Source organism: Pleurodeles waltl, chromosome 6 (assembly GCF_031143425.1).
Source record: "Pleurodeles waltl isolate 20211129_DDA chromosome 6, aPleWal1.hap1.20221129, whole genome shotgun sequence".
NCBI classification, from domain to species: domain Eukaryota; kingdom Metazoa; phylum Chordata; class Amphibia; order Caudata; family Salamandridae; genus Pleurodeles; species Pleurodeles waltl.
Window position 1 is genome coordinate 1,590,204,383 of NC_090445.1, and position 456,503 is coordinate 1,590,660,885.

The 456,503-nt window shown below is 45.6% G+C and overlaps 1 protein-coding gene across 1 annotated transcript; it reads left to right on the forward strand.

The window, feature by feature from the left end:
- The first annotated feature begins 34,702 nt into the window (after window positions 1-34,702).
- Window positions 34,703-397,148, forward strand: LOC138301185 (ectonucleoside triphosphate diphosphohydrolase 8-like). Its single transcript, XM_069241410.1, has 10 exons — window positions 34,703-34,845; window positions 178,668-178,803; window positions 184,905-185,022; window positions 257,318-257,468; window positions 311,668-311,827; window positions 334,768-334,998; window positions 336,273-336,524; window positions 377,852-377,962; window positions 383,868-384,005; window positions 395,773-397,148. Exons 2-10 carry the CDS (start codon window positions 178,675-178,677, stop codon window positions 395,962-395,964), a joined length of 1,482 nt encoding a protein of 493 aa, XP_069097511.1. The 5' UTR covers window positions 34,703-34,845; window positions 178,668-178,674; the 3' UTR covers window positions 395,965-397,148.
- Window positions 397,149-456,503: the final 59,355 nt, after the last annotated feature.

The following is a 456,503-nucleotide window of genomic DNA, read 5'->3' on the forward strand; positions in this document are numbered from 1 at the left end:
GGCGGTCTGGCGATCCAACTGCCAAAGTTGTAATCGAGCCCTAAGAGCTGATTTCCAACTCTTAAGATGTCCTTGAACGAACGTACACAATCTCGTTCCCCCTACTGAGCTCTGACAAGAGACAGCTGAACTAACTGTCCAAAGATATGATGTGCGATCCATCGTAAGAAGCTTGAAAGGCAGACTTGCTGTTTATTGCTGTAGTTACAACTCAGCACACTGCTTAGAAATAGCATCAGGGTGTTACGATGTTAGGAACAACTTGCTAAAATGCTAAAAATGTTCCACTTCTTTTCATTGATCATAATTTGCCTAACTGCTCTCGTTTTTATATTCTGAGTAGTTACTGTTCACATTTATGCATTGGACTGAGGATTGTTAATTAAAAATTTCAATCTACATGTCCCTGTTTCTTGGTGTCATTTTTGAGTGTGCTGTTTACAAATTAAAGATTGTTTGAATTGCCACTGTGTCCCTGAAACTCAAACAAAATTTATTAGTAATCTGAAATCACTGCCTGCACAAGATTGCTCAGAGGGTCTCTGTCAGGACTTTGGCACAGGTGATTTATCCAATTAAATTTGGGTGCACTGAACTAATTTCTTGTATCAGAGGGTTAGAAAGCCAACCCCTACAGCTCTAGGTGGCACCCCCAGAATTCATATCAATGCTTAAGTACTACAGGTGCATTCGAAATATATGATTTCTGATGCAGCCAGGATTGCTGAAGCAGAACCCCAGCACAAAGTTCAAGACTTCTCCAGGATGCCTAAACTAAATGATAATCCTGTGGAAGAAAAGGGCCTCTCTCAAGCAGAGCGCTATACATTATAAAACAATAATATTAATATTTTCTTACCTTAGTATGTGTGAAAAGCACTTTGTTTTATCACTGACAAAATATATGATTTGACTAAACTAATTCCTTATTTGGGCTCAGAGCATGGGAGGAGAATATTCTTGGAGGACTTAGTTTAAGGACCATTATTTTTTGGTTTAGCATTAGTACTTGAATATGCAAGCTATTTCTGCATGACAAGGCAACACCCACTTCAGTAAGGACTGGAATGAGCGAGCTGGATGCAAAGGTAACAGAGGTTTGGTATATTTCAGAGCGGGCATAAGCCCCTTCAGGGAGGCATAAACTCCCTGAAGATTACATGTACAATTTAACATTTTGGGAAGTGTACGGGCATTACTTTTTGCTGGTTCATCTCCGTTTTGTGCCCCCACTTTGACTTGACCTGATGACTTTAGGCACCGGTGTAATGACTCTGATCAATGGGGTGCGGATGTTATGTGCCCAGCGTATGTTCTCTGACCCCTACAAATGTTCACCACTGAGTACAAATTGACTAATCCCTGCCAAGAGAACTCAGAACACTACTGAACCTGTGGGAAAAAAGGATTGTGCCTGCCAGACCCCTGGAAAGCACAGAATGGTTGCACCAAGAAGGACTGCACCTGCTGCACCAAAGATTCCACATTTCACCAAGGAGGATTGTGCCTGCTGTTTGACCTGTGATGAGAGACCCTAAGGGTTGGACCTACTTCCACTTGTATCTAGGACAGACTAGTGGTCTCCAAGGACTGATTAGCTAGTACCTTGTTAAGCCACATGGCCACAAAAAGCTAAATAAAAAGGACTGCTTCCAAAGTACCCTGCTGCTCCCGTAGCTGGATTTTTCTAGTCCTCAATGAAGCATGCTGGGAGATTAAGGCCTGGCACACCTCAAGGTGCCCACAAGACCATGGATCTGTGGTTGGGATCAGAGTGTACTATTTTCCTGCCCCATCTGAAGAAAGCAGAAGACCTATAAAACCAACACCTGTTGTTGAGACAGTTAACCTTTCTAACTGAACTTGCCTGGAACTCCCCTGGTGCGTGCTGGAAGATAGAGTCCTCGTCCTCAAGCCATGTCCTCAATGCCATGAACCTATGACTGGTGCTAAGGAGAACTGGCACCCAAATGACTTGCCAAGGAGAGCCCAAGATCTTGAAAGAACCAGAGGCTACCCTCAAGGGTTTCCCCAGGATCAAGCCGACCTCATTGAAGCCTTCCCTGGAAGATATGCACCTGTTACCCTTGGTCTTTTCAATTGCCAATTTGAAGGTAGCCTCAAACTTTGCCACAGAGCACCTATTATTCTAGGCTCATTGTTGACCACTACAATGAACTGCAGTGATTTATTATCTATTTTCTTAAAACTTATAAAATTCATAACTCCAGAATAGATATTGTCATTTTGGTGTCTTTTCAAAGATAAAAAAGCGAGAGTATTTTTAGAAATTGATAAAAATTGATTAATTTTTATAAATGTTTTATTGATTCATGTTTCGTACTTATTAACTGTTTTGGTGTTGTTGCTTTACAAATGACTGCTCTGTGTCAAGCTGCCAAGGGTTGACCTAAGGTACAATTTTTGAGACTGAACTGGACCTTATAGTAAATTGTGCCATTATTTCTTGATGGGGTCTCACAACTCCATCAACTAAAATCCCAGTATCCTACAGGAAACAATTAAGTTAGAAAACGTGGAGATGTCTATTAATCATGAAGGTATAGTTGCACATCTTTAAATTAAAACATCTTGAATGGCCGTGGGGTAGGGTATTTTAAAGCCTGAGAAAACAATGTAAGAAACAGAATAATTAGTCAAGACTGATGTGAATTGAATGTGAGTGATATGTTAAGGATTTTAAACTTTTCTATCTTGAATGCATTGTCATTTGTAAACTTTTTGAAGACTATGGGCTCTATTACAAGTCTGGCAGCTACAAGACCACCAGACTCAGCTGTGGTGGTCTGTGGCGGTCCGACCGCCACATTACGATCCTCACAGTTGGGAGTCGGGCCGCCAAAAGACCGCTGTCTCTGCCAGGATCTTTGATCCAGACAGAATGACAGTGGTCATTGTTGAAATCAGCCATGGAGGTGCTGAAGTCAGTGCTGCTGTGATGATTGCAACCATGTTCTCTGCCAGTCTTTTTTTATAGCGATTCAGCCACCATAAAAAGGCTGGTGGAGAACAATTGCAGGGACCACAGGGGGCCCCTGCACATTCCATGCCTATGGCAGTGAAGGGGTCCCCCTCCCCAGCATTGTTGGAATGTGCACTGTCTGCTGTGCAGACAGTGCTCATTCCGAGGGTGCTAGGAAGGACCCCTGTGTGGCCAATGCTGCCGCACGTTTTCTATTGGGCAGACTGGCAAAAACCTTGGTTTCTGCCAGTCATCCCAGTGGAAATCTCGTAATGGGGTCGGTGGGGAGACCTCCATTACTGTGGAGGTCTCCTCACCTGGAGTTTGGAGGTTGGGTTTTCCTGACCGTCAAACTCATAATCATCACCTATGTAAGTTCTATTTTTTCTTTTATTTGTTTAATGAAGGGTTTTATAAAGTGCTGACCTATCACAATGGTAATGGTTGAGTTTTATTCCTAACGGATCCTTCATATGATAATGATGATGGTCATAATGATGAAAGTTGGCTCTCTTTGAGTTTGTGTGCAACAGTTCACCTGGGGATATAGAGTGACCAACTGGTCACCTGAGTTTAAGATTATTTGCACTTTGTATTACCTTGTAGCACCTAAATTCGACATCATGCTTTATATAATCATTCTTTTCTCAGAGGTGATGGTTGTATACTTCAATACAATTCCGTTTTTTGTTCATGATTTATGAACTTAACAAACAATAACCATTTGCGAACTGAATGAAACAGTATGATGTTGCAGAGACAAACTTTGTGAGTTAAAGTGGTAATGCCCTATGAATACCTGAAACAATGCAAAACTTTATAGAGTTGTTTAATTCAAACTTGTTATGTTTTGTTAAACTCCTACCGAACTTTATAAAGTATGTGAAGTTTGCAAAGTAAAACAAGCATTAGCATTAACAAAGGCAATGGGTCTTGCCTATATAACGAGTAGCAAGATACTGTCTTTGCAAATTCTTAAATCATAGTTTTAAAAAAAAACATACAAGAAAAAAGCATTTAAAAAATACTAGAGGAATCCCAAGCTCATACCTTAGGACATCTCAACATTTACACTGAATTCAATATTTCAGTCCTTAAAAAGGGCATGGGTAAAAGTCAGAATTTAAAGAAAAATACTTTCTAAAGTCTAATTGACTTTTCACAGGATTAGGAAAGAAAATAAATGCTCTAGCTATATGCTTCTTTGCAGCAGCTCAGTGAGCAGGTTTATGGACTCTAGGAGAAAAGACATGTTATTTTCAGACATGCTCATTAAACCTTGTCCCTCAAAAATCAGCTCTGTGACAGCAGCAGTCTGTCCCTTTGTCCAATGCTATAAATGCTGCCCTTGTGTCCAGAGGCATGTGTTTTCATGCACCATGGGGAATGCAAGAAATAAAACAACACTAGCCCGATAACTTCTGCTCTTTAATCAAACAGATATTTAGTCAAACCCAGAAAAAAATGCTTTGATTTTCCAAACATATTGGAAGGGGGGCAGCAAAACACTAAAAATGTGCAGCTGGGGTGTGGGAGGGGAAGCAGCACATGGGGGAGAGAGCATAAAGGCACATGTTGTATTCCCATTTAGAGCTCAAAGAAAAAAATAGTTTGCTGATGTGAGCTGTGGAAGGAAAAAAGCATGCAGTCAAAAGGAACAGAAAGAATCTATGATCCAAGAGAGGGACAAACACAAGAAGAAGAATGAAAGCCATCAAAGGAACGAGAATGACAAGAAAGTTAACCAATGATAAGCAAAGGGCTGACCCAAAGCTAGGGGTGAGCGTAACTATAGTAAGTCAGTGAAGCATAATCGCATGGAATTATCTATGAATTCCGTGAGATTATGTCTAACTCTATGAGAAAAGTAATTCTGCCTTTAACTATTTTTCTTGGTGCAAAAATGCCTCCCCCCTCGCATCCAAAATGGGCAGAAGAATGCATTTTGCACTAAGAAATAACACTAAATGCAACAGAACACGAATAGCGAGCGTCAGCAGCTAGTTGTACTTGCTAACTGTGCGCTTAGGGTAGGTCTTTCCCTCAACTTACTCCTGGCATTTAGATCTATTTTCTTGGTGCAAAATGCCCCGTCATGTCCAAAATGGGTGTTCTCTTGTGATAGGAGTTCCCCCAATGACTCCCAGCATTTAGCTCTATTTTCTTGGGGCAAATTCACCCTCGAGTAGCGCTAAATGAGGCAGAGAGCAAATAGCAAAAGATGCCTCGTACTTGCTAAATTTGCTCTCGTGGTAGAATCACCCCCAATTACTTTTACTTACTCGAGGAGGAGTAATCCTGTTATTATCAGTACCTCGGTGACAAAGAGTAAAGTGGAATTACCAAAATTACTATGATTACTGTGGCGTAACTAACACTCTGCCCAAGTCTACCTAACGCCCACTATAAGTATTGTACACAATAGGTTTTCGACAACTGACAGCTGTCTGTATGCAAGTCCTATGAATAGGTGAAAAAATTAGGAACACATAGGTTTTTGCTGGTGAAAACCCCAGCAAACATGTATGTATATACTGGCCCTAACACAGGACAAACCTACCTGGGAAGCCACAGAATGCTGACATGCTTTTTGCCTTAGTAGAATTTTGAAGGGAATATTTCTCACATAAAAAGATTTTTCATTAGAAATGATCCTCCTGTCGAAGTCGGGTTTAGTGCAGATACTTATTAAGACTGAGAAAGGCAAATGTTGCGCACTTACACCAATCGTGTAGGCGTTAGTACCACTAGGCTGATATTAATGACCATATCCCCTAAAGAGTTAAAAGTTTGTTGGAGTTTCCTTGACAGCACAGTCCCTCTCTCGCGGCCAGGGCACTGCATTGTGCACAACGCAGTGTGGTTGACTGCCTCTGCAGGGACTAATGTTGACTGAGTACTTAAACACGCCCTGTATACACAACACGTGGCCAAGTGCATTAAGGAAGTGAGACCAATTCAGTGGAATCCATACAGGCCTGTTTATGTGGCCGAAGTCGTCAGCAGCCACCCCCTAATAGTGGCCACTCACAGGTAGGAGCCTCTCAGGGCATCTATTTCCTTGCAGTCTTGTCTCACTGTGCTACAGTCTGCCACACCTAAAACATGTCTGTCAATAGGTCACATATAGTAACTGTGATTTTCGGCCAGTCCTGGAGCCATATTTATCAAAAATTCATGTAAAGCAACACAGCAAGCAACCATACTGTGCTGTGTGCAATGGAAAGGGCAGGAATTCACCGTATTTGCCATAATACGGCATTTTCCTGGCCTTTCCTAGTACTTGACACTCTTGGCTGCCTAGCACCAATGCAGACACCCTTGCATTATGGTGTAAGAGTGCCTGCGTACCAGGCAGGATTGTTTTTGCGCAGGAAAGGGCACCATCCTGCACAAAAACAATCCTCAGAGGCATTTTCCAGCAAGGGGAAATAAAGATATTTCTTCTCGTTGCACCTCTGATGGGGAGGAGAACCATTCTGACACATTCCCAGGTCTGCCTATGTTGGTAAATCTGGGAATGTGTCAGACAGAATCCATAGGCGGATGAGTGGGAATAGCCACGTTCCACCCATGACACGCCTGCCTGCTGCAAAATAACGTGAGACAGTGATTTGCGCTGCCTTGCATTACTCTAGATTTATCAAGCCATGCAGGGCCACACAAGGTGGCCTTGCATGCCTTGATAAATCCCATTTAGGTTTTGTGTCACCTTGCGTCCCCTTGTGTGTCAAAAGGGCAACATAAAACCTTGATAAATATGCCTCCTAGTTTTTAAGACAAAGGTGCTCAACAAGCTGGGACTTGTAGGCCCATACTTACAACCAGGGCTACTGGGATAATACTAAAATGAGGGATCATATTATGTGGGAGGACTGACTAAACAGTGCAACAATAATTGCCAAAGTATGTGGCTTAATGGACGCATTCTGTGGCAGTATTTTGTTGGTTCAACACATATTAATACGGTATGGGCAAATGTTTCCCCTGATTAGTATGGTTTAAAATCTGAAAAAGCTATCAGCAACTTAAAGACCACCAGTAAACCTTTGCAAAGAGTCTGCCAAATGTGGCACGTTTTAAAAAGTATCTTTAGAGATAGAAGCAATTTTTTTCTTGCAATTTGCAAATTATGGAGTAGATGATGAGTTATTTGGTAGAAAAAGTAAATCCATAATTATCCGGAAAAAGCCGCAACAGCACAATAGCATAATTCAGTGGCCTGACTATAATGGGATACGCGTTAGACTACAAGTGACAGCATGTGAAGTGCCATTTGGCTAAAAATAACAGGACTGGCTTCAAGTCCCGTCATGACATGCGACAAGCTATGCACAAGTTAGGGATGAACCATGCCAGATTTCCAGAACCGCCAATTGAGATCCATTTGCATAAATGTAATTCTTCACATAATAGTTACCCTGCAAACGTGGGGTGAATCTGGTCTGTTAATAAATTAGTGAATTAATTAATGTGGGCAAACAATCTTGTACATTATATGGAATAGGTCAGTAGGTATTTATTCCTCGTGGTCTGTAGGGGAATTGTGTGGCGCGTTTCCCTCCCCTAAACTAATTTAAAGAGCATTTAAATGAAATAGGATCTTCGAGGGCAGAAATGTAAAACCCTTTAAACTCTGCGAAAAAAATGCTCACGGGCTCTGAGAAATCAGTTATATTGCATAGTCAAAATGTTTTAACTTCACTCCAAAAATGCAGACAGATCACAAGAGCGGTAACACCTATGGGAAGCCGTTCCTGTCAAAATTACAGCTCCCCATATTGGACACCTCCTGAAGTGCATAGCGGGCTGCAAAATGAATATGACACACATCAGAATGAATGTACTATGTGTCAAAATAATTATGATACCTAGCAGAGTGAATCTGAATTGAACCAAAACAAATATGAAACCTGGTAGAATGAATATGCTACTTAGTGATTAATATGAATAACACACACACCAAATTGAATAAGAAATATACTGAAATATATATAAATCATACTGAAATTAATATGGCCCTCACTGTAAACAATAAAGCAATCACTGAAACGAATACAATATTCACCAAAAAGAATGGGGCATTTCTTGAAATGATTGACTTATGCCGAGAGAAATATGACATGCATTGAAATTAATATGGCAGATTGAAAATAATATAAAGTATTGAAATGAATATATTATATCCTGAAAAGAAAACAATGTACATTGAAACTAATACAATGTGCATTGAAATGAACACTAAACATGTTGCAATTAATTTGAATTGTGTTGAAATGAATATTACCGAGATGGCAATGAATATGAGACACATAGAAATGAATAGGAGATGATTGAAAATGAAAATGGCTTGTGTTAAAATTAATGCAACCGCATTGAATTCAAGTTGACATGTCTTCAAATGAGTATGACCACAGCTGAAATTCACATGAGATTTGTTAAAATGAATATGGCACGCCTTGAAATTAATATGACACATATTCAAACTGATATGATACATATTCAAATTAATATGTAATATGTTAAAATTTATAAATTGCATCTTAAAATTAATATGACAAGTGTTAATATGAATATGACATCCATTGAAATAAACTTAACATTGATTGAAAAGAATATAACACATGTTAAAATGAATATGACCTACTTTAAACTGAATATGACCTTCATTGAAATGATTTTGACATGTTTTAAAATTAATACGAGTAAGGTTAAAATGATCATGTCATTTATCACAATGAATATGACTTGCATTGAAAGTGATATGATATGCATTGAAATGATTACGATATATGTTGCAATGGATATGATTCATGTTAAAATTAAGATGTGTTGATATGAATGAAGCATCCATTGAAAGAAATATGACACCTGCTAAGATGAATATGACGTGCATTGAAACAAATATGAGCTCCACTGAAATGAATTCTACATATCTTAAACTGAATATGACCAATGCTGAAATTAAAATGAAACTTGTCAAAATGAATATGTTGTGCTTTGAAATTGATATGATACACAGCAAAATAAATACTGCATATATTGAAATTATTATAAACTATGTTGAAATGGATATGACCCGTGTTAAAATTATTATGACAGATGTTAAGGTGACTATGACATCCATTGAAATGAATGGCATTCATAGAAAGGAATATGAAACATGTTAAGATGAATATGAGCAACTTTGAAATGAATATGACACCTGATGAAATTAATATGGCCCACATCAAAAGTTATATGACATTCTGTAACATGAACATCACACTTCTTGAAATAAAAATGAAACTGTGAGATAAATGTAACATGCTTTGAAATGAATTAGGCAAATATTGAAATGAACACAAGCCATGTTTAAATGAAGATGACTGCTGTTTAAATGAATATGGCTTGCTCTGAACTTATGTGGATTTGCTTCAAAATTAATATTACATATTGAAATTATTGTTACATATTCTCAAAGGTTCGCATTACGAGTTTGGCGGTTTGTGCACCACCATGGCGGCGGTGTGACCGCCATCTGCTTGGCAGTCAGACCACAGTATTACGATGCTGGCAGTCCCATAGTGAAAGACTGCCGCAGTCCCCTCAGCACCACCAGGCAGCGCAGACCTATGCGGTGTCGAGGCAGGCCAAAAAGGCCGACGGAGCCTGTGTTTCGGATGGAAACATTATGATGTTGCCTACCGCCAGCGTGACCGTGGCAGTCCAACCACCACATCCCAGCAGGTGGAAACGGAAAGCATAAAGGAAGCAACTCACCTGCAGGCAGTGTTACATGACCTGTGCCGCCATGGAGCCCATCACACACACATCCTGCCGCAGGTGCTGCTCATTGATGGACCTACATAGCACCCACATTGCAACACAATGGAAGGTCAATGGGATGCACAATAGGTTGTGAAACGAATATCCAAAGCTCACAATGCAAACAATACCTGCATTATAGTGATGACGACATCAGGAGCATTCATGGACACATTTCACATGCCCCTAAAACAGCATTTGCATAGGAACTGACCCTTCATGTATCTCAGGGACAAACAATATTTGAGCCAAGTGATATGCCACTTGTGTAAGTGGAAGTCAAGAAAGCACATACAACGGCAACAGCATGGTCCAGACATCTAGATGATGTAGCTGTAAGGTACACAAATCAAACTGGACACATGGTCAGTCAAATCCAAAGGAAGCTACCACAATTTAACACCCTCCATGTGTGGACAAACAAATCTCTAGCTCCCGCACATGAAACGAAAGTATAATCTATATCAGGGGACAAATCTACACCATACATGCTGACATTGGCCAACACAAGATTAAGGGCCAGATGTACGAAAATCTGATTTTGCGAGTTGCAAAATCGGATGCAGGATGGTGTCCCTGACACCATCTGCGAATCGCAAGGGGGTCGCAAAGACCCACTTCATTAATATTAATGAGGTGGGTCGCAATTTGCGACCCTCTTGCGATTCGCAGCACTCACAGGGATGGTGGCCTGCTGGAGACAGCAGACCACCATGTCTGTGACTGCTTTTTTAATAAAGCAGGTTTTTTTTTTGTATTGCAGCCCATTTTCCTTAAAGGAAAACGAGATGTAATAAACTCGAAAAAATGAAACGTGTTTGTTTCATTCTTTCAGAGCCATTCACAAAGGGGAAGGGGTCCTATGGAGACTCCTTCCCTTTTGCGAATGGGTTAGCACCCATTTGAAATGGATTCTACATCGCGATGCGAATCGCAAATAGGAAGGGGAACACCCCTTCCTATTTGCGATTCGCATTCCCATTTTGCGAGTCGGTAACCAGGTTACCGACTCGCAAAATGGGAATGAGCATCACGATGTGTGTTTTGCATGGCGCAAACAGCGAAATTCGCTGTTTGCACTATGCAAAACGCTTTCTACATCTGGCCCTAAATATTTACCCTAGCAAGCATAACACAATGCAGTGACACCCCAATTGGATCAACACCCACATATCCATACAATGAACATCTACCCTTGTCTTGTGTGACCAACACTTCCCCCAAAGTCAGATATTAAAAAACAACAGCAAATGTGGTGGATGTGTCTGTGGGTGTTGTGGTAGTGTCTGGGGGTATGGTGACTGAGGTTTGTGGGGCTGTGGGTTGTGAGCTGTTGTAGGAGGCTGGCCTGGCTTGTAGTGGGTACCTTGGGTACTTACACCTTATACCAGATCCAGTTATCCCTTATTAGTGAAATGTACTAGTGTTCTAGCAGTTTAGGCTGATAGAGGTAGCTGTAGCAAAGCAGCTTAGGCTGAACTAGGAGACATGCAAAGCTCCCGCAATACCACTTATAGTTACACAGTACTTATACACAATAAAAGACAATACTCAGTGTTACCAAAAATAAAGGTACTTTATTTTAGTGACACAAGACCAAAATTATTTTAGAGGCAATACTACTTCTGGAGGTAAGTATTATATACAATATATACACTAGGCACCAACATTAGGTAAGTAAATAGTCATAGGATAGTGCAAACAATATAAAATACCATAGAATGCAATAGGAAGAAACAGGCCTTGGGGCAAGACAAACCATATACTAAGAAAGTGGAATGCGAATCACGAATTCCCCCCTAGGCAAGTGTAGTGTGTAGAGGGGCACTGGGAGTGTAAGAAAACCACAAAGATTGGTAAAGTACCCCACCCCAGAGCCCAGGAAAGTAGGAGTAAAGTACTGCAGGTTTCCTTAGGACACACTAAAAGTCGTGAATAGAATTATTGCAAGACTGCAAGCAACAAATGGTGGATTCCTGGACCTGAAGACCTGTAAAGAGAGGAGACCAAGTCCAGAAGTCGCAGAAGATTCCAGGAAGGACAGAAGCCCCTGCCAACCTAGGAGATGGTGCAAAAGAGGATTCTCCGGTTGGAAGAAGTCTGCAGAAGAGCACCAAAGAAGATGGCTGTGGGTTCCTGCATGATGCAAAGTATGTCCCACATGGAGATGTTGGATGCAGGCGAGTTGTAGCGCTGGATTAGTCCAACAAGCCTTGGTTCAAGTAATGTAGCGGATTGTGTCAAAATAGCACTGCCTGGACCCAGGAGGGACCTGGGGGCCTCAACTCAGACTGAGGAGGCAGAGGGGGCTCCCAACACTGAAGGGAACCCACAGATGACCAGGCAGCACCCACAGAGGTCCCAGGACATGGGGACAAAGAAGGTGCAAATTCCAGTTGCTGCAACACTACAAAGAAGGTCCCATGACGCCGGAAAACAACTCAGCGAGTTGAGTGTCACAGGATAGAGTGCTGGGGACCTGGGGCAGGCTGTGCATGAAGGATTCTTGCAAATATTGCACAGAGGCCTCAGGAGGTGAAGATGACGTGGTGCACAGGGGTACTGTCGCAAACGGGGAAGGCAAGCTCTTACCTCCTCCAAATTTGGACAGCTGGACCTTAGGACAGTCTGTGTCAAAGGGGTCCACCACCGTGTTCCAAGGAGCACGCACGTCATCAGGAGAGGAGTCCCAGAGAACCTGTTGTTGTCTTAGAAGGGGCCTTCTGGAGCAGGGAAGTGACTCTGTCACTCCACAGGAGATTTCTTTGGTCCTTCTGGTGCAGGGTGAAGACAGGGAGTCCCCAGAGTGTGCACACCATGGAAACTGTTGCAGTTGCTGGCTGGAGCTTAAGTTGTAGAGTCGCGGTAGCCTTTCTGGATACTTTGTTGCAGTTACAGCGGTTCCTGGAGCAGTCTGCGCCTGATCCGAGGTCAGAGGATGAAGCAGGAGTTGCAGAGGATTCCTGGTGGAAACTTGCAAGCCAAATCTGAAGAGGAACCTACAGGAGAGACCCTAAGTAGCCCTGAGAGGGGGATAGGCTACCTACCCAGGTATTCACCTATCAGGAGGGGTCTCTGATGGCACCTGTTGGCACTGGCCACTCAGAGATTTCCAGAGTGTCCTCATACCTTGGAAAACAAGATGGCTAACATAATGGACACAATGCATTGAGCTCTGGGCACCACCCCTGGAGTGGTGATCGACAGGGGTGTGGTCACTCCCCTTCCCTTTGTCCAGTTTTGCGCCAGAGCAGGGACAGGGGGTCCCTGAACTGGTGTAGACTGGCTTATGCAAGGAGGGCACCGTCTGTGCACTGTAAAGCATTTCCAGAGGCTCTGCAAGGCTACCCCTCCCAAGCCTGTAATACCTATTTCCAAAGGAAGAGGGCGTAACACCCTCCTCCCAAAGGAAATGCTCTGTTCTGCCTTCCTGGGACAGGGCTTCTCAGACCCCAGGAGGGCAGAACCCTGTCTGTGAGGTGGCAGCAGGTGTAGCTGCAGTGCAAGCCTCATAGAGCTGGTTTAGCAGTACTGGGGGTCCATGGTGGAGCCCACATGATGCATGGGATTGGCCCCCCAATACCAGATTTGGAATAGGGGACAATTCCATGATCCTAGACACCTTTCATGGCCATATTCGGAGTTACCATTGTGAAGCTACATATAGGTATTGACCTATATGTAGTGCACATGTGTAATGGTGGCCCCACACTCACGAAGTCTGGGTATTTGGCCCTGGACTGTGTGGGGGCACCTTTGCTAGTGCAAGGGTGCCCTCACACTTAGTAACTTTGCACCTAGCCTTCAGTAAATGAAGGGTAGACGTATAGGTGACTTATAAGTTACTTAGGTGCAATGAAAATGGCTGTGAAATATTGTGAGCACTATTTCATTCAGGCTACAGTGGCAGTCCTGTGAAATGGTTTGTCTGAGCTCCTTATGGGTGGCAAAAGAAATGCTGCTGCCCATAAGGATCTCCTGGAACCCCAGTGCCCTTGGGACCCAGGTACCATATACTAGGGACTTATAAGGGGGGGGTCCAGTGTGCCAATTGGAATTGGCGTATGAAGTCACTAAACTATAGTGACTAATTTGGGAGCAGAGAGAGCATGAGCACAGAAGTTCTGGTTAGCAGAACCTCAGTGACACAGTTAAGCACTAGTGACAATACACACAGTAGGCCACAAGCTATGGGCACTGGGGTCCTGACTAGCAGGATCCCAGTGAGACAGTAAAAACACACTGACATACACTCACAAACAAGCCAAAAGTGGGGGTAACCATGCTACAAAGAGGCTACTTTCTCACAGGTGTTGTCTGGGTGTATGGTGGGTGTGATGGATGTGTCACTGGGTGTTGTGGTGGTGTCTGTGGAAATGGTGGATGTGTTGTGTGGGTCAGTGGGAGTGTCTGTTGAAATGGTGGCTGATGTGGTGAATGTTGAGTACCTGCATGCCGGCGTGCCTGGTAGAGTTTGTGTCGCTGTGTGCTGCTTGTGTGTGTTGAGGTTGGTGCATGCGGATGTGTCTGTGTGCTTAGGACAAGCAGGGGAATAGGGAATTTGGATAGGGAAGGGAGAGGGTGTGGGAGGGAGGATGGGGATAGATTGCTGTCATCATTGAGGAGGCCAGAGCCTGAAAAGATTTCTGTAGGCCAGACAACATCGAAATCATGAACACCATCTATTCCGGCTCTCCATATCACCATAGCACTCACCACATCCTCAACACAGCAAGCTCCGTCATCGCACCCCAACTACGGAAGATCATCAACAGCTCCTTCGAATCTGCCACCTTCCCGGAGAGCTGGAAACACACCGAGATCAACACCCTCCTCAAAAAATACAAGGCGGACCGAAAAAACCTCAAGAACTTCTGGCCTATCGCCCTGCTCCCCTTCCCGTCAAAATTCATAGAGAAGGCTGTCAACACAACTAACCCGCTTCCTCGAGGAAAACTGCACCCTGGACCCTTCCCAATCCGGAATCCGCAGCAACCACAGTACCGAAACCGCCCTCATCGCCGCCACCGATGACATTAGAACCATACTGTACAAAGGGAAACCGCGGCCCTTATCCTCCTGGACATCTCGGCCGCGTTCGACACCATCTGCCATGACACCCTACGCTCATGCCTCAGCAATGCAGGAATCCGCGACAGAGATCTGGACTGAGTCACCTCCTTTCTCACCGGCAGAACCCAGGCAGTCCACCTCCCCCATTTCGCTCGGAGGCCACCAAAGTCATCTGCACCGTACCCCAGGGTTCGTCCCTCAGCCCGAACCTCTTCAACGTCTACATGGCCCTGCTTGCTAACATCACCCGATCCCACAACCTCAACATCATCTCAAACGCTGATGACACCCAGCTGATCCTATCTCTCACCAAGGACTCCGCCAAGACCATCCTCCACGAAGGAATGAAGGCCATCGGCGAATGGATGCCTCAAACTCAATTCCGACAAGACGGAAGTCCTCATCTTCGGCTCTGCCCCCTCAGCATGGGATGACTCCTGGAGCCCTGCCACTCTCTGAGCCGCTCCGACTCCCACCGACAACGCACACAACTCAGGATTCATCTTGGACTCCCCATTATCCATGACCCAACAAGTCAACCCCATCTCCTCCTCCTGCTTCAACACCCTCTGCTTGCTCTGAAAGATCTACAAATGGATACCCACCGAAACCAGAAGAACAGCCACCCAAGCCCTCGTAAGCAGCAAACTGGACTACGGCAATGCCCTCTATGCAGGAACCACAGCCAAACTCCAGAAGAGGCTGCACTGCACCCAGAACGCCTCTGCACGCCTCATCTTGGACATCCCAGCCACTGCCACATCACAGACCACCTGAAAAACCTGAACTGGCTACCAGTCAACAAAAGAATCACCTTCAAACTCCTCACCCACGCTCACAAAGCACTGCACAACACCGGACCAGAATGCCTCAACAGACGGCTCTCCTGCTACACCCCGACCTGGCATCTCCGCTCCACTTACCTCGCCCTCGCTAGCGTCCCACGCATCCGCAGAACTAAAACCAGTGGTAGATAATTCTCGCACCTCGCCACCAAAACGTGGAACACCCACCTGTGCCAGACCAAAGACCTCCTTTCTTCAGGAAACTTCTAAAGACCTGGCTGTTTGAGCAGCAGGAACACTCCTTCCCCCCCCCCCCCCCCTCAGATCCTTGAGAACCTCATGGGTGAGTAGTGCGCTTTACAAATTCCTGATTGATAGATTGATTCACATGTCACTATGAATGTCTTCCAGGAAAGCATTTGTCTGAAGTTGGCTTACCAACCCCTGGATGGTATTCACAATGGCAGTCTGCCCCACAGAAGGCTATTGACCTCCTGATACTCCTCAGGAGGTCAATAGCCTTCTTACTCAGGACAACAGGATAACAGGGGCCGGCACTGAGGTACCTAGGGCAAAGGAGACGCCCACCCTCTTAGGTGAGTGGGCATGGCCAATTGGGTGGGGAGCAAAGAGGAAGGTTGGTGCTAGTACTGGGGGTGGCGGACAAAGATGGTACAGGAACAGGTCCTGATGGGTCCCCCACCACTAGGGAGTGGCCACAGGAGGTAGAATCTAAAGATGACGAGGTTGATCCTGTGTCCTCAGTGGCACTCCCCTCACCTTCTGGGCCACTGGGTTCCTCTGTGTCGGTGGTGTCATGACTGGATATACCGTGGCCAGATGCTTCCCCACTTGGTTTCGTCCTGTCTCCTTCACTTGCCTGGGATGATGCTCCAAATACAAAGGGGAAAAGGGTCTCCACATGTTCCTGATCACACCTGAACAAAAGCTGTGATTTACAAACAGTACCATGACGTCAACTAGGCCCCAGCAACAAACTACTTCAAGGTGACTTCTACATGAATCATACATATGCATTTATTTCATATGAACTGTCAGGTCTCAGATCTTCAATTGCATGGGTGAAGTTGTGCAATCATAATAACCATTGAACAAGTAGAAGACTATATCACCTTCAATGCTTTGCCTCATGGAGCATACATGTTACCTGTTGTCATACAATAGAAGGCCAACGCCAAGTTCATTCCAACAGATCCCACACAAGGTCATGCAGACATCTATTTGTCACATACTCAATAACACAACAATAAGAAATTATGCTCCAAATCCTGCCATGTTGCTGACATCAGTACAGTATCTTGAAGAAGGTGTCATGGAAATACTCACGTCACACTGGAAACATGTCAACAATGCACACTTCACCATCTGTAAATTGTCCTAATTGAGTCATGGAGGTAGTACTAATGTTGCTCAGATATACTACATATTTGGCAAGGAAATGTACACTGTAGTCAAAATGTGCAAATTGACAGGGAGATATGTTGCTGAAATACATAGCACAATGAAACAGCTAGCCCCCAGAAAATCACCACTACTATATGGCACCCCTTACAATGACAAATTCTGATTGCATCAGTAGAAGCTATTAGTTCTTTGCATATTGGAGAGGCCCAGAGATTTACAAGAACTTGTAGAAGGCCCTGGACATGTTGCCCAATGGGAAGCTACATCACTGTCTCCATTTTGGTCCTGCAAACCCAGATGTCCGTGGAAGAATGGTTCTACCCAACCACATGTGATTCCAACAAAACTGCAAGTCACTCCATGATGTGTGCCAACAGTCAGGCAACAAATCTTTCCCATTTAACATGTGCAGTGCACTTTGCCAGTTGATGCCACATCAATGGCATGGAAATGGACATTGTGTGTAAAAACTCTAGTCCTACATGTCATACCTCTCATTGCTACTGAAGGTGTACATGCCAAATGACAAGCAATGACGGGTGAAAGTATGCGTGAGCCAACAATCAATGGTGACACAATCCTGTCTGTGGCACCACATAAAATGTAGCCCCATTGCATATGTCCAATTCCAAAGATAGGTTGGCATGCAACTATATGTGAGGGAATCCAGAAATCTTCCTGTGAACACAGGTAGACGAAGCATGAAACAGCAGTGTACACATTTTGTTAAAAGAGAATGGGACAAATGCTAACACGTCATCACAAGGAATTTTGGCAACAGTGAAACAAGGACATAAATCATGTCAATGGACATTCACCACTTACCAAGGGAAAGTTTTGATCTGTAGCTGCACCCAAAGAACAATGTATGCTCTGTCACATGGGTGATGCCACCTTCAAATGTTAGACAGTAGTGAGGCACCAGCACTCATCACACACTGAAAACAAGTGGCCTCTTGGGAGCAGATGCTAATTTACTCACTTAACCAGACACATGGCTGAGGACAATGATCCATCACTTCTTTTTCTTTGGACTGTAACACTGAGAAGTAGTGGTCTGTTGCATAGAATTTACTCACTTAACCAGACACATGGCTGAGGACAATGGGCCAGATGCAGGAAACAAATAGCGAGTCGCAAACGGCAAAAATTGCCGTTTGCGACTCGCTATTCGCGTTTCCCTATGCAGAAATGCATATTGCGAGTCGGTACCGACTCGCAATATGCATTTCAGAATCGCAAATAGGAAGAGGTGTTCCCTTCCTATTTGCGATTCTGAGTGGTATGCAATACCATTTGCGACCGCATATGCGGTCGCAAATGGTGTCGCAGTTACCATCCACTTCAAGTGGATGGTAACCCACTCGCAAATTGGAAGGGGTCCCCATGGGACCCCTTCCACTTTGTGAACGGACCCACAAATATTTTTTCAGGGTAGGTAGTCACGAACATGGAGGTCTGCTGACTACAGCAGGCCTCCATGTTTGCAAGTGCCTAGACTCGCTATGGGGCCGCAATTTGCGACCCACCTCATGAATATTCATGAGGTGGGTCATTGCGACCCCATAGCGAGTCGCAGACGGTGTCTGAGACACCGTACTGCATACCAATTTGCGACTTGCAAATTGCGAGTTGCAGGGACTCGCAATTTGCAAGTCGCAAATTGGTTATTTGCTACATCTGGCCCAATGATCCATCACTTCTTTTTTTTTGGACTGTAACACTGAGAAGTAGTGGTCTGTTGCTTAGAATTTAGGCCTACTACAACAACAAACCTTCCTTGATTGATCACTGTACAAAGCAATGTGTTGTCCTCTGAGAGCAATTGTTTTGTGGATTGTACTAAGTTGTGATCTAGGTCCCTGGGCTACTAGGCAAGGCACATCAATATGCACCAAATTACATATCTACACAAACAGTTACTCATCTTGTGTGTCACACATGATCCATCCCCAGTCATCAGGAGGAGATGTCAGAACCTAACACATTACCTTTGCTGTGTGACAGGCATTAATATGTCCTGTACTCATTGTGGCTGCTGTGCTCCCTGCAAATGCCCATCAAGGTCCGGGTATGCTACTGTCAGAATGTGGGCTCTTAGGGGGGTCATGCTTCGAGGTGTGCCTGCCCACGTTGGGAGGAAAGCTCTATCTGAATCTCAGAGATCCTCTGGCCCAGCACCTCAGGTCCTTCCACCTCTTGCAACTGTGGGTACTTTGCCGGCTATGGAACCCCAGCGTCTGTACCTTCTGGGCGATGGCTCTCCAAATCTCCTTCTTTTGATGGGTGTTTACCTATATGGATGCAGGAGACAAATCAAGCGATTAAAAACACAAGTTTTTGTTCATATTGTTATGTCACACACGTCAGAAACACCAAGCAAAAAATGTGCAATTTGTCAACACACCACAAGTGTGAAGCACATGCCAAAAAGTACAGGGACATGACTACACACTTTTGGATTCATTTGCAGACTAACCCACTACCCTGCTCAAGGCCTACAATGACTAAGCAAGCCTAATAACATCAGGTATTCGATGCTCCAGCAACATGTACTGTGATGTGAGCCACAATGAAACACCACACAGCAATGTGGTTTCTGAAGGGTAAACTCGTTAGGCCTGACTGGACAAACACATTTACACTCTGCAACACTGACTCAATACATACAGTCCCTACAGGCAACTATCATAGTACAGACTTCACCCTTACACTTGAGAGACAATGAAAGGGCTGGCATGGTGGGCACGGAAAGTATCTTCCCTGTGCATGTGTGGACATGTGGCCTAGCAAATGCAGACTAATGTCACTTCTGGGTAGGTTTCGGTGGTATGTACCTGTACCACAAAACACTCCTTTAAACATATGCTTCTAACCTACAAAGAGAACAACTCAGCGAATTGCGCGTCACAGGATGGATTGCTGGGGACCTGGGCCAGTCTGTGCACGAAGGAATTCTGCAAATAGTGCACAGAGGCCTCAGGAGGTGAAGAAGAAGCAGTATACAGTGGTACTGTCCCTCTCAGGGAAGGCAAGGTCCTACCTCCTCCAAATTGCTTCAGCAGGACCTCAGGATAGTCATTTCCATTTATTTAATTGTTATTAGCCTATCCGGCCTTAACAATAATCACATAATAGATATCAATCCCTCGAACTCAATAAAAATCACATTAAATAAAACATCTCAATAAAAGGAACTATGCTTGAATTTTTGATTTAACATGTGCCAAAATGTATCCAATTTACCATGCATTATCGTAAAACCTGATTTGACCATAATTTACATAAAAACTTAACTTATTCTAGAAAAACATTATGAGTCTAATATTTAAAATGTCTTATTATGGGACAAGTCATTTGGGGCCTTGCATTGCCTTCCAGCCATTTAATAAAATAAAATAAAAGCCCGAGGCCTAACCCAGTTTACACTACCCTGCACCGATTTCCCAAGCTAATTAGCTACGGGATAACATAGGCTATTGTGCCTGTGCCAACTGTAGGTGCATTGATAGACGTAATTTCCATGCTTCCAAGATATAAGTTGAGACCATTGTCACAATGTATTTCTCATCTGAACGCATACATAGCGCTTCCGCCTCCTTGCACTTCCTAACTCCGGAAGTTCTGAAAAGTGGACGAAGGTACAATTTACGGAGTCTGAGCGTAAAGTGGCATAGTAAAAGGAAGTGGGAAAGTGTTTCCGGACCACCATGAAGGCATGGACAACATTCTAAACTACCCGGAGGAGCGGATTGCCATCTGTTGACCACCGCTGTCACTGGTAGTGTGCCCATACGGAATTTAAAGTAGAGAGCCCTTTTTTCCTCCGGATAAATACTGTCTATGAATATTGCTGGTTTAAGCTCTTGGTTAAACAAAATATACCGCTTGAATAAAGGGCTAAATGACTCGCACATAATCTCTGTCTTTCGCTCCCAATATGCCTTTTTTATGACAGCTAGACTAGGCCTTCCGATTTTTTCTGGATGGAGCCAAAAGTCATCCTGGCCGATAGCAGCCAGGATAGTTGAGATATGTTTGAACCAGGGCAGTTTCCGATGGTTTTGCAGCTTCATGATATCCTTAAGTACGTCTCTGAATGGTTTGAGAGCCTCTTTTGTCCAAATACGGATCCAGTATCTTACTGGAGCCAGAGCGATGTAGTCCTCAACCTTTCTCATCTGTAGATCAATTCTTATTGCGTTCATTGGTGTAGCATTACCTAGACAAAGTAATTGGCGTAAAAATTTGTTCTCGGTTACTTGTATTGATGGAATCTTTCTGAATCCCCAGATCTCTGCGCTGTAAAGTGCTGCGGCTCTTGCTTTTGTTTTGTATGCAAGCAGTGCGGAGCTCACGGAGTGATTGCCTGTAGCTTTTGCAAATCTGAGTACTGCTCCGGCTTGTTGGGCCAAGGAAATTCTGCTTTTGTAGATTTGTGGTTTCCATGTCTGTTTTTCATCTAATCTGCAGCCCAGGTAATCATAGGTGGCCACTCGGGCCAAAGGCTTATTATTTACCCTAAAAGTCGATTGCAACGTCTGTTTTTGGTTGAGGATCATAAACTTTGTTTTCCCCTCATTGATTACCATGCTCCTTGAGGTACAGAAAGATTTGAAGCCCCTAAGTAGACCATGCATTGCTATCTCTGTTCTTGCCAGTAATACGGCGTCATCAGCAAAGAGCAAGATAGGTGTACTTTCATTGGCTAGTTTTGGCACGTCCAGATTTAATTCCTTCAAAACTTGACTTACTTTATTTATATAACAATTGAATAAGGTTGGGGCCAAAACGCAGCCTTGTTTTACACCTCGCTCAATTGGAATTTTGGCCGTATAATCATTTCTCGTAGAATATCTGACCCTGGCAGTGTTTCCTGTATGCAATAGAATTAGCAGCCTTAAGATTTTTCCCTGTATGCCCATGTCCGACAATAACTGCCATAATGTTTGGCGATTTACGCTGTCGAAGGCTGTTTGGAGATCCACAAAGACCAGGTATAATGGACAGTTTTTAAGGGTGGCGTATTTAGCACAGATCATGTTTAGCTTAAAAAGTTGATCTGTTGTACTTTGGCCTCTCCTAAAACCAGCTTGGTGTGTTGATATTAAATCTCCGTCCTCTAGCCATTGGTCTAGACGCGACTGAATCAATTTGGCAAAAATCTTTCCAACACTATCAAGCAGTGAGATAGGTCTATAATTGCTCACCATGTCCCGAGGCCCTTTTTTGTGAATTGGAACGATTATTGATTCCTTCCAAGAAGGAGGGATTACCTCGTAATGCCAAACACTGTTGAATAGACGGGCTAGAGCAGGTAACCAAAACGTTAGCTGGTTACGGTAAGCATCTGAAGGGATGCCATCTGGGCCTGCAGCCTTATGCGGCTTTTGAAGGAGGATAACTTGTTTAATCTCTTTTTCACTGAATTCCGGTATTAACTTCATTGCACGTGGAATGACGTGGGCTACTTGCGTGGAATTTGTGCTGGAAAATTCGTTAGAGACTAGGACATTCTGGGTTCCGTTTACCGATCTAAAAAGACAATTTGAAGATGCAGCATGGGTCTTTTGAAGAGGAAATACTTTGCTTAATCTTTGATTTCTGCCTCCCAGCCCTTGAGTGAGGATGTTTGGGTTAATGGTCATCCCTGGTTCTGTCTTGGCCACTTCCTGATACGAGGCAGTAAAGTGCTTTACCCAAAGTTGAGGGTTAATATTCAGTTCTAGGTTTTTTGGGGGACCTTCGCATCCCCACCTGACTATCTCCCAAAACTTTTTGGAGTTCTCTGCCGTTATTGCTTGCAGTAAAGTTTTCCAAAGTTTATGTGGAAATATCTTCCTTTTGTATCTTAATAATTTTTTGTACTGTTGCCTACATCCATGAAAATGTTGCTCGTTGGAATCATTCAAGTGCCGGTTCTTCAGTGCTTGTGATAAGGTCTTTTTTAGCTTTAAACACTCTTCATCGAACCAGCCCTCCATCATTTTAGGATTGATTTGAGGATGCTTGATCTTTTCCTTTTTTGTTTGCAGTAGCAAATTATTAAAGTTATGCAGGAGGGGTATAGCGTCATTATCTGATGGGTTTAAGAACGTGCTAAGTAATGACAACCAGGTTTGGCTGGGAACACTCATATAAGGTTCATCCTCATTTGACCTTAATATGTTTTTCCTGTTTGGTCTCATAGTTATTGTTAGGCTATTCCCGTTGAATGGAGACTCCGCCTTCCCTGGGCTCGTGTCCGGATGGACTATCTCCATTAGCAGTGGGTCGTGATCACTCTCGATTCTGTCCCTTATTTCCATATCGATGACATAATGCCAGGCTTCGATGTTTATTGCCATATAGTCAATTATGCTTTGCCTTTTTCCAGTTCGAAAGGTAGATTTAAAGGTTTTATCTGACTTTGTTCTCCCATTTAATGTGCGAAGTCCTCCTTCTATTAATGCTTCAAAGATGAATTCTCCTTTCTTGGAGTCATTACAACGTTGGATAAGAGGCGTTGGGATATTCCAAGCATAATCTTCCTCTGCTACTTGTTCGTCCCAGAGGATAGAATGAGGTTTAGTGTTGAAGTCACCACATATCAATAAAAAGGTTTTACAAGGTTGGAGAGAGCGATTGTTCGTGTGACCTGGTACTGGGTTCCTCCGATCCATGGTTCTTTTGTTTAGGATATGTTCTTTAAGGAGCTGCACCCCTGGCATAACTTGAGCCCGGCTGATAGGTGGGAAGTACACATTTACTATTTCGAGTGACCATTCCTCGTATTTGACTGCGAGCGTCTGGATTCCCTTGCTTTGTACGGTGTGAGTTACTACGGAGTTCCTCAGTAATGAAGTTCTAATCCAAATACTCAGACCTCCCGAGGGTCTTCCTTTTTTTTGCTTAATAGCAGGTGAGTGGAAGGTGGAGAACCCATCTAGGTCAATAGCATGAGTAGACCAAGTTTCTTGGAAGCAGCTGATGTCTTGTTTTTTAATAAATTCAACCCAGTCTTTATCTTCCATTTTGTTTTTTAAACCTGCTATGTTCCAGCTTAGAATTTTTAATATGGGACTGATTTTATTTTTTATGTTCGAGTTATCCATTTTTTGCTACGAGCTTTTAAATGATTGCTCTTTGCAATTCTGTAGCTGTGGGGGATTAACCCTACTGTTTCTAGGGGAATTAGCTACCAGGCAGAACCTCATATTACTCAAGTTTATTCGTTCAGGGAGTTGTTGTTTGGAGCTGATTGCTCCCTGAAGTATCGAGCCAAAATTGCCTTTTGCCTCTTGCCTACGCATCATGTTTCGGTCTGTAGCTTTTTCAAGAAGTATTGTTGGATATAGTTCTTTTTGCGGAGTAGCAATGGATATTCCCCAGGTCTTCATCGTGTTTGAACATTTTAAGATCTGTTCTGCTATCCAAGGTGAGGCCCAGACTGTTTCTGTTAATTCCCCGTTCTCTAATTCTTTTTTTGGTATGAATCTTACTGAAAGGAGATCTTTAGTTGTTACATTCTATAAGGCTGGCAGGGAGTTGACAAGACATAAGATGTTAGACCTGTTCAGGATGTCGTGACTTCCTCTTGAGGAGTACTCAGGCATAAACAAGATCGTGGCTTCGGGCTTTTTAGTTGTTTCAGACCGGATCACAATGTGCCCGCCACCTTCCTGCGACAGTCTTCCTTGGAGTTGGGTGTTCTCATTTTGTCTGTCTTGAGTGGTAGCTGCCCGACTAGTAGATGTTCGATTTACCTGGCCTTTTTCCCTCCCCAGTTGCAATTCTTTGTTCCTTTGTTCTTCGTAGGGTTGCCTTTTTGGAGGCCAATTGTCCCTTTTTCCTTTGATTTCATTGGTTTCCAGGTCCAGTGCTGGGCGCGATGGTGCAGGCGAATCAGTGATCCACCCAGGCTGGTTACTGAGATTATAATTTCCAGGGCTGCCCTGAGAACAATATTTTGCCTTTGTCCGGGGTGCGGGAACTGGGGCTGTTATGTTATCCACGCACATGGTTGTTCTTATACTTTGTTCGTTTCGTATATACTCTGGGGTCTCTGCCCTTCTATTTTCGCCTTTGCTATTATCTTGTTCTGCCCCCTCACTAATGGAGTTCGGAGGCTGCTGGCATTTTCCGTAGTGGTCTTCTACTATGTTTGAGTAGTGTACCTGAACTAAATGTTCAGTTTTTGTAGCTGGGAGGTGCTTATCGATACAAATGCTAGGTTTGGATGTTCCTGGGCTCCATTTGGGTTGTTCTTTGGCTGGAGGATCATTTACCTCGTTTGCCTCGTTTATCCCGTGATTTGTTCCAGGGTCTTTTCCGGACCACCTTTCTTTGTCTAAGTCATGCCCAGATGCTTGGGGTCCCCTGGGGCCAGTGGGTATGCGGTTTATATGGGAATGGTGAGTGCAACTTTTGTCGCACAATAATCCGGGATTTTTATTTATAAAGTTAAAAACTTTATCAGTAGGTTTCTCAAAACTCTCCGACTTAATGCTTTTATCTTTATACTGATGTTGGGCGCTCTCATCACCTGTGTTCCTGATTTCTCCTATTAGGCCTATCTGTTGTAACATATTTAAGGCCTTTCCTGCTGGTGCTTTTTTTTTTCCTCTAGCTTTCTTCCATGTGTTTTTCCATCTGCCTGTTAGTTGAGGCCTTTTACCCGGTGGCCTTTTTTTTACTGTGTTTGGGACTTTGCTTCCAAATTCAGGACTTCCATTTGTTCTCTCCCTCTTAGGTGTCTGATTTTTTGCATCTGGATAGTTCTCTCGTCCTGGGCCGAAGTGCCTTTCTATATTTTCTCTGTCTGCTGGCCCTTCAATTAAACTAGATTCTGTTTTTCCTAGCTCGTGAATGCACCCCTGTGTGCTTTTAAGGTTATGTTTGCAGTCTTCGATTATGTCTTTGATTACTTTTGGGACTTCCAATAATTTTTCCAGCAGTGGTCCACAAACTTGTCCATCCAACTTGTCCATTTTATCGGCCACTGCTTGATGCAACAGGTTTTCCCTAATTACGCCCTCTACTAGGGCCATCCTGTAATCTATAGACTGTATTGAGGATGTAAGTTGTTTGGTCAGTTCAAGTTGATCGTCAAATTTTTGAGACTGGGCCATGATCGTTGTTGCGATTGAGCCCAGTGTTGCACATATAACTTTCATGATACTAAGAATTGGTTGGTCTAGTGAGAGGTCATCTCCATTTCCACTTTGTTCGTTGGTTATCTGACCTTCTGGATTCTTACCTTCCTTTCCTCTGTGGCCTATGATTATACTACCTTCCAGGAAGTTTAGATCTTCTGATGTTATGCTGTTTAGTTGAGGGTCTGTGTTGCCAATAACGGAGTTGTCGAGTGAGGACAGCTCCAGACTGAAGGAACTACTGTTGAGTCTGCCCAGCATTAAATTAGTTTTAGCAATTTGTCTTCCGCAGTGAAGCTGTGGCGCTGGGGTTTTATGGGTCTGATTAGATGGTGAGCAGTCTGTTTCTGGACCCATTACATTTTGGAGTGCTGTGAATTCTGCTTGGGCACATTGTGGAGAGGATGTTAGTGAAAAATTCCCGGAGTTCAATAGTCCCGTTTGGGGGTCAGGATAAGGTGAATCGTTGCTTTTTCTTTGCTCTCCCGAAAAGTTGCTCCACTTTGAGGGGTTATTTAACTCCACTTCACCATCCCCAAGAGGATTACTCATTGGGCAGAATAATTGCGATAAACCAACCGGTTGCTGTTGCTGCTGAAGTGGGCGAGTATCCTGGAGCCCGGTCACTGGTAGCTCCAGCTCACCCCCCCCCCATGTTGTAGCCACCCACTTCCCCCGGTGGCTGTGATCGGAGGCCACTGGCTTTAGGACTTTGCGTTTGCGGCTGTTCTGAGTTCAAGTTCACTTGGTTGTAATAGTTAGTGATAGTGTTTGTTTTTGGTCTAGTTTTCCTTACTCCCGTAGATCCACCCGGGCCCGGGTGCGTCGGTGTATACTTATGTCCCCTGCACAGAGGACTTAGAAGGCCCCCCACAGTTTTGCCTACAGTTTCTCCTGCATTCAGTAGGGCACCCCCTATATCGTCAGAGTCAGTAGGGGCTGGCAAGCAAGGCAGTGTCACCACTTCTAATGTCCCGCCTGACTCTTTTCCTGGCTCGGAATCGCTTTTGTTGGTGGGAGACCCGAATTGGACACCCTCTGCTGTGTCTGCTATGTCTGCTGTGTCCTCACCTAGGTTTGCGAATCCCCCCTGGGATTGCTGGATGGTTCTGGGGTCCTGGTCCTGGTCCTGATCCTGATCCTGGTTCTGGTCTAACCCTAGACTTTGTAGACTTTTGAGCTCCTGCTCTGAACTTTGGGAATCCGCTAGGTGAGTGAGCGCCTTATTGGCCTCCCTAGCCTTCTTTGTTTTTCCTCTTGTCCCAACCATCCTCCGGTTACCGTTCACTGCTCACCGTTCACCACTCACCGCACCCCTCCCCTTGGCTCCTTGGTTCCTTACTGGGTTCCTTCCTTGCTTGGTCTTTAGAAGAGACCACCAACAACAACGACAAGTCCCAGTCCAAATCCAAGGCCAAAGGCCAGCTAGGGCCAACTAGGGCTGGCTGTGGCTAGAGCTGTTGCTGTGGCTGTGGCTGGGTGAGGCTGGGTGAGACGACGTGGCGTGGTTGAGTACCGATGCCGGAGCTGGGACCGGGGCCGGCCGAGGGCAGGAACAGGAGCAGGAGAGGGGTTCAATGGCCAGGATGGTGGACAGGGACCCCCCCACCCCCACGAATTCTGCTTACCCGGTCTCTCCCGGTCAGTCCTGGTCTCACCCGGTCTGCTCTCCCGCTCAGCGTCTTTTCCAGGAGGGGCTGCAGGAGGTCACAGGAGGTCCACAGGGGGACGGCAGAACTCCTTCTCCTTCTCCTTCTGACTCCCTCTGACTCTGGCTTCTGGCTCCTCCAGCGCCCAGGTTACGCCAGGTTACGCCTGGTCCTGCCGTGCCGTGCCGCGCTGTACAGAAGCAACACAGCGGTGGGAAGGTGCAGGGAGGAGGACGCCCACACTCCCTGCCGAAATGCCAACCCACAGCCGGGGCGCACAGAATCCTCTGACCCCCAAAGCCGCGGCAGTGCCGTGCTCCGTGCTCCGTGCGCCGACCGGCAAGAGTTCTCCTCGGGCCCCCAAAAGCAGCAATAGCGGCGGTGGCAGTAGCGCCAGTAGCGGCCGCGTTCAGCAGCGTTTCGTGCTCCGCGCTGCACTCCGCGCGACGTGAACCACCCGGCGCCTCCGTGTATCGATGACGGAGATTCGTAACACAAGCTCTATTGGTTATAGGATAGTCTATGTCGATGGGGTCCACCCTCTGTGTCCTTAGGAGCACGCTCGTCGCGGTGAGAGGAGTCCAAGGGTACCGGTCATCGTCTTGGAAGGTGCCTGCGTGAGCAGGGGAGTGACTCTGTCATCCCACAGGAGATTTCTTCGGCACTTCTGGTGCAGGATGCAAACAGGAAGTCCCCAGAGCGTGCACACCATGGAAACTGTTGCAGTTGCTGGCTGGAGCTGAAGTTGCAGAAGAAAAGTATCCCTTGTGGATACTTTGTTGTTGTTACAGCAGTTCCGGGAGCAGGCTGCACTTGAACTGAGGTCGGAGGGTGAAGTAGTAGTTGCATAGGATTGCTGAAGAAAACTTGCAAGCAGAATCTGAAGAGAACCCACAGGAGAGACCATAAATAGCCCTGAGAGGGGGATTGGCTACCTCATCAGGTAAGGACCTATCAGGAGGGGTCTCTGATGTCCCCTGCTGGCACTGGATACTCAGAGCCCTCCAGAGTGCCCTCACACATTGCAAAGCAAGATGGCTGAAGTCTGGGACACACTGGAGGAGCTCTGGGCACCACCCCCGGGGTGGTGATGGACAGCGGAGTGGTCACTCCCCTTTCCTTTGTCCAGTTTCGCACCAGAGCAGGGGACAAGGGGTCCCTGATCCGGTGTAAACTGGTTTATGCAAGGAGGGCACCATCTGTGCCCTTCAAAGCATTTTCAGAGGCTGGGGGAGGCTACCCCTCCCCAGCCTGTAACACCTATTTCCAAAGGGAGAGGTTGTAACACCATGCTCTCAGAGGAAATGCTTTGTTGTGCCTTTTTGGGACTGAGCTGCTCAGATCCCAGGAGGGCAGAACAGCTGTAGCTGCAGTGCAAGCCTCAGAGAGCTGGTTTGGCAGTACTGGGGGTCCATGCTGGAACCCCCAGGATGCATGGAATTGGCTCCCCAATACCAGATTTCCTAACTGCGAGTCGCAGTGCAATGCAATTCCAGATTGCTTTGTGACCGCGAACCCATGGGACCCCTTCCCCTTTGTGAATGGAACTGCAAACATTTTTTGGTCCTATGGACCACTGCCTGCTCTGAAAAAATGATACGAAAACATTTCATTTTTTAGTGTTGTAATGCATCTTGTTTTCCTTTAAGGAAAAGGGGCTGCATTGCGACTCACAATTTGCAAGTCGCAAATTGGAATATACCTATATCTGGCCCTTGGTACTTTCCTACAGCAGTATCTCATTATGTAAACATGTAAAATACCCCAGTATATGTCCTACCTTTTAAATACACTGCACTCTGCCCATGGGACTCACTTGGGCCTACCTTAGGGGTACCTTACATGTAGTAAAAGGGAAGGTTTGGGCCTGGCAAGTGCGTGCACTTGCCAGGCTGAAATGGCAGTTTCAAACTGCACACACAGACACTGCAGTAGCAGGTCTGAAACATGTTTTCAGGGCTACTCATGTGGGTGGCACAATCAGTGCTGCAGGCCCAATAGTAGCATTTGATTTAGAGGTCCTGGGCACACATGTTGCACTATACTAGGGACTTACGGGTAAAACAACTATGCCAATCATGGATAAACCAATCATCAGGTCAATTTAGACAGAGAGCACTTGCACTTTATCACTGGTCAGAAGTGGTAAAGTGCTCAGAGTCCAAAAGCCGGCAAAAACTAAATGTAGCTGTAGAAAAGTACCATCTTGCCTGGCATGTTACCCCCATATTTCACTGTATATATGTTGTTTTAGTTGTATGTGTCACTGGGACCCTGCCAGCAAGGGCCCCAGTGCTAATAAGTGTGCCCTGTATGTGTTACCTGTGTTATGACTAACTGTCTCACTGAGGCTCTGCTATCCAGAACCTCAGTGGTTATGCTCTCTCATTTCTTTCCAAATTGTCACTACCAGGCTAGTGACCAATTTCACCAATTTACATTGGCATACTGGAACACCCTTATAATTCCCTAGAATATGGTACTAAGGTACCCAGGGTATTGGGGTTCCAGGAGATCCCTATGGGCTGCAGCATTTCTTGTGCCACCCATAGGGAGATCTGGCAATTCTTACACAGGCCTGACAGTGCAGCCTGAGTGAAATAACATCCACGTTATTTCACAGCCATTTACCACTGCACTTAAGTAACTTATAAGTCACCTATATGTCTAACCTTTACCTGGTAAAGGTTGGGTGCTAAGTTACTTAGTGTGTGGGCACCCTGGCACTAGCCAAGGTGCTCCCACATTGTTCAGGGCAAATTCCCTGGACTTTGTGAGTGCAGGGACACCATTACACGCGTGCACTATACATATGTCACAACATATGTATAGCGTCACAATGGTAACTCCGAACATGGCCATGTAACATGTCTAGGATCATGGAATTGTCACCCCAATGCCATTCTAGCATTGGGGAGACAATTCCATGATACCCCGAGTCTCTAGCTCAGACCCGGGTACTGCCAAACTACCTTTCCCGGGGTTTCACTGCAGCTGCTGCTGCTGCCAACCCCTCAGACAGGTTTCTGCCCTCTTGGGGTCCAGCCAGGCCTGGCCCAGGAAGGCAGAACAAAGGACTTCCTCAGAGAGAGGGTGTTACACCCTCTCCCTTTGGAAAAAGGTGTCAGGGCTGGGGAGGAGTAGCCTCCCCCAGCCTCTGGAAATGCTTTGATGGGCACAGATGGTGCCCATCTCTGCATAAGCCAGTCTGCACCGGTTCAGGGATCCCTCAGCCCTGCTCTGGCGCGAAACTGGACAAAGGAAAGGGGAGTGACCACTCCCCTGAACAGCACCTCCCCTGGGAGGTGCCAGAGCTCCTCCAGTGTGCTCCAGACCTTTGCCATCTTGGAAACAGAGGTGCTGCTGGCACACTGGACTGCTCTGAGTGGCCAGTGCCAGCAGGTGACGTCAGAGACTCCTTCTGATAGGCTCCTTCAGGTGTTGCTAGCCTATCCTCTCTCCTAAGTAGCCAAACCTCCTTTTTTGGCTATTTAGGGTCTCTGCTTTGGGGAATTCCTTAGATAACGAATGCAAGAGCTCATCAGAGTTCCTCAGCATCTCTCTCTTCACCTTCTGCCAAGGAATCGACTGCTGACCGCGCTGGAAGTCTGCAAAACTGCAACAAGGTAGCTAAGACGACTACTGCGACCTTGTAATGCTGATCCTGCCGCCTTCTCGACTGCTTTCCTGGTGGTGCATGCTGTAGGGATAGCCTGCCTCCTCTCTGCACTAGAAGCTCTGAAGAAATCTCCCGTGGGTCGACGGAATCTTCCCCCTGCAACCGCAGGCACCAAAGAACTGCATCACCGGTCCTCTGGGTCTCCTCTCAGCACGACGAGCGAGGTCCCTTGAACTCAGCAACTCTGTCCAAGTGACTCCCACAGTCCAGTGACTCTTCAGTCCAAGTTTGGTGGAGGTAAGTCCTTGCCTCCCCACGCTAGACTGCATTGCTGGGAACCGCGTGTTTTGCAGCTACTCCGGCTCCTGTGCACTCTTCGAGGATTTCCTTTGTGCACAGCCGAGCCTGTGTCCCCGGCACTCTAACCTGCATTGCACAACCTCCTGAGTTGTCCTCCAGCGTCGTGGGACCCTCTTGTGCAACTTCGGGTGAGCTCCGGTTCACTCCACTTTGTAGTGCCTGTTCTGGCACTTCTGCGGGTGCTGCTTGCTTCTGAGTGGGCTCTTTGTCTTGCTGGATGCCCCCTCTGTCTTCTCACGCAATTGGCGACAACCTGGTCCCTCCTGGGCCACAGCAGCATCCAAAAACCCTAACCGCGACCCTTGCAGCTAGCAAGGCTTGTTTGCGGTATTTCTGCGGAAAAACACTTCTGCACAACTCTTCACGACGTGGGACATCCATCCTCCAAAGGGAAAGTTTCTAGCCCTTGTCGTTCTTGCAGAATCCTCAGCTTCTACCATCCAGTGGCAGCTTCTTTGCACCCACAGCTGGCATTTCCTGGGCATCTTCCCACTCACGACTTGATCGTGACTTTTGGACTTGATCCCCTTGTTCCACAGGTACTCTCGTCTGGAAATCCATTGTTGTTGCATTGCTGGTGTTGGTCTTTCCTGCAGAATTCCCCTATCACGACTTCTGTGCTCTTTGGGGAACTTAGGTGCACTTTGCACCCACTTTTCAGGGTCTTGGGGTGGGCTATTTTTCTAACCCTCACTGTTTCCTTACAGTCCCAGCGACCCTCTACGAGGTTACATAGGTTTGGGGTCCATTCATGGTTCGCATTCCACTTCTAGAGTATATGGTTTGTGTTGCCCCTATCCCTATGTGCCCCCATTGCATTCTATCGTGACTATACATTGTTTGCACTGTTTTCTATTGCTATTACTGTATATTTTGGTATTGTGTACATATATCTTGTGTATATTTGCTATCCTCATACTGAGGGTACTCACTGAGATACTTTGGCATATTGTCATAAAAATAAAGTATCTTTATTTTTAGTATATCTGTGTATTGTGTTTTCTTATGATATTGTGCATATGACACTAGTGGTACTGTAGGAGCTTCACTCGTCTCCTAGTTCAGCCTAAGCTGCTCTGCTAAGCTACCTTTTCTATCAGCCTAAGCTGCTAGACACCCCTCTACACTAATAAGGGATACCTGGGCCTGGTGCAAGGTGTAAGTACCCCTTGGTACTCACTACAAGCCAGCCCAGCCTCCTACAGTAGCACATAGTCGAAAACATATATTTATTTTAGTTAATTAATTTGTGTTCATATCATATCCTTTCAGAATATGTTATATTAATTTCAATATGTTTTGTTAATTTTAAAGCAAATCAACATCGACTCAAGGCAAGCCATATTTAAACAGTGAGCATTTTAATTTACACATGGCTTGTGTTCATTTCATTATGTGCTTTATTCATTTCAAAGCATACTATATTTATCTCATATAGTTTCATATCCATTTCAATAAGTGTCATATTAATTTTAATGAATGTCATATTAATTTTGAAATGGCTCATATCAACTTCATCAGATATCATATTCATTTGAAAATGGTTCATATAAATCTTTACATGTGTCATGTTGCTTTAAATGAATGGCATATTTGTGTCAGTGGATGTCATATTCATCTTAACACCTGACATTATAATTTTAATATGGGGCATATCCATTTCAACATAGGTCAAATTAATTTCAATATATGCAATATTCATGTCGCTGTGTATCATATTGATTTCAAAGCATAACATTCCTTTTGACAAGTTTCATTTTAATGTCAGAATGGGTCATATTCAGTTTAAGGCATGTTGAATTAATTTCAAAAGGGCTCATATTCATTTCATGTCATATTCATCTTAGCATCTGTCATATTCCTTTCAATAGATTTCTCATTCATATTAACGCATGATATTGATTTGAACATGACTCATACCAATTACAACACATATTATAATCATGTCAATGTATATCATATTACTTTCAATGCAAACCATATTCATTTTTTTTTATAAATGTAATGTTCATTGCACATTATGGGCCTGATTCTAACTTTGGAGGACGGTGTTAACCCGTCCCAAAAGTGGCGGATATACCACCTACCGTATTACGAGTTCCATAGGATATAATGGACTCGTAATACGGTAGGTGGTATATCCGCCACTTTTGGGACGGTTTAACACCGTCCTCCAAAGTTAGAATCAGGCCCTATATTCCTTTCAGAATAATGCATTTTCATTTCAGTACATTATATTCATTTCAAGCTGTCATATTCACTCCAATGCGTGTCATATTCTTTTTGGCATGTGTCAGTCATTTCAAGAAATGTCTCATTCTTTTTTATGAATATTATATGTGTTTCATTGATTGCTTTATTATTTACAGTGAGGGCCATATTTATTTCAGTATGATTGATATATATTTCAGTATATCTCTTACTCAATTCTGAGTGTGAGTTATTCAGAATAATCACTAAGTAGCATATTCACTTTGCCTGGTTTCATATTTGTTTTGGTTCAAGTCAGATTCTCTCTGCCAGGTATCATATTTTTTTTTAAACATAGTACATTCATTCTTGTGTGTGTCATATTCATTTTGCAACACGCAATGCATTCCAGGAGGTGTCCTATATAGGGAGCTATAATTTTGACATGAGTGGCTTCCCATATCCCAAGCCTTTTGGCGGCAGGCTCGCTAGTGTCACGGGTGCCAAGCAGCAACAGCTTACCTGCTGCATGACACTAGCAAGTTGGCAGTGAGTGTGGCTGAGGCAAAGTCCTTCAGCACACTGGGCAGACCTGCCCTGCGGGGTGGCGGGTCCCAAGGCTCGCTAGGGTCAAGCTTCCAGGATGCCAACACGGAGAGCCATTGGCCCCTGGGAGGCGTGGGAGGAGTGTGCAGGCTTTAAGAGCCGTGCTGGGGAGAGGGAGAGACATTCCTTCTCTGCTGTGTCAGAGCGCGCACCTTGACCGGTTTAACGTTTAATAGCCGCAGAGCAGCAGCGGATCGATCGAGAGCACGGCACTGTAAGTACAAACTACTTATTTCGGGGCGATATCTCAATGACTGAATGCTCCTGCCGCAGAGATCCCGTGTGACCAGTACAGCTGGTCTCAAGTTCACAATGTATGCGAGCGTGCGTTTGCGCGTCATTTTGTCCACAGGCTCAAGTTCTGGTGGGGTATGCCGGCCTTTCATCCTTCTAAGATTGTTAATATGAGCCTCGTTGATGTACGTAATAGTAAAGTATGAAACTTCAGTGCTTAGATATCCTCCCATTTTGAAGTGGCCAGTAAGGCGCCAATAAAGCACCGAGTTATTAAAGTTTTTTTTAATGCGCAAGATTTCCTGATACCTCTATGAATTCCTGCCTTTTACTTTCCTTTTAGAAGTGAACTCCAGGGCTGTAATATGCTCCACACGTGGACGTACTTCGTACCTGTCAAATGAGCAATTTGCTCTTCCGATTTCTCATCAACTTTCCTGGGTGGCGCTTAAAGCCCGAGCAGGGCACTTAAACGCTCAAAGAGCTGAGACCACGATGGGTAGACACGGAAAAGAAACAAAAACTGTCATCTTCCTTTTCCGTTTCATAAATAACTCTGTAAAATGGTTGGCTGCATCCACAGTGCATGCCAGTTCTAATCCATGTTGTGTTGCAAAAATGCTTAGAGGTACTATTTCTAAAATGTAATTAGGTTTCACTATGTACACCGAGTACCTCCAATTTAAAAAAAAACACTACCCTTTCTCCCAGCACAAACCTCCATGGTGAACAACTAGACCAGTGCTTAATTTGTGCTTGTTGTTTCCGGTGCTGAGCACCGGCGCTTATTTTTGAGGGCCGGGGCTTATTCTTATGCCTCAAGCATTTGCTGCGAGCAAAAGACACATATGAGAAAGACGGAAGAAGGAAAAACTAAAAAGCATCATAAAGGGAGAAAGTAGAAAGTTGCAGGATGAGCTGAAGGGGCAAGGGTGGCCGTAAATGGATTGAAGAGGCCTAAAATGGCTTCAGGATTACGCTGCCTCAGTATTCAGTGCTGGCAGATTTAATTACAGCAGCCTTGTGTTTAAGAGAAGGGCTTTGAGCACCGGCACCTCTTTATTTTCAAAATAAGCACTGAACTAGACTATTCCGAACTCTGCAGAACATGGGAGAACATGTTGTTGTTGTTATTATTATTATTACTATTATTATGTCTCATTCAAGATGTTGAACTCGGAATGGATAGGTAATACCAGACCTGGTAAACGGTGCACAACATTTGTATTTACTGCCTGTACAGGAGCGGCTCGCGGGACGTGGAAGGGGCGGGGCGGCACGCAGGGGGAGGGGGTGGGAGGGAATAAACATTAAAGTACATTAAATTAAAAAAAAAAAAAAAACTTACCTTGCTCCTCGCTGCACCCGGGCCACTCCTCTCCGTTGTCTTGCTGCAGGCACAGGCTGCAGGATTGGCTGGGAGCACCCTGGCAGACTGGGAGCCTGTGCAGGCTCTCTCCAGCCAAGCAGCTGTGTTGTCAGGCTGAAGAGAGCCCTCTGCGCATGTGTGTTTGGCTGGTCCGAGAAGGCTGGCCAAACATAAATGCGCTCTGCTTGTCACCCCCGTGGCCCCGCACCTTTAAAGGAAAAGCATAATAAACAATGTTTATTATCCTTTTCTTTCAAAGGTTTTGCAGCTGCCGCTGCTGCCGGGAGAATCGATGCACCTCCGCCGTAATGGAGGAGCCACCCCTGCTGCTGTACTATGGATCTGATAATGATCCCCACTGTTTCAATGTTGCTGACATTTTTTGTAATATGTGAAAAGTTTGTAAAAACAGTAATTTTTTGTAATTTACATGTGTAAAATATTGACATATGGTAGCCTTCTTTCACACCCCCTTGCACTCCATCAAGATTGTCAGGAGGGTTCGGTTACAATATGCCTTCCCTTATGAGTTAGAAAAAAGAAAAGTGAACACTATTTGCCCATATTTATCAAGGTTTTGCATCACTCTTGCGCCAAGGGGATGCAAGGATGATGCAAAACCCAAATGAGATTTACCGAGCCACGCAACTCCATCTTGCATTGCCCTGCATGGCTTGATAAGTCTAGAGTAACGCAAGGCATTGTAAATTGCCACCTTGTGTTACTCTGCGGCAGGGAGGCGTGCCACACATCCACCCATGCATTCTGACACATTCCCAGATTTACCAACACCAATAGACATGGGAATCCATCAGAAATGTTCGCCTCCGCACCAGAGGTGCAACAAGGAGAACTATCTTAATTTCTCCTCACTGTTTCCTCTTTCTAATTGTGCTACACTGTACAGCACACACAGAAAGAGGAAAATGCTTCTGAGGATTGTTTTTGTGCAGGAAGGTGTACCTTCCTGCACAAAAACAAACCTGTCTACATGGTGCAAGTGGGCCTGCATTGGCATAGGCATCATCAGTTTGTGCACCAGCGCAGGCAGAGAGCAGGGATGCGATGTACAATGTTAACTACGACACGTTGGAAAACAAACGTGGAGGGCATCTGTTATTAATTTTCAGTGATCTCCTTTAAGGTTATCTAAAAATCTGGGGGTGCTTCTGCACCTCCCCACCCCTAGTTCCATCACCAGTGGGCCTGTGTTTCTGTGGCTTGCAGTATCTTGATTACGCGCCATTAGGGTTTTTTATGCTGTATGTGTATCCTCACTGCTTGCAGTGCTTATTTTGTAGTAAAAACGTGCTGGTGCCCAAAGCTTGCCTCTGAAACACGATGCTTTGGTTACGCCCAGAGGAGTATTTTTTCTCACCTCACCAATTGGCTGACCTCTTATGTAGTGCTTACAATGTGTTACAGCTCAAAAATGCACTTAATCACCACACATTCAATTTTGTATGTCATGGATGCATTGAATACAGAAAGATATTAGGGACACATTTACAAATGTTTTAGGTGTCGCAAATGGATAATTGGGCTGTTTGTGACCGCTAAATAGCCTTTTGACACGTACTAATCCTATTTTGTGATATGGGAACCTATTACCGGATCACAAAATATGGTTTGCGATTCCGTATTAGGAAGGGGCATGTTAAGGGTGTCCCTTCCTAATACCGACTCACAGAAGGATATATAAATGTTTTGCGGTGGGAATGCGATTGCAAAACATTCACAGTTTACCACCAACTTCAAGTTGGTGGTAGCCCATTCACAAATGGGATGGGGTCCTTGCGAATGGGGAGGCAAACATTTTTTAAGAGCAGGCACTGGTTAACGGACCATTGGCTACTCTTAAAAAAGGAAAAGAAAACTATTAATTTTTGTTCTAGAAAGGCATCCCGTTTTCCTTTCCTGTGATTTTGGTCATTCCCAAATGGTGACAAATTGCGACCTGCCTCATGAATATTGATGAGGCAGGCCTATTTGCGACCCACTGGGAATCTAGAACACATTGTTGTATATCTCAGTTTGTGATTTCCTGATTGAGATTCTCAAAAAGTCACAATTAGGAAGTCACAAAATTTAGCAATTGTAATTGTGGCTCATAGGGCCAGATTTAAGAAAAGTGGCCCTACAGTTTTCTTGCACCCATTAGTGCCCCGTAACGCCACCATGTGTGTGCCGTATTTAATATAAGGCACAACATGGCGGTTGTTAGGGAACTAGCGTCATCATTTTTTATGCTACTTTGGCACTTTGCATGATTAACATCAAAAAATGTGATGCTAACCCTGCAAAGCCCATTGAGGCCCACTGTAAACAATGCTGTGCCTCCTTTTAATGCCTGCTCTGAGCAGGCATTAAAAGTGGCAACAAAAACTGACGCAAAGAAATTTCTTAGATTTCTGTGTGCCATTTTTCGCCCCTCCCTAACGGGGGAATGCCGCCTTTGCATACATTATGCCTAGCGTAGGCATGATGTAGCGCAAAGGGTTACAAAGTGGCACAATGCATGCATTGTGCCACTTTGTAAATTTGGCATGACGATTTTGGCATTGTTGGGCCACATTAGTGTAAAAAAAATACACTAATGTGGCGCAAGGCTGCGCTACTGGTGCTTAAATCTGCCCCTTAGTCTTTTGTCTTTGTGTAGAAGTAGCCCTTTTTACCTAATATTTTTTAAAGGGCTCTAATTTCAACCTAGACCTATTGACTTTGCCAATGCTTTTTGGATTTGTAGTCCTATGTGAGTTGTTTACGCTGGTCCAGATTTTGTTCAAGGAGAGTATGGCTCCCCATTATGGAATTTAATTACACTATAACCGTCCAGTTGTTGGTGACTGAAAGTTTTACCTCTTGACCTGGAATATAAGCCTTTTCAGTTCATTTCTTAGCTGGTCATCCAGTTTTTAACTAGAAACTTTTTTTCTTGGCAGTCATATCGAAGTTCAAACAGAGGGCTTCTGCGTATCCGCTCTTAGAATTATTTTAGAGTGTTCTGGATTTCATTTTATTGTTTTCTTTGAGAACGCAGAATTTCCCATTAATCAAATTAAATCCATTGTCGAAAAACACATGATTCCAGCATTGCTTAATTTGAGCCGGTGGTTCCACAGGTGCGCTCTCCCATAACCCTGGCACTCATTTTTGGGGGAAAAGCACTTTTTTTCCTCAGTAGTCTTTAATCTGAGCAAGAGAAAAAATACAACTGTCTTTAAGAGCGAGAAAAAGAGCAGCCTTTAATCTAGAGCAAGAGAGATCGAAACAACAGTTTTTAATCTGGGCAAGAGATAGAAAAACAAAAAAAGCGAGGCGGAGAAGGAGAAACACAAAGACGGAAAAACAGTGACAAAGGGAGAAAGGATGAAATGACATCTGCAAGAGAGAAGTAGAGAGGCAGAAAGCTTCTGATGGTAGATAAGAGACACGAGGTGGAATTGAGACTACCCCGCCTTGTTATTCAACACATCGATCACCGGCAATTATGGATTTACAAATTAAACACTAGGGGCCAGATGTATCATTTTCCGAATTTGCGATTCGGAAATTGCGAGTCGGTGTGACTCGCAATTTCCAAATCACAAATTCGGATGCAGAACGGTGTCTCAGACACCATCTGCGATTCGCTATGGGGTTGCAAAGACCCATCTCATTAATATTAATGAGGTGGGTCGCATTTTGCGACCCCATAGCGAGTCCCTGCACTCACAGGGATGGTGGCCTGCTGAAGTCAGCAGACCTCCATGTCTGTGACTGCTTTTTAAATTAAGCAGTTTATTTTATTTTATTTTGCAGCCCGTTTTCCTTAAAGGAAAACGAGTTGCAAAATAAAAAAAATAACAAAACCATTTGGTTTCGTTTTTTCAGAGTAGGCAGTGGTCCATTGGACCACTGCCTGCTCTGAAAAACCCTTTTTGGCAACATTCACAAAGGGGAAGGGGTCCCATGTGGACCCCTTCCCTTTTGCGAATGGGTTACCACCAGTGTGACACTGGTGGTAACTGAGAATTGCTTTGCGAACGCATTCACGGTCACAAAACAATTTAGCATAGCGATGCGAGTTGCAAATAGGAAGGGAACACCCCTTCCTATTTGCGAGTCGCATTCACAATTTGCAAGTCGGTACCAACTCGCAAATTGTGAATGAGCATCGCAAACGGCATTTTGCGTGGTGCAAACTGTGATTTTCGCAGTTTGCACATGCAAAATGCTTGCTACATCTCGCCCTAGATTTCAATACCACTTAATAAATTGAAACAATCATTCGATTGGAACACGAGATATGGCAGGCACCCTTTATTTTAGCGCAGTCACCGGGACCTGCTCGTAGGGTCTTGTTGGTAAATTGGAGAACTGTTGTGCATAAATCATTTTTACTTGCTTGCAAGCTCCGTTTTGTTCTATTTTTTTTATTAAAATGTATTGACCTTCAACAATAAAAATAAACAGAAAGCAAGTTATAATGAACGGACATGCAACATACAATTGTGGTCATACCTGTCAGTAGGGGTAGTACCAACATTCCTGCATTTCCACATCCCCGATCCCAACCATCAGCCTATGACTACACAGTAAGTCATTCAACCTTTACCACCCTCCCAGCTGAATCCATAGGTTGACTAATATCTACTGAGTCTACCCCTGCCCACAGTGTGGGTAGCATTAGGACGGGGAATGCGACTCACCAATAGGGGCGTAGCTTCGGGGAGGGTGTTTGGGGTGTTACACCCCCAGAAAAATGTATTATATAGTAAATAGTAGGGTACACGTGTTTTCAGTCGGGTATAGTAAGGTGTCTGTCGGATTTCACCTGGGATTTTTAGATACCCACACTGACAAAAACATGCATAAGGACACACATGCTCTGGATCTCTCTCTTGGAGGCCTTAACAATTATTAATTTGAAAATGTATTGCTTGTCATATAATCTATTTTAATAAAATACCCCGCTTGATTGTTGGGAAATCTGAAGCTCACACCCCCTCCCCCAAGTCTTACTGACCAAGCTACGCCCCTGCTCACTGGTTGTTACCTACTTTGTGGGACCAATCACCGCAGGTACAGATCAAAACATAGAGGAACCCGCACATCCCACTGCCAGTCAGGGTGCTGCAGGCCCACAAGGGGAAGAGCTGGCCTCCCACTTCACGTCCACACGTTTAACCTCGTCCAGTGACCCCTTCCATGCCCTCACCAACTCTATGGAGCCCCTACCCCTTTTGGTGTCACTTTTGGGGTACTGCTTTCACATTCAGCCCACCTAATGAGATCTCCCTTCCATTGATCAGTCTGCGACCCCACTGAGGCTTTCCAATTTATAGTTATAAGGTGCTTTGCTATAATCAAGGCAAAGTCTATAAACCTGGAGGTGACTTTATACTTTGCTGGACTTGGGAATAACCCCAGTAAGCGTGTAATTGGTGAATGCAATCTATGTCAATCAGTGATGTCATTAATAAAGCCCCCTCTGTTCCACACCTGGGGCAGGAACCGAAGCATTGGGGTTTATTTTATTAATTCTACCTGGCACAAGATATGCCCTGTGAATAATATAGAAATTAATCAGTGTGAAGTGGGCATTTCTAGAAACCTTGGGAACCTGCTTCAATCATTTCAACCAATCAAGGTCACTGATTGGTATACCAAGGTCTGCCACCCAAAGGTCCTGCAGTGTTGACAAGGAGAGCCTGCGAAGCACCGGATTCAGATTCGAAAACGCTCTATGTGTGCCCGAGGCAGGGCACAGAACATGGCAACTTTGCTGCTGAGAGGGCTCAGACTGTCCACCCCCCACCATTCTTAAACAGCAGCTACTATCGCCCCATAGAGTAGAAATTTTCCCGCAGGTAGGTCAAAGTCAGTCCGTAACTCCTCAAACGATAACAAATTCCCACCTCGAAAGCGGTCACCCACCCGTTCAATGCCCACACCCAGTCCCATCCAATTACCAGCATAGGGTAACACTGGCAGTGCCCGTAAAGGAATATCAAGCGAGAACTGAGCTTGCGTTCTGGTCTTCTGCAACCAGCAGTGCTAAGGTACTGCTAGCAATACACAGTGCCCAGTCTTCATCTGCCTAGCATCCAGTAACAACTGCATCAGTTCCCAGTATGTCAGGACAGTGGCATCCTCAACCTGTTCATCACTTCTTCTAGCATGCATCTATCTAGAAACTGTAGCAAGGTGAATGTATCATATGGTATGACTAGGTAGCCTTACCATGAAATACCAACACAATACCCAGTAGAGGACCTCGGAATCACTCTCAGGAAATCCTAGCTCAGTCCTGGTAGTATGGCAAAGAGCACTCAGGCTACTTAGAGGAACGTGTGTAAAGCATTTCACATTACAAACATGAACGATAAGTAAATGACACGACTCAACAGAATCCAACACCAATTTAGAAAAATAGATTAGATTTTAATCTTAATTTAGACACCAAAACAAACTTTGTAGCTTTTGTACAGCTGGAGGTGTGAATTTTCAAGTCTTTAGGAAATACAGTACTTTGCAGATTTAAAGGGCTTCCATTGAAGTCAATGGGGAAAACATCAGAGTGCACTCGGGCACTTGTAGGGTGACTTCCGATGAACCCACGGGACGTTAAGGTTCTATTGGGCCAAAGACCAAGATTCAACAGTCAGAATTTTGTTACCTTGCCCAGGGAGTCTTGTTGCAGAGGTGGCCTGCTTGTCCTTTGTGCTGAAAGGTCCACAGTGGCTGGAGCGTTTTGCACTCAGTTGCAAAACAGGTCTTGGGAGTGGACTCACTCTCTTCCCTTTGGATGTAGAGATCTTTGGGGGACAAAGATCAGAGCCAGGAATCAACGCTTGGATCTTCACCACCTCGTCTGGTGGCTCTGGGTGCAGAGATGACTCCTAGCTCTCAATCACAGTGCTGGTCATGCCAAAGATTCTTTGCTGCTCAAGTTGAAGTCATTTCCTTCAGGTTGCAATCACACAGGGGAGGGGTCACTGGCAATGTTAGTCTCTATGCTTTGGAGGTGTCCTGGAGTCAGTGAATGTTGTGAGGCAGTCAGTTTGCGGGCAGGCAACAGACAAGCCTTGGTAGCTGCAAGGGTGGCCCACGGGCTTTCTGAAAGCTAGAGGTTATTTGGCGGGGAGTAGTGGCTTGAAACCTGGCACGGGCCTCACTCCTACTCTTAAGATGCTGGGCATTGAGTTTCATTAGGCTCAGAGGCACAGAGCCTGTCGGGTCACAGTTCTTCGATCTCCACCCACCTCTACTCCTGCAGTTTACCACTCAGGGAAGTCTTCCTTAGTGTTTCGGTGTCCACTGGGGGTCCTTCTTGCTGGGACCGATGAGTCTTCACCTTGGGCACCCGTCAGGTACACGGTTCCAGTCCTGGTCTCCTTAGGTCACTATGTGTCCTCTTCTTTGTGCTGGGAATGGAGTCCAGGTCCTGTTGTTGGTGCAGACGTCTATTTGTGCTTCTTTCTTCTTTTCCAGGTAAGATCTAAGTTCTGCTGCCAGGGGAGCCCTTTAAATCCTGGTTTAGGGGGTGTTCAAGGGTGTGAGGGACAGTGGCCAATGGGCTAATAGTCCTTGAGGCTAGTCCGCCCCTGCAGGGATGACTTCCTGTGGGAGTATGTCACTTTCTACCAAGAACCCACTATTATTAGGGACTGCCAAGATGGAAGAACCCTCCAGCTGTGCAGACCTCCTAGCCCACTCTCAAGGTGTGGCTAGTCCTTGATGGTGCATACCTCCTGCATCGCTAACTTCCCACCTGCCTCACCTGACAGGGTGGAAAGGGCCTTTTCCTCCACTGGGGGGGACAGCTACTTACACAATAAAGGCAGGTCAAGTCTTTGAGGCTCACAGCACTGATACTTTTCCCACTAGCCAGCCTGGGAGGAGGTGTGACCTCTTTACTGCTCAGGCCCTTTGTCTTACATCCTTCCAAAGTGCTAGCACCACTGGCAGGAGGTCAGATACTTGTCTGGGGTGATAGCGGCTCGGGAGAGCCCCCCAAAACAGTACAGGACTCAGTAACTTGGTGGGCACCCTCTAAGGATGCCACCTGGGATTCTGTTTTTTAATCCTAACCATGGGCAACATGTTCAGGTCTACAAAGCACAGTGTTTGATACCAAACATGATGGGATTCTGCTGGGCCATTGCAGAGCTGGGCATCTGAGCATTGGTCAGATGCCAGCCCATGTTATCCAATGGGCTACTAGGTACTCAGCCCGGCATCGCGTTTTAAATGCCAGCACAGGGGCATATGTGCTCCTACACACATGTCCTCACTCATGGGGCAGTGTACCCTGCCTCCTGGACTAGAGGGGGCCTGCCTTAGGAGTGACTGATCTGTCCATGGGCAGTAACCTGCCCTGGTGTGGGCAGAGTCTCACTCAAGCAACAAGCTGCTCGTGCAGGCTGACATGTCAGCTCTGCAGTCTCTCTTTTACTTGGGATATTCAGGGTGGCACAATCAGTGTGCAGTACCTGATGTCCCCCTTTACCACCCTTGCCCAGGGTACCCTGGGTACCATTTACTAGGGATTTACTGGGGTGGTAAGGTCCTTGCCAGTTGGTCTATGCAATTCGACATACAATTAAAGAGAAAGAGCATTGGCACTGGGGCCTGGTTTACAAGCCTCAGTACACTGACAGGTCAAAAACAACAGCATATGACAGCTAAAAGTGGGGGGTGACCATTCAAAAAGGGACTCTTTTCAGCAGAAACCCACTGCATCTGGGCAGCCAAACAATAAGATTCAAAGTCCGGGGCTGCCAGTCCCTTCTCTGCCTTCCTCTGCCATTGGACACTGAAGTTTAGCTAATGCCACTTGATGCCTGCCCTATTCCAGATCAAAGCAGTGAGCAGGGTGTCAATATCCCAGAAAATACTCCTAGGGACAATCAATAGTGCAGCAAAAATATACAACAGCCGTGGCACGGGCTCCATTTTGGCAACCTCTATGCGCCCGGCCACCAACTGGGGCAGGGTTTTCAAAAACTCTACCCACGCCCTCAACGCTGCAACTGCCATCCCTATGTTGCCCTCCAGAAGGTCCCTTTACTCATAGTATAGTCAGACCCCTAAATATTTCAGAGAATCAGGTTCCCACTCCAACCCTTCTGGAAGCAGGGGTGGTATCTCGCTTGCCAGGATGGGAAACAGGCTGTACTTTTGCCACTTAATACGGAATCTCAATATGTTCCCAAAGCTATCAAGCAATTGAATCGCCTTCACCGCGTTTGTCTCAGCATCTTTTAAGAAGACCAACATATCATCCTCATACAATGCAATGTGATGCAACACCCCACGGCATACAAAGCCATTGAAATCTAGCCCCATTTGTGTCATACAAGTTAGGGGTTGCACAGCCAGTGCAAATAGCAGCGGTGACAATGGACACCCCTGATGGGTCCCCCGACCTATTGTGTATGTATTGGAGATTATGGGCCTTATTACGACCTTGACGGAGGGCTTTCCTCCTTCACAAATGTGACCGATATCCCGTCCGCAGTATTAGGAGCTCCATTGAATATAATGGGATCGTAATCCTGTGGACGTGATATCCGTCACATTTGTGATGGAGGAAAGCCCTCCGTCAAGGTCGTAATAAGGCCCTATGTCCCCTGTTTTAACCCGTGCAGTGGGATTAGTTTCTAACAGTTTAGTTCAGGCCACAAAGTTCCTCCCTAGGTTCATTGCACCCAACACTGTGTAACGGTACGCCTAATGCAGGCTATCAAATGCCATATTAGTGTCCACTGCCATAACTACTCCATCATCCTCTGTACAGGCCCCATATTGCAGTATATTCAGCAGTCTCTGGGTATTGAGTGCTGTGTTCTGACCAGGCAGGACCGGTTTTAGGGCAGTGTGACTGGTGCAGCCGCATTGGGTGCGGACCTGGGGAGGGGGCTCTGTGTTTAGCAATAACTTATATTTTTAAAACACCTGCAACAAAGTTCCTTGTGTCCAACTTTCAGGCAGCAATAAAAAGATCCAAAAAACTATTGCAATTAATGTTCCTACTATAGAGAGAGATCAGAATTTTGTCTAGTAGCAGTTTTAACTCACCATAAAGTAGTGCAGAGGGTTAACAAACCAGATGCAAAGAACGCATACCGGGCAGATCACAGATCTGTATTTTAGGTGGTAAGCTGTGTGGATTACATTTTGTCACAGAGGTTCTTTTGTTACCTCAGTTCATAAGACACTACCCTAATACAGAAGAGTGACTGTTATGGAACTCTCATCAAAGACCTGCATGTAAAACTGCATGAAATAGGTTAGGACGTTATGTTTTTTCCCCCATCTTTCATTATCTATTCCTAATGTTTCTAAAAAAGAGTTTGTTTGGGTAGATCTACATTCTTATAATAAAAACAGCCTTTACCAGCACTTTAAAAAAAAAGAAATGTATGTGAGAGAAGAGCTATGGAGGGATGAGGTGCACCTTTGCCTAGTGGTACTGAGGGAATCCAAAGAGGGGTCATGGAGTGGGGGGCGCCAAAAATGATTGTCACACTGTGCTAAAGCTGGCCCTGCGACCAGGTAAAAAGCCTGCCTTGTCTCGGTGGATTAATTTGGTCATGTGTGTCAAGAAGTGGGTTTCTAGCACCCGACTCCGAATTTTTTAGTTGACATTCAGCATCGACAACGGGTGATATGCCTTCATGTCATAATGGGGGCATCCAGGTTTAAGCAACGAAATCGCCAACCCCTCTTTCATGGAGAGCTACACTTCTTAGCTGCACTATACATCTCCACCAATCTGGGTGCCAGTTGTTCCTCTTGTGTAGCTTCAACAAGAGATTGAGGGGGTCATTATGACCCTGGCGGTGAGTGGAAATGTGGCAGTACATACCGCCACATTATGAGAATGGCGGATTGGCTGTAGCCGACCTGCCACTTCTCCACTCATACCGCCAAGGCGGTATCAGCCACCGGGCAGGAAATGTCAATCTCCAGCCTATCGACCGGCACAGTACCGCTGGCGGCATTATTAGCCTGCCTACCACCATGGTTTTCGTGGCATTGGCAATGCCACAAAAACCATGGCGGTAGGCCCTACTGGTGACAGGGAATTCCTTCCCTGTCACTCGTACCCGGCTCCCCCAACACTCACCAGATGCCCCACACCTCCCCTCCATCCAAACTCCCCTCACCACCCACCCCCGATCAACACACACACATCCCCACCCCCTCCGATCCACAAACACACTCCCATACACGCACACACACACCACACAACTGACCCCACAACCACTCACACATCACCCCCTCCCCACCAGTCACAGTATCCCTCACCCCCCTCCCCACATACATGCACAGACTTTCACATGCATCACGCATACACCCATTCACTAACACTGCCATACACGCATTCATACACACACTGCATACACGCATTCATACATACACTGCATACATGCATTCATACATGCTTACTTACAGACATACTGACACACATTCTTACAAAGATCACACTGACATGCAGACACGCACTCACTTCACTATTCTTACACTCATTCGCTCACACGCATACAAAGATGCACACTACAAAACACACACAGACGCATTCACACACTCACTCACACATTCATGCACACACTCAGACACATACCCCCTGCATCCCCCACCCCCTCCCCTGTCAGAAGCCTGACTTACCTTGGTGGAGGAGGTCTTCTGGCAGGGAATGGGAAGGGGTAGTGCTACCGCCAGCAGCGCCTCACCAGCCGAACACCGCCAGGCCGTATTACTGGTCATAATACAGCTGACGGCATTCTACTGGTGGGGCGGTGCAGTTGGTAGCAGCGCTAACTTACTACCGTCCACCAGCATGAGCATTGCCAGATTTCTGCCCTTATTGTGGCGGAAGTCAGGCAGTGCTCATAATATGGCAGAAGGATGGTAGACGCGGTGGCGGTATTTTGGCGGCTGTCACCGCAGCGGTAGGCGGTTTTTACCGCCAAAGTCAAAATGACCACTTGAGTCCAGGCATTCTCTTCCATAAGAAATAACTTCCTTCTTGTTTGAAACTAGCACTCCTGTCACTTCCCAACTTGGGACATTCTCTCAGTTTCAATTCAACAGTGAATACTGCCTAGTGGTGGCCTGATCAGCATGGAGAATGTTCTATCCACTGCCCCCATATCGTTACATGCTTCTGCGAGCAATCTTGGGTGATGAGAGATATATTGTTATCGTACAGTGGGCGTGGAGCCTGTCCATTGCTTACTATTGGTTGGTTTCGTTCTAACTCACATTTGCTTGTGTTTGTCCCTCCTCCTGGGGCATCAAACTCTGCAAGAGTTGTGTGTTTTCCAGCTGTACTTCTCCTCCTCCATGTTCCTGTTCCTTACCCTCCGTCAGTAGCTATTGTTGCTTGCCCCACACCCACCTTACTTTGCTGTTCTTGCTTCCCCATCACCGCTTGTCTGTTTGCCCACTACTCGACCACCCTGCACTATGTATTTGATTTCCCATCCCATCCTGCTCACTCTTGTTGTCAGCTTGTTGCCCCAGTTCCTCCCGTTCGCCTTCTGTTGTCAGCTTGCTGCGACCCCCAAACAACACATCATGTAAAAGCACAAAGGGTGGGTTGCATTTCTGGAACGTGACCAAATATACGAACAAATAGAGGTCTAAGGAAAGTGTAGTAAATGTGCTTCTTGGTGGACGCAACTGCGATTCTGATTGAGGAAGTAAGCTCGCTGTGTGATCTTGTGCAAAGTACGTTTTACTCTTTCTTTGGAGTTCAGTGATGGCGTCCAGAAGCTGTCATCAAAGGCACGAAAGGCTTAGCCATGTAACCATTCATCCTTCTGTCACTGCTCTTTCAGTAGCAGACAATGAGTAAGTTTGTTTAAGGCGTTGCTGATATTTAGCACTGCAGCAAACACAGCGCAGTGGAAAGTTTGAGCACTTTCATTATATAAAGGAATCAGAAAACGTCTTCTTGTGTTCAATGATTTTTTTTTATAGGGACCTTTTTTATGTCTTTTAATTTGCCACAAAATAGCTATTGAATTTGAATTTGAAAGTATTCTTACAGGAACGGATTGTAGACTAGACTGATCACTAAAGTACCAGAAAAGCAATCCGTTCCTTTTCACTAGGTCTGCAGGATTTTACGAAGCATAAATGGGTATATAAAGTTGTATTGCCTCAGTGGGCTAGTTCATATGTGTCCCTTTTTAAATGTCCTTATCATTACACTCCCTTGTGATAGTGGCTCCGTTAGGGTCAGTCAATGTCACCTTAATAATTTACATACATCCAGTGTAACTTATGCATGTCCAACATGCATATCAACAATTTTCAGACTCCCTCCTTCACTATATTTACAAAACGATTTGTTAATTTGGGGACAAATACGGACTAGCCCACTGGCCCAATACACATTTACATACTAATGTATGGTTCCGACGGGGTTTCCCGTGAAACAGTATTTTATGATGATTTGGATGAAATTACACCATTGTCTGAATTGGGCTAAATATTTCAGCCTTCTACAATATTTCTAGAAATACGATGATGCCTTTCATGCATAGGAAAAAATATATCAGATTGGACCCTATGGGGCTATGGTGTAAAGTGCAGATGTCACAATGCTTACACAACTAAAGATGAATTTGCGGTTTAACACTACAGGGTCGTAACTACCAGTGGTGCAGCCGGTGCAATGCACCGGGGCCCAGGCCCCAGAGGGGTGAGAAGGCCCACCTACTGATCCCTGAGAGGGCACCTAAATATTCATGTTAGCATTCCCGAAGCTGAACAAGCATTAGAGAAGACTTTACATTTTGTTTTTATCTTGTCACATTTGCTGTGTGTTGGAAGACTGAGGTCAGAAGTCACACTAGTCTTCTGACAGATGGCATCTTATTCTTTTAACATGGAGACTGGTGTTTACTTTTCTTCCCTTATAGCAAAGTTTGAAGATTTTGTTAAGTGAACTATGTGACAATCTTGCTGGTGTGAAAGGAAAGACTGTAAGATGTCAGTTTCCTTCTAACACAACAATGTTTAATTACCTATAAATTAACAGTACAAACATTTCAAAATAAATAAGCATTTAAAAAAGCACAAATGAAGCACTTTTGTTTTAATTCTTAACTGTAATGGAAACAAAGATACTAAAAGGATCAAAACAAATCAAGGCACATTACTTCGTGATGCACAAATGACAAATGTTTGCTTTAACCAAGGAGGGTATTTACAAGGAGCTTGCGCCACCATTGCATAATTTTGTTTTGACCCACTAGCAGCGCCATGGTATCTGCATAACTGCAAGGCAACGCATTGGGGCTGAGATGTCAGATTTACGAGGCCTGCGTCAGAAAAAACCTGCACGAGATCTGGCTGCGTCATGCAGATTTTAATGTATGCAGAGTGGGCGTTCCATCGGAAAAAGCCACTTACAACTGACGCAGTGATATCTACAAGTTTTCCACTGTGTGATGCTTTTTCAAAATGTGTCACACAAAGCCTGAGATGCATTAGAATTCCTACGCCTCCATAATCCAGGCGTAGGAACTGATTCATTAGCTATGTAACAGGAATCGTACCATCTGAAGTCAATTTACACACTGGAATATGTTTTTAACATCCCCTCTACTAGTAGTGGGTCTACACATGTGACGACAATCATGTTGTAGAATGCCTTGACCAACCTGGGTCCATGGCACCTATGATATCACCATCCACTGTAGCAATGCAAGTTACGCTGTGTACTACTAGTAAGGGACAGGCCAGGATTGTCACTTCTCCTTGAAGGAATGGGTCCCCAAGTCCAGCCAAGCGTACTCCAAAGCACAACAGGTAAGTACACACATAAGGTAAGTAAAACATGTAGTGCCACATTACATTACACCATATACTTGTATTCATTCACTTAACACTGTCACTCACTATGTCAGACATACACAGGCTCCACATACACATAAGTAGACTATGCCTACTCTAATATGAGACATACCCATACTCCTTACAGTACATCTAGAACCAATGTGAGATTGTACAAGGTGCTGTTCCACCATTTTACAGTCTTTCACATTGGTCTCCACACATGAAGCTACTTGCATCAGTCAGAACTGATGCATCGCCTCTGATTTGTGATGCATCGCTGACGTTGCATCAATTGTGAGACCAACTTCAGCGATGCACCACTTCTGGGGCTAATGCCTTGAGGCAGAGTTCTTACTGATGCGCCAGAATTTTTGACGCATCCTTGGGTCCTTGTGCCATGGTGCCCTGTGTTGTTAATACAGCACATCCATGGTGTCATAACCTATTTGGACGCATCATAACTTTTTTTGAAGCATCGCTGCTGAATGCAGCAATGCATCAATGCTTATAAATGATGGCCCAAATTACCACACATTTGTTTCAGACTGTGTTGGGTTTCTGCTTCTGTGTTTATGTGGGTGCTGTGCATGTAGGGTGACCCTGTTGCTATTAACTGAGGTAGGTGCCATGTCTATGCTTATGTATGTGTGCAATAATTACAGTTATTTGAAAGCACACAAATGTACCACATGATAAATGTGGACATCAGACATTGTACAGCAGTGGTTCCCAACCTTTTGACATCTCTGGTCCCCCACTTTATCATTACTGGAACCTAGGGACCCCGACTGAATCATTATTGGAATCTGGGTACCCCCTACTGAGTCATTACTGCAAGATGAGGACCTAATTTGTTAATAATATTTAATTTTCTAAGCAGTCACGGACCCCCTGAGAAGGCTCTGCAGACCCCCAGGGGTCCACGGACCACAGGTTGGGAACCACTGGTGTAGAGAATGCCCCTTCAATGTACATATGAGTATTTATGTAGAGGGGTTTAATTAAGCAAATAAAAGTTTACCAAGCATCATGTGTATATGAATGTATGTATAAATTATTTACTTTTTGCTACTGTAAAAAAAAAAAAAAAAATCCGTCCTCCCCATCGCTACTCCTTCTGGCTCTTACCAAACCTTCCTACTACTATGAATTCCCAAACATCCGTCTCAATCTATCACCCCTCCTTTATAGCCATGCCACTCAAGTAACAACCACAAACTGCCATCACTTACAAAAACATCTTACTACTTCCCTTTTTCAAATCTACTCCTAACATACTCTCCTTAACCCCACGCTCTACTAAACACACAAGAAATAAAGACCACAGTTCTAATACAACTAAAGCACAAGAAAGAAAATTGTACTAACCTAATACCTACTTATCTTGGGTTGCAGAGTAGTGTGCTACTTGCCAAAAACTATATAAATGTAATTACAATTTACAGTTACAAATACACTATTGATTTGCGTTATGTAGTTTTATCAGTAAAACTGTCTGTTTGTGAAAATTTAGTGAGCATTTCAATGGAAAATGTGCTGTCTGTTAATGGCAGTGGCTACCACACCATGCTTTAGTAGTATATGTGTGACAGTGTGCTCCTAAATGCAATACCAGCTACATAACACACCATTACCACTCTCCTGCTAAAAGGGCATGGCTCATTTGTGACATTTGATCTTTGTGTGATGCTTGTATTTATCAGAATCCCTATGAGTTCACTGCCTACTAGGGCCACAGGAGCCCTTACAGCAAGGGGACCTTGCTGCTGGCTCTATCTGTTGCACTCAGCTGCAGGGGTCAGACTCTGAGCAGCAGAGTCTACTGAAGTACCTGTGAGGGCACTGCAGAGGCTTGATTGCATACATACTGAATGGACAAGCAATGTGCATGCTCACTTTTGTAAATGCAGAGTGTGTTATTCGGCCATGGATACCTGGCACCAGCCGAAGTATAAAAAGAAGATGCTGCTGGGTGGCTTCTGAAGTCAAGACAGTCAGAGTAATCATTGCATTCTGCCTGACGGGCAGAAGGCAAACCATGTCAGGTAGGAAAAGAACACAGACACACTTGGGACAGAATACTGGAACTGGGAAAATGAATGATTTGAGAGTTGTCTGTTTCATTTTATGCTAAAAATGCACAGATAACTTTTCAAAAAAAGTTAATGGTGTTGCTAATGCTCAATTCTTCCTTATAAAAACAGATTTAGCAATAGTTATCCTTCTGAGACCCCTAGAAACCTGCCAGAATCTCAGATATTGCTACCCAAAAGCGACCTACTGAGAGAGGGAGAATTAGAGTACATTTTATACACAGGACTGTAGCAGAAATAAGCATGCCAACAAATTAACATGGAGAGCTGATCCAAGGCATGAGCTGAACGATGGGAACATTTATCATGGAAATCATGAACAGATATTATATAAAAATATGTGATAAAGTTTCTTCAAAATTCAAAAAAGTATGTTTCTTTGACAATGGTTTCACCTTAGCACAGATTTTATCACTGCACTGAGAGGCATTTACTAAATGTGATAGATTTTAAACATGAACTTAGAAACATTCAAGTTCTCACATTCCTACTCCAAGGACAATACCATTAGTGAGCTAAGAGGCAAGTTAGTTGTCATATGCCCCTTTTATGTACGTTGTAATTTTATTTTACTCTGAGAAACATTATAGCCCATTAGTTCAAACAGAAGAACCTTTAGTACAACACACATATTTACGTATTTCAGGGTCTTCTCATTTGCAGTAATGAAAAAACAGGAATCACAAAAAAAAAAAAAAAAATGCCTAGAATCACACAATTTGAACAAGTGACCAAGCCAGGGTTTTTTGGTTTCACACTGTGTAATTCAGCCACTAAATTGGTTTCCCTTTCTCACTCCTGTTTGATATCAAAGTTTAATGGACTGTCTTTCATTCTTGCTGCATGAGGTTAGAACATTGGGTAGCAGCAGAAGTCACACGAAAGCTCAGCACATTTTGGGCTTGAAGGCTAAAGAAGAACTCGAGTTGAACTGGAGCCTAGCATCTGTGTCGAGCCTTCAGTGGTTTATCCACTTCTATACTTTAATCATGTGTATTTTGTGCCTGACATATGCTCTGGTGCTGCTGCTAGTGTGATACCGTTTTTGTATATGAGGATATATTAGCTTGCATGGTTGATGACCATCTTGTACCTGTGTGGCAACTGAGGGGAACTTACATTGCTCCTAAATGCTCCAAATTGTGTTTGGGTGTGTTTGCGCGCTCTTGGAGTGCTGCTGCAAAAGCTGTCCATGTTCTGTATATGCAAGGGAAGCTTGTATTGTTTCTAACCAGATATGTATGTATTTTATGCATGTCAGGGAAGCATGTAGTCCTCTCTGGCACTGTACCTGTTTTATGTGTGGAACTCATGCAATGCGTGTGAGTCAAAGTTTGCACTCATACACCCCAATGCTGTTCCTTATACTTTGCTCCAAATCTGAATTCCTGCTTGTGTGTTTTATCTAAGGGAGGGTTGACATGGTCATGCACACTGCCTATTTTGTTCCATGTATTCAAAGGAAACTTGGAGTGGCCCTACATTCCCACACCTGTTCCATGTCTTTGAAGGAAGAATTGAGTGACCCTGCTGTACCACACTTCTTCCATGACTATGAAGAAGCTTGCACTGACCCTGAGTTCCACACTTGTTCAATGTCTTTGAAAGAAGCTTGCACTGGCCCTGCAGTGACACATTTGTTCCATACCTTTGAAACTTGCACTGGGACTACAGTAACACATTTGTTCCATGTTTTTGAATAAAGCTTGCAATGGTGCTGCAGTACCAAGTATTTTCCACATATTTGAAGGGAGCTTGAACTGCCTGGCACTGCAGTAGCACAGGTTTTCCATGTCTTTAAAGAACACTTGCACTGGCCCTACAGTACCATACTTGTTCAGTTTCTTTCAGGGAAGATTGTGATGCTCTCGATCAATGCTGTATGTCATAGGCATATGAGAAAAGGACCGCCTGTTCTCTTGCTCCCAGTGCTCTATCTGTTTCTGTGTTTTTGGTCTGACCAAGAGACTGGTTTAGCTGCCTCACCAGTCTCATATTTTCCCAAAAATAATACATAATCTTGCTTCAAGAAAATGAGCTTTGCCTATGCCCACTTCAGTTACTCATCAGACAGCGTCATTCACATATTAGTTCATCTCTTCAGAACAGCATAGATACTATAGGGCCTCTTCAGCCAGTAGCTGTGTTGACAATGTTTGGCTCTGCCTAGTAAACAACCAATGGTCTTTAGGATATCAGACAGTTTGAGTAACAGTATTTTGCCCACTTACTCTGCATCCAGAGGAGTACAACCTTTCGAGCAATTTTCTTTACGTTCGCCCCCAGCAGCTCATGCAAATGCAGACTAGTGCTAATTGACTAATATGAGTACCAGCAGCTGCATTGCCATTGTACCTGGACCACAACGATATTATGCAGAGCACCAGACATCACTGCTGCAAGCTTCAAAACCATGCCACCATCTTGAACCAGTGTTCTGTACACTCTGCATAAATTTTTTACTGTTCTAAGATGGCAGACCAGTGTGAAGCTTAATTTTTTTACATTTTTTATTGAAGCACATGCCCTCCACATTTAGTTCCAATTTTTTACTGTTCTTAATTTATTTAATTTATTAATTTATCTTATTCATTCCTTTTCGACTCCAGTCACAAATAGCATGCACTTTTCAAAGAAAACAGCGATCTTGCTTTTTAGAAGCCAAGTGGGACTTTTTTGATGCCAAGACTTTTTCCCTCAAAAATCCACAAAGATCAGACTCACATAGTCTGCATTGCTGGTCCAAGTGTGGCTAATGGGGGATTACCACCATCACGCCAGCATGACACTACTGAGCCGTATTACGGCTCGCAATACAGCAGGCGGAGTCATGCTGGCGAGGCGGTGCCGGCAAGGGAACAGCCTCTGCACCGCCGACTGCCAGAACGAAAAATGGCTGCTTTCCGCCTAAAAAATGGAGGTGAGCAGCCACCACTCGTGATATGACGGTCGTCTGGCGGGTTCGGCTTTGGCAGTCAATGAAATTTTAATGAGGGCCTTAGTGTGTATGCACTTTACAAGGGCCAAATCTATTGGTTTTGCTAATGCTTTAAACTGATATAGCTCTGGCTTGCAGAAATACAGAGCAAAGAGTGCAAATACAATAGCATATGTATGAGATTGGTAGTGAGTTTTGATATGGCATATGCAGACTCTGTCGAAGGAGAATGAGGAGTGTTGTTGGCAGCTGAAAGACTGAGAGGCAATTTAAGGGGCCCTAGCGCCTCTTTGCACCCCATTAGCCTCATTTTCTTATGCTAATTTGGCCCAACAAGGCATGCATTGTGCCACTTTGTAACCCTTTGCACTACATTATGCCTGCGCCGGGCATATGCATAGTGGGTATTCCCCTGTTAGGGGGGCTGAAAAAATGACAAAAACAAATCTAAAAGATTTCTTTGTGTCATGTATTTCAGCACTTTTAAAGCCTGCTCAGAGCAGACGTTAAAAGGAGGCATGCCATTGTTTTCACTGGCCTCAATGGGCTTTGCAGGATTGGCGTCAACATTTTTGACACTAATCCTGCAAAGCTCAGAACTGGCATGCTCTGATTGGAAGGGGCATGCTCTCTCCCCTAGTAGATTTCAGGCCTGGGGACACCACTTCCAGGACCCACCATTTTTTAAGTTAGGGAAGGGGCATGGGGTCCGCCTCCCTGAGCTGATTACAGCCCTGGTGACCCCACCTGCCGGGACTGGCACGTCTTTAGATGGGAAGGGTGTTTGGGGCCCCCTCCCCAAACCAATTTAGACCCCAGGGATCTCAACGCCTGAGGCCTACCTCATAACCCCCGGGACACTGCAGTTCCCTGTCCACCAAATTGCAACAAGGAACAATAACATAGCTCTCACCTGCCAGGACCAGAAAGGCTACTGTTGGGAAGAAGCTGAAATGCTTCTACCAGCCTGCACTCCAGCAGGCAGGGAATAGATGATTGCTCTCACTGAGTGGGAGCACAAAGAGAAGCTGCTCCTGCCGGGAGAGCATAGAGAAACTGACTGCCATGGGCCCCAACGGATGGGTACTGGCAGGGGAGCACTGAAGGCCATGGAGCCATGGGTCTCCACCCACAGTGCCCAACAAAGTAATATGTTGTGGGTGCCCCAGGTGGAACTGGGGCACCCCGTACTCAAAACAAAGCTGTGGCAGTGCCGGAGTTGGCTCTTCGAGCTACTATTACAATTTATTTTTATTTTTGTTTTTTAATGTAATGCATGACCCCAGGAGAGCTTACTGTTATTTTCAAAGCACTCTGAGCTGGAACTGTATTTTGCGGCTTGAAGAATGCTAAAGAAAGACTCCAAACATGGGTATGGATGTTTTGAAGAAAAATGCTTTAGTATGTGACAACGATTATTAATGATTATTATTAATCATTGCCTTATACCTACATGAAAGTACATTGGATTATACTTACTAATTGTAAGAAACTGGGCTCTTTGCAGATCCCCCTCAGACACTTTTTGCCCTCATTTAGACTAAAGATGCTGTCATTTTTTATCTGAAAGTGCACTGAGGCCTGCTAATCAGACTTCAGTGCCAGTGCTCTTTCCCTTCGATGGTGCTGATATTTTGCAAAACCCAATTGGCAAGAATTTTACCACCCTTGTAACACCCTAGTAAATGGTACCAGTGGTACCCAGGACAGGGATGGTAAAGGGGTCATCAGGGCTGCAGCACTGATTTTGCCACCCTGTTTGACCAGAGTAAAGGTGAATTTGCAGAGCTGCCATGTCAGCCTACATGAGCAGCTTGTCTGATCGAGTTCAACTCTGCCCACACCAAAAGCAGGCAGAGTGCCTTCACTGCCCATAGGTTGGGCCAGTCACCCCTAAGACAGGTATCCTATAGCCCAGGATGCAGGGTACACTGAGTTATGAGTGTGGACATGGTTGCACAAGCATATATGGACCTGTGGCAGCATTCAAAATTCAATGCTACTGCAAGTGACCGGTAGTCCATAGGATGACATGGGCTGGCACCCAGGCAGACCACAGATGTCCAACTTCATGATGGCTGACCGTTTTCCCAGTGCTTGGTGTCAAACACTGTGCTTTTTAAACCTGAGCATGATTCTCGTGCCTAGGATTAGCTAGCATGTACTCTGGCGGTGTCCTTAGAGGATGCCCACCAAGATACCAGCTTTCCCTTGCCTTGGCAGGCTCTCCTGAGCCATTTGCCAAGACAAGATTCTGCCCCCTTGCTGGTCATGTTAACACTTCCTCCAGGATGGAGACAAGGGACCTGTGTAGGAAGGAGGTCACACCTCCTCCCTCCCAGGATGGCTAGTGTTTACAGTAATCAAGGAGGTGAGCCTCAGAGGCTTTCACTACCACTGATATGTAATCTCTTGTCCACCACTTGAGGACAAAGTCCTTCCCACCCTGTCCAGGCTGAGAGGTGGAAAAATTAGTTATGCAGGAGGCTTACACCTCCAAGAAGCTAGCCACACCTTTAGGGTGAGCTGGGAGGTCTTTACAGCCAAGGGAAGGTTCTGCCAAGGTGGCAATCCTTGAAAATAGAGGGATCTGGGCAGAAAAGTGACGTACTCCCACAGGAAGTCATCACTTCAGGTGCAGACTAGCCACAAGGACCAGTAACCCATTGGCCACTATCCATTAATGCCCCCTAAACTAGGATTTAAGGGGCTACCCTGTCACCAGAACCTCAGTACTGACTTTGAATCTGAGAAGAGGCACAGAGAAGACGCCATCACCGACAACAGGACTTTTGACTCCACCAGAGAAAGGACACTTAAGTGCCCTGAGGAAACCATAAACTGGAACTGTGTGATCGATGTGTGCCTGTGGTGAAAACTAATTGATTCTAGCAAGAGGGACTCCAGTGGAAGCCAGAAAGTAAAGCAGACTCTCCTGACTGGTGGGACCAGTCATCTGCAACATGCAGAAGATTCTCTGAAATGCAAGAAGTGCAACCTGCTGGGCCCCTCTTGAGTGAGCCCAAAGAAAATTGGTGACCTGCACCCCAGGAGTGGAGGTAGTGAGGCTATCACCAAGTTTTGAGCCGCTACTCCATTCTGGACAACCTTCAGCCAACAAAGTTAAAACGGACTACTTTTGCCAGTGCCTAGACTTCTTGGTCACCAGCCCGGTAATGGACCCTGTCTTGGACATCACCAACTCCACAGCAGTTTTCAGTATAGTGACTGACATCAGCAACGACCCCACTCCTGAGATCCTGCATCCTAAAGGAGGCGACTTCAGAGAAGTGGCAAAGTATCTTTGGTGTGACGCTCCCGTGATTGACAGCTGAAAGGCTACCACTGCACCTGGAGCTCCCGGACGTGGTAGTGAAGATCCTGCTGTGGAATCTAGGTTCTGGGACACCAAAGGCCTTTGCTCTCCGAGGGTAGAGAGTAGCTCAATCCCCAAGTGTGTGTTTGTCAAGTGCTGCAATTTTAATGGCGCCCGCGGATCACCTCAGCACCAAGGACAGCCAGAGTACCCCTGCACCCGGAATCCCTGGCAAGGTAATGAGATATTGTCTGTTGAGACTTGGTGTTGGGACCCGCAAGACCTTAACTTCAGGTGGCTTCCACTGAACTCACCCCACAGATGACCGATTGCACAATGTGCTTTTCCTCCCATTGACTTCAATGGTATCCATTGAGAACTAAAAGTGCATCTATCTTTAGATGCTTTAAAAATCCACAACTCTGGTTGTATGTAAGATACAAAGTTAGTTTTGGCGTCTAAACTAAGACAAAAATCTGCTTTATTTTTCTAAACTGGTGTTGGATTACTTTCAAGTTGTGTCCATGACTTATCACCCATGTTGGTGTTGTGAAATGTTTTACACATGTCCCTCCAAGTAGCCTGACTGCTTTTTGCCACTCTACTATGACTGAGCTAAGGTTTACTGGTGTGAACCTGAGGTCCACTTCTGGGTAATGTGTATTACATAGTGATACACCCCCCCCAGTCATACCACATAATACTACCACCTTGCTACAGTTATAAATTACTGAGTTGATTTATTGTCAGAGCTAATAAGTCAGCTTTATATATGTTAGAATAGCCGAAGGCAGAGAGTTAGGCACCCGTGGGACTGGGTGTAGGGCCTGGACCTCAACATGCACAGTCTGTACCGTTACATATTACGTCACTCATGACTTCACTGATAACTTCCTTAGTGACATCTGAAATTAAATTATTGATAACCACACTATGCATGGGGGACACAAATTATAGTTACTTTAGGACACTTGAAATACCTGTAACTGGTGAATTTCAGTGGCCTTGTTAGTTTAAAAGTGATGTCTTAACAGACATTCTTACCTTAGTATAATGCCCCTTAAATCTTTGTTTTTTCAGTGAATATATATGAAAAACAAGCATTTGCAATGCAACGGTCTCGCGTTTGCTCAAAGTAGAGCTATTCGAGTTTTAAACTCCTAACCTGACTTTTCTTGCCACATAAACTGAAAAGTAAAACAGTTTCACATAAGTGAGCCCAGGGCCACCATGAAGCGTGACGGAGACACACAAAAGGAAACAGAAATTTGCTTGCAGTGAAACATAACGGCAAAAGTGTAATTATCTATGTAACTGGCAAAAGTGTCATGTAACAGGGTTGATGTCATGCAAAGCGCACGACTACTGTCCAGCGAGATCATGCCATCTACAAAATAAAGAGAAAAAGAAGTCCAGAAACCATACGAAAAACATGGAGCCTTGTATGTTTGCAGTAGTTTGCTGGTGCGCCTGAGGAGGGCTAAACACCGGAAAAGGCAAGACATATGCATGCCTTTCACTAATGAAATGAAGCGAATTGTAAAAGGCAAGCCCACGAACCAACCAAACTGATGGGCGTGGTTAAAAGCCCATAAAGAGATTACACCAGGGACAGAGGTGGTCATTCTGACCCTGGCGGTCTTTGACCGCCAGGGCGGAGGACCGCGGGAGCACCGCCGACAGGCCGGCGGTGCTCCAATGGGGATTCCGACCGCGGCGGTAAAGCCGCGGTCGGACCGGCACCACTGGCGGGGTCCCGCCAGTGTACCGCGGCCCCATTGAATCCTCCGCGGCGGCGCAGCTTGCTGCACCGCCGCGGGGATTCCGACCCCCCCTACCGCCATCCAGATCCCGGCGGTCGGACCGCCGAGATCCGGATGGCGGTAGGGGGGGTCGCGGGGCCCCTGGGGGCCCCTGCAGTGCCCATGCCACTGGCATGGGCATTGCAGGGGCCCCCGTAAGAGGGCCCCTACATGTATTTCACTGTCTGCTGCGCAGACAGTGAAATACGCGACGGGTGCAACTGCACCCGTCGCACAGCTTCCACTCCGCCGGCTCGATTCCGAGCCGGCTTCATCGTGGAAGCCTCTTTCCCGCTGGGCTGGCTGGCGGTCTGAAGGCGACCGCCCGCCAGCCCAGCGGGAAAGTCAGAATTACCGCCGCGGTCTTTCGACCGCGGAACGGTAACCTGACGGCGGGACTTTGGCGGGCGGCCTCCGCCGCCCGCCAAGGTCAGAATGAGGGCCAGAGTGCTTTGTGCTCGACCCTAAAAATTGTACTGGCTTGCTAAAGACAGACCTATTGGCTATGCCAATCCTTGTTTTGTTTTTCGATCTGTTTACCTTTGTATAATGTTGTGGCAAACACGTTAAAACAGCTTCAAGGTTGTGTTTAGCGCTAAACATGTAGATAAATTGGAGTGAACCAACAAAACCTTCTGAATACATCAGACAATAGCATGATCGATGCTCTACAGAAAGGCAAAATGTAGTTCTTAAATTTATTATTGTCAAGAAAATGATCACGGTCTATGATCAATCACATAGAAACTTATTTTAATTTTCTCGGAAAGCATTTATATACATTTAACAAATTGTTGCCACACGCTGAATATTCATTCCCACAAAACTACCTGAAGCATAGCTGTTGTCGAAGCTAAAGCACAGGCACTTATTTTTTTGTATTAGACATTTACTGCGAGCAAAAGACACATATGAGAAAGACGGAAGAACAGAATGCCCGAAAAGGCTCACAAAGGGTGAAGGCAGAAAGCAGCAAGAATGAGCTGAAGGGACAGGGAGTGATTGTAAATGGATTAAAGAAGCCCGAGGTGGCTTTATGATTACCTACCTTAGTATTCTGAACTCGAACATTTAAATGCAGCAGCCGCGAGTTTCAAGGAAGAAATGCGGGCACTGACACATTTTTATTTACAAATTAAGCACTGCACATATATATTTTGCCTTATGCAACCCACATCCAGCTAGCCACAAGAGTGGCTGCCCTAGTGCTTAAATGTGGCAATAGTTGCCAAGTGTTCTTTAATACCTAATCCAAGTTAATATTTCCCTAGTTTTAAAACATTGTCTTCTGTTTTACTGCTTCTTGCTGCTATTAAGCCACTTCATTTGTTTTGTGACTTTTGTTGTTTCTCAAATCCTTAGGTGTTGTTTTGTGAAGAAAACTTTCTTACACAATATTCTACAAGATGAAGTGCCACTCCTTCACTAGGAGTAACCATTACGTGTTTATCCACTGCTTGGTGAAATACCTTTTACTGCGCTTGCCACATAATCCACAATCGGCTGGATGATTTGCTAATCTAAACAAACAACAATACAGAAACAGTTCTCGCTCAAAAGTTACTAAAAAGGCATATATAGTTCAACCTCATGTCAGTCCATTCACAAAGATTAAGGGGCATATTTATACTCCGTTTGCGCCGAATTTGCGTCGTTTTTTTCGACGCAAATTCGACGCAAAACTAACTCCATATTTATACTTTGGCGTTAGACGCGTCTAGCGCCAAAGTTCATGGAGTTAGCGTCATTTTTTTGCGTGAACACCTTCCTTGCGTTAATGAGATGCAAGGTAGGCGTTCCCGTCTTAAAAAATGACTCCCAGGCATGTGCGTGGTATTTATACTCCCGGGCAAAAATGACGCCCGGGAGTGGGCGGGGCAAAAAAACCTGCATTTGCGCCGGATTTTAACGCCTGGGTCAGGGCAGGCGTTAAGAGACCTGTGGGCTCAGAATGAGCCCAGAGGTGCCCTCCCCTGCCCCCAGGGACACCCCCTGCCACCCTTGCCCACCCCAGGAGGACACCCAAGGATGGAGGGACCCGCCCTAGGGACATTAAGGTAAGTTCAGGTAAGTATTTTTTTTTAATTATTTTTGTGGCATAGGGGGGCCTGAATTGTGCCCCCCTACATGCCACTATGCCCAATGACCATGCCCAGGGGACATAAGTCCCCTGGGCATGGCCATTGGGCAAGGGGGCATGACTCCTGTCTTTGCTAAGACAGGAGTCATGTTAATGGGGGTTGGGCGTCGTAAAAAAATGGCGCAAATCGGGTTAAGGCGATTTTTTGCCTCAGCCTGACTTGCCCCATTTTTGGACGCCCAAACGCCATTTTCCCCTACGCCGGCGCTGCCTGGTGTACGTCGTTTTTTTTCACGCACACCAGGCAGCGCCAGTCGGCTAACGCCGGGTAACGCCATTCAATAAATACGGCGCCCGCATGGCGCTTCAGAATGGAGTTAGACGGCGCTAAATCTTTTGACGCAAAACTGCGTTAGCGCAGTTTTGCGTCGAAAAGTATAAATAGGGCCCTAACTGTTCATCTTTTAGTTGATTATAGCCGTACTAAGGTGTTAAACTGGTACTAATGATGTGAAACCTTTTGCCCAAACATCACTTTTCTGTGGCGCTCACAGCACTCCCCAATTTTGTGTCCTCAGTAAATTTTGCCAGAAAGCTATGTACGCCCTTCTGTGTATAATTTCTAAACAAGTTAAGTAGCAGTCTTCCACTGCTACCTGTGGTCCAGCAGTCAGATTCCCTAAAACAGAAAGAAAGGGATGGACCGAGATATCAAAGTCATTTCTGGAGGGTAGGATGCAAGTATTTATGGTATGGTGTCCACCTCGCTTCAGGTTATTATCGATTTAGGCCCATGCGTGGTTTGGTGAATTTGAAGTAACGCAAGGCAGCGTAAGTCACTGCCTGCATTACTCTGCCACAGGGAGGCGTTCAGTGGGTGGAGCATGGGTTTTCCCAAGCCATCCACCCTGGATGCTGAAGCATTCCCAGATTTTCCAATACTGGTAGACCTCGGAATGCGTCAGAAAGCTATGCCTCCCCAGGAGAGGCATAACAAGGAGAAATGTCTTTATTTATATTCGTTTTTTCCTCTTTCTATGTGTGTTGCATTCTGACGATGGTTCATCTAGATCTGAATCCACTGCTACAAGTGATGCCCTGTTTGTGATTGGTGCAGCCATAACAAAATGTCAACCTGTTTGCTGTTACATCTCCTGTTTACCCCAAAGTTTCTTAGGCTCTACCCTCTGACCTGCGACATTGCTTAGCCGTGCCCTTCTAAATAAACTCAGCCCTCCTTCACATTATACACAGCACCTTAGGATTCCTATACCTCAAGTGCCTCATTTTAAATCAAAGCTACCACCCACAAATGTATTACCATTGTTAAGGCAGGGAAATATCAAATGAGCTCATTTGAGGCTTTGCCTCATGTGAGTTATGACCTCTTCCCACACTCAACAATAGTAATCAATGGCTTAATATACTCTGTTCATCTGCAGATTTATTTATTTCTCTCTCTTCTCTATATCTTTGGCACCGTTTGACGAATCTTCACGAAATTTCCCCAAAAATAGTGTGCCGGTGATTCTTGTTGCGCACAGAAAGTTTTGGGGTGTTCCATCAACAGGGGCCCGACAAAAAGAGGGGATAAAAAAACATGCATTTCCCATATTATTTCCCATAGGAGTTTTGAACATGACTACAGCCCAAACCGCTAAACAGAATTACACTAAAATTGGCAGAAAGGTAGCTTTTGTCCACAGATTACTCTTTTTGATATTTGGTGCAAATCCGCCCAGTAGTTTAGGAGAAATTAAAAGAAAAACAAATTTGCACATCTAGGGCTGCAGTACGTCCCTGAGACTTTGAGAATAATAAGAGCTCGTGCAGAGATCTGTAGAGCTCTGATTGGCTTCCAACCCTTCAGCCAGGAAGTGTTGGCAGCCATCTTGGGACTCAGCTTCAGCCAAGTCCCAGAAAAAGAGTGGAAAAAAAAGAAAAGGGTACAGGGTAGGGACCCTCTGACCCCTTAGCTCACGTGTTGGGGTCCCAGAGGGACCATGCCGGGGCATGAAAGCACTTTTAAAAAAAAAACATTGTAAACTCACTGCAAAAATTAAAAAGAATACAAGCAAGGTATCCTGCGCTTGTTCTAATAAAGACCCTGGTGGGACAGGTCCCAGGGACATTTAAAAAATAAAGGAGGGGGCACACGGGCCCCCCTCCTGTGCTTCTTTATGCCCCTTCCCATGGCTTTAATTCAATAGTATGCACTCCCGGGGCTAAATGCCTGGCCTATAGTAGGGGGGATACTGCAGACCTCCTTTGCCCCGGGGACCACCACCTCCCCGGGGCTGTTTGGATTATATGCGTGGGGATGGTGCACTGCCCCCCGTAGTCGCCGGGACTGCCACCTCCCCCGGGATTTAATTCAACAGTATGCATGGCCATGCGGCCTCCGAACCCGGGGACCACCATCTACCTGTGGAAAAATACCGTAATTATTTTAGGACGGTCCTGCAGACCACCCCGTGCCCTGGGGACTGCCACTTCCCCGGGGCTGTTTGGATCATATGCGGGGGCCCATGGGGGCATTCTGGCTCTCCCTACTGTCCCCAACGATGGTGACTGCGTGCCCTGGGGGGCACCCAGGTGACATACCTGGGCTGCAGGGGATGAGGTCCCGGGGCCGAGATCAGCTCGGTGATGGGGGCCACACTGTCCCCCTCCCAAAAAAAAAATTGAAACTAGGTACAGAGGGATGGGGTCTCCAGGGTCGAGATCAGCCCTGGAAGGGGAGACGCGCGGCCCCCTCCCAGATTAAAAAATATATATTCCCTCAGTATCACCCTTCAACATTGCCCCTCAAGACTCCATAAACACTCTTTCTCAGTTGCATTGAATTATTTTTATTGGGCCAATCATACCAGTGTAGGAAGTCAGAGCACTTTATATAGCACACACACATTACACAGAGACAATCAATGATAGGTGTGTAAATCAGTGTATAGGAAATGTTACATAGGACAGAGGACCACAAATTGTAGGAGTTACTTCATCCATACTGGTAGGCAGCGGGTTTGGGTGATTACGGGGGTTGGCCCTGTGGCCTGGCAACAACAGTCTAGGCCCTGCGGCCAACCCCTGCTGTGCATGGCCGAAGGTCATGCACGGAATGGGTTGGGTAGTTATAGGGGGCTGGCCACTGGGCCTGGCAACAGGCCAGGCCCTGCGACTAAGCCCTGCTGTGCACAGCCGAGGGTCATGCACAGCAGTAGTTGGATTAACATAAGTAATTACAATTACTTTGTTGAAAAAACATAGAAATTCACTGTAAACAACAAAGGTTAAAGGGATGTTATAGTTAGGAAATAGAATTTTAAAAAACATAGAAATTCACTTAAAAAAAACAAAAGTTACAGGGATGTTATAGTTAGGTTCTGGATTTACTCGCACAAAACCATAGAAATTCAACAGTTATAGTTAGAGTTATTTAAAGTAACTATGACTCGCGCCCTGAGATAACTATAACTTGCGTCCTTTCCATGCACTGCTAATTACCGCATATATTAAAGGACTCATGACAACTTCTATAGTGTCATTAGAAATTTAATTAAACATTAGCAGTCAAATTATTAAACAAGAAACTGTACACGGCGCCGGCGCAACGTAAATGCAAGAGAAGAAGAAGACAAGTTGCAAGGCTGAAGAGGACCAGCAAGGCCCAGTGGACTCAACCCAAGAAGGGGAGTCCGGGGTGACCCTCAGCATTCGGGAGAGTCACAAGAGGAGGAGGTAGCCTCCACAGGCAACCCACTGGCAGAAGGCACAGCAGTCGCAGTGTTGCCCGCTCAGCACATCTGAAGAGGAGTCCCACGTTGCTGGAGCAGCTGGAAGGAGACTGTGTGTTGGCAGGAAGAAGTGTTGGGGGTCAGGGCTGCACCAAGCCTAACGCTCCCTTGGAGGAGGAGCAAACAAGCCTTGGTAGCTGCAAGAGTTGTGGTGCACAGGGGTACTGTCCTGCAAGGAAAGGCAAGGGCTTACCGTCTCCCAAATTAAACAACTGGCAGAGAGGACCAAGGGGACCACTCCACACTACCACCTGTGATGCAAGATCCACGCAGCTCCGGAGGAGAGAAGATTCACGCAGCCGGTCGTCGGTGCAGTTGGTGCCTGCTGATGCACTGGAGTGACTCCTTCACTCCAAGGGAGATTCCTTCTTACTTCTTGGTGCAGGCTGGAGTCTCGTCAACCTCAGAGGATGCACAGAGGGGAAATGTCACAGAACAGTCACCTATGCCTTAGTCACAAGCAAACTCAACCACGGTAACACCGTCTATGCCGGCACCTCAACTAGGAAGATCAAAAAACTTCAACTCATCCAGAACGCTGTCGACAAACTCATTCTGGACCTCCCTCACCGAGAACACATCTCCCAACGCCTGAGGCCCCTCCACTGGCTACCAGTCGAGAAGGGAATCACCTTCAAGCTTTTCACCCACATGTACAAGGCCATGCACAACATAGAAGCAGCCTACCTGTACCACTGCGTCTCCTTCCACACCCCACCAGATCCCTCCGCTTGGCCCAGATGGCCCTGGCCACCATCCTCATTTCTGCAAAACCACCGCCGGAGAATGATCTTTGACCTACACTGCAGCGAAGAGCTGGAACGACCTCCCCCTGCACCTCAGACAAAGCCTGTCGCTCACTAGCTTCAGGAAGAACCTCAATACTTGGCTCTTTGGATGAGGCCCCTCTACTTATCCCTCCCCAGCACCTTGAGACCCTCACAGGTGAGTGGCTGTGCTCTCCAAATACTGATTTTTTGATTGACTGAATGTTGCAGTTGCTGGAAGGTGCCGGAGAAACAATGTTACAAAGCGGAGTCGTCGCTGAAGTTGTAGATTGTTGGTTCCTGAAGAGCAGTGCTTAATTTGTAAATAAAAATGTGCCGGGCCCAAAGTCCTCCTCTTAAACACGTGGCTGCCACAGTTAAATGTGAGAACATGGAATACTGCAGCAGCATAATCCCGAGGACCTCTTCAATCCATAAAAAGCCACTCCCTGCCCTTCGTCTCACTCTTGCAGCTTCCTACTTTCTCCCTTTGTAATGATTTTTCGTTTTTCTCTTCCCCTGTCTTGCCCATATGAGGCTTTTGCTTGCAGCAAATGCTTGAGGCAGAAGAATAAGCCCCGGCCCTCAAAAACAAGTGACTGTGCTCAGCACCGGAAACAACAAGCACAAATTAAGCACTACTGAAGAGTCCAGTTGCAGTTCCAGTGGCCAGAACATCATGTAAACGATGCAGAGGAATCCTGCTGGAATCTTGCACGCTGAATCTGTGGACCCACCCAAGAGGGAGACCCTAGATAGCCCAGGAAGGAGGAGTGGTAACCTAGCAGGGTGACCATCTATCAGGAGGGGGCTGTGACATCACCTACCTGACCTGGCCACTCAGATGCTCCCAGGGGCCTACACCCACCTTGGATTCAAGAGGGCAGAATCAAGTGGCCACCTAGAGGAGTTCTGAGGTGGTAATGGATAGGGAAGTGGTCACTCCTCTTTCCTTTGTCCTATTTCATGCCAGAGCAGGGACTGAGGGTCCCCGACTGGTGTAAACTGGTTTATGGAAGGAGGGAACCAAATGTGCCCTTCAAAGCATCTGGTGGCTTGGAGAGGCTACCACTCCCAAGCCTTCTCACACCTATTTCCCAGGGAGAGGGTGTTACCTCCCTCTCCCACAGGACATCCTTTGTTCTGCCCTTCCCTGCTTGAGCTTGTCAACCAGCAGAAGGGCAGAAACCTGTCTGAGGAGTGGCAACAGCGCAGGCTGCCTGGAAAACCCCAGAAGACTGGTAGGAGCAATGCTGGGGGTCCTCTATGGGTCCCCTAGAGCGCATGGAATCACGCAACCAATACTGGCAACAGTATTGGGGTATGAGTCTGACATATTTGATATCAAACATGCCCAGGTTCGGAATTACCATTATGTAATCCAGTACACGGGTAAAATTGCTTCCCCGCAGTTACTGCACCCTCACCCTGCCCCATGGGCTAGGAGGGCCTATCATAGGGGTGACTTACGGTGACTTGGTGCAGTGAACTGTAGTGAAAACATGCACCTTTTCATGCAGACTGCAATGGCAGGCCTACAGACACATTTTGCATGAGCTTCCATGGGTGGCATAATACATGCTGGAGCCCATGGGGAACCCCTGGTGACTCAATGTATTGGGTACCTAAGCACCATATACTAGGGACTTATATAGGGGCACCATTATGCCAATTGTGAGTTGAGCAAAGTCCTAGGCAACCAAATTTAGAGGGAGAGAGAACAATCACTGGGGTCCTGGTTAGCGGGGTCCCAGTGAAAACAGTCAAAGCAGACTGATAGCAGGCAAATAGTGGGGGCAACCATGCCAAAAAGAGGGTACTTTCCTAAAATCGCTAGTTGTCATCTGGTCCAAAGCCATGTAAATACAGTTTTTGAGTTATGTAAGCCCTTAAAGAAGTGACACTGACAGTTGTATAGTCACCAAACACATGTGGGCTGTGATTCGGTTGAGGAAAAATCAATTGCAACACAGTTCTGTATGAGGAAAAGCCATTCAATTTTCACAATATGGAAATATCTTCTGATTCAAATCACATGGTTTATGGCTGCTTTATCTCAAACAGAATCATCTGAATCTGTTCCCAATGCTTTACTAAAGGAAAGAGGGGAGGGTGTGGAGAAGCCAACACGGACGACGAACAGCAGTGAAGCTAAGACGACCTCGAAAATGAACGGCAGGAGGGAGAGCGGTGGGACAAAGCCAACACGCTGCTGTACAACATGGCAAAGAAGCATTTGCAATGCAATGGGTCTTGCGTGTGCTCGAGTTAGCGCTATTAGCGTTGTAAATGCCTAAGTGGACTTTTCTTGGAACAGAAATTGAAAATGAAAAGTAAAACAGTTGACAGAAGCAAGCCAATTCAAAGCGCCACCACCACCATGAGTGTGAGAGTTATTGGCTCCCTGCATAAATGTCTAGAAAGGATCGCGGCTGGGATGAAAGGCAAACGGGAAACCGGAGAAGGGGCCATCACACGCTGTAGGAGGAAGCGTGATGTATTGTGATGGCCCACAGAAATGTGCACTTAGTGAAAACGCCTGGGGAGGGAACTCAGCACACAAAGGAGGGACAATTCACAAAATGCATTAATAAAAATGAAGCATTTAAGACAAGCACAACAAAGTGGGCGTTGATAAAAGCACATAGAGAGATTACAACAGGATAGAGCGCTTGTGCACTTATCCCTAAATAACAGTACATTGACTAAGTCAATACCTTGTGTAGGTGAGCCCTATTGCCTTTGCCAATACTTGTTTTTTTCTACACCTGGTGCTCTCTTGAACAATGCCGTTCCTGCCCGAAGTATTGGGAAACTAGGGAGCTCAGAACATGCACAGCGCCCCATGGCCATACAGAGGGGAGAAATGCACTACACACATGCTGCTAACAAAAATAAACATTGTGCTTAGACTTTGAGCCGAGTCCAAAGGGCGCCCTCGTTCATGGCATGACTGCTGCCTTTCTCCACGTGCAATTGCTGTCATACAGCCGGTAACGCCTCAGTTCCCAGGCGGTGGAGTATTTCTGTTGCGCGTCCCCGGGAGCCAGAATTCCCTTTCAATCACTTAATATTTCAGGAACGGCCATTGCCAAGCTCACTCCCAGAGTCAGGCGCACAAAAAACCCACCACGTATCTCGATAAGGAAGTGGGAGGAGACACAGGGAATGCAGTTTACTACATTCTGTTTCACCTCGAAATGGGTTTGGCACCTGAAATCAGATGTGGCAACTGGACAGCAGCTCGTGAGGCAGGCTTCAGAATTCACATCGTTTAAGTTCTGCTTCGCAGCTGCTTTTTTCTGTTTTCGTTTGTTTATGGCTCCATATAAACGTCTGCGTCCTTAGTTAAAGTGCCAGTGTTCAGAGGTGTAGCCCAGATTAATTAGGGTGTGGAACAGGTATTAAGAACCCCTGTAAACGTCTGCGCCCGTAGTTAAAGTCCCAGTGTTCAAAGGTGTAGCCCATTGTAAGATACAGTTTGGAAAACTATCTTAATGCTTTGACCACTCAACGTGAGTTGCTCCGGTCATCAGTTCAGGCAACTGGTAAACGGCTGCCAAGTCTATATCTATGATAAGTCACCATCATTCGCATGCCTGGAGTTAGCCCGCAGTTGATACCATCCTTGGCAGCTTCCCGCCGAGGATACATCAGATGGCCTGTCTGCTCCTCCTGGATCAGTAGATGCTGGGCTGGGCCCCCTAATGCAGGGTGTGGGGATTGCCAACAGAGTCTCTCGGCTGGGTTGAGCCCTCCTTTTGGGTTCTGGGGCACTCTGTAGACTCTGTTGAACAGGATCTCCCCTCCTCCACCGGGGAAGCTGCAATTGGGTTTTTAGATGACCGTGGTGTCACTTGCTAGGTGTTCCTAGTTACAGACTCAGCCCCTCTCTCGGTGGTGACCATAGCACCCTCAATGGCAGTGACTATCCACGGGTCAGTTTCAAAGGACATTCGAAACATTCCTCCTGGGTGACGATCTTTGACCAACACTGTGTCACCGACTTGTAGAGTTCTCTGACTTGCAATCCGACAGTGGGAGGCATACTCATTGTTATGGGCCATTTTTCACTCTGAAAAGTTCCGGGGGTTAGGCTGAGCAGCCCAGAGGGGATCGTGTGGTGTAGAGCCAGTCATTGCTCTTCCAAAACACAACTGGCAGGGGGCAATAGCAGTGGTGGAATGAGGTGTGAGTTGGTACTCTCGCAGGAAATGGTAGATCGCTGTTTCAATGCTGCGAGTTTCTGCCACTGCAATCTGGATGACCTTTGTTAGGGTGCGCACAAACCTCTCAACCTCTCTGCTGGCTTGGGGCCCGTGAGGCATGATTCAACAGTGCTTGGTATTCTGTGATCAGAGATATTCGGCCCATTAGTGGCAATTGAAGGAGGGTCTTTTGTCTGTGCGGATTTCCTCAAACAGGTCGTGCGTAGCCATCATTTTCTCAATCTGGGTATGACATCTTCCGCGGATGTTGTCTGGAAAATATCCATCTTAGGGTAATGGGAGAAGTCATCAATCACGATGAGCATGTGGGTCGCATCGAGAAGGCTCCCAAAGCCTGCACTAACATGCTGCAATCAAGTTGTGGGGCCTTTTTCTGTGATGAATGTCGCAAGGATCGGGCTGTTCACTCACTTGACAGGCAGGGCAGCTCTTGACAACTTCTTCTACCTGCTGGTCGAGTGCAGAAAACCATACCTTACTCCTGAGCCTATTCTTGCATTTGAGTACTCCTTGATGAGCACCATATGCCAGAAGGACAACTCTCTGCCTTAGGCTGACTGTGAGTACTCAATGCAGGCTAAGCATGAGACATCTTCTTCTGTGACTGACATCTCATGGCAGACGTGGTGAAGGGATTCTAGCATTACCCTTGCTTCTTCAGTATAATGTGTTGCTGGGTGCTGAAAGGGCATCAGTCTCTTGACAGTACAGCTTGTATGGCAAGTTGTAAGCAAGTGTTATCTTTGGTTGCCTCCACCACATCCGAAAGGGACTTAGGGATGGATCTCACTCTGTCCAGTACCAGCCAGGTATAGTCCACTATGTCCTGAGCATCTTGGGCTTCTAAGTGAGTGATGGTGCGGGTGCACTGTGGCAAGAAGTCCTCAGGATTACGTACCCCTGGTTGGTATTCAACAGTGAAGTTAAATTTCTGTAGTTGCAGAATCCATTTTTTGATGCGTGGAAGGTGCTAGATCATGACCCCTTGAATAGTGGTATCAGCGGCTTGTGGTCTGTAAGGACAGTGAATGGTTGACCATACAGGTAGATGTAAAAGGTTTGGCATCCCCAGTGGATTGCAATGGCTTCCCGCATCTGGTAATTCCTTTGTACTGTAGGTGTAAGGGTCCTGCAGCTATAAGCAACTGGCGCCCACTCACCACAGTCTTGTTGTTGGGCCAGCACTGCTCCAAGGTGAGTGGGACTGGCATCCACTGGGAGCTGGGATTTTTGGGGTCAAAATAGACAAGTGATGTATTGGCAGGACTTCTTTGATTTTCATTAATGCTTGCACCTGTTTGTCACCCCACATCCTGTTATTGGTGGTTTTAGTTAGGTCCCAGAGAGTTCCAGTGAGGTCTAACAAGTTCTTCATGAAGTGCACGTAGTGTATCACCATACCTAGGAAACTGTGGATACCTGACACTGTTGAGGGGGAGGAGCATCCTTCATGTCTTTGGCTTTCACTGGGTCTGGGCCAATTCCTCTGTCTGAGAATTAATAGCCGAAGAAGCAAATGTAATTTCTTAGGAATTCACATTTCTGTTGGTGCAGAGTCAGGCCCATTCCTTCAGATGAGTGAATACAGCTGGGAGGAGAATAAGATGGCTTTCCAGGTTTGGGGCGTGTTAGAAATGGGGTGAATGGGCTTCTGCCCAGGCCCTCAGTGCCTTTTGGTACTCCTCCTTTCTGGAGGCACCCCGGGTAGGTATTCCCTTCCCCTGCAGAACCCTTTCAGCTGGTTAACAGTATATGTCTCCAGCTTGGCTAGGTCAAAATCTTCAGATCCTGTTTGAGACCCAGCCAGATAAAGGTTGAAATGAGGATTTAATTAAAACTCAGGCAGAAAAACGAAATTGCAGAAAAAGAGATAAAAATCAAGTTGACCTTCAACTCTGGGTAGGTAGTGAAATACTTAGCTACTGTATGTCACTGCACAAATACAAGTCCTATCCTCACTGCTGATCACCAATGTTAGAAATGGGGTCTTTGGTTGGCAGTCAGGTTACCCCCTGTCCAAGCAAGGACCCTCACTCTAGTCAGGATAAGTCATACACAATCCAAATTATCCTTTGCCCACCCTCTGGTAGCTTGGCACTGAGCAGTCAGGCTTAACTTAGAAGGCAATGTGTAAAATATTTGTGCAATAAATCACACAATAACACCATACAGCATCACAAAAATACACCACACAGTGTTTAGAAAAATATATAATATTTATCTGGAAATGTGCAGGTCAAAATGATCAAAGATGCAATAAGTAAGTGTAGAGATATCACTGAAAAGTGATATAAAGGGTCTTAAGTCTTTTTAAAGTAAACTCTGCAAAGGGCCACAGAGGAGGAGAAGCGTGGAGACAGAGGGGTGAGTCGGTTTCTCGGGCAGTACACGGCGATGCGTTGTTTAGTTTCCACACAGGGATGGCTGTGCGTCGATTTCTGGTGCTCGGTCGTGGATCCTCTTCAGGTTGCGGGGTTTTCAGACGCCCTGGGGTCTGTGCGTGGAATCCTGGGATGCGGAGCGAAGTCACAAGTGCTGCTTCGATTCGGTGGGCATTGCATGGAATCTTCTCCCACGCGGCAGGCGCTGCATCGATTCCCCCTCTGGAAGTCGGGCTGCATCGTCCCAGGTCGGCTGTGCGTCGATCCAGTGGGCGGTGCGTCGAAGTTCCGGTTGCAATGCAGGCGCCACGCAATCTTCTTCTTGAGAAGTTGCGCTGCGTCATTTCAGTTCGGCGTGCAGTCAATTTCTCATCACGGGGAAGGCTGTACATTAGTTTTAGCAAGCTGTGCATCGAATTTTCGCAGCACAAGGAGTCCAGTTGCAAGAGTGAAGTCTTTTTGGTCCTGAGACTTCAGGGAACAGGAGGCAAGCTCTATCCAAGCCCTTGGAGAGAACTTCTTCACCACACCCAGAGAGCAGCAAGGCAGCAGGCCAACAGCAAGGCAGCAGTCCTTCACAGAAAGCAGTCAGGTGAGTCTTTGGGAAACCAGGCAGTTCTTCTTGGCAGGATGCAGGTTCTGGTACCAGTTTTCTTCTCCAGGAAGTGTCTGAGTTAGAAGGGGAAGAGGCCCTGTTTACATACAGTCAGGACAAGTGGGGGAGACTTCAAAAGAGTGGCTTAGAAGTGCACCAGGTCCCCTTTCAGTTGAATCCTGTCTGCCCTCCACCCTCCCAGCCCAGGAAGACCCATTCAAAATGCAGATGTATGCAAGTGAGGCTGAGTATCCTGTGTTTGTGGTGTGTCTGAGTGAATGCATAAGGAGCTGTCAACTAAACCCAGCCAGACGTGGATTGTAAGGCACAGAAAGATTTAAGTGCAGGGAAATGCTCACTTTCTAAAAGTGGCATTTCTAAAATAGTAATATTAAATCCAACTTCACCAGTCAGCAGGATTTTATATAACACCATTCTGGCCATACTAAATACGACCTTCCTACTCCTTTCAGATCAGCAGCTACCACTCAAACAATGTATGGCAGTAGCCCCAATGTTAGCCTATGAAGGGAGAAGGTCTCACAGCAGTGTAAAAACAAATTTAGGAGTTTTACACTACCAGGACATGTAAACTACGTAGGTACATGTCCTGCCTTTTGCCTACATAGCACCCTGGGTTACTTAGGGCATACCTTAGGGGTGTCTTATATGTAGAAAAGGGGAGTTTTAGGCTTGGCAAGTACTTTTAAATGCCAAGTCAAATTGGCAGTGAAACTGCAAACACAGGCCTTGCAATGGCAGGCCTGAAACAAGGTTAAGGGGCTATTTAAGTGGGCGGCACAATCAGTGCTGCTGGCCCACTAGTAGGATTTAATCTACAGGCCCTGGGCACATATAGTGCACTCTACTAGGGACTTATAAGTAAATTAAATAGTCCAATTGGGTATGATCCAATGTTACCATATTTAAAGGGAGAGAGCATATGCACTTTAGCACTGATTAGCAGTGGTAAAGTGTGCAGAGTCCTGAAGCCAGCAAAAATGAGGTCAGAAAAAGAGAAGGAGGAAGGCAAAAAGTCAGGGGATAACCCTGCAGAAAGGCCATTTCCAACTGGGCATACACCAGAATATTGTCACTTACGTTGAGGACACCTGGGAGGACACTCAGGACTGATGATATGCTGTAATACTTCACTGGCACTGGAGATGCCGAAGTTCAGTCAGGTACACCTAAAGAGACCAGTGTGAGTGGAGAAGGTTGTGATAAGCCGGGAGTCGGGTGCAATGGAAGGTGGACAAAGGTCCATCTTGGAAACCCATTTGGAACTGGAAAGTTTGCTAATTATGTGAAGCGTCATTCTCTTTTAATGGCCATATTTGGTAGTTTCATGTTGATGCAGACACATACTGTGTCACGTTGCTTTGGCCTCTTGGTAACCTGAAATGGAGAGACCCGGTGTAGGAGGCTGGCCTGGTTTATAGTGGTACCAAGGGGTATTTACACTCTGCACCAGGTCCACTTATCCCTTATTAGTGTAGAAGAGGTGTCTAGCAGCTTAGGCTGATAGAAAAGGGTAGCTTAGTAGAGCAGCTTAGGCTGAACTAGGAGACGTGTAAAGCTCCTACTATACCACTGGTGTCATATGCACAATATCATAAGAAAACACAATACACAGATATACTAAAAATAAAGGTACTTTATTTTTATGACAATATGCCAAAAGTATCTCAGTGAGTATCCTCAGTATGAGGATAGCAAATATACACAAGATATATGTACACAATACCAAAAATATGCAGTAATAGCAATAGAGAGCAATGCAAGCAATGTACAGTCACAATAGATTGCAATGAGAACGCATAGGTATAGGGGCAACACAAACCATATACTCTAGAAGTGGAATGCGAACCACGAATGGACCCCAAACCTATGTGAGCTTGTAGAGGGTCGCTGGGACTGTAAGAAAACAGTGAGGGTTAGAAAAATAGCCCACCCCAAGACCCTGAAAAGTAGGTGTAAAGTGCACCTAGGTTCCCCAGAGAGCACAGAAGTCGTGATAGGGGAATTCTGCAAGGAAGACCAACACCAGCAATGCAACAACGATGGATTTCCAGACGAGAGTACCTGTGGAACAAGGGGACCAAGTCCAAGAGTCACACTCAAGTCGGGAGTGGGCAGATGCCCAGGAAATGCCAGCTGTGGGTGCAAAGAAGCTGCCACCGGATGGTAGAAGCTGTGGATTCTGCAAGAACGAAGAGGAGTAGGAACTTCCCCTTTGGAGGATAGATGTTCCACATCATGAAGAAGCTTGCAGAGGTGTTTCCATGCAGAAAGACCACAAACAAGCCTTGCTAGCTGCAAGGGTCACGGTTAGGGTTTTTGGATGCCGTTGTGGCCCAGGAGGGACCAGGATGTCGCCAATTGCGTGAGGAGACAGAGGGGGCGTCCAGCAAGACAAGGAGCCCACTCAGAAGCAAGCAGCACCTGCAGAAGTGCTGGAACAGGCACTACGAAGAAGAGTGAACCGGAGCTCACCCGAAATCACAAAGGAAGGTCCCACGACGCCGAGGACAACTCAGGAGGTCGTGCACTGCAGGTTAGAGTGTCGGGGACCCAGGCTTGGGTGTGCACAAAGGAAATCCTGGAAGAGTGCACAGGAGCCGGAGCAGCTGCAAATCACAGGGTACCAAGCAATGCAGTCTAGCGTGGGGAGGCAAGGACTTACCTCCACCAAACGTGGACTGAAGAGTCACTGGACTGTGGGAGTCACTTGGACAGAGTTTCTGAGTTCCAGGGACCACGCTTGTCGTGCTGAGAGGGGACCCAGAGGACCGGTGATGCAGTCTTTTGGTGCCTGCGGTTGCAGGGGGAAGATTCCGTCGACCCACAGGAGATTTCTTCGGAGCTTCTAGTGCAGAGAGGAGGCAGACTACTCCCACAGCATGCACCACCAGGAAAACAGTCGAGAAGGCGGCTGGATCAGCGATACAAGGTTGCAGTAGTCGTCTTTGCTACTTTGTTGCGGTTTTGCAGGCATCCAGAGCAGTCAGCTGTCGATTCTTTGGCAGAAGGTGAAGAGAGAGATGCAGAGGAACTCTGATGAGCTCTTGCATTCGTTATCTAGAGAATTCCCCAAAGCAGAGACCCTAAATAGCCAGAAAAGGAGGTTTGGCTACTTAGGAAGGAGGATAGGCTAGCAACACAGGTAAGAGCCTATCAGAAGGAGACTCTGACGTCACCTGCTGGCCCTGGCCACTCAGAGCAGTCCAGTGTGCCAGCAGCACCTCTGTTTCCAAGATGGTAGAGGTCTGGAGCACACTGGAGGAGCTCTGGGCACCTCCCAGGGGAGGTGCAGGTCAAGGGAGTGGTCACTCCCCTTTCCTTTGTCCAGTTTCACGCCAGAGCAGGGCTGGGGGATCCCTGAACTGGTGTAGACTGGCTTATGCAGAGATGGGCACCATCTGTGCCCATCAAAGCATTTCCAGAGGCTGGAGTAGGCTACTCCTCCCCAGCCCTGACACCTTTTTTTCCAAAGGGAGAGGGTGTAACACCCTCTCTCTGAGGAAGTCCTTTGTTCTGCCTTCCTGGGTCAAGCCTGGCTGGACCCCAGGAGGGCAGAAACCTGTCTGAGGGGTTGGCAGCAGCAGCAGCTGCAGTGAAACCCCGGAAAAGGTAGTTTGGCAGTACCCAGGTCTGTGCTAGAGACTCGGGGATCATGGAATTGTCTCCCCAATGCCAGAATGGGATTGGGGTGACAATTCCATGATCTTAGACATGTTACATGGCCATGTTCGGAGTTACCATTGTGACGCTATACATATGTAGTGACATATGTATAGTGCACGCGTGTAATGGTGTCCCCGCACTCACAAAGTCCGGGGAATTTGCCCTGAACAATATGGGGGCACCTTGGCTAGTGCCAGGGTGACCACACACTAAGTAACTTAGCACCCAACCTTTACCAAGTAAAGGTTAGACATATAGGTGACTTATAAGTTACTTAAGTGCAGTGGTATATGGCTGTGAACTAACTTGGATGTTATTTCACTCAGGCTGCAATGGCAGGCCTGTGTAAGAATTGTCAGAGCTCCCTATGGGTGGCAAAAGAAATGCTGCAGCCCATAGGGATCTCCTGGAACCCCAATACCCTGGGTACCTCAGTACCATATACGAGGGAATTATAAGGGTGTTCCAGTATGCCAATGTGAATTGGTGAAATTGGTCACTAGCCTGTTAGTGACAATTTGGAAAGAAATGAGAGAGCATAACCACTGAGGTTCTGGTTAGCAGAGCCTCAGTGATACAGTTAGTCATCACACAGGTAACACATACAGGGCACACTTATGAGCACTGGGGCCCTGGCTGGCAGGGTCCCAGTGACACATACAACTAAAATAACATATATACAGTGAAATATGGGGGTAACATGCCAGGCAAGATGGTACTTTCCTACACCCGGGGTGTGGGGCTTGTGACCCTTTAAATTATGCCATCTTGTTCTAAGAGTTGTAGCTCGTTCTCAACCTAGGGTCGCAGATGCAAAGCTATGCGCGAGAGCTACAGGCGTAACAGACTCGTCAATGTGCAGGAGGACGGGTGGGCTGACCAGACATTCAATACCATCGAAAAGGGGCGTGAATTTTTGCACTAGTTCATCGAGATCCGTGGCTTGCAAGCTGAAGGAAAACTGCACTAGGTTGCGATCTCTGACCGTTTGGCAGCCTGGTAGGAAACTGGACCCTTCTTGTGAAACATACACTGACTTTGGAGCTGAGCTGGGTGTTGTCATGGGTAATGTTTGCTATGAATACTCCTGCTATTTGGAGGGGTGACTGGCTTCCAATGTCGTAGACTCTAACTCAGGCAGGTCTTAGGGATGGTGGATTTGACAAGTTGTTGTACACTTTAGGGCCACAGGGTTTATGGATGCCCCTGTATCGATAAGGGCTGAGAGTGACTGTCATTGTGTATTAACTTTGACTGGTGGGGAAGCACCTATAGAGGTTGCGGTTTGATCCAGCGTTCGACTACATGGACTACTTCTGTGTCATCGTGCTCCATGTCGCTGTCCATCCACGCAGCTGGGTGAGGGGTGACAGCTTTGACTGCTTTCTTTGGTGTTGCTGCGGGTGGCTTTGGTGTTGAGCGACATACCTTGGAAATATGGTTGAGTTTTCTGCAAGCACTGCAAGTTTCAATGTGTTGGGCAGTCGCCTTCATGGGGGAGGGAGCCCCGCAACATCTGCATGGTCAGTTCACTGTTCTCTACTTGGGGCAGTCTGGTTTGGGTTCACTGCTGTCCTTGTGAATTGTGTTGATGGGCTCAGTCTTGACAGGGGACGTCTACCCCGGGTCCATGTGAGTGGCACATGCTTTGGATAACTCTTTTGAGCAACCAAGGGTTAAAATGTCTCTTATGGCCATGTTTGACTCCTGGAGTATGCATTCATGCAACTTGGATGAAGCACACCCTTGTATGCAGTGTGCCCTTATTTCATCCTCCTCATCTGAGAGCATACACATGCTCACCAGTACTTTCAGGTGGCTGTAGAAGACTCTGCTGCAGCAGGAAGTGTTCTAGTCTGGGTTGGCATAAGGTTCGAAGTGAGCGGTTATTGCATTTTTTTTAGCATGGTATAAGTGCATGGTGGACAGCTTCTACAACCGTCTTGGATATTTTATTTTTGGGAGCTGAGACTTACTGGTGATAGCCAATAGGTAGTTATAGTTAGGACCAACTTTTTCCCTAGACAGAGTGTTTTTTGTTTTGCCATTAACTGGAACGCTGTTTCATGAATCTTCACAAAATGTTCAAAACTCATACGACAATCAGGTCAGCTGCTGTGTGAAAAATTAATTTCAGGGTGATTCGTTAAGCCGGGGAGAGAAAAAGGGTGGTTCCCAAAACACTTTTTCCCCATTCTATGCCTGCTTTTTTTCATTTTGGAACATGGCTATAGCACGAACCGCTGAACATATTTACACCAAATTTCTCAGAAAGGTAGGTCTTGGTCCAGAAAGCTCTTTTTTTGTTATTTTGTGAAAATCCATTCAGAAGTTTCAGAGTTATTAAGGGAAGAAAAATGTATATATCTAGGAACAAGCATCCTCCTCTGATCCTCCTCAGTTCCAGGGGAAAAGCAATGCCCTCATTGGCAGGCCGCAACCTGACAGATATATTAATGTGTGCGCTAATAAAACCATAGAGATTCACTTAAAAAAACAAAGGTTACAAGGATGGTATAGTTAGGCTGTCGTTCTACCCATACAAAACCATAGAAATTCAGCAGTTATAGTTAGACTTATCTGAAGAAACTATAGCTCATGCCGGAAAGTAACTTTGGGCAACGATTTATAATTTCTTAACAAAATTATAACTATAAGTGTAACTATAACTGCTGCATTTCTATGGTTTTGTGTGGCTAAAAACGTCAACCTAACTATAATTTCCCTGTAACCTTTGTCTTTTTCAGTGAATATATATACATATATGTGTGTGCTATGCCCATATTAACTTGCCTTCATGCTAAGCATATAATCAAGGTAATTAGATGTTACTACATACTTACCTTCACAATATAATGGTAGATGGTGTATGAATATTTGGGGTGTATGTCAAAAATGTGCCTACAGAAATATCATCTGGCAAAAATATTATGTCCTAAGTACTGTTAACACCCATGGGCAATATTGTTGTAAAAGATATATAGGGTCCAAAACTGATGTCAGGTGCGAGTATGACAGTGATAGTCAGGTGCCATATTTCTGCATGTGGTAGCCAGGAGTGCTTTACAGAGTTGTCAATACTCTGTGCAGGTTGATATGTGCGCGGGGTGGTATATTTTTCTCCTTGATATTCTAATATAGAGCCTTCTAGTGGCACCGCAATTCTGATCTTTTTCCGTCACGTATTAAATTAATGAAGTCCAGTTTTAGCAACAAATTAAAATGACAAGACGACATCAAGTTAAAGGATTCTTTGAAGGCCGAGGTTCAATAGAAGTCAATATGCTTTATGCGGCAATATGAAAAAAGTGGTCTAGTATGATTACGTTTTTAAAAAGCCCCAAAACATGTAAAGACCATAAAGGGGAATGTGGAGTAAAACCTCATACTGTGGGATTATCCCTAAAATCTTTTAGCTTGTTCTCCTCTTAGCCAACCTTCAGCAAAGCATATTGTGCCTGTTTTGCCAAGTCAACACTCCCTGACATTCTGGGGGTTATTCTAACTTTGGAGGAGGTGTTAATCCGTCCCAAAAGTGACGGAAAAGTGACGGATTTACCACCAGCCGTATTACGAGTCCATTATATCCTATGGAACTCGTAATACGGCTGGTGGTATATCAGTCACTTTACCGTCACTTTTGGGACGGATTAACACTCCTCCAAAGTTAGAATAACCCCCTCTGTCTTGAAACAATTCGTTTCAATATTTTAAAAATAATTTTGTTTGTTTTGTAGAACTACAATGTACAGTGCGTAAAATGCAGGTGAAAGAGGTGTGCATCTACATCCACTTGTAAGATATGTGCCCTAGGGCCAGATGTAGGTACGTTGGGTTTTGCGATTCGCAAAATCATATGCACAACAGTGTCCCTGACACTGTTTGCGACTCGCAAGGGGGTCGCAAATGCCCACCTCATGAATATTCATGAGGTGGGTCGCAATTTGCGACCCCCTTGAGAATCGCGGCACTCACAGGGATTGTGGTCTGCTGGAGACCAGCATTTTTTTTTTTTTGTAATGCAGCCCGTTTTCCTTAAAGGAAAACGAGATGCATTACAAAACTAAATAATGAAAGGTTTTCGTTTCATTTTTTCAGAGCAGGCAGTGGTCCATAGGACCACTGCCTGCTCTGAAAAAATGTTTGCAGTGTCATTCACAACGGGTAAGGGGTCCCATGGGGACCACTTCCCTTTTTCCGAATGGGTTAGCACCCATTTGAAATGGGTGCTAACTGCGATTGGTTTGCGACCGCGTTCGAGGTCACAAAGCAATCCTGCATTGCACTGCGACTCGCAATTAGGAAGGGGACACCCCTTCCTAATTGCGACTCACACACCCGTTTCGCGATTCGGTAACCCGGTTACCGAAACGCAAAACAGGTTTTGTGCATTACAAAGTGCAGTTTGCATGTCGCAAACAGCGAAATTCGCTGTTTGCGACGTGCAAACTGCTTCCTACATCTGGCCCCTAATTCCTGCTAAGGCTTTTCACAACAACTTTCACTGCAACAATGAACACATCTAAGTGTGAAAACCTTGGGCTGTTCTGTTGCTGGCACTTGCCTATCGAGGATAAACAACCTGCTTGATTTGAACCCCTCATTTCCTTACCTTTGTTACTCAGTCTAACTTTATCTAAACTTTTGACCTAACTGCACCTGCATTTCACACTGCTTTGGGAAACTATTCACCCGCAAACAATGTTCACGACGATTGTGTTCTGCTGTGAGTTTCCCCACCAGTGTTTAATTTGAGCCGGTGGCTGCAGGTGGGGCCCAGTACTCATTGTTGGGAGCTGAGACTTATTTTCCCTCGTCATATTTAGACTCGGAGCAAGACAGAGAAATACACAAACAAGGGGAAGAAGAAAGAAGAAAACGCAGGGAAAAGAGTGATAAAGAAGCGGAGAAGGGGTAAAAAAGAACCCGAGGGAGTGAGATAAAGGAGCAGGGAGTGTCTGGTGTTGGAAGAAAGAGGCATGAGGCGGAATCAAGAATAAGCAGCGTCTATTCAGCAAACCTGATAAAATAGCGCTGGCCTAGAACTTCTGAGTAAAACTCGGCACGTATTCCTTTACAAATAATTAACACTGTCCACAGCTTCTAACTCACACATTCGTTCAGAGCCAGGTCTGTTTTCCAAATGTATTGATGCACCCACAGAAGGAACCTGCATTTAACCTCATGATACAATCACTGGCTGGTCTGCTCTGCCTTTCATCTCTCGTGGGTCGATAAAATGAGTACAACTGAATTGGATAACAATGAACAGCTGATACTCAGCACCAAGATGCCCACCAGGCGAACCTGTGATTTACAAATACAAGTTATATTAGACAGAAAGAATCTGGAGATCTCGGTCCACCATCTATGATTTACTGATCGGGATGAGGGCAAAACATGTGAAAACGAAACCATATGTCAGCCCTTAAACTGACCTGAGAAACTCAGTCACAGGAGATGAAAGGGCCAGTTGAAAAAAAGGCAAAGGCTGGTTTTGGTTTTTTTTTTTCCCCCGGGTAGTTTTATCTGTTGGTATATTCTCTTCAACTGACCAGGCAGCTGGCCTTCTAAGATAAACATTACCAAACTACATCCCCCTCCCCCTCCCCCGAAGAATCCATTGCCAAAGTCAGATTTGAGGACAGAGCCCTATGGGCACCATACCCTGGGCCATTACTAGCATTAGGCCAGCAGCAGGGCAAGTGGCAGAATGTCCACAGAAGCACCATATCTGGACCCTTACCAGGGGACGAATGTCGCTTTTTCATAAACGGACAAAGGCCGGTCCTGCCCGAAATATTGGGAAACTAGGGAGCTCAGAACATGCACAGCGCCCCAAGGCCATACAGAGGGGAGAAATGTACTACGCAAATGCTGCTAACAAAAATAAACATTGTGCTGAGACTTTGAGCCGAGTTGAGTCCAAAGGGCGCCCTCGTTCATGGCATGACTGCTGCCTTTCTCCACGTGTATTGCTGGCATGCAGCCGGTAACGCCTCGGTTCCCAGGCGGTGCAGTATTTCTGTTGTGTGTCCCCGGGAGCCAGAATTCCCTTTAAGTCACTTATTATTTCAGGAACGGCCATTGCCCGCCTCGCTCTGAGAGTCACGCGCACACAAAACAACCACGTATCTCGATAAGGAAGTGGGAGGAGACACAGGGAATGCAGTTTACTACTTTCTATTTTACCTCGGAATGGGTTTGGCACCTGCAGATCAGATGTGGCAACTGGACAGCAGCTCGTGAGGCAGGCTTCAGGATTCACATCGTTTAAGTTCTGCTTCACAGCTGTTTTTTCTGTGTTCGTTTGGTTATGGCTCCAGATAAACGTCTGCGTCCTTAGTTAAAGTGCCAGTGTTCAAAAGTGTAGCCCAGATTAATTTGAGCGTGGAACAGATATTAAGAACCCATGTAACACGTCTGCGCCCTTAGTTAAAGTCCCAGTGTTTAAAGGTGTAGCCTATTGCAGGATACAGCTTGGAAAATGATCTTAATGAATTGATTGACCCCTCAACGTGAGTGGCTCGGGAACATCAGCTCAGTCAACTGGGAAACGGCTGCCAAGGCTACATCGCTGATGGGTCACCATCATTTAAGTCAGAAAGTCAGCATAAGGTTTAGCATGTTTGCCATTAGCTTGCAGTTCATAAATCCCCTGGTTGCTTCTCGCTGAGGATACATCAGTCGGCTGGATTGAGCCTCCTTTTGGTTCTGGGGCGCTCCGTGGACTCTGGTGAGAAGGATCTTCCAATCCTTATGGTTCATCCCAACTCTACTTCTCCACCGGGGCAGATGTCGTCGGGTCTTCTGATGACCGTGGTGTCACTTGCTTGAACTGGGATATGTTCCTTGTTACAGACTCAGGGGGTTATTCTAACTTTGGAGGAGTGTTAATCCGTCCCAAAAGTGACGGTAAAGTGACGGATATACCACCAGCCGTATTACGAGTTCCATAGGAGATAATGGACTCGTAATACGGCTGGTGGTAAATCCGTCACTTTTCCGTCACTTTTGGGACGGATTAACACCTCCTCCAAAGTTAGAATAACCCCCTCAGTCTCTCTCTCGGCAGTCACCATAGTGCTCTCAGTGGAAGTTACTATCCACGCGTCAGTTTCGAAGGGCATTCAAAACATTCCTCCTGGGTGACGATCTATGACCAACACTGTCACAGACTCACAGAGTGCTCTGCCTTGCCCACTGACTGCAGGAGGAATACTCATTGTTATGGGCCCTTTTTGACTCTCAGCAGGTTGGGGAGGGGTTAGCTTGAGCAGCCCACAGGGGATCATGTGGTATAGAGTCAGTCATTGCGCTTCCAAAACACAACTGGCTGGGGGAAATACCAGTTGTGGAAGGAGGTGTGAGTCAGTACTCTTGCTGGAAATGGAAGACTGCTGTTTCAATGCTGCGAGTTTCTGCCCCTGCAATCTGTATGACCTTTGTTAGGGTGCGCACAAACCTCTCAACTTCTCTGCTGGATTTGGGCCAGCAAGGCATAATTCGACGGCGCTTGGTTTTCTGTGATCGGAGATCTCCGGCTTACTAGTAGTTATTGAAGGAGGGTCTGTTGTCTGTGCTGATTTCCTCAAACAGGCCGTGCCTAGCTATCATTTTCTCCACCTTGTGTATGACATCTTCCAAGGACGTTGTCTGGACAATCTCCATCTTAGGGTAACGGAAGAAGTCATCAATCACGATGAGCATGTGAGAGGTGTTTGGGAGGCGCCCAAAGCCAGCATTAACACGCTGCTATGGAGTTGTGGGGCCTTTTTCTGTGATGACTGACACAAGAGGATCGGGCTGTCCACTCGCTAGATAGGCAGGGCAGCTCTTGACAACTTCCTCTACCTGCTGGTTAAGTCTGGGAAACCAAACCATACTCCTCAGCCTATTCTTGAATTTTACTATTCCTTGATGAGCACCATGTGCCAGTAGGATAGCTCTCTGCCTCAGGCTGACTACAAGTACTAAATGCAGGCCACACATGGGGCATCCTCCTTCTGTAACTGACAGCTCATGGCAGACGTGGTGAAGGGATTGTAGCATTAGCCTTGTTTCTTCAGTAGGATGTGTTGCTGGGTGCTTAAGGGGCACCAGTCTCCTGACAGGACAGCTTGTATGGAAAGTCGTAAGCAAGCATCAGGTTTGGTTCCTTCCACCACGTCCGAAAGTGACAAGGGGATGGGTCTTGCTCTGACCAGCATCAGGCTGGCGTATTCCACTGTGTTCTGAGCATCTTGGGCTTCTAAGGGAGTGATGTGGCAGGTGTGCCGCGACAAGAAGTCCTCAAGATTACATACTGCTGGCTGGTATTCAACCGTGAAGTTAAATTTCTGTAGTTGTAGGATCCATTTTCGATGCACGGGGGGCTAGATGATGACCCCTTGAATTCTGGTATCAGTGACTTGTGGTATGTAAGGACAGTGAAAGGTTGGCAATGCAGGTAGGTGTAAAAGTGTTGGCATCCCCAGTGGACTGCAATTGCTTCACGCGCTATCTGGTAATAACTTTGTTTTGTAAGTGTAAGGGTCCAGCTGGCATAAGCAACTGGTGCCCACTCGCCACAGTCCTGTTGTTGGTCCAGCACTGCTCCAAAGCCAGTGGGACTGGCATCCACGAGGAGCTGGGATTTTTGGGTTCAAAATAGACAGTGTTGTTGTCAGAAAGGACTTCTTTGTTTTTCATGAATGCTTGCACCTGTTTGTCACCCCACTACCAGGGGCTGGTGGTCTTAGTTAGATCCTGGAGAGTTCCAGTGAGGTCTGACAACTTCTTCCTGAAGCGCCTGCAGTACATCACCATTCCTAGGAAACTGTGAATGCCTGACACTGTCGAGTGGGAGGAGCGTCCTTGATGTCTTCGACTTTTGCTGGGTCTGGGCCTATTCCCCTGAGCATTAATAGCCAAAGAAGCAAATGACATTTCTTAGGAATTCATATTTCTGTCAGTGCAGAGTCAGGCCACGTTCCTTCAGATGAGTGAATACAGCTCGGACGAGAGTAAGATGGCTTTCCAGGGTTGGGGGTTACACCAGAATATCGTCACTTACATTGAGGATGCCTGGGAAGCCTCTCAAGACTTCCTTGATGATATGCGGTATTACTTTGGCGGTACTGGAGATGCTGAAGTTCATTCGGTGTACCTCCAGAGGCCAGTTTGAGTGAAGAAGGTTGTGATAGGCTGAGAATCGGGGTGCAACGGAAGGTGGACAAAGGTCGATCTTGGAAAACCACTTGTAGTCTGAAAGTTTGCTAACTATGTTGTGTCATTTTCTTTTAATGGCCATATTTGGTAGTCTCATATCGATGCAGAAACATAGGGTGTCAGATTGCTTTGGCTTCTTGGTGACCTCAATTGGAGAGACCCAGGGTATGGGGCCTGTGACCCTTTCAATGGTGCTGTCTTGTTCTAAGAGTTGTAGCTCATTCTCAACCTTGGACCACAGATGGAAGGTTCTGGGCAAGTGCTACAGAAGGAACAGACTCGTAAATATGCAGGAGGACAGGTGGGCTGACCAGGCATCCAATGCCATCAAAAAGGGGTGTCAATTCTTGAACTAGTCCATCGAGATCCGTGACTTACACACTTAAGAAAAACTGCACTAGGTTGAGATCTCTGGCTGTTTGGCAGCCAGGTAGGAAACTGAACCCTTCTTGTGAAACATACACTCACTTTGGAGCTGAGCTGGATGTTGTCATGGGTAATGTGCGCCGTGAATACTTCTGCTAGTTGGAGGGGTGACTGGTCTCCAAAGGTGCAGACTCTAACTTAGGTGCGTCATAGCGCTGGTGGGTTTGGCAAGCTGTTGTACACTTCAGCAGCCATGAGGTTTATGGATGCCCCTGTATCGATAACTGCTGAGACTGACTGTCATTGTGTATTAACTTGACTGGTGGGGACGTGCCTACGGGTGTTGCCATTTGGGTCCAGAGTTCGGACTACATGGACTAATTCTGTGTCGTTGTTGCGCATGTCTCTGTCCATCAGTGCAGCCTGTTGGTGGCTTTGGCATTGAGGGACATACCTTGGAAATATGGTTAAGATTACTGCAAGCTTTCCATGTGCTGGGCAGTCACCTGCATGGGGGACGGAGCCCCTGCACCATCTGCATGTTCGGTTCACTGTTCTCTGCTTGGGGTGATCAGGTTTGGATTTGCTGCCGTCCTTGTGAATCGTGTTGACGAGCTCAGTCTTGACAGGGGACATCTGCCCTGAATCCATAACAGCAAGTGCTTTGGATAAGTCTTTCAAGCATCTAAGGGTTAAAATGTCTCTCATGGCCATGTTTGACTCCTGCAGTATGCGTTTGTGAACTTGGATGAAGCACACCCTTATATGAATTGTGCCCTTATTTCATCCTCCTCATCTGAGAGCATGCACATGCTCGCAAGTTCCTTCAGGTGACTGTAGAAGACATCCACCAATTTGTCTGGTCTCTGGCACCCTGCCTCAGCAGGAAGGGTTCATAGTCTGGGTTGGCATGAGGTTCGAAGTGAGCAGTTATTGTGTATTTTTAGCATGGTATAAGTGCGTAGTGGCCAGTTTCTACAACCGTCTTGGATTTTTTGTGGCTGTCTGCCCCTCCCAGGTGTAGCAACAGTGGGTGTTTTCTCTCTTCGTTGAAATCAATGGCATCAAAGTAGGTCTCTAAGTGTTCAACTCATGCTTTCCATTTGGCTGCTTGTGGGGATGGAGTCTCTTTGAAAGCAGGCAGTTAGAGGGCCGATATTGTTGCCATCTTGGGGGCCTTTGCGGGAGCTGGGGTTGTGGTTCCTTGTGGTGGTGCACTGACAGTGGGTCGGCGCCGGGCCAACCTCTTAGCGGGTGGGGAGGGCTCTTAGCACTGTGACTGGAGCCCTGTAGGTTACTCCAAGCTTGAGCAGGGTGTGTGTATGTGTCCAGGCAAGTGGATCGCTGTCCAGGACCACAGCCATTACAGCCAGGATGGTGCTCTGGACACAGGAAAACTTCAGGAGCAGTAGAGCATACAACTCTGAGCAGTTGCACAACTTGCCTCAGTGGTCTGGTTGGAGTGATGCTGGACAGTCAGCACATAGAGCCTGACTGTATCTGGGTCTTTAAGTTTGGGCAGTGTTGAGGCAAAGTGTTGAAAGATGTACAGACATACCAGCTGGTGGGGCCTGGCATTTTTTGGTTCTCTGACTGGAAATCTCCACAATGTGCTGGTAAACACGTGCGGGCTGCACAATTGACTTACAGCTGTGCTAATGTCATAAACACCAAGTGGTTAACTTTTTAAATAACATTAAACCCAGCACATTTTAGTCTGTACAACTCATTTAAAGTATAATTATTAAGTTCCACTTCTTTGTTTAATAATATAGTAATTTTCAGCTATTTCTATGCTCAATTATACATTTATAAATGGAAATCATATATTTGATTTAGGAAAGGAAAACTGGCTTAAAATGTTTTCCTCACGTTTGTATGCCACTGCGTTCATTTTTTTCTGTAAATTGAATATGAAGGAGACTTTAGATGACAAACCTCATGGGCCATTTGTAAATGTGACCCATATAAAATTCTTTAATGTCAAATATTACCAATTACCAAATTCATTAGTTTCTGAACTTATATCTGTATTTATCAGTTTAATTTGCACATCAGCTATGTACAATAGTTCATTACTTCATAATAAGCAAATACTTAGAAATATGTGGATTATGCTATACATTTATTTTCACGTATTGTCTAAAACAGGGATACTCAAAGTATGGCCCGGGGCTGCATGCAGCCCTCCTGACCTTTAATTGCAGCACACTCCTGAACAGCAGCACTGGGCTGAAAAAAGCAGAAAAATTCAGAAGGCTGTGAAATGGGCATACTTTATTTACACATTAACTAAGTGGCATAGACAATTTATCTTTAGGAACACATTTAGTTTTAAAGATATCTTGCACTAGACATGTAAGAACACGATAAACTGTCAGCAAACTTCAAAAAAGTGTTTAAATGCATGAGCGTTTTACCTTACATTGCGCACCCCCTTGTGCCCACCTTCCATCACCCCCCTACTCTCAGCCTACTGGCATGAGTGCGGCCCTCGGGCATGCCACAGACAGTGTTTTGTGGCCCCCTGGGGAAATGTTTGCGAGTACCCATGATCTAAAACATTCACAGCTCTGCTTTCAAAATACCATTTAATATATATCTATGTCTTTTCATATATGACTACAGGCACTGCATGCATACATTTACATTCTTATACATGCAGTATCTCAGCTTTGGCTGTAAAGTAGACCAATCTCTTGTACAGAATGGATGTTACAGATGTGTGGTGTCACGTCCTGTGACATCGCTTGCTGCTATGCCTTTGCATGTGACTATTACATGCAGCCTAGCCCAAGCAACACAGTGATTTTAATTATTAAAGGAAAATAGTTTGAGAAAATGCGATACAAATATTGAACAATCACTAAATGAAACCCTGCAAGCAATTAGAATTAAAGTAAACACACTCTTTTTTGTTTACAAACATAATACTCTCCATTTTCACTGAGCGCAAACAGCAAAGTGTGTTGTTAATAACACTGCATATGACATGTTCATAGCAGAAAAAATGTAGCTGGGTAGCTGTTAAAACTCAGGATAACTGGTTAAAAAAATAAATTTTTGACTGCTAATCATCTTTAATTACTTTAAAAAATATATTTTTGTTAGGTTTTTGAAACAAATGAAACAGCAGTGAGATTTTATAATAGTGCATCACAGACCACGTAGTTGCCTTTTTCAAGTATTTACATTAAGTAAGCAATTACACAACTTGAAGCATAAGGAAGGATGATGATAGCAGGGTTTTGCAGAAGGGAGAGTCCAAGACTATGTGTAAGTGGTCCAAAAGAACTGTGTTGTATCGGGACATTGTGCATTGAACTGGGGAGGGGAGGGCAAATAAGGGTGGGGGTGGGCTGAACACCGAGGGAGATACAGGTGGTGGCAACTCATTTCGAGATAATAACATACACGGGAAACTGCATCATGAGAGCGGGGGGAATAATCCGAGCAGGGTATCTGAGGGCAAAGGTTGTACAGGTGCAGGGCCTCATGGAGGTGAAGCAGAACCCAGGCCATGAGGGTGAGGACAGAGTATTGGGAGTCAATAGCTGCGTGGGTTTTGCGAGTGATGTGTCAGCTGGGGGAAGCTCAGGCAGGTAGGTCACGGTCTTGCACCTTCTGTTGTAAATCGACTAGGAGAGAAGCCCATTGGGCAGAAATGGGGCTCTTGCCAAGGCGTTGAGTCTCCTCATACCAGAGGGCTTTGAAATAACGAGTATGTTGCTCCAAAATGAAAGGAAGATGCCAAAGATGTAATCCAATATAAGTTTATTCCAATGACAGAGGTCCCATCCAAACAGCATCCAACTGCCAGCTTCACTGTCCCAGCCTCTTACATCACATCCCACAGTTCTATGACCTCACCCAGTTCTACACTACTCCTAAGGATTCTCTTACTATTCTCTCATGCATACTACACACCTCCCCCTTTTATCAACTAACAAACAAAACAAAAACAATGAGAACTAAAAGTTAAACAAAAATTGCTATATACATTTGTTCAAGAATAAGTATCAAGAAAAACAACATTGCTACATACATTTGTTCTAATTAACATATTGGTGAAACAGAATTAACCAAACTATCATTAAGAGTCTTTCTAAACTTATTACATTTGAGAACCACCACCCGATTAAGATTCCACATCCTAGAATCTTCTGTTCTTATCGCATTGTTGAACACTTTAACCACTCTTACAGGCTTAGATTTATTCATGCCTCTCCCTTTGTTCAAAGGTCCACGAATAAGTACCCAATCACCTACTTTAACTTTAGTTGTTTGTGTTGACTTCCTTGAATCAAAATATTTTTTCCGAGCTTCTATTTTCTTTTGCTCCCTCTCTCTCCAACATCCATCTGATAATATCACACCTGTCCTTGACTCCATATCATTCACCCACCTGGGAGACAAAAAGGTATTAGGGTGTCTGGCTCTGAGTAATTCAAATAGTGTTTTACCTGTAGTGGAGTGAGGTGAGACCCTGTAAGCCTCAACCCTTTTCGTCACTTCTTTCCTCCAATTCAATCCACTACCCTTGGCCAAAGCTATAGTCTCCTTCAATACCCTATTGAAACGCTCTATCATGCCGTTGGTTTCGGGATGATAAAGCGCACACTTCTTGTGCCGTATGGAACAGTCCGCTAAAAATTGTTCCATTTCTCTAGACACTAACTGCACACCATTGTCAGTGAGGATAACTTTGGGAATACCCTCTCTGCCAAACACTTCTTTCAGAAAACCAATGACGTGCTTTGTCTCAATGCCCCTAGTAAATTTGATCTCCGGCCACCTTGAGAACACATCCACCAGCACGAGGAGATATACATCACAACCCTCTCCACGAATAGGCCCTAAAATATCAAACGCAACTTCCTCCCACGGCTGAGTGGGACGATCTCTAATGTCCATGGGTTGAACCCTGGGTTTGATAGATTTCTCGCTCATTACACACTGCATACACTATCTAATGATTCTCTCTACCTGACTGTCCATTCCTGGCCACCAGTACGTCAAACGCAATCTTCCTTTGGTTTTTGAAACACCTTGATGACCCGAGTGGGCAAGGGAAATAAGCTCCTGTCTTAATGTGATGGGAGGAATTAGTCTTGTACCCCTAAACAGCAGACCATCTCTACTTGACAATTCCCCTCTCACATGCCAAAACTTCTGAGTCTCCAAACTCCCTTCATTCCTGTTCTCCCAACCTCTCTCTATCAAGGAAAGTATTTCAACCATTGTGCAATCTAACTCGCATTCTCTCCTCCATCTTTCTTTAGTCACAACACTGTCATCAAAACCACTTCCTTCAATTTCACATACCACTTCATCATCCAAATCCTCTTCACTCCCTTCTCCCAACTGGTTATCTTCTGTCAACCGTACCAGCCTTGATAATGTGTCAGCCACCCTGTTTTGCGCTCCAGGAATGTATCTAATCTCAAAATCAAAGTCCTGTAATGATACCACCCACTTCGTGATCCTACTTGATATCGCATCAACTCCTTTCCTTTTAAAGATCTCACAAAGAGGTTTATGATCTGTTCTAACCTCGAATTTGGTGCCCCACAGCAAGTTCTTGAGCTTCTTCACAGCCCAGTGTACCGCTAAAGCTTCCTTCTCGATTACCGAGTAGTTCAACTCAGCATTCCTTAGAGCTCGCGACAAAAACAAAACCACTTGCCCAGACTTATGATCACCTTGTTGCAGAACAGCTCCAAGACCTTTCGCACTGGCATCAGTGATCAAAACTGATGAAAGATTAGGATTAAAATTCTTCAATTTGGGAGCCCTAACCAACTTCTCCTTAATTTCTTTAAATTCACTTTCACACTCCTCACTCCATACAAACTCTACACCTTTCCGTAATAACCTCCTCATATTCACACACATTTCAGCAAAATTCTTGATAAACTTCCCATAATACTCAGCCATCCCAATGAATTTCATCAGTTCCTCTTTATTAAGTGGTGACTGTAACTTCCTAATGGTATCTACAAGCTCTTTCTTTGGTGATATACCTCCTCCAGTGATCGTATGTCCCAAATACTCAATGAAGTCCCTTTGAAATTTACACTTCTCCATTTTAACGGTCAAACCACACTCTCCCAGCCTCTCCGAGACTTCAAATACTCTTCTTTCATGCTCAGAACTATTTTTCCCAAATACCAAGACATCGTCTTGGTAAATCCTAGCACCCTCCAAATCCTTCAAAACTTTTTCCAACATCCTTTGAAAGACCGAGGCTGCAGATATCAACCCAAAGGCAGTGAGATCTTTAGACTGTTCAGTTAACCTAATCTGATGATATGCCGACGTCAGATCTATTGTGGAAAACACTTTTGCTCCTTGCAGCATAATCAACATATCTGAAATGTTTGGTAAGGGATATCTATCTACAATCACATGTTTGTTTAATTCTCTCAAGTCCACACATAAGCGAAGACTCCCATTCGCTTTCCTGGCTGCAACCACTGGTGCCAACCATTCAGTTCCCTCGACTTCTTCGATGATCCCTTCCTTCTGAAGCCTCCCCAGTTCCAATTTCATTTCTTCACGCAAAGCTACTGGTACACCACGAACTTTGCTGCATACAGGTTTCGCTCCTTCTTTGAGGCGAATATGATGTACGTAGTGTCGAAGACACCCCAGTTTATTTTGAAAGATCAAGGGAACTCTCAACTTAAGTTTTGCCACAAAATCATCATCACCTGTGGTTTGTTGAGCAGTAGCCCCTCCAGGTTCTACAATCTCATTCACCCCCACTTGATCTCTAATTTTCACAGGGGGGTCATTATTTGGATCAAGTATCACGTCCAAATCTTTCTGATGGAACCAACTCAGAACACTGTCACCCTTCTTGGACACGTAGATCTTCGCATTAGTATATTTGTGTTTGTATTGAAGTATACCCCAAAAATACCCATGCAGCTTAATAGGTTCTCCACCATATGCATGAGGCGTTATATCCGGTTTGAATAACTTTACTTTGTCTTTGAGTTTTCCCATATAGAATTCTTTCGAAATGATGGTTATCTTTGCTCCAGAATCGAAAAGAACCTTAGTTCTTTCATCATCCACCAAAACTTCATCAACAGGTCCTTTCCTTCTCTCTCCTCCAACCTGAAGGACGATTTGGCCACACTCGAATTCATCCCCATCATTGGTGTCTGAATCATTATTAACACCATATACACTATTTTTAGTCTTGCACACACTAGCAAAATGCCCTTTCTTTTTACACAAGTTGCAAACCACCTTAATTGCCGGGCAGTTCTTATCATATGCCATGTGACCCTGCTTGCCACAACGAAAACACTTCCCTTGAAAAGTAGCTCTCTTTTCCTTTCTATAACTCTGCTTTACTGGAATCTCTCGTTTGTCCTTGACCAGTTGTACAATTTCACTCTTGTTCTCTTCCTTCTTTATTGTTTCAACACACATGAGGGAGTGTTCAATTTTCTTGGCTAACACTAAGACTTCATCCAATGATGGATCATCCTTTTGCCAAATTTCCTCCCTAACTCTTTCTATGTTACAGCCCAACATAAACTGATCTCTGATCCTCTCCTCTGACAAAGGTCCAAACTCGCAAGATGAAGCCAATTTTCTAAGAGCTGTAACATAGCCTTCCACAGTTTCACACTCTCCTTGATTCCTCCTGCCAAAATTATATCTTTCGAGTATGGTGCTAATTTTCTGAATGTAATGTCTATCTAGTTTTTCTATGCATATCTCATATTCATTTAGGTTCTCATCAAAAATGTCTGGAAGATTGTCAAACACTTCCTGACCCTGTGAACCTAAACAATCTAAAAGTAGCGCAGTCTTTCTTTCAGTGCTTAAAGATGCGCCACACACCTTTGCATATCTCTCAAAAACCTTCTTCCACTTTTGCCATTTAATAGGTGGTTCTCCTGGCATGGCCAAAAAGAAAGAAGGTGCAGTGACATTCTGCATCATGAAGAACTTCAGTTTAAATGAAATCACAGCTTTCCAGAGTGCAAGTCTTTTAATGGCACGACACTGTTGAAAAATAAAACTCAGAATTTAGAAATGTGGTTTCCAATCTTTATTCCTGTGTGTTTACAAATTCACAGTTCAAATCGTGAATTATTATCCCTTACAGGCTGTCCATCTGCTTTGGTTGTGGCATTTACTGCCCAGTACTGCTATTTGATCCCTAGTTACTCCTTAGATCACTGTAGAACAATGTAGAGGTGCTTGAATTTCAAATTTGTTGCTCCGCTTATAGCTTACAGCTATAAGAACACAGACGATGCAGCTGGCGCACAGCTCAGCTGAAGTCTTTTAATATCTGTTGCACGCGGCAAATTCAGAATACAGATGATGCAGCTGGCACGCGTGTTAAATATCCATGGGAACGCACGCGGCACAGCTGACGCGCGGCACGTCCCAAACACACAATGTAGCTGGCGCGCGGCTGAAGCTATGCAGTCTCCATGGAAATGCACGCGAGACAGCTGGCACGCGTTCAACTGCCGGCCTCAGCTGAAAGCGGCGAAATTGTTTTTTTTTTTTTTTTTTTAAATGAACGCGCTTAGAGAAGAAAATGTCAAACTTCCTGAATACTGAAAAAGCGCTCACCTTTCTTGTGCTTCGTGTCCTTAAAGTTCCTTGTTGAGACCTCTGTTCCCCCATGTGCAATGAAATAATGGCACTGGGTTAAAAAAAAAACTCGCATCCCATCCTCGTCGCCAGTGTAATAACGAGTATGTTGCTCCAAAATGAAAGGAAGATGCCAAAGATGTAATCCAATATAAGTTTATTCCAATGACAGAGGTCCTATCCAAACAGCATCCAACTGCCATCTTCACTGTCCCAGCCTCTTACATCACATCCCACAGTTCTATGACCTCACCCAGTTCTACGCTACTCCTAAGGATTCTCTTACTATTCTCTCATGCATACTACAGGCTTCTTCAGTCCCTCATCCCCATCTCATTGCCCCATAACAGACCGCTATCAGTGGGGGTGTTGGGGAGCACCAGTGTACTGTGAGTGTTCGTTTGGCGAGCAGTAGCGCTAGGGCTATGAAACAAGCCCATACTCTGTGTCTCTTTCACCGCCTAAAGATGCCCTGGGCACATCCATTCATCTTTAATTACTTATGTATTTATTTATTTAGGAGGTGTGCACAGTGCCACACATCAGGTGACAGTCCATCCAGATGTTTAGTAAATATTAGGCTTTAATTGAATGCCATTTTAACATTTTGTTTTCCAGGAGTCTCATCTACGGTTTCACACAGTGCATCAAAAGAATAGTCAATTTCTTTGCGAAATGCAAAAGAACAGAATTGTAGGTTTTTTATGAATAAAAGCAGCAGGTGGGACATACAGCACTACATCACTATAACCGCTAAAACAAAAGACAACTTTAAAATATTTAGGCAAACTCGTCACCACACTAATAAATGCATAAATGCATGTTCTCTTCTAGTTCACAGGAGTGTAGAACTGTCCCACATTTGAAAGGCCATACTATAACACGGGTGTGAAAAATGTGCACATTAATGTTAAAAATATTGTCAAACTAAGCAGATTGGAGAAGTGTTTAACAAATTGCTGATATCCTACAAGAAGTAGGTTTTGAGTGAGAAAATACCTTCTCTACCGACTTTTTTTTAAGTGATATACTGCTGCTCAATAACTCATGAGGGGGCAATCTCCACAGGCTTGCATCTTCATACAGTTTGCAACTTCATTAATTCATATAATTTTTCACCTTCACAAAACTTTACCAGTGAAATAATAATTTGGCGCAGCCATAATTCTGGGGGGAGGAAACAGTCAGAAGTCCTTCAGGAGAGGTATACATCTCAGAGGATGGTCTTGCATGTATTTATAGTGAAATATAGAGCTCATATACCTACACATTGTATTTTATTGAGAATCTATAGTGCGTTTACATCACCTGAAGAGGTAATAAAGCAATTTGAGGATGGGTATCAAATATACTCTGTGGCGCTCAGATTATGTTTTGGGAAAATATGGATGTATATGGAATAATATAACACCAAGAGGCTCCATGTGACATTCTATATGAGCGCAAAGCTGTCTTCAATTTCACTCGGAGTTCTTGGGTGAAATACTACATTAGCATCCATCTATAATTAAATGTTGTGTAGAGTCCAATAGCAATAACATCTCCTCTGAAACAAATACTGGAGAAGAGAAGCCATGAATGAGCTGTTCTCAAAATGGCCTTCCTAACCCTGTCTTATTTTCCTCGGGCTACCCCTTCAATTATAGAACAACCACCGGTACTAACCCTTTTGAAAAAGGGCCGCTAGTGTGTACCAACACAAGGAAACGGCATGCGAAAAGATTCATGTGCATATATGTAGATGCTGACCAGCCATCTTGCAATGTTTTTTTCATTAAATAAAAATTATTCTAAGATGACCATTGATGCATACAAATGCTCTATGATGCATGCGTGTGAGTGTCTGTGATGCATGAAGACATTCCCACTTGGCAGATGATGCATAAGTATGCATGCAAATGTATCATGACATGTATGTGTGCATACATCATCATAGCACCTACTTAGGCATTTTAATTCATTGTTTTGCCATGGTCAAATGCTATTTTAGAACAGTAAACAAAAAGAAAACATAAAATGTATGCAGCAGCACAAAAAGGGAAGCAAGTGACCTAGTTTCACTTTGCAACTGCTACGCCCTCATAAATCATGACATTAATTAAGTACATTGATGACATAGGGAGCTTCAGGGAGGAGGGGGAGGAGAGAAAATACCCTGCAGTGTCAGAGTGTTGCAATATTAGCAGGAACAAGTGGGGGCTATACCATGCATTTTCACATAGAACTGAAAGGTAACGAAAAAAAGAATCCTTTCAAGTCAGCATTGGAAGGATACAACTCTTCTAGTCAGAAAGATCTACATGCTCCTGGGAAGGACAAACACATGAATAGGGAAGAAAGCAGAGACCTGAAACAGAAACGCCAACCAATCACGAGCAAGGAGCTGACCCAAAGTACACTCTAAGTCTGTGTAATGTATTGGAAATAATAGATCTGCAGTCTGTAGCCAACACTTTAAAAATAAATAATGTCCAGCTTCAGCCATCGCTGACTATCCCTCACTCCAGCCCATAAAAAACTCACAAAAAAGTAATATTTGGTATGCTGCCCTATATCCCTTGGTTACTAAACCTTGAAAAAACAGACCTGGCCTAAAGTCATTCTCACACACCACCTTCTGAGCCTTCCCAACTCCTCAGTCCTCAACCAATTTAGGTGATGGGCTTGGCACTGTCAGAGAATTTCCCACTCTACCACATCTGAAATGGGCTGAAACCTAAGAATGACAGGAGAAAGCAAAAGCCGACCAGACTCCAGACCATCACTTGCCTTCCACCACCAGGAGAATATTGTAGAAGGCCGAAACCCCACAGTGAAAGCAGAGAACACCAGATTTTGAACCCGATAATAATGGTATCATACACAATATAACACACATGAATATCTATGATGAAAATGTTGGTGGTTTTAGTTATCTGATTCAACCCATGACAAAGAAAACAAAAAAACAAAGTGTTTATCTAAACTCTAGCTCAATATTCTTTCAAAGTACATAGCACCCATAAGTTTCTTGAGACTCACCTCTATACATGATCCCCTAAACATGTGGCGCCTTCTCTTGTTAAGAAAGTCTCGTGGGTGTCTTTGGAGAGTGTGTCCACCCAAACGCCCAAATGTGACTTTGTAAAGGCAAAGGAACATAAACACCAACTCTTAATGTACAGAAAAAGTGTTTGCATCTCAGTTACCTCAGCTGTGCTCTCATTTATTATTATGGTCTGGCTTGACAGTGCAACTGTTGACAGAAAATGATGTGAGAAGCACCAGAAGATGGGCTTTGGCTCACACACTTTTTGGGAGCCAGGAGTACACGCTTCGATAGGGCAGACGTTGTGTGCTTCCACAAAAAAGTGCTTACCCTCCACACAATTGTGATCAATTTGTTAGTTATCCAACTTGCTGAGATTGAACTTTAAAGGATACACACATGCCATTGTAGGCCAAGGGTAGGTCGCTCCCCCTGCCGCTGCAGCTCCTCCAAGTTCCCGAGTTCCTGTGTTCCTGAGACCCACCTAACTGTAAGTACCCCCCTCCTCCCAGCCCCTCGCCCTGCCCCGCGCCACTCACCTTCTCTCCTGCTCCTGCTTCTTTTCCTCCTCTCTGTCTCTTCCTCCTCGCTCCCCCTCGGCAATCTTCTTCTGTGTTCTTCTGTTCTTCTCTTCTGTTCTTCTGTTCTTCCCTTCTGTTCTTCTGTGTTCTTCCGGTCTTCTGTGTTCTTCTTCTCTGTTCTTCTCGGTGCTTCTGTGTTATTCTTCTCGGTTCTTCTGTGCTCTTCTCTGTTCTTCTCTGTTCTTCTCTGTTCTTCTGCTCTTCCGATCTTCTGTGCTTCTGTCTTCTGTTCTTCTGTTCTTCTGTCTTCTGCTCTTCCGGTCTTCTGTTCTTCTGTCTTCTGTTCTTCTGTCTTCTGTTCTCCTGTCTTCGGCTCTTCTACCTCCTCCGTCTTCTTCCCCCGAGCCTGCCCTCCTGCTCCTTCCTCATCCCCCTCCCTCACTCGCCTCCCCCTCTCTCACCCCTAGCTAACCCGTTCGCTATCTACCTCCCTCACTCCTCCTATCTTCCTATCTCTCTAGCTCCCTATCTCACTATCTAACTCCCCCACTCTCCACCTCCTCCTACCTACCTATCTGTCTATCTATCTATTTCCCTATCTATCGACTTCTCTATCTATTTTCTCTATCTATTTCTCTATCTCTCCCCCCCTCCCGCCACCCCCTCTACTACCTATCTCCCTATCCTCTCACTCTACCTCTCTCCCTCACCCACCTCTACAACCCCCCTCCCCTATCTTCACAACCCTACTCCTATCTCTCTCCCTAATCTCCAAACCTCCTAACACTCACCCTCCTCCACCCTAAACCCCCTCCCCCAGCTCCTCTCACTCTACCTGTCCCCCCCCCTCCCTCGCGCTTTCCCGCCGCGACCTCCTGCACGCCCCCGCCCCCCAGCTCCCATTCGCCCCCAGCTGACCCCTCCCCCCCCCTCCTACCTCTTATGGCGGCCGCTGCGCGATTGCGCAGCGGGCGCGCGCAGCGGGCACGCCGCTGGCGCGCCGGAGGCGCGCCAGAGGCAAGCCCGTCTGCGCCCGTCCGCGCCTGGCCCGCGCCCAGCGCCACGACCCCTGGTCCCCAGCTCCCCCAAGCCCCGCTGATCCGCTACGACCCCACCACCCTCCACGCCCTCAACCCAGGGCGCTCCAAAACCTGCTTCCTAGCTCACCCCAAACGCACCCATGGACCCTTCGCCTGCAACTCCTGCAAACGCATCTTCCACCACGCAACTACCACGACCACAAGCCCACGCGCCATCAACCACCTCAAGTGCATCCTGATCAACGCTCGTTCCGTCCACAAGCACGCCGTTGAACTTTGGGACCTCCTGGACTCCACAGCCCCGGACGTCGCCTTCATCACGGAGACATGGATGAACGCCTCCTCTGCTCCAGACATCGCTACCGCCATCCCCGAAGGCTACAAGATCTCCAGAAAAGACCGCACCAACCAAGTAGGAGGAGGTGTCGCCATCATCTTCAAAGACTCCATCAGCGTCACCACCTCCACCGAAGACCCCCCCCCTCGCCGCTGAACACCTGCATTTTCAGATTCGCACCGACCCAAGGACCACCCTCAGAGGATCCCTCGTCTACCGTCCTCCCGGACCTCGCGCCTCTTTCAGCGACGCCGTCGCCGACTTCATCTCCCCGCACGCCCTCGCCTCACCGGACTACATCCTCCTAGGCGACCTCAACTTCCATCTGGAACAAAACAACGACCCCAACACCACCACCCTGCTCGACAACCTCGCCAACCTCGGCCTCAAACAACTGGTGAACACCGCCACCCACATCGCCGGACACACGCTCGACCCTATCTTCTCCGCCAGCAAACACGTCTTCTTCAGCCACACCTCTGCCCTACACTGGACCGACCACAGCTGCGTCCACTTCACATTCCGACGCGAGACCTCCCACCTCCGCACTCAACCCATCCCTCGTCGACAGTGGAACAAGATCCCTGAAGAGCAACTCTTCTCCGCTCTCGCCGCCAACCAACCCACCCTCACCACCGACCCCAACGACGCAGCTCTCAACCTCACAAACTGGATCTCCAACTGCGCTGACAACCTTGCTCCCCTCAAACGCACGCATCGACAGACCAACACCAAAAAACCTCTCTGGTTCTCTGACACCCTCAAAGAATCAAAGAAAACTTGTCGTGCCCTTGAGAAGGCCTGGCGCAAGGACCACACCGCTGACAACATGACCGCCCTCAAGAACGCTACACGCGAACACCACCACCTGATCCGCACTGCCAAAAGGAACTTTTTCACCGACAGACTAGACAAAAACAGCCACAACAGCAGAGAACTCTTCAGCATCGTCAAAGAGTTCTCCAACCCCAGCGCCAGCGGCAACGCCGTCACGCCCTCACAGGATTTGTGCGAATCCCTCGCCACTTTCTTCCATCGCAAGATCAGCGACCTCCACGACAGCTTCGGACACCAGACCCAACCATACACCACTGAACCCGCTTCCCCGGACATCACCCTCAACAACTGGACCCACATCAACACGGAAGAAACCAAATCCATCATGAACTCTATCCACTCCGGCGCCCCTTCGGACCCCTGCCCGCACTTCATCTTTAACAAAGCCGACGACATCATCGCCCCGCACCTCCAGACCGTCATCAACTCTTCTTTTTCTTCTGCTACCTTCCCCGAATGCTGGAAGCACGCTGAAGTCAACGCCCTACTAAAGAAACCTACGGCTGACCCAAGCGACCTGAAAAACTTCCGCCCCATCTCTCTTCTACCTTTCCCAGCCAAGGTAATAGAAAAGACCGTCAACAAACAGCTGACCACCTTCCTGGAAGACAACAACCTGCTCGACCCTTCACAAACCGGATTCCGAACCAACCACAGCACGGAAACCGCCCTCATCTCAGTCACAGACGACATCAGAACCCTGATGGACAACGGTGAAACAGTCGCCCTCATTCTCCTCGACCTCTCGGCTGCCTTTGACACCGTCTGTCACCGCACCCTAATCACCCGCCTACGCTCCACCGGGATCCAAGGCCAGGCCCTGGACTGGATCGCCTCCTTCCTCGCTAACCGCTCCCAAAGAGTTTACCTCCCTCCGTTTCGCTCAGAACCCACCAAGATCATCTGCGGCGTACCTCAAGGCTCATCGCTCAGCCCGACACTCTTCAATGTCTACATGAGCCCCCTCGCCGACATCGTACGCAAGCACGACATCATCATCACCTCCTACGCCGACGACACCCAACTTATACTCTCCCTCACCAAGGACCCCGCCAGCGCCAAGACCAACCTACAAGAGGGTATGAAGGACGTCGCAGATTGGATGAGGCTCAGCCGCCTAAAGCTGAACTCTGAAAAAACGGAAGTCCTCATCCTCGGCAACACCCCGTCCGCCTGGGACGACTCCTGGTGGCCCACGGCCCTCGGCACCGCACCGACCCCCGCAGACCACGCCCGCAACCTCGGCTTTATCTTGGACCCTCTTCTCACCATGACCAAGCAAGTCAACGCCGTGTCCTCCGCCTGCTTCCTCACTCTCCGCATGCTCCGCAAGATCTTCCGCTGGATCCCCGCCGACACCAGAAAAACCGTGACCCACGCCCTTGTCACGAGTCGCCTGGACTACGGCAACACCCTCTACGCCGGGACCACCGCCAAACTCCAAAACCGCCTGCAACGCATCCAAAACGCCTCGGCCCGCCTCATCCTCGACGTACCCCGCAACAGCCACATCTCCGCACACCTGAGACACCTGCATTGGCTCCCAGTCAGCAAAAGGATCACCTTCCGTCTTCTCACCCACGCACACAAAGCCCTCCACAACAAGGGACCGGAATACCTCAACAGACGCCTCAGCTTCTACGTCCCCACCCGCCCCCTCCGCTCCGCTGGCCTCGCACTTGCTGCCGTCCCTCGCACCCGCCGCTCCACGGCGGGTGGGAGATCTTTCTCCTTCCTGGCGGCCAAGACCTGGAACTCCCTCCCCACCAGCCTCAGGACCACCCAGGACCACTCCGCTTTCCGGAGACTCCTAAAGACTTGGCTGTTCGAGCAGCGATAACCCCCCCTTTCCCCCCTAGCGCCTTGAGACCCGCACGGGTGAGTAGCGCGCTTTATAAATGTTAATGATTTGATTTGATTGTTATGCTATGGAAGTGTCTTAGATAATTTAATATTTTATGGTGTTTTTCTTTGGCAGCAGCACAGATAGGAGGGATCTGTCATTAACATACAGAGAATTGTAGCTCTGGCTTGACAGTGTATTTATAAGCCAGAGAAATTGGCATTACCAATGTTCGTTTTCATAGAAGCTTGTTTTGTTGGTGTCTTGGTGTTACAAGGCGAAGATTCAATATTGATCCTGTATGGGAGTTAGGGTGTACCTGACAGGCGTCAACAACTCGAATCTGACTGCAGTAGTAGATATCGCTGGTGCTATCAGTTTGGACAGAAGGTGCAAATCTAGTGAAAGACTAAAGCACTGATCATGTGTGACTTAGGATTCACACAGCATCATTTCTGCACTCTTAGGTACTGCTGGCATCGGGGCTTCTTCAGTATAAGAATTTTGGGCCTCTGAATTTAGGGGAATATCGGGCAAGAGTTAGTGTTTCATCGCCAATTCCTGCATATTAATTATGTTCTCCCTTGAACATTTTACCTGCCAGATGAAATGCCGAGGGGTGAAAACATCTGTGATTTGGTGTTCCCTCAAAACTGATAATCAGGATTCAGTCATTAACTTTGTTAGTAGACGAATTACAATTACCAGGAAACTCCTAATGAAGTCCTAAGAGGGTAAGTATGCAGCTATCAGTTTGTCTGAAGGTAGTGAGCAGGCATTCGGGTACACCAACTGTAGCGGTGTCCTAACCCACTTCCCTATACTGCATTACAAAAAAATAACTTATTTTAATTGCTGCTTGTTTATGTACACTCACAGGAAAATGAGACACTACACACAAGAACAGTAAAAACATTTTTTTCAGCAACCAAAAAACTAGAAAGCAACAAAAATTAATGAATGAAAAACAATTAAAATAAAAAGGTTATAGAGGGAGTAAAAGCGAGAAATAGCCTCACATATCAGCAAGAAGAACATGATAGAAAAGATAGATTTTGACCCCTTCTGTAATGTAAGCGGTGTTAAGAGATGTTGAACATCAGAAAGCAACAAGTTCCGCCATCTCAGAGGAGGAGTAATGGTATTACCTGCTCTCTCCAGCTGCTTTGTAATGAAAGCCTTGGGGGTTGATTTAGAGATCTCCACGGATGGTGTGAGGCACTTACATGAAGAGAGATGTCCAAGGTTTCCTCCGGCAGAGCCAGTTGAGGCCCGTTCAGCAGAGACATGATGGTTCTCCTAATTCAAAATCGATCGAGTGGACAGTCAGTTTGGTGGACAGGGTACTCCACCACGGAATTGTGTGTAGTTTGCAAGTAAGAGAAGAGATGTTGTCTGAAAATTCTAAGAAGGGTTTGTAGATTTAAATCCATATATTTGAAAACTTTTTCAGTCTGCCTCCTATTCTCCCGAATCATACCAAGTGCTTATTTGATCACATTGAACACTGTTTCGTGTCCTTGCCCCCTGTTTGATTCCTCTTTCAATTCGAATTGACTCCATACGCTAAACTTGATACAATTCTGTTCTGCCTTTTTTTTGTAATAAAAGCAATCTTTCATCATCTTTTTCTAGTCTGAAACTAAGTGACTCCCTAGACATAGGGTCTGATTAAGCGTTTGGCGGACCGGGTACAAACGTGACGGATATCCTGTCTGCCATATTATGATGTCCATAGGATTTAATGGAATCATAGTACAGCAAACGAGATATCCGTCAAGTTAGTGATGGAGTAACCCCATCTGCCAAATTCTAAATCAGGCACAAATGTGGTCATTATGAGTTTGGCAGTCTCGCCCTGCCATGCCGGTGGTGGAGGTGCGAACCGCCGGCAGCGTGGCAGGGCAGACCGCTAAATTATGACAGTGGTGGTGAACTTGCTGCATCTCAGCCAGTTCACCGCCTGTACCGCCAGGGGTATGGTGCCGCCTGGCTGAAGGTTGATCACCTTTGGCCCAGCAGTCCACCTAACACTGCCCGCGGTACTACAAGTATCCTTTCCGCCAGGGATTCCGTGGTGGCAGCCCCGCCACGGAATCCCTGGCGGAAAGGATACTGGTGACAGGATTACTAATTCCTGTGGCCACACCAGGGCTCCTCACCCCCCACTCCATCACCAGCTCCCCACCCTCCATCCACGCACACACTGCACACATCATACTTACATATATACACACACACACATCCACGCTCACTGATTCACACACACATACACAAGCGGCCACGGCACATCCCGTCTCCCCGCATACACGCACTCACACAAGCACACAGACACTTGCACACACGCACACACCTTCCCTCCCTCCATTCACACATGCACCCCCCCATTCACTCACACAACACTCAACACACCCCCTCCACTGTCAGACGATCACCTTACCTGAAGGTCACGGCGGTCATCCGTGAGGGAACGGAGTCCATGGAGCTTGCGCCCCACCAACACAACACCACCACGCCGATTACTGTGTCGTAATACAGTAGGCGGTATTGTGGTGACGTGGCGGTGGAGCAAGCGCCACTAGACTGCCGACCGCCATTATGGCTTCTGACAGCTCTCGACCCAAATTGTGGCAGAGAGCAGCCAGCAGTCATAATATGGCAGTCTTCAGACCGCCAACACTGGCAGTCATTTGGCAGCGGTAAGTTCGGCAGTGTACCGATTAGACAGCCAAACTCATAATGAGGGCCTTAGTGTTTTCTTAATCTCCAATGTCTATTTGTGCCACTGCTGCATTTAGCCAACATGGATGCTCACTTCTCTGCAACTGTTATGAAATATTTATGACTTTTTCTGTTACACAAATTCTTGCTACTGCCTCAATCGTTCATTTGTTTTCCCAGAGTTATTAAATTGGTTAAATTTCACCTTTCCTAAAAAAAAAAACTGACAACTCATATGGACACAGTTTCCATGCCACTGCTGCCCTTATGAGGTGCCCCCAATTCCGGCATAATTTCAGTTTACACACCTAACATTTATAAATAGATTAGCTATCAATTGGACTTCTGTTCTGTCTGCAAACCACAAATGTCCGTGCTTCTCGTTATTACCTGCTAAATCTGATAGCACTGTTTGATTTGTTGAACCTTGTTCTGTTTTTTCCACTCATGTGGCTGTCTCAGGTGGGGTTATAAAACGGTTCTGTCACATCATGACCTGGTGCATCTGGATTGTTAAACTTGACCCTCACCACCCCTACACACCTCAGTACGTTGTGATGTGTTCTAATGTTTGATCCTTGCTCTTCCGCAGTTTACTTCTACATGGAGATGAGTTCGAAGGGATGACGCATACAGCGACACGCAGACAATAACCAGTTGATAGTTTTAGTCCTTTCCGAGCACTTTTAAAAAACATTCCTTTCTACTTATGAAAAGATAATCTTGTATTTCTATTTCTTTAGTGTTGATGTCTCTCTCTGCACCTACAAAGCACAGTGTGCTCTGATATATTTTATAAACAAACATGAATGTTATTTTCTTATTAATCCGCAGTGCCCTTTAACCCCTTCGCTGCCAGGCCTTTTCCCCGTCAGGTGTTTTTTTGGCTATTCAAGGCAGTTCGCGCTTAGACCCTCCTAACTTTTTGTCCACATAAGCTACCAACCCTAAATTTGCGTCCTTTTTTTCCAACATCCTAGGGATTCTAGAGCAATCCAGAGTTTGTAGGTTCTCCTGAAGGAGACCCAGAAATTAGCCAAAATACAGCAAAATTTATTTATTTAAAAAAAAAAAGGAAAAAGGGCTGCAGAAGAAGGCTTGTGTTTTTTACCCCGGAAAATGGCATCAACAAAGGGTTTGCAGTGCTAAAACCACCATCTTCCCAGCTCTTAGGAACAGCAGACTTGAATTAGAAAACCACATTTTTCAACACAATTTTGCCTTTTTACTGGGACATACCACATTTTTACTATTTTTTGTGCTTTCAGCCTCCTTCCAGTTAGTGACAGAAATGGGTGTGAAACCAATGCTGGATCCCGGAAAGCAAAACATTCTGACAAATAGACAAAATTCTGAATTCAGCAAGGGGTCATTTGTGTAGATCCTACAAGGTTTTCCTACAGAAAATAACAGCTGAAATAAAAAAATAGTGACATTGAGATGAAAAAACCTGCCATTTTTCTCCACATTTTACTCTGTAACTTTTTCCTGCGATATAAGAATTTTGAAAGCAATATACCATTACGTCTAATGGACTCTTCTGGTTGTGGGGATATATAGGGGTTGTAGGTTCATCAAGAACCCTAGGTGCCCAGAGCCAATAAAAGAACTGCACCTTGTAATGGGTTTTAATTTTATACCCGGTATACAGCAATTCATTTGGTGAAATATAAAGAGTGAAAAATAGCTATCAAGATAACCTTCATATTTCCAAAATGGGCACAAGATAGGGGGTTGAGAAGCAGTGGTTATTTGAACATCTCTGAATTCAGGGACCCCTATACTAACCTGTGAATTACAGGGCATTTCTCAAATAGATGTCTTTTTTACACAGTGTCTTACATTTGGAAGGAAAAAATGTAGAGAAACACAAGGGGCAATACCACTTATTCCGCTTTTCTGTGTCCCCCCAAGTTTCCTGATAAAAATGGTACCTCACTTGCGTGGGTAGGCCTAATGCCTGCAACAGGAAACGCAACATGGACACATCACATTTTCTGAAAGAAAACTGACGTGTTTTTTGGAAAGTGCCTAGCTGTGGATATGGCCTGTAACTCAGCTGGCACCTAGGAAAACCTACCAAACCTGTGCATTTTTTAAAACTAGGCACCTGGGGAAATTAAAGATGGGGTGACGTGTGCTGCTCTCACCAGGTTCTATTACCCAGAATCCTTTGCAAACCTAAAAATTTGGCCAAAAAACACTTTTTCCTCACATTTCGGTGACAGAAAGTTCTGGAATCTGAGAGGAGCCACAAATTTCCTTCCACCCAGTGTTCCCCCAAGTCTCCCGATAAAAATGGTACCTCACTTGTGTGGGTAGGCCTAGCTCCCGCGACAGGAAACGCCCCAAAACACAACGTGGACACATCACATTTTCCCAAAGAAAGCAGACATGTTTTTTGTAAAGTGCCTAGCTGTGGATTTTGGCCTCTAGCTTAGCCGGCACCTAGGGAAATCTACCAAACCTGCACATTTGTGAACAGTAGACACCTAGGGGAATCCAAGATGGGGTGACTTGTGGGGCTCTTACCAAGTTTTGTTTCCCAGAATCCTTTGCAAACCTCAAAATTTGACCAAAAAAACACATTTTCCTCACATTTTGGTGGCAGAAAGTTCTAGAATCTGAGAAGAGCCACAAATTTCCTTCCATTCAAGGTTCCCCCAAGTCTCCTGTAAAAATGGTACCTCAGTTGTGTGGGTAGGCCTAGTGCTTGCAACAGGTAATGTCCCAAAACACAACATGGACACATCACATTTTCCCAAATAAAACAGAGCTTTTTTTTGCAAAGTGATAAGCTTTGGAGTTTGGCCTCTAGCTCAGCCGGCACCTAGGGAAACCTATCAAACCTGTGCATTTTTTAAAACCAGACACCTAGGGGAATCCAGGATGGGGTGCTCTCACCAGGTTCTGTTACCCAGAACCTCAAAATTTTGCGAAAAAAACACTTTTTCTTCACATTTCGGTGACAGAAAGTTCTTGAATCTGAGAGGAGCCACAAATTTCCTTCCACCTATCATTCCCCCAAGTCTCCTGATTTTATTGGTACCTCACTTGTGTGGGTAGGCTTAGTGCCCGCTAAAGGAAATGCCCCAAAACACCATGTGGACACATCAACATTATCAAATACTAAATTACCTGTTCTGTTTTTGTGGGGGGTGGGACCTGCGTTTTTGGTCCTGGGCTCAGCAGCCATATGGGGAAACCTACCAAACCCAAATATTTCTGAAAACTGGACACCCGAGGTAATCCAGGGAGGTGTGACTTGTATGGATCCCTCAATGTTTTCTTACCCAGAATCCTCAGCAAACCTCAAATTTTGCTAAAAACAAAATCACATTTTGCCCACATTTCTGTGTGACCCAATTTCCTACCACCGAACGTTCCCCTCAGTCTTCCGGTAAAAATGATACCTCACTTGTGTAGGTGGGCCAAGTGCCTGTGACAGGGAAGAGCCAAAAACATGTTGAAATTGACGGGGAACCAAAGCGGGTCCAAAAGGGCAGTTTGAAAAAAAACATTTTTAGGCTGACATGTGGGGCAGAATTTTTATCAGTATAGATGAGGCAATGCTGGATGTCAGGAAGTTTGTGGATTCCTGAAGATTCCAGAAGGTTCCATCACAAAAATGTGGGGAAAATGTGTGATTTCCAGCAAAGTTGGAGGTTTGCAGGGCATTGTGGGCAAGAAAATGGTGCTGGATGCATTTGAAGCACACCACCCTGGAATCACCCAGATGTTTAGTTTGCAGATGTGTCTAGGTCTTGTGGATTTTTCTACATGGCAGCATCCAAAAGTCCAAAAATGTGCAGCCCTCACCATTCCAAGTGGGCCGATTTTGAGAGTTAGCCAAGCTCTCATGGCCCAAATGTAAAACCAAAACCCAAAATAATCAAATGTCGTCTTGCTTGCCGTGGGATAAGATATTTTAGAGTGGGGGGAGAGAGCTGAAAGACTTTTGCCCCCTTCAGTTGGAGTGGGGTCAAAACCAGGCCCATACTGGTTGGTAGCCACCACCACACTATTTTTTGTTTTTTATTAATTCCCTGGCATCTAGTAGACTTTCTGTAAACAGTAATGTGCCCTCATGGAGAGCGACCTTTGCCCAAGGGGCTGCCTCCCCAGACAAGACGCACACACACACACACCAATCCCTGGTGCCTAAGTGGTTTCTGCCCCCTGGGTCAGATTGTCCTAATAGAAATAGGCAGATCTGTCCCCAAGGGGATCAGATATGGCCTAAAATAAGTTTGCCTCCCTAGAAAAAAGACCCTTGCCTAAGGGGTCGCTTCCCTTGCGTGAAATTGGCACAAAAATAATCCCCGGGGCCTAGTGGTTTCTGCCCCTCTTGTGGGCAGATCGGCCTAGTAAAAATAGGCCAATCTGCCCCTAAGGGGGGCAGAGATGGCCTAAAATAAATTTGCCCTCCATGGGAACGACCCTTGCCTAAGGGGTCGCTCCCCTTGTGTGAAATTGATGCAAAAAAAATAAAATCCCTGGTGTCTAGTGGTTTCTGCCCCCCTTGGGGGCAGATTTGGTCTAATAAAAATAGGCTTATCTGCCCCCAAGGGGGGCACAAATGGCCTAAAGACAATTTGCCCCCCAGGGGAGTGACCCTTGCCTAAGGGGTCGTTGCTCACATATAAAAAAAGAAAATAAACCAAAAGAAATCCCTGGTGTCTAGGTTTTTCTGCCCCCCGGGGGCAGAGTGATCTAATTACAATAGGCCGATCTGCCCCAAAGAGGGTCAGAAATGGCCTACAACAAATTTGCCTCCCCCCAGGGGAGCGACCCTTGCCTAAGGGGTCACTCCCGTCACATGAAACTGACAAAAAAAATAAAATCCCTGGCGTCTAGTGGTTTCTGCCCCCCTTGGGGGCAGATTGGCCTAATAAAAATAGGCCAATCTGGAATGGCCTAAATACAATTTTCAGAAAAGGCCTGAAAATATTTTGCCCCCCCTGGGGAGCGGCCCTTGTTCAAGGGGCCGCTGTCCTTATGTATGAATATCAAAAAAATAATCCCTGTTGTCTAGTGGCATTTCAGCTGCCCGATCGTATCGCGGTCGAGCAGCAGAAATGCTGAGAAAGATGCCTCTCTCGCCCCCTCCACGTGATCCGATCCACGCAGGGGTAGGCCTCTGATGAGGTCAGCGCGCAATCGCGTGCTGATGTCATCAGACGCCACAGGGAGTTTCAGGGGGGGTAGGGGGTGGGAGGGGAGCGATTTCCCTTCCATCCCTGCCCAGGGGAGGAGGGTGCTTGGCCCTTGGGGGAGCACTAGCCCTCCCCCCGAGGGCCCATAGCAGGATGAGCTGGTCTCGTCCTCGGCACTGGGCAACCGTTGCCGAGGGCAAGACCAGCTTGTCCTGGGCACCCTAGGGGTTAACCTTAATATTGTTGTTAAGTATCACAACTTTTAGTAGGCCTCTAAGCCATTTTTTTTCTTCGAAATAGCACATTTGCACATTTCATGTATCTCATAGTAAGGTGCGGTCTCACTTTTTGGGTCGAACCTGCAAGTGCATGCGCTTGCGCATGCGTCTCGCTTGCGAGAGACTGTTGTGTACATTTAAGGGTTTGGAGCCCACCTGTCGCTCACCATTTGTTGGTTTACGTGGCACTCTTCTTTACAGCCTCGTAATTCGTCAAAGCACTTTTGGCATCACTTCCGTTTCTCTGTGTGGAGCAGGGATCAAGCACTAATTGATTTCAACTTTATTAGTGCACGTCTGTTGCTCCCGATGTGATCGAGGTACTATTTTGTTTTAACTTCCAGTGCTTCACAAACAGAAGGCTTGTGACTGGCAAAAACATGCCTAGCAAGACAAACAACATTGCAAAGTTTTTTTTTTGTTTACACTATTCAACATGCACCCATTTTGGTGAAAGCATGTTTCTCCTTCACCACCACTCGCCATTGTTTGGTTTTTCAACCCTCTTCCCCCGGTGAAAAGCTGTGAGTGCTGCTACACATTTATGGGTGTTACGTCTCCAGGGAGTACACAATGCTTGCAGGCTATGTACAAATTGAATGTTTGCTTATTGCGCACAGTGGTTCTTACTGCTCACAACAGAGGACTGACGTATATTTGGATAGTTAGGTGTACTAATAATGCTTGCTTCAATGATAGAGAAATATTACTGAAGATTAAACCTGTGTCATAAACAAATTGCATGATTACCGATACGTTTGACAGTGAGCAAACTTCTTTTTCCTTTTGTGTCTCTCCTTCGTGCTGATGGCAACCGTGGAGCTTTGAATTGGCTCGCTTATGTCAACTGTTTTATTTTTCATTTTCGATTTCAGTTGCAAGAAATGTCCAGTTGGGAATTTACCACGCTAATAGCCCTAACTGAGAAAACCAGAGACCCATGGCATTGCAAATTCTTGTTGAGATTTCAACCAATGTATTTTTGTAGTGAGTCATCTTGCATTTTCTCCATGAGAAGATCCTGCTCAAAAGACAGGCTTTGCTAAAAGTAACAAGTTTCTGTCACATGTTTGCGCTCTATAGAGAAACAATGTTTGTAAACTTCTCTAATTTGCTTGCATTTTATCAGTTTACGCTCCAGCTTGCCATTTTTTGGGACAGCTGTGGTCGGTGGAAATAACAATTAGCTCTTGATTATTTGCTGTGCTCCTTGCTATTTTGGCATCAAACACATAAGGCTTTTCACTTCCTGACATGCTGTGGTTTATTATAACATACTCTATCATTGTTTGAGCATTTTCGTTTCATCCATCAAGCATTTCCCTGCAGCGCTGGTGCTATTGGAGGCCTTTCTCTCCAACTCCCCATGGTTTATGGCAGCACCTACACCAGGCAAAAACACAGAGAGACCGAAATCAGTAAAGAAAGACAGGAAGGGATTGGGGCTGGTTTGAACATTTTGCCAGGGCTTGTTTTGGTTCCCAATCCAGCCCTGTCCTACATTGCTTGATTTGGCCTTCTTAAGCTAACATTCTCTTCAACTAGACCTACTTATAAAATAATAACATTACATTTAGAGAGTAGCAGGGAAATGGGGCTGTGAGGCTTGCAGCAGGAAGGAAGGGGAAAAAGAAGGAGGATATAGGGAGGTTTTGGAAGAGAAGAAGCAAAAGTGTTAGAAGTCGAGAGAAGAGACGTTTTATAAAAGAAGGCAAGAGTAAGATGAAATGAAAACAACATATGTAGAGATGGTGATAGTGCAGGAACAAACGGAAGGAGAAGGAAAGGAAGAAGATATGGAAGAACTGTTGACAAATGGGAAACTAGAAAATAGAACATATTCAGAGAGAGACAGATAATGGGCAAACGGGAGTAAACGAGAGAGGGAAATCAGGGGGGAGTAATGGAGTTTTAGAAAGGTGAGAACCTAAGAAAGGCGAGACACAGAGGGGGAAAGAGACTGAGGAAGAGGCAGAGTGGAATGAGAAGGCAAAGAAAGTTCGTAGCTACCCTGGTGGTTGGAGTACCGTCTGTCAAACTTCAAATCAGGCCCTAAAATGTTTATCCCTTTTCCTTGATCAGTATGGTTTTCAAATGCAAAATTATATTCATAATATCCAAGCGATTACTCAGTGGGATTGAATACATTCTCTTGGAGAGTTCCCTAAAAAACCTATCCGGTTTGGCCAATATTACAAGTTCAATGTGTTGTAAAGTGAATTATTCATCATTAATGGTCTCCAGCATTCAATGAGTGGGAACCTTTTTTGCATTTTGTAATAAGCAACCGCAAAGCCAACAGGATTGAATTCAAATTGAATGCTCTGTTTCATTTCTTCATTGTGTGTGTTTCTGAGGATGGTTGAGTAAATGAATGTGAGAATAATTCAAAGCCTGAATTGGTAGGTGGGTTCATGGATGGATGAATCAGCAAGTTCTTTATTGAAAAACTAGATGAATGGCGAAAGCTTGAATTGATAAAAATGGCAATGCCATTGTGCTGGGAGGGGGCACTTTTTGGTGGCAAGCACAGTATATGCTGCAAGGCCAGAGAGCACTAGCCACATGCTTCCATGCCTGACATACTCATGGAGAAATGCAGCACCTTAAGCATCGGCATGCCCTTCATAAACATGAGTGCTAACCGGATGATGAGCAATCATTCCTGCCGCCTGGCTGTGCTAAGCTGGCTAGAGGGGAGCAGAGCTTGGGCCTGGAGGTGTGTGGCAGGCACTGCTGTGAGGTCAAGCACAAATGATAACAATGCGTCTCCAATAAAGATGGTTCAGTGTCCACTACTTGCAATGAAACTATTGCCTAGGTGGACTCACACACCATGAATGTCAGTAATACAGGTAAACTTCTGTAAATGTGACTTCCAAATAAGCAATGCTGGAAGGGGCTAATCCTCAGCTCCCTATTTACATGTGTGCATTTCTTATCATGAGCTTTGGTAAAAAAGGCAAAGCTGTTTCTAGAAAGACCTAAAAAGTCCTTGTTACAGAAACTGAAAATTTCACTGTAAAGCAGTTTTCAGAGTCCTTTTTGTGATCTAGCCAGTGTTATTAAGCTAGGATTGCTTGTTGGGAACTCTGTTCCTGGTGAGGTTACGTCCTTGCTGAAAGGTATTGCTATTGTTTCTTTGAATACATCAGCCCTGCCTAGAAGTGTTGGTACCATCAACTAAAATCATGGCTAGCATTTTGTGAACGGCTGGCTCTTTTTAGTGTGTTCCACTGCTTACACTGAGGCACTTTTTTAGTTGCTTTCCCGTGTTACTTCTGTTTTCTGTTATAGTTGCAGCAGTCCACACTTTTTTCCCTCCTGCTCACACCAAATCTCTGCTCCACCGTTTTCATATTTTCTTTCACTCTGTTGTTATATTTATGTTTGCACTTTTATAGAGCACAAACTCCACTCCCGTGCTTTTAGGTGAGAGACAGTTACATTAAAACAAGGTCACAATCCCTTTTTTAGGCACAGGAGATTAAGGGGGTCATTATGAGTTTGGCGTACGGAAAAGACCGTCTGCCAAACTCCTGCGGTCAGGTTACTACCAGTGCAGTCACCTTCCCGTGGGCCCCATTACGAGTTTCCTGCTGGGTCAGCAGGCAGAAACAGAGTTTCTGCCTGCTGGCCCAGCGGGAAACAGCCCACAACATTGACACCGGCTTGTAATTGAGCCGGCAGCAATGCTGCGGTGCGTGGGGTGCACCAGCACCCGTCGCCCTTTTCACTGTCTGCTTTGCATGACGAGGCAGGCCATGGGGGCCCCAGCACTGCCCATGCCATGGGGTCCCTGCACCCTGTCTCTGCCAGCCTTCACATAGCAGGGCTACCGCCATGTAATCGCCGGGGGATTAGGACCGCCAGTACCGCCAGACCAACATTCAGTCATAATCTGGGAGTGCTGGTTGTCCGACTGGCGCGACCACCACGATCCTAATGTGGCTGCCAGACTGCGGCACTGGCGGAGGTCCGACTGCCACCGTGACCCTGCCAGTCTCAAGGTCTAAGTGATTTGCCAGAATCAGTTACTTGCCAACATTTTAGAATAGTAAAGTGGGAGATATCTAGAAAAATAATTGTGAAAATGTGTGTCCCTCATTGATTTCTATTGGGGCCTGAATCATGCTACTGTTATATATGGAATCTGCAGGATCAGTTATTAGATACGTAAATGTATTTTTTATTTTTTTCCTTACCTGTCAGGAGCATGGAGAAAGAGCCTTGGCAGGCAGAGAGAGCGTGATGCAAGTGATGTGCATTTTATTTCTTTAGTACTTTATTGCCAATGTTTTCTATGTTAATGAGTGCTGTTGTTCTGTGCCCCTCAGATGATGTACAACTGTAGTCATTCTTTTTTTGTGAAATGTCCCTTGTTTGTTTCCAAAATCAGCTAACCCTAATTTTTAAAAGAGCATTACCTCCACGTCCCTCAACCTTGTCCCAGTCATCATGTGATGAGGCTGGCTCCAAACTTAGGACAGGAAACAAAAACTGGAAATACTAGCCATAACCTCACCCCCCCCCCCAGCTGGAAGCTACAGAAAGCAACTTTCCCTCAGGGTGTTGCAGATGTCTGCATGCACATGGGCTTAATGTCCTACTTCTTCACAGGAGCGTAACTATGAGAAACTTTACTGCCCAGTAGGGTGTCTGGCAGCAAAGTAGTGGGAGACAAGATGCTAGGAAGTTAACAAAGTGAACACACTTGCCATACTTCTGTGTAAGCGTATTCTATTCTTAATATTCTTATTGTCTAAATACATTCGTGCGTAAACCCTGCTCCATTGCTCTCACTTTTTCTCCCACTCCCTGTTTTTATGCTATATTTTTGGCAGTTTTATATGGCGCACACCCAACCTAAAGGCTTTGGATCACTTTTACATGAGCACCGGTTACATTCATTTTTTTTAGGCATGGGGAGATTGAGTGATTTGCCCACAATCACAGGATGTTGAGTTGACGCCAACACCCGAACATGGCTCCCAGTTCCAAAGTCAGCAGCTCTGAAAGTAACTCCACATCTTCTCTCCTGTGGTTTACAACCTATCTCTGCGTCCACCCCCCCCCACGCCATGTGCAGCCCCACTCCCCACCCCCACACCACCACCAGAATGTGTGTAATTAGACTCAAGGCATCAGTGTATGAAATAAAGCATTTGAGCACCAAACAGTAACAAGATGTAAACGGTTTAAGGAGATTTTGTTTATTACCAGTGTAAGGCAAATGGAGAACTATTAAAAAATGAACAACACTCATAAATTAGCAGCATCTTCACGTTAATGGCAATAAACAGAAGCGCTGTGGATTTGCTGTTAGTATGTGAACAGCTCCGGGCAACATATATGGTGGAGACGTATGCTCCAATCACAATACCTCTCATCAATCAGGGGCGGAGCTTCATGGGGTGTTGTTCGGGGTGTTTTACTACCCTAAAAAATGTACTTTCTGATAAATAGCTGGGGACAGGTGCTTTCAGTTGGGTATGGTGAGATGTCTGTAGGCGGACTTCAGCTGGAATTTTAACATACACAGACAAAATCGCATACACACTCTCTCCCTCTCTGTTTTGAAAGTCCTAAAAAATGTTGGTATTCTAAATATAGTCTTTTCTCTCTTAGTAATCCTAACAATTAGCATTCCTTTCCCTTTCCACTGCTCCTTATGCGCCTCTCATGCACCCTGCTAGTCATATAATCCATTTTAACACTATATGGCAGCCTGCTTCTTGGAAAAATCCGAAGCTCATGCCCCCTCCCAATCTTGATAACCTAGCCTCAACCCTGTCTTCAATATGCACGAAAATAGCCTTTTTTAAATAAAAAAAGGATCCCAAAACATTCAGTAAAGGATTTAATATGGAAAGGGGTGGCACTGGTAACACCAGAACTGAAATATTCATGTTTTTCCAAATTGCAATTATAAGCATTTTGCAAACAGATCTTTAACAACGCAGTCGCTGTATTTCAATCCTTACAAATAAGTAATTGACAAAGAAAATCAATCTCGTCCATGAGACCTATTGGTTTTGTCACTGTTTTTAGCCATGTTGTACATAAGCACGGCTACTGTGCAGCATGATTAAAGGTACATTTAAAAAGTGCAATGACTCGGTCAAGCTGGCCGTGTCATATCGCCCTTTTTTGTTAACTTTCAACCATGCCGCACAGCAGCTCCACTGCTGTGCAACATGGCTAAAATATTAGCAAAGCCAATAGATCTTGCATAGGTGAGACATATTCGCTTTGCCAATGCTTGTTACGTCTGAAACAGAGCAAGCTACAGCAGTCTTACTGTTTTCCAATTGTTATTTATAAAAATACATCCATATGCTGTTATGTAGAGACATTTTTGGTCATCCCTCTCTACCCATTGGTCTGTTCAAGTGTCATTCATTTTTAAATTCCTCATTCTACCGAATAAAACGCAGGACAGTGGGTTTGCCACTTCATCCATTAGCTGTCTTGCACTGTGAGTCATAGCATGTTTTATGATCACATGCAGAAGTTGCCTGAAAAGGAATGCATTCAGTGCCACCGCTGATGTGCCTGGCCCGCTGGGCCACCCCTTTATTTTTTATATTTTGTTGCGCATTGCACAAGTGTGCAAAATGCATGCTTGCCAAAGTCAGACAGTGCACACTTTAGCTGGAATGTTATGTACCGGCACAGTGCAAGGATGCCCCAAGTCAAGCCTGTAAGTTTGTGTCTGTCCAAGCACAGTGAGTGACCTAAAGTGCAGGTGCCCCCATTAGCGGGCTAGCACGCGTCCTGCAAGTGAATAAAAGGAGGAATTTCACTATTGTTGGACACTTTACTTCTTATGTAGCCAATGAGCAAGCAGCACGCAGGCTGCATCCAGAGTGGGATACTGCAGGAACCAACATAAACAAACACCCACCACTCGCTGCCACAGCTGTGAGGTCATACACCTGCCTGCCAGCTACCGCTGCTGTGACTGGAGATGAAGCTTGAGCTACCATCAGCCAGCAGGCCACAGCCCGTAAGGAACCAAAACAACCACATAACTGCAGTTTCAACTGCTAACCAGAGCCGGCTACATCTTTGTGGGGTTTTGTGGCATTGGGTTTTAGCACCATGGAATGTTAGCGACATAGGTGTAGAATGTGGGATCAGAGCGAGGAGAAGAATGTTAGTGGAGTTGGCGGTTGGGTTCCTTGGTGCTAGCGGTACGCATCCTTAAATAAAGGATTTATTGAAGACTCACTGCATGTACGATCATCTTTATATTGGCGACGAGGATTATTGCTGATGGTCTGTCCCGATCACCTGTTGAAGATGGATGTGTTGGTACGGAATGTGATGTTGCGTTTACGTATGAGGATGTATTGTTAGGACTGGAGTTGCATGAAGAATTGGATCAGACAGTATTAGCCGAACAGAAATGGAATCAGGAAATGATGAAGGATAATGAAATGCAAATAGTGAAAGGATACATAATTGATGGCTGGACTAGTGAACGTGTGTTGAGGGGTGAAAGCGCAGCTTTATAGAAATTTAAGGATGAACTTAGTTTAGAGGGTGAGGTAATTCTAAGGGGTGACAGAATAGTTCCTCCCAAGGGGGTGTGTGATATCATTGTAAGAAGAAGTCACATTAGTCATAAAGGGATGTCTAGGAATAAGAGGCAGGTGAAATAATTTTTCTGGTGACCTGGTGTGGATGTTATGGTCGACAGGTTTGTAAGAAATTGTGCTATTTGTGCCCAGAGTGATAAGAGTGCGAAACCTTGTACTGCACCGTTAATACCTGTTGAATTACCGGATACACCTTGGAGGAAATAGGCTATCGATTTTATGGGTCCATTTTCTACATTACCAATGAGAGAAGCATATGCCATAGTGTTGATTAGTCATTAGACCTAATGAAGTGACAAAATAGGTAGTTCCCTTGAATTAAATTAGCAGTAAATGGTGTTCTAGTATGCAAAGGATGCAAGTATTCCTTCAAGCTCCAGAATACATAGAATATGTGCCTGATGAGCAATGTTCTGAAAATATGTCATTCCAACAGAAAGAGAAATTGTGCCTCTTAATAGCAGATGTTATAATAACGGCAAACACGCTTTCAATTATGTTCTGAAGCCCCCAGTTCATAAAGTGCCAAATCCACCAAACTTTCAGTCTTGTTTTTAAATCCTCCAGGGGCAATATGCATCATTAAATTCAACATTTGCTAAGAATTTCTCCAAAATTTACAAAATTAATTTGAGAAGAATGACTATATTTCCTATATTGGTTGTTCAAAAATTGGTGTACTCATTATAGCAATTAGCCTGACCTGGGTAGTGAAAGGGACTGCATTGAATGGTAAGCAAGAGAAACAAGCAGGCAACATTGTAAGTGGTTTGTCATGGGAATACTGGAACAAGTAGGAAACAAGGCAGCGATTTCATTCTACACCAGTTTTGCATTGGTAACCTATAATGCCCAATAACAGACCCAGGCTTAGGTTGACTGCAAAATAAGATTTCCTAAGCATTTTGCTGCCAAACTAAGCTAAAAGGGCAAGGCATGACAAAGTGATGCAATGCCTACACAAGGGGAGTGCTGGTGTACTTCCTCTGCATAGACACCATCCTGGAGAAAAAAACACACGTCTACATTAAAGCAAATTCTAAATCTGTCTTACAATGCATTCTCGGAAGCTAATTTAGAGGTGCTTGCTTTAGACAGAAGTGTGTTGCCCCTAGCTAGGTATAAATTAAATGTTGAAGCTAACCTAGCTGAGCTTTCTCTCAGTCTTCCCTTAGGTCACACACCGGACACCGGAGCTATCCCATAGGGCACAATGCTCTGACACCAAAGGACAAGAGTCACAACTCATCATTTCTGCTCAAATTCTTCTAAAATGGAAAACAACCCTGCATTTTATGCCTAAGGGCACCCACTATACTTACTGATAACCCATATAGGCTAGATATGAGTTGAACTGAGTTGAGATATTACTTATATCTTGCTATGAACACCCTAAGGCATCGTGAAGCTGAACTGACCAACAATACAAGAAAAGATATGAAGATGATAAAATAGATGGAATTTAAAAGCTTTCCTAAAAATATACTGGTCATCTATTTTGTACAGGCCAAGTCAGAATGTACCACAAAAAGAGGAAGAAACAAAAGAGAAGAAACATAACAATGGCATAGTAGATACAGGCATGGAAAATGAGGAATGGCCCCCATATGCAGCGGCAGGGTATCCAGCTTGGCAGGCCATATGTGTTATGTGTTAAAAAAAAACGCAAACTCACACACTGACAGTGTGTTTTCTCAATACAAAGAAGTTTGCAAAGTGAATGCTTTAAAAATCGTGCACACTCAGCAAGCCTGTAGCGCTTTTAAGGGGGCACTGGCATGGTGGCTGCCCCACAGCATAGAAATCCCAGCCAGGCAGGTGGGATCGCTAAACAGGGCAGATGGTCCTCTGCCTGAGCAGCGGAGGCCATGGGCTCACCCACCCTAGCAGATGGCTGTCCACCAGGTTCTAAATATCTCAGTAAGCGTGATGTACAAGGTTATAGTAGGCAGGGCATATCAGGCAAGTCTGGTATATTTTGTGTATCATCAATATCTGCGCATGATCTTGATTATCTATTTAGGTATCCTCTGTCATATTATCATAGTATAAGAGCAACGACTGAGCTGATGGCGGCAGGAAAATGGACAGAATAGATGTATCTCGTCACACATACTAACACGCGTGGTGCCCCCAGACTGAGACTGATATATTATAAGCTATATACTTATATGGATATCATCATAATAGAAGCATGGTAATTACAGCTACCCAGGTATGGGGTAATTGATGGGTAACATAATTAACTTTTCTTTTGTTCTCTAGCTCAGAATGAAGCCTAACATGTCGACTTGGTGTTTACCACATCAAATACACCATGTTTTGCTTTTACCCTGATGGCCTTCTGGTGAAATCTGTCAGAAGAAAGTTGCAGAGTGTGGTATTTGGTGCACAACTCAGAATTCATATCTGGGGGCAAACATCAATTTGCGCACGGATTGGAATTTAAAAAGCAACTTTGAATCCGGTTCTAATTAAAGTCTGTAAGTTTAATCAAGGCATGGACAGGTTATGTCAGCAGATATTTTACGAGCACTGTATTGCCATTATCATAGCCTCATAGTGCTCTAGGGTTCGAGTATGCTGAACTGTAGTTGTGGGTATATTCTGCTTCATACTCCTAATGAAGCAACATTTGCGGAGGGGCAGCATGCTACTCCATGGAGAGCCATTGATGTAACAGTGCATGTTTGCTGTTGGGCATACAAGGGAGTTTGTTTCCTTCATGCTCATAGTAGGTTTAGTTGCTAATTACATATTTGTAATATAGGTGGGAATATATTTTCTGATTTAAACTTCAGGAAAATAACTTTATTGAACTTAATATTTTTAAATTAAATAAAGATTTAATTAGGTTAATAGCATTGTAGCAATTATTTTTATTTTGTCTTATATTAAAAATAAATATGTACAATTAATTTTCATTAATATTTAACAAAAATATTGTTACTAATGTATTATAAACTTTAATAAAATGTTTTTTTAATTTTCCACATATCTTACCATAGAGAGATGTGAGTCCCACATAAAGTAAAAAAAATATATGATACATTAATAATTATTAAAAGTGATGTACAGAATAAAATACCAGTAGCTTAGTTACATTTTAATAAAGCTGGATGTTCCATTAATGTATACATTTAAAAATGTTTGCTAAACTGTTTTAGAAATGAATAGTAAACATGTTTTATATTTACATTGTTTTTTAACATTTACTTATTTTCATCTATCATTCATATTTCTAACAACTTTAAATAATTTAACTTAATTTATAATAATTTCCTATGGAGATTTATTTTAAATCCTTACCACCATTGTTTTCTATGCAAGAGTGTTGCAATACCAGTGATTGGCCATGTGTGGTGCTGGACTTACTAGTCTTTCTTTTTGACAGTAGTAATTTGGTGATGTGTAGGTCTACACTTTTTCTTTACACTAGGATTATGTGAGTAGCCCAAAACAGTAAAGTTACTCATAAAGTGTAAGAGTAAACTACAATTGTAAATTACTCACAAGTTTAAATTACCTTTGTGAATAGTCCCATAGTGGCTTAATTTAGAGGGCAGAATGGAATGAAACACTCAAAATAACTTCATAACTCAACTGTTCACACAATGTACATGCTTCACTTCCCCTACCTTACACATCAGATCTCCACTCTGCTGGCTGCTCTCGGGCACACCACAGACCATAAATTTTGCCTCTGGAGCCAATACCTGACAGCTATAGAGAGGTCTATGTATATACAGCCTGGGACATATAGAATACAGGACTAAGTGAGCTACTCTTCGGAGATGCATCAGCAGTATCAGTCAGTTATGAGCCCCGAGGGTACATTCAATCAACCCCAAAGGTGCCTCTGTGGAAGGTAAAAGCCATATGAACTTCACAGTACTACAGGGCCTACAACACCCACAATATCTCAATTCGGGAAAGTGGGCATGCTTTGGAGGGCTGGGGCATTAATTAGAAAGACTGATAAAATGTGATGACAGAATATATATTTTTCATACAGTTTATGTCTAAATAGTGTCTGATGCGATGTTATGAATGGGCTCAAAGCATCAAGAAAACAAACAAAGCAATGATTCTGCTATATTTAAGTTCTGGGTCCCTATAGGGCTAGTAAAGTGCTATAGAAATGACAATACAATACAAAATCACTGCCTTTCCCTCTTACTTTCCAACGAAATCTTACCTTCTCTGTCTTTTGTTGAAAGTCTCATTATCGATGTGGGGTCTGAGAACCAGGCATTTCATCCCCAGTGATCTATCATTAGGCAATTTAGTTAGCCCCATGACCCAATTTAACGTTACACATTAGTGATTTTTTTCTTTTAAATTGTTTATTGTCATTTTCAAAATCATTACATCTCATAGTCAGATATTACTGCAATTTGATATTAGTTTCATTTACATTGTTACTAGCTCCCAGCTGGTAGTACAGTGTGTCTATGCCAATTTCGTCACATCTTTCCTCCATTCCTCTACTGTCGGCCCCACAGAAGACTTCCAGGCCATGGCTACCCGGAGTCTGGCTAATACCAATGCCAGATCCAGGAATCTACTGCCGACCTTCTTAGAAGCCGGTCTAGGGAACAGCCCCAACGGGCAGACCAAGAGGTCAGTCGCCAGCTGACAGCCCAGGGTGTCCCCGAGCGCTCCCAAGACCCAGAGCCAGAACTGTTGTAGGCCAGGGCACGCCCACATCATGTGGTCAAAGTCTGGGTCCGGAGCAATGCACCTTGGGCACCCCCTGGGTTCACCTCCATAGAGCGTTCAGAGCCTAGTCAGTGTAAGGTATGTCCTGTGAATGTAATTGTATTGGAGATATTTAAATCGTGAGTTCTGGGAAACCCTGTGGGGATAAGCCAGTACTCTCTGCCTCTCGGACTCTGTCAGTTCCCTACTCAGGGTCACTTCCCATCTGGATCTCCAAGCCTGTATCGACTTTTAGGGTCAGTTCATTTAGAGCTCTATAAATCCAGGTGGCGAGGTGAGAATCGTCGCCCATTGACAATAGAATCTGCAGTACTCTGTGCGCTTCCGGACTCTGTATAGCCCGCTTCAGTGCGCTATAGGTAAGGAACTGCCCAGCCAGTACACCAGCCCAAAAACAGTCCCCCAGTGTCACCACCCCCACTTCCGTGCACAGTCTCATCTGGTGTATCGTGAAAATCCGTACCTGGGTACCATGAGGTAGTCCCACCAGCAGCAGCTTGGGTGCATATGGGACTTTCACTCCAGTGCACCTCGGGCTCCGTTTCCAACAGCTCAGGGCCACCATCAGCAGAGCACCTGGGTCCTGAATGGAGACCCTCGAGTCGAGCATTCTAGCTATTAATAGGTCATCGTTTCCCCTCCCTGTTGTCATGCTCAGGCTCAGGAGGTTCCTGCCCACTAGCCACCCTGCTATCCACTGTACTTGGGCCGCCAGATAGTATAGCTCAAAATCAGACACCCCCACCCTCCCTTGTGGGCCGACAAAGTGGGGACAGCGAGGTCCGCTGCCTGCCACCATCCCAAAGTAATTCCCTAAGGAGGGCATCCAGGTCCCTGAGCCAGCTTACTGGAATGGTCACTGGGAGATTATTAAAAAAATATAACAAATGGTGTAGCATGATCATTTTAGTCAGGGTTACCCGGGCCATCAAGTGGAGCCTGAGGGAGTGCCAAATTGTCACGTAGAATTTCAGTGATCTGAGTACCTTACCGAGATTACCGTCCCGCAAGTCCTGAGGGTCGTAGACTATTTGTATCCCCAGGTATTTGAATGTGTGGGAAGCCCAGGGAATATCTGAGGGGCAGGTGGTTGTACGGCTTGTATTTGCCAGCAGTGGGAACACACATGTTTTTTTCCTATTCACCTTTAAGCCCAATGACCACCAAAGTCCTCAGGTATTTGTAAGGCCCAGAGGATCCCGGTTGTCCCGTAGGTATACCAACAAGTCGTCTGCATATAACGAGATTACATGATTAATGCCTCCCCTCAGCACTCCTCGGTCATGGCCTTGCTGGCGGATCTGTGCTGCGAGGGGCTCAATGGCTAAAGCAAACAAAAGGGGGACAGGTGGCATCCCTGCCTGGTGCCACAATATATGCTGTAGGCCTCGGATTTTGTCCTACCATTCTTCACCCTTGCCACTGGGGAGCTATACAGTAACTCCACCCACCGCACCCAATGGTCGCCCATTCCCATCCTGATCATCACCACCCTGAGATAGTCCCACCTCAGTGAGTCAAATGCTTTCTCCAGGTCGACTGAGAGGAGTATAGCACTGGGGTGCTGCAGGTCCAGTGGAGCATGCAAGAGGGAGTGCAGTCGTCTAAGATTTAGGGAGGTGCTGCGTGCCGATCTAAAACCATTTTGGTCATTGTGTACTTACTGAGTGATGTGGGGGAGCAGTCGATTAGCCATGACCTTGCTAAATATCTTGAATTCACAATTTAGCATGGATAGAGGCCAGAAATCGGTCACCGAAGCCTCTTTGGATTGAGTTTCAGGTAAGGGGACCACCAATGCCTCCCTCAGGGTCTCCGGGAGAATGCCCCCCTCGTAAGCCTTCATATATAGCTCAACCAATTTGGGCACTAGGACATTGGTAAACAACTTATAGAAATCCATAGGGAGCCCATCCGAGACTGGCGTTTTACCTGCTGTCAGCTGTTTAATAGCAGCCTTGACCTTGTCCAATGTTATTGATTCACCCAGGGAGTCCCTTGCGGCAGGGTCGAGTTCATGCTTCGGCAGCACACTCAAGTGGTGCTCTAACATCGGAGGCAAGGCCTCGTCCGGCCACCTATATAGGAACGTATAGTAGGTTTTAAATGTGGCATTAATACATGAAGGGGAGTACTCACACCTCCCATCCGCAAGTCGGATGTTATTGGTCGGGGAGTTCCCACTACCCGGGCGCATCAGTCTGGCAAATAACCTGCCAGCCCTGCCCTTCTCCTCATACACTGAAGACAGGTACCTATAGGAGTCATGGCATTGCAGTCTTTCCAGGGCCTCGTTGTGCGCTTCCCGTATGCGACGCTGTTGTTGCCGCATCTTTTGGCTTGCAGTTTGCTCATTATCCCCGTCATGTATCTCTCGCTCTAATCGGGTAAGATCATGTTCAAGTGCTCTCTTGATCCCTACAGTCTGGCCCATTCGGTGTCCCCATGTCACTACCTTCAAGGGCTCCCATTCTATGTTCCGGGAAGCTCCAGGAAGCTGTGGACCCCTTATTTATGGTTATGTGCTCTGTTAAATGTGTTCTAAGAGAATCTCTAAAGGTCACATCTTCCAGTGCTGCTGGTTGGAGCCGCCAAGTGGGGATCAGGGTTTTTTCACTTGCGCAGCACCAGGTCAACAGTAGGGGACTGTGGTCTGATAGCGTGCGTCCTAGATATTCGGTGCATACTACATCGGGACTAAAAGATTTAGCGCACACAAAATGGTCTATTTTAGTGTGTAGGCAATGAAGGCCCGAGTCATAGGAGTAGTCCTTCTCCACAGGATGCTGTGTTTGCCGTATGTCTTCTGTACCCCAGTGTGTTACCCACTCTACCAGTCCCTTCATTATCCTGTGAGTCCCTGCTCCCGGCAACTGAGGCGTAGAGCGATCCATATCAGTATCTAGAACACAATTATAATCCCCGTCCAGCAGCAGGTGTCCCCCTGTCATGTGAGCCAACCTTCCCGAACGGCCATGCAAAAACGGGATCTGACCTTGATTTGATGCATAGATACATCCTAGGGTCACGTGCCTTCCATGCAGTCTCCCCTCCACCAGTACATATCGGCCCTCCTGGTCTACATCTGTGTTAATAACTTCGAAAGGGACCCCAGCCCTCACCCATATCAGCGTGCCCTGCGCTAATGCAGAGTATGCAGTGGCGTGTATTTGGCCCCTCCACCTACGCTAGAGCCGGTCAGCCTCGTTCGCAGTAATGTGTGTTTCTTGGAGTAAGGCTATGTGGTCCCCTCTTCGTTTAAGATATGCCAGGATCTCATGGCATCTAGCCATGGCCCCCATTCCTCTAATATTCCACGTCATTATTTTGTAATCAGCCATGTGGGTACAGCATGGACAATGTGGGGTATATGCCCCCCTGGCACAAGTAACACACTACTGAAGGAGTGCAAACTCCACACCAGTAATTACCAGTAAGGTAACAAACCATCAGTACAGTGTAATTAAGAGCTAACCCCATAGAATCCAGAATAGCTGTGTGGACCAGATGTGCCAGGCAGTATTCTGTATGGCATTGCCTTCTCCAAGGGGTTTAATGCACAAATCTACTACCTGCTCTGAGGAGGTGGTAAAAGAGTGCAGTGGGCTGCGGTAAAACTGTCCAAGGGGTGAAGAGGGTGAAGGAAAGAGTGGAGAATGATGCCTGTCATGGGAAACATGTAATGATCCATCAGGCCTTTTCTGAGGTTCAGGCAGGCGGTATGGACGGGGCTGGGCTACAATACATTCTTTTAACAATGTGATGTAATTTGCTTGGTTATACGTCTGGTAAAATCTGGTTTGTAGCTCCCACATCCAACTCTTACGATGGTGCAAAACAGAATTTCACGCTCAAATGCCACTCTGCACATTTCCCACTCAGGGCCCATGTCTTTTATGTGTATCTTGTAAGTGGGATGTTTAGGCAGAAAAAGCGCGACACCATCAGGCATGAGAAGCAATAAAAAAAAAAACATTACCTCCTCTACATGTAAGTGGGTTTTGGACAGCCTCATTGGTTGCAGTGGGTGGGATCTATTGGCAACAACTTTCATATTTTACAATAACAATTCCCATACTCTTTGTTAAAAACAACTGTTCCAGAACAGTTAATTCAGACCTTAAGATGCCTTTGGCCCCAAAGGAAAAATGGGAGTGTTCTGTATTGTGAATACCAAGTGAGACAGACAGCAAAAGAAGAAATAAGCCTTCTTGCCAAGTTGCCTGCTACCTTAAAGAAATGTAAAGGAGTGCTATTGGTTAATCAATCAAAAGGCTGCTTGGGACCAGCATATGGCTTTAATTGATGGAGTCATTTGAGTCTTCATTGTGACAAAGATGTATTATTTTTCAATTGTAATCTAAAAGTACTACCACCTGATTCTGGAGTGCATCCTTATACTGGAAACATATAGAAAAGGTTTCCACAGAGTACAGCCTCAAAAACGTATACTTTTAACTTGAACACTGATTTGGAGCTCCAATTGGCTCCATTGACAGAAGGGCATTACACAGCTTACCCTATTAAGGGTGTGTGGTGTAATATCCTTTTTTATTCTGTCTTGTCACCAAGAGACAGAAGAACTCAAATCATGGCCTCCATACCCTGCGTGAAAACTCCCAAGGTGTGAGGCTAATTAGCTTTTGTTTCTCAGTCTCAAACCTTGGTGTTTCTGAAAAACAAAAAAAACAAAAGGTTGGTGAAAGGCCATAAAAGCAACAGCGGCCATACACCAAACGTCCCGCATCTTGAAGGGAATTGCTGTGGGGGATATTTCCTTCAAGCTGCAGAGATGACTGTGGGCCAGCGGTCATCTCTAAATTTAGCAGACGGTAGTCCATCAGGCTGTAGGAGAAAATGTCCTAATTTTCTGTACTTCTATCCCTCTCCTTGCTAGTTACACAATTTGTCTCTTCTTCATCTTGCTTTTAACATCTCTTACTTGGAAAATCTCATCTCTCGTGTCCTTACCAATCACTAAATCCCAGCACTTTTCTGTAAAACACTTCTCCATCTATCCCCCTTTCTGACCACTTTTGTCACCTCTACCACACTCTACTGTTCATTCTCTGTCTCAGCAATGTATTTCTCTCATACCTCCCTCCTTTCTGCACCTCAGCTCGTTTACTTCACTCCTATCTCTTGCACTCTGCCTCTCTCTATAACTAGCTCGACGTCTCTGGGTGCCTACCCTGCCTCTACACTTTCCAACTCACCTTCTTAATACACCTCTCTCTACCCCTTTCCTCTTTCTAGCCCCTTCTGCCTTTTGTATGTTTTTCTGCTTTGCCTCTGTGTCTCTACCTGTTTCCCAAAATGGCCCTTTCTCTACCACTGTATGATCCACAACACTCTTTTTCTGTTTAATTTATTGTCTCTCCACCTCACCTGTTTTCTTCGAACCCTTAATTTATTTTCCTACTCTTCACCCTCCACACCTTTCTTCCTGCCTCTCTCTATCTGAGCTGTCTCTGATTTCCTATCTTCTAATTGTTCTCCTCTCTGTACCTCACCAGTCTCACCAACTTGCCTCCCTCTGCCTGTCTCCCTACCTCACATCGACCTGCCAACCTATACCTCCCTAGCTCTCCTCTTTTTCTACTGATGCAGTACTTTGCACAGTGAAGGTTTATGGTGTAAACTCAAGTGGAGGAACCTTTTGTTCTGACCGAGGATGAACCAACTACCAGTACATTTCAATAACATGAAGCACATGTGAACCCACAGAAATGGCCGAGAGTGTTAGATATGCAAACCATGAAGGTTTATGAAAAGAGGTAGAACCAAGTTACAAATACAAGCTATCAAATTAGATGTAAATCATTAGCCAGTACATGAATGCAGAAGTCAATATATGTCAAAGCAATTCAAAATTACAAATGCTAGGACAAACTTTTGTAAGTTGTGTCAATTAACAGAAAACAGACTCAAGCTCCCTCTAAGGTAACACCCTACCAGACTGAGCTAATGGAAAGTTGGGGCAATTTTTTTTTTTGGGGGGGGGAATCAGGTAGAAAGTGGCAGCATAAAAAGCTACTGAAAAGCCGTATTTATAAATTAAATAAATAAATATGTAGCAAGCAGGGAAAGGGTCTGCCCAAGAGTTTACATCCTCCAGGCAAGTGAAAAACGCATCTATTGTAAAGGAATCTGTAAAAGCATCTCCATTTAAACACTGCAAACACATTCTTAAAACAACAGAATTCTAACAGTATCAGTAACATTACTTTCTTCAAAAAAACAATCTTTCTCTACGCAGTTTGGAAAGGGCACTACACCCAGTGCCTAATTTTTGCCGATGCTTACCAGTCCTCCCTAAATCACTTATTTGTACACAACAGCACTTGTTTATGTGAGTAAAAACCATTGTGGCGCTCTCAGCCTATTTTTGAGCAGAGTATGTCAGTGGAGTGTTTAGCATTTCAATGTACAAAAAAGAAAACAAAAGCCCTTCCAAGTCTTTTTGGCGTCCTGCATTAATCCAAATAATACAAAACGTCACACTCTTTCAGAGTGATGGTTAGATGGTAATGTTGGCTCTGGAACTCCTCAGCAATGGCCGGAGCTGTGGGTGGTACCAGCTGCAGTGGAATAGCATGGGCCAGGACACTTATATCATCACAAATTCGGCACTGATTATACTCAATCTGTTTGTTCTTCACCAGTCACCACTGACCAGGAAATCTCAATCTAAGGATTGTTTGTGAAAATAAGATTATGATCGCCTTTGACCTTATTCTGCGCAGAGATAACCCAAGTGCTATGCAGATAAGTCAGGATTGTGCATGCACCTGCAGCCCGCAAAGAGGACATTTATGCAAATATTGCAGGTATTCACCTGTCATGAGTCACCTGTTATCAGATAGGAGTCTCAGAACCCAGAAGCTTCCACTAAACATGAGTATGGCTTCAGAGATCTTATCTACTAAGGTGGGTTTCTGCTTGTCAAAGGAAAAGCTTAAAGGTTCAAAGTACTAAAATTAACACTTTTTGGGGGCCATGACAACATATGTTCAACTTCCTGAACTTCAAGTGACTAAGGAGGTTGTGATGGTGTATCCTTTGCTTGACTAAAACCGTAGTCCAATAAAGACAACTGTGGTAATCTGTGGTGGACATGAATGTCAATTAGCGATTGGCAGATGGTACCACACACACCCAATGGCTTGTCACCCTGTACCCCATATCTTAGTCATGGAGCCAGTGACAGGAACAGAAAGGATAAGCAGTTCCGCCAACCATGTCTACTTTCTAGAGTTTCCACTCCTTGTACCTCGGCATCACCAAGAATCCCCCTTGAAGGACTCATGGTGGAATAAGAGTTCAACATCATCGGTCGGAGTAAAGACTGCATGGGTCACTCCTGCCACCTCTAGCATTTATTTGATTAAAAGTTTTATGTACTAGGCACTAAAAGGTATGAGACCGCTTTACAAACAAGAGCAGTGACAGAAAGGTCAGACAGAACATACAACAAAACAAATTACAGGATCAATGCAACATTCATAGAATGGATAATAGTCAGGACTATGGCATTGTGCGGCTGCTGTGATGTTCGCACAATTATACCTCTGCTGCATTTGCCACATAATCCCTCAGCTTCCACATAATGTGCAGATTTCAACAAAAAATGTATATTTCGTGCTCAAACGGTTCAAAAGTTACTAGAAATGCAGCAACACGTGTTTCAGCGCAACAGAAGGTCCTTTGAAAAGCTGGACTGGTCACCTTTCTTTTGCTTTTTGCTATATTTGAATATTAAACTGGTATGAACAAGGTGAAACCAATGCACAGTGTTACCATGTTTAACAAGCATTTGCAATGCAAAAGGTGTCGCATATTTCAAACAATTGTCATCTTTTGACAACAGCGCCCACAAGCAAAAACAAAAGAAAACATGAGGGGAAACTGAGAAAAGACGACTTAACAAAATAAAAAAAAGTTAGCCTTTAAAAATAGAACTTTTAAATTTTGTTTGTCCTGCTGGGCATATTGTTGCTAATCACAAGCCTTCTGTTTGCGGGGCACTGGAAGTTAAAATGAACAACATAGTACCTCGATCATGTCGAGAGCAGCGGATGGGCACTAATTCAGTTGAAATTAATTAGTGCTTGATCCCTGCTCCACACAGTGAAACGGAAATGATGCCAGGCATGCCTCAAGGAATTATGAGGCTGCAAAGAAGAGTGGCAAGCAAACCAGCAAATGGTCAGCGACAGGCGGGCTCCAAGCCCTTTACTGAACCCAAGAGTGTTTCGAATGCGAAACAAATGCGCTGGTGCATGCACTCGCAGGCTCGACCATAAAAATGTCAAAATAATGAATTGATACTATCATAAAATGTGTTGCATTATGCCACATAAATTGCCTTTTCTTGCAGCATAATTTACTCACCCTTGTCACATAATTTCTCCCTCTCCTGACGCAGAGTTCCAGTGGCTCTGATAACTATAACAGAGAGAAGTCATGGACGTCTATTCACCGAAATGCCAGGGGTAGCGGATGTGACATCATACGCCCTTTGACCTCTACTTTCACTCACTCACACACATACTTACACATACACACAAAGTCACACTTACATACCCTCTCTTTCACATAAACACATACTTACCCGCAAGCATGCATACAACATTCACTTAAAAGCATATTCCAGCTAACTGTCCTTCATTTTTATAACATCAATAGTAAATAATATTTATTATTATTTACTATTGGTGTAATAACAATTGACAGAAAACGAAGAGTGTGGAGCCCCAGTTGAAGACCATAAGAACGCGCTGCCACTGTGTTCCTGGCAGTGAATGTGCCACCTCTGAGACCAGGGGTCACAAAGGCAGTGCCAGAGCCACACAAGGCAAGCCAGTGGTCGCAGCTGCGACCCCTGGCCACCCCTAAATGACGCCTATGAGAGAATTAAGGTAGAAGTGGGGCGGGGAAGAGGGCAATGAGAGCTCTAAGGAAGTACAGAATGGGAGATGGGGGGAGGGCCAAGAAAGGAGGGTAAGTGGCATAGACGCTGAGATGGAGGGAATGGAAGTGAGAACAAGAGAGCAGGAAAAAGGCATTCAAAGATTGAATGGGTAGATTAGGGAGAGACAAAGGAGGTGAGTTAGAACAGAAAAAAAGTGCTGGGGAGGACGAAGGAGTGCGGGGAAGGACATTATTATGCACTGTGGTGAATGGGTGTCTATCCTGGCTGACGCTGTATAAACCACGGGAAAACATGACCCTTTGGCACGACAAGGATTGTAAGGGAAAATAGAAGTACGATAGTCTGTGACCTGATTTTGCAGGCAGAACGCCCAAGTGATATGCAGGTATGTCAGGAATGTGCTTACATCTGGAGTCCACGCAGCGAACATTTAAGCAAATATTGCACGTTTAAGTCACTCGTCAGCAATCATTATTAGATAGGAGTCTCAGAACCCAGAAGTTGTCTTTGTTCACTAAACATGAACATATTTAGACATCTTATCTAGAAAGGCTGGCATCTGCTTGTCAAAGGGAAAGGTTAGCAGAGCGAGCTAAGCACTGCGATACCATTGGTGGGGATAAAGAGTGCATGAGTCACTTCCACTACCTTTGGCATTCATTTATGTGTGTGCTTACCAATTTAATGTAGCGCCAAGCACTGAAAGGTATAAGAACGCTTTACAACGAAAAGCAGTGACACCGATCATACAGATAACGCAACCCCACCAATTAGATGATCAAGGCAACAATCATAACTGATAATAGTTGCAACATAGCGAGTTACAGGAGAAGGAGGACCAGGGAAGATGACAAGGAGCACTTAAAAGCCTCAGAGAGTTGGAGAAAATGGGTACGTGGGTGGGAGGGCCAAGAAGGAGCAGTGGAAGTGGACAGTCAATGAAAAGAAGATGGAAAGCAGGACTAGAGAGTAGGAGAAAAGAAATGTTTGCCAGTGTTTATAAAAAACACCGTTGTATGATGACTCCCCCTATGTGAGCATGCACAGCAGTCAACTTGTAGCATTTTTATCTTAAAACAAAAGGAAAAGCATTCCAGAATGGTCATATGCGCCTACAAGCATGGAGCGCTATACTGGAGTGGTTTGAAAACTATTCAAAGGTGGCGGCCTGCCAGTACAGCAGCAGAGCGAGTCAGCTGAGGAGGGAAACTTGCATTAGGAAGAGCTTCATTTTTAAATAAAGAGGGGAGGAGCGAAAAAAACACAGGAGACAAACAGAGGACGAGAAAATAGGCCTTCGTGAGATACAAGGCAAGGTCCTGATGTCAGCAGTGAAAGGATAAAACTCATCCAAACAAAAAGGGAGACTGAAATTTTCTTCGGATAGGACAAACATAAAATAGGAGAGAAACTCATGCAATCATGAGCAGGGAACTGAGATGGACAAGAAAGCCATTGAATCATGAGCATAGGGCTGTCCCAAAGCCACCACTGCGGCAGATTCAACAAGACATTGAGTTTGTGTAAAGTTGCACAAAGTCACACAAGCCTGTACTAAGTCTTGATAAAGTATTTTCTTTTCAGGACAAAACTTTTTTTGCATCTGTAATGTGTCCTAACATCAATGAAAAATAGTGTTTTGTGCTGCTTTGCTTTACTTTGCCTCAAGGGGGGCCGTCCCATAGGTGGTAATTGTACAGCCCCCCGCTACAACCCATGGTTTTTGATGTAGAGCCATATGTATTACAATTAATAGACAGGGGTTTGCACAAAAAAATGCCCCCTTGAGGCAGACGATAACAAGGAGAAATGTTTTCATTTCACCTAACTTTTCTCAAATGCATCTGTGCTGCACTGTATAGCACATATCCAATGTCTGAAAAGTTTTAAGTTAGTCCAAGCATAGTACTTTTTACTGGAAGCGAACTCTTCCAGCACAAACATTAGGCTAGACACGGTGCACACACCTTTGCAGTTTGGTGCAGCCTGTGTGTGCGACAGTGGTGAAGAAGCGAGCCTTATCACTGTATCTTAGTAGATATGGCTCTCTATTGCTCTCTGCCCCAAGAACAATGCAGCATAGCAGCTGTGGTTGCTGCCTGGCACTACTTATTAATAAATCTGCCCCCAGGGATATATAGGAAACAACAGGTCTATTTGCCAGCTAACTATTACTTAACTGACACCTCGCGCCAGCCGCGCAAGGTACGTGACTGCCCTGTAGCAGGAACTAATTACTCATTTTAATATACGGCTCTTTTTAACCTCTTTTAATATTTTATTGTACTACTTTTTGTGCAGCTATTCCTCTGATTTTAATCTCTCGCTTGCACCCTCCTCTCCTTCTCATTTTCACTCTGCCGGTGCCCGTGTCCAGAGGCATACGACAGTTCCTCTACTGCTAGCCTTTCTGATTTTCACCTCCATTTTTACTTGGCTGAGCCGATTTTGGCTGCCATTTTGGTTCACAGTCTAGTCGTTAATTCAGTAGGCATCCAATTGGATGCACTACTTAAATGACACCACACGCCGGCCGCGCCAAAGGCAAGCCAGTCTGCGCCCGTCCGCTCCCGGGAGAGCCTAAAGCCCAGCCATGCTGCCCGTTTGACCCTGGAAAGGTTAGTCTATTCTCGCCAACAACTGCTAGCATATAATAACATTTCCATAAGCTCAGCACACTCGATTCTTTCTCTTGACTCCGCAAATTGGTCCTGCCACAGCTGTTCCTGGATCCCGTCGCTTGACCTGCCATCTCCTCCTATTAGCAGTCCCAGTCACTTAGGTAGACTGTTCTTGCTTAATTGCCGCTCCTTGCCCGCTCACTGTCTCCACATCTTTTCTCTTCTAGAAGACCACCACCATGACGCTCTATTTCTGACAGAAACATGGCTCAATGAAGGCACCTCTTTTGAAATTTTTAGAGCACTTCCCCCAGACTATTTAATCACTCATTTGGATAGATCCCAAGTTAGAGGAAGTGGTATTGCCATCATTTACAAGAAAACTATTAAATGCTCTACGACCTCCCTTGATATCCCTGGATGCGAAAGCATGGCTTTTTCATTATACCTCAATGCAACGTCTATTTTTTCTGGAAATCTTGTCTACCGCCCTCCTGCCCCCTACGCAAGCTTTCTACAGGCTTTCCCTGATTCTGTAGCAAGTATTTTGTGTAAAACACCCAACTTGACCATACTTGAGGAGTTTAATATTCAGATCGACAACACGCACTGTCCTTCTGCGAAAACACTCCTATCCACCTTGGCAGCACTAGATTTTACTCAACACATTACAGGACGTACCCATTACAAAGGCCACACCATTGACCTTATTTTCAGTAATCTTTCGGATCTCTCTTTTCATACTCCTTTGCCTCTCATCTGAACAGATCATTACCTACTCTCATTCACACCTTTCCGTGAATCTTCCTCCTGCCACCCAACTTTTACAAAAACTACTTGTCGTCAATGGTCAAAACTTGACCTTAAAGAATGGCAGAATATTCTTTGTTCTTCACTCCCTAACTTCAATGAACCCAATTTTGAATCTATAGACTCTTTTAACAATTGGATCTCCACTTCACTAGACTCTATCCTGCCAATTAAGACAATAGTAAAAAGACCTAAACGCAAGCTCAACTCCTGGTTTACCCCTCAATTGTTAGACTTAAAAAAAGAATGCAAGAAGCTAGAAAGAATCTGGAGGAAAGACTATAGTATTTCCTCCAAGAAAATCTATAGAGTAGCCATCAGGAACTACCCTGACAATATTAAATTAGCTCAAACTTCATTCTATAGCACCAAAATAGAGCAATCGGAAAACTCTCAGAAAGAGATCTTTCACATTTTTAAAGAACTTACCCATATATATTCTCATGAGTCGCCTATAGAGCCTTCTCTTGAGCACAGTAATAAACTGGCGGTCTTCTTCCAGGAAAAGGTTATTGATATATACTCTTTTTTCCAACTATACCCAATTATGAAGCCATTAGTGATCAGGTTGCCAATCCCCACTCTTCATCGATCTCATTTGCAATCTTTCAGCCTCTAACAGAAACTTTGGTCACGAATCTCCTTTATAATATTAAGTCAGGATCCCCCCTCCATACTGCCCCTCTTACTACTCTGGGGTTGGCCTCTGACACTATCATCCCACCCCTGACAAGTATTCCTAATCACCTCCTAACCTCAGGATCTTTGCCACAATCTCTTAAACATGCTGTCATTAAACCTCTTTTGAAAAAACCCAAACTTGGCCCGACCTTGCTCAGCAATTACAGGCCTATTGCTCTCCTTCCAATCCTAGTTAAAATCGTGAAAAAGCACGTTAACAAGCAATTGACATGCTTTCTTGGGGACTATGAACTTTTAGACTCTACCCAAATGGGATTTAGACCCCAATACAGCACAGAATCGGCCCTTCTGGCAGTCACTTAAACCACCTGCAACTGTTGGACCATGGAGGGCACGCAGCCATTATTTTACTTGATCTCAGTGCTGCTTTTTACACTCTAGATCAAAATACCCTCCTCCATAGGCTCTCTAATATGAAGATAGAAGGCACAGCATTAGCTTGGTTTTCCAAATTCCTGAACGGTAGAACCTTCCAAGTCTCTGATCGTTCCTTTCTGTCTGACATATTCTCCCTTACTTGTGGGGTTCCACAGGGCTCCTCTTTGAGCCCCGCTCTTTTTAATATTTATCTTTCTTCCCTAGCTCAAGTTGTAAAACCATATAATCTTTCGGTGGTCACATATGCTGACGATACCCAACTAGTAGTATCTCTTTCTAATGCCAAGGATCCTTCTCTGATGAATCTTTCTCTTTGCCTTGCTGACATTGGCAAATGGATGAATATGTCTAAACTGAAACTTAATGACTGAAAGTCAGAGGTGATGATTGTAGGCAACGGTGCTCCTTCCAATCTTCCGGCATTATACCTAGAGGTCTTCAGCAACTTTCCGCTCCCCAAAGATCATATTAAGAGCCTTGGCTTCTGGCTGGACTGCCACCTCACAATGGAGCAGCAATCTAAAAAGATTTCCTCATCCTGCTTTGGTCTTCTTAGAACCCTAAGGAAAATCTTTAAGCTATTACCTTCTCTAGCCAGAAGAATTCTTATCCAGGCTATGACACTTTCGCAACTGGATTATGGTAACTCCCTTTTTCTTAGTTCCCCTGATTATGTATTGAAGAAACTTCAGGTTGTACAAAATGAGGCTGCAAGATTACTCATGAATTTACCTAGACATCAATGAGCCAAATCAGCCTTAGCTTCCCTTCATTGGCTACCAATAAAACAGCGGATTCATTTTAAGGCCCTCTGCATGATACATAAAGCCCTGCATAACAAAGGCCCCCACTTCTTCAGACAAAGCATCTCCCCTTATATCCCTATAAGAACTCTGAGATCCTCCACCACCCAGCTTGTTCACATATCATGGTTTAAGAGATTATCATGGGGAGGTAACTCCTTTTCAGTTAAGGCAGTGCGCCTTTGGAATTCCTTACCTCTAGAACTCCGGCAAGAACCCTTGGAACTACAGTTCCGGAAAAAATTAAAGACTCTACTTTATTTGACCTAAACTTTTATATCTGATATAATTTTTATTTCCTTGTCGGAGTTGTCACTTCCTTTTTAGCGCTGGGAAGCCTTCGGGTAGCTATGCGCTTTATAAATCTGTTAAACTAAGCTAAACTAAACTAAAGCTGTCTATAGACATGACCTAAAAGCAGTCAATCACTGTAGGAGCTGGTGGATGTGTAGGTTTTGAAAAATTGACAAATTTGCTTATGTAAGTAGCATTCTGTCTTTCTGAACTTCGAAATAAAAATAAACATGTAGACACCTTCCAGCACCTAGTGTATTCTTCCTGTTTAGATTAATTATCAAGCATGTCTAGTCATAATGCTGTCTTCCACTACCTGCAATGCCTTGCCCGTATGTTTTATATCTTGTGATGACTTCTTTAGTTCTTTTCCGCCTCTTCTGGATAATTTGTTGTACAGAGCTTAAATCATCTTGGCAAGAATCAGCGGGACAATAAAATGAATTGTTTGAATGATTAGCAAGATTAAGATATTACCTTTTTTAGTTTTCCATAGGAGTTGCACTTTCGAATCCCAATGGATTGTCTTCCCTAGATTCCCCTGCCATCTTTACCTACCTCTTCCACTAGGATAACATGGGTCTGGACTATACATCTGCATTGCCTCTGTGGTCCTACACTTTTTAAAAGTTACAACTAATCCACAAGGTTAAGGGTGATCACTCTTTCACTACTCCTGCTGAACTGTCATTAATGAATGAGTGTATGGCTGTCCAAAGGAAAGTCTATTTTCGACTGATCACCCCCTTCATTTGTGGACTGATGCTGCTGTTTTTAACTATGCTGCACTTTGTCCCTGCTATCCAGGCCCCTGCACACCTGCTCTAACCCCCACAGCACATGTAAAATTGGCTAATTCACAATTTTTAACTTACCTTTAAATCCCTAGCATATGGTTCCTTGTGTATCCAGGGCTTGTATGTTAAATGCACTAATGGATTGCAGCACTGATTGTGCCACCACTAAAGTGGCCATGTAAAGCATGGCTCTAGGCCTGCCACAGCAGCCTAGCAGGCATCTTGAAACCTTCCTTTTCAATGATTCTGTCACCCCCTAAGGCATGCCCTCCATTTTTATAAGGCAGGGTGTATAGTATTCAAAAAGCAGGGCATGTATTATTGGGATGGAAAAGTTATCTGCATGGTAAATGAAGTGTACCCCAGCCCTGAGTGCCGAACTATACTGTTGTCTGGATCCCTACTGCTGTTTTTGTTTGGGGGGGTAGGTTTTTTAAATTAGTTTTACAACTAACAGACAAACTTAAAACATGAGACAGAAGTCTCCAAAAAACCGCAAATCCCTCCCCAGGTCCACAGAATAGGAAAAAGCTCCAAACACCTAATATATAATGTAGCCTCACCAGCAGCAATGGGCTCACTCCCTTCCAAGCGTAGCTTTAGGCACCACCCCGCACATCGCCCCACTCAGCTTGAGCACTTATAGTCAGTACATTAATCATTCCCCCTACACCAGCCATAGTTCCACCAATCTGACCCCTACTCTTCCGCTTCATCTGTGAATTGCTTCCACGGGCTCCATACATTCTCAAATTGTTGAGGGGCGCCGCATGACTGACAGACCAAATTTTCCTGCTGCATGCACCAGTATGTTTGACCTCCAGTCATTTACCTTTGGAGGAGCTACAGTTCCCCAATTACAGATTATGTCCTGCTTAGGAACTGCCAATGTCACATTACAGAACAGTCGCACATATTTGTCTAGCGACTGCTCGCCTAATATTCACAGCAATGCTAGAGCTGAAGTAAGCTGCAGGGTAAGTCCAGGCCCTCTCAACATTGTTTTACAGATTGTATCCCAATATCCCTGTATACATGGGCAGTCTCAGAGTATGCAACGGTGTGCTTTATTGTCTGCATCCTCTGAGGCATCTATTGTTGTCTATCTTACCCACTGCCAGTAATTGTGTTCTAGTGTAATATACCCTATGCTTCTGACCAGGCATCATCCTCAAGTTTCCCTAGGTCCCATTCCCATTTATCACTGAGTGCTGTGAGTGGGGTAGACTGTTGTTGAGCTTGTTGTAAATGTCTTTCACACCACATTTCTGTGTATGGGGTTCCTTAGACCTTCATCCTGAACTGTGTTTCTTCCTCTATCCCGTCCATATTGCTGATAAGTGCCCTAATCATATGTTTCATGTGCATGAAATGTAATACCTGACTACCTGACTACCTGCCTTGTCATATTGTGCCTGGAGCTCCTGGAAAGGTATCACATCTCCATCCTTCCAAGCATCCCTTATTCTAGAGATGTCCAAGTGGTCCCACTTCCTGTACCCTTCTATTTTCCGTAGGTCCTTCAATACTTCCGTTTCACATAAGGGTGTTTTCAGTCTTAACTTCTTTCCTCAGCCTGTGGCCACTGTCGCTTTTTTACATAATTGCACCACCGTTGCCGTTGGGTACAGCAGCGTGCTTACCACAGCCGCCCCCCCCCCCCCCCCCCCAATACAGGTATCACAGATATCCATTTGGGTCCATGACACTCCTGTCCACCATCAGGTTGGGGTCCTGCTGGCTTGTGTACAGGGCTGAGAACACTATCCTAGGGGCTCCCTCATCCTATATGAGTTCCTTCATCATCAGTGTCCACTTCCTTAAGGAACCAGCCATGGACCTCAAATGGAGTATTCCACAGGATGTATAGGAATTTAGGTTAATGAATCGTCTTGTGCAGGGCAGCGCTCTCCATCATCGTTAGGGGGAGCCATCGCCAGTGCTTGACATAATTTTTGTAGGTTTCCAGGTCCCTTTCCCAGGTTGTTGGTATAAAAGCTTTTGTGGTTCGTTGTTACGAAAATACCTAGATTTTTAAATCCTATGCAATCCCACCATAGTGGAGAATTCCACTCACCTCCAGGTTTCCACATTGTCAGGGGGGGAAACCGATGATTTGGTCCAATTTAGGCATATTCCTGCATAAGTCCCAAACACTTCCATGATCTGCAGGACCTGCCTAATTGAATGTTCGGGTTCACCTGATAGAGGGATATGTCATCTGCATGGAATGAGATTACATCCTCCCAGTACAGATCCCATTTCAGCCCTCGTAGCAGGGCATCAGTCTGGATCCATCAAGCCAACTGCACGATCGCCACTGCAAAAAACAAGGGGGACATCAGGTGGCCCTGCCCTGATGGGAATCATGTGAAGTCACTCCATTGACCCAAACCTGTGCTAGTGGCTCTCCATACAGGAGCTTTATCCATGCCATGAAGGACGGACCAAAGCCCATTTTCCACAGGACCTCTGAGAGGTATGGCTATTCCATGGAATTCCATGGAATCAAATTCTCAGCATCTAGGGTTATTAGTACGTCCGACTCCCTCACACAATGTAGATGCGCCAGCCACCCAAAGAGAATCCTCAGATCATCTTCTCACTCTGTACGATGGAAGCTGGATTGGTCAGGTGCAATCAGCATGTCCACCACCCCCATCAAATGGTTAGCCAGTATTTTGGCCAAAATGTTGGTTTCAACATTTAGCAGGGAAATCGGCCTTTACGAGGCACACTCATCCCTTGGCTTTCCTTTCTTATGAATGAGCACTATTGTGGCTTGCTTCCAGTCTCTGAATACTATTTCACTTTACCTGGCCGCTTCCAATGTTACCTTTTGTGGCCCCATAATGTTGGATTTTGCGCATTTATAATATTTAACCAGGAAACCTTTAAGGCCAGGGGCTTTCTGGCTATGAAATTAGATTTTTGCCCATAGATCTCCATTTCTGTGATCTCTGTCTCCAAGGTATGTCTTTCCTCCGCTCCCAGTTGGGGCTCTAGGAGGCCTTTTACAAAGTCGGTCAGGGCATTACCATCCTGTTTTCTCTGTGATTGACACAGTCTGTTCAGGAGTATGGCAAATGCCTGGGCTATGCCATCACCCATGGTCACCAGAGTCTCATCTGGGCCATACACCCTAGGAACCCACCTCTGCTCTTCCTCTCCATGGGCTAGCCAGGCTAGGAGCTTCCCGGCTTTGTTGCCCGCTTCATATGGGCGAGACTGCTTACTCTGGAAAAGTGCCCTCACCTCCTGAGTGGCTCAGGCCCTATATCCCTTCCGGAGGACATGCAGATGTCTTGCCTGCTCTTTGATGATTGTAGGTATGGAGTCCACCTCCACACGTGCCAGTTGTTCTTCTGATTTTCCCAGGTCTTTCTCCTGCTCCTTCTGTTTCCCTACTATATGGGCTATCAAGTGGTCTCTCATGACCGATGACCGATTTACTTACTACTACAAACTCAGTATTTTCATGGAGGTAGTTCTCCATTTTCTGAAGTATAGGTTCCCATGTATTCCAGTCTGCCGGGCCCCAGGGGTCAAGTTTCTAGCCCCCCTCCAACCTCCCCGTCTGGACATTGAGGACCGTAAAACAGTTGTGATTGGAGAGTGATCGCAAATGCCACTTGGAAGGTAATGTGTGTCACCATATATTCCCTGCTGGTGGTTAGGGACTCGCATAGAGTACAGTCTAGACAAGAAGCACATTAAGTTGGAAGCATATGAGTATTGGCACTGAGTTGGGTGGGTATTCCCCCATATATCCACAATCTTGTCACCCCTAAGAAGGTTTGCAGGCGTATATCTGCTTTGGGTGGTTTGTCAGACCTAGTCACTCCATCCAAGTCCCCATTAAGAATGAGGTAGAGATCCCCACCCTCCACTACGATCCCATCAGGCACATCTATGACACATCTCCCCAGTTTCTCTAGTCCATTTGTTTGCAAGCCTGGGGGGAAGTACCAGGAGGCCATGTCTATCCTATTCCACTGACCGCTAACTGCCGCAGAGCACCCCAGTGGGTCCATCCAGCTCTTGGTGATCTGTAGCAGTAGACATCTATGGGCCAGTATCCCCACTCCCCTGGATCCCACTGACAACCCTGTGTGAGCCAGCAACATTATCTCTCCCTAACTAAACAAATCCACAATTGTTCTCTACTAGATGTGGTTCTTGTAACATAATATCAGGGTCATTTCTGTTCAGATATTTAGACACTATTTCCCTCTTGAGTGTGCTTCCCAGGGCATTCCTATTCCAGGACAACAGTTTAAAGTTCAGTCTATCTGTGGGGTGACGATCCCTGGAAGGCGGCATGAGTTCTTTCTCCATATAACTGTGTGTCCCGGTCTCCTGAGTGGTACTGTTGCACCTATGTGTGGAAACCTGCGGCCTCCCCCTCCCCACATCCTCATGCTGCTGGTTCAAAACTACCCACCACCCCAATGTCCCCGGGTCTGTCGCCCCTTACATCAAACCTTCATAATGGGAACAAAATATACTTTCTAATGTTAAGTGAGGTGGGTCATGGCCCACGGTAGTCCTTCTACTCCTTTGGTGTGCCCCTATCCTGCCAATTCACACCCCTAAACTCCTCTTTCTTGGGTGCGGATGGATGGTTGAGCGACCTGGCCCCTCCTTTTAAGTTATGTTATCTGCTGTCATCGGGGTAACCTTTATTGCCGGGGGGCTCCCAACTGCTCCTTTCTCAACCGGAGCTCCTTTTTTCTGAATCCCCAGTCTTCTGCTAGGCTTGACCACCTCTTCAGTTGCACGATTGTTTGTCGCTAGGAAATGTCTGCCGCCACCTTGCCCCTTTCCGATTCACCGTGTCCTCTAGTGTGGGCCGTCTACGGTTTACACTGCAGATGCCACCTTCAGCCACCCGATCCTCTCAAAGACCGGGTTTGTTCTCGATTTCCCAGTCTTGAGAGTCCTCGGGCCTCAGCCACTTGAAAAGAAATGTGTTTTCTCTTGAGCCACTATCCAGAGCTTCTCATGGAACAGTAAGGCATAACAAAGACTTAAAGTTTGTAAGTGCTGTTTAACCCCAAAAAAGGTCTCTCGTTGATGCTGCCCCACGGCTGTGTAATGTGGAAAAATATTCACTGTACCGCCATCAATGTTCCATGGCCTTCGCATCCTGGCTTCATGCAGAATTGTATCCCAGTCCTGCACGTTAAGCAGTCTGGCCACCAGCACCCCAGCAGCCACCCGGGCACTCTGTGAGCTTATTCTACCCTGAACCATATGGAGGCCTTGCCTTTCAGCACTGTAGAGGATAACCAATCCTCCAAGAACAGTTCCATGCTGGGGCCCTCCACCTTCTCCCGGATGCTCACTAAGAGGGCATTATTCCATTGTGACCGTCCTTCAGTGTTGTATAATTACTCTGCCAAAGTGTCCACTGTCCCCTCCAGTAACCTCACTATGTTAGCATGCTCAGTGGTCTTGTGATCCAGCTGGGCGAGCAGATGAGCGTCCTGGGCCACCGAATCTATCTTCAGTTCCAGGGCTGTTTTGGTTTCTCTCATGGCCACCAGTATAGTCACCATGTGAGCTACCAATACACTGTCCAGCGCCTCTGGCGTGGACTCTCTCTCTCTCTCCATCCCTGCCCCGACCGATGTTTCGGTGGAAGAGAATTTGGTGGGTTTTGGTTACAACATTGCTGTGGCACTGCTCCACCAGCTGATCACTCCCAAGTGCCACTAAAAAAAGAAGAGGGAGACCCCAAATTTAGCATCACCAATTGCTTGCTGCGGCATTGAGAGGCCACCTCCAGTCAACGTTGCATCCCTCGCGGGGGTCGAGCACACTCTAGTGTGTCCCACCAACCCACAGGCAGAGATCCTGGGTAGTCTAGGTGCTCCTTCCTATGGCCAAGTCCTCTAACAACACCCAGGGCATGAGTACCTCTTTGCGGGAAGCTATGACCTCATTAAGAAGTATGAAGCCCATCCACTTTTATGCCCACGTTTTTAGGATCTCATCCCAGAATCAGGTGGATTGAACAGGTTCTTTTTACTCTGGGTAACTGGAGTTAGACCTACAGACTCACTCACCTTTTTAAAAGTTTCTTAACTACTACAGTTGGGCCCAGTATCTCCTACATGCCCAGTGACCTGCTGAAAGGGGTTTTGACATATGTTCCTAAGTTGCACAAGTCCTGGCAGTGATAAAAAATCTTCAAAGTTGTACACTGTGGCAAGACTGACTCTTCCATAGAAATGCACCTGGTTACATTATCACACCTTATAACGCATATCTTTAATTTGGGAATAGCTAGAACCATGGTTGAAGCATTTAAATTAATAATAATTTAAAATCCAATCTGATGGTCAAGTCTCATTTTTAATCACTAATTGAAAATGTCACTGTTCAAAAGTTGGCATGTTCGTGCCTTCCTATAGAAGCCTTTTCAGAGTTAAGTCCTGTACCCGGCAGCCTGTTCGGAGGTGTGAACAGCTCCCAGGAAAGGAAACAAAAGGGCTTGGCTGGGAGGATGTGTGCTCAGCCTTCAAAGGGGCATCCTCTATTACAGGTGGATGTAAGTCATACCTAGGTTATGTCACTGCCATTGTCTAAGTATCCAGAGTGGCATCAATCCCAGTGGGGGGAATCTGTTCCTGAGCTCACCTGAGCTCAGGAACAGAGGATGAAAGATTCTGCCACGTTGGATTTTGTTAGAGCGAGGCACTGTGGGATTCTTTTGGGACAAACTCCCAGGAAATGATGTCTAAGTGGGTAGGGTTGCCCTTGGGAACCTTTTCCCTACTGGCCAGGAAGTTTCCCTCATCCAAAATCTAGTGCTTGGCATAAAATTGGCTCCCCTTGGTACATTCTTGAACTGCTGAACTTGAGGAAGACAGAAGATGGACTGCACCTGCTGTACCCTTTAGATCGCAGAAAGAGGACAACATGTACTGTAACCAGTGGACAGATACCTCAAGGGCTGGACCTACTCCCACTTGAACTCAAGACAGAGGAGTGGACTTCAAGGGCTAGTTATGTTGCCTCCTGTTAACCTCCAGGGGCACAAAAGCTGCAACAAGGCTGCAACCTCAGGAGCCCAACTGAGCAGCTCGGATTGGATTTGCCCTGCACCATGCAAATGGCTTCTGGGAGATTGAATCCTACCTCTCCAAGTACCGCCAACAAGGTCCTGGACCCTTAATTTGTGTTAGAGTGTACACTTCCCCTGCAAGAACCATAAAACTCAACACATAAACTTTTTCCAATCATTTTCCAAAAATAGCCAGAGGTTTATCACTGGAATGTGGGGCGCCTCCAGTTACATTACTTGTGCTGGTGCTAAGAGACTGTCAGTCAGGGCATCTGCTAGACTCCGAGCACATATCTGATGTTTTGGCTTAAGGCTATAATATGACATGTATTTGGCTACCCCATCACATGATTGAAAGGAAGTCTTTTTTACCAGGATTCTTGTAATGGACCTATACATAGTGGGTCTAGATTTCCAGTACTGGGGTCTACCTCACTCATAACTCCCAACACTGTGCTTGGCTTCTGTGACTCAAAAAAAGCAATAGGTAAGCTTGTGTGTTTATTTCTGTTTCTGTGCTACATAAAGTGATACATCAGGGATACCTTCGGCTCCCCAAATGCACAACTTCAGAAAGATGGAGAGCTCTGGGATTCAAGATCATATCTTGCAGAACACACCAAATGTACTGTCTTTAAAAGTGACTTTGAAGTGCACAAAGGGGCCAGATGAACAAACTATCAGTGTTCACAAAACACTTATTGAATTGTGATTTGACTTTAGTACATCAGGCCCTTTGTTTTTAAACCCGGCCTTCACGTGCAATAAAATTGTGTCCTCTTGTGCAATGATGTTTTGAAAATATTTCTTCACTCTCACATACTGCAAGTATTGAAGCACATAGAATCGGATTAAATTCCAGAAGTAAGTGTGTCATAGATGAACTGGACTATATCGTAGCACACAGTGAATATTACCCAGGGGGACAGTGGTCTAGTTGCTCAAATGTAGGGTAGTGAAAAAACTGCATGTGTTGAAATGTGTAGTTCTACATGGCAACATTACTACTCCTATTAGACCAAATTGTTTGGTCCAGTGCAAATAATGTTTCCCCAATGTCCTTTCCCATTATTTGCCATTTCGTGAGAACTTGAAAATGGATTCAAAACAGGAAATAAGAACCAAGGACATATTTCTGATACAGACCCCTTGCATGTTTTTAATTTGTAAGTGCTTATAACTGCAATAGATTTATTTGGCACTAAATGAGTTATAGGTAACGGGTAATGACCACATGAACCACCACTACACTTGAAGGACCATTGCATACCTCTCAACCTTTTGAATTTCCAAGAAAGGTGAGACTGAATAGTTTTGTAACGTGATCCCATTGAAATCAATGGAGATAAAATATTTTTGGGAATGCGAGGAAGTTTTTCTGGGCAGGTGACCCCATTGAAGTCTATGGGAGGCATTTTGCTTGTTTGAAGTGTGAAGTTAAGCTTAAGGAGGTTGACATCCTTCAGACGAGGGTGAATTAAGAGGTATTCAGAAATACACCATTTAGTGTAAAGTGCTGCCCTTACTCTTACATTATGTTTATAACACAGATGTGCAGAAATAACACACTTCAAGTACATCCCACATCATCGAAAACAGATTGAAAAGATTGTAAAAGTTCCTGAAGTCACTAAGCTGTATTTTCCTTTTCTTTATCCAGTACATTGGTGAAATTCCTTAGATTGCTGCATCTCTAACATGCATCATCCACGAGGAAAGAGAAAAGCATACAAGTTGGTACCCACACTAGTGCAGTACAGGAAGTTTAGAAACATCTGAAATGCAGGGCGATTCGAAAAAAACAGAGATGGTGGAGGGCCTGCTTTTGACCCATTAGATGGGTCTTGTAAAATTGATCTTAATCAATTTTTATAGAAAACATGTGACTTCAGCATGTTAACATACATGGAATTATAACAGGCATAAACACCTACGTAATGCAAAAAAGCAGAAGCAAAAGGTGCCTTTTCTTTGAGAGCAATAACGGATTGGTTAAATCACAGAAGTTGAGAAATTACCCTTTTGAACGTCTCAAAACTGCTTTTCAATCCCTATGATTTTATTTAACCAGTCAGACTCATACACGTTGGAATGAAGATTGACCATAGCTCCTGGCTGTGCTTTAGGGAGGCGTAGGGGTCATGTATGTATAAGTCTCATTATCTACCTCTATTAAATTATGTTTCTCAGTAACGTGTTGGTATTTCATTTTTGGTAACCACCAACACCCGTCACTGCTAGCTCCAACAAAATATGTATCCCAATAACATCTTAGTCTACTCATTTGAGGTAGCCAATAAAGTCCATCACTGCCAAGTAGATCCATGGGTGATACCTCCAGCAATTCATGGCTGTTTATATCAGACCATGTTGAATTCTGGGACATGTAGTTTTCTTTTATCAGAGTTAGTATTGGCACAAATGTCTAAACATGTAAACTGCTCTTGGCCGAAAAGCCAAGACTGGATGAAGCTGTTATACATTACAATAGCCCACTTAGCAGCTGTGAACATCACCTGCCGTACAAACAGTTATGCATATAACAATTCGGGGCCCTATTCAGAAAGGGACTTACAACTCGTAAAGTTATGAGTACAGAGTCTCTGCAATAGGGGTGGAGTCATTGCACTCATGGTGAAATGTCTGCAGTGCGCTGTGCCGAGATTCCGCCACTAGTGCGGAGACTCTGCCCTGAGTATGGAGACTCCGCACTCGCAACTTAAGAGTCGTAAGTCCCTTTGTGATTCGGGCCCACAGTTTTTCCAGATTTGCTGGTAAATAACAGCAGAAGGGATCCTAGTGCATTGAGAATGATTTAATAACATGCAACCATATGCCTGGAAATCTGTGAGGGATGGAACTCTTATGCTGACCACTGCTGCCAGATTTTGAGACCTGTTTTAAGTCTATCTGTGATAAGAAAAAAAGCCCCAAATAAGCACAACATTGTAAAATTTGGTTGACACCAGTCTGGAGTCCAGGTTTTAAGTATACTTTTAGTTGACAATATGAGAACACCACCGAGTACCTAGAACATGTATTATTTTACATGATAATAGCTGCAGAAATACACCATGATTTGTTGTGCCTAACACTACCAGAAGTACAAAAACTTTAAACAGTATGAACACTACACACTGATGACACGGTCAATAGAAAGTTGTGTATTGGGAGGAAATTTGTGAGGTGGCGAAGAGATTAATGTCAATGCAAAGGGATGTATGCACAGTGGTGAGCAGTAACATTTTAAAGTGGAGGGGCATCGGCAAGCGAAATGAATATTTTACCCAAGTGAAAGGCACTGTGAGAAACCAGCGATGCCTTTAGGCTCATTGCCATAGCTCTCAATCATGGCTTATCAACAGTGTTTTGTTTGTAACTGGCCATGATTGAGAGGTCTGGAGTTGAGGCTGAAGGCAATGCAAGTTTCTCACAGTGTTTGACGGTGGGTCAAAAAGGTAAACATAAAGGGCAAAACATGTTTATTACTTACCCACGCGTCATTGTTTTTCTTGTCTTCTGCAGTCCAAGAGCAAGTCTTTGAGTCTCAGCCAACTCCCCTCTACCAATCAAGACACTGTTCTCATGATTATTGATAATGTTAAGCAGCACAAGACAAGGACTGGTTGGAGCGGGCTGGTTCTACGCTCCTTTAGGCACTGGGGGACTGTGCCTGCTCTCCACCAACCTGTCTTAGGCAACTTGGGTTGGAGGGGTTTAAAGTGTGCATGTCAGGCTGGCAATCGCAAAACAGCTGGCCAAACGGACATGAGCACTTAAAATTGGAGAGGACACCACTGCTCTTCCCCTGCTGCCAATCAGCAGCAATGGCACCGCCCTGCCCTCAAACATGGCTCCGGCTGGGAGCAGTGAAAAATAAAATAGTGATAAATTAGTTTTGTTAACGTTTTATTTTTCATGTGTGCTTCTCTTGTAGCAGGGGGGGGTGTGAATGATAATTCCCTGCTCTAATTGAGAACCACCATGTTAGACCGGGCAGCCTTAGGGTGGTCTTCCCCCCAACCTTTTGCCTACCTCCTCCCCTTTTCTGACTTCATTTTGTTGGTATTATACCTTTGTGCACTTTACCACTGCTAACCATTTCTTAAGTGCTTTTGCTCTCTCCTTAAAACATGGTAACATAGACTTAGCCCCAATTGGCATATTTAATTTACTTTTGAGTCCCTAGTAAAGTGCACTACATGTGCCCAAGGCCTGTATTTTAAATGCTATTTGTGGGCCTGTAGCACTCATTGTGCCACTCTTTTAAGTAGCCATTTAAGCATGTCTCAGGCCTGCCATTGCAGAGATTGTGTGGAGATTTACACTGCCATGACGATCTGGCAAAATAACCATTTTTCCAGACCCAAACCTTCCCTTTTCATACATATAATTCACCTCTAGGGTAGGCCCTGAACAACCCAGAGGGCAGGGTGCAATGTAATTTAAAGGCAGGACATGTACTTTTAAGTTTTACATGCCCTGGTAGTGAAGATTTCCCAAAGTCATTTTTCACTACAGCAAGGCCTCCTATCTCTCCCATGGGACAACTTTGGGATTAACGTATTACATTTTATAAGTGTAATTCACAATTTGAATTAGATAGTGAGTTTGGTGTCTCTAGAATCACAATTTAAAATCACAACCCATTGTGAACTTGGATTTTAAATTGCAATTCTGAACATGCCACTTTTAGAAAAGTTGAAATGTTTTTACTTTACCCATTTGGTGCCTGCTGCCTATCTCTGATCACTTCTCTCGGGTGGCGTACAGCTGAGCTTTGTGTATTCCCACTAGACAGCCACACACAATGGGTGCTTAGGTGTGGTTTGATGGGCTATACTGAGAGGATGGGGGGAAGCTGTGCACAGCCTCACTTACATCTGAATAGTATGTGTTCTGTCCCCAAAGGGCTGCCTAACCACCTGTAGTGAGCCTGGAGCAAGGGCATGAAGGGCAGGAAGTCTGTGCACCTCAAAATGCTGTCTTTGAAGCCTCCACCACTTCAAAGGCCCAACTGGATATGTACTGACACCACCACTTCAGTACACTTCTGGACCTGTGAATACTCTGCCAGAAATAAGGACTGCTGTGCTGCTGATGGACTGTCACTCTGCTGGACTGCTGCTTTGCTGGACTCTTGCTTTGCTGTGCTGACCTGCTGCCTGCTATTCCCCTGCCTGGATGAGAAGGACTGGAACTACACCACTTGGACCCAGAGTGACACCAACTGCTAGCTGGCTTGCCTCCTGATAAGAAGTGTCAGAGACATAAAAGTCGTCCAAACACCCTGCTTCTGCACCTGGACTCTGCCATCTGTGCGTCTACCTTGCCAAGTGGTGCCACCCTAGCCTGGGACCTGATCCACTGATCCGACACATCCTCTGCTAAGCAATGTGTCCTCGAGCAGAACCAATGTATCTCCTTTGCTGAGCAGGGCATCTTTGAGAAGAACTGACGTATCAACGCTGTTGTATGAATTGGACCTGTCGCAACAGACTCACATTGCCGAGGCAATCCGCATCTGGGTTTGACACAATGCCCTCAGAACCGGCGCATGTTCCTCACATCTTTTGTCAACGCAGCCTTGACGACAACAGTGAAACTCTGCATCACAACTTCAGCACTCATTGTCTGAACTGCCTAATACATCCTAAACACATCATAAGCTCCGTCAACAGGATCCTTGACATTGATGTAACAGGACCTCAGACTGAAGCCTTACCTCATTTTGGAACCGATGCTTCGCCTTGGCTGTGTGACACACCTTCGACATGGATCTACGCAGCATTCCGCAAACAGGATTCAAGGTACTTTGGTTTAATGGACCTAACTGGATCCCTGTAGCTGGCCCACGCTCAATCGCCGTCAGCCGGAACTTTTAGCTCTTTTTGCTTCTTAGCGCTGTTTTTACTTCAAACTTGGAAATTCAATATCTTTTGTTCTACTTATTGTATTTTTGTTATTTTGGTCTTGTTTTATTTATTAATTTCAGATCTATTTTGTCTAATCTGGTGAGGAATCTGTTTGTGTGGTGTTTTCACTGTTTTACTGTTTGAAGTGTTGCACAAATACTTGACACACTGTTTCTAAGTTAAGCTTGACTGCTCTGTGCCAAGCTACCAGAGGGTGGGCAAGTCTTAATTTATGGTTTACCTGATACTTACTCTGACTAGGATTGTGGCTGCTGCTTGACAAGGGCTCAAACCCCAGTCACCCAAAAAACCCAATTTCTAAAATGCGGCTTTGTATACATCCAAGAGAAAATATACTCACCGAGACATAAGACCTATATCAACGAGACTATTATTTACTCTAAAGAAAAAAATATGGAAGAACAAATGTGTAGCAATATCCTCAAGCATGAAAACACAAATGTTGACAAATTCCCTAAGTATGTATAAAGCAAATGTTCAGCTGTGTCACCAGATGTGAGAAAACAAATATGCAGCAGAACGTACAATTGGTCAACAATATGTAGCTACATCCGCAAAACAACTATATAGAATAAAAGGTTTCTATCTAAAAACAAAAACCTCATTTGAAAATAAGCATATCCTTCCACTATTATGAACCACTATGAGTGGTAAAGCGTATGTGACATGATAAAAGAAAGATTAAAAGTCACAAAAATGCAATTCATTATTTTCTGAAAACAATTCAGTCAATGTGGGCTGACAGCTTTTTGCTTGAACATTTTCCTGTGTCACTGTCACATGCTTGCCGTATGACCGCTATATGTTTATATTTAGGGCATGTTCTTTCAAAGAGCACACTTGAATTTCCACAAAGCTCTCATAATAAAATATGGAAACAGAGGCACAAGAAGACCATGTCAACCTCCCAGGATTGCACAATTTGATGAATGAGGCAGCCGAGATTCAAAACATCGGCATCCCGATAAAAAAGGCCGCACCTTTGGCTATATATCATTGGCTACATTTACTAAGAATGCCTGTCACCTGTTCAGCCAAGTCCAGCCTACCGGTCACCCACCAAATTAGATGCTGCCACCAAATGTACCACACAAAAAATGTGCAAAATCGTTATAAAACAGTATTTGACACTTATGACAAGTTATTATTTTTCCCAAATGTGAAACATTGGCTCAGTATGCAAGAAAAAGCCACATCTGGCAGTACTAACTTCAGACTGCATGCCTCATTTGTCCACAGAACCTTCCCTTGGGTCAATAACACATCTGTTGATTTCCCTGGTGTGTGCGTATTGCTCCATCACCTCCTTAAGAATGAAGGCAAAGTAGTATTTAAGTCAGCGCCATGCACTCATCTCAAGACTCATATAAAAAAGTATTAGGAATGTGCTTTCATCTCTCACAGGCCTCTGGGAGGGGTCTGCAGGATTTGAGAGGCTGGTCGCTGTCTTCTTGAGCATCCAGCTTTGTACGTGTGAAATTCAGGACTCGCCTTTACTCCAGCAGGGCTGTGACCCCATCACATCGGTTCCGGGGGGTGTATTCAATCTGCGGGGAGTGATTCTGCGTTTTGATTTTTGAAGTTTCGTTTTTTTTGGCCAATCGGAGCTAGTGCAGGCCGGGTCACTGGAGCCTAAAATAGATGTGGCCACAGAATGTTGTGCGTAGGCTTTTGGATGATTTAGAAGCTACATTGAGCTGGGTAGAAACACCCCAGTTTGTGCTATTGGCATAGATAAGTCAAGTGATGACCATGGCTAGTAGTGCTTGGAATTTTTTTGGTAAGGGCATTTGGATGATGGTGCATGCAGTTTGGTGAAAGCATGATTTCACAACACAATCAACTTAATATCTCAGGACATCCGTGTGTAGTCTAGAATGGGACCGGTGTAAGGTGAAAGAGCAATACATTAAGAGGGATTTGGAGGTGGCAATGAAAAGGCACTTTCAGACCATGGTTAAGATTATGTATGAAATGAGCCGCCGATGGGTCTGAGCCATCCATTTCTCTGGTACTGATGGTAGTTGAAATATTTCATCAGGCTGGTTGTTAATCTTGACTATAACGTCTCCAATTAAGTGTAGAAGGTGGTTCCAGCATGAACAAACCAAACAGTGCTGGAAAATGATTTTGTGTGGTGAGGGTGTTGGGGGACCCTCCAGATCCTTGGGGCAGCAGGCAATTTGAAAGGGATAGAAACAGGCACCAGTTGTGTCTTTGCAAAGAAGAAGTGTATAATCTTTTTAACGGAATCGCTCTACATGCTTGCCAGGTGGAGTCAGTGTATTGTGGGTCATAGCTGAATACGTTTAAAGTGGGAAAAAGGCCTAGGAAGTCTAGGGAACTGTAGTGTTTGCCGTTTCCGGGCAAACCCAATAGTACGCTCCTGGACAGGGGTGGTCAAGGTCACACCCCTCACCATGTCAGGCTAATGGTGGGGGCAGTGTGACGTGGGGAGAAGGGATAAAGGGAGGAAGAACGGCGGGAGCGGGGGAAGAAAAGCACATATGCCGTGATTGAGGGTCATACGTAAATAAAGTTTCAAAAAGGTTTAAACTCGCCTTTGCGTCTTCATCAGAGTGCATCGCCGACTCAACACTGGCGACGAGGGGGGCTCCCCTTCCCGTTCAACGACCCAGAGTGAGCTTGTGCCTGAACCTGTTCCTGAAAAATGACATTTGTTTCTTCGGATACAAATTCTCGAAGCAAGGCATTGGCCCAGACCCCGTAAAAGTAAGAAACATCCAAGGTGCTCCCGTACCGACCTCTGTTTCTGGGGTTAGAAGCTTCCTAGGGATGGTCACATACTGCGGGCGCTACCTGAGAAACTTATCGGACATAACTGGCCCCCTGTGAAACCTGATGAAGACCGACCATCCCTGGGTGTAGGGCAGTGAGCAAGAATCCGCGTTCCAAGACACCAAGAACGCTGGTGTACTTTGACCCCCAGCGGGCATCCCAGTTGGCCATCGACGCCAGCCCCACTGGCCTGGGTGCAGTCCTTACCCAGAAGCAAGATTGCGGTGAGTGGGCTCCAATCACGTTGACGCCTACAGAGCAACGCAACTCCTAGATTTAGCGGGAGGCTATCGCTATCCACTGGGGGTGTCGGCACTTCCACCTGTACCTTTATGGTAGTAACGGACCACAAACCACTCCTCCCCCTCTTCAAAGGGTCGTCATCCAAGCCCCCACCACAGATCAAGAAATGGATACTGCAGCTTCAAGAATTCGACTTCAATGTGGAGTACCAGCAAGGCACCTGTAACCCTGCAGACTTTTTATCCCATCATGCACAGCCCGCCACCCCTGAGGAGGCCAAGGAAGCCATTGAGACAGAGGAGTACATCAGGCTGATCATGGACCGGGCTCGACCAATACCCAGACCACTCGCTGAAGTGCTGGAAGCCACTAATCAGGACGACTGTTAACAAAAGGCCGTGGAGGCGTCTCAATCCGGTGACTGGCACCCACTGTAATATCCGGCAACGTTTCGGGCAATCGAAGCCAAAACCGCTCTACAGGCCCTGTTCCATGCCTGACAGGACTCTCAGTGAGTGAGAAAGGATGACTGCTGCGAGGCCCCCGACTAATAATCCCCGCCTGCCTGAGATCTCGGGATGTCCTGCTGGCCCACAGCGCCCACCAAGGCATTGTGAAGTACAAAAAAAGACTCAGAAGTAAAGTCTGGTTCCTCGGACTGGAGCAACTAGTGGAGGATGTGGTGAAAGAGTGTATCGCCTGTCAGGCTAGCGGAGCACCGGACCCTCCAGCGCCAGTAATCACCAAAGACAGTACCACCGTCCCTTGGCAGAGGGTCAGTGCAGATTTCGAGAGCCTTCCTGATGGATCATACATGCTGATAGTGGTGGATGACTACTCCCGGTACCCTGAGGTGGATATCGTACCGACTACCTCGGCAGCTGTAGTCATCCCAAAGGTCGAGAAGATGATGGCCAACCACTGCCTCTTCAGTGAGGTCCGCACAGACAACAGGTCCCCATTCAACAGCCACGAATGGGCTGACATTTTGATATCACGGAACACCAAACACCGTGGGATCACTCTCCATGGGCCCCAAGCGAATGGGGAGGTGGAAAGATTTGTATAGACACTGACAAAGACAATCCGCATTGCCACCGCTGAGTCACAGAATATTGAGAGCGCCCTGTACATATTTCTTCATGAATACAGAGTTACGTCCCATGCATCCACCGGAGTTGTCCCAAGCCAGCTGTGTTTCGGAAGGGTAGTAACCGACGCCATTCCACACCACCCTCAATGGGCCACCCAGTCGAGTTCCCCGGATCCAATCTATGGAACGGAGGTCCAACAACAACATTGACGCATCGTGGAGGCAGAAAGCCCGGAGCAGCTCGATACAGGTGGGGAATACCGTGCTTGTTAGAGGCCGCCACCCGGAGGGAAGTTTAGGCTGCCGTTCGAAGCTGCACCATGGACAGTGACTGCTGTCAAGGGGACCATGATCACGGCAAGGAGAGGAGAAGAGTGAGTTACGAGGAACGTGTCCCATTTCAAGAGGTTTACCCCCATTTTCCCTGTCGGCTGCGGGGAAGATAGCCCTCTGAGCGAGGGCGTCCAAAGCGACCTAGAGGATGATGCTCTTTCATGGGAGTCCTCGATCCAGGGCCAACACTCGTAAAGACAGCTTTACGCCAGGACGATCGATGCCGTCAGAGCCCGGATCCTCAACAGCTGGGGAAAGCGCATGCCCCGCGAGGGATGGTTTCATTGAGAGTGGTGGCTCCCTGCCACTGCCCTGGAGAGCGGGAGCCGGATGCTATCACTTAAGGACCAACCCAGACCCATCTAGGAGGTATGCTGACTTAGGATAGACTGAGCCAGACCTTTTGCTCTTTCGCTGCAGCCCCACCCTGCAGCCCAGTTCCAATGGCATTCCGTTTTCAATGTATAAATGTGATTTTTGTTTTTTCTTTTGTTTGCCTTGTTTTAGGGAGGAATGAAGTATTCACCATTTCCGGGCGAACCCAATAGTACGCCCCTGGACAGGGGCGGTCAAGGTCACACCCCTCACCATATCAGGCTAATGGTGGGGGCAGTGTGATGTGGGGAGAAGGGATAAAGGGAGGAAGAACAGCGGGAGCGGGGGAAGAAAAGAGCGTACGCCGAGACAGAGGCTCATACGTAAATAAAGTCAAAAAAAGGTTTAAACTCACCTCAGTCTCCGCGTCTTCCTCAGTGTGTCGCCGTCTCTACAGGAACCTTTTCAACATTCCCTGCCTCTATTGTTAAGACAATATAAGGAAATGATAATTATGGCAAGTCCCCGTCTGTTCACAAATCTCTTTGTGATTGGTCAAAGAGCAAATTATGTTTGATGAACGCATGCAACTGAATGCAGGCTGTGTGTTCTGTTAAAAATATGCAGCACAGCAGACGCAGCAGCATGAAAATAGATCTGTAGTAGTAATTATTTGGCAGAAACAGATTTGAGCTGCCTCAGTAAAGAGACACGTTCTACTGATGCAAAAAAATAGGGGAATAAAGAGGCGTGCTATTGTGGATCATGTTACTGGATGTGTTAGTGAGTTTCTTGGCATGAGTCCTTGAAGTAAGGTCGAACTGACAGGGGTGCAAAACTATGGCGTCCTCTCCCCTCGAAGTTACAAACCAACATAGCCCAAGTCAGAAGATGCTGTCTTCTAGGCGTAATATCAGTGAGGTGAATTTACTCTTTCTACCTTTCTGGAGATTCTAGGCCTCTTGCGTTCACTCTTCCTAGGTGTGAGCAGCTGGCTACACCTAAAACACTGCTCAAGTTTTCTGATTAACTCCAAAGGGACTACTTCCTCTCTAAGTGAAGGAGACTCCCCACTGGAGCAACCAGTGTTTGCACAGATTGCATGTCACAGTGTCCTGGGCTACTCATCATCAGTGTGATCACTCCCTTCTAGGCCCCTGCCTAATATTAGGCAGGAATTTATTGTAGCAGTTGACACCGATCATGCCTCTGTGGGTCACTAGCTGGGCGGGACTAATGTGCTACCACTCTAGCTAAGGAATATTCTGCCTATATGTGGGTACCACTTTCACTTGATGTTTGTGATTTCTTAATTAAAAGAGGGTCAGTGGTTTACTACAATTAAAACATGTTTAGGACACACTACTATGCTTTTTTTGTCGTGTTGCTTAGCACATAATTAAACCTTAATACATGCATATACTCCTAGAATGGCGTCTGACACTATGCGGGTCATTCCGACCCTGGCGGTCGGTGGCCGCCAGGGCCACCGACCACGGGAGCACCGCCAACAGGCTGGCGGTGCTCCTACGAGCATTCTGACGCGGAAAGCCAGCGGTCTCCCGCTGACTTTCCGCCGCTCGTAGGAATCCTCCATGGCTGCGGAGCGCGCTCCGCAGCCATGGAGGATTCCGACTCCCCCTCCGGGAACCGGATGGCGGGAGGGGGAGTCGCGGGGCATGGGCACGGCAGGGGCCCCCGTAAGGGCCCCCCAGCAAAGCAGACACTGAAATACGCGACGGGTGCAACTGCACCCGTCGCACCTTCCCACTCCGCCCGCTCTATTACGAGCCGGCGTCATCGTGGGAAGGGAGTTTTCCCCTGGGCTGGCGGGCGGTCTTGCGAAGACCGCCCGCCAGCCCAGGGGAAAACTCGGAATACCCTCCGCGGTCTTTCGACTGCGGAGCGGTATTTCGGAGGGGGGAAGTCTGGCGGGCGGCCTCCGCCGCCCGTCAGACTCAGAATTAGGGCCTATATCTAGAAAGAGTAACTGTTTCCTACCATGGTCATGATGTAAGGTGGTGATGACCAAGAGCAGGTGAAGGTGGGAATGAGGTCATCCAGTTTGGGGTGTCCCATGGTGACCTGCCATAAACTCTTTTTCCTTTTTGCATGGTGACTAGCAGAATTCTTTGCTAATTATAGCTCCTCGTTCTAGAGATAGTTTCTTATAGCTCCCCACTCAACGCAGTGGGCCGACTTTACAAAGGTAAACTTACACTCCATTGTGAGTTTACGATTTTTTGCTATTCAAGAATTTTATGAGTAGTTTCTTTACAATGGCAGCATCTCTGCACTCGTGGCAGAGACCCAGCCCTTAAAAAGATAGGCTCGTCCTATCCTTGGGTGTACGGAGTCACTGCCACGAAGGCGGACATTCTGCAGTTGTAAAGATACTACTTCAAAATATTGTAAATGTACACTAAAGTGCAAGTTTACCTTTGCGACTTGACCAGGTGTCTCTAGGAGCAACACACATCTGGACTACACGATTGACTCCTCAGCCAAAACCAAGCGTTAGTACCTTACGGAAAACACTCATTAAATTGTAACATACTATGCAGGAACGTGCAACCTTTACAATGGCTCTAACTGATTGACTGCAGGCCTGCACATCATTAAGTGATCAACATGTGATAGCATTGTTTTAGGAATATATACATAACAGAGGCATATTGTTTTGTTGTAAGCTGAGCTGCTGCCCTCTACATTTGGAAGTGCCACAATGAAACATCTAGCATGGTCTGGTCATGTGTTTCTTTAGTTGTGCCATCATTGTAGTAATATGCATATTGTGAACCTGCAAGAGACTGAACGTAGCATAGCTACCAAGTTTCCCAGGTCCATGCATGACTAGTTAGGCCAGCTCCATTTCTTTCTTAGAATTGTGAAACTGGTAGTCGTATGTATCCCAGTACAGTAAGCCCCAGAATTCTATGAAAACACCAAGACTATACTAACTAGTTGTGCATGGACCTAAGAAACGTGGCAGCTATGCGTAGTGAAATAACAACGTTACCAGAATTTCCAAACTTGAGTTTCTGCAGAGGGACTCGTGAAAATGAGTAAATGCCACTCATGCATAAAATTGGCAATGCTTGATTGGTTTAAACACTTCTGACGCAGCCTCTGCGGCCCTGCACACTCCCATGAATGTCCTTAAAGGGATAGAGCGAGGTTAGTAGGGGCTTTAGCCAAAGCCTTTTTCCGTACTTCACCATATGCAACACGGGTGAGTTATGATCACGCCTTGGCGTAGCTTACAAGTCTGTTTGTGAACTGAGCCCAAGGAAAGGTATCCATTACATCAGGTTGGAAAAGGGAGAGTTAAAATAGCTGTCAAAGTGACAAAATTCCAGTGTTTGAAAAAAATAAAATGAGGATCACTGTAGGAAGCAACAGAACACATAAATAGTTACCTGGCTTTACTTGGAAAGTTCGGCAAAATGTGGCATTCAGCAAGGCCCATAAAACATGGGAGGTAAGTACCAACTAACAGTCAGGGTACTAGTTAGGAAGCACACAATTAATGCATGTGTTCCTGCATTAATGTCTCTTCACCTAATTATAAGTAGTTATGCTTTTCTGCATCTGGTTTTACCAGGTGGGCTGAACTGATCAGATCTTTCCAGCTGATAATTCCATTCAGAAGAAGCAGCCAAGCTTCTTTCCAGGGTTTGTTGGTGCCTATAAGGCTGGGAAAACGATTCCCCCTGCCTCTACTACTCCCTCGACTCCTCTCCATCACCCTAACCCTTCGCACAGGCCTCTACATTCATTTAGCTGCTCAGAGAGGTTGGTAAATTTATGCTGTAAAAGCCAATGGAATGGTGAGTTCCATGTGGTTTTATGACTGGGAAATGGGCCCCACATACTAATCCTCTATTCCTTGGGGTTCTACTTGTGATTGCACAGTACTGGAGCAATATTACGAGGTGGTAACGGTAAAGTTGCAAGTAATTTTACCGCTGCTCCACTACCATGAAACCCGGAATCAGGGCCAACTGTGGTGTGATCTTTTGACTAGCAACAAAGCAAATAATCACAACACCTTCAACAAGTTAACAGGCACCACACCCCGTTTCCTGAACCAGGAATTTCACAGGCTTTGTTAAGGTCAATGCTGCTGCATACAAAACACGGCGTGCTTTTGTTTGCTAACCATAATTCAAAGGAGAAAAGTCTTGTAATAGGTACAGTTAATACCACTTCCATAGTTACTACAACCCTGGCGGTTGGTGATAAAGTGGCGGTAATACCGCCAACAGGATGGCAGTAATTACTGCCAAATTATGACCATGGCGGTGAGAACTCAGATATACAGCGACTTTACCACACCGACCGCCAGGGCAGAAACAACAGCCACCACCACGGTAGCCACCTACAGCCAGGCGGAAGCTAATGTCCCGCCCACCGTATTAAGACCCTGCAATCCGCCACCTTTTCCGGGACGGAACCAACAACATCAAAAGCCTAGCAGAAACACTACACAGAGGTGAAATGACTCACCATTGGAGACACAGGGAAGACCCACGCCGCCATGGAGCCCGAGCTGCATGTCTTCCCAGTGATTTTCTACGTTCTGCTCCACGAACGATGGCGAAGATAACGACGGTGAGTACAGCCGCCTAGCACACAAGGAAGGGGTGAAGGAAAAAGAGTGACACACACGCACAAAACACACACACACACACCCAACACCATACACACAACCAGATGCACAAGAAAACAAGTTAACCCCCCTAAATCGGCTGAATAATGCAAGGACAAAATTAATTTACTAAAGTGAGAGTAATGATATCAACACAGTATAAAAATAACGTAGCCAATTTTACAGATATCTACAATTGTACAGTTCAAGGGACACTGCCCAGTCCTCAGTGTGTGTGGGCCACAGGGCCAAAGGCCAAAGTCCAAGGCCCCACTTGTCACCTGCACCAACACGGAGAGAACACTACAGGGGCATCAGTTGGAAAATAGGCAGGCATCTCAGGGGGGCAGAGAATGGGGGGACACCTCAGCAGGCAGATGGAACAAGACAACTGGTTCTGGAGGGGGCAACATGCCCTGTGCTTGGGACTGGGGAGTGCAAGGCCACAGTCTCTCAAGTGGGTGACGTGCCCACATGCTCTGGAGGGGGCAACATGTCCTGTGCTTGGTCCTGGGGAGTACAAGGCCACAGTCTCTCAAGTGGGTGACTTGCCCACATACTCTGGAGGGGGCAACATGCCCTGTGCTTGATCCTGGGGCGTGCAAGACCACAGTCTCTCAAGTGAGTGCCTTGCTTACATGCTCTGGATGGGGCAACATGCCCTGTGCTCTTGATCCTGGGGAGGCTGGGGTTGGTGGGTGTCTTACCCGCTGGTTCTGGAGGGGGGATTGTGCCCTGTGCTTTTAATAGTGGGGAGGCTGGGGTTGGTGGGTGTCTTAACCACTGGTTCTGGAGGGGGCATCGTGCCTAGTGCTCTTGATCCTGGGGAGTGTAAGGTCACAGTCTCTCAGGTAGGTGTCATACCCACTGGATTTTCAGGGGCCAGGCCGCACATCAGCCCATGGAGGCAGGACTGCATACCGTCCGCCGGCTGTGATGGCTGCACAGTGATGGTGGTGCTTCAGCCGCTGGTGGGGGGAAGCCCCAGCCCATCCCCTGCAGCCTCGGATGGCTGCCTACTGGTGGTGGTGGTGCTGATGGTGTGGGGAGGCTACAGCCCATCCCCTGCAGCCTCAGACGGCTGCCCACTGGTGGTGGTGGTGCTGCCGGTGGGGGGAGGCTACAGCCCATCCCCTGCAGCCTCGGACGGCTTCCCACTGGTGGTGGTGCTGCTGCTGCTGGGGGAAGAATCTAGCCAATCCCCTGCAGCCTCAAACGGCTGCCCACTGGTGGGGGTGCTGCTGCTGGTGGGGGGAGGCTCCAGCCCATCCCTTGCAGCCTCAGATGGCTGCATAACCATGGTTGGTGGTGGGGGCTCTGTCTGAGTCCCTGCCCCAGACCCCTGGTCCTTCCTGCCTGTGGGTGCTAGCTCCTTGCCCTACCTTGCTGCAGCTGGTGCTGGCTCCTTGCCCTTCCTGGCTGCAGCTGGTGCTGACTCCTTGCCCTTCCTGGCAGAGCTGGTGCTGGCTCCTGGCCCTTCCTGGCAGCAGTTGGGGCTAGCTCCTTGCCTTTCCTGGCAGCAGCTGGGGCTGGCTCCTTGCCCTTCCGGGCAGCAGCTGGGGCATGCACCCTTTCCTTGAGGCTGCCTGGTGCAGGCTCCTTCACCCTCTGCACAAGTGCCCTAGATCCTTTCCCACCACGAGTGGGTGTGGAGACTACTGGGCCCATGGACTGGGTGGCTGAGGTGCTTGCCTGGGTTTTTGCCACCCTGGCCAGACGTGAAGGACAGGGGGGGGGGGGGGTAGGGAAGAGGTCAATGGTGGAGAGGAAAAGCTTCTTAGGGACATTGCGGTGGGAAGAAGGAGAAGGTTTGGAAGTGGAGGAAGAGGTAGTGGTTCTAGGAGGTGTCTGCCTGCTGAGTTTGGGTACAGGTACATGGGCTGGATGCTGTTGTGAGGTGGATGGCTGTTGGGTGTCTGAGTGCTTGCGTTTGTGTACTTTAGGGAGGGACAGACACAGTGGGAGAGGGCACATGGGGACGTGTACATGGCTGTTGTGGAGGTGTCTGCCAGTGAGGTGTGTGTTCTGCTAGGTGTGGTGGTGATGCTGGTGGTGGATGAGGATGTAGTGCATGCAGGTGTGAGTGTTGACGCAACCAGGAGGGAGGTGGAGGAGGAGGAGACAGTGGAAATTGTGGATGTTGGTATGTCTGCATCTGGAGCGTGTTTGTGTGAATGCCTGTGGGATGATGTGTGGTGCTTGTGTTTGCCAGTGCCACTCTTGTGTGTTGTCTTGTGTGCATTCTCGTGTGCCTGTGTGCTTGGGATAGGTTGGGGTTGAAGAGAATGGGATTGGGAAGAGGAAGTTGGAGGGGGGAGTTTGGAAACATGGACAATGGCTGCCATCAGAGAGGAGGCCAGAGCCTGGATCGATCTCTGCTGGGCCGCCAAGCCAGTGTGAATGCCCTCCAGAAATGCATTAGTATATTGCATTTGGGCTGCCAGCCCCTGGATGGCATTCACAATGGTTGACTGCCCTACTGAAATGGATCTTAGGAGGTCAATAGCCTCCTCACTCAGGGCAGCAGGGCTCACTGGGGCAGGGCCTGAGGTGCCTGGGGGGAAGGAGATGCCCACCCTCCTGGGTGAACGGGCACGGGCTACTCGCTGAGTGGCTGCTGGGAGAGCGGTGCTAGTACAGGGGTGGCGGATGTACCTGTAGCTGGGGTGGTCACAGAGGTGTCCGCCACCAACAGGAAGCTCCCATCAGAGGAGGAATCCATGTCTGAACTGTCCCCTCCTGTCTCCGCCGTGGTGCTCCCCTTGCCCTCTGTCCCACTGGTGCCCTCACCGTCTGTGGATTCGGCCTCCTGGATACAGCTCCCTCCGTCGCCGTGGCCTCTGCTCCTCCGCCAGATGATGCTAATGCACATAAGGACAGGGTGACATAACAAAAAGGGGGGGGAGAGACAAAGGATACACCTGGTCAATGGCTGCACCAACACCACCATTGGTGTACACAACACTCTCACACACAGGGAACAGCCCTACGCACAATGCATTGCACTACCAGTTATTTTGCTAGCCACTAAGGCATTGGGAGGGTCACACACCGCCAAATGCAGCACACCTGGGACCCATGCAGCCCTGACCAGTTGTGGATGCCTACGAGCTAGGTAGCAGGATAATCCCTTCAGGACCCTTACCAACAGGGGACCTACTCTACGATGTCAGGCCGAGGATAGGGGCACCCACTGACACACATCCCCCATCCAGATACCACCCTACCATGTGTAAGTTGTAGTGATGGGCACTGTACTCACCCCCTTGTGGCTGCTGTGTTGCCCTCAAGCGCCCATCCAGCTCATGATAGGCCACTGCCAGTATGCAGGCCAGCAGGGGGGACAGGGTTCGACAGGCACCCCATCCTCATTGGGAGGCCATCCCCAGCTGGGCCTCTGCCGTCTTTCGTGCCCAGCGTCTCAGGTCCTCCCACCGTTTCTGACAGTGGGTGCTCCGCCTGCCGTAGACCCCCAGGGTCCGCACGTCCTTGGCAATGGCACGCCACATACCCTTCTTTTGATGGCCGCTGACCTGCAGAGGTAAAACACACAGGAAAATAGTACCAGTCAGATAGTCCTACCTGTTACACGTATGGCCCATCGTACCCCTTCACATCACCATTTGCACACCCATGGCCCAGCACACAACCAATACGCCGCCCTCAGGACATCCACCCACCCCCCTTACACGAGGCCTTCACACACACAACTCCATGCCTTCATGCCACATGCATCGTGCTCACAGTGTACTTACCTGTTGGTCTGGAGGCCCATACAGCAGTCCATACTGGGGTAGGACCCCATCCACCAGTTGCTCCAACTCTGCCGAGGTGAAGGCAGGGGCCCTTTCCCCAGTCACACAGGCCATGGTAGGTTCCAGACACAGGTCACACCAGCACATGCAGTGTAGGTCCTCTCCTTTTAAATGTCAGGTAGCAAGTGAGTGATCAGATAGAAAATGGCGGTCACGTCCGCGGCGGTGCATACCGTCACCGCCGGCGTAGATCACCATGGGCCACTGTACCCCATAGGGCCCAATGTTCACCAATGAGGAGTTGCACAGCGGTTCCAGACCGCCTCCCGTAACGGCACACAACTTCAGCTGAATTACCTCACTTCCACCTGACCCTCCACACAGGACAGGCGGTCGCTATTTCAGGGGGGGGCAGGCCCTAGATAATAACTGCGTCACAGTTAAAATTTGGACATACAGGACAAATCCCACTTACCCATTACAAATTGAGATCATGCATTTTACTGTTATGGCTCCAATGTTCAGTTTGTGACCGGCTCCTCACTCCTTTGTCCCTTAGATTGCTACTGCTGCGGATGAGTAGGAGATGGAGACATACCCCCGTATACAGACCCCTGGTGGACTTGGCAGCACTGGAGGACAGGCACATCATCCTCACCTATAGACTTGACAGGGCCACAATCACAGAGTTGTGTGCCCAAGTGGAGCCTGACCTGATATCTGCGATCCGTCACCCCACTGGTATCCCCACTCTTGTGCAAGTTCTATCAGTGCTCCATTTCCTGGCAACTGGTTCTTTCCAAGTGACAGTGGGCTTGGCAGCAGGAATGTCACAGCCAATGTTCTCAATAGTGCTGACAAGAGTATTGTCTGCCCTGATCAAACACGTGCAGCTGCATTGTTTTTACCCAGGTGGAGGATTTGGCCACAGTGAACACTGACTTCTATGCAATGGGAAATATCCCCAACATAATTGGGGCGATTGATGGAACCCATATTGCATTTGTCCCCCCCCGTCACAATGAACAGGTGTTCAGAAATCGTAAGAGTTTCCACTCCATGAATGTACAGTACGTCTCCCATGTCAATGCTAAGTATCCTGGGTAGGTGTTTGATGCCTTTATCCTGGGAAATAGCAGCATCCCAAATGTGATGGCCCAACTACAGAGGCACAGGGTGTGGCTAATAGGGGAGCCCTGGTTCCCACCCAATAGGTGTTGGTGTATGGGTAAGGTGTGGGCCATACGGGATAGTGTGTGGCTGAATGTTGTCCCTCGATATTTGCAGGTGACTCTGGTTACCCCAACCTATCATGGCTACTGACCCCTGTGAGAAATGGGCAAAGGCAGAAGAATGTTATAATGAGGCACATGGGCGAACAAGAAGGATAATCGAAAGAACCTTTGGCCTCCTGAAGGCAAGGTTCAGGTGCCTCAATCTAACAGGTGGATCCCTGTGCTACTCGCTCAAGAAGGTCTGCCAGATAATCGTGGCATGCTGCATGTTGCACAGCCTTACCTTGAGACGCCATGTGCCTTTTCTGCAGTAGGAGGAGGTGGCTGGAGATGGCCGTGTGGCAGCAGTGGACCCTGTGGACAGTGAGGATGAGGAGGCAGAGGATAAGGATGAGGACAAATGAACAGCAGTAAAATACGACAATACTTCCAATGACACACAGGTAAGACAGTGTTACTTCACATTTCATTATCAATATTTTGTATATCTTTGGCACTGGCATGCTGTTATTTCCCACTTCTATGCCCACTTACTGTACCCTTTGGCAATTCATTTTACAGATGTTGGTGCCCTACTATCACTCCTGGTGTGATCACTGCAGCCAAATACAGGTCTTTCCTTTGTGCACAATTACTGTACAGTTGAATTGCAATGTTTGAACCTGGTTAAACAAATACATACTTTAAAAATGTAACATACTCCATACTTGTTTTTTTCCAAGGGTGTTTATTGAAGTGCTAAGAAGAACAGGGGCAAGTGCAAGGGGATGGGGTAATGATGGAGGAAAGTCCAGGGTATTGGTGTAGTCTATTTGTAGCACAGGTGCATTGTACAAGGAGACATAGGAAGGGGAGCAAATGCAGTTCAAGGTGGACAGGGTGAATGAGTGGGACATAAGGGTGACAATCAGGAGAGTCTCATTTCCTGGCAGGGGTCTTGGCAATAGTCTCTGGCTTCCACCTGGATCGCAGGGAACGTTTGCGGGGTTGTTCTCCTTCTGCAAGGGGAGGGGTGCTAGTGGCCTGTGAGTCCTGTTGCGGGGCCTCCTGTCCACTAGCAGTAATGGAGGTGGAAGGCATTTCAGATGTCTGGCTAGTGGCAGGGGCCCGCTGTTGTGAGACTGCCTCCCTCATAATGTTGGCTATGTCTGCCAGTACCCCTGCAATTGAGACCAGGGTGGTGTTGATGGCCTGCAAGTCCTCCCTGATCCCCTGGTACTGTTCCTCCTGCAGCTGCCTGTTTTCCTGCACATTGTCCAGGATCTGGCCCATCGTGTCCTGGGAATGTTGATGTACTCCCAGGATCTCGGTGAGTGCCTCCTGGAGAGTCGGTTCCCTGGGCCTGTCCTCCCCGTGGCGCACAGCAGTCCTCCCAGTTTCCCTGTTGTCCCATACCTCTGTCCCTGAACCATGTGCCCACTGCCATAGACCCCAGGTCCGTGATTGTCTTGAGTATGAGGTGTGCCCTGGGGTCCCTGCAGAGGTGGATACACTGCTGACTGACGTGTCCTGGGGACAGAGGTGTGGGTACGCAGGGTGGGTGCTGTGGTGGTGTTTCCAGATGGGGGCGGCTCTGTGGTAGTGTGTGACTGTGCCTGGGTAACCGACTGTCCAAAGGTCCCTGATGGGCCAGGTTGGTCATCCAGATCCAGGTGACCAGAGTTGCTGTCATCACTGTGGGCCTCTTCAGTTGGGGGACTGGATAGTGCTGGCACCTCTTCTCCGGTGACATTGCCTGGGATACCTGTGGGGATGTAAATGAAGTGTTATTGTTTATGTGTGTGACATATTGTGCATCGGTGGGTTGCCCTATTTGGTTGTATTTGCCCTGGCAGCTTTCACTTGTGTAAGTTGGTATATGGTGGGCTAGCAGATTCTCTCTAGTGTGCATGCTTTGGTGATAGGTGTCCATGCAGGGCTGTGAGTGATGTCCATGCATTGGTAATGCATGCAGGGCATAGCATTGGAATGAGTGGGATGTGATGGTGGGGTGTGAGGGAGGCTCCTCCTACTCCAGCCAGGCCCTCAGGATGCATGATTGCATAGATTTGCTCCTCCCATGTTGTCAGTTGTGGGGGAGGAGGTGTGGGTCCACCGCCAGTCCTCTGGATCGCGAGCTGGTGTCCTGCTGCAATGGAACGTACCTTCCCTCGTAGGTCGTTCCACATCTTCCTGATGTCATCCCTAGTTCTTGAGTGCTGTCCCACGGCGTTGACCCTGTCCACGATTCTCTGCCATAGCTCCATCTATCTAGCTATAGATAACTGCTGCACCTGTGCTCCAAATAGCTGAGGCCCTACCCTGATGATTTCCCCCACCATGACCCTTAGCTCCTCCTCTGAGAATCTGGGTAATGTGTTGGGGTGTGTGATGTGCAGTGCGTGAGTGGTGTATAGGTGTGAGTGGTATGTGGCTCTGGTTGTGTGAGTGCTCTTGCTGTCTCTCTCTGGTGGCAATTATTTGTACTCATAAAGGGTTGTGGGTAATGTGGGTGTGTGTTTTATAGTGGTATGGGTGTGGTGTGTGTATGGGTGTCAGGTGTGTGTTATTTATATTGACCAATGTAATGTATGTGTGTGTGTGTATTTTGAGCCTGGCGGTATGTACCGCCAATGGTTTACCGCGGTTAAATGTTCGCCGTGGTGATTTGTGGGTCATAATGTGATGGGCGTTGTTCTATTGGCGTAACGGTTTGGGTTTGGATACCGCCAGTTTACCTCTGACCTTTGGTGTGGTGGACTTGTGTCTGTGGCTGAATAGAGATGGATTGGTGTGTTTGTGTCATAATATGGTGAACGGATATCCGCTGCGGCATGTTGGCAGCAGTCAGCATGGTGGTAAGCGGGATTTACCGCCAATGTCATAATGAGGGCCTAAGTGCCTCCTAGTCTAAGATGAGGATTTGGAAACTGGTAGCAATGTGCCTTTTATCATCTATCGGCACAGTAGTTGTGTGATCACACTGCCTGGTGCATGATCCCTGTTCCATGGGGTGTATTAAGCAGAGGTACATTATGATCAGACCGATGTGTAATCAGAATCAAGGTGATTCTAGAATTGTTTGCCTTTAGTAGGAATCACTGAGAACGTCTTGGGTTATACTTTACAAAACTGGCAACGAACCCTTGAGACACTAACCTGAAACTACGCATGGATTACAGTATTTATTTTGTATTTGCTGAATTTCTTCAACAATCTTGTGGATTAGAAATTTTTGGATGGATTACCACCTTATGTGCTATTCACGAGACATCATGCATGCAGCTCTTTCAGAGTGTATCATTCAAAAATCATCTTAGCTTGCTTAATCTGCAGTCTCTAGTTTAAATCACCTCTTGTGATGAGTTTTTTTAAATTGAGCTGACCAACATGTAACAAATTACCAAGGTACTTATTGTAAAAACTGACATTACTGCAGTGTTCCTTGTTGGTTTACAGTGATGGTTGGATCTTATTTACAATGGAGGGGTGGGAGTGGGGTACAATAATAATAAAATTAAAATAAAAAACTGCACTTACTTTAGGAAGAACGTCCTCTTCTCAACGTCTCTTCTTCTCTCCTTGGTCCATTGTGCAAGGGACCCAGGAAACTGCACTAGCCAATCCTGGCACTGCTTTCATGCTGGTAAGACAGCTGGGTTAGAGAAGTTTAAAGTGCGCATGTTAGGCTGGCCATATCAAGCCAGCGGGCCAAAGGGTCATGCATGCTTAAATAAGTGTGCAGCTCCCTGCTGCCACTCGGCAGCAATTGCCCTGCTCCGTCCTGACACTCGGTTCAGGACGGGGTGTTAAAAAAATAAAATGGCAATAAAGAAAGTTTATTACGATTTTATTTTTCCGTTCCGGTGGCATTTTTCTTAGCGGAGAGACGCTCCTTTGCTCTCGTGGAGAGGCCACCCACGCTGGTTTAGCATTTGGGTAACCGCCTGGGTGGATTCATCGCTTTAATTAATTTTGTTGACTTTCTTTGGCGGTGCAGTCATTTGTAAGAAGTGCACTATTTTGTCCAGTGGTGAACAATGGATAGTGAATAGTCCATTGTGGTGAAGTTGTCACACTGAACTAGACTGCTGCCTTTACTTACCTATACTCACTCTATTTGTTGTCATTTATTGTTTTCTTTTTTCTTTTTCTTCTTCTTTAATGTCTTCACAAAATTACTCTCTGGCTCCACCCCAACCATTCTGGGCTGATGGATGTCAACCTTGTATGAAATGGGCAGAATAGAAATCATGCATTCTCAATTACTTAAAGACAATTGATTAAAGTAGTAGTATGTCTCCTAACAAGAAAAACAGTTTTACACTCAGTGGAACCAGAAGGATTGACAATTTATGACCACATGTCTAAAGGTACGGCTGCTGTGGATGTTAATGTGGGAAAGCTGTTAGTGATTTTGATCCTAATGTTTGCATAGGTATTATAAAATACACATTTTTTCAAAGGAAACAAGAAAACAAAACAATTAAGGAATACTGTATGGAGCTTCTACTAAAACAATGTCTCTAGATTGTTATTTTGGCAACTTAAGAGAACTTTTAAGGGATAAAGGAGTTATGCACTTTAGAGATCAAAACATCCAAGAAAGCTTATGGGTGACTGGTGATTCCTCACCTAAAGAAATTCTTGCTGTAGTAAGAAAGGCTGAACTTTCTAGCAGAAGTGCAAGTGCTATAAAATGTTGTTTAAAGGAAATCTATGATGAGATAGGAGTGAAAGTTAAAGGAAGGGATAGTAAAGATTCCAAACACATGAAGGCTCGAAAGTTTAACGTCAAGGGTAAAGAGCAAGCTAGAGAAAGAGAAAATATCATGTGCTATTGCTATGATAGCAAATCACATGTGGTTTATAGTAAGACATGTCCAGTTATTAAGCAAAAATGTTTTTCTTCCAGGATGTTAAAACATTTTTCTAAATTGACTAGGAAAAAAATAACTAAGGTCAAATGTACTGACAATGGCAGTTCCAATGAGGAGGAACAGTTCAATCAGATAAATAATATTCCTGACAACAAAGAATTATTTGCTTTGAGTGTAATAGGCAATGATATGCCAAAAAAGAAACCTTTATGTACCATCAGTATCGGAGGTGTCAAGGTTACCATGTATGCAAAGTCAGGATCCACATATACTAATATTAGCGAAGAACTTTGGCACAATTTGTACACAAGCAAGTTGGATGAGAAAATGAATGAACCCAATATAAGTCCTGAAGGATTCACCGGGGAGAAAATAGAGTTGCTAGGATACAGGATGCTGGTTTTTAGATTAAGAATTGTAAAACTATAAGCAAATTGTACATTTTTAAAAAAGGTCCTTCAGTACTAGGTTGGAATGACCAAGGAAATGCTCATATGGTTTTGAACCCTAATAGTCCTAAACAAGTCATGATTGTGGATGAAAGTGATTCCATGAGTAACCTAATGCTTAAAAAATTCACTACGGTTTTTAATGGTAAAATTGGTAACCTGTCAGATTTCCAACACCAAATTTTTTGAAAGATGGTACAATTTCTAAAATGCACAACACTAAAAACATTCCTATTCCATTGAGAGAAGTTTAAAAGAAATTGGGCAAAATGGTCATGCAGGCATCATTGAGTCTGTGGAGTGGATTTTCCCTATGGTCATAGCGTGGCGTAAAAATGGGAATATAAGGTGATGCCTAGATTTGTGTTTTGAACAACAACATTGTGGTAGACACATTTTCCCGTTCTAAGATTTCAGATATGTTAGCCTTAGTGAATAGGGCTAAGTGATTTTCAACCCTAGATCTGTCGCCTGCTTACCACCAAATATCATTACACAATGACAGTAAACAGGATACTGCTTTTATCACACTGATTGCTTGCTACAAGTATAAAAGGATGCCCTTTGGCTTGGCATCAGCAGAAGCAGTGTTTCAAAGATTGATGTATCAATTGTTTGGCATTATGAAGAATGCCAATTCTTTTCAAAATTATATTTTGATTTATGGAAGGGATGTGACGGAACACAATGAAACTTTACAGAAGGTATTGCGTATTTTGGAGAGTAAACAATTAAAAGTTGAATATAATTAAAATGCAAAGTGGCTGTGCAATCTATCATGTATCTTGGACACATTGTGTGAAGAAGACATTAAGCTAAATCCTAGTTTAGTAGATCCAATACGTAAAGTACCTACACCTGCAAACAAGGATGACCTAAGATCTTTTCTGGGGTTATCTGAATATTATGCAAAGTATGTTAAAAAACATTGCCCAGAAAACATTTCGCATCAGGCACTTGTTAAAAAAACAAGTCAGATTTGTGAGGGCCAAAGAGTGCTAAAATGAATTTGATAACATAAAAACTGCTAATGCCAATGCTCCCACTTTGAATAGCTTCTACACAGAATTGTTGAGTATTGTGGCAACAGATGCCAGTAACAAAGAACTTGGAGGAATCTTGACACAGAAGGATAAGTGGGGGTCATGAGAGAACCTTAGCCTTTGCTTCACAGCCCTTAACCTTGACAGAAGAGAAATACTCAGAAACTGAGAAAGAGATTTTTGCTTGTGTCTGAGCCTTGAAACATTTAGGATCATTCATTTGGGGCAAGCAATGTGTGTTACGCACACACCACAAACATCTAATGAAGTTATTAATCACAGAATGTATGATTAAGACTTTGGCTAGGATTGCAAGAATGTTCATGAGTTTGCAAGATTTTATTTATAGGATGGACTATGTTTCAAGGAAGTATTATGTTACTGCAGACTTCTTATCTAGGATGCCATTAGATATCAAAGAACCAATGGAAAATGATTGGGAGGATTGTCATATAGCTTTGGTACATGAGCAAGGTATGCCTGCCATCAATGAAAAAGAATGGAAGGAGGAGAGTTAGAAAGCTAGAAATGTTGTCATAAGTGGTTGGCAGAATAAATGTAATCTTAACAACTCTCTGAAACATGTGGGAGGTTAGAAATGAATTAACAGTGGATGGTGAGTGGATGCGGAGAGAAGATAAAAGTATTCCACAGGTTACCTTGAAAAACAAGATTATTAATTTGGGCAAAGAGGGACATTATTGTTTTGTAGAGATCAACCAAGTGGTGAAGAAATGTTTTGGTCGCCAGAAATGGACATTAATAGTTAGAGGTTGGTGTGAAATTGTGTGGCTTATCCTAATACTGATAAGACTCGGTCTACTTTGAAACCAAATGTGTGCACCATGGTTTCCTGAGAAACCATGGGAAGTTTTGGTGATTGATATAATGGGTCCAGTAGGACTACCATCTAAGTGTATAGCACTTATCAATGTTTTTTAAATGGGTGGCCTGTAATTAAGGTAGTATATTTAATCAATATTGATTCTGTGTTGAATTTTTTTGGACAGAACATTTGTTGATGAGGGATTTCCTTCTCAAGTTATGAGTGTCAATTGTGTATAGTTCACTTCATGGAAAGTAAACTGTTATTTTACTAGGGTGAAGATTAAACACCACACTACTTCTCTATATAATCCTACTGAGAATGGCATGATTGAGAGGTTTGATAGAGTGCTTAAGGGTGGCATTCAGTTTGCTAAGGACAATAATGAGGATTGGGAATTACAAGTGCATAAAGCAGTCTGGACAAACAGGATTTTTGTTTCTCCCTTTGAGGTTATGTGAGGTAGAAGTGCCAGAACCAAAAGGTAATCCGGATTGTTTGGTGAAACCAACTGGTAATAGAGTAGTACCAGCAGAGGAATTACAAGCAACATGCAATGTTATGATGCTAGGAGGTGTTCTGTAATTCGTAATCCGGAGATTGATCTGTGGGTCAAAGTTAAAAAGACCTTGGAAGGTACAGAAGGGGGATGTTATGCTATATATTACAAATATAAAACAAGGGTAAAATACATTACTATCATGGGCAGTCAACCTTCATAGCCCATGCACTCACCAGTAATGTTGAGTGAGTACATGGTCAGAATGCTTACAGTCATTGCAGATCTTCTACTGGCATAAGATAGTATTGTTGGTGTGCACAGTCAAAGTACCTATAATAGTTTCAAAGCTTATACTGGCGAAGATAACACTGGGATAAAAATACACAATATCATAAGCTATCAAAATTAATCCGCCAGAGCGCTCGCAAGTAGTGTTAATAAAGTGCACGGCCAAAGTGCTTGCAATCATTTCAGAACATCTACTGGCTATTCTGAGACAGAAGTAAAGAACACTACTATCATAAGTAGGGTGCCCTACCCTTGTAAGAGTTACCTGCTATATTGGCTACATGCCTGATAATTTATAGCTCTGTAGATATCCCAGGGTTTCATATGCAAAGACTGGTCAGTTCTAGGTTTAAAGCAGAAACCATGATGTATAAGTATTGGGTATTTACAGGTTAAAGCCCTGTTTACAGGAGTTGGAGCCCCCAATCTCTGCCCCTTACACAAACCTCACCTCCAGTAGGATCCTGCCAGCTTCAGCAAATATTTCCCAAAGCAGGCGAGCTCCAATAGGACTACTACAGTAAACAGATATGTCAGATCCTTTTTCCATGTTCTCAACCCATGTTTCAGAAATAGAGGTTTTAGGAGTAAATGCCTCTGCAGTAAAAGACCTGGACAGCAACATACAAGGTGAACTTCCGATTCTGTGTGATATTTACACAATCTACAGTGTTTCTGAGTACCGCGAGGGCACTTCCAAAGGCCTCTATATTCCAATGCGGGAAGGGTTAAGAGCCCCATCAGCAGTATGTTTCTAAATGCACAGTCACCAATTGCTGGCCTTAATAAGGTTGGCTGCAGGTGTCTGCGTGGGGCCCCACAAGGCCATCCTACCACTAATGTCCCTAAGCAAGCAATGTCACCTTTCCTTGAGGCCTTCACTCCATGTCCTTTTTGGATATTCTTTAACAGAGACATTGTTATGAGGGGATTTTGCACATATGTTGGATAGAAGTCAACGGATACCTCTGCGCTCCTTAAGTACTTGGCCCAGTTGCTTGAATTGACTGTGAAAATGGTTTTCAAAGTCCCTCGCAGACACCCTGGACACTCAATGGTAGAATTTAATTATATCCATTTCACAATCTGTCTCCATACTCACTGAATCTAATTCCAGTCGAATCACTGTATGCCTTGTACATCTTGGGATCTAGATTATTTTCTTGTAGGCTCTTAGGTGACAAATCTCAGGTACAGCAGCAAGCCTGATGGGATGTGCAAGATGGCCATAGCTAATTGTTGGTAGTAATTTGGCCTTGACTCTCCGAATCACCTCTGCAGTGGGAGATTTAAGCCTGTGGTAGAGTTTAGACAGGGCATAGGTGATTCTCTCAGCTTTCTCTACCACCCAAGCTGACTGGTGGGTGGTTTGGTCTGTGCCCGATATCCATACCGAAGGTAGTTATATTTGCTTGCCGTCTCTACCTTTAATGGGCCTAGATTCTATTCAATGAAATGTTTTTTGGTTGACGACCAAAGATTGGGAACTTGGTTTTAGCAGCATTGGCCTGCAGGGCATTCTTTGAGTTATACCAGTGCAGTATTTCCAGGCCATGTTTCAGCCCTGTCGGAGTACGAACGAATAGGACCAAGTCATCTGCATACTGTAAAATGGGGAAGATTGCTTGGGCCAGTTTGGGAGGGGAATGTATTCCCTTTTAAGCAGCTCCGCAGTATATAGATTAAAAAGGGTGGGGGCAATTATGCGCCCTTGTTTTTGGCCTTTATTGGTGACAATCTTCTCTGTTGCTTGCGTTTGCGTTATCCTAATTCACACCCAGGTGTCGTATATAAGGCAATTATGGCTGGCAGCAGTTTTTTGAGGTATCCCCCATTCTTCAAAGTTTTTCCAGAGGGTTTTGAGGTCGACTCCATCAAAAGCTGCACTATAATCTATGAAGCAAGCATAAAGTGGAGGCAACGTGGTTTTCTGTGCATTACCGAGCAAGAACATTGTCTATAGTAGAAGAATAGGCTCTGAACCCGGTTTTAAAAGGTGAATTTATTATGTTCATTAAGAGAGAGGATGGTAGAGTGTGCAGCTTGGGATGATAAAGAAGCCAGGTATGGAAATCATCCTGAGGAAGTCTGTGAGCAGGAGAACCAAAGTAGTGATGGTTTAGTGGTCCATTCAGTGGGTAATTCTGAGAAGGTGGTAGTGGAAATGCCTCCGAAATCTGACAGAGAGACAAGGAAAATCGGATAACTATGGATAGAGTAAGTAAAGGCTTGGAGGTAGAGGAATCTCAGGCATAGGACGGACTGGAAGGTAACAACAAAGAGTTAAGAAAAATACAGATTTCGTGATGATTTTATGGCGAAGAAAAGAAAAATTCTTAGGTTTTTACTCTTTCTTTGTGCATTTTACGTTTTGCATTGCATTTTAGTCTATAACGTCGCTTTTCTGTAAAAGGGGGAAGAAGTACCATTTTATTTTAGTTTATTTTTATCGTTATTAGTAATGTAGCTTACATTATCTCAGTTTACATATTATTGTTTGTGCATGTTATCCTTGCATATTACTTAGTATGTAGCTTTGCTTGTAAATTTGTAGAGAGATGTGTTGTGCTATTGTTATTATTCAACTTGATTTGTGCATGAGCTCTCAGGATTCTAGAATGGCTTTCCCTCAGTTAGAATCCTTGAGAGCAGTTGTCTGAGGATGTTGAGCAGAGGCAGTGCTTTCAGCAACAGGTGTTTCAGGGACTGGGATAAACCTCAATAACACTGTCTAATCATCGTGGATTATACCATACAAGAGGTACATTATGATAGAACTGATGTGTAGTCAGAATTGAGCCGAGTGCCGTAAAGAAATAACAAACCATCAATAGTAAACCCTTCTCTCACACTCTCTCCTGTCTCACTTTCATGCAGGAGAAACATGAAAGACAATGGCAAAGGACGAGCTGCCTTAGGAATTATCCTTGCGCTTTTAATTGGATCTGCAATAATTGCCCTTGTCCTAAGCATCGTTAACTGGACAAGTATTGCTGGCCCTCCGGGTTTTAAGGTAAGTGATGCAGCCTGGTTTGTTACACAAGGGTTTATCCCATAATCTGTCTTTATGCTTCTTCGTGATGGGCTGTGTCAGAAATTACCTTCATGTAGTGATGGGAGGGAGTGTTAAGTCCCAGCAGCATCCTTGCCGGGGACACCTCTCGAAGGCAAAACTAGGACTCTTTACAGCATCCTTGCCTCTCCGTTGGTCAGCATCAGCACCATTACAGGGGGCGGTGCCAGGGGTGCTAATTTCCCAGGACTCCGGTCTAAGTAGGGCCCCGCATTCAGTTCATGACATAGGAGAGGATTGATGTCTCATGCTAAAATGAAGATGACGTGGTCCAACAGTGACCTTGTGATTTGATGCTGAGAATTGATGTGCTGTGCAGGAGCAGGTCGGACCCATTCATTTGGTTGGTGTAGAGGGCGGAGGTTCAGTGGGGCTGTTCTTTTAAAAACCACACCTCATGACGTGCACTCTCGTCCGAGTGAAACTGCGGACTGTTTCCACTTCAATAAGCATAAAAAAAAAACATTGCTTTGTGAGGAAGTTTTCAGTGTTCGAACAAACAAATATGGCACAAAACCTAGAGGGAGATAACTGGGGAAGAGACTAGACAAGAGAGGACGAGTTAGAGAGGGAGAATGGGGGCGATTTCACTGCAGCGCACGCTGTTAAGTTGTAAAGCTGGGGCAAGGTTAGAGGAACGTTGTAGTTAGGCGATAATTTTGGTGACAATGTAAAGTTTTAAACTAAAAAAGATGACATTCACCAGTTATAGTTATCGCCAATAACCCTAAAGTAACTATAACGTGTTCAGCGAGGATCGTCAAAGAAAACCCATTTATGTTTTTTAAAAATGATACCTCTGGGAGGACCCTGCACTAGAGCTGGGAGGGCAGGGTATGACAGAAGTATGAAAGATATAGAGGCACCTGTGTTCCACATATTTTTAAGCACATTCTGTATCTGTGTGTGCAGTTGGCAACATATAGTGTACCTGCTACAGGTAGCCATGTGCAGCCTCTAAATCACAGATGAGAATCACACTAAATCCCCTGCTTTTCATCCTTCCAAGGATGATGACACTCTTATTATCATATGAGGAATATCTCCAAAGTTAGAGAAACGACTAATGACCCAATCACCACAGACACCTCAGAATTCCTATTCAAATTACACACCAGTGGTTTGCGTTTATGCTGGGTTCACAAATTTTCAGTTACACAAGTTGCGTCTTCTTCCATGCCTAGCACCTTGGAATAAGGAATAACGTGCCAATAAACCTTGTTATTACATGTTCCTGTTTTTCCATAGCATCACTATGGAGCTGGTAAGGGCACCTTTCACTGCCCATGTCAGGCATATCCTCAAAGAACATTATATGCCAAATCAGTCCTTTCATTGGCTAATGCAGAACTAGATGCCCTGGAAGCAGAGCTTAATTTGAAACCCAGCACTTATTTTCGGGGACCAGCATTTATCTCTTGCATCAGATATTTACCTAATGCAAGAATGTGAAAACACAGCTCGGAAAGACAGAGTGAGAGAAAGACAGCAAACCTGTCAAAAAGGGAGAATGCAGGAACCTGTAGGAGTGAGAAAAAGGGCCCAAGGAGTGTCTGGTAGTGAACTAAAGCCTGTCTTACCAGCCTTGGTACTTGGTGCACCAATGTTTAATTGCACCGGCTGCTGGCTTCCAAGCAGAGCTTTGGTCACTGGCACTCTTTCACAAATTAAGCAACGCCTGGAAGGAAATGGCGAGGAAACCATTACCTTGCAACTGTGACATATAAAGAGCAGCAAAGAAATGGAAAATGTTAGTTCCATCCCAAACTGCAACTAATGGTAAGCAATGTGGAAAAGAAACGCTCGGGGCACTAGGCCCACAAAATGCAACAGACCATTTGCAAAACAAGCTTGTGTTAAGTGAACACACTTTACCTTATAAACACAAATATTCAAAACACAATTCCGAAGCAGACTCCTCACACATAGAAGAGGTTTAGCACCACAACAACAGTCAGTGTTTCCCTTACACCAAGAAATAGTACCAGGTACAATAACATTAGAGGTACAGTAAGTTTCCCTCGCACACAGACGAGTCCTATTACAAGACTAGAAGTGAAGTCGCCCTTTACACTATGAATAGACACAGCACGAGCAGAGGTCACCTACACTTCTCTCACACAGAAGAGATCAACTACAAGAGCAGCAGTGCAAGCGTCCCTTACACACTGAAGAATAAGAGACAAGAGCACTAGTGCAAGCTTCCCTGATACACAGAAGGAGCACACCACGAGCAGAGGTCACCTACACTTCTCTCACACAGACGAGATCAACTACAAGAGCAGCAGTGCAAGCGTCCCTTACACACTGAAGAATACAAGCACAAGAGCACTATTGCAAGCTTCCCTGATACACAGAAGGAGCACACCACGAGCAGAGGTCACCTACACTTCTCTCACACAGACGAGATCAACTACAAGAGCAGCAGTGCAAGCGTCCCTTACACACTGAAGAATAAGAGACAAGAGCACTAGTGCAAGCTTCCCTGATACACAGAAGGAGCACACCACGAGCAGAGGTCACCTACACTTCTCTCACACAGACGAGATCAACTACAAGAGCAGCAGTGCAAGCGTCCCTTACACACTGAAGAATACAAGCACAAGAGCACTATTGCAAGCTTCCCTGATACACAGAAGGAGCACACCACGAGCAGAGGTCACCTACACTTCTCTCACACAGACGAGATCAACTACAAGAGCAGCAGTGCAAGCGTCCCTTACACACTGAAGAATAAGAGACAAGAGCACTAGTGCAAGCTTCCCTGATACACAGAAGGAGCACACCACGAGCAGAGGTCACCTACACTTCTCTCACACAGACGAGATCAACTACAAGAGCAGCAGTGCAAGCGTCCCTTACACACTGAAGAATACAAGCACAAGAGCACTAGTGCAAGCTTCCCTGATACACAGAAGGAGCACACCACGAGCAGAGGTCACCTACACTTCTCTCACACAGACGAGATCAACTACAAGAGCAGCAGTGCAAGCGTCCCTTGCACACTGAAGAATACAAGCACAAGAGCACTAGTGCAAGCTTCCCTGATACACAGAAGGAGCACACCACGAGCAGAAGCGACCTAAGCTTCCCTGCACACAGAAGAATCCTAGTGCATGAGCAGCGGTGCATTCCTTCTTCACACAATAACTAGGCGCAGCATAAGCAGAGACTACCTGCGCTTCCCCCACATGGAAAAGAGATCCACCACAAGTGCAAGATTCCCCGACACACAGAAAAGGGCTATGAGAAGAGCAGCAGTAAAAGTTTAACTACATAGAATTGGCACAGCTAGGTTGTGAAAAGGTGGCTCTCCGTAGTCACATTTTCCTCAAGAGAAGATGCCAGCATGTTAACCTACTGTCCCCTCATTATGTCGTCATGGCGGCGTGATGTAACCCCAAGTTAGGATAACATTAAAACTATTTTGATCCAAAAGAGGTATGAGAGTTTTTCCTAAATTGGGCCATATAAGCAAGAATAATAATACTGACTAGGCAGGGTTCGAATTCAGCCATGATGAAGGCTGTTGGTTGATAAGAGACCCATATTTATACTTTTTTAGCGTCGCATTTGCGTCATTTTTTTGACGCAAAAGCGGCGCAAACTTTCAAAATACAATTGTATTTTGTAAGTTTGCGCCGCTTTTGCGTCAAAAGCGGCGCTAAAAAAGTATAAATATGGGTTAGTATGGCTGAAACAGGCTGGCACTCGATAGCAGATGCACAAGCCATTGAACTCACGGACATCCTGCATTATTTCTTTGGACCATATCCAGGGTACCTGTAAAATAAAAAGATATCTTTTGGGTTTATCCCAAAGGTAATTATATCAATCATGATTCCTGCATATACAGAGTCAATATTTATTAGGAATTCCCTCAATATGGAGATTTGGTCCATCATGTGATATTTAGCTTCACGGATGGGCTAAGGGTAGCAGTGACGAAGTATGCTACAAAAACGTGAGTAAGATTTCCTTATCCATAATCTTTTTTAACTTTTGGGTGGTTAATGGTCTAACAGGTATTCAGATTAGGTGGTCACCTTTTGAGTGATATGTCATGTTGATGAGAATGTTGTGCAATAGTTTTTTCCTTTGAATTGCCCATTGGTGATAAGATCACTCAGTTCGAAGTCTGGGATAGCCAATCCCTTTAATCCAAGCCTGGAAGAACCATTGCCGAGGTGCCTGTCTCTGAAGGAAAGTGTAACAGTGTTAAATGGGGAGTTTATCATAACTAAGTTGAGAGCAAGATGTTATTGATCTATGGCCATCACTGAGCACATAAACCGTGCTTTTTACTTTTTTTCAATAGATAATGGTTTTAGTGTAACACTAAACCATTACCCATTCAATAAAATATAAAATGTGCTCATGTGCTCAGTGTGCTGTAGCATGTTTCTCCTGTTAATACACCGAGGGACTAGATGAGGTGTAGTGCTAAAATATAATTGTCAGAATATTGTATGATATGAATATTTTGCCCTAAATATTGTTTAACAAAAATATCGCACACTGGCGTTATTTTTTGTAAATGATATGTACAGCACAATATTTACCTCTGGCAATATTTCTGTGCAGGACAGTCTGACAAACAACTCTAATTGACCCAGTAGGCTTTCTGAAGAGGGACCCCAAAATATGGCTGTACCAATGCCACATGCACCTTAAAATGGCTCAGACAGACAGGGGCGAAGCTCCAGTGGGGTTTGTGGGATATTACACCCCCCTAAAAAAGTGCATTCTGCGGCATACAGTGCGGCATACAGTTGAGTACAAGTGCTTTCAGTCTGGAAATGTAAAGTGTCTGTCGGATTTCACCTGGAATCTTTACACGCCACACTGCCAAAAACACAACCACTCTCTTATCTATGTTTTGAAGACCCTAAAGAATGTTGATTAGTTAAATATTATTGCATTTTAACTACCCCTAACAATTGCATTCCTCTCTTTCCTCTGCCCCTTAGCCCCCCTCTGTTTGTCATATAATGTGTTTTACCATAAGGGAGTGGTTGATGGGAAATCTGAAGCTCACTCCCCCCAATCATACTGACTAAGCTGCGCCCCTGCTGACAGGGAAAGTTGCAAACACACAAAAATATGGTACAGGATAGCATCAGTAGCACAGATCCCCCACATGGCAATACGTGGAGCAAAGACAGCAGCAGTGCAAACTACCCCCTCACAGGGGAGATTCTGAATATTCTGCAATAGTGGTATCTCCCATCAGACAGATCATTGCTGCGAAAGAGCTCCATGTAATGCATGCCAGATTCAACTCGTCCTCGCCTTTTAACGTAATAGCACTTTGCAAGCTGGGATTTTGTATCTATACTTACAAAAATAAAAGCAAAATTCAACCTGCCCCCTCACACGGTGCCACCGTGTGTCACACAATTACAACGCCCTTCACACGGTCCCCCGGTCAGGAGCCGAAATCACATGGTGGTAGGCAAGGTGAGCTGGAAACTATTGTATATAATCTATTTCCATGTCACCTTTTGCGGCTGTAAGTAACCAATGTCTATAAAGGGGTGCGAAAACAGCCTCAACAACGCTTTCTCTTTTTGGGGGGTGGGGAGGTGGTGGTGGACTTGGTGGAAAGGAGAGTGCCTCTCAGGTTAGCTCTCAGTACGAGGTCCGGTCTCCTGCAAGGCCCCATCCCTTCCTCACACTGTGAAGTTATACTACAGGTTGGCAGGTCTGAAAACTAGAGGTCCCAAATGTAAAATGATGTAGGGCTAAAAAGTGGGGACTAAGTAAATTTGTCATGCATGACATTGAGCCATTTGGCAACTACACAGAAAGGGTACAGCACAGCAAGCAACAATGCGCCCCTCCATCAAACACACGCAGAGTAGGTAGACTGCAGACATACATAACTGGCACAGTGCATGCAGTAATGATACTAGCTTTGATCACAAACAAAACAGGTACAGCACATACCTCTGTCTCAAGCAGAACAAATATATCTCAAGCACCAGTAATGCAAGATTTCATCTCTTGGTGACCGCTGTTTTCTCCTTCTTCTTCTTTAGTATGGCATGGTCTTTGATGCTGGCTCCTCCCACACCTCCCTCTTTGTTTATACGTGGCCAGCAGACAAGGAGAATGACACCGGCATTGTGAATCAAATTGACGTGTGTGAAGCACCAGGTCAGTAAAGGAGTCATTTTATTATCCGCTGTCTTTGTTACCTATGCAAAAGCTTGTTAATTACAGGGATGCATCAACTAGTTGAACCCAAGTCTTCCAGCCACCGACTAAAGACCGAAATTGAATTGTAGAAGAAGATCACCAATGGGTTGTCCACCAGAGGGCAACAATTCTCAAGTCCAACTGAACTAAGAGCCTGGACTATCATGAAACCTCCCGGCTATTGCAAGTAATTGACATTTCCTAGATTTGGGATTCCTCTTACCTGACTGAGCTCAATTCTACTAAACCAGCGCCTTCCCATCTGCTAAATCTTAATTTAACCTGATTGAAGTACATGATTTTTGCTTGTTCCATTTCAGGCTAAGTGGTATTAAGAAAGTTAATGAGGAATAAAGTGCCTTAGGCCTGATTTAGAGTTTGGAGAATGGGTTACTGTGTCACAAACATGGCAGATATCCTGTCTGCTTAATTACAAGTGCATTATATCCTAATTCTGCCAAACACTAAATCAGGCTCTTAGCCTGAAACACATATGGTGGCATTGATAATAAAAGACAGGACAAAGAGAGGAAGAACCTAGACTGCAAGAAGCTGTCATTAAAACAATCTGCACAGCAGTGTATTTTGAAATGTGAACATATGGTTTCAACATGGATTCACAATGTGATTGAAGTCTTTCATCTGTAGCTGCCCAGGTTGGAATCCTGACCTCGATCGGTGATTGTTCAGAGTATGTGAGCATGAGTTACTGTGACAGAGAGAAAAGGAACTGATTAAAAGAAAGCTTTATTTTTGAGTGAAGAAAATTAGCTTAAGAAGCTACTGGAAGATGCATATTCAATAGAAAGAAACTGAAAATAGAGCTAAAGCTATGAATAAGTACAAAGAAATTGTGGAACATCTGTGTGACATACGTTTTAAAACATCTGTGCAATATTTTGAAATTTTCCAAACTCTATTGTTCATATTGATTAACAAACATTGTCTGACAGAATATGGTGTCCTACATACCATTTATAAACATATCATTGCATTGGGAGTAGGTTTTCAATTATCACCAATGGGGCGATATTTTTGTAAACAATATTTATTTAGTACACAATAGTTCTGTCCAATGATATTTTGTTTACAGTATTCTGGGACCATACCACATGATGCCTTTATAAAAATGTGGCAGAGGTAGCCATTTTCCTTCACATGAATTTCTGGTGGTTCGACAGTACAACAAGGCTTTTAGTAATTGCTTGTTGCACCTTTGCACTATCCTGTCTCCTCTGCTTCCTGAAGACACAAACGAGATAACAGAGGTCAACAACTTGGTGAATGTGACTGTCAGTGCTGATAAAGAGAGACATATATTTCTCAGGACCATACAGAAAACAAGGGTCTAAGGAACATACCGACCAACACTGCACGAGTGAAGTATTATCAAGGTTGCCTCTATCAGACATTCAGGCCAAAGGTTAGTATCCTATAACACCAAATGTGTTTGGGTATTATTAGGGAACATGCAGGAATTTGGCAAGGACATTAAAGGTCTGACTGCTGAATTCTGTGTGGGGGAGGAGAAATGAGGATAGAGAGATAAATTGACTGGATTTTCCAACCAACAGTAAAGGGCGTGATTGATGTTAGGTGAAAATGTGTGTATGATTCTGGACTACAAATGTCACTGCTCAGGGGTCGTTCAATGTGTTTATCTTGATCATTAGACCATTAAAAGTTGATAAATAATGCTTGATGAGAGGTCAAATCAAAAAGAAGTATTGTAGACCAAGTAATTTTGTAAAGAAATGTAGGTCTGCAATTGTTGAATTGTGGCAACCATTCAATTAAAAAAACACCTCTGTTTAATTATCCAAGTAAACATACCTATTTTTTTAATATTTTGATGTTATGTACAATAGCATTGTAACAATTTTATAAAATGCAGTTGCTCCTTGATTTACTAAGATTGAATATAACCATTAAGATACCCCTCTTTTTAATCTCTCTGTGGGCATTCAACCACATCCATCAGTCTGGTTGGTTCGTGGGCTTGCCTTTTAAAATTTGCTTGATTTAATTAGTGAAAGGCATGCATACCTTTTCCAGTGTTTAGCCCACCTCGCGTGCACGGCCAGCTACTGAAAACATAGGAGGCTCTATGTTTTCTGTATGGATGAATAATTGCACTTTTGCTGGTTACATAGATAATTGCACTTTTGCCGATAAATTTCACTGCGAGCAACCCTCTGTTTCCTTTTGTGTGTCTGCTTTGCACTCATGGTGGACATCAGCTTGCTTATGTGAAACTGTTTTACTTTTCATTTTCAGTTTATGTGGCAAGAAAAGTGCTGTTAGGAGTTTACAATGCTAATAGCTTTAACTCGAGCAAACGCGAGACCCATTGCATTGCAAATGCTTGTTTTCATTGTAGTGGTTCTGATTAATCAGAACAATACAGCACCTCAGTTTTACTTTAGCATTCTGCAGATTTTGAAATCTTCCAATGGAATCCACTAATTCTGAAAAATGTCTTAACCCTAAAAACAATCATCATGCAGTGACTACATCCTATAAAGGGAATCTCTGCTACATCACTTCTTTTCCATGTACCCTGACCGCAATTGTGCAACATTAGGAACAGGTGAGTAATCATTTCTGTGACAATGACATATGTAGAGGAAAGGTTTATTGATGTGAGACGGGAGTTTGTACAAGGTTCCCTAGCAATGAACTTTTTGCATCTGCCAAAACAAATAGTGACTGAACCCAAACAATCAGAAAGGACTGGCAACACAACTGGGCTCACCCAGCCGGGGCCAATTTGCTTAAAGGAAAGTAGGGTGAAAGGGCATTTTAGCGTGGAGGCAGACCGATCTGTAACTGCAGGATCTGGCAGCAATGACCCTTTCATTAAATTACCTGACACTGAATTAGGACAATGGGTTGGCAGTCTGCTGGTTTGTAACGTGATATGTTGACATTATTCCTCTATTTACAGTCGATAGACACTGTGCCCTTTTTCACCTTCATTCATCCACAAATGCGAGCCCTGTTTGTTGCAGACTCCTTGCTGAATTGCTTAAGTTACTAGCTGCTATGAAGGAGGAGCATACGCATGCCGGATTTTCAAAATATGCACAAGGAATTTAGTTACATAGAATGACTTTGACTCGGCATCATTTACATAGTCAGTCGTTACCCTAAAATCTCTGACTTGCGGCCATCCCTCATGAACTATCATAGAATAATCCTGCAATAAACCATACTTTTCCAGTTCTGTGTAAATTGCACATCTCACACATGCCAATTTACTTTCAGAGCCCTGGAATCTACAAAGTAGTAAGGTTAACCAGATACGTTATTTCCATCACCTCCAGGAAGATGCTCACTTTCCTCATTTTTTTACTCTGCCCATTCATGTGGAAAAACTGGGTGAGGGGAATGTACTTCACTGCTTGAAGCTTGTATTGTTCAATAGTATTCTTTTAATCGTTGTACTTCTTAATGATACTCTTTAATTCTATTTTAACACTCATTTTTCCCTCTGTTATCTCCTTTTACCTTCACTCATTTTATTGACATTTTTTTTTTTTTTTTTTTTTACTTCTGTCGTTTTCCTCTCTGGAGTTGCCCCCACACTGTTCTCCCTTTTTTCACCATATTCCTCTTTGGGTTGATTTTGCTGTTTGTATGTACTTTTCCTCCTCAGGCTTCTCCCTATTTATCTCATTCACCCTTTTTCGTGTTTCACTGTATTTTTCTGCTTATTGTCCTTTCTTGTCTATTTTTCTAGATTTAATACGTTTCTTAATTAATTTCTTCAATATCGATAACGAAGTACCTTTTTTTGCATGATCACCCCCAAAGTTTCAACAGATGTTTCTGGTTTTACCATACCACAATGTCAGTGCTCTGACCCTTATATGTTTGATTGGCTTATTCCCAATTGGCATAGGGTAACATTCTTGTAAGTCCATAGTACATGGTACCGGGGTGCCTAGGGCCTGTAACTTAAAGTCCCCCCCCGAAGGAGACATGTCTCCCAGCCTGCCACCGCAGACTGGAAGAGCTGGTGTAAGACAGGCCTATTTAGTCCGAAGGCAGAGTGAGTACATGACAAAGTAGAACATGTATAGTAACCCCACTGGCAAATACAGGGTTACACGCTGACAGCCCAGCTGTGCTAACTTCTGGATGGGACTACCAAAGTTGTTACTTCAAGGTATCAAAATGATCATCACGTTAAACCTGACGTGATGGCTAAGTCAAATTTAATATATCTTTTGAGTAAATACAACTTTTAGAAAGTTGCCACTCTGTTGCCCATATTTTTCAGTGGCCATTTGCAGATGCTGGCCACAAGACAGTCTTTGGCACTCCTGGGGAGAAGTGTGAATGACCTCCGAAAAGGGCACTATAGAGGCCGCAGAATAGAGGCATGCTGTTGGAAGAGTGCTGCCTCTCTCCAGCAGGAAGTCACACAGGGGATGAGCCCAAAAAGCAAGCTTCAAAGGGAAAGCCACCTTTGAAGGGCAAATAGAGGTAAACAGCTGCTAAACTGGTGTTCCTTTGGCCATGTAGCCCTCAGGTTGGCACAGCTCTAGGGTGGGCTACCAAGCTCCACATACTGAGATAGTGTTTCTGCCATCTTCTAAGTGGGCAGAATAGTGCACTCAGGGATAACTAGTTGCTACATATTACCGGAAGTCATCATCAGGCATGAGGGAACCTGGGAGCCCATTGGCTAGTAACAGCCACATCCCCAAGGGCACTTTATGGGCATTAATATGGCATTCCTGCACCCAGACCTCGAATCACATCTAGACTGGAGAGAGAATCAAAGAAAGACTGCCCTGCTAATCCCTGTACTTGGCAAGCGTGACTACACAAAAGACTGGATTGCCCTGCTGATCCTTGGGCTAGCAAAGAGAGGATTTTGCTGTAGTGCCTGGCCCAATGAAAAGTCCCTCCCAAACCTCAGACAGAAGAGGTGAACTGCAAGAGTCGATTGGCTGACTTTCTGTTAGAACTCTGGGGCCACAAATGCTGAAGAAGCCTGCCTTAGCTAGACAGTAGCCACAATCACTTGTGTAGCCTGTGAGACCAAGTTCCAATGCTCAAAAGATGCACCTGAGTTTGCTGGACCAGGGAGAGTCATCAGAGTACAATTTGGTCATGCAAGACGGACAATGGCCTTCACCAAAGAGAACAGCTGGTTTCGCTGTGACAGGAGACCAGTAACCCAGTGGTAACTGGACGCTTACTGGAGCTCAAAGGACTTCCAAGGTCATCGACCCCAATGGCCAGCGGTGTCTAGCCAGGACTGTGGACCAAGGAGTAGCCCCAGGAAGCTGACCACAGAGCATCCTCAGCATCCTGTATCCCTTGCATCAGGACCACTCCACTGAAGTCTTGATGGTTTTCTCATAGAGCTTAGAACTGGGCTTGAGACTGCTTTGGTCACCAGACAACTGTTCTACGAATCCTTACTGGCCCCTTGAACTCCTACCTGCCAATGTGGGCCAGAGTAGCCAAACACAACTTTATTAAAGGTTTATTATGTTTCCAAAATTACTAACCACTGTAGTTGCCAATGCTTGTTGACATTTTGAGTGAAAAGAAGTGATTTAAGTTTTACTAAAAAAATCTATATCTCCAGAACCTCTCCAGTGGAATTTGTGCATTTTAGTGTCTACAAATTCATAAAAATAAGATCCATATTTATAATTATGAAAAGGCTGGCAGAAAAGGAGACTCATGATCAGCATGACGGTGATGAACTCAGCGTGGCCATGGCCAACCATGACTCTGACTGCAGCCATCCCGTTGGGAACATGTCACTGGCAGTGGTGGCAGTCCCCTAGCAGTCTGACCAACAGGGTTGTAATCTGGCGATCAGACTGCGAGGAGTGCGGTGGTCCAACCGCCACCACGTGTCTGGTGGTCTTTAGACCGCCAGACTCATAATGAGGCCCAAAGATTGATGTTCCTCTTCTGGGTCCTTAACTGGGTCCTTATCTGGTGAGGCATTTCAGCCAGATAGCGTGGCTGAAAAATGTTCTATTTGATGGCCAAACTGTTGGACCCTCCTCAAAATCATAGACCCAAACACGCTTACAAAGAAAATCATAATGTTGATAGCAGGGTAGCACTTGGGCAGGCTGTATTCTACTGTGACATTTTTTTTTTCCTGAAGAAACAGTTATCACGTTTGAACTGGTTTAAGGCACTTTCAACCCACTTTCCAAAAATAGCCATTTTAAAAACAAAACCTAGATGTGGAAGTGCCACCTCAAAGTTGGTCCTTTAAACATGGACTTCTGTAACTTGTGAAGAAATCTTCTGCCAACTAGAAATTATTGGAGAGGAGAAAATGTGTTGAGAAATTACAGTTTGAAGTACTGTTGAGTCTCCATATACTGGCCACATCGTCCACACCGTATGGCCATATTTTTAGGGCAGACTTGGCTGCCCTTTCCCCGTTACTATTGTCTTGGTTAGAATATGATGAAATGTGTGACAGCCAACCATACCTTTTGTCATATTTTCCACATGTTCACTGTCACTTCAACAGGCTTAAATGCGATTAAGGACCTGATTATAAAATTGGTGGTAATAACCGCCTACCGCAGCTTTGATGGCCTCCAACATACCTCTACCGCCTCTACCATCCGTTCGACATATTATGATCACTGCCTGACGAGCACCACAATAAGGGCGGAGATCCGGCAGTGCTCATGGTGGTGGACGATGGTAAGCTGGCGCTGCTACCACCAGCACCGCCATGGCAGTAGAACGCCACAAGCCGTATTATGACCAGTAATATGGACTGGCAGTGTTCTGCTGGCGGTAGCAGTGCCCCTTCCCGGTCCCTGCCGGAAGACCTCCTCATCCAAAGTAAGTTGGGCTTCCGACAGGGGAGGGGGGAGTTGTGTGTGTGTCTGAGTGTGTGCATGACTGTCTGTGTGTTTGAATGAGTCTGTGTGTGTTGTGTTATTTGTGTGGTTGTATGCGTGTAAGTGAATGCGTGTATGAACGGTGAAGTGAGGGCGTGTCTGCATGTCAGTGTGATTGAGTGTAAGAATGCGTGTGAGTATGTCTGGAAGTATGCATGAATAAATGCGTGCATGTCAGTGTGTGAATGTATGTGTGTATGTCAGTGTAAGGGAATGGGTGTATGCGTGGTGCGTGTGGGTGTCTGTGTGCGTGTATGCTGGGAGGGGGAGTGTGGGGTGAGGGACGTGGTGACTGTAGTGGGGGTGGGGGGGTGATGTGTGCGTGTGTGGCTGTGGGGTCAGTTGTATGGTGTGTGCATGTATGGTGGATGAGTAAGTGGATCCGAGGGGTGGGGGTGTGAGTATGGATGGAGGGGAGGTGGGGGCATCAGATGAGTGTTGGGGGGGAGCCGCCTACCGGTGACAGGGAAGGAATTCCCTGTCAGTGGTAGGGCCTACCACCATGACGAATACCATGGTGGTAGGCCGGCTCCTAATGCCATGGGAGGTACTGTGTCGGCCGCCGGGCTGGAGATAGACATCTCCTGCCCAGTGGCTCATACCGCCATGGCGGTATGAGTGGAGAAGTGGCGGGTTGGCTACAGCCAACCCGCCAATCTCATAATGTGGAGGTATGTACCGCCAGCCTGTTGCCGATCATACGGCCACATTATCCCTGGCGGTCAGAAGACCGACAGGGACTTAATGACCCCCCAAGTGTTTTCGCAATTTCCACTCACATGGAATTGGAAATACCGCATGGAAGATAGTTTAACTGGTGGAATGAAGTTGTGACTGAAAATGAGTGTTTAATTTATTCATGCTTTACAAGTATTGCATCACTTTAGCATGAGTCGAATGTGAGCAAGTGTAATGGGTCAAACGTTCCAAGGGAGTGTAAAAGGGGCAGTCAGAGAAGTGATCCAGAACATGCAGTAAAAATGTTGTGAACACCCACAAAAATAGTAGAAGACATCCAAAAATGTTTTGTAATGTCTTTGCACTATTTTTTGGAGCACGTAAAAGGACTTGCACTTATAGAGATCAGAAAAAGGCAGACCGAATGTCCATCATGTTTATGATAAAGTATTCCATCCACCAAGATCATAATAAGGCCCATAGCCTAATCAAGACTAGGGGGGTCATTATGAACACGGCGGTAAACCCTGCATGTTTGGTGAAAATGATCATACAACGCAGCAGATAATTTAACATTTCAAAATGTGTTTCAGAAGTGGTGAAATGTAGGGATCACTTGTTTTTAGGGGAGGAATGAAGACTGAGCATAAGAAATTGTCAGGAAGACCAGATCCTCGAGGCCTGCGCACGTTCCCAACATGTCCACAACTAGACAGCTCCAAAGCGCCGATAGAAATACCACAGAGCCTGAGAGAGTCCATGTGGGGGGAAAAGGGGATTAGGTAGGGAGACCTGTAGGAAGCAAGAGGTTAAACAACACAATATCAAGATATACTCACATTGACTTTCAATAGACTATGGTTCTAAGAGTTCTCATACTGTAACCATGAATAACCTAAGAAATGACTATAACTAGACCTCAAGAAATCTAGGTACCTGGAAAAAATCAAGAATGGGTTAATACAATGTTTCATATGAGCTTTTCATGAGATATCACATAATGTCTATAATACACGAACCTTCTAGAATAATGTTTCAGAACAAACATTGCATTTGTACATGAGGACAAAGGCTATCTGAAACATTCCCTGGAAACAACAGTAATTGTACTAGGGACTTAATATGCACAAAGAATGTTGCACTTTGAATTAAGCATCTTCACAGAAAACCCAAAAGCTCGGGATAAATGTGTGCACCTCAACAAACACAACACACCAAAGTTTTCAATGCCATGAAACGATCGCGCACACTGTTGCCGATCTGAATGGCAAGGTTTACATGAGAGAAATGAATCGCGCACACTGCCAATTCAAACAAGAATATGCAAATGCCATGAAGTGATCGCGCACACTGTTGCCGATCTGAATTCCAAGGTTTACATGAGACAAATGAATCGCACACTCTGCCAATTCCCACAAGAATATGCAAACGCCATGAAATGATCGCGCACACTGTTGCCGATCTGAATGCCAAGGTTTACATGAGAGAAATGAATTGCGCACACTGCCGATTCAAACAAGAATATGCAAATGCCATGAAATGATCGCGCACACTGTTGCCGATCTGAACGTCAAGGTTTACATGCCAGGAATGAATCGCACACACTGCCGATTCGAACAAGAATATGCAAATGCCATGAAACGATTGCACACTCTGAAAGTTTCACAAGTAGGCCTAAAACTCGAAAGTCTTTAAGAACGGGGTCGGGGGCCAAGCCCGACCTCCGCCTTACCGCCCTGCTCAAGGGTCACCAATATAATGAGGGGCAGGCCTGGAACATCAAGGTAGGCCTTCGGAATAGGAGCTCAGGAAGTTGCTGCTGCCCTGCACCGGGACCTCTGAATAGTGAGCACGTGGAGCTGGGCTGGCTGCCTTATATAGAGTCTGGCACAGCCCACAAACCACACCCACTCATGCTGCAGGGAAAGCTTCTAGAAGGTCTTAGAAAGGGACCACACCCTAACACACTAAGTAAGCCTGCAGCAATACCGTGCAAATGAACAGTTATTGCAAACATCATTAATAGTGTTTTTCAAGGTTAAACTCTGCAATGCAAAAGGTTAACATACTGCATATAAACACAATGCATGAATTATGCTCTTGTATAAAGACTGGGTTTTTGCATTTTTGGCGTCCGTAGAGCGCGCACTGTCCTGATGTTGACAGAAATGTGAAATAATGAATGTATCTTTGTGTCACATATGTAGGTGTAGGTTTACAGACACAGGTGAGAAATTAATGTACTATGAAAACTTCCTGTTAGCATACAAAGTTAAATTACTCATACTTAGATAAAGAACTATTTATATATTTGTCAACTACAAAAAGACACAAATGTGATGGATACCTCGTCTGCCGTATTACAATTCCATTATATCCTATAGAGAACAGAATAAGGCATACAGAATATCCATCATGTTTGTGATAAAGTATTCCATCCACCAAGATCGTAATAAGGCCCTTAGCCTAATCAAGACTAGGGGGGTCATTATGAACAAGGCGGGAAACCCCACCGTGTTCATGCTGGCGGTCTTATCACAGAACGCCAGCCCACTTGAGACCCCGCCGGCCGAATAATATACATTCAGCTGGGCCGGCGGGCGGAAACAGTGTTTCCGCCCGTCGGCCCAGGAGAATGCAGGGCCGGGACATTGCAGACGGCTCCATATGGAGCCGTCGTCAATGCTGCTGTGCGGCGGGTGCAGCAGCACCCGTCGCGCAGATCACTGTCCATAAATCGGGCTGTGACCTGCACGACAGGGCACTGCACTTGGGCCCTGCGCTTCCCATGACAAGTGCATAGGCCAAGTGCATGGGCCAAGTGCATGGGCAGTGCAGGGGCCCCCAGGGGGGCCCCAGAGCACCCCTCCTGCCAGCCTTTCCCTGGCGCGGGAACCCACCAGGGAAAGGCTGGAGGAACATGGGTTGTTTATCCGGAGCAGCGCTGCCCTGTCGGATAAAGTAATCTGCCATCGTCAGGCTGCCTGTCGGCGGTAGACTGGCTGTGGCAGCCCTCCCTTGTTTATAATATGGCGGTTCAGACCGCCATGCCGGTGGCGGTATTTTCCGCCACAGCCGGCATGGCAGTCTGAACCGCCGTGTTTGTAATGAGTGACTAGGCATTATTTGAGCATTTTAGTTACTACTTTTTGGCAACATATTTCTGACTCAATACTCAGTAACTAATTTAAGATTTGTTATTGTTCTCCTTTCGGGAACTTGTGTGGATGGGGATTTGGGTGCAATACACATTGGATTTTCCAACTGCAAGTCTGACTTGCACATGTAAAAATTAGTAAATTCCCAGGAGATTTCAACAAAATTCTAATTTACAAAGTATGTAATGTGTAAATCCGTTCAGAATTCCCCTGCATATGTAAGCAGTGTATAGACTTCTCGTAGGCCGCGTTAGGTGCTTGAGTGAATATTTTTTTGACAAGTACCTTTTATTCATGCTAACTTCTTCTAACATTGATATGTTATACTTGTGGGAGTCGGAACATTTTATGAATTAATCATCAGGATGTAACTTTTGGATGGCATATATTTCCTTCGTTTTTAAATTAACAAATCTGTTTGTGAACAGTATAAGGGAATATTCTTATACATTCTATAATTACTACAAATAGAAAGAATTGTGAATCTTTGTGCTTTTAATAATAGGGAGTTGGACATTTTGGGGACGATTTACAAAGGTACGTAAGAGTATGATAGAGTACTCCTGTAGTGCTATTTCCATTACTCATACATTATTTTGTAAATTTCCTCAAATGTTAAGAAGAAAAAGAAACCTGCTCCTGATCTTTCATCATACATATGCCTGCAAACCCTACAGGAAACCCACAGTACACATCTATTCTCGTCCATAAAGAATTAGGTTTCAGACTTTGTTACTCCTGCACAGAATGCTAAAAACAGAGCTGTGTGCTTATTGGTGACATTCAAAGGAGGAAAGCTATTCAGCAAGACAACAGACATATTTCATTTCAAAGAACAGTACAAGAAGCTTGCAAAGGTCGTTCTGAGATGTTCCTAATTTACACTCAGTATGTCTCGACTGACCTATGCAGACCTCACATTACCTTGGTACAAAACACAAATCAAAACATCTTAAACATTAGTTAACCTGAGTAGAACCACTTAACAAGGGCTATTCATTACATTCCTTTTTATAGAAATGTATTCCAGGTGCAAGTTACTTGATTTGACAATACATGAGCACAATAACAATTTTGAGCCTGATTCACCAAGGTAAATTTATACCTGTGTGTATATATACATATACACATACACATGTTTATTTTTACTCGTGTGCACATTTACTACTTCACCTAGGTGAAACTTTACAATTTTTTGCCTTTCACCATTTCTGGGTGTGGATTTAAAACTTTGTGTCGACTCATGGATCTTCACCCCCACAACTCAGGGGTGGAGCTTCCTAATACAGGATTTATGAGTGTAAAGTTACCACTAGTAACTTTGCACACACAGGTTGAGATCTCTGTCATCATGATGGTAACATCCCCATGGAAAAGTATGGGCAACATTATAAAAGTTTATTATTATTCAAAAATAATGATTTATGTATATATAAACGTAAATGGAACAGGATACCTTTAGGTGAAAGATGTGCTTTACAAGTGTAAACAGGATTCCTTTGAGGCAAAAGATGTGAATAACAAATGTAATTAATAACTATAATAATAATAATAATATATTGATTTAAAATATTTGTTGTTAACCTAACACTAATAGGATTAAATGTCACACCACAGTCATTAATAAAATTAAATGTGTCTAACATAATTAATCTAAATATATTAATTTATCATTTAATACATAACTTTAACAATAATATAAAAAAATCCACCCTCACTAACATTTCTATTTAGATTTCATATGTAGTCATTTTTTTAAAGTTATGTGTTGAATGAATTTGAATTACTTTTAGTTTTTTAATAAAAAGTGTAACAATGTAATTTATTTTTATATTAAGTTTCCTAACACATTTTAAAAACAATCAATAATTGTGTTTTCAAAAATTAAATGTCTGTGTGTACATAATACATATATACCCATCTATATTACTATCTATATAAATAAGCATACATGCATCTATCTATCCATCTATCTATCTCTCTGTCTATCTAGCTATATTTATTTATACATATATAAATCTACATTATCTATTTCTCAAACCCTCTCTGTCTCTTTCTGTGCAGAGAACTCCACATAGAAAAGAAAGGGGGGGCAAAGTTCTTGTTCCTTATGTTTATCAATAGCATTTTGTAGTATGTGAGTAGTACTACTTTAATACTACCATACACAGTTCAAAATGCAGTTTGCGTTCAGGGCCCTGTCTCACATTATCATTTACATAGGTGGTATCTCTGGCATCTCTAACCTATGTAGACCATTTTTCAAAGACAGACGTGGCTAATGTACCTTAGATTACTTCATCTCATTGTATCGAGTTGCCATGCTTTGATAATCCCCATAACCTAATTCCTGTATTTTAAACTGCCTATAGTTTCATTTGAGAGTTTCCTGCCACTTCTGTTGGCACTTATCAATTGAATCCGTCTACTCTTTTATTAGTCTCATGTTTAGTGTGACTTATGAGCGATAGAACAGTACCCATGAAATTATCTCATATGCGCCGCCACCTGGGCTCAGCCCTGCCCCTCCTGCTCCCCCTAATCTTGTTGTAACGTATGAAGGAGACCAACTTCAAAATATTTTGTGTAGAAGGTCCAATTTTGAGAGCCCACATCTGACTGAATGTTCTAACTTGTAAGACCATTGTCTTTTCTAGACCTCCAGTATTCGGCCCAGACCCATGCCTCCTTCACATCAGTCAAAGACAGTACTATCGCCAGCATTGTATTTAATTCAGAAGGAAACAGAAGCATGTAGCAAACTACTTCTAAGAAGGAGTGCTGCTGGTTCTGGACCATTAATGTGTATTTAGGGAAAATTAACACCGTCCTTGGGCTGTTTCTCATTTTGTAGTAGTATCCGTATCTATATACTGTAATAGGTGCACTCTCACCGGTCCGGGTATCAATCTAGGTAGATATAGTAGTCCTGGAAATCTATGCACATGTTATTGAGAAGTACTTTGAGAGGCCCTTGAGAGTCCTCTGTGTACGCAATCACTCCTCCAGGTAGAGCACCATATTTTTCCCCTTGCATCCTCAGCCCTATATTTGAGAAATTGGATCATTTTAGTAAAGGGTTTAGCAGTCTGAGTTTCAACTTCCACTACCCTAGGTTACATTTTCTAAATCGCATCCTCTGTTTCCTCGACTCAGTCAAGGGCTTTAGACTGGTCAACTCTCAAGATTCTCAGCAGCAGTGCCACAGTCTTATTTTAGTTTCTAAAACATCTTTAGTATCTCTAATTGCCAGTTATGTGCTGTTCACCAGATGTCTTTTCATGGGAGTCAGTGGACACCTGTTTTGTATCTCACCATATCATTTAGGGTGTCCTGGTGGGGTTCATGTCTTCTGATTGCTATAGGATTGCCCATTTCTCTGGTGCTGGAACAAGTGTCAATGTATCCTGTGCTACTTCAGTGTACAATATATCCCAGACGCTCAGGGACACTAATGTGTAAACCTAGCCAAAACCCCTAAATAATGGTAGGGCACTGAATAATGGGTTCTCATGTGAGAGACAGACCTCTAGTATTTGTAATTATCACTTTTTTGCCACATATTGGTGTGTTCTCCTTGAAGGCTCCTGTTGGCCTTTTGCACCTCACTACAACCCACTCCCTCAAGCTTAGCATGGGCATCTAAGCTGTCTTGTATCACTGCAGCAATAGGCAGCTGTGGTGGGCATCACATCTTCATCTTTCACTTTCATGGTTCATAAAAGTCGGAAGGGGACAGAAAATAGGCCCGGGCATAAAATATAAGTGGTTCCCGTTTAGTGAATTAGACACCTTAAAAAGTGGCCCATACTTGCAAATGGGGCAGTTTTGACCTTGTAAACACAATTTATAAGAGTTCTGTAAGGTATTGAAGGCTGCATGATTTTGTGCTTGCTACAGGCGATGTTTCTGGGGTATTATCAGGGAAATCAACAGTAGGAAACCAGCCTACCAGACCATAAAACAGGCCTACAAACCTCCAAAAAAACAGCCAGCACACTTATCAGACCAGCCCCTCAAGCACTGCCTGGCCCCCCTCTAGGCCACTCCGACCCTGTGATTCATGATAATAACCTCTCTGGCTTTTACTCCCTCAGGAATGGAAAACTCACGTGGTGGTAAAAAGATTCCCAGCAGCGATCCACTACTCTTTCCAGCCTTTCTAGAGTGGCCAGGGAAATGGATAACTTCTAAATTTGGTGGGGATTCAGGGAGAGGTGCATTTGTAAAGGGGGATCCCATTACCCTGTACGGGTTTCTCTGCCATGAACAACACTGTGCAGAGGAAATTAAATTCTGATTGAAAAACGCATAGTTTTTTATGGAATCAGCATGGAAACTTGTGTCACGCGCAGAATTCCATGTGGATTCCCATTATAATTCATGAATTCCCAATAGTAATAAAACTAAACTACGCCCAGATATAGATCCGAATGTAGTTTTGCTACTTTATTTATAGTGCCCCTACACCTGGTTGCCTCTTTTTATTCCATAAGACATCTACTGAAGACATTTCAAAAGCCGTGCATAAATCATCAAATGAATAAATTCAATTTCCATCAGAAAGAATAGTACCTCAGCAAATCACCACAATGGCCACTCCAAGTTGTGAACATCATTAACCTCTCTGTGGATTAAGGATGCTATTTTAAAACAGAGTGTGGTCATAAAGGATTGTCAATATCTTGTACAAGATCTTGTGCCGGGAAAAAGGTATCACCATTTCTATGAAAATCCCTTTCTTCAGATGTAGTACATCGGACATTGTCGACTCTCTTTTGGCTTGACAAGCTATGTAATCGTTCCAGTGGAGTGAGACAGGGTGAGTTTATACATCCATCTGTGTTACTCCCCAAGGAGGTCCCTCAGGGATCCCCATTTTTGATCTCTTGGTCTTTATTTATATGAAACTCTACCCTAAAGGTTATCCAATGATCTTTCATTCATTTTTTAATGCATGCCAGCACTATATAGTGCAGCAGCGTCTGCTGCACGTCTCAAGGGGAGGGACGGGCGGTGGGGTGATTAAAAAATAATGCAAAAAAAATGTACCTCTTTCAATCGCTGCCGCCACCATCTGCTGCCTTGATCCTCTTCTGGTGTCCCAGCATTCACTGGCACACCAGCACAGACTTCCCAGCAATCCTGGCACTGCTCTCATGCTAAACCTAGCATGAAAGCAGCATCAGTATTGGTCTAAGCGGCTTCGACTGCCGCTCAGATACCACCTTGGGGTCTGTGCAGTTTCTCCAGTCTGGCTGTTCAACACAGCCGGGCTGGAGAAACCTAAGTGCGTATGTGTCATTGGCCAGCCTGAGATGGCTTGCCAAACAAACATGTGCTGTTAAGTGCACTCTTTCCTCCTCCCCCTCCCACCTCCTGTGGCCCAGCCTGCCTCTCCCTTCACATTCTGCTGTCTGAGCCAGCAGCTGAAAGATAAAACAATAAAGAAATATTGTTTTATCTTTCTGCTCCTGGCTTAGCCAGGGGGGCGATGCTTCTTCCCCATTGTGAAGGAGCCACCCCTGATTAAGAAGGCACCTTCGATTTACAAAAATGCTTCTAAATTTTTGATACAGCATAACTCATGCACTTTTTCATGATTCATTGAATTATGGATGCGCCGAATTTTAGAATATACGTGTAAGAAGGCGATAATGTAAGTTTGTACATATACCAGAAGGCTAAGAATACATGCTTCTGGAAATGTAAAGAAATACTTTTTTTAAACGAATAGTTACGAATGCAAGAAATAAGACTGGATTGCCGTTTTATGTAAATCGTATATTGATTCATGGCTAATTTGTGAACTTTTTGGTCAACTGTCTCAAAACTTTTAAACAAAACGTGTAAATTCACTTTTCCCAGATATTTGAAGATTAACGTTTGAAGAGCAAAATAAACTGGCCTCATCGTTTTGGCTTTTTTTCTTATTTAGGGAAGCACTGAAATACAAGTATTTGAGACAGACGCTCAAATATGGGTTTGCTCAGACGCATAGGACTCCGGCCCTAGAGACTCACAGCCCCATGAACCCACTTGGCTTAAATTCGCTTTTTTCAAAACTAGATAACACATCATACCTAGACAGACGCGCAATGACCACTGAGCTAAGAGGGCTATATTGCTGGGGACCTCAAGGAAGACTTCTGCACTAACCCTACCTTCAAATATTAACTTTAATGCAGGGATGATCTCGGTAGCGTAACTCTGTCTCTCACACCAGTCTTCATGCAATGTTGGTGTCAGGAGGTACCTAGGCCCCTCTATTTGCTGCCCATGCTGTACTGTGAGGTAAGTGTGTATTGCTGTTGCCAATGACATACATGTTTTGTGTGGGAGAAAAACATGCTGAAATGGTACTTATGCTGTGCCTATTTAGTATGTTTTTGGAAGTTGCAATGGTGCAACTGCCTTTGAAGTAACATTTCATGACTGGAGGTGGAGTGGGGTATTGTATCACATAACACAGTGGTTGCTCTAGTACCTTTGATTTTAGACCCACCTGCTGGCAGGATGACCATCTTGCAACATGTAGATGGGTTGTCCAAAATTGGGTTGGCAACTCCAGCTGGGTTGTCCAAAATTCTGTCTTTGATAGATGTTTACTCGATGCATATATCCTTTGCAGCCCATCTGAGAGAAATCTTTTCCTGGGATGTGGTGGAGGTCTGAGGGAGAATCTGATGAAGACAGCAAAATGGTTTTGTATTGGAGAAGAGGGTTGGAGAAACGGATGAAGGGAGATAAGTACAAGGGAATGTGGCAGAGGAAGGAAAATCGATGAAGTTTGTAAGAATGTAGTTCGTGATGAAATGGGAATCACTAAGAAGAAGTGGAGGAGGAAAGACTCTTCAGTGGATCTAAAGAAGCAAATCTGAGTAGGCAAATGGATAAGTGGAGATTGAAAAAGGGAGAGGAAGTATTAACTGGTTGCAGAACGATGAACAGTGGAGGACCTCCGAGAAGGATCAGGGGCGAGACAGAGAATAAGAAAAAGAGAGAGAGACTGAAAAGGTCCTAGAAAGAGAGATCAAGGAAGGCAGCAAAAATCTAGAGAAAGTGTAAGACCGTAAGAAAGATACAGAGCGAGAGAGAGAGAAAAGGTGCTTCACAAGTAAAAAAAAAAGTTAACTTTGAATGAAAGAGAAAAGAGACATTTGTCTATCGTCTCTGGTTGCCCTAAGATGTTATTTTGCTTATTTGTCTCGGATTGTCTTAAGATGATATTTTGCTTTTCTATATAGCTTTTTAAGCCATCATAAAATCAACTTGAAGCACAAAGAAAGTGAGAGAGAGAAAATATGGGCAAGAAGAGATAAAGAAAGAACAGAACGCAGAGAGAATGGGTTTTGTATAAGAAATGGGTACTTTGTAAGATATTGGTTCTCTCTCCAGACAGGTAGCTTTTTGGGTAAGCAGCCTTGACCAATAGCTATGCAGAAAACTAGAAACAATGAGTGGCAGGAGAAATCATCAGAGTGAAGGACGTTGTTGGGGTGACGGTGAGAAGAATCAGACACGGACAGAGAGTTGTAAATCTAAAAGAGATACAAAAGGTAGCTCAGATAGAGTTCCACTGATCCAGCAAGTGCTTTGATGTACCCGAAAAGCAAGCAGCAATACCAAAGTCACTGCCAGGGCTGGGAAATGTCCTGACAGTTGTAGCAGCTGCTGTCTCTGGCTAATCCTATTTTTTGTGCTGTAAAGGTGTCATGGATAATCATACTTTATGCTCTATTATGTGCTGTTAGCACAATCATCTTTCCAAATAGGAGCTGCTTGCAGGAGTCTGTGGAACTTGCCAAGCATATCAAAATCATGAATCCATAATGGAAGCTGTAATTCAGGGTTATCATGTTGTACCAATGAATACAGCTTCAACAAGCTGTGTGTTATAGTACTGTCCGGATTAGTAGCATACCTCAATAGTAAATATAGCCTCAAATAGTCATTGTGACCCAGGTTCTGAAAATGGTTGTGCCACCATTGATCAAAGCATTATCTCCTCCCCAACCCACAAAAGCACCTCCTCCAAACTCAGTTGTGCCTCTGTACCCAGGCATACAATGTTTAAAACTCACTACGTAATTAACCTCCGAGGCTTACTCCCACTCTCAGATGTGAATGAGTTTAGCTGATCAGTTTTTAACTGTCCCTCTAACACAGCTTATTTTTATTTGTCCACAAATTAAATTTTGTGTGGGAGGAGACGTTTAAAAAATTACTTTTCATTGAGCAAAGCACATTCTTCTTAGACAAGCCTGCAGGGCTGACATGCAAGCTGCCGGAGCAAAGCAGAATTCTGGTTTACCCTAGTGGATGAATTGTACTTGTTTTTTAGGTTCCTTCTTCCTGAACAAATACTTGTGGCAATGAACAAATGTAAATGTCAACCTGATTCCAGTGCTGACTGACATGCCAGATGCCTAAAGTGAAACTCACATGCATCACTGCTCTTCTGTGCCTTTGCACTGAAAGGCAGAGCTGAAAGCCCGCCGCCATATCAGAGCTTGCGCTCTCTTGCACGCTAGAGTATGAAAAGATAATATTGTCTAATTAGGACATGTGTCAGCTTGATTGGACCACTTTTTTTTAGCACTCTTTTTTTTACAGTTTTATATAGTGCAAACACAGCCCAAAGGATTTACATAATAACCAGCTTTCTTTAAATGAGGATGGACCCCTTTATTTCACTGGCCCTGATTTAGGGCCTAATTATGAGTTTGGCAGTCCCACCACTGGCCCGCCAAACTCACTGGGAGGACACCACCACCATGGCGGCGATGTTTCTCCAGAGCATTATACAATTTTCCGCCAGACTGACTGGCGGGAACATTTCAAACAGTGTTAGGATATTTGCTTTGGCTCCTTTAAGGGAGCTGAAGCCAATATCCTAACACTTCAGCTCCCACGGAATGTGCACTGTCTGCAAAGCAGACAGTGCGCATTCCGACTGTACTAAGCAGGGGGGGGGGGGGCTGCACTGCCCATGCCCTGGGTGGTGCAGGGCCCCCCTGTGGCCACCAGCACTGGCTTTCCCCCAGCCTTTTCATGGCGGGCTTTCTGCCATGAAAAGGCTGGCGGAGTGAGGGGTTGTATCAGCCAGACAGCTCCGAGTACAGCGCCGTCATGGCTGGTTACAAGCCTGACCGCTGTCACTCCGTCAGGTTCTTTAATCCTGGGGGGGAAGGTGGTCTTTAGGCGGGTCCGCCCGCCAATTGTGCAATGTGTCAGTCGGACCGCCACACCCAAAGAGGGCTGACCGTCATCACAGGGCTGGCGGCCCTAGGACCACCAGCTTCATAATGAGTCCATTACTAACACTTTGCATTGGATTTACTTTACATATATACCATAAATCCAATGGAAATTGTGAAAGCGGGATTTACTAGTATATCCTAAAAAGTATCCCAAAAATGTGTTCCTGCGCTGAGTGACTTCTTAGTAAATCTGACCCTAAGTGAGTTGCTAACAATCTTAAGATGCTGTACCAACGACAGGACTCAAACCTGGTTCCCCAGATTTCTTATCATGAGTCAGTCACTTTTTAAGTTCATCTTTTTGAGAATAACCTGAATATTTAGAAATCATTCTTTAGCTATAAAACCAAAAAAATACTTAGATTATAGAGACATACCAAACTATGAAAGGAAGTGAGTTACGCACCTGAAGACAGAAGAGAAGCTATTTTGTAGATAGCAAGGAGGCTGATATTCCTCACAGTGTGGCTTAAAAGAACACCAGTGGCTAATATTCATTCAAACATTGCTTCCATCACTTTCTTATTTGTTGATTTTTACTCTTCCATAGCTAATCCAATTGAAAAGGAAATGTGTGACTACCAGTATTCAGCAATTGAAGCTACATTTCAACACTGTGCGTATGTCTTAATTTAATATTATGCAGTAGTCAGCTCAAAATCCATCAAGTCACTGTATGTTTTACCTAACTGAATTCAGTCTAAACTTTTGCACTTGCTAGTCAAACAAAATTCTAGATCCAAGTGCAAAAACAAATTGGTTTAAAAATGTTCGCAAAATCTTATTTCTGATGGATACAACTACCTGTGGATTCCTCACCTCATGAATACTCCCATGGCGCCAGCATTCTACGGAAATCTTCTTACTAGTCTCTGCACGTCGACGAGGACGTCACTGTCTCGCACGCGACGCCGTCTGACGTCATACAGGCAATAAGAGGTCCTCGAGGACGTGCGGACGTCAGTTCCCTTTTTTCCGTGCATTCGAAACGGTTATCTTCGAGGGAGCAACTGTTACTCTTGCGGTTACAGTGTATATCTTGCTGCGTACTCTTTCTCTGTGGAAATAATGTCGCAGAGAAAGTCTGGATTTAAGCCTTGTCGTGAGTGTGGAGGCAAGATGTCGGTGACGGATCCTCATTCCGATTGCCTTTGGTGTTTGAGCTCCGACCACGACGTCTCGACTTGTGATTCGTGTCAGCACATGAATCCGAAGGCCATTAAAGAACGCGAGGCGAAGCTGTTTATGGCCAAGTCAAAGGAGAAGCATCACAAGAAAAAGTCTTCTCCAAGACATCGGCGTCATCGAGACTCCCGGCGCCGTAGAGAATCTCGGCGTCATTCAAGGGAGGCTCGTTCCAGGTCTCCGGATCGGCGCCGGAGGACATGGGAGGTCAGCCCCACGGTGACGCCGCATCCTTCGACGCCGTTGCTCTCTCCGACGTCTCCAACTTCGCCTGGACAGGCGTCGGTGATTGAGGTATTGGAGCCTCAGGTGTTTTCTCCGGCGCAGACGCCGAGGCCGACGTCGGGGTCGCCTCCGAGTCAGGCACCCCAGTATCCGGCTTTTCCCACCCCTGGAGCCGATAGTTCCGCATTCTTGAATGCGATGTATGCCATCTTCCAACAGATGGCTCCAGGGGGTGCTCCGGCTGGGCCTTTGGCCTTTTCTTTGGGTGATCCTGCGCCTCTTCGGCCGGCACCCTTTATGCCCTTTCTCCCGTTTGGGAACGTGGGCTCGGCGCCAGTGTCGGCGCCGGTGGCCGCTCCGATGGCTTCGGAGGGATTGGCCCCAGGGATTTCCATCCCGTCGACGTCGAGATTTCGGCCTGTGACTCCGGTGGGTCCATCCGTTTCATCTGCTCTTCAGTCGGCGCCGAAGTTACCTGTGGCGCCGGATGCGGCGTCGGTGGCTTCGGAAGATCGGCGCCGATCTCCGACTTCGGCAGAGGTGTTGTCGACTCCGCGGATTGAGCAACGACTGCATTCAAGGAGGCGTGCTCTCCGGGTACTAGAGGAGCAGGAGTACCAACGAGCCCTAGAGGAAGGAGAGCTAGAGGACTCGGGTGATGGGCTGCGTGGACTGGAGTCGGCCAGTGGGCTGGACACTTCCCCTGAGTGGGACCTTTCGTCCCCGGGGGAATATACCGAGGAAGCTGCTTCCTTTCATACAGTGGTACGGAAGGCAGCTAGTTTTTTGGACCTGCCTTTGCCGGTGGTGGAGGCGAAACAAAACCTTTTGACAGAGGTGTTGCATCCGGCCTCAGCCGCGGCGGAGCCTCTATTACCTTTTAATGACGCTCTGCTGGATCCGGTTTTAGAGGTGTGGAAGAAGCCGGCATCTTCCCCAGCAGTTCACAGAGCCGTGGCCAGGAGGTATCGGACGGCTCCAACTGATCCTGGTTTCCTATCTAGGCACCCTACGCCGGAGAGCTTGGTTGTGCAGGCCTCCTGTTCGTCCAAATCAGCGCCTGGTTCTTTCCCGACGGTGCCTGGGGACAGAGACTCAAAAAAGCTAGAGGCGCAGTCGAAGAAGATTTTTTCGTCCTGCAGTCTGGCGTTAAAAGCCACTAATGCGACCTGTATCCTGGGGAGGTATATTCATGCTCTGATGGATGACATCTCCTCTTCGTTTACAGAGCTTCCCCAGGGTCTTTTGGATCTTGTCTCTGATGCCCAGGCTGCTGCGACCCAAATTATCCAGACGGGACTGGATACCACCGACTCGGTAGCCAGAGCAATGGGCACAACTGTGGTGGAAAGGAGACAGGCCTGGCTACGTAACTCGGGCTTTTCGGCAGATGTACAGTCCACATTGTTGGATCTCCCGTTTGATGGGGACAAACTGTTTGGGGCTAAGGCTGATTCGGCCTTGGAACGTTTTAAGGAGAGCAGGGCCACGGCTAAGTCGTTGGGACTCCAAGCTCCTTCTTCCACGGCCTCTTCCAGATTCTTCAGGAGGTTTCGTGGATTTGGGCGTGGCTCTTCCTCCTCTTCCTTTCGGGGAAGATATCAGCAACCTGCCTCTTCCCACCCCTATAGATCTTTTAGGGGGAGGGGTAGGGTCCGCACCAGGGGAGCCTCTCAGCAGCACTCTGCCTCTTCCTCATCCTCTGGCGGGGTGCAGCAGGGGAAGCAGCCTTAGGCTTCCACCATTTCCCACTCACTCCTCTCCTGTAGGGGGAAGATTACAGCATTTTCTCACCAAATGGGAGACTGTTACGTCGGACACTTGGGTTCTCAGTGTTGTGGGAAAAGGCTACACCCTTCCCTTTCGGGAGTTTCCGCCCCTCATCCCGCCCCGCCCTTCGTATTGTTCACAAGAACACCTCCTGTTGCTAGAACAGGAGGTAGAAGTCCTCCTTTTAAAGGGCGCGGTGGAGTTGGTCCCGGAGCAGGAAAGGGGTCAAGGAGTTTACTCAAGGTATTTCCTGATTCCCAAGAAGGATGGTCGTTTGAGACCAATTCTGGACCTGAGGATCTTGAATTGGTTCCTCAAGCAGGAAAAGTTCAAGATGCTGACCCTAGCACAGGTGCTTTTGGCGTTGAACATGGAAGACTGGATGGTGTCTGTCGACTTGCAGGATGCTTACTTTCATATCCCGATACTCAAGTCACACAGGAAGTATCTCCGGTTTGTGGTGGGATCGCAACACTACCAGTTTGCGGTCCTTCCGTTTGGTCTTACTTCAGCACCTCGAGTCTTCACGAAGGTGATGTCGGTGGTTGCGGCAGAGCTCAGAAGGAAGGGGATAGCAGTATTCCCTTACTTGGACGATTGGTTGATCAAAGCCAAGTCCCCGGAGCTTGTGTTGCGTCATCTGCAGTCAACAACCCAGTTGTTGTTCGACCTGGGCTTTTCGGTGAACGAGCCCAAATCTCACCTGGAGCCCTCTCAGCGCCTCCTGTTCATAGGGGCAGTACTGGATACGACATTGGGTCGGGCCTTTCCTCCGCCTCAGCGGATTCAAGATATTCAGGATTTGGTTCCAATGTTTCGAAACGGAGCGGTAGTTCCAGTCCTCAAGGTCCTTCGTCTGCTCGGTCTTTTTGCCTCCTGCATTCTGTTGGTCACGCATGCTCGCTGGCACATGAGGGCTCTTCAGTGGTGCCTCCGAAGGCAGTGGTCTCAACACAGAGGGGATCTAGAGGGTACTGTCAAGATCTCCAGAGATGCTGCTGTGGATTTGAAGTGGTGGATTGCAAGCAACAATCTTTCACAAGGAAAACCGTTCCAGCAGTCGCCACCAGTGGCCACAGTCATAACGGATGCTTCCACTCTAGGGTGGGGAGCTCATCTGGGGGATCTGGAGATCAAAGGTCTTTGGTCTCCAGAGGAACAGATTTTTCACATCAATCTGTTAGAGTTACGGGCTGTACGTCTGGCTCTCAAGGCCTTCCTCCCTTCCCTTCGTGGTCAGTCGGTACAGGTCCTAACGGACAATACTACCACGATGTGGTACATAAACAAGCAGGGAGGAGTGGGGTCGTACCTTCTCTGCAGAGAAGCTCTTCGACTATGGTCCTGGGCAAAGGACCATCGGATTTGCTTGATAGCAAACCATCTGGCCGGAGTCTTGAACGTGCGTGCGGACAGTCTCAGTCGCCACTTCTCGGCAGACCACGAGTGGCGTCTCCATCCAGATCAAGTGTGTTTAATCTTCCAGAAGTGGGGGTTTCCTCGGGTAGATCTGTTCGCCACTCGAGAGAACGCGCATTGTCCGTTGTTCTGCAGCCTTCAGTATCCGATGCAGGAAGCATTGGGGGACGCGTTTCAAATGACCTGGTGCGGCCAGTTGCTTTACGCGTTTCCTCCCATACCCTTGATTCCTCGAGTATTGAGGAAGATTCGCCAAGACCGGGCTCTAGTAATCGTAATAGCTCCGGATTGGCCAAGGAGGGTGTGGTACTCCGACCTTCTCCAACTCTCAACGTGCCCGCCGCTCCGTCTCCCTTTCAGGGCAGACCTCCTCTCGCAGTCGCAGGGGCAGGTTCTACACCCCAACCTCCAGAGTCTGCACCTACATGCCTGGAGATTGAACGGGGCAACCTGAGTTCCTTCTCTCTCCCGCCTGAGGTAGTGGATGTTATATTAGCGGCCAGGCGACACTCCACTAAATCTATCTACGCTAATAGGTGGTCTAAATTTGTTGCGTGGTGTGGAGAGAGGCAGATTGATCCTTTACAAGCTCATCTATCGGACGTTTTGTCTTTTGCTCTATCTCTGGCGCAGAAAGGTTGTGCAGTGGCTACCATTAAAGGTTATTTATCGGCCTTGTCAGCCTTCATATGTCTTCCAGACCAACCATCTTTATTTAAATCCCCTATTGTTATCAGATTCTTGAAAGGTCTTCTAAATCAATATCCTCCAAAGCCATTCGTTATGCCGCAATGGGATTTGTCCTTAGTCCTGACTTTCCTTATGGGGTCCCCTTTTGAACCTATGCATTCTTGCCCCTTAAGGTATTTGTTTTTAAAAACAGTCTTCCTGATAGCTATAACATCAGCAAGGAGAGTGAGTGAGTTGCAGGCCTTATCAGTAAAACCCCCTTATACAACTTTTTATGGGGATAAGGTGGTGTTGAGGACCAAGGCTGCTTTCCTCCCGAAGGTTGTTTCACCCTTCCATTTGGCTCAGGCAATTACTTTGTCCACGTTCTATCCTCCGCCTCATCCTTCCAAAGAGGAAGAAAGACTGCACCGTCTGGATCCAAAGAGAGCGTTGAGCTTCTTTATCAATAGAACAAAGGATTTCAGGCTGGAGGATCAGCTGTTTATTGGATACGTGGGCAAGAGGAGAGGAAAGGCAGTCCACAAGAGAACACTATCCAGGTGGGTTGTTCTTTGCATTAAAATATGTTACTCTTTGGCAAAGAAGGATCCTCCTGAGGGCATTAGAGCTCATTCCACCAGAGCTAAGTCGGCCACTTCGGCCTTAGCCAGAGGTGTTCCTGTGGTCGACATCTGCAAGGCCGCAACTTGGTCGTCCCTTCACACTTTTGCAAAACATTACTGTTTAGATTCTGAGGTTAGAAGGGACGGCCATTTTGCACGGTCAGTGCTGCAGGATTTCTTGGTTTGACCATTTAGGCACCCACCGCCGGGCGTGGTACTGCTTTGGGACTCTATTCATGAGGTGAGGAATCCACAGGTAGTTGTATCCATCAGAAGAACGAGTTACTTACCTTCGGTAACGACTTTTCTGGTGGATACATTAGCTACCTGTGGATTCCTCACGGTCCCACCCGCCTCCCCGTTGCCTTTATGGTCTTGCCAAGTAATCCTTGAGTGCGCTCCTCTTGATCTTTGAGGGTGCAATAGATGTATATATATAATATATTTATATATATATATGGGTATATGTGTATATATCTTTATGTATATACTTGGTGTGTGTATATTTTTAAAAGAAAGAGTTTTATATATATATATATATATATATATGTACATAAAAAAGATTTACAGTTATTCATACAATGTGGTGTATTTTTACAATATAATGGATGTTGCTTTGTTCTTTCATTGCATTGCCTGGTTGTTCTCATGCACGTAAAAAATGATTGGTACTGACGTCCGCACGTCGTCGAGGACCTCTTATTGCCTGTATGACGTCAGACGGCGTCGCGTGCGAGACAGTGACGTCCTCGTCGACGTGCAGAGACTAGTAAGAAGATTTCCGTAGAATGCTGGCGCCATGGGAGTATTCATGAGGTGAGGAATCCACAGGTAGCTAATGTATCCACCAGAAAAGTCGTTACCAAAGGTAAGTAACTCGTTCTTTTGGTACTATTTGGCTGGTGAATGATGTACAAGTTGAGCTGTTTAGAGAGTAATCGCCATAGACAAACATACACAAGGTCTAGCAGAGAAGTGGCATAACCTTATTATGAGGACTGCAGCTTGAAGAACACAGACAGCAGCAGCCATAATATCCTCAATAGTTAAGCTCATGGTATTCTATGTTGTGTAGTTAGCAAAACATATGCAAAATAAGAGAACATATTCAATGCACATCACTGATAAAAGTTTTGCCCAAGTTTTATAGTGCACAAGTGCCAAACACAATTATCTTAGTCAACAAGCAAGTAAACACAAAATACATAAACATTCAGTCAAGCGTACACATGGAGATGCAGATATGTGAAAGTTGCCAAGGACAGAGGCAATGGAGGGAAAACCAAAATGAAGAGAGAGATAAGTGGCCTGATTCACAAAGGTAAGCTTACTCAATACAAGGTTCACCCACCATCTTCCATCTCCAAAATGAATAATCACTTTCTAGAACAAGGGTTTGATCTGAAGTTTGGCAAACAGAATAGTTTCCTTTGGGATGGCAGAGGACATTGTCCTCCCGACGGCATTCCACTGCCAAAATTGGAGATGACTACCAGTCCTGCGGTCATCTCTGTACATTGAATGGATTCAGAGTCAAAGCAGTTCCTTTCAGTGTATTAAACATTTGGTGGATGGCCACCATTAAAGTTGATGGCCGTCCATCAAGTTCTAACTTTTTTATTTTTCAAAACCAAACTCCCAAAGTGGAGTTTGTTTTTGAATTTTTTTAAACTAGAGACACACCACATCCTGGGACGTTTCACCTAGGGTAAAGGTCATGCTTGTTTTTTGAAAGCTATATGTTCTGTTTAGTTAAATTATGGGTACTGCCAAGTATTTTAACCAGAATTTGGTCCCCCAGAGAACTCCTGCGCGACAGAGAGGGAGCGGCCTCAGCGCGCACCGGAGCTCGGCCCTGAAGCCGGGAGCTCAAGTTGAGGAGCGTCGCCAGAAGAGGCGGTGAGAGGGCGCGGGCGGCAGCGGACTTCGGGCGGGCACTGGTGGGGCCCAGAGCTGCACTGGGGAGACATACGGGGGCCCCTCTTAACTCCGGCCGGCAGTGGAACTGACTCCCTCCTTGAGGATCGGGGGCGGCGGTCAGAGTTTCGATCTCCGAGCACGCCAAACAAGAAGGCGGCGGCCGGGAAGCAGTACCCAGGACGTGTGACCCGGGCAGCGCCCAGCACTGGGCAAGAGAATCTCCGGGCCCCCAGACGGGAGCGGCAGAGGCCGTGCGGACCCTGCACGGGACCGGGAAGCACCCCATAGCGTGAAGGGAGCCGCTGCAGGGCCCTACCTATCATCTGATGAAGCAGGTCTGCTGGGGGGATGGTGGATGCGGCCGGCGCTGGAGAGAACAGCAACGGCCTCAGGAGCAGATGAGGAACTAAAAGGAACAATGAGAAGTGGGCAGATTCAATCTGGGTACTGAGGAGACACCTCGGGACATCGGTCCTCCCACGTGGACCTCTGGCGCACCACAGCGACACTGCAGTCACTAACTGGAGGGGGTGCTAGCGGCTGACCCCCAAACGACTTGAGCTGGCATACTGAGGGGGCAGAGAGCATCACGCCCAGTGGACACCGGTGGGGGGAGCACCCATCGGACAAGGGAACGGCCGTTACGACATAGCAGGACCTACCGGAATGAGTCACGAACATAGCCGGCGAGAGCCAGAAACAACAAAGAGAGAGGCCCCATCCCAGCGGGGCACTTAGCTCACAGAGTAGCACACCACAGATGTCATCCAGGAGCCGGAACAAGGGCAACATGACGAGCCGCAGAACTCCAGCCGACCGCGGCGGGGAGCACACCGGAGACCCCACCCACCCAACAATGCAAGCCACACTTGATAAGATACTAGGTGCCATTGAGGATACCAAAGCAACCCTGCAACATGAGGGCGGACCACCAAAAACTGACAGACAGAGTGCAGGAAGCAGAAACTACACTGACAGAACTAACTCCGAAACACAAAGATCTGGCAGCCACTGTAGTCAATCTAACTGACCAAGTCCTGCACCTTGAGCGATGGGCAGAAGATGCGGAAGGGAGAAGCCGCAGGAATAACGTGCGTGTAGTGGGCCAACCGGAAGGAGCGGAAGGAACCGGCATGGTACAGTTCCTAGAGGAGTGGCTGCGCACTGTGGTAGCGCCAGAGAGCATGACTCCATTTTTCTCCCTGGAGCGTGCACACCGGGTGCCCTCAAGACCCCTCGAGCCGGGAAGACCGCCCCGGGTGGTGGTGGCCAAACTACTGCACTACAAAGACAGAGACGCCCTGCTCCAACGTACCAGAGAAGCCGGACCCTTCAGGGTAGCGGTGAGGTGACGCTGTTAATGGATTTCACATTGGAAGTACAAACTAGACGGGCCTCCTTCCTGACTGTGAAGAGGGCACTTAGGGAAGAAGGGATCCAGTACTCACTCCTTTTCCCAGCCAAGCTGAGGGTGATTGTCGATGACAAAACTATGTTTTTCCAGAGACCCGAGGAGGCGTGGGAATGGCTAGAGACATGCGGAATAGAAGAAGGGCGCTGAGGCGGGAGCGACCAGGCTGGGCGGAACCGCCATGGGGGACAGAGGAGACAGCGGAACACACGCCGCCCACGGGTTGAACCGACTAGGGCCCAGAAAGACCATGCTAAAAGAGTGGCTCTAGAGGCAGCAGCATCCATAAGTAAGTAGGTGTCCTCGCAGGATGGTAGTGGAGGAGAATCGGATCGGGCCTCTGTGTTCTCGGCGGGGGGCTCATGCTGCTCATCGTCTGCTCCGAGTGTGACTCCGAAAACAGCAGACGAACTGGGCTGAGCGAACCCGCAGTCTGGACCTGAGGTGAGGAGCACAGCACAAACAGCAGGCCCTGACAGGCATGGAGTCACCACCCCCTACAGTTGTCTCGGTCACTCAGCTTAAGATGGCGAGACCCACACCTAACGTGTTGACTAAGTTGCATTGTTGCACTCTTTTGTGGGCTACCTACAGTTGGAGAGGTGCCCTGGGGACGGGGAGTTGGGAATCATAGTTTTATGTTTTGATGGTGATGTCGAAGATGAGGGTCATATATATACAAGAAATGCAAGCGAGGGGTGGGGCATGGGGTCTGGGTGGGTGGAGGGGGCATGGTCTGCTGCAGACACATCAATATGACAGAATATAATATACTAACATGGAATATAAGGGTGATGGGGTCACCCACTAAACAACAGAGTGTTGGCCTACTTGAAAATGCGGAGTATCCATGTGGCCATACTACAGGAAATGCACCTCGTTGCCACCAAATACTCAGCTTATGCCAGGGGAGCACTGATGTGGGTTAGAGCGGGAGTCCCCTTTGAAGCTACCTCCACTGATATGGACCAAGAGGGCAGATTTGTAACAGTGATGGGGAAGCTACATGGAGCCCCGATTGCCCTGACTAGTGTATATGCCCCTAACCAAGATCAGATCCCCTTCATGCAGCGCCTCTCAAGTCACATCACCCGCCACCAAGGCAAAGAGCTATTGGTTGGGGGGGACTTTATCAGCATAATGGACATAGACCTTGATCTTTCCACTCCCCCGCTGGCAGGCGCAGTAACACACAAAATAGCTAAAAACTGAGGGATGGGATGTGGGCCTGGGAGCTGGTAGATGTCTAGCGCAACCAACACCCAGAGGAGAGGGATTACTCCTACTACTCATGCCTACACCGGGTCCATACCAGGATAGATAGGATAGTATGCTGGGCCTCTGAAGCGCAGGAAATGACACACTCAAGATATTTAGGACGCACCCTCTCTGACCATAAACCCCTAATGCTCACATGGAGGGCGATCAACAATAGACCCCCCATACCAATGTGGAGATTGAACCCGGCAGCGCTGGAAGACCAGGCGTACAGAGAGGCGCTCCACTCTTACCTGGTGAGCCACATCGCTATTAATAAGGGATCGGCGTCGGCTAGACATGTGGAGTGGGAGGCACTTAAGGTGGCGACCAGGGGTTACTGCCTGGGACAGACAGTTGGAATCGGACGCACATTGGAGCGGGAATTAAATAAGTTAGAGAAGACCATACATGAAGGATTAAGAGGGGGATTAGAGAGGCGATTGAATGCAACAGGTACGAGGAAGCAAAGAGGACCACTCACAGGTAGAGGAGCAGTTGAGATGCCATAGCCTGCAGAGACACTTAGCCTCGGTGCAGGCGGAGGAGGGCAGATCGGGCAAGATGTTAGCTTGGCTGGTGAGACCGAGGGGGGGGGGGGGGGGCACCTATCATGAGAGTGTGTGACATGAAAGGGGAGAGCAAGAACACACCGGGGGCCATAAATGACGCCTTTAGAGATTATTATACCTTCCTCTACAGGAGCCCAGAAGTACCCGAGCCAGAGCCATTGGATACTTATTCACGCCCACTACCCTTGAATAGACTGGAGTATGGAGAGAGGGACAGGTTGGGGGGACCAATGACGTTAGGGGAAGTTCAGGAGGCCATTGCGCAACTAGCGTCAGGGAAGACTCTGGGCACGGATGGGCTCCTGATGGATTTCTATGAGGTACTCGGCTTTGCTGGCACCCCAGCTGGTGGAAATGTACACAGAGGCGTTCCAACGAGGTCTCCTACCGACTCAATGAGAGAGGCCCTGGTGGTCCCTCTCCCCAAGCTGGATTCGGGTGACGTGTCTGTGACTGACTTCTGCCCATTATCAATACTGAACAGTGACTTCGAGATTCTTAGCAAACTTATGGCCACCTGATTGCTTCTACATATATCCAATTTGATCCACGAGGATCAAAACCTCCTACAGGGATGCTCCTCACGATCAACTTTGAGAAGGCTTTTGACTTGGTTTGATGGGACTATCTGAGGAATGTCATGCTTCGGATGGGATTGGGGGAAGGATGGGTGAGTTGGGTGGACCTGCTATACGCAGCTCCCCTGGGAAGAGTAAGGGCGGACAAGACGGTGTCAAAGACTTACCCCATCTACAGGGGCACCAGGCAGGGGTGCCCATTATCCCCATTGTTATTTGCTTTAGCTATTGAGCCTCTGGCGGCCCAATTACGGACGGAGGGCAACGGAAGAGGAGTGAAATGGGGACAGGATGAACATATTATCTCACTCTACGCTGATGACATCCTAATCTACCTAAGGGAGGGTGAATCGGGGCTAAGTGGGCCCTGGCTAATCTGGACCACTTTGGAGGCCTGTCTGGCCTGCGTCTTAATAGGGGCAAGACCTTTGTATTCCCCCTGATAGCAGGAGGTCTGCGCCCCTCATCCTGCCCGGAGGACATGGTGTGGGCACCACACACCTTCAAGTATTTGGGCATACAGGTGTTCCATGACCTCAGAGACCTACGTGAGGGTAACGTAGGGAGGGCACTCCATTCGCTTCAAGCATCTGTGGGATTCTGGCGATCTCTTAAACTATCCATAATGGCCAGAGTATCATTATCCAAGATGATTATGCTGCCACGCCTCCTTTATTACTTCGCCAACTTACCAGTGTTAATCCCCCTGACGTGGTTTAGGGAGCTAAACAGCCTTCTCAGAGACCTTATTTGGGATGGTGGCCGCAGACGCACTGCACTTGTGATCATGTGTAGACCGACTAGTGCAGGGGGATTGGGAGCCCCGGATTTTAAATTTTACTATCTGGCATGTCAGCTGCAGTGGATCTCCAGATGGTGCGCTGGGGAGGGTCGCCTAGACAGGTGCACCCCTAACGGTGAGAAAGATACAGAGTGGATCATAGCACAAATGATAGGTGGACGAGTGGAAGCGCAGGAAGGGAGTGTCATGACGAAGGTAGCCCTATCGTGCTGGAAGAGATGCTCGCGCCGCGTGGGAGTGGGACGACCTTACTCTGCAGCACTGCCTCTGTCGGTGATATCACAGGGTTCCAAGGAGGGCGTCTTACTGGGTTCGGGCTGGGAGTTTGGTCCAAAGCTGGGGTAGAGACTATAGGGGACCTCTTCTGGGGCATGGTACTGAAGTCCTTCACAGACATGACTGATCAAAAGGGAGTACCAGCTGGACAATTTCTGATGGATACAACTACCTGTGGATTCCTCACCTAATGAATACTCCCATGGCGCCAGCATTCGACGGAAATCTTCTTACGAGTCTCTGCACGTCGACGAGGACGTCACTCTAGCCCACGCGACGCCGTCTGACGTCATACAGGCAATAAGAGGTCCTCGACGACGTGCCGACGTCAGTTCCCTTTTTTCCGTGCATTCGAAACGGTTATCTTCGAGGGAGCAACTGTTACTTTTGTGGTTACGGGTGATGGGCTGCGTGGTCTGGAGTCAGCCAGTGGGCTGGACACTTCCCCTGAGTGGGATCTTTCGTCCCCGGGTGAATATACTGAGGAGGCTGCTTCCTTTCACGCAGTGGTACGGAAGGCAGCTAGTTTTTTGGACCTGCCTTTGCCGGTGGTGGAGGCTAAACAAAACCTTCTAACAGAGGTGCTACATCCGGCCTCAGCTGCGGCGGAGCCTCTTTTGCCATTTAATGACGCTCTGCTGGATCCGGTGTTAGAGGTGTGGAAGAGGCCGGCATCTTCCCCAGCAGTTCACAGAGCCGTGGCCAGGAGGTATCTGGCGGCTCCGACTGACCCTGGTTTTCTGTCTAGGCACCCCACGCCGGAGAGCTTGGTGGTGCAGGCCTCCTGTTCATCCAAGTCAGCGCCTGGTTCTTTCCCGACGGTGCCTGGGGACAGAGATTCATTGAAGGCCACCAACGCAACCTGTATCCTGGGGAGGTATATTCATGCTCTGATGGATGACATTTCCTCATCGTTTACAGAGCTTCCCCAGGGTCTTTTGGATGTTGTTTCAAATGCCCAGGCTGCTGCGACCCAGATTATCCAGACGGGACTGGATACGACCGACTCGGTAGCCAGAGCAATGGGCACAACTGTGGTGGCAAGGAGGCAGGCCTGGCTCCGTAACTCGGGCTTTTCTGCGGATGTACAGTCCACATTGTTGGATCTCCCGTTTGATGGGGACAAACTGTTTGGAGCCAAGGCTGATTCGGCCTTGGAACGTTTTAAGGAGAGCAGGGCCACGGCTAAGTCGTTAGGGCTCCAAGCTCCTTCTTCCACGGCCTTTTCCAGATTTTTCAGGAGGTTTCGTGGATTTGGGCGTGGCTCTTCCTCCTCTTCCTTTCGGGGAAGATATCAGCAACCTGCCTCTTCCCATCCCTATAGATCTTTTAGAGGGAGAGGTAGGGTCCGCACCAGAGGAGCCTCTCAGCAGCACTCTGCCTCTTCCTCATCCTCTGGCGGGGTGCAGCAGGGGAAGCAGCCTTAGGCTTCCACCATTTCCTACTCACTCCTCTCCTGTAGGGGGAAGATTACAGCATTTTCTCACCAAATGGAAGACTGTTACAACGGACACTTGGGTTCTCAGTATTGTGGGAAAAGGCTACACCCTTCCCTTTCGGGAGTTCCCGCCCCTCATCCCGCCCCGCCCTTCTTATTGTTCAGAAGAACACCTCCTGTTGCTAGAACAGGAGGTACAAGCCCTCCTTTCAAAGGGCGCGGTGGAGTTGGTCCCAGAGCAGGAAAGGGGTCGAGGATGTTACTCAAGGTATTTCCTGATTCCCAAGAAGGATGGTCGTTTGAGACCAATCCTGGACCTGAGGATCTTGAATTGGTTCCTCAAGCAGGAAAAGTTCAAGATGCTGACCCTAGCACAGGTGCTTTTGGCGTTGAACAAGGAAGACTGGATGGTGTCTGTCGACATGCAGGATGCTTACTTTCATATCCCGATACTCAAGTCACACAGGAAGTATCTCCGGTTTGTGGTGGGATCGCAGCACTATCAGTTTGCGGTCCTTCCGTTTGGTCTTACTTCAGCACCTCGAGTCTTCACGAAGGTGATGTCGGTGGTTGCGGCAGAACTCAGAAGGAAGGGGATAGCAGTATTCCCTTACTTGGACGACTGGTTGATCAAAGCCAAGTCCCCGGAGCTTGTGTCGCATCATCTGCAGTCAACAACCCAGTTGTTGTTCGACCTGGGTTTTTCGGTGAACGAGCCCAAATCTCACCTAGAGCCCTCTCAGCGCCTCCTGTTCATAGGGGCAGTACTGGATACAACATTGGGTCGGGCCTTTCCTCCGCCTCAGCGGATTCAAGATATTCAGGATTTGGTTCCAATGTTTCGAAATGGAGCGGTAGTTCCAGTCCTCAAGGTCCTTCGTCTGCTCGGTCTGTTTGCCTCCTGCATTCTGTTGGTCACGCATGCTCGCTGGCACATGAGGGATCTTCAGTGGTGCCTCCGAAGGCAGTGGTCTCAACACAAAGGGGATCTAGAGAGTACTGTCAAGATCTCCAGAGATGCTGCTGTGGATTTGAAGTGGTGGATTGCAAGCAACAATCTTTCACAAGGAAAGCCGTTCCAGCAGTCGCCACCAGTGGCCACAGTCATAACGGATGCTTCCACTCTAGGGTGGGGAGCTCATCTGGGGGATCTGGAGATCAAAGGTCTTTGGTCTCCAGAGGAACAGATGTTTCACATCAATCTGTTAGAGTTACGGGCTGTACGTCTGGCTCTCAAGGCCTTCCTCCCTTCCCTTCGTGGTCAGTCGGTACAGGTCCTAACGGACAATACTACCACGATGTGGTACATAAACAAGCAGGGAGGAGTGGGGTCGTACCTTCTCTGCAGAGAAGCTCTTCGACTATGGTCCTGGGCAAAGGACCATCAGATTTGCTTGATAGCAAACCATCTGGCCGGAGTCTTGAACGTGCGTGCGGACAGTCTCAGTCGCCAATTCTCGGCAGACCACGAGTGGCGTCTCCATCCAGATCAAGTCCGTTTAATCTTCCAGAGGTGGGGGTTTCCTCGGGTAGATCTGTTTGCCACTCGAGAGAACACGCATTGTCCGTTATTCTGCAGCCTCCAGTATCCGATGCAGGGAGCGTTGGGGGACGCGTTTCAAATAACCTGGTGCGGCCAGTTGCTTTACGCGTTTCCTCCCATACCCTTGATTCCTCGAGTATTGAGGAAGATTCGCCAGGACCGGGCTCTAGTCATCCTAATAGCTCCGGATTGGCCAAGGAGGGTATGGTACACCGACCTTCTCCAACTCTCAATGTGCCCTCCGCTCCGTCTCCCTTTCAGGGCAGACCTCCTCTCGCAGTCGCAGGGGCAGGTTTTACACCCCAACCTCCAGAGTCTGCACCTACATGCCTGGAGATTGAACGGGGCAACCTGAGTTCCTTCTCTCTCCCGCCTGAGGTAGTGGATGTTATATTAGCGGCCAGGCGACACTCCACTAAATCTATCTACGCTAATAGATGGTCTAGATTTGTTGCGTGGTGTGGAGAGGGGCAGATTGATCCTTTGCATGCTCATCTATCGGACGTTTTGTCTTTTGCTCTGTCTCTAGCGCAGAAAGGTTGTGCAGTGGCTACCATTAAGGGTTATTTATCGGCCTTGTCAGCCTTCATATGTCTTCCAGACCAACCATCTTTATTTAAATCCCCTATTGTTATCAGATTCTTGAAAGGTCTTCTAAATAAATATCCTCCAAAGCCATTCGTTATGCCGCAATGGGATTTGTCCTTGGTCCTGACTTTCCTTATGGGGTCCCCTTTTGAACCTATGCATTCTTGCCCCTTAAGGTATTTGGTGTTAAAAACAGTCTTCCTGATAGCTATAACATCAGCAAGGAGAGTGAGTGAGTTGCAGGCCTTATCAGTAAAGCCCCCTTATACAACTTTTTATGGGGATAAGGTGGTGTTGAGGACCAAGGCTGCTTTCCTCCCGAAGGTTGTTTCACCTTTCCATTTGGCTCAGGCAATTACTTTGTCCACGTTCTATCCTCCGCCTCATCCTTCCAAAGAGGAAGAAAGACTGCACCGTCTGGACCCAAAGAGGGCGTTGAGCTTCTTTATTGATAGAACAAAGGATTTCAGGCTGGAGGATCAGCTGTTTATTGGATATGTGGGCAAGAGGAGAGGAAAGGCAGTCCACAAGAGAACACTATCCAGGTGGGTTGTTCTTTGCATTAAAATCTGTTACTCTTTGGCAAAGAAGGATCCTCCTGAGGGCATTAGAGCTCATTCCACCAGAGCTAAGTCGGCCACTTCGGCCTTGGCCAGAGGTGTTCCTGTGGTCGACATCTGCAAGGCCGCAACTTGGTCGTCCCTTCACACTTTTGCAAAACATTACTGTTTGGAATCTGAGGTTAGAAGGGACGGCCATTTTCCACGGTCAGTGCTGCAGGATTTCTTGGTTTGACCATTTAGGCACCCACCGCCGGGCGTGGTACTGCTTTGGGACTCTATTCATTAGGTGAGGAATCCACAGGTAGTTGTATCCATCAGAAGAACGAGTTACTTACCTTCGGTAACGACTTTTCTGGTGGATACATTAGTTACCTGTGGATTCCTCACGGTCCCACCCGCCTCCCCGTTGCCTTTCTGGTCTTACCAAGTAATCCTTGAGTACGCTCCTCTTGGTCTTTGAGGGTGCAATAGATGTTGTATATATTATATTTATATATATGTATATATGTATATATCTTTGTGTATATACTTGATGTGTATATATATTTTAAAAAGAGAGAGTTATATATATATATAAAAGATTTACAGTTATTCATGCAATGTTGTGTATTTTTACAATGTAATGGGATGTTGCCTTGCTCTTTCATTGCATTGCCTGGTTGTTCTCATGCACGTAAAAAATGATTGGTACTGACGTCGGCACGTCGTCGAGGACCTCTTATTGCCTGTATGACGTCAGACGGCGTCGCGTGGGCTAGAGTGACGTCCTCGTCGACGTGCAGAGACTAGTAAGAAGATTTCCGTCGAATGCTGGCGCCATGGGAGTATTCATTAGGTGAGGAATCCACAGGTAGCTAATGTATCCACCAGAAAAGTCGTTACCGAAGGTAAGTAACTCGTTCTTCTATTACATCAATACCTGGTACATCACGTAAAGGAACACTGGGGCACGGTTAATGGGGAACCTACCACACACCGGGTCCTGCACCTACTGCTAACTTCCGGAGTTGATCGTCATCTGGTGTCTGGGCTGTATAAGGCCCAAAATGACGACACACTTGACCCACTGCAGACACTGAGGTAGAGATGGGAAAAGACACTAGGCAGAGATATGTCAGAGGCTGAGTGGAGGACGGTTCTGGCATACCCATGGGTGGTCTCATGAAATACATGACTTCGATACATACAGTATAACTACACCCACAGGACGTACCTCACCGGCTGAACCTCATATACGAGGGTGAATGTATATAGCTGGTTTAGCTTTAAGCATAGGAATAAAATGTGGTCAAGAGAACGATAGCAAGATGCACAACACAGGAACATGCACAATCAATACGCAGTTCAAGCACAGAGCTGGGACCATACGGAAGCTGGGCATCAGCTTTGAGTAGGAACTCAGCGAATGACATGTTAAAGATTACTCTTGTAAATTGTTGCGGTCTGTACAATTGCATGAGTAAGTGTATGTTAATACAACGAACAGATTTGATTATGTACAACAATAAAATTTTAATAAAAACAACTTGAAAAAAAAAAAAAAACTCTTTGGTAAGTTAGTAAACAGCTGTCCTAAAAACAAAAAGTGCATTGTAACATTTGTGTTGTTGGAAAAGAGCAAGGTTAAAATGTGGCAGTTATATTCAGTCCGCTGTATTACCAGTGTCCCACGCTATAGTGCATGCTTGTGATGGAATATCCAGTCTGCCAAACTCAAAATAAGACCCAAAGTTTGTATCATGGATATCTCCCACACTTGCCTCTTTTAGCAGAATTCCAAAGATCTATTGACTTTTTCCTTCTTGCCCTCTCATATAGTGGGTCCCCTAGGAAAAAGATGCCAATGCACATCTCAAAAATTCTGCCCTGCTTTTTCACATTTGTATTGCACAATATACCAGATGATGGGTTCTAGATGTCTATATTATACAAGATGTAGGTGTCAAGTGCAGCCCAAGGCTCAAAGTTTTATACTCATCAGCGTCAGATAATATGAGTTGCTTTGTTGTCTTTACTCAATTAAGCAGAATCCAGGGGAGTACAGTGGAAGGAGTAATCATAAATAGCAATAGGGGAAAGGACATTATTCTGGATTTTAACTGTTTTATGTGTGCAGCAGTCTTACTGCCGCTGAAGATGTTTAGGGCTCTAAAGTACATACATGTTTGTTTCTCATAGAGACGCTTAGGGAAACAACAGCTGATTTAGATTACAGAGATCAGAGGCCACTTTGTTGGGGAAGCGGAGGACATTGCCCCTACCATCCCAGGGGACCTCCACCCTTCAACTTAAGATTTGCCTGCCGGCCCCACAGAAAACTAACATTGGCAGGGAACTGCAGTCTCAGCTGTTCCTGTCAATGTTGTAAACTTTTGATAGACAACTCTGTCAAAGAAGACTAATGTTCCTCAAATGTTTCCAGAGTTTTACTTTTTCCAGGAACAAACTTCCAAAGTAGGATTTTTTGGGGGGAAAAAGTAAATCTAATGGTCCCACACCATGGGAATTTTCTCCCTTGATGTGGTTTTCATTCTTTTTTTTTAATGTCCCTCACCACTAGGTTTTTCCTGGAAGTGATGGACAGCAAAAAAATGCCACCCTCTCTAAATAGGGCAGGCAGTCAGATGGCTTACCTCTAAAGACCCTCACCCTGTCGTTGACATACTTTCAGCCAGCCTGCCTCTAACTGAGGAAGGTGAACCGACAGTTTGACAGGGAGGAAACCACTGGACAGGGCACTCAAGGTATGCGTGGAAAACCTTGATAAATTATTAACTTGTTCCTGTCAGGCATCAAATGTACTTAAGAAAATTACTTGTGGGAGAGATTCTAGTACTGGACCATTTCACTAGCTTGCCTCAGGCTTTAGGTGCAGTACCAGAACACCCCAACATCTGCATGGCTGGGGTTGGGCTTTTGAGAGCTCAAATTTAGAAATTAATTTTCAAATAATTGTTAGAAACTGAGTCTCTAGTTGACAGAGCTATGGACCCTGCCCGACTAGAGACCACAATTCTAGTCAGGGTAAGTCAGTCACACATGATGAATTAACCTGTGTCACACTCTGATAGCTTGGCACACAGTAGGCAGGCTTAACTTAGGAGGCAATGTGTAAACTATGTGTGTAACACTTATAACAGTAAAACAGTGACAGAACCTGGTTAGGAAAATAGAGCTTAAGTAAATAAACAAAACAAGACTAAAAACACAAAAATCCAGTAAGTAGAAGTTGAGATATGAATAAATGAAACTATACTGTTTAGAAACATAAAGCGCCAACAAGGGCAATCTGGTTGCGCTAGACCTGGTCTAATCTGAAAAGTCAGGCCAATCCCAATGGAGTGCTGGTCAGATATAGGGTCCAATCTTGGCCCGCTGAAATCAGTACCTTGGTTAGGGGTTGTGTTAGAGTCGAGGGAGATGTGAGGAGCGATGCCAAGAGCTGCTGAGTCGATGCATTGTCATCAATCTTGGCAATGTAGGTGATGCATCTGTTCCGAACTGCACAATCGGGGATGTGTCGCTGCCAAACCCCTTAGGTGTAGGTGGTGCGTTTGTGATTGAGACGTGCACCGGTGACGCAGTCTCTCCTGAAGCAGCAATGCATCAGAGTCGAAGGAGCTGCGTCGGATCTGACCGCCACAATGACGGTGATGCATTGATTTTTATAGTTGTTGCACTTTATACCCACTTCCAAGGGCCCAGGACTGGATTGGCACCGCTTGGCAGGCAAGACTTGCTCCAGGATCCAAGTTTCCCCGTCCTTTTTGTTTTTTGGCCTGAGCCCTTGTCAAAGCAAAAATATGCCCAGGAATGCCCAGCATTGCTGCATGAGCCTCCAACTCCACTTCAGCCCAAGTTGATGTCTCCAAATCATTACCTAGTAAGCAATCTACAGGTAATTCAGTGGCTCCCACAACTTTCTTTGGACCAGTAACCTCCCCCAGTTGGGATTCACAACAGCCATGGGGTGGCTAAGTGTGTTATTGTGAGCATCAGTCAATTGGTACTGCTGACCAAGTAGGTGTTGATCAGGGTGAACCAGATTCTCTATAACCATAGTTACACTGGCCCCTGTGTCCCTGTAGGCCTCAACCTCCACACCGTTGATTAGGGGCAGTTGCTTGTACTTACCCATTTCAAGGGGACAAGCAACCAAGGTGGCAAAGTCAATGCCGCCATCAGAGACTAAAACAGCCTCTGTGGTCTCCCTAACAAGACCAGCCCCAACTACACTGCCAATAGTGAGCCCAGCTACACCCTTGGATTGGCTATTTGTAGTAGACTTCCCACCACCAGTGTAATTACTAGGGGCACTAGAGGTTGCAGTTGGGGTTGTGGTGGTGGGAGGTTTGGTGTTTTTCTTTGGACAAGTGGAACCACTTGGCCAATGGCCTTTTACTTTACATAAATAACACCAAGGCTTTTTCTGATTGTTAGAAGAGGATTTGGATCCACCACCCCCAGAAGATTTTTGTGAACCTGATGAAGATTCAGAATGTTTTTTATCTTTGTCGCCACCCTTGTCAGAAGACTTACCGTCCTTCTTCTTGCCATCCTTGTCACCCCTGTATGAACTTTTCTGTTCACTCTTGTTCTGACCCATTTGTCTGCCGTCTTTCCCAATTCTTGGGGAGAGGTCAGATCTGAGTCTACCAAGAACTGGTGCAACAAATCAGATACACAATTGTTAAGAATATGCTCTCTCAGGATCAGATTATACAGGCTTTCATAGTCAGTCACCTTACTGCCATGCAACTAACCCTCCAAGGCCTTTACTGAACAGTCTACAAAGTCTGTCCACTCTTGAGAGGACTCTTCTCTGGTGTCTCTGAACTTAATCCTGTATTGTTCAGTGACTAAGCCAAATCCATCCAAGAGTGCATCCTTCAAAATGTTGTGGTTATTAGCATCACTTTCTCTGACAGTAAGCAGCCTACCCCTACCCTTACCAGTGAAAGATAGCCACAAGATAGCAGTCCACTGCCTTTGAGGGACCAACTGTACCATACAGGCCCTCTCAAGTGCAGCAAACCACTTGTTAATGTCATCCCCCTCCTTGTAAGGGGGGGCTATCAAAAACACTGTTGCTGCCACAATGGGGAACTAACCCCAATCTCTGCCTTTCCCTCTCTACAGCCAGAGATTCCCTGACTAAGGCCAGCTGCTGCTGTTTAAGCTTCAGCCTGGCCTCTTCCAACCCCAGCTTTCTGAGTCCCCTTTCCATTACGTTATCCTCAGGGTGGGAGGCTTGGGAATGGTGAGATAAAGAGGAAATTTGGGAATTGGCAGAGAGAGCCCTGTCCCTCACTGGCTGGACCCTAATAACCTGGTCTTTAGGAGTGAAAGGTGCCCTACTAATGTGTGACCCCCCTCCCACTACCAGTGACACTAGGTGGCCTGCTAGGTGGTAGGTCTTTGTAAGAACCCTCCCCAATCTCTTCAGGGATCTGCTCTGAGTCTGACTGGGTACCTTCCCCTCCTACCTCCCGTTCATGGGATGGGCCAGACTGGTTCTGGTAATTTTCTAGGAGAAGGTTGAAGAGAAAGTCTTTGGTAGGATTCTTGCCAATGCTTAAAATTCTTTCCATGCAGAGACCCCTCAAACTTTTAAAGTTTAAACTCTCATAGGTTGCTTGAACAATTTTAGGAGTGAGCTCTACTGCAGACATGATAGAAAAGGTTTAGGACAGAGAGAGAAAATTTTTGGAACTTTTGAAAGCATGGAGAAAAACTTTTTCAAACTTTTTTAAAACTTTAAAAAGTTTTCAGAACTTTTCAGAAACTTTTCAGAAACTTTTTAGAAAGTTTTAGAGAAGAACAGTTAAACTGTTTGGTTCAATGTGTATAAATTGAAATATTTGGTATATGTTTTTCTTATGAAAAGCACCAAATGACAAAGTGGTAAAGCAGTTAAAAGTACTTATCCCGCCGCTGCACCACCAATGTAGGAGGCTGGTCTGGCTTATAGTGGGTAACTTGTGGTACTTACACCTTGTGCCAGGTCAAGTTATCCCTTATTAGTAGATTAGAGGTGTTCTAGCAGCTTAGGGTGATAGAGGTAGCTATAGCAGAGCAGCTTAGGCTGCACTAGGAGACATGCAAAGCTCCTACTATACCACTTATATCATATAGCACTATATCATAAGAAAACACAATACTCAGAGTTACTAAAAATAAAGGTACTTTATTTTAGTGACAATATGCCTAAAGTATCACAGAGGATATACTCCCTTAGGAGGTAAGTAATATACACAAAACATATACACACAAACCAAAATCAGGTAAGTAACAGAAAAGTAGTGCAAACAATGTAGAATCACAATAGAATGCAATAGGGAGAAATAGGCCTAGGGGCAACACAAACCATATACTCCAAAAGTGGAATGCGAACCACGAATGGACCCCAGGCCTAGTGTAGTGTGTAGAGGGTCGCTCGGAGTGTTAGAATACACTAAGGATGTCCAAGAAACCCCATCCCAAGACCCTGAAAAGTAGGAGTAAAGTTACCCTACTACCCCAGAAAGACAGTAAAGTCGAGATAGGGGATTCTGCAAGGACAACAACTGACTGCAAAACACTGAAGACGGATTCCTGGACCTGAGGACCTGTAAAGGAAGGGGACGAAGTCCAAGAGTCATGCAAGTGTCCAGGGGGGGCAGGAGCCCACTAAACCCCGGATGAAGGTGCAAAAGGGCTGCCTCCGGGTGAAAGAAGCCAAAGATTGTGCAACAACGGAAGGGGCCATGAACTTCTCCTTCGGTCAGAAGAAGTCCCACGGCGTGCTGGAGGATGCAGAGTTGTTTCCACGCAGAAAGACTGCAAACAAGCCTTGCTAGCTGCAAGAGTCGCGGTTGAGGATTTTGGATTCTGCTAGGGCCCAGGAAGGACCAGGAGGTCGCCCCTTGGAGGAGGAGACAGAGGGGCACTCAGCAACACAGAGAGCCCTCACAGAAGCAGGCAGCACCCGCAGAAGTACCTGAATAGGCACTTAGATGATCTGAGGACAGCGGTCGACTCAGATTCACAAAAGAGGGTCCCACAACGTCGGAGTCCAACTCAGCAAGTTGGGCAATGCAGGATGGAGTGCTGGGGACCTGGGCTAGGCTGTGCACAAAGGAAGTCTTGCAAAAGTGCACAGAAGCCCGAGCAGCTGCAGTTCACGCAGTACACAGGATTACTGTCTGGCGTGGGGAGGCAAGGACTTACTTCCACCAAATTTGGACAGAAGGGCCACTGGACTGTGGAAGACACTTGGACCCAGCTCCGGTGTTCCAGGGACCACACTCGTCATGATGAGAGGGGAACCAGGGGACCGGTGATGCAGAAGTTTGGTGCCTGCGTTAGCAGGGGGAAAATTCCGTCGACCCACAGGAGATTTCTTCTTGGCTTCCAGTGCAGGGTGAAGGCAGACAGCCCTCAGAGCATGCACCACCAGGAAACAGTCGAGAAAGCCGGCAGGATGAGGCGCTACAATGTTGCCGGTAGTCTTCTTGCTACTTTGTTGTGGTTATGCAGGCGTCCTGGAGCAGCCAGCGGTCGATCCTTGGCAGAAGTCGAAGAGGGAAGTGCAGAGGAACTCTGGTGAGCTCTTGCATTCGTTATCTGTGAGATGCCCACAGGAGAGACTCTAAATGGCCCTCAGAGGAGGATTGGCTGCAGAGAAAGGTAAGCACCTATCCGGAGGGGTCTCTGACGTCACCTGCTGGCACTGGCCACTGAACAATGTGGGGGCACCTTGGCTAGTGCCAGGGTGCCCACACACTAAGTAACTTTTCACCTAACCTTCACCAAGTGAAGGTTAGACATATAGGTAACTTATAAGTTACTTAAGTGCAGTGTAAAATGGCTGTGAAATAACGTGGACGTTATTTCACTCAGGCTGCAGTGGCAGTCCTGTGTAAGAATTGTCTGAGCTCCCTATGGGTGGCAAAAGAAATGCTGCAGCCCATAGGGATCTCATGGAACCCCAATACCCTGGGTACCTAGGCACCATATACAAGGGAATTATAAGGGTGTTCCAGTGTGCCAATGAGAATTAGTAAAATTAGTCACTAGCCTGCAGTGACAATTTTAAAAGCAGAGAGAGCATAAACACTGAGGTTCTGGGTAGCAGTTAGGCACCACACAGGGAACACATACAGGGCATAGTTTATGAGCACTGGGGTCCTGACTAGCAGGATCCCAGTGACACATAGGCAAAAACAAGCATACATACAGTAAAAATGGGGGTAACATACCAGGCAAGACGGTACTTTCCTACACAACCCCCCCCCAAACGAGGGACAATTAGGCTAACATTGCCCAGATGAGTCTTCATTGTCTAAGTGGAAATATCTGGAGAGTCCATCTGCATTGGAGTGGGTACTCCCAGGTCTATGTTCCACTGTATAGTCCATTCCCTGTAGGGATATAGACCACCTCAACAATTTAGGGTTTTCACCTTTCATTTGTTTTAGCCAAAGTAGAGGTATGTGGTCTGTCTGAACAATAAAGTGAGTCCCAACAGGTATGGCCTCAACTTTTTCAGTGCCCAGACCACAGCAAAGGCCTCCCTCTCTATGGCAGACCAACGCTTTTCTCTAGGGGTCAACCTTCTACTGATAAAAGCAACAGGTTGATCCTGGCCCTCAGTATGCAGCTGTGATAGCACTGCCCCAACCCCTAATTCAGAAGCATCAGTCTGGACTATGAATTTCTTGGAGTAGCAAGGGCTTTTTAGGACAGGTGCAGAGCACATGGCCTGCTTGAGCTCATCAAAAGCTTTTTGACAGCTAGCTGTCCATAATACCTTTTTAGGCATCTTTTTGCTAGTGAGATCATTAAGAAGGAGCTGCTATGGAGCCATAATTCTTGATGAATCTCCTATAATACCCTGTGAGGCTTAGAAAGGCTCTAACCTGGGTTTGAGTAGTAGGGGGTTCCCATTTCATAATGGTCTTGATCTTCCCCTGCAGTGGTGCAATCTGTTCCCCACCTACCAGGTGGCCCAGATAAACCACTTTCCCCTGCCCTAAATGGCACTTAGAGGCCTTGATAGTGAGGCCGGCCTTTTGCATGGCCTCCAAACCTTTCCACAGGTGGACCAGGTGATCATCCCAGGTGGAGCTAAAGACAGCTATATCATCTAGATATGCTGCACTAAAAGCTCACAACCCTTGCAGGACTGTGTTCACCAACCTTTGAAAAGTGGCAGGTGCATTTTTCAGACCAAAGGGCATTACAGTAAATTGATAGTGCCCTCCAATGGCTGAAAATGCAGTCTTTGGTTTTGCATCTTCTGATAACCTAATCCGCCAATACCCTGCATTTAGATCAAAAGTGCTTAGATACTTGGCAGAAGTCAGTGTACTGGTACAACAAATCAGACACACAATTGTTAAGAATATGCTCTCTCAGGATCAGATTATACAGGCTTTCATAGTCAGTCACCTCACTGCCATGCAACCAACCCTCCATGGCCTTCACTGAACAGTCAACAAAGTCTGTCCAGTCTTGAGAGGACTCTTTTCTGGTGTCTCTGAACTTAATCCTGTATTGTTAAGTGGTTAAGCCAAATCCATCCAAGAGTGCATCCTTCAAAACTTTGTAGTTAATAGCATCACTTTCTCTGACAGTAAGCAGCCTATTCCTACCCTTATCAGTGAAAGATAGCCACAAGATAGTCCACTGACTTTGAGGGACCAACTGTACCCTGCAGGCCCTCTCAAGTGCAGCAAACCACTTGTTAATGTCATCCCCCTCCTTGTAAGGGGGGACTATCTTATGAAGGTTTCTGGAACCTTGCTCTCTAACAGGATTGCTGTCACAAACACTGCTGCTGCCACCCTGGGGAACTAACCCCAATCTCTGCCTTTCCCTGTCTACATCCAGAGATTCCCTGACTAAGGCCAGCTGCTGCTGTTTAAGCTTCAGCCTGGCCTCTTCCAACCTCAGTTTTCTGAGTTCCCTTTCCATTAAGTTATCCTCAGGGTGGGAGGCTTGGGAATGGTGAGATACAGAGGAAATTTGGGAATTGGCAGAGAGAGACCTGTCCCTAACTGGCTGGACCCTAGTAACCTGGCCTTTAGGAGTGAAAGGTACCCTACTAATGTTTGACCCCCTCCCACTACCAGTGACACTAGGCCTGCTAGGTGGTAGGTCTTTGTAAGAACCCTCCCCAATCTCTTCAGGGATCTCTTCTGAGTCTGACTGGGTACCTTCCCCTCCTACCTCCCGTTCCTGGGATGGGCCAGACTGGTTCTGGTCATTTTCTAAGAGAAGGTTGAAGAGAAAGTCTTTGGTAGGATTCTTGCAATGCTTAAACCTCTTTCTATGCAGAGACCCCTCAAACTTTTAAAGTTTAAACTCTCATAGGTTGCTTGAACAATTTTGGGAGTGAGCTCTACTGCAGACATGATAGAAAAGGTTTAGGACAGAGAGAGAAAAAGTTTTAGAACTTTTCAAAGCACAAAGAAAAACTTTTTCAAACTTTTTGAAAACTTTTAAAAGTTTTCAGAACTTTTCAGAAACTTTTCAGAAACTTTTTAGAAAGTTTTAGAGAAGATCAGTTAAACTGTTTGGTTCAATGTGTATATATATTGAAATATTTGGTATATGTTTTTTCTTATGAAAAGCACCAAATGACAAAGTGGTAAAGCAGTTAAAAGTACTTATACCACTGCTGTACCACCAATGTAGGAGGCTGGCCCGGCTTATAGTGGGTACCTTGTGGTACTTTCACCTTGTGCCAGGTCCAGTTATCCCTTATTAGTAGGTTAGAATTGTTCTAGCAGCTTAGGCTGATAGAGGTAGCTATAGCAGAGCAGTTTAGGCTGAACTAGGAGACATGCAAAGCTCCTACTATACCACTTATATCATATAGCACTATATCATAAGAAAACACAATCCACAATAATGCCTAAAGTATCACAGAGGATATACTCCCTTAGGAGGTAAGTAATATACACACAATATATACACACAAACCAAAATCAGGTAAGTAACAGTTAGAAAAGTAGTGCAAACAATGTAGAATCACAATAGAATGCAATAGGGAGAAATAGGCCTAGGGGCAACATAAACCATATACTCCAAAAGTGGAATGCGAACCACGAATGGACCCCAGGCCTAGTGTAGTGTGTAGAGGGTCACTCGGAGTGTTAGAATACACTAAGGATGTCCAAGAAACCCCATCCCAAGACCCTGAAAAGTAGGAGTAAAGTTACCCTACTACCCCAGAAAGACAGTAAAGTCGAGATAGGGGATTCTGCAAGGACAACAACTGACTGCAAAACACTGAAGACAGATTCCTGGACCTGAGGACCTGTAAAGGAAGGGGACGAAGTCCAAGAGTCATGCAAGTGTCCAGGGGGGGCAGGAGCCCACTAAACCCCGGATGAAGGTGCAAAAGGGCTGCCTCCGGGTGGAAGAAGCCGAAGATTGTGCAACAACGGAAGGGGCCATGAACTTCTCCTTCGGTCAGAAGAAGTCCCACGGCGTGCTGGAGGATGCAGAGTTGTTTCCACGCAGAAAGACCGCAAACAAGCCTTGCTAGCTGCAAGAGTCGCAGTTAAGGATTTTGGGTGCTGCTAGGGCCCAGGAAGGACCAGGATGTTGCCCCTTGGAGGAGGAGACAGAGGGGGCGCTCAGCAACACAGAGAGCCCTTGTAGAAGCAGGAAGCACCCGCAGAAGTATCTGAACAGGCACTTAGAAGATCTGAGGATAGCGGTCGACTCAGAGTCACAAAAGAGGGTCCCACGACGTCGGAGTCCAACTCAGCGAGTTGGGCAATGCAGGACGGAGTGCTGGGGACCTGGGCTAGGCTGTGCACAAAGGAAGTCTTGCAAAAGTGCACAGAAGCCCGAGCAGCTGCAGTTCACGCAGTACACAGGATTACTGTCTGGCGTGGGGAGGCAAGGACTTACTTCCACCAAATTTGGACAGAAGGGCCACTGGACTGTGGAATACACTTGGACCCAGCTCCTGTGTTCCAGGGACCAGGCTCGTCAGGATGAGAGGGGATCCAGGGGACCGGTGATCCAGAAGATTGGTGCCTGCCTTAGCAGGGGGAAGATTCTGTCGACCCACTGGAGATTTCTTCTTGGCTTCCAGTGCAGGGTGAAGGCAGACAGCCCTCAGAGCATGCACCACCAGGAAACAGTCGAGAAAGCCGGCAGGATGAGGCGCAACAATGTTGCTGGTAGTCTTCTTGCTACTTTGTTGCGGTTATGCAGGCGTCCTGGAGCAGTCAGCGGTCGATCCTTGGCAGAAGTCGAAGAGGGAAGTGCAGAGGAACTCTGGTGAGCTCTTGCATTCGTTATCTGGTGAGATGCCCACAGGAGAGACCCTAAATAGCCCTCAGAGGAGGATTGGCTACAGAGAAAGGTAAGCACCTATCAGGACGGGTCTCTGACGTCCCCTGCTGGCACTGGCCACTCAGAGCTGTCCATTGTGCCCTCACACCTCTGCTTTCAAGATGGCAGAGGTCTGGGACACACTGGAGGAGCTCTGGGCCCCTCCCCTGGGAGGTTCTGGTCAGGGGAGAGTGGTCACTCCCCTTTCCTTTGTCCAGTTTCGCACCAGAGCAGGGCTGGGGGGATACCTGAACCGGTGTATACTGGCTTATGCAAGGAGGGCACCATCTGTGCCCTTCAAAGCATTTCCAGAGGCCAGGAGAGGCTACTCCTCCCAGGCCCTTCACACCTATTTCCAAAGGGAGAGGGTGTAACACCCTCTCTCAGAGGAAATTCTTTGTTCTGCCTTCCTGGGACTGGGCTGCCCAGGCCCCAGGGGGGCAGAAACCTGTCTGAGGGGTTGGCAGCAGCAGTAGCTGCAGTGGAGACCCCGGAAAGTTAGTTTGGCAGTACCCGGGCTCTATGCTGGAGAACCGGGGATGCATGGAATTAACCCCCCAATACCAGAATGGTATTGGGGTGACAATTCCACGATCCTAGACATGTTGCATGGCCATGTTCGGAGTTACCATTGTGACGCTACATATAGGTATTGACCTATATGTAGTGCACGCGTGTAATGGTGTCCCCGCACTCACAAAGTCCGGGGAATTTGCCCTGAACAATGTGGGGGCACCTTGGCTAGTGCCAGGGTGCCCACACACTAAGTAACTTTGCACCTGACCTTCACCAAGTGAAGGTTAGACATATAGGTGACTTATAAATTACTTAAGTGCAGTGTAAAATGGCTGTGAAATAACGTGGACGTAATTTCACTCTGCAGGCTGCAGTGTCAGTACTGTGCAAGAATTGTCTGAGCTCCCTATGGGTGGCAAAAGAAATGCAAAAGCCCCTAGGGATTTCCTGGAACCCCAATACCCTGGGTACCTAGGTACCATATACAAGGGAATTATAAGGGTTTTCCAGTGTGCCAATGAGAATTTGTAAAATTAGTCACTAGCCTGCAGTGACAATTTTAAAAGCAGAGAGAGCATAAACACTGAGGTTCTGGTTAGCAGAGCCTCAGTGATACAGTTAGGCACCACACAGGGAACACTTACAGGGCATACTTTATGAGCACTGGGGTCCTGACTAGCAGGATCCCAGTGACACATAGGCAAAAACAAGCATACATACAGTAAAAATGGGGGTAACATGCCAGGCATGATGGTACTTTCCTACACAAGCCACCCACCATAAAGGAGGGTGGCATAGGTTATCTCTTCTGTCACCCCTGCCTGAATAACCCATGCCAAATTACAAAATCAGTGGTGGCCCTGTGGCCATCTCTGTACCCTCAGAAGAGCTGCTGCCACTGCAGCTCCACTGAAAGGTTGGTGCCATACACTAGACTTTTTTGTTTTCACAAAAAACTCCTATGGTGGAGTTAGTTTATGAAACACAAACATATAAATAACTATCCTGACACTCTTGGAATTTTCTCCCAGGGTGTGTTTTTTTCTGTCTGTGACCACCAGGTTTTACCTAGAGGTGATGGACTAAAGAAAAAGACATTGGACCACCTGCTCTAAACAGGGAGGCAATCTGATGTCCTTAATCCATGGTGCCTACTCCATTGGGTCTTCGACTATTCCTTAGATGGCAGAGCCAGCAGGGACACTGTCAGAATACTGATAATCATGTTTGTGGCTGAGACCTCTATCAGAAATTAGGAGGTAAGGAGTTTGATCTGCCCGATAAATTGGACATTATAGAGCTGAAGAATAGCGAGGTGTTCGAGGAACTAGCTATGTCTATCTCCTCTGGTTCCCCACTAGACCCAATTCCATCTAAGGTCTGGAAAGACAGGGCAGATGACTTATACCCAGTCCTATTAAAGGTGTGCAATCATTCATTCCCTAAACACAGGTAAGGTACCTTCCAGCTGAAAGAAGGCACTTGTTAAATAACTATTGAAAAAGCCATCTGCTGACATCAATGATCTTAGTAATTACCGGCACACCTCACAAATTTATATCCAGCAAAGATTGTTGAGAAATATGTTAGCAGGAAGTTGGCAAAGTTTTTGGAAGATAAGAACATTCTGGAGAGTGAACAGACAGGCTTGAGACCTGCACACAGGACTGAAGCGGTGCTAATACGTGCAGTGGATGAATTAGAAATGATTGTTGATAATGGTATGTTGGCAGTATAAATTTTACTAGACCTATCTGTGGCCTTCAATACAGTCAACCACCTAATTCTATTAGAAAGATTGAAGGAAATTGGGGTGGAAGGCTTATTTTTGGACTGGGTCAATTCAAATTTAAGTGATAGATACCAGGCTATTTCACTTCCCTCCTTTCATTCAAAATGTAAAAAATGCGCCATGGGGTCCCACAAGGATCGGGGTCAAGTCCTATCCTTTTTAATGTATGTTTGCTGCCACTACTGAAAATGATCAGATCTTATGGGATTATGCCAACGATACGCATCCTGTCGTTGGATAATGACGGCTCATCCCGCATACCTGCTTGTTTGATTATGGCAACATGGCTTACACAGAATAAATACAAATTCTATGGGTGTAAGATAGCGTTTTTATGTTGTAGACTGGAAAAAATGTCAATCCCTCTTCCAGGTAACCTTTGGCCCTGGTACATCCCAGAAACCATGGAGACTAACCAAAGCGAGTCTAACAGACGAAAATCTCACAATGAAAACATGTAAATAAAACAGTAACAACATGTTATGGGTTGCTGAGGAACCTAAAGAAAATTGTGGGTTGCTACCCCAACCAGCAAAAAAATTGGTGATACAGAGCACAGTGCTTAGTAGACTAGATTTTTGCAGTGCATTGCTGCTAGGTATTCCCGACTACCTAATGAAAAGATTTGAAACAAAAACAAACAATGGCAGCAAAACTAGCATTACATAAATCCAGGTGTTGTTCAGCCTCCGGTGCCTTAAGAGAGATTCACTGGCTACCGGTGAAGAAAAGAATCATATTTAAAGCAATGTGTATTGTTTTCAAAGTGAAGTGCGGAACTAGTCCTTCACTTATGGAAAGGAAAGTAAAGCATTATAGGCCGCAGGAACAGCTTCGATCTACATCAGCAAATTTGATTTGTGTACCCAGATTTAAAAAGGCTAGGTACGATGGCATATCTTTTTTGCTGAGAGTGGTGGAATAAATTCCCATTCCTCTTCAGAAAGGAGGAAAACCTGTACAGTTTCAGGAGAAAGGTGAAAACGTGGCTCTTCCCTAAGCACTAGAAGAGTCAAGGCTATGACTGATAATTTAGAGTGGTGCCTAATTTTTTTGTGTTGATACAGCAAGTGCCTAATTTTCTGCTGTTTTCACTGGAGTCCTCCTAGCACCAAAATACATGTCAGGTGAACGTTGTGCTTAATAAATGTGGGATAATAATATTATCCACTGAACTATAAATCAGGCCCTTAGGCTGCTTCCCCAGAGATGGCCAAAGATTTCCACAGATTTTCCATTTCTACTGAATGAAACTATTTAAAAGAACGAGCAGGCCCAATATTTTAAATGAGAAGCAAAATCAGAGTTTATATTAAAGCTCACTTGACTGCTTAAAAGAAAAGAAGTATTCCAAATGACCATTGATTGAAAATGCTCATCAATGCATGGTTCACCCACCAGCTTTCATACAAAAACAATTGATAATCACTGTCTAGAACAAGGGCCTGATCTAGGTAGTGTCCTTCGTGATGACAAAGGATATTACTTCTGTCATCCCAATCATGCCCTTATCCAGAAGTATATGTATTTTCGGGGCATGGCCCTCAGCTATAACCCAGCATTAAAGCTGTGCGTTCTTTCCCAACTGTTTGTAGGCTAAAGGTATAGTGTTAAAACACACAATGCTTTTTGGTAGTTTGGTTATTAATGGCGTGGTTCTATTTGAAGGAATACATGGATTTTTTAAAGGTACAAATGAAAGCACACTCAGTCATCTTTCCACCATTGAACTTTAATTCCTGTCAACCAGATGACATTTAAAGTAGTGAGGTGTAAATTTGTAAAGTTGGCTGACTCTGACTATAAATTCCACTTAAAACGTTAAACCACCTTTTATTCTTGTATATCTACGTCTCATTTTGCTCATTAGGCTTTCTTATTCTCTCTCTTTTCTCCCCATCTCTTAATTTCTGTCCCTACTGACTCTCCCTTTTCCCTACTACCACTTTCTGCTTACCTCTGAATCTGCCTATCCTTCCTCTACTGTCTCTCCTGCTCTCTTTTCCTCTCCTTTTCTAGAACTTCTCCCCTCAAAGCCCTCTGTACTTTTCAGTATGTTTTTTATCCTCTCTCTGGTCCTCATATATGGCAGTTAAAACATACTCTTGGTTGCATATGGCCATGACCAGCAGCTGCGAACTTCCTTTGACCACAGTGCTTTTTGCTGTCCCCCAGTCCCGGAAGCCTACCATCATTCTAGGACTGGCAAAGTCCCCTAGGATCATGGAACAAAACAGTTAGTGCAATGTGGCCATTGTATCCCTCGAGCTTGCTGTCCATTTTTGCTGAACAGGGCATTAGGCTACACGGATGTGGCAGGTGTTTACTGCTTAAGGCACAGGATAACTCACTGATGTCCACCTCACTACCTTAACAGTACAGCAGACTTCGATGAGATGTCCGTAGTACTGGAAAATAATATGTTTCTGTTAAAAACACCAGAAACATTTTCTTTTCCACAATCAGTCAGATCACAAGGGAAATGCTTTCCTCAAGTTCAAAGTTTAGTTTTTTTTTCGTTTTGCTCTATGGATCGGCATCCTGTGTGCACTGACATCACAGCAAAAAGGTGAAAGCTGACGGCCCAAATGGAATCTGGGGGATCCACAATATTCCTACCCTAAAGTGCTCTTACACTTCTCCCAATAAAAACAATACCCCACCTGTGTGGCTTGGCCTAACACCCATGAAATCTAAGGCCCCAAAACACAACTAGGAAACACCAATATTTTGCCTTGCATATTGACCCATTCTGGTGATGTTGCTAGCTATGACATTTAGGCCAGGACTTGATCGGCAGTCAGAGAAACCCCGCTTGTGTAGCTGGGCCTATCATAAATCAGGAGTGCTGTAAAGCTATTGACAGAACGGGTAATTCCTATACCTAACCCATTGCCCCTTGGATACTGGACCCCTTTTGGATCAAAAAAGATTTTGGATGAGGTGATCTCACCCATGTTATGCGGTATGCTTCATCATTTCTCCAACAATTAGGAGAGATACCCTACCAAAAAGGGACAGGGTGAATATATATCAACAAACAAAACTCCATTTATGGACTTAATAATATTAAAGCACCATTATAATACTGACATACAGTTATAATACTGTGGGAGTAAATTATGCACCAAATAATCAATTACCCTACAGCCATATGTAACCTCACATAAAATAAATAACCTCAACAATCAACTTTTTATATATAATCTTTCTTTCATTGATTTAATACACTTTAAAATAATTTCTTATTAATTTATAAATTGATCACATTTATACATCATCATACATATGTTTAAAACTTCTTAAAGAAGTGCAACATTAAAAACATTTTTTTCCTCTTTGAATTACACAACAATAAAAATATTTTTTCTTCATATAATGTCAACACGGCATTTCAGTGGTCTGATGGTTCACCCCACCTTCTTTAGGGCAAAATATATATGTAGTATGTTCAAGCTTACAAAAGATAACTGAAAAGAATACAAAAACAATATTTACAATCTCATATATATCATATATATATATATATATATATATATATATATATATATATATATATATATATATATATATATAGTTTAACATTGGCTGTACATTTATAACTTAATTCTCCCCAGCAACTTTTCAACACTTATTATGAATAAAATTCATTATCAATCACAATTCAAAATATCGCCATATTTATTTTTGTAAATTTGATTATTTGATGCATACTTTACTCCTGCAGTATTATAACTGTGTGTCAGTATTATAATTGTGCTTGATATTATGAAGTCCATAAAGGGAGTTTTGATTGTTTATATGCGTCATCATTAGCCACCTCATCTCACCCTGGTAAGCTGGTACTACAAGGGCAGACTTGACACCAGTTAATGGGGGAGTTCTTAAGAGATATTCTTTTCCTGGAGAGTATAGAGATCTAGTTTATGTTAAAATTGCCTTAGGGTATACCACACTTGTAGCCTTTTGTGGTACCTCAGGTATGTTTAAAATGTAAATAAACAATTTACTGGATGTTTTGGGATACCATGGCCCCAACATCCTTTGAAATTGCTGACATGCTTCTGCCCACTCTAAGAGCCAGATAACAGGTCAGGGGCATTCCACAGGGCAAAAAAGGAAAGACTGGAATGTCCTACCTCTCCTTATTTGAATTTCAAGACCCTATTCAAGACCCTCTTCATGGTTTTGCAGGGGTGTACTGCTGCTGTAGTCACACATTTGTCATGAAGAACAGGCCTGCGTAAATACCTTTTATCTCCCCTCTTGCCAGCCGACCTCTCTCTGACTGAAAGTCACACCGGGCACCCAGGGAAATGAGCCAAGCCCAGACATTTCTGAAACCAAGGCACCTAGGGGAGTCCGGTTGTGTGACTAATGTGGATATCACTATATTTTCTAATCTAGAATGCCCTGCAAACACCAAACGTTGCCTAAATCACATATTTTCCTCATATGTCAATAATAATACAATTTCTTTCAGCCTCAGATTCCCTTAATATGGTTTACGCAGTATTTGGTTCGAGGAGTTCAATCCTCCATGTGTGCAGCCTAGAATGGTTATCTAAATGTGAAACCAATTTTGAAAGATCGGAAGTCCATTGTAGCAGCCCTTGGTGAAACAGAAGGTAATTTTGGGTCATTTCAGATTTACATTACTGCTATTTAGAGTATTTGCAACCCTGTGCAACAGGCGTATTAAACTAAAAAACTATCTGCATCTTGCAAACAAAATTAAGATCTCTGGAGCAGATACATTACCTCGCCTAACTATATTTCACAACAGTGCTCTTGGAAAGGCTGTGGGCTGGGACGATGTCAGTCAAAAGTAAATCCTACCTGACTTGCCCAGAGCACAGGCCAATCAAAGCACTATGTCATATTGAAATCTGGAGATTTTCTTATTGGATATTGCTTCTGAATGGCTGGTAAGTTGGGTAGTGAAAGCCTCTTATGTATCAGGAATATTAAGGATCATGGGTTGCTGGCTTAAGAACAACATGACTTAATGTCCTGCATAGTTATGCACTCTTTTCACATAACAAATTCCAGTTTGTCATACGATATGTGAAATGTGAGAAGCGAGTTCAGCTAATGCCCATGAAATTCTTTGCCTCTCAGCTGTGACTGCGAACTTGAAGTAAGTACGGTGCCTTTAAAAAGTGTGGCAGCTCTTATAAGAATTACTATTTAAGACATTGGAGCCCTGCAAGAAAGAGCCCAGCTGACAAACAGTGTTCCTGTCTTTCCAGAGAAGTACTCATTCTGAACAACTAAAAAAATGTAGCTGTCCGGCTTTAAATTTGTGGTAATGCACCAAAAGTATAAAAGCACATCTCAGTAGTGCTGGTAATTTCCCTTTAAAACTTAGTAGCAGCCTTGCTAAGAAATGCCCCTACTTTCTCTCTGGCTTTCATTGCGATCTTACCATAATTAGAAACCTCAAGTGGGTGTGGGTGAGGAGAGTGTTGTCATAATCATATAATCATTGGCCTCTCTGACTAAATGTTTAGTTTCCCTTTGAGCACTTCATGCTACCCTGTTTCCAAGAACTCCATGAGCCTGATTCTTAAAGCTTTTTGTACATTTAAGCTAAATTTACCAGTGTATGTATTTATGGATGTAAGTGTGTAAGTATGTATGTGTATGTATGTATGTGGTATCTACATAGCGCAAACCTAGCCAAAGGGCAGTGGAGCAATGTACAGGGTCAGAGATAAGCATAAAGGAGCAACAGGAGAGGTAACTATTGTGTAGTCTGTTCATGCATTATGATGTAGTGTTCTGTAACTCCTTCCTCAACTGGAGCAGCAACGGACCTGGTGGACACAGGGATGTTGTTCCAGATCTTGGGTGCATTGAGGGAAAAAGTCTACTGCCTTTTTTGACTTCTTAGTCTGCAGTCTGATGGTATTCATGCAGCAGGTATGCCAAGAACCTCCAGAGATGGTGAGCTTGTGTGCAAGATAAGGGGGTAACAGTTGTGATGGCTTTGTAATTGATGCAACTGGTTTCCAAAATGGTGCGGGCCAGCAAGAGGAGCCAGTGGAGCCCCATCAAGAAGGGAGCAATGTGATCAAATTTCTTGAGGCCCTGGATAAGATGTGTGGCACCATCAGGATGCTTTTTAGGGGCGCCAGTGTGGAGTCTGGGAGGACATGGAGAAGGACATTACCATCATACACATGCAAGAGGTGGCACCAGGCCATCTTTTTTTGGCAATGCGCTCCTTGAGGGTGAGGTTGGTATCCAGGGAGAATAAAAGTGGCTGGCATTCAGACAAAGTTGGGGTTTGAAGCCGTAAAGGTTCATGTTATTGAGCCAGGTTTGTATTGTTTTTTGTTTGTTTGTTGCTCTTGCCAAACACTGAGAATTCTAGCTTGGTTAGGCTGAGCTTCTGACAGGAGTTGGGTATGCAGGGTTGAATGATGCACCGGTATTGTTTGACGTCTGAAGGAGATGAGATTTTCAAGTAGAATTGTGTATCAGTATATTGAAGGCGGCTGATTGATCCAACAATATCAGGAGGCAGGGGGAAAGTCATGTTTGGTCAGGAGGGCACTGCCTACGATCAGTTAGGCAATGGTCTCTATGCAGCAGATTTATCTGAAGCCAGACTCTTTGTCACGCATATGTAAATAGCTACATTTACATATGCAAGGCATTCACAAACGACCATGGAGCAGTAAATCCATTTACTTGTGTGTTATATCATTCAAAATGGCACATTGCTCATGAGTAAATCTTGGAATAGTGGCTGAGAATGGGGATTTGAGGGTTTGGGTGCCAAAGATTGTGTTGTACTCACACATTTGTGAATATTTACAAATACCTTTCCAACCCGTTCCTACAATGGAAACGGATCGAGATTTACTCCTTTTTAAAGGCAGGAGAAAATCCATTGGGAAAGTGGGAATAGGCCTGGAACCCCCTCCTGCTCCCTTCAAAAACATATGGTGATATACCGAAACGGGTTTGTCTAAAAGCAAGCATCTTTTTCTCTTTGAGAAAAAGAACAACCAAAAAGGCAATTGAAAACCCAAGTTCTTTATCATGAAAAAGGCCAAATTTGTGACAACAGTTTTTTATTATAACTTGTGCTTGAATTTACTGTCATTCTTGTAATTTAAAAAATTGCATTGGATATCAGCCACATTCCAGGCTTAAATGTGGCCATCAACCACACTTTTAAGAAGACTACATAAGTGAAGCTGATAACTTTAATCCTGGCATGTGTCGGTTTTCTATTGCTTGCCTTGCAATCCATTCGTACCGCTTCTACATGAAAACTTTTAAACAAAAGTGGCCATTTCCAAATGCAAACCCAACATGGATTGTTTTGATTTCTCTCAGTTCCATGAGGTCTTGCACGCATTTGAGAGTGTTTCTATATGTCTGTATGCACCATGAGAAATTCTAGGAAGTTGTGTGGCTCATGACCTCAGTACTGGGTCATTACCTACACATTTATCAGACAAAGGCCTACAGAAGCAAATACAAGTGCCCAACACGTACAAACCATTAATTCTGCATGTGATATCTGATAGAAACATCTAGCTGCAGATAACTTACCTTTGATTTTCCCAGGCGTCAGACTGGATCCAGAAACTTTTGCTGAGCAATACCCCTTGCGCGCACCGTCAGGTGGCTCCATTCGGCTCAGCGTGGTGTTGTTGGTGACAAAAGTGTCATCATGGCCACCTATATAGACACATCAGGGAAATCTCTCCGACATGGTCCAGATCTCGGAGGGAACTGTGAAAGACTTGCAGTGGTGGATAACAAACTGCAATTGGGTCAGAGGCATACTCTTTTCCTTCCCCAACCAGATCTCACAGTAGTGACAGATGCGTCACTTCTGGGATGAGACGGCCATCTGGAAGAGGTAGAGATCAGAGGGCTCTTGCCTCCGGTGGAATCCAGGTTCCACAGCAACATGCTGGAGCTCAGGGAGATCCGACTGACATTTAAGGCATTGGTTCCCTCTGTCAAGGGGAAGTTAGTGCAGGTGTTCTTGGACAACAATACCACCAGGTGATACTGCAACAAGCAGAGTGGGGTGGGGTTGTGGACCCTTAGTCAAGAGGCCCTGCATTTCTGTACATGGCTGGAACAGCAGGGCATAATCCTGGTGGTTCAACACCTGGCAGGTTCTCTGAACGCCAGGGCAGACAAACTCATCCGTTGATGCCTAGCAGACCATGAGTGGTGTCTCCACTTGGAGGTGGTGCAAGGACTCTTTCAGCAGTGAGGAGAGCCTTGGTTAGATCTATTTGCCCCCGAAGAGAACGCGCAATGTCAGCAGCACTGCACATTGGAGTTTCCAAGGTGGCACTCACTTGGTGACCGGGCCAGGTAATCCTTGGTGCCCCAGATTGGGCACGGAGGGGCTGGCATCCCGAGCTTCTGAAAATGAGCATCGATCCTTCGATCAGGCTGACCCTTCAGGAGCACCTTCTGTCGCAGCAGCAAGGGAAGGTTCTCCACCCAAGCCTGTCAATTCTGCGCATGCGTGGAGATTGAGGGGCAGCAGTTTTCAGCTTTCGACCTTCTAAACGAAGTATGTAACATTATCTTGGCAGTAAAGCGTTCCTCCACAAAGATGGTATACACCTGTCTTTGGCAAAAATGTGTAAATTATTGTACAGAGAAGTCTATAGATCCTCTCTCTGCTTCTCTATCTGATATTCTTATTGTCTTTCTTTCTCTTAACTGCAGGTTCTCTATGGGGGCACTGAAGGGCTATCTTTCTGCTCTATCAGCCCTTTTGCAGCTGCCTGATCAACCCTCCCTTTTCAAATCCCCAGATGTAAATGGGTTTGTAATGCCTCAGTGAGATCTAAATCTGCTTCTCACATACTTCTTGTGCGCTTCTTTCCAGCCACTACACATTTGTCCCCCCCTAGCTGCTCACCATCAAGACACCCTTCTTATTGGCAATTACATCGGCCCGGAGGGTGAGTGAGATACAGGCCTTAACACCAAACCCGCCATATCTCACTGTGTTTCCGGAAAAAGTGGTGTTACGAACCTCTTTCTCCTTCCTTCCCAAGGTGGTGAACCCTTTCCATCTGGGTCGAACTGTCACTTTGCCCACCTTCTTTGCTACCCCCTCATCCCTCTAAAGAAAAGGGTCGACTCCACAGGCTGTACCCAAAAAGAGCATTGTCATTCTACCTTGAAGGCACAAAAGAGCTCCAGGTAGACTACCAATTCTTTGTGGGATATGCGGAAGCAAAGAAAGGATGGGCAGTACAGAAGCGGACCATTTGGCGCTGGGTCGTTCTCTGTATCAAGATCTGGTACGCCCTGGCTAAAAAGCAGCCTCCTGAGGGCATATGGGCCCATTCCGCCGGGGCAAAAGCTGAGACCATGGCACTAGCATATGGAGCCCCCAACCTGGACATCTGCCAGGCAGCAATGTGGGCGTTACTGCACATGTTTGCAAAGCACTACTGCCTGGACAATCAGGTCCACAGGGACAGGCATTTCGCCTGTTCGGTCCTGCTGGGCTTTTTATTTTAAGAGAGAGTCCGCAGCCCACCGCCAGGAGGATATGGTTTGGGTATCTAATCAAAGGTAAGGAATCTGCAGCTAGAAGTCTCTATCAGATGAACAAGTTACTTACCTTTGGTAACACACGTTGGTAGACACTATCTAGCTGCAGATTCCTTACACCCACCCATGTCTCTCCGCTCTGCAGACTTTTTAATAGGGTTAGGGTGATCCCCTTTTTCAGTGCCCTAGTTGTGTCACCTACTGTGCCCGTTCTTATCATGGCTCTGCACTTCTGGCGTGGAAAGTTGTGGTAAAAGTAACTGATGCCCACGCGCCTGGGTGGCGCCTATATAAGTGGCCACAATGTCACTTACAGTGCCAATGACGCACAACGACACCAGGCGGAGCTGAATGGAGCCACCTGAAGGTGCACACAAGGAGTATTGCACAGCAAAAGTTTTTGTATGCAGTCTGATGCCTGGGAAAATCAAAGGTAAGGGATCTGCAGCTAGCTAGAGTCTCTACTAGATAATGCATTACTGAAGGTAAGTAATTTGTTCTTATAACCTTGAAAAGTTCATGCTGATTTCCATCCAGGCAACCCGTGTAATGTGTGTAATGTGTGTACTGCGCAACTACATTACCAATATTTGCATAAAATATTTACCTACACTACTTTTTCAAGCTCTGCATAAGTATGTTGTTAACAATGCATCATAGGTTTATACAGAGGTGAGAGAATTCCTCAACTCAACTTTTAACTTTCTATTTTTTCTTCCAAAGTCACTTTCATGCATCTAATTGATATTGTGCAAATGCATTTACTACTACTCACTTTCTGCACAACTTATGCATTGTCCATTCGGATGAAACACAGATGCTTGCATCAGCCAGGGCGTGTGTTCCAAAGTGTTAGTGGATGCTACAAAACGTTCTACTTACATACTTTCCTATAGCATACCATGACAGGCCATACCATACTATATAATGACAGGCCATACCACACTATACAATGACAGGCCATACCATAGCATACTATACAATGAGAGGTCATACCAGGCCATACCATACCATACCACACCATACAATTATAGGCCATGCTTTACTATACTATGCAAAGGCAGGCCATGTCACACCGTACTATATGATGGCAGAACATGTCATACCACACTATACAATGACAGAGTATACCATACCATCCTATACAGCAGTAGGCGATACCATACCCTATTATAAACTAACAGGCCAGGCCATACCATAAAATGACAAGCCATATACCATATCATACCATACCATGCTAACAATAACAATCCATATAATGCAATGACAGTCTAAACCATACTGTACAATGACAGGCCATAGCATACCATGCCATAATATACACCATAACAAAACAAAAAACATTAACCAAAACCAATAGGTCTTTCATAGATGAGACGTATTGCCATTTCCAAAACTTGAAACAAAAGCCTTTACTTGGGATATACCAAAAGTGAACATGGTTTATCAGGACCTAATTTACCTTTTGCTCTTAACTCTTCTTTTGAAACTTCTGAGGCCAGGGGTCACTTGGGCTGTGTTGGGGTGAACGAACAAGCCAGGGTTCAAAGATGTGACCCCCTAAATGACATCCATGACTGAAGCATTACTAAAAAACAGGTGTGCTTCTTCAATTGCATTATATGCATTTAAACATGAATATAGATTTAGTAAAAAAAATTGTGCTTTCAATAAATACTCTGCCAGCTGCCAGGCTGGCGGGAGGAGGGGGCAAAGATTAATATGGGCTGGCCTAGACCTGCACCCTCCCCCTCCTGGCTTCGGCCTTGATCCTAACGGCAGGGGAATTTCCACCCAAGTGAGCAACACATGCATTTCCATAAATTAAAAATGATATTGATCTACAGCAGCTTTGTGGTGTTCACGAGTCAGGTGTCTGTGCAGGGCGGGGTGTGGCCAATCCTGCTGGTAGACAGTAGGTATTAAGTCAATTGTGCATGTCGGATAGGACACAGCCATGCCATGTGCCAAACATCTTATGTCAGAATTATGCATTTTCCCACATTACCACAATGCCTGAGATTGTCATGCAAAAAGGCCATGTTCTGAAGTGATATAAAACTGTGTAGTTCCAGTTTGTCACCTTGCTGGGAAGCTAAGCTCCGAGCACTGTTTATCAAAGGGCACAAGGTGGCGCTGGTCTACAACGGGAGGGATAGAATTCTGGCTATATTACAAGAAATATCCCACTATCACTAAAAACTCACATCACAGGCAAGCGAACTACAGAGATTTGAAAACCTAAACAAAAAAACACATAACCGCCTAATTAATGTACAAACGCACCACTGCTCAAACAATGGTAGCAAACAGATGTGGGTAGTCAGCCACAAAACAGAGCTTCTAAATATATGCCAAACACTTAGCATAAACTGGCAAAAGAGGAGCCTAACTGAAGAACTGTACAGGGAGAAAAGGAAGAGGAGGGACGAGATGTAGTCTAGGAACCAGAACTGTGTACTTTAGAACCGTAGAAGAGGATTTGAATCCAGAGCGTGGCTATTCACCCATGAGGGTCTCAAGGCGCTGGAGGTGGAAGTGGGGGGGTGTTGAGGATCAGTCGAAGAGCCAGGTCTTGAGGTCCTTCCTGAACTGAGACAGGGTGAGAGATTGCCTGAGGTGGATGGGGAGGGCGTCCCAGGTCTGGCTTCAGTTCAACATTCTGTTATTCTGAGTAAACCATCTAATTTGCTCGTGCTAAATAAATACAGATCTGATTCTCATGTAAAGCTTCCCTGGGTCAATTCACACATTAAGGACCGTCACATATGAGAAAAGGGCACCATATCTCAAAATGATCTCTTGACATAAATGCAAGCGTCTTATTTCACTCACAATAAAGTGTCACTTAGAGTGTCACACATAAGGCTTGAAATGTCACACATAAACAAACTACTCACACGGGAATGTCACACATAAGCAAACTAAACACTTGGCAGCTATGCAACCAGCCCAACGTGACACTTTATGCCTCTTGGACCCACGCTGTAAAGGAGACAGGAGAAAGACAGCACAGCTCCCTCAGTCTCCTTTGGAACATTGATTCACCTGCTTACACCAGTCCTTGTGTTTCGCTCACTCAGTTTACTACTTAAAACAACATGAGAGCAACATTCGGATTAGCAGACTGCAGTTCAAGCTGGCCTGTCTTCACTGACCTGTGCTCAGAAGGCATCCGGGGGTGGGAGTACCAGCTAGTCACCTAGTGATTGGTCATGCTTCTGTGACTTGCGGGGTCACACCATGCTCAGTGTGAGGGGGAGGAGATTGAAGAGGACAATCGTTTTTTTCGCAACCTCTCCAACAAAGAGTGCGTACTTCCAGGCCTGGTGAGTGGCCTTACATTTGAGAGTGCAAATGTTCTGTCGATGGGAGCGTAATTCTATCAACATTTACTGATAAGCAGCGAGTTTACGGCTCTGAGATAAACCCGTTTGTGAAATGTTTCCTTCGTTATCTGGGGAAGCTCAGCATACTTCTATTTAATATTTACGTCCTCTTTCATACCTACTAGAACGCTTCCCTGAGTATGGTCAAACCTATGTGCGCCCAGTTTCTGGCAGTAGCCGTACTGACTCTAACATTATAGTTTCAATCGTTTCCCGCTCTTTTGGGGCCGCAGTGCGTCACAGAAAAGGGATTCTTTTAAATGGAAGCAGTCTATCTTGCAAATACGCGAATGGGCAAAATGTGCACCATCCCCAATTTCACCGAGGAAATTATTTGTTTGAATTGCCTGGAAGTGACGTAAGCGTTCATTCTACAGAATAAAAAATGAACATTCTCCACTGTTATTGCCTCTTTGAGAAACTGCTTCTCTAACAACATAATTTCAGAGTTATGGCCAGAACTTCACTTAATCTCCCGGTGCCTAAAATAATGAATGGGACCTTGTGTAATAACCGGTGCAGATGTAAAGGGCTCCAATGCTTCTATTTGATCTTTAAAAATTGTAATAAAAAAAATTATGGCAAGTATTTACAGTGATAAAAACACACTTTCACTAACAGCAGATCCTATGTTGCTAGACAAAGCTGCTAGAAAGTGCTGTGTAAGCCAGTGTGCACCTATCTACAGCAATACGAATTCAATGTTTTCAAACTCCATATTGTGTTTTATTTGTATGTGTGACAATTAACTCAGTGTTGGGGTAATAGGACCAAGTAATTATATGAAGAAACATATGATTAGACCCTGTAAACTGCAGCTGATGCAGAGGTGTGGAATTTATTAAAATATCTACTTGTCCAGGTGACAGGTTGCTTCTCAAATCTACTTGTCCTGTAAAAAGATCTACTTGTCCCTTTGGTGCCATGTAGTGTGGCGATAAATTATGGCAGCAATCTCATTATGTAAGAGCTCTGATAATAGCCTCTCTGATTATGCCAGGGCTACTACCATAGTAGGGCATGAATACTTGCAGTTTCAATCCCTACTGTAGGAATTTCCTTATTTTGCCACCTTTCTGCAGATCTGCATACTGGGGCTGGAGGAAGCAGTAAGCAATAGTTCCAGGGCTGGAATGCCTTTGAGTCTGCAAACCTACTAACCTGCATGTTTTAAAGATTTTCACCAGCTTCTCTCTAATATTTTCCCATAATAAGAAAGGTTGGACATTTACTCCTGACAATGGCAGAATTAGAACTTCTTCCAGGGTTGGGAAGAAAGTGGCTGAAGGAAAAATTAACTTGCAAATACTCAATAGATTTTCACATGAGCAAATCTACACATGCGTATTTACCCATGCTAAAATACAGTTCACAAATATTTTATAGGGGTAAGCCATATACCATGGGTGCACTTTTGTGACTCTCTTTAAGAATTTGGGGCCACGTGTAGGTAGGTTCAGATTTGCGACCCGCAAATTGCGAGTCAGAGCGACTCACAATTTGCGAGTCGCAAATCCGAATGTAGGATGGTGTCCCTGACACCATCTGTGATTTGCAAGGGCTTCGCAAATGCCCACCTCATGAATAATCATGAGGTGGGTCGCAATTTGCGACCCCCTGGCGAATGGCAGCCCTCACAGGGATGGTGACCTGCTGGAGACAGCAGACCACCATGTCTGTGACTGCTTTTCAATAAAGCAGTTTTTTGTAATGCAGCCCTTTTTCCTTAAAGGAAAACGAGATGCATTACAAAAACGAAAAATGAAACGTTTTCGTTTCATTTTTTCAGAGCAGGCAGTGGTCCCCAGGACCACTGCCTGCTCTGAAAAAATCTTTACAGTGACATTCACAATGGGGAAGGGGTCCCCTGGGGACCCCTTCCCTTTTGCGAAAGTGTTAACACCCATTTGAAATGGGTGCAAACTGCGATTGGTTTGCGCCCGCGTTCGCGGTCACAAAAAAATCCTACATTGCACTGCGAGTCGCAATTAGGAAGGGAACACCCCTTCCTAATTGCGAGTCGCAAACCCGTTTTGCGATTCGGTAACCAGGTTACCGAATCGCAAAACTGGGTTTGTGCATCGCAATGTGCTTTTTGCACGTCGCAAACAGCGAAAGTCGCTGTTTGCGACATGCAAAAAGCTACCTACATGTGGGTCTTGGTCCCTATTTAGGTGTAGTGTTAACAAAGACATTTTGTTTTTATTAAACTTCTATTTCTCTCTCTTTCGGCTGGCTTTACTGTGAGTGATCGCATTCTGCTCTTCCACAAGGAGCATATTGGCACACAAAGTAGTTTTGTTCAGTGTCAGGAGCTACAGTGGCAATCAGTGACGTAATGAAACTGGAGGGTGCCCCTTTGCAAAGAACATGGAGGAGCCCCCTCTCCAGACTCACTCAGGGCAGGTGCTGTGCTGAAGGGGCCCCCTGGAGGGCGGCTGCGGGGCCTTTGTTATGCCACTGGTGGCAACATGTGCTTTTAGAGTTCAAAAACGTTTTGGTTTTTTTTTGCCAGTGTTTGTTACAATGTTGAGGGCCTGGTAGCTCCAAAACAATAAAGTGTTACAAAAGCCATGTCAAAACAAGACACGCATTGATAAAACTAAAAGACTTATAAAAATATGTCAGATCAGTTGGCTTTGTCAGTGTTTGTTTATTTTCATGCTTCCCATAATCGTGTTGAAAATGGTTACACTGATTTCCCATCAGAAATATTTTTGGGAAATACTAGCATGCATCAACACATTTTACTAAATGACACTTCATTTGCATCTAATCAGAGAGCATTCTGGGAGCATTATACCTAAGTATCCTCATAGCCTAAACTTTTCAAACATGTGTATACGCGTTTTTTTGTTTTTGTTTTTGTACTGGAACCAACGTCAATAGTGAAGTGTGACCTTAAAACATTTATTTACAGCACTCATCCTAATAATGAAGGCTTTCAAATAATGAACCATAAATACAAGTTCGAACAGCATTATCTTTTGGAAACACATTAGCTCAACTGCAGAGAGTTCCACTCTCTGTAAATAGGCAGCCAAAGGGTTTGGGCTGCAGAGGGTTGGGCCTACTTGTCCCAAGGACAAAGGAAACATAAAAACTTGTTGCCCTTGACCCCAAACAAGATGTCCTTGGGTGATAGGAATTCCACATCCCTGTGATGAACAACCCTCCAGATCTGGCACTGGTTCCTGAAAGTTGGAAGCAACCATTATTGCTTCCTCTGCTAAAAAAACACCGTCTGGTGACCCAAAGTCTTAAGCAACTTCAGACCGCTTTCTCTTCTTCCCGCAGCTGCTAAACTTCTGGAGGAGAGTCGGGCTTTTGTGTGGGTTGCAGTACGGAATCAGCCCTACTGGAGGTATCAGAACCCATAAAGGAAAACTTTGACCTACGCTCTACAGTTATGGTTATGCTTTTGGATCTGTCCTCGGTGTTCACTACAGTGTCCCATGCTACTGTGTTGGTTGAAATCTTTTTTAAAAGATCACTCCCAGGCAGTCTTTATGCCACCTTTTACTTCCTCATCAAAGCAGTGTTTCTGTCATCTTTTACTTCCTCATCCAAGCCACTTGAGGGTGGCTTGCCTCAAGGTTCGGCACTCAGCCCCACCCTTTTTACTATCCACCTTAAGCCATTGGCTATATTAGTTAAGGCCTGGGGGGGTGCCGGTGGTCTCGTATGCAGATGACACGCAACTCCTCCTGGGTTTTCATGAGGATGTGCCAGCTTCCCCGAGTTCTTTTAAGCTCTGTTAGAAGGTAGTGGTGGAATGGATGGATGCAAGCCGCCTTAAGCTTAATTCAGAAAAAACAGAGATACTCTTTTTGAGCATCAAGACCTCTCCGGAGTCTTGCATATGGTGGCTGTCTGAGTTGTGTTCCTGTGAGGGTGATTCCCCTGAACCATATAACTTACCTGGGACTGACATGGCGTTTGCTCAACTATCACGACCCAGACCCCTATAATGGGAAAATGAAACAAACTGTCAGCAGGGGAGGGGACTACCAACAGCACAAACAATAAAGACAATTGTGTTTCGGGACAGGGGGGTGGAGTCACAACTGTTGTAAACCAATCAGCAGATCAAAGAGGTGGAACATAGGAAGAAGCTGAGGAGCAATGTGGTGGTGTGTGTCACGAGGACACCAGAAGAGCAGAAATCACCTGTGAACTGTGGGGATACTGAAATGAGGGAACCCAAACCCAGAAAGATGTCACCACCAACCCCAACGAGCCTTTCGAGACATGGTCTGAGGAGTGGTGGTCGGCGCCAGAGGACGCCGTCTCATTCGTCACAACTCAGGAGAGTTGTGGCTTTGCAAGTGAGGGACTTGGGAAAGGATCAGGAAGCACAGTGGTGGTTGATTCACATGGCGGGAAGTGGGGGCAGCGTCAGCATTAATGCTGTTGCCGTATTTTGAAAAGGACAGAAACAATGTATAGTAGTGAGTTTGTTTAAAGCATAGGAGTATTTCTTTATTTTCTGGAGCCTTGGTGATTTTATTGGCATGAAAACATATTACTGGTGCACACTGGGGAGTGGCTCCCGTTCACAACGGTTCTTTCCCTGTTTTTGAACAGGGAATTTCTGGCCAGTGGGGAGGAGTGGGTCTCACACACTGAGATCTGGGTGAGAAGGAAACCCCAGTAAAAGGGGCCCTACCACGATATCTGGATGTGAAGAATACCTAGAACTTGGAACCTCTGAGCCCATAAGACATTATAAAATCTCACAGTATCTTGTCATGATAATACCGTTCTTCACAGGTCTTGGTGATCCGCTATATATGTAAGATATAACTTTCCACTCTTTTTTTCCGTGGCCTCTGGCAATGACATCCCCTTGGTAGGAGCTAAAAAAAAGAAGAAAAGAGATCATTAATAAGCCTCATCTATTGTCACAGCCCTGTCCCAGTTAATATCAGTAAAGTATTAATAAAACACCAAAATTCAGAAACCAACTCAGCCTCTACGTCCATATATCTGACCATCCCTCCTACAGTGCTCCTCCCCTCCACCCTACACCCGGCACATGTGGTGAGGAACCTAGGTTAAAAGTTGATTCACATCTTACTTTTGAGCCCTAAATCAAGTATTTATCCGCCTCCTGCTTTGCCACTCTGAGGTCACTCAGAGGGATGCTTCACCTTATTTCGGAGGACTGTCCAAAAATGATCATCAATGCCTTGGTCACGGCCAAATTGGATTATGCCAACAGGCTGTATTTGGATCTGCTTGCCTACCTAATTAAAAGGTTACAAACAATCCAGTGCTCCGCCGCATGCCTTCTCTTAAAAATCCTTCCACATACTCCAGTGTCCCATCACCTGTATCATCTTCACCGGCTTTCTGACACAAGGATGGTGCAATTTAAAGCACTCACGTTAGCCTTCAGGGCCTTTATTCATAAAGGTCCTTTCTATCTTAGAAGAAGAATTAAGCCCTTCTACCAAGCTAGATCCATGAGATCTAATAATCTCAAATTGTTCCAAGTTCCTGGCATTCACAAAACTAGAAGAGGTGATAGATCTTTCATTTACTTGGCTTCCAAATTGTGGAATGTGTTGCCTCTCAGTTTGCGACGTAGCCCCTCTGAAGCTGCTTTCAGAAATAATCTCAAATTTCCACTTTTTGATTCCTGTCTAGTGGGCATCTAGGGTCATGCTTCTAGGTTCTTTTTTTTGTTGGAGCTTTCTGCTAGCACCGGGACACCTCTTTGGAGGCAGCTGTGCGTTCTACAAGTGAAGTAAGTTGAATTGAATTGAACTAATTCTTAATACTGCTATGTCCTGTTTCTTTCCCACAAGAGCACATTACAAGCGTTAAGGAGGCCTTTTTTCCTGTGCCATATTTACAAAGTGGCGCAATGCATGGCTCAATTTTTTTTACGCTAATGCAGCAAGGCGTGACAATAGCATCAAAAATGGTATTGTACATTCGCACAATCATGGTGTCGTTAGGTGGGGTTGGGGCAGCGCAAGAAAAGTGGCGCACCAAAACTGATTCGCCACTTTCTTGTAAATATGGCCCATAGTGTTCTGCAATAGCAAGAATTTTCAGAAAGCATGTTACTTTACAATGCAAGCTGAGATCTCTATGGAGGATGAATTACCCCAGTGTTCTAAGACAAGGCTTTACTTGTGAAACAGTCACCTGATTAAATAATAATAATAATAATAATAAAGAACAAAAATGGGCGCTCCAGATCAGCGAACCTGCACTATACTCAAACCATCCAGACATGATGGAAGGAAAATAATGAAAAGGATGGTATAGGAAAACATTTTGGCTGAGAGTTTTCGGTGCCACAAAGTCTGCAGACTAAAAATTAATGAATGAAACTAGCAGCCCCACAACTTGGGAAACAGATGCAATGACGAACCTAGTAGCGAGGATTTATTTAATTGTTTTGTATTTATTGTAAGTTTCAAACTAAATATACTGTTTTTTTCGTGACTGTGTTAGAAAGAATATATTTACTGTTTCTTGCCCAGCTTCAATGAGGCTACATGAGGCCTATATATGGGTAACCAATTTCTTTAGCAAATGCGCTGTAAGATTCACCATTTGCTCTCTATTTTTAAAAACTTTCTAAGGTGCAGAACCCACCTGAACCCCCTTGAGAACAGTAGAGCTTAATCACTTCACTCACTTGCTCTGCGTAATTCAGGACAAGTAGTTGGGACTAACCACTTCTAAAAGTCACCGGCCACCACTGCCTAAAGTTAGTCACCAAATTTAGAGATGACTACCAGCCCTGCGGTTATCTGTGTACATTGGAAGGACCTACTGTCACAGTGATTTCTTTCAGTGCACGAAATGTTTTGTGAACAGCCCTCATCAAAGTTGATGGCCGTCCACCAACAAATTTAGAGATGACCACCAGCCCTGCAGACATCTCTGTACATTGAAAGGAATCAATGTGGTTCCTTTTAGTATTCTAAATGTTTGGTGGATGGCCGCCATCGGAGTTGATGGCCATCAACAAACTTTTACTATTTTTTGTTTGGAAAAAAACAATGACACTTCACACCCTGCTCGATTTCTCCAAAGAAGGGACGGCCTTTTTTTTTAGCTGTCCCTCACAGCCAGGTGCTGTCAGACAGAAAAAAGCTGTAGCAACAAATTATAGATATGAGCCGGTGTTCATGTTGGCCAGCTCATACCGGGCAAAAGAGCAAAATGTGGGCAACAGTTCTTTTGCAGCAAAACAGCAGCAACATAAACTGGTAAACAGAAAATTATTTCCAAATTTCCTGGGTATACTAGCCATGGGTGGAATGCCATCGGAAAAGTTTGCAAATAAACATGGACTTTTTTGTGGGTATCCATCTGATTGTGTTAGAGGTCCGGTTTCCAACTCACTCTTCACCACCAGAAACTGCCATCATCTAAGATTGGGTGGGGAGGGGAGCAAGGCAAGCACCAAGGCAGCAGGAGTAGCGGGAGCAGCGGAAGCAAGGTTGCAAGTAAGCACCTTTTTTTATTCTTGATCCCCCCCCTGCGCTGCACTACCAATCCATCCTTGCAGTAGCCGCCCCGGCCCTGGTGAAGTCCCTCTTGTAAATGGCCTACATGTGGTTTCGCCTTTATTGTTGTGCGGGTGTATATATTCTTCCTCTACAGCATTCTACATTGATGTGCCCATATTTTCTGCGCCGGTTTATTAGCTGTGGAGTAGAATAAAGCTTTGCCAAACTACAAATGAAATGAACTAATATATTTTTAAGAACTCGTGCTACCATTGATTGAGAGTGAATATTAAAGAGGGTTGTTGATCCCCAGTTCTGTGGTTCTGATGTAATTTCAGGTGGTGGAATTTCATCTTACGCTAATGACCCGCCTGCTGCCGGAGCCAGCTTGAGGAGCTGTCTTGACAAGGCAATAAAACTCATCCCGGAAAAACAGCAGAAGGAAACCCCTATCCTCCTGGGAGCCACTGCTGGCATGAGGCTGCTCAGGTATGTTTTTTAAATATTTTTGTTTGGTTTGGCAAATCAGCTAGTAACAAACAGTGCACAGGCGGTAAGATTGTACATATAACAGTGGATCATTAACTGTACAGTGTACAGCATTTATGGTTATCCTCACTCCTATTGGTTTAACAGCCAAATAATTACAAAAGAATAAAAATGTGTGCCCAAACTGCTCCTCTAATACCCCCAGACTCACCCACATGTGCTTAGATTCAGCAATATAGTTTGCAGGCAAGTCAGAGCAGCGGACCAGTTTGGGCCCATGACAAAAGCTTCCCGAGGGAGTGATCAACTGGCCAGGGGAGGCCCAAGTCTGCAAAGATGGAGCACACTAATTGGCAGACATGTTTCAAAACCAGCCAATCAAGAGCAGAGGACACCGCAAGGCCTAAAAGGGGTGCAGGACGGCACCTTTCCACAGCAAGCGACCTCACAATATTGAGGGCGAAGACAGCACCTTGTGTTTGGAAGACCTGATCTCACCAGGGTAGTAGCATTGAGGCAGAAGGCGCCATGGAGGAGCCCCGTGGCCAAGACTGCAGAAGGAAAATAATTCTACAACGGGAGCAGCGTCTACCTGAACCCAGTGGGGAGAGAGGAGTGAAGGTGCCAGCAGAAGAGATGTGCCACAGCCATGATTGCAGCAGCAGTGCCGAGGAACTATTGGTGGACTGCCAATGGCCCCGACCGGCAAGGAGCCTCCATGCAAACAGGACCTGCGTAATCTGAGGAGCAGCTGAGAGAAGGATGGGAGGACCAGCAGCTAGAGGACGTCATGGTCCAAGGTGATCAGAATCGGTGCAGCAGCAGCACATAACAGACACGGACACCGGGCCAGCAGCTGAGAGGTGAGACAGTGTAGGGCAGGGCTGCGGCTGACAGCACCTGAAGGGGACGGCACAGAGCAAATTGTCATGGGGCTACAGTTTCACACCCTGCCTGCACAGCAAAGCAACTTTAAATATCCTGAGTCACCTGTAGCTTGGTGGTTAAAGCCTGAGACCCTCAAAGTGAAGGTTGGGGGTTCTTGTCTAGGTGTGTTTCGTCAATTCCCTCCCTTACTTGACCTCAGGCGGGACAATATCACGGCAAGGATTTTTCACCACTGCTTTCTTGCATCTCAAATTCCCCGTGGCTTCAGGCACTCCGCTTTTAATTGAGTGAGTGGGACACCTGGAGCCAATATGGCAGCACCCACGGGACAGGTTCAGGAGCAGCTAACAACACAAGATGGTGAGCGCAGGGATTTATAATGAGAGCATAGCGAACTTTGGCACGCAGGTGGGTGTAGTCAACAACACCCAACAGGACCCCCCTGGGCAACAAGGTAACCTCAGCCACACTCACCACAGCCAAACAGGCCCATGGGCAGGAGGGGTTGGGTTTATGGCCCCAGAAACTACACTCTCTGGCATCTCCTGCAAGCAGCCAGTGGTGGGCTTGGCCACCTACCCTTCCCCAGGGCTATACATCATTCTACTGGCCAGGCATGATTGCCTGACTGAGCCAGGCTGTGGCAGGGGCCACCACTGAGCAGACATCAGAAAGGACAGGGCAGAGTCAGGAGTGTCTGATGCAAACAATGAGGTGGGGTGGACATCGAGGAGTGAGCAGGACAGAGCCAATAATAGCAGCAAGGCGGGTGAACAAGGGGCAGTTCAGGACAAACCTCCCACAAAGGGAACCGACCCCACAATGGCCTGGCCAGAAGGGGCAACCCAGGTGTCGGGTTTAGGGGAGCCAGCAAAGGAAAACATTAGACCATCCCTAGGGGACCAGCCCATAACAGCCAGGGAAACAGGCCTTGCTAGCCTCATTCCACTGGCGATGAAAGAGAGGATATGGAGGAAAGTGTTTATAGATATAGTCTCCCTCTTTGAGGTACAACAGACTGGGTTACACTTAACCATGCATGACAAAAAAGAAGAGGATAGACGGGAGAGGCACTGCCAGAGGGTAGAAATTTCTATAGAAAATTGGCTATGGGCATTCAGGACCCTAGCCTGCATGTTTGTAGAAAAATTCCCCGAGGGTGAAGCATAGCTGCGTTATGATGAAGGGTTCTGTGAAAAAATGCAGACATGGCCAGTCATTGAGTGGGACCAGCAGGAAGTAGAGGGTTTCACTAATCACACGGTGACAGCCAGGGAAGGGGTGAGCACAATGGAGCATAAATTTTGCTCCTCCATGGAAAAAAGCAAACTGAAAGGGTTCGCACACAGTGCCAGGGCAAGAAACCAGTCAGGAACCAAGCAGGGCAAGCCTCGTCGACAATCTGTTGGAAATATGACACTACTAATGTAAGTGGGGCAAGCCTGCAAATTTAGACATAGCTGTAGTAACCGTGGAGAGACACACCCAGCAGTTCAGTGTAAAAACTCCAAAGGAGGGTGTGAAGGGAAAGACAGCAGCAGCAAAAAATAAGTCACCTCAGACAGGGCCCGGGAGAGGGGGTCCCCGGGAACCAACATGACTTTACCCACCCCCATCCATTACACTTACTTGGCAGATACCTCAAAAAGAAAGAAGGGCAAATATTCGCAGTGGGATTCATGGTAGGATTCTCCATCCCATGCAAGGGTCCTCAAGCTCAGCGCATGTGCACAAACCTCATATCAGTAAGAGATAACCCAGCAGTGGCTATGCAGAAGGTGGCGAAGGAGCTTTTGTTGGGGAGGGTAGCAGGCCCATTCTGGAGCCCCCCTCTTCATAGTATCCCACTGGGGGTGGTCCCAGGGAAAGAAAAATGCAAATTCAGACTGATCCATCACCTGTCATACCACCCAGGAGGATCTGTAAACCATTAGCTTGACCCAGGTAGCTGATCACTATCCTTCGCCACAGTGGATGATGCTGTGGATAGAATTAAAATGTTGGAAAAAGTGCACTGCTAACAAAGACTGATATCGAGCCCGCCTTCAGTCTCTTGCCGGTACACCCAGATATCTATCATCTGTTGGGGTTTCACCTAGACTGCTATTTGTATTATGACAAGTGATTGCCAATCGATTGCGCCATTTCATGCGCTTATTTTGAATTGTTTAGCACCTTCTTGGTATGGTTTCTGCTGACAAGGTGTAAAAAAAGGGAGTGCATGCATTACCTAGATGATTTCCTATTCATTGGGAGGGCAGGCACCAATGAATGCAAGAGCTGCTACAGGCTTTTGTGGTGCTAGCAAAGGAGCTGAGGGTACCACTGGCGGATGAAAAAACAGAAGGGCCACCCATTTAGGCACAGAACTTGACACAGTAGAGGGCGTTTGTAAGCTTCTGTTAAAGGCATAGAACTTGACCCGTTAGAGGGTTTTTACAGGCTTACCCAATCAAAAGTAGAATAGCTACGGCACAACATCAAAGCCATGCTCACAAAGAGGAAGGTAACACTAGGCGAACTCCAGCTCATGGGCAGGCTCAATTTCACAAATAGGGTGATCCCAGCAGGCAAGCTTTTCACCAGGCGTTAAGCATGGCTAAGCAAGGGGCTAAAGCAGAAGCACCATAGGGTACACCTTACCCAAGGAGTGAAGAAGGACCTGGAACAGTGGCTGGGTTTTCTGAGAAACTATAATGGAAAGCTAATCTGGAGGGAACTCTGGGTCTCTGCGAGGCAACTCAAGCTTTTCACAGATACTGCAGGGGGCAAAGGTTTCATGGCAATCCTGGGTTTGGCATGGACAACAGCACACTGGCCCGTCACATGGGTAGGGTTACCAAAAACATCACAGTGTTGGAACTCTTCCCGATAGTCGTCGCTTTCACCGTATGGGGACACAGACTTGCAAACAGGCAGATCACGCTAGGGTCAGACAACCACACTGTGGTACAGGCGCTGAATGGTGGGAGAGCCTAATGAACCATGGTTGTGCAACTGTTACGTCACCTAACAGGATGTCAGCTGAGGGACAACATTGCAGTAAGGGCTAGGCATATTCCGGGTATTGACAACACAATAGCTGATGCAATATCTCGTTTCCAATGGCAGAGGTTCAGGGAGCTGGCATCTCATGCAGACTCGTACATGACCCCAGTGCCTGGACAGCTGTGGGAATTAGTAAACCCGTCCTGAAGATGTTGGTGGACAACACATTAGCCCAAAAACAGCAGCAAGATACAATAAGTGCTGGGGGGTCTTCCAGAAGGTCACTGGTTCGAGGGGGCAAGGCGAGGTCACCACTGAAGAAATAGAAAGGTTCATACACTGGGCCTTCTTAGTGGGCAGGAGCAAGGCATGGGCACATGCTCACCTCAGCGCAGTCTCATGTTATGCAAAATTGTCCTCTGGGACGTACCCTACCAATTCCTTCTACTGCAGGACAGCCATATAAGGGTGGGGATGGTTACAACCTAGGCACACGGACCAGTGTCTGCCTATTGACTTTTCCACAATAAGCAAACTGGTAGCAACATTACCCAAGGTATGCAAAACAGGACATGAGAGTATGCTAATCAAGGCAGCTTTCATGCTGGCTTTCTTTGGGATCTATCACACCAGTGAGCTTGTTGCCTCCTCCCGGTCAAACCAAGGGGAGGCGTGCGTACAAGGGCAGGAAGTGCTTATGGGGGACCAGTTTAGTACCATTTATCTGCGGAAGTCAAAGACAGACCAAGGGGGTAAGGGGAAGTATTCTCACCTGGATTGCCTAGACGAGGACAGTCTCTGCCTGGTGTGCAGCATGAAGGAATACATGTGTCTAGGCATTCACAAAGGTCTAACCACTTTTCTGGCATGAGGACGGCTCCTGCCTCAGCTGCTTTCAATTCTGTACTGAAAATGGTCATCACCAAAGCCAGACTTCCACATGACAGGTTTGGGTCCCACTGCTTACGTATAGCGCGGCCACAATGGGGCAGCAAGTGGGTTGAGTGACGAACGTATAAAGACGTTTGGTCGCTAGGCACTAGGGGCATTCAAGGGTTACATTCGACCTACAGGCCCCTTAGACTTATTTCTGTTTCTCTCACAGCAGGGCCCCCGGCACTAGGCGAAGAATGCGGATTATTGGCCACTCATACATTACGCGAGCACAGCGGTGGGTATCAGTGTGAAAGAACTACAAAGGACTTGGACTACGAAACACATATGTGACGTGGCTGAGCCAGCCTGGAATGAGATGGGCCCAGCTGCTTCCTGCTGTGCCATGCGCCTTGCGACGGGAGGGGAGGCTGAACACTGTTAATATACTTGGGGGGGAAATTACCTAATGTGCCTGGGGAGAAAGGACTTATTGGGAGCAATGGTGTCAGGTCTCACAGTAGCTTGGATGTTATGGCCCGCTTACATCCTATGGTCTGAAGTTATAGCAAGGTGGGCGGGGGCAAGGATCATCAGGCAGTGGGGAGGTTCAGGAAAAAACAGAATATATCCATGGTGAAGGCATGCATGGTAAACTCTTGGGGTTTCGTGAGGCATGCGTTTATCAATCTCAGGACACCAGGGTTTTATGAGTTGGATGGCATTCACTTGACCAATGTAGGCATGGATATGTTCTTATTAAACATATTAGGAGCTCTAGAACAAATAGTTTTCTTGTAGAATAAGAAAAGGGGGGAGCTGCATGTGGTCAGAAAACCACAGGCAGTGTGGTGGGGGCAAAATAACACATCAACCAGATAGCACAATAGTCTAGATGGAGACCTGCTCAGGTAGTGTCCTTGGGATGCTTCACGGCAAGGACAAAGGAGAACAGGCAATGGCCTATTTTGGGGTCTCAGACTGCCGGCCAAACACACATGCACACTTAGATGCACTCTCCCTCCTCCCCCTCCCACCTCCTGTGGTCCTGCCCCACCTCTCCCTGTACTGCTGGTTGAGCCAGCAGATGAAAAATAAAACGACAGTGCAACTATAGTTTTATTTTTCATTTCCTGGCTCTTGGTCAGCGGGTGACGCTCCTTCTGTATAGCGAAGGAACCTACCCTGTATTTACTACTGTCAGCAGAAGGGCTGGAGCATACGCAGTGTAGCTCTGTATCTTTTGAGCTCAGCTTTGTAGTTACGGAGTACAACAGCTAGCAGCTTACGGAGTACAACAGCTAGCAGCTAAGGTTAGTGCAACAATCTAAACTTTACTCCAGGTAACACTGCAACCGTTGAGCCATCTTTGGTCTCCTGCATCCTCAGTTTTCTGCACCTTTGCCCCAACCAGCCACTGTGCAAGCATTGAAGCTGAGCCACAAACTAATGCATTTCGAAATCCGGGACACCAATGCCTCCACTTCTGGTGGACTGCTACAAGGTAGTTAAAGATACCTACTGTCGCCCTCCATCCCATATAAGCTCCCTGAGCACTGTATTGAGAGACTATGCCTGTGGTATCCAGATAAGGAGATTCGTAAAGTAGTACAGCACCCTTGGTAGGGTTACCATCTTGGAAAGAACCACCCTGGCCATTATTAGTAATTTTGGGGTTTTCCAAAAGGCCAAGGTCCCTTTCAAAGCCTGTATTGCGCTTCTTAAGGCAACTCAGGTATTTAATTTTTACTACCTAACGCAAAGGAAAATGGCCACTTAAGCTCCGTCTCCTCAACACCGCAGTTTCCCACCTAGAACAGGCTAAGATCCCTATCGCTGCTCTAAAATAAAGGGATAGGGTGCTGGAATGTGTAGGGTCAGAGGCTTGGGCCTGCTCTAAAATATAGGGATATAGTTATGGAATGTGTAGGGTCAGAGGCTTGGGCCTGCTTTAAAATATAGGGTGCTGGAATGTGTAGGGTCAGAGGCTTGGGCCTGCTCTAAAATATAGGGATATGGTGCTGGAATGTGTAGGGTCAGAGGCTTGGATCTGCTCTAATATATAGGGCTAGGGTGCTGGAATGTGTAGGGTCAGAAGCTTGGGCTTTGAAATTCTCCCTGTAACCCCTACAGCACCCGAAACACTGTGCCCTTAATCGAGTGCCCGGTGGCCGCTAACATGGCTGTTCCCATCCCTGCAATGTGGCAAGGCCTGTGATTGAGGATCCATCACAATCGCCAGCACACAAAGTAGCAGGGAATACTCCCTACTTCCACTACCAGCTAAGGCAGAGCTCTTCAAACTGGGGGGCGGGCCCCCCTTGGGGGGCCTCAAGTGATCCCAGGGGGGCGCCAAACTCTGGCCAAAAGAAATATTATACAGATAACATGCCTTTGTTTCAAGCAGAAGCATGTTATTGAAGTTTTAAAAAGGTAACCGTACTTAACTGCAATGTTTAAATAGGTTCAAACCTATTTAAACATTGCCATCTTTCTAAAATAATTGTGAAAAATTCTGAGGGGGGGGACAATGATTTTTATTTTTCAACTGGTGGGCGCGGCATTAAAAAGTTTGAAGACCACTGATTCTAACGGAACTAAAAGTGAGTGATTATGGCTCTCAAATTTGCCGCTGCCGTGAGGTTCCCCCTTAATGAGCGAAGACATTATTGGGATAAGCTATAACCCTGCTTTCATCCATGAAACAAGCGTCGATGCCAATATAATCAAACAGTTCACTGCTTTGAACACTCAGCACCTACCCTCCGTTTACGCTCCTCCTGTGCATTGCTTCCACTGTGCATCGGGCGACTTGCTGTGTGGCTTGCTGCGAGACCGCGATTGCCTGTGCCCGACCGGAAGCATCCTCAAAGCCGCCCGGAAGTGTCAGTACGATCAGCAGAACGCGCACACTAACAGTGAGGCCTGCTATCTGTACCCGGTCGGCGCTGTCACAGGCAAACGGAACTCCACAAACTCCACAACATAAAAGTGCGACCCCGGCACTATTCCAAGTTCACCGCAGGGCCGGCAGGCGGAAACAGTGTTTCCTCCCGCCAGCCCTGCGGTGAAGAGGGCCTTAACATTGACGCCAGCTCGGAATCGAGCCGGCGCCAATCTGGCAGTGCAACAGCAACCGTTGCACATTTCACTGTCTGTAATTCGGGCAGTGAAATGCGCGATGGGGCTGTGCATGGGGGCCCCGGGCACCCCCATTCCGCCAGCTTTTCCATGGCAGTGTAAACCGCCATGGAAAGGCTGGCGGAATGGGAGTCCTGAAATGGGAGCTTGCAGCGCTGCCCTGGCGGATTACAACCGTCGGGACCGCCAGGTTGGAGGCTGACTCCAGCCTGGCGGTGTCGGAGGTTTGACCTCAGCGGGTCAGTGGAGGTCGGAATGTGGCTGATCGGATCGCCACTACCGTGGCGGTCCAATGGCCACCCCGAGTCTGGCGGCCTTAAGACCGCCAGACTCGGAATGACCCCCTGTGTGTGTCTGCCAGTCTGTTCACCTTGGAGGGGCTGAGACAGGTGAGAGAGAAAGTCAATGGTAAGCATGACCAAAATTACTTGCTAACTATGTGATAGCAATACAGAGTCTGAGTTCTGCCTCTCTGTCCTCAAACTCACTTCCCCCAGTTAAGGCATAAGGTAAAGCAGATGTGTTTTTAATTATTTGGACACAACCTAAAAATGGCATTCAGGTAGGAAGCAGGTGTTACCATAATATATTAGTAGTAGAGTTTAACTTAGAACAGGTACTTTCGGGTGTCCCCTCCATAATTCCTTCCGTTCCAAGTCCAGGGTGGCACGAGTGTACATTCTGCTCCAGAGTCCTGACAGGCAGTCATAGACGTCATTTCAGGGTCGCAGCTGCGACCCCTGGCTTGTCCTGTGCGACCCCTTGCACTGCCTTTATGACCACTCGCTTCATGGGTGGCAAATTAAATGCCCGGAAAGCTGGCAGCTTCTCCTTATGGATGCCAGTTGGGACTCCGCTCTCTTTGTTTTCTGTCAAATTTTTATTACACATAGTGAATAATAATAAATGATTCACTATTAGTGTAATAAAAACGTGAGAAGATTCCCTTCCATGGCAGCTGAAGTAAGTACAGATGCTTCTAAATGTATGTTGTGTGCGTGCTCGCGGTTGAGAGGGTGTTTATGTGAGAGAATGTGTGTGTAAGTGCAAATTTGGGTGTATGTGTAAGTATGTATCTGTGGGTGAAAGTGGAGGTCAAAGGGTTTGTGATGTCACTTCCGCTACCTCTAGCATTTCTGTGAATTGACGTTCACGCAGACAGTGAGCACAAACGACCAATATTCATGATCAGAAGTGATTCCCTGAGCATAAAAAAGAAGGAAAACGGGAACGCTAAACAGATAGGAGAGATGGCACCGCCGGACCACAAACAAATCAAACACTTGCCAACATTAATGCACAAGCCGAATATTGTACTAGATGCACTGACATTGTTCTACTGTTCGACTTACAAACCTTGAAAAAACCCAAGGTTTATTGTAAACCAACCAAGTGAAAAGTGTCAGCTGAGTCTAAGCTAATTCATGTAGGACTGGGTGGGGTCTAGCAGATGCTGAACTCGGAATACAATCTGGAACACATAAACAATGACTACAGATTTTGGAGACAGATTCTTTGCAGATTAAAATGCCTTGTGTCTTGGCATAATAAATTGAGTGATACATCCACATGATTAGTGTAAAGGCTCACGCCATGCAAATGTGCTAACATTATTTTTGCAGTTTTATATAGTGCAAACTCAGACTAAGAGCATTTGAGGGCTTTACATGTGCGGCAATTTACAAAACGCCAAATCCATTCATAAGTCGAAGCCTACAAGACAGAACAGCTGTCTGGTTTCGAAATACATTCAGGGATTTGAGAAAGATGACCTAGGAGTGCATTCCACCCATTGCATGCCATTGGCTTTTCCTTTTGTCATCTGCACTTGCTTACTTTCTGTTGGATGGCTTCATTTGTATTATGTGCTTATGTTTGACATATGTTTGGTGCTTATGGAGCATAGCCCATTTACAGCCTCTGTGATTGGATCTTTGTATTCTTCCATGAGTGCTTGCTTTACAGGAACAATTTTTTTTCTTATTTGTGAAACACTTGATGAAAGTACGGTGTTTTATCTCTTTCCCTTGTACGCTTCTTTGCCCACTCTCATATCCCTGTATTACACCTATTGCTCTCTTTCGTGCCTGTGGTTCTCTGGCAGCACCCTCCCACTATCCCCGATTCCCCCCTCCCTGTATTCCTCTGTTTAGACCTTGTTTCCTCCTGACCTTCCTATTGCTTTAACCCTTCCCCTAAACCATGCCATGGAAATGCTTTAAAAAAAGCATTTCTGCACTATTTTTTTGAGTTGTTTATGTTTTACCTTCTTGGCTGTTTGCAAAAAAAAAGTATTTCTCCACCAAGAAGTAGATAAGGAATCATTTGGTTTTGGTGGAAAGTTAATCCTGTACCAGTGTTGCTGGAGGTTGATGGGGGGAGAATAGCCTGCCCCTATGCTCTGCTTGGAAAAGCCTTGCTTTAGTCTCCATTAAGCAGCAATCCTTTTGGAATACTGATAGTGAAATTCAGATTACTCTCCCCGCGGAGGCGTTGGTGCACCTCTAGAAACACCATGTTGGAGTTCAGATGATAAATGGGCATTACACATGCATGTAAACGTTTTCTTTATCTTGTTACACTTTTGCACTTTCAAAGAAAGCAGTCAAATGTAAAGCTGCTGCTTATTGGTTTAGCATGGATTTAAATTTCTGTAATTCAAGCTCGATGTCATTATTATGTGCCCTTGTACAGTTTTCTACACCAGTTAGTTGATGAAAGTTTGTAACAAACAATAATATTTAAAATAAAATGATATACAGCTTTGAATTGTAGCTTCTGGTTTTCATTAGCACTGTATATAACAGGTTTATGGTTTGAATTAATGATTAGTGCTCACTGTATCGACTTTGGAAGGACGAAGAGCTCAGATGAATCAGGTCCCATGGCTCGAGCAAAAGTAAAGTGTACCTTTTTTAAAGAGAACATATTTGTTACTGTAAATGAGTGATGTAAAATGTGATTCTTAAAAATTGTAATTTTAGTACAGACCTTTAAAGGAGAGGGGTGGTTATCACTACTGCCTTTTCTCCCCCTTCACTCCATCAGTCATACCCTTCAGGCCCACTCTCACCATCCTCGCTTTATGCTGCTGTCTGACATTTCTCTAGAGCTGTGCCTTTTTCAGATAACAATGAGCCCGATCGTCCATCTGCAGGGCGTAGCTTGGTCAGTATGACTGGGGGTGCGAGCTTCAGATTTTCCCACAATCACACTGGACACTGTTAAAACACATTATATAAGAAGCTGAGGGGGCTGAAGGGGCAGTGAAAAGAGATGAATGCAATTGTTAGGGGTACTTAAATGTATGTGTGTGTGTGTGTGTGTGCACTTGTACCCAACTATTTACTGCAGAATGTATTTTTTACAGGGGTGTAACACCCAACTAACCCCCCAGGAGTTACTCCCCTGTTCATCTGCTGCTCTGGGGGCCAAGTAACTGGTCTGCTAAGTCTGAGAGTGTTGTTAATTAAAGGCAATAGCTGGCTGCAGGTGGTTACGTGACTTGATATCATTTGGCAGCTATAGCTAACATTCTCCAGTCTGCACATTTACACCCATGCATTGCCACACTGAGCCTAGTGGTCTCTGGCATTTACCCTTCCCTTTCAGCCCTAAATGAGTAACTTACGTATGTAGATGCCCCAGGACCTTTTTTGGTTTTGCTTGTGACGTTGCATTCGTTGCTACTACCTGCGCTCTTGCTTGCAAGATATATTGTTTACTAGAAGGGGGTTGGAGCCCGCCCACTGCTTACCATTGAAGAACTTCCTTGTCACTCTAATTTCCTGCCTCTCAATTGGCAGCGTTTGACAGCTTCACTTTCTCTTCTTTCGACCGGAGCATAAATCAAGTACTGATTGCTTCATCTTGAATAAGGTCATTCTGTTACTGGAGCTGTGATTGAAGTACTATTTTTCTTTCTAGCTAGTACTATCGTCTTACCCCCCACCCGCCTCTTGTCTGTGTTGCTTCTAGCCTCCAGACTTCTGTTGTCCGTGTTGCTTCTTCCCTCCCACTTCACCCTCCATTTGTCTGTGTTGCTTCTCCCACTCGCCTTAAGAAAATAAAGCTGTCTGATGCGCTTATTTCATAGTGCTTTTTTTTAGCTTCCTTTTCCCGCATCATAGCGCTTTTTTTAATAACTTTTAGCAACAACGCTAAAAAAAAAAGTTGGCAAAGCTGATAGCTCTCACATAGATGAGACCTAGTAGCTTTGCCAATGCTTGATTTGTTTTGCTTTTTTAATTCTTATGGGCACAAGAAGATTGCGTGATTTACCCAGCGTCACAGAATGTTAAGCCAACACTGGGACCTGAACTCGGTCCCCTAGTACTAAAGTCGGCAGCTCTGGCCTTTCGGTCACATTTCTTACCTAGCAATCTAGATAATTTACTGCTATTGGGACTGGCTACCAACTTGAATATTGCTGAACCCACCCAATGCAATCATGTTTTCTTGTACTAATGTTATTAGGTGCAACGGGTATGGTAGAAATGCTAGTGCTTTCCAATGAATGCATCGAATTTTAAATTCTAGGATAGATTTGTCTATTTGACCTTTGTATACTGGTCCCTATGACGTGGGAAATTTTTACAGAGCGGTATTAGAGTTTGGATTCTGCCATCTATTATGTTATGCATCCTGTGTTGCTGTGTAGTTATGTGGTGCTTCAAACGACTGCTTCCTGAAGGAGAAGCCTGTCAAATGCAGAAGCGCAGACTAGGGCCATAGGGCAAAATAATGCGCAGAAAAAAACGGTATACACCAAAAGGGAATGTATAGTAGGATAGGCCCTAGGCACAGGGCGATCTCAGAGGGGGAGACGTGTTTGAAACAATTGTCAATCTTTGAAACACATTCCTCCTTGTAGGCGGTTAGTTTCACTTTTGAAGTGCAGACCTACTGCGCCGCATTTGCGTAATTTTTTGACGCAAAAGTGGCGTAAACTTTCAAAATACAATTGTATTTTGTAAGTTTGCGCCGTTTTTGCGTCAAAAAGCGGAGCAAATGCGGCGCAGAAAAAGTATAAATATGGGAATGTCCCTGTCTTTCATGGGCAGCATATTCATGGGGTGCACATTTCATTCCTTAGTCTACAGGTCTCACTCACTGCGTGTAAGTTTAATTTCTTTCGGGCTGTCATTACAAGTCAGGTGCAGCAGAATTACCTCATGGAATTCCACTCTGCCTGAGTCAAAGTGGGCCATTTTTTTTACACACCTGTTGTTTCTGGGTGTTCAAGAACCAGACCCGATTTTACCGTATGGTAATTATGCAGGATACGACCGAATGAAGCCTTTGCTGCAGCGGCAGCTAAGCCTCATTCCCCTTTTTTCCAGGAGCAGCACACAGTGTTCCTGCTCTAAAAAAACAGCTTCCCCTTCCATCACGCAATCCCCTAACCCGCTCCCTCACCCTCCACCCCACTCAGCTGTCCCTGCATACATTCCAGACTTTGTTAAAACAAATGGATTTGGCAGTAGCGTGTGGTAATACTGACAGGAAAACAGTAACTCCTCATCCCCTCAGGTTTAAATCGTAATTGCACGACACTGTGTTAGATGTACTCAATGCCAAGAGTGAATTTGTGTTCGTATTTTACTGGGCAATAAGGCCATCTGGACTGGGGGGCCTGCCCAACCTTGAGGGATTTATTTGTTGATACTATTTCTGAGTCGGTGATGGCCTGATTCAATAGGGACTGGTGATGGTCATCTAATTTGGGTAGGGTGATCTTATTGAGGTAGGTCCAACTGTCTGTCGGGTTGATATTCGTGTTTTCATCATACGGTGATTTGTAAAACTCCAAGAAGACCTTAGCAATTTTGTGGGGATCTAGCAGTAATTATCCCTGTTTACCCCTGACAGGAGTCAATTGTTTTGTTTGCTCTTTAGACAACGGGCTAGAATTTTCCCAGCAGTGTTGCCTGCAAAACTGGATTTAGTCACCAATTGGCAAGTCCTAGAGCTCCGGAGTTTGTTGTATTTGTATTGTTTCCGGTTTAGAGTGAAGGGACCTGAGGTCTCTTTTTGCAGTGAGAGCGATTTGTCCTCCAGATCGTTGATGTGCTTTTCTGCTGCAGCTAGTTTATCAGTGATTTGCTTATGTTGGATCTCATACCCACCACATCCTGCTGCATTATATGCATGCTAACCTCTATGGTTTGGGCGAGTTGTAAGACATCGGAAAGTTTTTTAAGGATAGAGTCCATTGTGTCTTTGAGCTCAGTTTTGCTTTTGATGGGTGATTCTGGGGTTGGTGGCTCTGACTTTGTCCTTTTCAATGCAGATTTTAAAAACTTTTCAGCCATCTTGATGCCTTGTTTGGTCTAGTTATAGCAAATGAATTGCAGATGATTAAGGCTCAGCTAAGAATGCAGTCTGTTTGAGTAGAGGTGTTAATAATTATCAGGTACTTTCGGCTTATCGGCGGTACTTTTCTGTTTTATAGGTACTTAATAGACTCATAGGTGGTATTTTCCACTTCCAGATATTATAGAGGCACAAAAGCACTACTTACTGCTTTACAGGTACTTTTCTGCTCATGGGCTGATAGGTGCAAATCGCGTGCTTAGGTAGACAGTTTATAATACGCCCGTCAGTGAAGGCACAAGTGAACCAATTGCAGTCGAATGTAGGTGCCGGGTGCAGTAATATGGAGTTGCTGATGTGTTACATTAATGACGACAATACAGTGCTTCTGCGGTTGAAAATATTTTCATATTTTAAGACTGTTTGTATGGATGCAGCTCCCAGATATCTATATGGTTGTAGATGTTCTTTGTAGTTACTTTATAGTTCTTACTTACAGTTCTTACAGTTCAGTACAGTTGAGTTCTTTACAGCTCTTAACAGTTCGTAGATGAACAAACCCTAAACGAGGGTCAACGAGGAGTGACTGCAACAGCAGCTGCCAAGGGATTGTAACTTGTTTAAGGATTCTCATGTTCCCATTCTTCTCCACTATAATAGCTCCTTGTTGGGGAGGTCGACTTGTTCACGGGTTTCTCCACTTCTGTTGGCCTGTTTGTGACGGTATCTTGTAGAATGGCATCAAGCTGAGGTCATTTTACATCCGTGGTACTAGTATTAAAGGTCTACGAAGACCAATTTACCTCACAGTTCGTTGCATTACTCCGGGACTTCTCTTTACCGAGGAGAGAGGCGGGTCGCACTTTTATGTTGTGGAGTTTGTGGAGTTCCGTTTGCCTGTGACAGCGCCGACCGGGAACAGATAGCAGGCCTTACTGTTAGTGTGCGCGTTCTGCTGATCGTACTGACACTTCCGGGCGGCTTTGAGGATGCTTCCGGTCGGGCACAGGCAATCGCGGTCTCGCAGCAAGCCACACAGCAAGTCGCCCGATGCACAGTGGAAGCAATGCACAGGAGGAGCGTAAACGGAGGGTAGGTGCTGAGTGTTCAAAGCAGTGAACTGTTTGATTATATTGGCATCGAAACTTGTTTCATGGATGAAAGCAGGGTTATAGCTTATCCCAATAATGTCTTCGCTCATTAAGGGGGAACCTCACGGCAGCGGCAAATTTGAGAGCCATAATCACTCACTTTTAGTTCCGTTAGAATCAGTGGTCTTCAAACTTTTTAATGCCGCGCCCACCAGTTGAAAAATAAAAATCATTGCCCCCCCCTCAGAATTTTTCACAATTATTTTAGAAAGATGGCAATGTTTAAATAGGTTTAAACCTATTTAAACATTGCAGTTAAGTACGGTTACCTTTTTAAAACTTCAATAACATGCTTCTGCTTGAAACAAAGGCATGTTATCTGTATAATATTTCTTTTGGACAGAGTTTGGCGCCCCCCTGGGATCACTTGAGGCCCCCCAAGGGGGGCCCGCCCCCCAGTTTGAAGACCTCTGCCTTAGCTGGTAGTGGAAGTAGGCAGTATTCCCTGCTACTTTGTGTGCTGGCGATTGTGATGGATCCTCGATCACAGGCCTTGCCACATTGCAGGGATGGGAACAGCCATGTTAGCGGCCACCGGGCACTCGATTAAGGGCACAGTGTTTCGGGTGCTGCAGGGGTTACAGGGAGAATTTCAAAGCCCAAGCTTCTGACCCTACACATTCCAGCACCCTAGCCCTATATATTAGAGCAGATCCAAGCCTCTGACCCTACACATTCCAGCACCATATCCCTATATTTTAGAGCATGCCCAAGCCTCTGACCCTACACATTCCAGCACCCTATATTTTAAAGCAGGCCCAAGCCTCTGACCCTACACATTCCATAACTATATCCCTATATTTTAGAGCAGGCCCAAGCCTCTGACCCTACACATTCCAGCACCCTATCCCTTTATTTTAGAGCAGCGATAGGGATCTTAGCCCGTTCTAGGTGGGAAACTGCGGTGTTGAGGAGACGGAGCTTAAGTGGCCATTTTCCTTTGCGTTAGGTAGTAAAAAATAAATACCTGAGTTGCCTTAAGAAGCGCTATACAGGCTTTGAAAGGGACCTTGGCCTCTTGGCATTGAGTACATCTAACACAGTGTCGTGCAATTACGATTTAAACCTGAGGGGATGAGGAGTTACTGTTTTCCTGTCAGTATTACCACACGCTACTGCCAAATCCATTTGTTTTAACAAAGTCTGGAATGTATGCAGGGACAGCTGAGTGGGGTGGAGGGTGAGGGAGCGGGTTAGGGGATTGCGTGATGGAAGGGGAAGCTGTTTTTTTAGAGCAGGAACACTGTGTGCTGCTCCTGGAAAAAAAGGGGAATGAGGCTTAGCTGCCGCTGCAGCCAAGGCTTCATTCGGTCGTATCCTGCATAATTACCATACGGTAAAATCGGGTCTGGTTCTTGAACACCCAGAAAAAACAGGTGTGTAAAAAAAAATGGCCCACTTTGACTCAGGCAGAGTGGAATTCCATGAGGTAATTCTGCTGCACCTGACTTGTAATGACAGCCCGAAAGAAATTAAACTTACACGCAGTGAGTGAGACCTGTAGACTAAGGAATGAAATGTGCACCCCATGAATATGCTGCCCATGAAAGACAGGGACATTCCCATATTTATACTTTTTCTGCGCCGCATTTGCGCCGCTTTTTGACGCAAAAACGGCGCAAACTTACAAAATACAATTGTATTTTGAAAGTTTACGCCACTTTTGCGTCAAAAAATGACGCAAATGCGGCGCAGTAGGTCTGCACTTCAAAAGTGAAACTAACCGCCTACAAGGAGGAATGTGTTTCAAAGATTGACAATTGTTTCAAACACGTCTCCCCCTCTGAGATCGCCCTGTGCCTAGGGCCTATCCTACTATACATTCCCTTTTGGTGTATACCGTTTTTTTCTGCGCATTATTTTGCCCTATGGCCCTAGTCTGCGCTTCTGCATCTGACATGCTTCTCCTTCAGGAAGCAGTCGTTTGAAGCACCACATAACTACACAGCAACACAGGATGCATAACATAATAGATGGCAGAATCCAAACTCTAATACCGCTCTGTAAAAATTTCCCACGTCATAGGGACCAGTATACAAAGGTCAAATAGACAAATCTATCCTAGAATTTAAAATTCGATGCATTCATTGGAAAGCACTAGCATTTCTACCATACCCGTTGCACCTAATAACATTAGTACAAGAAAACATGATTGCATTCAGTGGGTTCAGCAATATTCAAGTTGGTAGCCAGTCCCAATAGCAGTAAACTATCTAGATTGCTAGGTAAGAAATGTGACCGAAAGGCCAGAGCTGCCGACTTTAGTACTAGGGGACCGAGTTCAGGTCCCAGTGTTGGCTTAACATTCTGTGACGCTGGGTAAATCACGCAATCTTCTTGTGCCCATAAGAATTAAAAAAGCAAAACAAATCAAGCATTGGCAAAGCTACTAGGTCTCACCTATGTGAGAGCTATCAGCTTTGCCAATTTTTTTTTTAGCGTTGTTGCTAAAAGTTATTAAAAAAAGCGCTATGATGCGGGAAAAAGGAAGCTAAAAAAAGCACTATGAAATAAGCGCAGCAGACAGTTATATTTTCTTAAGGCGAGTGGGAGAAGCAAAACAGACAAATGGAGGGTGAAGTGGGAGGGAAGAAGCAACACGGACAACAGAAGTCTGGAGGCTAGAAGCAACACAGACAAGAGGCAGGTGGGGGGTAAGACGATAGTACTAGCTAGAAAGAAAAATAGTACTTCAATCACAGCTCCAGTAACAGAATGACCTTATTCAAGATGAAGCAATCAGTACTTGATTTATGCTCCGGGCGAAAGAAGAGAAAGTGAAGCTGTCAAACGCTGCCAATTGAGAGGCAGGAAATTAGAGTGACAAGGAAGTTCTTCAATGGTAAGCAGTGGGCGGGCTCCAACCCCCTTCTAGTAAACAATATATCTTGCAAGCAAGAGCGCAGGTAGTAGCAACGAATGCAATGTCACAAGCAAAACCAAAAAAGGTCCTGGGGCATCTACATACGTAAGTTACTCATTTAGGGCTGAAAGGGAAGGGTAAATGCCAGAGACCACTAGGCTCAGTGTGGCAATGCATGGGTGTAAATGTGCAGACTGGAGAATGTTAGCTATAGCTGCCAAATGATATCAAGTCACGTAACCACCTGCAGCCAGCTATTGCCTTTAATTAACAACACTCTCAGACTTAGCAGACCAGTTACTTGGCCCCCAGAGCAGCAGATGAACAGGGGAGTAACTCCTGGGGGGTTAGTTGGGTGTTACACCCCTGTAAAAAATACATTCTGCAGTAAATAGTTGGGTACAAGTGCACACACACACACACACACATTTAAGTACCCCTAACAATTGCATTCCTCTCTTTTCACTGCCCCTTCAGCCCCCTCAGCTTCTTATATAATGTGTTTTAACAGTGTCCAGTGTGATTGTGGGGAAATCTGAAGCTCGCACCCCCATTCATACTGACCAAGCTACGCCCTGCAGATGGACGATCGGGCTCATTGTTATCTGAAAAAGGCACAGCTCTAGAGAAATGTCAGACAGCAGCATAAAGCGAAGATGGTGAGAGTGGGCCTGAAGGGTATGACTGATGGAGTGAAGGGGGAGAAAAGGCAGTAGTGATAACCACCCCTCTCCTTTAAAGGTCTGTACTAAAATTACAATTTTTAAGAATCACATTTTACATCACTCATTTACAGTAACAAATATGTTCTCTTTAAAAAAGGTACACTTTACTTTTGCTCGAGCCATGGGACCTGATTCATCTGAGCTCTTCGTCCTTCCAAAGTCGATACAGTGAGCACTAATCATTAATTCAAACCATAAACCTGTTATATACAGTGCTAATGAAAACCAGAAACTACAATTCAAAGCTGTATATCATTTTATTTTAAATATTATTGTTTGTTACAAACTTTCATCAACTAACTGATGTAGAAAACCGTACAAGGGCACATAATAATGACATCGAGCTTGAATTACAGAAATTTAAATCCATGCTAAACCAATAAGCAGCAGCTTTACATTTGACTGCTTTCTTTGAAAGTGCAAAAGTGTAACAAGATAAAGAAAACGTTTACATGCATGTGTAATGCCCATTTATCATCTGAACTCCAACATGGTGTTTCTAGAGGTGCACCAACGCCTCCGCGGGGAGAGTAATCTGAATTTCACTATCAGTATTCCAAAAGGATTGCTGCTTAGTGGAGACTAAAGCAAGGCTTTTCCAAGCAGAGCATAGGGGCAGGCTATTCTCCCCCCATCAACCTCCAGCAACACTGGTACAGGATTAACTTTCCACCAAAACCAAATGATTCCTTATCTACTTCTTGGTGGAGAAATACTTTTTTTTTGCAAACAGCCAAGAAGGTAAAACATAAACAACTCAAAAAAATAGTGCAGAAATGCTTTTTTTAAAGCATTTTCATGGCATGGTTTAGGGGAAGGGTTAAAGCAATAGGAAGGTCAGGAGGAAACAAGGTCTAAACAGAGGAATACAGGGAGTGGGGAATCGGGGATAGTGGGAGGGTGCTGCCAGAGAACCACAGGCACGAAAGAGAGCAATAGGTGTAATACAGGGATATGAGAGTGGGCAAAGAAGCGTACAAGGGAAAGAGATAAAACACCGTACTTTCATCAAGTGTTTCACAAATAAGAAAAAAAATTGTTCCTGTAAAGCAAGCACTCATGGAAGAATACAAAGATCCAATCACAGAGGCTGTACATGGGCTATGCTCCATAAGCACCAAACATATGTCAAACATAAGCACATAATACAAATGAAGCCATCCAACAGAAAGTAAGCAAGTGCAGATGACAAAAGGAAAAGCCAATGGCATGCAATGGGTGGAATGCACTCCTAGGTCATCTTTCTCAAATCCCTGAATGTATTTCGAAACCAGACAGCTGTTCTGTCTTGTATGCTTCGACTTATGAATGGATTTGGCGTTTTGTAAATTGCCACACATGTAAAGCCCTCAAATGCTCTTAGTCTGAGTTTACACTATATAAAACTGCAAAAATAATGTTAGCACATTTGCATGGCGTGAGCCTTTACACTAATCATGTGGATGTATCACTCAATTTATTATGCCAAGACATAAGGCATTTTAATCTGCAAAGAATCTGTCTCCAAAATCTGTAGTCATTGTTTATGTGTTCCAGATTGTATTCCGAGTTCAGCATCTGCTAGACCCCACCCAGTCCTACATGAATTAGCTTAGACTCAGCTGACACTTTTCACTTGGTTGGTTTACAATAAACCTTGGGTTTTTTCAAGGTTTGTAAGTCGAACAGTAGAACAATGTCAGTGCATCTAGTACAATATTCGGCTTGTGCATTAATGTTGGCAAGTGTTTGATTTGTTTGTGGTCCGGCGGTGCCATCTCTCCTATCTGTTTAGCGTTCCCGTTTTCCTTCTTTTTTATGCTCAGGGAATCACTTCTGATCATGAATATTGGTCGTTTGTGCTCACTGTCTGCGTGAACGTCAATTCACAGAAATGCTAGAGGTAGCGGAAGTGACATCACAAACCCTTTGACCTCCACTTTCACCCACAGATACATACTTACACATACACCCAAATTTGCACTTACACACACATTCTCTCACATAAACACCCTCTCAACCGCGAGCACGCACACAACATACATTTAGAAGCATCTGTACTTACTTCAGCTGCCATGGAAGGGAATCTTCTCACGTTTTTATTACACTAATAGTGAATCATTTATTATTATTCACTATGTGTAATAAAAATTTGACAGAAAACAAAGAGAGCGGAGTCCCAACTGGCGTCCATAAGGAGAAGCTGCCAGCTTTCCGGGCATTTAATTTGCCACCCATGAAGCGAGTGGTCATAAAGGCAGTGCAAGGGGTCGCACAGGACAAGCCAGGGGTCGCAGCTGCGACCCTGAAATTACGTCTATGAGTGCCTGTCAGGACTCTGGAGCAGAATGTACACTCGTGCCACCCTGGACTTGGAACGGAAGGAATTATGGAGGGGACACCCGAAAGTACCTGTTCTAAGTTAAACTCTACTACTAATTTATTATGGTAACACCTGCTTCCTACCTGAATGCCATTTTTAGGTTGTGTACAAATAATTAAAAACACATCTGCTTTACCTTATGCCTTAACTGGGGGAAGTGAGTTTGAAGACAGAGAGGCAGAACTCAGACTCTGTATTGCTATCACATAGTTAGCAAGTAATTTTGGTCATGCTTACCATTGACTTTCTCTCTCACCTGTCTCAGCCCCTCCAAGGTGAACAGACTGGCAGACACACACAGGGGGTCATTCCGAGTCTGGCGGTCTTAAGGCCGCCAGACTCGGGGTGGCCATTGGACCGCCACGGTAGTGGTGATCCGATCAGCCACATTCCGACCTCCACTGACCCTCTGAGGTCAAACCTCCGACACCGCCAGGCTGGAGTCAGCCTCCAACCTGGCGGTCCCGGCGGTTGTAATCCACCAGGGCAGCGCTGCAAGCTCCCATTTCAGGACTCCCATTCCGCCAGCCTTTCCATGGCGGTTTACACTGCCATGGAAAAGCTGGCGGAATGGGGGTGCCCGGGGCCCCCATGCACAGCCCCATCGTGCATTTCACTGCCCGAATTACAGACAGTGAAATGTGCAACGGTTGCTGCTGCACTGCCAGATTGGCGCCGGCTCGATTCCGAGCTGGCGTCAATGTTAAGGCCCTCTTCACCGCAGGGCCGGCGGGCGCAAACACTGTTTCCGCCTGCCGGCCCTGTGGTGAACTTGGAATAGTGCCGGTGGTGTCTTGACGGCACTAGCGGTCTGGTGGCGGGTTGAGTTTGGTGGGCAGCCTCCCCCACCTGCCAAACTCAGAATGACCACCAAGGTCTCTGTATCTTCATTCCAAAGAAGAATTCAACAGACCTTCTTGCCACTGTGACAAATTAAGTTTACGAATTAGATACGGTCCTCCGCGGAAGCCATGAGTAACCATTGGACCTTCAACCAAACTTCATCTTACAAGAACAAAATTACTTACAGAGTTCGGCACACAAATTCTAGAACTTGCCCCTGAGGCCTTACACCAAGCCCCTTAGCTTATTTATCTACTAACTTTTAATTTCTGGGTGGCATAATTGCTCCTTAACTCTTAACCCTGCTCCTTACCACCAGTGCTTAATTTGTAAATAAAAATGTGCCAGTGCCTAAAGCTCTCCTCCGAAACATGCGGCTGCTGCAATTAAATATGCGAGCACAGAATACTGAGGCAGCGTAATCCTAAAGCCATTTCGGGTCTCTTTAATCCATTTACTGCGTCTCGCTGCCCCTTCAGCTCACTCTTGCAGCTTTCTCCATTAGTGACGCTTTTTCGATGTCCCCGTCATCAGTCTTTTCCATAAGTGTCTTTTGCTTGCAGTAACTGCTTGAGGCAGAAAAATAAGTGCCGGCCCTCAAAAATAAATGCCGGTGCACCGCACCGGAAACCACCAACTCAAATTAACTTGCCACATTTGAGCCGCTGCATTCTGTTCCTTGCCTCACCCCAAAGTGCTAGGCTTCTCCACCAGGTTCCTGATGACAAAAGGAGGAAGCAGGGCTGAGGAAGGATCCATCTACAGAGTGTTTGAAAAAATTTACTCTGTAGATGAATGTCTGGCTTACGCATGTCTGAGAGGCTTAATTCAACAACACACAGGCACAATCTGTCACATTTCAGATATGGAGGGAGGCAGGCGGTTTATCTCTTTCCTGTGCAGGGCGCTCAGCGAGGACGTCTCTACCGCAAGGTAACCGGTGCTGAAGCAGATGTTTCTAACAATATTATTAATGATTATTCATATATAGTGATATATATAGTGTTGAATTTGCATAGAAAATGGAATACGTTAGAGAAAAATAATGCACACATTTGAAAATGTGTCCACGTGAGTGGCCGCCAATGTTCACAAAGTGTACTTATTAATGTGAAATTTGGAGCTTTCGTTTGATTAATGAAGTAATGTGTCATATTAAAGGTTATGCATTATGTCTTAGCTTTATTAATTGTAAGCCTTAACTTAGCAGAGGTCTTGGCCTAGTTGCATGGCCTCCTGTCAAGCTGTATTTCTTAGGCGTTTAATAAGTGTTTGCTTAGAGAATTAAATTGTGATTTTCCACTGTGCTGTCCAAATGTGCTCGTAGCTGAAAGGCTTTCTCATGAGAACTGCTTGCTAGAAGACATTGTTTTGCAACTGCAACATTGTAAATGTAATGTGTGTAAGACTGACTTTCTCAGGAGAGAACAATGCCCATACTGACTGGAGTATAAGCTGCAACAATATTGTTACCTGACGAGCGGGATGATGAGAACAGGACAAAAGGAGCCAATCATCGACATGTGAATTGCATACTACTAGAAACTGTAGATTTGAAGTTTTAGTTTTATTGGACCAAGTGTGAACATGCGATCCCTTGACTAATAGGGACTTGGGAAGTAGTTTTAGAAAATCTAACTTAGCGAACTGCACTGAGAAGAAGCCGCCATTTGCCCATTTTCTTTCTTGCCAAAAGGCTAATACTTTCTTGAGCGTCTTGACAAGAGACGTGCTTAACTTTACTGCTTAAAGACTTTGCGTTTTCTGAACTTTGATGCTGAATCCTGATACCTTGCTGACCGAACTGATGTCCTGATGACAAAGACTTTCTTAGCTTGCCGATCCAATTGAGGAGAGGTGTATTATTACTAATATGTTTCTTAAGTCTATTTTCTTATTCTTCCTAGGTACCCAACCGCGCTATTTTTATAGAGCCATAGTTAGATGTTTTCCAAATTCGTGTTTACTAGATTGTTTTGCATGAAGCCCAATACGGTGATGCTAATCTGGTGTTAGATAGGATTCCTCACTAATGAAGTTCACTATATGGAGTAACGTTTGATTTCTTTTCTTTACTGAATCTAAATGTATGTAATATCGTTTGCACAATTGTTCTTGTTATTAATTTGCACTATAACTTTAGAATGTGTAGTGGCTCAAGCTTTGAGTAGATTATGTTTCTGATGGATACAACTACCTGTGGATTCCTCACTCATTGAATTTTCCCCCCTGCGTCAGCTTCAACGGAAATTTTCTTACTAGCTTCTGCACGTCGTCGAGGACGTCACAATTGCCCACGCGATGCCGTCTGACATCATACAGGCAATAAGAGGTCCTCGCCGACGTGCCAACGTCAGTTCCCTTTTTTCCGTGCCTTCAAACGACGGTTATTCTTCGAGGGAGCTACTGTTTCTACTCTGCGTAGATACAGTTACTGTTTCTTTCTTCGAGATGTCTCAGCGAAAGTGGGGTTTTAAGCCCTGCAGGGAGTACGGAGGCAAGATGTCGGTGACAGACCCACATGTGGACTGCTTGTGGTGTCTCAGCTCCGACCACAACGTGGAGAAATGTGACTCCTGTCAACGTATAAACCCAAAAGCGTTGAAGGAACGCGAGGTGAAGCTCTTTTTGGCAAAATCCAAAAAGAAGGAGAAGCAGCATCGGCGCAGATCATCATCGCCTAAGTCTCATCGGCGTCACTGTGACTCCTGGCGCCGTCGTGAATCCCGGTGCCGATTGAGTAGAGAGCGGTCACGCTCGAGGTCGCCTTCGGTTCGGCGCCAAAAGACATGGGAGGTTAGTCCCACCATTACTCCTCGCAGACGCCTCACGACTTCGCCTACGACTCCACCATCTGGTTTCGAAGTATCTCAACATCAGGAGTTCTCACCTGCTTCTCAGACGCTGGGGCCGGCGCCGTTGTCACCTCGAGCTCAGGCTCCGCAGTATCCGGCTTTCCCGGCTCCAGGTGCTGACAGTTCCGCATTTCTAAATGTGATGTTTGCCATTTTCCAACAAATGGCTCTAGGTGGTGGACCGGCTGGTCCTTCGGGGCCGTTGGCCTTTAATATGGGTGCTCCGGCTCCTTTATGTCCGGCGCCTTTCATGCCCTTCCTTCCTATGGGAGGTGCTGGTTCGGCGCCGGTTCCCTTGGCGTCGACTTCACAACCTGCGACGCCGAGTAGATCTGCTGTTCCGGCACCAGAGAGTTTGTCTCCTGTTCATCCTTTGCCTCGGTCGGCGCCGAGGAAAACCACAGCGCCAATAGATCCGGCGTCAGATGGATCGGAGGATCGGCGTCAGGCATCGACGTCGGCTGACGCCCTGTCAACGCCGAGGATTGAAGCCAGGCTTCATTCAAGGAGGCTAGCTCTTCGCCTCCTTGAGGAGCAAGAGTATCGAAAGCAGGCCCTGGAGGAGGGGGAGACTGAAGAACCTCTGGGAGATCTCCAGGTTTGGATACGGCAAGTGGTTTAGACACCTCTCCAGAGTGGGACTTAACATCTCCTGGAGAATATACAGAGGAGGCTGCTTCTTTCCACTCTGTTATAAGAAAAGCAGCTGACTTTTTGGACCTTCCTTTGCCAGTGTCTGAGTCCAAACCCAACTTATTGACGGAGGTGTTACATCCTGCTTCAACAGTTGCAGAGCCACTTCTGCCATTTAATGAGGCTCTTCTGGACCCAATTTTAGAGATCTGGAAAAAGCCAGTGTCATCTTCGGCTGTTAATAGAACAGTGGCACGCAGGTATCGTGTGGCTCCTGCGGATCCAGGCTTTTTGTCGAGGCACCGACTCCAGAGAGCCTGGTTGTACAGGCTTCATGTTCATCTCGCACTGCCCCAGGCTCTTTTCCGGGTGTGCCTTCGGACAGGGACTCTAAAAAGATGGACCAGTCTTCCAAGAAAGCGTTATTATCTTGCAATATGGCTCTCAAGTCCACCAATGCCACATGCATTTTGGGCAGGTACATCTACGCCCTTATGGAAGAGATCAAGTCGTCCCATTCGGAGGTGCCTCAGGAGGTGTTGAACCTTGTTTCTGATGCTCAGGCTGTGGCTACCCAAGTAATCCAGTCAGGGCTGGACACAACTGATTCTGTGGCCAGAGCTATGGGCACTGCTGTTGCTACAAGGAGACAGGCCTGGCTTCGTTCTTCTGGATTTTCATCCGATGTTCAGTCAGCTCTGCTGGATCTTCCCTTTGATGGGGATAAACTTTTTGGATCCAAGGCGGACTCAGCCCTTGAAAGATTTAAGGAGAGTAGAGCCACAGTGAAATCGTTAGGCTTGCAAGCCTCCTCTTCTGCTTCTTCTAGGCTGTTCAGAAGATTTAGGGGGTTTGGTCGTGGCTCCTCCTCCTCCTTTCGGGGCAGATTTCAGCAGCAGGCCGCCACTGCCCTCCCCTATAGGTCATACAGGGGGAGGGGTAGGGTCCGAACCAGAGGAGCCGCCCAGCAGCACTCTGCCTCTTCCTCTGGAGGGGTGCAGCATGGGAAGCAGCCTTAGTCATCCACCAATTCCTTTGCATACCACTCCTGTAGGGGGGAGGTTAATGAACTTTCTTCACATGTGGGAGGCAATAACATCAGACTCCTGGGTCACCAGTATTGTGGGGAAAGGCTATGCCCTTCCCTTTTGGGAGTTTCCACCCCCCCATCCCGCCCGTCCATCCTTCTGTTCAGAAGAACATCTCCTGTTACTAGAACAGGAGGTTCTAGTCCTCCTTTCAAAGGGTACAGTGGAGTTGGTTCCAGAGCAGGAAAGGGGTCAGGGTTGTTATTCAAGATACTTCCTGATCCCCAAGAAGGATGGTCGGTTGAGACCAATCCTGGACCCGAGGATTTTGAATTGGTTCTTCAAACAGGAAAAGTTCAAGATGCTGACCCTAGCTCAGGTGCTTTTGGCGTTGAACGAAGGAGATTGGATGGTGTCTGTCGACTTGCAGGATGCTTACTTTCATATCCCAATACTCAAGTCGCACAGGAAGTATCTCTGGTTTGTGGTGGGATTGCAGCACTGTCAGTTTGCGATCCTTCCGTTTGGTCTTACTTCACCTCGAGTCTTCACAAAGGTGATGGCGGTGGTTGCAGCAGAGCTCAGAAGGAAGGGGATAGCAATATTTCCTTACCTAGACGATTGGTTGATCAAAGCCAAGTCTCCGGAGCTCGTGCTGCGTCACCTGCAATCGACAACCCATTTGTTGTTCGATCTGGGTTTTTCGGTGAACGTGCCCAAATCTCACCTGGAGCCCTCTCAACGCCTCCTGTTCATAGGGGCAGTACTGGACACAACATTGAATCGTGCCTTTCCTCTGCCTCAGCGGATTCAGGACATTCAGGCGTTGGTTCCAATGTTTCAAAGTGGACGGTCATTCCAGTCCTCAAGGTCCTTCGTCTGCTCGGTCTGTTCGCTTCTTGCATTCTGTTGGTCACTCATGCTCGCTGGCACATGAGGGCTCTTCAGTGGTGCCTACGAAAGCAGTGGTCTCAGCACAAAGGAGATCTCGAGGGATCGGTAAAGATCTCCGGAGGCGCTGCAGTGGATCTAAGATGGTGGGTTGCGGACGGCAATCTTTCCCAGGGAAGGCCATTCTCGCTGCCTCCCCCAGTGACCACAGTAATAACGGATTCTTCCACTCTAGGGTGGGGAACTCATCTGGGGGACCTGGAGGTCAAAGGTCATTGGTCTCCAGTGGAACAGATGTTTCACATAAATCTGATGGAATTGCGGGTGATACGTCTGGCTCTCAAGGCCTTCCTCCCTTCCCTTCGCGGTCAGTCGGTTCAGATCCTGACGGACAACACTACCGCGATGTGGTATATAAACAAGCAGGGAGGAGTAGGGTGGTACCTTCTCTGCAGAGAAGCTCTGCGGCTATGGTCCTGGGCAAGGGACCATCGGATTTGCTTGGTAGCAAACCATCTGGCCGGAGTCTTGAACGTGCATGCAGACAGTCTCAGTCGGCACTTCTCGACCGATCACGAGTGGCGTCTTCATCCAGATCTAGTCCGGCAAATCTTCCAGATGTGAGGAATCCCTCGGGTAGATCTTTTTGCCACTCGGGAGAACACGCACTGCCCGTTGTTCTGCAGCCTCCAGTATCCGGTGCAAGGAACGTTGGGGGACGAGTTTCAGATGTCCTGGTGCGACCAGTTGCTTTACCCGTTTCCTCCCATACCTTTGATTCCTCGGGTTCTGAGGAAAATTCGCCAAGACCGGGCCCAAGTCATCTTAATAGCTCCGGATTGGCCAAGGAGGGTATGGTATTCGGATCTTCTCCAACTCTCTCTGTGCCCCTCGCTCTGTCTCCCTCACAGGGCAGACCTCTCGCAATCGCTGGGGCAGGTTTTACACTGCCACCTCCAGAGCCTGCACCTTCATGCCTGGAGATTGAACGGGTCAACCTGAGTTCCTTTTCTCTCCCACCTGAGGTAGTGGATGATTTTTTATTGGCCAGGCGACACTCCACTAAATCTGTCTACGCTAGCGGGTGGGCTACATTTGTGAATTGGTGTGGAGAGAAGCAAATTGATCCCTTACGTGCCCACTTATCAAATATCTTGTCTTTTGCGTTGTCCCTGGCACAGAGGGGTTGTGCAGTTGCTACAGTTAAGGGCTATTTGTCGGCTCTGTCAGCCTTTCTGTGTCTGCCTGACCAACCTTCTTTATTTAAATCTCCTTTAGTATTGAGGTTTTTAAAAGGCCTCACTAATAGATATCCTCCCACTCCTTTCATTATGCCTCAGTGGGATTTGAACCTAGTCTTAACGTTTCTTATGGACTCACCGTTTGAGCCGATGCATTCTTGCCCCATAAGGTTATTGGTTTTAAAGACTGTTTTCCTTGTTGCGATTACTTCAGCTAGAAGAGTGAGTGAGCTGCAGGCTCTTTCTGTTAAGCCCCCGTATACATCCTTCTATGGGGATAAGGTGGTGTTGAGGACCAAGGCTGCTTTCTTGCCGAAGGTTGTTTCACCCTTCCATATAGGTCAGTCTATTACTCTCTCCTCTTTTTATCATCCACCTCATCCTTCGAAAGAGGAAGAAAGACTGCATCGTTTGGACCCGAGAAGAGCGCTGAGCTTCTTCATAGACAGAACGAAGGAGTTTAGATTGGAGGATCAACTCTTCATCGGGTACGTGGGAAAGAGGAGAGGAAGGGCAGTCCACAAGAGAACACTCTCCAGGTGGGTCATTCTTTGCATTAAGCTGTGTTATTCTCTGGCAAAGAAAGAACCCCCTGATGGAATAAGAGCTCATTCCACCAGAGCTAAGTCGGCCTCTTCGGCCTTGGCTAGATTCGGAGGTTAGCAGGGATGGCCATTTTGCACGGTCGGTGCTGCAGGATTTCTTGGTTTGACCATTCAGGCACCCTCCACCGAGTGCGGTACTGCTTTGGGACTCTATTCAATGAGTGAGGAATTCACAGGTAGTTGTATCCATCAGAAGAACGAGTTACTTACCTTCGGTAACGCCTTTTCTGGTGGATACACTAGCTGCCTGTGGATTCCTCACGGTACCACCCGCCTCCCCGTTGCCTGTCTGGTCTTACCAAGTTATCCTTGGGTGAGCTCCTGTTGGTATTATATTATTTTCATATGTATATGTGTATATATTTATTTATGTATATATGTGTATATATATATATATATATATATATATATATATATATATATATATATATATTGAAAAAATAAAATAAAATAAAACATTTGTGACAATGCTATATATAGTCTATATGTATATATTTTTGTGTATTTACATATTTGGGCTGATATTTTATCTATTTGACTTAATTGAATATTGTTGTATAAGTATTTGTTTCAATTGTATATATATTTTTCTGGTATTTGCCTGTTTGTCTCAGAGGCACGTAAAAAATGTTGGTACTGACGTCAGCACGTCGGCGAGGACCTCTTATTGCCTGTATGACGTCAGACGGCGTCGCGTGGGCAATTGTGACGTCCTCGTCAATGTGCAGATGCTAGGAATAACATTTTTGTCGAAGCCGGCGCAGGGGGGAAAATTCAATGAGTGAGGAATCCACAGGTAGCTAGTGTATCCACCAGAAAAGGCGTTACTGACGGTAAGTAACTTGTTCTTCTTTCGCCGCTTTGGACAGCCGGTGTTGTTTCTGTATGTTTATCATCTGATATTGAGATTATTTCAAGTGGCATTAGCATTGTCAATATAGGGAAATAAATATCCTAACTTTTACTAAAAAGTGTGGTTATTCGTGACTGAAAGATCATGGTGTGTGATAATTACTGACTCCAACTGATTAGGCTATTGATTATCATTGACTATTGATGTTATTGATTATTGATCTACATGTATTGGATTTATGGTGAGAACATCTTAAATACAAGTCAAAAGGTTCATCGACCTATTTGAGTCCTCTTGTAAGTTTACTTAATAAGGTCTGACGCGCCAACAGAGATGGTAGCAGAGGATGGTTCGTCTCCTTAAGAGCCCATCTTAGATGTCCAGTAGGGGTTTGTCTCCTTAAGAGCCCATCATAGATGTCTGGCACAGGTTCATCTCCTTAAGAGCCCATCGTAGAAGCCCGGTACATGGTACTGAGAAATAACAGGTATTCACAGGGATAGTAACAGCGCAATGGTTTGTCTCCTTAAATAACCTATCATAAGTGTTCACAGAGACCTTAGTAGAAAGACATAGAGATCAACGGAGATGGCAGTAGTTTGATGATTTGGTCTTTTGAAAGTTCATTATTACTGGGATTTGGATTTATTTTTCAATGATACAAATTGGAGAGAAAATGTTTCCCTAAGTCCTGAAATGACTTTCCCAGAATCTTGGAGCCTGCCAATGATTGTTTGAGGATGTTCTCAGTGTTCTAGCGATAGAGTGAATGAAGTAGATTTTGCGCTTGCACAGCTTATGCAAATCGCAGGTGAACTGTGATGTTTGTGAGGGTTTGGGGAGTTTGCGTACTCCAAATGAAGTTGTAGAAGGAGAGTGCATACTCTGCAGTGTGAGAGTAGGGAATTTGTCGAACTTCACGTGTGTGGCGCTTTGTGCTAAAAAATTGTCCACGTGGTTGTTGATGTACGAACCCTGCATGGTCTAAGACTCCGGAGTATATTGAAAAGTGTATGAGAAACTTGGTTTTTGTGTAATTTGTCTGGTTTAGTAGGCCGATCAGACGTGGTCAGTAAGTCAGGTTGTGAGTCAAAGTGAGGGAAATAAATTTTGACTGAGATCTGGCGAATCCTATGTGCACCAGGACAGACCCACTGATCAGTTGAGAGTAAAATTTGCGGGTCGAATTTTGCTTGCGAATCTGGGAGACTGAGAAAGGAGTAACTGTAAGTGCAAGAAGAGCCGTCAGTAAAAAATCCGTAAAGTTTCTAAAGCAATTGTGTTACCTTTTCCTGTAGTAAACCGGCAAATTGGGTTTTGATTTTGGTTAAGTGCTCGCAATAATTTTGCAATAGTTTTGTATGAATCAGAGTTTGGGAGGACAAGCTGCAAGACTTTGTCAGCCGCAGTACGTGTGAATGTGACGTCATTGGAGCCGTGCTGGGATAGGTTGGTTAGTGAGAAGGGTCGCACACGGATTGGCAGCCGTCCGTCAAGCGCAGTTGGTTGAGGAGGTGGGCGAAGAGTATTCTGGGACCAAAAGTCTCTTCCTGGTTTGATTTTGAATAACATAAAGGTCGAAAAGATGGAATTTTTCAAAGCTTTAAAGAGTGCTTTAATGGGAGATACATACATTACAACGAGCATAGGGGAGATTACACCGTCATAAGGTACCCCAGCTTACATTGTAATGGAACAGAAGGGAGTCCCACCATGTCTTTGGCTAAATCAATGGTGCAAAGTGGCAGAGAAAGATGGGAGTTTAGCATTTCCTACTAACGGAACATTCAATTTGAGGAGTTTATAGCATTTGAGGAGGGTACTGTATGATCTGAAACCCCCTCTGAGACCAGCACAGTTCGAGGCATTAGCGATTTATGAGCTAGTAGCCAGAGAGCAACAGCAACAGAAATTCTAGAGGCGAATGAGAAACGCAAAAAAAAGACACTAGCGGAGGCTAGATGGGATCATGCTCAGAAATTTTGGAGAACTGAGACTTTATAGGGGATTAAATTGTTTACAGCAATTACACAAGAAAGTGAGAGAGAAGGAAGGAAAGCTACTAGAAAGACTGACAAAAGCCCTTCTGAGAGTAGGGAGGCTAGAAAATCCTCGACAGTGGAGGAAGAATCAGACAATTAATTTATTTTGCAGTAATTGAGAAATCATCCACCACCGTATGCAGCACATGAGAGTGGTCCAAGTACCAGTGCTGATCCTACAGCTCTGACACAGGTTAATGGGATAGCGAGCCCGGTGCAGGTTAATACATACCCGACACAAAGTCTGATGCAGAGTAGTCTTAACGCACCTATTACTCCAGTAGTACAAAATTAGGTGCCACAGCCAAATGTCCAGAAAATTTATCCTGATGTGCCTATTGTGAAAACTGCCACAAACTTAATAGTGCCTACAGGACATGTTTTCCAGAGACCGACGTTGGTTCAGACAGAGCCAACTCTGCTTTTACTGCCCCGAGTGTAGCCACGAGCCATGCCGAGATTCACTTCAGTAACAGGGACACAGTCAGATATGTCTTCAGTGATGAATGAGAGTTACTCTCCCACAGAACATAGGGCTAGATGTATCAAAGATTTTTGCATTCGCAAACGGGGCGAATCACAAAATTCCACCGTTTGCGAATGCAAAAATGCCTTTCAGAATGTATGAAAGACATTCGTAGTGCAATTTCAAGGAATCGCTAAAATAGCGATTCCCTAAATAGGTAATCACAAATAGGGCATGCCTATTTTATTTGCGATTGCCAGTGCACATGTATCATGCATTTCCTAAATGCGAATTTGGCATTTAGGAAATGCAATTATCACGAATTGAAGTTTGGTGGTAAGCATGTGCAAGTTTTAAAATTGCATTACAAATGCATTTTTAAAAATGACATGTAGCGTACACATGCCCTGAAGGCATGTGTGCTCTTTACATGTCCACAAATATTTTTGGGGGGTGCATCAAAGGGGGCTTAGGCCCCCAGCACCCTGGGTTTGCATTACAGGAATTAGCAAATTCGGAAATGCAAAACCATTCACACCTGTGGGCCTACAGGCCCATAGGGATGAACGGAGTCCCATTCCCTAAGAAATCGCTATTACTGAATCGCAATTTTCATACATCCCATTTTGCATTTCTTAAATAGCGATTTCTTAAAATTCTCTATTTAAGAAATGCAAACCGGGAGCTTGATACATCTAGCCCTTGGGTACCAGACCAACCCCAGATGCTATATCTCTATCTATTACTGTTAGTCTGGCCGTACCCTTGTTCGCACAAAAGGAACCCAGTGTATGTGAACAGGGCGTAAGAACACAGAATGCAATGAGGGGAGGACTAAATGAGAATGTCTGCATTGCCTCTCCTGTGGGACAGACCTTTGACGGGTCCGGATTTTTGTTGGATCTTAGTCCATTCAGAATTCCTCCTGATACTACTATAGGGTCGAATATTAGTCAGAGCCTGAAATTATTGACACCACAGACTCCAAATACAGTTGTTCAACAGGTACCATCTGCCCAAGCCAGCACCATTTTGTTGCAGGGGATGACAGCCCAGCAATTGACTGAATGGTTAGGCAAGCTAAATACCCCACAGAATGCTCCGAAGAGAGAGGAGTACTTGAATTACGCTAGACTAAGCATGGAAGCAGGTGAGCTTATTGAGGGAACTATGGGTGTTAACAGGTTAGAGTCCTACACAGAGGCAGAGTTGAGATATTTGTGCCCGAAAATCACGAGGAAAGTGAGCAATGTGCATCAGAAACTAGCAGACCTGGCAGAGAAATACGACTTAGAAATAGAGAAAACAAAACATTTAAAAAGGAATTACAGGTTCGATTTTGAAAATAAAGATTTTGAACACATGAGATCTGCCGGAATGAAGGCACATCTTAGGGAGTAACTTCAAGGTGCCCAGACCTGGGGAGCATTAGACAAATAGGAAGGCAAATGGGTGAAGAAAAGAGACCAAAGAAAAAGGGATTCTACAGAGTTAACTGCAAATGTACAACAGGGCAAGGATCCAGTGAAAATTCTACCAATGAGAGAGATTCCGGGAGGGAATTTTGTTCATGTCCCTTGGAGTAGAAGTGACATTCTGTCATTTATAAATGATTATCCTAGATTGAGAGAGAAGCCAGTGGAATGGTATCAGCAGACAGACAGGTTTGTGAAACTTGCGAAATGCTTGTAGGAGGAGTTGACCACTTTACTAGAGATAATGGTTCCAGATGATCTATGGATGGAATGTAAGAGGAGCGTAGATTGGCCAACAAGAGAACCTGAGAGAGATAAGATTAAAGGTGCACAGTCTCCAGAGGTAATGAAATATTACTACAAGGTGATTGAATTTTTGAAAATGAGAATTGTGCCCAAAAACAATGATTGGCAGAGAATTGACAGGACAGCTCAGGAAGCCAAGGAGTCGATACATACATATTACGAGTGACTGTTGCAGGCATTCAAGTATTACAGTGGTACCGAGACAATTGAGCCGAAAGACATGATTCATTTTGTGTTCAGATTTGTGGAAGGATTGAGACCTAAAATTTCCCAGATGATTAAGAGTCATTTTGATTTGTTGGCAAGCAGAGCCGATTGATGAGGAGTTGCAGTATGCAAAGTACTGTATTGATAAGACTGAATTGAAGCACAGAAAGCTGAAAGAAAAGGTGATGGTGATGCAGATTAAAGCCGCACAAACAGAGATGCAGGGACATTTTCCACAACAGCTACCACAGCAGCAGCAGGGAAACATGGTAGCTCAGAATCAAACGAGAGGCAAAGGTCACGGAGGTAATATGAATCGTGGTCCAGACTTGGGTGCTGTAGTGGTTCTGAATGATGTGCAGGGAATGAAGAAATTGTTGCCTTGTCAGGTTTGCGGAGCTGTCGGACATTGGAAACAGGAGTGTCAGATGTTGGTGCAGGAAGGTGTTCTTCTGCAACCTAATGATGTCAATTTGTTCCAACACATGAGAGGACCTAAAAAGAGAGGTCCTAATCCAAATTTCCAAAATAATGTGAATCAAATGCAGAATTTTCAACCCATGCAGCAGGTGCAAATGCCACGTGTACAGATGACACCGTTGCAGCCAATGCAGCAGCAGGTTTCCATGGTACCTAGACAGCAAATTCAAATACCTCAAGCCCCAATGGAACAGAAACATGTGATGCTTCCTCAACAGGTCACAGGTCAGAGGCTTAACCAAAGTAATAACACAGTACACAAATTCCCGTTACACAGCGAGGATGGAATAAACGATGAGTGAGAGTTCGGATGATGAGGCGTGTGTGCTTGCAGCTTCTTTATAAATAGATCAGAAAGGTCCCTTTGTGAAAGGAAAATTCATTGGTCACAGAGTTTCATTCTTGGTTGACACAGGAGCTACAAGTTCCACAGTAAGATCTGCAGAAGTCCCGAATTTGCCCCTTTCAGGAAAACGGTCCAAATCGTAGGAGTAGCAAATCGATATTTGACCAACCCAATTACAAATCCAGTTCAGGTTAAAATTGGCAACTTCCAGGGATTACACAAATTTGTAGTCTGTGATTCATGTCCAGTATCCCTACTGGGAAGAGACTTGCTGTGTAAAACAAGGTGCTCGATTACTTGTTCAAATGACGGAATTGAGATACAAATAGTGATGATGAGGATGACCCAGCTCCCGAGATAGAGTGTGAAACGACAAAAGAAGAATACCCACTGATTGATTCTTTTCCCAGTATTCACGGTGAAGGAGCTTCATCCTGACTTGCAGGGAACGGTTAAAGCGAAGGTGTAGGATATGACAGGGAAAGAGATAGGTCTGATAAAGGGAGTTGAGCCAGTTAAATTTACCGTAAAGCCAAATGCGATTTTTCCTCAGATTCCCCAGTACCACATGCCGCAAGATGTTCTTATGAAGGTCACCCAAATAATTGCAGAATTCGTAAACCAAGGAGTTTTAAAAGAAGTGTTGAGCTGCCCATGTAATTCACCAATAATGGGATTGAAAAGCCCTGTGGGAAAGTTTGAATTGTCCAGGATTTGAGAAGAATAAATGACATTGTGGTCAAATGTTGCCCCGTGGTGCCAAATCCAGCTGTAATAATGTTTCAGATACCATGTGATGCTGAGTGGTTCACTGTCATTGACTTGTCGCAAGCCTTCTTTTCTGTGCCTCTTCATGAGGACAGCCAATTTCTCTTTTGCTTCAAATTTCTGAACAGAGTTTACTGCTGGTGTTGAATTCCTCAAGAGTTTTCAGAGTCACCTTCTGTATTCAATCAGATCTTGAAAAATAATTTGGAGTCGTTGGAATTTGCTTTTCCAATCGACCTTGGTACAGTACATTGATGACTTGCTGATTGCGTCCAAAACAAGAGACGAATGCAAGTATGACACAATTGCCTTGCTGAACCATTTGGGAAAGAATGGTAATAAAGTGCCACTGCCTAAATTGCAGTACTTTCAGAAAGAACTGAAATACTTGGGTCACCAGATTGAGAAGGGATCGAGAAAAATATCCAGAGAAAGGGTGACAACCATATCGCAGATGAATCCCCCAACCACACAGAGAGATGTCAGGATATTTCTAGGGATGGTAGGCTACTGCCACCAATAGATTCCCAATTTTTCAGTCATTTCGAGACCATTGCAGAAGCTGACTCATAAGAAGTCACCGATCCCATAGTGTTAGATCAGACAGGAATGAAAGCATTCACTGACTTGAGAGAGAGTCTGTGCAAAGCTCCGGCTTTGGGTATGCCTGACTACACGAAACATTTCAGGTTGTTTTGTCATGAGCGTGATGCATGTTCTTTGTTTGTCTTGACACAGGTCCATGGAGGTGTAAATCACCTAGTAGCATATTTTTCAACTACTTTGGCCCGAGTTGCAGCAGCCTTACCAGGTTATCTGCATGCAGTTGCAGCGGTGGGACAGAGCCTCACTCAGTGTGAAGGTATTGTGATGGGACATCCTTTAACAATAATGGTTCCTCATTCCATAGAGATCCTACTCACCAAGACGATAACCCAATACTTGACAGGTGCAAGGTTGACCAGATATGAGACAAATATTCTAGAGTCACCAAATGTGTCAGCGAAAAGATGTACAGTGCTGAACCCGGTAACCTCACTTCCAAATGAAAATGTTGAAATTGAGGAATTGGAGGATGTTGAGCATGATTGTCTCGAGGTAACTGACTTGTGTACAAAACCGAGACTTGACATTAGAGACACCCAATTGGAAGAAAATGACCAAATTATCTTTGTCAATGGTTCCTGTCTAAGAGACAATGCAGGAGTACTGAGGGCAGGATATGCCGTGTACACAATTTCTGGTATCCTGGAAGCGCCTTGGTTTCGAGGAGTGTATTCTGCCCAAGTAGCAGAATTGGTATCCCTTACTAGAGCGTGCCATGCTTCTGCTCAGTTAAAAGTTACCATCTATACAGATAGCCAGTATGGGTTTGGAATAGTCCATGATTTTGGCCAGTTGTAGTCACAGAGAGGTTTCATGACCTCTTCTGGTTCACCAGTGAGAAATGGTGAAAGAATTAAAGAACTGTTGCATGCTATTCAAATGCCTGAAAAGATTGCTGTGGTGAAATGCAGTGCAAATCTAAAGTCACAGAATTATGTGTCAATAGGAAATGGATATGCGGATCAAGTCACAAGGTTTTGCGAATTGAACTGTATATCGTTCAATGACAAGTGGGAACTGTTACCTGAAGAAGATGAAACATGTCCAAGTTATAAATTGAAAGTAATTGATACATTGGATGAGTTGAAAATGTTACAGAATAATGTTGACAGGGAGGAAAAACGTTCATGGAGCAAAATGAAATGTGTACAGCGACAAGAGGAACTGTGGGTTACAGAAGAGGGTCAACTGGTCTTGCCTAATAGTCTGTTGTCTCAAATGGCTAGGTATTACCAATGTCAAGCACATGTTGGGAGGGATGCCATGATTCATTTGTTCAAAATTGATTGGTTCAATCCAAAATGTAGACAGGTTGTTGAAGCAGTTTGCCATTGTTGTGTCATTTCCCAGAAAATGAACGCGGGAAAAGGGACAGTGGTAAATTTGAGCTATATTGGAAGAGCAGGAGGTCCATTCAGCAGAATGCAGATGGATTTTATTGAGATGCCTGTGTGTGGAGGTTTGAGATATGTGTTGGTGATTGTTTGTATTTTTAGTCACCGGACTGAAGCGTACCCTACACAGAGAAATGACAGTCTCACAGTAGCGAAACTACTGCTTTGGGAACTGATACCACATTTTGGGTTTCCGATCTCTTTAGAATCAGATAGGGGAAGTCACTTCAACAATGAAGTAATTAAATTACTGTGTGCAGCATTGAACATCGAGGAGAAGTTGCATGGTAGTTACAGCCCTGAAGCATCAGGACTAGTGGAACAGATAAATGGTACATTGAAGCCAAGAGTTGCAAAGATGTGTGCGTCCACGAATTTGAAATGGCCCAACGCAGTGCCTTTAGTTCTGATGACCATTAGAAACACACCCGACAAGAAGACAGGATTGTCGCCACATGAGATCCTTATGGGCTGAGCCATGAGGTTGCCAGCGGTGCCTGCAAATGCATTTGTCAACATTACAGAAGATATGGTGTTGGACTACTGCAAAGGTCTGGCTGAAGTAGTTCGCTCTTTCTCAAAGCAGGTGGAAGCCACCACACTGCCACCGATCCATGACCCAGGGCACAACCTGAGAGCCGGTGACTGGGTTGTGGTCCGGAAACACGTAAGGAAGGCTTGTTGGGAGCCTCGCTGGAAGGGTCCTTTCCAGGTAGTTCTGACCACTACCACAGCTGTGAAGTGCGCTGGAGTTCTGAACTGGATCCATGCCAGCCACACAAAGAAAGTGGTACGTCCGTCTGATGAAAAAACAGAGTTGTTGAGAATACCAACAATGATAGGACCAGTCTCAGGGCCGGAAGGAGAACAAAGAGATAATGAGACCGGGTCTGAGCCTGTTGAGGATGGTTCAGTCACTCCTGTGAGAGACGAAGGAGGAGACCTTAGGAGGGTGACAGTGAGCCCATCTCAATTGAGGCAGCAGGAGAGCCTAGTCAGAGGAGGGCTTTCCTAGAAGTAGATGAATTTGAGAGACAAGCAGAGCAATTGCCAGACCCAGAGGGGGAAGGAGTTGAGGCAATCAGAGCCAATGTGATCTGACTCCTCCTGAACCAGTTGTAGATCCATCAAGAGAAAACACCACAGAGCAAGGAGAAGCTACAAGTTCAACACTGAAAAGGGCATTAACAAAGGGTCCACTGAAAGAAGATAAGTGGCCGGAGTCACAATCAAAGAGAAAGGAAGCAGTTGTTGAACCTATAATAGAGGAGGAAGTAGATACAACAAGGAGAGAAGATCTAAGTGAAGGAGAATTGAATGGGGATCGAAAGTTGAAAAGAAAGAGAATAGCAAGTAAAAGATATGCAGGTCCTGAATGGGCGTATGCAACTACAAGTGAATGGCAGAAATAATTTTTATCTTTTTGTTTTGATCGAGAAATTCCAGGTCAGTATATTTTGGCACTTGAAGGAAGCTGATGAACTGAATTTGGGAAACATTTTGAGAAAAGTGCGAGGAAAGAGAGACTGTTGAAAGTAACAGGAAAATACTTTGATAACCTGATTTGACTTTTGAAACCTGATTTTGACAAGCTGCTGAACCGATTTTTGACAAAGGATCCTGGAAGTGGGACTGAGAGCTGTAAATAACTGCTTAAAGAAAAATTTTGTATTGATTTTTGCTGCAATATAATTTCTAAATTTTTCTTCTACTTTCTGATTCTTTACAGATCATGGGTAACATTAGCCAGCAGGGTAGGAAGAATAAGTGCTGTAAAAACATGAGTATTGGTTTGGCAATTGTATGTATAATACTGTTTGTGATATTGACTGTGGGTATGACTGTTCTTGATGAGAGGAAAGCCAACCATACTTCCGCTCTCAAGACAACCACTGCATTAGAGAGTTTAGATTAGATAAGAAGTATCTGCACAAGGGTACTAATGCAAAAGGGGAACTTTCTTCGAATTTCTTCTATCGCTTGTTGAGTGAGTATGTTGAGACGATGGAAGCGAAGAATTGTTATGTGTGTGTACGAAGAGTCCTTCATCAGTCGAAGAAGGAGTTACATATCATAGTTTGCCTCTTACGTATGGGATAAGTTGTGGTCTGCTACTAACAAGATTCTATAACCAGGAGTACATCCAGTACTTCTACTCAAACTATGACGTTGTGTTTTCGTTTGTCTCTATAATTGGGTATCTGAGTAGAGTAGCTAGGGATAGTGATATAGTATTAGTTAGGGGTTTCTTTGAACCTACATTAACGTTTGGTACAGCTTACACGGGAACAACTTGACATGCTTGCTTACATCTTTAGAAAAAAGCTTCTTAGATCACACAGATGACCGAAGAAAGGCATTGAAGGCGAAATTAGAAAAAGACTTAGAGAAGAGGAATTACAAGAATGATTATGCTTATAGTGCAATTAAAACTGAGGGGAAATTAGCTTTAGATGCACAACAGGTAGGGAAGCTTTGTATTTATTGGCTGAAATCAAGCACAGACACTTTATTTGTGGGAACGAGTGAATGTAGACATGTGTTTTTGTTTCAGAGTAAATGGATATTTATGTTGAATGGACAGGATACGGCGATTCCTGGGATATATTGCATCTTTGGTCCTAATGCTTATTACTTCCAAGAGGATGGTATGGGACATGTCATTTAGGGATAGTTTTCCCAAAGATATTTCAACTAGAGCATTTAAAGAAATTTCCTAAAATGACTGAATTATATCATATTAAACAGAGGAGACAGTCTTCTTCTGGTATTGCAGGAGATATATTTGGAGCAATAATCCTTCGGTAGGAGTTGTTCTGAATTCGATAAAGATTCAAAAGTTGTCTACTATTGTGGATAACATGCTGACAAATTTTTCAGGCGCCATACTCCTGATGGATACTGAATTAGCTGCCGAAAGAGCTATGACTCTTCAAAATCACCTTGCTTTAGACATTCTTTTAGCGAAGGATAGCGGAGTTTGCAAAATGATTAACGCTAGCCATTGCTGTTCGTTCATTCCTGATAATAGTAAAGAAATTAAGAGTTTACTTACTAATCTGACTAATGAAAGGGCTGATTTGAAAGAATTAAAACAACCAGGTGTTTAAGAGAAAGTTGGCAAGGGTTTTGCTTCAGTGGGAAATTGGCTCAGCAATATTGGGAAAGGAATTGTATTGAAAATAATACAAGGAATATTAATTATTGTGGTCTGCCTACTTGGAATATGGGGAATATGTAAATTGTGTAATTGCTGTCTCTCCATGAAACATGAACCCATACTTTAATGCTATCCCGGAGACTTACTATTTGTAAGTGAAACGTTCCAAGCACAGGTGGGAAGAGTGAGGGTGGGATGGGGTGGGAAGGTGTTCATTTAATTGTTAATATTATATGTTTACTGTCTGGATGTCTTTATGCTAGTATACCAATAAAATAAAGATAATAAAAAAAAACAGGCACAATCCATTTTATTAAGCAGACATCCTATGCATGCACCATGCAGCATGATATATCTGCTTAAATAGGGCTGTCAGGGCTCAGATTAGTGCATCCCTGATGACAATGAGGACAGACAGAGTGCAGCAGGGGCAGGATGAGAAGCACTGTACCAACCTTGGATAGGGCTGCTCTTCCACTCCTGTTAAAAAGTTGGGAGAGGAGCTGGTTTGGTTATTATCCCTTTTTTAGGTTGAGCATAGCAGCGCGCAAGTGCTGCTTTTCCCGATGTGTAGTTATCTCTTTGGGCTTTTAACTACGCCCACCTCGTTCACTCGTTCGTGGGCTTGCCTTTCAAAAATCCTTTGTTATCATTGGCAAATGCTTTACGTGTGTCCCACCTTGGGGCGGTTTGGTTACCACCTTGGGCATCACACCCCTGTTTCATGGCTGATTGTACTTGTGCCAATACGTTTGGCTGCAAGCTAACTACTTTTTCCTTTTGTGTGTCTCCTTTACACTCATGTTCATGGTGGCCATCTGCTCGCTTATGTGAAACTGTGTAACTTTTCATTTTCAATTTACGTGGCAAGAAAAGTCCGGTTAGGAGTTCACAACGCCAATAGCTCTAACTCGAGCAAATGCAATACCCATTTCATTGAAAATACTTATTAATCATGTCCCTTCTGCTCTATCTGGCTCCTCTTTGGGAATCATACCTTGCTGGTTCTGATGACCTGTGCCGGATTCTTCTCCTGCTGCTTCCATGGAACCATGGAGTCTCCAGCAAAGGAAGCAAGGTAAAAACAAAAACAGTGTTGTTTCTGTGTGCATGTGTGGATGTGTGTTGTGAGTGTTTTTGTGAGTAATTCAGAGTGGATAAGACTGAGTGATAGTAGGTGTGTTTAGTGTGTTTGAGGGTGTTGATGAGATTGAAGTGGATGAGAATCAAAGACAGTGAGTATAAATAACTGAACATCAGTGTAAGAGAGTGAGTGAAAGAGTGTGAGTTTTTTAGAATGAGGGAAGGGCTGTAAGAGGGAGTTAGTCAGTTGTAGTCAGACGAAGGCCCAGAGGCTGAGGGCCTACTGAATACTATTTGTAATGCAGAGCAACTGTACACCGGAGGCCTTATTATAGATAGGGCACACTGTCCCTGTTTGCTCTTATTACAGGTAATGTGGTGCCCCCCTGGACTGATGCAAACTCATGCCTGCCCTGAGGGCAGTACATTATTGAGAGGCAGGACGGCTGCTTGAAGCAATGTTTTTCAAAGTGCAAGCAGCACCTAGCATGCACTCTAAAGGGAAATAGGGATTTCCTTGTTAGGTGTATATGGTGGTATAGTGGTTGCCCTAATGAGGGGTACGCTAACTGTGTGCCACCTCTGTGTGGCACACAATCAGTACACCTCCTGACAGCCTCTTTGCTGCTGCGCCTGCAGCCATACCACGGTGCAGGTGCAAAGGCAAAGTGTTCCTCTCATTTGCAGGGGGCGTGCCCATGCAAATGAGGGAACAGCCCTTTAGAATAGCACTAGTGCTACATGTGCACTAGTGATATTTATATTGCAGAAAAGCTGGGAATGCATCTGCAGCCCATTCTGTAATACCAAAATTACCAGGAGGTGCAGAAAGTGGTGCACAATCCAGTTTTGCCACAGGGCACTTAGGGGGTCATTCCGACCCTGGCGGTCCATGACCGCCAGGGCCGGGGACCATGGAAGCACCGCCAACAGGCTGGCGATGCTTCCTGGGCTATTCTGACCGTGGCGGTAAAGCCGCGGTCAGAAAAGGGGAACCAGCGGTTTCCCGCCGGTTTTCCCCTGGCCCAGGGAATCCTCCATGACGGCGCTGCTTGCAGCGCCGCCATGGGGATTCCGACCCCCTTCCCGCCAGCCTGTTTCTGGCGGTTTTCACCGCCAGAACCAGGATGGCGGGAACGGGTGTCGTGGGGCCCCTGGGGCCCCTGCACTGCCCATGCCACTGGCATGGGCAGTGCAGGGGCCCCCTCACAGGGCCCCATACAGATTTTCACTGTCTGCTTTGCAGACAGTGAAAATCGCGACGGGTGCCACTGCACCCGTCGCACCCCTGCAACTCCGCCGGCTCCATTCGGAGCCAGCTTCCTCGTTGCAGGGGCTTTCCCGCTGGGCCGGCGGGCGGCCTTTTGGCCGGCCCAGCGGGAAAGTTGGAATGGCTGCCGCGGTCTTTTGACCGCGGGGCAGTCATTCGGCGGTAACTGCATGGCGGGCGGCGACCGCCTCCCGCCGCGGTCAGAATGACCGCCTTAATGTTTTATGGGCCCTGGAGTTTAAGGCAGAGTCCCTGTACACCGGCAGTCGTGAATGAGTATGAAAGACTGAGAATGTTTAAGGGTATTTGTGAGTGAGAATGAGAACCAGTGAGTGAGAGTACGCGTATAGTTGTGTGAAAATGACACTGAGTGAAAGGAAGTATGGGTCAGAATTAGTGAAAGTATGAGTGAATTAGAGTAAGTGATGGGGAGATTGAGTGAATAGGGTGTGAGTATGAGTGTGAGTAAGTGAGAGTGTGGGTGAGTAAAAGTGTGTTTGTTTGTGTGTTTTATGCTTGTGAGTCTGCCAGAGGCCATTGCATATTCAAATCAATCCTTGACTTATGGGGCCTCCCAAGGTAACATGCTGTCACTGGCATATTCCAGGTAATTGTTGGCACAGCATAATGAAAGTCCTGACATACTGGAAATAATTCATTGCATACCGGAGACAACGATGGCCAAATCGTGTTGCTGGCAGACTGCAGATAATTCTTAACATATAGGGAGCATACTGGTGGTAATACTTGGCAACCATGTCATAATGTGGGTGGTGGGTTAGGAAGTCAGTCATGAGAAAATGCTGGCTCTGCCATACTGAGAGTAATTGGGACATGTGGGTCACCTACGGGATATGGCGGGATCCCTATGGTGTGATTTGCCACAACCATGGCTCCCTTAACACTGCATGTCTGCTGAGCAGATATCAGGTTTAAGGCACCTGCTCAGCAAACTTTTTGATTAGAGGTGCAACCTCCCAAATAGGCATCTGTGTCCGTTAAACACTAAACAAATGGTCTAATGTGCAGGAAGTGTTTCATGCATTATTGACCATTGTACATTTTCCCTGCACTTCGCCATGCCTTGCATAGCAGACCAGAGAAGGAAAAATCAAAGCAGTAGCCCAGTCGTCAGTTGGCTATGAACTAGTGAGCTTAAGGCAGATGGACCATCTATAAAGGGTTACTGTTGGCTCTGTCAATGGTAAGCCTGTGGTTCTCCATGTCTAACTGGGGCAGGGGATCCACAGGGTTGCCTGGGAAGGAGGCCCACAGCTTCACAACCTTCCCAAACCCTAAATGACTTCCAAAGTTCCAAAAGGTCTGACTAGATTTGGTTCAAAGAGAGAGAGGCTGGTATGCCTCGAGGACCAGATGCCAGTTGGGACAAGCCCAAATATTCTTTCTGTAGGCATGATTTATACGGCCTGAGGCCCACCAGTGTGTGAATGTGTTAGCACGTCAGACCATATTAAGTTAACTTATAAGGGGACGCGTTGTAGGTCAATGGACCTTTTTTTTGACTGCGCTTCGAGTAGTTTCCACCATGTAAATCCGTACCAATACAAATCGATAGCAATAACAATCGATAACATGAACAATCAATAGGAATCAGTCATTTCCACTCACCATGACCTCTCGGCCATGAATAACCACACCTTTATGTAAAAGTTAGAATGTTTATTTCCCTATATTAAGAACGTTAATGTCACGTAACTTAGGGCCAGATGTAGCAAGATCAGAATAGCAATTTCAGAATCGCAAATCCTGATGCAGAACGGTGTCTCAGACACCGTCTGCGACTCGCTATGGGGTCGCAAAGACCCACCTCATAAATATTAATGAGGTGGATCGCATTTTGCGACCCCATGGCGAGTCCCTGCACTCACAGGGATGGTGGCCTGCTGAAGTCAGCAGACCTCCATGTCTGTGACTGCTTTTTCAAAAAAGCAGTTTTTTATTTTTATTTTGCAGCCCGTTTTCCTTAAAGGAAAACGAGTTGCAAAATAAAAAAAATAACGAAACCATTTGGTTTCGTTTTTTCAGTGTAGGCAGTGGTCCATTGGACCACTGCCTGCTCTGAAAAAACCTTTTTGGTAACATTCACAAAGGGGAAGGGGTCCCATGGGGACCCCTTCCCTTTTGCGAATGAGTTACCACCAGTGTGACACTGGTGGTAACTGCGAATTGCTTTGCAACCGCATTCGTGGTCACAAAGCAATTCTGCATTGCGATGCGAGTCGCAAATAGGAAGGGAACACCCCTTCCTATTTGCGAGTCGCATTCACAATTTGCGAGTCGGTACCGACTCGCAAATTGTGAATGTGCATCGCAGAAGGCTGTTTTCAATGCACAAACTGCGATTTTCGCAGTTTGCACCATGCAAACGGCTTCCTACATCTGGCCCTTAGTCTCAAAATCAAATGATAAGCATACAGAAGCAATACTGGCTGAACAAAGCGCCTAAAGAATCGCAATCTAATCAAAGCTTGAGTCACTACACATTCTAAGGTTGCAGTACAAATGAACAGCACGAATAACTGTGCAAACAAAATGATATACATTTAGATTCAGCAAAGAAAAGACATCAACTGTTATCACATATAGCGAGCATCATTAGTGAGTACCGTAACTAAACTACAGATTAGAATAGCATGTTTGGACTTCATGCAAAACAATTTAGTCAATACAAATTTGAAAAAACATCTAACTATGGCTCTATCAAAATTAGTGGTTGGTACCTAGGGACAAAAGCAAATAGACATAACAATCAGTAACTTTGTCTTATGCCTTGCCTCAGTATGGTTCAGCAAGCTGTGACAATCTTCGTCAACTGGACATCAGTTCGGTCAGTATGGTATCGGAATTTAGCATTAAAGTACAGGAAAAGCAAATTCTCTTCATGCAGTTCGGAAAAGAATAATAACTAAACGCTAAAGAAGAATGGGGAGAATGGCCCATCTCCTCTTGGTGCAGTCCGGCTAAGTTAGATTTCCTAAAACTACCTCCCACGTAGTCATTGGTCAAAGAATCTCATGTTTGCATTTAGTCCAATTAAAGTAGAATCCCAAATCTATGAATTTACTAATACACAATTCACATATCCATGATTGGCTCCTCTTCTCCTGTTCCCCTCTTTTGGCTTGTCAGGTATCAATATTGTAGCAGCTTATACTCCAGTCAGTGCATCCATTGTTTTCTCCTGGGAAGGTCATTCTTACACATACTACGTTATACTATGTATCCCTAGCTAGTACAACATTTTGTAGCAAGCAGTTCTCATGAGAAATAATGTCAGCTACGAGCACTTGGTCCGTACAGTGGAAAATCACAATTTATTTCTCCAAGCAGCCATTTTATAAGTCGCCTAAGAAATGCAGCTTGACATGAGGCCGTGCAACTAGGCCCAATACCTCGCTGAATTAAGGCCTACGTTTAATAAAGCTAATACATAGTACATAACCCTTAATATGTCATACTGCTACATTAATCAAAACATAAGCTCAACATTCTACATTAATAAGCTATTAATGAGGACACTTTGTGAATATTGACGGCCACTCAAGTAGGCACAACTTCAAATGCGTGCATTATTTTTTCTACATTAATTCATTTTCTATGCAAATTCAACACTCAGAATACATGAATATTCATTAGTAAAATTCAGCGTTAACAAATGCACAATCATTGACCCTGACTGGCCGCCATGAAGAGGAGGAAAGGTGAAGGAACACTGGGTGGAGCCAGGTTGCCCAACAAACAGCGAGTGCTTGAAACCAAATGGAGAGGCAGAGGAAGGGTGGGTGTCAAATGAAATACTTAACTGAAATAACTAACTGAAAGAAATTAAACAGATCAATTGGTACTGAAATCAGCAAAAGTGTGCGATGTATACCGCAAGAGTTTAAAAAGTAAAATTAGCAAATGAAAAGACAAATTCGTAAGCCAAAGCCAGTGTACAAAGGGCATAAAAAGTGGGAGGTAAACTAGTCAGGGAAACCTGAACACTAACAGTTCTAGCATGCTTTGAATTAAAATCCTTGTGTCCGGGGGCAATGGGTTAGAATACCGGATTGGGACTTTTCTTACACTCTAAGGGCCAGATGTAGGTAGCTGTTTGCATGTCGCAAACTGCCAAAAACACAGTTTGCGCCATGCAAACAGCTTAACGCGATGCACATCCCCAAATTGCGAGTCGGTACTGACTCGCAATTTGGGGATGCGACTCGCAAATAGGAAGGGGTGTTCCTTTCCTATTTGCGACCGCATCGCTATGCTGAGTTGCTTTGTGACCGCGAATGCGGTCGCAAACCAACTCGCAGTTACCACCCACTTGAAGTGGGTGGTAACTCATTCGCAAAAGGGAGGGGGTCCCCATGGGACCCCTTCCCCTTTGTGAATGCCAAAAAAAAAGTTTTTTCAGAGCAGGCAGTGGTCCTTCTGAAAAAAACGAAACCAAATGGTTTCGGAAGTTTTTCTTTTTGCAACTCGTTTTCCTTTAAGGAAAATGGGCTGCAAAAAGAAAAAAAACTGCCTTTATTAAAAAAGCAGTCACAGACATGGAGGTCTGCTGTCTCCAGTATGCCACCATCCCTGTGAGTGCAGGGACTCACTATGGGGTCGCAAACTGCGACCCACCTCATTAATATTCATGAGGTGGGTCTTTGCGACCCAATAGCGAGTCGCAGAAGGTGTCTGAGACACCTTTCTGCATAAAAGTTTGCGAGTTGCAAATCGCGAGTCGGTATGACTCGCAATTTGCAACTCGCAAAATTTTACTTTGCTACATCTGGCCCTTAGTGCCTATAATTACATCCAGTGTATCCGAGTGCTTTTAAGGCTGTTTTATGTAGTTCTGTTTCTGTGGGTTCCCACATGTCCTGGCAGTCTGGTTTTGATTCCGAAGTTTGTAGTTTGATTACTCCCCACTCCCCCATTCTTCCTCCTTTTTATGGGCTGGCTTGACAGAACAGCTGTCGACAGAAAATTACTGTGAGCACCATCAGAGAGGGGTGTTGACTCTGTCCACAGGTTGGGAGCCAGGAGTACATGTTTTGATTGGCAGATGTTATGTGCTGCAACAAAAAAAGCATACTTGCCCTTGACACAGTTGTAACCATTTTGTGTACTTAGCCGGCTGCCTACTCTACAACTGTAGTCATTCCTTACGAGGGTCTGCCCCAAGATCATTGCACCTCCACCAGAGAGGGGTGTTGACTCTGTCCACAGGTTGGGAGCCAGGAGTACATGTTTTAATTGGCAGATGTTATGTGCTGCCACAAAAAAACATACTTGCCCTTGACACAGCTGTAACCATTTTGTTTACTTAGCCGGCTGCCTACTCTACAACTGTAGTCATTCCTAATGAGGGTCTACCCCAAGATCAATGCACCTCATACCATCTGATTTCACTCTTTAACGCTGGTATTAAGATCTATGCTAAAATGTTAACTGCACGTCTGGCCCGCACATTGTCTCTTCTTATTCACCCAGATCAATGTGGGTTCATGCCCTGCTAGAGCACTTGGCACTGTATTCGTCGAGTTCAGGCAGCCCTCTCCCAGGCCCCGGAACTGAATGACAAACTGGTCCTTCTCCTAATAGATTTCTGTAAAGCGTTCAACGCCATTTCTTGGGCATTTGTGGAAGTAGTCCTGCTGCACATGGGACTGGGAATAAAATTCCGTAAAATAATTAGGCCCTCATTACAAGATTGGCGGTAATGACTGCCTACCGCCACGGCGATGGCCACCAACATACCCCCACAGTGGCTACGAGCCGGCAACGCGTATTATGTCCACCTGCGGTATACCGCCAGAAATCTGGCAGAACACCGCCAGTGGTCATGGCGGTAAGGCGGCGCTGCTGACAGCAGCACCGCCACGCCAGCAAAACACCGCCGACCGTATCATGAGCAATGATAAGGCCTGGCGGTGTTTTGCTGGCAGACGCTGCTGCTGCCAGCAGCGCCGCGGACTGTCTCCAGCCGGAGGACCCCCGGTTCTCTGCCCGGACAGGGGGGGGGGGGGGGGGGGTGTTGTGTGTATGTGAGTGGGGTGTGTGTGTGTATGTTTTGGGATGCGTGCATGCGGGTGTGAGTCGCTGTGGATGCCTGCGTGAATGAGTGATTGTGAGTGTTGTGTGTTGTCGATGCATGTGTGTGACAAGGTCTGTTGGTGTATGTTGTGGCATGTGGGTATGTATGTCTGCATGCGTGGGTGGTGGTGGGTATGCGTGTGTGCATGTGTGTGTATGGGTGCGCGTGTGGGTGTGTATATGTGAGGGGGGCAGGAGTGGGTGGGGGAGGACTCTGGGGAGGGGGCAGGGACTGGGGAGACCCCTATTAGTGCCACGGAACGGATTCCCTGGCACTGATAGTGCCTACTGCCATGGTTTTCGTGGCGTACAGAAAAACCACGGAAGCCATGGCGGTACGCCGGGTCGTAATCCAGAGGGTGGAAATGTGATGGCTGCCAGGCTGGAGACCAAAGTCCCAGCGGCCGTTACCACCCTGGCGGTCGGTGTGTTAAAATGGCGGTTTTGGATGGCGGCAACCTCCATGGTCCAAATCCCCATTACCGCCGCTTCAACACCGACCGCCAGAGTTGTAATGAGGGCCATAGTCTCTTATACCATGCAGAGTGAATGGTGCTTTATCCCCCTATTTCCAATCCGAAAAGGAACGCACCAGGGATGCCCCCTTCCCCTGCTATTGTTCACTCTATCCATAGAGCCCTTGGCACGCCTTCTGCGCTGCGACCCACTGCTGCGGGGATGGAGATGGGGGAATGGACTGGAAGACAGAGTAGCACTATACGCGGACAATGTCCTTGTTTTCCTAGGGGATCCTCCAACCTCGGGTCCTAGATGTCTGGAGCTGCTGGATCTTTATGGGGAGGCTTCAGGTCTTTGCATGAATGCGAACAAGTCTATCCTGGTGGAGGTGGAGGGAGATGCCTAGGGCCGCTGCTGGTGCCCAAACTTCCCAATATGGAGAAATGCCATTGAATATCTAGGGATCCACATATCACACTTCCTGGAACTAGCCTGGCAGCTTAACTTCCAGAGTCTGACCTTGACCCTTGATCAAGATCTGTATAGATGGAAGGGCCTACCGCTCAACCCCATGGAGCCTAAAGCACTCTTTAAGATGATGTGGCCTCCCCGCTACCTCTATGTGTTAGTGAATTTCCCATACCCCATATCACATGGGTGGTTTTGTTCCCTGACATCTAAAGTTACCACCTTTACATGGAATGGAGGGCTGCATAGAGTGGTCTTCAACGCGGCGCAGAAGTCACCGTTCAAAGGAGAGTGGGGCATCTCAGACATATATGCATACTACCTAACCACACAACTATTGCCTGTTAATGAATGGTTTACTGGAGGGGGGATGAACCAGCCTACTGCCTTGAAATCTACTCAGTGGGATTAGATAGGCTTCTAGGCCTACTGTATGGTGAGAGGATGTCAGTGGAGATACCATCAGGTACTCAAATAGCAATACATTGTTGGAGAGTGGCTCTACGCCTGATACAGTGGGATCACCACTTAATGCAAATGACTCCCTTGTGGCTGGGCACATGGCTACAGCAAATCTCAACATTGAAGGGCTTCCACCAGTGGGACCAGATAGGAATAACATACCTGGGGGACATCTACAAATGGGCCAGTTTGATGTCCTTTCAGGATTTAAAAGAACAATATACTCTAGCAAATACACAACTCTTCTGCTTCTTACAGATAAAACACGGCCTTAGGTCACACTTTCCCCCAGACACTCAACTCACAGAATACAGCCCACTAGAGGCAAAGATACTAATGGGGCAATTGGGGAAGAAAGCAATAACCCAAATCTACTGATCTTTGCTCACTCATGCCCCAGATGGCTTAGACTCACTGAGACAGAAATGGGTAAACTGAGTCGGTGAATTAAACGATGACAACTGGAGAGAAACATCCCTGGCCCCAAGGGAACTGGCCATATCCACACAATTACGCATGGTACATTTCAACTACTTTCATGCAACTTACCTGTCCCCGGCACGCATGCAGAGAATGTTCCCAGAGGCCCAGCCGGCCTATGCAACCTTCCCGCTGGGGATTTCTTTCATGTGGCATGGGAATGCCCGCAGCTAAGTCCCTTCTGGGAGGCAGTGGTGGAGGGGGGAGATTTAAGAGGTCCTGGGACGCCCGATGGAATTGACCCCTAAAATAGCGCTGTTGGGGCTAAAGGGGGAGTTGGGAGGGCGACGAGCAGACTGCAATTTTATAGGAGTGGCCTGCCTAATAGCCAAGAGAGATAGCCTGTCTGTGGAAGTAACCCACACCCCATCGTTAGCAGTATGGTGGGCGGATGTTGATTGGTGTGCACAAGAAGAAAAGCTGATTTATACATCTCGCGGCTGTCCTCAGAAGCATGACAAAGTGTGGGGGAAATGGTAGAACTATTACGGGTTGACAATATAGAAGGGCCGCAACATGTGGGGATGGTCATGCATGCGATTTTACAGTTCTGAATATTCAGTGCTTGTTACCAGTATTGTATGGTGGTATGGAAGGTGCGCACTGTTATAAGAAAAAGTGACTTGGGTACTATGTTGTTTTTCTCTAGAAGCAGCAAAGATAGAAAGAGGGCAGTTATTAACAAACATGGGTTTTTAGGTCTTATTTAAGAGTTCAAGTGTCACGTGACCTTTTCAATTACACCAATATTATTCTACAGTTCTTTGCTTCCACACCAATCCATATCTATTCCCACGCTATTTACTTATAATGTTTCACATTACCATGCAACATTCCTTTAATGCCAGCCGGATTGGCATTGCCAATATTGCCAATGCCCGTATATTGTTTTAGTAAAACTTGAGCTATGCCTGCTGGTCACACCGATGCAGGGCCTTTAGTACCTTTGCTTTGTGTCAATATAAAACATATTTTCCTGTGATGTGCATTAAAACTAAAAACTGTTTCTATACCTGTTCAATAAACATATTTCTTCTGGTCAGAATCCATAATATTCTATATTTTTTCCTTCTTTTGTTAGTTTATGCTTGCTGAAAATTAGATGAGCATTGCGTCCTTCCCATGACCGTGGGAGACATTTGATATTTCTATCATGCTGCCCACTAAAGTTTAGTACTTTTAAATAAATCAGTAATCACTAAGTTGGGACCTGAAACTAATCCTAATGGAATAAATCTATGGTTTTAATAATGTACATTTCTTCTATTTCTGAGCTCACTATTACATTTATTGATTACTGTAACTGAGGTTGCCGTCTCCCTAGACCATACCTGTGGTACTGTGACAGAAATGCTTCCCTTAGGTCACAGGGGTCCATAGTTCCCTGGTGGGTTTCAGTTGGATGGTTGCTTATGTGCAGCCCCCTGGCATGGGGAGCACCCGTTGAAATCCTCTCACTTTTTGTGGTTAGCATGTGGGGTACAGATAATGCAGGACTCCCTAGGTTCAGGTGTGCCGCCTTCCTGCAGTGCCACCATGACACACTGCTGGGGGTCAGCATTTGAGGCAAAGACGTGAACTTGGCAGCTCCTCTGGCAGGTAGTTTATTTGGGGTCACAAGGTGCTTGGTGCAGTGGGGCCTAGTGTGACTTGGTACATAGAGCACAGTTGGTTGTACCATTTAATGTGAGTCCTAACATGTGCGTCTGCACAACCACAAGCACTTGTAGACCTGGAGTGCTGGAGGAAGGTGAGGGACAGAGGAAGTGTGGGCCAAACCCAAACCCCCACCCACACACTCATTCAGCCCAGGTGTTTTTCCCAGTTTACTTCCTGGCCAGTGCGTCCATGGTACTTCTGCAACCTTTGCTGCACTGCAGGGTGTTTTAGGTTATTCTACAAGCCCTTACTACGAGTGAGCCATTACTTTTGATTGGGCTGATAACAGGCATTACCAACCCCTCTGGAATCATGATGGTGCTATTACACTTGGAAATTTTACCTACTGCTGGCAAAACACCTTGGAAAACATGCGGAAATCAGCCTGGTAAATACGATTGTACCATGTTATTGCTGGAAATCTCATAATACCCATTATTTTGCTCCCCAGCAATTAACAGGACCCCTGGCAATGGTAATTGCAGAGTTGGAGGAATGATGTCTATTGTGCAATGTCATTCGTAGTAATGGCGACTCTGGCTTTAAGTTAGCATTCCCAATCTTTCTAATAAGCACTCCTTTTTCATAGTCATTTATATTTTTATGTCATTGTTCTTTGGATCTGCTTCCTAGTCTAGTGGTTGTGTCTGAGGTGTTTTTAAAAGAAGTATTGACACAATGGGGATGAATCGGATCCTAATTCATTGAATCATTCAGACTACAGGATATGGTGGCGGCAGACAAGGTTCTCGATGAGGTTTCGAAGACCATGAAGGAGTATCCCCTGAATTTCCGAGGGGCGCGGATTCTCACTGGGAATGAGGAGGGATCGCTTGGCTGGATTACAGTCAACTACCTCCTTAAGTCTTTTGTTACGGTAAGTGGCTTGGTCATGCAGTATGTGTAGAGTTCATCACATTGCCTCTCTTCTCTCTAGAATATTCAAAGTGACTGGTCTTTGAAAGAAATTGGGAAATCATTTGAGAGACTGGTTCCACAAAATGTCTGTAGGGCTTGGATAGAATCAAGCACATTTTAGCCAATCTTAAAGGCCTGGGCTAAACAAGCTTAATATTAGTCTAAGCCTGATATCTATGTGATAGCCTCTGTCCCTTGTGAGGCATCAGATAGTAACACAGCACGGTGGCAGAGGCCATAATATAAAGAAGGGAAATAGCCTCCCTTCCCTCTGTTAATGTAGTAAAATACAGTCTTTATTGGGTAAAGTACACCCTCACAACCCTGGGCTCCTGCGCTCCTGCACCTGCTACACTGATAATAACTGAGCCACTGGACCAGCCAGCAGTATTCCTATCTGATAGAGACTTCTAGCTGCAGATTCTTTACCTTAGAATTCCCTGGCGTCATCTTCGAATCCGGAATTTTTCTGCTGAGCAGTACCCAGCACTTGCTGTGGGGTGGCGTTGTTTGGATCCCCTTTCGTCATCCGGCTCCACGTAGCATCGTCAGCGTCGTTGGAGCAGTCTATCCCATCACAGTTGTCTATATAGACGCCACCTCGGCACGTGTACTTCAGTTCTTTTCCTTCCGCGCCAGTTAAGCGCAGATCCGGATTAGAGCTACCCTTTCTTTTACGTTCGTCGAGGGCCTTTCATCTTTTTGACTGTTTGAAGTCATGTCTTCAAGAAAGACTGGGTTCAAGCTGTGTGGTGCATGTCATCGCACCATGTCAGTGACGGACCTGCACCGAGTTTGCCTTTGGTGCCTCGAGAAGGATCACAATTCCACCTTGTTCTCCGACTGTCAGGCCATGGCTCCGAAGGCCTTGAGGGAGAGATCCCTTAAGCTTCTTGCGGCCCGACAGCCGTCTTCGGTCGGCGTGACTCCGAGGAGGTCACGGTCCCGCAGTAGGAGCGGTCGTGGCACTGTTACCAGAGCCCCAAGTCCTCTTCCTCGCATTCGAGGTCATCTGATCATTCAGGTAAGAGGCACAAGCAGAAGACGAAGTCCAAGCGGATTTCGACTTCGCCATGCCTGTCGGCCGACGAGGCATCTAGGAAACGTTGACGTTCCAAGCGCAGTTCCGCAGAGCCATCGCCAGGGTTGACTCGCGTCTTACCCCTTTTCTGGGGTCCGGGGAGACCCCCGCTCAAATAAAAGAATTTTACAAGGTCATGCGTCTCGTTTTTGAGCGGGCTACACCCTCGGGTGGGTCTTTGGGCCCGAGTGGTCAGCAGGGGCCCCTTTGGGTTCGACATCGGCAGCTTCGGCCTCATTGCCGGTGGTGACCCCAGGATCCGATACTGGATCCGGACCGGCGCCGGTCCCTCACAGTCAACCTCCTCAGGTGCCGGGTCCAACTACGACGCTTCCTCAACCACCGGCGCCCACCGGTGGTAGCCCCATCCTCATTCCAGATGATCCAGCGCCGGAGCGACGTCGTATGACGCCGACTCTGACTTCAACGGCGCTGATTCGGCCCAGATCATTGTCTGAGCATTATTTAGAACAGCCAGGCACAGGAGAGGAATGGGAGGGGTCTGAGGACCCCTTGGAATATTACCTGGAACAGGACTGGTCTGAAGATCTAGGGGATGCCAGTGGACTGGACACATCTCCAGATACTGGCATGCTCTCTCCTCCTAATGTGGCTACGGAGGAGGGAGCTTCTTATGCTATGGTGGTGCGTAGGGCAGCTGAGGTCCTGGACCTAGACTTGCCTATGGTGCCAGTCAGGACGAATCTCCTGAGAGAGGTGCTTTAACCGGGGGTAACAACATCAGAGCTGATTTTGCCCTTCAATGAGGCCCTAACAGACATCCTTCTGGGTACATGGTCCAAACCCAGGACAGGGGCTCCTGTGAATAGGACAGTCGGCCGCCGCCATAGATCTGCTCTGAGCGACCCTAGTTTCCTGACCCAACACCCCACCCCTGAGAGCTTGGTAGTCCAAACCTCTACTTCCTGTGTTGCCCTCCCTTCCGCTCACCCGGATAGGGAATCCAAGAGGCTGGACTAGCTTGGAAAGAAAATGTTTCCTTCCACTAGCCTGGCATTGAGGTCCGTAAACACCTCTTGCCTTTTGGGCTGTTTTTCCCATACTTTATGGGATACGGTGGCACAGGTGCTGCCCCAGGTCCCGGAGGGCGCACAGGACACTCTCACCCAGGCTGTCAAGGATGGGAGAGATGCAGCCAAGTTTACGATCAGGTGTGGATTGGACACGACCGACTCTCTGGGCAGAGCAATTTTATCGTCAGTGGCCCTACGTTGCCACGCATGGCTATGTTCAACTGCCTTTTCGGGGGATGTCCAGTCAAGGTTGATGGGCATGCATTTTGATGTCTCTCGCCTTTTTGGTGAGAAGGCAGACTCTGCGCTTGAGAGGTTCAAGGATTCTCGAGCTATGGCCAGATCCGTGGGCCTTTCAGCGCCAGCACAACAGCAGTCTGTCTTTCGCCCCTTTCAAGGCTTGGGAAGGGGCGTTGTACCACACCAGCCACAGTTTAGCACCCGTCCTCAGGCTTCACAACATCCCGGAAGAGGACGTGGTCGTGGTACCATCAGACCCAGAGGGTCTGGCCAGAGGTCGGCCATCACACAGCCCCCCTCCACTGCGCTCAAGCCCTCCTAGTGTGGTTCTGCAGGACCACGTCCGTCCAGTTGGAGGGAGGATTACATTTCATCCCCCCACTGGCTTTCCATCACAACTGACAAATGGGTTCTGCAGATCATACGGAAGGGCAACTCCATCCCCTTCCAGTCTTTCCCTCCCTCTATCCCTCCGACAAAAGAAGGGCTGATGGAGGACCATCTGTTTTTGCTCCACAAGGATGTTACGGCTCTCTAGGCCAAGGGAGCCATAGAAAGGGTCCCGATGTCAAAAGTAGGCAGTGGTTGTTATTCCCGCTACTTTCTGATTCCCAAAAAGAACAAGGCCTTCACCCTATCCTGGATTTAAGGGACATCAATCTCTTCCTCAAGAAGGAGAAATTCTAGATGCTCACTCTTGCTCAGTTCTTGTCTGCCCTAGATCAAGGAGACTGGATGGTAGCGTTGGACTTGCAGGACACGTATTTTCGTATCCCCATCCTGCCAGCCCACAGGTGTTACTTGTGGTTCAAGGTGGGCCACGAGCACTTTCAGTTTACCGTGCTCCCTTTCGGTCTCACCAGTGCCCCTCGGATGTTCACAAAGGTGATGGCCGTGGTGGCAGCTCATTTGCGCAGGTCAGGGATTTCAGTCTTCCGCTACCTTGACGATTGGCTGTTGAAGGCTCCCACGCCCCAGGCTCTCGTCAACCATCTCCAGATGACGGCGAACCTCCTGCATTCACTAGGGTTCACTATCAATGTGCCAAAGTCACACCTGACTCCCTCTCAGAAGCTCACTTTTATTGCAGCTGTTCTGGACACAGTGCAGCATCAGACCCATTCTCCCGAGCAGCGAGTTCAGGATATTGAGGTTATGATACCAATGTTTCAGCCTCTATCCTGGATTTCGGTGAAACAGACTCTGAGGCTGCTGGGACTCATGGCTTCCTGTTGGTCAAGCATGCCAGATGGCATATGAGGGCTCTGCAGTGGGACCTGAAGTTCCAATGGGCACAGTAGCATGGGTATCTTACCGATGTGGTTCAGATCTCGGAGGGGACTGCAAAGGATCTGCAGTGGTGGTTGGTGAACTGCGATTGGGTCAAAGGCAGACTCTTCTCCCTTACCCAACCAGATCTCACAGTAGTGACAGATGCGTCACTTCTGGGATGGGGCCATCTGGGAGAGGTGGAGATCAGAGGTCACTGGTCTCTGGCAGGATCCGGGCTCCATATCAACTTGCTGGAGCTTCGGGTGATCCGACTAGCATTAAAAGCATTTCTTCCTATTGTGAAAGGGAACGTTGTGCAGGTGTTCACGGACAACACCACCGCGATCTGGTACTGCAGCAAGCAGGGCAGTGTGGGGTCGTGGCCCCTTTGTCAAGAGGCTCTGCGTCTCTTGACATGGCTGGAACAGCAGGGCATAACCCTGGTGGTTCAACAGCTGGCAGGTTCTCTGAACACCAGGGCCGACAAACTCAGCCGAAAATGTTTAGCGGAACATGAATGGTATCTCCATCCGGAGGTGGTACAAGGACTCTTTCAGCAGTGGGGAGAGCCTTGGTTAGATCTATTCGCCTCTGTAGAGAATGTACAATGTCAGCAGTTTTGCGCATTGGAGTTTCCAAGGGGGCTATCGCTAGGTGACGCTTTTCATCGCAAATGGAGTTCAGGCCTCCTGTACGCCTTTCCGCCCATACCATTTCTGCCCAGAGTTCTCAAGAAAATCAAGAATGACTGGGCCCATGTAAACCTAGTGGGTCCGGATTGGGCACGAAGAGTCTGGTATCCAGAGCTTCTCAAAATGAGCATCAGTCCTCCAATCAGACTGCCTCTTCGGGAGGATCTTCTCTCGCAGCAGCAGGGGAAGGTTCTCCTTCCGAACCTGTCAACTTTGCGGCTTCATGCGTGGAGGTTCAGCGGCGACAGTTGATGGTTTATGACCTCCCTTCCGAAGTCTGTGATGTCATTCTGGCGGCTAGGCGTGCCTCTACTAAGTCGATTTACACCTGCAGATGGAAACGTTTTGTTTCATATTGTACAGAGAGGCCTGTAGATCCTCTTTCTTCTTCTCTTTTTAATATCCTTTTGTTTATTCTATCTCTCGCCCAACAGGGTTGCTCCTTAGGGACACTTAAGGGCTATCCTGCTGCCTTATCGGCTTTTCTACGCTTGCCCGATAAACCATCTTTGTTTAAGTCACCTATAGTACAAAGATTTGTGAAAGAGCTGGTGCATTTGTTCCCACCTGTGCCTTTTGTCATGCCTCAATGGGATCTTAATATTGTTCTTACCTTCCTAATGTGTGCTCCCTTCGAGCCCTTGCATAACTGTCCTCTCCGGCTGCTCACTATTAAAACAGCCTTTTTGGTGGCAATTACATCTGCCAGGAGAGTGAGTGAGCTGCAGGCTTTATCTTCAAAACCACTGTATCTCACGATATATCTTGACAAGTTAGTGTTAAGAACTCATGCCTCTGTCCTCCCCAAGATGGTGACCCCTTTCCATCTGGGTCAATATATCACCCTGCCCACCTTCTTTGCACCACCGCATCCCTCTAAGGAAGAGGAGCGTCTCCATCGACTGGACCCAAAAAGAGCGTTATCGTTCTACCTTGACCGCACAAAAGAGTTCCGGGTGGACAACCAACTCTTTGTGGGCCACTTTGGTGCAAAGAAGGGTCGGGCAGTACAGAAACAGTCCATTTCACGCTGGGTCGTTCTCTGTATAAAGATCTGCTACGTTTTGGCCAAGAAGCGGTCTCCAGAGGGCTTCAGAGCTCACTCTACCAGAGGGAAAGCTGCTACCACTGCGTTAGCTCGTGGTGTGCCCGTGTTGGACATCTGCCAGGCGGCAACGTGGGCTTCCTTGCACATGTTTGCAACACACTACTGCCTGGATAGCCAGGTGAGAAGAGAGGGGCATTTTGCTCGCTCAGTCCTGCAGGACGTCCTAGTATAAAATATATCCTTCAGACCCACCGCAATGGGTTATATCTTGGGTTTCTGATGGATACACTAACTACCTGTGGATTCCTCACCTAAAGAATTCTCCCCTGCGCCAGCCTCGACGGAAATTTCTTCTAGCTGTGCACGTCGACGATGACGTCACAATTGCCTGACTCCACGCGACGCCATATGACGTCATCTAGGCAATAAGAAGCATTCGTCGACGTGCAGATGTCAGTTCCCTTTTTTCCGTGCCTCAGAGTAAAGTTTTTTCTTCGAGGCTCACAGGGAGCTACAGTTGGGAATCGACGGTTACAATGTCGCAGCCAAGGAAATCCGGCTTTAAGCCATGTAACCAGTGCGGGGGTCGAATGTCGGTTACCGATCCCCATGAGAATTGCCTCTGGTGCCTTAGCTCCGACCATGAGGTCGAGTCATGCGGCTCCTGCCAGCGCATGAACCCGAAGGCACTCAAGGAAAGGGAGGCAAAATTGTTCTTGCCACGTTCCAAGAAAAAGAAGGAGAGGCATCATCGGAGGGAGTACTCTTCAAGATCCTCGAGGGCTCATCATCGCCATGGTGACTCTCGGCGCCGTCACGACTCCCGGCGCCGATCGAGTAAGGGACGGTCCCGGTCCAGATCAGCATCTCCGTCAGCTCGGCGCCGTCCGACGTGGGAGATTAGCCCGACCGTCACCCCTCCACCTCCTACGACTCCGACTTCACTTAGTCCGGTTTTCGAGGTCGAGCCTCTTCAGCGACCAGATGGTTCTCCTAGCCAGGAGTTATCTGGTCCATCTACGGCGTCTATGCCGGCGCCGGTGCAACAGCATTACCCAGCTTTCCCGGCGCCGGGTACCGATCCTGCGGCTTTTTTAAATGCCATGTTTAATATTTTTTCCACCATAGCGCCGAGTGGAGGACAAGCAGGTCCGTTGGGCCCTTTGGCCTTTAATTTGGGTGTTCCGGCGTCTTATAAGTCGACGCCTTTCACACCATTTTTGTCTACTGCAGCTGAACCGGTGCCGATGCCCTTGACGTCGCCTAGGAGACCTGCTATGGCGCCGATGGATTCACCTCGGATCCAATCCACAGTCAAGGTTCCTGTGGAGCCGGAAGGTCCGGCGTCGGATGGATCCGAGGTTCGGCGCTGACAGAGATCTTCGGCGTCAGCCGACGCCTTATCGACGCCAGGTCTCGAATCTAGGCTTCGATCTAGACGTCTGGCTTTGCCCCTTCTGGAGGAGGAAGAATACAGCAGACAACACCTGGAAGAGGGTGAGATCTTGGAGCCTTCCGGTGACTTTCTAGGACTTGATACTGCAAGTGGCATCGACACCTCCCCTGAGTGGGATCTAGCTTCCCCTGGGGAGTACACTGCGGAAGCTGCTTCGTTCCATGCAGTGATATGAAAGGCTGCAGACTTCTTAGATCTCCCTCTTCCTGCTGCGGAGGTGAAGAGGAACCTGTTGACGGAGGTGTTACATCCAACTTCTGTGACGGCAGAGATTCTCTTGCGTTTTAATGAGGCTCTTCTAGATCCTATTAAAGACATCTGGAAAAAACCTGTGTCTTCAGCGGCTGTCAACAGAGCGGTGGCACGACGCTATCGGGCGGCACCAGTTGACCCTGTCTTCCTCTCCAAGCATCCGACACCGGAGAGCTTAGTGGTTCAGGCCTCCTGTTCTTCCAGATCCTCTCCTGGCTCGTTTCCCGGAACCCCTGCGGACAGGGAATCGAAGAAAATGGACCATTCTGCCAAAAAGGCCTTTTCTTCATGTAGTATGGCTTTAAAGTCAACTAACGCGACCTGTATTTTGGGACGTTATATCCACGCCCTTATGGAGGAAGCGAAAGGCCATCCAAACTTGTCCCAGGAAATGTTACAGTTGCTGACGGACGCTCAGGCGGCGGCGACACAGGTGATCCAGTCTGGGTTAGACACTTCAGACACAGTGGCAAGAGCTATGGGCACGACCATAGTTTCCAGACGACAATCTTGGTTGCGTTAGTCTGGCTTTTCATCAGATGTGCAGGCGACTCTCCTGGATCTGCCCTTTGATGGCGAAAAACTCTTTGGAACAAAGACAGATTCTGCTCTTGAACGATTTAAGGAGAGCAGAGCCACAGCGAGGTCGCTAGGACTTCAGTCAGCTGCCTCATCCTCCTTTAGATCTTATAGGAGGTCTAGGGGTTTTGGACGTGGATCCTCCTTTCGTGGCAGATTTCAAGGACCACAACAAACTGCAAGCTCCCTGCCATACAGATCCTTCAGGGGCAGGGGCAGGGGCAGGGGCAGAGTCCGAACAAGAGGAGCCACCCAGCAGCACTCTGCCTCTTCCTCGGGAGGGGTGCAGCAGGGAAAGCAGCCGTAGTCCTCCACCACTCCCTGTCCACTTGTCTCCGGTAGGGGGTAGACTTGTCCATTTTCTTCCGATGTGGGAGTTTATAACAACGGACTCTTGGGTCATCGACATTGTGAAGAAGGGGTACGCTCTCCCCTTTCGGGAACTCCCTCCTCCCTTCCCTCCCTGCCCATCCTTCTGTTCGGAAGACCATCTTCTGTTATTACAACAGGAAGTGTTGTCCCTATTGGCAAAAGGCTCGGTAGAGTTGGTTCCCGAGCAAGAGAGGGGTCAGGGCTGTTATTCAAGATACTTCCTGATCCCCAAAAAGGATGGTCGGTTAAGACCAATTCTGGACTTGAGGACTTTGAATTGGTTCCTCAGGCAGGAAAAGTTCAAAATGCTGACCCTGTCACAGGTTCTTTTGGCGTTGAACGAAGGAGATTGGATGGTGTCTGTCGATTTGCAGGACGCATATTTTCATATTCCGATCCTCAGATCGCACAGGAAGTATCTCCGGTTTGTGGTGGGATCGCAGCATTATCAGTTTGCAGTCCTCCCGTTTGGTCTTACTTCAGCACCTCGAGTCTTCACAAAGGTGATGGCGGTGGTTGCGGCAGAGCTCAGAAGAAGGGGGATAGCGGTGTTTCCCTATCTGGACGATTGGTTGATCAAAGCCAAGATTCCGGAGCTCGTGCGGCTTCATCTCCAGTCGACAACTCAATTGTTGTATGACCTGGGTTTTTCAATCAATGTGCCCAAATCTCACCTGGAGCCCTCTCAACGCCTCCTGTTCATAGGGGCAGTATTGGACACGACATTGAATCGGGCCTTTCCTCCGCCCCAGAGGGTTCAGGACATCCAGGCGTTGATTCCAATGTTTCGAAATGGAGCAGTAGTTCCAGTCCTCAAGGTCCTTCGTCTGCTCGGTCTGTTTGCTTCTTGCATACTGCTGGTCACTCATGCACGCTGGCACATGAGGGCTCTTCAGTGGTGCGTCCGCAGGCAGTGGTTTCAGCACAAGGGAGATCTCGAGGAATCAATAAAGATCTCCAGAGACACTGCAGTGGATCTTCAATGGTGGGCAGCAGTCGACAACCTGTCACAAGGAAGGCCGTTCTCGCTGCCGCCACCAGTGGCCACAGTGGTAACGGGTGCTTCCACTCTAGGTGGGGAGCTCATCTGGGGGACCTTGAGGTCAAAAGCCTTTGGTCTCCAGTGGAACAGAGATTTCACATCAATCTGTTGGAATTGCGGGCAGTACGTCTGGCTCTCAAGGCCTTCCTCCCTTCCATTCGCGGTCAGTCAGTTCAGATCCTAACGGACAATACTACCGCATTGTGGTATATAAACAAGCAGGGAGGAGTGGGATTGTATCTTCTCTGCAGAGAAGCTCTTCGACTCTGGTCCTGGCTTCAGGATCACAAGATCTGCTTGGTAGCACATCATTTGGCCGGGGCTCTGAACGTGCGTGCGGTCGTTCTCAGTCGACGCAACTCTGTCGACCACGAGTGGCGTCTTCATCCAGATCTGGTTCTGTACATATTCCAGATGTGGGGATATCCACAGATAGATCTGTTTGCAACTCAGGAGAATGCACAGTAACCGCTATTTTGCAGCCTCCAGTATCCGGTGCAAGGAGCTTTGGGGGACGCGTTTCAGATGTCCTGGAAGGGTCAGTTGCTTTACGCGTTTCCCCCCATACCCTTGATTCCTCGAGTTCTGAGGAAGATCCGTCAAGACCGAGCCCAGGTCATCTTAATAGCTCCGGATTGGCCAAGAAGGGTGTGGTATTCAGACCTTCTCCAACTCTCTCAGTGCCCTCCGCTCCGTCTCCCTTACAGGGTGGACCTCCTCTCGCAGTCGCAGGGGCAGATTCTACACCCCCACCTCCAGAGCCTGCACCTTCATGCCTGGAGATTGAACGGGGCAATCTGAGTGCTTTTTCTCTCCCACCAGAAGTGGTGGATGTTATTTTATCGGCCAGGCGACACTCCACCAAATCGATCTATGCAAGTCGTTGGGCTAAATTTGTATGCTGGTGTGGAGAGAATAGAATTGATCCCTTAAAGGCTTGTTTGTCTGACATATTGTCATTTGCTCTTTGCCTGGCACAGAAGGGTTGTGCGGTTGCCACAGTCAAGGGTTATTTATCTGCACTGTCGGCTTTTCTGTGCCTTCCTGATCAGCCTTCCTTGTTTAAATCTCCTATTGTTTTAAGGTTTCTAATGGGGTTTACTAACAAATGTCCACCATTACCATTTGTTATACCTCAGTGGGACCTTAATTTGGTATTAACATTTTTAATGGGGTCCCCATTTGAACCGATGCATTCTTGCTCTTTGCGGTTGCTAGTTCTCAAGACTGTGTTCCTGGTGGCCATAACATCGGCCAGAAGGGTCAGTGAGCTTCAGGCTCTTAGTGTAGAGCCCCCATACCTTTCTTTCCATAGAGACAAAGTGGTGTTACGGACCAAGGCGGCTTTCCTCCCGAAGGTTGTTACACCCTTTCACCTGGGGCAGTCTATTACTCTCTCTTCCTTTTACCCTCCACCTCATCCATCCAAGGAGGAAGAGAGGCTCCACCGGCTGGATCCACGAAGAGCGCTGAGCTTCTATGTCGACAGGACGAAGGAGTTCAGGCAAGATGATCAGGTCTTCGTTGGATACGTGGGGAAGAGGAAAGGTAGAGCTGTCCAGAAGAGAACGCTATCCAGGTGGGTCATTCTATGTATTAAAATTTGTTATTCTTTGGCGAAGAAAGAACCACCTGTGGGGCTTCGTGCCCACTCCACCAGAGCTAAGGCTGCTTCTTGGGCTTTGGCTAGGGGTGTTCCTGTGGCTGATATCTGCAGGGCAGCGACTTGGGCGTCCCTCCATACTTTTGTTTAACATTACTGTTTGGATTCTGAGGTTAGGAGGGATGGCCATTTTGCTCGCTCGGTGCTGCAGGATTTCTTGGTTTGACCATTCGGGCACCCACCTCCAGAGGTAGTACTGCTTTGGGACTCTATTCTTTAGATGAGGAATCCACAGGTAGGTGTGTCCATCACAAGAATACGTTACTTACCTTTGGTAATGCTTTTTCTGGTGGATACAGTAACTACCTGTGGATTCCTCACAGTCCCACCTGCCTCCCCGTTGCCTGACTGGTCATACCATGAAATCCATAGGTGAGCATCCTTTGCCTTGTATATTTGTATATACCTGAATCATGTATATAGTTGTGGCATCTGTATATACATTTCTTTCTCTAATTTAGATAGTTCAAGGAAAACATGTTTGGACTTGAATGACATATTTTACTTTTGTATATAATAAATGTTCTGTTTTTATTCATTTGATGTGACTGTGATCTCTTTAAGGTTAACCTGTTCGCCTCTATGGCACGTAAAAAATGGTGATAACTGACGTCTGCACGTCGACGAGGGCTTCTTATTGCCTAGATGATGTCATACGGTGTTGTGTGGAGTCGGGCGATTGTGACATCATCGTCAACGTGCAGAGCTAGAAGAAATTTCCGTCGAGGCTGGCACGAGGGGAGAATTCTTTAGGTGAGGAATCCACAGGTAGTTACTGTATCCACCAGAAAAAGCGTTACCGAAGGTAAGTAACTTATTCATCTATTCTAAGGTAAAGAATCTGCAGCTAGAAGTCTCTATCAGATGAACAAGTTACTTACCTTCGGTAACGAATTATCTGGTAGAGACTATATCTAGCTGCAGATTCCTTACACCCTCCCAAGCCTCCCGGCTCTGCAGAGATATATGTATACATATATATAATTATTTATATATATTTTTGGCATTTTTGCATGTGCATTTTTTTTTACGTCAAACAGTCAAGTGAAAAAGCTAAAATCCATAACTGTTAGTTCTTCCATGACTCTGCGCTTCTGGCGTGGAAAGTTGTGGGAAAAGAACTGACGTACATGCGCATAGGTGGCGTCTATATACACAACTGTGACATCATAGATGGCTCCAACAATGCCGACGACACCACGCGGAGCTGGACGACGCACGCGGATCCCAACGACACCACCCGACGGCGCTCGCAGGGTACTGCTCAGCAGAAAAATTCCGGATTTGAAGCTGACGCCAGGGAATTCTAAGGTAAGAAATCTGCAGCTAGATATAGTCTCTACCAGATAATTCGTTACCGAAGGTAAGGAACTTGTTCGTCTAGTGTCTTCTCATAAAAACCGGGCAGTCTCTGATAATATTTGCTTGTTTTGGTATCTTCCAGCCATCAGTGATAGCAAATTTGCTGTAAACTAAATATGCTGCAAATTTATTGATGTACACCCTCAACAGGCATTCTAAACATAGTGCATGAAGATAAGGGACATTCAGTGGAAGCCATTTGTTACTGGGAAACTCTAGTATTCTGATAAACTAGTAGTTTACCCTAGGAACAATGGAGTGGACATATTTTTTAAAAATAGTGGGCAAATCCTCACACAGTACCCAGGTGTCATGCTTCATAACTGGGCTTCCTCATTCACCAAAAATCATTATAACGGTGAGCGGGCTTCCTATGTTCATAGGCAGTGCCTTATGAGCATTCTCATGAAGAAAGGGTCCAAAACAGTATGGTTTACAAATCTCCAAGGTATCTCTACTACACCTTTACTAATGGAATATCAATGAGATGAATAAAATATCTCATGCATGATGCCTGGGAGAATTATTACTCCAGATCATTGTGATCAACATGTTTCGGCCTAGGAGCCCCAACAGAGTTTTTGGCATTCATCAGGACCTGAATCCTCAAACGATTAATAATCTTCCATTCATACAGCATTCAGTACACTCAAGCACTAGAGCAATCTTATACTCATGTTTTTTGCAGCTGTGAAGCCTGAAATCGACATTAAAACAAAACATGAGACACACAAGGCGAAAAAAGAAGAAAACAAATGAGTTAACAAAAGGATTCTAGCATTAAAAGCAATTATGTATCACTACATGCTTGTGCAAAAGTGACACAGCAAATGCAAATGTGAACAAAACACATCACACAAAATTTGATAAAGTGCATATAGTCCCTCATGTATCCTAAGCATACATACTTCAGTCTTACCCCTAATTATGGGACGTGGATGGCACATGGAGATAGATATTGTAGGTCTCCTTGAAGTCACACAAGGGCATTAGTGACAAAGATTAGGGACCTGATTTAGATATTGGTGGAGGGGTTACTCTGTTACAGTGGTGATGGATATTCTGTCTGCCGAAATCTAAATCCCATTAGACAAAAGAGGATTTAGATTTCAGCGGACAGGATATCTATCACCGTTGTGACGGAGTACCCCTCCACCAATATCTAAATCAGGCCCTCTTGTCTCTGTGTGAAGTCTGTATAACCCATTATCAAGTCTTTCCTCCTTACTTCATCAAAGGTAACATGCATAATGCCATAAACAGGGCTGTGCACTTTTGGCACTTTACTATGGACTACGATTCCTGAAAATACACAGTGATGGTATCATCATGGATGGGATAAAAGGGGCTGTGCATGGGAGCAACCGTCTCAAATACAGGGCGCTATTCTCTCCTTGTTGAGATGTGGAAGATATACCTAGGAGTAGCTGCTACCACAGGTTCTGACCTTTGACGAAGTAAGGAGGCACAACTTTATCCTAGGATACACTACTAGTTGTCTTTTTTATTTATTTTATGGTTAGGATGGTGGAACTCTCGATACCCTAGCCCCTCTTGTTCCTCCCCTCTCTCGTTGATTGAGGGTATAGTTTTTTAGGTGAACTTTGCCATTCACTTGTCTTTGCACTGGTTGCTGGAGTCTTTGTAGTTCGGTAAGTATCTTTAAACATTATCCATTGCCCTGGCAGGAAAAAGCACACTGATACTGCTGCATTGTGTACACTTTATTGTATATTTGAAATGGCATGGTTTGAAGCCAAGAAGTGATGTGCAGTATTCCTGCCCTCTAACTCTAATGTATGTTTTTATAGTGAAATTAATAAAGAGATCAGAGACCTTGTGTAGTTAGGAGAGAAGGGAAAAACATCACAAGGCGGCGGGGAGCAATACATGCTCCCCCAATAATTTGGCTTTGGGTCAGGAAGGGGCCAGGAACGGATCTGGAATTCAAACCAGCCTTTTCTGGCCAGTAAAATCAGGTCCAATGTTCCTGGGCGTGGGAACACTGGCCCTCTTATAATTGAGCAGAGCGGAATCCCAGTAGGGAATTCTGTTCCGCATCACTTGTAATCAGAACCTTAGTTGTAGTTTACATTTCACAGAGTCATCTCTTCCTCATCACATTCGTTAACATTCCCTAAATTTTCTTGCATTGAGGAGTCAACTCGAACCACATGTGGTCTGTCATGATGCCTTTAACGCTTATAAGCCATCCTGAAGTATACGAATAAAGCATGGAACTGCTGATTGACAGAAGTCAAACACACAAAAGGTGATGGGAGAATGCTTGCAATTAGCCTAATCACTGGCAATCGCTCAGGGTAGCATTCAAACCCATTGTTCTTTTACTCACCCCTCAATTAGATCCAGCCAATTGCAAATCAGCCTTGACCCTGCTCCATTTGGAACAGTCCATCCTGAACTGCTGGACTATGTCCTGTCTGAACCGAAACACAAGCAACCCAAGACTGGCTTTGGCCTGATTAGGGCTTTTCAGTTAAGTGCTTCTTGGTCCCAGAGGCATAATGGGCAAAGGATCCACATCTGGGCATACCCTCAGCCACACACGAAAGATGATCGGAGGATGCTTGCAATAAGTCTAATCATCGGCAATAACTTGGGTTAGCATTGCAACCTATCATTCTTTTGCACACCATACCTCCTCAGATTAGACCCAGCCATATGCAAATCAGTCTTGACTCCATTAGGAACAGTCCAGCCTAAATTGCTAAGCAAGGCCCTCCTTGAACCGGAACACAAGCAACACAAAACTGATTTCACCCTGATTGGGGCTCCTCTGAAGGGTACAGCTTGCCTCTTATGGTCATCATTATGTATTTGAAAGTCTGGAGTTTTGAGATCCCAGTGAAACACTAAGAGCCTTGTTAGCCACTTCACATGTAAATGTGTACAACATGCTAGAAACAATGTTGATGAGATTTAACCCCTGACCAGAACCCAGAACCAATCTGGTCATTCTGTGCTAACGTTAACAGATTGATCTGCTAAAAATTGATCCTAACTTCCTGTGAGAAGAATGGTCCCACATCTGACAACAGTACATCACCAATACCATCTATCGTCAGCAAGGTACACAGTACCAGGTGAGATTTTTACAGGTTGATTAGCAAGCCATGACGGTGCAGAATTTTTAAAGCCATCTGGGCTGATGGGGGATCATGAACAAAACCAGTGCTCGAGACAGAGGTGTATTATGAACACGTGTAGGAACAAACCATACAAGCAAATATATTTTAAACAATATGGAAGCCAGCTTGCAGTGAAAAGCGAGAACAACAAACTGGAAGTGTTATATTCACGCTTCAAATTGGAGAGCTCCACGGTATCAAGGCAGAATACAATTGTTATGGCATGTATTCCTTATGTCAATCAATGTCAAAGTCCCCTGACCTGCCCCTGAGTCTCCATTTTGAAATGGACCAGAAGAATACATTTGTTTATCCTTTTCACATTCAAGATAAGACAAAACTTCCTAATTTCTTGTACAACACAATGAATAAACAGAAGCCGAGTTACCTCAAACTCCACCTCTGGTAAAACCAGCCAGTTCCACTATCTACTTAAACAACAATTTCTAAATGTCAATATCCAACACTTCTGATGGATACAACTACCTGTGGATTCCTCACCTAATGAATTCTCCCCATGCGTAGCATTCAACGGAAACTTCTCTCCAGCTCTGCACGTCGGCGAGGACGTCACAATTGCCCGACTTCACGCGGCTTCGCCTGACGTCAACGGGGCAATAAGAGGCCCTCGCCGGCGTGCTGACATCAGTTCCCTTTTTTCCGTGCCGTCCATAACGGTTACTTTTCCAGCTACCTGTATCGCTTGCTGTTCGGAAGGGATACTTTGTGTTTTTTGTCGACATGTCGGCCCGAAGAAGTCAAGCTTCAAGCCCTGCAGAGAATGCGGAGGTCGGATGTCGGTAACTGACCCCCATAACGACTGTCTTTGGTGCCTGAGTTCAGATCACGATGTCCAGGAATGTGGTTCATGCCAAAAAATGAACCCTAAAGCCTTGAAGGAACGTGAGGCTAAATTGTTCTTAGCCAAAGCTAAGAAGGAGAGAAAACTGCACCATAGATCATCGTCGGGGAAGTCAAGTCACAAGAAGCGGCATCATCGTGACTCCAGGCGTCGATCCAGAAGCCGGTCGGAGTCGAGGTCTCTGTCGACCCAATGCCGTAAGTCCTGGGAGGTCAGCCCGACAGTGTCTCCTCAACCACTGACTCCGCAGTAATCCCCGGCGCCATCGGTCTTTGAGGTGGTGGAGGCTCAGAGTCAACAAGCCTCCCTGGGGCATCCAGGCGCACAGGATTCGAGTCCGGCGCCGGCTCCTCAGGGCTATCCTGCATTCCCGGCTCCGGGTACGGATCCGGCGGCATTTCTAAATGCCATGTTAACTATTTTCCAGAACATGGCTCCGGGAGGTGGTGCGCCGGCTAGCCCCACTGGTCTCCCGGCATTCAACTTAGGCGTTCCGGCTCCGTACAGGCCAATGCCGTTTATGCCGTTCTGTCTGGCAGGAGACACTATGCCGGTGCCGGCGGTGCAGCCATCGACGTCGAGGGAGAGTCCTTCGACGCCGTTATCCGTTGAGATGTAGGAGCCCCGAAGCCGAATGGCATGGATGGGTGCAGGTTGTATATCCACAGCGCCGATGGATCCATCTACGGCGTCGGGAGGATCCGGAGATCCTGTAATGACACCTTCTCTGCACCATTCGCCGACGTCGTTGCACTCCATGTTGACGCCGGGGTTGGAGGCCAAATTGCGGTCCAGGAGGAAGGCCCTCAGGTTGTTGGAGGAGAGAGAGTACCAGCAGCAGATCCTTGAGGAAGGGGAGATTTGCTGAGCCCTAGAGTGAGTTTCAAGGGTTGGGTACGGCCAGTGGATTGGATACTTCCCCGGAGTGGGATCTAGCCTTCCCAGGGGGGTATACAGAGGAAGCAGCCACCTTTCATTCCGTCATCAGGAAGGCTGCGGATTTCCTGGAACTTCCCCTGCCTACGGCGCAAGTTAAAACCAACATCCTGACGGAGGTACTTCATCCTGCCACGGCCATTGCAGATCCACTGTTGCCATTCAATGAAGCTCTCATGGAACCAATAGAAGAGGTGTGGAAGAAACCTGTTTCTTCGTCGGCTGTGAGCAGGTCGGTGGCCAGACGGTATAGGTCTGCACCTGGAGACCCCAAATTTCTTTCTAAGCATCGGTCTCCAGAGAGTCTGGTCTTACAGGCATCCTGTTCTTTACGATCTGCTCCTGGCTCCTTTCCTGGAGTACCATCTGACCGGGAGTCCAATCGTATGGAACGGTCAGCCAAGAAGGTTTTCTCCTCGAGTAGCATGGCACTGAAATCTGCTAATGCTACGTGCATCCTTGGCAGATACATTCACGCAATAATGGATGCAGCAAAGACAGCGTTACCGGACATGCCCCAAGACTTGCATGGTCTACTCTCGGATGCCCAGGCAGCGGCTACGCAAGTCATACAGTCAGGGCTGGATACCACGGACTCTGTTGCTAGGGCCATGGGGACCTCTATTGTCACCAGGTGCCATGCTAGGTTGCGCACATCTGGATTCTCATCAGATGTTCAGGCCACGCTCTTGGACTTGCCTTTTGATGGTTGCTAAATTGTTTGGCTCTAAAGCTGACTGCGCTAAAGCGCTTTAAGTAGTGTAGGGCCACTGCTAAATCCTTGCGCCTGCAGACTGTTTCGACCCCATTTAGATCCTTTAGGCGCCTGCAAGTTTTTGGACGAGGGGCTTCCTTTCGTGAGAGATCGCAGCAGGCAGGACAGCAGTCTTCGAGCCTCCCTTAAAGATCATTAAGGGGGCGGGGTAGGGTCCGCACTAAAGGGGCCACCCAGCAGCAGCATCCTTCCTCTTCCTGTTCCTCAGGAGGGAGGCAACAGGGAAAGCAGCCCTAGTCCTATCACCATCGCGTCCCATGCCTCTCCGGTAGGGGGAAGGTTGTCTCTTTTTCTTCCCATGTGGGAGTCCATAACATCCGATTCCTGGGTCATCAGCGTGGTAAAGAAAGGCTATGCCCTTCCCTTTCGGGAGATTCCTCCTCCCTTCCTTCCCCGTCCTTCCTTTTGTTCAGAAGATCATCTCCTGTTGCTAGAACAGGAGGTTCTGTCCCTATTGTCAAAAGGTGCAGTAGAGTTGGTTCCCAAGCAGGAGAGGGGTCAGGGATGTTATTCAAGGTACTTTCTGATCCCCAAAAAGGATGGTCGTTTGAGACCTATCTTGGACCTGAGGATTTTGAATTGGTTCCTCAAGCAGAAGAAATTCAAAATGCTAACTCTAGCACAGGTACTTATGGCGTTGAACAAGGAGGATTGGATGGTGTCGGTCGACTTGCAGGATGCTTATTTCTATATTCCCATTCTCAAGTCACACAGGAAGTATCTCCGTTTTGTGGTAGGGCCGCAACACTACCGGTTTGCGGTCCTTCCTTTTGGTCTTACTTCCGCACCTCGGGTCTTCACGAAGGTGATGGCAGTTGTTGCAGCAGATCTCAGAAGGAAAAGTATAGTGGTATTCCCTTACCTGGATGATTGGTTGATCAAAGCCAAGTCTCAGGAGCTTGTGTTGCATCATCTGCAACTGGCAACCCAGTTGTTGTTCAGTCTGGGCTTTTCAATAAATGTGCCCAAGTCTCACCTGGAGCCCTCTTAATGCCTCCTGTTCATAGGGGCAGTACTGGACACTACATTGAATCTGGCCTTTCCTCTACCACAGCGGTTTCAGGACATTCAGGCGTTGATTCCGATGTTTCAAGAAGTAGCAGTTGTTCCAGTTCTCAGGGTTCTTCGGTTGCTCGGTTTCTTTGCTTCTTGCATTCTGTTGGTCACTCATGCACGCTGGCACATGAGGGCTCTTCAGTGGTGCCTCCGCAGGCAGTGGTTTCAACACAAAGGGGATCTCGAGGAGTCGATAAAGATCTACAGAGACACTGCTGTGGATCTACAATGGTGGGCTACGGGCGGCAACCTGCCTCAAGGAAAGCTGTTTTCACTGCCTCCTCCAGTGACCACAATGATAACGGATGCCTCCACTTTGGGGTGGGGAGCTCATCTGGGGGACCCAGAGATCAAGAGTCGTTGGTCTCCAGTGGAGCAGATGTTTCATATCAATCTGCTGGAACTGCTGGCGATTTGTTTATCCCTCAAGGCCTTCCTCCTTTCCCTTTGCGGTCAGTCGGTTCAAGTCCTGATGGACAACACGACCGCAATGTGGTGCATCAACAAGCAGGGAGGAGTAGGGTCATACCTTCTCTGCAGAGAGGCTCTGCGGCTCTGGTCCTGGGCACAGGACCATCGGCTTTGCGTAATAGCAAACCACCTGGCCGGGGTTCAAAACGTGCATGCGGACAGTCTGAGTCGCCTCTTCTCAGACGATCACGAGTGGCGTCTTCATCCGGATCTGGTTCTTTACATCTTTCGGATGTGAGGTTTTCCCCGGATAGACCTATTTGCCACTCGGGAGAACGCGCACTGCCCGTTGTTCTGCAGCCTTCAGTATCCAATGCAGGGGGCGTTGGGGGACGCGTTTCAGATGTCCTGGTGCGACCAGTTGCTTTACGCGTTTCCCCCCATACCCTTGATTCCTCTGGTTTTGAGGAAGATTCGCCAAGACCGGGCCCGAGTCATTCTGATAGCTCCGGATTGGCTGCAAAGGGTGTGGTACGCAGACCTACTCCAACTCTCACTGTGCTCTCCGCTCTGTCTCCCTCACAGGGCAGACCTCCTCTTGCAGTCGCAGGGGCAGGTTCTACACCCCCACCTCCAGAGCCTGCACCTTCATGCCTGGAGATTGAACTGGGCATCCTGAGTGCTTTTTCTCTCCCATCGGATGTGGTGAAAGTTATTTTATCGGCCCGGCGACACTCCACCAAGTCTGTCTATGCGGGCAGCTGGGCTAAATTCGTTCATTGGTGTGGAGAGCAACAAATGAATCCCTTAAGTGCCCATCTGTCAGATATATTGATGTTTGCTTTGTCGTTGGTGCGGCAAGGTTGCGCTGTGGCCACTGTCAAAGGCTATCTTTTGGCTCTTTCGGCCGTCTTATGTCTTCCTGATCAACCCTCTTTGTTCAAATCCCCTTTAGTGTTAAGGTTTTTGAAGGGGCTTACCAATAGGTTTCCTCTCACTCTGTTTATCATGCCCCAGTGGGATTTAAATCTGGTGTTAACCTTTTTGACGGGCTCTCCTTTTGAGCCATTTCATTCTTGCCCTTTAAGGTTTTGGGTTCCAAAAACTGTGTTTCTGACGGCCATCACGTCGGCTAGACATGTGAGTGAGCTTCAGGCGCTTTCTGTTCACCCACCTTTTACAACCTTTCAAAAGGACAAAGTGGTTCTGAGGTCCAGGGCGGCTTTCCTCCCCAATGTAGTGTCTCCGTTTCATTTGGGACAATCCATCACTCTCTCGACATTCTACCCTCTTCTGCATCCATCTAAGGAGGAGGAGAGACTCCATCGACTGGACCCTAGGAGGGCTCTCAGCTTTTATATAGACAGGACAAGAGAGTTCCGCTTGGATGACCAACTCTTTATTGGATACGTGTGGAAAAGGAAAGGGAAGGCCGTCCACAAACGAACGCTATCCAGGTGGGTCGTTCTTTGTATTAAGATATGTTATTCATAGTCGAAGAAGGATCCTCCTGAGGGGATCAGAGCCCATTCCACCAGGGCCAAGTCAACCACATCGGCCCTGTCTAGAGGTGTTCCAGTGGTGGACATTTGTAAGGCCGCAACTTGGTCTTCCCTCCACACCTTTGTAAAGCATTATTGCTTGGATTCAGAGGTGAGGAGGGATGGCCATTTTGCGCGGTCTGTGCTGCAGGAGTTCTTGGTATGACCAGACAGACACCCTCCTCCGAGGTGGTACTGCTTTGGGACTCTATTCATTAGGTGAGGAATCCACAGGTAGTTGTAACCATCAGAAGAGCAAGTTACTTACCTTCGGTAATGCTTTTTCTGGTGGATACACTAGCTACCTGTGGATTCCTCACGGTCCCTCCCACCTCCCCGTTGTCCTTGGGTATGCATTTGTGTATTTTATTCTTTCTGTATTATGGGGTTATACATTTATTTATATATATATATATATATATATATATATATATATATATATATATATATATATATATATATATATATATATATATATATATATATATAGTTGTATTTCTGTTTATTTTGCAAGTTCTGATATTTGTTCATAATGGTGCAGAACTTTTGTGCATTGGTATCGTTTCTATTATTTGCTGTTACTTTTTCCATAAAGGTTTATTGGATACAGTTATGAAGTGTTTGGAATACCAATGTTTATCTATTTGTCTCAAAGGCACGTCAAAAATGGCGTAAACTGATGTCAGCACGCCGGCGAGGGCCTCTTATTGCCCCGATGACATCAGGCGGAGCCGCGTGGATTTGGGCAATTGTGACGTCCTCGCCGACGTGCAGAGCTGGAGAGAAGTTTCCGTCGAATGCTACGCTTCGGGAGAATTCATTAGGTGAGGAATCCACAGGTAGCTAATGTATCCACCAGAAAAAGCGTTACCAAAGGTAAGCAACTTGCTCTTCCCTATGATTTTCTTTCTTGTGCCAGCGGAAGAGCAAAACCTCAGAACCTTGTTGGAGGGATGCAAACTTTATTGGGTACCACTGGCAGATCATGGACCTCATTCAGGCACTAGACACTACATGGTAGCAGATAGGTTGGCAATTCTAAATCCTTTTGTCCAGGAGGAATCACAGCATGGGCTTTCCAGAATATTTAGGTGTGGTGAGTATTCTCCCACAAGATGGTGGACAGAATTCCAAGTTAACCTGGCACCATTGATGTACGGCCTTCCACTGCTTCATAACGGGCCATTAAGATGCTTTGGTGAAGGCATTAAGATCTCTCAGTGTGTTGGAATGTGTCTGTAAACTCTGACGTAGCCAACATTGTCACTAACAGCCAATTCCCGACATTTAAGCTTAGGGCTTTGGGTCCTAACACTTTAGTTGCAAGGAACGCGTCTCTAAAACAGGTCATCTCTTTCAGTCCAGCCTCTTAGAGAAGGTGAGTGCTTTGAATTGCACGAGTCGTCTTTCATTACCAAAAAGCCCATCAAGTGAGGAAGGGCATGTCCGGGTAGGGTTTGAGTACACATTTGTTTGCGTCTAATTAATGCTGCTGGCTTATTGTCATTTTTTATCTTTTTTCTAATTGTAATCATTTTCTGTTTTTCTGTGTCTGTTCAAACTTTCATACCTGTATATTCTGTCTGTACTTGAATACCTATACATGTGTGTATGTATCTGTATACTTCTATGTGTCTGGTGCCCAATAACATGCTTTTTCGTACATAAATGTATTTATTTGTATGCACGTGTTGTTTATGTTTGCCTTCACAACCCACTGCACACTTCTGTGTTTGTGTGTTCATGTGTTTGCTTGTGAATCCCGGTACACTGTGTTTGTGTGTAAATATCCCTGTACATATGTGTTGGCATGTGTGTATTTGTGTACATGCACATTTCTGTGTTCAACACCTATGTGCATTTACTGTGCATTTCTGTGCCTATCCTTGTGCATGTATGTGAACGCTTACATTTATGTATATGTACATGTGTTTATGTAATGATGGCCTCTTTATTTCCATGTGTGTTCGTGAATTCGCATACATGTGTATTCTTGTTTGCATGCGATAATTCCCATGTGTCCATGTACACTCTATCTATGTGTCCTTATGTACCTGGTGCACGTCTGGACATCAGTGTTCCTTCGCCGGTAAATGGGTCCATCCAAGTCAAGGCGAGACGTACGGAGCAATGGACCTTGGTGGAGCATCAACTCAGATGACCTTCAGCCCTAAAGTCGCGATAACAAACAAAAGCACAGAAGCGGTCTTCAAGCTGTACGGCTACAACTACACAGTCTTCACGCACAGTTACCTCTGCTACGGAAAAGATCAGGCCCTGAAACTGCTGCTTGCGAAGCTAAGGGAGGTGAGTATTTAACTTGTGGGGTGTATGGTGGGGAAACATTTCATTATCATACCTTCACAAGTTGTTCTCCATCCACACAGTCAGGGCCTCTGTGTTGTTATACTCCTGCATGAAGAGGTAAACAAACCAACAGGAAGCCTACCATGATTTATGTTCATAGACAACCAGACTAGTCAAGGCTTACACTTGTGAACATGGATCAACCTCATTTCTGACTTCACCTTTAACGGGAAAGTGGGATGCTTCTATGCAGGCTGATGTTTTTAAAGTTTGGTAGGAGTCAGAGTCTGAGCCTGACGTCAGCTGACGTCTCTCATATGAATGAATCTGCCCTCACTAGCTGCCAATCAGGCAAACTGGACATGGACAGAAAAACTCAACCTTTTTGAGTATTTGTGCCTTAGAAGCCAAAGATAATGAACATTCACTTCAGTTATTTGAAAGAAATACTGAGTATTTTGGCAGAAGCAGTTTCAAGAGACTTACTTATTGCATATTGGTTTGAGTGGTGAATTGTTTTCTCAAGAAACTAAAAAAATACTCTTTGTAAAAAGAGGTAAACTGCCTTAAAAAGATAATGCCATCCAAAAGTGGGAGTTTCCAAAATAGTACATAAAAAAGTTTTCCTGTGTGCTCTATAGTATATCAAGAGACTTAGGTACTGTCTGGCCCCACTCGCTTGTAAAGAGCCCCCTCAGGAAAGTGAGGGATTGAAATAGAAATGTTATGCAGTGTCATGTGAAGAGAATGCCAAATGCTAGCTCCTTTTCTTAGAGCTATACTAAAACCAAGTATCATTGTTGGCAGCAGGGCATGTTTTAAAAGGACGGTCCAGCTTGCAATGCCTTTGGTTGTTAAGAAAGAAGAGAGGGTAGTAAGAAGAAAATGGCAATAGTAGAAAATGGGGGAATAGTAAAAATGAACACACCTGGCCTGGCTGAGGATTGACAGTGGAGAAGTCTCTGTCTTGGGTGAGTTTTCTAGACACTTCTTCGTAATGGAGCAGAACCCAGGATATTGTTGTGTTGATGTTCACACACAGTGAGTCACTGGCCTTAAAATGGGGAATATTAACAGCCATTGATGAATCGGCCTCTTGGGAAAAATGTTGAGTCAAGTAGTTGTCCCAAAAAATAGATTAGATGTGGTTCACAGGGATGTCTCCTCCTCAACATAAGATGGTGACTTTGTTATGGGGGCACCAAATGGTAAGCAGTGGAAGACTGCAGCACTGATATGCAACTGTACTTAACAAAGAGTCCTCTTCTCTACAGACCCAGAAATCCTCCAACATCGACCACCCCTGCTATCCCACAGGATACACCACCAACATCACCTTGAGTTCGCTATACAACAGCCCTTGTCTTAACACAACATCTGGTGACTTGACAGCACAGATCACCATCAAAGGAACCGGGGATCCCACGGTGTGTCAAAATACGATACAGGAGATCTTCAATTTTGCAGCATGTGGGACGGACTGCGAATTCAATGTCTACCCTCCCCCACTGACCGGAGACTTCTATGTAAGAAACTCTCTTCTCTATATCTGCTTCCTGTTACCTGCTGCCTTCCTCCGTATAATTGTTTATATTACAATTTCACTTATCTAGGGTGCATCTTATTTGTGGTGCAACCACTGCAGTACCAAACATGGAATTTCTACTGTTTCGTAAAGTTTATTATTATTGTTATCGTTTTAATAGGATTGCTGTTATTATTATTGCTGGTAGTACTAGCTGTTGTTGTAGTAACATCAGTATTATTATATACCTTTTGAGAGAAAATAAATCTTTATTGGGGACTACTTATCGTGGTACAGCAATATAATACTAATTTCTTTCACTTTTCCATGGGGTTGCATGTATATATATATATATTTGTTTTTTTAATTCTATTTCCTAACTGTAACGTCCCTGTAACCTTTGTTTTTAGTGAAAAAAAATAATAATATATTCACTAAAAAACAAAGGTTACAGGGACCTTATAGTTAGGAAATAGAATTTAAAAAAACATAGAAAGTCACTTAACAAAACCAAGGTTAGTTAGGTTCTGAATTTACTTGCACAAAACCATAGAAATTCAGCAGTTATTGTTAGAGTTATTTCAAGTAACTATAACTCGTGCCCTACGGTAACTATAACTCACACCCTCGCTATGCACAGTCTTTTTTCAATAATTTGACTGCAAATATTTTAATTGATATTTTTATTGATGTTATAAAAGTTGTCATGAGTGCTGTAATATCTGGGGTAATTAGCAGTGCATAGTGAGGACATGCGTGGCAGGGGTTGGCTGAGGGCATGGCCCTTGCCTAAGCTCTGCGGCCAATCCCCTATAACCACCCACCCCAAGCTGCACACAGCCAAAGGCCATACGAGGCGGGGGTTGGTCACAGAACCTGCAGCCAACCCCCATAGCCACCTAACCCTGTGCCCACACGGCATTTGGCCTGTCTCTCTGGGTGTGAGAATAGGTGTGAGAGGGTGTCTCAGGGTGTGACAGTGGGTGTGATAGTGTCTGTCTGGGTGGGAGAATGGGTGTGAGAGGGTCTATGTGGGTGTGAGAGTGTCTGTCTGGGTGTGAGAGTAGGTGTGAGAGAGAGTCTCTGGGTGTAAGAGTGGGTGAAAGAGTGTCTCTGCGAGTGGATGTGTGACTGTGTGGGTCTGTGAGTGGGTGTGTGAGAGTCTGAGTGGGTCTGTGAGTGAGTGCATGAATGTTTGTGTGGGTCTGTGAGTGGGTGCATGAGTTTTTAAGTGGGTCTGTGAGTAGATGCGTGAGTCTCCGAATGGTCTGTGAGTGGGTGCATGAGTGTCTGAGTGGGTCTGTGACTGGGTGCGTGAGTGTCTGAGTGGGTCTGTGAGTGAGTGCGTTAATCTCTGAGTGGGTCTGTGAGTGGGTGTGAGGATCTGAGTGGGTCTGTGAGTGGATGCATGACTCTCTGAGTGAGTCTGTGATTGGGTGCGTGAGTGGCTAAGTGGGTCTGTGAGTGGGTGCACAAGTGTCTGAGTAGGCCTGTAAGTGGTTACATGAGTCTGAGTGCATACGTTTCTGAATGCATCTGTGGGTGAGTGTATGAGTCTCTGAGTGGGTTTGTGAGTGGATGCATGAGCCTGAGTGGATCTGTGAATGGGTGCATGAATGTTTGAGAGGGTCTGTGAGTGGGTGCATAAATGTCTGAGTGGATCTGTAAGGGGGAGCACGAGTGTCTGAGTGAGTCTGTGAGTGGGTACATGAGTGCCTGAGTGGGTATGTGATTGTATGAGTGAGTGGGTGCGTCTGTGAGTGAGTGTTTGTGTGGGTGTGTCAGTAGCTGTGTGAGTGACTCCAGCCACAAAGGAACCTCACCTGCCCTTTTATCCAAAGAGTCCACAGCTTTACACAAAATATCTACCCAAGTGGAGTTCTTTCTGCCTCTTCGTGTAAATGTCCAGTATGTATTCTACACTATAGCTGTGTAATGTAGCACAAGGAAATGTTACCAGTGACCTTGTGTGTGTTTTTGCAACATGATTGTTCCTGTTGCATCTTTCTCTAGAATTCTGTGATAACATGAATCCTTCAATAGAGAGGCCAACAAGACTACAAAGATGTAAATCCCCAGCAAACCAGTCTCCTTCCTCTTATCTATTTGACGTAAGTGCTTCTTTGTTTTGTGGAGATGTCCTCATATTCCCATTCCTTTGCATCAAGAACGCGCCACCAAAATCAGAGGGAAACGCATTTGGGTGCCTTTGGTAAGCTGTCCATCATCCTGGCAAAAGGATGGGAAGACATATGCATACAAATAAGGTAGATAGTGCGGGGCCAAGCAGACGCAGCTTTCAGATGATTTGCACAGTTGCATACTAGCATTTAAAGAGAGAGCGATGGACTCTAGGGAAGGGGCCGTGCAGCCCCCCTCCACCCTGGGCTGACTTTGGCCCTAGGAACTCATCCCCCGGGGCCCGGCCTTTATTCAATAGGGGAGGGGGATTGCACACCCCCCCACCTTAGGCCAATTTTGGCCCCCGGTGACCCCATCCCCTAGGGCCCGGCCATGTCTCATGGGTGCCCCCAGGGCACCCAGTGTGAAATGGGACCACAGGGAGCCTCAAGCTCCCCACTGCCTCCCTGCCTCCTGCGGGAGCCAGCATTGCTCTTGCACTCAGGGAGCTGCTAAACATCCAGCTCCCTGTGTGCAAGAGTGGTAGTTTCATCCCTTGCCCTGTACATATCTCTGCAAGCAGGGAAAGAGATGAAACCTTTGCTTCCAGCGGGCGTGAGCACTTTGACAGCTCTTGCACGCTGGAACCGGAGTGTTTGCTCAGACTTGGGGAAGCTGTCAAAGTTCCTGCCATGTTAGAGCAAACAGCTATGTCCTAGAGATGGGCACCCCGGGACATTGCAGCAGTCAGCCCTGAGGGGTGGCAGTCGCCAGGGCCATTATTGGCTCCACAAGGGCCCCCTCGCAATGTTTAACTTAGCCCCGGGGAGGTGGTGGTCCCCAGAACTGGGGGTCTGTGACAGACCCCCTTCATGATTTTAATTCAGCCCTGGGAAGCTGGTGGTCCCCAGTGCTGTGGGGGAGGCTGTACAGGCCTTCCCCATTAGGAATTACTATTTTGCCCCTGGGAGATGTCGTCCCTGGGGCTGCTGAAGGGGGGGGGGGCGGGGGTCTGCGCAGGCCCCTACACATGAATTTCATATTTAGCCCTGGGGAGGTGGCAATCGCCCTGGCTGTGCGGGAGGCCGTATAGGCCTTCCCCATTAGAAATTACTGTTTTGCCCAGGGAAGGGGTGGTCCCCAGGGCCTGCACTGCTGGGTAGCCCCCAGCATATTTCAGTACCGTTGTCCTGTAATGGTGGTGGTCCCCAGGGCTAAAACAAGCCCTCTGAGGAGACCTGTGTGCCCCCCTTATTTTTTAATCCGCCAGTGCCCCCATGACCCAGTCCACCCGGGGGCAAAATAAAAGAAAAGGGCGGAAGACCACCCTTTTAAAAAAAAATATCTTGGACAAAATCTGCAGATCCATCCACGGATTTTTCAGAGATTTTTTTTTTTTTTTTAAATGCCTTTTATCCGTGGACTAGGGGCTCAGGGTGACCCTACCCTGGCCCCTTTCCTTTTTTTAAACTTTTTTTGTGGGATTCAGCTGAGCCAAGTCCCAAAATGGTGCCAACATTTTCCTGATGAAGTGTAGGCAGATATCAAAATTGGGACAGGTTGATCCGCAGAGGATCCACATCCCTAGATATCTACATTTTTAAAACTCAAAAACCTCAAAAACTACTGAACGGATTTATACCAAATCACAAAAAGCGTGCCTTCTGGACCCAGAGCTAGCTTTCCACTAAATTTGGTGTAATTCCATCCAGCAGTTCGGGCTGTAGTACTGTTCAAAATCCCTATGGGAAAATGCATGGGGGCATTTTGGGCCCCTCCCTTTTCTCATCCCCCGCTTGACGGATTATCCCGAAACTTTGAAGACAGCAGCTGCACCCAACTGAAGTATATAATTTGAAAATTTCATGAAGATTTGTCAAGTGGCAAAATAAAAAACGCTCTTCCTATTAATACTACGTCCTAACTGTAACTATAACGGCCGCCAGTAGGTAGTTATTGTTAGGGCCTGGTTTCCATATGAAAAACTTTTTTTGACTTGGTTAAATCTTTAGCTCCGTTTCATGAATCTTCGTGAAATTCTCCCCAAAATTTCAAGTTGCGTTAGGCGGGGTCTGAAAAAAAGGGGGGTCAAAAAAAGTGCATTACCCATGTTAATTCCCATAGAGATTTTACACACGACTGTTAGGTAAATACTTTTGACTCTCCCTAGACCAATGAAAGAAACACAAAATACACAGCAGTTGGCCACAAACAAAATTAAATGTGTTTGTAGGTACCATAGCATGCTTGCTGGTCAACAAGGAAGAAAAGCAAACACGAAAACAGTGTGCGTAATACAAACAGGCTTCTTCTTTCCCAAGTGACTAGTTTTTGGGCCTTATATGCAGTACAGAAATGCAACATAAGCACACCCAAAAGGTCACAGTGCCAAACATGGGCAAGCATGGAAATGCAACTTAGGCACAGTGCCAAATACACAGAAATGCAATGTAGGCATGAATGAACAAACTGGTGAACAAATCTAATGTGGGAGTCAGGAAAAGCAAAGTGACCTCTAAGTGGGCTCAGAAAAGCTGTTGAAGCTTGTCCAGGCAAGATGAGATTTGGAAGCCTCTGCAGCTCCAAGCAGCTTGTTTCAGTGAGGCATGAGATAGTTTAGGTGAGAACTATCTAAGTATGATATGTATGTAGTGCATAAATATGGGTATATATGGATATCTATATGTTTTCCCCCAAAAACAACTGCAGCCCAAACTGCTCAATGGATTTACACCAAATTTTGCAGGAAGGTAGCTTTGGTGTAAATCTGTTCAGTAGATTTTGAGATATTTAAAGAAAACCAAATTTGTGTATCTGGGTGGAGCCTAAGCACAAATCTCATGGTGAGATCTGATTGGCTGCCAGCACTACAACCAGGAAGTGCTGGCAGCCATCTTGGGACCCGTATACATGGTAGTCCCCAACTGAAATGCATTGTAGTGATTGGCAGATTTTGAGGGTCACAAAAAGGAGAACATATAAGGGTGATAACAGATTTTAGTTACAATATAAGTCATTTGTTGATAGTACTATACTAATTTTAGCATTTGTGCTGTGTTCTAAGATGATTTCACCCTGTGAAAAAGCCTTCTGCTGGGATTTCATGCATCATGTTTGAGAGAAAACTGTTTTCTGATGATTTTCCCCTAGAGGTTATGGGAGGTACTACAGAAGCTATAAGGAGAGCATATTTTCTGTAAATTCACACTATCTTTCTCAGCTATCTGAAAATGAGGTTGGAAAAACATGTACTTCCAACGGCAGCAACCTTGCAGTTAATTCCCTTCTGTTCTACTGCAGCCTCCCAGTGTGTTTTAAAGAACATCTAGAGTGCTAACAGTCTTACTTGACCATACAGTGGCACACCTGAAGCCATCTAGATTGACCCAAACTGGTAAAACTTAAAACATTTAATTTAGAATGGAGCACAATGAAGTGGTTCATTTTGTCATAGAAATTATGGTTAGTGCCGTAGAAAGAACAACTAGGACATGTTTTAAGTGAGTTCCCAAATATCTTTCTCTTCTATTTCATTAAAACATTCTGACATGTGGACTGAAGCATGCACTTTCAACACCAGCAGCAGACTGCCAGTTAACTACCTGGTGATCAGCAGCTACAGTGTTCTAATGAGCAACTAGAGTGCTAACAATCTGAATTTTGCCAAAAGTGTGACATATCTGAACGCCATCTTGATGGAATTGAAGTGGAAAACTGAAAGCATTTTCTACTGGGGATACTGCAGTTAATAAGGAAATTAGGGAGTTTCATAACAAACAAGTCTCCTAAGATGGCCACCATGTACAAAAGAGCCCAAATGTATCACACTTATCACCCACATATAGCCTAAGTATAGCCCGATGACAAAAGTGTGCAAAACAATTAATTTCTTTGTTTTTTTGCAGTTTTGAATAGAACAGACTTGACCTGAAGGTACTAAAGTGCTTTACATGAGCATCAGTTACATTACACAAGGACACATTCGTTTTGGTTTTAGGCCTGGGGAGATTAAGAGAGTTGCTCAGAATGCGAAATTTCCTAGCTATCGTGAAGGAAAGTTTCAATTCTATTAAGGACACGGAGGCGAGGATTATGCAGATATTTCTTCACTTTTTATTAAACAGCAAGTTTAAAGTTAAACAAAGAATACACAAAAAAACTACAAGTTCCATGAGTCCGCCACCATGGTAACCAGTGTCCAATGAGGATCCACTCCCGACGCCAGTATAAATATCCCCGAGTGCGTCATACGTCCTCGACTTCACTGCAAAAGGAATCCTAGAAGTCTCAATTGGTTGTAGTTTCGGATCCTATGAAAAAAAGATTGATTAAAAAAGCTGAAAATACCATGGCAAGTGTCGAAGTCAAGCGACAAAAACTGAACAGTTCCGACAAATCTTAGATATTTGAAGCGAGAAGAATACAGAGCAAGAAATAGTAACGTTCTCAATTTAATGTAAACCTGAAATTTGTTTAAGAAAAAACAAACAATTAAGAACAGGAATGAAAGCATACCACCTTATTACGGAGTCAGAAAACTCTTCGGGTGGGAAAACTCGTAAGTAGTGTAGGGTGGGATAATCCTCGCCTCTGTGTCCTTAATAGAATTGAAACTTTCCTTCACGATAGCTAGGAAATTTTGCATTCTATGTCAGGACCAGAGGCGAGGATTATGCAAGTTCAAAGCTTACTCACCACCAAGGAGGCTGCTTCGTGAATTGGTTTAAAAGAAAACTTTTTAAAAGTAGATTCAGAAGACCAATCAGCCGCATTCATAATGTCCTCTAATCTACCACCCACTTGAATGGCTTTTGAAGCCATGGCCCCCCGAGCAGAGTGAGCACCAAACACTTGAACATTAATACCTGCTTCGGCTAATATCCATCTGATCCACCTGGCGATGGAAGGGGAGGAAACTGCCTTAAACGGTTTCTTTAAGGAAATCAACAATTGATTTTCACCTGGAGGTCTAAGCTCCGCTGTTACCTCTTCATAGACTTTCAGGCACCTTATCACACATACCTTTGGGGAATTAGGGAAAACAGGATAGGATACTGACCTGGTATTATTCTTTGTTCTCCTTGAGATAGTAAAGGTTACTCCTTCTGGCGAAAACACTCAAGCCGATTCATCCAGGGCTCTGACATCTGACAACCTCTTACATGAGATGAGGCACAAAAGCATGGCCAGTTTGGCCGACAACTCTGTCCTTGAAAGATACTGATTACCCTGCCACGAGGATAATGGATTAAGAACTAGGTTTACGTCCCAGAGCTCTGCGTACCTGGGTTGTGGAGGTTTGGAAAGTCTAATACCCTTGAGGAGTTTACATATCCAAGGATGTTCACCGATTGGGCGGTTATCAAGAGGGGGATGACCCGCCGAAATGGCTGATCGAAAAGAATTGATCGGTCAATAAGCCAGGCCAGACTCAGCTAATTCTGCAAGGAAATTGATGATGTTGGTAATACGGGCCCCCATGGGATCGCAATGTTTGCCCATACACCAACGAGACCATCTATTCCACGGGGATCTATACCGTTTGCCTGTTCCCGGAGCCCAGGCCTGTGCAATGAACTTTTTAGCTTCTTGAGAAAGTCGGCAGTCCTGCCAGCGAGACCTGAAATTTTCCATGCCATGAGATATAGATGGCCTTGAAGGACTAGGGGGTGAAAAAGGCCTGAAGGGTCCCGGAGAATGGAGGGAAAGACCGAAAGACGAATTGGTAACTCGCAAGAGTTCCAGCAGAGTCGGAAACCACGCTTGGGACCTCCACCAGGGGGTTATGAGGACCACTGTTGCTTCCTGACGGCGAACCTGAGCTGCAACCCTCGGGATAAGAAGGAAGGGGGGAAATGTATACCCCTGAAGGTGCCCCCAGTTCTGGAGAAACGCATCCACTGCTGCAGCTCCCGGATCCGGGCACCAACTGAAGTATAGGGGTAGATGGGCATTCCACCTGGATCCAAAGAGGTCCACCGAACAAGGACCCCATCGAGCCATGATCGCCCGAAATATCGATTGATCCAGTTGCCAATCACTGGAATCCGTCAGAAACCGGGAATTCCAATCTGCCAAACTATTCTGAGACCCCGGAAGATACTCTGCCGTGACAGAGATCTGATGCTTGAGGCAAAAGTGCCAAAAGTCCTTCGTCAGTTCCGCTAGGGCCCTCGATCGTGTCCCCCCCAAACGATTTATGTACTGCACAGCGGACACGTTGTCCATCCGCAAGAGCACTACACATGAGATTTTGTCTCTCGTCAGAGACTTGATCACAAAAGAACCCGCCAGGAGTTCCAGACAATTGATATTCATGGTGAGCTCCTGCGGGGTCCAGCGCCCCCCCGAACGAGACGTCCCCGCATCGTGCTCCCCATCCTGGCATCCAATTCTATCACCAGGTCTGGGGAGGCCCCGAAAATGGCTCTGCCATTCCACACTTCCATGTGGTCTAGCCACCAATGTAATTCCGTCCTCGCCTCCTGAGAAAGGGAGATTAGTTCTGAATACGTCAACCCACCCCCCCCCGACGAAGGTGAAAAGCCTTCAGGCGTTGAAGGGCTCTGTAGTGGAGGGGACCTGGAAAAATGGCCTGAATTGAGGAGGAAAGCAGGCCCACCACTCTGGCTAACTGACGTAGTGAGATCCTGTTGCACCAAAGGACCTTCCTTAGTTCCTTCTTGATCTTGGATATCTTTGGGGTCGGAAGACTGAGGGATGCTGACCGGGAGTCTATAAGGAAACCCAGAAAAACCATTGATTGGGCTGGAAGAAGCTCTGACTTCTGTTGGTTGATCACAAACCCCAGATCATGCAAAAGAGCAATAGTTGTGTTCATATTGGATAAGAGTTGAGACCTGGATTGATCCATCAGAAGAAGATCGTCCAGATAAATGATGAGACGAATACCTTGCAACCGCAGTACTTCCACCATGGGCTTGAGGAGTTTGGTAAAGCACCATGGTGCTGAAGAAAGACCGAAGGGGAGAGTGGTGAACTCGAACACCTGACCGTTCCAGAGAAATTGCAGAAACCTGCGGTGAGGAGGAAAGATAGGGATGGTGAGATATGCGTCTTTGAGATCTAGACGTACCATCCAATCTCCCTGTAAGAGGAGATCGCGGAGTATATGAATACCCTCTATTTTTAAGTGCCTGTATACTACCCAGGCGTTGAATGACCGGAGATTGATAACAGGCCGAAAGCCCTTGTCCTTCTTTTCAACCAAGAAAATTTTGCTTACAAAACCTCTGGGATGAAGAAACGCAAAGGATATGGCATTTTTGTGAAGAAGAGCTTGAACCTCTAGGTCTATAAGATCGGAATCCGCCGCTGAAAATACTAGGGGCGTGGGTTGCATCTCCTGGGATGGGGTACCCCAAAAGTCGATCTGGAACCCGGAAATGGCTGCAGCACCCAAGCGTCGGAGGTGATGCGACTCCAATTGTCCCTGAAAAAACGTAATCTCCCTCCGAAGTTTAGAGGGGAAAAAGGGATAAGCCTAACACGAAGGTCCTCCAGGGGCATTAGTTGCTCCTCGTGCAATCCTGTTAGCCCTGCCTTTCCCCCTGCCTCTGTTGGGGAAGAACGTTCCTTGTCGACCATCCCGCCAACCGTTGTTTCGGAAAGAACCGGGGCCTTGTTGGTATTGGCGGCCGGAAAAGCGACCCCTGCCTCGTCCGGCCCCGCCAAAAACCTTATTCGGGAAGATCTTTTTGATGGATGACTGAGCCTTGTCGAGAGCAGAAAAAGTGGCAACGAATTTGCCCAATTCCTTAACAAAAGGATCGCCAAATAAATTGCCTTGGGCAATAGCCCCTGCCTCCGAGTTAGAAAGCTCCCCTAATTTGGGGTCTATTTTGATGAGCAAAGACCTGCGCCTTTCAGCCGAAATGGCACAGTTTGCGTTGCCCAGGAGACAGACAGCTCTCTGGGCCCACCCCGCTACAATATCTGTCTGAAGGGGTGTGTTTGACTGCTTGGCACGTTCCGCCAGCAGAATTATCTGTGTGAGGGGTCCCAACACATCGAGGAGTTTATCCTGGCATGCCCTCCAGGATCGGTCAATCCCCTTCTTAGGGTCCTTAGTGTACTTGGCAAAAAAGGTACATATTTTGGGGTCGATATCAGGCGTGAACGCCACCTTATCCGATAAGGACGCGGGCGTGGACGCCACTCCGAGGAACGCAGATGGTAAATCCCATCCGGTTCGAACATATCGGAGTCAGAATCTCCCAGATCTGAAGGATCTGGCATGGCAGCTCCGGGGCGCTAAGGGCGACCGGACTCATCGTCCAAAGATGAAGAATCATCATCTGAGTCTCCAGTGATGCCTTTAGGTGACCCCATATTAGGGTTCCATAAGTGGTGAAACTTGTACCCATTGCACCGGGTGGCAAGCCCTCCCGGGAGGGTAAGCACTTATGCGCGCGCGCACTTTTGGAGAAGGTACTGGAAAAAACTCAACATCCTCCAGGTGCCCCGCGTCGCGCTTGTGCGATTTCTTGGGGGCCAATAGGGTAGAGCTTCCACCCTCCGCCCCCGTCACGCCAAACATGCCCGTCCCTTTGGACACCTGTTCCGTGAGCCTCGCCACACTTTCCTTAAGAGGGGCAAGGGCGTGTGTAATAGCCTGTGAGAACAGGGCTTCCACCCCAGGGGGTAGGACCCGGTGAGAGGGGCCCTCACCTGGGGACATGTTGGCAAAAGGCTCATGGTCCTGAGAGGACTGCATCCTGAGACTCAGTGAAAAATTGACAGAGAGCACCCAAAAAAAAAAAAAAATATATATATATATATATATATATAAGGTATTCCCTACCCCCTCTGTCAAAACAAAGAAACAGCTAGTTGCTGAAAACCAAAGACTTCCCAAAGGGGTCGAATCTTACCATTAGCGGTGTCACAGGGTAGGGAAAATAGCAAAACACAAGAGAAGACGCAAAATAATGTTAACGAACTGAGCTGCGAGCGTTAAAACACTTGAGCGCTCGACGCACGTCAAAATGAACGCACGCGCCCTCTGTCGGGCCCGATGCGTCTCCTGAGGAAAACAAAAGCGCTCGGGCGGAACGCCTACCGCGCTGAAGACTCGCCCTTAGCAACACTCGTTGCTACAACAGAAAAGCCAGTTGAAACGTGCACAAGCAATAAAACACGAAAATTTTATAACATGCAAAGCAAAATAACTGGGAGGCAGAAAGGCACTTATCTGACTGAAGCAGTGAAGAAAGAGGATGTATGACGCACTCGGGGATATTTATACCGGCGTCGGGAGTGGATCCTCATTGGACACTGGTTACCATGGTGGCGGACTCATGGAACTTGTAGTTTTTTTGTGCATTCTTTGTTTAACTTTGAACTTGCTGTTAAATAAAAAGTGAAGAAAGATCTGCATAATCCTCGCCTCCGGTCCTGACATAGAATCACAGGATGTCGTGCTGACGCCGAAACCCGAACTTGGCTCCCCAGTTGCAAAGTCTGCAGTTCTGGCCGTAACGCCTTACTCTCTCCTACGTGTAACAAATAATTAAGTGATCAACTGGATAAACAATATAAAGATAGCAAATAATTTACAAGTGCTTTGTCACTTTTTGAGAACTTGAAAACATGTCCCCATTTTAGTTTTTTAGAGCACTAACCATAATTTCTATGGGGATAACACCCTCTCATTTTTTTAATTTCTAAAAGAAATGCTTTAGGTATTACAGTCTTGATTACATATAGATGATGTCAGGCATACCACACTTTTGTAATAAATATAGAATGTTAGCAATCTAGTTGTTTATCAGAATATTGTGGAGAGGCAGAAGTCAGAGGCACGGACTCAGATAATTGAGGGCAGGGAGGAGGAGGCAGAGGCAACAAGTTGACCACGCTGGGCAGGTGGGAGGGGCAGTGGCAGTACAATGGACCATGGAAGCCAGTGGAAAGCGTGACAGGGGCAACAAACCAACCATGCAGGACAGGCTAGAGAGGATGTGGTGCTATATCACACCATTAAGGGCAGACATAAGAGGTAGTGGCAGTACAATGATATATGCCAACAGACCCAATTCAGTTAGGAGACTCCCGAAGATTTTAAGCCCAAAAGAGCTTTATTTTATCTGCCTCCTGCCCAAAATCTCCTCTTTTTCAATATAAGTAAATGGGGAAAATCAATACCCTAGGTTTTTTCCAAATCTCCCTCTTACAATGTTCAAAATGTTGGCAAGTATGGTACATTGGATCACAGAGGGCAGGAGGAATGGGGTGGGACATGGTCTTGGAAAACAGAGAGCAGGAGGGGGATGGGCATGGTCACCAAGCTTACCTTACAGGGCAAGCATCAGAGGTTGCTGTAGCACAATACATCACACAGGGCAAGCGGAACGGCAGTGCAGCACAACGGACCATGGAAAGTATTAGGAAGGAGTAGGAAGCTGGTTTTCTATAAATGAAGTACACTGTGAGGAGAGTCCAGTGGATCCCCAGTTGGTATTGCAGAGGCAAAAGTAGATAGGACTAATGCTCTATTTGTGGTAGTGTGGGCGAGCAGTTCGGCTTATCAAGAAGTCGTGTTGTACTCACAGAGGCAATAAATGAGGCACACACTCAAAGAATAAATCTGACACCAATTTAGAAAAATAACACTTGCTTTTATATAAACTTTGAACCAAAGAACTTTGTTTTAAGGTAAGTACATTTTTCAGAAAAAATATTTTACAGTTTCAAAAGTCGACACTTAGGGCAATTTTTAGAGTTCTCAATGTTAACCTATGGAGGAAAACAAAGTTCAGCAAATACACATTTATCAATAACTTATGAGCACTGGTCAGAACCACACCAACAGGTTACACCGGCATTGGGGCAGCCAGGTGCAGAGGTGCAGTAAGGGGTCGGGTGCCCAATGCGTTTCATTGGGAGTTTGGTCCATGCGAAGACAGGCTGCAGGCTGTGGCCAGTGGGCCAGTCAAGCACAACAAGCAGGTAGGTCGAAGACTTGAGATGTGCAGGATGGTAGGTACACCATTGGTCCTTGTCTCTAGGGCCCAGGGGTGACGAATGCTGGGGTGTCCTTTGGTGTTGAGTTTCACTTTCTGGGAGCACTCGCAGTCGGGGGACCTGCATGTTGAGGCTGCAGGCGTCATCCAGGAGTCCAGCAGGTGGTCAACCAAGGTGGACTCAAGCTCAGGAGAGCCGGGGGACGTCGTCGGCATTGGTGGCCATCCTCAGTTGGCGTCGGGGGCGACAGTTGCAGTGGTTGCTGTAGGTGTCAGATTTTCCCCCATCACCGTGCTGCGGGAGAGGGGGCCTGTGTGCAGGGGCTGCAGGTGACTTGGATGAGTCCAGGAGAGGTGACATTTGGGTGGACTCAGGCTCAGGACAGCTGGGGAATTCTGCTGGCACTGTTGTTGGGCTCCTCACCAGGTCAAAGTCGTCGGGGCAGAAGTCACTTCAGGTGTCGGGTCTCCAGGCTGCAGAGTCCTTATGGGATACTTTGTTGCGGAGCAGGTCCCCTGTTCACGGGAATCAGAGCCTTTTTAGAAAGCAGGCAGGCTGTCTGGGTTTCTTAAAGCTTCAGGGCACTTCTTTTTGTGCAGAGTCTGTTTAAGTCAGCAGGCAGGCAGGAAGGGTTGGTACTGGGTAAGCTGCGTCTTCTTCCTCTTCTTCTGCGGGGGCAATTCTTCTCTGTCTTTCTTCTTTTTAAGTAGTCAGGATCTGAGTCCTAGGGGTCAGCGGTGCCACCTAATGCTCAGTGTTACAGGGAGTGTTACAGGGTGTGCCAGGAAGTAGCCAATGGACTGACCATCCTTAGGGTGACTACACTTTCTTATGACCACTTCCACTGGAACGTGGGCATAACCATAACCCTCGTGGCCTAATTCCTTCCAAACAAGGTGGACGAATTTAAAACGTAGTGTCCACTTCAGCTCGTCCACCTTAGGGGTGGGACTGGCATGAAGTGGGCACTCCTGAAAATGTAACTAATTTTCACGCCTGTGCTGGTGCCAAAAGTAGGGTCAGGACAGGGGGGTCTGTCATCTTCGCCATCTAGAGAGACCTGAGCCGCATTACAAATTTTCCAGGATTCAGAGAAGCCACTGTGTAGCTGGAGAACACTTGATGACCAGTGTCCAGCACATGCATTTAAAATGGCTTCCCTGTGCACCTACTATATCTCAGAATCGACAGAGACATAGCAGGGCTTATCTACTCATACATATATGCTCTCACATATGCCTAGATGCACCCTGCCTTAGGTGTGACTTACACCTGGCACATGCAGTGTTAGGGGACCTGGTACACAGGGTTTTGTGACAGGTCATGTTTAACATTTAGCCTGCACCAACAAACGCAGTCTGCAATGGCAGCACTTGTGTGAGGTTGCTGAGGGGTCCCTGAGGGTGGCACAATTGGTGTTGCAGCCCTCAGAGACTTTTCTTAGTACCCCAGGACCTCGTTACCAGGGGTACCATTTACTGTGGACTAACAGTGGAAGCTAAAGAGTTTGCTAATTGTACAAAATAACTGTGCAGTTTTGTGGAAAGAGATCTGGCACTGGAAACCTGGTTAGAAGAGGCCCAGTCCGCTAACAGTCAAAATCACACCAGAAACCAGGCAAAATGTGGGGGGGTGACCATGTCAAAAGAGGCACTTTCCCACAGGAGGGGACAGGGCCATGCGCATGGACAACTGAGAACAGAGGGGAAAGAAGCAACGGCAGCAAGCTGATCATTCTGGACAGACAAGAGGGACTGTTGCAGCATAATGGACAATGAAGGGCAGTGGCAGCACATCGGACCATGCAGGGCAGGAGAGAGGGGGCTGGTGCATTGACTCGACAACAGAGACTAGGGAGGAGGTGAATGGGGCAGCAAGCTATTTTTTTCAGGGCAGGCAGAAAGGGCAGTGGCAGAACAACAGCCATTCAGGGCTGTAATGGGGGAGCAGGGGCATGGACTTGGACAAAGGATGGCAAGGAGGAGGGGGACGGGAGCAGCAAGCTTGGGTGGGGGCAGCACAATGCCAGGCCAGGCTGTGCGTCCATCCCACCCCCAACCATGCATTATGATGGGCATCTTACTTAATGTTAAAAAAAAACTAGACATTCACGGAAAAAACAAAGGTTACAGGGACATTATAGTTAGGGAATTGAATAAAAAAGAACTTAGGAATTTACTTAAAAACAAAGGTTACAGGGACGGTATAGTTACATTCAGATTTTACACACACAAAACTGCAGAAATTCAGTTGTTATAGAGTTATTTCAAATAAATATAACTTGTCCCCTAAGGGAACTAGAGCTTGCGCAGACATCATTGATAATATTACGGTAACATTTGCAGTAATATTATTGATGAGCAAACTTTGCATGGCGAGGGCGCGAGTTGTTATAGCCAGAAGAAAGTACTCCAGTTGGGTAGACATTTTGTGCAAAACTATGGTCTTCTTGGATAAATAAGAAGGTCAGGATGCATTCTATCACCAATGCTTGTTTCACAGATAATCCTGTCTACTGGGGGGTAATATAGGGTAAATGGCGCTCTATAACCCACTATTATATCCGTTTTTCTTATACCGAGGCTGCTATATGAGAGCTATACCCCCACTGAAGCTCAACACGATAACTGAAGTTATCCAAAACATTCAATCATAGCAGCCTACGTTGAAAATCAAATTTGAAAAAGACATGATGATGAACTTATATAAGTGAAGTGGAACACCATATAACTCTGTAACTGTCGTAAGACTACCATATAATGTTGTAATCGTCTTTGGGAACGTACGTAACACTAATTAAAATTAAATTGTCATCGAAACTGTTTGGAAGAGGATTTCTACGTACTAAGTCAACAATTTGTTGTATATTAGTGCTTTCAGATTTTCAAAGTAGGCTGCTATGATTGATTGTTTCACAGATAATGAACCTGAACCGGATGCAATTACAAATATAAACAAAACAGGTGGAGCATGGGGTTGGATGCCTACGTGGGTTTGGCCACAGGGCCTGGCCACAGGCCACACCCTGCAGCCATCCGGCGCACAGCAGAGCCTAAAGCCGTGCGTGGTGCATGGTGCGGGGTTGGATGCCTACAGGGGGGTTGGCTGAAGGGCCTGGTCGCAGGCCAGGACCTACAGCCAACCCTCCACCATGCTGCATTAAAAAAAAAACTGGAAATTCATTGAAAAAGACAAAGGTTAGAGGGATGTTATAGTTAGGTTCTAAATTTACATGCACAAAACAATAGAAATTCAGCTGTTATAGTTAGAGTTACTTCAAGTAACTATAACTCGTGCCCTCACTATGCACTACTAATTACCCCAGATATTACAGCACTCATGACATCTTTTATATCATAAAAATATCAATATAATTTAAAATGTCTGGTGTTTACTCAGTTGAACATAAACATGGCATATGTTTTTGTCGTCGTCAGTAGTATGTATCCCACACTCAAATACACATGATCCTCATTATTTTAGTAACTCAGGTGATCACTCATTAACTCTTGCCTGAGACTCCTCCATCCCAAGCACCATAGATTCTATCTGTCTAGCCAAGACTGGCATAAAGACCAGGTACACTTTACAGTTCACTGAATTAATTTCTTTCAAAAAAAGGTGGCAACTGCCACCAAGATGAAAGGGGGAAAGGGTTGGCCTAGATATACCTCCAATAAGTGTTAAATCGGGCATAAGATGAGGCGGGTCTCCACAACTGGAAATACTCATCCTGAAAGGCTACTTGCAGCAGTTATGCAGTGGTCAGAGCATTTGCCCCCAAAAGACCCTCGTACCATAGCTTACCTTCATCTGAATACATAGTTATACCCATGCAACTCATTGACATAAAACTAGCATTTCAGGGACTTTAAGGATTAGATGGAGGGATTCAGGGCCTATCAGATAATCACCTCGCAGTGTGTACCACCTTGACGAATTCTGTGCAAAAATGCATTTTCAATGTCAAAATCTTACCTATCCTATGAATCGGGAATGGGCTTATACCCGCATGCATTAAATTATTTGCCCAGTGAAGCTTCACTTAGGTATCTGAAAGATATGTTACCAGAATATCGCGTCCGAAACAACATTTGACAAAAATATAGTGACCTCAATATTATTTACAAAAGCATCACACCATTAAACTTAATAATTGAAAATCTACTCCAGTAGATCAATATAACATTTATCTACGACAATATTGTTTGTTATCAGTATTCTGATATGCATCTACCACCCAGTGCATTTTTCTCACTTGCTTGGAATAAAGTCAGGTAATAGTAATGGAAACATTGATGCTTTGTCTACTTTATCATTGAGTAGTTAAATCCACAATCACAGTGTTATGTTTGTTTGGTAATTGCTGTATGACATCTTCATCCATATTATCTATGCCCGACTGGTCTACATTTGAGATTGGGTCAATAAATGTTTTAAGAGGGTAGAGTTTTGATTTTCTGGCCTTTCTATCCGGTCAGAAAAGTAGGATGACTTGAATGTATGGGTAACTTTGGAAAATACTCTTAATCAGTCATATGTGATTATTTTTAATTTATCTTGAAGAAAGCCTAAGTGGTGTCAGCGCCTCAGATCACTACAGTTATGAAGTAAAGAGCAACCTGGGGATACAGAACAGAACAGAGAAAACCAGCAGTAATATGCTTCCAGAATGCAGGAGTATACACTGGAGCACTTCTAGAAAGTCGAGAGCCACATATATTGCCAAACCAGTGGATTCATACTTTTAGTCAAGTGGCTGACTTTCCTGATTTCTTTTTCATCTTGACTTTCCAACATATCGATATGTTGAAGATGTTTTTCCTGGGCCCCTTGGTTACTTGATGTTGTAAGAGACTCAAGTTGTATGGGGCATTACTATCTAGGGTTCCTTCTAACTGGCTGTACTAAATAACCTTGAATTTCTGGATTCATTTAGACTCTGGTGTGTGGTACACCAAGCTCACTGGGGCTGTAGAGTCCTTGCCTCCACCACACTGCAGTGAAGCACCCGCAAATAAACTACACTTAGGGAGAACCGCTACAAATTGGGTGGACCGCCTGATGCGCCAAAGGCAGTGGCCTACTGAATGCCATTATTGTTTGTACCTTGTCAGAACAGTCAGAGATGCCACCTGCACACTCAGTCAGCACTTTCCCTACCTCTGAATGAGGTCAGCCAAATCAGGTAATGAAAGATATCAACAACTAGTGGTGAGGATCCATCTCCGCTGAACTCTAAATTAGGTCCTATGCCTGGCTCCTTGCCAGTACGGGGCTTCAGATCCATTTATCGAAACATTTCGGTGAACAGTTTTGATGCCTTTTTCTGAAATTTCTGAAGTGTTTAAATATTCCAGAGCCATTACGGGTTAAGATGTTGTTAGATGGGCACAGGTGTGCACTGTTAGGAAGATACTGGTATACACTGAAGTTGCATATATATAAACACCTACATGGATCAGATTGCAATAGGTAGACCTGACCAGCTTGGCATCAGCTCAAAGGGGGGTAATGTAATGTCTAAACTGGGGCTCAAGACTAATTCTACGTTATTATCAGTAGTTTGTATGAGGGTATTGCAGATTGAGAAAACCAAATTATTTCAGCAATTTTTAAAATTATAAAATGTATTGGTGGGAACATCAACCATGAAGTGGAAATAACCCAGGAAAAAGTTCTCTATGGAAAAAGATGTCAGCCAGCGTTTAAAGAAATGAGTTCCTTTTACTAAAAAGAGAGACACACTTGTTGGAGGTCACTTAATGGCTGCAATAAAAATAACAGAAATACAAATTTGAGACCGCTCGAACCACATTATCCTATGTATTTATGAGCAGCCTTCAAAAACTAACAAGCCCTGATTTATAGATAGTTAAAAGCGTGGAGGTACAATGTAAGAATATCTGTGTTTGGACCTTCCTGTGTCACGGGTGTACATGGCTATTATTTACATCCATTGATGAGAAAGATGGGTCTCCCCCGCAAACACATACACATACCACACATGTGTAGCAGGTACATTACCCCCAACAAGCTATCTTATTGACATTGAGACCTCCGACCTGGAAGTAAATATACGGATAAGTATGCCAACACGCAAACTCCTATGGTACCTCAGTGGGACTTTGTAACTTGAAAGTGACATACCCTCGATTCCTATCCATATTGTCAGATGGCTCATAATTACACCTTGACTCCACCTGCTGCGCCTCTCCTGACTTGTTGCATCATCTATTTTCGTTAAGTCTAGCTTAGTGATTTTGAGGAAATCACAAATTCACACCTCTTCTAGAACCACAATAACTAAGGTATGTCTCTGGTCCTTTGCCAGTTGTGAGTAGCTTATCCAGACCACACCTTTTTCGGTGGCAGCTTCACTTGCTTCAGGCACTTCTGCCTGTCTGTTGACCAAACCCATCATTATACATACAAATATATATATAAAGAGTAAGGAAGAAACTAAGAGGAGGTTAATTCAAATAGGTTACGCTGCACAGAATGTTAACTTTGCACTGGCAAATTTAAACATGATCAGTTGGGAGGCTTTAGTCTTCCTAAACATGATCAAAAGGTAGAGGACAAAACTCCCAGGCTAATCACCACATATAACACTTAGCACAGAGGTATGAGATCAATTCTTAGTAAACAGTGGCATCTGATCAAATCAGATCCAGTGTTGGGCCCAACACTACCCAATACACAGACTATCACCTTTCGCAGAGCACACTCAATGAGGGATTCTCTGGTTAGAAGTAGTCCAGAGAAACAGAAAACCACTAACTGGCTGCAACAAAGGAAACGTTTTCATAAGTGCCATTAATGCAAGGCATGTAAAATAGACATGGATATGGAGATAGTGGAAGCACCATACTCCAGAAAACTGTTGGTCATTAAGGGGCCATATCACTGCAGAACTGAATATGCAGTGTATGTTCTACAATGTGAGTGTGACTTATGCTATATAGGCAGCACTAAACTACAAGTTCATAAAAGAATGCTCCAGCATTTAAGAACAATAAACAACAAAGATTGGTCCGACCAGGTAGCGAGGCACATGCATGACATACATAATAATGACATCAGCAGTTTCAGATACTATGGCCCTCATTACAACCTTGGCGGTAAATGCCGCCTACCGCCGTGCTGACGACCGCCAACATACCGTGACCGTGGCGGTAATCCGTCACGGGTATTATGACCCACACAGGGAATACCGCCACAATAGAGACACCCACACAAGTCCGCCACACCAAATGTCAGTGATAAACTGGCGATAGCAAAACCCACACCGTCACGCCAACAGGAATACGCCCACAGTATCACGACCCACGAATCAACGTGGCGGTCATTCAACCGCGGTAAACCATTGGCGGTACACACCGCTGCGCTCAAAATACACACACACTTACAAAACTACACCACATTGGACAATTCAAATTACACACACACCTGACACACATACACACACCACACCCACACACTCATACCACTATAAAACACACACCCACATTACCCACAACCCCTTACAACCAAAAAAAATAGAACAAGCACAGAAAGACAATCAAAGAGCACACAATCACTCAGAGGCACAGAACACCATCACTCATACACCATCAACGCACATCACATAATACATCCCAACACATCACCCCACACATCACCTCACACATATCACTCACACCACATCATGGCACCTCAAAGACACCCCAGCTATTCAGACCACAGGTGCAGCAGATATCCATTGCAAGGAAGATGGAGCTATGGCAGAGAATCGTCGACAGGGTCAACGCCGTGGGACAGCATCCAAGAACCAGGGATGACATCAGGAAGAGGTGGAGCGACCTACAGTGGAAGGTGCGTTCCGTAGTATCAAGACACCAGATAGCAGTACAGAGGACTGGCGGTGGACCCCCAACTCCTCCCCCACAACTAACAACATGGGAGGAGCAAGTCTTGGCGATCATGCATCCTGAGGGCCTCGCAGGAGTAGCAGGAGGGCTGGACTCTGGTAAGTCAAATCTTAACTACTTTATTCAACACCCTACCTGCATGCCATCACTACCTCCTACCCCTACCCTCACCCCCATCACTCCACCGCCTCACATATACCCCACTATCACAACCTACACATCCCAATACCAAGCCCTGCATGCTACACCAATGCATGGACCCCCATCACAGACCTTCATGGGCACCCATCATCAAAGCATGCCCAGTAGACAGACTCACCCAGCCCACACAATCAGCAATCACACAAGGCCAAGGCGACAGGGAAAGTACAATTCTATGAGGGAAACACACCCATTGCACAAGATGGCACACACAGATACAATAACAATGCATTTGCATCCCAACAGGACCCCTACCCAACGTCACCGGAGAGAAGGTGCCAGCTACATCCAGTCCCCCCACAGAAAAGGCCCACAGTGATGACAGCATCTCTGCACGCCTGGATCAGGATGACCAACCTGGCCCATCTGGGACCTCTGGACAGTCGGTTACCCTGCCACAGTCCCAAACCACCACAGAGCCTCCCCCCTTAGGCAATACCAGCACGGCACCCACACAGTGGGCCCATGCCACTGTCCCCAGGCCACGTCAATCAGCAGTGTGTCCACCACTACAGGGACCCCAGGCAACCCCACTAACCCAGGACGATCAGGGACCTGGGGTCAGTGGCAGTGGGCACACAGTTCAGGGGACAGAGGCACAGGACAACAGGGAAGCTGGGAGGACTGCTGTGCGACAGGGGGAGGACAGGCCCAGGGAACCGACCTTCCATGAGGCACTCTCAAACATCATGGGAGCATACCACCATTCCCAGGAGACGATGGGCACGGTACTGGCCAAGTTTCAGGAGACCCAGCAGATGCAGGAGGGACAGTACATGGGGATCAGGGATAACCTGACAAAAATCTACACCATCCTGGTCACCATAGCAGGGGTGCTGGCTGATATGGGCAAGACCATGAGGGAGGCAGTGGCTCAACAAAGGGCCCCTGTCACTAGCCAAACCGAGGAACAGCCTTCCACCTCTGCCAGCGCTAGTGGATAGGAGGCCCCACCACACGAACATCAGGCCACCAGTACCCTACCCCCTGCAGAAGAAGAACCACCCCACAAATGGTCCCTGCGATCCAGGCAGAAAACAGAGAACATTGCCAAGACCCCCGCCAGGAAATAGGACCCTCCTGATTGTCACCCTTCTGCCCCACTCTGTTACCCTGTCCACCTTGAATTGCCATTGCTCCACTTCCTATGCCCCCTTGAACAATGCACCTAAGTTGCCCCAAGTGGGAAGAGTATGCCCAGACGTGGGTCCCTTGCTCACTGTGCCACTGGAATCAAGCTAGCCTGGCTGAAGAAGGGTGATACTCTGAAACCGGTCCCAGGATGCTTGTTTCCGGTCCAGGGAGGACCTGGCCTGGCAGTTCGGGCTGGACTGTTCCCATGAGGAAGAGGGTCAAGACTGATTTGCATATGGCTGAGTCCAAACTGGGGTGGCATGGTGAGCAAAAGAACGATGGATTAAACCCAGATCTGTGACTGGGGGTGAGTGTTTGCATTGTCAGCACTCCGTCCATCATCCTTTTTTGTTGCTCAAGTTGCCCTAAGTGGGAAGGGTATGCCCAGACGTGGGTCCCTTGCTCACTGTGCCACTGGAATCAAGCTAGCCTGGCTGAAGAAGGGTGATACCCTGAAACAGGTCCCAGGATGCTTGTTTCCGGTCCAGGGAGGACCTGGCCTGGCAGTTCGGGCTGGACTGTTCCCATGAGGAACAGGGTCAGGACTGATTTGCATATGGCTGAGGCCAAACTGGGGTGGCATGGTGAGCAAAAGAACGATGGATTAAACCCAGATCTGTGACTGGGGGTGAGTGTTTGCATTGTCAGCACTCCGTCCATCATCCTTTTGTGTTGCCAATGCACCTGTGATGCCATGAGACTAGACTCTACCATGGACCTTCCTTCACCATCACCCCAGCCCCTTGCACATACCCCTATACTTATTAGCACCTAAATAAACACCCTTGAAACAAATACCAATCTGGAGTCAGTCTGATGATTCACAAATGTATTACTACAACATTTGCAAAGCATTGCAAGGTATATGTTAATTTACTCATACCAATGTATGACAGTTGTTGGGCAGAAGTACACATAGCAGAAGCCAGAATGGGGTACACAGATCTGAAAAAAGGAAACCCAAAGGGAACAGTCAGTGTCCGGAGACAGAGGGTAAGAGTCTGCCATGTACAATGTCCTAAAGTATACTGAAATGTGAAGAGGAGTTACAGTCTCTTACCTGTGTGTCACTGGAAGTACTGCTGGATAATGTTTGTTCTGTTGTCAACATCTTCTTCCTCTGCCTCCTCTTCCTCACTGTCCACAGGCTCCACCGCTGCCACAAGACCATCACCAGGCTCATCCTCCAGCAGAAAAGGCACCTGGCGTCTCAATGCCAGGTTGTGCAACATACAGCATGCCACGGTGATCTGGCACTACCTCTTCCTCCACTCCCACACCTCCTCCATCTTCCTGTCCCAGTGTGTCCCAAAAACTTTTCCTAGCTAACATTGACCTCTTCCCTACACCTCTCCCCCCGTCCTTCCCCTAGGGCCAGGATGTCTAGATCCAAGGCCAGCACCTCAGCCACCAAATCGACGTCCGCTGTGGTCCCTGCAAGTCCGGGAGTATCGAAGGGGGCACCCGTCAGGGCTGCCAGTGTGCCACCTACAGATGGGAAGGACCACCCGATTCCGCCACCTGCCAAGGTTAAGAAGGGGCCGGCATGCAGCAGGGGAAAGTAGCACCACCCACCCTGCAAAGCCTCATCCAAACCCAAAGAGGACAGTGCCAAGGTCCCAGCAGCGACTACCAAGCTGGGGAAGGGACACAAGAGCAAGGGCAAGTCACCTCAGGGCACGAAGCCTCCTGGTGAGGAGCTGGTGACCACCATTTCCCCAGACAGGCCAGCAACCTGTTCCACGGTCAGCACCACTGCAACAACCGCCACCTGCACCGCCGCTGCCACAACGTCAGCCACCAGCATCCTCCCCAGTGATCAGCCGTCTGTGGCTGCCGGAGACGGTCTGGTGTCTCCCTCCACTACTACAGACACCTGCACCATGGGCAGCACCAGCAGCATCTCCACAGCAGACACTGCCGCAGCCACCGCCATCTACACCGCCGCGTGCCCAGCCGGTGCCACTACATTGGACTTCAGCAGCATCCCCAGTGGGCAACCATCCGAGGCTGCAGGTGACGTCCTGGACCATGCACACATCACATGAGGCACCACAACCAGCACTGGCACTACCAGCAGTTTGTAGCCTAAAGTCACCGCAGGATGGAATGTGGCTCTGCCTCCATGGAGTATCATGCTACCTGTTCCCTGCACATCTCGTGGCTCAGACACCCAGGTGAGATAATGGGAACTGCCACACCCCAGGTGCAGCATCACTGGGCACAATGCCCCCTCCAGAACCAGTGAAGAAATGCATCCACTCCCCCCTCCTTGACAGGATGAAGCACACTGGGCACAATGCCCCCTCCAGAACCAGTGGAAGAAGGCATCCTTTCCCCCCTCCTTGGCAGGATGAAGCACACTGGGCACAATGCCCCCTGCAGAACCAGTGGAGAGATACATCCACTCCCCCAATCCTTGACAGGATGAAGCACACTGGGCACAATGCCTCCTCCAGAACCAATGTAACAGAACATCCACTAGAGAGACTGTGGCTTTGAACTCCCCAGGAGCAAGCAGTGGGCAAACCACCCACTTGAGAGACTGTGGCCTTGCACTCCCCAGGACCAAGCAGTGGGCAAACCACCCACTAGAGAGACTGTGGCTTTGAACTCCCCAGGACCAAGCATTGGGCAAACCACCCACTAGAGAGACTGTGGCTTTGAACTCCCCAGGACCAAGCAGTGGACCAAGCAGTGGGCAAACCACCCACTTGAGAGACTGTGGCTTTGAACTCCCCAGCACCAAGCAGTGGGCGAACCACCTACTTGAGAGACTGTGGTTTTGAACTCCCCAGGACCAAGCAGTGGGCATGAAGCCCCCTCGACGAGCAGTGGAGTAGTACCATCTTCCGGCTGAGGTGCCCCCCCTCACCTTCCCCTGAGGTGCCTGTGTTTTTTAGACCTGATGCCCCTGCAGTGGTCTCTCTGTTTTGAGGCAGGTGTCATGTGTGGGCTTTGTTCATGATTTTTGGGACCACTGGTCCACGGACATTTACAAGGGACAGTGTACGGCCTTCTGTACATGATGTGAATATTTGTATATACTGAATTATTTTTATTTGATTGCTATATCTGATTGTTCAAAATATCACTGGTTAAACTTAATTCCTTTTGTCCTTGCATTCTTCCAGGGGGTAACAGGGTGTATCTGTAATGTTGTTGGATGTATTAGTGTGTATGGTGTTGTGGGTGAGGGTGGGGGGTTGGGGGGTTGTGTGCCGCGTGTGTGTGTAATTGTCTTTTACCTCCCCCCCTATGAGCTAGGTGCAGTACTCACCGTCGTCGTCCCCGCCACCTTTTTTCTACTTCCTGGTGTATTAGTAGATACACCATCATGGGGAGGATCTGCAGTTCGGGCTCCATGGCGTTCTGGTTCTTCGTGGAGTGTCGGAAGGTGAGTGGTTCCCCTTCGGTGTACTGTTTCCGCCATGCTTCCGCCTGTCTGTTGGCGGTGACCGCCACGGTGTTTGTTGCTACTGCTGTGGCAGTCGGAGTCTTAAAGTGGCTGTCTATGTTGGCGGTTTCCGCCGTGGTCGGAATCCCATTTTTTTTACCGCCGGCCTGTTGGTGTTACCGCCACTTTAACACCAACCGCCAGGGTTGTAATGAGGGCCAATGTCATAGATGCAATACCAAGAGAAATTAGGGCAGGGGACCGAGAAAAAATCTGAGGCAATTGGAGAGTAAATACATTGTGCTACTAGATGGCAAGAGGCCAAAATGATTCAATACAGAAGAAGAACTGTAGGCATTTCTATAGTATGAGTCAGTGGAGGGAGGGTGGATACCTGTTTGGCAAAAACTGAACATTAATCATTGGACAAATGTACAAGTGATTCTTTAACTAGTCTCTCGACAATTCCATAATTAACCAATGTTTAAGAAGGAATACCACAAGTGAATGAAAGCGATTTATAAGGGTCTGGGAGCATTAGAATGTGTGAAGTCTCATAATATGAATGTAATTTTGTAGCCAAGGGAACAAAATGCAGAGGCTATGTGGGATTTTATATGAAGTACCCACTGGGGAAATATTTGAGTGAATAACAGAAACGAAGGTATGTCAGGTGTGAGATTACACCCACTGGGGAATGATGGGTTATATGGTTACAAAGATTGAATCATCAGAATGTGTGGTGATTAAGTATTTCAACACATGACAATATGGGAAGTCTCCCATCAGCACTGTGTATAAGAAAACGATAAATTATAATGAGAGGGTAGCCTCTGTATTAGTATATGACCATGATTTCGCCAACGGTGATATCACCTGTGGTATAGCGAGCAAGGCATTGCTTAAATTGTTTTTACATTGATGGGAGGGCCAAAATAAGAAAAAACTGTCACGGCTACACACAACATGATTTAATGATGAAATATGACTTTAAAAATGATGCTGCAAAGGGAAAAAGTAAATATAAGACATATGGTTGTTTTTTTTAATAATGGGAGAGCACGAAGTCTGTGATTCATGTCTCTGTTTTTAGTAATCACATGGGTAAGATAAAAAAAGTTGAATGGTGCTGCGCAGCATGTGAGGCCAGCCTGGTCGAAATGTATCATGGCGGAATAGCACGAAATAAACGAATGATGGTGAAAGAAAATATCACACGGTGGAATCTTTGCAGACCTGACATATGTCATATTGAGATCTGATTGGGTACCACCACATCACAGACAATGTGGTGGTAGCCATCTTAGGACTCAAGACTCTGTCACACGGCCTACAAAAGAAAGGTAAAAAAAAGCCATAACCATGACCGCCTAAGTCTGGTGGGAGGGACTCCCTGTGGCCAAAAACGTTTTTTTGGTTTACTTTTTGCCATAAATTCATGAAGGATCTGCAAATCTGCAGCACATTTTTTCTTTTTAAAAAACACAGGCTCCCACACTATCAGAATAAACCTCCCCAGGTTGGGCCAGGGCATTGGGCTTAGGGCAAAGCATTACTTAGGGAAGGGGGCACATGGCTCCTCTACCTGAGGCTCTGGGAGGCCCCAGAACCCCATCTCCTGGGGCTGTCATTAATAGTAAGGGGAGGGGGCACACAGTCCCTTCCCCAACCCTACAAAGGCTCCAAGTACCTCATCACCCAGGGCCGGCTCAATCACTCTGTCCCTGGGAACCCACCCCTGGGATATTTTAATTTTGTAAACATATATCTGCTCCCACACTGGTGGAATCATTAAGGGACTGATTTAAGAGCCCCAGTGCCTCCCTGCACCACATGAGCATCTTTTTGCACGCTAATGTGGTCCAACGAGTCCAAAATCTCAGCGCCACTTTGTAACCCTTTCCACTACATTATGCCTGCGCCAAGCATAATGTATGTAAAGGGGGCATTCCCCCGTTAGGGGACCGAAAAAATGATGCCATGAAATTTAAGAGATTTCTTTGCGTCATTTTCCCGGCACTTTTAACGCCTGCTCAGAGCAGGTGTAAAAGGGAGGCACGCCATCGTTTTCAATGGGCCTCAATGGTCTTTGCAGGATTAGCAGCAAATTTTGACACTAGTTTCCCTCACTACCGCCATGGTGTGCTGTATCTTAGATATGGCGCACACATGGTGGCGTTAGGGTGGCGCTAAGGGGCGCAATGAAAGTGGTGTTGCACTGGGTGCAGAGCCATTTTCCTTAAATCAGGCCCTAAGTGTAGGACGTTCCCCCTGAGGGTCCATCACCAGGGAGCACATTCATGGATCATTGCAGTGTAATGAGAGGGGCGGCTAGTGCGTAAATGGTTTGGAAGTGCTATCCTCTCTTGCACATTTCCAATTGTCTTTGATTAAAAAGATCCGGGAGAAGACTAGAGAGAGGAAGCTGGTGGAGAGCCCCTAATCCAACTGGTAATGGGCCTAGTATGTAGAGCAACCAAGTACCTCAACTCCAGGAGAGAACTGGAACATAAGGTCCATGCGAAGAAAGTGAGGTGCAGGGCCCATTTCTTTACTTAGAGCCTCACAGGGTACAGCTAGCTGAAGGCCTTTCTGCTACGGCCAATGGAGGGATATGGAATGCAGCACTCATTTTATCACTGAAATCTCAAAGTCCAGCTGCTCGCATAGCACTAGTATTTTTTCAGGTCCATGGTTGAGTAAACCATTCAGTTCAGATTTTTTTTTTCTGCATTCAAAGATTTTTAGTCTATTAAATTATTAAGTCAAGACTACCAGTACCAGAATGAAAAGGGAAAATATCTCTAGTGGATGAGCAGCTCATGTAAGTGCCAGGACAACTTGAGAGCTTTCTTTGGTGCCTCGGTGCCACGGCCCAGTGCAAGGAACACAAGGCCCGGGCCTTTATTTTACTTAATGTCCCAGAGAGGGCAGATATGTGATGGCAGCTGCACTATGACCCCCAGGGAGGGGCTGAGTTGCATGGTTGAATATTGTTTTATTTTATGTTTTGCCCTGGAAGGGGCAAGACTCCTGGGGCAGTGCCCTCACCTTCCTAGGCCCATGTGTGTATAGCTCATCCAGAACAGATTTTGTTTTTTGCATTCTGGAACTTGAAAATCTGGGCATTACAATATTAAACCAGAACTTCAAGTCTCCAAATGAAAAAAACCTGGACTGAATGTATTTACCAGAGAAACTGCATGCATGTACCTACGAAACCTGAGAGCTCTTTGGGCAACCAATAAGCTCTCCTAGCCCAGGAGAGGACACTGAGGTGCAGCATTCATTTCTTTTTGCTTTAAGCTCCAGTGGGCGCAGACTGTGGGACAGCACTTTCACGTTTCCTATGCCCTTGTGCAAGCCCAGTTTTTTCTTTGTATCTTGGAATTTGTAGCTCTGTTTATTACATTATCAAATCAGGATTACAAGTCCCAGAATGCAAACTTGAGATTTCTTTTGGCAGACTTATCACCATAGCTCAGGCGAGTATTTTCCCAAAAAATAACTGCTTATTTAATCAATCCTGACCATTTCTGCCATTCATGCACTCCTACTTCTGGATTCTAAACTTTTGTAGGGGGGCCCGAATTGACATTATTTGGCTTTTGGGGGGTGTGAGGGGGGGAGCACAGGGGTTGGCAGTTGGCACCAAAAAAGTTTGAAGACCTCTGATATAATGTGTGTACACACACACACACACCCTTATCCACCCCCCACCTCCCTTTGGGTCAGCTCATTGGTCATGATTAAATGGCTTGTTGTCTATCTCATTTCCCTGCTCCTGATTCAGTGGTTTTTCTCTCTATTCACCTGTTTCTCAAACCCAGGACCTTTTCAATCAGTTATATGATGGAACCACGCATGCGGCAACCACGCATGCCTGAACAATGCGGTCGGAACAAAGACCTCATTGTTTCCACGCATGCCTTTACCTGGCATGCCTTTACAATGATTTTTCGTGGTAAAGGCATGCCTAGTAAAGACGTGTGGAAACGGCATGGGTGGTTGTCACATGCCACCCCCCATCCTAAAAACAGAAGTACCCCGACCCCCCCACCCTTAAAAACTACCCGATACCCCCACCCACCCTGAGCCCTAAAACCGACCCCCACCCCAAAAATAAAAACCCAACCCCTACCCCGACCCCACCCCTAAAACTTAAACTACCCCCACCCCTAAAACTACTGTGACCCTCCACCCCCCTAAAAATTAAAAAATACCCGACCCCCCACCACTGCCCCTAAAACTACCCCGACCCACACCCCGCCCCTAAAAACTAAAAATACCCCAACCCTACCACCCCCGCCCCTAAAACTACCGGAACACCCCCACCCATCTAAAACCTAAACTACCCCGACCAACCACCCCTGCCCCTAAAAATTAAAAATACCCCAACCACCCCACCCCCTAAAACCTAAACTACCCCGACCCCCCACCCTGCCCCTAAAAACTAGAAATACCCTAACCCCCCCAAAACTACAGCGACATCTGCCCCTAAAACTACTGCAACACCCAACCCCCTAAAACCTAACCTACCCCGCCCCCCACCCTGCCCCTAAAGCTACAGCGACCCCACCCCTAAAACTACTGCAACCCCCCACCCCCTAAAACCTAAACTACCTCGACCCCCCCACCCTACTCCTAAAAACTAAAAAAATACCCCGACCCCCCCACCCTGCCCCTAAAACTACAGTGACCCCACCCCTAAAACTACTGCGACTCCCCATCCCCCTAAAACCTAAACTACACAGCCCCTAAAAACAAAAAATACCCCGATCCCCCACCCCAAAACTACAGCGACCCCCTCGCCCCCCTAAAACCTAAACTACCCCAACCCCCACCCCGAAAAACTAAAAATACCCTGACCCCCTCACCCCACCCCTAAAACTACTGCGACCCCCATCCCCCTAAAACCTAAACTACTGCGACCCCTCACCCCGCCCCTAAAAACAAAAAATACCACATCCCCCCCACCCCTACAACTACAGTGACTCCCCACCCCACCCCTAAAACTACAGCGACACCCGGCTCCCTCTAAAACCTTAACTACCCCGACCCCCCACCCCTAAAAACTAAAAATACCCCCACCCCGCCCCCAAAACTACTGCAACCCCCCACCCCCAAACCTAAACTACCCCAACCTCCCACCCCACCCCTAAAAACTAAAAATACCCCGACCCACCCACCCCTGCCCCTAAAACTACCCTGACCTCCCCTAAAACCTAAACTATCGCGACCCCTCACCCTGGCCCCCGAAAATTAAAAATACCAGACCCCCGTACCTCCGCCCCTAAAACTACCGCGACCCCCCAAAAACCTAAATTACCCCCACCCCTAAAAAGTAAAAATGCCTCGACCCCCCACCTCACCCCTAAAATGGCCCCAGCCACACTTACCTGATCACGTCCTCCAACGAAGCCGACTCCCTTCTTCAGTGCCTTAACCACGCATGTGCGTTGTTCAGCACATGCGTGGTTAAGGCACAAAACAACGAAGTCGTGGTTAACGAAAGCGTTGTTCCGCTTTCGTTGATGACGACTTCATTCTTCCGGAGTAGTGGTTGGGGATGTTTCCCTTTGCAATGTCATGCTTCCTTAGGAGCACTCCAAGCGAATGCACGTTTCCTTTCCCTCTACCGCTGTTGTTTCTTCACTCCTTCCCCGGCACCCATTTCTCCGCCACTAACTCACGCCCCACTTACTGTGTTATTTATTTTTTATTTTATTTCGCTTGCTCTCTCCTTGGTTTTTTAACTCCTCGCACTGTCTTTTGCTTGCCTCTCTGCCCCTTTCCCGATGCTTCCTACCCCACTCCAGCTATTATTTATTTTTTTATTTTTTTATGAGGCCCAGAAGCTACAAAGGGCTGCCTGGCAATTTGTATATTTGTTTGTGCTTTACATGCACATCCCACTGCCTTTTTATACATTTTAATTTGTTATTCTATGTGGTATGTGAAGACCGTAAAAGAAAAATGGCAGTCATGCTCCATGACTCGTGGCAATCAGCCTTGGAAGGGGTTTCCCTTATAAAAAATTGCTATATTGCCAGCCATGCATGCACATATGTTTTCAATCATGCATTCGTGCACTCTCGGCAAAAAGTATTGTTAAGCAAATAATAGGTCTCATTTTAGAATAGAGGCCTATTTGGCATTGCCAATGCTTGCTTCTTTTTGTACAGGGTAGGCTTCCTTTTACCATCAAACAAACTGCACCAGAATTAAAAGAACGAGAGTCGGTGAGAAGCTCATATCTGACATAGAAAAATGAAAGTATGCGAGTCCTATTTCCGGTGTGATATTAGTTCATAAAAAAGTGACTGCTGTTATGATAAATTTAGTTTTCACCTATGAGGAGCGATTTTTAAATCTATAATACTCTTGGTATTGCGAATAACACTCCAAACATTTCACCCACTCCATTAAGTTGAATTGCTCGAGTTTTGCCAAGATGCTTCCTGAGGGGCAACTGTACTTCTGAGACACATTCTCCATATCACATCTCTATAACCGTGAATAGTCTGCAGTGTATTTAGTTGAAGGTTTAGGTTTATAGCCAACGAATCGCTTACTGCTTTGTATAATTATGTATACAAGTATGAAATGCTTTGCTCAAGATTAGACTTAGCAAAACGTTTGTCTACAGTGAATGATACCTCACCATTGAATTTCTGTCCACACTACAGTGTGCACTGAGGAATGTAAACAAAAGGTTGTTGTTTGCAATAGCTAGTAAAACAGATTATATTACCATTTACTTTGGACTCTGTTGTCATTTCGGATGCTATTGCTGTTTTCATATGGAATGGAACCAGTCATGGAATTGACAACCTAATTGGTAGTAAGTATTATGCGATATCATCGGTGTTGTCTGATGGCATGCAATTGGTAATGAATGTATGGTATGGGTGCAAAATATGGATGTATAGATTAGCACACTTGCAGAATTTCAGTGTTTTCAGGCTTTCCTCTGCAGCCAAAACCTCCCTTTATGAGCAGGTTTTAAGATCAAGATAGATATATTGGTTGCATAGAACTTAATACCCAGTTTAGCAAAACTCTGTTACCGCCTGCACCTTGAGTTGCCTTTAGGCCCTAGATTCTGGTGAGCGTTTTGGTGTCCATGACTAGAATACTGAGTCACTGTATTAGCATTTTGTTTTGTTGCCGAGCACTAATGTAATCCGTCGTCATAGAAAGCACTATCGTACTGCAGGTTATTACATGGTTACACAGTTTGCCACTGATTTCATGTGACAAAACGTAGTGCCTACAATTTTTTATATATGTAGAAATGGTGCCATCATGTGCCCAACTCTGCGTATTACAAGCAGCCTGTGGTGCGTATTACAGACATAACTTCAAAATACTTGTTGCATTTGCTAATGCTTGTTTAGTTAGAGTGATTGTACAGTTAATGTGTTTGTATTCTATGCATGCTGGGGGTTGGGGTTTGCTCACATGTGATACCGCCAGCCCCCCAACAACACCCTGCCCCAGCCCGTGCTTCCAGCAGACCTATCTGCTACCTCTGAACTCTTGAATATCACTTGTAAGATAGGACTAGCCGTCCATGGGGGACAGAGCGCAAACCTCTGGTAAGATTGGAGAAGGTGGGCGGCTTTCAGGGTGGATGGGCTCAAATATGGTATACCTGGGAATAGACCTAAAGTGGCCAACATGTTATTAAAGCCATTTTCTGTCCTCATATCACCTCGAATAAGTACCTTCTTGATCTGAACTGCCCCTTTTGTTTATGTCGGGGTCGACTTCAGTCAAATTAATGGTCTATAATACCTTGTCGGTACCTATTCAGCCAAAACTAATCAAGAGGTATAATCATTGGACATTATAGTCTTCATCAGATTTCAAACACATTTCAAAATACCCCATTATCCACCTCGTTATTACTCTTGTTCAGTTCCCTGAAATACCTCACTGACTTCCACCAGTCACACCAAATTGGGGCTGATGGTTGACACCACTTTCTGCCTACTTTTCTCCTGGACAGGAAAATCTAGTACAAGATCATCTTACTTTGTGATTTCGAGGGACGCACGACTCCAGTCTCTCACTGCACCATATCAAACATAATCAAGGTGGGTCTTACCTCCATGTTTATTCCCAGGATGTCGGAAATTGTCTCACACACAACTTGACCAAAAACTTTCCAGAGTCGGGCGCTAGTGAACATGTGGACATCATCCGCCTCCCTGACTCCACACCGTCTACATCCTGAGTCCTTATCTCCTCTTATCTTGGCCATCTTCAGCAGGGTCCACAAGGCTCTGTGTAAGGGTGAAGAAGTGGTTTCTCCTTAGTGCAGCCGATGTAATCACAGAGTAAAGCATGCTCATTGAAACTTGCCATATTTCTTTAAACTTCACGCTTGGCAAGTATCTATCCCAGACAAGGGAGGGAGTTTCATGCTTTCATCTGCAGCTTCCAAGAGATACTGATACCAACATAATACCTCCTTCTTTATCTTGGGTTCCTGAAGATTCTTTTCCATGGAACTCAACTCAATCTCAGTCTACCCTCAGGTTCTAAACCATGCACTCAACTGATCAAACTTAAACCTGGAAAGTGTCCCATTAGTCAACTCCCTCCAGGTGTCCCAGGAAAGGTCTCTTCCCCTTCCACCACCTAACCCCAGTACATTGTTCTGCATTCCCTCGGGGGCCTTGCCAAATAATCCAACAAACACCCCGGGGTCCCTGGTGAGTCCCTTACCAGTAACAACTTGCTGTAATGCAGATCCCCTAGGAGTTACCTAACCCCATACCGCACTTCAGCCGCTCACTTCAGACACTTTAGGAGCACCTTTTAAAAAAATGTAGGAGCCCCAAACTTGTACAAAAAAAACATCCTCGGGTAATTTAATCAGCATGACATTGTACCTAAAACCCACTAAAGACCTGTCTGGCCCGTGAAGGCATTTCACAAGTGTTCGAAGACGAAATATGTTGCACCTGTGCTCGGAAGGCATTATGGTATATGCAGTTCAATCAGTCCTGGTACTCCCCTTTCAGTAGTTTTAGCAGCAGTCGAGTGCTTTCTCTGTCAGTGCAGGGAATGTTAAAGGACTCTAACACATAACAAGCGTTTTCTGCTCTGGAAAAAAAATTCTCCTGGGCACTGGGCCATAAACAAAACTATTTCATGAGCCTCTCTTTATATCACCCTGCAAAAATGTTGCCTTATTGCTCAACATATTTGTAAAACTGTGCTTTAAAATTAACTATTTGGCCACTCGCACAGATAATCCCTAAATCTGGTGCGCTTGCTTCATCAATCCAATAACTAGTTGCTATTCAGGCATTTCCGAATGCTGCTTACCAGTCCTGAAGCAGACTCAATGATTACGTAGTTCTCTCTTCAACCCATAAATAAATAGGAGCACCACTCCTCACATGCTGTTTGTTGCGTGTCACGTCACGTGCGCGAAGATGTATAGCAGATACATGGATGCTGATATCCTGACGCTGGGCGTGGCCTCTGGGGGTTTAACAAGGATGCGGCCGCGGCGGCCGAGGCTGGGCAAGGCTCCATCACGTCTCTCTACTTCCTATCCAGCGTGCGACGTCTTTTTTTGCACCCTCACACTGTTCTTAAGGTCAGAGGGGCTTAAGTTTTTAAAAACGTAGGCGCAATTACCCAAAGTTTTTCTTCCTTCTCTCTTGCAGGTAATTAATTAAGTATGATGAAATCGGCCTCGCTTTGATTCAGTTTATTGCTCATTCTTTCCACCAACCCTTTCTACCTCTTTATAACACATTTGCAGGATCTTCATCATCCCTGCTCTCTCTCATTTTGCCCCTGTTTTCTTATCATTCTTTTCCCCACCCTCTCTAGAATGTTTGCCTTCCTCTCCTGCTCTGCTTTCAAAGCCAAAGGTGGTCTTCCTGTAGACTTCATTAACCAATATCGCATGGTGAGGAGACAATCACTCAACTACTAACACATACATAGCGCCAAGGACACTCGCAGCATGGGATGCATGCTGGATGTACCCAGGCCATGGGCGAACCCGTTCGGGGCTCGTCAGTGGCCATGAGATGCTGGCTGGACCCCATCTTTGGTTTGGCATTCTACAAAGAAAGGGAAGGCTGTTGCGCCTCTCCACTTGTGTTGGGGACCAATAAGAAACAGAAGCATTCCTGTTTGCATGATTATTTTCTTGCAGAGGCTCTTGGGATTATCAATGATGAAATTGGTAGTACGGAACAACCTCTAAAAGTAACCTCTAATGAGCCATAGTTATTTAATCCAACTAACTAGGATATGGTGGTTAAGAGGCTTATCCAGGAAGAAAATCACCATTGTCGGAACATCAGTGCAACTTCAGCGCCTAGCGATAAATCACTGTATGTTTCATAGTGGGAGCAGATGCTAATTTTCTAATTAATTAAGTATTACTCCCTGGGAGCCACTTTTCGGTATACATTTTGCACATTTGATTTACTAGTTATCAATTTTCTGCCACCGTCAGTTCATCACTTCATTGTTCATGAGATAAAATACTCCATGCATGCATTTGATTAGCAATGCGTGTACAGTGTGATCACAGTGAGTGAATTATTATTGACACTGGGGCCATTACATGATATTTGTCCTGGTGAAGGTCCAAGACCTTACAGGCCAATTTTAGGGGCTGAAACATATTGAAGGCTTAAGCGAGGGACTTAGTCAATAAAATCCTAGTGATCCCCCATATGTTTTTAATCTATACCCATGCTGACTGCGAATAAAGGGACACCTGTAGTCAAAGTGAGATATTTTTATATTTATTCTTCCAGTAGGATATATTCAAGTGCTCCCTGAAATGAGGTAGAGCCCATCCTGGCGTTTAGAGGCTGGGGTGGACCTGATGATGAAGCATGCCTCTACTAGAGTGGGCGAGGGTCATATATGAAGAAAAGAATTCTTTTCTTTATTGATTTACCTTTTGATTTGTTTGCTCAGGGGAAGATGCACTTGGAGATCTCTCTTTGGCAAGGGCGGTTCATTCATAGGGACGTGGAGGCATTGAGCCCCTGACCTTCACAATACAGTGTGATGACCTAAGGATGTGTTACCTGAACTGTGCATGTCAGATTGGTCGGTGTTTTCACTGTGGCCAGCCTGACATGCGCAGTTCAGGCTTCTGCAAGCAACAGCTGAAAGGCAGCTGAGAAGCAGAGGCACAGCTCTGTAGGTGTCCAATGGAGCATTGTATTTACCTGCTCCAGCCTATCCTAGCATTGCTCTGATGCTGCTTAGTATTGTAAGCAGCAAGAGCGCATATCTTGGGGACTGGCTTGGATGCCACCGTCCAGGAAGCAGCGCGAGGCAGGAGGAACTTCGGGTGTACATGTGCTGCAGAAGTTCGTCCTGAGAAGGTAAGTTTATTTTTATATATAATTACATTTTTTATGCCCCCACCACTTTAAAAATGTAGCTGCTGCAACTGCTCTTTGGCAAGAATACTTTGTTTTGAGCTGAATTTTTAAATAAGCCATAGATCTCTGTCAATACTTATTTACAAGCCCCTTTTATATGGGAAAAAAGTGACGCACCAGCTGTGAAAGGGGCCGGTAAATAAGCCTCATAGTGTGCTGCTTATTCAGTCACTACTTCAGATAGGCTTTTGCCTCTGACATCGTTAGTCTGTAATGACTGACTCTTGCCTAATGCTTTAACTTACTTGGTCCAAATATCAGACAATGAATTAAAACCTGCTCCAGATGTTGTGTTGTGCTTCCCTCTATTAAGAGTAGTCATATAGCTTTTATGACTGTTGATTCTGATTGGAGCATAAATGCAATCTCATGGAATCTGGCTAATCCATCATCCAAATTGAACAAAAATGAATAGGTGAATTTCCTTTGATTTTATGACGTTATCATCTTTCAAGAAACTTAGGCCACTGATCCATTTAATCTTGAATATTAGTCTTCCTACACTATTCTGGCACAGTCATCCTCACCTGGTGGAGTCAGAGGTGGGCTACTTTTCTGGATCTAATTAACCCTGAGTTACAAGGTTCAGGCACGGCCCATTGGCTTATACCCAAAGAGCAAGTGGTCGAGTTAATTTTTGATAATGTTGGTTCTTTACTTCTTTTTAATTTTGATAACAATACTTTTAAGAGCTCAATTACTCCACTATTGTGGGCTATCTAAGGTAGTTGTGAATATCTTGTTGCATAACACACCTGGTACATGTGCGGCCTGTTTCGCCATTTTGGCAGGTGATTTTATCATTCACTTTTGTTCCTCAAATTATAATCTGTCTTCAGGGAGGGTTAATAAGTCAATGATGTAAGTTCTGCTTAAGCCGTCTCTAAGCAGGGAAAAGTCTTACTTGCGTTTTTAGCAGAGGTTAATATGTATAAGGCCGGTGATGTTTTATCTACTGTTGACTGTAGTTCCACTTTTCACCCTAGTGGTCATCAAAATGTGATTGATTCCATCTTTGTCACTGTTAATTTGAGAAACTGTTCCATTTTGATCAATCATTTCAATGACCGTAATCCTTTGCATATAAAATCTGCTGGACCCTGTAAGCACCATAATAAGAAATAATCGTGCCCCATAAGGTTTTTGCCATTGCACATGGTATAAAATTGAAGTAGGACTTAATAACCCAGGTTAATTTGCTAACAAATTATTCAATTTGAGACAATTCTACATTGAGCTATGTCTTTTGATTGACAACAACTATACCTGCTGGGGCATATTTACAATCCTTATGGCGCAGGCCAGAGCACCAAGTGACCTTGCTGCTTCACAGGGAAGGTGCAGAAATGCACCACAGTTACAAGATACATTGCATTTCTGTCCTTTCTCCCTGCGCTGGCACACAAATTGCTGTCAAGCTCCAGCGCAGGCACCCTTGCACCATGGTGAAAGGGTATCTGTGCTGTCAGCAGGATTGTTTTTATGCAAGAAGGGACACCTTTCTGCATATAAGCAATCCAGAGAGGGGGTTTCCTCTTTCTATGTGTGCCGCAGAATGTTCTACACATGGAAAGAGTAAACAACCAGGAGAAATAAAGACATTTCTCCTTGTTGCGTCTGCTCTGGGAGGCGTACGGTTTCGACGCATTCCCAGGTTTACAGATTCTTGTAAATCTGGGAATGCATCAAAACCCTGGGGTGTCAAGGAAGTTGCCAGATTTATGAGATAAGATATAAAGTGGCTACTGTGGGCAGGAAATTAGCTATCCGAGAAAACGTTTGGAATAATTTATATATTGCCAGTAAATCCAAGGACCAATGTATCTTCTGAAAGGTATTTGTTGTCCCCTTTTTTAACCCTGTTAGCGCCTCCAGGCCAGACTCCTTGCTCCCGGAAATCGATTGACTTAATGAGCCTTTAAATTTGGAATTGTGGGAAACAGGAGCAATACCTCCTTTGAGGCACAGGAAGTTGCCAAAGCCTAGAACAATAGCCCTTCCGGTAGAGCCTCCGGCACCAAGAGAGACCCGATGTGTCTCTACAAGAGCAATACGTCACTCTGGGGCCATGTCACAAAACATTTTTTGTAAGCCAGTAAACAATTATTCAGAGTCATTTATTATCCCAATTTTTAAAAAGGGCAACAGTCGGACCCGTGATGCTACCATCCCATTTCGATGATTGAGTCAATTGTAAAAATTGTGGGTGAGAATCATCATGGAGCGGTTACTCTTTTGGGCAAACGAGAAGAAAGTTTGGGTAGAGACACAATATGGTTTTAAAGATGGGCTCGGGATGATTGAGCAATGTCTTAATCTACCCTTACTATTCAACAAATATAGGGGGTGGAACAAGTGATTCTTTAATTTTAGCATTTACGGACCTACGTTTGGCCTTTGTGTTAGTAGGCTTAAGCTGTAGCCCATTATGGAATCTATGGGTATTATTAATTTTTGCAGCATCAGATTTATTTGCCAGATTATGGTACAGTGTTACTGGTGAGCGTTCAGATGGGTTCAAATTTATTGGAGAGATTAGGCAAGGTTGTATCCTCACCCCACTGCTATATTACTATATACCAATGGGCTGAACAGACATTTGAAAAGTCTTAACTAGGACTACTGGAGATTTGTAATAAAGACATTCTACTTTTTTTCATGCAAACGACACAGTACTCTTATCTTGCACTGCAATTGGTCTACAGAGATTGTTGGGTGACTATGTTAGGTTCATGAAAGATTTAGATCTAAAAAACACATTTTCATTGTCTCATATTATGAAGGGTGGGCTCTTGGAGATCTAAACCCATAAAGTGTGTCGTCCATTACCAAAAGATAAGCTATGTTAGGAACTTTAGTTTATCTTGGTCTTGTTTTAAATGGAGTGGTCTGATGTTTTGAAAAGTTTGGAAATCTCAGTTCTTACGAACCCAAGGAACAATTTTTAACTTTCCAGAAAAATTGGTCAAAAACCATTGAAGCACATCATTAATATTTACAACAGGAAGTGTTTCCAAAGCTAGTTATGGTGCGGGTATCTGGGCTTTTGAAGATGTTAACGGCTTCTAGATGGCTGAAAATTATTTTTATAAAAAGCTATTGGGTCTTGCTTAGGACACATCATCTTTTGCTTGCCACAGTGAATTAGAGCTGACATATCTTTCAGATCATCTTTGCTTTGCTTCCTTATTACTTTGCCTTTGGTTTGGTTTAATCCGACCACTATATAGAGATTGTTTGAAGCTAGATGGTTTCCTTAAAAATTCATCTGTTCAAGTGTGTCAGAAAATGTTGCCATCATCTCCGAAGACCAGAACTGTTTACACATATCTCTGTGCCCTCTAGCCCAAAGATCGGTTTTAGGCAAAAAGAGAAACTGGAGTTATGTTTGACCTTGAACAGAGAAGGTATTGAACTCACCAGACCCCCTGCCAGGTGCCATTTGTTATGTAAGACTGGCCCCGGCCCGGAGCTTTACTTGTCCTTTGTCTCTGCTTCTTATGGTCATTGGTTGATAGCGAGATTGAGGTTTGACTTTCTTTTCTTTTCTTTATTTTCCTATGGGTTGAATTAAATGTGACATTACTAATCCCTGTCCTTGTGATTGTTTTTCCATTAATTCACCAATGCACCTTTTCTTGTTTTTTACATTTTCTAAACATGTTTGCACCAAATGTTAAGACCCTTTTCTTAGATCATTTTGGTTAAGAATTGTAGTGCAGCATTCTTATATTTACAGCTACTTGACATTCCATTAGTAGGTTGGTCTGTGAGCCATTTTCAGCTGCAGCAATCATTATCGGAAGGCTTTACATGTATTCGATGGGCATTTGTGTTTTAAAGACCATTTTCACTATTTTAATTTTCATTTATTTATGTTGTATTATTTTTATTGTTATGCATTATGGCTATATGCTGTAACCGAATAAACGTCTACTGAACTAACTGAGCACCGGGCCCTGCCACCACCTAAATCACCAATAAAAAATGAAGCACTTGCAAAATTATTTCTTCAAGTTCTCCTTTTCTGCCTGTCATTGCCTATTTGGAAGTATGAGTTTCCAGAGAAAGCGTATAAAATTGAAAGGAAATGAAATTGTGAGCGTTACAACCACTGCTTGTTTCTCTGCAGGCTTTCTCCGCATTTTATTACATCTTCGATTTCCTGAACCTGACCAACAGAGAGTCCATGAGCACAGTCAGACGCACCATCGACAACTTCTGTTTGCAAGACTGGAATAGGGTAGGTACTTAAAGCAACTGAGTGAATACTTCAAAGGTATATGCAGTCCAGAGAGGCTATAAGGAAACTAGGCAGATTGTCTCTCTCAAATGTACAGTATGGAATGTTTTGTTGCAGAGGGTGTTCGTCCCCCTACTTTTTCAGTCCATCCGACCTCTTCCTGTGGAGCAAGTCTACACAACCTCCTCCTCCTGAAGGATATTGTACACTCCAGACAGGAACATGCACCGCAGAGAACCCAGACAGCCAAGCTGGGGGATGCCAGCCTATTGAAAAGCCCATACCATGTGTTCAGTTTTAGGTCTTGGCTAGAGATAGTTATAACTGGCTCTTGACAGACCTAGTCTTTCCAATGCATGTCATATACTTGGGCTTTGGGTCATTTTCTTACTCATGATTGAGTAGCTTTGTTGTCTGCTTCTAAAGTTTACTGTTCATTTTATGGCTTTCATCGCTATTCTTGTGTCCTGCTGCGGATCATTTCAGTCTCATATCATTCTGACCTGATGAGTTCTTTCCTTCCATTGATGCCTTGAGGGGGCTTATTTTCTTTATTCATTAGCATTCCATTGAAGTAAATGTATGTTTGTGGCACATTTTGCTGTAGATATACATGCTGTGCATACTCCTGCCATCTAGTGCTGGCTCGGATGCTTGCAAGTTGCTTTTCCTTGAAGAAGTCTTTCGAATCACGAGGTACAGTGAATCAACCCATGATTAATAATGCACATGGTCATCCGTTCTATTGTTACATTGTTTTTTTCTCTGCTTTCAGACTTAGACGTGTTCCATTGAGCTCATTTTTGATGCCATGTGGTGTTCTCCTCAGGGCCCTACAGTTCCCTCTACCTCGTCGGTTGCAGAAACAGAGCATCCGTTCCAAATGTTGTGTCGGCTCTCAAACAATTCTGTCAATGCCCCATATGGGGCGTGGCCCCTTTGGGCCTTCCTCCTTTCATCAGCACTGGAGAATGCACACAAAATGGAAAGGACTCCATTTCTCTACTGTCTGAAGTGTCGGGCAGTGTACCTGAGGACAGACTTGCACCAGGTGTGCAAATTTTGCCTTTTCTATTTTGGGCAAAGTCCCCGCCCCCCGAAGAAACTACTACGTACCATGAGATGCGGCCGAGGACAGCTCTTTATCACAAAGTGGAAATGATTAGGCAGCATGAGGAAGATGAAATCCTCATGGAGACTGTCGCAGAGATCCATGCAGTACCTCCCACTGCTGAAGGGGATGCTAAAATCAGTTATGACAGTTTTAAGGAGTCAGTTAAGGCGTGAGTCATCATGCCTACGTTGGAGAAAAAAGGCTTCCTTCTCTGGCCCTCCTTACATCAACGATCAACTGCTACCAGGTTCCCTGGTGGTCCAAACAGCACACAAATGTGCCTGTATTGTTGTTGTCGGATGTGTCCGGAATTCGTGGTGTCTCCTGTGAGCTGCCCGGAGCTGCATGCCAGTCTGATGTCAGGTCCGATGTATTTGGCAGCTTCAGTGCACGGCTTGTCTTTGATCCGTCCCACCCCTTAGCACCGCCCATAGATGTGCTGACTGAGGGACCAAGTGCTGCCGATTCCGCTGATCGTCACATGCAAAGGCTGGCGCAGCTCCACTACCATCTCTGTAGCGCCTCTGTGCCCCATAAATTCCCTGTGCATCTGGAATGGACTCCCCGAAGCTGCCATGGACGGGTAGTGCTGGACGCTGGCATGTCTTTGATCAAGCTACTCTGACCAGCCTCATTAAGGCATGAACGACGTGGCTGAAAAATATAATTTAACTAGTCAGCCGGTGTCGACCTCTTACATTCAAGGTGCGAATGGTGATGGCTGCAATCAGTGGATGCCTTACTCTTCCTTAAACCTTCTACCGCTCTAGGCATCCAAGTTAAACAAGCATTTGTACTGTAAAATCATTAGCCAGAGCAACGCAGACACCTGTGCGTGGCTGACCAGGGTGCATATATGAGTAGGCCCAAGCTTGCACCTTGCACGTCAGGTTTCACCTTCCACTTATATCTCGTTGGACCTGCCCCAAGGCCATGTCATGAACACGCAAGAGGCTCAATACAGACTCCTTTAAGCGGCCGGGCTGCGGAGGAAATGATCGCTTCCAATAATCAATTCTCTCTGAACGCTGGTGCCTTAGCGCATAACATTGGTAACTCTGCAAGCTGCAGCTCTCCGCTTCAGCAAGGGAATACAGTACATCGACTAAAAGGCTGTCAAAGCTGCCCTGCATGTCTAAACGCCTGCATCAGTTATTGAAAAAAAGACAAATTAATTAGGATTATACTCTTCCCTCACATACTCACTTCGTCTGTATTGAAGCGTTCGAAATTGAGCAATGGTCCCAGAAAGTACACACCACTGTCCAAAACTCCATGAACTCCGCCAGCGGAGCGGAGTTTACCACCCACCGCTGAATAAATGTTGGCCATCTCACTCTTCTATGTCAGCTCACAGGGCCTCTTAATTCGTATTGGTTAAATAATGGACAATCTTTAGCAGTCAAATTAGCAGCTGCTGGCTGGCTGGCCCCCCATTCAGCAGGCATTGTAAATGCAGACTCAGTGTGAGAGGGGACCATTGAATGAACTGTCTTACTAGAGGAGGAAACAGTGACAAGTGTCCCTCAGAAAGCTTGTCTCTTCTTCATTTCCCTCCAGCATAGTGGCAGCAAGCTGAGATGGTGACAGCAATGGGGAGCAGCAGTAACAGTAGTTGGTTCTCTACTGAGAAGAGCTCTGAAAAACTTCAGAAGGCTTGGACTAATCCTTTCCTTTCAGTATGACTGAAAGATCCACCCAGCTTATCCCTGATAAGGTGGAAATCTTTTAGTCAAAGAAAATTGTGGTTCTGTCGGTCGCGGCCCACCCTTTTACTTGGCTGTCACCTACCACACAGGAATATGAGAGCCATTGGCTGCTGTGGGCATGTCCCCTCTCAAGATACCCTATTACTGTGGGGCCCTACTCTGTCCACAAACCAGGCTTAGGAGTAAGCCATATTTAGTTTGCTGAGCACGCCCATGAGCTTACTGTGGTGGGCTGCTACAGGAGAGGTGCCCTAAGCACTCAAAATGCTCAGGAGATCCGTCGAACACACACTCTTTCCAACCTAAATGTTTCCTGGGCTGGAAAAGCATAAATATATACAGTGAGCTACCCCCAGGTACTGTGGACATATTGATTGACTCCCTGAGCTGTTGTGTTGCCATGGAACATCCAAACACGTCAATGGCCAAAGCCCACCTTCATCCACAATCGTCACACAAATGTATAAATATTGAGAGGCCTACATGGCCATGTGAAGCAGAAGCTGATCAGGCAGGCTGAGACTGGTCCTAGTTACCAGAAGCTTGACATTCCTGCTGGGCGTGCTGCATTCCCTGTGATCCAAGGGTAGATATGCAGACCCCTGAGGAAACTTACATGAAAGCCCAGAATGCACTGGTTCTGGGACGCATTTGAGTGATTGGTAGTATGCAAGCACTTGTATTTCACTGGATCTCCCACCTTATCCTGTGGTCAGAAGACAGTTGTGAGCCTGCACAGTCATTGCGCTGCCTGCAACATACAACAGTGCCGGCCTCCATCTCGTGCAACAATGGAAAAAATCAGGTGCAATTTTGTAACACAAATTGCTTGTAAGCGATGATTTCCTATTCTGTTGCTGACAGATGAGTAGTCTGTCTGCTAGGAAGATAGAAAAAACAGGAAGTGCTAGGCAGTATATAGCAATATCTACTGGTAAGAAACAGAAGCACTACTATAGTGGGTGAACCAGGTCCAGACCGGGACAAAGTGCCCTATCACATTGGGCCTTTCACTGTGCAGATAGCAACCTGACCTGCGTATTAAGGTGACTGCACACAGCTGCAGGTGAATGTTTCGGAAGTCGGTAGGACCCTCTTTCACCCTTCTAAAGTGCACCAATAAAAGATGCACTCACTGTGCACGACTCTATGTGCATGTCTCCCAATGGCATCTTTACCTCTGCACCCATCTATAATATGGTGGGGTGCATGGCAAATGATTCCTTTATTTTACATCGGGGCATGTCTCCATGCAAATGAGGGAATGCCCACTTGAGACCATGCTGGTGCACATTTATCACTGGTGCAGTTCGTATTACAGAATGGACCGCATAAGTATCAGCAATTCCTTCAATACCAAAGTGCCCAGGGGGGTGCAAAAAGCAACGCACACACCTGTTACGCCTTTGACAACACAGACCATAGAGAGGAAAATGGGGTTTTGCTTTATTCATAGGCCTGGTATCCCACCTCACAGGAAGGTTAACGCCTCATTGTATTAGGGATTGGAACAAGAAAGAGCGACAATGACGTAGTGACGTAAAATGTTTGAGCCTCGTCAAGCATAGCTGCTGCAAGTAGGGATTCAAGGGGTGTTGTACCACCCTCAAAATAACCATGCTGAAGTTCAGAAGGCAAATAAGCAATAAGAATGCCTTTAGAATTTGTTTCTACCGTATCTGATTTTATGGGCTTCGAAGACAGGATAAACGTAGCTATGTTTTACGGCAAATTGCTGCTTATTCTTTGTACATGGAGATTGGTGTTTACTTTTCTTTCTCTAACTGCAAAGTGATAAGATTTTGTGAAGTGAACTATGTGACAATTTTGCTGTGTATAGGTCGTGTGAAAGGAAAGGCAGTAGGATGTATTTTATTTTTCCACTACAATATTTAAATACCTGTAAATGAACTATGCAGTTATTTTTTCAGATTATATCAGCAGTAGGAAAGCACAAATGAAACACCATATTTTGTAATCTTTAGTGTGTTTGAAACACAGAATTTAACAGGAACAAAACAAATCAATACACTTGGTGATCCACAAATAAAATATTTGCTGAAACCAGATTTCTTCATATTATCATTTGCGTGCTATTTGGTTTTGTCAGTAAAACTGTATGTCTGTGCATATTTAGTGGCCATTTCAGTGGAAGCTGTGGTGTCTATAAATAACTACCACACCATGCTTTAGTAATATATTTACAACAAAGTAATGCAAAAAGCACCTCCAGCTACATACTCCATACTTACCACACTCATCCTGAATATATTTGCTATGTTTGTTCTTTGTTTGATGTTTGGATTGTTGACATTCCTTAAGACTTCAGTGATGTAACACTTACGGGTCAAATCCAAAAAAACACATGAGGTGGGGAAACATGGAGAGTGCGGGTGGGAGGAGCAACATGGGGAGCTGGAGAGATGAACCAACAGAGACGGTAGAAGCAACACGGAGGGTGGGGATGGGGAGAAGAAACAATGGGCAAGTAAGATGAGAACATGAGAGAGAATCTGTAAAACACATGCAGCCATGGCGTATTTAACCACAAATAAAAAATAGTGCTTGAAAAGCAAGCAGTGTATGTATGGAATCTAGTAAATAACATAGATAGTAAAGATTCTGGGCCTGATTTAGATCTTGGTGGAGAGGAATAGTCCATCATAAACGTGACTGATATCCTATCAGCCATATTACGATCCCATTGCATCCTATGGCGATCATAATATGGCGGACAGGATATCCTTCACATTTGTGACAGAGTATTCCATCCTCTGAGATCTAAATCAGGCCCTCTGTTCTCTATGAGTGGGACAAACACAAAATTGAGAATCTGGGACAGAAGTAAGAAGTAGGCAAATCAGAGTGAGATGAAAGCCAACCAATGGAAAGCAGTGGGTGGGCACCAAATCCATGTATGTTCTTGGTATGGCCACAATAAGTCATTGACAACCAGACCACTGTGCTAACTGGTAGTCTCGCCCTAAAAATGGAGAAAGCACTTCAAACACCTTTTTGTAAACTTAGACAATAAATGCTTGTGTGGTTATTGACATTTTGTGTATTTATGCTTTTTCTTTAGCTAAAACAAAGATTTCCTACTGAGAAAGAAGACCGTTTAAGTGCTTACTGCGCCGCAGGAATTTACATCATCACTCTCCTGGAAAACAAATACAAATTCAACAGCGAGACCTGGAGCAACATTATCTTTGCCAAACAGGTAGCCATGCTTACAGAATTTTATTTCATATTTAGGAGACATTGATCATCCTCGCCATGAATCACTTACAGTAGTATCTCTACTGGCAAACTAACAAATATCTTAGCTGAGTATGTTTTTACAAAAAAGTCTCTCACAACTAGCCATGTCTGCCACTTCACTTTCCACCTTTTAGCCTTTCCCTGTACAGAAAAGAAATGCAGTATTTCAATGGTTCCCACAGCTGTTCCCTCTGCAATAGGTAAACCATTGGCATGGTGACTGGAAGTGTACAGAATTGAAAGGCCCGATTATATAGTAGGTTTCATCCTCAAGGTGAGGTTTGTGATGAGTGTATTTTTGGATCACAACCATTGGTTGTTTAAAAACATAATCCTCACCCAAAGTTAGTGGCATGCTTCATCATCGGACTCCCTTTCCCAACATTCTTTTGTTCGGAAAGGATCAACCACTTTAAAGGGAGAACTTAATGTTTTGTGCTATGGATCTGTGTTAACTAGAAATAAAATTGTTTTGAAAAAAAACCCTCAGTATTTGAATACCTTTTGCTTTTTTCCATGCAAGATTAAAAAATATATATTTATGTATGGTAAGGGAAATTATTGTGCCATCATCCTACATTTTTAATGGTTTATACTAGAAAAAATGCCAAAAGGTCCAACATTCTACCAATGCGTTGTGATCCTTGAACCAATGGTTTTTTTTTCACAGAAGCGGCGGGAGCTCCTGTCTGAGAAAAACCCACAGACACAGCACCAATTTTTTTGCCGCAGTTGCCTTAAATGGCATCTCTGTAAATAATTTTAATGCCTTAAGGCAGCCAGTCTGTCAGGGTCTAAAAAAGGCGTCTAAGTTTCTTAGAGGGCCACCTTCTCTACCAGCGATGTGTATTTCAGAATTGTATTAAGGGCAGGCTTACTCGCTGCTAGACCTGAAATGCTTGGAGGGGTATTCCCCCAGACATTGTGCCATTTGACATGCTACTAGTGGGCCTGCACCACTCATTGTGCCATCCACTAAAGTAGCCTTTTAAAACATGTCTCAGGTCTGTTACTAAAACCTATAGGTTAGTTTGATACTGCCATATTGACCCGGCAAAATAAACCTTTTGCCTTACCACGACATTCCTTTTTTATAGTTAGAAGTCACCCCTAAGTAGGCCCTAAAGGCTCATAAGGCAGGGTGCATTGTTTTAACTATAACATGTAATTAAGTTTTACATGTCCTGGCAGTAAACATCTTCTAACATCATTTTTCACTTCTGCAAGGCCTATTTCTCAAATTGACTAACATTGGCTTACATTTTTACATTTAATAAGGGCTAACTTCAGATTGGGCACAGATAGGGATATGCTGATTAAACTCAATTTAAAATCCCCTTTAATGGTACACTCAGATTTCAAGTCGCAATTCTGGAAATGCCACTTTCAGAAATTTGACATTTTCTTGCCTCAATCATTTGTACCTTCAGCCAGTGCCCTGGGTCATATGACTGTGAATGGCCCTGCTGTTGAAGTTTGTGTATTGCTTCCATACAGTAACACAAACGGGGAATGAGTGTGGGCAGAATGGGCTATTCTGGCAGAATAACTGGGGAGGATGTACCCAACCCCACTTACACTTCAAAGGGCTTTGCCGCCTGCATGCACAAAAAGGAATGTGATACCAGGCCTATGCTGTCTTGTGTCACCCTAGACAGTTTGGATTTTTGACAAGAGAAGGTGAAGAATTTTCTAGAACCGGAGGTGGTGGTAGGACAGAGAGTCCCCCACACAAACGCTGGCACCAGGTATAAATACTGGAGCTCTAGAACCACTCTCCAGAATACTCCTGGATCTGTTGAAGTTACACAAGAAGGTATGACCTGCTGCCCTGCTACCAGAGGACCACCCTGCTGCTTGAGAACTGCCTTGCTGTTTAAGAAGGACGACTGGACCTGTTTACCTTCATCCCAGGCTAATCAAGAGAGACCCCAAAGGCCAACTCCTGTGTGAGCCACCGGGACAAAGCAAGCTTCAGAGGCTTGATTCCAACTGCCCAGCTGATCTGCTGCAACTGGACATGCCTGGAGCTGCAACTGGACCTGCCTGAGACCTGCTGTGCTCTGCTGGAGCAAGTTCCCGATCCCCAGGAGATGCCTCCCCAGGCCTTTTACCCTTGGCTGACATCAGAGTGTACTACTCTTCAAAAAAAGGTGGAAATCCTAACGTTTGGGCTCCTTGCGACTGCAAATGGGCCCATTCTCATGAAGACTTTGCCGCCCTTGAAGCCCGCCAAAGAGAGGCTCAGGTGAAACCTGCTCTTTGCGCTAAAGAGACCACCTGTGACGGCTGGCAATGTGAGAGTCGCAATTCGTTCTACAGTAACACCAGCCTTTGGTGAACATCAGCACAAAGCGAAAGCAATAAGTGCTCTTGTGATGGCAGCCTTTGAAGCCCATCCACAACATTCTACTTGCCTCTCGTGGCCTCCTTGATCGTGAACAGAACTCTTTGCGCCCGACTTAAAGGTAACGTTTCAGCAGGACTAACCCGGTCTCTGGATCTATTTGGTACACCATCACAGTCATCCTGAACTTGTGACTATCCCCCAGTTGGACACGACCAGATGGCAGTGAGTCATGCTGTGTGCTTTAAGGCACTAGTCTCACTGAAAATTGTATAGCTCTGGCTCCACTAAATGGATTATTGTAATTCTTGTATCATTTTGTTTATTAAAATGTGTTTTATTGTTTTAAATTGGCTTGGGATTTTCCTTGTATTGTGTTTTCACTTTATTACTATGTCTGTGCTGCGTAAATACTTTTCAGATTGCCTCTAAATTAAGCCTGACTGCAGCACAGGTTAATATCGTGATTTTTGTGGTTTACCCTGACAAGGATTGTGGTTGTGTCTGAGTGGGGCTTTCACTCCCCGCAACTAATAACCCAATTTGCTAAACTTGTGAAATAGGAAGAAGAATGACCCTTCCCCCATCGAGTAACCCAGTACCTATGTTTCCAAGTGTGTGCTACATTAGTCCGCAGTTAAATGCATAAAGTTAAATCACCCATACTCTTATTCAGGTATTTAAATTTTTATTAGACATACCGTTGAAAAAACGTAGGGACTGATTGAAGAGCCCCTAGCCCCTCCTTGCGCCAAATTAGCATAATTTTTCTTACGCTAATGTGGTCTAATGAGGCAAAAATTGCTGCGCCATATTTACGAAGTGGCACAATGTATGCATTGCGCCACTTTGTAACTCTTTGTGCTACATTATGCCTGTGCCAGGCATAATGTATGCAAAGGGGGCATTCCCCCTTTCGACGACTAAAAAATGGTGCAAAGGAATCTAAAAGTTTCTTTGCGTCATTTTGTTTCAGCACTTTTAATGCCTGCTCAGAGCAGGCGTTAAAAGGAGGCATGCCATAGTTTTCAATAGGCCTCAATAGGCCTTGCAAGATTAGCGTCAACATTTTTTACGCTAACCCTGTAAAGCTCCAAACCAGCGTAAAAGAATATGATGCTTGTTCCCTAACTACCACCATGGTGCGCTGGATCTCAGATATGGTGCACACATGGTGGCATTAGGGGGTCACTGAGGAGCCCAAAAAAAATGGCGCTGCACTGGGTGCTGCTCCACTTTTCTTAAATCAGGGCCTTAATATCTGTTGTTTATTTCCCAGGGTATACTCTAAATGAATCAAAAAAATGTACTGTGGCCTATATGTATTTTTGCATATACAATCCTAAGCATATGGCCCAACTTCTCCCTCGTATACACTCAATCAGCCAACTCAAAATACATTAGCCAGTTTATTCATACAAAAAACTCCTAATAAAATAACGCGTGTACAATATACTTACAATTGTATCACATTCTCCCTTTTCAAGGAACTTATCTTGCCAGACAAAATTCCAGATTAAAGATGATTATAGATCCACCTTTGATCAGAGGATGAAGCTTAAGTAGAAACATGTTATTCACTCACCCACTGTGAGCAAGGAGTGTAGTGAAGAAGAGTGATGATACAGTCATGCCAAACAAACGTGCCACATGCTATAGAAAGTAACTGTGCACTTGCAGTTAACAAGAGGCTATATCGGTACCCTTATGGGACTAGGGGCCAGATGTAGCAAAGGTTTTTACCCATTCTGTGTCTATGGGAAAAAGTGTTCGTACATATGGCCCCAAAGTGCAATCTATTCTCCTGGCACCATTGGCTCACACACTATCACTGTGGCTGTGACGATCACATCCAGGGGCTGCATAGTAAGGGAGTCTGAGCGGTAGAATAAAATCAGTGCCTCTACCCTGCCTGCACCTTTGAGATGAGGAGCATAAGGGCACCACGCAAATTGCATGACACAACAAAAATGCAGTGGTTCAGAATAACTCCCCTTTTCCTAAATTCCGGGAGCCTGGTCATCTGTGTTGAATACCAGTTATTACCCTTTTCTTGCTTCTAGATTATGAACAAGAAGAAATAATCATTTACTCTTGTTAATTTAAATTAGAAGATTGGAATGTTGGGAGCCCCATTGAAGACAATTAAGTGGTTCAGGGTGAATAATGGCTGATATGATGCTTCTGTTTCTGCTTGACATTCCAATGTTTGCCTTACTGTTTCTCCTTTTTTAATTTAGAACACTCTACCCTCAGTGAGTAGAATGCTCTAATAGCCTTCTAGCCATTTTCCTCTCCCTCCTCATTGGCCCTTGCCTGCGGCTCTGGAGTATAACCAGGGTTCAAGGCCTTTAACAACTGGTGTAGCCCTCAGCACTGGTCTACAAGGCCATAGTAAAGAAAATACATTTGTGCACCAGTACTGTTTAGTGTGTCAACCACTTCAGTGATGCATCACTAATCTTTGGACTACTGGGCATTTAGGGGCGGGCTTAGTCCTTTATGACAGTTTCTTTCTGAGATTCATATCTTGATGGGTCATGGATCTAACCTTGGTGGTGGATAACTAGATATCTGTACAAATGAGTCTACCAAATAGTTATAATGGCTGGAGGGGTTCTTTGTTAGAAGGTTGGGATCCTGCTTGTCTCTGGACTTTTCCTGAAAAAGCAAGAATGCAGTATTATATTCTTGGCCTGAACCAAACTTTGATTGCTTTGGGTTGTCATCTCAGGTGGCAACAGCCAATCCAAGCCGGCTCACTAATTAATTAACTTGGGAGTCGTCTCAGAGCAGAAACTGAAACAAAGAAGGAGCAGTGTTACTTCACCATGCCCCAGATCAACAGAAAACAGATTTGTAGTTTGTGAGACAGATTCTAAACAAGGCTTCCTTTTACGGTGTGACTTAGAAGTGCTTCACAGAATAGTGTGAGTCCTGTGGCCACAATTCCACCTGTGCCGGCGCTAAACCGGCTATCTAGCACCAACGCAGCCACCCTTCCGCCATGGCGCAAGGATGACTGCGTTGCTGGGGTGATTGTTTATGTCCAGGAAGGGACACCTTCCTGCACATAAACAAACATTAATGGCGATTTGCTCTTTCTGTGTGTGTCGCAGAATGCAGCACACATAGAAAGAATAAAAACGAGGAGAACTAGGAGTATTTCTCCTCATTGCACCACTCTAACGGCACCCCCTGGGGGGGCGTTATTTTTTTGGTGCTCCCGCAGGTTTGCAATTTCTTGTAAATCTGGGGCAGCATCAAAAAGCAATGGGTGGGCACGCCCTCAGCAAGACCCATTGCACAACCCTTTGCCGCAGAAAACTGTGTTGGGGTGGGCCATATTTACAAGCACGCGTTGAGCCATGTAGATATGGAGCAGGGCACAATGCCACCGGAGCGTCTCTAAAAGTGGCACTCTGGTGGGTCAAGGGCCTCGTAAATGGCCCTAAGTGCAATGGACATGGCCAGACTTGGATCCTGTGCTCACTCTGCCGCATGACTCAAGCTGTGCATCGCTGATGAGACCTAAGTAGCAGAAACCGGAGTTGATGTGCTTTTAAGTTCAGTCTTAAGGGGACCTGGCCTAGCTTCTCTGAATGGACTGTTACCATTTTAGATGGAATGCAACTGGCTTGCATATGCCTGGTCTCTGACACCATCCAATTGCTGCACCTAAATAAAGGGAGGATGACAAAATAGCAACATATATTGTATATTAAATCGAAATTCACTCCTCAAATTGAAGCCCTCCCCAATTCTGGCTCGCCAGAACTGTCCAGTATTGACAATGGTCAATCATAGTAACTGAAGACAAAGATGCAAACACAAGCCCCAGGTACAGATTAATTGTGGAGTAAGACCAAAAATACACTGCGCGCACTGCCTGCTTGAGCTAGTTTGAATGTGATAGAAAAATCTGTAGTCAGGAAACTTTAAGGTAAATAAAGATACCCACCATTTGTAGTCTAGCAAATGGATCTGCAGCTTTCAAATGTGGAGGTAAGATATGCTGGTCCTGTGCTGAAGTGTTATGAAGACATGATCAGATGAGTTTGCTTGACCAATCACATTTCTCTATTTCAAGCGACCATTTTATATATACCCATATTAGAAGTCACCTCCATCCCACGTGACAAGGCCCCTCGCTCCCTAGGCCCAGCCTCTCTTGTCATTACTGCTGTCTGGGGAAGGACCCTGCCCGTTTATTCACAGTGCTTTGCCTAAAGGGGTAGTGGGAAAACTGGTTTCTGGTGTAATGGGGGCCATTCTTCAAGATATTTCAGACTGCTCCGACTTAAAATGTTCTTATTTAATACTCGGACCCTCCCACCCTGCTTTCACAGGCTCATTGGGCACAGTAGAGGTGATCTTGCCAGCTGTACCCTCTCAGAAGCTACCCCATCACCTGCACTTCAGGCAAACCAACCCAGCCAGGGTGGCATTGCACAGAATGCTGAAATTATTGTGGCGGAGAGAAAGCCTTCCTGAAAAGATGTTATTGTAATACAGACAAATGTGCTCCTTTACCCTGCCAACACTGTTCCTTCACTCGCCTGCAACACCGTGTCAGTTATGAGCATCAGTACCTTCTCCTAGGCCTTACCCAGCACCGTTATTCCACCTGTGGTTGCATGAATGTCCCTGGCATCCATCTAAGCTTAAGGAAAAGTCTCCTTCAGCTTCCTAGAATTTTGTTTGGACCTTCCTTAAACTTTCTGTCTGTTACGTTCGATGATAGCTCTTTGTTTCTTTGACCTTTGTGCCACCTTAGTCAGTATTGAGGAAATACATTTATACCAAATTCATATCAGACTTTATTTACGTTTATTGTTATATCTATGGTGGGCAGGCCAAAGGTAAGCCATTCAGTATGCCAACTCCCTGTGTCTCACCTGTCCCTTTATAAGTACTTCCAATGTGGCATAGCTAGAATACTCCCCATATTCTTTCGCTTTTCTGTCTTTGCCAAGGGTTATCATAGTTTATTCCCATTTGTGTAATGCACGAGTGCCACTGGAGTGACCTCACAGCGCTATAAACTGTCTGGAATGTCCTTTGCTGCATGACACCAGCCTGCCAAGGAAGGTTTGTCGCTACCTGGCCCTGGGAGCAGAGGCGGCTCCTTCGCAGTGGCGAAGGACCATCATCCCCGGCTAAGCCAGGAGCAGAAAAATAAAAATGGTATTTCTCCATCGTTTTATTTTTCAGAAGCTGGCTCAGCCTTCAGCATGTGCAAGGAGGGGTGGGGTTGGGCAACGGGAGAGGGGTGGGGAGGAGAGAGTGCACCTAAGTGCGTATGTGTGTTTGGCCAGCCTTCTTAGGCCAGTCAAACACACATGCGCACTTAGGTTTCTCTAGCCCGGCTGTGCTGAAAATCTGAGCTGGAGAAACTGGACAAGCCCCAGGGCAGTGTCTGAGCGGCTGTCCAAGCCGCTCAGACTAATCCTGACGCTGCTTTCATGCCAGGTTTAGCATGAAAGCAGTGCCAGGATGGCTGGGGAGCCTGTGACGGTGTCTCAGTGAATGCTGGGACACCAGAAGAAGAGGAGCGAGGTGGCAGGAGGCAGCGGCGACGGGAAGAGCTACGTTTTTAAAGAGTTTTTTATTTCCCTCCCGTCCCTCCAGGCCCCCCACCCAGCCCTATTTGCAGCTGCCGACACTGCCTGGGAGTAAGAAGAAAGTGTTCTGAGTGTGTGGGGTGCATTTTAGTGGTGTGTGTTTTGTGAGCAGGGGTGTTATTAACCCCAGCTTTAGCAGCTACAGCGGTGGTGGGATTCTTGATGGCCCTCTTCTGTCTGCAGTTCATCAGAACAAAGGTTTATAATTTATGTGAAAGGGTGGGAGACTGAATAAGTGAAATGATGGATGGATAGATGGAGTAATGGATAAACGAGTGAAAGGGTGGATGTAAGGTTAGATGAGTGAAATGGAGGATGGATAGATGGCAGATTGATAAAGGAGAGAAAGGGTGAACTGATGGATGAGTGAAAGGGTGGATGTATGTTTAAAGGATGGATGGATGGATGAGTGAGTGAAAGGATGGTTGGATGAGTGAAAAGGTAAATAGATGCATGAGTGGATGGATGGAATGAAAGGATACATAGACAGAGTGAAAGGGTGGGCAAATGAGTGAAAGGATGGATGTAAGCAGAGAAGCGTGAAAAAATGGATGGATGAGTGAAAGGGTGGGTAGATGGATGGCTGGATGAAAGGGTGGACGGATGGATGAGTAAACGGGTGAATGGATAGACGGATGAGGAAAGGGTAGGTGGGGGAGTGAAAGGATAAATGAGTAAGAGGGTAAACGGATGGGTAGCTAGATGGTTGGGTTGAAGGGTGATTGGATGCGTGAAAGTGTGGATGGATGAGTTAATGGATGGATGAGTGAAAGGGAGTATGGATGGATGGAGTGAAAAGGAGGATGGTTGGAGTAAAAGGGTGGATGGATAAGTGAAAGGATGGAATGATAATTGAACAGATGGATGAATGAAAGTTGTGGATGGATAAGTGAAAGGATGAATGGCTGAATTAAAGGGTGGGTGGGTGGATGGATGGATAGGTTTGAAGATGGGTGGATAGGTTTGGATGTGGATGTGGATGGGGATGGATGGACAGACGCAATGGTCAGAGAATGAATGATGCATGAAAGACTGAATGGATGACAGAATGTAAAAGTGAAATGAGTATCAGTGGGTGAATGGAAATATGAAGGGTCAATGGATAGATGCTTGGAAGGAAGAGACAAACCAGCTCTTCTAGGGAGGGACGATATGACTTGCTTGTTGCCATAAGACCACTGGTTCAAAATAAGGGGTATTTTAATTTTCTGGCTACTTGCTTGTGTGTGAGGGTGTGTTTTTTTTTGAAAACTTAATGTGTTGTTGGCACGATTTATCTCGTCTGTGACTCTCATCACGACTGCCCCGGTTTTAGATGAAATAATTGTCGCATGCGAAAAATTCCAACAGCAAAATGTTTGGAAATTATCTGGTGCGATAATTAGTGTTGCCATGAAATGAGGATTACAAATTCACAAGTAGAGACCAATCCTAAACAGAAAATCTCTACAAATCATTACCTATAAGCACTCTAACTTCTACCTTTTCAACCAACATGTTCACATTGTAGTGTGCGACTACAGGGGGACGTGTTCCTCTTTCCCCGGGTAAAAACAAAAATGGCCTAATCTAAGGGTATAATTGCAATTAACTAGATGTGGACATGTACACGGTTATGCAGTGCTTAATTTGTGCTTGTTGTTTCCGGTGCTGAGCACCGGCACTTATTTTTTAGGGCCGGGGCTTATTCTTCTGCCTCAAGCATTTGCTGCGAACAAAAGGCACTTATGGGAGAGACAGATGAAGGAAAAAACGATAAAACTTCACAAAGAGAGAAATTAGAAAGCTGCAAGAGTGAGCTGAAGGGGCAGCGAGGGGCTTTACATGGATTGAAGAGGCCCAAGGTGGCTTCAGGATTACGCTTCCTGAGTATTCCGTGTTCGCACATTAAATTGCAGCAGCCGCGTGTTTGAGGAGGGCTTTGAGCACCGGCACGTTTTTATTTACAAATTAAGCACTGCGGTTATGCACGAACGACCTTTCACCTAGTGTGCTATGTTTTTATCACGAAATGCAACGTCTCACTTATATTCCAACTTTACAAAACCTGCATGACACAAACCAATAACTTTATAGTGGTGTAACAAAGTAAGTGAGCAATTCTCTAACAGATGTGTGGATACCTAGCTGGACATGAGAAACCTCCATGTAATACTTTGAATGAATTATGCATGCATAAAAGCCACATGTACACTTATTGGTTTTATACATAAAGTAAAAACCTCGACAACTACAACAGATCTTAAGATAGCCAGAGACTAACAACATGCAGATAAAGGCTGCTGACCCACAGGGCACAAGAAATTACTGCCAAAACATGTTGATGAGTCCAAGATGGCTAGGCAATAATAGCCTGTCTCTGAATCTAATGTATAGGTGAGTTTTCAATCCATCCAGGGCATCCCAGATCAAATTAGTTGAGTGGACAGCCCTAGACTGTTTTAACCCTTTATGTCTCTGGCACAATGAAAATCTTCATAGTAAAAAAATGTTGCTCCCACGCTAGGTGGTTGAGCCCACCAGGCCCACATGAGCCCCAGGTGTTGGTAGCCTGCTGATGAAGCATGCCACAATATGTGGGTGAGGACCTTGCGTTTCCCAGAATTGCATCTCCACGAAAGTCATAGCTATAGATACATCAGAAAAGCCCTTCTCTGTAGCGTGGCAAAAGCCTGACTTGCGGGATGAAAGGATAGGTCTTCAGATCCTCTCTCCCCTTGTATGTGGATATAGATGTTTTAACCATTACACAATAATTCTGTTCAATCCTCCAGTTCGTCTTTCCCTGATTCACAGTTGTGTTGGGTCCATGGCATTTGTACAGCAGACAATGTGTTATTTGTATGACTTCATTCTATTTTCGGTAGCACGAATCACATGCAAATGGTTTCAAATTTTCCATTGCAGTCCGTCTGATACGAATTGTAAATATGGTTATCCGTAGTGTCAATGGGTCTGTTCCTCTGTTAGGTGGATGTGTCATCTACAATGAATTCTGTGTGAAAGCTTTTGGTCTTTGATGGGTGAGGCCAGAGAGTGGTACCAAATTGCTTGTGCATCTTCTTTAACCGTAGGCTTGCCCCTCGCCCAGCAGATGTGTAGGGGTAAGCAGTTGATGATAGCGTGGGTTGATGAGCACTGTACTAGTTTGTTAACTGTATATTTGGGCTGTGTTGGGTGTACAGCTGGAGTTCTGTCTTCATCTGAGCTGTGGAAAGTGTGTGCCGCAATGCATGCCCTCCTTATGCCCAATGGAAGAGCTATACTTTAAAATGTCCATGTAGACTGTTCAAACGTTCATCATTCTAATCCCTTTTTTTAGGTCATAGATCAGATTTTCACCCTTCAAAGGTTGATAAAATAATTTTCTTTGAGGCTGTTTAGTAAGCAACAAGGCGTGATTTTGCTTCTGATGTGTGCTTGATATATATACAATAGGTATTAATTATTTAATTGGCGACCTACGAGATTATGTTTCCCATCCATGTTCGTGTGGCACTTAAATGCACACATAAATGCTCTTTTGCACCTTTCTGCCTCCTGCCTAAACGCAGAATAATATACATAATTCTAGAAACAGTCTGATCACAAAAATACAGAATCACACCATGCCATCCTTAAAAATCTGAAGTATGTCTATTTCCTGTTCCCAAAGGATGGATTCTATAGGCCACAAGCATGAACCACAGACCTCCATTTTGCATTGAATTCAATGGCAGCTTCCTAATTTCTTTATTTGTTTCTGTTTGTCCCAGGCTGGCAACGCAGACATTGGATGGACATTGGGCTACATGCTGAACCTGACTAACATGATCCCGTCAGAAGCCCCATTGGAATACATTGGCCGTTCACGTAGCCTCTGGGCAGCCTCCCTCTTCTTCATTGTCCTGAGTCTTGTGGCGGCTATTATACTAGCCCTCCTGTATCTCTGCTTCCAGCGTGAATGACTGGTTGCACAAAAGAACTTGGTTGTGATGGGACCATCTTGGCTCAGCCCCAGAACAATAACAATTTATTTACACATCTGTTTACATCATTTACACTCCATTTTCTTTGTCAACCTCAACACTGTCTTCCAGATGGAAACACACAATGATATTTTGTTTGATCTATGGAAAGTGCAGAAGCTATACTAGGCTCCTACAACATGGCAAGAGAGAAGAATGATCCTCTTTAAGGATGCCACATTAGAGATCTGAGAAGGACGCTGGTCAGACCTTGGACCTGCTCATAGATCCCAGGTTCATAGGAGACCTGAAGAAGCTCTTTGAAGCTAGTCAAGGGCAATTTAAAAAGACTCAAGCTTTGTCATTTCATCACGGAACTCGGGGTGTGTCTCTCTACTGGATAAAGGTTCTTCAAGCCCTGGTTAGAGCACTGTCTTGTTGTTACATATGTCTTTGAGCCACACATTTCTACAATCAATTTATCGATAATCACTTGTTCCTTCAGACCAATGATTATCAGTGTTACAGCCGAAGTGGACAAGGGACATTTTTGTATTGGCAGTGCCATCTGTCACTGTTGTAGTTGCATTGTATTTTTTAAGATGCAGTTCACCCACCCATCATAAAATGGATATTCTTTTCAACTAGCCAGGCCATGTACATGCATTTTAGTGTAGCTCTAAACATAATTAACTTTCCATCTAGTTGAACTGTTCTTAAGGGCTGATCGGTCCATATGATGAGCACACACTTTCCTGGGCAGTTTTCAGTCTACAATCAGCCTTCTGATAGGTCAGTCCTTAACCACAGGTGACTGGTCCCTGATCCCCACATGCTAAAGGCTCTAACTTCTCTTGACCACCTTACCTAACGCAGTGCTGAATTTCCCATACGTCTGTTTGTGAGATGCCATAGGCCTCCACTCCAAATACTCCCCTGGTTGTGCAGCACAGGTTCAGGGTGTCCTGCTTGTTAGCATTCAGGGCAGTAATGGTGCGATTTTTTTAGTGGTTCTGCCACCCCTAATTTATGGAGTTTGTTTTCTCATTTGTCTTAAAGCCTGTACCCTGTTATAACTTGTTTGTAAATCTTTGCTCCCGCTGAACATTTTGGGGGTTATTCTAACTTTGGAGGAGGTGTTAATCCGTCCCAAAAGTGACGGAAAAGTGACGGATTTACCACCAGCCGTATTACGAGTCCATTATATCCTATGGAACTCGTAATACGGCTGGTGGTATATCCGTCACTTTACCGTCACTTTTGGGACGGATTAACACTCCTCCAAAGTTAGAATAACCCCCTTTGTCTCTCCCTGATCATCTGTCCATTCCCAATCACCTTGCTCTCTCCTTGTTCCCTAGAGACTAAGGCCCATATTTATACTTTTTTAGCGCTGCATTTGCGTCGTTTTTTTTTTTTACACAAAATGGGGGCAAACGTATTTGTATTTTGTAAGTTTGCGCCGATTTTGCGTCAAAAAACGACGTAAATGCGGCGCTAAAAAAGTAAAAATATGGGCCTAAAACGCAAGTCCAGTAGTTCTGCCAGTTTCTCTGAAATCGTAATTAATTCCAAGGATCACAGAGACCTCTGCCAAGCCAGAGAGCTTAACAAGTGGGCAGAGTTGAAGGAAGAGTTCATGTCTATTGTACAGACTATCCAATAAAGCTTCCTCAAAACGGTGTTGCGTCGGCGGCAAGTGCTTTCAGTACAGGAGAGTCTTCCACGCGCATAAATAAGAAATGAAATCCTTGCGATTTACCAATGAAAAGAAAAGACTGCAGATTAGAATATAAAAAATGCAAACCGATGTCCTTCCTTCTGCAACTGCCACACCTGCGTCCCAGTATCATTCTAGCAGCCAATCTCAGTATTTACTGATGACATCAGGCTAATGTGATGGCTTCAATGTTGCTTTTCAGGTTGCTCAACGATTCCGGTGGTGGATCAACGTTAATTATGCTTTCTTTTTTCAACTTTTGGTGAATGTGTTAGCCGTACCCTGAAACATGCTTACATTGTTCTGTAGTTTCCGAATCTATCTTGTTCAAGGTAGTCGATTGAATGCTATATAGTAACCACATGTATGTTCCGTGTCCCGATTGCTACATTTCCTCTTGTGTATGGTAGCCTGTGATTTTGCCTTCTCTAGCTGATAGCAGTGCTTAAAACCACACAGATCATACATCTCGGTGTCTCAAAGCTGAGCAGAGAGATCTGCAATTTTCAAATACTTAAACTTCATTTTCAAACATTTTTTACCTCATACCAAGTTAGTTTTAGTAAAAAATAACTCATTGACCTGAAGCTAATCAGACTACATTGTGAAGGAGAGATTCATAAACTGGTAACAAAACAATTCCCACAAGCTCAGGGTGTGTCTATGGAATGATGGTTTGACACGTCATTCTTCCTAATGCACGTATGCAAACCAAAAACAAACTTGGAGATAATAACCGATGTTGTCATATCATGTTTCGCTGAGGACATAACCTTTCACAAGTTACAGTTTTTGACTAGCCAAAAGAGCTGGTGCATATTCATTTTCCTATAGGCCATTCTGCCTTAACAATGCATGATGAAAGGTATCATGCACACCGTGGTACGACTCATCAAAGACCTAAAAAGTGTGACCACAACACCTCTGCATTGAAAGAACTACATTGGCTCCCCTGCCAATCATCATCATCTCCAAGACCAGCTGCACCACATACCGGGCCTCCAGAAATGGCACACCTGCAATAATAACCACAAGTTTATAACACAATTGGAACCAGGGGATTTGCCAGATTAGAAATCAAGAAATACAAAAAAGACTACAGGCCCCTGATGGGAAACAACGCCCCAGTCAATATCAGAATGGCTCCTGCAACTCAGAAAGGAGCTTACATCTCCCTACACAGGATATACCTTCCACCTTTGTCTAAGTTCACGCATTATAAATGCCATATCATAAAAATATTTGCAATTCACCTACTTAAAGAGACTGGATTCGTTCAAATATAGTCACTCTGTGACTAGAGACTGACTGTTTGAGAAGCCGCTCACCTCATACAGCAGTGTTATCGAGAAACAGGGAAAAAGAAGGAAAATGTAATGATCCCAAGCGGAAAAAAACATTGTGCACATACAGTAATAGAGTTTACATTATTTGGTATGTATTAACCTGCAGAGTTTACTCATTAACCATTAAAGTGGACCAAGGTCAGATTTTTCACCATTCTCCGAGAGTCATTAAAGGTTTTAATGGTTGTGCTAAAACCCATCTGAGACCTGCAGCAAACCCTCTGCTCTACTCAGAAAGTTTACTCGGTGAAGACACATGAAACAATAGTTGTATAACATTTTGCTGACAGCGTCTTAGAAGAAAGAACTCTCTGTGGCAGGATGGATATATTCTCAACATTTGTAAAATCATATATGTATAACGCAGAACACCCAATTAACACCCAATCAAGTAATTAAAACATTTTGAGGGAAATTTAGCAACACTTTCCACCAGGTTTGTGTAACAAAAGTGATGCTAACCCAGAACAAAATGTTGTTTTGGGATCTACTTTCCAAAGCAAATCCTATTTGTGTTGGAAAGTTGTCTAAAGTAACCAAAAGCAGGGCCATTTTGTGTCAAAGGGTCTTTTATGGCTGGTACATGGGCGTTCCCATACAACCACTAATGGATTTTGACGCAAATTCCTATCTATTAACATTGGCAGCCAGGGATTTGTTCCAGATACATAAGCCTCCTTGAGGGAGGCACAGTGGTGTAATGCAAAAATAATGGAGAATGTGAAGAGGGCCTCTTAGTCATTGAACTGGGGCTGCAGGCACCTGCATTATGTCCCAGGGGAGGCATAAGGTTTTCTTTTCTGAAAACTTTTCAAACTTTGCATGTGTGCTGCACTATACTGCGCACATACAAAGTGGGAAAGCATTAAAGCACGGTGTGTTTTTTTTACCACCAACAAACCTATGCCTTACAGAATACACTCACCCTTACACTAGAGGGGTGTGTTGGCCTTGGCAGCCAAAAGTGTGCCAGCGCTGGTTTTTGTTTTTCCCATTGATGCAATATAAAAACAAGCATTTGCAATGCAACGGGTCTCGCGTTTGCTCATGTTAGAGCTGATAGCGTTGTAAACTCCTAACCCGACTTTTCACCTATCGGCAAAAGTGCATTTATGTACGTAACCAAAAAAGTGTAATTAACTATGTGAAGCGCTCGACTTCTGGCAAGCGAAATCGCGCTAGTAAATTAGAGAAAAAGTAGTCCACGAGCCGGACAGAAAACAGTGAGCCTCGCATGTTTTCTGTACTTGGTCGATGCTCTCAAGGAGGGCTAGCTACCGGAAAAGGCATGACGTATGCATGCCTTCGACTAATAAAAGCAAGCAGATTTTATTAGGCAAGCCCACGAACCAATGAAAAACACTGACGTGACGTCTACAGGGCTCCGAGCCCTTTTCCAATCACTAAAGCGTCTCGCTGCGATACGCATGCGCGAGTGCATGCAACGCAGGCTCGACCCTAATTAGAGTCGGCTACTTCCTCTTTGGTTTGCCTTCCTGGTAAAGGTAAGACACAAGGTCAGATTGTGTTATGTCCAGTGAGTAGTAATACTTTACAACACGTTGGACTGCGAACAGAGAAGCAAGTCGTGGAACCTTTAAACAGAATTCCTTTATGAGGTAGCAGGGCTCAGGTTTGATGACCCCCAGCTGTCAACCATTATACTTACTACTGTGGAGGTGGATTAAGTTGGAGAAGGAGATTTACATGACTCATATGCAAGTTAGATAAGCCACAAATGTTGACCAGAAGTGAAACCCACATCTGGGACAGAAGCTTCTTAAGCTACAGCTTTCATGCATTGTTAGAAGGCAGTTGTGATAGGCAAAGCAGCCTGTAGTGACATTCCTTTGCTATCGAGTACAGACCCTGAAGGTGAAATACAGAATGGGGAGTGTTTCAGACACATATATAAGATCAAAAGTGTATTTATGAAAGTTTGTCAAAGGAGCATATTTTTCATTAACCTGCGTTTTTTTACATAAAGCAAACAGAGCAATAATGTAGACTGATTTATTGCATATAATATAAAAGCACTCTGTTAATTTTTTTGTCAGTGTCAATAATTGACTTAGTTGTAAAGAATTTCATTTTAAATGGACCTCATCATGGTCACATGTGTCCGTTGTGTAGTTTATAATTTAGGTCAGCCTTTTCACCCTGTGCATTGTTGGTGTGTGCTTTAGCAGCTTTACAATAACAAGTTTATTTTTGTCAGGGGTGCGTGAACATTTTACTTTTTGCAGAGTTCTCCTTTTCCTAATATGACCTAAGCAGGAAAAGGTGAAGTTAATGTACATTTTAGCTACTTCCACAATGGAAAGTTCACACCGCATTCACCATGCTATCAAGTAGATGGCTTGAGATATTACACAAAGTTCCTCAGTATGCGAGGTGAAAGCAAACCACATTGGAAATCCCAAAGACAAAACACTGATACCACTAGGATTAATATTTCTAGGGTGCGGGACTGGGTTGTATGTTAGTAGATGGCTTGTTACTACATCAAGTTCCCAACATTTTAAGGTCTCAGGTACAGACAGCTTTAGGCTACACCTATGGATAGCCTGTGAAGGCTTGGGGAGGGGGCACCACAGCCCCCCTCCCTATATTGATTAATTATGACCCTAAGGGTGGGTTCCCCAGAGCCTGTGATGGCTCGGGGAGAGGGCTGTGCAGCCCTCCTCTAATTTTCAAGAAATTTCTGCTCTGGGGGTGGGCTCCCCGGGGCCTCTGATGACTTGGGGAGGGAGGCCACATGACGCCCCTCCCAATATTGGTTATTTTCGGCCATTGGGGTGAGCTCCCAGAGGCCTGTGAGTGGCCCCAACTTCCAATTTGTTGTTTGTTTATGATCCCACGGGAGTCCCGTGGGATCACAGCAATTGTTTCCAATTTTCTTTATTTTTTTGCCCTTGGGGCTCCTTCTGGGCCTAGGGGACCAAGGTGCATCTACCCTGCCCTATTATATATTTTTTACATGTTCAGGACAGGGAACTCAGTCCCCAAGTCCTGTAATGGCTTCCAGTAAAACTTTTCTAATGTTGCTGTCAGCCAATCAGAGCGCTCGTTCCTGAGAAAGTCTGACTCCTGACGGAGCAAGTTGGCCCAAGGGAAAAAGCTACCTGGGCCTATCAGAACACTCTATTTCTTAAAATTGGGTTTGGAGGACTCTCACAAGAGACCCTCGGACACAAATCTGCAGATATTTATATTTGTTTCAACTTTAATTTCTCAAAAAACACTGAACAGATGTACACAAAATCACAAAAACGACTTTCTGCGTACAAAGATCTAGCTTCCTGCGATATTTGATGTATTTCCGCTCAGCATTTTTTGTGGAAGCACTGTCTAAGAATATCTATGGAAAATGCATGGGGATTCTGCATTTTAGGAACCCACTTTTTAATCTGCCCCTCCTTGACAGATCACCACAAACTAGGAAAAAAGCTCTTTTTTGAAAGTTTTGTGAAGATTTATCAAAAGGTGCCAAAATGATTAGAAACACAAAAAGTGTATTTTTTTATGGATGGTAAGGTTTCTAAAGTAAATTGATGTTTTAGTTTGCTAATAACTTTGACACCATTTGAGGATTCTTTACCAACTTTTCAAAAAAGGTTATTCCACCTCAGTTTCTTCCTGGAAAGTTTTAGGGCCATCTGTGAAACAAGGGCCAAGTAAAAAAGAAAAACACATTTTCCCAATGCACTTTCACATGGGAACCTTAGATACAGCTACCACCATAATGGCTTAACGGAATTATTCTGAATTTGGCAGAAAGCTATATCTTCCCCAAGAAAGCATGTTTTTTGTAATTTGGTGTAAAACTGTTTAGTCATTTTTGAAAGACTTGGGTTCAAAAGTTATTGATATAGACATGGGAATACTGCAGGACCAGTAGATCAAACATTTTAGGACTAGCGGACTGAGTCCTGGTATCCTGTAAAAAGAATAAAAACAACAAATAGGGGTGCAGTGTATGGATGTCCTGACATGCTTTGACTGGTGATGAGCGGGTATCAAAAACAGGGCAAAAAACTGATGTTTTTTGAGCCGTACAGCAGTACACGTTAAATGTAAAACAAACTAAAAGGCATACTCCCACCCCCTTTCAATTAGACTCCCCCTACTGGGGAGGGGACCCTTTGTGTGACCCTCCCCCCGGAACTAGATATTGGCCCCTGGGATCCCATCAAGCAATATTGCTCCCCCAGAGGCAGGAGCACAAAAGCTATCCCCCCCACTGGGAGCAAAAAACAGTGAGTGTGCTCCCGTAGCAGGAGCAGAAATTAACCTCCCACCTGGTGGAAGCACCTTCACTATTGCCAGCTCCCGTCCAATGTGATGTAAAGTTTTGAGTGCCTCAGGTTAGAACACTCTATGCATTGCTTATGGCTTCACATATTACATTACTCATGGTATGTTCTATGATGTCATTCACATCATCACTGATGACGTCTGAAATAACATCATTGATGACAACACTGTGCATGGTGGTGAAGAAGGTGGCTTTCTGCGGTAATGTGTCTCCCCAATGCGTTTCAATGCAAAGCCGGCTTGTTCCCAGGCCTGTGTTGTGTTTGAATTTGCACAGAATATAGTTATAAAATGATACACGCTGCAACTTCAGAGTGCGTGTTTTCTTTCAGAACTCGGAAGGTGCTGCTGGATATATGATTTATATATATATATATATATATATATATATATATATATATATATATATATATTAGACATTTATATATATTCACTGAAAAAACCAAAGGTTAGAGGGACGTTATAGTTAGGTGCTGAATTTACACACACAAAATCATAGAAATTCAGCTGTTATAGTTAGAGTTAACTATAACTCATATCCTAAGATAACGTCAAATCACGCCCTTGCCGTGCACAGCTAATTACCTCACATATTACATCATTATTGACATCTTCTATGGCATCATTGATATTATCACTGCAACATTCGCAATAAAATTATTGATGAGAAAACTGTGCATAGTGGTGGCGCGAGTTATAGTTATCTCAGGGCACAAGTTATATTTACTTAAAGTAACTCTAACTCTCACAGCTGAATTTCTATGGTTTTGTGCATGTAATTTCCAAACCTAAATACAATGTACCTCTAACCTTTGTTTTTTTTTAGTGAAAAAAAAAATAATTATATATATATATATATACATATATACATATATGTTCGATGGCATGTATAGCTGCAGATACACATGATCTGCATAAGTCTGCAATCTAATGTTGGGCTCGGAGTGTTACAAGTTGTTTTTCTTCGAAAAAGCTTCTTCGAGTCACAAGATTGAGTGATTCATCCTCTCGGAGATAGTGCGCATGGGCATCTAGTCCTTTGTTAGATTGCTTTCTTTCCGCTGTCGGGTTCAGACGTGTTTCCTCTCGCTCCGGTAGATCTCGGTTGGGGTCTCTCTGAATTTCTCTTTTCTTTCTAACAACGTCGGTATGGTTCTCAATCGCATTTTCAGGCTTATATTCGATCCAATTGTCATTGTCAGGGTCGATTAAATGCCCTTTTCGGACGACGGTGCCCTTCTTGGACCTACTTCGACCCGTAGTTGTCAAACAATGTCAGACTGATGGAACGGACTCCGTTTCGCTTTTGCCCTCAGTGTCACGCCAAGTTCCTATACACTGATCAGCAATCAGTGTGCAACCCCTTTTTTCCCCAGATCACAGAAAAGAAATCTATGAAGCATGTCGAGCCCTCCATCCCAAGAAAATTCGTAGGGATCGAAGAGTGCGTTGGTTGGAGATGACGTCCAAGTCGTGGGAACAAACGCCTGACATCTTCGGAGAAGAACACGCATGATTCGGATCAAGATTCGGATGGCGACAGCCAATCTATTCCAGCAGCATACATCAGCCCCTTCCCATCACCCAAAGACAACCAAAAAAGACTTCAGCACTGGTGTTGGGTCCACCACTGCTTGCCAGCGATGGTCGGGCCCAAAAAACACAGGCGGATGACCAAAACTGAAGACCAAAGTGCATTTGTTACCGACCGAACAGCGTGGCACACCTGTTTCGGGATCAAGACAAAAAACAGAGACTGCCACCTCGGAGCCAAAAAAAACTGGCATCTATTTCGGAGCCGACTTTCTCGGTACGACTAAAACATGCGGTCTCCAAACTTTCGGAGCTCAAACCTGTGGGTGGAAAATATGTTCCAATCACAGAGGAGTCTTTGGAAATAAGGCCCATATTAGAAGTAATGGACCCTAAACAGCATAAAATCCACATCTACAAAGACACTGGAAGGATTATTGCTTCTCCTCCTCCTAGAACAAAGAGAAAGTTACCTTTCCAAGAGACTCTAGAAGCTGGGCCTCCACCATCTAAGATATTTAAGCATAAGGAGAAACCAAAGACACTACAACAGCCTACACCACCACATTCTCCTTTACTTCCAGCTTCGACACCAACAGATATTCCACCACCACCACCTTCACCTACACAGTTTTCTCCACAATCCCCTATCTCTACACATGGGGATGATTTAGGTGATACTCATTATGATGTAGATCCATGGGATTTATTTGATTCAGATCCCATACCTTCCAATGATCCTGATTTATACCTGGCTATGCCATCTCCACCTGAAGACACCACTGCCTACAATCAGGTCATAGCTAGGGCAGCTGCATATCACAACGTGCAGTTGCATACAGATTCCATTGAGGATGACTCATTAACATCCACGCACAAGGAGTATCAGTGTCTACCCGTGCCCCCAGGCATGCTTAAATATGCAGACAACATTTTTAAGGAGACAGTGAAGTCTAGAGTTATCACACCAAGGGTAGACAAAAAGTACAAACCTGCACCTTCAGATCCACTTTTCATTACACAACAATTGTCACCTGACTCTATAGTTGTCAGTGCAACAAGGAAAAGGGCAAATAGCCAATCCACAGGGGATGCTCCTCCCTCAGACAAGAAGAGTCGTAAGTTTGATGCAGCGAGGAAAAGGGTAGCAACCCAAGCTGCTAGTCCCTGGAGAATTGCAAATTCTCAAACTCTGTTAGCAAGATATGATAGAGCTCATTGGGATGAGATAGAGTTCTTACAGTACCTTCCACCACAACACCAAAAAAGGGCAGAGCAGATAGTTACAGAGGGCCAGGTTATCTCTAATAACCAAATTAGATCTGTCTTAGATGCAGCAGAACTAGCAGTACGGGGTATCAACACCAGTTTGATTATTATAAGGCACGCATTGTTAAGAACCTCAGGGTTCAAATCTGTAATACAACAGGCACTACTCAATATGCCTTTTGATAAGCAACACCTATTTTGCCCAGAAGTAGATACCACCAAACAAAAGCTGAAGAAACACTCTGATACTGCTAAGGCTATGGGTACCCTTTACACCACCCCTACTTGGGGAACTTTACGTAGGCCCCAGCTCAGAGGTGGTTTTAAACCATCAACCTCAGAGCCATCCTCATCCCAACAGAAAGAAGGGCCACAATTTTACAACAGAGGTTCTTTCAGAGGCTCTTACAAAGGAAATAACTTTAGAGGTAGAGAGAAATCCACCACCACAACTAAACTGTGACGTTCTGCACATCCCTACATCTCATACATCTCAATAACAGATCAATTGGTGCTGTCAATTATCCAGCACGGATATTGTCTAGAACTCATCTCTACTCCACCAAACATTCCCCCTCGCTCACACAGACTTTCTCTGGAACACCTGAATGTATTAAAACAAGAGGTACAATCACTTCTACTCCAGGGTGCAATTGAGATGGTACCTATATCCCAACAAGTGGCAGGAGTATATTCTCTATACTTCCTCATACCAAAGAAGGATGGCACTCTCAGACCAATCCTGGATCTCATACCCCTCGGTCAGTACATTCTGTCAGAGCCCTTCCACATGGTCACTCTTCAGGACATCATTCTCCTGCTACAAAAACAAGATCACATGACAGCATTAGATCTAAAAGATGCCTTCTTCCACATTCCCATACATCCAGCACATCTCAAATTTCTAAGATTTGTGAGAGCAGGCAAGCACTACCAGGTGAAAGTACTACCCTTTGGAGTAACAACATCACCAAGGGTATTCACCAAATGCCTCCCAGTGGCTGCAGCATACCTCAGAAGGCAACATATACATGTCTTTCCCTATCTGGACGACTGGCTCATAAAAGCCAGAATCATTCAAACCTGTCAACAGCACACACAGTACACAGTGGACACCCTGCACAATCTAGGATTCACAATCAACTACCAAACCTGTGCAATTTTGAAAACTAGAGACCTGGGGTAATCCAAGATGGGGTGACTTGTGGGGCTCTGACCAGGTTCTGTTACCCAGAATCCTTTGCAAACCTCAAAATGTGGCTAAAAAAACAAGTTTTCTTCACATTTCCGTGACAGAAAGTTCTGCAATCTGAGAGGAGCCACAAATTTCCTTCAACCCAGCGGTCCCCCAAGCCTCCCGATAAAAATGATACCTCACTTGTGTGGGTATGCCTAGCGCCCGCGACAGGAAATGCCCCAAAACACAACGTGGACACATCCCATTTTTTGACAGAAAACAGAGGTGTTTTTTTACAAAGTGCCTACCTGTAGATTTTGGCCTCTAGCTCAGCCGGCACCAAGGGAAACCTACCAAACCTGTGCATTTTTGAAAACTAGAGACCTAGGGGAATCCAAGATGGGGTGACTTGTGGGGCTCTGACTAGGTTCTGTTACCCAGAATCCTTTGCAAACCTCAAAATTTGTCTAAAAAAACACGTTTTCCTCACATTTCCGTGACAGAAAGTTCTGCAATCTGAGAGGAGCCACACATTTCCTTCCATCCAGCGTTCCCCCCAAGTCTCCCGGTAAAAATTATACCTAACTTGTGTGGGTATGCCTAGCGCCCGCGACAGGAAATGCCCCAAAACACAACGTGGACACATCCCATTTTTTGACAGAAAACAGAGGTGTTTTTTGCAAAGTGCCTACCTGTAGATTTTGGCCTCTAGCTCAGGCACCGGCACCTAGGGAAACCTACCAAACCTGTGCATTTTTGAAAACTAGAGACCTAGGGGAATCCAAGATGGGGTGACTTGTGGGGCTCTGACCAGGTTCTGTTACCCAGAATCCTTTGCAAACCTCAAAATGTGGCTAAACAAACACGTTTTCCTCACATTTCGGTGACAGAAAGTTCTGGAATCTGAGAGGAGCCACAAATTTCCTTCCACCCAGCATTCCCCAAAGCCTCCCAATAAAAATGATACCTCACTTGTGTGGGTAGGCCTAGCGCCCGCAACAGGAAATGCCCCAAAACACAACGTGGACACATCCCATTTTTTGACAGGAAACAGAGGTGTTTTTTGCAAAGTGCCTACCTGTAGATTTTGGCCTCTAGCTCAGCCGGCACCAAGGGAAACCTACCAAACCTGTACATTTTTGAAAACTAGAGACCTAGGGGAATCCAAGATGGGGTGACTTGTGGGGTTCTGACCAGGTTCTGTAACCCAGAATCCTTTGCAAACCTCAAAATGTGGCTAAAAAAACACATTTTCCTCACATTTCGGTGACAGAAAGGTCTGGAATCTGAGAGGAGCCACAAATTTTGTTCCAGCCAGCGTTCCCCCAAGTCTCCCGATAAAAATGATACCTCACTTGTGTGGGTAAGCCTAGCACCCATGACAGGAAATGCCCCAAAACACAACGTGGATACATCCCATTTTTGGACAGAAAACAGAGGTGTTTTTTGCAAAGTGCCTCCCTGTAGATTTTGGCCTCTAGCTCAGCCGGCACCTAGGGAAACCTACTAAACCTGTGCATTTTTGAAAACTAGAGACCTAGGGAAATCCAAGATGGGGTGACTTGTGGGGCTCTGACCAGGTTCTGTTACCCAGAATCCTTTGCAAACCTCAAAATTTGGCTAAACAAACACGTTTTCCTCACATTTCGGTGACAGAAAGTTCTGCAATCTGAGAAGAGCCACACATTTCCTTCCACCCAGCATTCCCCAAAGCCTCCCAATAAAAATGATACCTCACTTGTGTGGGTAGGCCTAGCGCCCGCGACAGGAAATGCCCCAAAACACAACATGGACACATCCCATTTTTTGACAGAAAACAGAGGTGTTTTTTGCAAAGTGTCTACCTGTAGATTTTGGCCTCTAGCTCAGCCGGCACCTAGGGAAACCTACCAAACCTGTGCATTTTTGAAAACTAGAGACCTAGGGGAATCCAAGATGGGGCGACTTGTGGGGCTCTGACCAGGTTCTGTTACCCAGAATCCTTTGCTAACCTCAAACTTTGGCTAAATAAACAAGTTTTCCTCACATTTCGGTGACAGAAAGTTCTGCAATCTGAGAGGAGCCACAAATTTCCTTCCACCCAGCGTTCCCCCAAGTCTCCCAATAAAAATGATACCTCCCTTGTGTGGGTGGGCCAGGTGCCTGCAACAGAAAAAGGCCACAAACTTGTAGAGATTATGGGGATAGCACAGCGAGTTGATAAGCACATATTCTTCTTTTATACATCTTTAGGCTGACTCTGCTTTGGGGACCCACACAAGTGAGGTGTCATTTTACTTGGGAGACTGAGGGGAACGCTGGGGAGTAGGAATTTTGTGCTGGAGCGGTGATCATACAAACGAAAGTCAGGAAAATATGCTTTTTTAAGCAAATTTTGAGGTTTGCAGAGGAGTCTGGGTAAGAAAATGCTGGGGGATCCACGCAAGCCACACCTCCCTGGACTCCTTGGGGTGTCTAGTTGTAAAAAATATCTGGGTTTGGTAGGTTTCCCTAGATGAAGGCCGCACCCAGGACCAAAAACATAGGTGCCCCCTCCCCCCCCAAACACAGGTAGTTTTGTAATATATCATTTTGATGTGTCCACATACATCTGTGATGTGCCAAACACTAAAATTGTGAAAAGAAACGCACTTAGGTTATGTGAAAAAGACCCATCACCCACCAGCCAAGTTGGTGGCATGTTTCATCATCGGGGTCCCACCTGAGAAACCTAGCGTGTCACAAGTGTGCTGCGACGCCTGATTACAGCGGAGCAGGTTTTTTAATTTTTACCACACATACTGGTTGGATTTGGCACAAGTGTGAGTGATGGTTCAGTAGATCAAATTTTATTAACAAGAGATTTCACAAAAGTGAAATGCACTGGTAATAACTGAAAGGCCAAAAAACAGAACCAATGACTCATAGCTCGTGAGCTGTAAAACCACGGCAAGGCACCAACTGCTTTACAGTCCATTCACACACCTTTCATACATGACATGCACAAGACCATTCACGCCGCCAGCCACGGGCCCAGCACATTAAAACACTCGCATCGACTGACAGCGCCAGTCAAGGGCCCATCACTTTCATACGCCCACATGCCTGTTACAGCAATCACACCAGCTGATGAGTGTGTGGACTGGCATTTGGCTGGCACCGCTAGCCTAGCGCCACCCCACCAATACCGCCAGCCAAGCGCCACCACACGCACACCACCAGCCAAGCACCACCCCACGCACACCGCCAGCCAAGCACCACCCCAAGCACACCGCCAGTCAAGCGCCACACCACCCATACCACCAGCCAAGCGCCACCCCAAGCACACCGCCAGCCAAGCGCCACCCCACGCTCACCGCCAGCCAAGCACCACCCCACGCACACCGCCAGCCAAGCACCACCCCACGCACACTGCCATCACTTTTTTTTTTGTTTATAAACAACAAAGAAACCACTAACTAATTAAAAAATAAGTACAAAACTACAAAAACAAAAAACTGTAACTAAATACATGACAGTAATGCCAACCGTGAAACTGAACATATGAAAATATAAAACAGGCAGTGTACACTCACGGTATTTCCCAAAACATTTTCATAGTGTGGTAACTTCTTAAACAGCCGGGCACACACAGCCTAGGCTTTGAACGGCATTCAGGGCAGTATATCCGGCTCTCCCTCCGGATTGCTCTCCGAGCACATACTCTACATTTCTTTGTGGGCAAGTCTTTTTTGGGAGTGGGAGGAATGTGATCTGGAAAGTGGTGATCTTTCAATCTAGCCACTTCCTCCACCACTTCTGCTCTAGGAACTCTTGCCTGTTCCACCACAATAAGGCTCTCTATCACTGTCTCCTGAAATTTAACATATGTCATCCTTGACTCAGGTGAACAATCCTTGAACACAATAAAAGCATTTAAAGTTGCCAAATGAATTAAATGTAGGGCCAACTTTTTATACCACACGTAAGACTTACGAAGAGCAGTGTAAGGTTCCAACCTCTGATCTACTCTATCAACACCACCCAGGTGCCTATTGTAGTCCAAAATGCACGCAGGTTTGCGCACTTCCGCAACCTGTCCCCAAACAGTCACAGGGGAAGTACTCTCATCATGGATGGAAGATAGCATGTACACATCTCTCCTGTCTGAAAATTTCAGAGCTAGCAGCTCATTATTCCGCAAGGCACTGCACTGTCCCCTCTCAAGTTTTTTACAGACAAGCTCCCTTGGATAGCCTTTCCGGTTAGAACGGATTGTGCCACAAGCAATAGAGTCCACTCTAAACAACTCCTTGAACAACTGCACTCCAGTATAGAAATTATCTACGTACAAATGGTGACCTTTGTTGAACAGTCGTCTACCAAGTTCCCACACAATTTTTTTGCTAACTCCAAAAGTGGCCGGACAACCAGGAGGGTCAATACTGGAATCGCTACCAGTGTAGACCCGGAAATTATGCACATATCCTAGACTGCTTTCTGACAGCATATACAATTTAATCCCATACCGTTCCCTCTTACTAGGAATGTACTGCTTAAAAACTAAACGCCCCTTGAAAAGGACCAAAGACTCCTCCACACTTATCTCTTTGCCTGGAACATAGACCTCTGAAAACAGATCTACAAAATGATCAAGGACAGGCCTAATCTTAAAAAGATGGTCACAATCAGGGTGATCTTGTGGCAAGGCTAAAGCATTGTCTACAAAATGCAGCATACGAAGAAGAAGCAAATATCGATTACGTGTCATAGTTGCAGGAAATATAGCCGTTGCCATCAAAGGACTAGTAGACCAATAAGAAGCCAGTGACGGCTTCCTGATCAACCCCAACTTTTTCATCTCTTCCAGATATGTGGGAACCCACTGAGTAGCTCTAGACTGAGGCCTAAGTCTGGCAGCGTTGTCCCTCAAATATTGCTCTGCATACAAATTAGTCTGCTCCACAATCTTTTCCAAAAACACATCGTCCATAAACAAGTGAAAGAAATGGACAGGCAAAAAGTTTTCCATATTGACTCTACACCCTGGGAGACCAGTAAATGCAGGTAACTGTGGCTGCTCCATGTTTGGGGCAATCCAGGTGTCAGGTCTTCTAATGGGAAATGCTTCAACCCAGGCTGCTGCACTCTTGGCACATCAATGTCCTCCTCTAACACAGGCCCTTCATCTGCACTGAGAGTAGCTTCCTCATCAGAAGAACACTCTCGGACAGAAAACTCACTGCCAGAATCTCTCACTTCCTCCTCTGCCTCAGATGCAGAGTCAGTCTCGTAATCATGGTCTGAAGACGACTCAAAGAGCATGCCAACAACCTGCTGAGCGGTCACTCTGCGGCTAGCCATGATCCTCACTAACAACAAATTGATTGGCAACAACAACTAGCACTAAAATAAGTAATAAACAAAGTGTAGCTTTATCACAAAGAGTTATGTACTAAAAAACTATACCACTCACTTGCCTGAAAAAGCTACTCACTAGCAACTACTCTGCACAGACACAGCAATCACCAATGATATCCCACTAAAAAGAAAAAAAAAAATTAGACATATGACAACACAAATATCATTGTGCCCAAATCTAAGGACAATTTCACACATAATACTGCATTTAGTACACCAACTACAAACATGTCATTCATGCATGTCAACAATACTCCTTTGGAGTAAATTGCTTTCACTTACCTAAAACATGCAACTATGCAAACCGCAGGACAACTACTGCCAAAACTGCGAGGATCCACAGCAAAGGAAACAAAAGCTTTGAACTAGAACAAAAAGACATTGGGGGTTATTCTAACTTTGGAGGAGGTGTTAATCCGTCCCAAAAGTGACGGAAAAGTGACGGATTTACCACCAGCCGTATTACGAGTCCATTATATCCTATGGAACTCGTAATACGGCTGGTGGTATATCCGTCACTTTACCGTCACTTTTGGGACGGATTACCACTCCTCCAAAGTTAGAATAACCCCCATAAACTGTTATAATCACAAATACAAATACTTCGCCAGTTGACAAACACCCCGCCACCAAGAACTTAGAAATTGTACCTGGTGCCTAAGTGGCTTCTGCCCCACTAGGAGGCAGATGGGCCTAAAACAAAATAGGCTGATCTGCCCCCAAGTGGGGCAGAAATGGCCAACAGCTCTGTACCCCGTTTGGGGGGGGGGGCGGCCATGCCAAAGGGGGTGAATGGGGGTGCCCCCTGCACAAAAGAAACAAAGGGAACCAAAAAAAGAAATCTCTGACATCTTGGTGCCTTCTGCCCCCCCTTGGGGGCAGATGGGTCTAACAAAAATAGGCTGATCTGCCTCCAAGGTGGGCAGAAATGGCCATTACTAATGTGCCCCCTTTGGGGGGGTCGACCCTTGCCAAAGGTGCCACCCCCCCCCACACACAAAACACACACACACACACGATCCCTGGTGCCCAAATGGACTCTGCCCCCCTTGGGGGCAGATGGGCGTAACAAAAATTTGGCCGATCTGCCCACAAGGGGGGCAGAAATGGCCAACAGCTCTGTGCCCCCTTTAGGGGGCGACCCTTGCCAAGGGGGGCACCTCCAGCACAAAACAAAAAAAGGGGAACAAAAAAAAAAAAACTGGCGTATTGGTGGTTTCTGCCCTCCTTGGGGGCAGATGGGCCTACAAAAATAGGCCCTTCTGCCCCAAGGGGGGCAGAGATAGCCAATGAGAAATTTCCCCACTTTGGGGGGGGGCGACCCTTGCCCAAGGGGTGCCCCCAAACACACAAAACACACTCACACACCACACAATCCCTGGCGTCTAGTGGGTTTTGACCCCCCCGGGGGCCAGATCGTCCAAAAACATGGCCGATCTAGCCCCAGGGGGGGCCAAAACATATAAAAAATGATTGCCCCTGGGGCAGCGACCCTTGCCTAAGGGGTCGCTGCCCAAAAACATAAAGAAAATAAAATTCCTGGTGTCTGGTGGTTTTCGGACCCCCCCCCGGGGGCCGAAATAGGATAAAAAAAATAGCCCCCAATGGGAGCGACCCTTGCCCAAGGGGTCACTCCCAAAATACATTACAAAAATCAAATCCCTGGTGTCTAGTGGTTTTCGGCCCCCCCTGTGGGCAGATCGCCGAAAAAACGGCCGATCTGCCCCCAGGGGGGGGGCCGAAATAGCCCCCCAAGGGAGCGACCCTTGCCCAAGGGGTCGCTCCCAAAATAATTATGAAAAATGAAATCCCTGGTGCATAGTGGTCCCCCCCCCGGAGGGCAGATCGGCCAAAAAATCGGCCGATCTGCCCCCGGGGGGGCGAAATACCTCCCAAAATAATTGTGAAAAATGAAATCCCTGGTGTCTAGTGGTTTTCGCCCCCCACCCCCGGGGGCAGATCGGCCGATCTGCCCCCAGAGGGGGGTGAAATAGGAAATAAAATAGCCCCCCATGGGAGCAACCCTTGCCCAAGGGGTCGCTCCCAAAATACAAAACAAAAACAAATCCTTGGTGGCTAGTGGGGATTCCTGCTCCACGATCGCGGGCCCTGGAGCAGGAATCCACTGAAAACAGGCACAGGGGGAAAAGGAAAAACCCTTTCCTTTCCCCGTGTCTGTTTTCCCCCCCAAACCCCCAAAAAGGGAAGGACTCGCCTCTTTTGAATCTTCTTCCCTCGATGCGCTGGAAGCAAATGGCTTCCAGTGCGTCCCGGCAATACTTGATGACGTCGGCGCGCTGTGAGCACGCTGACGTCATCAGATTGCCGGGGGGGGGGGTCGGGGTGGAAGGGGAAGGGATTCCCCTTTCATCCATGACCGGGGGGTGTGGGTGGGGGCTGGTGCAGGACGAGGAGATCTCCTCGTCCAAGGCACACTACGGGTTAATAGCAATAGCTGCTTTTAGGATTCCTGTCATAAAAGCTTTTATGGAAGGCCTTAAAACAATTATTCCACCTAGAGTTCCACCAGCTCCTGTCTGGAATCTTAACATCATGCTCTCAAGGCTTATGGGTCCACCATTTGAACCCATGCATTCTTGTACTGTTCAATTTCTCTCATAGAAGGTTGCTTTCCTAGTAGCAATTACTTCCTTAAGGAGAGTTAGTGAAATTCAGGCATTCACTTTAGAAGAACCTTTCTTCCAAATTCACGAAAATAAAATAGTACTTAGGACAAACCCCAAATTCCTACCTAAAGTGGTTTCACCATGCCACATCAATCAGTCAGTGGAATTGCCAGTCTTCTTTCCACAGCCAGCTTCAGTTGCTGAAAGAGCTCTTCACACTCTTGATGTCAAAAGGGCTCTCATGTATTATGTAGATAGAACAAAATATTTCAGGAAATCTAAACAACTTTATGTGACTTTTCAACAACCTCCTCATAAGGGTAATCCTATTTCAAAACATGGATTAGCCAGATGGATAGTAAAGTGTATTCAAACTTGCTATCTTAAAGCTAAAAGACGGCTATTAGTAACTCCTAAAGCACATTCTACTAGAAAGAAAGGAGCTTCAATGGCATTCTTAGGAAATATACCAATGGCAGATATATGCAAAGCAGCACATGGTCCACACCACACGCAGTTACTAAACACTACTGTGTGGATGTGTTATCTCGCAAACAAGCAAATGTTGGTCCAGCAGTGCATAAAACACTATTTCAAACTACTCCAACTCCTACAGGCTAGCACCTGCTTATTTTGGGAGCGAACTGCTTTTCAGTCTATGCACAGCATGTGTATCTGCAGCTACACATGCCATTGAATGGAAAATGTTACTTACCCAGTAGACATCTGTTCGGGGCATGTAGTGCTGCAGTTTCACATCCGTCCTCCCTCCTCCCCAGAAGCCTGCAGCCATTGTAGTACTTTCTTTATGTAAATATGTATATACTCTGCATGGACATCTTTTCTGTATATATATATATGTATATATATATATATATACATGTAACATTCCTTGAGTTCCTGCAGGAATGACCGCACTCCAATTTCTCGTATTTCATTCACATTGCATTCAGTTCCAAACCTCCCGCCCTACTCGTTTCGGTCTTGCCGACCTTGATCATAGCTTGAAACATAGCTGTTTGCTTTTGCATGGTGGGAGCTGACAGCTCCCACCAAGCAAAAGCAAACCAAGTCTGCTTTCTGACAGCAGAAGCTTTCAAACAGCTCACGCTGTCATAAAGCAGAGCTTTCATCTCGCTCCCCTGCACACAAATATGCGTGCAGGGAAGACAGATGAAAACAATGCTCCCACAAGCAGGGAGCTGCTATTTAAAGCTGCTCCATGCTTCTGGTAGCAATGGGACGTGGGGAGCTAGCTAGGACTTTGGGAGCCTTGAGGCTCCACCTTGAGGCTCTCCCTGCAGTCCTGTCCCATAATGGGATGGAAGAGAGAGAGAGATTGTCATTGCAATGGTCTCTCTATGCAATGACATCAAAGTCTCATGCTGGGAAGATGTTTGGCATGAATGTTATAGTTAGAGTTGGATGCAGCGCTGAGCAGAGTCACTTCTGACCTAATGGTCAAGGTCTTGTGCTGTCACTCAATTGGTTGAAGGTTCATATCCTACTATTGCTTGGCAGTTTGTTTGTTTATTTACTAGTGTTTTAGCTGTTAAACCTTCCTAGTGATAGAACATTCATGTTTCTTTCCAATCACGTGTGTTTTGACAGTCATAGGTATGTCTGGGAGCATCACAGTTAGGAGTCGCCTAAGGGTTAAGGTCACAGACTCTTGCACTGAAAGTTAAGGGTTTTTCTCCAAGTCTGTCTGGGGTCATTTCCCTTCTTTAATGTTTTTTAAACTCCAAAGGTTTAAGGTTCATACTGAAAGGTGATATCACTCTTTTTAATTGAAAAATACATTTTTCCTTTCAATATGTCCAGAAATATCTCATTTTAAGTATTTCATTCACCAAAGCCTAAACAATTCTCTCTCTCTCACTCTCTTTTTCTCTCTCTCTCAATTTTTCTCTTTCAATCTCTTTCTCCCACTCACACACCCACTCAGACCCTGAGTTAGGGGGCTTGGCCGCAGGGTCTGACCGCGGTCGCTGGATTAACATATATACTAATGAACATTCCTGTATATAAAAAAAAACATAGAAATTCACTTAAAAAAAACAAAGGTTACAGGGAAGTTCTAGTTAGGAAATAGAGGAAATAGAATTAAATATATATATATTCCCTGAAAAAAACAAAGGTTAGAGGGACGTTATAGTTAGGTTCTGAATTTACTCGTACTAAACCATAGAAATTCAGCCGTTATAGTTAGAGTTATTTCAAGTAACTATAACTCGTGCTCTAAGGTAACTATAACTCGCGCCTTCACCATGCACAGCTAATTACTTCACATATTATATCACTGATGACATCTTCTTTGGCATCTTTGATATTATTACTGCAACATTTGCAATGAAATTATGGATAAGAAAACTGTGCATCGCAAGGCAGGGAAATCTGTTTTTACTCTCGCTGGAGCAATTTCAAATCTCCCACTGAGTGGGAGCAAACACGACATCCTCTCTTATTGGGCGGAAGCCTAAAAAATGCTCCCACCCACTGGGAATGGACTTTAGAACAATTTCCCTGCCTGTAGAGATGGAGGCAGGGATACAGATCTAAATATTACTCCAGGGCACAGGCAGCAGCATTGTTAGTTAATCCCTGTGGGCGGATGCAATGATAGCTCCTGCTGGATGCCGAGAGCTGGCTGGGGGCATGGGGCCCTTAGGGTTACTATTCAGTCCCCCATGATAGTGTGGTGGATGCCCTGGGTGGGCACCTACCCTTTGTTGGCTGGATCCCTAGGGATGGGGTCACTGGGGCCAAGTCCAGACCAGGAAGGTGGCCTTGTGTCCCCCTCTCCTATGAGTATAGTGCTGGGCCCCAGGGGTTTGGGGGCCCTAAGGCCAATTAAATATGTTTTTGTGTCCTAGGGTATGGGGTCCCTGGGGCCAAAATTGGCCTGTGAAGTGGGGCCTTGTGCCTCCTCCCCCTACAAAATGTACCAGGCCCCATGGGATGGGGTCCCTGGGGCCAAAAGCTGCCAGGGAATGGGGCCACTTGCCTCCCTCCCCTTTATTTTTAAAAACGGCCCTGGGGAAGGGGTCTAACAAGGCTGAGGGAGTAGGGCCGGGTATTTAATTTTAATACCCAGGTCCTAATAAGGCTCAGGGAGGGGGCAACGTGCCCCCCACTCCTTTAATTTTAATAGTGGCCTTGGGGGATGGGGATCCCAAGGCCTAAGGAGGCTCAGGAAGGGGGACAATTTGGCCCACTCCCCTTTAAAATATATATGGCCTTGAGGATAGGCTCCCCAGGACCATAATAGGTTTGGGGTGGGTGCCACACGGCCCGCTTCATCATTAGAAGAAAAAAAGCCCTTGGGTCCCCTGGACCAGGCCTTGTGGTCAAAACCCCACCCAGTGTGGCGTTGGCTACCTTAGGGTGGGAGTTGGCCAAAGGCATTGCGCGGCATGGGTTGGCTGCATGCAGGAGATTGGCAGCAGGCCCTGTGGCCAACCCTTCGCCATGCACAACCAAACACCATGCGGAGCCTTGGGTTGTCTGCATGTGGGGGTTGGTTGCAAGGCCTGGTTACAGGCCAGGCCCTGCAGCCAACTTCCTGCTGTGCATGGGGTGGAGGGGGGTGGATTGATACATGGTTAAAGTTATGTTATAACCAATGAAATTGACCAATAATAGAGTTATAGTAAGTAACTATAACTTGTGCCCTAGGGTAACTATAACTCTTATTTTCAAAAAGAAAATCCCGAAGTAGAGTTTCCTTTTCGAAAAGAAAAAAGAAAATGTCCTCTCCCATGGCAAGGGGAGCATTTAGTTTTCACTGCCTCTTACCGCTGGTGTTTTCCTGGTGGTGACAGGCAGTGAAAATTGAGCTCTAGTTCTGCCCATCCAAATTGTGTGGGTGCAATTAGAGGTCTGCCTCTGACTGCCCTTACTCCACAGGGCATTTGGAGGGATTTAATCATAGCAGGTGTTCCCGCCCTGGTTAAACCAATGGTTTATCCACATGTAAATCCGGTAGACCTTTATATTGGCGGTAAGCATATTGCATCACCACTGCGACAGATTATGCTTACCACTGACCTAAGTAACAAATCAAACACTAGCGCCATAGTCTCTGCCCAAGTGGGGGTGGATACTAACCATATATCACGGCTCATCCTGTATCGGGAAATGGGGTATCATGGTGAGAGGAAAGGGTGAGTATAATGGTTATTTTGGTCTGCTCTTGTAGAAGCAGTTAGGAAAGTTTATTAATGATTGTTCACTGACACCCATGCATTCACAGACCATTAAGGCTTATTGAGATTCCAGGATGACTTGATCAGCATACATCTTTCATCTCCCATTCGTCAACCCACTTCACTTTCTAGAATCACACTCCTAACTCCTAGTACTCTGCACTCGACCCCTTACCCCCAATGCTGTTTAACCCATCATCACCTATGCAGACGACAATCCTTAATTCTCAGCATTCTCAGCATGCCTGACAAACTAAACACAGACTTTATATTTCATGCAATTTTGATTGCACTGAAACTATTTGACCAGATCAGTGAATTGAACACCAGGCCATTCCCCACCCCAGCTCTCCAAGGGAGAATCCTCTTTCTTATGATTGACACCTGTGGCTGTTGTGTGCAGTCCAGTCCAGCTCTGATCTCTGCGTCCCCCAAAGTGCAGGTGTTTCCAGCTAAGAACACAAGGTTCTGTCAAAGAAAATCTTCTCACATGCCAATCATAGTCTGAAAGCGTTTTGTACCACAAATAATGCATAATAGGGCAAGATCCTCATTTGACAGATTGTACTTCAGCCATCAGGGTGGCAGAGGTCATTATGTCCACCACCCTGATAAACTACCATCTGTCAAAATTAGAGATCACCACAGGCCCAGTGGTGATCTCTCTACTTTGACAGGAAGAGTAGAGCTGTTGGGTATTCTGACTTGTGGTTCACCGTCAGTTTTGATAAACAGCCACCATACTTTTAACATTATTAGTTTTTCAAAAGCAAATTCCCAAAATGGGAGTCTGTTATTGAAAAACAAAGTCAGATAACCCCACACTGTAGGAGTTTCCTCCCAGGGTGTGGCTGTCATCATTTTTTACTGCCCCTCGATGCTAGGATTTTCACACTGTCAGCTCTTAATAGAGTGAGCAGTACAATAGTTTTACTACACTGGGCGGTTGAAGGTTGCTCTCTGTTGTCAGAGCCAATGGGGTCTCCGTAAACAAAAAGCTAATGATTTACCTGTCTCTGAATGAGACGGCCAGACTGTGAGTTTGCTAAACAGGACACTCAGTTGCACTTGTGACAGGGTACCCTGTCGGCTTTACTTAAAAAAGCCCTTTATTTCCCCCACTATGGTTGAACGGTGTTGCATAAAGGAGCAGAGAGCTCCTCCTTTAATGCCAGTATTGGTTATGTACATTTGAGTGTGGTGCTAGCAGAAGCCAGATGAGTTTAGCAGGTAACTGCACTTTAATGACTAGACAGTTTCCAACCAGACTACCCTCTCACTGGCAATCGCACATGCCACAATGCAGTCACTGTTTTTCACAGACCGTAACACTCTAGACAAAGGCCCATCTTATGCAAATCACTAATAGCCCTGCTCCTCATGGGAACAGTCCTTCTTGAACTGCCAAGCTAGGCCAACTCCATAAGTGATCATGTAGAGCCCCAACTAGGGCAAAACCATTCTTGGGTTGCTTGTGTTCTGGTTTAGGGAGGATCTTGGCAGGCAGTTTGGGCTGGACTACTCTTACCGGAGCAATGTTGAGATTGATTTGTATATGGCTGGGTCCAAGATTATGTGGCATGGAGTGGGATGCAATCCTGAGTAATTATCAGTGGCTGAGATCATTTCAAGCATTCCACCTTTCACTTTTTTGTATACTTTAATATTGAATTCAGCCTCCTGGCCCTTTACGCCAGAAGGGTCTGACCCCCTTCTGAAAAAAAACTTTCCTGGTGCTAGTGGTGAGACCTTCTTGAGGATCATGGAACCAGACCCTGACCCTGAGCAACAATCTGAGGTGGAGGGGCACTGTTAAAAAGGCGGGGGGGGGCTCTCTCCTCTCCAACAGTGGCAATCATGTAACTTTTTCTGCCTAGGAGGTAGGGGCAAGATCCCGGGCATAAGTGACCATAAAAAAATGGTCAATCCTGTTCTCCATTCCCACGGGGGAGGGGATGATGGCGGCCTGATGGGGCTTGATCAACCTCCAAACCCCCAGCATACCAGAAAGGGAAAATGCCTAAAAGTAGTCTTGGGACTCTGAGGAAGTGAGTCCTAAAGCAATGGATGACCGATCGACCCCGAAAAAAACGTCCCTGATGGGTTATGTACGGGGTTTCTTGCTTGGATATCTCAGATATCTATTTGGAAGAGGCATTGCTTGGAAGGGGTGATTCTTCGTTTCCAGTGGCACCTCTCCCGGAAGAGGACGAATTCCCACTGGACCTGCACCACACTGTAGAAAGTCCCTTTGCCAGGTGCATTCTGGGGGTGGTGAAGGGCCCGGAGGCTAATGTGAAAACAAATTCACTCTCTGGTCTCTGGGTTTTTTTAAGTGGGGGGAAACGCCTCTGCTAAAGGCAATGGAGGTTTCCCCAGTGTCTGCCAGTACACAAGACATGCACATACTCCACCTTAGAGATGGACACACACCACATGAGCGTCTAATCTTCCAGACCAGGCTTCAACTAACAACTCAATACCAACCAGAAAGGCTGTGAAAACCAGAGAGATCTACCACACATTGCTAGTTACTGCACGTTCCTAACAGTCCTATATTCTCAGCATCAACATTGTATAATGTCAGTGACAAAAAGGATGCTTTTAACATAATGCATCTGTGCAAATCACCTTAGTTCCCACAAGCTGTAAACAAAGAAAACACCCTTCCAACCACACACCCTGTAGCGTGCTATCTGTGTGTTAATATGGCGATAGTCAGCGCTGTGGCACACAATAGTGCGAACTGTAAAGCCTCTGGAACAGCAACTACAGGTAGCTGACCAAAGGGCGGCGCCAAACCACAAAAAATACACCCACGGCTGTATTTTCAGAGAAATAAACATTCTGATTTAAGTTATGCAATAGTTTCGGATGGTGCATGAAGGTACAACCCACATTCAATGAAAGAAAGAACAGATGCATGTACAGATAATAGTGAATAAGTAATTTGGCGAGCTCGAATAGACCCTAAAATACCACATGGTCGCTAGCAATACCACTGTCTAGTTATCACTCTTATAGGACGGAAAAGGTTTCAGTGGACAGGAAAAAGACTCAAAGAAAAGTAAGAGGATGGAATGTAAACTTTTTGACAAACCCAATAAATGTAGCTTTTTAACTGCATGCAGTCAGGCATATTGAATTATGCCATTCTGCTGCTGTAGTTTTCTTATAATTATCTATTTGCTACATAATCCAGCATATGTTTCATAGTCTACATATTTAACCAAAAATGTGCTGTTTCTAGCTAAAAATGGATCAAAAGTTACTAAAATTGCAGTAGGATGTATTGCTAAGCAGTGGAAGACCTATACAAAGGTTGGTCACCTTTCCATTGCTTATTACTGTATGTGGATGTTAAACTGATACTGAGGTGAATCTTTTGTGCAAACACTTAAAATCTGTAAACACAACCATTGGCAAAGCCAATAGGTCTCACCTATACAAGAGCTATTGGCTTGGCATTGTGTTTTTGCCATGCTGTACACCATTGTGGCGGTTGTTCAGCATTGCTAAAGGTTGATGGTGTGGACTGTCAGAGTGTGAGTTGATTTGTAACAGAAAGTGTTGTAGGGGGAGTAGCATGTTGTAGAGTTGAGTAGAGGGAATTAGAGTTCAGTGGCAGAGAGTGTCGTAGAGTGCAGTGTCGTGGAGTGGGGTGGATTGGACTGGGGCAGAGTGGGGTGGATTGAGTCACTGTGGTGGACCGGAGTGGGGTTGATTGAAATGAGGTTAGGTTGATTGGATTGGGGTAGATTGGAGTGGGGAAGATTAGATTAAATTGGGGTGGGTGGATTGAACTGGACTGATAGGACTGGAGTGGGTTGGACTGGTTTGGGTTGGGGTGGAGTGGATTAGATTAGATTGGAGTGGGGTGGTTTTGAAAGGGCTAATTGGAGTGGGGTGGAGTGGGGTAAATTAGATTGAACTGGAGTGGGGTGGATTGGATTTATTGGACTGGATTGGATTGGAGTGGGTGAACTGAACTGGGGAGGGATGGATTGCATGGGGTAGAGTGGGGTGCCTTGGAGCAGATTGGATTAGAGTTGAGTGGGGTAGATTGGAGTGGAGTGGGGTGGGGTGGGGTGGATTAAATTGGAATGGAGTGGGAGGGATTTGATTGGGCGTATTGGATTGAACTCGAGTGGGCTGGATTGGAATGGGGTGGAGTGGGTTGGATTGGAATGGGGTGGATTGGAATGGGGTGGATTGGACTGGAGTGGGGTGGGTTGGATTGGTGTGCGATGGGTTTGGGGTGTACTGCACAATTATGTGTTAAAGCATATTTTTGGAAATTACACATAAGAAAGAAAACCGGAACTTTGCAATATTTAGAATATGATAATTGTCATCTTTTGAGAACAGTGCCCAAAAGTAAAAACAAAACATAAGAAGGCTTAGCAAAATAAAAGAAACAAGTTAACTATAGAAAATAAAACTTTGCAATTTTGCTTGTCCTGCTGGGCAGGTTTTTGCTAGTCACACACCTTCTGCTTACAGGGCCTTAGAAGGTAAAAAGAAGTTCCTCAATCATGTCAGGTGCACCGGGCGCGTACTAATTACATTGAATCAATCATTACTTGGTCCCTGCTCCACAGACAGGAACAGAAATTATGCTTGGCCTGCAGTGACAAATTTAGAGGTGTAAAGACGAGTGCCGTGTACCCCAACCAATGGTAAGCAATGGGCAGGCTCTTAGCCCCCTGTAAGATTGCAGTAGTCTTGAAGAGGCAGCATGTGCACTGTGTAGCGGATACCTAATTATAGTGAAACTACGATTATGAAATAAAATCAAACCCCACTGAAACTGACTAGTTAAGCTTAGCCACACAAAAATATAAATTGTGCCCCCGCCACGAGAACCAAAACTCAACCTCCAAATGGACTGCTCATGATTTCAGAATACCTACAACAACAAGAAAATAGGACTTAACACAGCTTCATTAAGTTAACCTATCAAACACACAATACTGTGTTGTGGTATTCTGATCCTCTGCATTCCAGGGTGATGTCAACCCTGACGTGGCTGTGGAATGCTGAGGACGGAGAGTGGAGAGCAGCGAGAGTGGTAGTTGGTGGCTCCGTGTTATGGCTGAGCTTTATTAAATTGTTACTTAGCAGCAATAAACAAGTATCCTGTGTTTCCTGTGCTTCGGACTCACTTTCCTTCACTGGCGATGAGGATGGGATTAGAGTTGAAGCTCAACATAACCATGGAAAGAGCGCTTTTCAAAAGATTGGATTCAGCCAGATGACTGCATTTTTTAAACCGGCTTGTTGATGGTATGTTTCATTAGACTTTCAGCTCTCTGGGAGGCTTAACTTTCCCTTCACGCTTCACTGACTATATTGATTCAGGCCTCATTATCTCTTCAAGGTTGACTGGCTGGCTGTTTGTTTACATTCAACCCAGTCCTGTGGAGTGTCTCCATGGTAACCAAAAAACACGACTCTCTCACAGCTGACTCCTGATGAATGTTTTTTTTATTTTTTTTAAGACTGAATTTCATTTATATTTAACCCTTTGCTGGGCTTTCTCCCTGCCAATTACAGGTGCATTTTTGTTTCTCTTTTTCCCTTTTCTTCTCAAACATTCGACATTAAGAGAGAACGAAAATAAACATTGGGAAACTATACTGAGAAATAAATGCTGAGAGACTTCAATGAGTAATATCCTCATATGTTGATGAAACTTCCATGTCTCTGCCCAATTTTCTACGTTGCTAGAATACTGTTTTTTTGTTTTGTTTTTTTGTCCCACTGGATTATACAAAGAACTCTGCCTGCTCTTTCTTCTTGGTGTCCTACGGTGCTTCAATACTCACCTCATTTTTTCAGTACAAAGGATTCTACCCGATTGTGCAAGTCCTAACTTTCTTCTTCATGGATTGTCACCATCTCTTTTTTTAAGGATCTCGCTGAGGTGCACCTTTTTCTTCCCCAAAGTGCACAACTATCTAGCATGTGACTGCCGCACTTGAACTATTAACTTCAATTGGCGTCTGTTATGTACATTGTGAACCTTTGTAATCTGTTTAGTTGTTAGTACCTCCTGCAACTCGTACATATTTTCCTCATTATGCAGAACGTACCAGCACCTCCATTTTTCCTCTCATCTCCTGGAGTGCCGCCCATAAAATGGGCTAAGTGGAAAAAAGTTTTTGAACGGTATGCAAACATTTGTGGAACCTCCTTCAGTGCTGAAAGGAGAGCGGCCCTGTTGCTTCACTGTCTAGGCTCAGAGGGGCAAGAGGTGTTTGACCATTTGCCTGACATTCCTGACAGTGAGGCAATAGATCTTAATGAATATGAAACTTGTATACGAAAGTTGGATATCCATTATCTACCCAAGGTCAGCACAATTTTAGAGCGTTACTACTTTGGGAAGTGTTTGCAAAGAGAAGGTGAATGCATTGAAAATTATGTTACTGATCTTCGTCGTCTTGCTTCTTCATGTAAGTTTGGAGTTCTTACAGACGAGAGAATCAGGGATCAATTTATGTTGGGGTGTCACATTGAAAAAATACAGGAGGAGCTATGGCTTAGAGATGATCCTCCTCTTGAAGAAGTGCTGGCTATTGCTAAAGAAAAATCGAACATTCCTTAAAATGTGTAGATGCAATCAAGAGTGATGTTTCCAATCAGGTGTGTGTGGTTACGAACAACACTGGTAACTCTTTGGGTGTTAAACAGCAATATAACAAAGGACTTACTAAAGATAAGAGATGCTTCAGGTGTGACAGGTTGGGACACTTTGCAAATGATAAGAGCTGTCCTGCTATTAATGCGACATGTACTTTTTGTAAGAAACGGGGTCACTTCTTCTCAGTTCGCAAGCTAAGAAAGTCTAAGCAATCGGTATATGAAATTAACACCCAAGATGGTGGAGAAATGTCCCCTACGGATTTCGACTGTGGGCAAATTATCTTGAAAATAGAAACTGGCAAATGTGTTGGTCCCCTGGATTTCATTCAGGTTGAGGGCAAAAGAACCAAAGTTTTATTTGATTCTGGTGCCAAAATCACGATTATTTCTAATGATTTTTTCCACCTTCAGCTAAAAGACATGGTTGTGTTACTAAAGCCTGATATTAAACCACGCGCCTATGGAGGTGAGCTTATACCATTACATGGTTACTTCATAGGCTCAATTGAATATAAGGATCGCCACATCTCTGGTAAGATTTATGTGTCAAAGAAGCATTATTAGTTGGTGGCACCAAAGAGATTTAGGGATTATGTTAGATCCCACTCTGGATAATCCCATTGTGTTGAAAGAATTAACCCCTGTCAACGCAGTTACACAGCAAACAGATTTGGACTTACAACAAGCCCTACGTTCTGAATTCCCCAAGGTTTTCAAATGTGAACTGGGTTGCTTAAAGGGTTATAAACACAAAATTAAAATTTGTCCAGGTTCTGTGCCGGTTTGTAGCAAGGTAAGGAGTATTCCAGTGAACTTACGAGAGGAGGTTCAGGCGGAACTACACAAGCTCAGAGGTCAGGGTATCATTGAGGAAGTGGAGGCTACCTATTGGTTGGCCCCTGTGGTTACTGCTAGAAAAACCCAATGGATCTCTTAGATTATGCATTGACCTTAGACAGCTCAATAAGTGTGTAGTGGTTGACAAGTACTCTCTACCCAATATTTCTCAACTGCTCATGATGTTGGGGGATGCCAAGGTATTCACCACCATTGACTTGGCATCTGCCTATCATCAGATTCAACTTGATGAAGAGTCTATGGATCTCACTGCCTTCATCGCCCCTTTTGGCACATTCAGATACACTCGCCTCCCTTTTGGCCTAATTTTAGCTGCCTCGGTTTTTCAAAGGGTCATGGAAAAAGTGTTGGCAACCCTAGAAGGGGTTTGTGTTTACCAAGATGGCATTTTGGTACATGGCAGTAACAGGAATGAGCACGATACAAGAGTTCGGCAGGTTTTGAGGAGGTTATGTGACCACAATTTAACTGTTAAATTTGAGAAGTGCAAATTTGGCATGTAAACCATTGACTACCTTGGCCACACAATAACGGGTGAAAGGGTCATACCCAAAGCAGATTTGGTTGACACTATTCAAAACATGGTTTCCCCCACCTCCAAAGAAGAACGTATGCGTTTTCTGGGGATGGTGGAATACTATCATAAATTTGTCAAGAACTTCGCTGAGGTCACTTATAATATGAGGGGTTTATTGTGAAAGGGCACAAACTTTCTATGGAGTGAGGAGTGTGAGAAGGAATTTAAAGTGATCAAGAACAAGTTAGCCTTGGCCCCTAAACTTAAGAATTTTGATCCAAAGAAGAAATCCATAATTACTACGGATGCCAGCCTAAAGGGCCTGGGCGCAGTCTTACAGCAAGATGGGTGTGGTCAAGACAACACCATTATGTTTCTGTCTAGAAGTCTTAATGGTGCTGAATCTAGATATTCAGTGATTGAAAGAGAATCCCTCGCAGTACATTGGGCTATTAAGAAACTCAAAACATTTATATGGGGCACAGAATTCATAGTTAAGACTGATCACAAACCTTTGTGTGAGGTTTTCAATAAGAGAGGCATTGATTCCATATCTTCTAGGATATCCAGATGGGTGATTGACTTGCAAGAGTATAACTTCGAAGTGAGATACATTCCTGGTGTGGAGAATGTGATTGCTGATACCTTGTCCAGGTTAGTGGATGAGAGCAAGAGCAATGACACTATTGAAAACCAGTTTGATATTTGTGAACTTGACCAGTTTGATGTGTGTGAACTTAGTACTGAAACTATTTCAAAGGATAGATGGCTCGAAGAGGTCCGAGGTGATGCCACTATACAAAAGGTCATTGATCTAATAAGTCATGGATGGTCACACAAGGGTCAGGGAGGAGATCTGTGCAAGGGTTATTGGATGGTTAAAGATCAACTGGCCTCTTTGGAGGGCCTTCTCCTTCGTGGTACGAGGCTGATTCCCCCGGTTAAGCTAAGATTAGACTTACTCAATATGGCGCATGAGGGTCATTTGTGTATCTCTAAGACAAAGAAGAGACTACGGGCTAGCTATTGGTGGCCAGGTATGGATGCCCAAATTGAACGCCTGGTAAGAGAATTTATGCAGTGTGCCATAAGTGAGAAGAGCAGTAAGCCCAAAGTCCAACCTATGGTGATAAGAGATCGCCCGGACAAACCATGGGAAGATATTGCTTTGGACGTTTTAGGGCCCATACATAATGGCGGGCAAGAAATCTGCGTCATTGTTGTAATAGACATGTTTTCACGTTGGCCAGAAATCTGTTTCTCCAGAGGAATTGAAACTGGACAAGTTGTAAAGTTTTTGAAAGATCTGTTCATGAGGGAGGGCATTCCTGCGACTTTACTTACTGATAATGGGGTGCAGCTAATCTCTAAAGAAATGGAGTTGTTTCTTGCTGAGTGTGACATACGGCACAAGAAGTGTGCCCTATATCATCCAGAATCCAATGGAATGATTGAGAGGTTCAATAGAGTGCTGAAGGAGACAATTTCCTTGGCAAAGGGTAGTGGTACGGGTTGGCAAGATAAGGTTATAAAAAGAGTAAGCGCATACAGATTCACACCCCATACTACCACAGGTTTTTCACCGTTTGAGACTCCCCAATACTATACTTGAGCCATCGTGGGTTAACATGTTCTTGGGAAATGAAAATTTAACTGTTGATGATAATATCAGAAAGGCAAGAGAAAATGTCAAAGCAAATAATCGCAAGATTTATTTTGATCAAAACATTCTGTTAAAGTGACCAAGATAAATGTGGGGGATTGGGTCATGATTAAGCGTCCAGGTTTTCAGTCTGGTGGCAACAAGTAATCTAAACCAATGAAAGTCATTAAAATCTTCAACAATTCCATCAAAACGGACGATCACCGTGTATGGAATTTTAACCATGTGGTTCCATATAGAGGAAAGGAGATGCGTGATGCAGAAGATGCAGAAGAGAATGACAACTCAAGTTTGGGAAAAGACAATTGCTCCACTGATTACTTCTTAAGGAGATCTGATGGGAAAACGTGAAGACCTGTTTATCTAAAGTACTACATGTAACTTGCTTTTTTATTTACTTTGTACCATCATTTGTCATCATCCTTATGTGTATAATTTGTGTAGTATATAAAGGGGGGGGGGGGGGGTGGTATTCTGATCCTCTGCATTCCAGGGTGATGTCAACCCTGACGTGGCTGTGGAATGCTGAGGACGGAGAGTGGAGAGCAGCAAGAGCGGTAGTTGGTGGCTCCGTGTTATGGCTGAGCTTTATTATATTGTTACTTAGCAGCAATAAACAAGTATCCTGTGTTTCCTGTGCCTCGGACTCACTTTCCTTCATGTGTCTATTGTGATGCCATTCATAAGGCGATATTTAATGTCATCAGTGATGTGTGTGACTCGCAATGGCATCTTTGTCACAGCATTTGCGTGCAGAGCTGTTTAGTGGAAGTGCTGCATAATTACTTGAGCAGCATGATTTAGTCAATCCTCCTGCTTAATTTGGCCACAACTCCAGTTGGCCTGAGACAGCGAGTATGGGAAACACCTAACATCATACCCTAAAAAAAAAACAGGGCGCAAGTCGTGCAACTATGGCACCAACGCAACATTAGGTGGCTCTTTAAGTACTCCCTAAAATGCAATATACAACTTTTGTAAACTGTACAGAAAGTTTTGCGGAGAATGTTACCAAACGTACTGAACACTACAAGCACCGCACAGGATTGTTGGACCTCATCCACACTAATAATTTAAGTTAATGGTCCTGAGGTTAGGCCAGGACCTTTCATAGTTTACACTGACGACGTGCGGGGCTCATGCACTGCCAGGCACTGCTTTCAGTAAGACAAGGTGCAACACTGTTCAGCTTGCGTAAAGGTGGGCAGGGAGAGGTCAGAGATGGCCACCCTCCCTTTTCAATGAGTTACAAGGTCAGATGCACCATTCTAAAGTGAACTGAGGCTGGGTTTTGTTTGTGCCAAAGCTGCAGCTTATAAATAAAGTACAATAAAACAATACTAGAAACTGCTGCTGGGCGGGCTTGTGATGCACCAGAGTACGTCCGTGGATCCATGGGGCGCTGCATCCGCTGAGTGCTGTCACGCCTAAGATGGGGTGGCGCATGTCATTCTCAGGACTGGTGGCAGTGTGCACATGGTTTTGGAATGGGTAAACTAGTGCATTTAACAACCACTTCTGAGCTTGCATTGCCTTTCATCCTGCTTCCCTATTCCCCTTTGTTCTTCCTTTCTTCTGCTCTGTCTTGTCTCAGGGCATTTCTTCAACCCTACTTCCCCTTCCCTTTGTCTAACTATAACATCTGTTAGGTTGCAGTTCACCCTCCATTCATCCGCTCCCTTTTTCGTACTACGGCTGTCTCATTCTACACTCCTTGTTTCTACCTCCATCGCCCCATCTCACCCTCCAACACACCCTTCTCCACCTCACGCCTCGTGTTCCTTGGTTTCTCACAGAATAACCCGACCTGTGGAGTTTTTGCTACTACATTACCATTATTCTTAACTTAAGCCAGCGACGTGCAATAATTCTGGAATTGAAGCCCTCTCATCCGAAGCGACACCAAATGTATGCATGTGGAGACAATATACACATTCCCTGTCCATCCAAACGAGAGAACCTAAAGCCATTATTACTCTTTTTGGTCACATTTGATCATAAAAATGATTGTACTTAAAAATACACAACCACTCATAATATGGTGAAGTGGATCAATGTGATGCAGAGATCCGTTTTGGAAATTTAAGGTCCACAAGATAAAACATTGAAAGGGCTGACCCAGCCTTTCATGTCCCTGAGCAGGATTTAACTGTATCATCTGGGATATGTAGTGCATTGAAGCTATTCAGCATCTTGCAATGAGGTTTTTGCAAAAAAATTAATTAAGGCGGTCTTATATTCTAGAGAGTTAAATGGCAAATGGCAGGATAGGCATGCACTTTTTTGGCTGCAGAATGTGGCATTTCCGGCTCCCAATAACCCCGTTTGAGGATCCAATTGCCATTTTACAGTGCTCCAAAATATATCAAAAGTGCAGTACAATTCAGTTGAAATTCCTATGTAGATCATGATTTCAGGTCCCTCATTGGAAATGGCACAGATCTATTGATGGCTCAATTATCCACAGGCACCCAAAGAACAATGTAATGCAGTGTTTACATAGTTCTATAGTGTTATGTTCACTTTTACTGCAGTCTCTGCCATACTAGGGCGTCAGTGTCAACAACGATCTGCGCTGCCGCAGTGGTGATGGAGGAGTTGATGGGGGGGAGTGGATGGCTGGTGGGTGGTTAGTAACAACCAACAGCAGATGACTGAAAGGCACGACCTGCCCTGTTGGCGGCAACAAGTACCATCTGCTGTTTTCCTTTTTTAAGATTTATGGTAAAAGAATGCACACAAGCACATTGAATGCCAGCTTTGTGACCTAATTTTAGGAGCCGCAGAAGGATTCAATCAATCAATAATTGGATTTGTAAAGCGCTGCTAATCACCCATAGGGTCTCAAGGTGCTGAATGTAGGCATGCTGCTCAGTCGAAGAGCCAGGTCTTGAGGTCCTTCCTGAACTGCTTTAGTGATACGGTCTGCCTGAGCTTGAGGGGTAGTGTGTTCCATGTCCGGGCTGCTTGGTAGGAGAAGGATCTTCCTGCTGCTGTACTTTTCAGGATCTTGGGGACGGCTGCAAGGGCGAGCTGGGAGGAACAGAGACATCTGTTGGGTACATAGAAGGAGAGGCGTGGTTGAGGTATGCCGGTCCAATGTTGTGCAGTGCCTTGAAGGTGTTAATCAGGAGTTTGTAGGTGGTGTGCTTGTTGGATGGGAGCCTTTGTAGGTCTCTGAGGTGGGAGGAAATTCGGCTGTGTCGGGGGATGTCCAGGATGAGTCTGGCTGCTGCATTCTGGATTCTTAGAAGTCTTGATTGAAGTTTCTTGGTGATGCCAGCATAGAGTGCGTTGCCATAGTCCAGTTTGCTGGTGATGAGTGCATGGGTGACTGTCTTCCTCGTGTTGGGGGAAATCCATTTGAAAATCGTCCACAGGAGACAAAGGGTGTGGAAGATTGATGAATAGACGGCGTTAACGTGTCGGGTCATCGATAGAGAGGAGTCCAGGATGATGCCCAGGTTGCACGCATGGTCAGCGGGGGTGTTACCCAAAGCAGTGGGTCACCATGAGTCGTTCCAGGCAGAAGGGGTGGAGCCGATCACAAGGATATCTGTCTTCTCTGAGTTGAGCTTGAGGCAGCTGGCCTCCATCCAGGCGGTGACTGCTCTCATCCCGTTGTAGAAATTCCTCCTGGCTTGAGCAGAGTCCTTGGACAGGGAGAGGATCAGTGGGGTGTCGTCAGCATAGAAGACTATGTGTAGCTTGTGTTGTTTGGTGATCTTAGCAAGTGGGGCCATATAGACCTTGAAAAGCGTTGGGCTGAATGAGGATCTTTGAGGCACTCTGCAGCAAGGCTAAAGAGTGGGATGGAGAGACTGGGACATACACAGGCACACAAGAGGTCCTTTTACCGCAGCCACCCTCTTCCAATAGCGCTATAAATGTACAAACTGCACATGTCGGCCCAGCAAACATGTTCACTTTGTATTTGTGCTATAAGCAGATATTCTGATGGATACACCTACCTGTGGATTCCCCACCTAAAGAATTCTCCCCCTCGCGCCAGCCTCAACGGAAATTTCTTCTAGCTCTGCACGTCGACGATGACATCACAATCGCCCGACTCCACGCGATGCCGTATGACGTCATCTAGGCAATAAGAAGCCCTCGTCGACGTGCAGACGTCAGTTCCCTTTTTTCCGTGCCTCCGAGTAACGTTTTTTCTTTGAGGCTCACAGGGAGCTACAGTTGCGTATCGATGGTTACAATGTAGCAACCAAGGAAATCCGGTTTTAAGCCTTGTAACTAGTGCGGGGGTCAAATGTCGGTTAACGATCCCCATGAGAATTGGCTCTGGTGCCTTAGCTCCGACCATGAGGTCGAGTCATGCGGCTCCTGCCAGCGCATGAACCCTAAGGCACTCAAGGAAAGAGAGGCAAAATAGTTCTTGGCCCGTTCCAAGAAAAAGAAGGAGAGGCGTCACCGGAGAGAGTCCTCTTCAAGATCATCGAGGGCTCATCATCGCCATGGTGACTCTCGCGCCGTCACGAAAAAACTCTTTGGAACAAAGGCAGATTCTGCTCTTGAACGATTTAAAGTGAGTAGAGCCACAGCGAGGTCGCTAGGACTTCAGTCAGCTGCCTCCTCCTCCTTTAGATCTTATAGGAGGTTTAGGGGTTTTGGCGTGGCTCCTCCTTTTGTGGCAGATTTCAAGGACCACAACAAACTGCAAGCTCCCTGCCATACAGATCCTTCAGGGGCAGGGGCAGAGTCCGTACTCTGCCTCTTCCTCTTCCTCGGGAGGGGTGCAGCAGGGAAAGCAACCTTAGTCCTCCACCACTCCCTGTCCACTTGTCTCCGGTAGGGGGGAGACTTGCCCATTTTCTTCCAATGTGGGAATTTATAACAACAGACTCTTGGGTCATCGACATTGTGAAGAGGGGGTATGCTCTTCCCTTTCGGGAGTTCCCTCCTCCCTTCCCTCCCCGCCCATCCTTCTGTTCGGAAGACCATCTTCTGTTACTACAAGAGGAGGTGTTATCCCTATTGGCAAAAGGCGCAGTGGAGTTGGTTCCCGAGCAGGAGAAGGGTCAGGGCTGTTATTCAAGGTACTTCCTGATCCCCAAAAAGGATGGTCGGTTAAGACCAATTCTGGACTTGAGGATTTTGAATTGGTTCCTCATGCAGGAAAAGTTCAAAATGCTGACCCTTTCACAGGTTCTTTTGGCGTTGAATGAAGGAGATTGGATAGTGTCTGTCGATTTGCAGGGCGCATATTTCCATATTCCGATCCTCAAATCGCACAGGAAGTATCTCCGGTTTGTGGTGGGATCGCAGCATTATCAGTTTGCGGTCCTCCCTTTTGGTCTTACTTCGGCACCTCGAGTCTTCACAAAGGTGGTGGCGGTGGTAGCGGCAGAGCTCAGAAGAAGGGAGATAGCGGTGTTTCCCTATCTGGACGATTGGTTGATCAAAGCCAAGACTCCGGAGCTTGTGCGGCGTCATCTCCAGTCGAGAACTCAATTGTTGTACGACCTGGGTTTTTCAATCAATGTGCACAAATCTCACCTGGAGCCCTCTCAACGCCTCCTGTCCATAGGGGCAGTATTGGACACAACATTGAATCGGGCCTTTCCTCAAGCCCCAGCGGGTTCAGGACATCCAGGCATTGATTCCAATGTTTCGAAATGGAGCGGTAGTTCCAGTCCTCAAGGTCCTTCGTCTGCTCGGTCTGTTTGCTTCTTGCATACTGCTGGTCACTCATGCACGCTGGCACATGAGGGCTCTTCAGTGGTGCATCCGCAGGCAGTGGTTTCAGCACAAAGGAGATCTAGAGGAATCGATAAAGATCTCCAGACACTGCAGTGGATCTTCAGTGGTGGGCAGCGGTCGACAACCTGTCACAAGGAAGGCCGTTCTCGCTACCGCCACCAGTGGCCACAGTGGTAACGGATGCTTCCACTCTAGGGTGGAGAGCTCATCTGGGGGACCTGGAGGTCAAAGGCCTTTGGTCACCAGTGGAACAGAGATTTCACATCAATCTGTTGGAATTGCGAGCAGTACGTCTGGCTCTCAAGGCCTTCCTCCCTTCCATTCGCGGTCATTCAGTCCACATCCTAACGGACAATACTACCGCGATGTGGTATATAAACAAGCAGGGAGGAGTGGGATCGTATCTTTTCTGCAGAGAAGCTCTTCGACTCTGGTCCTGGCTTCAGGATCACAAGATCTGCTTGGTAGCACATCATTTGGCCGGGGTTCTGAACGTGCGTGTGGACGTTCTCAGTCGACGCAACTCGGTCGACCACGAGTGGCGTCTTCATCCAGATCTGGTTCTGTACATCTTCCAGATGTGGGGATATCCACAGATAGATCTGTTTGCAACTCAGGAGAATACGCAGTGCCCGCTATTTTGCAGCTTTGGGGGACGCGTTTCAGATGTCCTGGAAGGGTCAGTTGCTTTACGCGTTTCCTCTCATACCCTTGATTCCTCATGTTCTGAGGAAGATCCGCCAAGACCGAGCCCAGGTCATCTTAATAGCTCCGGACTGGCCAAGAAGGGTGTGGTATTCAGACCTTCTCCAACTCTCTCAGTGCCCTCCGCTCCGTCTCCCTTACAGGGTGGACCTCCTCTTGCAGTCGCAGGGGCAGATTCTACACCCCCACCTCCAGAGCCTGCACCTTGATGCCTGGAGATTGAACGGGGCAATCTGAGTGCTTTTTATCTCCCACCAGAAGTGGTGGATGTTATTTTATCGGCCAGGCGACACTCCACCAAATCGATCTATGCAAGTCATTGGGCTAAATTTGTATGCTGGTGTGGAGAGAACAGAATTGATCCCTTAAAGGCTTGTTTGTCTGACATATTGTCATTTGCTCTTTTCCTGGCGCAGAAAGGTTGTGCGGTTGCCACAGTCAAGGGTTATTTATCTGCACTGTCGGCTTTTCTGTGCCTTCCTGATCAGCCTTCCTTATTTAAGTCTCCTATTGTTTTAAGGTTTGTTAAGGGGCTTACTAACAAATTTCCACCATCACCATTTGTTATGCCTCTGTGGGACCTTAATTTGGTGTTAAAATTTTTAATGGGGTCCCCTTTTGAGCTGATGCATTCTTGCTCTTTGCGGTTGCTGGTTCTCAAGACTGTGTTCCTGGTGGCCATAACATCAGCCAGAATGGTCAGTGAGCTTCAGGCTCTTAGTGTAGAGCCCCCATACCTTTCTTTCTATAGAGACAAAGTGGTGTTAAGGACCAAGGCAGCTTTCCTCCCGAAGATTGTTACACCCTTTCACTTGGGGCAGTCTATTACTCTCTCTTCCTTTTACCCTCCACCTCATCCATCCAAGGAGGAAGAGAGGCTCCACCGGCTGGATCCACGAAGAGCGCTGAGCTTCTATGTCGACAGGACGAGGGAGTTCAGGCAAGATGATCAGGTCTTCGTTGGATACGTGGGGAAGAGGAAAGGTAGACCTGTCCACAAGAGATCGCTATCCAGGTGGGTCATTCTATGTATTAAAATTTGTTATTCTTTGGTGAAGAAAGAACCACCTGTGGGGCTTCGTGCCCAGTCCACCAGAGCTAAGGCTGCTTCTTCGGCTTTGGCTAGGGGTGTTCCTGTGGCTGACATCTGCAGGGCGGCGACTTGGGCGTCCCTCCATACTTGTGTTAAACATTACTGTTTGGATTCTGAGGTTAGGAGGGATGGCCATTTTGCTCGCTCGGTGCTGCAGGATTTCTTGGTTTGACCATTCGGGCACCCACCTCCGGAGGTAGTACTGCTTTGGGACCCTATTCTTTAGGTGAGGAATCCACAGGTAGGTGTATCCATCAGAAGAATAAGTTACTTACCTTCGGTAACGCTTTTTTTGGTGGATACAGTAACTACCTGTGGATTCCTCACGGTCCCACCCGCCTCCCCGTTGCCTGACTTGTCATACCATGAAATCCATGAGTGAGCATCCTTTGTTTTGTATATATGTATATACCTGAATTTTGTATATGGTTGGAGCATGTATATATACATTTCATTGACCAATTAAGATAGTTCAAGGAACACGTTTGGTCTTGTCTGACATATTTTCCTTTCATATAGAGCAATGATTGCTGTTACCTGGCTTTATCTTTATCTTTATTGTAATAAATGTTGTGATTTCATTCCATTTGTTGTGGTTATGTTCTCTTTAAGGTCACTGTTCACCTGTTCACCTCTTTGGCACGTAAAAAATTGTGATAACTGACGTCTGCATGTCGGCGAGGGCTTCTTATTGCCTAGATGACGTCATACGGCGTCGCGTGGAGTCGGGCGATTGTGACGTCATCGTCGACGTGCAGAGGTAGAAGAAATTTCCGTTGAGGCTGGCGCTAGGGGGAGAATTCTTTAGGTGAGGAATCCACAGGTAGTTACTGTTTACACCAGAAAAAGTGTTACCGAAGGTAAGTAACTCATTCTTCAGTGGGACTACCACTGTGCCCTGCACAGCGCCACGTCAGACCCTATGAAAAACAGCCACAAATGAACGGGCTGCATCAAAGCCTAAGCAAGCCTTGGATAAGAGAGCGAAAGAAGATGCCCTAGGCCAAGAAAAAAACATCAGCAGAAAGGTAACAGATATGTGAAGATATATAAATATTTTTTAATAAAAAAATGTAAAACACCACACCTGGACTTCAGGAACTGAAAATATGTCGCAAACCTCCTGTGCCTCACAGCAGGATTCATAAATTATTGTGTACAGGAAGCAGGTCCCTCAAACGGCTAAGCAAGAACACAGACTGCAATCAAGAATAACGCAGGTCAATGCCACCGCATTTAGGGGGTCATTCCGACCCCAGCCGGCGGCGGTATCCGCCGGCCTGGCAGGGGCCGCCAGAATACCGCTGCGCGGTCAAAAGACTGCCGCGGGTATTCTGGGTTTCCCACTGGGCTGGCGGGCGACCGCCAAAAGGCCGCCCGCCAGCCCAGCAGGAAACACCCTTCCATGATGATGCCGGCTCCGAATGGAGCCGGCGGAGTGGAAGGGGTGCGACGGGTGCAGTTGCACCCGTCGCGAATTTCAGTGTCTGCTATGCAGACACTGAAATTCAAAGTGGGGCCCTCTTACGGGGGCCCCTGCAGTGCCCATGCCATTGGCATGGGCACTGCAGGGGCCCCCAGGGGCCCCACGACACACCATACCGCCATCCTGTTCCTGGCGGCCGAAACCGCCAGGAACAGGATGGCGGTATGGGTGTTGGAATCCCCATGGCGGCGCAGCAAGCTGCGCCGCCATGGAGGATTCCCCTGGGCAGCGGAAAGTCGGCGGTACACCGCCGACTTTCCGTTTCTGGCCGTGGCTGAACCGCCACGGTCAGAATGCCCCAGGGAGCACCACCAGCCTGTTGGCGGTGCTCCCGCGGTCCCCGGCCCTGGCGGTCAAGGACCGCCAGGGTCGGAATGACCCCCTAAATCTCATAAAAGCAGCTAAACCACCTTTCACTCAAATTTCTGCAGTTTCTACACCCCAGGCCAGCCTGGGAGTCATCATAAAAAGAATAAAAAGATTGAGAGCATGAACCGGTCACGTTCTCCATGCCTGGGAATCCCACCAGCTGCCTCTTCAAAAACAAAGGAGATAAAGGAGACACAAAGAACATGCGCTCCTCATAGAATTTAAACCAAGCTGAGACACTTTTGAATAAATCAAAGGAGAGCGCGAGCCCTTCACGCTTTACCTGAATAAAAGAATAGCCAGCTGTTAAAGACAAGGATAAAACGAAACTCATGGCCCATGCGTCTTTGTAAACAAACTAGCAAACACACACAAAGCAAGCAGAAGGAACTAAAAGTACTGAAATTGGTTGATAGGTCTACAGCAGTGGCGGCCGGCAGTTTTAGGAGGGAGGGAGGTGGGCAGGACACACACACACTCATTCTTTCACACACAGACACGCACGCACACCCTTTAACAACACTCATACCATTCAAACATGCACGCACGCACCAAACTTTCATTTTAAAAGATCGCACACACTCATTCTTTCACACACACACGCACATCCATTAACAACACTCATAACACTCAAACATGCACACACGCACCAAACATTCAATTTAAAACATCACACACACACTTACCTTCTGCCTCCAGGTCCCAGGAGGGTTGGGACTGCTGCCTTCCCTCATTGGCTGACCTATGGTCAGCCAATGAGGGAAGGCAGCAGTCCCAGCCTCGTCACAGAGTGGGATGGGGTCAGTGAGACTGCTGACCCCACCCCACTCTGTGACGACGTGTCACTGATTGACACTCGCTCGGGGCACTTCTGGGCTTAAACCTGAAGCGCCCAGGGAGAGTGTCAATTGGTGACGCTTTCCTTGTCACCCAGAGGAGGGCCTCGAGGCACCTTTGCTGAGCCGAGGAGGTCACGCCCATAGGAGCTGTGACCTCGTCAGCCCAGCAAAGTTCAGCTCAGGCAGCCAGGAGTGTGCACAAATCGCACATGTCTGCTCCTGGCTGCTTGAGCTGAACATGGAGAGTGTCTGTCAGGCTGACCTTTGTTCAACCTGACAGACACTCTTCATGAGGGGCAAAAGGTGGGGGGGTGTGGCCCCTCCACCCTAACGAACGAGCCGCCACTGGTCTACAAAGCACAAGGGTATTAGCAGGCACACAGAGCCCCCATGCCGAGCGGCACCATAAAGACACTCATCACAACCAGTTAGGATGCACTGCCATTAACCTTTTTTGTTTATTAGCACTTCCGTCGGGTGAATGTGCTTGGCTCAACAAGACTGCACAGGAAGAAACAACGACATTCCAAAAGCACGGGCAGAACCAAAAGAAAAAAATTGTGCACTTAACCAAACCTACATGCACAAAAGAGCAAACCTACAAGTGATAGGGGCATGCTCCATGGAAGTGGTTGACACACAAAAAGAAGGGACATATAACAAACACTGACCACAGAGAAGCAAGCCTTTGCAGAGGACACGCAAAGCAACAAATAAAGAGCAAGTTTGGGGTATGAGCACAGAGTAGATACAACATGTCTCGAAAAGACAGTGCATTCGCTGCCTAGGCAAGACCTAATGACAAAGCAGTGAAATAATACTATTACAAAATGTGCTGCATTTGTTGCATAATTTGCCTTTTCTTGTCAAATAATGTATTCAATCCTGCTGCACAATTTAGTCCTACCCTGCTGCATAATTCCAATCGCCCAGAATACATCACATGACCAGGCTGAGCAACATATATCCTTTCACACACAAAGTACCATACTTTACAGACATCCATGCATTCCCGTTTGAACACAATAACAAACACCCACAATTTGCTTACAAGGCTTTAGATTAGAAGAAAGGGAGGCATACATTATGACAGTGAGGTTAATGGAGGACTGGAGTACGGTTAAAGCCACTATCAGAATAGAGGGTTCAGGTGAGTTTTTGAGAGGTGGTGGACATGTTAGATGGTGCTAACAAGGGACCGCTAGAAATCACAGAATGACTTTTAATGCCCCTGCCTCTGCCGTCCACTGAAGAAGGTGGTGAGGTAATACACGGTTAGTGTTCTAGGTTCCATGGCCAATAGAAGTTAATGAGTGACGGAAGAAAATATTGTTGAATAAGTTTGAAGCAGAGAATAATGGGACCTTTGTGAGGGCACACACTGGTAGGACCATGTCTGTCTTCTTTCAGATTTTCTTCTGTACACGCCAAGGTTGCCCCTTGTCCCCTCTTTTGTTCGCAATTGAGATTGAGCCTTTTGTAGCACATGTAAGGGTCAAGGCTGAGGACAAAAGGATAGGACTTCTGTCATATCCTTCTATGCGGATGACAAGTTACTTTTTCTAAAGGATGCTGAAGAGGATATTCCCCTATCAATACAATTCTTGCAGAACGTTGGTGCTTTATCACAAGTGTATGTTAACTGGTCCAAAACGTGCTTCTTTGCTACTGTGGGCAGGGATGTCCGGTTGGACACTCTGATTTTTACCCAGTGGGGAATTGCCTGGGACTGAGATATGCTCCCTTTTCGCAGGGTAGGAATATACTATTATATTGAGGACTTATTTAAAGGTAAATTAGTTCTGGAGGCTTGCAATCCAACATGACCTTTGATAGAGCGGTCCGTACTAATAATTTACCTGTACTCGGACGCTCTTTAGGCCGATGAATCTTTTGACTAAGTGGGACTCTCCGTACTCTATATCGGTTAATTTTAATCAAATCAGTAATCAATAACGAACATAAGCAATACCTTGATCGACATAACACTTAACAATTAATCCAGAATACATTTCGGCGAACCCTGACCTTTCAGCCAGGAATAACCACACCAGTTTATTCAAAGTTAGTGAATTTTATTTCCCTATATTAACAAAGCTAGCACAATCTAGATGTGTCTCAACACCAAATGATAAACATATATGAACATTAATAGCTGTCCATAACGGCAAAACAAGTGCAATCTATGTAGCATTTGAATAACAAGGCATTCGATAATAGCAATGCAAATCACTAAAACTATAATCTGTAACAAACTAATTGCATACATTTAGTCAGCATAACAAGATCTCAAATTGCATCGTGCGACATAAGGAATCCTCGTCTAACCTCAAATTAGCATCGGCATGTGGGACTTCATGCAAAAACAATTTAGCAACATTAATTTAGAAAACTCCTAACTAGGGCTCTTATCAAAATCAGCAGTTGGTTACCTAAAGGAAACACAATGCAATTGTACAATTTCCTTTCATATTTACCAATTACGATCAGCATTCAAGGAAGTCTTCGTCTCACAGGTACCGTTTCTCGATCAGCATGGGTACCGTTTCGGTCGGCATGGGACTGGGCAAAGGGGCAGGGGTGGACGGGGCAATTGCCTCACGGCGGCAAGGTAAAACTACTACTTCATGCAAAGGGATCAAAGTTAAAGTCTCTAGGGCAAGAATCATTAAGTCTCTTTCTCTTGATTAGAGAAAGCATCAAAGTCTCTCAAAATGGCGTCGCAGCAAAGTGGGCCATAATAGCTGCAATGTCCTGCAAAATGGCGGGTATCGAGCTGGTAATGGCTGTAATGTCCGTAATGGCTGCAATGGCAAAAGGCAAATGGCTGTGATGGCTACCTTCTTCTCGTGCACCTGGTTTAAATAGACAACAGTTCAAATCCAGTAGGGTCTTCCATTGGAGGGTTCATAGGTTAGCTTCAAATTATCCAATCAAAAACAACAGTTTTCAAGCTTTTACTTAAGCATACATTATCCTTGGAGATGGGTACGCAAGTTGCAACATTTTATACCAATTAACTCATTTTCAGAGCTTCCATTGTCCGCACCTGCAGATCGACCTTGGAGTAAAGAGAAAATATGTCAGGCTGGCACGAAACCTTAAGATAAGCATGTGAACGATCTCAGTGGAAAAGTACAGCTTCAAGCAGAAATACACGTTTAATAGCACATTGGAAAAATACGAGCATCTAAACCGTGAGACCAGGCAACTAGGCCGAAGCCTGCACTAAAGTAATGCTAAGCTAAAACATTTCAAACAAGCAAATCATAGCACACGTTTACAATTATGTCGGATTAGTGCAACTCTAATACACCACGTTATATAAAGCACGCTTATAAATGTTGGCAAACTACTCTGAGGGCACATTTTGTCCCCGTACAATCTTTATTAGTTAGGTTAAAGTCACACATGATTATTTCACACTACGTTTATGCGTTAATAAAGGTAAAACCTTCATTTTCTGCTTCATCAATCCCTCCTCTGATGACTACTTGTCATCACACCAAATCATGACCACAAATTTTATTCCATTAAAATTCTGTCAGTTCTCTTTTCCTTTTAGTTCCCCTAGTTTTCGCTTTGTATTCTTCTGCCATTCTCTTCATTATTTTCTCTTCCTTCCTTCTTCTAATTCTTTCCATAATCATTATTATTCCCCTTTTTATTCCCCAAATTCCAAATATGCAAATTAGTACTATTAATATTCCTTGTATTATTTTCAGTAATATTCCATTCCAAATTCCCCCAATCCAATGTCCCACTGAAGCAAGTCCTTTTCCAACCTTCTCCCACACTCCTGGTTCTTTCAGTTCCTTCAAATCTGCACTCTCTTTTGTTAGATTAGCAAGCATAGTTTTAATTTTCACACTATTGTCAGGAATATATGTACAACAGTGTCGTGCACCAAGCATTTTGCAAACGCCACCATCCTTTGCTAAAAGAATGTCTAAAGCAAGCCTGTTTTGAAGAGTCATAGCTCTTTCCGCTGCAAGTTCAGCATCTATCAGGATTATAGCACCTGAAAACTTTGTCAACATGTTATCCACTATAGTAGACAACTTTCTTATTTTGATGGAATTCAACACGACTCCCAACGAAGGAATCATGGCTCCAAATATATCACCTACCACAGCAGCTGCGGTCTCTCTTTTCTGGATACGATGGGATCCAGATGTCTTTTGAATCATCGATAGGTCATCCAGTTGATAAACCTTTGGGAACACTATACCCAAATAACATCTTCCCCACCATCCCTTTGGAAGACGATAATAGGCATTATACCCACAAATGTAATATACACCTGGAATGACAGGGTCAAGTCCGTTCATCATGAATGTCCATTTGGCCTTAAAAATAAACGTATGTTTACACTCACTCGCTCCTACAAAAATATTGTCATAATAGGATTCACCTCGATATATACAAAATTTCCCTACATGCCAAGCATCTAAAGCAATTCTCCCTTGTGTCTTTATTGCGGCAAAATCATAATTATCTACTGAAGTCCTCTTATGTAGCTCTTTTTCTAATTTCGCATTCATTTGTGCTCTTCTATCATCTGTGCGATCTAAAAAGCTTATTTCTATTGCAGAGAGCGAGCAGGTAAGGTTTTCCCTATGAGCGTGAGCCGTTTCAAAAGGTTGCATTGGCTCGAAAAATTCCCTCATTATTTTAGCATCCCAATCTTTAGCAATCTGGCTTAGCTGCGCTATTATAGGAACATATGCAAAGGTAACATCATAATTCGAATAAAAATACTGTATGCTAGTCTGACCATAAAACCTAGACATTACTATACTACATGTAATCCCGTATGTAAGAGGCATGTGGTGATAAGTCACCCCTTCCTTTACTGATGTCGGTATCTGTGTACACACATAACAATCCTTCGCATCCATAGTCTCAACATATTCTGTTAGCAAGCGATAGAAAACATTATACGAAAGCTCTTTCTTATCATGCAAGAGCCTCTCATCTAATTCTAATCTTTTTAATGCGGTTAGTTCAGTGACAGTAACAGGAGAAAAAGTAGAAGCATCAATTTTCTCACTCTCACCCTTTCCATGCATTGTAAGCACTATTGCCATTATTATTAGTACACATGCAGTTACCAAGCCTATACACACATATTTACAATATTTCTTTCTACTGTTTTGTGTAGCGTACCCAGTCATGATCTGTATAGAATCAGAGAGCTGGAAGCACCTGTAAAAGAAACTATTTAGCAATTCAGTTACAAAGCTGAGCGAGCGCAATGTTTCACACAGTTTTCTTCAAGAGGCCAGTCACTTATCGGTTAGCAGCATTTGTCTCAATTCGGCAATAACTCAGTCTTTTATCAGTTCAGCAAGTGTCTCATCCGGTTTAGCAATGTCTCAGCTGGTTGTTTGTATCACGTTAGATTGTAGCGAGCAATGTCATTTATCACCCTTTCAATCAACAGAGTCCATAAAACTTTTCTTTTCTATTGGTATCTCTTCTTCTTCGTTCTCGAGGCTAAGAGATACAAATTCGTCAGTCCAATCGTCATCAACTACATATGCCCATTCAGGACCGGAATACCTTCTGTTCGGTATCCTTTTCCTTTTCAATTTTGCCTCTCTTTTCGATTCTGCCTCGCTGGTACTTTCCTCTTTGGCCAAGTCTTTTCCCTCACTTGAGGATTGTTCCACAACAGTCACTTCCTTTCTTTTCTCTTTCACTTTTGGCCTTTCTCCGTCGTTCAAACTTTCTTTAGTCCTTTCTTTTATTGGTGATATACTTAGTCTCCTCTTTGCACCGTGTCCATTTGATGGACCTGCGATCTTTTCTGTGGAGGCTTGAACTGTTTCGTTCTGTTCTGCCTTGTCCCCTCCTTCTGGGGAATCAATCACGTTCTCCTTTTCTTTTTCTCTATGGTCTGCTTCTGGGAAAGCCCTCCTCTGATCAGGCTCTCCTGCTTTTTCACCTTTTTCGAGCCCTTCATCACCGTTACTTTCGTCAGGCTCTTTATCACTTTCAGCTGCTTCAGGTTCTTTGTCACCTTCAGCTGCTTCAGGCTCTTTGCTACCCTCAGCTGCTTCAGGTTCTTTGTCACCTTCAGCTGCTTCGTCGCTGTCTGAACTTTCTCCTTGGTCTCCCCCAAGCGAGTTGGTCTCTTCGTCCTCAGAGAATATCTCTCTCTCTCCCGTTTCTGCCTGTTCGCTTTCAGTTCGGTTTTGCTCTGTCTCAGCACTCAGCACTGTTTTGTCAGGCACTGGCAATTTCAGCGCTTCAACTTCCTCATCTGTGGGACACAACACTTTCTTTGTGTGACTGGCGTGAATCCAGTTGGGAACCCCCGCACACTTCACAGCGGTAGTTGTCATCAGGATCACTTGGAAAGGGCCTTTCCAACGGGGTTCCAGACACGACTTTCTCACGTGCTTCTTTACCACGACCCAGTCACCTGCTTTCAGTGTGTGTCCTGGACCTTGAATCGGTGGCAAGGTGGTCGCTTCCACCTGGTGAGAGAAAGAGCGAACCACGTCAGCTAGACCCTTGCAGTAGTCTAACACCATATCATCTGTAATATTCAAAAGCGCATTTGCGGGAACTGCAGGAAGTCTCATAGCCCTGCCCATGAGAATTTCGTGCGGAGACAATCCAGTCTTTCTATCAGGGGTGTTTCTCATTGACATTAGCACCAAGGGCAATGCGTCAGGCCATTTCAAATTTGTCGATGCACATATTTTCGCCATTCTTGATTTCAATGTACCATTCATTTGTTCCACCAGTCCTGAGGCTTCAGGGCGATAGCTACAATGCAGTTTTTGCTCAATGTTCAGCGCTTCGCAAAGTAACTTTATCACCTCGTTATTGAAGTGACTTCCCCTATCTGATTCTAAAGAGATCGGGAATCCGAAACGTGGTATCAACTCCCTCAACAATAGCTTTGCAACTGTAAGGCTGTCATTTCTACGCGTGGGGTATGCCTCAATCTAGTGACTAAAAATGCACACAATCACCAACACATACTTCAGACCTCCATGCACAGGCATTTCGATGAAGTCCATCTGCATTCGACTAAATGGTCCACTGGCCCTGCCAATGTGGCTCGCGTTCACAACTGTTCCCTTTCCTGGGTTCATCTGCTGGCAAGTGACACATCGATGGCAAACTGCTTCTGCAGCTTGACGAAATCTGGGGTTAAACCAATCAGTTTTGAACAATCTTATCATGGCATCTCTCCCTAGGTGAGCTTGCCCATGATAGAACCGCGCAAGCTGTGATAAGAGACTATTTGGCAAAACAAATTTTCCCTCATTTGAAACCCATAACTCGTCTGGTCTTTTTATACATTGTGATTTAATCCAGGAATCTCTTTCGTCCTCCCTGACGTTATTCTGTAATGCTTTTAGTTCATCTATTGTATCTACAACCTTCAAGGCAAATGCTTCAGCTGGTTCGAGTTCTGGTTCACTTATCGAATTCCATTCATCTCTGAGTAATATACAATTCAAGGCACAAAATCTTGCGACTTGATCCGCATATGCATTTCCCAGAGAAACATAGGGCCTGATTCTAACTTTGGAGGACGGTGTTAAACCGTCCCAAAAGTGGCGGATATACCACCTACCGTATTACGAGTCCATTATATCCTATGGAACTCGTAATACGGTAGGTGGTATATCCGCCACTTTTGGGACGGTTTAACACCGTCCTCCAAAGTTAGAATCAGGCCCATAGTCTTGTCCTTTCGTATGAGCACTACACTTTACCACTGCAACTTCGGCTGGCATTTGAATGGCGTGTAACAATTCCCTTATCCTTTCCCCATTTTTCACTGGGGATCCTGAAGAAGTCAGGAAACCTCTCTGTGACCATAGTTGTCCAAAGTCATGCACAATCCCAAACCCGTACTGACTATCAGTGTAAATGGTAACTTTCATCAATGCAGACAGTTGACATGCTCTTGTGAGGGCTACAAGTTCTGCTACTTGTGCAGAATAGACTCCTTGAAGCCATCCCGCTTCCAAGACACCTGTTACAGTGCATCCAGCATATCCTGCTTTCAAAATCCCCATCCCATCTCTTAGACATGAACCATCAACAAAAACAATTTGGTCATTTTCATCAAGCTTAGTATCCTTAATGTCAGGTCGAGGTTTTGTGCAAAATTCAGTCACCTGAAGGCAGTCATGCTCGACGTCTTCAGCGTTCTCAATTTCAGCATTTTCTCCAGGAAGCAAGGTTGCTGGATTCAACGTAGTGCACCTTTTCAGCTGCACGTTCGGTGAGCCCAGAATTATCGTTTCATACCTTGTGAGTCTTGCTCCAGTCATGTGCTGCGTTCGGGAGCGGGTCAAAAGTATCTCAACTGAGTGAGGGACCATGACTGTTACTGGGTGTCCCATCACTATTCCTTCACTCTGAGTGAGGCTGATACCAACTGCTGCTACGGCGCACAAACACCCTGGAAGTGCTCCTGCGACCGGATCCAAAGTAGCTGAAAAATACGCTACTGGTCTGTTTATGCCACCATGGGCTTGGGTCAAGACAGACAAAGAACATGCATCACGTTCATGACAAAACAATGTGAAAGGCTTTGTGTAATCAGGCATACCTAAAGCTGGAGCCATGCACATGCATTCCTTCAATTCAACAAAAGCATCCATCTCGTCTCCTTTCAGCTCAATTTGATCCAAGGCATCCTTCTGGGTCAACTTCAGTAAAGGCTTTGCTAGAGTCGAGAAGTTAGGAATCCACTGGCGACAATAACCCACCATTCCCAAAAACTTCCTCACCTCCCTCCTTGTCTTTGGTGGACTCATTTGAAGTACACTCGTTATTCTTTCCTTCATTATTCTCCGTGACCCTTTCTCTATCTGGTGACCCAAGTATTTCACTTTCTTCTGACAAAACTGTAATTTGGAAGGAGACACCTTATGTCCATTCCTTCCCAAATGGTTCAACAGAGCAATGGTATCGGCTGTGCAGCCACTTTCTGTCTTTGATGCAATCAATAAGTCATCAATGTACTGTACTAGAGTTGACTCGAATGACAATTCTAATGCTTCCAAGTCTTTCTTTAGAATCTGATTGAAGATTGACGGTGACTCAGAAAACCCTTGAGGAATTCGACACCAACTGTACACTCTGTCTAAGAATTTGAAACAAAAGAGAAATTGGCTGTCCTCATGAAGAGGCACCGAGAAGAACGCTTGTGACAAATCGATGACTGAGAACCACTTGGCATCGCAAGGGACCTGGAACATTATCACAGCTGGATTCGGTACTACTGGGCAGCATTTGACTATGATGTCATTTATTTTCCTCAAGTCCTGCACGAGTCGGACCTTTCCACTCGGCTTTATTAGTCCCATTATTGGTGAATTACATGGACTGCTTAACACTTCTTTCAGTACTCCCTGTTTTACAAATTCGTCAATGAGTTGGGCAACTTTCATGAGGGTGTCTTGTGCCATGTGGTATTGTGGGGTCTGGGGAAAGATTGCATTGGGCTTTACAGTCACTTTCACTGGTTCCACTCCTTTCATCAATCCCACCTCTTTCCCTGTCATATCCCACACTTCCCTTCCGACTGTTTCCCGTAATTCAGCTGGGATATCTTCTTCAGTTATCATTGGGAACAGACAAATCAGAGGATACTCTTCATCGACAGTTTCCATCTCCTCCCCCTCTGCACTGTCCTCCTCTTCCCCATCACTGCTCGTCTGAATTTTAATTCCCTCGTTCAAACACATAATCGAACATCCCAATTTGCACAATAGGTCTCTCCCTAACAGTGCTATCGGGCTTGAGTCACATACCACAAATTTATGTAACCCTTGATAGTTACCAATGCTGACTGGTACCGGATCTGTAATCGGGTTTGTCAGGTGCCTGTTTGCTACTCCCACCACTTGAACTGTACTCCCTGAGAGTGGCAAATTTGGTACTTCACTGCTCTTAACGGTTGAACGTGTGGCTCCCGTGTCAACCAAGAATGAGACACGATGACCCATTACTCTTCCCTCCACGTACGGACCCTTTTGATCAACTTCCAAGGATGCTGCAAGCACACAATCTCCTTCTTCTTCTGAACTTTCACTCTCCCATACATTGTTTATTCCACTCTCACTGTGTAATGGGAACTGTTGTACAGTGCCATTTGCACTCATTACCTGACCCGAGACCTGTGGAGGAACCATCACTTGCTGCTGACTCATTGGTGCCAAAGGTATTTGCATTTGCTGATTAGGTACCATAGGTAACTGCTGTTGCATTGGCTGCATTTGCGTCATCTGCATACGAGGCATCTGCATCTGCTGCGGCTGCATAGGTTGTAATCCCTGCAACTGATTTACGGCCTGAAAATTTGGGTTTGGACCTCTCATTTTCGGTCCCCTCATTGTCTGAAATGCATTGACATCATTGTTTTGCTGACCAACACCTGCACCTTCCTGCACCACCATCGGGCACTCGCGTTTCCAATGACCGACAATTCCGCACACGTGACACGGCATCACCTTCTTCATTGCCTGCACACCCGTCACAACAGTGTTCAAATCCGGACCATTATTCACAAAACCTCCTCTGCCTCTGCCTCTAGGCTGTGACTGAAACGCCATGTTTCCCTGCAACTGCGGCTGCGGTTGCGGTAACTGTTGTTGAAACCCTTGCAACCCTTGCAGACCTTGCAAACCTGTCTGAGCTGCCTTAAGCTGCATCATCATCACCTTCTCTTTCAACCTTTTCTGTTTCACCTCAATTTCGTCGCTACAGTATTTCGCATAATTCAATACTTCGTCAATCGGTTTCGACTGCCAGCAAATCAAATGCGACTTTATCATCTGACTTATCTCTGGCCTCAGCCCTTCCACAAATCTAAACACAAAATGAAGCATGTCCTTCGCCTCTATTGTTTCCGTGCCACTATAGTTCTTGAACGCCTTCAACAACCTCTCATAGTAACTATGAATCGATTCTTTAGCCTCTTGGGCAGTTCGATCAATCTTCTGCCAATCCACATTTTTCGCGGCAACCTTCGTCTTCAAATGCTCAATCACCTTATAGTACAAGCTCATCACCATAGGTGATGGTGCACCTGTCTCCCTGTCTCTCTCTGGTTCACTTGTCGGCCAACCTACAGCTCTTTTGCAATCCTCCCACAAATCTGCTGGAACTACAATCTCAAATAGAGTGTTCAGGTCTTCCCAGAGACACTTTGCAAGCTTCACAAACCTATCAGTCTGTTGATACCATTCAATCGGCTTCTCTCTCAGTTTGGGAAAATCGTCTGTAAAAGACTGAATATCGCTTCTGTGCCATGGTACATGTATTAATTTTCCCCCTGCTGTTTCCCTCATTGGTAACATGGTTACTGCCTCGCTGCTCTGTGGTCTTTTCTCATTATGCTCTGTAGCACTGTCCCTCCTCTTTTCCTTTCTCTTTACCCACCTGCTTTCCCACTTGTCTAAGCACCTCCACACTTGTGCACTCTGTAGCAGTTCTCTAAGGTGCGCCTTCATGCCTGCTGACCTCATATGTTCAAAATCTGTGGTCCCAAAATCCAACCTGTAGCTCCTGCTCAAGTGTTTTGTCTTGTCTATGTCAACCCCGTTTTTGTCGGCTATTTCCTGCAAGCTCTTATGTACCTTGTTCACTTCCTTCGTAATCCTGGGACATAGATACCTCAGTTCTTCTTCCGAGTAGGACTCTAACCTATTCACACCCATGGTCCCTTCCACCAATTCTTGTGCTTCCATGTTCAACCTCATCCTATTCATATAATCTTCTCCCTTCCCACTGGCTGAGCTTTGTGTGGAATTCAGACTGTTGAACCACTGTGTCAGCTGTTGCGCATTCAACCCCATAAGTGTAGCATTTACATCGACTGCCATTGATGGTTGCGGCAACTTTTCAGTGTTCGATGTTAGAGGTATTATCAGTGGGGGGCTCGACCTCACCAGTGTTGACTGAGCACATATGGGACTAAACTCCATCAAGGACCCAGACCCAGTTGGCTGAGCCGCTATCGGAGTTATCCCTGGAGTGTTTTCTATGCACCTTCTTTCTGTCCCGTTCTGCAGCATTGATCCCTGACCGCTCATACCTAAGTTAGGCTGACTATACAAAGGTACTGGTGGACCTACAGTAATGGGTAGTGATATCGCATCTGGGTTTTGTCCATTTCCCATGTTCTGAGGCATGTTCATTCCCACACCATGGGTCATCATTGCCGGCATGCCCATCTGGCTCCCCGTCATTTGAGCATGTGCTGTTCCCCCCTGCATCTGCTTTTGAGGCATCAAAAACTGGGTTGATTCAGCTTGTGCCATGGTTGGGCTGTGACCATTCTGTCCTCCCATTGCGGCTTGTTCTAGAATCATTCCCGTACTATTGTCGCTGCTGTAATACCTTGGGACCTGCGGCTGATAATTTTCTGCTGGTTTCAACATGGGCACATCTGGATATATTCTCCTAACCTGCGGTATCTGCAGGGTGAACGGTAGACTCGGGTCCTTAGATCCCGATGATGCTCCTGAACTCTGAGTTTCACTGTTCTGTACCGGTGCCGGAGGGGCAGAACTGGTACTTGGACCTTGTCCACTCTCCGCATAAGGTGGTGGACGGTCGTTCAGCAATTGCATTATTAACTCCTCATCCTCTAACTCCTCTTCTCTTCTCAACTTTTCCTCGTCCTCTCTATCCTTGGAACACCTCCTGTTTGTCTTACAGGTAGCTTTCTTACCTGTCTCCCCTTCTTCCTTAGTAATTGCTGGAAATAATTTTATCCCCTGCAATACATCTGACCTCCACACCTTCTGTGCATTGTCCCACCTAGCGTCCGCTAGTGTCTTTTCTACCTTTCTCATCCTGGTCTCGAACTTCTTCTGCTGTTGCTGTCTGGCCATTAGTTCCCAAATTGCTAGAGCCTCGAACTGGGCTGGCCTTGGAGGCACCTTCATGTCGTACATCGTGAATCTCAAATTCTCTAGGATCCTTATATTGAATGTCCCATGTATCGGGAACGCTACGCTCCCATGTTTCTCTGTCAGTTTGTGCCATTGCTTTAGCCAAAGGCACGGAGCTACCCCCTTCTCTTCCATTACAATGTAAGCTGGTGTGCCCTCGGGCGGCGTCTCCTCTCCTACGCTCGCTTTAATGTAAGACTCCCCCTTCATCGCACTCCTAAATGCTTTAAAGAATTTCATTTTCTCGTCCTTTTATTTCACAAAATTTGTAATCAATGGGTGACTTTAATTCCCGGAATACTCTTCGCTTGCCTTTCCCCTTCCAATCGAGCCCCACGGACTGCGTCCAATCCGTGCGCGACCCTTCTCTGCAACCAACCTATCCCAGCGCGGCTCCTAGTGACGTCACACTCACACACACTGCGGCTGACAAAGCCTCGCGGCTAGTCCTCCTTCACTCAGCTCCTCTCGTAACAACTTCTTGCATGTATCGCGAGCTACCAAAAATAAAACAGATCTGTCGGTTTACTACAGGAAGGGTAACACAATCGCTTCAGGACCTTAGGGATTTTTCACTAGCCTCTGCAGTTATTCCATCTTTCTCGGTCCCCACGTTCGCAAGCAAATCTGACCCGCAGACCTACTCTCAACTTGTCAATGATCTATTCTAGTGCACTTAGAATTTTGTCAAAGCCCGAAGTCGAAGTTTCTTTCACTCCCTAACACACGTACCGACTTGTTGACCACGCCCGATCAACCTACTAAACCGCCCAGACCACAACATAAAACAACATACTCCGGAGTCTCTTGACCTCGCAGGGCCCGTCTCAACAACAACAACCACGTGGACCTTTTTATGCACGAAGCGCCACACGCACATGAAGTTCGACGACTTCCCTACTCTCACCCTCGGAGTCGCACCTCTGCTATTTCTATGAAGTTCGACGACTTCTCTACTTCTACGCTCGGAGTCGCACCTCCGCTATCCTCTAAAAAAGAAAAAAAAAAAATCCTCGCAACCTTCTCACACAATCTGCGGCAACAAGCTGTGCAAGCGCAAAACCCTAACTTCACCCATACCATCACTAGTACCGCCAACGCCGATTCCACACCTCCATTCTCTTCATTCGCAAGCTCCGAGATCCCGGGAAAGTCGCGGTGGACCTAGCCCATCATCATTCTGTCAATCTGTTTTGCCCAAGAAAAATCTAATTCAACTTCTCGAGTGGGGTCTCAAAATGCGTGCTCGTTAATTCAACACCATGTACTCTAAGAGTACAGGGTCCCAAAAGACGAAACCATCCTCTGCTACCATCTACTGATAGAGCGGTCCGTACTAATAATTTACCTGTACTCGGACGCTCTTTAGGCCGATGAATCTTTTGACTAAGTGGGACTCTCCGTACTCTATATCGGTTAATTTTAATCAAATCAGTAATCAATAACGAACATAAGCAATACCTTGATCGACATAACACTTAACAATTAATCCAGAATACATTTCGGCAAACCCTGACCTTTCAGCCAGGAATAACCACACCAGTTTATTGAAAGTTAGTGAATTTTATTTCCCTATATTAACAAAGCTAGCACCGTGAGACCAGGCAACTAGGCCGAAGCCTGCACTAAAGTAATGCTAAGCTAAAACATTTCAAACAAGCAAATCATAGCACACGTTTACGATTATGTCGGATTAGTGCAATTCTAATACACCACGTTATATAAAGCACGCTTATAAATGTTGGCAAACTACTCTGAGGGCACATTTTGTCCCCGTACAATCTTTATTAGTTCGGTTAAAGTCACACATGATTATTTCACACTACGTTTATGCGTTAATAAAGGTAAAACCTTCATTTTCTGCTTCATCACCTTCTAGTGCAGCTTGCAGCCATCCGTTATGGGACAGAGTGCCCTTCTTAAAATTATGGCCTTAATTAGACAACTCCACTATTTTAGTAATTTGCCTCTCTGGGTCAGGTGAGCTGGTTTCAGTCTTTGGAAGAAATGGCGAAGGACTTTATATGGGCATCAGGTAGGCATATGGCATTCATTGAAGTTTTATAAGTTCTGATGGTGGAGGGCGGTCTTGGCCGTCCCAGTTTCGAGCAATACTATTTCTGCAGCCCAGACTCAGTGGTTGCCCAAGTGACTGATTCAAGGAGTATTACACGAGTTGGGTCAGGTGGAACAAGTGATGGTCAGAGGGTAGCTGGTGGCCTTAATAAGCCTCTCACTGTTAAGAGTTGGAAATGTTTAATTTCACACATACGTATAGTCCCTAGGAATATGAGATTTAAACACATGCAGTTTAATTACTTACGTGACATACATGCCTCCTGGACATTTGAACCTGTTTAAACGTTGGATCCACATACATTGCTCTATGTGCGACTACCTTGATGTTAATTTTTTCCAAATGGTACTGTTGTGTGTCTGAGTGCAAACGTTTGAAAAAGAATTACCTGCAAATAGAATGAGTACTTCATATGGTTGAATCATTCCTTTTATGTGGAGGCTGTGTACATTTCTGAATTAGCTAATACTAGGGGTGGGGACTTTACCCCAAGAATCTTGAAAAGTTCATAAAGACATTGATAACTCTGCCACTATTACAGACTATTTGTGAGTGTTCAACAGGTCACTGAAGCTTTGCAGGTGTATCTATTTAATGAATGATAGGAAACAGATTTTAAAAAGTGTTAAGTAGAGAGTCCTTCTTTACTTTTTCCGAATCTCGTCACCAAAAGAAACTATAGAAGTTCCTTCTGCATGAACTTTTACTGATTCTACTTCCAGAGGGCAGTTCCTCCTAAAGGACGGAGGGGCGTCACCCCGCCTACTGTGGGACAGCAGGAACATGTAAATAAAATAATAGTCACTTACATGAACATTTACAGGCACGTGCTATTCTAGCATGAGTGTCAGAGCATGAGAAGGAGGCAGGGATGATGGCAGCAGCAGGATTAGGATTACTGAAGCTTCCAGTGCGGAGTGCGCATGTCGGATTGGCTGGCTGTTTTGCGAGGGCCAGCCCGACATGCACACTTCACACTGCACCTATCCCTGTAGTGTTAAACTGCCTGGAGATTGCAGACACAGGCACTTAGGCTCAAAAGGTGCACTGGGTTAGCCTGTTCAAACCAATCCTGGTGCTGTTCTCATGCTGAAAACAGCATGAGAGCAGCTCCAGGATTGGTAATGGTTCGCGTTGGCTGTAGGGAGTCAAACTGTGAGTTTTTAGCTCGTTGCTAGTTTCGAAGAGGTGAATTGAGGTGGGCGTGGAAAATAGAAGCACGCATTAAAGGCTGAAGGCACATTATCTCACCTGTACCCCGAGATGCATTCTCAGATTCACCTCTCTCACACATTTCCTCACAGTCTTTTAAGAGAGTGTCACATCTTAGATGTGTTGTAATTGCCTGTGAATCGACTTGAGCTGCCCCTGAACTTACTTTTAGAGGCCTGCAAGTCACTTGGGCTGGAATTAGGACAAATCTGCATTCAGCAGTATACTGTACTGCTCATGAATTAATGGACTGTGTAAGTAGGCACTTTTAATGCGTTTTCCTCTAACTTAAAGTGTGTTTTTCCACTTTGCCCATATAGGAAAGTATAACGGTACGCTTTAGGCGTTGGTGTAGCAGGCAATGAAATACATTTCAGTAATTTCAATGAAGGGAAATAGGAAGTGTTAAATGCAGTAATAAGAACCCCGAAGAGATGGTTGATATGTACATGGACTTAATTAGTAAATGCCCGTCACTTCTTTCTTTGCCGCGGAAGGAGGTTAGTCGGTTAAATCTGCAATAATCCTGGTAGAGAATGTGAGAATTAATTTACTTAAAGAGCATGACAATTGACCTGCTGATGTTGTCTGGAAATAACATCTGGAACTCTAAGCTGCTGGCTCACGAATGACATTTGCACATCATTTTAAACAAGTGATAGTGTGGTGTATACTGTGTGCTGTCTCAGAGGTAGGACTCCTTAGCATAATGTGACTGAACCAAGTCATCAGAGAACATAGAGATTCCTTATTCTTGCTTAAAAAGAAAGAAATCCAAGTACCTGCAAGCCTGTTTCTTGATGTGCATTTACCAGCTTAATATTTCTTTATGTGCAC

Coding starts and splice junctions, on each gene's coding strand:
- LOC138301185 (XM_069241410.1), top strand. CDS start 178,675: ATGAAAGACAATGGCAAAGGACGAGCTGCCTTAGGAATTATCCTTGCG. Junction 178,804..184,904: donor CTGGCCCTCCGGGTTTTAAG/GTAAGTGATGCA, acceptor CTTCTTCTTTAG/TATGGCATGGTCTTTGATGC. Junction 336,525..377,851: donor CACTGACCGGAGACTTCTAT/GTAAGAAACTCT, acceptor GTTTCTCTGCAG/GCTTTCTCCGCATTTTATTA.